We start from the raw sequence: 576716 nt of genomic DNA, 5'->3' as shown, positions 1-576716 counted from the left end.
GTCAAATACCTTGACAGGGTTGGCCTGTGTATCTTTGTCAAAGGAGTACTGGAAATCTTCAGTAAGCTGACAAACGTCTGCATTCTTCAGAAACAGATTATATAGTAGGTCTCATCTGCTTTTACATCCAGCTGTCCAAAGAGCCTACAGAAAAATGACTGAAAAGGAGCTACTCTCTAAGGCATATTTTGCTTTCTAATGGGCAAATTCAAGTAGATCTCCACAGTGCAGGCTCCAAAAGGGCCCCTCTATTGGCAAAACCATACTGAACTGGTGTCCAGGGTGGTGCAATTACCTTTGCAAATACCTTTACATTATTTTCTAGGCCACTGGAGCAACAGACGAGGGAAGAGTCACTGCATATCCCTCTTCTGCTGGTTTCATTCTATTTAAGAGTTTGTTTAATGGACAAAACGGTGCACTTCCCAGGGCCTGCAACAATAGCATTCCCTTTCACAGGTGAACTGTCGGCTCACGTATATTATTTTTTAGGAAGCGCTGTTTTGCTTGACAGTAGTAACACTGACAATTGGAACAATATATAACAGCGATAGCCTTACACTTTCCTATTCTATTAACGTTCCAGCAATCAAAGCTTGCAGAGCCTGTGGGAAAGATGCCAGTGACTGCTAACCTTTGCTTTAAGTTTTTATAATTTTAGGAGTTTAATTTCAGGCTTGCAGTCTTCAAGCTGCAGAGTTGAGACTGAAGTAAAATACAGCAAAGCAGCAAATGTGTGACACAAGCTAAAAAAGGTCTTTTCCTGAGACCCCATGTCATCTCCCTCAACCCTCATGCAGAATTTATTTCAAGGCATTTAACATATTTTTTGCCTACTTGGAGTAAATGTGGCAAAGTTCTAATTTCAAATAGCTGAGGGAAAGAGATTTTCAAGTCTTCACTAAGCATCCTGTGATGGCTGCAACAAATCAGCTCTCTCAGCATCAGCTTTTCAGCACAGCCATCGAGAGGGGGAAGGAAACAGGGAGAAGCAGCCCAACATGCCACCTTCCCTCCTCATCAAAATGTATAGCAGTTGAAGCCTGCCATTTCCATAGCATCCTTACACTTCTGTAGGACACAGGGACCAGGCTGGAGAAACTGAAACCTGTTGCTGCTGTTGTTGAGGGATGGACCCAGAAACCACAAATGGCCTACACTTCACATCGATCTTCACAGACATGCATTACACCGATGTGACATGCAATGTTATTCCTCTTGAAAAGATGGTCCAGAATTGAACTTACACAGTAATTTGGTTTAAAATTTAGAAAATTCATGATGACTGTACAAGGTGCAAGGGAAGCCAGCACTAGAGAGAAAGGATGATTTCATCATAAACAGCCTGTTTTGCATTCTACTTTTCAAAGGGTTGATTGATTAAATAATATTCATTAGCTCCTATTACACCCAAAAGCTGTAGGAGAGGGCAAGCAGGCCAATCTGTTCAGCGGAAAGAAAGATGGAACCACTGATTCTTCACGTCTCCTAGAAATCAGGATCATGGGGGTTCAGGTCATCTTGGCCTGTAGGTAAAAAACAGCTGATAATACCTTTTTTGTCATGCCCCAAATCCTCCTCAGGAAAAATAACCTAGGGCCACCATGCACCGTAAAAAGGGTTGGTTTTCTGTCTCTGAGTTTTACAGCCTGATGGCTTTCAGTAATGGCTTCTGTAAATCTTTCCCTGGCAACAGATGCCGCGTGCCCTGCGGAGGAGTCAGCCTGCAGCCCACCGCCCCCAGCTCCCCCCCAACCAAAGGAGGCCACAAACCACCAAATTATTTTCACTTTTCCAAGCCAAATCAGCCCCTCAGTGAGCCCAATATCTGTTGTGATGTCTGTCTGCGCTCCTTCGCATTTGTTTATGTTTTGGGAAGGCAGTAGGTAAAGACATAGAAACTAAGGATTCCTCTAAGTTATACCCTCAACAGCATCAAAATAAAACAGGACTACATCTCTTTTGTTTTGTTTCTTTCTTTGGTGTATGTAGAAACAAACCGATCAATCTGGCAAGTAAAAATTCTTCTCACTTGGAGATTTAGTATTAAATATAAGCCCCCCACTTTCCAGGAATTTCAAACTGAAAATAAACAGCTCATCAAGTTAGTTATCTATTAATAAATCAAAGATTATAACATTCCTCCCCAACTTCTTCATAATAGAATTAATTAGTTGTAATTAGAAACAAATGTCCTAACAACAAAATTATTGTAGCACCTTTCATTAGAGAGCCTTGAAACACTTTACAAGACATCAATAATGCCATATACACAGCAAAGACACCTGATCCAGTTTCCTTGCAGGCTCTGGCAGTGCTGGGAGCTGATGCTCAGCCCCGCACTGTCCCCAGCTCTGACATGAGTCAGACAAAGGGAGAGCGAAGGATTATGCAGCAGCAAGGAAGCAACCCCAGACAGAACCATCTGAACTTATTTTTTAAATTAAGGCATAACCTTAATCCCATAATAGCACACTTTCACAAGTGTTGCTTTAAGATCTATAGCCTGTCAACCCATAAAATAAAATTACTCAGAGTTTATATTCACTGCAGAAATCACGTCCACCTGTCATGGTTTGGCAGGCTTTCCTCCTACGCTGACAAATATCAACCAGATGATGGTGGCCTACAGAACTTTAGGGAAACATAAAGCTTGACAGCAGAACAACACTGCATTGGAAAGCATTGTATATCTTCCAATACAATAAACAAACTCAGACTCTCCCCACAATATCTATTCCAGCAATTATGACCACCACAATAAATACAGAGTTTGAGTTTTTTAGTCTTAAAAGACTCAACGCACTTTGTGAATTACGGCTGTTCTTTCTAAAGTGGCTCATGATCTGATTGCTTAGAGACTCATGTACAGACAGATTATTGCAAGATTATTAACGTCTATTCAGATGAATATTTTCTATAAACTGAGAAAATCAACAAAATCAGATTTTGTATTTATCACCTAGTAATCTAGTATTGATAAACTTTTTAATTAACAATGACAAAAATAATAACTTTGTATTTATAGGCCAGACAAAATTCAGTTTCATTGCTAACCTCTATATATTGACTTATACTATTTGTCCTACCCAACATGACTTAGCAAGTATATGCTGATGTTGTGGTTATCATTTCCAAAATACATTTTGATCCTAGCATTTGCATTAGTAGCAACAAGTATCATTGAAACACATTCATCTATGATAAACTAATGAAATCCAGCTTAAATAAAGACAAGCAGTGGTCTACCCTGGCAACAGCCACATGTCAGTATTAAGCTTCACCAGCAATACTATGTGCGGAAACAAAAGATGTGTCCAAAAACCAAACAACTTGAAAGAAACAGTCCTTTTATTTTTATTATTATTTTTTTTTAATTTAAGAAATATTATACTAAAGTGCCACAGGAGCACAGAGAGCCAGGCTTGCCAGTGCAGAAGGGACAGGGGATTATCCCGAAGGAACCAGAGCACCACAGGAAGGTGCTGCCCCAGCCTCTGCCCCACATCCTCTCCCGTAGCAGCATCCCCCTGGAAAACACACCAGCAGGTGAGGAGGGGCTGTCAGTTGTGTTTTACAAGTGAAAATTCAGATCCAGCTTCCGTTGACCACATTAGCATTACAAAGGAGTTGGAATACTGATGAGATTATGGCTCTAGAGAAGCTCAGAATCAAACTGAAACAAATATCAACAGGAAAATGGTTTTCTTTAGTTCCCTTGTGACTGTTTAAAAAGCTTGGATCATGAGGATACACAATACAATGATGTACCTTAAACTCAGGCATGCATTTGCAGAAGCCCAGACAATTCCAATACCTCATAAATTGAAAAAAAAAAAAAAAAAATACATGGCATTTAAGTATTTGTGCTTTCTCCTGAGCTAAGGATATCACAATCACATTAGGAAATATCATACTAGACTTGCCTACCAGGCTTCTATCTGTGAATAACGTGTGTCTAAACAGATAGAAGCACGTATTTAAAAAGAAGAAAAAAAAAAAAAGCTACAATAGTTATAGAAAAAGATACTCCTGTCTTAGCCCTTAATGTATTATCTCTTCAGGCATTCAGATCACGTAGCATCCTTTTAAATAACATACTTGTAAGTGTTCTCATTATACATTTAGAAATGAAATATTTTTATACAGAAATTCTACTGAAACCTTAACATCACAGCGTTCTGGCAGCAAGTTCTACAGATGAATTATGGACTGTGAATAAAAATATTTTAATAGGCCATTTTAAAATAAATTCCCTATCCCTCGCATCAAACGCTCCCAAGCATTTTGCTCAGCAAGCTCCAAACCATTTCTGTTTCAATTAATCTTCCTTGATAATAAATAATCAGAACTGAACATAGACTCAAGACAAAAGGTAAAATATTTAGACAGAGGCATTTACTAATTCTCAGTGTATTTTCTAGTGTGTCACACATATGCCCATTTACATCATTGCTGTCCTCTGAACAAGCCTTTTGAACGTAGTGTCCAGAAGGACATCACACAGCCTTTTTTCTGACTGCTAAAACTTTGCTTAAATATTAACAGCAGATGTTTATTGTTCAAATTATTCCTAGCATTGCCAACAGGCATTACTTTACATTTGTCAATTAATTTTGCTGGGTATGGTAGTGCTCATTCATCTACCTTTGCTGAGTTTTGGAATGTTCTGGTTGCACTTCCTAGGTTTGACAGACCTAAACAAACTTATATTATCCGCACATTTTGCCATTTTCCCTTTCACAAAGACTTCAGATTGTGCTGAATTAATCTCACATGAATAGCTGAGAGCTCCCTGACGTAAATGCTGAGCCACGTGGAAAAGGACACTTCATTCCTTGTCTTTGTTTCTGACTCCAGCCAGCCCCCACCCCACCAGAGCAGGTTCCCCGTCACCTCCAGACTAGTTTCCTAAATAGCCTCTTATGAGGAAGCCTAGCAAAGGCTGGCTTGGTGGTACTTTTAAGCACCTAGGACAGCAGCAGTCAGCCCCAATCTGCCACCATGTACTTCACAGGACACTAAGAAAAAGCAGCTATGTGCCATATTTCGAGTATCTACTGTACCATCTGCCAAGAAACACATAAGAAGGTCTATCCAGCAGTAGTTCTGAACTCTCCTCTTTAGTGATATCAGGTCAACTCCATCGCGTTATCTTTAATATATTTGTTTTCTGATTTATATATGCTTAATGCTAGTTTCCAACAGGATGTGTTTACTTTAGGCTACACATACTACAAAGCACCAAGGCTCAACAGAGTGTAAAGCTACAGCTGTTATCTTCATTCATATGAACTGGATTAAATCTAGAAAAGTTTATTACAAAGCTATCATTCTGTAGGGAGAATTCAGTTCTTTCATTTTCCCTTTGGAAATCAGTGAGATGAATACGAAAATCACGACTTATTATGTTAAAAACTACCACTCAGTAATGGGTGTAGAATTAAATTTGATTAGATTCTTACTGACGTACAATGCAAAAGCATGTAAATGACAAAAAACTAAAATCTATTTATTTTACGGTTGGCAAACAGAGGTGTATGTAATATTAGATACAAATAGCATTAAAGTTTACGAGCATGGCCAATATTCAGATAAAGGCACATTTACTTCAAGTAGTGTCTGTTATTCTAACAATCCACGCATGAATGCCTCCATACTAGAATAAAAAGAGAAGAAAAATAACATTGCATAAATTATTTGTTTATAAAACACGTACATGAGATCAGTCACATTTTTGGCTATCCTGTTCAAATACCATCTTACAAAAACTAATACTGTTTATCCTGAACTATTTTTCACCAAAAAGATAATTTGCCCTCTTTATACTACAGAGATACCATAAATAAACACATTCTAAGTAAACATTTTAATACATCTTGCATATATAAAACCGGAAGCAACTGCTTATTAACAACAATAAATACCATTAAGTGATATCTTCAGATGTCTTCACGGCACTATAATCCAAACAGAACTTCTTCTTTTGAATGCTAACCCACATAAAAAGATCCAAGCTGCTGTGCTAATAGCTAGGCTACCAAATCCAAAGATGAGTCACCTCACTTTTGTTCCAGAGGCCTGTGGGACAGGAGAGGACAGGCAACCAAACCCAGCTGCACAGGAGCAAACTCCATCCCTAAATTATCAATGAAGCCTCTTACCATCCATCCACCTAAATCAGACACAGGAAAATCTTAGTGGTATGAATAGTTCTGCTTCATTCCATCAAACTAAAAGAGGTGGTGGATGTTCTTAAAATAACATTTGGATGACTACGTTAATAAGGTTTTTTTAAGATTCAGGACTCCACAGGCAAATTCTCTTTAGGTGGCTGAAAGAGTGTTTTAAAAGTACAGCTCTGGTTTGAACATTGCTCTTACACATTTTCTCTTCACAGTTCTGTATAGTGTTCACTCTTAAGGTACTTCAAGTATTTGTAGATATATATTTAGAAAAGACATACCTTTTCAAAAGACAAAGCCATTATATCATGTCTGTTGAGAGAGAAGCTTCAGAAAACTAGCTGTCTTGTGCAAAAGTAGAAATGCTGCAGTTTACACAGTCAATAATATGCACTTTTGTTAAAAAAAAAAAAAAAAAAAAAAAAAAAGGAATATCTATCTTGCAGGTGCCAACACAGCAGGGTTTATTTTTTCTTTTTGTAATCAATTTAAGCAAACAAAATCTAAATTAAAAAAACATTTGCAACTAGGTTACACAAAGTTCTATGTAATACAGAATATTGATAGTTCATCTGTCTGCTATTACCAGATCAAGATCAGATGTATTTGTGCTAATGCTGTCCTTACAGCCCCCTAGAAGGTTAAAGATTGTCTCATTTCTGTAAGAAGTCAGCTGTTCTCTGCTCACATGTAAAATATTACATGCTTGTAAAACAGCATCTGGTGGTGAGAGAAAGGAGGGAACAAACGCGATTACCACGAGTCCAAAATTTGCTGTGGTTCAAAATCCTACTTCATTACATAGCTTTATGCATCTTATTGCAAAAATAAGACCAAAGATTTTCTTGCATGATTGTCTCTGTGACATATTATCGCCCATAATTTCAAATACTATTTTAGGAAATAATTCGGTCAAATTTCTAGAGCAAAGCAGTGTGGAATATCATTTAACTCTAATCATTTGGGGGCTTATTCTTCACTAGCTGGTGGGCACAATTACACAAACATCCTCTCATTCTGTTTTATCACTAAAAATAATGCAGTTCCTACTTGTCCTTGTATCACTTGCCGTGTATTTCTAAAGTGAATCTGGAATAGTATGAAAAAATAAAATCGAATCTTATCAAGAATCAGCATGCCTCACAAGGTCCCACGGCCTTCTGAAGATATCAGGGCAAGACTTCAGCCTCAGCATCTGCCACTGTGCTCAAAATCAATCATGACAAACGCATTAACTAAAGCTGACTCAGAAATGGATTTAAGCAGCTGACTAAAATTTTATTAATCTGAGTCACCCACCCCCAGAACCATAAATCCATAATAAAGCACGGACACTCATCACTCTACCTGCAAAACTCATCTGCAAAGGAAGCAGAGGATCCCCAGAGAAAGATTCGCATGTGGCGAGACTCTATGTCTCCTTTCCCCCAGCTGTCCACAGGTACAAGGATAGAAAAGACATTGGGCAAAGTCAAACGTGAAGCAGTGAGAGCATTTTCCAAAAGAGATGGAAGAAAACCAAACCAAATGTACTTGTGTTTCTATACAAATGCTGAGAAGGTTAAAAAGGAGACAGGCAAACTAGGAACACCTACTTGCGAGTATGTTTTGAAGTATGGAAAGCACTTGGAGGAAAGAGATCAACTATCAGTACATCAGTAGCTGGGCATAACGGTAAAAGAAAAGATAACTCGCATCAATAGAGAAATCACGTTTAGAATTACAAATAGCTTAGAATCAAATCAGAGCTTGGTAAAATGCAGCAATAACTAACATAAAATCTCTACAAAATTGAAAGTCTGTGTCCAAATACAGGAAAAATATATTATTAAGGACAATCTTATCTCTATCATTTGGCAATGGCAACCCTGTCATGTCCAGAAAAATTAGAATAATTGCTAGCACAGGAAAAACAACAATAATGGTAGGGTTCAGTTATTTCAGACACGCTATAGTGCCAAACCTAATCTGTAGTACCAAACCTAATCTATAGTGTCAAATCTAATCTGCTTTATGGAAAAACTAGACATGGAACCCACTAAACAAAAAACAACTTGTGACACAGTCTCCAGCAATGTCGAGGACCTCACTGAAAATATTACTACCAAGAAGACTGTCTGTAAGAGGGACCCTGACATATTTAGATACAACATCCCTACAGCAGATAAAAGCCAAAAAAAAACCAAAAACAAAATCCCAACCTGATTTTTAAAACGTGAGCTAAAGAAAAACAAAAGCTTATTAGAAGAAAGCAAACTACCAAAAGGTGAATGTTAGCAAGTACACAAAGGTTATGGAAGTGTAGTGTAATAGAAGGCGAGAGCAAGCATTTCCACCCACCTCAAAAAAAAGCCAAAAAGCCGGAGTGTTTAAACAGCAGTTTATGAGAGGGTATAAGAAACAACAGCGTCAACAAAGATCAGGCACATGCATATCAGTACAACAGAAAGGAATATAAATCATGGCAGGTTAGTTGTAAAAAACACAGTATGACATGCCACAAAAGAGTTTAAAGAGCAAGTTGCCACAGTACAGTAAGAGCAGGGAGGTTGTCAAAGTCTGTGGGATCATCAAGGTGGACTTTCCACACAAGATGAAGTGACTGCAGAACAACTACATGAGCCTTTTTGCACACTTAGCGCTGAACATCTTTGGGAGGTTTCCATAAACAAATCCTTCCCAAAGGACAATACAGCTGAAACTCTGACCGAAAAATAAATGACATTTCATTGCAGAATAAATTGAGAAAGTAAACTGTAAGAACTCATCAGCACCAGTCAGAATTCACCCCCAAATCCAAAAGAAATTCAAGGATAAAATAAGTACACTAATCAGTGTGGCATGCCACCTAACGCTTTGAAACCACATCTGTATCAGGAGATGAGACAGGAGCATGTGTGACACATGCACTTGTTAAGGAGCCTTGAACACAAGGAACTGGGGACCAGCACACATGGTGTCCATCTAACGCAAAATGGTAGGAACTGTAACAGAGAACCAAAGTAACAGGCAAATGGACAGAGGCTTGACAAAGGGTTAAGGAGATTTTTGTAAAGAAAAATTACACCTCATAAAGCTATTAAATCTTCATGTAGGACTCCAATAACAGCTTGGAGAGCTTTACAACTAGTTCTTAATTTGAAATCTAGAAACCTCTTAAAATTACATCAATTCTGGATAGACTTGAAAAATATAAAATCAAAATTGCCACACAGACGGACTAAACCCCAGCTTTCTAGACTCTCAGTCCCATATCTCTCAGCTGGGGTTGTCCAAGGTTAACAGAATTGGGCATCAGTGGGTACTTCTGTAAATACTGAAATTTAACATTTTTGACATGGCTCAGTGACAAACTTAGCTCCAGTCATTCCACTAAAAACTTCCTCCAACTCACTTCTGCTATTTCAATGTAAAATTAATTCCTGGAGTGGTGTTGTTTTGCTGCTTGAATACCATAATTACACAAATCCCAAGTTGCTAGTTTAAAACAGACACATTTTCTTTCACCCTCAATGTTCCCCTAGCTTCAAATTTCTCCCAGCTCTTATTCATCACACTCCAATAAGTATTTCATAGCTGACAATATGGCAGACACCTAACACACATACATTTTTAAAGTTTTTTTATGAGAAAGAGAGCTTCTGTCCCTAGTGATGAGCTTTTAAAGTAAAAGTGAGAGCAAGAGTAAAGTTAAGCCAGCTGAGGAGAGGAGTAAGAGGGAAAGTAGGATAATGAAGAACAGAATCCAAGCACTTTTGAAGACACAAAGGGATCAAAAGGAAAAAGAAATGATGACTGTAGCTCTGCAGTTTAATACAGCAGTGTTAAACGTTGCACTGAAACGCAGGTATGGTGGCTGTTTTCTGCTTCTACCTCGTAGCAGTTTCTCCTTTGGAAGGGCACTGTGTTAAGAACAGGCACAAAATCCTTAGAGATTCACTAAAGCACTGCAGTTTTATAAATCTAAACCAAAGTCGTGTATAGTGTGTCACACGGGCGCTTCAAAGGAAAAAAACAAAAACAAAAGCAAAAACAAAAGGATCTTTAAATCTGTTCTAAAAAACAGGAGTGAAGAAAACAAGGGATACACTCATTCTTTCCAAACCCAACCCTTCACAGCCACCAACTTCAGTTTAATCATGATTTCCTTGAACAGTCTTAGGTGGAATGAAACCATCTGATTTAGGCTGGCTTTAAAGCTACCACCTAAGTATCTAAAAGCTGTACAGCATGGTCAGAGAAAGTCAACCTGCGTCCTCTCTCTCAGCACCTACACTTCGCTGCAGCCTGTATCTCTTCCGATGGCCTGGCAAGCTGTTTCTCCCCCGCTGCCCATAGGCTCCATGTTGATGAGATGGAGACTTTCAACCCTCGTCCTAGTCACACTGCCCACTCCTCAGCCTTAAACACAGTGCTGGCAGAAATCAGCCCCTGGTGGGAGGCTGCTCAGGACACTGACAGAACTGGAGGGCATTCATTTCCTACCCAGGCGTCTTAGGCAGCTCAGAATTAAACCTTCTGCTGCAAAGCTTTTAAGTATTTTTCTATTAACTTCTACAAGATACTTTCTGAGCAGCTCTACTTATATAGTACCATTGTGAGTTCTAGAAGAAATGTTAATTTAATATGGTCTGCTAATATTTCTCTTACAACAGAAAGAGAAAAGGAAAAGCTTTATAATACAGAAGAGATTTGGATTTAGCAATTCAATCTTAATTTGTATTTAATTTAGCAATATGAAAATTCTGCCAACATCTTCAGAAGACTTTTAATGTGTCTGCATTAGCGCATAGCCCATAGCCCACCAGTGCTGTTATTCAGTGAACACTCTAATGCAGTTATAGTTGCCAGATCAGCTGGTGCCTGGCAAAAAAATATCCTTGGTTTGACTAGATTCTCCTGTCAGCTTCAATGAAATTAAACAGAAGTATCTCCAAACTTCAGCCTCAGAAAAGCTCTAATACACTACATTTCACATTAATCAGAAGCATATGGTCCTTCAAATAACATACAGCCTTCCGTGACTCAACATTACTGTTCAGACAAGCAAGGGTAGCACATTAAGCAATTCGTATGTCAAAACAAGAGATTTACAAAATATAGGGATGGCTCTTTCTAATTAATCTTTTTTCATGCTTTAAAAATTATTTGCAGCTTAAAAATGCAAAAAGGAAGGATGCAGTGTTCCCTTCGAAGTAGAAAAGCAGCATGACAGCTCCCATCAGCCAACTACACAAAGAGGCCTCACATGCAGGGTATCTGAGGAAGCCAAACATTTAAGTAAAAATACGAGAGAGAATTCTGCTCAGAAATACATTCCCATAGGTTTATATTGCACCATTACACTAACATAATTTCAAGGAGGTGCATTAGTTTAAAGATTAGCCCTGTCAATGGTGCAACAGGAATTAATCCTGCTTGCAGTGATCCTTGAACAAAGATGCTCTATGAATCTGCATGCAGATGCAATCCGCATGTCATTGTAAGAACTCAGGCTGCCCAAATCATGCAGATTTTCCAGAACAATCTTTTAAAAATTTATTCCTTATTACCAATCTAACAATCCTTCTTCTGTCTACTTCCCATACATTTGAGTGATTATGCTTTCCTGGCCTGAGTCACAAACTTCTCCTTTGAAAACGTTTTAGTTTGTATGCAAGCCAAAAACTGCCACCTACTTCAGCAGTCAGCAACCTCAAGTTCTCCCACATGACTCATCCATCTAGTACTAATAAGACAACATGCCTCATTTTTTATTTTCAGAATCAAACATCAAGAAAGAAAAATTATATTATTGTTTAACAATATTGAAAACATAGTATAAATGAAAATTTTATTAATATGGCATTAGGATCCACACCCCAACATTCCAAGAGCAAATGATTTGTTGTGAAGGATTTGTCCAGGTCTAAAATTAGCCAGGGTTAATATCTCCTCTGAATGTGTTACAAGTTGTTATAAAGAAATAAAAACAAAGCTAAAGGGCCAGATTGTGATCCCCTTATTTATATTGGCTAACATTAATCAATGGTGTTTCCATAAACTCGTCTGAGTAACTCATCTCCACAGGAGCTAAGAACATCACTATCTAGGTCTGGAAACACTGAAGACTGGAAATATAAGGGGGGCGGGGGGGAGGGTGGAAATCTTAATTATAAACAAATTCAAGACTCTTCCCCTTCCCAGAGAACACAGGACAACAAACGGTATTTCATGCGGAACACTCCTCAGCCAGCAGGCTACTGTGCTGAAACAACAGAACCCCCAAAAAATTTACAATAACTTGGGGCTGTAAAATGGTTCCCTCAGGTAACCCCTGGGAGGTCCATCATGAACCAGTGAGTAATGCTAATGGTTCCCTTCCCCAGAGGCAATTTGTATTTAGATCCAACAAAACCCTGGCGAGGCTGTGATGCCATTTTAGTTCTAGGGAAGGCCGAAGACAGGTCATTTAGATATTTAACCTGTGCCTGGAACACTGTTCTAAAACATTTTTTGGAAAATCAACTCAAGCCCTGAGCTCTGCCTGAGACAGATAACTAGAGAGAGAGAAACCACTGGGTACCTTTGGTTGTTCTTTTTTTAATTAAATCTGTTATTTTCAAATTAGTCAGAGCTTGGATTTAAAGTTTATCACCAAATCAGTGTCTGAACCACCTAGTTACTCACTCTCCTTTTTAAATCATTTGTCTGGTTAGATTCATCAAGCTGACGTAATATTTCATTTTCAGCATGACAAAAAATAAAACACATTTCTCTCTGATTTTGGTGCAGTTTGCTTATTTGCTCTTAGATTACCTCAGCTTCCCAAAGCAACTGCAAATGCAAAGCTACCCTCCAAGCTCCCTGAGGGCAGTAATAGTGCTAGCGGCAAACTGTCGAGCAGCGAGATGAAGGAATAAATCCCAAGGGGCAACAGCGTAGCTGATAGGAGTGAGGAAGTGAGGAGAAAGGTGCTGATGAGGAGTAAAAGGAGGCTCAGAGCATTCTGGGTGCTGCAGGGAGGCAAGGCCGGGGAAAAGAGCTGGAGCCTTCAGCCGGCTCTCACTGTGCAAGCTCAAGACTGCTGCTGGCACAAGACAATCAAAGGTCTGTGCACTGTCTGCAAGGCCTTCAGGAAAATTAGCAGACTAGATAATGAGAAACTCTTATCTAGCAGACGAATTTGCTGATCTTGTCCACACCAGGCTGCAGCTTCACAGTTAGTTTAAACTGACCTAATTACACTGTGTGAAGGAAGATGGGGAAGACAGGCGGGATTTTCTCTCCCTCTTTTGTGCTGGCACTAGACCCAGTACTGGGCACACTGAGCAGAATTTAGGGTTTCACACAGGGCACTGATTCAAGCAGAAAAGTGATTTTTTTCTGCTGTTTTTAAATTCTTAACAAGTTACTTCCAGGCTGGATCTGTTCCCTCCTTTAGCTCAGCCCAAGCACCCCAAGGACACACTTAGATTAACCAGGACATGAAACCAGAGCTGAAGGCCCCAACTCCATCTAGAAATACAGAAAATGCCCACGGTCCTGCCTCTATAGCATCTCCCTGCAGTTCTTTAGATCCACCGCTACTTTACAAACATTTCGATTCTGCTCAAATCACTAAGGTTTTTTATTCACGGCACTGGGCTACCAGACAGAAAGCCGCTGTGTGCCCACCAGACTGCAAACAAGCAGCTACAACGTATGTAATGTGTAGGGGAGACAGATTTTAGACTTCCAATAACATGACACAGTTTAGCAAGGAGTAGGGAAGAACATTTGGCTATGAGTTTTCCATAAATAGCCAATTTGCAAGAAAGCTGTTCAAGTTCTAGAAATCTGTCGCATTTCTATTTTCAGGTCTTTATCTCATTATTTTATATAAATGTTCAGAACAGACTTCATACTTCTGAGACTAAAAGTTGCTGTATTTGTGGTTTTTGGCTAGAAGACCACATGCTTCACAGATACAAATGGACAAAAAAATTAATCTGTGTAACAAACTAAAAGAGGGATCAAATGGCAGCAGCTCACATTCTGCAAATCAAGCAGTAATAATTCAAAAATGAAATACGAATCTATTTATAAGCTGAATTGTGACTTATATTTGTCAGTAAATAAGTAAGTTATTTATTTCAGAACCTGCTCACACAAACGATCTTCAAAGCTCTTTTTCGATGTTTTTCAATGACACTGAATAGATGCAAGAACATCCTTTTGGCAATTCCCAAGGCCCTTGTCTTTGTTTAGCTGCTTAAAATCGTGCCTTCTGGCTCATCTTTAGCTCCATACCTGACAAAGTTTTCTTCCAGGGTTTTTTGTTAAGTTTTATTCAACCCTCCAGTCTCTCTCATTATAAATTGGAAAAGCACGGAGGTATCAAAACAACAATTATGAGGTCCTACTGCAACAACCTGGCCCCAGACACACAGAGTTCAGCTGTAGGACCTTTTAGGAACTGCATCACAGTTGAGTTCATCTGGACTAAGGAGAGAAGAATAGGGTGAAGAGGATACGGAGAGATTCTTTCAAGGGTTCTTGGATCCAAGACTGCAAAAGTAATTACAAAGTAAAGACAAATCCAGAAACAAAGTCACTACTGCCAAAAATTAGCATGAAATGTTCTTTATGGAAGCTGTCACTTAGCAGATAGCTCTAATTGTAAATTTCTTCTATTACTGCGCATGAGAAATATTAATGAAATCCAAGGGGAACACGAGCACCGAAGCAGTCAAAGCAAGACCCACGGAAGTCAGGAGTGAGCACATGGCAATGGACAACTACCATCTTTGACAGATCTATCCTTGAAACTCTTGTATCTGACTTGACTTTAACATGGACAGTTTTTAGAAAACTCTTGTTTGTACTTAATCACGAAATTTAGTATGTTCACTGCCAATCTATACATACAGTGAAATGGCTGCAGATGTGCAGATGAATACGGAGAGCTCATCCTTACAGAGAAGGGTTTAGGAGCTCACTTAAGACCAATTTTTCACAGATTACCTACTAATTTCCTAAGTCATAAGTCTATGAAAAATATTACCTTACTGGTATTTCCCAAGAAATAACTGAAATATTTCAGCATTTTATGGGAGCATTGTTGCCTCAAATATGAAATACCATCCAGGTTCACTCAAACCTAGTTTAGGCTCCTCAGTACTCCGACAGTGTATCTGATAGCAAGAGAAAAGTACTTTATACCGTAGGCATAGACCACTTTATACACAAAACCTTTATGAAAGATTATTTTTTCACTTCATTAATTCCAATAGATTTTAGTGTAGCACGGTAAATAATAAAAGTAGTTATAGAACATGTGTTAAGTCTCATCAAAACCAGGTTCTTGGGCTTCATGAAGAACAACAAGGAAGTTATGAAAAATCATTTAATGAAATGCTTCTTTGAGAGTTGACAAAACACAGCCCCTGTCATAACGGCTTTACTGGAAAGTGGAATCAGAATACTCTTATAAGAACAGTTTCTTAACCACCAAGAATTATTCTTCCCCTTTTTGTTTCATATTAAAATAAAGGCCAAGTTAGTGACTCAAAGAAAACTAATGCTGTAAATATTGACCTCCGTAGGTCTGAAATGATGGCTGATACCACTGAATCCTTGAAATATGGTTGGAAGAATTAAGTGGAAAAGTTTTGTAAACTACTTTAGAGTTTTCTAGTTCTGTGTGCACATTGTGAAGTCTTAAATATCTGCCAGACAGCATAGACAGAAGTGATTTAGAACAAACAAGTTCTATTCAAAACTGGCTAGCATGGACAAGCTGACTGATTTCTATGTAGCATAATTACATAACCGTTAATTAAAATAAGAACGTTCTGCCTTTTCAGTGTGAAACTCAATTTGTCACAGAGTGTCTCTTCACAGTTCATGGCAAATGACACAATCATTTCTTTTTTATGTAATGCAACCATAGTGAACAGATATTTACTGCAACATTTCATTGCCCAGGTTAACATGCAGTGTGGAATATCCTAGTAGTATGTTTACAGAAAACACAACTTTTTAAATGTCACTGAGTTGAAAGAGATAATTGGAATGAGTAAAAAATGCATTTGTTCCTGCTCCCTGAGGACAAAGTCATATTTTCTTCAATGGAAAATGAAGAAGAAAGTGGGGAAATAGCTTTCTGAACAACAGCTTTGCATGTAAACAGGTGTAGAGGCCAAATTTAAAAAAACTGCAAAACAATAATTCCATTCACCTCTGCAATTGACCTCACAAAGCTTCAGCTTCACAGAAACCCAGAGCTTCTAAAAAGGCTGGATGAGAAACCCTGGACAGGTTGTGAAATGAGATGTTCCCCTGCGGAGCTCTCAGCAGCCCCAGTGCACCCGGGGAGCCTGAACTGATGCTGCTGCCGGGGCTGAATAAACAACCAAAGGAGCAGACATGGCCACAGATTCATTTATCATGCTTTAAAACTGTATGTTGCCATATTTGCTCAATTAGTAAGTAAATGAGTTCACAGTGTAATATTTCCCTTCTAAAGATGAAGGAAAGGAGTGGTAGCTATTGCTATTGGAAGTCAGGGACACATTCTGCTGTCCAAAGTTCACACCCACATAATGCTTATACTGCCACGAGAGAAAGACAAGCAAAATAAACCTCATAAATGTCGTTGAAGACTGCTTTGAATTTACGATGCAAGCAAGTCTTCTGTTCATATCAAAAGGCATATGACTGTTTAATCTTAAAATATTACTAATTTTAAGTAGTATTAAACAGCATATCATTAAGAGGTATTTATTGATAACACACCAATTAACTGTCAAACGGAAAAAATTGGCAAACAGAAAAAATCCCCAAGCCCATAATATACTAACAATAAAAGTAATTTACTTCAGTGGGAAGCTTGGATAAAAACAAATACAGGATCAGACCCAAATTTAGTTCAAGCTGCAAGTCTAGAGAAATAATCCTACTGCTATTTAATGAATAAAACTGGTCTCACTCTGAAAATAACATTCATGGAAGTGAATGAAAGAGTCGCTAGTGTTTTACCATGGGAACTGGCTGGCACCTTAGCTTGTTTCAGTGTCAGAGACCATTACTCCTCTCACTTTGTGATTTTTAATGGGCCAGGAAAGGGCTGTGGGGAAAGGAAGGAATAATAATTCTGATTATCCAGAGAAAATAACTATCTGAAAAGCCAATTCCCACAACAAATATTTCTGAAACTCTATGATTCTCAATAATAATTCACTCAGAAGAGTTCTAGAACATCAGAAATAACAGGTCAGAGTAAGGGTTAGTGACATCAAAACTAACTAATTCAGGGTGCATAAGTCCTGTGGGAGTGGGTCACATAAAGCATAAAGCACTGCAACATTTGTTATTTAATTACATTTCAGGAGAACTGTGGATGAATGGGAGCATCTTTTTTAAATTCTGCCCCACAGTTCTAATTAGTTTAGCACACCAAATTCCAGGAGAAAAAAGATTTTCTAGAAAAGCTAAAAATAGTGCTGCTGGGAAATGTGGATGGATGAGATAATACTCAAGAAGAATGTTTACATAAAAATTGAAAAGTAGGGAGGAAAGAATGGACACAAGAGCTACCTTCAAATCACGTAAGCAAGTAATGTTGGCTCCAGGATATTTTATATAGAGAATAGGAAGTCTAGCAGAATTATTTCACTACAATTGACCTGAACTGATAGAGTACCACTTGCATTTTAAGGAAAAATTAAAAAGATTCAATAATCTAGAGGAGAGAAAAGAAAATTAGAAGAAATATTGTCAAGATTACCTATGATGTGTTGAACTGGTTCAATTTGGAAGAGATTGAGGGAAAGGAGAAGACAATCCCCCACTCGATAAAAATTTGTAGCAAAAGGAGTAATAATATTATCAATAACAAATGGGAAATAAAAACAAACAAAAAGCAAAGAAACACACACACACACAAACCCACAACAACAACCACCACTCAAGAAAAAAAAAAATCAGTAACTTGCAATAAAGATTTAGGGTGGGTAACAGAAAATACTCCTTCGAACTCCATTGTTTTGTCTTCATCCCTCTCTCACAGCAAGAGTATTTACTGCTCCTCCCCTGCCCAGGGCAGACAGGCTGACCTGGAGACACAGCCCTGTGGAAAGCACGCTGTTAGCACCGAGGTAAACACCATTTGTAGCTAAGAGCAACTTTCATTTGGTTTCAGCCATGCTTCTGAGTTCCCAGGTGTTGGCAAAGAACACATAGCTTCTTACAAGGCACAAGTAAAAACTACAATTTATCTGAGTTCCTATGCAACTTTAATACTTCTTATATTAGGCTATCGAAAATATGAAGCGGTCTTAGGCTACAGCAATGGAACAGATGACAAATTTGTCAATGTCAGTAGAAAATCAGGCTTTGAAAAAATCCACAGATTCTCACATGCTAAAACACAAACAGCTAGATGTATAAGCAAAGACGGGTGATTGCCAATAGGTTAGCAAAGAGGTGAATGAAGGAATCCTAGGACCAAATGAAGACAAGATGTCCTAAATGTTTCTCTCCCCTGGATCAAAGAGTAAATTATTGTGTATTCCAGTAAAGAGAGATCCTAAATCACTAGATATAGAAATGGTGCCAATAAACTACAAATCACATATTCAGCACAACGAGTAATAACGATGCTTCAGAAATATAGGAAAAGCAGAAGCAGCCGGCTATGATGTCATCAAGCTAATTTAAAATCTACCTAAAGCCAATTATAACGGGCCAAGATCATTCCACCTTTCAGTATAAATCAAATCTATGCACTACCTGCAAGATGAAGAAAAATGATGAGGGGATAACATACGTTCGTTCTTCCTTGCATCTCCCTGAAATTGCATATAATCTCAATTTTTCAAGTCACATCCTTCCCTATAGAAATGGCAACATTCCAAAGCATATTTCAAGGCAGCTCAGTGAAGAGGCTCCTGACATATTATGGAATTTGGCAGCAGTGAGTGAACACAGTAGCATGTGTTTTAAGCACACAAAGTTGTTCAGAGATGACTATGGTCTTTTATCATCAGTAAACACCTATGGCTGACAGGTGTTTAGCTTCTGGCACATACAACATGATAAGATTTAGGATAAGTGATACGTATGGCGCTTGGTTGTGGAGTCCAGTTTGATAGTCCGTATGTTAGAAACTGTTCTCAGGAAAAAAACAACAAAAAAAGGCGCAAAGTAAAAAGCTGGTTAACACATCAGGGAGTTCTAAGGTGTGACTGAAACTTTGCATGAAGGGACTAAAACTTCCAATACTCCTAACCTGGCTTTCCACACCCCCCACCAAATCCCTAAAGCAAATGGAATTTGACTTGCCTCCCATCTCATCTCCCCAGTATACAGCATAGGCTCCAGACAAAATGGGCAGATTTTACACCTGACCGCTACAGTGAAAAATAAAGTTAAGGCTTTCCATTTAGCCAAGCCTTTCTACATTCACACCTCCCCGTCACCTGCTGCCAGTCAAGGGAATTAATTTAGCAAGTAGATCGTGTAATGGCAACAGATTACATCAGTTTAACTTTCTTCACAGCTGATTTGAAATGCCACCTCGGGGTCTTGGTGACATCATGAAACTTGCCACCACTTTGGAGCTGAAAAACCACAGAATATGAATACAAAATATGATTAGAAATACCAAGACTGTGAAAGAAAATATCTATGTGTTTTTCAAAATACGAGATTTTAATAGTCTATTTCATTAAATTAAACATGAGTAGAAAGTATTTGTCTGAATTAAATGGATGGTTCAGCAACACAGTGACAGGACAGCCCACTTCATTCAGGGGAGCATGATGGTTCCTAGGAGGTACATAACATTCCATGCTGCTCTTCCACAGCCCTGAAGTCTTAGAAATCCTCTGAGAAGAACAAGTTTTGTTGTCATGCATGTATGTAAATTCTGCAACACCTAAGAACTGTCCTTCTGCCTAGACAACTAGGCAAACAGAGACAGGAATTTATTTCTTTTCTATATCAAGAGAAAATTCCAGCTCTGCACACCCTTATACCACCTACTGCAGCTGGAGCTGCTACAACTGTCTTGTTCAATGTTTGAATAGCTTCTGGTTTTGATCCTTACATATAATTCTCCCTTCAAAGCCAACAGCCACAGGTCTTGCTATAACCAAACTCTGCTTTATGTAATACAGGAGAAAATGCATTTCAGTAGAAAACCGGCCTTCATCAGTCCTGTAGGTCTCTCTCCTGCACCTAAACCAGAAGAACAGGGTAGGCTTGGCTAATCCCAGCTCAGCTGTTACTGAGGTTCTGCCAAGTGCTACAGGAGAAACGGTCACTGGAAAGTGCCCTTGTCACGGAGCAGTGCTGTGTCTGTGCAGGCTGCCTACCCACAACAAAATTCAATACAGCAGTTCGGCTTGTCTAAGGCCACGCATGAATAAAACATTTCAGAAAACAGCAGCAGCAAAAAACCTAAATACAAGTCAGAGATGCTCTACAATCAAAATCCTAAACCTTATCAGCATCCCAAACTTTGGGAAGTCCCAATAGTGGACAGTGAGCAGTCATCCCAAGAAATACGTCTGCAAAGTTTGTGACCCCTCTCTACTTAGAAACCTGCTAGGATATAAGCTGAGAAAAAGTAACTCATCCTTATTTGAAGGCAAAGCCATACTCATCATGACTTATTTTGCTAGCACAACTAGATGAAATAAATACATGCCAGTGTGTCAAAGGGGACTAACGAGTTAGGCGGTTATATAACATAGCAAGTACAAAGATTTTCTGCAAGAGACAAAGTACCTGCTGCTTTTGTTGCCAAATGTGTGAGCTTGTGGTCTTTTCCCAAGAGGTGAGATAGACAGAGACAGTCATTATATAATCTGTCTTGCAGCCCCGAGGCAGTATTAGCCAGTTTGTGAGCAGATGAGAACAAAAAAATAACAGTACAGATTTTACATGCCGAAATTTAGTGCTAATAAGAACGGGCAGTATCAGTCAGGGGTGTTCCATGTGCATCAAACACATGCAGACACATGGCCAGAGTACATTAAAAGACAGTTTCCTGAGAACCTCTCCTCTATGTTTGACATGTCTTAGCATCTTCAGCCACTGAAAGCCCAAAGAAAAGCTTCTCTAAAGCCCCCCATAGGTGTTCTTTTTTTCCATAATGCAATTTTAAAATACATCAAAACTACCTTATTCTTGTGGCAGGTATATTTATCCAGAGGCTTAACAGCATCCCTTTTCACTTCACCACATTCAGACAAATGAGACCATTTCTCAAATAACTTTGTAAAATCGATGTTCCTCTCCTCTGACCATTAGGAAACGGATTCAAACCAAACTGCCTTTTCGGAGGCAATCCCACAGCAGATGGTGACAGCATTCAGAGCTGCCACCCTTGCCTAAGGCACAGACCACACATCTAGTTACTAACTTTCAAGATACCTTGTTCTCAAGGACCAGGTTTGCTTTCCTTTTCTAACTGTGACACAGAAGACCTGATTTAGGAAATGTACTGAATTTTCTTACTATCTTACAGGTAACCGCTATCCCCTTGTTGTTTCTTATAGAACTCATTGCTTTTGACTTGAAAGTAAACACATGCATTAAAATTGTCTTTTCTTATAATTACACAGTACCCTTCCCTGTAAACTTTATCAGACATTTATCACATTTTTAGCTGCAAGTTACTTAGGGAAAGCCTTATTCTGCTGCCATTCTTACTGCCAAGTAGTTCAATCAAATTTAATGGCCTCATTTGTTTAATAAGATACTACCCAACATGAGAAAGAATGGACAAATCCAGCTCCCAGCAAGGTATCTGCCTCATCTCAGCTCGAATTATGCTTCTGCTAACCACATACACATTACATGGTAATTTTCTCTCAACTTTCCCCTCTGCTAGCTTTTCAAGTAGTTCTTAATTAACTCTGTTTTATTTATGAAGGCATATTTTGCTAGACTTTCCCCAAGAGCTTTAGTAAACAGCAACTGAAGCTCAACTTGTCATATCTCCCGTAATGCTTTCAAAAAGCAGGGGAGAAGAGGAGAACATTTAGAAGGGCAGAGATGGCTCTGGGGTGTGAAGGTTTCTGCTACTTTTAGCCTATTAAGCCTGATTTCCTTAGGATATCATGTTTTTCCATACTCATAATGCGCAAATGCTGATTTGTCTCCTTTCCTTGTTAGTCTTTAGCCAGCCAACTAGCCTATTTTGACCTAAGTTAGTAGAGGGCAGAGCTCTTAAAGATATAAATTTCCTACAAATTATGCAAATACTGGGAGCAGAACGTAAGAGAGTGTATGAATATTCCTACTGAAGGAAAGATGCAGTGGACTATTCAGCTCATTAGACGCAACAGAACGGAAAAGAAGTAACTTCCCTCCAAGGCAGCAAAAGCCTCCATCTCCACTGAACATCCCTCAACACTGCAGCTCTGGCTGTGCTGTTTTCCACACATACTGCAGTAGTAGTTGCTAAGTTTGCAGAAACAGTGGCTGTTAATTGTCTTGAAAGGATGCTCACCACTCTAAAGAAAGGTAGGAAAGTGTATCACAAGTACTGAAAAAAAAAAAAAAACCAAAAGAGCCTCAAAAGCTTTCAAATTCTTATTTTACAAATTATTAAAATATGTCCAATAGCAATTATTTACTTATTCTAATTGTCAAGCACACCCTCTGACACTGCGGTGTTTGACTAGGAAACAGTGAGATAAATACAGAAGCATCTGAAGAAAAGAAAGGATACATAGTTGAGGCACAGGATTGAAAATTACTCCCATGACTCCTTCCAAAGTCTTGGGAAAGTTATCTACCTTCTTTCATTTCCCCCTCGATAAAATGGGAGTATTAACACTTAACAACTTTGAAGGATATGATGAACATTAAGTCATACTTGTAGACTGCCTTGAAGGCAAAAAATACTATATGAAGGCTAAGTACCACCCCTATCAGAAATTCATGGTGCATCCTTTCCTCCTCCATATATTTGAAGGCAGGAAATCATCTTACCAAAAAGATTGATGGCACACGGAAATTGGAGGCAGCCACCCTCTAAATTACTGTGTATGAGTCACTTGAAACTGTTAAAGCTCCTTACTCAGAGGGACTGTATTGACTGTAGCGTATATTGTCAGAAGCGTATTACGGAGATGTTTGTAAGAGGGGAATTGTTACTGCAGACTACATGTAGCTGGTACAGAAAGCAGTCAGGGCAAACTTCCCAATGATGGTACAAGTGTTGGTTGTATTTCAGCATTCCCGGTGCAAAATACGTATTTTGGATCATGTCAGAGAGAAGCTGTGCTGATATATAACACCACCACCAGTGAAGCTGGACCCAGACCTAAATTCAGCCCTGTTACATGATGCTGAACACATCTCTCCATCACTTTTTCCCCACACACATCATTACCGCGTGAGAAAAAAAAAAAAAAGGCAACTTCTGTTCATGGTATCCGAACCCATCAGATAAGGAACTGCACTGACAAAAGAGACAGAGTGGCTGGGGTTGGAAGGGACCTCTGGAGATCATCTAGTCCAACCCACCTGCTAACGGAAGTTCAGCTAGAGTAGAATGGATAGGAATGCATCCAAGTGGGTTTTGAATGTCTCCAGAGAAGGAGACAATTTCAATCAAAAGCAAATTTCTGATAAGAACTATTTCTGTCTCTTTCAAATGATTCACAGCCATATCATCAGCAAGTTCAAATTAAGATAGTCTTCTTGAAATGAGTGGAGCTCTGCTGCTTAGCAGGGGATGAAGATAGAAATATTTAAAATCTGAGAAATAACTAAAGCACCACTTGAGGTATTTGAAGATGAATCTCCATTGAAATGTCATTCTTTCTAGCTTCATCTTCTGATGGTCTGCAGCCATTAGTCTTTGCAGGAAGCAAATTCAGTCTGTTAATTCTATGACAGCCATAGCATAAGCACAAGTTGTTTGGATTTGATCGTGTGTAAACAAAATAATATTGACTGACATTCTATGTGGCACTGGCAGCATACACGCTGAAGAAAGTTTAGAAAACTCAGAGTACTCAGGCTATCTTGATACTCATGTTGTCTGCGGAAAGTCAATCATTCTTTTGGAATCTAACATGGCACAATCAAGGGTTCACCCAAAGACCAAGGACCTTTAGTTAAAAATATTTATCATGCACATCCTCAAAGAATGTCTTGCATATCTCAGACATAGAATACTAAAATGAAAACAACTGAATCTGTAATTTTTTTCCTACGGCAACTGCATAGGTCGCAATGTGCCTCATATCTTCATTTTAGCCCTGAAGTCGGGCACTTTGATTTCAAGAGTTATATTTAAACTGCTGGAATGTATCTTCTTCTGAAGGCATTGAACAAGTTCAACAGTATTTTATGTACTGGAAAACTTCATTGCTTTTGATCTTCTCATTTCTAGACTAAGCAAGCCCAGCTCTTTCAATCTTTCCTTATAGGTATTATCTTCTGAGCGTCTTATCTTTTCTGTTTCTCCAGCTTGTCTACATCCTAGGAGTGATGCCCAAACCCAAAACAATATACTTCCTTTTCATATCTAAGTAGTATCCAAACTGCACTTACCATAAACACAAGTATTGTAAATGTTTCAGCAATATCTGTTATCCTTGTAGAAGTCTGACTGAGTCTCCCACCTCTTAAGATTTTGCTGTGTGCATTTTCCCAGCATACAGTGGTGAGAAAAGTGAATTATATGTTACAGAAATAATTCAAGTCTTGCTGTCTTGGCTGTGACTACAATACATTGACAGTGAAGATTCTAAAATTGAGGCAAAAAATAAAAATAACTTTAAAATGCATTCATCCCTCATCTCGTATTTCCAAAGCTTCCGTTGTGATTTCAGACAGTCCAGTTGATGACTTTTGAAAAATTGCCAGTGCTTCATATAAGAAAAAAAGCAAAAGGCAACCCTGAAAATTCATTTCTCTGCCAAATTTAACAAGACATCTACTGACTTGGTGTTCTCTCAGCACTAGAGTAAGGGAAATCACCAATAACTCAGTCCATATTATGAATTTCATAACTTGATTTTTAATGCCACTTTGCATTTCCAGTTTCAAATGAAAATCAGTATTGTCATGCATAGCTCATTAAAAAGTGTTCCAGACCAGTTTTTCAGCCCTTCACATTGTGACTGATGTTGGGATGAACACTCTGGAAAAACTGCAGCAGAAAATCTCATTTGAATTAAGTCCTTTCACATGTTCTCTAAGAATGAAAAATGGCTTAAGGTCAGAGAAAAGCAACTTCCATATGTATTTTCATTGTGTACAAAAGACATGTGAAGTTCTGTCATCAGTAGGTACAGTTCTTCAATTTAACATTGATTTTGACTTGATAATTTCAGGGGTGACATCAGAAAAGTAATGTAAGAAAGTAGAAAACATGTGGAATCATGCCAATAGAAGTTAAAGGCTCAAAAACTTCTAAAGATCTGAGGTTAAGAAAACCTCTCTATTCATCTAATTTAACATTGTATTAAAAGAGGTACAAACTTATTCCTAGCAAGCCTTTTTCTTCAGTTACCCTTGTTTCCACGGGTGATAAAAATCAAATACGCTTTAAGCCACCAGACAATTCAGCATAAAAAGACTGCAAAAACAGGTGAAGAACCACTTAACTATCAAGCTATCCTAGACAAGCATAAATTAAATTTCTATCAGGAAAAAAAGGCAAAACATTGTCGAAGGAACTGTAAAGCACCTATTCACCTTTTATTTGCACAAGCCTATCCAATGCAAGCCCTCAAAAGTCTTCACAGGACTTCTTGCCATACAGACAATGCTTTTTTTGCTATAAGAGAGACTTTTTTATTGTTCATATGAAGGCTAACATATCTCTGATGCTGGAGTTCTGAAGGTCACGACATGTCAGTGCGTTCTCTGTGTTGCAAAAGAAACAGCGTAACTCAAATACTCAAGGCATTAGCCCAGGTCATTGACAGCCTGATTCAAAGCAATGCTTTTCTGCATCACATTAGAGATACTTGTACTTCCACTTGCAGTATTTCTAATTGTTCTGATGCTGGCTGCCTCTCTATTTTATTGGAGCAGGACAACCAGTGCAGTATGTCCCACATTTTTGTAGCGCTGCTTTCCCAAAAACATTCCCATTTCATCCACAGCCCTTCCCCATGTGCTGTACACATCAGCCCTTGGGTCTGATATCTCAGTGCATTTTTTTCTCAGGTCATAATACATCAGCCCCAAATTTCTGGTTACTGCTTATCTCCAAAACAGTTTTATAAAGATGTGGATAGGTATGAATAGGTAATGACTATTAACAGCACTCAGTTCATCAGTAAATTGAAAAGCGCTGTCCAAAGGTCAGCGTTAAAATCTGTAATTGAGAGATGAGGGAACTGCGTTTCGCAAAGGGGAGGCCCAAAGGTGACGAGGCCATTGGCAGAGGCAGGTAGCAGAAGCCACTTTCCTGCACCTCACACCCCCTGCGCTGGATGGACACAACTCAGAAATCCCACCAGTTTACTCATGCCTTGTAAACCCAGGCAATGGTGTTAAAAAGGACACATGTCAGTTCACGTAAAATTGCTTAACTGTTCAGGATAATATAACTACTATAAAGAGTCATCTGAACTTCATCTTTCTTTGATCAGCCAAGATTTTATAGCTAAAGTTTCAGGTTTATATGGGCATAGCATACTGTACTGTAGCAATCATTAAACACACAAAAAGAGCTGATTTGCAATATTTCCACCTTTAAAGCAAGAGTTTGAAAGACGCAGTACTAGAAACACATTGCTAGTAGAAGCGTATCTTTGGTGCACAGTAAATGTGGATATAAAAGGTAATCTTTATGAAACTGAAGCATTGATCCTAATGAACAAGGCCAGGAAGGTCTTGTTCATACATTTCCATGGAGTTCTGTGAATACTCAGGAGTCTTAACCTCTCATGTCGTGGCATGCCTTTTCCAAGACTGTTTTGCCCGTGGATCTTAAATGTTTCACTCTTCATAAATAAAAAAGTAAAGAACTTATTACTATTCATGATGTTTCTTAAGACTGCTGTTGATCAAGAAAAGTTAAGATGGAAAAAAATTAGAGGAAATATAATTACAAAACCTGGAGTGTTGCCAGGGTTCTTAGCTGTCTTTATGTTCATTAAATACAGGGTCCTCCTGTCCAGCAGAAGGATGGGCAAGTCCCCTGTACTGGAGCACTAATTCTGATTAAATCCTCCCTGTCCATTTAGGCAAAGAAGGACAACCTGGCAGTTGTGTTTTTTTTCCCTCGCAAACAGCCCCTGAAGGGGAAGGATTTTCATGAGCTGCAGCTGCTTTGCCACTAGCAGGGAACGATCCATTAAAGGGAAGGATCCACTGGTCTTACCTCTCAATCTGTGCCTGGTTTACAGTACAAACAACCACTGCATTGCTGATAATCACAGTTTTACAAGGTGTTAGACTTAAGAATTCAGCAAAAGAAGAGACAGATAAAAAGGTGTCATTGTGTTATCAACCAGATAGTTCTATAAACCAGCTCCCAAGTAAACAATTTATGACCAATGGCAAGAAAGTCATTGCAGCAAATTTGAAAATTAACAGTGATCATAAAATAAAACACAGCTTCTATGAAGCCATTTGTTTCTTTCGAAAACAGTTACCAGCATTTAGCCTTATTCTTTTTTCAACCGCTGCAAAGCAAGTACCATGTAACTCCACCAAATGCAACAGAAGTATTCAAGACTAAGAACAATGTAATCAAGCTCCAAATGTGAGGCAGAAAGCCTGAAGTTCAGAAAGACAAGTCTTTGCTGCCTACAGAAAATACTAGGTAAAACATTACTTTCTAACCTGTACACTTTAATTAGTATCATTGTCAAATTAACCAATTTTATCAACGGTGTCACAATTTTTAGCATTGCTCTATTTCATATCTTTAAGAAGCTGTCTTAATTAGGGCAGTTGTCCATTAGTACTTTATGCTACCACTGGTACTTCATGGTCTGATAACAGCATTACAAGACATTGAAAGCTTCGGTGAGCACAACCTATTTCAGATTACTGAGTGGATTCTACTATCCACTTCTCTATCATTTTACCCAAACACAGGCATCTTTCACTGTAGCAATCACTAGTTTTCAGTGACTTTAAAATAATTCTGAGATTGAATAGTATCCTACAGTATTTTCTTACAATAAAAAGCTGTAACTCAGTGTCACAGTCTCCTGTATAAATTATAGTATCAATATGAGAAATTAAATCCTAACAAAGTAGGTAATAACAAGCCAAATCTTCAGATGCTCTAAATGTCATCAGTGGAGTTTCTACACTGGCAGAAAATTTGGCTCTACAGATTTAATAATGCATCAGCAGACACATTTCAGCATTTTTGTGGAGGTACAAATTGGAACTCATCAGGTTTCTGCCTAATGGAAGTAGCTGATGGCCAAGAAACTCATCTGGAGTATTTGAAAATTAACTTTACTAATCCCCCCCATGCACTCATAGTATGCTGCCTTCTCCTCCAGCTGTTAGAAGCCATGCTATTTGCAGGAGACACAGAAACCAGGGGAACAAGGGAATGGCTACAGCCAGCAACACTAGGATGCATTTAGGACATGACTATGTGTTAAAAGCTCAGCCTTATGTCACGTTTCTCTCTAATGTTTCAATGGTTAAGTATTTGTATACAGGAAAAATATTTTTGACACAACAGAATGTTACACAGCTTGCTCATGTTCCCATGAAAATTCACTTAAAGTGAACTTCTAATAGGATAAATCATAACATTTCTAATTTTCCTTAAGATTCTCACTATCCTATTCACATCTGAAGTGCACTACCTCTAGTTAATAAAAGTAAACAGATTTGCAGCTTCTTCCACTCATTTTTTTATAATTACGTTACAAAATAAGCTCAGACTTCCTATATGGAAGTTTCTTACCAACTGTGTAAAGAGTAGGAAGAGCAGAAGACAAACAGAAAGGATAGTCGACGTCCACTTGGTGTAATGTGGCTGAGGACTGCAATGAGCTCCCAGACAGAGCTTCTTGATGCTCTGTTAATGGTTCAATAACACAGCTCAGTGGCCTAATGTTTTGCCTGTTACATCAGATACGTCATGAAGATGGGACAAGCAAGGGAGAATCACAAATTTAGACACTAATATCTAAATATTTAAATGCTCATCTGGACTAAACCTGAAAGCTATGGATGCTTCCTCATTTTAAAATTATCATTTCATTTTCAGTTTATAATACCAACTTCTGAAACGAATGGCAAAAGCCACAAAGCAGTATGCTAATTCCATATTCTGGTCATATTTCTGAAATATATCCTGCCTCCTGTATCCTGCACACATGCAAACACAGATACAAAGTTTCTTGGTAAGAGCTCTTGCAAGGTTTCTGTGTTTAAAAAGAACTACTTGCTCAGAAAGGTGACATAATAGCAGCACTTCAAACACAAAGCCCACCAGAACTCTTTGGCTTACAATTCTGCGCATTCACGTTCATCAAACGTCCACTCGCTCCGTCTTCTCAGAAGACGCCTGCTGAAAATGTTCTTTCCTGCAACTCTCTCTTGCTCTGCAGAGACCACCTCCAGATTAGTGAAAGAAACCCTTGCCCATTAGGTTGTTAGATTCTGATCAAATTGGCACAATGGTGCCCACTGGGGTGATTTTAAAAGAGCAAGAAGACGGACTGCATGAAGGCTTCCAGCTGGAAGTATATTTTTAGGTGCTATTAACTGCAAGCAAGAGTAGCTCTTAAAACTGCAAAGTGGCTCTGGAAGCTCTGGGAGCCCCCAACAGCTGCGACATTTGCTGCGGGTGGAGAAACCTTTTGAACTAAAGCAGCCACACGGCTTTGGGGGGGAGAAAAAAAAAAAAAGGAATCAAAGAAATAATGAGGCAAAACATTTTCAGAACAGATGCCCAACATTAGATTGCTTAGACATGGCCTCTAACAATGACAGTCCCACCCCTGGGATGTAAAACAGGTTCTTGTGCAGTTGGATTTTACAAGCTTTCTAAGATATACAGTTTCGTAAATTTGAACAGCCTTCTGACAGGTTTCTTCCCCCAGATTACCTCTCGACACTTAACTTCGTCAGGATGCCCCTATACACATTATGATGTGACCATGATCTGTGCCTCCCTTAATTGGCTGACAATCCAACTACTTCTAAGTACTTAAATAGATTATAAAGAATAAGAGTCACATTTTCATGTCATATATAGTTCTAGCATTTAGACCTGCTTAAACAATAAAGCATCAAAACCAAGAAAAATCAGTAAATCAGTCACTAATAACAAATTTGTTGCATTTTTCAAGAAAACAAGCAGATTCTTACTGATGAATTGTGTCACCCCAGAACAAACAGTTTAGTTTCAGTCCAATTTCCCACAACACAAGATATCAGTTAAGGGTAGAGGATGTAACGAAGTATGAATTGCAAAAAGAGTAGTCATAACCAAACTCTATCAGCTAGTCTAAAGATCCAAGACTGGCTCCTGAATCAAAGAAAACAGAAATCAATTTTGTGTGAAAAGCGCTTTCACTGTGTGTCAGCCTCCTGATCAAACCACTGCAGTAACTTCTCCAGGGGCAGTATTACTCCCCTCACCCCAAACACAGACCACATGCATCTATAATTTCATCTAAAATGGTACCTGAGTCTATCAAACTGACCATGTTATCAGCTCCCTCTGACTCTAATGACACCTTTGTCTTGCCAGGTTCCAGAATTAACATCTTATTTTTTGACTCTCGTTCCTGCGTGTGGCTTTTACTCACCGGTCCTGTATTTTGGCTCTGAAACTCTTTCCCCTCAAAGATGCTACTTCTCTGTGCCACAGCTCCCATTTGGACTGTGACGAAACATCTGATATATTGCCTGGAAGTTTTGATGAAGAGATGAAGATTAGCAATGAGAATTCTGCAGAGAATAAGGAGCTAGTTAAAAGAGATGCAAAAAATCAGAGCTTGAAGGGAAAGTAAGAGGCCAGTGAGAGAATACAAACAGACTATCTCATTCTTTTCACTAATTATCTCAGCATAAAAAAAAGCAAAATTATGCTTGCCACACAAATTTATGAGGAGGCATCATTAGATGAGGATTAGAGTTTTACATTGAGAGATGTCAGAGAAGACTGCAGTAGTAGGAAGATTTAAATTGATAGGAAATAACACAAAGTCATGAATTAAGAGATTTTTTTGTTCCTGTAAACAAGGGGTTTATCCACTAAAAATAACAGCAGAAAAAAGATTTTAATATATTAATCAATTCCAGCCTTTTTGAAGAAGTAATGCAGTATGGCTGTGGAAAATGTCAAGCTGATCCTAAACATGTCAACCGAGTTGTTTTCAGTAATGAAAGGGAGGTGTTCTATTCGAGAAAGAGATTCAAAGGGAATCTCTGATGCAAAGAAGAACTTGTATGGCAATCGCTAGGATGAATGAAAGAAAATTAGATTTTTAGTATACAACAATTAAGGACAAATGAGAAAATCAGGTATATGTTGGTAAATAAAGCCCAGAGAAAAAGAAGGCTAAGTTAAACTTAAAGGCAGTGAAAACATGTTTATATTGACCCTACAACACTGTAAACAGAAATGAAATAATTTCTTACGGCAGGAAAATGAGGTCCTAGAGCAAAGTTAGTAAAAGAAAAGGGAAGAGAGGAAACCTGAGTTTTAATGATGAGCTTAAGCAGCATAAAAGGAAGCTCCAGAGTTGTGCTTCATTTCTCCCCGTCCATCGTGTTGTACAGAAGCCTTCCTGAGACTTGTTTCTTGGTGCTCTGTATCAACACAGCCTTGATGGGATTGCACAGTGGCCTGGGGGTTTATGACAAGAACGCAGGTTGTCTTCTGTTCACAACTTCTACATGTTTGAGCATACAGGAATGAAGGAATAGCAGGAAACTGATGAGGACGACATCTCAGAAATACCTATTTCGTTCCAACACACTTGCTATTTTAAAGTAACCTCTTCAGTAATTATTGCTGTAGTTTCCTGAGTTGCTAGGAGGTAGCTCTAGAGCCCTTCGTATGGGAATCAAAAGCCAGATTCTGCTCAGTGACATTCCACAAGCCTTTGGCCCTTAGATGAGGTATGTTTTCCCTAGGTTACATCTGATAGTACCTTGCAACTGGATTAATTGCATTTTAGACTAACCTCCTTCCCTAGTTTTGCCTAACTCATATTCATACAAGACAGCATATCTGGTTATACGCCCTGAATTACAGGAAATCTCAAACCTCTGACAGATGCTGTACCAAATGTAGTTTTGATAAATATAAGAGAAAGGCTTGCTGAGCTATTTTTAAGACACCTGTCTTAAGACTTTGGAAGCAGGGTTCTTTGACCATCACAAGATTTAATTGGACAACCAAAAGGTAGATGCAGAGACCTTTTCCTTGCCCCTAAAATATCCCCCCTTCTAACATGGTGGGGGGGAAGGTTATTAATAAAAGGAGGAGAAGTAACTAGAGAGCCTAGGAATCTTGTTATAATCCTCCAGTGAGACACTACCTTTTGACATACATTTGTTATACATTCCCTTTTGGACACAGTTATGGTTTCTACAGTGAATCCTCAATTAAGAGAGAAGAGTCAGTACAGATTTTTATGGCACCAGTCTATTCATTTACCCAGCTCCTTAATAAAGCTGAAACGTGCCCCAGCTGCTTTCTTGACTGTGTTGTTTCAGTATAAAACGTACTTTTTATTCTCAGGGATTATAGGAGATGAATGACTAGCCTTAATCGTTAAAATATTCCTGAGGCAATGCAGATGCCAAATATCACACTCGGTAATGCTCTAACACTTCTCCAGAGAACTTCAGGATCACACAGAAGCCTGAATGCAGGGGAACAGACGACTTCTCTGAATTCACAGAGTTCTAAAGTCTTGTTTACAGAAGGTGTTGTAGCTTTCAGACAGGTCATAGTAAGTACTTAAGACAATTAAGGTACTCCCGATTGGAAAAGAACAATGACAGTTCAGGAGGCAGAGGGATCACGAAGCTTAGCCATGACCAGCAACATAGCTATTATTCGTAGATCCTACCAGCTTTGAGCTGTGCTGACCCTATGCCTATCCTGACAGGCTGCCATCCCTGTCTCCATTTAACCATAGCTATGGATTGCCGTACAGCTTGAAGGAAAATAATTTTAGTATCTCTGACAAAATTCACAGTTTAAATGGTGGGGGAATTTCCATCTTACCCATTAGAACGTACGTGTGTCTCAGTGCATTTAGAGAAGCACTTCAGGAGCTTATCATGTTTGGACTGGCATTGAGTAGAGGTCTCAAAGCAAACAAACTGGCTTCCTTTTGCATGAAACTAAATCCGAGGATGTGTTCCAGGAATGTTTCAACTGCTTGTGAGTGGTCCCTCCACAAGATCAGGCATGATCTGAAAGAAAATACCCTCAGTGCAGATTCAGGGTCCTCCTCACCAGCCGTTTCACTCTACATGTCTGCCCCTGTTGCACTCACTCATCTCACTGTAGCCAGGGCTTTCTTTAGAGGCTCCTCTAACAAAGCAATTCTGTCCTGAAATGTTGCCCTTTGGCCCTGACTGTTCTTGCAACAGTGGAAGCTGAGTGAAGTCAATAATTAGCTGTATTTGGGGGTTTCTCCTTAATGAAAGATAAAAATAATAATAATTTAATCTGGTACCATATCACAAAGCTTCTGTAAAGCAGACAAGACCCTAGAAGAAGATTAAAGCGCAGAAAGAAAAAGGAGGTTACCTTCCCCCAGAGGTGCCTGTCCTGATGTGCAGAAGCTGCTCTTCCCATGAAACAGCTCTGAACTGGCAAGCTGTCATGGGCACGCATGGCCATCTGATACAAGCAACAGGCATATTTACAATCCTTTTTCCTTTTCCACAGCAGGTGTGATGAGTACAAAGTATGACAAGCTTTGAAATGAGGCCACATTCATATTTTAAGTAAAATTTGACATTTGAATCAACTAAATTAAATGACTGAGTCTTAACACCAGTGAAGGTACACAAATATCACCTAATCACACTTTCTGACATTTTCATTTGGCAAATTAAGGAATGCTTTCTGTTTCATGTCACACCAATTTCAGGCTTTTTTAATAACAAAATCAAAGCTGTATTTATATGCATGGTTAGAGAACTTAGATGCACAGAAAAACTACTAGTTTAAGAACAACAAACTGAAATGAAAACAAACGTGGTAGTTTTCTTTGCAAAACATTGCTTCTGCAGCAAATTAAACTTTCCCTTTGTTTTCGACAAAAATCCCTCTATGGGGTTCTTTGTCAAAATAGTTCCAGGCTGGTATTAATGGAAGTCACCGGTGGTACTGTTACAACATCACGCAGTGCAGAAGGTACTGAGACCCCAGAGGGGCTGTTGTCCTGTGGCAGGATGATGCCACTGCCGCTGTGAGAACATGACTTCAGAGCAGCCACTGGCCATGAGAGCCTTGGAGGATGGCACCATGACGACAGCACCACACTGCAGTTCTAGTAAAGCCGTAATACTCTGAAAATTTAATTTGATTGTTTGGCATCCAAATAAATTACTCACAAAGGACCATCTGGAAACTAATCAGGCATTGACTCAGCAGCACTCACCAGTGCCATAATGTGATAAATAGTGACTTTCAAAGGAGATGAGGTATGAGAAAAAGAGAAAGGTAACAAGCACATTATTTCATATGCAACTGCTGTGAGAGACCTTCCTAACAAACAAGTTCTGCATCCGTCGTCATTACAAATAGACACAACCCAAAAACGTGTTTATTTTGTTGGCATTTGAATTCTGAGCTCATTTGTAGATCCCAAGCACTGTTTCCAAAACGTTACAATACAAATAATGTCTCCAAGAACTCTGAGACATAAGATATTAAGATCTACACGTAAATATTGCAATTCAAGTCTACTTCTACTAATCTTAAATAAATTTTCAGTCAAATGTCCTGAAACCATAACTTCCAAGTACCTGTTTTAAGGGGGTGGGGGTAGGGGAAAAAAATAGATAATCAAAGTAGCAACCGTATTTACTTTTTTATATAATGCTATTAACTAAGACAAAGTTCTTCAAGCCAGGATTTACCCCCCTCTTGTCCACACAACATACAAATTGTTTTCTAACCCTTCTGGTGATAGTAATACAAAGTATAATTTGGTACAGTTGTGAAATTAAGAAAAACACAACACTGCCAGGATGTTGGTTAAGTGCCAAACAGGGTTACACAAACACAGCGAGTGGGCAGAGGAGAAATCTCCCCCTGTTCTCTGTCTGGTTGATTCTTCAGTCTCCAAAGCTGTTACAGAGAATCCCGTGTCAGGTGCGGGCACCCTTCCGGTTTGTCGTTTCGCCTTTCTCAGCACGCTTCATGTCCCTGTTTGAGATTAATTGCCAAGAGCTATAGACTAGATAAATAGGATTTCGATGTGATGTATTATCCAGGAATGTGTGATAAATCATATTGCTGACATCTTTCAAACTCACTTGCTCCTCAGAAGTCATATCCTGTTTTTCTGCTAAAAGCTCACTTGGTAACTAATTTTTTTCCCAGACTTTGTTAATGTTTTATTTTTGTGTTAAACTTTAGAGGCTTGATTCTTTCCTCCTTTAAAATAGAGAAATGCAAAAGCCATAATGTTCTGAGCTCTTATGTGCACATACTCAAACTTACAGCAATGAATTTACGCATCTAGTTTTATGAAAAAAAAAAGTGACATAAACGATGGCTTTATTAGATGAGAGGAAAAAATTATTTAGGCATAAAAAAGAAGACCTCAGAATCATAGGGACTATTGTTACAACATAAGGAACAATTATGCTATGGATATACTAGCATGGCAGGTATGTTTGTCTTTACCTGTTTGTAACAACGCTCCTGCCTCACATGCGTGTCCATCTGCAAATACAGATGAGAGGTGAGATTTGAGAGCATCAAGAGGCTCAAAGAGGTGAAGAGAGGTTCCTGTGGGGTGATGGGAATGGAAGCCCAAGCAGGAGCTGGATCAAAGCCAGTCCCTCAGCAGAGGCCAAGCCGGCTGCACAGACACCCTGCAGCACCCAAAGCCTCTTGAAAACCACAGAGAGCTATTTCCAAAGTACGTGACTGTTTCCAATTCTCTCCATTTCGCTGCAATAAAAATTGCAGTAAAATTAAGATTTCCCGGGCCTGTCCCTCCTGTATTCAGATGTCCCCATTTTTATCAATAAACTCCAAACAACATGACTTCTTTTCTATGAGTTCTAGTCCACTGATCAGATTTTAGCTCAAAACCTACAGGTATAAAAAGCAGTCACAGTTTTATTGACTATGTGCTGTGTTGGATGGGATATCCAATTTAAACCTTAAGCTAAATACTAACATTTATAATAAAAGCAAATATTTTCTACAGTGTGTTAAAGCTTATGACGTGAAAAGCCCCATTCTCCATGGAAACCTTCGTTTTAACACTGAAAAAAAAACAAATAAAATTGTAAAAATACTGTGCAGAAGGTAAGATTATGGAGGTTCCAATGAAATCCGTGGCTATAGCTTTGACCAACTATTCTTTTATTTTTTTTAATAGTCATTTTGATCCTACCTTAGTAGCTGAAAAACATGTGATTTTTCAAATACCTACTGCACATTCTCCAAGTAATACACATTGAAGAACTGGAAAAAATGTTGCGCAATTTAAAAGAAACAATCAAAAAACCCCGCATATGCAAAAAAAAACCCCACCACACACACCAAACAACAACTTTTTGCCATCCCTAAATGACACCAATTTCAGAGTAAGTAGAATATTAAAAAAGGGCAATGAGAAATCCCTTCTCTTGAGGCTATATTTAATAGGTTAGCTTTTCTCTGAATAAATGTAGTTTTAATGAAGACTGTCACTGCAAAATGGAACACAACCATCAGATAAACTACTGAATTCCAAGTTCCACCCACATGAGAATGGGTACATAGAGGTTTCACAATATTGCAAGAGTGCATTTCTGCACCAGGATTACTAAGGAGCAGACCTGCCTGAATTTCCCTTCCAGTTAATTCCTAGAACAATTTGACAAATGTGGGTCAAACACACCAAATTGTTTTGGCCAAAGCACTGAAAAATAGGGGCATATCAAGGATACTAATTTAACTCACAATGTCTTCCTCCTTATTTAGGTTTTTCAACTCTTCCCACAGCTAGCTAGAATTGTTGAGAAAAGATTGTGCTGAAATTTCAGTAAATAATACACAAAATGTACCAACATGTAGTAATTTTTTAAAAATATATTTACGACTTGTTCATATGTCATACAGGTTTTTTCTAATTAACATCAATGAAAAACTGAACTCTTACAACAGGCAAAAACTGTCAAGACACATACTAAATAAGTACCAACAGCCTTGAAGCTGATTATACCTGTGCTTATTTCTTTGCAAAATTCCCTTGCAAAATTCTGTTTAGTGCAGTTTTACTCCATGAGGTAATGACCAGCCTAGTTTCTTTCTGGATGGTTCAGACCAAATAAGAGAGCAAATACAAATTTGCAGTTTTGAATAGTTAATCTTTTTTGGCATATACATGAGACTTCAACCTTTTGTCCTGAATGACTTAAGGTATATCTTATTTCTCTTTTAGTTCTAACATAAAACATCTGTTTATGAGGATATTGGCAAGCCTTCTATTCACATTTAATTTACTGTATTGCTATAATTCTGTCATAAACACAGCCATGCATGAGATTAAATGCAGTTTGTGAAATAAGAACGTCACTTGTTTAATTTGTTTCAAGTAATTCACCCCTAGTGCATTTAACAATATAATTAACACCGGTGCTGTTTTCTACTGCATTGTGTCAAGAAGTGCTGCACTTAAACCTGCATCAAGGTCACCTTCCCCCATAACTCTCATGATCCCAAATCACCACACAATAAAGAAACCTGCTGCCAGTGACTGAACAGGTTTATATTATTTTTAACAGCCTAATAGAATTACAGAGTTGTGCCACCTCAAATAGAGGCCAGATTTTAAGTTATTAGGCATGTAGGAATATTAGACACACACTTAAAATGAACAACAATGCTTTCAACATTCCATCGAAGTCAGCTGCCTCCGTGGCTCTTACGGACCTTTAGAATTGCACAAATCTTGCTGGGAAAGGAGGAGAAATTGCTCATTACACTAAAACTACCCCACCTAAATATATTTTCTTTGGCCTATTTTAAATGCTGTCAAAGGGTATTTATGAGGCACTGAAATGATAAGAATACCATCACAGTAGAAAGCAAAACTATGATATACATAAAATATGATAGGTTCTAATACTCAGTTAGCTTCACACTGGTAAATTAGCAACTCTGCAGAGTCAGCTGAGCTCCACAATGGCCTTGTGTCTAGCAGATCAAAATTCATTAAATAGGACATTTTATAATTTCCTTGTTTGTATTGCTGCTATATATGGAAATACATACTTAGAAAACTTTTGTACTTATCTCTCCTAAGTTAGCTTTTATTAGATTTTAAAAGACTGGGAAACTATCAGTATCATAGAACAGTATCTGCTATGTGAAAGGTTATAGCTTCCCTGTCCAACCCTCTTCCATTTTAGGGCATAAACGATACTTTCAAGTCCTGCTTCTTTAAATCAAGGCTTCCAGAAGCTAGAGATGCTGAGAATGGTACCAGGGCATTTGTCTCTACCCAGATTTTTCTGTCTAGCTAATTAAAAAGCATCTATTCCTGCTAATTGAAATGCATGCCTCCCAAAGAACCCATATTCTGTGTATTCTGGGATACTCAGATCTTACCCTACAAACATTCTGCATTGCTCCTGACCTCTTCCCGCTGCAGAGCACTGCTAGCAGAATCAGCTAGAGCTTCTTCAAGTAACAGGCCCTCCATTTCCCAGAAACAAAATGATAAATCACAACACAAAATAAGTATACTTTCATAGATCACACTGCATTTTGCTATTTCATGCTCCAAGTTGTCAGAAAGGTAAATTCAAGCTATTAAAGGAGTAAGTAATATTTTTACTGACTTAGCACTTCCGTAGCTTATGTTTGAGGACAGCAGCTGCCATGAACTGCTAACTTGAACAGATCACAAAGAACATAATCTTTTTGCTATAGAAGTTCATTTTTTTCACTGTCTGATTAGTGTAGAAAGGCTGGAAGAGAAATCCTTTGATCCAGTAGGATAATACTTTTGAGAAGACCAAATGATATTTTTCTCAATTCCATCACTGGGCAAGAAAGATCGACTTAATCAGTCTGGATTTCTGGAACTACCCCGTTTCTACTTTTCTTTTGATCAAGCTATACGTGTTAAGATGCAATAACTCCAGGCAGGCCAAATTTATTCACAAGCTTCTTTGAACTTCAAACAAGCTTGCTGGACCCTTTAAATTAAATTTTATCTGTAACTCAATTACAGAGAAGTTGTTCTCTCTCCTCCTCCCAAGAAAATACATTTCCATTTGCATCATCTCATCATTTCATAAAACCTCCTGTGGAATCTTATTTCCCTTGTCAAAAGTCATCAGCTTCACCAGGAAAGTTATAGACTGGAGTTAGCAAAGTATTTATTCCCAAAGCTTTCCATGGTCTATGCCCCAGTAAAGATGATTTCAACATTTAAAATAATTCTATTATTGTCATACGTGAAAAACTGGAAATGTACCTCTTAAGTTTTGTCCTACAATCACTTTAGTTCTCAATGAGATCTCATAGGAGAATCACCCACTTTAGAAATAAAATAACTTATCCTAAATTGTTATATGCTAGAGACGTGTGGAGAGCCAATCTTGGGAGGAAATTGCTTGCAACTAACCCCCAGACTGCTATCATTTAGCTAGATTTAAAAGCAGATTTAGTACCTGCAGTGAATACCCAAGTACAACACAGGAAAGAATTGCAAAGCAAACTCCGTAGATACCGATGCCACATGGATATCGTAGCACACAGAACTCAAGCACAGTGGGAAACTGCTGCTCCTGTGGGATATTATGTAAGAAAACCAAACCAAACCACCTTACCGACTTGCATTCTGACATATCTGTAGTTCTAATACAAAAATCGGTTTGTTTCCACTGTAGGCCAAGATGGTAAAAATCTCTTTTTACTGTAGCATATTGCTCTGTTGTTCAAGAAGTCACCTCTAGGGCACTCTCATCCCCAGGACACCATCACCTTTTCCTAGAACGTTCTGCAAGATATCTAGAAGATGTCCCACAATAGAGAGCCCACACCTTCCCAACACTGCTCCAATGTTTTCCTGTCTTTGGCATTAAAATAAATGAAGCCTGTTGCTTCTTGTCCTATTGATCTCAGTCCCCAAAGCAGCTTTCAAGTCCTCTGCGCAGTATCCACCTGGATTGCTATCAGATTACTATCAGTTCAGTTAATAATGTTGCTGATACAAAAATAGAGATGAAAGCTTCATACATCTTTGTGCTGGAGGGGCAGCTCAAGCCAACCATACTGCCCACAGGCTATGCCTACATATTGATTCTCTCGCACACCTTAGCCACACTGGGGAGGCCAAAACTGGGAATCTCCTTTACATAATTGTCTGAATTACAAAATACCAACAAACCTTTTCCAACAGACCTTCACTATATTTGCCAATAACTCAGCGCTATAAAAGCTTAGGCAAAACTGCTGCAGAAAGACGAAGACAAATCTTGAGGCCAATTAACAACTCCCAAACTTCAAACTGATTTTCTGCAATTGTATGGACCTATGCTCTCAGAAAAAAGGTATATGGAATAGACAGCAATTATGGATACCCCCCACTACTTTACATGCAATTACAGATACCCTCCTAGTAACTGAATGATTTTCTTTACAAATAGATCTGACAGTGAGAACTTTTCAATCCTTTTGGAATTTGTTCTTAGGTAAGTAGCCTCTGCCAACTCTCCAGTGCTTCAACACTCATTCTGCTACAGTACTGCGGCAGATTCAGCTCAGAAAAAGGACTGGGCCAGAATGCACTGCCAGAGTTAAGGTTTCTGAAAGAAGCATTAACAAAAAGATGCCTAGCTTCTAAAAAAAAATGAGTAGCATAGAATATATACCTTTAATTTTGCAAATTACCCAAGAGTTAATTTGACAAGTGTGGTAAATTTATTAAGCCCAATGGAATACATCAGCAGATTAACCCCCTGTTTCCCTTTTACATCTAACGTGTTATTAGCAGAAACCCAGTCGAATCAGTCCCAATTTATGATGCTGTAAGTGGAAGACTAATTAAATTCATTATCCCACTCTCTCAGAAATAAATTATGATATACACCATTCTAAGTGGCTTGGTGAGGGGAAAAATATTCCATCTAGCCTAAATAATTTGTAATTCAAACATGAAAGCCTCTGTGCTGTCCATACTACAGGGCTGTCTTTCCCAGTTACTGCTACCACTTTTCCTAAGGTCTCTTTCTTCCGGATAGGGAACAGATAAACTCCATTAGAACTTCTATAGAGGACAGAAATTGCAGCCATTCATTTTGAGCAAAATATTACCTCAGCAAAACCAGTTCAAGATAAAATAGAAATAATCTCTTCTCCTAGGAGTGCCTCTCTCAAGAGGAAATATTCTCTTTTATCTCCAATGAGTCACCAACAATCACTACAAAGAAATATTCCTCAGACCTATGGGTTACCCACAAGGACAGTGCAATAAGAAGCAAAAGCAGAATTTCCAATGTTTTAAGCCTGCTGTAGGCACCACTCTTCACTCAGCCTCTAAACACGTTCCCAGGCTGCCCAGGAGTTCCTTATGACAGAGCTATGCCATATGCTGTAAGCTACATGCTCATGACAGAGGATTCAGTCCTTCAGTTTTCAGGCACATCTTCTCCCATCATGTCAATTAAGGTGTGATTTTCCTGTTTCACAGTTTAACTCTTAAAGAGCAACATCACAGGTGTGATTAACACATACGCTAACATAGACAGACTTCACAAAAAGTCCTGAACACAGGGTTTCTCAGTCAGTTACAGAAATCTTGGGGACTGAGGCTGCTATGTCCAGAATAGCATAATCACTCCTTTACTTGCTCCCCATTTGTTCCAGACAACTTCTTAAACTTCCCTGGCTCAGACCACTTCTCAATCAGGTGACTTTACCAGCAATGAAACTTCTCTGTGAAAACTCCGTCACTGCTTGTGATACCAGCATTTGGAGAGACAACCAGCAGAACTTCAGGACTAAACTTCAGTCACTCAGTTATGCCTCCATTTGGAGTGCCAGCACAACAGAGAGGTGAAAAGAAAACAGAGCTGAATAAAAGCTGAACAGATGGGACTTTGGCAAGAACATCTCTGATCCCACACAAAACACAGATCTCTCCAAATTCTCTTTTATCCTACTTGTTGGCTCTACTTCTCTACCTAAGAAGGACTATCCTCACTCAACAGTATATTTCTTTGACGTATACCTTCTAATTCTGGAAACAATCATCAGCTTTTACTTATCTAGGAACTTTTCAAGGCTAAAAAGGGACTTGTTTTCTTTGGTGGGGACGGGGAATGCCGATTCCAACTACAACAAGTAGTCTTCTATCTAGAAGATAACTGAGAAAATGTTTACATCAAACCAGGCTTGGGAAGCACAATAAGGGGAATGTTTTTGTTCACATTCAAACATCTTTGAAAACTTATATTTTAGAATAAGGCTGGAAGGACCTGAGGAGATCACCTTGCCCATCACTTGCCATGTCGCAAATGGCCATGGTGCTATGATCCTGGGCAGAAATCTGGTTAATCTATTTCTAACTTACTTCCTTTGGCAACCTGTTAGAGTACTTAATTATTCCCAACATGAGAAGTTTAATCCAATTTAATCCTGTTTAAGATCTGCTGCTTGTTTTACCCACCACCATGATGGGGAACAGATCCTCCCTTCTTTGCAGCAGTGTTTTATATATCCGAAGGGTTTAATCACATCTTAATTCATCCTCTCTTAACTAAAGACTCCAAATCATTCCCCTAAATCAGGGGTGTCAAACTCATTTTCACCGGGGGCCACATCAGTTCCTACTCCTACATTTATACAGTCCTAAAATGACATTTGGCCCTTTGAAGGTAACCACGAGGCTGACGTGGCCCCTGGTGAAAACGAGTTTGATGCCCCCGCCCTAAGTCACCAATTCTAGATTCTGATTTCTCCTGATGCTGTCCTTCAGACAGTCTCTGATTATTTTCTATCTTTCTTTAACCACACTGCTCAATGCTGGACAACATTCCTCTCCAGCCAATGCCTCATCACTGCTGGACAGAGTAGAAGAATTGTTACACGTGCCTTGGCAGTGGACTACCCCATATGCTGTGCCTTGTCCACAACAGCATCATAGCTCAGACTCACTCCCTGGGCCATGCACAGACACTTCCTTGCTGAATTGCCACTCCCCCACTTGTTTCTCACCCTGTGGGTCCCACATGAAGGCAGAACCCATCACCCTGGTGTTTCAAATCGCCTCTCCCATCTGCCAGTGAATCCAAGTTCTAGTTCTGCCCTCCAACATACCCATAGTCTCCTCCTACAAATTCAATACTCCATTAAGGAGCTGCCTTATGACCAACATATCTAGAAGAGACTTTGGCAGGACTTCGTTTGCTATGTTCTTCCAACCCAGGAGTGAAACTGTACAGCTCACTTGTTAGAATGCTCCTCCTATCCCCTCACCTGCATGTCAGCACAGCACCAGTAAGTTCACCTTCCAGTTCACATTCCCTAACACATCCTCTTTCACTTTCAAGTTTCTCCTTTAGCATCATAGTTAAATTAACAAACACTAACAGACTATTTAAAGTACCCATTTTATCACCATTTTTTCAATTTGATAACATCCATATTATGTGTAAATAACCAGAACGCCTATGCTACAAATACATTAAAAATCTACTTTCTAAACACACTATTAAAGCACAGATAATATGCAAACCAGACATTCAGATTTCTTCCGTAGTGTTTGTAGTTCATACAGCTACCAGGTAGAAATCTGTGACTGTGACGCTGCGTACCATGAGTGCTGCAAACACGGCGGTACTGAGGTGTGACGGCACATGGCTTGAGCAGATTTCCCAAGCCAGACACGTCCGCTGCTCTGCCCAGCCCAAACGTGCGCTGTGAAGTGACTGCACACAGTTGGTAAATGGAGATACGGCAGCTCTGCTCTGCTCCTGTGCAGCTCAGGAGCACACAGGCACGCATGCAGCTTTGAAATCATCTCTCTCCAATTTTAATACACAGAAATTTGAGAACTCACGCAAGAACATGCAGAACTCAAACAGAAAAGAGAGGCAACTGCTAATTCACTTACCACGCATTTGTCTATAGCTACTGTGAAAATTGCTTTATCCAGTCATAGCTGCAGGCTGAGAACGAAAAACTCTTTTTAAAGGTTAGCAGAAGAAATAGGCATTAATGAAAAACACTGATTTTAAAAGTAAAGATAAGAAAATTGGAAATTAAAGTTCCCAAAGCAACTGAACTCTGTCATATTTTATCTGTGCATTGAAGTAAAAAACGAAAATACACATACGCACAAATGGAGAGTGTTTTAAGAACTGCGATGAAATAGTATAGCAGCACACTATTCCTTCAAGGGCAGCATTCAATGGATTTCTGTTTCACTTCCCCCCCTGGAAACACAGGATACTCCCCAAGAGAACTGAGACCTAGATCCAGCAACACAAAGGATTTCCTTGAAAAACTGAAAAAGTATAAGGACTGTTCATCTGGACAGGTCTGAAATCAGGATTAGTACTGTTATACCAGCCAAATGGAGCACAGGTGCACACAGACGACAAATTCTTCACAATCGGACCAGTTCTGATAATAAACGCCCTATTCAGCCTCAAGTGCTGATCTTGATGAAAAGTGGCATCAGTTATGACAGGAGCAGATGTTCTTTGTAATACTTTCACATACTAAATAGACATTATCATAACCAATTAACAAACACTTCAAAGCCAGGCTATTATGCATGCCAAACTACAATGTTACTTAACATATTCATTTTGAAAAGGTGTAACTTGCAACTCATAGACAAGCGCAACTATGCAAGGTGGACATGTGGGAGAGTTTAACACGGGATATTAGAAATAAGGCCCAGTTTACAATTGCACTACAGCTTTTAAAAATTAACTTACAATAAACAGATGCTCAGTGCTGTGTGTAAAATTGAGATTTCATACATGATAAGCCACTACCGTATATTAAGCCCTTATGTCACAACTAACTAGGAGATTTCTGAAAGGACACCGAATGATACTGCATACTCTTTCAGTCCTGTGAAATTTTGATCTGGTAAATTCTCTCATGCAGATTTCTAATAAATGAGTGATTTCAACCTGTATATACAAGAGGCCAGATGGTGGATTTGTGGGATTATTCAAGAAATAATAATTTATTTGTCAAAGAGAGTGAATATATCTCTCACTGTTAATTCAGTAGTCAGTTGAAAATATTTATTGATCAATGCATCCCTAATGCTTTAAAGGATAGTAACAGATTAGATACAATACCAAGATGAAACATCAATCTCCAACTTTATCACTTATTTGAACACAGAGATATGCTACTATATCAGATGGAAGCTGACGCAACAAAAATGTGAAACATCTATGAAATTGGTAAGACACTGACTATTAAAGGAGAAGGACTATTCAGTAGTGACTAGTTTAAAGATCTCTATCCTATGCTTCAAGCAAGACAATTTTGCAATAAGCACTTAGTAACATTAGGAATAAATAGGTATAGAGTTCTCTTGCTGCTTAAACAAAACTAGTCTAAATAGCCCTTTCAATCTGAAGTTTAGAGTTTTAACTCCTTGCGTATTCTATAGACACCACAAGCAACTGTGTAAGCTTCAGCCAAAAGAAAAAAAAATAAAGTGCAGATTTATGTGTAACCAAGCTGCCAGTCCCTCAGTTCAGACTACAAAGGCTGAACTATACTGGAGGCCCCAATCCCCTCTTTGGTGGCAATCAACATTAGATTTGTTCAAACAAAGCATTTTTGGACCCTGTTTCAGACATCTGGTAAAAGACTCTTCACATACAATATTAGCTGCTACACGAGAAAAGCACTTTACCCAATAAAACAGAGGGATAATATTTTATAATGTCACAATATCAGACTTCTTTTACATTTGGCATATCTAAATAAATAGTATGGTAATAGTAGTACTGTATCTTTTCTAAGTAGGTCACCATAAATACTTGGAATCATATCACATTTGTCAAATTTTAACATGAGCATTGCAGATGGTAACAATCTCACTTTGCCAATTATGCATCTTAGTAAAACCATCCACCTTATATTTATAGCAAATACTTCCACAAATAAATAAAAGAGCGAAAACTACAGATTTCAACATAGAATATAGTCCAGTTGATTTAAAGACTCTGTAATGCCCTAGTTATGATGTTTAAGCGATTAACAATCATGCTAGTATACAATATGGGCAATGGAGTAATCTGTCTGCCGAGGTGATGGAGAAGTCCATTTGTTTGACTGGAAAGCAATTCTGGCTCTGTCATCCAGGCAGTTAATAATGGCTTATGAGTTAAAAACCTCCTAAAAATTAGCTACTGGGTTGGCTGGCTTGTTTTGACAACTACTCATCAAGACTAAGTATCCTAGAGGTTTTGAATATGTCCTCAAACTACTGAGGAAAAAAAAAACAAACCAAAACACATTATATGTGCACTTGACCTGTTCTCTCTTCCCTGCCCAGCACAGGCTGTGGGGCAGTCAAGACACCGGGTAAGGAGAAGAACACAGAACCCCCTCCTGCCCCGCTGTCCATGGGCTGTTTCAGTAACACTCAGTCCAAACATTCACCTCACACCCTGGCTTCGGAGTCCCTGAGTGGCAGCATTTTGCAATGTAAATGTGGAACCATGTGCTTGGGTTGGGGTTTTTCTCCCTAAAAGGACACGAAGAGATTTGCTATCTTCAAAAGAAATGTAGAAATAAAAAGAAATCCTTTCTCCTGAGACATGGAAAGCAGGTGCCACCCAGTTTTATGGCACCTTTATGTCTCAACATATACGAGCAACATTTGGGTGATTTGGATGAGACAGGGTTAACGCTGGACATGTTCTGTATTTTACTGTTGCACATTCTGTCTGAAACGGTGCAATGCTGAGCAAGGGAAAAGATGGCTGGCAGGAGCAGGATGAGTCTTTTAATTATAAGAAGCTACATCCTGGCTGGGTCTTTATGTTAAACAATTTGCTGGTTAAGCAACCACCTGTTCCATCAAGCTAGAGTTGGCCCTGACTGACGAAAAACATTTAGAGAGGCAGCTGAGAAGTATTAATAATCCTCCAACACTGGGAAAAAAAAAAAAGGACATACAGTTCTACCCATCAAAGCAGAAGATTCCACAAAATTCAGCAGAACACATTTGTTGAATATATTTTAGATGTTAGAACAATGCACCGATCAGGCATATTCCTGATTGCAAAATAAAATGACAGATAAAAAGCTCTGCCAATCCTCATGTTACCGTGTCCATATAATGGAGCTCTTACAAACAAGTGAGGTGCTGTGCCGTGCACATACACAGGGACGCCCAGTGAGAGAGCCACTAACAAGTATAACTACAGAGAAAGCAAAGCTGTTACCGCAGGTAAAGGAGCAAAGGACATCAAAAAGCATCTGGCTGAACAGTTACCATGATGTTGCAGGGAGCTCAATACACTGTGATCACAGCACAACAGGTAGGTTAAGAAAGGACCCCTGACCAAGGAGAACAACACTGGAGAGATATATCAATAAATAATACTAAAAAACCAATCAAACAAAAAACCCCAAACCAAACCAAACACCACACACACAAACACCAAACCTTCCTCCCCCGCTTCTCCCCCCAATCCACACACAAGCACCATCACCACACCATAATACCTCTCAGGAAAACTGTTTCATTGATGGAGAGTTTTTCTCCAAAAGGGTGTTTTCAATAAGAAAATTAACATATACACAGCTTGAGAATGGCAAAGATTCCCATAACACTGAAAAAGTAGCATTAACACTCTCAAATACTACTGCGCTCACTGCACTAGTTTTTCCCAATCGGACAACAGGACAAGCTCAGCTTTTTAAAATGTTCTTAGGACACGTGCATTTGTGTTGCTTTTCAGTGGAGATCCTGCCCAAGCAGTGTCATGATGCTTCTCATATTTTGGCTTAGTTGCAATCTCCTTACCTTCCTTATTTATTTAGCAAGAGGTAATGATTTCCTTGCACTAGCCATGAGATTTCTGCACAGCTCACACCAACTTTATTTCTAGGCTGTGAGCATCAGATCAATGTCATTCAGACCTTGGGGGCAGCTGAGCAGTACCAGTGAAAGTAGTACAGCCAATGCAGCAAGAATAACAATCTGGTTTCTCAAATGCAGTAGAGATGCTGTAGGCTAGAGACTGTGTTTGCTGCAGGGAAGCAGAGAGGTGAGATAAACCAGTAGCACATGAGCATAGAGACTAGAATGCTTTAAGGATATTTCGTGTGTGTGTGTCTCCTCATTTTCTCTTAGTCAAACATCATGTGTGAAAGCACCAGATTCTAATCAAATAAGAACAGAACATAAAGAATCTCAGAGACTGAAAATCCCATTAGGTTGTAGGTATCTCTTTTATGGATTAAAATAGACCATGTCATGAAGAACAAACGAACATATCCACAATTTAATGCAAATTATCAGCACAGTAAAACAATAACTCCTCTGAATGACAATTAACAATTGTTACCCTTCTCATTTTTGCTTGTTAAAGTTTTTCTCCCTAAACAAAATGAGAAAAATATAGTGTATCATTTATTCAAAGTGCATAACTACTTTTCAGAAAGTCAATTCATAAGTGTTTTGAAAGCTCTGAGATTTTCACATTTACTCCATAAACTAAATGACAGTATGCACTGAAAAAGCCGGATATCTAGAATGCCAAGTGGCATATCTTACAGATGCAACCCCAGTCTAAAATGAATTGTTCCTCCTTTCCTTGTTGCACTCTTTCCAAGTTTCTGCCTTATCTCTGCAGTAGGTTGCAACAGAATTTTTCTATCCTTCCTCTCGGTACCATCCAGACAACAGTAACACTGAATACAGTGTTCTTTATCATTTTGCCTTCTTTCTTTCAAACCACAAGTTATTTTCATAGAGGCTGATTTTAAGCCATCACTGTTACAAGATCTAAAAGACACTGTACGTAAGTCTGCAACATAGAAGGCAGAGCAAAGGAGGGAAGAAGAAATCCAACCCTGACAGAGCTTGTTTACAAGCACAAGGTGACGGGGTGGAAGCATTACTGAGATACACAAACCTAATGTGACTAGATTGTTCCTGGGATTTGAGTTGGCAGCTCTGCACCACACTGTGTAATGCAGAAACTCCCTTAAGAGAATTTTCATTGGACTGTAGGCTCAGAGATTCACTTCCTTGACTAGAGCAACTCTGCTCAGGATTTTCAGATATCCAGAAGTCTCACCAGTGCATTTCACTGTACTGCCAAGGACACCATCTTCAGATACGACATGTCTTTGATACCTCAGGGAATGCTGAAAACATTGATACAGAAAATGCAAGGTACTGTTTTAACAGGCAGTTCATTGCAGTGAACTTCACTAGCTTCAAGGTAAGAAGTCTTTCACAAGGAATTTTCCAATATAGAGCTGAGAGACAGGCAGATTTCTGCACTAGCCATCTGTGTCTTTGGGTAGCTCAGCTGAGTTGTTCTCTCTTCATCTATTTTGAAAGTGCAAAGTACATTACCAAAAGGAACAAAACCATAAATAGTAAACTATTCTTTAAAAAGGTAGAAAGCATCTCTGCCGTATGAAGTTATATAAAGTATTTCCCTTTTATTCTAAAATCACCCTAAGAAATTCTGCCCAAATATTTTTAAAATGGTTTTTAATTAGATGTTACCTGTGACATCTGATCGTGAAATTTGGTCAGATTTTCAGTCCATCTGGTGTGCATATTAAAGCAAGCAAATCCAGATTTTGAAAAGTTGTACTAAAAATCAATTATGTTCTGGTCATTCTCATGCAAAGTCTTATAAAGAAAGTTTTACACAAAGGTTTTTCAGAGAAGAATTTAGAGGGGGTTTTCCAAGAGGTAGCCAGCCAAGACAATTTTCTGCAGAATCACACAGTGGCCTCTCAAAACATATAGGCTCATCAAGCACCAATACTGGCCCTCCCCCAGGTCTATTTGGATTCTTTGGATGGAATCACTTAGCACAGCTGATGGATTCCCTGGTGGGCAAATCTGGATGGTTTCAAGTCCACAAATAACCCTGAACCGCAGCACCCCAGGAACTAACAGGTCAAAAAAACTAAGGAAGACAACTTGGGGTTGCCGTCTCTGGTTCACGAGCATTAGCATCCACTGAAGTGCCATTTAAGCTTGTACATCCTTCTCTCAATAAGGCCTTGAATCTGCCACATGACTTATAAAACCAGACCCATAAACACGACTTTGAACACACAGTACTTTCACAGGAAAAGGTTCAAGTGCATGCCAGCATCCTCTAACTCAAAAGCAGTTTTTCACAGGTGATCTCGTATTGCCTGGGACTGTAGAACCACAAAAGCACTCCACGGTGGCTAACCAAATGGGGGAAAATCCTTCCTTCGCTGACAAAACGCTACCTGAGCTGTGAATCAAAGCCAAGCAAATCCAAGTAAGCTGTTACTGTTCTATTGTCAGCAATCCCATGCAAGAGAACACCACTCCAAAAAAGTGACAAATACTAATGGACCTTTTTGTTTCTTTACGGCTAATAAACAGAAATTTCTGATTACATAAAGCCACTTTACTCATAACACCTATTGCCTTAAAACTCCTAATACTACATAGAATAGGTGGCATCAGAGCCATTCATACGAGACGAGTCAAAGTCCGCACCTATTTTTATCGCTATACTCGAAAAGAGAGAACCCAGAGATGCCTAAGGAACAAAAAGTGGATCCATGGCACATATTGGTGGATAACATACACCAGACGATGGTTTGCTCAAGCAGTCAGATGACAAAGAAGAACTGACATAGTGATTATATTATTTCATGACAACTTAATTCAGTCCTTTAATTAGTAACAGTCACTAAGCATTGCATTACTGCTATTAGTAACTCAATCTATTGTTGCTAGATTGCCTTTTTTATCTGAATCTGATGTCTCAGATGAGATGTGATAGTACTTTGCAAACACCATCATGCTAATGGCATGATCTGGTCTCAGCAAATGAACTGACCCTTGGAATTAGTCTCAAGATACTCAGAAATCATCAAAAACACATGGATGGATCGATTTTTCTTTCAGAAAATTCTTATTAATGTAATGTGTTTAATATCATCTTTTTTAAAAAAAAAAAAAAGGAACAGATATCCAAAATATTTCACTAAAATTTCCGGAACATTTGGTTTAGACCAAAATGTTCTCATTATGATTTTAATACAGTGTTGTCATTTTTTAACTTCAAAAAAATCAATTTTGACAATTCATATTGCTGCAACCTTATTTATTAATACAGCGTGCAACAAAACCAGTTAGAACAAAATACTCGTATTCAAAATAAAAATGCTTCAGTGCTGTGAAAAACTTCAAAAGTCCTTAATTATTTTTCATCCTAATTCATTGTGTATCCAAAATCTCTCCTCTTCTGGAATTTCCATCTAAGTGGAAGTTCAGCTGGAGCTCCATAGAGCCAGTGCAGACGGGGCTTCAGAATCCACATGTCTCAACATTTGGAAAAGCTGCACTATTTTATTATCTTTAGCAGGGACACACCAATTAATATGGATGGCTCACATGTCATCTTCGTATTTGTCAAATATAGAGGGTAATGTCCTTCATTACCAGCACAGCTGCCTCCTTCTTGTTTTGTTTTCCACACTTTTTTCTCACTTGTCCTAACAGCAAGTAAGCCATCCGAACAGACAATCATCTTCTCTTGTAAATTCTATGGAAGTTTCCATATAGAATTACATAAATTGAATACATTAATGACATTTTCTGCAATATTTTCACTTGTTCCAAAAATATGCAGGCTCCATTCTATTCCTCCAGGCCAGACCTGGTAGAAGTGCTGCTTATCTATCACCTATTTGGTGTGTTCCTTTAAACTCATGCTGGACTCCTGCCACATTTGTGGGCTTTTACAAATACCATTTAACATCTCAGTTTGCATGTTCCGAAGAGAAACATCGTTTGCCTATCTCTTCATGTTCTCTTCAGAACACACAAACTTATTAAGAACCTTCCCTGAGAACTGAAAGAACCATATATCCCATGTTCCCCGTCCATGAGATATGTAAATTATATTAACCCCTCTTCTTGCTTTTCAAGCTGCATCTGGTATCAGCCTTCTGTTATAATTTCATTCCATTTTAAACAAAGATCTTTTTTAATTTACTTAAATAAGTACACAGCGCTTATTCACTAATGTAATCAGAAATAATTCACTCAGATGAGTTTTATGAAATTACATTATTTTGTAGAAATAAACAAAACACTGCCATTGCATGGTAAATTCCAAGAACTGGGCCTGTTAAAGCAGTATTTTATTTGAACATTAAACTTTTTCTTTTTTTTTTTTTTTTAGATGCATTAATCTCTATTAATTTTTAAGTTTCTAGTTAGAAAATTGATCTTTTGTTTAAATTCTTCTATGTTTTCAGTTTTTTCTCCTAATATACTTCAGGAAGTCCCTTCTCTCTGGGTGAACATGTCAATTCTCATACCACTAACAAAGCAAGAGAACTTCATTCCGGAGGAGCCTCTGCCAAAACTGCACTAGTATTTTGGCCTCATTCAAAAGGTGTTTTTTAAGATATGTGAAAATGCCCTTGTTCCAATATTTCAAAAAGAGGAATATGCTAGTTTTTAACTAAAGTGCAATTGTAACTATATGAAAACTTGATATTTTGTCTATTTTATTTATTCTTTGAATAGATAAATGATGATCCAATTCTTTCCACTCCTCACTTGTGATCTTTGAGCAACACAAACCCACCTCACAGAACAAGGACTCCTAGTCCCCCCCTCTTGTTTTGTGGCTGTACCCCCAAGCTACCCCCGAACCTGGGTTCCCCCATCGCACACCAGTAGGACACAGAGCTGCCCGTTAACGCTGACAGCACCAACTGGCCTCCAGCCAAGCTGAGACCTTCTGGTTCTGGCTCCTTCAGCCAGTGAAGCCAACTGCAGAGCAATGACAACAGAAACAAACCCCAGACTTTTATCAGCTTGGTGGGGAGAGGGAACAAGAAAGGAAGGATAGGAGCAGAATACCTGAAATTCCACGTGACATGTATTAAGTTTTCAAAGAGAACACATGCATTACAGAGAGCAAAATAAATTTTTAAAAAAACAACACTTCCTACAATATACAAACCATTTAAGCTTCAACAAATGACTGAGCCACAAGGGAATCTATCTACGCCTTCCAACTAATTTACAAATCTACATGCAAAGCTCGGCATGTGGAGCACATTTGGATTTGAGTCAGGTACTTCAAGGGACTTTGGGACCATAAAAATCAGCAAATGGATTAAAGTCGTCTTAGTATAGGTATTCCATCTCTGACAGGTATGTCTGGATTAGTTGCTGAAATAATATTATTCATATTATAAGCTGATACAAGCTATGAATGTTAGATTTTTTAATTTTACTTATTAATTTGTTAGAGAACACTATGCACAAGAGGACACCACTCCATGGAAACTGGTTTAAATTTTAAAAGAGGAATTTATACTGCAACACATTTGAGAATGAAATAAAAAACCCGACACACTTAACCCATTTTCATGATATACATTTAAATGAATCCACACACCCCATATATAACCAGGTAAGCTTTGGTCAGCCTCAGGTATTGAGCAGCATTGCCGCAGAAAATAATGCAGCAGCACAAGGAGGTATCAGAGAAGGGTACGGTGACGTTGAGGTGGGGGGATTTATTGGTGTTTTTTTTAAACCTTTCTTACCACTTCATAAGGATCCTGGGACTTGAGATTTCATTACACAGGAATATTCCTGATGTCATAACATACCACTGACCATCGAATGCCTCAACATTACTGACAGCCATCTGAGAGTGCTGCAACAGCAATCACACTCCTCAGAACTAAGTGCAGACTGCCCCCAGCTGAAGAACACCTGGAACAACACAAGCTAAGTTAATAAAACTAAGTATGGTGGCATCTGCATGAAGGGATCTACCAGCACATCCATGGCGCTGAGTATGTGATGACTTTTCAGTTGCAAGAACACTGTGGGCAGGATTCTGTCAGCTACAGATGTGTCTGGAAAACCTCTTCTCCAGAAATGTCAGGAGGACAGAAAGCATCAGGTTTCAGCTGCTGGGTTTTGCATTTTTTAGATGGGTACCCCAGTTTAATCTCAAGCTCCCAGTAATGTAGAATTCAAATGGAACACAGCAAGTTTGTCTTCAACTCTGTTTTATACACACAAAATTTTGAGAGAGAAAAGTCAAACTAGTAAATAAGGCTGCCTTCTTGCTCTCAGAGAGCAAGTTCTTTTCCATTCAGATCTATAAATCTTTTAGCCCTGGCATCTGTTGGACGGTACAACTCCAATTCATACACACACTAGGTTAATGACATGGATGTCTCACCAGCTCATTCTAGTAGGTTAGTCACAACTGCACACAACAGTTGGCAGGATGGGACTTTGGGCACTCAGAAACCCACAATCACAGCCCATTCAGCAGCAGAACTCTTTGAAAGGTAATGCTCAAAATGTAAAACTGCTGTGGGTGGTTTCAGTGTTTGGCTCAGCACCACCAGGCATTCCTGTCCCCTTTCCTGGAGTCAAGAAAGCTTATTTGGGGATGTAACACTTGAGGAAACGGCACCCTACCAAAAAATAGTCAAAGAGATCAGTATAGTACAAAGAAAAGCAAAGGTGAATGAGATAACAGACTAATGGCAGACAATTAAAATATAACTGGAAGATGGAAAGGCTATACAATTGATCAATAGGGTTAAGAATTAGAAGGATGCTTCTTCTTAAAGACAGAAATAGAGGGAAAACAATAGAACCAGACAAGTTAGAAAGAAGAGGTTAACATTAGGGAGATAACAGCGAGAGAAAGGGCAAAGTGGAAAAAGGAAGCCAGCTGTATCAACCATATTATCAAGTGGAGCTTTAAGAACTTCAGCTGTTACTACAGTTAGAACCTAATCATCATAGTTAGATAAAAAAGCTGTGTCATATTGCCCAACTGCTCAGACATCAAAAAGTAAACAAGAAATTAAATATTATTTCAACAAAAACACCCTCCTTTCCTTAAAGTGGGCTCATGACTTCTTCAGAGTCTGACTCATGGTTCTGAATACTAAGAGTAGGTAATACTTCAACTTCTCATTTATTCAGTGTTATTTATTTCCTGCTGGTTTATTTCTCTGTAAACAAGCCTGATGAAAAGTAATGAGATTGCCTGTTATAGCACTTAGGGGATATTAACATTGCTTGTTACATTAAAATAATTACAGAAGGATAAAGAAAATAAGATCATATTAATCACACTCTACACAAGCCTATCCAATATAAGAGAATCTAACCTTTGAGAAATAGAGTCCTCAAAAAAACCTACTTATGGCCCTATGATGGGCTAAAAAGTTCAAAACAATCAACCAAAACAATCACGCTTAATGAAAATCTGTAAAAATAACGGCAGTCTGTGGCGTAACTGATTCGATATTGGATACAGCCACTCTTCAGTGATTTTTGCTCATTAACAGGAATACCTCAGCATCTCAGACACAGACCTTACCTTCCACAGAGCTTTCCTATACAAAAAGCCTTCCCTTTGGTTTCTGCAAGACATCCTGCATGACCAGGCCCTCAGGAATTTAACTAAACAAGGCATTTGAGTGTTTAGCTAGGCCTGGCTTGGACAAGTTTTTCTAAACTTAACTGCAATACATTGTTTCCTCAACTTAATGATACAATAGTTTGTGGGGTTGTCTTTGTTCTTGTTTGTTCATTGTGAGGTTTTTTGTTTGTTTTGTGTGTTTTGTTGTTTTGTTTTTTTTAAGGGAAATAGACCTCCCTTAAATATGAAACAAATTTATAATAGAAATCAAACTAATCTCACTGGTCCCTTTCATTCAGCTCCCTTTCCTTCAACATACCAAATAAAGTCTAGATTCCTTGTCCGTACTGTAAAACCTTCAGGGGAGAAGGGTAGGAGCTGTGGCAGGGTCTGTCCACAAGACTTACAAGTGTGTGTACACAACACACACACCCCTACCTACATATGTGTGGCTTATTAACATGTTCTCTCTGAGGCACCTCTACAAACACATGGTTTACTTCTCAAAGGTGTCTTTTTGCATGTGCTTTTGCTTCATGCAAATTTTTCATATTATAAGATTATCTATTTATGTTAAACAATGAAATATAACTAAGATGCAGTCAGGTTCTCCAAGCTGCAACAAACTTTACTAAGACAAAAATAGCCATTTTTGTATATATTCAACAAATGCTTGCTACATAATACTTTGAATTGAATCCATCATTTATCCAGCATCTAAAATCAAAGCTCTATCTGTGTTGATTTACTTTTAGTCCCGCAAAGTTCAGCGTTGTCTTTTTAAAATGATATTTCAGTAATTACTCCTTCAGAGCATCTCAATAAACACCAAGTTTGGTATACAAATGAAAAATATAGGTTAGTGCTCAAGAGATAGGGATCTAATTGTAATCACATTTTTAGAAATACTTAAGGGCTACGTACACTTCATTTTTAAATATTATGAAGCATATTTCATACAATGCATCAACTGAAAGGACAAATTTTTACTCAGAATCATACACTCTCATATCTACTTCCCTAATTCAATTGACTACATTAGAACTTGAAGGACTGATATTTAAAATATATTCAAAAATGTATTCAAAAACTCCAGGCTGTTAAATAAAAAAGTAGATTAAAAAAAAAAAAAGAATCCCAGACCGATTCCCCTCCTTCGCCCCCGAAAATCAGAAGGTCAAAAAGGGCAGGGCAGATATCTACCTTGTCAGGCGGAATAGTATAACTTGTTCATTTTTTTAACATTAATAGCCAACATGAATGTCTAAAATAAATTGCAATACATACTGCTTTCAAAGCCAAGCAAGCAATTAAAGCTTATCAAGTCACAAGTTGTTCTCATCCCACAAATGTTACGTCCTTTGCAGGAAGGAAGGATGTTAAGCGAATGTCAACCTGTTTGAATTCTGAGAAAACTAATAACATGCAAGGCAAAATGTCCAGCAAGTAGGAAATCACAGCTCACTGTTCCTTAGTCAGAACCCAAATGAACTGAATCGGAATGAAAAATAAAACCTTTTTAGTTCCACTTCCTCCTCTTCTTCATCTTCTACTTTTTAAAACATAAGAAGAAAGGGGTGATATTCTTGTAGCAGCTGTTAGCAGCTGTTCACTCTGGCATTTCAAATAGAGGTAAAGGCTGCTGTTTCAACTAGTATATTCAACTGCATATTCAATTACTGAATTTTTTTAACAAATCCTTCTACTGTAAAATTAAGACAGCAAACATATAGTGATGCAACTTGGGTTCCTTGAAGAACCCAACAGTGGTTGAATTCTCTCTGTACCATCTCCCAATCCCCAGAAAAAAATCAGCTTATACTGTTTGCAAGTCCAACACTCAGCACAAAGGTTCAAAAGCACTTGTCTTTGTTTTTAGAGGTGATTTTTACTTTTTAATACTACTTTCCTCTTCGAGGGAATACGCTGTATCATAAATTACTTAAAATTCACATTAAATACCAAACAGATAAGAATACTTTCACTGATGGACTGTAATTCTGATAATGCATTTACTAAAGCTTTTTCTTTTTTGGTATCAATACAAACACAGAGTATTCAGCCACTAGAACAAGTAAAGTCTAGAAGCAGCAGCTACTTCAATAGAAGCTTTGAAGTAACGTTTCTTGCATTGCCATGGAGACAACTGGTCCTGACGTTCAGTGCAACTGAATTGATGGTTTAAAAAGCTCAAAATACGGATGTGATGCAGACCTCTCATCTGTCCTTTGCTTCCTCACTGTTGTCTTTCTCTGATAAGAACATAGTTAATGACACATTTAGTCTAACACGGCAGAGATCGGGTACCAAACAGAAGCAGAGTAATATATGTTTGATTTCAGTTGCATTATTTCTCACAAGGTGGGAGCCCAATTTAGGTAACCAGAGATTAACATGTTGAAATAGCAAAATTACCAAACCCAAGCAGAGCACATGAAACATATCACTGCTGTACTTTATTGCCCAGATTTATTGCAGAGAAGGAAAATCAGAGCAGAAGAAAAGCAAGCGTTCTTGAGCAACAGATATTTTCTTGTTCAAATCATGTACAGCATCTGGACAGTTGCGCCCTTTGAACATGAAACACAACTCTCCCTCACCAAGAGGCATTAACCTAGTATTCGCATGAAGAAAAATTTTGCTATTCCATGAAAGCTATTGTTACTGCTTACATTTTTGGTAGGCTTTTCATTACAGTCTGAAGGGAGTAGAGATGAATTTTGAGAGAAGCAGAAAAAGCTTGAAAACATCCTTCCCTTTGCATTGTTTCACTTGCACAACTCTTCCCTCTCGCCACGAAAGCCGAGCGATGTTATACCAATGCCTTGTGACATTTCATTGCAAAGTTCTGACCAGCTGATCTAATAACATACTGCCCTTTCTCAGGCCTTTAGGATTTGGACTTTGAAAAGTTGAAATACACAGAAACAAGTTTTTTTAAGAACAACCACCTAAAAGTTCAGACTAACAGAAAACTAAGATCTTTACAAGTGACTAGCAGTTTTTGTAGTCATCTATTTTCAGTACTTTAAAGGGATCACAGTTAAATCTGAGGTACTCATAGCCTGACTATGGCCACCTGACATGGTATGCCAATACCACCACCACCACCATCAAGAAGTAACTTCTGGTAATCTTAGTTCCATGGCTGAGTTACATTTTGGTAGAGGAGCCAGGAGGATCTGAACTGTAAGTCCATGACTGCCACAAATTGGCTATAACAGATTTATGTATTTCTTTAACAGAAGCTTGAGTTTAATTATCTCCCTTATCTCATTGGACAATACTTTTAAGTAAACACATGCTCAAAGCAGCAGACAATGAAAAAAATGGGATGAGATAATAACCAAATAGGTACTTTCTTTTCACAACTGTACCTACCAAACAGCTTAAGGGCTTTCACAGAAAGCCATTGGACATGTTACTTAAGAGAGAAAATAAGGGACTTGTTAACAACAGGCAAGACCTGCCTAAACCACAGAGAGGGTTTAAACATAGGGGTGCAGGGACAGGAGATGTAGGCAAATGTACAAACCATGTTGCTGCAGTCCTATCCTCAGACTCCATGAAGAACAGGGACTCAGCTTCAAGAAGAAGCCAGTTAAGAAGCTTAAATGAGTGTCCAGGTAATTCTTGTGCAACTTCATCAATAAGCCAGAGCCCTGCAAAGAACTTCAAATATCGCAAGGCCTACCTAGGTTACTGGAAGCAAACAGGAACCCCTAAGGAGCAGAGTATCTGCCAGGGTACTACACTGTGCCTGGGGTGGATATTCAACTTTTTTTCCATTCAGCACAAGAAGTCATTTCTAACACAAGTCCAAAAATTCACAGAACTGCTGTAGTCCAGCAGCACTGGAATGAAACTATTTGGATTACACTCTTACATAGCATTTTTTCTGCATCTTACAGCAACAAAAGACAAAGAAATAACCAAGTTAATATAGCCCTATCAGGGAAAATCAGTTCCTCTTGAGAGAAAACCAGGACACAGAAAACAGGGTCAAATGTTCTGAAAGGTCTGTGGTAGAATTTGGGACAGGCATTACAATGCCCTGCGATGTTGCATCTGCAAACAAAAGGGCACCTATGGAGGAACAACACTCAGTGGTGAGGTTCACAGGTATAGGAAACAGAAAAGCAACTAGAAATTCAGAGTGTTCACAAATGAAGACAGAAACTGCCTTCACTTGTAATTCAAACTCCAAATCAGGTTGTTAAGATTCATGAAAGAGACAATTTAGATAAGATTTCTTAAATACATTAATTATAATTTATTCTAATGTATTCTCTACCTGATAAAACCAAGGTATTTTATTCCTTCTAAGCCTTTTTCTGTTTTACATGCATAAGGATTCAAAAATAGTACTATTCAAAATTTAACCTCCAATAAATTTAAATAACATGGCAAACACATCACAAAGACGAAATAATGGATGTTGAAGTATCAGGTTTGTCTTGAAGTTCATTCGAAATAACATGATTCTTTACAGTGGTCATGAATAAAGCATTTAATTTTGATTCCTACCAATAAAACCTTTATGTTTCCCTGGTATATATTACAAGGGCTTGTTCCTTTTTTACTGAAGACAATAACAAAATCCCACTGACTTCTGTATAAAATAGATTTAATTCTCATATGTTAACCACATGCTGATATATTATATTCACATGTTGTAATGACATTCCTATTATGTTATATTATGCATTTTCTGTACATTTTCAGAATGATATATCACAACTCCATCTATTCTATTGCTTCCATCCTTCAGCCCATTTCATTCTCCTGTTTCAGTGTTCAACCCAATATACTTATTTTCATCCCTTCTGTTCACGATATTCTGTTTTTCAGCTCCTTATCTCTGCTGTCTCCATGGATAATTACCTTGGTCCTATCATATTTTCCCATGCCTACATTCTGAAGCCACCCCAGATCTGTGGCTATATCTTTACTTTCCAAGTTTTCATCTCCAGGATTCTTGAAATCCCCCCCAGGAGGTTTGCCCACCCCATGTCCATTAAATTTAACAAAACACCAAAATCCTTAGGCTGAAAATATTGCCTCTAATTCTAAACACAATAAATTCAGAAAAAAATGCAATTCTGTTTCTTCTGAAAGCCAACCCACAGTCAGGCAATCAGATAAGAACACAGTCACACCACCAGAAGCTTAAGAAATGCCGTACGCCTTTGCTAGAGTCTTTCCTGTCTTCACTGACTGCCAGGATATTCATCTGTAGCAAGTCGAGCTCCCCCCCGATCAGTTCACATCTGTTTAGTAGTCAATATACTTCTGCAGTCTGGATAAAATAACCTATTTCCTACAGATCTCTGTAATTGCTAGAGAGAAGCCAGAACCAAATTCTCAAGAAAACCTCCCTTTTTAATCTGTGGAAACTTTTCAAAAGCCAGTGAGGATCAAAACAGAAATGTGAAAACATCAACATCTCAAACATTGATTAAATTCTTGTCATGACAGAACAGAATTATTTAAAAAAAAATCCTGGTCTGCTATACATCTTTGTGAATACAACCTTTTAGCTAAATTTTCTATGTAAAACATTTCTCGTAGTTTAGACTTCCTTACTAAAAAGATACGGGGTTGCTGGAACTTCTCTCTACCCCGTACACACTGTACAGAAATTTAATGCTATGCAATGAAATTCAGCTTGCAGAACAGATGCTTCCTTGAATAGTAATTACCATTTTAAAGCTTCTGAACTGCAAATCTGATAGAAGCTGAGGCTTTTTGGATGCTTATCTGAACCCAAACTCCAAACAATCTGAAGTTCACATGACTTGTAAATAAACAATGCAGTGGTTTTTACTCCAGAATTGTGTCAAAGACATGAGAGCTATCATTACCAACGCTATGGTACTACTTATTGTACCATACTACTTATTGTACCATACTTAAAGTACAAAGAACAGGATAGAACTTCTACTGAGACACACCCCACTATCAGAAGGAAAAATGCAAATTAGGAAATACAAACAGGGATGTTCCTTGTTTAATTACCATCTCTGTTCCAGGGCTATACCAGAGGAGCCCTTAGTGACCCAGCACACCCAGACAGCAACAAAGTAGTGGGTGGCAGCAGCTTCACCTGAGGGTTACACAAATGAGCTGCAGTATGAACAGCAGTGACCAAGAAGGCTCCTTCTGCCAATACTCACACTAAAAAGAAATATGGCAGGTGGTCACATCTTGACCATTCTAGGAAAGAGACATAGAAGGGGACACACTTAAGGAAGGAAAAAAGATGCAATAATAAAAAGGAGTAGGTCAGAAGAAACTATCAGCTTGTTTCTGACTACAGTTCTGAAATGAAGTGTTTCTTTCCTTGCTTTTGCTTTCTATCCTGTTGTTGCTAAAACCAGAATATGACGAAATGTCAGAAATTCACACACATTACATGAAAAATATATGAAAAAAAGGCTACTGAGAATACAACCAGGTATTAAGTTCATAACACACACACTTTTTCCAGTCCAACAAAGTTATAACAAACCTTTTTCAAAGATGTGTGCAAGCCTCAGCTCTTCTGACAAACATACAGAGACAGATTTCAATTTTTGCGAAGCATGTCAACTCATATCTTCTGTTTTGATAGATGCAGTACCAAACTTCTCTTCATTGACTATTTCAACCCAAATGTGGGCAACAGCCCATCTGAAGCTAGACTGCATAACATCTTGTCTGGTTTCCACGGAATTGTGGATAGGCATGAGTGATTCTAGCCATTCACCACCCTTTGCCCCTGTAAAAAAGGGCACTGCAAACACAACTAAATTAACAGAGTGGGCAGAGAAAAAGTAAGTACCAGCACATCTACATGACTCCCTGTAGAGTCAGAGCCTTTCCATGACTTCTCCTTCTTGTACGCTCTTTGGGACATCGCATGCCTAAGATAGTTCATTCAGCAAGAAATTCTCTATATATCTCAGGCACTTAGGTCTGGTACAACAGAACATGAAGGGAGATGAAGTAGTTTTGCTTACCTCCCATCTCCAGAATTCATGGCAGTCTTTAGGTTAGGTACAAAGAGGACCAGAGCTGGGTTTACCCTGTGGTACCATGGGAACTGAAGGCACAATCAACCTGGGAAGGAGGGGATCAGTCCTGTGTACAGGACCGTGTTGGCTGTATTCAAACTGCGACTAGAGGAGATCACCTGGAGGCAGGGTTCTGGGTGTGATCACAGGAAAGATGAGGACATAGCACAGCACTGCAGCCTTTCCTCTGTCACGGGAGCAAAGCTACAGGAGACAGGACATGTTCATTGCTTTGCAGCCTCCAAGAATAATCCATGCCCACAGTGACACCATTCAATGTTCAATAATTTAAAAAAAGAAACTGTAAGTGTGTACTAAGGGAGAAAAATGTTGAGCATTTCTTCTTATTACATGCATTTAAAACGACAGAGATCTTCCCTGGGTAAAGGCTTTTCACTGTTTCAAGAAAGCCTGAGGTGTTCATCCAATGTTTCATCATGAGGAAGGAAAAAACAAAACAAAACAAAACAAGAAACCATACAACACAAACAAACCACCACACTATCCAAATATCCAAGGTGGTTACATGAAATGCAGAGTGAGTTCATGAATGTATGTAAATGAAGAGATACAGATCTCCAGACATCTATGATACAGTATGGTGTCTTTAACCTTAGATCTTTAAAATACCAGAGGCAGGACATCCCACTGGTTTTCTGATTCTATCCTGTGAAGATCCAGTTTTGTCACAGGTTTAACTGACATTCTTTTGACTCAGACAGTGTGATCAGATTATATGCTACATATGTCCATCTCCTAAGCTGAATATTATTTAGCTCTTCATGAGCTATTGATGTCTCATATATAGGAAAAGAAGGACATCCATTTCCTTCTATTTTTCAGTCTATTTCCATAATTTGCATGGCATGTGAGCAGTGTTTATAATGGGACTTCCAACATGCTGTTGTGAGTGTGTAGAGGGACAGGTGGGACATCCAAATGCATCAACCGGTTGTGCTAATGAGAACCAGTTTTGTATTATTTCATGTCTTCATACTTGGTTTTATTACATTTCAGTCTTCAAAATAACAGCAAGAGAACAATAAAAGTCACAAGTAAAAGTTGTTCTCTTCAGTTTTATAATGGACTGGAAATTTGAATTTTAAATATTTTAACGAGTGACTCACAGCCATTACAACAGAGTCATCCTTTTCGTCCTTTGATTCTCTTATATATATAAATAAATCTAGTAGTATAAATACATACAATTCAAAATCTGTATTAATTTCATCTCTGATTCTACAGTGTATAGTAAACAATTCTATGCTGAAGTGTGTTCAAAATCCCCAAGAAGATAATTTTAAAAAATTAATAACTTTTCATCCTAAAGCATTTCAATTAAACCTGCAGTAGTGAAGCTTCCCAAGCTACCACAGCATAAGAATGGCTGAAGCTGTCACCTACCATGGTCCAGTATTTACTGAAAGTCACTAGATTCAAACTGATGTTTACGCTATAAGTAATAGGAAATGCGTCATGGGTATTTCCCAGCAGACCAAAGGTATCACACCTACTGATATATTCAAGCAAGATCCACTAACCACTCTTTAACTTGAAAAGCCATTTCATTTTAAATGTTCCATATATGTTCAATTGAGTAATTTGTCTTTCTCCTCCCCAATGACTAATTTTAGCAGAGGCTAATTACATTCTGAAGATAATTTGAGTTCAATCACATCTTAATCCTCACAAATACATTCAAGCACACATCTAGCCCTGGGCCGCGAGATCAAAGGTGCTAGTGGTCAGGTTTAAAACACCCTGAAGTAAAGACCATGTGTTGGGTGGAGGGGATAGAGGGATAGAGAGAAGGAAGAGATTTTTTTTTAAACGCAGCACTATATTTGGCATTAGGCAATGTTTTTAGACAATCTGTTTCTTCAACATCAAATTCAGGCAAGTAAAATTTTATTATGTCTTTTAGTAACTGGCTGGTTTTCATCTTTGTTTTTCCCCCAGATCCCATTGTCTATGAATGTGTCAACATTTCTTGCCTATGATCAGCCCACGATAAGTTACTGTGGAGTACATCATGAACTGCTTGCTCACAAGCCCTATGACTCCAAAACCCAGGAAGAAACAGTGGAAACACACCTAGAGACCGATCTGGATCTGAGCACAATCACAACAGTAGCACGAATCAAGGAACACAGTCAGCAGCTGGCTTAACTCTTGGGGTTTTCTCTTGGTTTTTGTTTGTTTGTTTGTTTTCCTGTAGCAGAGGCTGCAACCAAATTCTATGTAACATTGTGGAGAGAAGTGAGAAGACATAATATTATGGATTCTAGGATCCCTGTTCAAATTAAAAATGAATCACAAAGATTAATTGTTTCAAGTCTACAATTTGTAACTAGTTAAGTTGTGCAGTATTTTTTTGACTTCAGAGTATGACCCTTAAAGTGAAACTTTTTCAAAACTCATCCTACCTACCTGTATAAACTGTACAGATGTAATGTATTTTTCATATTGTAAAGTTTCAATTACCAAGAACAGCTGGTATGTACAGTACCATAATTTAATTACATCTTACAAGTTTCAGTTTCTAAAGTTTCAAATTAACAAAAGTTCTCTCTTGTGTTATTAAGTTACTTTGTTTTGTAGGGATCATTTTGTTACTGCTTTTGTGCCCAGAAAACTTTAATCTAAAATTCTGTCCTTTGCAGAATAAGCACTGTTTTTACCATGTTTAATGTGTAGAATTTTATCTACTGGTTCCAGAAGTAATGCATTAATCAAAAGGAGGGTTTAACTATTCAGACTTCTAAGAAAATCTTGAAATACCTAGCCAAGTTTTCTTGTAAATGTAAATCTAAACAAATGTAACAGTTCTCCTCAAACTTACATGTGGCCTCGAAATACAGCCTGATTTCTAAATCAGAAAAGATGTAATGATAAACAGATATATTTTAACGACAAAGGTAACGTATGAAACTGTCAGCCAACACTGCTGATGTTTTGTAAAGTCGAGCTGTTCCGCAAGACAATGTGGGCAGGAGACTTCCCCAGGCAGCTGTCTTTGGAAGAGCGGCCATGAAGGGATAACCTGCCGAATCAGGCATCTGTATTTCTACTTAAAGACAAATGGGCCCCAAACCTACTTCTGTCAAAGCTGCTGACAGAAGTGGCAACACAAACAAGTCCTTCTAGTTAAACTACTTCTAGAATGTAAAATGTTACTCAAAAGTAAGAAACTTCTACTTTGCTGAAAAATACAGTAATTTGGACCAAATGGTAAAACAGTCCTTTAACATTATGATACATTGAGCTAAGAAAAAGAAAAAAAAACAACCTCTAAATAAAAAAGAAAAAAAAAAAAGTAGTATTAATTCTCTAACAATTACTAAATTGCTTATTTGTCTACCATTTAATATCTGGATTGAAGCATTCGTATATCCCATTCTTTGGTTTTAAATCTTTGAGACTTCTCTATACTGTATGAGAATAACTTTTATAATACTACCCTCATGTTGTAATCATAAAAGATTACAGAAATTAGAAACACATTATATCATGCTGACTCAGTAAAACATACAAGGGAACACAAGCCTTCCAAAATATAGGAGAAAAAAGTTTCATATGGTGAAGCAACCTTTTTATAATAAAGAGAAATTATATAACCACAAATCTATTTTTCTGAATGTTTATCCCACCATATTTTCCTGTAGCTTCAAAGCAGAAAACAAATTTAACATTACAGTTCAACTGTTTGTACAAAATATAAAGCAAATATAATGAAAAGTAGCTTCAAAATATTGTTAACAAATGAATCTGCATTCACTAGCTCTTAAGTGGAAACGAAGTGTCAAAACAGAATACATTGTATCGGTTATTTATTTAGCATCTTAGATTTTGTAACATATTTTGCATAAATTATTTGCTATTCAAAACATTACTTGTTTTTAAGACTCATCTTAAAACATCTACACTTCAGTTTCTTATTTCCTTACTTCACGGGTTCCTGAATTTCTGGCCATCTTCTACAGTGCTGGAATTTTACTATGCACAGTTTGAAAACACATTTTGGTAATTATAAAATGGAAACAAAAATGCAGGTGTCATTCTGGACTTGAGTGACTTTTGTACTGCAGGAAGAAGTTAACTGCTTCGTTTCAAAGTTGGTTTTAAGGCTTAATGTTTAGGCATTCTGGGTCTAGTAGAAGAACTGAGCTGTTGGGATGAAATATCACCTTTATTTCAGTTATTCTTACTCTACCTTTCCTATTCTTTACCTTGACCCACCACCCTCAGATATTTATGGTGCATGAATGCGATCCTGGCACTGATGCAGTTACTCAAAATGCACAAATGTTTAAAGGCTCCATGTACCACTACTTTGTAGAGAACTGTCTGACATTAACATTTCTAATGTTAGACACTCTAATGAATTTGGAACATGACAAAATATTTTCTTATGCCAAGAGACGCAGAATCTTTTTGAAACATCTGGTCAAACAAGCACAACTGGGTATATATTCATGTACATGCAAACATTCCTCCTTTTGTTCCTTTTCCTCGATAATGAAGCATACCTGAAGGAACCTAGTTTGTCTTGGACCTCTCCTGCCAGACCAACATCTCAACAGCGCAGGGCTGGCAGAGCACGGCCTGGGCAGTGGGGCCTCCGCACCGCCCAGCTCTGCTGTCCCCCCACGGCAGGTGTCCCTGGGAGTGCCAGGTTCCCTGGAACCCCCCCGGCCCCTCCAGGGCTCTGAGCTCAGACACAACAGCCCGGGGCCCAAAGTGGCGGTGGAATATGAATACATCCCCACCCCAAATTCAGAGTGTCAACACATACCTTGCCATACATATAACTGGATACCATTTTTTCAACGGACTACATCAACCCAAAAATCTGCCATCCTCAACGAGATGGATGTCTTCAAGAAAACTAGGTGGCAGGTAGGTGCCTTCCCTAAAAAATCTGTTTCATGAAACAAATTGAGGTTAAACCAAGCAAGGACTCACTCTTACCATCCTGTGTCAGTGTGTACATAGTTGCTTTCCAAGGGATTACTGCCAGCTATATACTGACTTGGAGTGCACAGAAATAAAGAGTAAATGCTCTAGTTATGGACAAACCAGAAAAGTATCACATAATCAAGCCCCAGTCTTCCAAGCTACAAGTTAGCAAGAAAGTAGGCTGAGCCTATGGGTTCAAATATTTATTTACAGAGGGTCACTTCCATTTATCATTTCCCTTTGCAATAAGATCCATAAACCAGAAACAGAGGAAGCCAACAGAATCAGTTTCAGTCTCACAGTTAACACCATCAAGAACAAGCCAGGCAAATTCATTATGCTTGCAAAATACAAACTGATAGAGAGTATAACCTCTATCAATAAAAAACCCCACACGATATTAAAAATAAATCTCGCTACAAGCACCAATCCACACCATCCATCAGTGGATCATGCTTGTACAGCAATTTCCAGGGCTGAAACACCTGTTAGGAAATTGAGTACAAGTATCAGAATGGAGGTCCTATCAAAAGAAGGTGTATCAGAGGATTTATGATTCATCTGACAAATTACTGCATGTCTCAAGACAGTATATGAAAAAATAAACACCAAAATGACTGTTACAATTTAAAATTGATCAAAATTTGCAGTAGAAGGCATTTTACATTGTCTTAAATCAAGGGATCTGAGAGCTACCACTAACAAAAAAATACATAGGCAGTTTCAGAGGTACACTGCAGATATCAGCCTTCTTTCGGCAACATACAGCAAACAAAACATGTAGCAGCCTCAGAAGCTGTGCACTAGCTTGCTTTACTGACAGTCACTCCATTTCTCCCCTTCTCTCGCAAGTCATTTTTTATCTCTTACTGTTATTTTTAATCCTCAGACTGGACAAGAGAGCAGAAATCGTGCCAAAACCACAATGTGAATGGCAAAATAAATGGAAATAAATATGCAAGGGCAACACCACTGACTAGAAAAATAAACCCAGGATTCCAGTACCAATGGAACTGTAATAAATTCTGGAAATTGCTTTATTAGCAATGCTGCTACTCCAAGGTGAACAAATGCCAGGATGATGTGTAGTGTCAAATGCCAGCAGCTGCATTCAGTTCCCGGCTGGTCCAGCAGAAACAGTCAGCTGAACAGGGGAGAAAGAAGAGTTCAACTTACATTCCTCAGCTTGATCCTCCTCTTTTGAGGGAAAGATCTTTGCTCAAGATTTTGCATGGGTTTGAGGGGCCTGGGCTTCCTAAAGGCAAATCTTACCAGTAAAGGCACATATATGTGTAAATTGATATAATAATGGCTTTATTAGGTCAGATCACAGGTACATCTAGACTCAATAACCTGTCTTGAACAGCAGCTGAAAGATGAAACCCACAGAAGAACTAAAGAACAAGGTGAGTACACAGTAGCATTTCCCCAGGACACCCCAACAGGCCCCAACAATCTGTAGCTCGGGACTTACTGAGCCAAATGTGGTGTCTTAATAGTTCCGCTCTGAATGTGCACACACAGCTTCTGTGAAGCCACTAAAATCTGTAACATTCACAAGTCCTGCAGAAAGTAACTTTCTAGTAGAAATGCATGATAGAATAGTGTAATAATAACACTCTTCACTTCTATTCTTGACACAGAAATATGATTATCATGTAATTAATAATGACAGACTGATGAGTTCCAGGGAGCTTGAATAACATCCATCCAGTCAGCTAAAGCACAGACATTACCTGAAACCCTGTAGATTTAATTATCAGAGTTCCCTTGGGGACATTCTTATTACAAAATCAAGATTCAGCTCAGCAGAAAGCAGTATATTTTTTTCAGCTTTCTTAAGTCCATCACAACAGTAAACAAAAAAGAAGCTTGTTTCTCACAAAGCATTGCAAAACACTTTTCAACACAGAAAAACACACACGAACCTCTTATTAGATACTAGTTTAACTGTGCGATCCATATTTAAAAGCAGATGTTCATTAAATTCCTCAAAAAAACCCTCTAACATTTAAGTGAATTAATAGTTCTATTATAAAGTAACAAGGCCAAATTCCATTTTCCTGCTCTATCTAATTATAGCATCTGATTAATTTTAATTATAAAGTTTCAGAATAAATCAACGTGAACATCAGAGTTCATGATTAATGTTATTTTAATGAACACCTAAGGAATTAACATTTTGCCACTCAAACCTTGCCAAGAATTTTTATGTAAGCTGATGTGCAGTGTGTACAACTGTGAAAATCCCACACGGCACAGAGCTTATATTCTACTTTATCAACATCAATTTTGTATGTAAATAACTCATTCTTAAAAGTGGCTCACAGCACCTGCTGTGCAATAGCAAATGAGCCTGCAACATGGAATTCATTATACCCAGTCCTGTCACATTAAAGTTCTGGTACTTTCATAGTAGTGGACACTTCAATGTTGCATTAGTGTGGAATTTTTTTGGAATAACTTTAATGTTTGATTATTGCCTTATTAACTGCCTTGGGTCAACTGACATAAATAGGATGGATGTTATTGTAGTAAACCATAAAGGAATTAGAAATGTTCAGTTATATTCCAGCTTTCATAGAGAGTACCTTCCACTCTGTATTTCACAAGAAACAGATTTTTCGGGTGGATGCAATTCAGTAATAGTTCAATCTACAACCTAAACATAAAGTGATTGCATCAATGAAATATATTTTGAAGTAAATTTAAATATCGTACATACTAATTCTGTGCTGCTTAGAGAACAAAAACTCATCAACCAGGGATGAGAATACTCACTAAAAGAAAACTCTTGGTCCCTCCAGGACTGTGCACTTCAATAATTTCAGTAGTTTTATACAAGAGTGTGTCATAAATGAGGCGTGGAAAGCCATTAGCTGAACCATTCATATTGAATACATTTTGTTGTCATTTATTTTTTCAAAAGAAACAACAAAACTGATTTATTTTTCTAGTAATGATGATGCACCTCCCTTTTACATCTTACTCTTGGTAAGTTTATTTTTAAAGAACCCATAAAGTCACACAAGTAGTCTAGACTTCACTATCCAAAAGCCTTATTCTCCTTTTCAGGAAATGAAAAAATACAGCTATCAATGGTATATCTGAATATGTAGATAAGATTCTTGAAGATTATTTTTTTTTCTTGCCTTCTGCTTTAGTATTATCTAGACAGTTCATGTTTCTTCTCCTTACCCTTCTGCAGTCTGCCTCTTCCTCCATGTTCTAACTCTCACAACTGAGAATGCCAGACATATAAAAAGGTTATTCGGGCCGAGCTACTGGAGGGCAAAAGAACAGTGTGAAAGCCTTTCAGGTGCCCACCTCCAGAGCTGAACAGGTTTGCTGTCCCGCGAGCACACAGCAAAGCTTGTCTGACTCGAGTGTCTTTTACTTCACCACTAGATCTTGCAAATATAAATGCAAAATTATGCCAATGCTATAACATACTGATAAAAATAAACCTTTTTTTTTTTTTTCTACCACTACACAAGGTTGGTGTTGGGCTTTCCTTTTTGTTTTTATCTCTTTGCACCTTAAAGCCTTGAATACATATGATTAATAGATGTCTGTATAAACTGTCATAACTCCGCATTTGTCAAGGGATTATAATACAACACAAACTTTAAAAGTGGACCTGGAAGGTGTGAACATGATGTCCTCCCCATCTCAAAGCAAAATCAACTTTACTATGATAGATGCTTCTCTAACTTCTTCAAAAACCTTCGGTCTCTGGGGAACACAGTATCTATATTAATCTGCATTCATGCTTAACTATTCTTGGTATTAGAATATTTTTCCTTATGCCTAACCCACCTGCTGCTTGCAGCCGCTGGAGCTCTGCACCCGGATCTGCCATGGTCACCGTGAAAAATGCCATCCAGGGCACTACTGACTGAAAGCCTCATGAGATTTTAAGAGAGGAAAGTGAGATATTTTCCAAAACTTGAGCTCTCAGAAAGACAGACGCACTGCTTCTGGAGATGGCTAGTACATTAAAAACAACACCAGCACAACTAAACACTTTTTAAAAATATATACTTAGATAGGAATGGAATGAAGTGAACCTGATTGGGAACAAGCATTATTGGTTAAATTTCTATTTCCAGTTTTAATATGTTGCAATTCATAATATTTGAAAGACAAGATTTACAATCTTATCAACTGTCTGGTTTAAATATAATCATTTCTATGCAATGTCTTCCTGACGCTTTCTTCCATTGCTTGAATAACCCCTTCAATCTACAAAGAATCTCACTGAAGATACCTGGATCCCAAACAGGCATAAAGATCTGCCTCTGTTCTGCACTGCAGGATCAGTCTCATGGTTTAAATGTAAAATGACAAATCAAATGTAAATTGCTGCCAGTCAAGCTTTGGCACCTGTCCATTCTTTTCTTCCCCACCTGCATGCATTTTGCCTCAGGATTTTTGAAGTTCTATCTTCTTTTTTTTTTAGCAAAGAAATTAAGAAAACCACTGAAATAAATAACTGATTCCAGATAATTTATACTGCTAAATTATATTCTAATATTTCTTCATGTAATATGCAAGTATCCTACTAAAAAACCAAATTATTCTAAGAAAAAGAATAAATTATTTTGTGCTTCCAGAAATAAGTATTAACAGCCTATTGTAAAACTTTGCGCTTTAGATTTCCTTCTTCAAAACTCAGGGGAGGGGAGGAAATTTATGCAGGAACATTGCTAATACCACAAAAACACACCAGTTACTGAAATAAAACACTCCCATTGCTGGCTAAAACTTGAAGTGATTTAAATGCAGAGATAATTCAGTGCTAGTCCTGAGAGAGCATGTAAAGAAAGGGGATATAAACATCATAGATGCAACTAAATTATGGTGCAGGAACAAAAAAAATATATTCTCAAAAATTATATGGAGCTAGAATAGAAGATATTTCAGGCTGGGGTTTAAAAGAAGGTACAGACTAACAAGGTACTAAATAAAATAGGAGATGAGAAGGATTAAATTTGAGCCTGGACTGGATACACACAGGCAAACAACCTGATAATGAAAAAAAGGCTTTTTGTCATTTTCTTTCTATTTTCTCTAGCACTCAGTATCTTCTGTATATCACAGTAAACAGTAAAACAGTATCAAATGTAAATCACTAGGAGAGATAAAAAAAACTGGCCCTAAATACATGAACTAAAAGGAATAACCAACCACAGAGAAAAAGATGACAAGATCCACAGGTGCAAACATTTACATCTCCATTCTCTAACTGCTCTGGGAGGCAAATAAATAACTTTACATTAGAGCCTCAATCAAGTGCTTTTATGTTAAAAATAACACTGCTAATGACCTGTTTCACCCAAAAGGACTTTAATGAAACTAGAAGAAGTGGAAAAGTAAATCAAAGACAGAATTATTTTAAAAACAAATACATTAAAAGAAGTAAGGACACCAAAATACTGCTCATATGAAAATTATTTCAATTACATGTGGCAATGAGGACATATAGACACACAATGCTGTCTAGTGAAAGCAGAGGTCTGCTGTGCTTTGATGGTATATTTTTCCATTAACACCACAGCTTTAAAGACACTCAGTTATAAAGGGAACCTTGGAAAATAATTTGAAAAGTAAGCAAGTGTTACAAGTCTTTAACATATATATATTGTATGAGTCGCTTTATAAATATCCTGTCTGACTGAAGAGATGAAAAAGCAAACCAGCAATTAAGAATGAGAGTGAGATGTGCTAACTACCAGTAACAACTCTTGAGATCCTTACAGTTATTTCTCATGCAAAGCCAGTATCTCCATTGCAGTTGTCCAAAAATGAATCAGCATTTCACTGAAAAACATCTTCTCTTAGGTCACAAACTTTAGGAAATACATTCAACTAGGAAAAAAATAAAAAAATTCTATCTGTACAGGAGAAGGGGTAGATGTGTAAAATGGAGAAAGAAAGGAGAGAAAACATTAAGAGAAGCAGACATAAAAGGAAGACCAAAATGATTCAAATATATTCAAAATATTCAAATATGTATTCAAAATATGACAAAACCATGTCACTGGTCATTATGGTAAGAGATTAAGACAAGCAAGTAAACAGGAAGCAATGAAAATGGGAAGGTACAAATGAAGGTGCTGATTCATATCGATTGGTGCCAAAGCAGATTTAATCCCCTGGGGAAGGGGAGTGAATACAATGACATCTGAATTCAAGAAGCTGTCTTCATCTGCCACGGCAGTAAAAGCAGGTGAATAAGACGTTATGTTGCATCAGAAGGACAGATTATCACACAAAACATACACCAAGACAACACCATTTGAATTTATGGTATCTTTTCAGCTTGAATACTTCATTCTCTGTGGACATCTCGAAGGTAGATCCAGTATTTTTCTTCTGACAAAACCAGCTTTTACTTTGCAGCAATAATTCTCAAAAGAATTAGTTTTAAAACAATGCATTTTTTTCAGCTTTAGTAAAAGCACACCAAAAACTGCAAAATACTCTGTTCCCCAAATTCTTAAAATATAGAAGCTTTGCAATCAGCTATATCTGATTTAAGGATAATCAAGTAGGTTTTGTGGGCTGCAGAACCTTATAAATCTTTTCTGATTTCTTTTGGGGTACAGGGAAAAGGGGAATTGTTGAAGGAAAAGATGATAGATTACATTTGCCTGTGGGTAGTAAGACTTCCTACAAGGAGACACAACATTCTCTGAATAATTGCATGCAGTTTGATGCCAATAGGGACACACAGAGTCTAGTTCCTGGTCAGAAATTTTGGCTGCCACAAAATGCTGATAAAAAATGTGTGAGGAAAACAGCATGAATTCACACTATTTTTCAACATTTTTCTCTCACTGATTTGCTTTGCTTAAACAGTAGGTCAAACTGCAATTTCTTCCTTCTGCTTTGCAGAAATTCTTCCATCTTGCATCATGAATGTCAATAGAAAAAGAAAGTAATAGCCAAACCACACAGAGAGAATGTCTAAACATCAAACAGCACAATTCCAATAGAAAAGAGCTATAACCAGGACTATATTCTAACAAAAGTATTAAGTATATTTTTCAAAGAGTGTTTATAAGACAGTACGATGAAGATGGGTGTCTGGCAATATAGGCAACAACAAAAAAGCACAGCATGAAATATTCACCACAGACCACACATTTTAAAAATTTAATAACACTCTCTCTCCCCCTCAACACCCCGTTTTTACCAGATACCACACAGCTGTCCTTTTATATCCACAGAGCCAAGCTTAACTCCTTGAAACAAGGTGACATTCTGACTCCATTCAAGTCAGCTGAAGTTCTACCATTGGCTTTAGAGGATTTGACCCTTTAAAGTAGCAGGATTTTTGCATTTCTACAAGTGATAGTCAGGAGTCAGCAATGGAGACAAGAATGAGTGGCCTATGTAGCATAGTTGGACACAGGCAATAGCCACAACATAGTAGCTAATCTCCTAATGAAATACTCACCTGCAGCCTGCTGAGACATTTCCTACACTTGAAATATTTGACGAGAGGGTAACTTCTCTCTTTTTACACTGAAAAAAACCAATGCAACCATATAGTGATTTAAGAATTTACATTTTATGTGGCCATTAGAGCTTCTCAGAGACTGTACCCCTTTTGACCAGAACTTCCACTACCTTCTCCTCAAGAGAATCAAAAAGACACTGAATAAAAGCTCTGCTTTACTGCACCATAGTACTGAAAGAGGAAAAAAGCTGTCCTGCGGGATAAAAGAAACTAAAAATCAAAGCGTTAGTCAGTCCCTCCCCTGTTCATCACATACCCTTCCCTTCCTGCACTCTTGTTTTCAGTCTAAGAATTCACCGTGTGGGGATTCTGAGGTGCAGTAGCTTAAGATCCATAGAAATATTTTCTCCTCTGAAATCTCCTCCCAGGGACACCAGTTCCCAGCCTAGGAAACTCCAGAACCTTCTCTCAGCTCCACACACTCAGCTCTTCTCCAAGGAAGCGCATTCTCTCTTCCTTCCAGAAAGTTCCACGTGAACTAGAGCTACAGGGGCCAACAAGGAAAATAAGTGACCTTTCTCCCTGCCTCTGAGCCAAAATATTACACACAGCAACAGTCAGTAAGTGGTAAACAATCAAATACCGAAAATTATACTATCAATCACATCATCCCAGAACATCAGAAGTTCCAGTTTATATCACAGTTCATAGATCAAAAGCATCAGAATAACTTAAAGTTTTCTTCTTTGTAGTTTCAGGAACTTCAGGCTATTTTCTAGGTTGCTTTATGTATTACTTCAGCACAAGCTAACAAGATATTGAATGAGAACTCATTAGCAGCTGGTCAACTGTAAAGAGTCCATCAATCATTTTTATTTCTTTACTGTCAGCAACTCTAATTTCAACTCTGGAAAAAACTTGTGTTCTAAACTGTAAAATATATCACATAAAATAGTGGCATTTGGTAGTATGCTTTTAGATTTTCATGCTTATTGTGAAAAAGTTAGTTCAACGTATAATGAAGTCATTCTTCCTTTATAACCACCAAACATAATTAATGGGGGGGAAAAAAGTTGCTTCATCTAGAGCAGATGAACAAACTACAATCTACTCCAGAACAAGTCCATCATTTTGTACCTAAAGTTCCAGTAAAAATAGCAAAGCTCTCTCCTGTGTTACATTTACATGATTTCTTTCGAACAAAAAGCAAATATATATTCTGGATTGTTCCTATATTCCAAGTCAGTGAAACATCAACCAGTTGCTATAAAAGGGCCTTTCAGCTGACAGTCATATCTTCACCATACCAAACCCGGTGAACTGCTCCAGTTTTCAGGGTGCTGTTTTCACAGACAGACTTCCACAAATAGCTTTTCTACAAGAAACTTACCTGACATTTGGCAGAAATTCATGAAGAGGGTAGCACTGCAATTAATCACACAAAATTGCATCATCACCTTCACAAATCACCAGCCTTTTCCTTCATGCGATTGTAGCAGAAGCACAGTCAATCTCCAAATGCTATGTTTACCATAACTTTCTGTTTATTATAACAGAAAGATTCATAAAGTTGAAAACAATAACTATCTAGGAAGGAAAGCTCAGATGGCCAAGTGACTCAAATCATATGAAAATAATTACCTCCCCGTCCTCTGTATCTTGACACAGTGGTAGCTTACTCCTTTCTTGATTCCTAGTCCAACATCTTTCCTGGTTTGAAGCAACCTTAGAGAGTTTCCTCTAGAACCTTAGGAAGATTTTCTCCCTCCAAATCTCAGGTGAGGCTCAAGTGCAGCAGCCAGCACAGGTAGGGCAACGCGCTCGCTTGTTCTTCTGGTTTTAGAATAGCATGGGATGAAGTGTATGCAGAACACACTGAGAGCCCAAACACTGAATAACCCAATCACCCAGTTTGTGTGGCCCGGCAAGCTGGCTGGTTCCCTGACTTAACCTGCGAGCAAGGTTTCAGCTGCCTGAAATGGGAGGTAAATCACTCCTCCAACCAGAGGCAAAAGCAAGCAAAGCCATATTCCCTCTTACATAAAAGCACTGAGAAGAGTGATATTGACATTTCCTAAATTATTAAATAATTAGCAAAACAAATACTAAAAGCAACAGTATGTACAAAGAGTAATGTTAAATATTAAATATTATTTATTAGCTTTTATATTAATACTGGAAAATTATTGTGGATTACTTCCATACAACCAAATCCTAGACAGATTTGTTTCGTTGGTTGGTTGCTTGGTTTTTTTTACAGTGCATATCAACTTTCTTCAGAAAAAACTGTTAATATGAGAGAACAGCTCACATATTAAATTACACAAATGCAATTTGGTTGCTAAAGTTTTAATCTTGTACAGTGACATTTCAATCTTCTATTTCTTGTACCTGAGTTCTAGTTCTAGTTCATGAACAGATTATAGGATGCAAAATTGTTAGGTGGATTCTAAAATATTAAATTTAGATAAATCTTTCTAATGTACTTATAAATTTGGCAGGGTAAAAAAAACCCTGCTGCGATGGTAAGCTGAATCACTAGTAAATATATTATTTCCATGCTCATGACAAAATCAACTCTTAGTGTGCACAAAACCATTAACAGCTTTTTTTTTTTTTTCGGCCAGCCTGCCCCAGATACTGAAGGCAAAACTGCAGAAGGGACATATTATTATCTGTAGATAATCTGGAAGTTTAAAAGCCCCACCAAATTTCAGCCCAGATTTAATCACCGCATACGAAAAGCATTCACCATTACAATTCTAATCCAGGAAAAAAAAGTATTTGTAGTAAGAAAATGCACATGACTGAGAACATTACTTTAATAAAAACGTAAGCCAAGAACCAGTGGAGCTAGAAGGGACCTCATGGCCACCTTTTCCATTTCTGACCACTGTGAAACAGTCCAAGTGTTCCTAGAGCTTCCCAGCCAGATGGTTGTCTAACCAGTCTTTAACTGTGTCCATAAATTAATCTCTGCAGCCTCCTAAGGGAACCTGTTCCACTGTTTACTCACCTATATGATCAATTTTTTTAATGTGACTTTGCATAAATGTCACCTATTGCCAATTACTTTTCTCTTTCTTTTAACAGATACGGAGAACAACTTAACAACATACACCTTATGAAAACCTCTTCCATATTTGAAAACACTGTGTTCCTTTACTCTATCTTTTCCATCCTAAATTGCACAAACTCAGTTAAGTCAACTTCTTCCTACTTCTTATATATGTTCTAAAATCCTTGCTTCATTTTGTTGGTATCACTCCATGCTATTCTTAAACTGGGATGCCCAAAAGAAAATACTGAGCTGAGCCCTATTGACAGTTCATTTCATCTGTAATTCTCTACAGGTCCCAATGCCTTATGAACATTACCACTAAGCCAGAAATCCTGCACTTTTATTCATATAGTTGACTTCTTCCTAAGGGTAATCATTTGCACTTGTCATTTCAACTTGCAGATTTCAGATAATTTCTTCAAATGAAAAAGAAATCAAACTCTGCAGAAGTCTACACTTCATTCCCTCAGCCACCTCATTAACAAAAACATGTCATTTACGTGGACTCAGGCCAGAATCACACTTTATTAAACTATGCCAACTTGACCTGCAATAGTATAAGTAACATTTCACTAGGAATATTATTTTTCAGTGAATTGTATTTTCCCTTAATACTAAGTTAACTATGCTTCTCAAGTTTGCTCATGAAAACATCCTCCTCTCAGTGTGAAATATATGCAAAGTTACGTCCCATTTACTACTTCCCTTTTAACCACTAGGCAGCTATTCTGTTAAACAATTAGATGTATTTGACAAAGGGTATTTTGAAAATTCATTCTTGTTGTTTATCGTCACCTTCTTACCCTGAAGACTTCTAAGAAATGAACATTTAAGGATTTCCTGTAGGTTTTTCCTGGTTATCCAGGTTACATGGAATGATCTATAAATTCTGTAGTTTGAAGTATTGCTTTTCTATTACTTGCAAATACTCATTCCTCACTGTTTTTCTATGATCAATGCAAATGGTTCAGAAACTCCTTTCTTAAATATTCTTTAACTTCTTTCTGGCATGTATTTCACTTTGTCTAAATAGCTACAATAAGCACTTGGACTTAACTATTTATACGAAGCCTGAAGCAGGTAAAAAAAATACTTTGACTTACTGTCCCCCATTTACAAAGGTCTTTACTTCTTCATTCTTATTAATACTCCATTACTAGAAACTTCTTGCCTTATGCATCCTCTACTGGTTTTATCACATTCTGTGCTTCAGCTTTTTTGGCTGTGTCCACAATCAATGCTTGTCCTTTTATTTACACTACATCTCTATTTTCCAGTCACTAAAAAGCTCCTGATGCAGGCAAGTCAGAATCTTTCAACATTGTCCACTTTTCCAGAAGTCTGCTCTTGCACTTCAGATAGCTTCTACCCTTCATCTTACTTTGAATCCATTATCTTTATTGCAATCTTTACTAACCAATCATTGTGTTGTGTATTTTTCATACTATTTTTGACTAAAATGTTTCCAATGCTCAGATTTTCACCCTCTTCTTCACTATTATAATTCACTAGTTACTTCTTCCTTTTAACAGGGCAAACAAAATCTTCGATACTATAGAAAGACCTGATGGACTGTGCCTTGCTGTATTATTTTTGCCATAGCATAATTGTTGTTTGGACAAAGGAGCCAACAGCCATTCTGATCTAGAAACCACACATCCAAAAAACCCTCAGGTAGCCAGCAGCCAGGTCTTACAGAACTGAGGAGAAGGTCCAACTTCCACAGACAGATGGCAGCAAGGGTTTCCCAGTTCTCCCGCAAGCACACTGGTATGAGGTCATCCTAAGCACAGAGCTGGAGCTCACCGCAATCCCATGCCACTATTTTCAAACTCCTCCTCATTTACTGCCTCCTGTCACTGAAGATTCATTCTCACCAGCAGCCAGAGAGAATACCAAGGACAGGATCATATTTCAGCTGTTTGCAATCAATGCATGATTCCCAATTTACAGGCTAGCCTATACATCTATATCATAGATATACACAGACTCTCCACTACAATAATAAACTAGAGAATTAAAAAATTAAAACTTCCAACCTGAATTAATGGTAAAAAAAAAATCTCTTTGGCAATGCCTATAAAAATATAGAAGCCTGAATTACATCACCTAATTCACCTCTGTCCTCACTAGTGTTAAGAGTAGGATCCCTTCCTCCCCATACTGCAAACAATACTCCTCATAAAATTTACCTTTCCTTTTTTATTTTTTTTTCAATATGTGTTCAGGGGAATATCATCTGCCTCCTTCGGTAACCTCATCCCTTGGAAACTGCAGTCATGTAGCTCATACACAACCCACATGCCATTCAGTTACAGTGTGTTTCTGGAATACCTGCCTTACCCAACTTAGCCAATTAGATCTTTCTTTTTTGTCTCAGCCAAGAGCCAAATAGAATCTACAGATCCATGCGGAACATACAGACTAGCATAAAACACATTCCATGCTGAAAGAAATCAGTGAGGCACAAAAACAGGTGACAGGAGGCAGGAAGACTCTGCTGTTGCTGAGAGAAGTTGTTAGTCTAACACAGAGGTGCTGGTATATCCAAGAAAGTGAAACAGGCTCACATTTCTTCAGTAAAATGCAAGGAAGAAAAACTCCTCTAAGCTTTCTAAAGAGAAATTAGTTGCAAAAACTATAAGCGTTAGGAAGGAAGCTCTCTAAAGAGAACCCCTCTACGGGTGGAACCTGAGGCTTAAGACACATGTGAAGAATGAATGTGTAACACACACCTTGCCATGAAAGGATAATGAGTCGGACGGAGAAGGAAGGAAGAGCGGGGGTTCCTTCTCATTTTCCAGGGTGGACTGAGTTAACAGCTCACAGCCCACAAAAGCAACAGTTCTGTCCAACTAGCCCACTTCCGCACTCTGTTACTCATTTCCATTGCCCTGGGGATGGATACAGAGCTTGTGTAACCTTCTCAGAGCTTGAGTCAGCTCAATGAAACTGAAAGAAAATTCAACAGGAACAAGCGAAGAATGAGCGTGGCCAGCTCACCTGTCCAACAGACAGGGTCCCTGAAGCAGCAGAGCTAGTGCAAGGGAGGGGAAGATGTGGGTGGCTGACAGCACAAATATGCAGAGTATGCAATGGAACACCCCTTTCCAGCTGAATGGAGCGCTTGGATCAAAGCATGCGATAGAGGGAAACTTAGACAGAAGGAAATAACTCCTTCACAATGAGGATGATAAAACACTGGAATCAGCACCAGAGAGTCAGTGGAATCTGCATCTTTAGAAATCTGACCTGATTGAACAAGGCCCTGAGCAACCTGATGTAACTTGGTAGCGGGCCCTTCTTTGAGCAGAGACTACCACCAGATGACCCTAATAACCTAAAATATTATATGACTGTATTAAAACTAACAGTTTGAATAATTAAGTTAAAACTGATGAAAGCTACAAGAGATAAAACTAAGTAGTCAAAGGCTTACTACTTGCTTACACTGCTATCATACATTTCAAATGGCATTGACTGCTACAGACTAACTGAAAAACTAAGATACTATACAAAGAATCGAAGCACCACATCAGAGATCAGGAATAGAGCTGATTGGAAATTCTCCACAGGAATAATTCTTCTTTGAATTTTGCCAGTTTATCAAAAGCAGAATATTCCATGGAAATAAAGCAAGATCTGACAAAATGCAGGAATATGCCCTGCCAGCTCTGCAAGATGGCCCTGGAACCAAAATCTGAAAGTTTGGGAATGAAGAACTTAGAAGCACCACTCCCCAAGTAGTCTTACTCTACAAAAATTGTGTTCCTACAGCTCAGAGAGGCAGGTGTTCTGAGGATCACAATAACTGAGGAGCCAAATGGCCTAAGCCTCACCTGAGGCTTATTCAGACTTTGCAGGCTCACTCATATGCAACAGCACTCTGGGATCCTGCTGGGATCTGGAATAACAACTTCCCCTCTCATCCGAGCAATCTGGTCAGTTGGTCCACAGCTGTTCAGGACTGGACAGGTATAAAATTGATAATAATCTTGGCAACATCAGTCAGCATTACCTAAGACATCCCAGCATGTTTCAGTTTGAAATCCTGCTTTCCTGTGTGCACAGTTGAACACAGGAGGTGGCTGGCAGAATGCAGAAGACTATGAGGCCCCTCTTTTTCAAATCAGAAACATTTTTTTAATCAATAACTTGAAAGCCAAAAAATAAAAACTCAATTTCCTAGCCAATTGTAGTAAGGATCAAAAATGTCATTATGAACTTGCCTCCTTAAAAAATGGCTACAAGTTGTCATATAGAATTTCAGGATTCCTCTACCTACTCACTCTTCAGTTTCATTTTGTTCACACTTCCTACTGGAAATTTGCAAAGTTTTCAACTCTTTGTCTTTCTTATTATTCCAAACAGTAGACTGGAAATATCGTTATCAAACCAAAATGGTCCCTACCTGTATACATTGTCCATTTGTGCATGTGCACAGTCAGCAAAAAGACACATTAGACAGTGTTCTTTTGCTGTATTAAGAAAAAAAAGAATTCAAGTTTCTAGAGAAGAAATTTACCTTGGGCTCCAGTTTTGTTTTCTATTACCTGCTTCCAGGTTGTATGCAATTATTATTATTATTATCACATAATATATTATATTATTTTATAATCATCATAATAATATTCTAGTATTTCTTCTTTTCGCTGGAATTTGATTCTCTGATTATTATTCTTCATTTCTACTGCAAAGAGCTCAACAATATTCAGTACGGGAATGGAGGGAGGGATTCCTTTACCAGTTATCTCCTTTTAAAGACTGATAATTCCTCCTATGCAACATTAAGTTTTTGAAAAAATGAGAAACATCACTACTTGATAGAAAAGATAATCCTAGATGATTCATGAGTATAGCCCCTAGTTAAGTAGCTGGCTTAGCCTTTCTTTCCATCTCCATATACATTTTCTTTAATTTTTGACACTGATAATGACACAAGGGTTAAAAATAATTAGAAAAACCTGTGATAGAAAGGATTTTCCAGTAAATAGAATAATTAGAATAATTTACTTTATTTAATGTACTCTACTAAGCATTGCAGCTGTCTGATTTGAGACATTTATTTTCTTCACATACTCAAACAGAAAGAAAATGTGCCAATTGGCAACACAGCCTTAAAAAACAACTGCGAGAAGCAATTATTGGAAAAAGCTGGTCTTCTTGAAAGGCCTTTTGCTTTGTTTAAAATTAATACGATGGTGGGGGTTGGTCTGATTGTTCATTTTTTCAGCCTTCTGATCACACACATCGGTCACAAATGCAATGATACAAAGGGATATTCTTCCTTTTTAGTTTTAGTTAGTTAAGAAAAAGAGTAACAGTACATCAGACAGAGAAATAAGTGGAAATGAATCTCCCATCATCCAGCCCTTTCTATTATGGGAGACAGCACGAGAAGGCTAAGATCAAGTTAACCACCACCCAGCACTCTATCACACCAGCCACGTGTTTAAAGATTGCACAGAGATACCTGGGATAGTGTAGGTTATGGACTTTGCAATTAAATGGGGTTTCTTTAAGCGAAGAATTTAAGGCATTTTGGATTTGTTTAGAAAATATAATCCTTTCATTTAAAAGTTGGATTTGGTCTTCATTTGTCTGCAACATCAATATTCTATTAAGAGTTCCCCAAAACATCAATGACTGATCTTTTTCATAAGAATTGCTACAAAAAAGAAGTAGTAAACAGCTTTTAATCTGAAACAGAATACAATTCAGAAATGTAGCTGGACAACAAAAATTATCTGTCCTATACAGAAGATAAAAACCAAGATAAATGTATTCTGAAACAGCAAACTTTAGTAGTGTTCCTAGAAACAGCAAACTAACATTCAGAAAAAATGATCAGCCTTTAACGTCCTCCAGAAAACGGGAAACAGGTCAAGAAACACTGCACGTAGTGACAACTACTTCCTATAAACTGTAAAACAACCACCAAACCTTGTAAATTAAACAGCTAGGTAGATGTTGAGTTAACGAATACTTTAATATTTATTTGTAATGCTTTTTTATTGCCACAATCAATGATTTATTTCATCTTGGAAAGAGAAAATGCTACTTTATTGAAGGTTCCATGAAAAAGAATTAGTCTCCAGCAACCCAATAGATTTTCAGTCCTGTCAGGTATACCAAATACAAATTACTGACTACTGTACTGAATCATCCTCCACAGATCCAGGAGTTGCTCATCACGCTACATTACTTCAATGCAAGCCTTAAGTTAAGATCCGATTAATCCTGAAATAACTTGGCTCAGAACCGTTAAATGAAAAACAGCTTAAGAATAGAAAACATTTCATTATCTTGCTCTAGCTCACGTACATAGATCCCAGTTTATTGTAAATTCTGTGAGACAATCTATAATCAGGTAAATTTAACTGCAGCTTATTTTGCAACTGTAAACCTATTTGGAGAATTCACTAGACTACTTTTGTGTTTTAAGTACACCAAAAATCTTCCTGAACAGTTCATATCTGATTTCCCTATAAAACTAAATGTTTGACAAAAGTTAACATTTAGAAAAACACATACTGCATTTAAAAATGTAAGAAAACCCATCATAAGAGTGTTCAAAGTCAACTGAACTAAGTACTCAGCCAATGTCAACAACCGAATTATGAAAATGACATGTTTTCCTGCATAAATGCCAGTATAACATGCCATATGGGCACACCAATTTTACTGGAATAAATCTTTTTTTCTGAAAACATAATGCTCGATAAAGTCATTAAAAAAAACCCTGAATCAGAAAAACCTGAGTGACGCTTTCCACCCACACATCACACATTGAAATGTTGATAGTTTACATTTTGCTATACCCAACTTCCAAACTTCTCTGGAACAGCAGTTTTTAAAAATAGTTGAATATGAAGAGGACAGTAGAGCAAGAACATTTGAATCCATTCTTGTTACAAAATGACATGAATACAAGCTCCATTTGTTCATTTTCCTACACAGAAGTACCAAAAAAAGGATTTTGGAAAGTCATTCGATTCAATCGCTTATATGAATAACCAATAGTTATTCTGTTCTTGAACACTTTAACAAGGCATTTCTTCAAACTCCCTGGTTAGTCTAGTCTGCCACGATACACATTGGCGAAAAAAGTGGAAGTAACCAAGATGGACAAGTCAAACAGTTCCCTGTTCTCAGCCACCTAGATGTCACACCGAAGCATATTATTGAACAAATAACATATTTAACAAAACTCTAAACAGTTGCCGTAATCTTCAGCTGTGTCATATATGATTGTCTGGAATACTTTTCATTACATGGAGAAAACTAGAGACACATCTAGCTAAACAGATAAAGGTACAAAGCTGCATATGAAAATGCATTTCTTCAGTTATAGCTCTTAGATTCTTTAATTAATGGGTTGAATTATCAATTTTACAGATTCACAGTATCATGTAGTCACACAGACAATTTCACAGGAAGCTGCTATCAAACAGTGTTTTGGAGCTCTGTAAGAAAATGTACATGCCTCAGCAGAACTGGTAATGTCCTTCCAGCAGTTTCACCATCAACAACAACAAAGGACAAACACTGTGAAAATGGTAAAATACACACATTTAGACATGTATCAATATATGATCTGTGGACTGGTTGTAATACTTTTGATATCTAGCAAGAAGATCTCTTCTGACAAATGTTTAAAACACGTTGCCATAGCAGTTTTCTATAGAAGAACAAACAGTAGCTGGCAGGTACTGAGATGAGAAGGTTTAAGTATTTATGAAAAATGTATTCACGAAGGAAACTATACATTCCAGATATATTTTCAGCATACTATTAAAACATATTCATATTAGAATGTTCAGAATATCCCAACTACAAAATGTAATGCAAATTAGCCCCAAATTAATGAAAGTTTACAAGTGGCAAACACTATGTTTTCTGAAGCAGCCTGTGTTCTCATCGAGCCCCGCTGACAGGAACAGGTGAGGTGAAGCCTTACGGGAATGGAGAACATAAGCTCTACCATGAAGAGCTGTGGGAGATATGAAAAGTGTCTGGAGCTTTTTCACAGGTTTGGTTATTTGATTAATGCAATGTGAATCTTCTCTGGTAAGAGATACCAATTTGGGCCCTAATTTCTTTTGATGGAGTATCAGTCTTTTCATATACATATTATTAGCCATCAGTCATCCATTTTTCTGCAGCTATAACATAAGGATAATTAAGAGACACTAGTCCCAAGAGATGCAAATACCTAACAAAGACGGCGAGGCAATTCTTTAAATTAAACATATGAAACAGTCCCTTTTCAAGCTGAACAAAATGTTTCCTTCAATCTGAAAAAAACTCTTTTGGAAGATTTCTTGCCATTTCCAGGACTACTAAAAGTGTTCCCCCTGAGCACTGAAATGAAAAATCTACTGCTTAGAACAAGATTAAGTAGCTTAAATGCAAGCTACACTGCACCACTGTGATGATAAACCAAAGCGTCTTGTCTTCCCTCTATCCAGGGAATCGTTAAAAGTCTTCATCAGGAAACCGTAAAATACAAGTAACATGAAGTTTAAGGCATCTATATGTTTGAGGTATCTACATGTCCTTCCACTCTAAAAAAGAGTGGTGATAAAATGCTACACAAAACATTATTAATCACAGGCAGTCTCTACATGGAGATGGTGGGTCAGACCTTGAGCTGTTGAAGAGCACTCAAGAAAGGAGTGAAGCAAGGCATTAGCACTCCACAGCACTCAAATTTATGAGTTGAGAGAAAGGGTAAGGCCCAAAATCATGCCATCAATAAATAAAGACTCCTCATTTTCCACCCATTTTCTGGTTTGGAATTTCCAGCGCTCAGGTGTTCAGTAAATTAACAATTACAATTTGAAATCTAGACAGACACAACAGCACAAGTCCCAACTATCCACTATATCATCTTTCCTGCAGTTGGACCTTCCCCATATCTACAGAGGGTTCTGTACCACACATCTTTTCCCCAGAAAAAGGACTCCCTGTTTCAGGCATCCTCGTGCTTCCAGGGATCTCCTCTGCTCTCATCCTCACAGCATTTCAGTTTATGTGCTCTGATCTATACATGCCTCAAATACAAACGTGTCCCATATCCAGAAGCTGTGGACACAAGGTCTGTTGAAGCAACAGGCTTCAGAGAACCTTCAGGGAACCCAAAGGAGATAAAGCTCCAGCAGCTGCATTCCCAGTGAGATTCAAGTATGCAACACACGTGCTCCACCGTCTGCCACCAACTACTTCATCTCCTTTGCAGTGTCATTGCTGGAGTGGTCCAATGCTCTCTGCTGCAAAGCAGATGAGATTTATAGCCAGCCTCAGCTTGGCCTGCCCTGAGGCTACACAGGTGGTCAGGGCTTGATTATCAGTGCCCTAGACATGTACAATATGTACAATTGTAGTGGCAGAGCCCGCCCCCCCCCCGCCCCAGGGGGATGGGGTTGTCGCCAGCCTGGCTGAGAGGTGAAGCCAGGCTGCCAAAAGAAACTAAAGGAGCACCATTAGAAGGTAAGGATGAGTGAGCAATCGCCAGACACATGCGTGCAGAGCGCGTGGACAGTACATGCAGCCTATCACGTTATTGTATAGCACAAGTTACAACCAATCACATTGTTGTAAGGCACGTGGACAGGGCAGCTTTGCTATAAAGCCAGCCCGGTCCGACAATAAAGCGAACTCTGTGAACATCACATTGGTGTGTCAGGTTCCATGTCTCCCATGGAAAAAGCAACATACAATGTAGTCAATTTCAGTCCACTTCTTGATCCCATCTCAAGGTAAAATGTATCATTAGTCTCCTTCCTGCAGGTGTGAGAAGGGCTGGCTTGGCTCTGCTCCCTGCCATGCTCAGCCAAAACCTTAGGTAATTTTAACATAAAAACTCAGTTAAGAAACAGAAGTTTTTGAAACCCACAACAAGAAAGAATGAAATCACAACCTACCAGACAAGGCAAAAATAGTACTGGCCCAGCATACATAACAGTGCGTGTATGTGTATGTATATGTATATATAAATACACATGCACACATCCAATTGATATCCAGAATAAGTTGAGAAACTGATAAAGCTCAGATATGATGAAACAACATTTTAAAAGTAAGGAAACTTTAATTCAAGAAAGCAGCTATCATATCATAAGCATATCTGACCTTTCTTTAACAACCTTCTTTCAGTCTTGTCTAAACAATCTAGCCAGTGATCTCTATTCAAATCCACAGGTGGGTACAGAATCAGCATTGAGACATCCCATCCCTGTTTACTGAAGGCAGAGAAAGCAGTACCTGCAATCATCCTAATTGCTGCTCACAGCAGCCACTTTAACCTACACTCAATCACAACTCTATTATCCCTTTCGATCACCCAGATAAGTGCACATCCCTATTGTGACTGGGAGTGAAAGCAGCTAGAGAACTCAAGAAACATGGAGCCAGTATTGCTGCACTCCAATGTGTTCAATAAGTTTTCATTTTAAAGCATCAGCAGAGACAAGAGCTTGTCATTAGGAAAATACAAGTGCTTATTACTAGAAAATGATTGCTCCTACGAATACATTATTATCCACAAAGCATAGGATGATTCTGCCATTGATAAGCTATCCAAACTCACAATAGTAATTCCTGTTATTTGATGTCCTGAAATGCAAATACATCCCTTAAAAATATATGTCTATAAGTAGAACTCAGAGAGGATAACAATAGTACACAAATAATTCTGAAATACTGGAAGAAAAATTGCTGCCTTTCAGAAGAATAAATATGTTTGCAATTTACTATATGTCTGAATTACTTTGTGAGCAGAAAAACTTCAAGCTTCTTGGAGATAGAGTGTGTCTTTATTAGTGTAGAGCACATTTTGCTTGATTTTCCATTGCATCACCTCATTGTGATATAGCCTGTGTGATGAACAGCCACTACATAAGAGTCAGTATCTGCTGAAAAGATGTTTCTCTCAGCTTGTAGTAAAAACTCAAAATGTAACCAAACACTAATAGGCCCTTGAATTCACTTGATGTCCTTAAGACTTATTAAAGACTTAGAATAATTGAGAGGAAAAAAAAAAAAACCACAAAACATCACACATAACACCAAATTTAGGAACCACAAAAGCCATATTCCTTATACTGTTTCAAATTTCTGTAAGCACTGAGGGTTAGTTTCAAAAGAGGTGGGTGACGCAGAACTTACGCAGAATTTAGGCACTCAAGTCTTTGGCAAGGATCCTGTTAAAGCTGAACACTTCCCAGGCAAGCCAGAGCCAGGGGCTTTAGAGATGCACTGGGGGCTCCCAGTGTCAGCGCAGCTTCCAGAGCTTTCTGGCAAACCAGCTGCTCGCGAAGCATTTGTGAAGGTGGCACTTACTGTGTGGGGTGTCTCTGAAGTAATGCAGCTCCCACTAGCAACACTCAGATAGAAAGCTTAAAAAAGGTAATGCAACCAATATAACAGCAAGAAATGACAGGCATATCCAGAAAAAAAAAAATCTTCCAAGCAGCTGACTAGTACAACTCATGAGTGTGACTGAAAAGAACCGAAATGACAGTGGGTAGGCTTTGTTTTGTAAACCATCCACCACCAGGATGAAGACAGGACCAAAAGCACATCCTTTGTGGAGAGTGAGCAAGGAAAACTCTGGGCATTAGGCACAAATATACCATGCGAACATACGCACAGACTCACGTGAAGTATTACATAGAAAATGCGCTTGCTTGGGGAGTACAGCAACGTTCCCAAGGAGAGGAAGGGAATCACGACCTGGTTCTTAAACTGCACTGTGTTAACAAATGGCTGGCATAATTTTTATAGCTCAAGTCCTAACTTCATGAAATTATTAATAGTAGAGCCCAGAATACAGTGATAAATCAGAACTGTCTGCTGAATCTGTCATCTGTTCTTCAGTGAGTTAGAGCTGTGAAATAATGTAACTGACACATGATCATCTTCTCATTGAAAATCTTATTTAATCCAGTCCCGTTATAGCCATAAATTATCCTTGATGAGAGTTTTTCCATTGAGATCAATATTAATTGTATAAGCAGACTCCTGTTGTTTAACCCTAGAGTAACACTTCATACTTTTAAATCTTCTGTATTTTTTCCTTTCTGCTTCCCTCCTCAGCTTTGCCACCTTGTGCAGACACTGTGTCATGCAGCACATTAGGTTACACTTCCTCCTTTTACCATATTTTAAAAGCTGCTTCCTGACTTCCTCAAGTAAGTGGACTGGGATATGTATTCTTCTTTTCCCCTTTGTCTGCATTATGTAACCCTAAAACCATAACCATTTCTGAAATAGAAAAGATAATCACAATTTTGTTTCAAGAGTCCAAGAATTTCAGACCATTTGACTTACAATCACGCAGTTTTATTCCTGCAAGATGTAGAATTCCCCTAATGGGTTCTTGCAACAATCTCACAGCAATCTTTTGGATTCATATACAACACACCTGCATCATCTCACACGGTCTGGCTACTACCGGTTGAAGTCTTATTAAATTTGCCGGTATTTAACAGCAAACCTGATCCACCCTAGGACAAATATCGCAATAGACATAGCCTACAAGAAAATAACGTTCCAAGCCAATCAGAGCTAAAGAAATCTCACATAGCTAAATCATGTGTAGAGCACCACCAGGCAGGCTGAAGAATTATGTTGCATTCAACAGAAATTGCAGCTAAACTTGGAGTAAAAATACAAAAGTATCTTTATCTGGTATAGGGACTGAAAGAGCAACTTGAATTGACAGAAAATTAAATAAATCAGTTGTAAATCCCACCCACTCTTGGGCCCTTGATAAATAAAAAGAAAATATCAACAAGTACAATATGTATGAAATGAAAAAAACATCTGATATACGCATATTACCTTAGTTCCTATGCTTCATTATCCTAATGACAACAGGATAAGTCGAAGAAAACAGTCTCATTAGAACAGCTTTGGACTTGGTTAACTACTATGACTTACAGAACAGAAGGGAATTTCAGCTTCCAGAAAAAGAAACAAATAGCTGTATCATACAATTATCCTCTCAGTGTGCTTGATGAATCATCAAGTATCTTTAGATAAGAACAGTATGCCTACAGAAAATGTTTCCAGAGGAAAAGCATGATATTAACACTGTGTACCCATATTAATAGTATCAGTCTCTACTGTTTTATCATTTAACAGCCAGACGTAAGTGCCAAATTCATTCTTTAATAGTTATTTTTTAAACACAAACTATATTCCTTTTCAAAAATTCACAGATTAATTGGCCTATAAGCATGCCAAACAATCAGATTTCTGGATTTATCAAAGAATCCTTGCCTTGTACCTTTTAACAAATTATTTCAATTGTTGCATGCTACAGGAACTGAGATCACATTTTAAAGGTCTTGTCCTAAAATTTTAAGAGATAACTAGGAAGTGAAATTAAAAGAAACTTCTGTGAACATATAAAGGATTACGCCTGTTCTGCACTAGTGACAGTTCCAATAAGCATAAAATAACAAAGACACGTACATTGTATCTGTAATACAGCACTTTTCACAGACTGTATGATATGATTCTTATGATTTCTGGAGATCCATAACTAGCTTTTGCTTAGATTTATGTAGGAAAATGTTCCTTTCAACCTTTTGAATAGCATGTTGAGAAATTTAGGTTAAACTCTGATTTACATTACTTATAGGTTAAATTCTAGTATACACTAAAATAGGCCCTGAGACAGGCATTAAAAAAAGGAAAAAAGTCTGGTTACTTACATTGTTTATGTATTCAGAAAGCAGGTCTTGGAGAGCTTGGCGTATAGCATTGCATTCAGCAATGATGCGTTCTCGATGAACATCACGCGTGCAGGAAGAATCGGCCAGCAAAGCTGCTCCACTGATAATAGCTTCCAGACGTTTCTCTAGTGATGGCCTTATTTTCTCTTCATTCACTTCAAGAGGATCCAGGATAATTAAGTTCTGGAAAAGATGAGGAGGAGAGGTAAGAAAATTCAGCGCAATTAAGTTGCTGCTTTAATTTTTACATGCCCAAACTACAGTGGCATTATGTTTCCTTGACTTGCAACTAGCCCTTTCCCTTGGAAAGATCCAAGATAGTTTTGACTGTGGTAGATTCTGTTTTCTGTTCTTGGGCTATGCATACGGGTCATTTGCAGACAAATCTCTATCTAAGTTAGCAAATCCTACTGACCTAGACCCAGTACTAAGATGGCAATAGAGCTTTCCTGCCAGAGCTGGTTCACACTTAAGCACCTCACAGCACAAGTAGAACAGGATCACATCTACCTGCAGGCCATGTTGACATCTTCTGACTACAACTGCCTTGTCTTTGACTCCTTCCTCTTGTTTCTTACTTTTGCTGTCTGAGATTTAAGATTGTCATCCTCAGTTTCAACCTCTCCTACACCTGTATCTGGCATTTCTACAACAGAAAGGCTATTTGCCTGCCTTCATAAACATGCACACATTCTTATCACTGCAGTATCCATTTGGTCAATCAATTGTCACAACGCCCTACTCTACAATGAAAAACTATCAACCCCATTTTCAAAGCAAAGAACTGAGGCCCAGACTGCCAAGTTCATGGTAACACACAGGGTATGTCTTAAAAGAGTCAACTGTGTGGCACCTTCCCAAGTTCTCAGCCAGCATTGTTTCTCCTCTTCATGTCTTGTTGCTGTGCTTGTAAAAAAAGGTATTTCTTCTTTCAAACTCTTTCCTGTTTCTGTCTGTACTTCTTGAGGATTATCTGTCTTCCTCATCCTCTCATACAGTGTGTCTGTCTTGCATATTTATCTTGTAAATTCTTAAGATGTTTTATACTAAGCTAACAATGTCTATGTACAACTATGACATCCGCAGTGTATAAGTTTACTTCTCAGTAATATTCCCTATTTTACCTAAGTATCTCAGAGCAGAATCTCAGCTTTGTCTGAAAGAAGAGTTCAGCATCCCCAAAATTTAGACTTCTAGAGACCAGGAGGACCTCAGGATTTAAAACAAAAACAGCAGTGCTAGATGACAGCTAAGAATGTTAAATCAGATACATGAGCAGTCTAGTTCTGCAGATTTGTAGTTTAATACAATCCCACACTGTGGCAGAAAGTCACTGCTGCTACCTTTAGCAGGCTGAATACAGGCAAAGATCAAAATAGTAGCTTTTGTTCAACAACTGTTTTTTCAAAGGACACAGATATGTGGCCTCTTGCTTTTCACTAGCCAGAAAGCAGACAAAATCAGATAACTGTTTTGCCATGATAAAACTAATTACATCTGTGTGTCAAGCAAATATTCTGAAGAGAAAGAAAATGAGAAGTGATGTTTTCATGAAATATGAAAGTAAGTGTATACAAACTTCAGCATTTAAATAAATTCAAACTAGCAGTTTTTAATTTAACTGAACATCTGAAACAGTGCTACTATGGTCCAGATCACCAAGTCTATATTCTACATAAATCCATTCACCTGTTACATCTATATGTGATTCCACGCTTTCAGAAGAAATATTAAACAAGAAAACTATGCCATATACCCTCAAGTGCAACTCAGGTCAGGTACACCGGAACTTACCAGTGCTTATCAGACTACTTTTAAGCTGGAGAATTTTAATTATTTTTTCAATTTAGATTTAATATCACAATTTCAGGTACTGTCTAGCTCAGGCAATTCTAAGAGTAGTGAGATAAAGGTAGTAAGATAAAAGCTTAAACACCTAGGACAGGGGACTTCAGTGACCTTGAGATTTTCTTGTTGGTTATTATTAACATTATCCTACATGTTAGGTATAATTCAGAGAAAGAAAGACATTTTTATATGTTGAAGCATCCCATCTTTTCTGAAATACACAAGAATTGTTTTGAGACAGCTGGGAGATTCTCCAGCAGAAATAGAGAAAAATCAGACTTGATAATTTGAATATTTCCCAAGGAAACCAGTGCAGGCTCTTTCTGCATTACTGTGTCATTCAAACAGAAGGTTGTATTTCCCAGCTTGCAGGATCAGTGTACGTTTCTAAACATTCTGCCTCCACTAGTTCCACTGCCCTGAAGTCCCCCACCTCATCTAGAAGCATTCTAGCTACTTAGGCACCCTCAGCAATTCAGCCCCATACTTACTACCTATTAACACACATAAAATCAGTAGACAATGAACCTTCCTAAACGACCTCTGTAAGGCCTTCTGAGGCCTAAAGTTCTAGGATTATGTTATGCTTTGTACCAAAAACTAGGACTAGAAGTTTAGTCTTCAAATTTCCACAATGACTAGAAAGAAATGGTACTAGTGAATTTCTGTCTGTCCCTGCCTTTTCTGTGTTGAATTTTGGGATTTTCACAGCAGTGCAGAATATCACCAAAAAATCAGGCCGGTGATACTGCTAGTGCAATTTTCTGTTTTCTACTCTGAGAGACTAACCAAAGTCTAAAACTAAGTTTATGAACTTGTTTCAGCAAGTGACAGGACAGACCATTAAAATGGTTAAGGGGTCTATGTCAGGTGTTTATGTGCAATCAGCAGATGTTACCTTGGATTAAAGTATTAACTACATATTTCCAAGTTCCTGCATTTTCTCAAACCAATGTTTACATATCCAGAAGCACAAAATAAACTGAAAAGGAGTTTATGTGCAAGCAGGAGGGAAAGAGATTAAATATTTTGAAGATGAAAAACATAGTTATTTGTATATCCATAAAAGCAACATATTAACCTTATTTTTATCTCTTAACTACTTCCTATTTGACATGGGAGACAGATTTATTTGTGTTAGAGATTTGAAATTCTGTCTCCCTCATGTGTTCTGTGCTACCTCACCTCTGCTGGAGTTGTGCCACTTAGGCACTATTCACTTGAGCAGCAACTTCGCTATTGCGTTCCTACGCCTTAAGTACCCTCAACACTAGTCCATTCATACAATGTCCACCATAATGTAAAACACATCTGCCAAGTAGAATATTTGTGTTACTACAGAAAGAAACAGCTTCACTGATTATGGAATACTAAGACATATTTGAAGGCTACAGCCAATTAGTCATTTAGCTAGTAAAACGACTGCCTTCAGATCTCAGATGAAACAGGAGTAGCAACGTTTTCCTTTGGGAGACAGTTTGTAGAAAGCTGATGCAAAGATGGACAAATAGCGCTGGCAAAAATCTACTACAGTTTAGCTCTGAATTTAAAAAAAAAAAAAAAAGGCAATAATAACCAGGAAAATACGATTTAAGATTCTGTCCACAGATCAAATTCTTCAAGCAATTTCATCAAATATTTATGATCAGTACATCTGCGCAGAAAAGACAATCCAATTTCCAGCCAATCAGAAGACACCAGATATGCGATCAGCAATTTTGCATGTTTGTTTTAACAGAGCTAAAGAGTGGTTAGCTACCCAAGTTCTTCAATACAAGCAAGCACTGAAAACAGAATTATTAAACAACTGTTTTCTCCCTCATTGGTCTTCTGATCCATAAAAAGGAGCGCTCATGGGTATCCAGAAACCTGGTTCTATTTCCTGACATTTTGAATTGATTTCAGTATTTTGACATTTCATAAGTAATTGCTCTGCCAGGTAGCCATGGGCAGTAAAGGACCATGTATCAGATGGACACGCTAACAGAGTGAGGCATTCAAGACCTGTATCATTTTGTGAGAAATCTCTTCACATTCAGAAGATGAAAGATCAGTGAAAAGCCTTAGATAAGCTGCACCTACACATTTTTAACACAGATCTTAATATGCAATGTTACAAACTTAATTGCAATTTTTGGGTTATTTAAGAATGACATGGTAGTTATATGGAGCCTTTAAGAGGAATTCTTGAGAATCTACTGATTTAAGAGTTAACTCCTCTAATTTACTTATAAATCTGTAATAGCTTTCACACTGCCAGCACTGGCAAAGGACGACTAGCATAGCAAGACATCTAAATACTGTAATAGATCGTTGAGTAAGCTCCATGATATAAACACTATAAACGTTTAACGAGATTTGTTCCCAACAGACTATTTACTACATCAATCTATTCCACGGAAGTGTATTTGCAACAGGGAGATAGAGCAAAGGCTATTTCAGGTCGTTAGCCAAAAGAACTTCCTGTAAAGAAAGAAAAGTGAAACCATCTAATTCACAAAATCATTTTAAGAAGTTAAATGCTTTATAAATTGTGCTTTATCTAAGTCACACAGTTTCAATTCCCATTTGTGTTACCTAGGTAAAACCATATTGAAAACTCCACAAACAAGTGGATTTTTACAACAGTCAGACTCGTATGTGCTTATGTTTCCAAGTAAAACCAAATTCAATCCAGAGGAGATTTTTTTCCATTTTGTGATTACCATAACTCTTATAACAATAATAAATTTAATTACATTTTTTTAAAAAAATCATTAACATGGTCCTGCTCACCTGCAGGCAAGATGAATTCATCTACAGTCAGAAGATGCAATCCTTTTGCCAAATTTCATTTAAACAGTTTGTAAGTAAAACATGTAAATAATAGAGTCCATTTAAAGTATATAATTTGTCATTCAGAGTTCCATTGTAAAAAATCAGTATTACTCTTAAATGTTTCTCTTTAATTTATGAAGAAAAGAGATTAGAAACCGTAATTTTAAAACCCGGTGTGAGAAGCAAAGAAGGATCACCTGTAACTTGCAATTGTAGCCTGTTCCTTGCGGGGAAAAAATTCCACTTTGAGCATGACTGAGAGGTCTGCTTTGATCAATAAACTGCCACTACAAGATTTGTGTCATATATGGATGTCGATGTATTTATCTACGCTTTCACTGAAAATTTTAGACAAAATCTATTACCGTGAGTCACAACATTGATTCTCCTGACAATGTATCAACAATACTGGAGTTCTGAGGTTGAGATCTGGTAACTCTGAGAAACCACAACCAAAAAGACCCATATTTGTAAATGTGTTTAGAAACTTTCATTCCTTTTGTTGATCTAGGTCTAGACCAGATGAGGAACGTGGTCTGTAACCTCATCTCAGGAGTCCTTTTATCACTTTTGGCAGAGCAATGGAAAATAACACTGGTAAGAACCAGAGCAGCCATGAGAAAAAGGGAAAACTCCATACAAAAGGTTAGGATCAGGTCAGTAGTAGAGAAAAAAACTGACCTTCTCAAAGCCTTTGGCTAAACAATGGAAGTGGAAATGCACAATCTGGCAATATGTATTGGTTATGTCTCTTTATTTAATGATAAGCAGAAAAAATAATTAGGTTTTTAAATCCTTCAACTATATGAATCACCTAACGATCTCAATGACAAGCTTTGGAGTAAAGGACTTCATTTCACATTGTATTAGTTCAAATGCAGTCAAGGTAGCAGCGATCACCATCATATGATAATCACTGCTATTTGCAAACTAAACTCAGAGGTTCTTCCCACTTACTTAAGGATGTGTCTGTTTCCACCATCAGTGACACAGTTGGAACTAATTCTTGCCTGCTGTATGAAGGAAGCCAAATATTGAGCGTACATGACGACTAAATTCCAGACTCTTTTGAAGGAAGTGATAGCTCCCAATTAAATAACTTAGAGTGATACTATTTAGACTATGACTAAGCAGAGTATCAGTTTCTAGTGTCTTTAGGTTCATCAGATATGATACCAATAGCTAATTTTTTTTTTTTAAAAGAGTGAAATGAACTTTTTTCTAAGAATGTTGCAGTTCCACAGGTTTACATACCTCAAGCTCATCAAGGGCACTTCCAAGAGTAGCTGTGTGAGATGTAGGTTGTGCCATTTTATTTCCAACTCCTTGGGAAGCATTAGAAATTACATTGAGAGCATTCTGTATTTCATTGCAAATTGAATCCTTGCTGGCTGTAAGGGACGCAACATCTGAATGTTCCAAACAAGCTGAACATATTGAATGTAGGAGAGAAGAATTCTCCTTCAGGGATGCACGTGCTGCAGCAATTTCATCTCGCTGATTGCTAGATTTCAAATCCTGTCAGCAAAAGAACATGCAGTTTATTGCCAAAAGCACTTCAAAACTGACAAGTAATGTATAAACAATTTTTTTTCTATCTTTACTCTGTTTAAGGAAACATCAAGTTAAATTTGTCAAAAATTGTGAAAATGGGCTACAACAGTACTTACAATTGAATCATCTTTACCTCATGAGAAACAAACAAAGTCTGTGTAAAACAACTCCAATTTTTATTGTGCCTTATTACCAGCACCTTGAACTGTCCACAGTTTATTTGGTTTTAAGCAGTTTTCCTAAGAGAAAACTGGCCTGGAAATCAGCTGTCTTTCCTCCCAGACATGTTTTTCTTAGCGAAATAGAGCAATAGAGAAAGAGAGACGTGCAGACAGGATTAAGCAAGAAATTCTGTGATCGCTGCATTTAAACAAGTTCCCTGTGCTTGCTTCCCTGTCCCACCAGCGTATATCTGGAACACCCTGCAGAAAGGAAGAGCAGGTCAGGGATGGAGCCCCGTGCTCCTGGGAAACGGGACGCATGGAAGGTTTGGAAATGAAGAAGGTGCTGATGAGAAGTCACCTCTGAAGTGCCACTGCCTGTTTCTCCTCCCTTCCTGCTATGTACGCACTTATAGCACTCAGGGAGCTTACCACACTCATCACATTTCTCCCTTCTCCACACAGATCTTTTAGAACCCTGGCTCCTGCCAGTCCAAACAAGGAGAGCACAGCTTCACAGAGTTACCAAGTCAGGTTTAACTGTTTCTAGGAATCAAGCACAGGAGCTGTTATTCGGACAGCTGCAAGTTATGGACTTGGATGCAATCATACAGTCAGCATCAGGATTGTAAGGAACCTCCTGTTGCATCCATCCTATTTTACTCCAGACGTCCTCCCTACTCTCTTTTTGCATCTTCTACCTTTGGAGAAAAACTGGTAGGTATCTGCAAAATGGCTTGCGTGAGAGAGTTAAATTCAGGGGAAAAATTAAAAAGGAAGAGAAAACAGCATATCAGAAAAACAAAAGCCTGTGGCACCAGCTTCAAACAGCGTAAGAGGCTCAACGCAGAATGAACAGCAAAATGCGTACAAAGCTGCTCTCAGCCTGCTCTAAAGGAAGCTGAAATCTTTCTAATTATTTTACTTTGCCTTGCATCAGGCTGCATATGCATTATTTACAAAAGCATCCTAGTATCCACTTCTCACTGCATAAAGTTTATAAGTTTATAGTTGAAGAAAAGAGCATGCAATATTGAATGAACCAGTTCTATGCTTTTAAAATCCCATTTACTGCAAGAGATACTTCAAACATAGGACTGCATCTTACTTCCTCAAGCTAACTTGGAAATCTCAGGGACACAGTAAAGAACCACCATCCAAAAAACGAAAAATAAATACTATGACCCAATATATCAATGAATCACCTCTGTGCAGGAATGACTTCATTGCCCAGTGTGCTCAAATCCAAATACTAACGCACCTCCAACCTTGGCAAAGCATCTGCAATTTATCCAGTGAACTCCCAGCAAAAAAATGTTATTTATTTTTGAACACAGACTCTTGCACTGATTAGTGAATCTACGTTTCCTACAAATAAATGAAAAGACAACAGAATGCCCTCCTTTCTTCTGGGCTGCAGGAAGCTACAGACAGGGACATACAACAGCAAGTCAATACAACACTTTAGTCCAGCTGGCTGCTATTCTTAGCTACTTCTTATTTTGCTGCATCATACACAAATGAACTCAAAAAGTCCTTCCAAATTACTTTTCCCCTCTAAAACAGCACTGTCTAACCAGGAATGAGGTGTTCATAAGAAATCCCAAACTGGCAATCCAGTAGCACAAAGCCAGTCACAGCAAGTCAATAACAGGGCATCTAGAAACAGTCCAAAACATTCATGTGTTATTGGTTTTGAAATACAGAATGTTTGGTTTCATACAACGTTGTGTAGAGTTTCAGAATCATGGTATTGGTAAATTCACCTATGAAGAGCCTCACTTTTATTAAATAACCTTTTAAAAAAAATTAATCCTTAGACCCATGAAATTCATCACTACTTTTGTTGTTCAGTTGTGAGCCTTGGATAGCCTCAAAAGCTGCAAGGCTGCTGTTCTTTTCCACCTTGATGAAGAATTAATTCCTCAAGATTTTTTCATGTGAACAGGAAGAGATGTCTAATAATCATAGTCTGATCTTCTGCGAAACAGGTCAAAAAACCCTACAATTCAGTGATTTCTCTATCAAATATTTGCATATGTGGATTATCAGAATAATGTAACTAGTTCTCTGAAGAAGAAAGTTAGTCTCTACAAACAGATTGTTAACTCATAGTCGATAAACTTTTTCCAGTGGAGAGAAAAATACAGAAACCATCTGATTCCTTTTTTTACTTGTCAAAGAGAACACACCACTAAGAAACACAAGAAAGCAAGACAGACAGCATACAGTTTCTTTTGAGTTATCCTTTGACAGAACATATCACTTGAGAACTACAAGCCGAGTGTTAACATTCTCCCGTGAACTATCAAACCATCACAGTTCTGAGCATGTTGACAGGCACTGTGCTGAATTTGAATGACTTGCACACTTTCAGATAAGTTCCAAACTAAGACCGTAGACTTTTAAAGGTCTGAGCATTCAGTGTATCAAATCTGGCTGCACTCAACATTGGACTCAAACTCTGCCTGTACTGACCCTTGCCCAAATACACTACATTAACTTTGACACAGAATGCAACAAGATATGTTTCTCAAGCTTCAAAAGAACCAAACAGGGAAAAGTATGTGTAGAGGATTGGAATATCTGTAAAACATGGCACCCGAACAAAAGGAACAGGAAAACACATACTATGACCATGGGTTTTGTTACATATTTTTTGAGATTATTGTAAGTATGGATGGATCACCTTCCACTTGCACAGAGGTAGAAGACAAACAGAACTACGGAGAGGAAATTTCCCAAACAAGTTCTTACTATTACTCTCTTCATACCTTAATATCTGAGCATTTGTAGTTCATTCAGCTCCATTACTGAGCATTACCATATTTTCCTTTTTCTTCACAGTTTACCACTTTCCTCTTATTTAAACTTCTTTTTAGACTAGTGGACTATTTTCACTGATCTGGGATTTATTTTTTCCACACTAAATCAGCAACTGAGCTCTAGATAGGTCATATAAGACCAGTTTAGATCAAAGATAATCCTGCATCAAGTCACTGCCAATCTAAGAGGCCCAGTATAGTATAGTATACTTTCCCAGGCTGCTGTCTTAGCCCCCCTGGGATGTACTATTATGTCTTCCCCATACCTGGTTGGCCCTGATAAGAATGAAAAAAGAATGGATAGTCAAAGGTATCCAGCTGTGCATAGTTCCAGCCAGACATGGTCAATGGACAAGACCACTTTGAATGGAAAGCTTGAAAACTATCTTCACAGTTAAGCTTCTGTTGCACTACTTCAATAAGAAAACCTGTTCTTTATGACACTTAAGATATTTAAGGTTTGACAGCACAATACACCAGGAAGCCAGCTCTTGTTCACAGCTCCTGGGATCCAAGCATCACTGTGGGTATAAACCACAGTGCCGTATTTTGCACTGGCCGCAGTCAATACAAGGTTCACAAAGGCAACTTCGAATGAAGTGCACTGGAGTGCTTTAGCTCACTCTTTGTAGACACAAGTGCCATTGAACTGAGTTCTGTCTCCAAGAAGAACACAGATATACAAATCCTCATCATTTCCTATTACTATAGGGCTGGGGGACAAAAGCATTACTTTTTATCACAGTTTAAACTTTGACATTAGTGTTTAGCTTTCAGTCAAAAGTGACTGCCAAATTACGTGTATTTGGTGAATCAAAGACAATGACAAAATTCAACCTTTTCCCAGTGCACTCAGGCACTGTTTATTGGGCAAGACCCAAGTTTACAAACTTCCTAAGTACTGTGTAGTCATTCAGTGGAAGGAAAATATCTCCCAGACAAGAAAGTGAAAAAGATCTGGGGTTGATACTCACTGCCACATTGCTCTTCAGCTGTGTCAGTTCTTCAAAGATACTACTTTCACACAAGTTTTAAAGGCTTATACCTGCCACGGCCCTGTGAGCGCCGCCAGGGCCCAGATCCATCCACTCCTTGTCCCGGAGCCCTGGTTCAGCTCAGCCAGGGACACTCAGCCCCCTCTCTGAGCTATGTCGCAGGAGTGCCAGGCACCAGCTCGGCCACAGCTGCCTCCCTTCCAGGCCTCAGCACACAGACTGACCTGAGCTCAGCCCTGTCCTGTCACAATGGTGCTTCTGAGCAGTCACTAGGCTGTCTCACACTGCTTACCCTCACCAGGTCCCGCCCTCACCCACAGACCAACTTCCCAGATGCTTCCGACCTGTCTCATCACCACAAACTTTCCCGATTATCCAGAGTCCTGGTTGAAGCCGGTTTCCAACATCTGGCATGCCCAGCTCACACTGACGCAGGGTTCAGGGCCCTAGCTGGAGAGGCTCCCGCCTCCCAGAGCTGCCAGCCCTCGCTGAACCCCCACAATACCTTGTTCTAAACAGAAAAGCACTCACCATCAGCAGGGATCACCTGTCATAAACTCCATCATAAAGTTGACCCTGCCTACTCTACAAAATGCTAAGTTCAGAGAAGTCGAACAGCACAACCTTTCCTCCTTTCCTCCACATCAAACTTTGAACTATACGTCTAAAATGACTACCTTACACAAGTGTTTGTAACTCTACAGAAGACAGACACAAACACACACTAGGAAAAAGATCTCACTTAGAATAATGCTTTTGTTGGCACAAGCAAAACATTGCTAGATCAAAGAGCTGTATTACACTGACCATAAAAGTTCATGTTACAAGCATTCACAGCAAGTCAAACACCACTGGAAAGGTACGCCAGTAAATTCAGAACAGCACTGAATCAAAGGAATTTGCTTAAACACTCCTTTGTTCATTTCTCATTGAGTGAATCAAAATCCCACCATTACCTTCACCAGTCACTGCTGGATTTAAGTACTCCAGAAAGCAAATTATTACATCTTCAAGTGCCATAGAAATGGAAACTCACTGGAAATTCTTATCAAAAATTTCATCTGCTCCTTCATAGAGAAAGCATCTATTCCAAAGCCAGTCTGTTTGTATTTTGGGTTGTGTTTGTTTTGTTTTATATACATTTGTTTCCAGAGGTTGTTCCAGTCCAAACAGGTAGATTAAATAAACCAATACTACTACACCCCAGAAACATAAAAATTTCTCCTTTCTAATTTCTGTTCTTTAATAGACACACAACACTGAAACACTGACAGCAGCATTTGCAGGCATCACAGAAGTAAACCATTTACAAAGATATATCTTATAGACAAAGGAGGTCTGGAGACAAAACCAGAAACTTATCTTTACAAAGCAGCAACAGTTCTGTGTTTGATGGTCAGGCATTCCAAGCTAACTTCAGAAGTCAGCAGCAGTTCTTAGTGTCTCATGCTACACTACACTACAGTGTGTATACACCATAAATATACACACACACCATATATGTGTGTGTGTGTGTGTATATAAATATATCTATATACGTACACACTCTGTATGGCTATAAACTGTAGGCAGAGTTTCTTTGCATGAGCCTTACACATGAATATACAAGGCGTGAAGGACTAAGCCCTGAGTGATACCCTCTGCCTCCAGGAAGGCTCCGCACTGTCTTTATCAAACCATAACTTCCAGTCAACTTAGAGCAAGCATGAAACATTTACGGGACTGAGGTTGCCAGTAGAAGTGAAGCCTTCTCTCTCTATCTACACCTATTTACTATCAACCATACTCAAACTGATATATAATACTGCAGAAGAGCAAAGCTATCTTATACAAAGTATCAAAAATTGCCCATGACTGTTTAATATACCAGCGTTTTCAATTTACAAATGTTTTCCAGAATTTGCTGTTCAGCTAGGGAAGATGCAGTTTCTTTTGATGACTTTGTTGCACCAGATTGCAACTATTGCAGAATATTCTGTGTTGCTCATGCTTCAGCAACTTCTAGCCCAGTTACAGATGACAGAGCAACACCTTGCTGTCACTTCTCTATCCATTATTTCAGGATTTGGTCCCCACACTTCTAATATCCTGCTCTGTTAACTATCAGTCTCTTAGATGAAGTAGGTCATTTTGAAAGTTAGCAAAGTAATTTTTCCCTGTAAGAAATAACGTAAGAATTTTTCTTTAAGTGCAGCAATCCTTTTTCTGCAAACATACACCACTTAATATATTAGCTCACAAAGGTTTTTCTCCTACTACATTTATGGCCACATTTGTCAGGAATGAGCTTGCGTGGAACTAGAGCAGTAAACATTCATCAGGCAGAAGGCTCTGAAGTTAGGAACCTCCAGAAGGTCTTATCGCATCTTGAAGAGAAGGAGATGACTAATGAAGATGTGGAGAGAAACACAGCAGAAACAGAGATTAATTTAAAGAGAGGAAAACGGGAGATACAACACAAAAGAGTGAGAGTGAAAACCGTAAGGAAGATTAGGATGGAGAAACAACGGACGGAAAGGAGTCAGTGAAACACCAACCTCAGTTGATGCCAAGCACTTGAGAAACAGGACGGCCAGTGTAGAAGCACCCAAAAGTAAGGCAGCAGCGGTCTACAGTCCTCTTCCTTAATTTAATGAGTAAAGCAGTGATTTATTCTTTGTAAAGAAAAAAATTAATAAAGCAGCACATTCTTTGTTAACACTTCCACCTAAGGAACACCTTATCTTTATGCTGCTGTCAAATATAGTTTAAAATGTTCAGAATTTCAGTATTTTCATGGCATCATTTTCTTTCCCTGTCTAAAGTTGCTTTGTTTTCAGTGCTTAGTTCTTAAAGTGACTGAGAGATAATTTCTTTCCAAAAAGCTAAAGAGGTGGTAGGTGTTAACTGTTTATTTGAGAAGTGCCTTGTATCAGTTAGTGTTGGCTTGACCCATGATGTTAAAAACTCCATCTTACACTTCGAGCTAAACAATCTGCTGGTTAACATCCATCCTTGAAAGAAAAGAGCTCTGAGATCAACACATATTTCTGGTAGTCAAGACAATTTATAATTTAAAGTTTAATATTAAAGCAACTTATCACAGTTTTCAGTAGACAAGGAAGTTGCACATACACATCTAACTAAGGAAAGTAATACAAGGCAAACAATGCAGAACATGGAGCTTGCAGAAGCAGCAGGAAGTTCAGAAGATATCCCAAAGCAGGACCTAACTTCTTCATAGGAGTAAAGACACCTGAAAAATAGCATTTCTGAGAAATGGTAAGGTTAAAACTATTCTGTAAACATTCATACAAAAAACAAAGTAAAACACATTGAGCAAGACTCAATAAAAGATTTTTCATACTGTAGTTATTTCAGAGGTATGGAAAATATAAAGTATCAATACTCATACATAGTACAATGCAAAGAAAACAGCTGTTAAAGCTTTCAGAAAACATTTTGGCCTGGAATTTTTTCAAAGGAAGATGAATCACTGAAAAATGTGGCAGAATGACTTTATCCACAATTACTTATTTCTGCAATTTTATTAAATTCTCATAATACTATATGCGATTAATTTTTACTTGCTTCTTTTCTGAATTTTTAAAATTAGAAGGGATTTTGGGTACTTATTAAATTGAAAACTTATTTCATTCTCTGCCTTAGTGGTATTAGGCTACTTAGAAACGACTTAAGTAAAAACACTAGTAGTGGAACACCATGTTATGCATGGTCCACTAGCATTTTGACTGATACACAGTTTCACAGATACTGAGGGAGCTGGCTGAAGTCATTGCTGGACCACTCTCCATCATCTTTGCCAAGTCTTGGGAAACGGGAGAGGTGCCCGAGGATTGGAGGAAAGCAAATGTCACTCCAGTCTTCAAAAAGGGCAAGAAGGAGGACCCGGGTAATTATAGACCGGTCAGCCTCACCTCTGTCCCTGGGAAAGTAATCGAACAGCTTATCCTTGGTGCCATCTCAAAGCATATCAAGGATAAGAGGGTTATTAGGGGCAGTCAGCATGGCTTTACCAAGGGTAGGTCATGCTTGACCAACCTCATAGCCTTTTATGAGAACGTAACAAGGTGGATGGATGATGGCAGAGCGGTGGATGTGGTCTACCTTGACTTCAGTAAAGCCTTTGACACAGTCTCCCACAGCATCCGCCCAGTTAAGCTGAGGAGGTGTGGTCTAGACAATAGAGTAGTGAGGTGGGTTGCAAACGGGCTTAAAGAGAGAAGCCAGAGAGTGGTGGTCAATAGTGCGGAGTCCAGTTGGAGGCCAGTATCTAGTGGAGTGCCTCAAGGGTCAGTACTGGGGCCCATATTATTCAATATATTCATTAACAATTTGGATGAGGGAATTGAGTGTACTATCAGCAAGTTTGCTGATGACACTAAGCTGGGAGGAGTGGCTGACACGCCAGAAGGCTGTGCTGCCATCCAGCGGGACCTGGACAGGCTGGAGAGTTGGGCAGGGAATAACCTGATGAAATTTAACAAGGGAAAGTGTAGAGTCCTGCATCTGGGCAGGAACAACCCCAGGTTCCAGTATAGGTTGGGAAATTACATATTAGAGAGCAGTGTAGGGGAAAGGGACCTGGGGTCCTGGTGGACAACAGGATGACCATGAGCCAGCACTGTGCTCTTGTGGCCAGGAAGGCCAATGGCATCCTCGGGTGTATTACAGAGGGAGTGGTTAGTAGGTTGAGAGAGGTCCTCCCTCTCCTCTACTCCGTCCTGGTGAGACCCCATCTGGAATATTGTGTCCAGTTCTGGGCCCCTCAGTTCAAGAAGGACAGGGAACTGCTGGAGAGGGTCCAGTGTAGGGCAACAAAGATGATGAAGGGAGTGGAGCATCTTCCTCATGAAGAAAGGCTGAGGGAGCTGGGTCTCTTTAGTTTGGAGAAGAGGAGACTGAGGGGTGACCTTATTGATGCTTATAAATATATAAAGAGTGAGTGCCACGAGGATGGAGCCAGGCTCTTCTTGATGACAACCAATGGCAGGACAAGGGATAATGGGATCAAGCTGGAACACAAGAGGTTCCACTTAAATTTGAGAAAAAACTTCTTCTCAGTGAGGGTGACGGAGCACTGGACCAGGCTGCCCAGGGAGGCTGTGGAGTCTCCTTCCCTACAGACATTCAAAACCCGCCTGGACATGTTCCTGTGTGACCTCACCTAGGTGTTCCTGCTCCAGCAGGGGGATTGGACTGGATGATCTTTCGAGGTCCCTTCCAATCCCAAACATACTGTGATACCAAACAAACAGCTCTTTCACATTTCACTTGTCCTGGTTCAGCCTTCCTTTTATACATATAATCACATCTAAATGTATTCCATCTGCCACAAGTGTTCAGGATCTCTTTCTCCAACAAATCACCTCAACATTCCCCTAGGTACCAGTTTTCTCCTGGTCTTGAACAGAGCATATTAAATCTTCCCAGATTTAATATCTCAATGTGAAAGATGTGAAATCATCAACAATAGACAGGTACACAACTCAAATCAGGCAGCCTGTTCCAACTGCTATTTTGTCACAGATTATATACTCAACAAATAATATGGCCCTTCTCCAGTTCTTCTGTCAAACTCCAGTTACAGTTTAACTATTTGTAATCATTTGTTATAAATGCTTCCCAAATATTTAAAATAAGCTAGATTTCTTTATTTCTAATTTAAAAATCCAAAACTAAACCAAGTTGAATTAAGAAAATCAATGACATTGCCTCACACTCTCTCTTAAGATGCACACAATTCAAACATTGCAGGGACTATTCAGTTTCTGTAACATGAAGACACGTACAACTGACATATGTAAAGACTGGCGCTCAAGCAAATGGAACTGAAGTGCTAATCCATCAAAACAAGCTTATTAGCATTACCAATTTCAGAAATATTAATAGTAGCTTTTGGTTTTGCTGTTCAACGTCAACTGCTGATTTCAAGTATTTATCATGGATAATACTTTTATTTTTTTTCCCCCTTCTACACCAATTTAGGATTTTTTATATTCTTTTCTGCATACCTTGCAAACACTTAAAGGACAGCAAGTCAGAGTAAGAAAGAAAAAGCCATAAGCCCTTGAGCTCTGTGCTGAATGTTAATGCATTTGTATATGATAGATTTAATACAGCACTGAGAATAAATGACTTTCAGCAGCTGCACCCTGGACCTATAAATCGCTGTGAGTACTACAGAATCCATACTGGGGAAGAACAGCTGTATAATTTACAGCATCACTATCTGTCAAGAAATGCTGCAAATACAGAACTTGACTTCTTCATTTTAACATTCCTATAAAAATTAGAAATTACCCTTACATAGATTCTATTTAGATTAGAACTTTTATTCATATTCCCTGCTGGCACTTCAATGCAGAATGCCATTTGATTCTTACTGGTGTTAGATAAAATTCAAAAAGCATAAGCACCAAAAGAGGGGTTTTTAAAGAGGTTTTTGTTTGTTTGTTTGCATGGACTATGCTTAGAGAAAATCAGAAATGTATAGTACTCTGATCAGATGATTTATACTATACAACAGATGTATGCTATACAAATCCACAAGAAGCAAATCTCAGGGGTCAAGGTTTAAATAGTTGAATTTTTCTCAGGATGCACCGTTACCAACAGTTGTGACAGCCACCATCACACACACTCCTGTTCTTTATGCTTGAGAGAATTTTGCATCACCCCCACAGCACAGTGCAACCAGTCCAAGAGTATAGCCCAATATGCTATAAAAAGCGTAGTATAACAAAATAGCTGTGAAAAATAGTATGTACTGTAACTAATATCTAAAAACTGTAGAATTTCAGTAATGTTATGTAGGAAATCGAAAGTTTTGGGTCCCAAATAACATGACCATTCAACAGTTATACATGCTTGCTTATTTGTGAACACCAACTAATGTATTTTTAAAGGATGAATAAGATCTGATTTTTTTACTAACAAAGAAGCATGACTTATCAGCCCGCGGTTTTGATTCAGAAAATGAGAACTTCTCGTTTGTGTTTTTGTTTTTCTTTTTTTTTTTTTTTCCAGACAGACAATGTAATAGTTGTATTTATAAAGATGTTATTACAGAATGTTTTTTATTAACACGAGTAATTTCAAAATCTGTGGAACCAAAATGGTTTTGTTTTCTTGAAGGCATCAAAAATAGTTCCTTCAAGACAGAGATCAGTATGGAACTGCATTGCCTCATTTGTCTGTTGCCTTAAAAGACTACTGCTGGCTAACAGTAGTTTAAAGTTGCATTTTGATTTATATGTCAGCTTCCTACTTCTGTAGTTGAAATGACTCAGTAGGAGACAATGTCTTCTTAGTTTCATAGCAAGTGACAGTTAACCCCGTAGTGCATCTCTTATACAGTAAAAGGTTGGTAAATTCAGTTTTCTTGATCTCCAAGTATATAAGAAATAAGCTGTTCAAGTCCCATTAAAAAAATATAACTGAGGTAAGCTGATCCAAAATAAGATATTTGATTACTATTTTTGTAGCAGAAAATCAGAAAAGTTCCAATATATTATATCTATTTTTCTAAACTGAGTGCTCCATCAGAAATTCAGTCACAAGAGTCCCTTCAGAGTGGTCAGAATTCAGCTTTATCCCTGTATCACACACGTAACCCTACCAAACAAAACACGGTATTTCATATGGCACCAGCTGTTACAATTCAGTGGATTCAACACAATTCTGAGCCTTAATACAAGGGGTACAATAGGCAACATCCTCAAAGACATCCATGTTCAGTAGAAACACCATCCAAAATGTAATGATTCTCATTAACACAAGAAACAGCAGACGAAAGCAGTTACAGTTTGAAGTTCATTAGGGCAATTCTGAAGAGGACCCTACGGATTCTGTGGTCTAGTAGAATATGTCCCTGCTCATGGCAAGAGGCTTGGAACTAGATGAGCTTTAAGGTGCTTTCCAACCCAAATCATTCTATGATTCCATGAAATTGCCATCAAGACTTACAGGAAGGAAAAAAGTTCACCGCAAGTGGGTGATGCACTGCAACAGGGACCTAGAGAAGTCAGGAAATTTTCATTCTTAAAGACATTCAGCAGTCAGCCAGACAGGACCTGAGCAATCTGACCTAACTTAGCCCTGCTTTGAGCAAAATATCAGACTAGATCTCTGGAGGCCCCTTTCAGCTAAAATATGATACTAACTTCCACTATTCAAGGGCTAAAGTGAATATTTTGGAGCTTTATGGAATGTCAATAATCTTCCTTCTCAGATAATTATATAATCATCCAGTCCTGTTTGAATGGTTTCCATCAGAGTAAAGAATATGTGATTTATTGTTACAGAAGATTCAAAACCATATACAGGTAAATCATCAGCCTCAAAGTACTCTGAGGCCTTGGTTCTGCATCTTTGATGCAGAAAACTCCTACTATTCGGGACATGCAAAACTTGCCATGGTGAAAGGCTAACTACCCCATATTCCACAATCCAACAGACTGGGAAGAGGAAATACTTTAGCAGATTTATCTCCCCCAACATTTAGAACTTCCAGTTAAGCTTGGAGAAATGTAATGAAGAAAGAAAAAGCCACAAATTTCAGGTGAGATACAAAAAGTGAAAAAAAAAAAAAAAAGATCAACAACTTATTTTGCATTGGCTTGTGTAACATTTTTCTATTATAAAAAAAATCTGCTTTCAGCTGTTCATAATTTTGACAAATGAATAGTGTGGGCTAAAATTGATTGCATCATATATCTGGAGGGGTGGTTTTGTTCAGGTACTTTCAACTTCAAGGCTAAGGAAAGCATTCTTCTCATGTTAATATAGTCTAAGCAGTATTTTCTTGAGAAAATATAGTATTTCCACTTTTTGAAGAACTGACTTCAAATTTGCTTCACTTGGTACCATGTGAAGTTGCAGCTGCAACAATAGAGATCAAGAACAAAATACAGCATGATGGTTAGGGCACTTTTCAGAGAGAAGAAAACTCAGAATCCCTCATCCTGGGAGATGGCTCTGACAAAGAAACCACATCGTGTAAGGGCACAAGGGCAGACAAGGTAAAGGAGCAGAAAGCAGAAAGACTAGACTATCTCCATCTCTTCCTTATTTGCTTTGTCACACTGAAAATACCTTTTAACTATGTCACAAACTCAACATGAAAAAGCAATTTTATCTAAACTGGTTTTAAAAACTACTCCTAAAGCAAGTAAGTTATTCCTCCGTACTACTACTAAGACATTGTATTGAAGTAATCACATACTATTTTTGCAGTTAGTCACTCAGTGCATAATTTGTCTACTTCTCACAAAAGAAAAGCAAAATCTACAGAATTAAAGCAATTATCTGCAGCTGCCAGGTTTGCTGCCTGCAGGCTCTTTTATTTTTTTTCTATCTGTATCCAACCCAAAGCCTATTCATCATCAGAAGGCATACTTCTTATAGATCACCTGATGCTTGCCACATACTTTTCTCCCCAGAACACTGGCCAGTGTTTTGATCTCTCAGGTTCCTGCAGAGACAGGCCCTTTGCTGCTCCCAGCTCCAGCCACGAGAAGACTTGTGCACAGAAGCACACCTTCCCCCAGCTCTAAGGAGAAAAGATGCCACAATCATACGGCCACACATCACACAACAGAAGTTAGTTGACTTATTTATACATCGACTGGTCAGAATTATTTCCTCCAGTCATCACATATTATCCACATGCCCTTGAGAATGAGAGAGGCTGTGATTGGGATATAGGCTCAGACATACATTAGAAGAAGCAAAAGTGAGGGGGAAAAATTCAGGAAAGACACGTGGATAAGGAAGAACAAAATATGGAAGAAAAGTTAAAAAGCAGGAATGCTAAATAGAAGATGTAGGGGAAAAGTTAAAGGCAACAAGCAGAAGAAACAGCAGATCTAACAAACTTTTGAGTTTCGAGTCCTCAGCAAGTGCTAAATACTTCAGCATTAGGATTTTGTGTCACTGGATACTTCTCACTAGCAGTCGGTCCTCTGAGACAAATACCATTGCACTACTGAGCCTATAATTTGCCATTGTTAGTTACAATTGGACTAAAAACAGATTTAATCCCAAACCCCCTCAAGTGAAAGGGAAACTGCTACATAAGTCTTTGCAAAAAAAGTGTGAATAAAAATACTACCACATAAACAACAGTCTTTTATATCTCTGCATCTGTCTTTTATGAAATTGACTTAGGCATTTCTTTCATTGATGTGCTAAGTATTGACCAATTAATTTGAATTTAATTACTTTCATCTCATTACAGTATCAGTCTTTTTGATTGTAGCACACTCACAAACTGTAAGATTTACAAGTATCCGGAGTGCCTTTCATTTATAATTTTGGATGAGTGGTGTAATTTCCTGGGTTGCTGAGACTAGAATGCTATAAATTATATTCTCTCTTTATCAGCCATAAGCCAAACTACAATCAACATAAAATCTTATAATTTCAGGACTGTGAAATACATTTATTTTAAAACTGCAGTAGAGTTCTTTTGTCTTGGAAAGTTTATTTAACATGAAAATTAACTTTCTGAAACATTTATTCCTTCTAGATTATTCTTGTGATATACTAATGCAACACTAAAACTTTTCTCATAAGATAATACCTCGCTGTTAAAATGATTAATCACACACAATGACTATCTAATCAATTTACTTTTTAGAAAGCGAACAGAATTTTTTAGTAGTGTAATCCCTCAGAGATCTGATCTTCAAAGCTAAGCAGCATAACTGCCTTCTGAAAGGGAACACATCTTTTGTATTTTATTACAATAGTCTATTTTTACACAATGTTGGAGAGGTTATTCTTGCTTAGGAAAAAAGCTCCAACATTTCTAATATAAACTTATTTCAGCATGAATGTGGGATGCAGTTATGTATTTGTATATTTCAAAAGTGAGTTTCATATGGTTTTCCCCCTGCAGTACATTTTAAATCTGTGAACCGTATTCTGATTCCGCAATATTAGGTCTTTAAGAGAAGAGGTAAACAAAATCCTTCTCTCTGCTGGCACAATTTGCAGTAGGACTGCAGAGTAAGAGCTGGGATCAGAGCCCCGTGCCACAGGCACAGCAGAAACTTCACATGAGGGACACTTTGCTCCTGACACAAGATAACGGAAACAGGTGCTGCTAGGAAGAGGTATGAGAACCTACATGGAAAGGAGAAAATAAACAGGTGAGCAGGAGGATGCATAATTTAAGCCACATGTTGTGCTTTTTGTTCTCTTAAGCACAATCAGGCTAGGGGAGAAAGGAATGGAACAGGAGGAGGCAGGAAATGTTTGCAATCACATGGAACTGCGGCAAACGTAGGAAAGCTTGTTAAATGTATGTGGCATTCTCAATGTGTCAATAATAGTAAAAGAGACATCTCACTCCTTTTAGTGGTTACAGAAATTGAAAGAATAGCACCTGGCACAGGAGTCATCTGAGAGAGAACAAGAGAACAATGGTCCCAAAGAGGAGCAAAAGCCATGTGGAGCACTGCGAGCCTACGGGGCGCTCAGGCTCTGAGCAGGGAGGCTGTGCCCAGTGCTCGTCCCACACCTCGGGACAGGGGGAAGAAGGTGCTGCTGCACCTGCAGTCCCACAACACCTTGGCAACCCAATTCTTCCAAAGCTAAATCATCCTTCGCTTCAAGCATTTTTCATGCTAATCAGTAAAACCTATTCCTATCTTAGTCTAAGAAGCCACAGATTTCCCAGTTTGGGGAGTTCTTTTTGAGTTGGGTTTTTCTAGTGGTCTGGTGGTTTTTTGTTGTTGGGTTTAGCGGTGGGTTTTTATTGTTGTTGTTGTTGTGTTTGTTTGCCTTTTTATGTTTTTGGGGGTTTTGTTGTTGCTTTTGTTTGGGGGGTATTTTTTGTGTGTTCTGTTTGTTTGCTTTAGGAACTATCCACTGAAACCAAAGGAATCTGTGTAAAAATTGCTTAAGTCTCCAACATCATTTGAAGGTTTTTCATTCCACATTCACTCTATAGAATTGTGACCAAACTGGAAACTGTATTAGGAAATTGTAGCATGGAAAATATTCTTCTGTTAAAATGCTACTCGTACACTAACAACAACAAAAAACCCACCCAAAAAAAGATACTTAACAAATGCAGACACCCACATTCTGGATACTTACTCAACCTACAACACCCACACAGCAGATGTGGAATGCCTGTTATTAACTATTTTTCCTGATTTTTAGACACTCTTCTAGCTTAGACAAAAATAATTTGTCCTTGTTAAGCAGTCATAGAATGCCAACCTGTAGATTTAAAAATCACCCTCATCAATCACTTCAGCACAGAAAAAGTCCCAAATGCAAAACATTTTAAATTCTTTTGAGCACTGTTTTAAACAGCTAGCCCTGAAAACTCAGATTTGTGAAAGTCGGTGAAATATGTTCAAGTGTGCTGCCAATCCAGCCTGCTAATGTTGCAGTAAAATTAAGAAGGTGCCAAAAATCCAACAACATAATAACAATTCCCACAGGAAAACAATTGTGATAATTACAGTCTCCTCAGATAATGAAGAATAAGTTAATATCTATCTAAGAACATTATTTTTTCCTCTCATAACAAAATTGTTTCTATACCATTTGTACATTGCATTCAAAAGCTACTATACTGCAAGGAAACTGTCACATTGCTGTGGACCATACGTGTTAGCAGACAACTTGGTACATTTGACAACTCTCCTTTTGAGGGGCTGCATGTGGACTTGCACTTGCCCATCTGCAAGGAAGTTTGTGTGTCAGTTAGAGACAATCCTTCAAAAGAGACAGTTTGCTGATAGGTACATAAACTCTGCACTGAGAATGCCAATGACTATAATCACGAGAGTTTACGCTAATTAGACAGTAACTAGCAGATCCAAAATACATGCTTTATCTGACCTGGCTAAACTTACAGTTCCAGTAAACTGCAAAAATAGTGATATAAATGGGTATACATGCTAGACAAAATGCAACCAGCGTGAGAAAACTGAAGAGCCAACCAGCAATATATTATAAGGGGAGCAAAAGCTCATTATCTTTGCAACTAGAGCATCTGGGCACCTTCTCCTCCCCTGGCTGCTGCATGGCCAGGATTGCTGCAGGAATGTGGTACTTTGCAGAATGCCTGAATAAAAGGATACCCCCCCCACGTGAAAACTCTGGGTCATACTGGTTGTGCAAGAGAGCTTAGGATCTGTGGGTTGCTGTCAGCTTGAAGGAAATGCAACACTCCTTACTTCCCTCTGGAAATAATGATCAGTGTGTCCAAATGAGGCTGTTTCACCGTCCCAATAGAGACGGCATGTTTCATCCTCCTTCCCCCAAGAGCTTGTACCCGAAGAGTATCGCAGTGTGCAAAACCTTGTTACCATTACTACTCAGCACTTAAGTGACACCTGCAGGGACTAATTAGTAGCTTTTGGAAGCTTTGCAAAGGTGCAGCTCAAAGCAGCCTTAGATTCTGTCTGAACTGCCCCTTTCTGTTGTCCTCTACGTGATGAAAAATCACGTGTTGAAAAGAAACTCACTGAGCTCCTGCTTACTCTGAGTGGGACACGGATGAGGTTAACACAGAGAATGCTTGAGAACAAACAAGAGCTGTGACCTCCAACAACTGCACAAACTTCTCTAATTAGAAGAATTCCCTAAGCTTTCACTTCCCAATGAAAACAGCTCTGTTCTTTCCTGTGATAAAACAGAAAAGAAAACAAAAAGCGGAGGGGAGGGCAAAGGAAAGTAGCTCAACAGCCCTTCAGGGGATATTTCAGTAAAACAAGTTTTAGCTACTTTTGATGTGCAAAGAAAAATTGCTTCAATAACCTAGCACTTTGCTTCTTAAGAGAACACCACCAAAAAATGAATGCTATTAATATCTTGCTCTTTTAAAAGGCTCCTTATCAACACACAGACCAAAGTAGTGGCCTGTTCATCCCTGTCAAGCTTGGAATCAGTTCCTACACACAAGGCACCAGTCCAGGAGAAACGGCAGAGGATGACGAAGCTTTTAATCACTGAGCTGGAAACAGTACCGGTCACAGCATGACCTTCAAGTGAGGAGTAACTTCTTTGCAAAGAAGTGACCCAAACTTCATTGTTAGGTTAAGTAATAATTTATTCTGCAGTTCTTCTCTGGGGAGAGGTACAGAATTTTCCAACACACTATATCTATCTATCCATCCATTAGCACTGAGAAGAACTGTTCCAGTCATTAAAATTCATTATTTTTCTGCATGGAAAAATTAATAGAAATACCTTTAAGATAACAAAGGGACCTGATTCATGAGAGACTCAGCACCTACTCTCAACTGAAGTCATCCTCTTACTCAGGTTTTGATTCTTCAGAGGACTACATAAATCTGACTCCTAACACGAGTGCCGTCACCAACCTTCATGGGACTAGAGACATACTTTCTGCTTAATTTAAAATAATTATGATGTGGGCATTGGTAGACTAATAAATGGACAGAGATGATTTCCAGTAAGATGGAAAACAGCTGTTACATGTCATCTCTAATCATCAGAAAAATTTTCAGATTAGAACCTCTGGTCTTCAAATGCAAGGTTCCATATATTGGTATAAAATCCTTGGAACAAACAGTTCCAATACCATATGTCAAAAAATCCAAGTCTCTAATCAAGTCTTCCTAGTCAGTAATGAATCCTAAAAGAAAAATCATTCAACCACTAAGGTGGAAGACATTTATCAGCATTTGCCAGGTTTGTTTATTTCAGAAAAGATTAAAGATTTCGTTTCTAAAAAGGAATCTAAGGCTTCAAACTCAGCGCTTGTACGAACCACAAAGCAAGACTGCCCATTAGAAAAACTACAGGTAAAGGGTTCATCTTTCTGTTTTGCAGTCAAGAAAGAAAAGCAGGCATTTTTACTCTGAAATCAATAGAAAGCATTCAGCTGCTCATGAATAGACAATTCATGATGGTAGTTATGAGAAAACCAAGTGCCATATGCTTACAATGTGCTATAATTAACATAGCCAAGAGGTGAAGGCAGCCTGCCTTGTATATCAAAATCCAGAAATATGTAACATATAATTACGATATTTTCCACTTTTACACTAGTTCACAGGATCTCCAGTTTTTACAGATATAGATATCTCCTTTTTGTAATCAGGATTATGATTCTATATGCTAGCGTAAATAGATTAACTTCTGTAGGACCCAGTACTCACTCTTAAATGCTGCAAAACTTTTTGAAACCTCTTTGCTTGCAGTTCCTTGGTGAAAATTTCAGCTGAGGCAAGAGTGATTAGAATAACAGCTGTACAGCACCACTTCTCCATAAATCATCTGCAATTCTCTAAATCACATGGATTTACTTTGAACAATGTTATATGTTATACTTTGCATTTGCAGTTTGCTATCACACTAACGATCAAATGGATAAGCTAGAGCAACTAAATTAGATTATGCTACTGCTTCATTAGGAAGCCTTATGCACAGTTTTGTTGTGATGCACTACACACAATAAATGATTAAAGGAAAAAAAAAAACCCTTACCATAATCAGAAGTACTTCAATGGGTAGCATGTGGCAAAAACACATCCCAGGAACTCATTTTAACTTCATTTTAATTTGGAAAATTTCTGAACAGTTCGTTTTTCTCAGATTAGCTATCAAAAGTGTTTGCTCAAGACAGTCAGCAAAAATACCTCATTTCTTGCAGCAGCTTCAGTGCCAAGCAAAAACATGTATGAATGAATGAACAAGTCTACAGAGGACGAGTGCCATTAGAAATAAGGCTACTAAGCTCAAATAAATAACTTACTAAGTCCAGGAGACTCCCACACTTTGTTACATGAAGACATACAACTCTCCCATACTGCTGTTGCTGTACTATGATTGAAATTACATGGAAAAACAGAAGTTGCTTGGTGAGCAGCAGAGCTAGAGAACAGATACCAGGCCTGCAACACTCACTACCCAACGTTCAAAAAAACCACCAAATTTCTGTTTGTTTTCACTGTTACCTGTGGTGTTCTTCCGCAGCTGCTAACAAGGACCTGGAGTTCTCAATGAAATAATTCTGCAGTTGGCACATGCCACCTGTCACCATCTAGGCAAAAGAGCCAAGTGTTCTGCCTTTTGGAGTCATTTTCACTCTGCTAACCAGCCTTGCTAGAAATGCTGCAGGGCCAGTGCATTTCAGCACAAGTTTTACAGGTCAGATACCCTTGATTTTCACTTCCAAATAACTTGTATTTCAGTTCTTAATCTATTCCTGCATCTCTCAACTTTCTCCATCAAACCAACGCAAGTCACAGGTCTAGTCTCTGCATCCCCAAAGATCACAAGCCTTCCTTTCCGTACTGATTCTTCTGCAACCTAATTCTGCTCTAGTAATTGTCACATCAGAGCAAAAAGCTCACAGGTTACAGCCTGTTGCTGCTTTTTGCATCTAGGTTGCACCATCATATGCACGCAGGATGCCACTTGACTGGAAGAAAGACAACTTTGACAGACACACAGTGACCTATGACAAACAGTCAAAATGTGGGAAACTGAGAGAAAAAAATGAAATGGGTTAATCCTCAAATACTACTTTACCTTCTTGGAAGGAAGAAGGCAACCTATCCAAAAGAGAAACTATGTTAGATTACTACAATCAAATTTAAAAGAATAACACAAACACATGAAGGAAAAAATCAATACAAAAGAAAATGAGCTGGAATTAGCCAGGGACCCACCAAACACAGCAAGAAAAGATTCTGAAAATATTGAATTAGTAGGAGAATAATGAAGGAAGCGCTGGGGCAGTAGAGGGAAAACTCTAGAGAGAGATTATACTGTGAAAGACTAAATGTTCACTGCTTTTTTCCTTCAGACTTGACTTGACAGATCACTCGCAATCATTAATTAAAATCAGAAGAATGTAGTTAGATTTCAGGTGACTATTGGAAAAGAACACATTAAAGAATGGCAGCTTTCAAATTGCCTAAACCTATTAAATTTCAGTCCATTGTACCCTGATCAAGACTGAGTCATAAGTGGTTAAATTGAGATCCTACTGGAGTATTGTTGAGGTAATTACAGAACTAGGAAAAAGGATATCCTTAAAAGCAAGTATTCCTTAAAAAGAGGAGAGCAGGGAAGAGTAAGGGACTAGACATTTAACCGCAATTCTGGGGGAAAAGAAGAACACCCAAAAATTATTTGTGAGCACAAAAATGAAAAGTGGAAAGTGAATTAAAGCCAATTTGAGTTACCTCATGCAATCTCATTTATTTCTGTAACAGGGCCATGGGCATGTGACTAAAAAGTATTCAATAACATACACCATTTCTCTAGCATGGTTTTTAACCCCATCACAAATCAGGTTCTTCAAAGGAGGTTCAGAAAGCATGCTCTAAAGGAAGCTAGTGCAAGGACTGTACAAAAACATTGGCAGTGAAAACATCTTGGAATAGATAACAATGGACCACTATTAAATGGAAATATGTACCAAATAAGGCTCTTCAGAAACTTTTTCTGCATCTGGAAAAACTAAATATTCTCAACCAAGGTTATGAAAAAGAGAGAAAGCTGAAAAAGAAAACAAAGATGACAAAGGGCAAGAAAAACTGAAATAGTCTTGATAACTTGCAGACACAGACTTTAGCCTAAAAACAATTAAAAAATACATTTCTACATGTATGAATGTCAGTATTTGAACTGGAAAAAATAAGCTGCATGCTACATTACAGTTCTACAATAAAGAATCACAATTCATAAGCTTAGTGCAAGGAAACACGCTGCCCTGTTGTAAATCCCTCTCCAGTCCTGCCCAAAAGAGCAAATATCCAACTAAAGTGAATGAACAGATTGCAGCCTGTAAAAACATCTGGTTACCTTTCATCACTTTTAACAATGATAAATCCAGAGCTGAAGTGGTGTGAATAGTTGTGGGCATCATAGCCCCTAACTCTCCTCCAAATCGCTCTTTTCACAAGAGGGAAGAGAGCACTGAGCATGCACAAGAGTCCTACAAAAACCCACTTTAATTTAGAGTAATAACTGAGGAGACTGAGGCTGCACAGAGAAACGTTATAGACATTATAGATCTCTTTCAAATAGATAAAAAGGAAATGAATCATCTGTTCTGGATAGCAGGAAAAAAAAACAAACACATACACCCTCGATTTAAATTACAGGGGTGAAAACAATTAAATAAAAGGGGAAACATTTTAACACTAAGGATAGTGGTATACTGGGATAGCCTGCATGGAAACGTAGCACAGAGAGGGATAGATATTTTAAAGAAAAAAATGTTGGAATTGCTCACTTATATTTAATTCTGGTTTGGGATGCATGGATCCTGGACGACTTCCCTCATTCCTTTCAGACCTACTTTTCTGATTCTACAAACACACCGTTTCAAACAGACAACAAATACCACAACTCTCCACCACACTAAGAAAAGAGCGATTTCACATCCAGCACAGAAGGAAACGTGTGTGACTAACATAAGAGAGTTACAAAGGCATAAAGAGGTCTTCATTATGGGTCAGTAAACTGGATCTCAGTTTCTGTGGTCATGGCCACAATAACTGTCCTGTACAGACTTATGCACAAATGTCAGACATGTTGTCAGAAGAAGCCAGAAGCTCACAGGGTCTGTGCTTCTGCTCTAATGGCCTCTTTGATAAACAGACCCGTGCATGTCAATTTTGCTCAATGCAGCAGCTTGCACAGCCGCTAAATTAAATGCTACAAAACACACTGCAATTATAACTACAGATTAATGAGTAAGCTGCATGTGAAGTACAGAAATCTAAAAAGAAGACATTAAAATCATTTACTGCACATATGTTATTTTTGTTCACTATGTCTGAGCAAGTTCCTAAATTATGATATAACATGGAATGTAATGCTTGCATTTTGGTCCCAGGTTTTAAATATTCTCAGTTCAGTCATGTTAGGATCTCAAATTGATTTATCAAGTATGTTTGAAATTATTCTGGAGAGCATCAGACTGCACCTGATATTGCTACTTCAAAGGCTGAACACTAATCCTGCGCAGCAAAGTGTGGTGCAGAGATCCCCACACCAGCCCTGATCAGGGCTGAAACATCTCCACAGCACAGAGACACAGGGAGAGAACTGCCCCAATTCACCAGAAATGTCATTATGTCAGCACAGTGCTGTGCCACGTTGTGTCACTGTCTTAGAGTAACCTCTGCAGGTATAGAAGATCAATATTTGGGGCTGTCTTGCAATGATCAATATAGCACGGTAAAAGGAAATCCAAGTTTTTTAGCCTCGTGCAAAGTTGCGCTGATGGAGCTGGACCACTTTGGGACTCTTTACCATGTCTGTCCAGTTGTACACAGCCCTGACAGTGCGAATGAACACCCATTCAGGTGGGTGTGCTACCACATTCCTCTGCTTAGTTGTCATTAAACCTCTATTTCCTTGGGACGTGTGAAATCCATTCCATACATTTTGTGTCTCTGTTATACAAACCCCAGAAATTTTACAAAACATACAGATATAGCTGTGTTTATTGAGAGATATTTTTTTCATAGAATCTGTGTAAAATAATTGATTAATCATAGCAACATTCAATTATTAAAGGAAATAATTTAGTTATATATCTTCCAACCTTTCACGTAATCTTTTAGAAAGCTATTACAATTCTCAAGCTTAGCACCAAACGCACTATCAGTCCTAAACACTTCTCACAGACTCTTCAACACATCTCAAACTTTTAACTGAAGAATCTCTTGGAAAACATTGCTTGCAACAGTTCCACGAATCAGCCGCGTGCCCTGGCACACCACAGCTCTGCAGACCGCAAATCTAGAGGATCTTTATACATCACAAGAGTGCTGTAATTAGTGCTGTAAGACTGAAAAGCAGAGGAGAGAGCTGATTAAACATAAGCAGGGAAACTTATTAAGTAATTATTAAAGGTTTCATAGAATTCAGCAGGTGTCCTGTCAAGTGGTGGTTATTGTCCCCCACTGATTAAGATGATGTGTCTCTGATGTGCCTCTGCCATCACCTCCTTCCCCTCCTCTTCAATTGCCTCATCCAAGAGCTCTCTGTTTACTCACTTTATTCATTTTGTGAGTGAGGCAGGCAAATTACACACATGGCATTAATCTGTTCTAAGGGCAATGGAGGTTTCCAAGTCTTGTTATTCTCTCTGTGCAAGCATGTGACAAATAATGTTTACAAATGTCTGTTATTATTGGTTTAGACCACGCTGCGTCTTTTTTAACTACACCAAACCAGTAATCACCCTGAAATATCTCCTCCCACAGTGTGTTTGGATCTTACTCATGACACTTTTGCATTTAGTCATTGTGGGATGTCTCACAATTATTCTCTTACAATGTCATACAGCAGTGTTGCAGGGTCAGGAACTGCTTTACTGAAACCAATGAGCTTCCAAAAATGAGCTCAGCAAAAGGCAGTGATGACACGACCTGCCTTGGGAAGCAAGGGGTGGCAGTAGGTCTGTCCTTTCAGGCCACCATGTGCTCTGAGGGGCACCCACAGAGCAGCCCAGGAGTATGTGCTCATGGCTGAGGAACTGAAAGAGCTGCCTATAACCTCCTTCCCAAAAAAGTCATGCACCTTGTCAGCTCTTTCTAATCACAGCCCAGCGAACAAGGACAGTTGGAAATCATGCTTTGTTTCACAAAACAACTTAATTTAGTCTACACCAGCTCCATTTTAAAACATTTTTTTGTGTATCCCAAGTCATAATTCATGACACTTCCTAATACTCAAAAATAACATTTTTCAAGCATTTTCCTGATCTGCAAATTTCATATCCACCATAAAGCTGTATTAAAACACCTATGTCATGTTTTACAACACTTTGAAAGAAGACAAAGTGTAGGAAAGTTAAATCAATTAACATATATTTCTTCACTATATGTTTGAATAAATCAGCATAAGAACATAAGGATGATTGCTTTCTCAAAAGTACGTATAGATGAATAGAGGGCTAAGACTCATATCATTTAACACATTTTGTTTCAATTCCATCTTTAGGTGAATGACTCACTTGTCATTTTCATTTCTTGGAAACTCCAGCTAGATTTGTAAATTAACCAAAATTTTGACAGGTTTTTTTTTTTTGCACTAAGATCTGACTAGTTGTTATACTTTTTTTCTCTCTTGATCTTGTGATCCTATGCTAAATGTGAAAACCTGTCTTTCATTTGAACACAGACATTCCTGAACTGATTTTTGAACAGTTTTCACAGCTCAGGAGTCAAATCTCCAACCTCAGATTTTCATGACATAGCCTCTATTCATCTGAAGACTGTCTTCCAGCACAACGGATCTATAATGTGCTCATTTATGAAACATGATCAGTGGCTGACCGTGGTGAGCCATTGCTCATGTTGCATTGCAAGTGTTAAAGTTTATTTGCTTCACTTCAGCACTTACAAAATACAGCAAGACAGTGATATAGATGAAACGATCAAATCCAGCCTTGATGAACACACAACTCTTCAATAACTCAGCCCTGCCTTTCACACAGAAATTACAGTTCAGAAAATCCCCCTGAAGTTATCCTTACTCTGACATTTACATTCAGTAAGGAAACTAAAAATACATATCTAATCAGTGCACATTCTTTGACAAGTGGTAAAGTTAAGCAATTTTGGAAAATTTTAGAACTGTTAGTGTTGAAAATATTATCAATGAATATACAGACAACAAATACTTATTAAATCAAATGAGTGACGGGTAATATACATTGTGTAAGGGCATTGTTCAAAAGGTACTATGTCAGAAACACTGTCAGCTTATAATATGTACATACACTAATAAGTAGTTGAAAGGTTTAACAAGGAGTAGAGATTCAAACTCTGCAATCTACAAACACCTTAACTCAGCCATGTAAAAATTCTCCACGGCAGCCTTTCTCCCCCAGATCTGAACACCAGCCCTTATCCCCCCAGCAGTCTCTCCATGAGGCAACTGCCCCATTGCCCTGTTAGCCCTCTTCTCTCCTCTACACCAATGGACCCGCCAGCAACTCTGAGGGGGGAGGAAAAAAAAAAAAAAAAGGAAGTAGCTCTCTTTTTGAGTAGTAGATGGGGAGATTCACTTGTAGGGACAACCAGCAATCCCTGTAGTCCCAGTGATGACAGCCAGGACGCTATCAAGGGTTCCTTAGCAACCACACATTAATGATAACTGAGTTTTACTTCCCTGTGGTTGCTGAGGGTATCCTATAATTTTCCCTAGCTACTGCACCAAGGATTAAAAAAGAGGTGGGAGCTACAGGGACAAACCACCTTCCATTTCTCTCTTGTTTAGCCTTGCCTAGGAAGCAGAAAGGTTGTTGCTGTGCTGAAAGGAGGCAGGGAGCTCCCCAGCCCGCAGCCCCACACCAAGACACCACAGAGCAGCGGGGCAGCGGCTCAGCCCCCGTGGCCACCTACCGCTCCCCAACAGCACCCAGCACCCACACACCAAGCACAGAGGGAGGATGCCTGTAGCAGCAGCTCTGGCAACAGCCAGGGCTCTTGGCCCATTGGAAGAAATAGACACTTAAGATTGAGAAACTAAAATGCATGTATATAAAACAAAATCTAGGAAGAGTACAGTTATGTCATTTTTTTCTGAATAAGCTATGTATACAAAAAGGACTAAAAAGATCTTATCAATGTGTATCATCTTTTATGGTCATACTAATTCAACAAGAAAACTGGAAGAATATATAGCATTGTATTAAAAACAGCTTCAGTATTTCACAAAGCCAAGGAAAAACATGAGAAGGCATTCAGAAGAATTTAAATCCATGTTTCCATTAGATTCATAAAATCATCTATTATATTGAAAATACTTTTGAGACTGCAAAAGTACGTGACCCAAAAAGAGATCTATAAATACACCTTAACACTACAAATGCTAAGTTACATAGTCAAGTTAGAACAAAAAACGTTAAGCCTGTTCTTTGCTTCCAACATTTATACTTCTCTTGAATCTTCGGGTCAAAGATGCTAACAATTAGAATGCCACTGCTCATCATGCTTTCTATTTTCAGTTTGTCATTGAAAACAACCTGGTGTAACATTGCCTCACTAGTTTGTTGTTCCAAAATCCTGTAATCTTACATCCCTAATGGTTGCTGTGATCAATCACATGAAAATTATTGCAGCAAATGTTGAAACTGGAAAAAAATAAGATTAATGGAGGTTGTACTAGAAGGGCTATGTAAAGCACATTACACTGCTCAGTTTTAAATAGGTCATGAGCTGGAAGGGAAAAAAACCACTTCTCATGTACCAGGGAGCTGTGTAATTTTTAAAATCTTTTTTTCTCAAACACTCTAGGATGAACAGGAATCCAGTGAATTCTGTGTTACTGTAGTAATACTGAAGCACTTTCATTCTGATAAAATTTATTCATTAAAAAATTTAAGACTGTGGAAGCCAAAATAATTTCTCCTAACAAAATGGAAGACAGCCATACTCCATGGTACACAGGAACAGTTAGACTTCTCTTCCCATAGAACCAGACACTGTGTGGTTCAGCTCTAAGATTTTTTTTCACACAGGATTTCATCTGGAGCCCTGAAAGATTTATACCCACTGCACATAATGTATTGATCGAATGGCTCTCATTTATTTTTCAAGAATGTTTTGGGAAGAATGGGTTCCAGCTCTTCTTTCCACAAGCTTCTGAAATGCTGTCCGTGAAGATTCAGGCCAGTACTAGCAGGAATGCTGACAGCTTCCTGCTAAATCCGGTTTGATCCAAAGTCCACCAGACAGACCCTTCTCTGATACCAACAGATTCTACATTAGTCCAATGGTTACATAGCTGTCCCTATTTTTATAATTTTCAAACACTTAATGTTGCAGTCATTTAACAGTAAATAGGCTTTTCAGAGAATGTCAAAGGTCCTAATATTTACAAATCTCCCAAATTTTTTCTTTGTTAAAGATCATAATGTAACTGTATAATTTGGCGTCCTACTGAGCTCTGTCTTCACTGATTATTGAATTCTTGCCAGGATAAGCCACATGCCATTCCCTTCATTGTTCATTATCACATGACTACCAAAAGCTTTAAAAGCAGTTGTTTTAAAAAGTGTCGTTACAATTTTTCATCACAGATACCTGCTCCCTTCTGCATTTCTTCTACACTCTGTTATTCCAGAGAGGTTTAGCTTTTTTAATGGGTTCTAGCCACTACTGCAATTCTTGAGAAAACTCCTGTGAAGGGCTGAAATATTTTCATTACAAAGAATGTTTCAAATTTCTTTTTCAAAGTTGTTGTCAAGTATTGCCTGACAAGCCAGCATGTCTCACAAACAAAAAAACCACAGTGTTAACACCAAACAGAATTTGTGTTTCTATATGCAGGATCTTATTTCTGCCTGACCTCAGCTGTCACATCTATTTTAAATAAAGATATGTCTCTCTACATGTAAGTGGGGTGTCTGTACCCCTTGAACTTAAAAGCAGTTTAAATGCACCTCCCGTGTTGCTGATCCCATAAATAATCCCAAAGTAGGGGAGCAGGAATGCAAGGAGGATATTAGCTAGTCGAAAGCCCTGGATCTTCAAGGAAGGAAGCCACCATCATCAAATCACCCCAGGGTTCAGCTGTCTCCTGAGTGATCACAGGAAACCCTCTTGTGAACTTGAAGTCAGGTCTCCTTCCCTCGGGCTTTCCAAGGGTTTATGGTATGTATCTTGCGGCTATTGGACATCCAGTGTTAGGATATGCAGTCGAGTGGACAGGAACTTTGAACACCTGCGGTATGCTGCATTTCCTGATACTCTTATTACTATTACAAGGTAGTTATAGTATTTAACTTATCAGTTCTTCTATTTATCAAAAATGCAAGATTAAAACATACACAAAAGATTATACTTCCCACTAGCAATGACTTCTTTGTACCAAGGACTGCTAGACATGGAACACCTCTCCTGTAAGCAGGTGCGGAGAGAGCAGTGGTTGTTGAGCCTGGAGAAAAGCAGGCTCCAGGGAGACCTTTCAGTACTTAAAGGCGGCTTTTAAAAAAAGATGGCAATGGACTTTTTAGTGGGGCCTGTTATGATAGGATAAGGGCTGATGGTTTTAAAATGAAAGAGGGAAGATTCAGATTAGACATGAGGAAGACATTTTTTACACTGAGGGTGGTGAAACCCTGGCCCTGGTTCCCCAGAGAGGTGGTGGATGAACCATCCCAGCCCAGGCTGGACGGGGCTCTGAGCAACCTGAGCTGGTGAAGATGGCCCTGCTCATGGCAGGGCTGGCACTGGATGAGGTTTGGAGGTCCCTTCCAACCCAAACCATTCTACAGTTCTAAGATCCTATGATTGTTAGCTAATGACCTATCCCTTGGGAAATGTGGCAAAAACAATGAGTAGAATTTATGTAGATTTAGAAATATATTTACATCTAATATTACTTTAAAGTAACGTTGTTCTGATTCTCGATCAAAACTACTTCCCTAAATAAAATACTTGGAATACAAAACTAAAGTTAAAGCGTTATTACCTAAACTCCTCTATCTATTTTATCTAGAGAAAATCCAGCCTTCAAACAAGATCGCTGACACTAGAATAGAATTAAGGCTTCACTGAAAGCATGTACACCCCACTGAGATCACAGTGGAGCTGGAGCAAAACCTTATGCCAGTTCTTCAAACAGTGAGAGATAAGGCAAACACCTCCTACAGTTACTGGCTTGGCTGAAATATCTCTGCCATAAACACAGACCCAGAAAGCCAAAATTGCTGCAGGGAAGCACAAGACCTGGATGTCTCAAGGTCACACATGAGCAGTGGCTCTGATATTTGTTCCAGTATTACTAGTTTATCACAGTCCTGGAGGGCTATTAAGCAAAATCACAGTGAATTTCATATATATTCTTTTCTGGCTACTATTTGAGGAAACTATACATGGACAAGCAGAACAGTTTAATGCGTGTGGTAAGTGGCAAGGAATCAAATGAATTACAGAGGTTACCAAACACATTCAGTTTTACCTAAGCAAAACTGAAAAAGGTAAAGAAAATATTTATGCATACGTTTCAAACACACCTATAGATAGCATCTCTGGATTATTTCTTACATTTTGCGTGCTGTTCCAAAACCTTTGGGTTACAATACCTGAAAGAATGCTTATGTTTGATCTTGCTGACACAATGTACTAGGTGAGTACTTACAAAAAAGAGTTGCATTATTTTCATTTGATTGTTCATTCTTTAATTGGGAGTGATAAGTTGAATGTGCAGCAGTTTGACTGCTCTACCAGGTCTGTTGTTACCTACTTTCAGACATGAGTCACTCTAGATGTAGTACACAATCTTCTGCAAAAACATTGTTCAAAAATTCCTGTAATTTTTGTGTGAACACTCATTTCGTCTCCACACCACTCCTGTGAGAAAAGCACAATGTCAGAAAGGTCTGGGGCAGCATAAGCCAGAAGCAACAGTGACAAGAAAAAGCTCATGTTTGATCCTTCTGTGCAGATTTAAAGTGGCTGCATTAACATTTTGGCAAATGTACAATGGCACAACTACTCAGTGAAATCTTCCCCTCCCTGATCATAGTTAAAAAGTGATTTTGATGTGAGAAGCATTAACAGTTATTTTAACATTAGGTCAAAATTAAGCAACAATCAACAGCAAAGTGTATGTTGAAGTATTAAAAAGAATTGCTACAAAACCTGCAGCCTCAGGAGGAAATACTCGGGTAACTGAAAAAGTAGGACCTAAGAGGGAAAAAAAAAAAAGTATCTCGACTTACTGTTACTGCTTTTCCACATTACTAATCCCAAATACACAAACCCATATGGCAATAGACTTGTAGAGTACCATCTTTCAGTGCCACACTGTGCTAAAATTAAAATTTGAATAGTGTTATTTTACCTAAACCAGAGAGGTCTTGGACAGTGCTTTGATTTTATTCTACAGCAGGAAATGACCTCTTATATCCAAAATATAAATTCAGTTCAAAAACATCACTATCAGTCAAAACACACTGCATTTTGTTGCAGCTTAACTTTGCTAATAAAGTTTCTGCTCATTTCACTAACAAGCCAGAAATTAAAGAACCATGTAAAATCAAAGCTATCCTGCAGGCTGTTTTAAATTTACATCTACACTGGAACATTCAGATTTCTTGCCATAATTTTTTAATAATTGCAACTAGACCAGCACATCAGTATATATAGCACTACTGTTTAGCGTAAGAAAAGGTTGCAGAACAGGTCCATGAGGAAGAAAAATCATCTCATTGCAACCCTGTGCAGCAAAGTGTTACAATTAGCACCACAGTATAGACAAACTCCTTATAATACTCAGTTATCTCCATGCAGATGTCACTCATTACTGCTTTTTAAAATCCATTAAAATCTACCTAAAAAAATAAATTAAAAATAATCCCATCCTCCCCTGAACCATCTTGCTGTAACACAACGGGTTTGGAATTTTTAGCACTTGCTGCCTGAACATACATCTACATAGTAGGCTTTGTAGAAACTTTATTGCCTCTGCTGCCAGTGCTCTCAAGAGGTATTACTATTTGTAAGTGTGGTCAACCCATTAGGTATTGAGGTCTTCAGTCAATCAGATACATTTTTAAGAAGCATTGGACATGGAATACCAACCATTCAGTCAGAAAAAGTGTGGCTAGCAATTCAGAAAACCGGGCTAATGCATTTGAAAAAACCCTGATCTGGTGTTCCTGCTCCAGCAGGGGGATTGGACTGGATGATCTTTTGAGGTCCCTTCCAATCCCTGACATTCTGTGATTCTGTGACTGCACGACATAAGGACCATAACTGAAAAAGCATAATCCCACATCAAGACCCGGGCAACTTGAATTGTTCAGCAAGTTTATCAAGTGCAGGATGAAGGTATTTGCAGAGAAAAGTTAGAAAGCAAGTAAAAAGATTTTTCTAGATTGGGATAGAGAGAAGGAAAAATATCTGCAGAAGAGAACCAAGAAAAACCAACCTGCTTTTAGAATATGCCTCTAAAGTCCCGTCTTCAAATGCATACAACATATCACCCGGAACTCACTGCTTAGGTGGAAAGCCAGTTCTCACTGTCTTTAGGCAGGTACTGAACAGTTTCAGAGCAAAAAATATTTAGGGCATGAAGTTTTTTCAGCATAACCCAAAAGCCACATTCTGCTCTTAGAAATGTCAGTCTCATAAATGTGTTTCTACCAAATGCTCTTTTTTTACTACTATTTTTTCTCATTACTTCATCACCATTTCCCAGCCTTTCAGATCTGCAGAAAGGGGAAAAGAAAAAAAAAGGTTTGATGTGTTCGTGATGCGTTTGACGTTCCCTCTGCATTTTCTGCCCTCTGTTCCTTAGATCTGCAGACACATTGTAAATATTGGTCTACAACGGCAAAGCTTTGAAGGACATGATTTCAGAATCAGTTGGAATACTTGTTTATTTGTGGTTAAAAAGGTACTCAGAAGCTTGTCTGATTCAGGACCCCAGTAGTTTCAAAGAACAAACATTAACAACCGTCCCCACATTTTCCACGCTGTCTAGGTAAATAATAACATCTTTTTTGGCTTTGGGAAATTTATTTAAAGGAGAAACTGTATTTGCCTGCCTGCTGAAGCTGCTGTGATTAAAACATTAGTATTACATGAGTCAGCCAGGAGGGAAAACTGGAACAGACAATTCTTAGAACTTATCTTGAAACTATGTCCAAATGTGGATGTTATGGGTCCTTAAACATGCAGGGATTGTCTAGAATGGTATCAGAAAGAGTAATACACAATCTCAAGACATGTGTTGTCTGCCATTTAGAAAGAAATTTAAATCTTAAAAGCACCAAAGCATAAATCATCACTCTATATTGAGCATATGACATCCTAAACATAAAGCTAATTTTTAAGAATCTTCCAGACTAGATTAAATTTCAGTGTCTTCCCCATGGCTTTCTGAGTAAAGACATGAGATGTTTCCTTCTGCATACAACAATAAGTTCACCTCTGAGAAAAGGTCATCCATGAAAAATTTCAGCCTTAAGGATTAATATTTGGAAAGTTCTGAGCATATATAACAGAATGCCAAAAGAAAAATACTATTGAAACTCAAACCACAGACTTGGTGTTTTGAACCAGCAAATTTTGAAGGAGAAATACATTCTACTGTTACTGCAAATTTTTATGTTGTCACCAAGAATAGTGAACAAAGGAATTTTTTTTTCCTTGAAAAGCCCGTCATTTTGGAAAATGAAGTTTTTGTTTAAGTAATTTTATCAAAGACATATTAATTCATTCTAGATAAACTGTGTGTGATAAAGAAAAAATTATCTAAAGCTATGCGAGATTCCATTTTTAACTGTATAATACCGATAAGAATAAGGAATTAATGTGCAAATATAAGGTACAAACTATACTAGTGGTTAACAACCCAATTGGATTTCTTTCCAGAACTAATATTAATAGCCTGTAGATAGACTTTGTTTTCCCCATAGAGAATTCTAAGGAGTTACATCCTTGTCTATTTTGCAGTTTCTTTTAATAACACACACCAGAGACCAGGAAGTCTCTCAGCCATTCCATTCCAAATATTATAGCATGAAAGTTCAGTCTGTATGGGAAAGTATACTGGAAAACCTATATAGCATATAATTTTATTTATCTATTTATTTAAAACCTTTTTATACCATTTCAGGGTTACTATTTCCCATTCCAATGCTGTAATTAAATGAAACAATCTTCCAAACCTAGACTAACTGAAGTTGTAGTTTCTCAACTAAATAGTAAGTATACACACGTATCTATGTACATTTTCTTGTATTTTCATTATACATAATATATATTTTCAATTTCACTACTGGTAGTAAATAAACCAGAAGTACATTATATATATTAAAAACAGAAACATGGTTGAAAACCCTTTTGCTCAGGCATTTTCAGGGATAAGCTGTAGAAGGAAGAACACATCAAAAAAAGGTCAAATATTTTCCATTTCAATATGCATTTTAAAGAATCAATTTGCTGTGTTATTTGCACTGAAGTGCTAACCCACTTTGTCCGTATGCAAATTTATACATAATTAAATGCACTGCATACAGTCTACCAAACATGAAGCTTTAGTGTATATTATACCTTCAAGAATTGTTTCAGACACTTACGTGAGCCCCTATCTATCCCATATTCTGGCCATGTTTGACATGACTTAGTGATTTCACTGGCTTTTGGGCAACCCGAAGCATGGAAGATTCTAAAATACACTTCTGCTAACATTTAGATTCAGTCAGGACTATAATGGAGAGCAAAATAAAACCATACATTGTAAATGTCTACTGAAAAGACTAAATAACTGCGAGTTAAAAGAACTGTGAGAAGCAACATTATCCTTTTTTATCGGCCAACAGTAAAGAAAAAAGCAGGAATGAGAAAAAGATGACTTCAGAAGTGTCTGGGGCTCAAATTAGTTTTCAAAACACCTTGATAAGCTGTCTCCAAAGGGTTTCACGTTCACACATGCTTTGATTAGGAACAGGAAGAACCACTCCAGATACGTGAAGGCCAAATTTATCAGCAGTCAAGGCTCACATCGCTCTCATATGAACTATTAACATTTGCTGCATAGCAGAAGACAGGACATGCATTTGTAAGCCAGCAATGCCACTACACTACACCTGCTCCTCCAAAGGAGATCCTCACAAGCAGCATTCTGAACTACAGATCCTGCATTTTTGGTTAAGTTACAAAAATTCATATACTCAGACCTGAAGCTGGAAGTCCCCGATTCCGTCCCCAGCACTGGCCAACAGAGATTACCACAAATACACACTGGATCAGCTTGATGACATTTCTCTGAAACACGCAGGCAGTCGCTTCCACTAAAAGAATCATAACCGTTAATGGTCAAAATAAATTTTAAAAAATTGCTGTGTTTGTTGAAGATGGTTGATTATATTTGCTACTGACAGATAAGAGGAGTTCTGCACCTTTTCCATCAAGCGAGCATACAAAAAGATGAGATAGTGGCAGCCCTTTGGTAAAGCTATGATTAAACACTGTGCAAAACAGCAACAAGGAGGCATCTTCAAACAAACAAAACCCAACCCAAAATGAAACAACAACAACAAAAACAAAACAACACCCCAAAAACCCCAAAACAAACCACCACAAAACAACAAAACAAAACAAACAAACAAACCAAACCACAACCCACTCAGAGCTCCAATATAAGATCTGAGAACCTGAGGGTCAGCAAGGCTCAGGTCACTGTTTCCAGCCCCACCCGACCCCATAGTTCCTGGCCCCTCAGGAAAGGCCCTCATGGTCTCTCCTCTGCTCAGTCCAAACTGGGGCCACACATGCACCGCATTGTCCTGGACCCCAGAAGTCCCGTGTGGAGCCCAGCATGGGCTAGGCCTCTGAGAAGAGCCAGCTGCCTCTCCTCTCCAGCAGAGCTGCCTCTCCGCTTTGTGGCAAAAGCATTTCTAACAGACTTGAACACGCACAGAAGTTGTGCTGGCCGCCTCACACTGGTTCAAGAAGCAAGCAAGAATTGAGATCCTTCTTAGATCCTTTAGGCTGCAAAAATTCAGCTGCAAATTGGAGCAAAAAATGGCCAACAGCGCAGTAGTCCATGTAATTATTTCACAGCAGATCTTGAAAACATCTCTTGGATTCACAACATTCAACAATTCTTGGCCTTAGAGGCATAGCGATGGGAAGAAAAATGGGTTATTATTTTTTACATAAGCTACTGATAAATTGTAAATGAGAGAATAATACAATTCCATCTTGTTAACAGCAGTCCTTCAGACTTTTAAGATCCTACAAAATTCACGAAATGTTATATAACTGAACTTTGGAAGATTAAATTATGTTTTGACAGAAAAGGAAATAAACTTTCAATGTGGGAAATTTATTGGTTCACTGCCTTTCAACCAAGTATTTCCAGATACTGTAAACACAAAAATATTAGCTATTTTTATACCAAATAAGACCCCCCCTAGAAATATTTGAACATGTTCCTTCAGCATGGTAAGAGATCAACCACAATGAGATTGCTTTACTATCAGTCTTACCTTGAATACCATACTCTACAAGTTCACAGAAACATTTTCCTGCACAGCCAAGCAGTACAATACAATACTCGGCATTGAAGCCTCTGCTCAGCTTTTCCTCCTCAAGCATAATTCCCTGTGAAACCATGGGAAATTACTCAAAACAGGATTGCTGAAGAGAGCCCAAAGTAGTAATGTTTCCAGTTCAGGACTCTTGCTGCCTGCCAACAGGCTGTGATCAGGCATGAAATCCTTGCTCCACTGAAATCAAGAGGATCCTACCACAAGAAGTGTAGCTGTCACCCCTTCTGTCTGGTGTTTTTGTGCACTGAAAGTGCTACAACATTGGTCTTTAGAAGAGGGATAGTGAACTGGCAGGGCAGAGACTGTATTTGGTCTACACGTCTTTCTTGTTTCTGTGTATATTGCATATTGCCAAGATCACAGTTCTGTGCATATCATCATAGCAGGAACCGAGAAGCAAAACCCGTTTAGTCTATCACAGATTTTTCAGTCACCTACAGAGCCAGAGTAACATGGTAGGCCCTAGGGGTTTGGCTTCACCAAAACATGTACACAAAGATGGTTCCTGATCGCTTAGAAGTCAGTTAACTCTGTTTCTAATATGTTGCATGCATGTTGGTAATCGAAAGTCCATGAAGACACTGAACTGCTTTGATGGAAATTCACAGAAGGAAAAAATATGGATGCTTGTGTCCAAAACAGTGGACAATGTAGAGATGGTTAACAAACTACCGAGCAAATAAAATGGATAAAAACAGATCCATTATCCTAACAGTTAAAATGAGTGCATGTACGCATGAAATTAAATTTCCTTTTCAGCCTTGCAGTGCAGCTATCTAGAAATTATGTTCTGAGTGCTTTCATATTTTATGTATTACACTGTATAATGTATATTATATAGGACAAATAGATGTCTAAAACAACAAGAATAACCGTAAATATGTTTTCACAGTAATCTCAATTATTCTTAGATTATTTATGTATTTACAGGTGGTACTCTGGTTTATTAAGTGCTCCATTTACTGAAGTCCCTCTATCTCACGTGCAAGAAGAAACTCTTTTCACCATAAAGCCTCATAAAATAGACTGGCTTTAAGAAAGACTGTAGAATTGCAGCTTATACTGAATTATACTGAGTCAAGTTAAGGCACTATTTTACAAAAATGAAGTACCATAAATCTGACATAAAACTGAACTGCACAGTACTAAAAACCTTGAGATTCACCTGACCAAAGTCACTGCTACTGCAGTAAGAAAATAACCAAAATACAGTTATGATATCTCTCTCTTGCTGGACAAACTATGGTGTTTAAATACGGTTCCTGCCATCAGCTGCCTAAAGAACCAGAACCATACTGAGCTACTGAACATTCAAAAGGAATCCAAAGCTTTCCCGCACGCAGATTCTTTTGTTTAGTTGGTTGATTGTTTTTAGGGGTTTTTTTTAAGAAGATGGGAGAGATTAGGTTTTCTCTGAACCATCTGTTTCATTCATACGTAAAATACTCTCAAGACTGACCATGCATGAGAGATGAACACTAAGCATCAACACTACTTAAAGAAGGTTCAATGGAGGCACAAGGAAATTACAGACCCATAAACCTAAGATGAGTGAGAAAAAGAATCTGCCAAAATTGTCTGAAGATGCGACTGCTGAGACAGATAAGGGAGATACAGTGGTTGTCATAGTTAAAAATGTGGTTTGGTGTCTACGCACAGTGCAGTAACCCTTCAAGCCTGTACAGAAATCCCACGGTCTATTATTGAAGTTTAAAACTCTTCAATTTAAAAGGTAGGAAGGTTAGTTAGTGAAGCTTCAGTTTGTTATCTGGTGAGAGAAGGCACAAGGTGCCTCTGCATAACATTCATAGTTGTAATGAGTACAAAAAACATAATAAAGAGACCCACCTCCAGCGCTGCTGAAGGCAGTAGCGTAATAGGATACAGGATTATAGTTAAACACGTTCAAAAGCAAGGAACAGGGAAAGAGCAACTTCTGTTAATAACATACACTAAATGTAGGGTCTTGAGGCCCTGGTTGTTCTTTTACTAGAAGAAAACCACACTGCAGAGGTGAACACAGCCTTTGCTGCAGCCACCATGCCCTGGCTGGAAGGGAACACCCATCTTTTTAAAAAACACCTTTCCCTGAATCCTCTTCTTGCAAGCCATTCTGTTAGAGATGGTCTGATTTCACAGAGCTGGAGTTGTAGTCAATTACCAGAATTAGGCCTTCCTGAATTACTTTGAACCCAATGAACATTGTCTCCAACTCTGTCCAAGTTGTTCTACTTGGATAGCATATTAATGGCATTAGTTGCAGGCACCAAATCAAAACCAATCTGATTTTTGGGATATAAGTTTGTAGGGTTTTTTTTCTACTTATTCACTCAGTATTGATTGAATTTATAATTCATGCAGATTAAAACTCAACTGTTGCACTGTGGTGCATTTTTATCACTGTAGCAACACCTAGGAGACCGTGATCCAACCCAATGCCAGTTTTAAGACTGGAGATCATTTTGGTTAATTTTCTACTTTTGTGGTAAGAATATTCAGTACAGAAGTCAGATATGAATATATAGCTGTGCCATTGTTACTAAACCACTTTTCAGAGAAGAAACACACTCTATGATTTAGCTTCTTTCCAACGTAGCTTTACAGCTCAGAACAAAAAAGCTAAACCATCCTGCGATAAATCCCCCCAAACATGTTGAAGAACAACAGCAGGCACTTGTCACAGGTTAGGACCTTTTTAAAAAACAAAACTAAACAAAACTACAAGCACTACACACTACAAATTAGTGCTACAATAAATTGCTTTAATAAATTAAAAAACGACAACAATATCACTCAATTTCTATCACAACCTTATATCCTTTCACTTGTCAGAAGCAAGTCTAACAAATTTAATGACTATCATAACCTCTATTGACTCAGTCTAAACCAACTATCAACCCAGGGTTTTGTTTGAACAAATACAAAATAACATAATATTTCTGTTTCCTAATAATTACAGTTTAAAGATTATTAGTTAACAAATAATTTTCTGAGTCATCATTCCCTGCTTGCATGCGTACTGACATTATCGATTTCCTACTTAATTCTTACTAACCCCACAGAAGTTCTTTAAGACGATGTAACAGATATTTTGACAGGACTTCAGAGGTACCATCCCTGGAAAGCATGTGCAGCAGTGTTCAAATATCAAGGTGACAGGTATACAGGAATGCAGGTGAGGCAGAGTATTTTGTTTTGTTTTGTTTTTTCACTTGACACTCATCAAAGAGGAGGACAATATTTTTGGTGTGGCACATACAAGCCAGGACACACAAGGATATCTTATGTGTCACTGCTACTTGTTGCCAGAAGTACTATGGACAACGAAGGGCAATGCATTTCAACAAACTCCTTCCTGTCTTACACCCCTCTGAATGTTAAGAAGTAGTTAGTGAGGTGTATTTTTTCAAATGGTTGACTGTGGTCTTGTTCAGTAAGTGACTGAGCTGTGCTGAACTGACCTTCCAAACTTGCTGTAGTTGATCAATATTACCCTGACAACAAACGTCAAAATACAGCAATTCCATTTGGTCAAAACTCTCTATATCCCCCTGCCTATTTTATTTTTCAGTTTTTTAAAGATCTCTCAGAAATGAAATGTTGACAATATCATAATAAATTTGTGTAAGCTCTTTTCAACAGAAACGCATTTTCAAAACCAAAATGATTTTCCAATTTTTTCAAGGTAAACACAAGTTGTAAACTTTTAGAGAGCTGACTGGTTCCTGGAAGCAATTTTGCAATATATAAGTGTATTCTTGTTTATGTTTATGCCACCACTCCATGATTCTGAATCTGTTTACACATTTAAGCAGCTTTATTGCATTATGGCCATGAAGATTGATGCTTTAAAGTCTCTGTACACAGAAGTCTCATAGAACTCAACAGGATTTTTATCTGCTAAAAAACAGCAGAACCAAAGCCATATGGCCTGCTGGCTTGGATTATAGTATCATATGAATATTGACTTTTTATTCTCCTAAGGGTGAATTAACATAGTAATGGAATATGCAGTACCCGAAGGAAATATTTGTGCCCAAAAGCTAGAGCTGACTCTTTAAAATCACAAGGCTTGTTCTTGCACAAATGTTTCTAAGTAAAGCATTGGACTTCAGTCAGTGGCTGTTAAAACATTTGCAATGCAAATATATAATGTATTTTTACTGTTTTCTTTTGTTTCGTTTACCTTCGCACCAACAAGTTTAGCCATATACACAAAAATAATTTAATCTTTTAAAGCCACCGTTTTAGAGGTTGGCTGTTCCATTATGCTAAGGTGGCTAATATAGGACTCCAATAAAATTACTCATGTGAGTAATGCTTTACTGAACAAAACATTAACATCCTGCAGACTTTCACAGATATAGAGGAAAATAAATTACAGTCCATATTTCCAAATGGTTGGTCTTACTTCTGTTATAAATAAGTGTATATCATTTATATCCCCATAAATATTCCACTTTATAAAAAAAACACAGTTTGCTTCTACACCAGTCTCCCCCAATGTACTGTAACTCAGTGGTAATTAATGACTTTTCTATTATAAAGATGTTAATGTAGTTTTTTCAGTTTTTATTACTGAATTTTTCAGAACGAAGATTAATGTTGACTTGTATAACCCACCTGCTGCTCTGTACACCTGCAGACTGCCTTGTGCAGCCCTCCTGTTGTCCAGGGCATCTGTTCACATTTTACCTTCAAAATATACAGCTTCTTCACATTTTGATTTCCCCTACAATTCCTTAATAAACGCTTTGTAGAGTCAAACGATGACAAATTGTAAGCCCAGCAGAGTGACTTTCCGTTCTTTTGAATGGCAGATTTTGTGGTACCACAAAAACTGCTCCAATTTATCCCCTTGAAACTCTGTTTTTCTGTTTACTAATTCTTTTTTATTAATAATGACAATTAGGAGCCACTGAAACCACTCATTTCTCAGATGAAGAGAGACCATACCTTGAAAATACTGAATGCTTGTCATATAAGATTTGTTCTGGCACTGTCTTTTAATTCCTTCCTGAATTTCTTACAATAGCACCACTCACATAATAGAATTCCCAAGAATGTATAAGCCATTAAAATATGAATACAATATATTTATAATGTGCTAAATATTCACACTAAATTCTATTGAGTTTTAGTAGTATTACAAAAAAATATAGGTCACAAAAAGGTCACTTAAATGAAGGCTATCTTAGCCAAATTATTACAGATGAAAAAATATGGTTTTTTCCAGACAGAAATGCTTCTGTAACTGCGTGCTGTCTTCAATCACGGGATAAAGCTAACATCTGGTTTAATGGTTTGCTGTGAAAATGAAGTATTTTCTAACCCTTCACAACAGAGAAATATTGTCATCTCAAGGAAAAAGCCCCAGAGCCAAAAAGGTAAAAAATTGTGTGCAACAAATCAAATATAATATGAAAAAAAAAAAAAGGAGCAGTGTATATTTGTTTAGCATTTATGCAATGTAATTAAATCCAATATTAGAGATATGCAGTACTTGGCAATAAGTTAACATCATACAACACTTTTGTAGGTTGGAGGGTGGAGGGAAGATGCATGTTGGTTTTCAACAGAGACACCAAATGTATCACACAACCTTCCAAAGCCCAGGGTCTCCAGGAAATTAAAAAGGCTCCGTGTTCCCTAATGCACATCCAGACCTCACGCATGCCGATAAGACTCCTACCAGCAGACTGAGATTACTAAAATGTAACAGCAAGGGAAGTTTCCTAAATGAACACATAGGAAGACAAAGGGCAGCCCTCCTGGCTTGCTCTAGCAGGTTGCCTCAGCTGCTCTGAAAAGCAAACCTATAGGTCATGGCAAACATACCCATATTTACACAAACTACCACGCAAATGAAACCATAACACTTAGACGTACAGCCCCACCTCATCATTAAGACTATTTAGATCAACAGAATCACGCATGTGAGAAGGAAATACAAAACCCACAGTTTCATAACAACAAGGATTGTCAAAGACAGGTAATTGCTTCCATAAGCTCTTTGGCTGAAAGTATAAAGTAGTTTTTTATATTTTGCTCATAGAAGCTAGTTAATACTAGACTGGAATCCTTAGATCTCAATCTCACTCTGACCCATGAATGCTTAAATCTCAATTTTAAATAAGAGTAGAGTAGGGAGATGAGAAAGAAACTATATATTTTTTTAAATATGAGATTCGTGGGTTTGTTTCAGAAAATACCATCTTTGGACTGGGGAAAAAAATAATTTTACATTTTTCTCAGAAGGCAAAAGAAAAAAGCAGTCATACACAATGAGATTCTTTATGGGCCAATACTAGAACAATTCATGGATCTGGAGAAAAAAAAGTAAGCATGCTTTTGTTCAAAAGTATTGTGTATGAGTTTAATAAAAGCATTGGCTCTCCTACAAGCTGGGCCCATTTTTATCTTTGGATTGCTACAGCTACAACACAATCGCTGGGTTTAAACCTTCATGCAAGGACATAATTTGTGCTGCAAAGTTTCGTACTTCATATAGTTTACCTTACTCAAAGTTTTCCTGGGCACACAAATTGGTATTTTTGAAGAATCCTTTAAAAAAGACGAACAGGCGGAAAGAGCGGACAAGTTTCAGAAGCTAACATTAAAACAAAAACACACACACACAAACATCAAGTCATTATCTCATATTCTGATTTATGTGCCAGAACATTTAAAGGAACACATCTTGCATGCAGTGCTTCACCTGTTAAGAGAAGTTAAATGGTATAAAACCAAACTGAAGTAAATATATATTAAAATATATGTCTATATCTCTAGGCATTACAGAAAATTACTGCTGATGTTCAGGAAATTATTAGTTTTGGTTGAAGAACCTAAATTATAATCACAGCCAAAGATTAATGGGCTAAAGTAAAATAATTTCTTAAATAAAATATTTGAGAGACTGCTTTTAAGAGTACATAAAAGAGAAATGAAAGTGAATTAAAAAGAAAAAAAAAGTTTTCATTTTGTTCAGTTATATGTAGTCTTTTTTTTTTTTAATAGCTTGGGTTGGAAGGGACCTTTCTACGTGATCAGAATTAATCAATACTACAGAAACAAATCTAATACATATGAAACAGAAAAGGTACACATCTCTGCACTGTCTCTGTGTTTACATATAGAATTGATAGTATATGCATAGACACACCATCTGTCTGTTATATATATTCACAGAAAGATATAATTTAAAAAATGTACTCAACAATATCATTTTAATAAAACATTGTCCAGCTCATGGAGTAAAAAGTAATGGGAAAGACGTGTGATGACTACTAGAGCCGTCCATAAGTCCTGTTCATGAGGTATTTATACCTAAAATTTCTGATTTATTCCTCTTTAAAAATGGTATTTAAAAAAATGAATAGTAAATGATACTCTGCAGCAGAGAGACATTGCCATTCATTCTTCTGTTACTACTGCTGCAGCTGCATTTGACTCTTCCTGTCACAACAGGATGACACTGAATGGACACGACATGAAATATGATTTTATATTTTCTATTTTGAAAATAACTTTTCCTCTGTGCCACATAAAAATTGTCGTCAGTGTCATAATGAATTAAAACGTACAGATAAAACCCGTCAACTCGCAAACTTTTCGAAGTCTCTCCCCATATCTATGGAAAGATTCGACAGTGGAGGTGGCAGAAATTCCATCTTATGAAAACTCCATTATTTTCATACGGTACACAAAGAGCGCAAGATGAATAGGTCTACAACCACATAGCTATGAGTTCTATAGGTCCTGCAACTAAACATTTACACAGATAAGTTTTGCAGCAAAGAAGGACAGGTGTCAAACTAAGACACCTGGTAAAAATTTTACTAGCAATAATTCTTCTGGATAAAGGGGGTGAGACAATGTTTGAATTCCTACCACAACCCACAGAAAGTGCAAACAGTCCTGAAGCTGCCCCTGTGCTGAGATGCAGGCACAATGCTTCCAAGGAGCTAACATGAAAATAAAAACAGCAGTGAGGAGAAAGTATTAAAAGTAACATTTCAAAAACGAGCATAAAAATAGATGGCTCCTCAGTAGTTCTCAGGACACCTGAAAGGTGCTCAAAGAAGCAGATGTTGCCAGGGAAACAAGTTCTTTGCAGAGAGCCGAGGGAACCACATCGAGGCCAGTAGTCCAGCACCAAGCAGGCTGCCTTTCCCCATCACTATCACTACTTGTCACAATAGCACAGCGCGTTATGGAAGCAACAAAAGCTAGAGGAGATACCAGCTCCAAAACAGTATCATGTTGCCAGCTAGCGCTTCCCAGTGCCAGGGCGATCAGGAGCGAGCATTACTCATTTCTTTATCTAGAATTCTTCTTCAGAGTCACAAAATATAAGCCAGGAGACAGCATTCCTTTCCAGCCAAGCAAGGATTTGCTTCTTTTGGTTTTGAGACAACTCTCCCATACTCAAAAAACCCTATGAATTAGACATATTGGAAAACAATTCATCTTCTAAGACAACTGCAAAACAATGGTTAATTAAGATTAAAGTCTCTTGCACTCAAGACAACCATATATTGGACTGACCACTGATTCTATGAACCTACTGAATTTTAAGTCATTTGGTCTGCTGCTGCACTTACAAAAGGAAGCAGTGCACAAGGTTGTAAGCAAAAGTTTCCTCATGTGTAAAGGAATACAGAAAACAGCTTTATGATACTGCCTTTAACAACACCTGAACCACACACAGATATGCCACTCTATTTATAGAATAGAATGTATAAAGTCTATGCACTATATTCTACTTGAATGCATCTTCCACCAAAAAGGGATTTGCTGTATTATTTACACACACAATATAGTTATATAAGGTCACGGACCTTTGAACGCATACTTCATGGACACTAGTAATGCCAACAAAGATATGAGCTTGCAGGCATAGTGCCAAAGCCATTCTCTAGGAAAATTCTTAAGGAATTGAGGGACCAAAAGCGACCTGGGCTGCATTAACAGACTCATAGCCAGGAGGTCAAGGGAAGCCAGTATTCTCCTTTACTTGGGGCTTGTTGGATCACATCTAGAAAACTCTGTCTGGTTCTTGGCTCTCTGATCCAGGAAAGACACTGGTAAGCTGCAGAGATGTAAGTGGAGGGCCAACAAATGACCAGGGGCTGGAACACTCCCCTGTAAGAAGCAGCTGAGAGAACGTGGTTCACTCAGCCTGGGGAAGCACGGCTTTGGGTGTAGCTAAGAGAAGCCCCTTAGTACCTACAGGAGGCCATCAATAACAGAGTCAAGGTCCACACAGCAGTTAATGGTAGGAGATAAGAGACAACAGGCAGAAGTCAAAAAAAAGAAAGGTCCCCATTAGACGTAAGCAAAACTTTTTTCCCCAGGAGACATCCCAACAGGTTTTGCAGTCTCCATCCTCAGAGATTTCCAAGTTGTAACTGGATAAAGCCCTGAGCAGCCTCATCTGACCCTCAAGCTGACACTGCTTTGAGCAGGAGGCTGCACTACAACTCTCATGAGGTCTCTTCCAATCTGAATTATTCTGTGATTCTACAATTATACAGAGAAACTAGAGGAGCTGGTAGTCATAAATAAATCACTGTGACATATAAAATAATATTGCAGTAAAATTATTATACAAGAGTATAAAGAGTAAAGTCTTTATACTGAAGTTCATAAGCCATTCTTACAGTTTGTATGAACATAGTAAAATTTATATGCATGGTAAAATATCTAATTTAAAACTTTTATAGGGTTTAACTGGTTACATTATATTGCATTTCTTCCTTCCAAAAAAGAGGATTAAGTATTACAATTAACCACATCTTGCTAAAAGACAAGTACGCATTTTAATATTTAAGTAATGGACATGCTTCAGCTTTTAACTTTGATTTTCTAGCTAAATAAATCTTGTCCATGCCAGAAAATTTTACAGAACAATTCCCACCAGCACTAGTACTGCCTCTACTGAACTCACATTAACAATACCAAAGGAAGCTCTAAATCAAATGAAATTGTTTGACTAGTCGCACACTTTTAATTTTGCCCCGTAAGTCTATCTTTCCATCTTAACTACCAGAACAGCAAATGTGATGCAATAACCTGGAGCCTTGTTCACATTACAGCTAACCTGAACCCACCAGAAGAGGGGTGTTTGTTGTGTGGGGAATGTTGTTGTTGTTTGGGTTGGTTTGGGCGTTTTGTTTGTTTCATTTGGTTTGGTTAGTTTTTTTAAACAGTGTGAGATATGCTGTACTGTTTCTTCACTTGACTACATAGAACATCCTTCATTTCCATTCCCAACAAAGCTGCTCAAGAGAATGCAGTCATGTTTGTACACGTATTTTCTACATTTTTCAAACTTTGTTTGTATCAGAGGAGGCTGGAAAAAAACCAAGAACTTGGCAGAACACTTCACTTTGAGAGGACACATGCACAACACAATATCTATAAGGGAAAAAAAGAACAACCGAAATGGATCAGACTAAAAATATATTTAGTCAGGCATCCTATATCTGACATTGGAATAGGATCAGGTCAGTCACAGGTGCCTCAGAGAATACTGATGAACACACCGGAGTCCACCTTCTCTGGTTGACGTTTCAGGGTATTTACTATAGTAGAACTTGGAAAATTAGAAATACTGGTGTGTGTGTTGCTCACAGCATGCCTCACACATAGCTTCACAAACTTCTGATTTGGTATAGGAATGAGCACCACAAAGAGCCCTTTGTCACAAGTAACATGGACAATGGTGATTGTAAATGAACAGCAGGAAAGAGAAAAAGTACTTAAGACATTTTCCTTTACTGGCTGTCATGTACGTTGGTGCCCAACTAATATTCCTTCAAAATATTTCCTTCTAGCCTTTTTTTTTAATAGATAGCTGGAGACCAAATAAATACTACTATTTTTTTCTTGTCTAGTTCCCACACCACTCAGATGGTACTGACAGCTCTCATCCCACACTGGGGAGTTTGCCCTGTGCAAAGATCTATAAACTTTGAGACTGCGAAAATAAGAGTAACACAGACTAGGAGGAACAGATGTGTGAACACCAGCCTTGCAGGTCACTGCTACACCTGCACCTATGGCAGATGCTTACCAGCAACCCACAGACTGGTAAGCGGCACGGGTGGTCGGATCCTCAGTTCTGGCTCCCAGAAGGAAGGGTACCAAGCTCCCTGCATAAATACTTTAAAGCATTATCTCTAATAACATTTTCAAAAACCTCATTCCTAGTAACACACCTTTCAAGACTCCTGTAAGGTGGTTTAAGGTTTATCTCTACTTACAAAGACTTGAAGAGTTGTCTGCGACTACTAAAAGCAGTGGAAAAAAGGAGCTGCTAAAAGCCATGAAGGATAGACAGAATGCACCAAAATTACTTTGAATTTTCTTAGAATATTTATCTTCTGCATCTTCTTTTGAAGACTCCAATAGTGTTCAAATCTATTTTACATCATTTCTGTTAATATTTTATTTTCAGAATTGCCTTGATTCCTCCCTCCCCTGACAACTGTTTTAATTTCACAACTATGTCAGAAGCATCTGTCATTTCTCCCCTAAACTATTAAAGATACTTGGAAAAGGAGTACATTGCCTTTCTGGACTATCCTTACTGCAGACAACAGCAGTGGAAAAAGATTAGGCAAGATTCATGCAGTATGCAGGCAGAAATATGCACAATTCTTTAAATTAATCTTCATTTGTTTTAATCTTTTCAAGATTCATAGGAGCTTCTTAGCTAGCTCTTCGAAAGTCTAATGAATCATTTTCCAGTGCAACATAAAAACCTTCCCATTTCATTTCCAATAAGCCAAGAAAGTGGCCAAGGCCGGGATCAAGAACTCTTTAGCATGCTTTCAATTATCTTTCTCACTAACTCCTCTCCCTGACCTCCTAGGTTCGATTCTATACACACCACAGTAATGAATCTGTCCATGCTCCTGTGACAAAATGCAGTCTGCTTCTCTAGCAGTCACTTCCCATTGAGTTCAGAAAGGATAGAATCAAGTGTATCAGGACACTTTGCTATAATTTTACTTCTGTTTAAAAATGAGATCCTATTTGTAAAATGAGGGAAAGAAAAATTAAAAAAAAAAAAAAAGATAGAAGAAAACAAAGAGCTACTATTTCTTATATTGTCTTTGTACCTATACTCTCCTTTCTATCAATTTAGCAATAAAACATAATCGACATCTCCAAAGTTTTGGTCTGCAATCAAATTTTAATTCCATGCACTTTAGCCCCTCCATTTAGGTTCAGATCCTTGACATACAAAGAACTGCTCTAGGAATCCTGGATGTTCGTATTAGTGAAAACATAACCTTTGCCAGGAATCTCACCCAGAGACATATGGTGAGCAGCTCATTTCTGGCACATCTGTTATTTGTCTATAAACTCATAATCAGCAAGGAAGTTAAATGTAATGCTGCACACTTTGTTCAGATCCTGAAACAATTTATTGGCCTCTACTAATTTAGCAGAAGAGAAATACTGCAGTATTTTCTCTAGATGCTAAAGCAAAGGCTAACTTAACATTAACCTACTCATCTGAATGTGTGAAGAAATGTATTAATCATAGAATCATAGAATAGTTGGGGTTGGAAGGTACCTTCAAAGTTCATCTAGTTCAACCCCTCTGCAATGAGCCTGGACATCTTCCACTAGATCACATTGAATGTAGGAGTAGTTACATTTATCCAGTCCTAAAATTACATTCAGCCCTTTGAAGGCAACCACGAGGCTGACAGGGCCCCCGGTGAAAATGAGTCTGACACTCCTGCACTAGATCATAATACTTCTACCTAGTGTCTGTACTTGCTAGAAACTTAGTATAATATCTGTATCACTCAGGAAAGAGAACCAATAACTAACCAAAACAGCAAGCTATTAGTCAATATATATGTATAAAAATTATTGACACCATTCGCTTCTGCCTCGTACTTTGACTTCACCCCTCCTGCAATTGTTACTAAGAATGTGAGCACTTCAGAGAACACAACTAGTACTTGTGAGTACAAGTAGGTACTGGGCTGGAGCACAATGGGGTTTCTGCTACAAGCAGTTCAGCAGGAGGATGGCACAGTTACAGAAGAGACTGGAGAATATCAGTTATACCAACCAATAAACATTACTATGACACTCATTTATATCTCTACTGATTGTAAAAGTTAATTTAAGCCATGCCATACAGCTGTAATATCACTAAAATAGAAGTACAGATAATATACTGTGCATGGAGTCTGACAGTGAAATGGCTGTTGTGTAAAAAGAATTGCTTTCTCCTTCTGAACACTACATTTTCATGGTTAGCACTTCCTCAATATAGCAGCACACAGAAAGATCTGGAAGATAGTAACAAGGCTCTGCCTCCTCCTAGCTTTTTAAAGGTTTTTCAGTCTCTGATCAGAAATCATACACTCAACTGAATAACGAATATGCCCCAAACACCTGATTTCTCTATGCTTTTAGTTCCTATTCCACCAGCACTTGCAATAGCTCCTTTATTCTCAAATCTTTTCTGAACTGACTGTGCCTAAACTGACTATTGCAATCTAGATTTAGTATTGACTGTACTATAGTATAATCGGAGGTACTTTCCTGATAATATAAAAAATTACAATTTAGACATATGTTCAGTCTATACTCATTTGCACATCACTAGACCATATTAAAATTGTGTAACACAAACCAGTGGTCTGCTCATCAGACCTTTTGAATCCATAACAGCCATTCTTCTAGGTCCTGTTCTCCATTTCTGGGCCATGTTCCAAGTGCAAATTAAATACACCTCTTTAGTACAGTAACTCTGCACTTCAGACATACCATCTACAGGAACTGCTCAGAGACATCTTTCCCAGGTCCCGCAAATGAAAAAGGGAATCATCATTAGATCTTAGCCTCCAGTTCTCCTCTCCCTGAAGGATATTTAACCATACCTTGTGACCACATGGTCTGTTAATCTCTTTTACACTTTAGTCAATCCAGTGCTGAATTTCTTGAGCACAGATGACATAACTTAGTAAGTTTATAGAATAAAATGTGCCCCTTTTTTTGGCAACCCTTCATGTTCTAGCTAAAATAAACAGCTACATTAAATTGTGCTGCAGTACAGTTTGTACTTCTCTTCTAAAAATCAAAGAGGATGCTCATCTTTCTCCCAGTGATAACCAACTAAGTTACAGCTAAAATTAATATCGTTGTTGCATATGTAAAGCTTGACTGAAATCAGATTTATTACATATTATCTCTTGTTGTTACAATGTAAAGTTAGATTCATGGTTAAATTATGCAGAAAAAAAAAATCTTTCCTACTCAAGGAAATAAACCTTGATTTAAACTGGACAGAGGAAAGTGTTCACTGTTTCACTACCAGCAGAATTTATTATCATTAGTTATAAAAGCACTGTTACAAGTATCAAAACCTTACCTACAAAGAAAGTTTCGTTCCATAATGACCATTTACAGAAGCATAATTTCCCTAAATAATATGAATGCAGACTTCAAGCTAGATCAACCAAATAATTAGGTCTATAGCAAAAAGGAACAAGCTGTAGCATTTTTAAAGCATTAATATCTTACAATACAGACTCATATTTGAACAAAAGCTAGGTGACAAAGAAAAATACTAGAGCCTGGCAAGCCCCATCATGCAAGGGGAAAGTCTAACCGTGTTCTCCCAAGTCCTTCATGAGGGAAAGAGTCAATGACAGGCCTATATATCACAGACAATCAGATCCATTTTGGTTGGGCTGGGACAAGGATCTAGAGCTCTAGAGGGACAGGGAGGACGAATTCAGGTCAAGAAGGTCAAAACTAGGCTGGGGCAGTGACCTCTGTCATGACCAACACTTTGCTCTCCTTCCTCCATGCATGGGTTGTGATAAGGACAGGGAGATATCACTCACCCATTACTGTCACAGGCAAACTAGATTCAACTTGGGGAAATTAATTTACTCTATTGCAAATAAAAAGTCTGAGTAGGGTAATAAGAAATTAAAACCAGATCTTAAAATGCCTCCCCCCGCCTTTCCCTTCTTCCTGGCCTCAGCTTCACTCCCCATTTCTCTACCTCTTCGCCCAAGCCACGCAGGGATATATGGAATGCAGGTTGCAGTCAGTCCATCACACGTCGTCTCTGCTGCTCCTTCCTCCTCGGGAAGGACTCCTCGCACTCTTCGCCTGCTCCAGCACGGGATCCCTCCCACAGGAGACAGTCCCCCATGAAATGCTCCAACATGAATCCTTCCCACAGGCTGCAGCTTTTCACAGACTGCTCCAGCGTGGATCTCTTCCACAGGGTGCAGTCCTTCAGGCACAGACTGCTCCAGTGGGGGTCCTTTCTACAGGCTCCTGCCCAGCAAAAAGTCCTGCCAGCAAACCTGCTCCAGCATGGGCTCCTCTCTCGACAGACCCACAGCTCCTTCAAGGAGATCGCTCCAGCATGGGCTCTCCACAGGGTCACAGCCTCCTTCAGGCATCCCCCTGCTTTGATATGGGGTCGTCCCCAGGCTGCAGGTGGATCTCTCTTCCACCATGGACATCCATGGGCTGCACTGGAATCTCTGCTCCTGGACCACCTCCTTCCCTTCTTCACTGACCTTGGTGTCTGCAGCATAGTTCCTTGCAAACGTTCTCATGCCCCTCTTCTGCTGCAATTGCTGTTAGGTAGCAACTTCTCCCCCTTCTTCACTACCTTACCCCAGAGGCACTACCACCATCACTGATGGGCTTGGCCTTGGCCACCAGCGGGTCCGTCTTGGAGCTGGTGGCATTGGCTCTATTGGACATAGGGGAAGCTTCTCACAGAAGTCACTCCTGTAAACCCCCACCGCCAAAACCTCGTCCTGCGAACCAAATACAACACCCAGCAGTACTGTATCTTTTGTGTACAGACAGAAGAGAAACAGCATATGGTGGGCAGAAACGCTGTTTGTTTGAATCTAACGTGGTATCTTTCTTTGAGCTAAATGAATGAGTAAATACCTTCACAACAAACAGGGAATGAGGTTCAGATGACAGAAAGGCTCAAAGGAGGAAGAAGACAGATTAAACAAGAATTGATGCAAAGTGACTGGATAAGAAATTAAAGTGCTGAATAACTAGAGTGAGTTTTAGAGGTAAACTGCACATGGGTAACATCATGGAAATGCAAAATCTAGAATGCAACTTTATGCAGAATATGTGCCAGGGAAGGGGTGGGGGCATGTGTTTGGCAGGCAATACAAAAAGAAGGACTAAGAGCCCAACTCAATAATGTCACATAATGTCTTGGGTTCAAAACAAGATAACAAGTGATTTCTAAGTGTATGTAACACTGACTTCTATCTTCAGGGTTTTGGTTCAGCCTTGTGTAGCATTGTTGCAGGTTAGCAGCATCCTCAAACAGCTGGAACCTAAAGGTTGTATGGGTACCTACTATTCAAGTGACAGAAACCTCACTAATAGGGATTACAAGTTCTCCCCAAAAACAAGGCTGTCAGCCAGGGGTGAGCCATGAAGCTCACCTGCTACATAATCCTAACTGGTTCCAGAATTTGAGTTTCATGGGAGGCACAGAAATCCCTAACTCCGCCTCTTCACCTCTGGCCAGGCAGTTTTGGGTATCCACATGAGAAACAAACGAACAAACAAAAAATCTCCATCCTGCATTAACTCTCAGGTTGAAGCAGTGCAATCAACCAAATTTTCTATTTTCTATGTAAATGTTCTATCTACTAAAGTACTGAAGTATGGGCAAGTACTATGGGCACTGCAATTGCAACAAAGCTCAGCCTTAGAAAAATACAGCAAGATGACACAACTGTTCCTGGGAGACTGTTGCTCTTATGTGCTAAGGGTTCCTGAAGCAAGCAGTTCTGAAATGATCCTGCAGGATTTGTCCATTTGTTCCCAAGCATTATGTTCTCAAACCATTTTCCATTCACAGCTCAGCCATTTTGCAAAGCTTTGAATTTCATCTAACCTGATTTTTATGAAGCACCAAGGTAGAGAAATATTTTATAAGAGCACTTATTTTTCTGTGAGAAACCAGTATATGTCTGTCAGGCTTGGATCAATATAACACAACATTCCCCTCAGATGCTCCTTTATCAACTACTATTACTGTCATTTTCACCACAACATAACATCATTCATTAGACAGTCTTTCCTAATCAGGGCTCTACATTCCAAGCTGCTATTTTACTCCTAACTTGCATTATTTCTGCATCTGAACAACAGGTTTTTCTCACATTAAAACAATAAACAAGCAAACAAAAAACCATAGTGGCTCAGACTGTATGTTTCATGCTGCCTCTGACCTTGTAAAGGTTTGTCAGTTGTCCTCAGACTGAACTGGTTCACCCAGGTGAGACAAGTGAAAGCATGAAGATCCCACACCAGACTGGCCTAGTACAGGGGTCAGGCTCCTGCATTCCTATGTCCATGCCTGACAGGACTTACCTAGTCTGACATAAATCTGACAAAACTTCAACTAACCACAGAATTTTACTGGCACATCCTTACACACATAGAGGTTTTTAATGCTTGTATGGAGGCACTTAGTGATGTCCTCCAGTAGGTCTGGTACTAAGAGGTCACAGAAGAAAGCTGTGGGAAAGCAAATTTGAAAATGTATACAAGACGTCTATATGCAGATCTCTTTCTTCTCTTTCTTTTTTAACTTTTCAGTAAGGAAAAATCTCATTCTAACACCACCACTCCCTACTGCTTCAGACTGGCTTACCTGAAAAAAAGTAAGATCAAATCAAAACAGCATGTACATCACCTTTGATAGTGTTCAACAAATGAAACATCCCCTATAATTCTTGCTTCTTCTGTAGAAGAGTCAGATATGCTACTTCCCAGAGAATTAGGGAATATATTTTCTCCTTCTATTATGGCTAAGAATCATGCATCACTTTACTAGGTGATGATTTCAACTGATAAAAACACACTGAGCTGTAGATCTATAAGACAGGGACAAAGAACTTGGAACAGTCTTTGAAAATAACATTCCTGAAGTATTTCAGATTTCGAGACAAATCTTTATTATTTCCAAAGACATAAAGTTGGCACCTAGGCCTAATCCATGCTTCTCATGCACAAACATGGAAGTGTTACGTTTAATAATAGTTTTAATTTTAAAAAATTGCCAAAGTTCCTTATAGCGTAACACTTTACAGATCGTAATGTTGCATAAGCTTTTACACAAGACATATAATACAGGAATCATGAGAGGTGTGTGAATGAGGACACTAGAGCCCAGCAACCCCATGTCCCAAAAAGACCTGCAAGCAAGCTGTTACAAACAGGAGTTCTGCAAGAGCGAACTAGAAGGGGAGAAGAAGATCCATACAGCAAATCATTCTGAGAATATAATATAAGGGAAACCTTTCTGTGTACAGCTGGTAGAAGCATCCAAAGTGCAGGACTTACAACATAGGCTTTGAACTACCTAGTGGGGAAGAGAATATAGTAGCACAGAAAATGTTCAGCAAGATCTTGAAATGCATTAGTGTTTGATAAGGAATGTGGAGCAAGTGGTGCGAGGGAAACTCTTTTAGATTTTATTTTAACCAATGTGGAGAAAATATGTGAAGTTCTGAAAGCCACTTCAGTTTAATGATGGCACTCATCACTCTTGGAAAGGCACGATGAAAACCCACAAAACAAACAGCAATGTGTTCCATTACGGCAGTTGGCTTGAACAAATATCATCGTATGACAACACAGAACTTACTTTGTCAATTGATGACAAAGCTACTGAATGCTCCTCGGTACCAATGCTGCCCTGTGAGAGAACACAGAATCTGCATGACAATGGAAGACTGAAAGGGAGCAAACTTGGCTAGTCCTTTTTCAAAGAGAGAAAAAAGGGATTAGACCAGTCAGTTACACTTAAATTCCCATGGGAAAAAAAAAAATAGAGTAAATAATGAAGTACAGTATTTTATTATCTAGAAATAAACAGGTGAATAATAGCCACCACAGGTTTCTCCAGAGCAAGTCTCGCTAAATCAGTCTAATGTCTTTCTCCCTCTGTTCTTGCAGTCACAGGATTAGCAGCAAATGTCTCATAATATGACTAGATTTTTACAGTCTCCTGTAACTTTCTCATAAATAAATAGGGAAAAAATAGATTCAATTACTCTGCAATCAATGGAGATTTCTTAAGAGCAGTTACCAATGATTCACTGCCACAACAGAAAAATGCATTAAATGATTTTCTGCAGGGGTCTGTTTTGGGTGTCTCACTATGCAACATAATTGGCTAAGAAAACAGAAAGGTATTTCTTGGCAGGGAGGACAAGAAACCATCAGTGCACTGGAGGGCAGGATTTGAGCTCAAAGCAATGTTTGTGAATAGGTGTGATGCCCTCAGGGTACAGTTCAGTAAGGATGAGTACAAGTCATCACGCCTAGGCAGGAACAGTCAGTTGCACTATCTAGGATTACAAACAGCCCATTAGGTAACACTTCACAAGAAATTGTAGAAGGATCATAAAGATGATAGTGCTTACAAGGAAAGTCACATATGTGTAAATAAAAAACACCAGAAGAAATCCTTCCATTCCACTTATCACCAGCATCCTTTATTAAAAGGGGTAGAATTATTTGAGCCTAAGGATGTAACAAGAAGGTGTCAAAAGCATGACCTGGCAGGAAAGACTGAAAGATTGTGGCTAGTTGTTTTACAGCAGAGAAGCCTGAGAGAAGGAACAATAACATACACGAGACTGCAGCAAAGCAAAAAAGGAATCGTCTCATTCTCCTGTCCATACTAGAAAGTACAAGATGCTATTAAATGTATTAAGAAGAATTCAGATCATGCATCACGAAAAGGAACCTCCAGTGAAACATAAGGACAGCCAGGGATGTTGTAGATTCTGTCACTGCTGGTGAACAAAATTCTAGATAAAGACAACTGTCAGAGTAGGTCATAGTCTGGTATTATTGATATAGTTTGTCTAATTTTGTAGTGGAAAATCAAAATAATGTTCTCGTGATGTACCCTTTAGTTTATGTTAAAAAAAAAATATATATTTTTTCGTTGGATTTTTTTCCATACTTGTAGGAATTCCCAAAGTAATTTGACACAAATACAACACAAAGGCTTTATCAATATATTCATACTAAAAATATTATCTCCAGAAAAAGCTATCGTTTATATCAGCAAATCAACTCTCCTTCTTGGTATAAACTCTACCCAGATAAAGAACTTAACTTGTGTAGTTATATTTAGAAAATTATGAATTTTCTTTAATGTTCTTAAATTAGAGGAAAAGAAAAAATTGGAGTGGTGTGTTTCCAGAGATATAGAGATTCTGCAGTCAAATTCAGACACCACCACACTTGTCCTCCATTGAATTCAGAGCATTTTATGAAACAAACTATGTATCATTGGCCTTTTCTTTGTCCTGCATATTGCAATCTTTTATTCTAACAAACTAACCCCAGTTCTCAAAATTCTGGCTTTCACAGAGCAACTGAAACACAACTCAACTTTTTTCTGCTAAAGATGTCACCAGGAAAACTTTGATTCTGTATATATAACAGCTTTATAGAGCCATTACCCCACTATTATTCCATTTAATGTGTGACTTTATTTCTTGTCAGATAGATTAGCTATGCTGTGGGAAGATCTACCTGGAATGAAATTTATTGTTTCTTTGCAAACAGGAAGATGCTTCCATGTGAGACAGTCTAGATAGCAGAAACGGGGAAAATTTACTCAAACAGGGACTGCTACCTCAGCCCTTGAAAGATGATTGAAAAAAGATTACTGACTTCTGTGAGACAACTTTATTCATTTATTTATCTATTTTTTAAATTAAAAAAACCCTCTATTTTAATCTCTGAGCACTGGCTCTCCTGCTGGAATCTAAGCTGCCAGTAGACACCCTGCTGGGTTAATTGACAGGGTAACAAAGGCCATCAGTCAATAAACTTACTGCTCCCTTAAGCCTCACAGGGCTTGCACATAACTCTGTAACATAAAAAAGTAAGAGAGTTAAGTTGTTCTCAGTAGGGACAGCTGTAATCTTCTCCACAGTCATAAAACCCTCATACACACATTTCATATGATTGCCAAATACAAAAAGAAACACATAAGCACAAATCACAGAATAAGGAAATCAAATACACCACACCTGAACATGTAAATTACTTCTGAAAATATTAAGTCATTCAGTTCCAGGACACAGGCATACTTCAGTCTCAACAAACTCCGGAGTCAATATGGAAAAATAAAAGTCACAAATGGTTTAACATCTGACAACCAAATTTAGTCTCAAGAAGCAGCACCACTACAACTTCCAAGTTTCTCATAGTTCTCATAAAAATGAAGACACAATCACTTTCTTACAAGCAAGCAGATGACTCTAGTAAAAGGTTAATCTTTCATTTACAAAACACTGCACTCCCTTGTGATACTTTAATCATATAAATATACTTGTTTTGCCATCTTTACTGTATGAACAATGCAGTTTAAAAACATACAAGCATGAACTCCTTCTCACTGACCCACACAAACCAAACGTTTGCCCCCAGTTACAAACCACTCACATTTAAATAGCCATGTCAATTCAGGAAAATGCAAGAGTCCTTTCTACATTGTATCAAGGACAACCAGGACACTTCATTCAATAAATTTAAGTTTCACTGCAAGTAGCTCTAAATTATGACTACATGGACACAGACTTTTGCAGTGGGCAAGTAAACCCAATAATGTTTTTTATCCTTTTAACTCAACAGGAAAATAGAGATAAAGCCAAAACTGTATAACTAAATACAATACACAAGTTGCATGGAAAAACAAAGGTACTTTTCTCTGTTCTCCTAAACAAGGATCCCATAATGTTCACATAGAAGAAGCAAGAACAAGCATGCACACTATCACAATGACCTGCTGTGCAGCAGACACATTCTAAAACGTCAGAGGCCTGTACAAAACTAATTACTTTGTCTCATTAAAAAAAAAACAAGCCACAAATGCACTGATCCTATCTCTGAAACCATTCCAGGATAAGAACTCCCAACTCTTCCGGCAGAATGGCACTAGCATGTGCCAGCACAGGAAAATCAAACGCACACGTGGAGTGGGTGGCACAAATGGCTGGCAGACACTTGTTAAGGGGTGAAGCTGAAGTTGGTAAACTCTAGTAGGAATAACTGGAATCAGAGTAAACCCTAGAGCCAGAGAGAGACCTGGAAGCATCCCCAGAGCATAAACATCTCTGGTTTGCCCTACTAGGAAGCTATCAACTCTTTTTACCCATGTACATATATCAGGGTTACAAACCAAAGGCTATACAAATGTCCCTAAATACTTAGAGAGTGCATTGTTGTGAACAAATTACTATATCCTAAATGCTGCAAAACATTTGGATCTTGGTACTCTGTTGTAACATTTATCTGAAGAAGTGGTTTCAAGTTTGTATATTACAAGCCTCTGTCTGTAATTCATGCTGTAAACACACTGACCTAAACTGAGTTAGCTGGGGGGAATTTGACAGGGACAGTAAAAACTCCATCCAAAATATATGATGTTCTTATCTGCAATAGGCTTCTAGATTTTTTTTTTCTTTACCTGGTCTAGTCTTCTAGCTTAAGACTGCTGTTTTCCTTTCTTTTGTTTAATTGTAATGTGGATTGTCACTCTACTCAGGGTGTTAGTTACTGTATGCTCCATGATGTCAAAAAAAACCAAACAAAATTGAAATAATACTCATTCCTCAACCCACATTTATAGGACTAATATATATTTTTACTTCCTTACTGTTAATTTACAGAAGTCTCATATAGTCTTACAAAGTATTTGGAGCCCTTCCAGAGAGGAGGATGACAACAAGAAGCTATTAAATACACTCCAAGTTCACTAAAGCAAAACAGCGGTCTAATATGTACCAACATGCAGTCATGAATGACACCTGTATGCAAAATTAAGGTACAATGCAGTTCCTCCCAAAGAAATGCATGTAACCACATTTAGATCACTGAACAAATGTACTGCCAGTTTTAAGTAGCACAATTTTCAATACAGCTAGTATTCTGCAACTTGCCTTAAAACAACATATCTGCATGAACTGCAAAGGACCAGATCTTTGCCATCTGTAGGAACGAGATAGATCTGAGTCTAAGGAACAGGATGTGTCAAATATTTTTTGAGGAGAACTACTATAAATAGAATGTTCTTATGAATTTAAGAAGCTCTCAGGGCCCACTACTTTCTTTAGACTAGTTGATATCTGTATGAAAAGCCTAACATTGACATAAATCTAACTTGCTTAATTCAAGTTTTAGTAAGTGCTTAATTGTTCCTTCATTTCTGACTTTCTGCAAGTTCTGAATGCCGTCTACTCCTTTTTTCCCCTCATAATACATCTTCAGCTGTACTGAATTCAGCTGAATGCCACAGTTTAAGAAATAAAGTGTCCATGTCTTAATAGCTTGAATTTAGTCAATCTGATGCCCTTCAAATGCAATTCCACAAGAAAAAGAACCTCTTCATTTACAGATGGAACATTTTTCTCCTATCAGATGACTCCAACATTAAATACCTGGCTAACACTATAAATAATAATACATCTATACAAGAAAAATGTGTTTTCAGTTCATTAGTGGCAGAACTGTTGGCTTATTTAGGGGTTATTAGATCACTAGGGAGTTTATATGTTCATATATTAATTCTCAGAATATAGCAGATTTTTCAGCTGTACATTCCACAGGGTAATGTACTTCTATTTTATCTTCAGAGACATCTAGGTTTGTGATTGTTTTTCTCATTCAGCAGTGAGAACATTCATTTTAGCACAACCACATTCATACAAGAAATAAGATGGAACTGTAATGTATTTCATTTTCTTACAGCCTTCGCTGCAGTGATTTACTGAGAGGAGAGAGTAACATATAATAGCTGGTTCTCACAGTGGCAGCAGAAGACTCATGCTGGTTAGTATCTTTTTATTTTGTATATTTTCCTCTCCCTCACCTAGATCTGTATGTTATGGGTAGCTCAATAGCAACAAAAATCACCTTTGCTTTGACATGTTACTGGCAATGCTAAGCAGCTTGCACAGCAACAGACTGGTAAATAGGAAAAAAAAAATAAAATAAAAAAAAAAAAATTAAAAAAATCACCAGCAGTCTGTCTGTTCTTGAGCTCTTACTTCCATTCTGTTCACAGACAGAATCTGGAAATTATATTTAAGTGGTGAAAATGAGAGGAGAAGTCACTTTAACAAATTTCACATATGATATATGAACCTAGAAACTACAAAGAACTAGTGTTCTTTGTTAAGGCATCCTTGTGCTCCATTTTCATTGCAAGTACATGTAGTACGTGACAGTGACAGGAAATCACTTTGAAGCTGTGAACTGACCTGCTAGATTTTAAATATTTTTAAGATGTCTTCTGTAACTGATGAAGTCATAACAAAGCACTGAAACAAACAACTTATAGAATTTTATAAGTTATAAAATTCTATAAGTTGTTTGTTTCAGTGCTTTGTTGCTGCTCATATCCTGCTCTCAGGCAGTTTTCAGTTAACTCTGTTAATGTATTTAGCTTCACTCTCCTTGACTTTTAAGAGCCAAAAAATAGCACTTCGGATTTACTCCCACCATTGCTACACTGAGTAAAAGACATGAAATAGAAACAAGTTTGAAAACTAGAAATACTATTGATTTTTGGTGACAATCAGAATTTAACAGAAAATTATCAACCAGCTCTCTAGCATATGAAATCACTGTTGCTTTATATGAGTAAGTATTATGTTCTATAGCCTACAAACAGTTTTCTCCTGCCAGACCTTTCCGTTTCCCTCTAGCACTGTTGCACCCCAAAAAACCCTAATAGCCCCCTTTCAAGTGAAAATCATGACTCCTAGTGCTATCAGGAGCGCAAACAAATGATTTTGGTAAGCCAATTTTTCCATCTTGTTGGAGAGCCAAGAGCAGGTCTTCAGAAACAAAGTTTCTGAGTGCAGGGACGTGGTCTACTGGCAGAGCTCAAGGTTCAAAATTGTCCAGCATAAATATAGGACCAGGTCTATGGAGAAGAGCTTAGCACTTTTATTTGCTGCAAGTGAAGTCTGATGAGTTCCTAATCCATTTCCAGTATTCAGAATCTAACAAACACTACAGCAAAACTACAGTCTGGGGATGCAGACTAGAATGGAAGTCAGGAAGACCACAATCCCATCAATGCATGCAACACCATGGTTTCCTAAACACTAGAACAGCAGATACAATGAAGAAAGTAAACAAAAGCAGAAAAGAAAAATACTATTTCAATAATAGAGACAAGTGTTGTGATAAATGTACCACACCTGTCAAAACACTCATCTTTCCTGCAAAAGTCCATGCAGCTTCTGTTAATTTAATCACAAATACTTCAACCGTACTTAATGTCTTTAATACTTTTTTTAGTACTTTCTCTTGCTTTTTTTAAATAAGACTTATCAGAACTGGAAAGAACAGGTTTCATTTCCACACAAGCAACAGATTGCCACAATCACAGAAACTTCCATTTTCAACTAACTGACCCCATTATTTTCAGTCTAATTTAATTTTTAAGATTGCCCTGCGATAGTTTAGCTATATCTTGACATGAACATTAAGACATTTCTTCCAAAGTGTGCTGCTTAAAACAAATCACATGTTGGTTTTCATAGAAAACATGTAAATCTCCCTTGATAGAATATTTTTTAATCAGACAAAATCAGAGCCATCGAAGATGAACATGCTCCTCAAGACACACTCCTGGACGTGGTGCTTAGGGTTTAATGGTAGACTTGCAGTGTTAGGTTAATAGTTGGGCTCAATAATTTTAAGGGTCTTTTTCAACCTAAATTACTCTATGATTCTACGATTCCTTCAAATAGTCCTCAGCTACTTCTCTCTTCATTCTAAGATATGTTAATGATAACTTCCTGAGATGTGCTTTGAATGACAGGAAACCTAATTTATGCCTAATCTGACTGAAGGCTTTTTGAACATAGAACCAGGCAAGGAAGGTGAAATGCTTCTGAAACAAGTTATACAGCACTCAACTCACAACTACAAGTTCTATTGCTTCAGTAAGAACAGCCAACAGAATATATCTTGTTCTTCAGGTAGAATGCCATGGTTCACCAAAAAGGGAAAAGTACTACAAGATACTGAACCCTGTATGATTTACTCTTTTATAGAAGTGGAAAAAGGCACTTAAGAAAACAGGAGGAAGAAGAAAATATTCCCAACCTTCCCATACACAGCAGAAGCAGGTCTAAAGAGTCGCACAGCCCATGATCAGAGGGCTTCCACAGTTCTGAGGCACAAGGGCATCAGGCACAGCCTTAGTTTCCAAGAGGATGTCCTCCCACTGAGCACTAGGATTGAAAGCTCATGTGTTTTTGCTGACATTTCCACTTATCTTTAGACTTCCCTTATGTTTTAGACTTTTCTAATGCAAATGGCTTTTATTGACAACCAAAGAAAATACACACAAACTTCCATATCCACAGGCACACTCTGAATTGCCCCAATATAGCATTTAAAAGAAAGAATTCCTCTGATTCTCTCTCATCCATCTTCCCTCCACATATTAGTGCTGCTTCTTTTCCCTCCTTAAGGTTTTCCTTTCTAACAGGAGTTCTGTAAAGTAGGAAAGTTTATATATCAAAATGTCTCCAACAAGCAACCCCATTAATTTTCAGGTAGTTTCACATATATACATGAAAAAGTATAGGGTGTTTCAAAGAGATGGACCCAATTTCAAAGCATGTTACAGTTGAAACTGGGTCTGTCCTTTTGGAACATGTTAAAGATCAGATCAGATTTAATGGTCAGAATAACTAGAAGGAGAAAGAACCACAAACAAGCATTGTGATCAAGTCTGAGTTTGCACTTTGTCTTTTCTTTGTACTTTCAGTTCTTTTGTACTCTCTCTTCCTATGTCACTTGGATTCACTGATGCTACTGTTCAGTCCCCTTATATCTGTGAGCAGTTCATAGCAATTCAAAGTACTACATTTCTTTCTTTATGACCACGTAGAGGTTTTTTTTAACCAACTGTTATAAGCGCCTTTCTATGGCAAAATTCTTGCAGGTTTCAATAAATTTAGTTGTGTGTGTCTTGTCTGTGTATCTGGAAACAGGAAAAGATCAATAGAGGAAACAAAGCCACTCAGACTCACCTATCAAGTCCATTTTTTCCTGGTTTCTACGCCTACTCACTCCTGAACACACAGAATATTCTATTCTTTTCTCTAGTAGGTTATTACATGTTCCAAAAGCACACGATATATTAATGAAATTCATATTGATTTGCAAAGGAGACAAGACGTGCTGCTAACAGCTGTGTATTGGTTAAGTTTACAGTAGTCCATGCAAAGCTTACTACTGATAAATTCCCTAGCAATAGGACCAAGTATGATTAACGGAAATTACCACAAAGAATTTCAGGAAAAACATTATTTATGAAAAAGGAAGACTAATCAAAATAAACAGGGAAAACAAAAAAGTTTGGTATCTCCTAGAACATTTCAAATAATTTTTATTTTAGAGCGTTAAAACACGTAGAATTATTATAGAGCCCTCTTGATTCTACTGTTCTTTGGACTCTCTTAAATGGCAGAAAACTATTCAGGAAGGGAAAAAAAAAAATACAACTACATACACGCCAAAAGAAAAACAGACAAACAACAGGCACACACACACCATCTTGGTAATCTCTGCATAGAAAGTATCAGTGGAATAAGTCTACCCATGCCACCAAAGAAAGACAATTTTAAAAAGTTCTTCCATTATCTCAAAGTGAATTATACAGTAATAGCAATACTGCTGTGTCTTCTTAATGTTCATTCTGAATACAATTCACAAGAATTGTGTGCTGGTAGCGAACAAAGCCAGGCCTCAAAGTGAGAGGCAAGCAATTTAGTTTTAAAACATTTAATTTACTGAAATTGCTCTTGTCCAATTAGAAAAGATTCTGACCTTAGCTATACTGGTGTAAGTTTATAACACTATTAACTTCCTGAAACTACTTCACATTTAAACCAGTATAAATAAAGTCAACTCAGAATACAGAAACTCAGTACTGAAGTCAATAAAATAAAATGTAAGGCAGAGAACCCAATGTGGTAGTTCCCAAAACAGTCTCCATAGAACACCTGGTTTACACAGATCTATTGATACTGATTGTAACAGAGACATTGGACAAAACAGACTATTAATTGGAAGCAGAGAAGACAGTATAAAAGAAGTCCCCTGCAAAGTGGATAGTTTATGATCCTTGATTATTTCCTCAATATAGAAGTTTATTAAAAAGTCATCCTCTATTCAAAGGAGTTTTCATTAATCAGAAAATAAATAATATAAACTTGAAGTATACTCAGTTCAGATATGTTTCTCAAACCACTGCTCTCTCACCATTTCCAGTTACTCTCAAAAACTTTGTATATCTCAAAACCAATTTGGCTAACACAAGGATTATCTTATCATGCCCTATAAACTCGCCCAAAGTTTTTTCTTAAAATTTATGACTCATTGTCTGTTATGAAGAGAATTTGCATATAAGAAGCTGATTGGGTACAGATGACAAAATTTGCATTACAGTTGAGATTTGGATCATAAAGTAGACAAGACAATCCACTCAGAAACGCAGCTTCTGTGTGTATCCTGGATGTGCATAAGGGGCTCAGAGGAGCCCAGCAAATCAGTCCAGAGGCAAATCACCGTCAGCCATCTGATGCACTGTGTGCCCAGAGAAAAACATGCCTCTCACTGCAACAACAGCAGCACAAGTTTGGATCTGTACAGAAATAGTACCTGAATTAACCCTGCATTCTGAACCAAGCAGGAGTCTATAGCCATCACTCTGTGTTTTCTCCTCTTTTTCCAGGCAAGGTGGTGTCTCTTCAGCTACAGAAACTGCCAAGGAACCCCAGGAGATACCCCGGGGTGCAGACACACTGACTGCCCAGGAACCGCCAGCTGAACTCAGGCTGCCATGTCTATTAGCAGCAGAAAGAAAACTCAGATGACTTTCTGAAAAGATAGCGGAGTGATCTGCAGTTCTTTGGAGTTGTATAAAATAATAGAGCATGCCAGAACAGTTTAAATGTGTTCATTTCCAAAGTCCACAGTAAAAGGTGACTGATATCAGCATTTGTAGGTATGAAAATTTGTCTTTAAAGTCAAAGACTGGAACCTCTCTTGGTGGTTGACTGAATTCTACCAAAGCGATTACCTCCAGTGCTGTTACAGTTTCACAGCTAACAGGCCGGTGTATCAAGAACCTTGCCTTTAGTTGGTTTCAATCCAAATCTTTGAAAAGAATCCATTTAAAGTAATAACATATCTTGGATCACTACACATAATGTTAATGCAGCAACATATTGATTTCTACTGCATTTTTTCATCAGAAGTGCTGGTGACCACTTATAATTCTAAAATCATCCCAGAGATTTCAAGATTTTTCTTCATTTTGCAGTAGACCAGAAAATGAAGCACTTTGAAAAACCTTTGTCAAGCCAAGAGACAGATTACGCAGAATTACAAATACTAGACTCACTAGATCATGTTGCTTTAAGCCTCACAAATCAAACAGAACAGGAACTTCAATCTGAACTTAGAGCAAATTATATTTTTGGATACAAGTCGGTCAGTCTGTCCAACTCATGCTCTTAGGAAAAACTGTATATTTACCCAAATGTAACTTTTTAATAAAAAAATCCAGCTCCAGTAGCTATCTGTACCAGAAATGTCACAGCTAATGACTGCCATTTCAAAGAGTCTAGGCTCTTCAGCACAGAATTATTCCTTTGTGCATTTTAATATACAGATTCATTATTTCACCTTTACTCTCAGATAAATCTTATCATCTACCTTAGAGCGCTGTACCTGTCCCACCCACAGTTATTCCTCCATATCAGATGCTCTTTATTTATGCCTTCCTTGCAAGTGTGAGGAGCTTGAATTATTTAGACTAGAGAAGTTATCACTGAAATAAGGGCAAGTAAGTGCAGGGGCACTTTAGCAAACCACTCTCTAATCCTAGATTCTCAACATATGCACCTAAATCTAGTCAACGTCACTGCAGCTGAGAGAATACCTTTTTCTTTAAAAATCCTAATAATTAGGATAGAGAGCCTGATCTTACCGTCTCTGCTCAAGAAAATCCCATACCACCTTAAAGTTAGCAATAGGTTTGCCTTAGGAAAGCCTGAAGGCATAACATTCACAGACTTAATCAAATTAATTCTAAATCACATTGCTTCTCTTTCAAGTACTGAATGTTTCCACTCTGAATCGCTGCATCATCCAAAATTTGCACTGTATTTTCTTGATATAAAATCCAAAGAGAAATAAGTCAAAATGCTGGCTTGTAAAGGAGTGGTTGTCCAGTAGTCTCTCATGTGACCGTTTTTCCATAATTAAAAATTCTACTCTGCTACACAAGTTTCTGCTTTATGCATCACATTGCTTCATCCACAATATGCTCACTGATGTTGCTTGCAGTTACAACAGTCACACCCTGAACCACTGGGGTTAGAAATTAAGCTGCAGTAGAAAGGTTCAGCAACGACACCCCTGTTGGTAGAACAGATGCTATCTGAAAGAAACTATCTTTTACTTTCCCACATCTTTGGTTAGGGCTAACTTTGTCAGTTAATACTTTCAGCAGAAATTCCAATACCTTTTTTAAATCAGAATACCCCTTTGTAGTGACACTTCTAATTACTTACCAAAAATTAACTTCTTGTTAGTCCTTCATCACACTGACTAGCATCAGGCTGGATTCTGAAGCAAACAGCATGAGGCAGCTTTGGCATTAACCACAGAACAAGCATCAGGCACTCAGATGCAACTATACTTCCCAGTTTCACCCTAAGGTTTCTAGTTTACTTTACCTAATTCTGCTGTTCTGATTTCTACAAGTAGAAGACCAGCAAAACCTTCCTCCTGCTCCTCATGCAGCTCCACAGCGAGCACATCAGATCTCCATAGCATGAACCACACACACACAACCACCCCCCAGGCCCCCAAAACACCCAAAACAAAAAATGGGAGGAAAAAAACAAACCAAAAGAACAAAAAAACCCACCACACAACACAGAAGCTGCCAAACAGTTGGGTTTTTTTTTAAAGAAATTCCCTACCATGCATCGTTTTTTTGCCTTGCCATTTGATTTCTCCTTCCTTCAAATGGAAAAGGCATGACTTTTTCCTCAGAGGTCTGGCTTCTAAGCACAGAAAGAAAAATTGCACACATGGAGATACGAACTGTTTGCAGCTTAAAATCATGTAAGATTCAGCACTACATTGAGAGAAATGCAATTGAAGAGCTGAGCTGTAAAACCACGGTGCATGCAGTGCCAAAGCTCACAAGGGATACTTCCACCCCACCACCCTGAATACAAAATTTAAAAATTGTAAACAGAGGAATATCTGCACTTCAGGTGGGCAGGGGAAAGGAAAACCTCTTCATCCATTCAGCAAACCACATGGACACACAGAAGCAATGACTAAATGACAGAGCTCTAACCATGGAACCACCAAGAAATGTCAGGTGGCTTAAAACAGAATTTTCATAATTTTTCACTCAGCCAGTGAGACTCCTTTGTTTGCTTTTTTAAATGAATGTGTAAATTGATTATTTTAATTACACAATAATATGACAGATAGTTGTTCTTATGCCAAGCAGAGATAAGAAACTATAATACTGGAAACACAACTTATACTCTCATTTTATAGTTTCTAATGTATGACTAAAAAGGAAAGGAATTTAGGCATTTTCAGAAAAGCCTATGGCAATCAAATGCCTATACGAACCTAAAATTTCTCTGAAATGAAGCGCTAGGCTTGTTTGAAAATTCCTATAAAAGACCTCAACACATCCAACCCTGCAGAAGAACAGACAGTGGTAGACTGGTACCAAACTCGCTCATTTATTAATTGAGGATGGCAATTCAAAAGGTATAAATCTGCCTTTCCCTTCAAAATATCCAACCAAACGTACTGTCATTCTTAAGTTGGGGGTGGAGGAGGGAAGAAAAAGAAAAGAATTCTCGTTCAAATTCATTGAATAGCACAAGCCTTAAAATATTTCCATAATAATTCCTGCCCTTTAATTTGCATCTCAGTGCACATGGATTACGGATATAAAGGCTACCAGCAGTGATTAAAATGTACTGCATCTCTTAACTAAGTCATCTCAGCAGTTACTGGTCAAAAACATTCATTTGCTTTCCAGTTTGAACTTTTCTGACTTCCATGCACTGGACTGTGTCCTACTTCTGTGTACTGGAATACAGGTTTAGTTAAGTACCTCTCTTTGTGGTATTTCCAAGCCATAACCTTTTTCAGATAAGTTACAATGACTGAGCTCCTTAAGTTTTCTATCATAATGCTTGTTTTCTAGACAACAAATAGTTCACCTCTACCTGAACTCCATTCAACTTTCAGCATATTTTTTGAAGTGTTTGTCACACAATAAACCTACCAGTTGATAGGTGATAATCGCTTCTGAAAATTTGGCTCCAGTTTCTGGAGTAGAGCACTATAGTGAACAAATCTAATGCTCAACACAATGCCATCTTAAAAAGCAAACTGATCAAAGGTAGAGAATACAAGTCCACTTATTCCATTTTAACACAGACAAATGCCATTGGACTGTATGAACAAGGTTCACTCCAAAATGAAGAATGTTAAAATGTAAATTGGACCTGTGTGCTCATGAAGACAACTGCGGCAATGATGACAATGGGCTGCTCTGAAATAGAACAGGTTAAGGGCTCTGCTCCATTTCCTGAAAGCATTATTTCCCATAAGCAAAGTGTGCCCCACAAATGTCTTTAATGCACTCCTTAACTCCTTCAGTTTCTAACATTACTGCTTAAAACATTTCTAAACATAACGATCATCAGGAAGTAATCCCAGAAAGGTTTTAAAATGGAATAACCAAAATGGCTTCACGTAGATCCACTCCTTTAACACACTATTAACTTGAGGGCATACAATCAAAATGAAATAAGTAAACCTTAAAATAGCATATCTTTACAACAGAATACTGCTTTTATGTGTGTCCACATACTAAAGTTCTGTTGCAAATGTTAGATTACCACATTGATGGATACTTCTAAGCAAAAACTAATTGTGTTTGAGTTACGGTTGGCACTGCTAACACTAAGAACAGCAGCAGCAATAATGTTTTGGTTTGACAGGTGCTAAATACCACTGAATCTGATTATAATTCCATTTTTATTGTAGCTATTGTAGCCCAACACTCCTGAAATGATCCTACAATAAGATCATTATAGTGAATGGCCTTAAACCAGTACTGTTTCAGCTCAGCAACATATGGACAACATCCCTTCAACAGAAATAAGGTCCCACATGAGAAAAAAGGAAGCACCTAAGAAGAGTGTTGCGATCACCCAACCAGCTCTTATCCCAAAGTGCTTTTCCATTTTGTCCTGTCTCATTTCCCTTCCAAATATTCATATTGCAGATATGTTAATAGTTAGGTTGATACAAAACAATGCACAACGTAAAGCTTACTTAACTCGTACTGGAAACATTCCAATACATCACAGAGCAAGATAATAGTTTTACTGCTCATTGTGGCATGGAGTTATTCTTTTTTAGTCAAATTTCAGAGGTGACAGACAGTATGGAGGAGGTTAAAAACTTGTTTCAATGCAAAGGAATTGCCAGACTATCTCTCAGACAGGAAAGAAAAATTACATTTCCTGGAGCCATGTATCTCCTGGAAGGTTTAAAAATGGCAGACTGGCTGTAAATTTACACTCTCTGCCCAAACAAATTTCTCTAGTGGATGCAACCCAACCCTAGAAGCACACAGAAAGAACAGGTCACTGCAAGTTAAACGGATGAAGGGACATCCATCCGGAAGGGGGAGAGTGCTAAGTGCACAACTGAATAACAAAATAATGAAATCACCAAAAAGCAAGTAATTCTAAGTCAGTTTAGCACACTAAAGGATTTCTGTGCAGGGTTACACAAATGTCAGAATGGGAAGAACGAACAGTACAGGAACATGAAGTAGCCAGCACTCAGCTTGGCCAGCCAAGCAACCACAATCTGACCCTGAGCAGATCCTGGGCATTTCTTCACCTACATCATTGAGCGACACTTGCAAGGAATCAGCCTACATCCCACCCTTGAGTGTAGATGTTTTGTTTCTGTTTCATCTTCATCTGGCCTGAATAAACATACTTTCAACTAACTTGGCTAATAAGCCATGTCTCTTGGAAAAGTATGGCAAGCGTGTAGAGATGGAGATGTGTGTTCCATTAACCAACAGTAAGAAGGAAAGCTCTGACATGCAGCAATAGATTTGGCAGCAGACTTGCATACAGTGGGAGTTCATCACAGACAGCAACAGTAACTAGACCTGGCATATAGATGTAATTCAATACTTCACATTGTGTTTGGGACACAGAAGAATGATGAAGAGCATCATTCAGGTTTCTTGACTACAATACTAGATGTCATCCGTACAGTTCAGCTTTGCAACATCCCATCTTCCTCCTCTGTAACCACCAAAAAGTTGAGCCACCCTGACCAGTGCCATTCCAGTTCCATTCCAGCTCATACGCATGCTCAGCCTATTTGCAAAATTAGAATCTATCTGAAAGCTCTGAGCAGCTTGATCAACATATGCTAACGACTTTGGGGGTTTTGTATAAAGAGAGCCAGAACTGAATTCTTGTCCTCACTGCCCATTTTAAGGAGACATTTCTATTGGCAATCTGCTGGCTATCTGAAAACTCAAGAGCTTCTACCCTATTCTGAAAATTTCCAGTTAAAAACAACTCAATATAAACCATCATCCCAAACATGTTTGACTCTTGTATACTTCTACCACTCATAGAAGTTTGGTCTATATTTATAAATCAGAGTCAACACAGGTCAGTTCGAACATCTTTTAAAAAGCACTGTTTTCATTTCTCATCTGTCCTGCAAGCTCCACCATTGAAGAATTAACTTGCTATATTGCACTTTATGTCTCATGTCTAAAAAACAACGACAAGATAACCATATTTTACTCAAAAGCAGTATTCATTACTTTGACTACATAAAACATTTGTATACAATATGAATATGAATCAGTTCATGGTAAAGTAAATGTTTGTCTCCAAACAGATGGTAGTGACTCAACATTTTGCCACTGGCCCCACGAATATTCCTTTAATCTAGTAAGAGAGCATATAAATTGTTATCAATTAAATGTGTTCATTCCATTAACTCAGATTAAAATGTCACAAACTCAGAACAGCTTTGGTCCCAAACCAGGTCTGTGATTTTTGCACAGTAAGCAAACCAAATCTTAATCTTTTCACCAAGAGAACACTTCCCTTTCAAAGCAGGACACAATTCAAAGCATTTTCTACAATAAATAGATAGAGCAGCTTTTCAAAATCCTCACTGCAGATTCTCCAGTAAGTTCTACTGAGATGAAAAGTCTCAGTATCAAAACTATGTAAAATATTACTCAAGAAAACCATAAAACTACGGTGATCAAGTATACAATGCAAATTAACTATGACATAGAAAACATCTCTCCCTCATTTGTTTTTGGTTTGGGGGCTGTTGTGTTGTGGTTTTTTGGGGTTTTTTGTTTGTTCTTTTTTGTTTGGTTGGTTTTTTGTTTTGTTTGGTTTTGGTTTTGTTTTTTCTTAATAATTTCAGCCTTTGCCTAGTTTATTTTCTTAATGGCATTGTATAACATTTAAGAAAGATTCAGTCACAGAACAGAAGACAGAACAGCAGATAGAACAGCCTATCTCCTGTTCTGTGATTAAAAGTAGGAAGTGATTTTGCACCTAATGCACCTTTAGTACCTTCAAATGCAAAAGCTTCTGCCAACACAGTTAAATATAGAACAGAAACAACATGGGGAGATAGATGCATGTTTGGTATTAAACAAGGATGTTAAGATTCTCCAAGTGGTTTCAAAGTGCAAAGTATTGAGACGGGAAGGGTAGTGAAGATCTGAAAAGAGGAGAAAAGATGCCCTGTTCAAGGTGAAGTATGTTATTGAAGCATATTCAGAGTCTGCTAGAGAACCACACATGCATAATTTGAAATAACAAGGAAATTTGCCAAGTCAAGAGTGAGAATTCAGACTAGAAAAAGCTACTCAGAATGAAAGTGTGATGACAGCCTGAGAAGTAATTATAGAATTTCCACTTCCCTGGCTTGGAAACACTCTCCAGTCCCTCACAGATGTGACATTTATTATGTTTGACGTAATTATGAGATCAGACAACATAAACACACATTAGTTGCCAGTTAAAACATTGTCTTTTGGTTGCTGGCAGCCCTATGTCAAAGGGCACAACGAATTATGCTCCACTGCAACCAGAATAACAGCTCCCACCACACCAAAACTCTCCCAAGGCAATTGCTCCCTGACCTCCCTATCTCAAGAATCAAATATTTACCTGTTCAGATACCATCTGTCTCTGAGCCCTTTCCTAATTTTTAACTATCTAATCAATTACCTGATATAAACAGCTGTAAGTGATCTGCTGCCAAGCAAAGAAAGTGTTTGACAACACTGACACCAAGCGACTGAATTCAGAAAAATAAAAACCAAAACAATCCTCACATGTTAGAGCATTTCATCAGTGTGCTCTGAAAGAGTCAAAGTCTTATTTTACCAAGAACACAAAAACATGGACCTATTATGAAAGCTGACATCTTCACAGAAGCCACGTATAAGTAACAGAAAGTATGTCCAACATTAAGTACATATTAACAATTTGATATAACCTTGATCTTGCAAGCACTAGTCAAGGACCACAGGCACTTCAAAGTTTCAAGCAATTTAGCCTTGTAAATTAATTTCTGAAGAAGAAAAAATTAGTGGTTTGAATATACAGTCAAAATCTGATTCCATTAACCTATGTGGATTTAGTTCACTTTTCAAGTAAAAAAAATCCAAGCAGTACTTTTATGCATTTTAGGGTTTGGTTTTTTTTAAGTGTTGTGTGTTAATACAAAGTTTAAGAGTCAGTTACGTCTTGCTTGTTTTACCTTTCTCTTTGTTGAGAAGTCAAAAACTATGCTGTCCAACATCATACACATTAAATGGAATTGTCACCCTTCCTACTGGTTTACCTGATGACATGACACAAAGCACAAAACCCTACTGACAGAACAAGAACTCCATCAAACACATCGGTTTTACAGCCCACCATATGTATGCCCACTATTCTGTGTCTTCCTACCAAGCTTCCATGTTCTTACCTGCTGACGTTTGTATGCCAAATAATCAAGATTTTCCAGATCTTTTCGAAACCTCTGGTAGGTTTTCTGTAGATCAGATTTACTGGATACATTTCTTAAAGATTCGAATGTTCTTTGAAACTGTGATTGAAAAACAAACAAGCAAACAAAAAAACCCATGTCATTTACACAATTGCTGTATTATTCAGCGTATTAGGATTTTATTCTACTAAATACTAATGTTATGGAGTTGTGTCACCTCTTGAGTATACCACCTTCTAGACATTCCTAATTTAGTTTTAACATCAGTCTCAGAATTCAAAGTATAGTACATATGCCCTGTTTAACTAAAATAAACCCTGCAACTTCATACACTCTTGCATAAGACAAAACACTAGCAATCGACACAATCTCTAATGGTTACTCTTCTTCTATACCATGTTACAGAATGGAATATATTCATATAGTTTTTTTCTCAACTAATAAAAGCATATGCAACTTTTTACAGGCCATGAACTCCTAATTCTATCAAGTGTAACAGTACATCTTATATATAACAGGGTACTCCTTTCCAAGTTAATTTACTTCAGAGTAATTTGCAAGACCGGATACTCACCTTGGGCAATGCATGCTCACATACTGTATGAAAGTTATGAAAATGTTAATTATACTTTGTCACAGATCTTACTTTTAAATTTAAAACTTCTTTCATGCATACTCTATTATTAAAAATAGTACCGGTACTTTTCAAAGAGATGAACAATACCAACTCAGCTGCAGGAAACTGTAAAAGAAAGGCTAATATCTGTGCAAAAGAAGAACAGGAGCTACAGCTTCCTTGTTGCCTTCAGGAAACCATGAACCTTCTCCTTTGACTTTGTTTCCCCATCTGTAAACATTCTTCACCTCACAAGCCTGTGACAGCTGTAAAGCTGTAAGTAGTTTAGAAATATTTTCTATCACAGTAACTACCACTAGAAGCAACTCCATAAACATTTATTTACACTGATATAATCAGGAAGAACTACATACTTCCTAAATCCATACAAAATACTGACTTAGCTTGCTACAATTACAGGCCCTGTAGATGAAATACCTATTGTGAGCTTGCATGTGATACTGATGTCCAAGGAATGAAGGGAAAGAACAAAGGAGTGCTTTCCCGTCAGTTCTGGAAAACCAAATACTTGGGTAGTAACTACAGTGCACATTTCTCTATACCTTTGGTAAAGCTACAGTAATTGAATTGGAAAAATGAACCATAAGAAAAAATAAAAACCACAACAACCACACAAAAAAACAAGTCCGCTCATCTTCAGTCCCTCTTTCAAAAGCTGACAATAGAACTGACAGCTAGTGCTGACCATGGCCATAGACTGCTCCACACTGGGACTCATTGGGCATTTGACTGAGAGCCAGCCCATTGCATACGCTGTTCAACAGCCACTAGGTCATTACTCTATGGGGACAATAAGCAGCTGCAATGGCTTTCAGATGACAATTTACAGCAGACAGATACATCCTGGAATCTTCACACAAGTTAGCACTTCTTGTTTGCCACACTGCAGCTTTTATTTCAGTCTCATTGCTCTCATACACAAGAAGCAAGTTTAGGCAGTGTTTATATCTACTTGTAATTTATCTTACTATGCCTCATTCTGCACCACTAGAGGTTAACTGGAGACTTTCTAGTGGCATTTGAAATGTTTATACCAGAAGAATAAAAGAAAGCTTTCTCACTGAATTCTGTGACAACATGGGTGACAGAACATAAATGCTAAGACAAAACCACAAGACTCTCTAGTCTTTTCTGTTTGACTTCACTGTCTTTCACCTTTCGTAGGATCTGTTGTTTTCAGATTTTATCTCTGCTCCAGAATTGCTCTGAAAGCCTCGAATTTGCAATGCTTGCTTTCACCAGCTCCCACTCAAGGGTATCCCTGACAGGTGGAAGCAATTACAACACCTGCAGGTAAGACCCAAGTACAGTTTAAGCTGACCAAAAGCTATCCATAGTGCTCTCTCCTGATAAGTAAGAAACTGCTCATAATTTATCTGTACAAGTTCATCATACACCCTCAGCTCCAAACCATGACACACTTTTCCAGAAATTACCACAAAGCTGCTGCACCCTGTTGTGGGGTAGAATAATACAGGGAAAAGGTTTCTAATGATTCCCAAACTGAGTGGACATAAAGTACTGTCTTGTCTTGAGCTTTTTTTTTTTTTAATCACCAACATGTCAGATACAATACAGTTGTAGGATCATCATCAAATTCTTAAAGATGTACTTAATCCCATAGCTTCAAATCTTCCTTCGGCAGGAACTCTACTAGCAAGCTCATTCACTTCCGTATGTCCTGAAGCAACCCAAACATTAATAGTCCATTTGGCTCTCTGGAAATAGGAATGTGAACCAGCATGTGAGTATGAGTAAATAACAACCAAATGTGTAGCTATAAGGGTAATATACTGTAATAAAATAGATGGGCAACGGCCAGGACTTACATTTATAAGAAATCTGTCTCTAGATGCAAGGGAAAAGCACTTCAAAAAAAACTTAACTCAAGTGGAATTAAAAAACAAACACGCAATTTTAAGAAAACATACGTATGCTCTTTTCACTACCATCAACAGGAAATCAGAAAAATGTGTCCAGGCATGCAAAGGTTATCAGAACATGTTTTAAACTTAAAACCACATCTGGATCTTTCTGTAACATTCTGCCATCAGTGTGAACCACCATTTTTGGGTGAATGGCACAAACACTTCTCTCATCATCACTTTTACTGTCTATAGATGAAAAGAAATACTAGCATGCCAGAACTTATATTTTTTCCTCTCTGTCACCAATAACCAAATGTAAATAATCATAGGAGATCCACATAAGCTCTTATTTGCCTGTCACTTTTCTGAAGTATTTTGCACATAGTTTCTGGAAGTTGAGCAGCAGCATTTCTTTACTACTATTACTCTTTGTGGCATTACAGGGTAACTACCTGATCTGATTTTTCCTTTGAGGAAAGCTGAACCACAAGTATAGAATACCAGTATTTCAACAATTCTGAAGAGCTTCTTCTGTTTGTCAAGTTACTGTTGATAACTTCATAGCACAGATATTTTATAGACAACTTTATAACTTTTCAAAACACAAGAACATTACCTTACATTCATGAACATTACAACATTCCTTTCACAATTAAAAAAAAAAAATCAAAAACTGCAAAACCAGAGCCAAGCACCCTGGCATTAAAACATGCAAGGTGGATAACACACCAGACGCTATGTCCTGAATAGGCATTGTCAAGATGTTGCTGAATGAATGTTGCCTGCTTATCTGACTGGAAACCAACACAGGATGGGTCTCAAACTAAGTGGAACAGCTCTCACAGACCCATTTTAGGCATCTTGAATCAACAAATACCTTCAGAACTCTGAAAGATCTCAAATGTGGATGGGCCAGAAGAGTGTTATTAATATGGCCTCTTCATAAGTGTGATGCCCCAGATTAGTATGGTGAAATCCTACAACCTCCTCTAAGATAATGATCATGGTTCTATTTAATTAGTAAGTATAACTGTAAGTGTCAGGATTAAATTTCTTTTGGTCTCACAGCTTATTCATTGTAATGTCAAACAAGAAACAGGAGCTCTGACTGAAGTTTCTCCTGCAGTAAAGCTGTTTATAAAAGCTGAGAACCCTCTGATATCTTTGTAAGTTCCTGATGTACCCTTCTGTTGTTGTTGGGGTTTTGTTTGTTTGTGGGCTTGTCATTGTTGTTTTTTGTTTTTCCTCCACTATCCATCTACCTATTTTCAGGAACAGTGGAACCTCTGCTCTTCTGTCATATGTAATGGAAATGAAGCACTGAGTTCAAGAAGAAGCTGAGGCATAATGTGGATACGTAATGTTTCAAAAGGAAACCATACAAAATCTTTGATACTACTTCAGTTAAAATGTACTATGTTCCATCTTCATTCAAAATCTATCCAATTTAATACAGATTTAAAAGTCTCGTCATGTTGTAGCTTAGTTCTGCATCCTTGTGTAGAAGGTTAAGTTCACTATTCAGTGTTGCTACCACGTTCAGCTGTTGCAAGCAAACTTCTGAGTATTTGCGCAGTAAGTAATGATATTAAAGGCAGTTACTGTCTGATTTTTAAAGCCTAGTTTAACTATTACATTTCAATAATGTCACTTTGCAGCTGCACTTCACAGCATCCTTTATGGAATCCCAAGGAAACAGCTTGTGCACTAGCAAGTTTGAGCTTGTTTGGTCTGAGGTGGATCAAATTCTCTCCAGGTTTAACGGGATGTCCTTAACAAGCCTGGAAGCCTACACAGAGGCCGTGAAAATAAATGGCTTGTCAGCTAAACAGGAGGCCAGGCCACAAAAATATGAGATTATAAATATGCGGGGCAAAGTACTTCATTGCTTACAATTCAAATATGTGGGAGGAGACATCATTAAATATGGAGTACCAATTCTTATTCCTCGTAATAACCTTACAATCTCCATATAAACAGAAAGAGGTATAGGAGGCACCAGATGCTGATGCTTCAGTTTGTGAATGATGTTATTTGACAAACTACATATGTTTAATGCCATTTTCTGGGATTCTAGCTATGTTATAAGGGTGATGAAATCAAATGGCCTGCTGCTCATTCTTGACTAGGTGTCCTTGGTTCAGATTGAGACTAATGCTGCAAAGAGCCAGCCTGATATTCAACAATAAGAAATGGTTCTTTTCTGGTTTGTCTAGAGCTGCAGAAGTGAAAGACTGTCTTTTATAATATCAATATTATAATCTTCCATTGTGCAAGGCAGGAAAAGATAACTGAATTCTTTTTTTCCATTTCTGAAATATTTCTCTTTATTTTCATAGGGACTAATAGGAATTGAATTAAGGCTGAGAAGCAAGTTTTATTTCCATTCTGACAAAAGGAAGCTGTTAATTAAAAGATACTTTATTGTTTTAATAATGTACTGCTTCTTCAAAAGACTAAGTTGTACTAAATGTACTACTTCAAGTCACCTGGAGATATTGTTTTAAATTAAAAAAAAAAAAAAAAAACAAAACCTATCTTAAATGTCAATTAGTGAATATACATACTTGTGAGAAAATAGCTGCTCTCCCAACATTTTGCTGTAATGGAATGGGCAACGTGTCTCTTTGGAGAGGTTTATGGAGAGTAGGTCACACAGCTTTTTCCATTCACAAAATATCAGGTGATTTTGCTCTCACTTTAAGAAGGTCCGAAGATGTGCATTTTGATGATAAAGCAGATACTGTTTGTTTCATATGCATTTCCTCATTTCTGCCTCCAAAGCAATTTCTCTAGATCAGAATGATCTGTGCATGTTTGATATACAAATAACTGTTGATCAGACTTCATTATTATACTACCAATAAATAATATGCCAAGAGAAACTGATTTTCCAAGGTTATTCTACCAACCTAGAATCTGCATTCCAAGATCAGCACTCAATAGAATAAAACTTCAGAGCATATCTTTCATATCATTCTCCTATAAGCACTGCACTTCAGTGTTAAATAAGTGTGGCTGTAGTAATAACTACTCAGAACAAAACAATCTAGCAATGCTCTGTCTTCATGATAGGTTCTAAGAGAGTCTATGGCAATGGAGTCCTCGTCACTGACTGGAGCATGCAGGCATTTACACAGTCCAAATAATTTAAAATAGGTGTCTTAGATTTTAATTAGATACAAGGAAGAAATTCTTCGCCCTGAGGGTGGTGAGACCCTGGCACACGCTGCCCAGAAATGCTGTGGTTGCCCCATTCTTGGAAGTGTTTAAGGCCAGGCTGGATGGGGCTTTGACCAACTGGGTCTTAAAGGCATCCCTGCTCACAGCAGGGAGGTTGGAACTGGGTGATCTTCAAGGTCCCTTCCAACTCAGGCTATTCTAGGATTCTGTGTTAACGCAAACCAGAAAAATTCCATCTTAATTAAAGAACACCTTATGCATCCAAAATAAGACTTACTTCTTTCACTCTGCCTCCCCTTAATGCCTGGGTTATGCAAACAGTTTGTATAAAGTTTAGGACCAACTGAGTCCAGATAAGTTTGTTTCATCACTATTTTCTCTTGGTTTCTGTAATGAACAGGTTGCTGCTTATATTCTCCCTCATCATCTCAGAAATACAAACAGATACCAAGGCTGTCTAAGACAGCTTTTCCCAGCTTTAGTAATCTTTTCTTTAACTCTTTTTCTTAATTTATAATTTGAAAATATTTATAAGAGTTTATATTTCCCCTTCCTAGTTCTGCCTATTCACCCCTACATGCACTGTTTTCAATAGATGTCAAAACTCTCTCCCAGGTCCCAGGCAGGAGTTTCAAGAGGGCAATCTATTCCCTCCTTTTGCCTTTTTTTTCTTCTTTCCTAGAGAGCAGTAGATGGGCATGATTTTCCTTTGCTGTTGTGACCCATGACCTTATTCAAAAGGCTATGGCTGAGCAGTAGGGAGGAAGACTGCGTATTTATCTGCCCTGACACCGCTAAGCCTAAGGATCTGCTTCTGCTGTACTCTAAATCATGCAGACACTCTGAAAGCAATGGAAATGATACTCTCTCAAATCTATCCAGCATGCTTTGCTCATGGAGACACTTCCAGGATACTGGGTAGAACAGGGAACAGTCAAAGACGGCAGACAGGGTGCCTGCAGCAGAAGCAAAACTAGGAAATTCCTGAGAACTAGAAATTCCTGAGGGAGCTGACCCACACCTAAGAATCAGAGGTCACAGCAAAGTTTTCAATGCACATGAAGACACTGAAGCATCTATTGCAGACACAAATCTGCTGAGAGGTACTGAACTAGAAAGAAGACTGAAGGGAAGGCTCTGCACCACAAGGAATCAAAGATTAGATTTGTTTCCAAACCTTTTCATTTAGGTGTGTTTTTAATCCAGCAATTGTGTTTTTCTCTTGGAAATATGGCCACCATATTCCATTTGTTTTTCTTGTGCTCTGGTAAGACAGGTTCAGGAGCCTCCAGGCTTGTTGACTTCAAAGAAATTCTGAAACAGTAGCACCTGAAGCTGGCTAATTAGAATCTCTTCAAAGCCATGTTTCTGACTGGCAAGAAAAGAATAATACTCTTTTTTTCAGTGATTCCTATGCTAAGACCAAAACTAGATATTATATGAACAGAAGTGCAGTCACTGGGGAGTCCATTGTAAAAACCTGTTGCTAAGGAAGAGTCATTAAGAGTATGCTGTTTCAAGGGAAGCCCTAGGGGCTGTAAAGCCAGGACTCATTAGGCAGTTAGAAAACAGCAGTCAAGAGACCACCATACCAAGAATGGAAGCAGATCCAGGTTCCTGTTGCACTCAAACAGATATTCACTTTGAGAAGCCCAACTCTTAAAAGTAATTCTTTAGGAGCTGTTTTTTCTCTGTCATTTATTGCACAACAGATTGCCACAGAATTTGCAGGGTCCAATGATAAACACTGTCACGCTGATTACAAACAGCTCCATCCCATGTGCCATAACTGACCTCAGACTGGTAGCAAGAAATCATTTCTGCTGGTTGATGGGAAAATAAACATGAGTATGAACCAAAGGAAAAGGCAAATCCTCTCCCAAAGACTCCTGTCATCTTCTTAACACTCTTCCTTTTCAGAGCTTCCTCTTGCCATGGGAGTGACCCATGCCCACCAAAAGGAAGGTGAGAAGAAAGTAGAACTTTATCTGGCTACTGCCATAAAAGACAATAAAAAATGGTTCTATAAATACATTAGCAACAAAAGGAGGGCTAAGGACAATCTCCATCCTTTAATGGATATGGGGGGGGAACATAGTGACAAAAGATGAGAAAAAGGCTGAGGTACTTAATGCGCCTTTGCCTCAGCCTTTAAAAGTAAGATCAGTTGTTATTGGGGCACACAGCCCCACAAGCTGGAAGAAGAGAAAAAGGAGCAGAATGAAGACCCTACAGCCCAAGGGGAAATAGTCCACAACCTGCGACACTACTGAGAAGTGCACAGGTCTATGGGGCCAGATAGGATCCACCCGCAGGTTCTGAGAGAGTCAGCAGAGCTGCTCACCAAGCCACATGCATAGATGTGGCACTTAGGGACATGGTTTCACAGTGTTAGGATAACTGTTGGAATCTATGATCTTAAAAGGTGTTTTCCAAACTAAATGATTGTCTGATTCTATTTTCAGTTTCATAACCTGGCCCTGTAGCCTCCGAGCAGCCTACATTCTCTTTTGCCCTTCTTCCATTTTATAATGTTTTAGAATTATTATATAATACCAATAGCACAATACCAAACCAGTCAGAAAGCAATGTGGGGAGCAAGTCAAATTCTAGTTTAAGCAGAGTTATGAGAGTCAAGCGAAACCCCTAAACCTGAGATGGCAACCTAAACCAGAGGCAAGCTTGAGATGACTTACTTCTCTTCTTTTATGTAACCATACTGTTTTTCTCCTGCTCAAAACAGTTCTAATGCTGATGAATACTCTGCAGGGAAGGGAGGAACAGACAGCACTATGTCCACAGGGCCCAGGTTCACAAGTTGCTTCTTATCTGTAGCCATTCTCATATTTTTTTCCTAGCAAGAGTTTTAAATAACTCTAAGCAAGCATTCAATAAACATCATGCTGTCTGAGGTGTTCATGAAAAATATGAAGACTTAAACAGTAAATCTACAAGCATGACAAGATGGGAAAAAAGGCAGATAAAACATGTTGGCTCAGTGTGATCTGAAATAGATTAGAGAAAGACAGACTGACAGTGCACTTCGAATGAATTTCTCAGAACTTGTTACCTCCTTGCTGTTCTCCTCCGATCAATAAATTCAAGTAATTCCATTAGCCTGTTAATTCACTTAATTGAATAATATTGAGCACTACTAACCATAATAAATGAGGCTGGTAATACCACTCTGAATCAGAGTGCAATACATGAGATAGCCCTATATCTGACAAAATTTTTCAAAACTCAGGTTTTTTTATTAGAGACTTTGAACTCTAAAGTAAGTATGGACACTCAGATACGGACAGCTATTTATTTAAACTCTTCCCTGTTTCAAAAAATGTTATTTGTTTAAAGAAGCAAAACCTTTGTTATCAGTGTGATATACTTTATCTTCTCAGTCAACTCTAAAATGAGCTTGCTGTTTGCACCGCACCATCATTCTCTAAGGCCATAAATTCCATAAAAGGCTAGAAATGCCAAAATACAGTCAGTCACTGAGAACTTATACTGGCTTCTAATACACATTTTGCTTAGTGAAGATTCTACAGAATCCATAAAATGACCAATATCTCCATTTTATTAGTGAATTTTTTAAAAAAGCTAGTCTGATATTCACAAAGGTGTGCTTTTGGAAATTTGCAGTGAAATTCCTGCCAATTTTATCAAATTCTTCCAAAAAGACTGATCTATTATTTCTAATTCAAAAGTCACATTTCAATATTTTTGTGACACAAATATTCAGTATTTTCAGCATTATATTCTGTTTCATGTATGAATATTTTATTACACAGAAGTCAAAACAGTCCAAAGTCTAAGTAAAATGTACAGAAAACAATACTCTTATAGACTACATGTATCTCCAACATTTGTCAACATTGGATGTTTCAAACACAGCATTGAAACCCACACAAAATTGCTTTATTATGAAATACTGTTCCTACTCTGGGAGCAAAATTTTCATTCCCCTGTCCTCACCAAACTCAAATTGCTTCACAATGGTCCCCCTTAAGTCAGTGGGTCCTCTTGTGTCATAAGGCACTATTAGAGGTGGCACTGACTATTAACCTCTGTCCTGAAACATGAACCAATCAGCAGAACTTTGAATTTTTATCAGTCTGTCACACACTACTGAAGATATTATGGGGGAGAAAAAGAAAAAAAAAAAAAAAAAAAAAAGAAAGAAATTAGAACAATTCCTTGCTCTTCCCAGGGAAGACACACACCAGACTGAATGGAGCAAGTGGCCAGAGAAGAAATTCAGTTAACACACATGATGCTGGGAATATTAAAAATAAATAAATAAATAAATAAAAATCACACTGTTCAAAAAAGGAAGGAAGCTTGCTCACATGGGACACCATGGCTGACATTAAAGGAACTCAAGTTTATGTTGACTTCTGTATAAAGAGAGCCAAGTGGAAAAAACAAAAGACCCTAAACATAGGAATATTATATGTACTTCTGAAGCACGTTATTCCCTTGAGTGAAAAAGTGGCTTTTAGAGAATATATTCTATAGTACAATTTTTAAAAATCTTTGCCAATATTAGGACTGTCTGTCTGCAGCGTACAAATACATAGCTGGAGCTGAGGAGTTGCTGGAGGCCTCTCTCAGACATCTCCTCCCTCTCCTTTTTGGCTGTTCCCTCACAAATCGACTTGAATACAGAGACAGACACTTACCTGCTTAGCTCTTTCACTCCATAAATATCCATATAAAATTCTACCTTTAAGATTCTCTACAAATAAATTATTCCCTACTACTGCCACAAATATCAAGAACGGTTCATGCATAAAAAGCTATACAATAACTCAAGTAAGAAAATAGTAAATAAAAGGAAATTAAAATATAATTGTACAGATAACCATCTGCTTCTCCAGATGAAATATGTTAAGTTAGAAGATGGATTTTTTGGTATGTTCTACATATCTCATCCGGAATCTAAACTTCTACCAATTGCCAAGGTGCTACATGCACAAGCTCTGCAATTTCCAAGTACAAAAAGAATTTTCAAGGCAGAAAGTACCATCAGAAGACACTTCTCTGGCTAAAGGGAGTATGGGTTAAGTCCAATTCTACTCACCACAGTTAAGTGTTCCAGTAAGTATGCCACATCAACCATGTCCGCCAGAATCAGAAGCCTTGTGACAGCTGTAAGCAGAGATCGTGCTGCTTGGACAACAGCCTGCCTCTTCGGCAGATAGCAGGGATCACTGGTGAATGCCTCTGCTGATACCTTTAAGGCTTGACCTGCAAAATGAACACATAAATTCCCTTGGGTTATATATTGCAATATTCAGGAAAAAAATTGCTAAAATGCATTCAGTTATTTGGCAAATCACAAGTATTGTCAATAAATTGGGCATCTTTTTGTTGCCCTAATACCCTGAAATAAAGGTCAATTGTTACAGATCATGCAGAATGTTCCACATTCTGAGTGATGTTCCCTTTCTATTCTTCTGAATCATTTAATTCTGAAATAATTCCCTTGGCAATCCCACCATTTACTCTCAACTGTACACAAGAAGGCCAGGGGTGCAACGTTAAACTTTTCTAATCACTGCTTTTTATATTATGTACTTTACTGTTCTTCCTATTAAATAATTCCAGGTCACAGCAGGGAATCAGATATTGTTCTTCTCACTATGAATTAATGGAATGAAAAATCTCATACACTCACATGTCTGACTCTGACATAAAAAGATGTGAAATCTATGCAATGGAACTCTGCCAGTAGACAACAACAGACTGCTCTTCAACATCGAGTTTTGTAAGTGAAATTTAACAATAAGAACACACACCCAAGTTTACTTTCAGCAGTCTGTCACCTAGACTTACCCTGAGAAAAAAGATGCCATTGAACTCATTTCTAAAAGCTTTTCAGAGTCTATTATCACCTGAGAAGCTTCGCTAGCAATAGCACAACCTCAAGAGAATTCACTCTATGCAGAATAACACTGTAAAAACTCCAGTCACACAAGCAAAACCTGCTAAAATAAACGTCTGACCCATTAAACTCTCCATATCAGCTTGGAAACCAAAGATGGATCAAAAATCACATACACACCAGAAAAATAAAAAAAAAATTAAAAAAAATAAAAAAGAAATAGTTTCTTTCAGCTATGATAAAATTAGAAAACATCCTTAGTAAATGTCGCTATTAAAAGACTACATATTCATGAAGCCAGGCCTCTGTTGACAACTGCATTAAGCATTCAAAAAGTTTGGTATTGCTCCAGAGTTAAATCCTTTATTATGCAATATTCTTTCTACCTGAGCCTTGATATAAGAATAAGGTACATTTCATTTGTATAACAGAGATTTTCTACATAGAAAGACAGAAAGAGAAAGCACACAAGAACATGTAATTTTTTGTTTAATTTTGTTCTACAAATTCTCACCAAAAGTAAGGAGAGAATATTGCCTTCTGAAATAAAATTCACAGTATCCTTAGCATTGTATAGTTTCAGTCAAAGGCAAGAAGTCTGGAGAGGCCTCACAAAGGAAAGCTAGCGGCAGGTCTGCTTCAGAGTATCTGCTAATAAAGTCAAAGCTAAAGGTATGCTAAGAGCTTTGCTACCTAAAGCAATTATGTGTTTTTATAAGTTTTGAAGTCCTCAAATCAAACAATAGCTAACAAGGTTTGTACAAAATACACACAATCAGTAATTAATGCACATTCATAGAAATATATCCAAATATAAGGGATTTCCTGTAATTCTATAGATATAGACTTGTATGTGCTCACTCAATCAAAATTAGTTACAAGGTAAGGAAACAGACCAGATTCACTACTATTTTTGTAGTGTCTTGTGCCATCCAAACAAAGGCAAAGCAGCTACTAACTTATTTTAACTCAGCACTTTAAACCAGATTTGCATAGGTTTGTAGCCAACCTCACACACTTCCCAGGATAAAAGGATAAGTAGCAAGTCAACTTGGTGACCTTTAGGGAAACTTAAAACTTCATAGGCACAGAATCAGCTGCAGTTCAGAACTTCCGCTGAAAACCAGTTAAGCCTGGAGAAACTGATAAATGATATAACAAAGGGAAGGCAATTGGAAAAGAAAATAGAACTGGGTACTTTGAAAAGAAAATTTGCAGGGGGTGGAGAGGTGGAGAATCAACCAACCAGAGAAAGACTATGTGGAATCCTCAGTACTGTGTTTCAGCTGTCCGTGGGCCAATGCCTAGTTTGGTGCAGTACAACTGTGATCTTAGCTGAGAAAAACCTTGGTAAGGTGCAAGAAAGTATGGTAGCTAACATCACATAAGTAAAAACACAGATAGAAGTGAAGTTATATAAACAGTAGTAATTCGCAGTCAAAGAATCTAAGAGGAAAAAATACTGACATCAAGTTATAAACCTTAGGTAAAAAGACCCAGGGAACCTGCAAGATGATAACTCTGCAAAGCTGAGCCACAATCCCATAGCAACAGAGGCCAACATTTCCCCATGACTGCCAGCTGTCTGGCCAGCATTACTGGGGTAAAAAATACAATAACACGTTGCTCAGTCAGTCATTAGCCTTAGCTATCTGCTCTATACATTAGTCACTAACCAACTACTTATTATCTTTTAAGTTCCATATATCCTGCTAGTAGAATTTCTTTGTGCACAGTAAAACTGATCAGGAAAACAGAGCCATTTCAACACTGATATCCTCTGGGTACTTGAGCCAAAAAGACACTGAAGGGACTAGAGCACTTCTCATATGACAAAGGGCTGAGAGAGCTGGGCCTGTTCAGGCTAGAGAAAGCTCAGAGGGATCTTATCAGTATTTATAAATATCTGAAGGCAGGGTGCAAAGAAGATGGAGCCAGACACTTTTTAGTGGTGCCCAGTGACAGGCCCAGAGGCAATGGGCACAAACTGGCACCCAGAAGGTTCTGTCTAAACATCAGCAAACATTTTGCCCACTGTGAGAACAACTTAGCAGTGGCACAAGCCAAGAAGATTGTGGAGTCTCCATCCTTAGAGATATTCAAAAGCTGACTGGTCATGGTCCTGGGCAGACTGGAGGACTTGCCTGAAGAAGAGGCTTGGAGAACCTGACCTCTAGAGGTCCCTTCCAACCCCAAACATTCTGTGATTCTGTGAGAGTTCTGAAATACGACAAACCCCTTAGAAACTAGTTGGGCATAAGCTGGCATGGCCAGATGAACAAGCGTAAAACCATGACCCTAAAAGAGATATATGAGATGCAGCCTAGGCAGATAGGAGCTATAAGTACAAGCAGCAGAAAATGACAGCTTCAACAACAACATGTTAGAACTTTCTTAAAATGCAGTAGATGGCATGACGGTTTGATGCAATTTCACCCATTTTATAGTCATTCCCATCAAATGGGGATTCTTCCATAATTACATTTGTCACACAATGAAACATGGAAGACAGAAAGACTGGGAGTATTCACAGTATTTCAATTATTTTAGACATTCAAATGAGAAGCAATTCAAAGAACCAAAGTCAGGATATATCATAACTATGTAATCATCAGAAGGCAGATATTTCCAAAAGTCTATTCAGCAGACACAAATAGACAACTCCCAAAGTAAATGCTGTTACTACCATTAGCTGATCAGCTACCGACTGCTACTGTCAAATGGCAATTACTTACACATGTGCTTAACAAAACCTATGCTCAGGCATAGGGAAAGGTAAAAACACAGTTCAGCTACAGGTGATTTTTTTAAAAGAGGATCCATGCACTTTATTCAGCACCAAAAATATAAAAAACCTTACATGCAAATTCATTTAAGAACACATCAACTGCAAGCCTGTTGACAAATCCACTGTTAGCAAACAGCTGACAAAAGGTATACACTTCTGCTGGGCTCTTAACCAACTGCAGGCAATCTGTCTGCACAGAGACTTGCAGTAACACACTGAGTGCCGCCGGTGAGCACCTGCAGAGACAATGCCCAACATCACACTCAGGCAACAGCTAAATGGTCTTTTTTGTTTTAGGCAAGATAATCAGAATTATGCTTTCTTCTTTTATTTATTTGAATAGATTTTCCTTCTCCTACTAAACCCTAAGCATCACATTTCCCTCTTCTCTGTTTGTTTTTACATCTGGCTTTCTCTGCTCATTTTTTATTTTTAATCACACCAGTGCAAAATCTACAAGGAACGCAGTGAATTTTATGTCATTCTTGTGTCCTTCCATAAGGAGATATTGTTGCCAAGAAAGTCTTGTCACCTACTCCCGTGAACTGCATCCTTAGAGGTTGGGTGAATTTACAGTTCCAGAAAAACGTACTTGTCAAAGGGAGCCCATTGACTAAGGGAAGGAGACACCAGACTCAGTAAAAAGAGAGGATTTGAAACGTTCTAGTTGAAAACTTGAGAGAAAATAATGAAAAATAAATTGTTTGTACCAATAATAGAAAACTTACAAGCTCTGATTTACACAAGTATTTGCAACCTGGAGTTCTGCAACCATTCACTAACACATAAGCAGAATCATTACCAGGGAAGGTTGGGAATCAGTGTCACATCAGAGCACAAAACAAGCTACCCTTTCTAAAAATAAGACCTTAAACAATATTAGGCACTAGTATAATCACCTGTTCTGCTCCCACAAATCCCATACCCAGCAAATAAAGGTACAGTAAATAAAGGACTCTGCTTCAGCCAGCCAGCTGGAAATGACACCATCAGTGTCAGGGCAGATTGATACCTCCTGTACGTTCGTAATATTCAACACCATAACAACTCAGATTGTCACAATAGCCTTCTGTAGATGTTACAGGACATTTTTCTCCTGCCATGCATTCTCTTACCCCACTCAAATATCACTGTATTCCGTTGCATTGCAATTATTTCACCACTGCCCACCAGGAAGTTCCACTTTCACACCTCTTAATGTGTAGTAAGAACCACCACATGTCCCCTTTGCACCCTATACCATGTCTTGATTCTCCCTTTCCCACTCAGGGACACCTGATCTAGTGACAGCGGTGTCAGAAGCTTCTCTAGAAGAGATCTGTTCATGTTTTGATGAAAAGGGTATACAGCACAGATTATTTTAAGCCACTTGGAGAGTTAAATTCTGTCTCTCAGAATTAGAAGTCCTTTAGATGCAGAATATATATATATATATGTACCTCTTAACATAGGATGAGAAAGCTAAGTTCATTTTTAAGATTCTGGGGGAGGATTTTTTAAAAAAAAAAGTATAAGACAAGAGACCGCTATCTCCTTACTTTAGTAAATATCCTTACAGCACACTCTCCATTTCTAGGCAGTGAATGGCAGTTTCTCCCATGCCAAAGCCTTCCCTCTCCTGTTTAACATCAAAAGACATTAAATACAGACATCTGAAATTTCAAATTATTTTTTCTAATTTTCTTTTAAAGAGCAGCTGAAGGCTCAAAATATAACTCCAGCAAGTAACTTGCTTTGAATTCACTGTTATGTGTGATGAAAGGCTTATCTAGGAACATACTTGAGCATGATAACAGCTAAATGCATGAAACATTGACATTGCAATAGATAGAAACAACACAGACAACAGTTGTTGTGTTTCTGACCATATATAGTTAGTAAGTAAGGCAATAAATAGCAAACATTTTAGCTATGCCCATACAACTGCTGGGAAACCGTAAGCAATCACACCTTGACGCAAATGCAAAATAATCACTATACTAACACTAGGCTTAAATGCAAATTCCTAAGAGAACATTTCTCCACGTAAACTATATTGCTGTTTTGTCTTAAAACTGATTAAATATCAGAATCAAGACATTAATTATAGGCTGATGTTTAGTGTTAGAAGCATTCATGGCTGAGCAATGCTTCTTATTGCTCTGAACAGGGGTCAATTATCTGACCCTTAATTCACAGTACATTATGAGTCAGAAGGAAAATTTTCAAAATGCTATATACATGAGAACCGGCAGTGAGAATTTTTCATGATACTTATACTTGGGTTTACTACGCTATTTTAGAATAAAATTGTGAACATGAGTTCCCTTTAACAAAGCTTCACCAAAACAGATGAACAGGAAAACATGGCAGTTCTTCAGTGGATTTCTGACCACCCACAGGCCTGCCTGGTGACTCATATAGCAGAGTTCCAGAAGAAGGTGAACCCGGATGTGCATAGAGATCGGCATTGAAAAATATCTTCTTGAGAGGAAACTCAAAGAAAAAACGCGGAGGACCTGTGTATAAAACCATCAGTCCAAGACTAAAAATCATCAGTAAATCTTCACACACATCAAAGGAAGCAGAAACTAGATTTGTCCAGGGAATTTGCCTGCCATCCATTATAGCATCATTTCCTTTCAGATGTCACTAACAGAACTCAACTGAATTTGAGAGACCAAAAATCTCATCTACTGACTGTGTTTGTCAAGACCAACCGTAGTCAGTGAAGCCATACCCATGTCCCCATTTCTGAAGACATTAGATGAGTCACTAATGCATCAGATCAATCAAATACAACAAATTATTTATCTTACTTCCACTGTTCACTTTATCCTACTAATTTCACCCTTTATTCCCCCAAGCATTATTATGAACAGGATTATCAGCAGCAGCTTGAAAAACTATCACTCCTCTAAAAGTAACCCCTATTAATGAGCTCCAAAACTAACAAAGCAGTATTTTCACACTAGTGATTGACATACCAAATAAATAAGCATTACAGTCTTCAAATCAACAAACTTATTGCATTTTAGATTGTGTCACTCACTAAGAGACAACAGAGTATTTATTCTTTCCAGATGTTGGTGTGCAACTCTGGGACTGATGGTTTGCTTCACATCTGAGTGAAATTGTCTAGAGCACTGTTTCAAAATTCCACTATACAATAAATACAAGCCACATGCAAAAACTCATAATTTAATAGTATATTAATAAAACTATCTGCCAGTCACCACAGATGAATATGCCCACAGAAAATGAAACACTATATGCTACGACATGCATGGCCGCTGACTGCATGCAAGCACAGTTTATGACCCACATACCCACATCCTTTCAAAGAGCTTGAAGTAAATAACACAAGACATTTAACAGAAGCAGAATGTGTCTTCAATAACAGGCAAAAATGTTATTTATGATGTGGCATACCACAAATTAAAAATAATATATGGCTTCAAAGGACTAAAAATATCTGCAAAATTAACAAACTGCTATTTATTTTACAACTGTTCACCAACGTCTTAAAATTATTTTGTGCAGTTTGGCAAATCCTTAGAGGAAGATTGGCTGTAAACACTCTATTTTTCATTGCGTAACGATAGTTGATAACATGGACTTAACTACAAAAATAAATAATACATAAAGCAGATTATATACCACTCACACATTTTAAAAGAAACTTCTCTGGTCTTGGCTGTGAATCAACAAATACATTAAAATGTGAAATATTTTTATATTACCTGTGTATAAAAATCAATATAAAACTATAGATTTTATTTTTGTCTCATGCTACCAACCTGGAATGGATGGGCTAACATTTTAACAGTACTCCAAAATGAATTTTTTTTTTTTTTTTTAAAAGCCTCAGCAGATCAGTGTGACAGATAACAACAATTTTTGCTCATCATAATGTTTTTAATCACAAAGGACCTTAAGGTATCTCAGACACCATATGCATATATCAAACTCTAAAATGCAGCAATCTGTGGATCCAGAGGAAGCCAATAGCTAGTAATGACTACCATGAACAACAGTGGAGACTCAGAAACTGTCCCAGCTGCACATGGAGGAAGACAAAATTTAAAAAAAGGAAAAAAAAAAAAAAGGAAAAAAAAAAACCCCACAAAAAACTATACCACCAAATAAAAAAATCCTCATTAAGTTGCAACTGCAGTAAGAGCAGGGTGAGATGGCTAACATGCAGTCCTCCAGACACAAGTTGTCACACGGGATAAGAACATCTACCATGCTGCTCAGCAGTGAAAAGACAGCTGAAGCCCATCTTGCCCCTTGATCAAACCAAGCCTGGTGACCAGCTCATTTGACAACATGTCCTAACAGCACCTTCATGGTACAGATCATTATTCTTTGCTTGTCTGTTCCCACTTGTTTGGGAAGGCTTTCATCTGATTCCAGGCAACCCCTGAGAACCAATTGTTTACAAAATTCACAGAGCACTGATGAAAGGACATAATGCTCAAATGACCAGGTATTAAAAGCATCACTCTTCTGTTCCCTTTTCCTCTGAAACCTTCTCCTGTGTCAATTTTCAAGGCTGATTTCTACAGGAAATCAGATATTTCAGATGTCTGTCATCCACGTTATTACTATTTGAGTCTGGTCTTCATATCCACCCAATTGGCCCTGATTATCTATGGGAAGAATTTAAAAAAAAAAAAAACACAACAACAACAAAAACCACAACAAAGAACCTGAAAGAAAATTGGCTAATACAGTGTTCTCCCCAGATCATAAAACCTAGTCCTGTTCAGGAGAGTATGGCTGGAAACAGGGAGACAGGTCATGAGGAAATGGAATGTGGAAAAACTCAAAGATGAGCTGCTGTATTGTGAGGGGATGATTCCTACAGTAGGTTAAAGAATCCATCTTCTGGGAACAGTGATTAAATAGCTGACATTTTAAGATGTCTTTTACTTGATAGGTTTTTGGGACAGCTAATTTTTTATAGTATTCTATGCCTTTCTTGTTCGAAGTACCAGTCAATAATCTCTTTATCTCACTCTTAAAAATATGACTACTGAAACTCAAAACATATCTCCAAATGGGACTATCACACCTTCCCAAATTAAGTCCTTCCTACTGAACAAAAGAGGGAAGACTTCCAATTTTATTTTTTCACCTAAAAAGCCTTGATATCAGATTCAGGAAAATGTTCTTTTCAAGAAGAGCATTAAAGCATGCATTAACTTAAACATGTGTTTAACAGCCACTAAAATTAAAAAGAGAAATCCTATCTTCACTGGGGGGGAAAAAAAGAAACACAAAAGCCCACAAACAAAACAAAAAAACCACAACCCCACCAAAAAACCACACCACAAACAAACATACCATTTCTACTGACAAAAGTGTTTTTCCACAATGGGGCTCAGCTTGCACACTTTACCTCCTTATAAGTGGTACCTGAGAAAATACAGTTAGACAACTCAAAGTTCAGATATCTGCATATCAAAACATTTCTCATGGATATCCTAGCTTCATTTTGATAACAGTGTTACATAGCTAAACTAATTCTTTTTGGTGCCTAAATTATTTGTCATATACTTACTCTCTTTCTGAACATCAGCAAGTGCTGCATGAAGTTCCTCTTTAAACACAATTGCTTCCTTGGCAATTTTTTCCCCTTTGTCCAACAAATTCCAAGTGGCCTCTTCCACAGAAGCTAGCAAGACACGAGCTCTTTTGGAGCGGCCTTTTTTCTTATGAGAAGGATTCTGTGGACAGTTCACTAGCGTTGTAACCTACATTTAAAAGAAACAAGAAAACAAAACAGTAGTGTAAGTTCTATAATAAGTCTATATATATTATTCTCAAATTTAAAGGAAAAAAAATAATACAGTTGAGAATAACCAATGGGATTCTCCCTGCTTCAGAGAAGGACAGGGAAACTCGGCAAAACTATTGAATCAAATGTGACAGATAACTACTTAATATGCCTCTTCTTTGTGGTCTTCTCTCTGTACGGTCAAATCAAAGTTAAGAGAAATCTCACTGTCGTATTAATCCTGATGCAAACTCCTGATACTGCTTACTTTAAAATTTCCTCATGATTAAAAAAAAAAAAAAAAAAAAAAAAACCAACAAACTAATTCTATCTAAGGAGGCTTCAGCCAAGGCAAGACTTATAATCAGTGCCAAATCTGCCCATACTTGCAGCTTAAATCCTGCAAGTTATCTCAGAAGCAAATACCCCAAATGAGTACAGACACATTAAAAATGTCTTTTCTTACAAAGGAGGATCACAGGGGTCAGAACTCAACACCTCAGAATTCTCTGGGGGCTCTCAACATTGAAATCATACTTAATTTTACCCAGAATGTAGGTTAACTGCAGCTTTGTCCAAATTGTGTTTTTTAACAACGCACTTCAGCATCCATAAAGAACTTATTTTTATACAGCATCCCACTCCACATTCCTCATCATTTGAGCACAGCCTCCACATTCCAACAGCATGTTTCTAAGAGACTATTCTCTAAGGCATTTCTTAAACTGTCACACTAAGGAAACTCTCCTAAAAGATTTTTAAAGCGTTATATAGATATTTAAAAACATACTTTATTTTCATTAAGTTCACTGATGTTTTCAGTCCTCCTTCTACTTCCATTCTCAGTTCCAGAACATGCATGGTATAATATTAAATACAGGTCTTGGCTTGGAGTTCATTGAACACATTCTGTATGTAACTTCATCATTTTATTAAATGGCATTCCGATCATCGAAGATTATTAACAAATTGTATTAACAAAGCAAAAGGTCTATAAGAATTTCTCAGTCCAGCAGGCAAACTTAGCTAACGGCTGCAGTACAGTTTGTGGTTTGAGCTGCTCTATGGAGCTTCATTCCCAGGTATATAATAAGAAGTGTGCTACCTGTGCCCCAGCTCACCTTTAGATCTTGTTCATCAATCCACACATTTCCATGCTTTTCATGAATCAATGTTTTAAAAACTAACTGACAAACATCCTCTGGGAAACATTTTTATAAACTCATCTTTGAAAGAAAAAAAGTCCTGACCCCTACATCATTCATGTGGAACCTGGGGGGAAAAAGGACCAGTCACTTGACATCAACTGCTCTGGCGTGTCACAAGGGACACAGCAACGTAAATAACTGTGGCTCACATTGTTGAAGAGGGCTTGAGTATCTTTCCGACTGTGGCTCAACAAAAGTAAATAAAATTATTTATTGCTCATAAATCAGCCCACTGTTAGAAAATGCCCAAGGAATAAGAATATTAATATATTTTTTAAACAAATCCTTCAATGCTATTTCTAGAGCACTTGATGCAATTTCAATGATCATATTTTTAAGACCGAGTTAAAGAGATCATAGGCTGATAGTTTCAACAAGAAAGGCATAAAACACTGTAAAAATTAGAAACTGACCCCAAAAAAAAATCTATCAAGTAAAAGATATTTTTAAAGCGTCTTGACTATATATTCCCAGAAAACAATGTATTCTATTTCTCAGATTTTTACTGTAGTCTCCTTTTTATGTGCAATACTATTTTATGTACTGTTCATTCATATGTTTTGGAGGAGGCAGAAGGGAAACAAAACAAATGGGAAAAATATGAAAAAAATAGTCATTTGTGTAAGTGAAAACTCCTAACTGTAAGATCCCTTCATCTTCAGCATCACTGTTGGGAAATATCAGAGGCAGCTTCTGATCTCAAATACAAGTTAAAATTTTATCTGTAGTTCTTGGCTCATGGAGATTAATTAAGGAATACCAAAAAACTACTCTGAATTCTCTAACACAGAATACCAATGAGGAACACAACAAATTTATGCAGATCCTACACAGAAATAACTGAACTACACAGTAACTAATATAGCGTGCCCTTTTGATCCGTTGTCAACACAGCTTGTATTGTAGTGGCAGAATACATAGTCAAAATGATACTATTGTAAGAAAAAATAAAAACATACTCCCATTAATCCTGCTCATGTCTGGTTGCCTTTTCCAGTTATTAACACTTTCTTATTTCAACATAGAGCACATCTCCCAGCATTCAATAGAAATCACTGTCAAGAAGTTACTTTGTGTTTCTGAGAAGAGCAGTGTTACACTAGAGGCACAAGGTTTTTTGAAGTGAGATTTTCAAGCCCATATGCCATCACAGCTACAAAGCTGAATCATTTTGTTGTTCCCTGTTATTACCATTATTTATTAGGCTGAAGGGGTGGCACTTTTGTCATGATTACTGAAATACTGAATTCCTAAGGAACCGTGCAGCAGTTCTTTCAATGCTATATTCAGTTCCCGCCAGCCTTCGCAGACAATCTTTTGATATTGCAGTAGTTAAGGAAACAATGCCTTGGTACCTTGAGTATCAAAAGATTTGGCTCACCTTTCATATTAATGTAAAAGTGTTTTCAAGCATCAATCATAAAACATTAATTTGTGTTTAAAATTTACTTCAATGTAACTGCAATCCCTAAACACTTGAAAAAACAAGACAAGAACCCAGTGACCTAATGACAACAGCAGAACACCCTGCTCACTGTTCTGAATCTAAGGCAGATGTTTGAGGACAGCAAAGTATTGCCCACACAAATAAACACTGGTTAATCACTTTCAGTATGCATAAAGCAAACTTATCATACACAGATCTAAAACCAACAGTGTTTGTTTTCTCTGTAAGCAAACTTTTATCCGTGTGGATGACAGGTGAGAATAAATGCCTTTCAACTTCCCTATTTTTTCATCAGTGATGCAAAGGACTCTAAATTACATGTATGTTTCTAAATACTCTGTAAAACATAACTATCTCTTGCAGCCATAAACTTGTCTTAGCTTGTATTGAAGTATAAAATATTAATACAAAGAGATAGAAGACAAGAGGTTTGGCAAGGAAAAGCTCTTACAAATATTTGCTTATGTATGCATACATACACATAACATATATACTAAGTGTATGTGTGCATACAAAAATACATGGAGCTTTAGCTAGAATATCCAAGTAAGTGGCAAATTTACAGCCTATAAGACTTGCAATGACTGCAGAGCAAAGACAGTTATGAAGCGTTTCCTGCATTAATGAAGCTCTCATCAAGTTTTCTTTCAAAACTTTTACTTGTACATAAATTCAAAAAGAACAAGTCTTACAATAGTTTGCTACAGAAGAAAACTTTTACCTAGGCATAATTGTAATCAATACATAGTACAGCAAAGAGATTAAATAGACTTCAGTCTCCAAGGATGAGATGAAACAAGGATATTTTCCATTACAATAATTGTGAGTAAATCTAGTACAAGCATGACAAATGCATCAACTATGCAAATGAAAATCCTTTACAATATACTGATTGCTTCACACTAATTGTTCCATGACAGTGTGCATCTCTGATAAAAGCCTAGAATTAAGGAAAGATTCTTTGTCTGAGCAAGTATCCAATTTATGTAAGGCAGCTCTCAGTAGAATTACGTCAATTTGGACAACTATTATTTTTAATGTGTTAGATGCATCGGTAGAGAAAACTTTACCTAAAACCCTTCCTTTCAAAACTAATGTTGGCAAAGCACCTGAAATAAAATAAAGGCCACAGAGGGGGAGAATCGCCTCTGGTGAGGAAACAATTGAACAGGATTAAATAAACTTTTTTGCAATACAGAGAAAAGAGAGTGCACATGGTGGTTCATGCCCATGAGAGTACAGTCGATAAGGCTGGATGCAAAGTTACACTAATGCAGTTACGCCACTCCCACCATCTGAGTTTCCATCTCTGCAGAGCCTTGCACAGCACTATTTGAACTTACCACCCAGGGTCAGACCAGTGCTTGGGGTGCAAAGAGGGAAATGCAGAGAGACTGCTGCCCCAGCAATCCCACACACACTCTAATTTAGGGGCATCGTTTTATTCCAAGGATGGAGAAGTTGCCAAGTCAGAGAGGGTTTTGTACAAAACAACATGCCATACTGTTCTCACAGTTTTAAAGTGATCACCACTGCCAATTGCAGGGATGACACAATCTAGCAAAGTCATTTCCAAAGTTACTTCCACATAGGCTGGTTTTGCCTTCATTTTCTCCCATGTCGACACATGACACTCTAACAGAGCATAACTGGTCAGACACTTCCACTGCCTCCTTCCTCCCAGAGTATTGCAAGACTACTAAATATAATAAATAAATAAATCAGAACACAAATCTCAGCATTCAAAGCAGTAGCTTCCAAGTTAATAAGGCAAGAGCATAATACTATTCATTTTTATCTGTCTGGTTCAATTTTCGTTCTAAACATAGATCAGTTGTCATTTATTGCCTTTCCAGAATCTCAATCACCCTTCATTAAATATTAGTTTTAATCTCTGCTTTTGCATTTTCAGCATTTTTTTCCTGTCTTCTTCCCTCTCAAAATGGAAGTTTCCCTTCCACACTTCTGTTATGAAACAAAGCAAGCATTAAGGTTGAGAGGGGGAGAAGACAGCCAAAATCGTATTCTCTTTGAACCAGAGCACTTCTATTTTTAACAGACTCAAGCTTTATAAAGATGCTTGAGAAGAGCTTTAAAAAAATTAGATGGTTTATTTGTTTTGTTCTGGGACTGTCTATCTTTGTTTTGTCAGGTTTCTTTGATCTTGCAAAACTCGGGCCAAAATTTACATTTCTTCATCTCTTTAAAAAAAGAAAAATCCACAGTGTTGCAGCTGCCTGAGCACAGTCTGACCTACTGGTATACAAGAGAATGTTTTAAAATGCAGTCTATCTATTCCTACTACTCTGAAACTAATTTTATAATCCATCCACATATGATACTCCACATTGACAGCTTCCCACAAACCACTGAGCTATTAACTGAGGTTTTATACACTGTCAATCACACCCAGGCAAAAACAGATAAATAAGCACAGACAAAATGAGAAGCAGCTCAGTTAATAACAGCTGGAAATGTAGTAATGATAAAAATAAAAGGTTACTTTCTGAAGAATCTCCCAGAAGGAAAGAGTAAGGGAAGAAAAGAAGATCAAGCCAAAAATAAGAGAAAAATTTTCAAATATGACAATGAAAAAAATCAATAAAAGAAACTGAATGAGTTAGGGAGAGGCAAAATTTTCAAATGGGGAAAATACAACTTTATTTGTTAAAGAGAAACTTATTTCAATCAATTAACTGATTTTAAAAGCAAATTTTCCTAGAACAGTTATAAAACATGATCAGCACCCTCTTCACTTCTCCTGACTTTTAGAGTACATACAGCACTTCTGGAATCAGGGACTTTTCTGAGAAAGTTAAAATAAACAGAAGAACCATCACACCAAACATATTCATCATTTCATTGCCCTCATCTTTCATCTCTGTATTCTTCTTCCCTCCAAACATTACAGGCCACCTCTTTAATTATAACCTGACTGTTCCCCTGTATCTGGTCATCACCCCTTGGCAAGCCCAGGAAAACAGCTTGCAAAGGACTGGCTCCCAGGACAAAGAGGGAAAGAAGCCATCAGTGTGTGTGAAAAGCAGCACATTCCTGAAATAACAAAATTTACCATGTACCTAAGTGGATGAGTCAAGTCAAATCAAGCCCATGAGCTGTACAAGAAAAAAAATATTTTTTCCTTTAACATCTGTTCGAGTACAGTAATAATTGTTCCAGTTTAATTTAAATGATATTATTTACCTTTTTAAAAATAGAAAAGTTGCAAACTGAAAAAAATTGGAAATAATAGAAAAATTGGGAGATACGTCCCCACCTTTTTTAAAATAAGCTGTACACCCCTAATTCTTACATGTATATAAAGAGAATAACAGCCAGAGTACAGTATTCAGCCTGGCTTTGCTCTCTTTACCAACTACCATTCTACCAGTAACATTTTTGTTTGTTGATTGTTAACATAAGCTATTTAACAGAAAGTTATTGTCTTGCAAGAGGAATTGATCAAAGAGCTTGGAAAGATCTTAATCAACCAACCACTGAAACTACTTCATAGCCATTATACCTGACCATCTTCACAACCTGAAAAACACCGAAGTACTAATTCTGAAGAAGGTCGCACCTTTCTGTACCTACACAAATTGCAGCCAGAGCAGCAACTGCCATGTAAACACACCCTCAGGCATCAGCAAAAGAATACTAAATAAGTAGTGTACAGCTGTGACAAGTAGTTTGATCTACAACATCTTGGCAATGCTGAAGGGTGGTGGCAATCTGACATCCTGTGCTACATGCCACTGATTACTTAAATGCAGGTACCCCAACATCTCTGTTCCATGTACAATGAAGAGACAATTCAAAATAGCTTGTTTCAAAACAGATTATGTCCTTTCTGTTCTTTACCCTATAGCATATTGCTACAGAGGTCTTTTAACATTTTCTTAGTTACATAAATTATTTGCAAAATTAGGTCAGATCTTCTTCAAGTAGGTCCTTTCCATTGTATTAAAAGAGACATTTGTAATCCATGTCAAATACAGAGATAATGAGAAAACCTTATAGACACTAAGCACTTCATATTAAATCAGCGAATACTTGAAAAAGAAGTGGAATATGCAGTAAAATTGTTTTAACAACAAACCTGAAAGCATTTTTCTAAATCCCTCTGTCCAAGTTTTCTTCACTTGGAAGAAGTACTAAAATAGCTTTTACAATATGCAACAGCTGCATTGTTTTTAGACTCTCTCTTCTAAAATACAACAGAATGCAATTTTATTTAAGGTTCAGATAAAGAAACTCACCCACATAGCTCAAGGCTGCTCTTTTCCACTCTGTCTGCTACTTATAATATGCAACCGTTCACGTGTTGGAAATCCATTTTCAGTGTATTCTACATTTAAACATCCAATAGATAATACTGTACAAGAGACTAGCTACAATACACAACATTTGCTATGATATACTGTGTGACATTTGCCAAAATGGAAGTGACAAAGGAATGACCAAATTTGGAAGAAGACAGATTCCCCTGGACAGTTTCTGAGCCAGAGGAAACTACAAATACTTTCATAATAGTCTCATTAGGAAAAGTTCTTCAGACTTATTCCTTTCCCTCTATGGTTATCCAATTTATTTTCTGTAATACCAAAATACCTGAATTATCAATGGTTCCAGTAATTTCTCCACTGTAAAAGTCTGGATCTGCAGATCCCGAGGATCAATCTTCAGTTTAATGTCTGGCATTTTTGCTGATGTTTCACCTAGGTACAAAAGGAAAAAAGTTGCAATAAGCAATTATTAGCCACAACTGCAAGTCACATTGCCCTGTGAGTGCCCAGAGACTGTCTATTGGAGTACAGACTTCACTCCATAACAGGCTTAGGATTTCAAAAGATAGATGTTTTCTGATTTATCATTTCTAAATTGTGAAAAAAATATGCAGATGCTTGCATAAGCTGTAATAAAGCACATATAATTCCTTATCTTCCCTCCCAAATTTCTAAATCAACCATATCTTAAAAAATACACAAGAATAATTGCATTAGAAGATCTTTGAATGTAAGTTCTCTACCAGTCAATAAAAAGAATCTTTAAAGCAAGAATTATATACAATTGAATTTATGACAAAACAAAAACATTAATGCTATGTGCACAATACCCGTATCTTATTCCATGTGCCAAATTACAGTGGTCATAACAAACACTTTACGACAAAAATATGTATATCAGCTCTTAAAAGTCCTGGCAATGAATAGCAGGAGAAAGTGAAACATTTAGTTACTTTACACCTGGTAATAACAAATATTTCCTAAGTGTCAAGACAGATTAAGCCAAGAAAGCCTTTACTGAAGTCAATAAGATGGAATTAAAGCTAAGTAAGGTCTTTAAAGTGAATAAATCATTCATTAGAAGCTTGATCCAAAGTCCACCGATGTTAATTTAAGAGTTTTCACTGAGTTCACTGGGACGTGGTTCAGGCCTTCGGCCACAGTGAAATGTGTGTGTGCCAACAAAGAGTTATAACTCTCCTTTAGTACGAATGCAACCGATTATTGCCCCCAAATGAAAGACATTTTATATTTTCCACTAACTTCACTTCCCATAAAACATAGTTCAAAGCCTTTGTAGCCAATAAAGACTTCAAACACACAAATAATGGATATCTGTCCTTTTTAAGCAGGACTTATTATAACCATCGCTGCTGTATAATAAAGTAATAAGGTACTGCAACTGTGCAGGCTAGAGAGATATATTGTCACCTTCTGGTGAACCTATCATTGATTTAATACAACACAGTTGCCTTAGAGTTTCTATAGCAAGTTGTGTAGAAATGAATCTGAATTGTTGATCACAGAATAGTTATCCACATTTCATTTGCAAGCAAAGACAATGTGAACGATAATTAAATAATTAAGGTTAAAGGTAATTTATGGTTTTGGCATACTTAGTAAAGGTTATACAAGTGTCAAGTTTATTCTTTTATTACAAGCTATACTAGTCGCAGCCTGAAGTTCCTGCAGGTTCACCCAGCTTTTTGGTTTTAATTCCAAGTCAAAAGATAAAGAGAACAAAAACTTGAGATCAGACTGCCCAGAATTACACTTTTCCTTCTACAGCAATTAATAATACAAAGATAACTCTAGAAATGCCAATGCAAAATATTTGGCCATATTTACAGATTTCATATTTAGAAACTTGTAACAAACACTAAGGAAATAAAATTTGAGACTCCCACAATCACCAGTGCCGTAGCTGCCTTTCTGTCCACTGAATCAGTAGGTAGGATACTCCCACAGTTTTAAAATACCCATTTAACTTATTACTCTGTTTGAAGGGAGCTCAGCCCCCTCATCGTTCAATGCTGCAGAAACCAGTGGTGGCTCCTAGTCAAGGAAAAGGACTACAGCCCTTTCGCCAACTCAAATTGTTATGCATCCTCCCTCACTCCAAAATTGTATCTATGCAATTGTACAGACCACACCTCTTATTCAAAAAGTCTCACTGCAGCTGTTACAAAGTTCTTTGACATGGATGATTCAGTATCTTCTGCTCGTTCTGTTCTACTCAATGTAAAATACTTTTTACTCGCTGAGCTCAGATCAAAACAGGCTGAAAACACAGCATAGCTATAGAGGCTGGTAGTTAGGGCATGTTCCCAGAAGGTAAAATATTTTGTTTCCAAATTTTGCTTAAGTAATGTTTTCAGAATTTCAGACCAAGGAGAACCAAAAGAGATGGAAGACATCTGAAGTCAACAAACTCAAAATATCTACAAGCACATTCAATATAATAAATGTCCTGCTGAATCAGATCAACAGTCCATCTAGCTCAGTATGTTTGCTATGCTCAGGCTATTTAGAGAGCATGCAAGCCCAGCCATTTCCAATGTATCATTCTTCCAATAATTCTCCAGCATCCAGAACCGTTTATGATCAATGTTAGAGGACATTACCCTTATCTAGCATGCATTTAAGGACTTACTGTTCATGAATCTGTCAAATCTTTTTCAACTTCTGATTAAAACAACAAAGCAAAAAGTAAAAACTCAAATTTGTCAGGAAGGTAGTATTGAGCAGCTTAATGAATCAAGAGGAAAAGTACTGACATGAAAAAGTATAAAACCCTATACGATGAAAAGAAAAAAAAAAAAAAAAAAGAGAACTGGAAGAGAACAATTCTGTATCATCGAGGATCAGCCCATTATAGAGAAGCAACAGAACCCAACCCTTCCTCCGCTGACTCATTAAGAACAGGGGGAATGTTAATGCCTAGTTTGGTGGTTTATCAGTCCTAGCTCTCTATCATGATTGTCAATCATTAAACATTATTTTGTATTCCTCAGTTTTACATGGACCATTTTCAGAGTCTCCTTACACACAGTTACAGTTGCCCATATAAACATGACCTAGAAAGACCGGGTTGCACCCTGTTTGTTTGGGGTTTTGTTTGTTTTGGTTGGGGTTTTTTTGGTGTGTTGGAGGAGGAGAGAGGGAGGGAGGTGGGGGGGGGTGTTTTCGTTGGTTTATGTTTGGGTTTGTATTTTGTTTTGCTTGTTGTGGTAGTTTTTGTTCTAGTTTGAGTGCAATGACACCATGCACACAATCTGACTGGTAAAAATACAACATTGTTTGCACACACACTGAGAACAACACTGGAATTGATTTACAAAAATGGTTTCATCATTTAATCATCTATATTCAGGAAAATATTTCTTAAATGCTTACATTCTAATAAGTAGAACTAACTACATTCTCCTCATCCCTCCACAGGTTGGGAAATAACCGGAGTGTGAAACCAGATTATACAGGTTGATACCATCAATGAAAAACCGTCAATGAGGGCAAGTCTCTATCAAGAAATGGAAATAACTACTTCCACAGAAATATTCAGTTGTTGGCACCTTAGAAGGAGAGCTTCATACAGGCAAAAAACAATGGGCAACTATCTTGGTTGGGGTTGACTACCTGATTTAAGGTAATTCTAACATAGTCCCTTTATCCTTCTCTTCTGCTAAAACTGGTTTTGCTGTTTCACAGCTCAGGTTTCGTTCCTTTCAGTTTTTATTCCAATAAGATTTTTGAAAAGATCACAAAGGTACACTGGAGGTTGCATACACTCATGTCTGTAATATTTTCATTCAATGACCCCTCCGTTCATTTTAGCAGTTCTTCTGACTTTCTAACTTCGCAATCACCATTATCTACATATCTACATTATCTACTACATATCTTAATATCTCAGCAACACTGTTTTGAAAAAGGACATCTCAAATGTGAAGTCTTAAAAAATATTTTAGGTTGGGGGGGTGTTGCTTCTTGGGTGGGAGGGTTGGTTGGTTGTTTTTTGTTGGTTTGTTGTTGGTTTAAACGAATTCTTCAGGACAAATGCTTTATACAGTTTCACACACCAGCTATTTCAGATAGCATCTTTACAGAACCATAAAACTGAAAAAAAAAAAAACAAAAACAAAACAAACAAACAAAAAAAACCCCACACACCAAACCACACAACAAATATTGTAACCAATTCTTGATAATATGCTGTATATCTTGCAACAAAGCAAGAAATAAGGCAGGCTCTGCCTTCTGGTTAGTGGAAGAATCACTACGAGACAAATTCACAATTAGCCAGAGGGCTTCATACTTCATACAACTACAAACTGTGTCATGGTGAATGTGAAACACCTCCTTGTTTCTTCACACTGTGCACATAACATCCTTGGCGAACTGAGCTCTGCAACAAGAGCTTATTCTTGCAGCTCAGGCCAAAGACATCCCTGCTCCGTATTCACACAAGCACGTTGGTTTTTTACTATTATCTGTAGGGATTCTTACTGTTAATGCCCATTAGTTCTTTATGTATGCAAACTAAACCCAAAAGTGAAAACAATTTATCAACCATATAATTATTTGGAAATACATTAAACATATAACCATGTATTTAAGTCTCTAAAACTCAAGAGTGAGAGGTATAGCACAAAATGCAGTCTCAAAGGGCCAACACATATTAACTGCCTCATTTTACTGAACAATGAATATTCAGAAAGGTTCTTTGTCTGCAAAATAGATTAAAATTCAAGCTTTCTTATAGCTGCAGCTATATAGTTATTTCCAGCAACATTCGCTATACTAGCAAGGAAACTATCAGTAATCTGGAAGCCATGCTGCCATCAACATTCAGACCTCCACTCAGTATCTTGAATTAAAGATTAGAGGGAGATCCTTTCCTACAGTACCAATAATTTGCTCTGAAAACCACAAAAAAACATCATTCACATACCTCTCTTCTCAGCTTCAATTCCCAACTGCACTGCTATTTAATAGCTTCTTAAACTGCATCTCCCACAATAACACAGTAGGGCATACACCTTTGTTTGACTTCGTGCTGTTGGCAAATAGCATGTGAAGTTTGTACCTATCTGTCAGCATGTTGGTGCAGCCTATGAACACAGAGCAGAGAAGCACCCATGCTGCTGAAAAACTGAACTGTTTCTGCTGTGTCCACCCCTGAATCAAAAGGCCTTTTAATTCAACAAGACACTCTCCTTCAGCTTCACAGTGATTGTGTCAAACCACACCATTTCACACTCTTTAGAAGCATACTTTTTTACCATCTGCAGTTCACTAGCTCTCTAAATCTTTGGCCAACACTTCAACAAATCTGCCATTTAATCACATTTTAAAAAAGGAAATCTTCATGATATAATATTGCTGGTTGACAACCCTTATCTTTGACACTTTCACAAGCTTCCCAGGATATGGGTACTTCTTGAAATCCATCACAACAGCTGCAAATAGATGGTATCAACTGAACTGTGATTTTTTTTCTGGTCAAGACATACATCAGTTGCAAGGGGATAGGTGAGAACTGGATGGAGACAGCATTTCATGCTTCTACTGAGACTTGGAAGAAATCACTAGATGATTTTCAGGTTATTTTTTCTACAGATACTCCTGATTTAACTTTGCAGCAGCTTCCCCTCAATTCCTTGATAGAAGGGGGAAATAAAACCTTCGTTGCTTGCAGCAAGAGCTGCTCCCCATTCTCTCAGCACAACTTCCTATACTACTGGTCATCTACAACAATCAGATATTTTCTACAATTCAGCAGATAAAAACATTGTTGCACGTACAGTAACTTTCTCTTATTAAAGGTCACTGCACATGTAACACCTCCCTTTTCTTTCTTTTTAGGTTGTTTTGGAGGTGTTGTGATTTTGTTTGTGGTTTTTTGGTTGGGGGGGGGGAGGGGTGGAGGTGTGGTTTTAACCTTAGCATATTGTCTAACATAAGCATTTTTATTCTTTGCTTGAGCCTTGTCTCAACTGGCTTTTAAACTCAACATAGCTTTCTAGCCTTAACTTACCATTAACAGAAAATCGATCACAGAAAGGATTGTTCCGGAAAAACTATATTCTAAGGTATAAATGACCTACTTAAGGGTTCACTTTCTGTTTTGGGTTTTGTTTTGTTTTCTTTTAAGTAATTCTGATGCCTTGTGAAACTCCCTTAAAGCATCCAAAATATAAATAAAAGTTTGCAAGCTAATGCAGTGAAAACCACAAAACCTTAAATTATTTTGATTTCTTGACTACGTATTTTTAACTTACCAGAATGCCCTTACTGTTATTTACCATATTAGCTGATTGGTTTTTGCACAGGGTTTGCTTGGTTGGTTTGTTTGTTTTAAATCAAGGCAAGGGTAATAGGTGATAGAAAGAAAAACAGGCAGCCAGCAAATATCATTCTGGGGTTTTCTCTGATATTTCCATTTACAAAGCAAACCTCCAGATCCTTCCAGATCATCTTCATTAAGATGACAAATTTTGGTGCTTGCCTCAGGACAGAATGAGAATCACAGTCCATCTTCTATTTTTTTTTTAAACACACATGTCTACTCCAGTATAAAATGCCCTCTAATTACAGCAGGGATCCTGACCAAGATATTTTGGTAAAAGGCTGCTATAACCTCACACTCAGTTGTATTAACCTTTACAGTAGGCAATTTCAGCACCGTAGACCAGCAGCTCTTACAACACTTGGGATGTTAAGCATGTGTCACAAGATACAGTTGTGTTTCAGAACAGCCTGAAAAGCAACCACCTGCACACTCCTACCAAGTGCTACAAACTTTAAGATAATGAGAATTTTGTCTTTTCAGCAGATATGTCCAAACGGAAACTGCTGAGTCTTTTGGTGTAAGAAAGACACAGGAAAAACAGTCAAAAGTTTGTATCCATCTGCAATACAATGTGAAAATAGTACCTGCAGCTTCTAAACCATTTAGAAGTACACTGTATAACGACATAGATAAACTAATTTGTGTCAGAAAGCAGAGTCAAAGATATCCTGCATAAATTAGAAAACAACCTTAGAATCCATTTCCTGATAGATAATTAGAAAGCCAATAGCACATCACTCACCTATCCTAGAATACAAATGGTCCATATTCAGCACTAAAGCAACTGTCTATGTAATTTCCTTGTGTAAGGAACTTCAGTACAACTGCTATGGCTCACTATTTGGCTTCCGAGGCATCTGCAAGGGACTGCCTGACAAGCTCTCCAGTGTATTTCAGGATGACTGACAGGACACAGTGGCTGCTGGAGGGGTGGCAGGGGGATGGGCATCCTTAAAGCTATATACTACAGCACAAATACATCAAAAAAATCTATATTTAAAAATCTTTTGAACAATTAGATGACATGAAATGTGTCATTACTGATACTTCTGGTGCTTATTCTTGTAATTTTCGGCACATCTATTGTTTTCCCATACATTCTGATTGTATGCCAAATTCAGTCTCAAGGCAATGACTCAGTCTCACACTTTTGAGCTGGACAGCAAAGGGATTCATAAGGCTCTCACCCAGTAACTTGGCACCAGATTTGTTCTATTTGTTGTTTTATTTTTTCTATTGTATGTTACTCTACACTGACATACAATATATTATTCTATCTAATTCATAAAATGCAGATGCCTATTGCCTTCTAAAAAACAGTGAAGACAAAATATTAAGCCAAAGTAGACTGGATTAGTATTTTTAAAGAAGATACATATGGACAGGACACCCCAGGACTTCCAAGACATGAAACATTGCTGACAATACCTAACAGAATATGCTATATTATTTGTTCTTAATTGCAATATTTACTACATAGCTTCACCAATAGGTGCTAGCACCACTTTGGGAAGAAAATTTGTTAGTCTTTTTGCTACAGAGTCAGTACAGCAAGTGCAAATTAGGTTTTATATCGACTGTTTTTGTGGCTTCTGAGTTTTTCTTTAATCTTCTATCCGACACATGAAATTAGATACTCAGAAATCTAAAATGTACTGGTTCTGTTTGCAGCACAACAGCATGGACTTTTTTTGCCTGAAGACCTGCTGTACTTTGTGGGCCAGACCATATCCGGGAATGAAGCAACACCACTGACACCTAGGAAGGATCGGGCCCATTTAACACCAGAAAAAACCTATAATGCACCTGCCAAATTACTTAAATTTCCATACAAAGTTGACAGGTTTACACTCTAAGCTCCTCACATTTTATCACTACTAACAAGAAACATGTCTGTCAATGCAAAGACACTACAAAGGAAAGTAGAGCTGGAGAATTAAAGAAGGTGGCAAGATTCAGACCCATTAATAACATTTTTTCACTGAAGGCCACTCAAACAGGCTTTGGATTTAGGTGTAGATTTGCAGTGAAGTAACTGGAAGATAATTTTTAAAACTGAGAACAAAAAAGAAAACAAATTGGTTTTTACATTCCCTTTCACTTCCCTCTATGTCTACTTTCTCCCTAGTGCAATTTTTTTAATCCATTGGCCAACTTAATCACACCTGAAAAACAGCTGAAGTTCCCAGGAACACAAGATTTCCACCAAGCTGTTCAACATAGTTCTGAGCGTAGAGTCACACATCATCCCTTATAATAAATCCATCAAGGAGAAAAATGCAGTATAAGCCTAGTCCTTACTGGACATCAGAGAATTCACATGGCAAAGAACAGGTTATGACTGACTTAATGGCAGGAAATGCCTTAGTTTAGTTTTAGGTTTACGGAACAAAACATTAGAGATGGGGAAAGCATTACACCTCAATGAACTTGTCTCATGCAGACTTTCTGATGTCTAATGAGATAGCAAATAAAGATTTTTCCCAGGGTTTTAACATTCAGAACATGCTCTCTTTTCCTTAATAGTCATGCCAACTTTTTCAACAGCACATTCTATCAAAACACTTTTTCAAGCAACGGTTGTCTTCCAATACCTCATAAGGTAACAGAATCACAGAGTAAAAATTACTTACACAAGATCACACAGAATGCCAGTGGCAGAATCAAGAATGGAATGCTGGGATACAACCAACTAGTGACTAGAGCACCTTACTCACACTTTTTTTTATAGCTGAGGCCCATAAACAGGCTAAAAAGAGTGAAGCATTTCCAAATACAATTTACGCTATAAATCTAAATAATAAAATCTCATCTTCCATGCTTGTGCCAAAGTTATCCAAATACAATATTTCTTATTCCTACTTAATACATTCTTCTCCTTCAAACATACTATCAAAATAACTGCCTTGGTTGAACGCATGCGCTTCCAGCCAGCTGCAACATGCTGACAAATTCTAGGAGATGTTCCAGCAGAGGTGGGAATCCTACAGACTGAGCAGTTACAGAAAATTTGGCTTCACACTACCATACCAGATCCTGCTTTTCAACCAACAGCTATCCAAAACTGTGTTACGGCACTGAGCCTACAGCCCCACCAAGGGAAATCTTCTCCATTGAAGTTGAGCATGGAAACTCAGGAACCTGACAATGCCCTCACTATATTAGCAGTAAACTAAATTATTCCACTGATATCAATGAACTTGTAGTGGATATACACGATTATGGATGACAGTAGAATCAAAACAATCCTGCTTGGTTTAGAACTGCTTTACCAATCTTATCTTCATAACACTTCATCCAGGTACATTTTTGCAGATACTACAGTTTTTGGTCTCAAACTGCAGTTGTAATATTTAAGATAGAAAAAAATGCATTTACTTCAAGAAAAGACAAAAAAAATAAGGTGGTGTGACATCAGATGGCAGCATTTCATTCAAAAATAAAAGGTTTTCATTAATACTCTTTGGGCACTTCAAATTCTTAAAAAAAAAAATCCTTTCACGAGTCTCTGTGCTATTTTCACTGCATGCACTGTGAACAGAGAACCAGGACCCCTCTCTATTTAAGTGGCATGCAGATCCTACATGGATGCCAATCCTGTGCTGGTAATGATAGGTTAAGAAAGTCTGGCTCCAAGCCCTCCCTTTTGTTATCACTTTTAAAGTGCTCCTATCTCAATTGAGAACCAGAGACTCTGTTTAAATAAAGTTCAAGTTGACCTTCCACTAAAAATAGGATATTGTTCAACTCATTTAAAAAAAAAAAAAAAATTATATATATATATCTATCTCCATGATGTGCTACTGAAAGGACTTTTTTGGTTAAACAAAATACCTTCATTTCCCATTTTTGTTATTTGCCTGGGGTTATCTATCGCAACATTATACTATACCGTTTTGCTTAATAAATGTCTCTCTCTTACTCAGTTGCAATGAGGTAAAAAAAACAAGCCAAACCACACCACAATTTTCCGTTCTCTGTAGAACCACTACTCTTGCCAACAGATTTTGTTGTTTCATACCTATGCATTACCCCAGGAGGCTTCACCATTGTGTACCATTTTACATAGCTATTTTCAAATTCCTATAAAGGTTATTTGTTTTGTTCCGTGACCCAGTGTCCCTGTTGTCTACAGATATGCACAAAACAACCCCAAAATTAAGGGTAGCATACATGATTGATATTTCTTAAACACATATTAATTTTGAGCTATGCATCAAAAAAAAGAGAAACAATACTCAGAAACAGCATCATTTTGGGGGTTGGCAAGCAGCTAGTTAGCCTGCACCTGCAAAGCACAATCTAAAAAACTGGGGATAGAAAAACAGGACTTAAACAAAACCATAATCCCACCACATCATGCTTGTATACATGGACATACTTCTGACATACAGATTAATTCTTCCAACAGGGTTCCTCATGCTGCATGGCACCCTATTTCCTCTATCAACCCAGAAAACCAGCTTCAAATCAAAACATGGCTCAGAAGAAAAACCCTGGTCAATACATCATTTCTGGTGAAACAGCTGCAGAAGACTAAAGACATTCCAGTCCATTTTGACCTCCACTTTCATTCCAACTCAAAAGAATTCGTCTGAAGAGTAATCATTAAAAGAAGAACCACATCACAAAACACACACAACTTTGTTCCAAGGTGTATTAGCTTCCTAACACCAACCAACTGATTAGGAATAGGAGAGAACAGCAACAATTCATTATGCATTTTTTCTAAATGCCTGTCATCAGGCCTAATTCTTTGCTGTTGGATGTCTTTTGAGCTTCAGTAGCTCTGAACATAACTCTTGTCTTTAATAAGAGGAAACCAAATGGATTTTACATTATGAAAAATTGTCTTAGTGTACATAAAGTTCTTGAAACATTACAAGTGTTATATTGAATATAACAGCCCTACAGTACCCCTCACTTATAAACAAGTGCCTTTTATATTTTAAAATTAAAAATAGCTGTATGTGCCTTGTACAGTAATTCAGTATTTTCAACACTGAGGTGACAAATACACATTTACACAAACCCTCCTTGCATTAAATGCGAAAGTACAAGGAAGTAAGTTAAACTTTTACAAATAACAGTATCCACGCAACATTTTATCCTTCCTTTTCCAGTCACAGCTTCATATTCTTTCACTAAGTGGAAAATTCCCTTTATTCCTCTTCAGTCTTACCTTTTGTAACAAGAACCCAACAAGAGATCCTATAAGTAGCTCTGAGAAGAACTCCTCTGATGCAGCTCGACTCCAGAGGCACTGACAGTGAGACAGCAAGTGGTTGCCTGTCTATAAGAAACAAAATAGGAGGGTAAAAGAGTCAAAATGGGGAGGGCAGTACCCATTTGGAACCTCCTCCTAAACTGTTAGTTCCTGATCTCACTGAAAACTTGCTAGTGAAAATACCACTTAAAGACACCCCAAGCTCATTGCTAGTCTTGCAAACATAGTTTGGCACTGAGCTTTTATACCCTAAATCAAACAGCATTGATATCAATGGCAAAGCCCCCTTAGAAATCAACAAGGTTTACATTGAACATGAGAGGGGTAAGAGGAAAAAGGATGCAAAGGCCATTGTTGTAAAACCCAGGTCAAATATAGTTGCAAGGTACCCACCATGAAAGTTCATCCAAACCATACTCTACATGATAACCTTCTTCATTTACGTTCAGAAAAATACTCAAGACATATTTCCTGATCGTTAATCCCCCATTTATAAGATCTTGCGCTAAGGTAGCCATTTAAGAAATGGACATGAGTACAGTTTTGCTATTATGACAAATTCGAGTACCCTGAAGTATAGTATGCAATAGTGCTCATGTAAAAACAACTCTGGAAACTCTAAAAAGGCATAACTTGCTCAACACTTTTATCTATTCTGCTACAGACCCTCTATTCTGTTGCTTTAGATCTTAATGGTCCTAAATCATTAAGTCTGAAAATTTTTAAGAGGTCCATGTGCCAGGCTGAATTTTCATTTTGGAAAATTTCAACTTCAACTACAGCAGTTTGGCTATTTTTAGGAGGTTTAGTGTTAAAAAGGGCACAGGCAGGCAGAAGGCTGAGGAAATCTGACACCAGCTAATAGCATTGGAGAGGCCCAACTAGGGAGGGAGAAAAAAAAAAGCTGAAGAATAAGTACATACTGTGACAACTCACAATAGGTAAGGAAAAAAAAAAAAAAACAAACAAACCAAGACACGGATAGACATAAGAGACAACACTGAAACAGTTGTAAGGAATAAAAGAAATATCTATCACATTTGGGCCCAGTCCTGCAATGGCCAACCAATTTCAGTACTGTCTTCTGCACTTAAAGCTACATAGAAGGAAAATATTTGAAAGTTATTAAAAGCATGTATACAGAACATCTTACAGAAGATTTTGTTCCCTTGCAAAAGTATCAAATATTATTCAAAGATACTAAGCAGACTTTTCTATATGATATAATTATTTATTATAGGAAATGTTATTGCAATGTTAAAATTTTGTTCATAATTCATTTCTCTCATAATTTTTCAAGGTTCAGATTTGAAAGGTAATCCCTTCTCTGCTCTCCTTCAACTCATGAATTTAGAAGGCTTTAACAACAGCCAGAGAAGAAAGCTGTTGGACTAAGAACGATTCAATTTTCAGAGTGCTATATTGAAACTATGTGATGCAACCCAAGTCTAATCTTACTAAGTGCAATTAGTATTTTTCAGCATTTCTTACCTCTATTATTTATTCCATGAATGTTATTTTTAGTTAAGAACAAACAAAAATACAATTCATCATATTGTAAGATTCAATATAGATAAGTGGAGTTATGCAGGTGATTCCTATTGCACTTTTTTTAATCATTAGATGTCCGCAACTACATCATTGTGTCATTTATGAAGCAAATTACTATAGTGGTGAAGAGATCCTCTTTATTTTAATACGTACACTAAGGAGAGGTGTGGAAAATGCCAGTTTATTTAAAGCTCTTTGTCCTGTCACTTGCATTATCAAATGAGGAATGATATTCAGCTGCTTAAGCTGAGCTGCTAGTGCTATTTTAGATATTGTAGCGTGTCCACCATACAAGCCTCTAGGGTACTGCAGGTCTCCTATAGACTTCAACCACATATGCCAGGGCTGGATATGGGGATGCTTTATGAGGCCAAAACGGTCTAAAATGGCTCCAGGCACCTGAATCATTCTCAAGTTGTTTTTATCTTAACAAATCCTCCTATTCATTTGTTGCTACTAAGACTTTCAATTCGAACTTGGGTTTGACAGGATACCTGTGAAGCACTTACCACGGTGGGCACATGTCATTATTACAAGGAAGCACTGCAAATTTTGAAGTTATGCAGTACCCACTGCAGCACCAATTCTTAAGTACCATTAAAATATTCCACACACAACACCTAAAAATATGCTCATGGTATGGGTTACTGTAAACTACTATACACTATACTTTCCCACCTTGGCTGTCTCCCAGACTTCCTTAACAGACTTTTTGTAATCTTGTCCAAGCCTCTTTAACATTCGCTCTCTATTAACTAGTTGTACTCCTTATCTCACAACTTTACATCTTCCTAAATATAATCCTCTGACTTCTATAACCAACCCAGCTTTCCCTAACTTCATGGAACAGTTTTAATCCATTTTTGTGCAATGTTTCACTAGTCAACCCAATCTGATGGCATCCAGATGGAAAAACAAGTTCTCACTACAAAAACAGCAGTCTTTTTACTGTGAAAATTACATTAATCATGAAACAAAGCTTGTTGGAATTTTTCCTTAATTCCCTTGTTTTATGTCAACATTTTTTTTAAAAGTATTTTTAGACACAGTAAGTTATTTCTTTGATCTAAGATTCTCTCATATTCTGTTACACTTAATAAGTTCACAAGTTCAGTGATCACTCTATTGACTACTTAAAAAATTCAGTAGCTTCTTACAGCCCAGCAGTTTGTTAATTGCTCTGACAAATCACAAAAGGTGTTTATGCTGGAGTCATTTTATTCTCTCATAACAAGGGCATTTATTCTTCATGAATGGATTCTTCATAAGTGGATGTGCCAACCAAGCAGCACATCCACTAAGCACAGTATCACAGAACATTAGGGATTGGAAAGGATCTCAAAAGCTCATCCAGTCCAATTCCCCTGCGAGAGCAGGAACACCTAGATGATGTTACAAAGGAAGGCATCCAGGTGGGTTTTGAATGCCTCCAGAGAACGAGACTCCACAGAAAATGTCAATACCTTTAACCCAACAGAGGGAAAAAAAAGAAGATAATGCCAAAAGGACAGCAAACGCTACCCCCAGCCCTTCTTGCCCTCAACTTCTCTCTCCCATTCATGGTGCTTGTTCAGAGGAATTGCTTCAAAAGCTCTTGTACCTTCAAGGCTGCAGTCAAAGCTGGCACGGGTGCTCTTGCTCCGTTACTTAAGACGGGCTCGAAAACCCACCCGGCTCTGAGTAGGGGGAGCCCACCCGCTGCTGCCTCCTGCTCCTCACCCTGCTCCAGCCCCGCCTCGCACCCGAATAGTCTCAGAACGTCACAGACACAGCCCGTGGCAACTGCTGACAGGAGACGCAGACAGCGCTTCCCGCCACGGGACACCGGGGCCACGTTTAACGGCTGTGCGCGCGCCAGCGGCCCCGCCCCAACGGCTCTGCGCGTGCGCACCCCCGCCGCCGCTTTCCCCCGCTCCGCTGAGGGGCAGAGGGAGGGCTGGAGGAACGCCTCGACCTGCGCCCGCCCTGACAGGTAACGGGTAGAGAGACTGTCACTCTTTAAATGCACCCACCGCTGGCCAAACTGCCGTTTTACCCACACGGTTTCTTCTTCTAAACCGTGCGGCAAGCAGCTATTGCGCCGCAGTGTGTTTGCAACAGTGCCTACCGAGGAAGCTGTTTCCTGAACGAAGTTGTGAGGAGACCTGTCACCACAACGCCACTTTGGCTCCCAGGAAGCGCAAAATGAAATTTCCACAGACAGATGCCGCTATTCACAAACTTCACTGCCAGATCAACTTCCTAGCAGTAGTTGTGAGCATTGAACATAAAAATACACACTAAGCCTATATGGGTTTTAAGTTAAATAATTTAATACCAACATTCCTGTATTACTTCTACTGACATAAGCTATTTTTTCAGGTGGTAAATTTGTCTGTCTTACTGTCATGATTATTTCCCTTGGTTCACAAGGCAAGGTCCAGTATTTGTATGTTCTGCTATAGGACTCTGGATAGAATTTCCCAGCTTTGAATGAGAACCAGACCTAGTCAGACCTGGCACTTCTGCAAAGGACATTGGAACTTTAATAAATCAAATTTCAAATCAAACAAGGTATCTATATCTGCATTGGGTGGACACAATCTGCCACACATCCCATTCTGGATTTGTGATCATCCAGGTAAGGAACCTGGCTTATTAATATCAAGGCTTCATGCCTGTCATGTACCTGGATTTAATTCCCACAGAAGGAAAGTCAAAAAGTTGTCAGCGTTGAGTGGCTGCATCTCGCCCCAGCATGGACAGAGCGTGTGACCAGACCCAGGGCCTCACACTTAGCCCTGTGTCTACCAGGAGAGGTGTCATCATGCTTGCTCAAATAATTTAGTCTGCACTAGGCCAAAGGAAATTTTAAAATGGAAATCTTTTAACAGAATTTCACACTGCTGTGATAACTTCTGATATTAGCTGTCACTTGAATAACTTCAGAAATAAAAGATTTTTTTTTCTTTTACAGACAGAACATTCCTGTGTTCTGGCTGTCCACTTGCCTTCAGCTGTTATCTGTAAGTGAATTCAGTAATTAGTAATTTATTTCTGGTTTCAGTTGTTTTACTAATTTATTTGCTTTTAATAGAAGTACTGAGCAAAGTTAATATATTTCATGTTTGTATATTATTTAATTAAAATTCTCAGAACTGTAACTGAATCCATAAGCTATAATTTTATACAAACAATAGATAATATTATTTGAAGAGAGAACACCATAAAACCAGCCTGATTACAAGGCACTACTCCTCACTATTACTGAGAAGCCATGCAGTATGAAATTAGCTGTATGGAAGCATAAATTGCTAAATCAATCTTATCAATAGGAGTATCAGAAATGAAACAGCAGTGCCTGCAACCCATGTTTAGGTCTTCTTGGCATCCACACAAAGAGAAGAAACAAATTTCAAGACTTCATTGCTTGAGGTTTATTTCTTCAAACTATATTTTGGAATTTTCACTATGAATCTTTTTCTTAAGTAGGAAAGGTAGACAATAAAAGTGAGAATAACTGAAGATCAAAAGAGATTACAACATTCATGAGGATCACAAGGTTCTCAGATAATTCAACAAAAGCACCTTACCACTGTGTTTCTCCATGTGCAGCCCACCAGCGACAGAAATTGTCAACAATATAGACATATAAAAAAAATCAAACTTTTAACTAAGTGCTAATATTGTATACCATAGATTTCTGCACAAGCAAAATGCTAACAGAAGATGTGTAATTAGTAGAGCTTTTAATACTGTATAACAATTTATATGTAGAAGCTTAGTTTGAAACAAAGAGAACACTGAGCTAAAAGACCCATGGTAAACTGACTTCAAAGGATAATCCAAGTTGCATCTATTGTATCTCTTATTGAGTTTTAGCTTTCCTACATTCAAAAGCTTATAATTCAAAATATACAAGTATTTGACTTAACATGTATAAAGAATTGCAAAGGTTTATTGCTACAATATGTCACTGAGGCTTAACAGGAAATAAAGTTAGAGCGGACATTTAGCCAGGATAGTTGCAACCTATCAATACTACAAATAGATTTTATGTTTAAGCACAAATGTGTGTTTCAGAGTTAAGCGAACCACTGATCAAAAAGGAGGTTTCTGATGAGGGTTTTTTTCATAATTGCCCACTATCATCTCATTTAAAGTTTCTTCTAAAGCATCTGGTAACATGAAGGTACTAACAAAATCAGGATTTTGCACTAGATGCACCTACTGGTTTTACCCACTATCATAATTCCTCTGTGTAAAGGCAATGAGAAAAATAGCCTGTAAAACATTAGAGGTATTTGCCTATCCACTTACCTTGGATTGGTTTTCATAAAAATGTAGTAAATGTGTTTATAAAACAGGTGCAAGTAGAAACATGGAATATGTTTTTTGTAGAAAACCCAATAAATCTGGTAAAAATGCATTAAGGAAAAAGGCCCCAAATCCAGTAGTGTGCTGCACACATGCATAAATTTACTAGGATTATTTACTTAAAAATAAGAATGCATTAAACATTTGGCTGCATTGACACCTACAACGATGTTCAGTTTTATGATTTTATAGTCTTGTAACACTGTACTTACAATTTTGTTAAAATGTAAGTACAACTAATAGCATTTATCTAAAAAGAATCCATTACGTATGAGAAGACTAAAGGGAAAAGCAGACTGTACAGTCACATTTTCAAGAGTTAGATGAAATCTTGAACATAAAATTGTGTGCCTCTTTGGATACACGTGGATGTTTAGATATGTAAATTAATGTTTAGCTGCATAAGCAGGATTAGCAAACAGTACACATTTATTCCTATACTTGCGCTGACAGATGTTCTATTTCCTTCTTTTAAAATGTTGCTTTAACTCAGTTGATGAAAGCACTGTAAGCAGAGCCCAACAGATGCATGGCAAACTGCAGCTATGTTTGCCTACAGAAACACATTGGTCAAAAGCATTAGCACTTTTTCAACACTACCCTGCCAACAGCCTTAACTCCTTGACCAGAAACGACCCGCACTAGAAGAGCTGTTTGTTCTACGTAACTATCAGGAATTTTTTTGTAATGTTTCTAGATAATGTCTATACAAAATACCTTGTGATACTAATTAATTCCATGGAAGCTGCCCAGCAGCTATTATGTTGCACATGTTTCATCATCATTGATAAATTTAAAATGATGAAAATTTCCATGTGTCATATCCAGGGACCTGAGCCATCTGGGTCCTCCAGTTCTTGCCATCCTCTAACTGCAGTTCAGTCCCAAAATAAATTCTGTATTCACAAAAATTACAGCTATCCATAACAGAAGAAAAAAAATGGCAAAATAACATATATTTCAGGAGAACCCTTCTCTGTTTCAGAACATAGAAGGTTTTACTAGAGTTGTGCCTTGGAGACCATATCAGTACTCACTAATAATATCTAAGGGAGACTGGAACAGGAGAAGCCAGAGCGGGGCTCTGACTTTAAGAAACAAAGGTCCTAAAAGTTTCTAAAAGTGCTGGTATCCCCCAAACAGTAATTAATGTTTTAATCTCAATAAAGGAAAGCGTTTTTATCTTTTCCATTATCCAGGATAAACATCTGCAATATCCATTAAATAGCCTTTTCGTTTAAGATAACAGGATTCCATTCAGGATTCTAATGTTAATGCACCGTTAGTAGATCAGATTGTATCAGTTCTCAAGCACTTCAGTTGATTGAAAGTTTCCTTGCATTTCGTCATACCAGAAATAGCATTTCAGTCATTAGCAATAGATCCTGGTGCTATAAGTGTGGAGTCAAGCAAATAGGGCAAAACAGGTAAAATACTTCACAAGCTACCAATCGCTTTCTATGGAATTTTAGTATGCTTCTGTCAGAATGCTTTCAACCAGACAGAAGGTAAGTGGAGCACCAAGAAAGAGGCAGGAGCCACAGAACAAGGAAACACAATGCTGACTCAGGCCAAGGGACTGACTGTGTTTGATAATAAACAGAGAAGAGGAGCACAGTACAGGGTTCTGAACTAGGAAAGGAAGTAGGAAACATAGGCATGTCATGAAAGAATTACCTAGGCCCTGTTTTACATAAATTGTGCCAGAAAGCATAGTATAATGAAATGCAAATTCCTTGAAACTTGACTACTTAATTAGGGAGAATCCTCATAGAGCACACCAAAAAAAAAGAATCATACTAAATCAACATCTGTTTCACAGGCGAATTAATTTGGTGTAGTGGTTAGAATAAGTGATGAATGACAGCTTTTCATTTTAGTTAGCATTCATATCTAATAGTCTCCAAATGTCATAATGGAACTAGTAACAAAAACTTGGAGAACAGTTAAATAAATCACTTCCCCAAATTATCCTAAATGATTGTAAGTATACTGTATAAAAAAGCACACCAAAACCAATATGCATTTAACATCAGTCTTACACCATGAATATATATGTTATGCAGAAGATAGACAGAGACAGCAAATTATCCCTAAAGGGCTTTTCAGTAATACTGGAGATACCATAAGAACTCAAAAAGTTTAGGATAAATCAAATATAGAATGTTTCAATACAGAGGAATAGTGTTAAAACTGAATTTTATATGTAAGTATTTGACTGAAGTGGACTAGGAGTAAGGGTGTACAGCACAGCATGAACAAACTACTACATGGGGGAGTTTATGAAACAATAGGCTATAGGGGTAGGCTATAGTGTGATTATATAGCAGCTCCAAAATGAAGCCACTTTTGGTTCTGTACATGAAACTGGTCCGTAAGTCCATTCTTAGGCACACAGAATGGAAAATTTTAGCCATATAGGGTTTTCTGAAGTAAATTCTTATTTTCCTTAAAGAGGTTAAAGACGTGAAAAACTACAGGCAAACCTATCTTAGTACCATTATTTTACATAACGGTCCTAAACCACGGTTTTCTTTCTCCATTATCTATTCCATTGGCCAGCTCTTGCTAGTTTTAAGATTTCTTTGGGAGATAAATTTACTTTGCAAAATACACTTACCCACTGGGAAATTTTATCTGTTATCCTGTGTCCATTTTTCACCAGTTAAATCTGCCTTAGAAGCCCATGAGATATACTAAAACTTTTTTTAGTGTTAACTTCATGTTTAGAACTGCTATGAAGAAGAATTCTAAGCACTGATGGTTTTAGTTTAGTTTACATTTCCAAAGCAAGTATATTATAATTGCATTTTTGGTTTATGAAAACTTTCTGAATACCATAATCCTTCCGGAAGGCTGTCAGCCATAATTTTTATTCCCATTTAAAAACAGGTACCCTAGGTTAAAAAATTCTGAAATTATAGAACAATGCATTAATAAAGCAATGTTATATGCATGAATGCTGATAATAAACTAATTACTTCACAATATCATTTTATGGTAATTAACCATGTATATGCGTAAACATTGCTCATTTAGCCTGTGGCATACCAGATGCTTTAGTTACACTTCTAGTCTCAGCCCTAGTCATCTCCAGGGCTGCCCAATGGCTACTGGAAAACATTCCACTGCAGAACAGGTGAGTGTCCTTGCTCACGGAGCCAAGGATCTCCTTCTGTGTCTGGGAAAGATGACGTGAGCAGCAGGCTGAGGCATCTCAGGGTCAAGTGCCCACCTGAATGCTGGGGAAGCTCAATCCTACTCAAACTGCCCGAGACCAGTTTTCTTTTGACCTCTCTCCCCTTACGTTGCCTTAACCTCTTAAATGCAACCAAATATCTTGACTTCAAGGTCTTCAAAATAAGATTATGTTCCGTACGTAGCGTGCTTTATTAAACACCTGTATGTGCAGAGGCTCCCTAGCACTTGGCAAGAGACCTTATTAGGAATTTTTTTCAATTTTACTTCGGGCTTGTATCTTGAGCTTTTAATTACTTTTTTAGATAATGTTGAGTTTTCCTATCTTGGTATCTAGGACTTAACACTGCAATCCTGGTTTTGTTGAGACTTTCTTTAGAATATTTTTAGTGATTTGTGTTGTAGCAAGATCTTCTTCTGTCTTGAGAACATAACAGCTTCATCATAAAGTGCTAGAATTCAAATAGCACTCTGCAAATGATACCATTCTTCCGTAATCCCTTTTTGATCGCTGCTCAGCTTCAAAGACTATTATATGAAAGTGCTTAAACCTGCCTCTTCTGCATGTGGTACTGGCAACACATCCCATCTTCTTTTACTTGCAGCTTGCACAAAGAACACTGGAGGGCACTCTAGCATTGCTCAAGTTAACAATTTTCTCTGAAGAGAGTTTTTACAGATTAAACAGAATGTAGTTGGTTAAATATAACACTGTGTGTCATTTACAGCCTTCAGCCAACTCTCATGATTGATGTTTCACTGAAACTTCAGATTTAACTCAAGTCCTAGATTCATGTGAACACAAAATAAAGGCAAAATGTCATTTAAAGAAAAAATAAGTTGCTTCTTAGTCCTGCTAGGAAATAAAGGCTCCTAAGTTAAAAATAGAAAATTTAGACATTACAAGTTTTGAGGTAGAGGGAACACTGAGTCTGTTTCCAGGTTTCAATAGCTCAGGATACTGCATGTATGCTTTAGCTGTCTGTTCACAAGTCCATGTTCATTGCAACCTGGCTAAAGCCTGGCATGATTAGGTTGTATGGTTTCACCATCGAGGAGGGCCTGATGGAGATCAACCCAACTCCAGCACTCCCTCCAGCTCCACATCTAAACCCTCAGTGATCTTAGAAATGCATTGGCTATTCGCATACGGCTGTGAGCCACCCAAGGGTTTCCAGATGGACCATTTGTAAGCAGTCTGTGCTCAAGTAACCAGTGCTCCAAAGGACAGTCTTACCATTCATGAGCCTGGACTGGTAACTTTGGTTGTGGCATCAGATCAGTTTGGTTTAAAGAACCAGCCTGGATTTGCTAATAGGTAGTGGGGGCATTTCCACTGAAATCAAAGACTGAGTATAGTCAGAGCTCTGCACTCAGTCAGTGTCTATAACCACCCCTCTCTTTCTTCCAAGTAAATAAGTTCCTTTGTTACTGAGACCACACTATAATTTATTTCTGCTGTGTCTTGTTTGGGTTTTCTGCATTTTGCATGGCTGCAGAATATAATTGTCTTTCCAGCATAATTTTCAGTAGATTTAAAACACATGTCTTGGCAAGGAAATCAAATAGAAACTCCAGAATGTGGCTCCATAATTTAGTATTGGTGCCAATTAACTTCATTCTCAAGACACAATAATTGCTATTACTGTTTGGTGCAGCTATTAGAACAGAGGTCAGACAGTGTGATGTGAATATTTGCATAGTACAGACATTAATGATACCATTCACATTGATTTTTCTTGCTATCAAACCCATGTAAAACAGTAACAACCATACCAATTCCTCATTTTCTCCTGAACGTTTTCTTTACGCAGCTCCAAATCTCTGAAGTAACAATTTCTATATTTTCTCATCTTACGAAAGAATTATCCTAATAAAAAAGCTATCAAAAATTCTTAACTGCAGAACTATATTTAACATTTCAGTCAAGAAAAGGAGTATTTAAAAAGACCCTCCTTCAATAAAGTAGAAGAAAGAGCTGTCCAGAGTTCTCAGAAACCACTGTACTATAGTAAGTACTACTTAGCACTGAATACTACTTGAGTACAATTAAGTGCAATGTTTTTTTCTGTATGCTAAAAACATGACCGTTTTGATTTAGACCCTAAGAATATTTTAATGTATAACTCCCAGTAATACAATGGAATTTTTTTGCATGTTTCCTCAATGCTAGTAACAGAACAAGGTATCTGGAAAAGCAGGGAAGGCTTATTTTATATTTCATGTAGACAAGGGGAATTTTTCCCCACTTAAAAACTGTCCTTAGTAAGTGGGCAAAATTCAAAATGTCGAGCAGTTGTGTTAATGTTTTCTGGATAAAATAACTGTGCAAATAACAGCAGAGACTCAGGTGGTAGCGTGCCATTTATTGCACAGATCTTGATGTCATTAAACTGCCTTAAGTGGCAAAAGGCCATCATTCATGACCAGAACATATGTCTAAGTTACTGCCTGTCACTCATCCTGGAAATGTAATGTATAGAGAAGGTGAAGATTTTGTGTAATCATCCAGAATTTATAGAAATCCAACAGTTCACTCAAACCTTCCAGATGACTGGAAATCTCAGTCCCATCCATCACACACATGCTGCAAGGCAAAAACATGGAAGAAGCATACAAAGGCCAATATAGAGCACATGTGCATAAATTTCATGTTTAAGAGATGTTTCTCGTTATCTGAAACACAGCAAACCGCACCAGGGTTTCTGTAAAGCAGAGCCCAGCAGTCATAGCTGTCTGACCACACACTAACCTAGCCCGAAATTGCTAATGAGCAATTCAACATAAGGATTCAAAACCTTTTTGAAAGCTGTATTCACTTAAGTGGTAAAGAGAATTTAAATAGTGAAGTACAACAAAATAACAGAGTTATTTGTGCTTTCTGAAATCTGTCTGTCCTCTTCATTCCCCAGTTCAGGTTGCCGAGAAAAGCTGTAAAAGACTGATTTCACAAGCCTATTTTAAGATCTTTGTTTATTCAGCAGTATTTTTGATACTGAGGAAAGTTAACGAATTATTAAGAGTGCTTCTTGATCGATAACTGATACAAAAAACCTGGGGGGTTGGGGGAGAAGGGGGAAAGTGCAATCATCGACATCACTCAAGCTATATTAAAAAAAAAAAAAGAAGTGTGTTAACAGAAGATGCGACTATAGAAGGGGAAATAGGGTAAAATTCCTAGCATAAACATACCCTTCAAAAAGGGTGAAAAGGATAACGATTACTTTTATCCACTGCAGCATAAAGTCAAGTTGGATTTCAGTTATACTACCGCTGACCTAGCTATTGCTAGGGTAAAAAATACCTACAGTGAATGAAATCACATAGAAAAGCCATATGACAGGGAACTTTTGTAACAGTCGAGAGAACAGAATTAGTAAAAACGGGAAAAAATGTCCGACCCCGGCAGTGGGCGCAGGCCGGAGCTCCGTGTGACGAAGCCCCGAGCTGCGGCGGGGCCACCATTGCAGCGGGGTGGGGCGACGGGACGGTGCCCATTGGCCCCTCGCACTATGGGGGGCGGGAACTTCCGCCGCTGCGACGCTCGCTAAGGATTGCAGCCCCATGATTGGTTCGTCAGCAGCAGCGATGGCCGAGTGGTTAAGGCGTTGGACTTGAAATCCAATGGGGTCTCCCCGCGCAGGTTCGAACCCTGCTCGCTGCGGCCCGGTGGGCTTACGTTTTCTTCCTTCCTACTTTGTGCAATGTTCAGGTTTCATTCCTTATAATATTGTCTCACTAGTAAGCGTGCCTCTGCAGCGACAAGAGGGATTATCTAGTATTTATCCTATTGCAACTCATTTGCCCATGCATATACACTCCTCCTCTGCTTCTTCAAGAAATAATAGTACCAAAGCAACAATAGGTCCCAGGGCAAGTTTCTAGCATTGCATCCCAAACACTTGTGATAAACAGCACTTGGTGGGAGTGGAAGAAGATCACACTGGGGTCACTATTCCTTCCCCAGCTCACCTTCTAGGTCCTCTTTAGACAGATTAGGCACTGTCAAAGTGCAAAGCTGAGGATCAATCCAATGCATGACAAACAGTGTCCTAATTTGCCCAAAGGACTATTGTCCTGCCTCCATATCCCACAGCTGATAGAAAATAAATCTTGTCAGCAGCAAGCTACTCTATAATGAATGTGTTTGCTACATCAAACCTTTCATGAAGTAAGCTGGTCTACTTACACACAATCTGGCAATGAGATGGAAAACAAACAAAATAATAATAATAATAATAATAATAGCAGCACTACATAAGCCATTATGCAACTAATAACCAGGAAAAACATAACAATAAGCACTTTCCGCTACATACATACACATCCCCTCTTCCTGACTGGCTTAAACTGACCTTTTGCCACTCAGATGTATCAGTCTGCCCCATCTGTGACCCCAAGATTAGTGAAGAGCTGAAAAATTTGCAAAGAGAACACTGGAAATAAGAAAAATGCCATTTCCAGTAAGGCCAAAATAGGCTAGGGTAGGAACACACACTTTTTACTCCTATCTCTCTTAAAGACAAAGCAAAAACCCAACACAAACACACATGTAAACCTGTTCTTTCTAGCATCATTTTGTTAGCGCAACTTAATTTAATCAGAAGATGGAGGTGGGGGAAGAAGAGACATTGAAATGTGCCTGATTAGAACAAAATAAAAGAAAGAGGGGGCAAACAAACAATTGTTTAAGCTGGCTGTAAAATGAACATTTCAAAGTGTTTCCTAACAAGGCTTCCAAGGATTTCAGGTTTGGGTGTTCAATTCTGCTGTGGCACATTCCCTCCCCAAAGAGGGAATCTTAAGCTGGTGAATAACTGACAATGGTACTGTGTAATACGTGACCATAACATTACGCATTTCCCTTAAGTCCTCACATGTGAGGACACATGCCAAGGGATACTGGAACCAGAAAACTTCTCAGACGGTGCAGAGAGGCAGTTTTTAAAGCCAAGAATACCAACTTAGGGATCCTTTGCTAAGGTATAGTACATAGTACATCTGCTACTTTCACCTTAGCTTGTTTATACCCTAACAGCAGCTTAAAATTTTGTGCTTAGAGCTGTACAACATGTTAGTCACTCTGCAAAATATCAACATTTTTAGTGAGTATGCCCATTTCACATAATTTTTTAAAAACACAATTTCTTTCCACATATAAGGCTTGATTTTGTTTAATCAGTCATAAATTTCACAACTCAAAAATCACACACACCCCCCTGTAATCTGGAACAGATGAAACTATTTTGTGTAATGCAGTTTTGGGTAGCATTCCAAATTAATAAAAAGTATGAAAAAAGTGTCAAAATACTAAACACAGAGGGCAAGTCCTTTTCCACTGCATCACTGAAGAAGTTGCCAGATCTTTTTACTGAAGACTTTAGGTGTCTTATTTCCAAAAGACATGTTTCATTGCTTTAATAGATCTGAAGTCAGAGCACCAAACCAATAAATATTTATTAGGAGGTTTGGTACTTTCAGATGTCCTTTTCCCTGAGACCTTGCTGGGAATAGAAATCTCAAACGGCCCACACCAAAAGCTGTGGTTACATTAAATTTTGTATTGAAAAATAAGAGGCCAGTCTGTGAGAAAAGCAACAGAAATCTCTGAGGAAGTATTTGCATTCAGTGAGCCTTTTCTCCTTGAAAATTGTTTTCCCCGAAATTTACAGTTGGAAAATAAAAGAGCAGCAGCGAACACCCAAGTTATTTCCCAGCCTTACCCTACAGCAAGATTTATGAAAATGTTCCCATCAAGGCACTGAAGGCAAAGAACCATATGGTTTTAATTGCGGGGGGGGGGGAGGAGGGTGTACTATATTTTTTTTTTCTTCTTTTTTTTGCAATTACAGAAAACAGTAAGTAAGGACTGCCAAACAGCCTGCTAAAGCTATACATCCATTAGCAGCACCAGCGTTCCAGGTTCAGTGCTGTCCTCCTGACTGCTCTCTCTTTTCGCCTCCATTTTGTAGCAAAGAGTTAAAAGTGCTACTGTTCTGATCTGCTTCCCTTTTTAAACCTGAGCTCTGGGAGTGAGAAAGAGTCCAGAGCCCAGAGACACACCTGGGCTCAGCATGGCACTGCTCTGGATATCTGCCACTTGGTGCGATTTTCCTCCCCACAGCTGGCTCAGGCCCACGGCACAGCACCTTCAGAGATCAAGGTGCCTCCAGCCAGCTAAGCAGAGAGATGCTTAATATGTCTGGGCTCCTTTTTATCATCAGCTATCCACACTGAAGCAGGCAGCCTAATCCTGTGGCAGGACTCAGATCCTGTGAAAGTGAGGACTGCAAGTAGCAGGAGGCACCAAAGGCACCCAGGCCGCACCAGCTGGAACAGTCTCTCACTGCTCACTCCCCATCCCATAGATACCATTCTCACAGTTGTTTATGAGAAAGAGGAGGAGCTGACAAGTCCTCCACCCAGCATACATTTGGGAGCTCCTTGGAAATTAACTGCTGGGAAAGGACCACCTCTGACAGTCCTGACGAAGTAAACATAGTTTCTGATGCACAAGACCCAAACTGTATCACCTCAGAAAAGCTGTCTGCCTTGGGTGCCAAGAGTTCTTCAATATTTTTGGAGAAGCAGTTTTGACAAAGCAGCAAGGAAATAATTTTGTCCAAAGCACATCACACATCACGACTGGAAACCTTCTGAACAGCAGCAAATCTCATTTTCTGGAAGTAACACCTCCCTTACTGCCCCACAAGAAGGGAGTAAGAGCAAACCAAGGTGAAGATGGAAGAGAGATAAAAGAACAGAAATTTTCTCCAGCATTCACCACCTGTGACAGGTTATGATATCCATCTGAGCCCTAAAACTGGTAGAAGTTCCCAGTCTATATTGTGCAGCAATGTAATGACTCAGCCACAAGCCTTTCAAAGCTGGGACAAACAGAGCACATAAAGTGTCTAATTTTTAGCACAGGAGGGAGAAGAGACTGATATAGAACAATGAAAGAACAAACATTGTGGTGCCTACCATCAGTGGGAGGATGGGCAACTCTTAGAACAGCAGGCTGAGCATATGCACAGGGCTGCAATAAAAGTACCCAGCATAAACAAACTGATAAATATTACCCCATCTGACGCTGACAACTGAGTTGCTTTATCTTTTGCTGTGTCATTTCATCAGCTTTACAAAAGCTTCACTGCTTACCTTCCCAGCAGCCTGGTCTCTCATTTCAGGATATGAAAGTTAAGATAGCAATGTTCATGCTCAGGAAATTAAAGCTACCCAGTATCTGTTTTAATCATCAGGGTACTTAGTTCTATTACAAAACATATAAACTGCCTTTTTTTTTTTCTCTTCACTCACCCAAAGAGGAAAATAAGCATTCAGGAAATAACCTTGCCTGTCATTCAGCATTACTCAGCCTGAAATTTTAAGTCATATTACTATCTACCTGTATTCATCATCAAAACTTAAACTTTTGCTAATATTTTTGAAGTGGCAATGTAAAACAACTTGGCAAATACTAGAAAAAAGAAAGTTTGTGAAGAACTAGAAAATTCTCATTCTTGTATATTCATCATTTGCACAAGAACAGGCATGACAGTAGTAATTAAAGATACATTAATGTTGCATAATTCAAGAACACACACACATTTCCCCCCCCCAGACCCATTCAGTTTCGTTGTAAACAGCTGCCTAAATAGTTGCTTAATTTCTGATATTACAGAACTAGTTGATGCAGTTTCAGAGACCTAGAAACATAGTATTAAACAACATGCCCTAGTCTCTGTGTTTTGTTATCATCATCATCCACCTGCAACTCCATCTGCTATCTCATAACTTCCAGCTGAAATCTCATCAGCCCTCAGCAGTCCAGTAATGGCCAAGTCTAACCAATACTTTTGACTAGACTCCAGAGGATATAGGCTCACTTCACAGGTCTCTTTATTTTCATATCAAGCTAAGCAAGTCATTTAGAGCTATAGGTAACAAACACTCAAGCGATGTAACACTTAGTTGCAGTATAGCTGAAGCACACACCTGATCAGACCCCCTCAGGTACCCAGGAACCTTTGTTACCTACTTGAATAATTCACAGAAAGCCCTAAAGAAGAAAAATAGGACCTTACCATCCCTGATAGGTAGCTGGCCCCTCCCCAAAAAAGATTCACAGACCCTAATTCTGATATATATTGTCTGGGGTTGCTGCCCTTGTTCCCCACCCCACAACAGCTGTTTCCATTTTGCAAATAGAGTTCTCTGGTGGCCACTGAGAAACTACAGATACCCGAGTCTATTGCCTCTTAACTGCATCTTCACAGAGCTTGAGAGATGCACCTTACAACTCCTGCTCCAATTCATATTTAAGCATGAATTTAAGCATATTCAAGTATGTTATGTGCTTACTAGTGCAGAGGTCAAGGCACCACGTTGTTGTAGATAATGTCATGAGGGATTTTTGCTAGATCTTTTCATGCTACCATCAAAAAACCTAAAAATACTATATATTTAAAAAAAAAAAAAAGGCAGTTTATGCTTGGTGTGGTAAACCCTGAATGATCTGACACTGTGTAATTTGTCAGGTGCTTATTTCTTCCTAACTATGCTACCCACTTATTGCAGTTAACTGTTCTTACAGGTCAGATTTCACCAATGTTGTCCGAAAAGCAAAACAGGCTGCACAGCTTCCTCTTGCTTTACAGTACCTCTGAGCTGGCTCTGCTGGGAATTAGTTCATTCAGCTCAATTGGTTCATACAGAAAAATGGACCATTTCAAGTTAAATATATATATAAATAGAAAAAATAAAATTGTATCACTGGGCTAAGAGTCTTCCAAATATCTGCAATTATTCATCTGGAACAAATATCTAAAACAAGCATGGTTTGCTTGCCAAAGCAAACGGTGTAATAATGAGTTTTAATGACACGAAAAATGAGTTTGCTGTTCAAAGGTCTATTGTATACTCGCTTCTCAAGGGAAACCCACTGGTTAAGTGCTAAAGCGTCCATCCAACTACCCCCTTTTACCTTTACAAGCAAGTGAAATTGGGAGAAGAGAACCTGAGCTGCCATCTCATTTACAGCACTCCAGCTGGTTGTATTTCCATCTTTTTGTTAAAGAGAGAAAAATTGAACCCTATTGCTTTGTATCCCTTGTGTGAACTAGAGTTTCTTCCCTTGCTACTGTTTGACATCCTTTACAGTCCCTCCGTATAAAAGAGATTGGAAGTCTTTCTTGGGCAAATACCTTTACATAAAGGAAAGCAGTTTACACTCTAGAAGAAAATCTCTGATTACATTCAGCAGATACTGCAGAGAATTGTTAATCTCATCTCTTTAATGTTTTCAGCTGAAAAATATGCAAGGGAAAAGCATCTAGAATTAAAAGAGAAGAAAAAAAATACTTTTGATAATCAGGATGATGTGCTGTAAAAATAGCTACTGCTACTGATGCCATCAAATCTAGGCTCAGTGTAGCTGTATCAGTACTTCAAGCTTTTATAAACTGGTAGAAACACAAGCAGCATTAACACTGATCTTAGCCCCTGTGAGAAAAACTGGCACCAGAATAAATACTGAGGTTAATAAATACAGATAGCAGGGTCCATTGGCAGGTACTTGTGTCATGGTTTTTATCAAAGAGGCTCCAAATAGGAGATGCACAGTAGGTCAAGTCAGTACCTCACACCCCTGCACAGTAGAGGGAAACGTCACTCCAGGGACAGACAGACATTGCGATACTGTTTCCACATTGGGAGAAGACTGTAGTTTTCAGATCAGACTTTCCATGGATTTGTAACTGGACTCCCTTGAGCTTTTAGCGACTGAGGGGACAAGTAACAAATTCAGAAGGGATGTTCTGTGGTGGGTAAAGGATTTCAATTTAAAAAATGAAAACAAGCCCTTTCTGTATGCATCCACTTTTATTTGTTGCTAATGGAATTGCCTGCACAAAACCACAGTGTCAATACCTGACACATTAGTCAGGTTTACAAATAAGAAAGCAAATACAAATAGATAAACACAATGTAGAACTGGAAAAGTTGCACAAGATATCAAAAACCTTTCATGTGAGATTTTGCACACATTAAGTCTGACTGGCCTGATTCTTCACTCCTCACCATACAAAACCTTGGTAAGACCCTGTCTACCAGGCCAGAGAGCAGGGAGGGCAATTACCATTAAGCCACAGGGCAGTGCTGGTACATATACCAGTATCAGTTGTCCACCAATAAATCTTAAGAAGAAGAAAGTTGTTAAATGGAGACTTGAAGTTCTTGAACTGCCTTCCAAAATAAAGAGCTAGTGCAAAAAGTGTACTATCTTAGCAACTAAGATAGAAAACAAGTGATTTTTAAGAATGCTTGATCAGCGACCTTCCTGAATAATAAGAAGGTTCTTATTTCATCTATATCATAAGATTACAATTATCTTAGAAGTTAAAATTGTAATAGTATTGTGCATGTACATGATAAATCACTACATTAAGTACAATGCAATGGAGAAGTGAACCAGAGTACATAGTTGAGAAATAAACACAGTTTTGTTTAAAGTTTATTGTCATATAGCTTTTGGAAGATCATCACTGAATAAGATGACATGGAGTTCAACACTGACTTTTTTTTTATTGAGAGTACGTTCTTTGTAACAACACAGTATCGAGAAAAAACATTATTCTCTACACAATATTTCAGAATACAAGAAACAATATATAAGATGTTAGATAATTTCACAAAATCACTTTATGTTAATACTGAAAAGTGCTTTGTTTATTGAAGTTTGCTTATCAAACAAAAAGACCTCCATCTGTAATGCTCGTAGCATGTGTGTTAACAAATCAGTATTAAGACATTTATTCACACAGCCTTCACATCATAACGAATGAATACAAAATACAAATAAGTTACAACTGCTGACAAAAAAAATACTGAATTGTTGAACAGATGATCTCACGCTCTTGCATATTTTGCATTTTAGATCTCATAGTTTCTGAACTTCCTCAGCAGGTCTGATGGAGCATCCCCTGACCAGCGGAACCGCAAGTGCCAGTAATTTGCCTCTGAAAATCCTAAGAAAAAAAGAGAAAGGCAAGTACATTATGATAAACACGTATAAAACTAAGTTGTCTGAACTAATACCTGTTAATCTTCTCCCAAATAAATATGCAGTGCACTTCCAGTGCTCTTGACTAGCAGGGACAACCTCTGTATTCTTGGCACTGTTTGAACAAGAACTCAAGCAAACACCAAACTTCAAGATGTGTATCAGCTGGGAAGAGTCCAAAGGAGAACAGTAAGAATGACGGCAGTGCAGAAAATAGGGCTTATAAAGAAAAACTGAACAAACTGCATTTGCTTAATCTAAAGAAGAAGAGATAGAGAGTGACATGATAAATCTTCAAGTACAGGAGAAGCAGCATTGTGGAAGGAAGGTGCAAATGGCCCTTTCCACACACAAGGGAGTAAAAGAGATTTTCAGACCCTGCGCTATGTTTTCGTCATCTATGGGCTGTTAATACACAATAAAACGTGATCCTCCTACATCAGGAAGCTGAAACCTATTACCAGACTTGGTGCTGAAATCTTTTATTCAGGCTGAAATAGCTAGGTGGAGTTGTAGTCCATAATTCTGACGGACCAGCAGACAGGAACTGAAAATATTGAAGTTTAAAAGCAGAATCCAATATAATAAATTTTCCTGGACCAAAACAAAAGCATTATCAACATCCTGACATCAACTGTGAACGCTAGAGTGCATACAGGACCTGACAAATATATATATTCTAATATTAACATTTATTAATATAAATATATGCCCACTGGATAAATTAAGTAGGCATTTGATGGGCTTGATTTGTTTCCTATTCAAATCTATGCAAATCAAATTAAAACTTAAAAAAAATTACGAGAAAGAAGATGCCTGCAAAGAAAGCTCACCATTACAAGGAACAAGATGATGTTTTCTTTATCTTGAAATTTTACTGTTTTACAAAGGGCACAGTGATTATTTAACAAAAATAGTAAATAGTATAATGTTATAGAGCATAATTTTTAAATATGAAATTTTCAGTTATGCCTCACATGCATTTGAAGAATTTTCTTCTCTATTTTCTGCATTCCACAAATGTTTGGGATTAAATTAGGTTTTGCTGCCCTCACAGTTCAACTTAATTTCCTGTTTGATCAAACTGGGAAGAAATGTCAGAACTTTGTTTAATAATAGGTCTCTGATAACATAAGCCTAAGATTATGAAACTCCTCAAGGATGGAGCAGAACAGAGGATGTCATTGTGGTAAATAAACTTTGATTCAGACAGGAGATACTAACTGGCCAGATGACAGCTTTTTAAATAGACATTTTTTTCTGGTGCATGCACTATTTTTAAAAAGACCTGTTCAAATTCAAAAGAAGCCTTCAAGTCTCAATTTTTAGTCCTCATTAACTCATCAGATGCAAACTCTGCATAACCACTGAATGCTGCATAAAAAAAAAAAGTGTATATATTTATAATATATGTAATACACATATAATATATAATATATATAAAATATATATGTAATATATATGTATATAGATATAATAGCTAAATGTTTTAAAATTTTTTAAGTTATTTTTTTAAATCACTGAAAATAATGGCCCTTTTCAAAAAATGCTTGATATAGCACCAAAACTGAACTCTCCATTTTGGTTTTAGAAGAATTGGGTTTTTTTTCTTCTTCTCCAGTTTTGTTTTTACCCACAAAGACATGAGCAAACATGGGATAGGGAGGAAGAAAGGTCTGAAAACTTCAAAATTAAATGAATAATAAAATAATGAACAACATAAAACCCCAAACAAAACACCAACCCAAAACCACATTTAAAAAGCTACCAGTTAAACAGAATTTCTCATGACTAAAAGCCTCCGTTTCAGGCCAATGCCTGGATACTGCAATTTTCTGTAACTGCTGGTTTCACTTACTTGGGGAGTCTGGATTCTTTGAAGACTGCAGTTTCACATCAGAAATTGCAACATCTTCTTGCTCCCTGTTCCCATCTGACAATCTGTCTTCATTGTTTTCAGTGTGTTGGGTCCAAATCTCATTAGCTATGTTGTTGCTATTGTTCAAGTCAGGAGCTTCCAGCATTTGGTCCTTCTTACTTTGGACAGCCCAGTGCATTGACTAAAGAAATGCAAAAATAGCAAATAAAGACCTCATTCCTACACTTTAAAAGATTTTTAATGAACTTCTCTTTTCTTTCTCATCTTGTAATAAATGGTTAGACAAAGCACATACTAGAGTGAAGTTTGCAGGTCAATAGGATGGGGGAAAGCATGGTTTCATATTGCAAACAGCATTTGTGAGGATAGTTTATTTCAGGTGGGGATGAAGAACAAAACGTACAAATGCATCAAATAATTACGAGGGTACTTTGTCCATTTTTTTCTGTCATGACTTCTGACACTTTTTTAAGAGGGCTTGAGTGACTTAGAAAATGTCCATTTTGAAACCTATCTTTGACTTCAAGGTGTCCTTTGAAAACAAAACAATTTGCAAAGCTTTACTATTAAAGTCTGTGGAATGACTGCTGTTGGGAACTGATCTAAGCCTGATGGGATACCTCCAGTGAACACTCAAGATCAGGCATAATGCTTTAGTTGAAAAGGCTCTGAAACTTCTGTCGTAAGCAGAAGTGAGGCAGGCAGAATTGACAAGGGAAACATTTATTCACCTGCCTTAAAATCTGACCATGTAAACTTGTAACTATCAGTCACCCTAATAAGGCAGGAAAAAAAAAAATCAAACGTCATGGAATTATGATCTACTAGGAAGACGCTACCAAATTATCTCACTAGCAAAATCAGGAGGGAAGACAACTCTCACAACCTCCATTGCTGTCACAAATCACCCCAATAGCCCCGCAGGGCCCCTCCAAAGACCTGTGTGAAGCCTAGGGTTGCAAGGAACCTACCTTCTGGATTTTTCAATAAGGTCTTTATTTAATCAGATAGCATGAAAACAACATACCCGAAGGAGAATATATTATACAAAGGTCCTAGCTTTGAAGATAAATAAAAGGATCCTACAAATGCATTGTTCTGAAACATTTGAAAACAGCCCTTAAGTTAAACTTCCTATGATACACAAAAAAGCAGCAACTTGGTAAATTCACTCTAAAATTACTACCCTAAACCCCTTCTGTTAATGGCTTCTATAGCCTTCACATTTTCCCCAAATTTCTCCACAGAATCATAGAATAGAATCATAGAATTTCTTTAACTTCCTTAGAACAGGAATCACTCTGCACCATTCCTATCCCCTAAACCCACCACTGCAGCACAAGTGTTGTGACTCATCCTCTCACTTACTGCAATATTTTCTCTGGGCCAGCCCTACCCCCCACCTCCTGAAGGCCCAAACTTAGACACCACCAACCGTCTTCACAGAACTGCTCAGGGCCTCCCACTGCTGGAACGGAATGGTAATTTTGCTCCGTCGCCAGTAATCATAACGCGCTCGACTCTCTTCATTGGTAAGAATCTCCTTAGCTTGCTGCAGCTTCTGGAAATCCTCCACTAGAAGGCAAACCGAAAAGATACTAAAGCCAGTGTTTGCTTTCAAAGAAATCAATTCAGATGTGAAAGGGGAGCTCGGAACAGTGGCTTAGAGCAAACAGAGTAGGGGAGACAGACAGAGAGCTGAGTGACAAAGGTACGTGGTTGCTCTGTGTAGAGCTTTGCAAAGTTGTAGCTGGCTTTAGGATCATAGCACCTTTGGTGGACAACGGACATCCTTCTCAAATGAGGATGAAAAAGCTTTATTTGTCTACTGGCTTAAAAATCTCCTAAATTTAAGTTCAGAGTAACTTAGAATACCACAGGCAAAAGGCAGCAGTCATCCCCTATAGAAAACCTTAAAAAAAAAGGAAAATTAAACTAAAGTCATAATGCTTAGAAGGAACACACTTATCCATTGCAGAAAGAAAGTCACAGCAAAGCACAACACCATGAGCGTGGAAAAAAATTACAAGCTAAAATTATCAAGCAAGAAGAGGAATCTAAATCTAGTTCAAATTAAGTAACTTGTGTATTTTATTAGGTATGTTTTCTACATATGCTAATATGTCATCTTGAATACCAGACTGCATGAATGAGAACTCTTATTTTTCCCTACAGGGAAATTTTTCATTAAATGGTTACTAAGGATGCAGCTGTGTGTAACTGTTTGTAGAAGGGTTATAAAGATTTAGATTTTATCTATGAGTCACCTATGTTACGGTGATCTATTATTATTCATTTATCTCAGTTTACAAATTAGAGAGATTTCTTTTGAAATACACTAAGCTCAAACACTAATCAAAATTGATAACCCTAAGCCAAACAACAGACAACAGGTTGAGGGGGCAGTTCCGTTAGATTTCCTTTTTCTAGTGTCACTAGTTTTCAACAAATAAAAAGTCTACTTTAATTACTCTTTATTGAGCTTTAAGCTGACGGAATAAAAATATGAACTTTCACCAGTACTATAAAAAGGCATTTGAAGTAAATACAGCATGCTCAGGTAAATGGAGCATAAAGTATTTCTTGACAAACAAAGCTGCTCCAGCATTTGGCCTCTTTTTCTGTTTTACTTCGTTTCAGTTAATTTGGGGAGGTCCATAGGGGGTGCAGACAGGACCATGCCTGGGAATAGCCTCCTCATTTCCCTGCTGCAATAGCCAGAATCTTCTGCAGAGAAAGTTGATGACAAGCATTTCATTGGTACTTGTGCTATCATTTAGAATATATTAAATATTAGTGATCAGGTTATTGTTAATAGGTGGTAGATTGTCTCTCAAAAAACAAATCTGACACGGTTCCTTATCAGGGAATCTCAAAGTGAAAAAATACCACTTATTTCACCTTTTAAGCCCTGCCTTGTCAACTCTCTGATACTAGGCCAGGACGGCACACCTGTATGGAAGGCCAAGGCTTGCTGAGAGCCCTGCTTGAGAAGGAGAATGCGAATCTCATCTCATCTCTGCTGAACTCAAACTCACATAAGTAGGTACGTGATGGTGTTCAGTTTATAGTTAAATTAAAAGGATGAATTCAAAGGAAAAGTTTTGTGTATTAATCAAAATGAGAAGCATTTTTAATTCTTCTACAACAAATTTTTGGTGGGGACCATAATTACGACCAGAACAACCTTTACTATAAGAGTATAAACTATTCAGAGGTCAGTGAGCACTGATTAGAGCTATCATGTGGTTATGAGTGGGTAAGATTGTCTCCAAATAACTCAGCTGCTGCTTGGCCATCGCAGGTATGATGAACTGCGCACTCTCATGAAGGGAAATGTTAACTGCTGCTCTGCGAACAGATGGCTACTCATGTGGTGCTGGCTTCTCTTTATTTGCAGTCATTAAATTACATTAAAAGAAACTAAAGTACATTTCATGTGTTCCTGATGGGCTTGTTCATGGAAGCAAATTAACTAGTTGACGCAAGTATGGCACTTGAACGCCACTGAGCATGGAAACAGGCCAGCTTCATAGGTCTAGAAAGGGATATACTCCGTAAGTAATTCTGGATTGAAAGATGTTCTACCATGGGGAAAAAAAAAAGTGTCCTATGGAAAAAAAAAGTGTCTTCCTGCTCTACCACCTAGGAGTATACAAGTGTTAGAAAATAATATCAAAGCTTGCTAATTAAAGACGATGTGTTCAATTCACATGACAAAATATAGTAGGTGAAAGGAATACATAATAAAGTTCTAAGGCTGAATTTAATACCTTAGTCACTTTAACACAGGAAAAAAAAAAATAGATTGTTTTTAAAGAGAGGAGAGTATATACCTGCTTTGGGGTTTCCAGGATGTTTGTCAGGATGACATTCAAGGGCTCTAACCTTAAACTCTGCCAGAATTTGTTCAACCTAAACAGAATGTTGAGATTTAAAATGAATAAATATATACACACAGAAAAGACCTTCAAATTTGCTTTTCAAGAGGGGGTGGGAAGAACAACAAAGAAGGTTGAAAGATTTTTTCCTATTCATTTCTACAAGCTTTAGTACAAACAAAATGGGCAATAACAACGACCTGCCAGTGACGCAGCTTATTTAATTTAATTTTCCATGCGTTCTTGGTTTTATGAAGCTCAGTTATCCAATACGGGCAAGCTGGCTTTAAGAAAAATGTAAAAAGATCATGTGTGCAAAACTCCTTCCCTTGTAAAATGCATCACTTAATTGCTCTTTGCTTAGTTTAATCAAGTCTAACTTTCAATGAAGTCTCATTGCAGGCAGGAAAGACCTACTATATTGCCAAATATCAGTTGTGGCATTGGGCAGCTTTCTCCATATCCTCTTCATAGGAAACTGAGCCAGTACCACACGACTTTTCCATCTTGGATACCACAAAGCTAGAAAACTAGCCGTTCACTGTCTTCCTGTCAAGTTCCTTTTCTGTGCAAAAGGTTGGATTGGAATGGAATAAATTTATAATCAATATTATAATATTAGCACCTATTAGTTTATTACAAGTTCTCAGGCAGTTTATAGTACCATAAAGTATTACAAACACTGGAAAAACAAAGAAATATTAACAGTTAACAAAATGTAGGCAACCACTGGAGTTGGCATCAGCTTATATTTTCAAATTTTCAAAATGTTCAAAGTATCTCACTTCTTATTATTTTTCAGAAGACAAAACTTATTTGTAGCTTTCCAGTACAGCTTAAGCTTTCACAACAATTTGCCCTAAGATATCAATTAGCTACCATTCTTTCCCATGATAGAAGGGCTGTTCATTTAAATTCCTCATATTTCAAACCCTCATATCCATATACAATTTATATTATTTGTTTCAAAATTAAGGCTCATAACCTTTTTTCTTTAGAATAAACTTACAGTTCACTCAAGTTGCTAGCCAAATTCTGTTGTCATATGCTGGGAAAAACGTGGTCTACAGTGGTATTTTAAGAACTCCACACTTCTTGTTCCTCAGTTATTTCTTCCAGAGAGACAGATAGAAGGTGGTATATTTCCAGTCAGTGACACACTTAAAAATATATACATTGTACAAAGAACTTTTTGAAACTGGTTACCATATAGCTAGCTACCATCTCTAAAACTTAGTTACATAAAGTGGAATTTTAAAGTTAAAATATGTGAAGTAGCAGAGCAGTAGCATGGAAGTCTTCAGTTAAAAAAAATCAGCAGAAGGAAAAGTTTACAAGAGGTTTATGCAAAATATATGAAATATATATAAACTATTCGGGGATATGTTTACCAATAAAGGTATCCAATACCCCCTATATATGAAAAACACTGTTCTTGGAAGAAGGATGTAGATTAAATCTCCCCTCTTCCTCTTAAGTCTGAAGATGAACTAGCTGTCCATGAGCTCAATTCTACAAGAAGGCAAGAATGAACATGGGTGTTTACTTGAATATGTTGAAAATGTGTAGAAATTAAAATGATATGTGCTTAAATTTAACCAGGTCAGCTCAAGACCAGAATATTCAGCACCTTAGATGAAAGTCCTGCAGCATATATGCCTAAAGCAGCCTTTGCTGCTGCAAGTACTTGGCTGGACATACAACGTAATGTGATTGCAAAACACCTGTTAATGCTTCAGATTTCTGTTAAATGTTGGAAGTGGTTGTGCCCCACCCTGAGGGAAGGCAAGCATGGTATTCACTCAACTTCTGCTCTCAGCTCCTACTCCCATGTCAAAAATAATCTAGTAGCATCTGCTGCTTCTCTGAACAAACACTATTTGACAGATTATTTTTCAGGACCCATTAGCATTTATTGCATCTTTTAAATTTCATTTTGAAGCAATCTGAAAAATCATTATCATACATACTTGAACTACTTATTAATTGCTAAGCCCTTAAAGATTTAGTGTGTGGTAGAAAATGAGAAATAGCATCTGCGAAACAAGCCTACATGGAAACTTTATCACTGCCCTCTGCTGGGATGACATTTTTAGGAGTTATCTCAGGAAAAGCTTTAAATTGCCTTCTGTAACGCATTGGGGATGCTTACGAGTATGCTTGCAGTGACAGGAAAGACAGAGGTGTTTTCCCAGCATTTGACTACTAGGATAGATTAAATTACACCCAATTAAATTTACTGAACAAAATATAGCTTTTATCCACACTGAATACATCCTTCATTACAGCAGAGTAATCAAAACTCCTTTTCCAAAATCAAAACACAATTCCAGTTAATACAGCAACTAAATTTAAAAAGATTAGCATACCACTTAACTCAGACTATGCAAAAAAACGTTATATGGACACTGTTAGGAAGAAAAGCACTTGTTTTAGCTACAAATAGTTCAACAATTGCTTGGCTACATCTCATTCTAAAGTAAGTATCTCCCAGGAAAACAAATTAGTAAAACCTGTGTCTGAATGTCATTTAAATTAGCATTTAAAAATTATTAATATGGTGAATGAAAAAAAAATACCACTTTTGTTTTTCCTCCCAACCAACAAGTAGAGTTTTTAAAAAATATGTATAAAACCTGAGAAACTCAATAGCATTATCAGTGACCTACAGCTATGAACATTCTTTATATTAGTTGCATATAAATAGTTTTAAAAAATCTTTTAAAATGGAAAATGTATTCCAAATATTATTTGGATATTGTCAAATTGATGCAGTTGGCTCCTGATTCATAGCCATATCACATATTGAACTAAATTAATGAATAAACCATTATTTCAGTGGTATCTATAAGACAATCCTTTTTTAAAAGACACTTTTAATACAACCCTTATTCCAGAATCATAACATCAGTATGCAGATCAGAAAGGTGAGCTTTTGAAGGGAGATACTAAAAGACAGAAGTGGCAAGAGAGCAGGTTCACAATTTCAAATAGTCCTGCCTGCAGAGATAAACAGCTCCAAATCCCCCCTGCAGGCAGACAAGCACGTTCAGAATGTTATTAACCCGGAGGGGAGGTGAGGAAGGCTCTTACCGTCGACAGTTCATCACATCCCAGCAAGTTGTAGTAATCTTCCAAGTCATCTACTCTGCAGTTCAGAATCGCATCCATCTGGACTAGCCCAGCGAGCTTTTTCAAGCAGAGGCACCGAGAGTGTAGAAAATAATATCAATACAAAGCTCGCGCAGGGTTCAGAAGGAGCCCAGGAAAACAGGCAGTTTCCACTCCGGTCTAGAGCTCTCTCCAGTGCTTTTTAATACTGGCAGCTGACACACATGAATTTTCTTGAATCCTCTGCCTGCCATTGGTCCCCGCAGGATGCCAATCCGGCTGCACAAACCTGCTAATGGCAAAGCTCCCTGGGATTTGTAGTTGCCAAAGTCACTTCAGCATTAAACTCCAGGTCTTGTCCAGACTGCACAGAGTTCTCAATCTAGCTATATTTGAGATTTAGATCACACCATCACGTGTATACCCACATAAAATCAGGCACATACTAAAAGGCTTTCCTGCACGTGAGCCTACATATACTGAAATGCATTTTCTGCTTATTTTTTTCATTGCAACTTTTGCCACAGTCTTTGACAAGGTGATTATATAGGTAATTATAGAAAAGAGTAAGGATTACTTCCAAAATAATGATTACAGGACTGCAAACTCCTGAGAATGACTTTGCCAAAGCCCCTCAGAGTTCTGTCAGTCATTCAGCAGGAAAGAGTGAATCTTCACTCATTGAAGGCTACCTAGGATAGATACATGTTATTCTTCAAAAACAAACAGCTCTTGTACATCAGTTGCATGTCTGACAAAATTAAGAAATGGAAAAGATAACATAAAATCCTTACTGCCTACTATTACATTAAAGAGAGATTTCTCATGCTAAACTACATTCAAATTGCATCTTGAAGGTCTGTATTGTGTACAAAACACATTCCTTGTAAAACTCATTTTACATCAAAGTGAAACACCTTTAATTTCGAACTATGATTGATGATCAAGGCCTTAGTCCAACAAAGACTACAGAAATGTTTAACTGCAGTGTCTCCTCTGATCTATTTATTTACTACCTAGGTGTCATACTAACCACTTGCTGAAGTCTTTCTTCTGGAGCCTAAGGAGCTCTGGTTTTCCTTTTCCCATCCCTGTGAGAGCTTTGTAATACAAGATGTTCAATGTCATTAAATATTGCTGATTCTTTAGACTAACACTTACAAATAAATGCCTTGAATAGTTACACAGTTTTGGATGCAGTGACCTAGTAGGAGAGTCTACGCAGAACAGATACACAGGATGTGACCAAGGCCATAACAGGTGTGTGTTAATCAGTGAAGGACCTGGTGGCCATTCCAAACCATTTCTAAAATAATTCCTGCATTTACAAGTGCTTTATTATCTATATTCTTAATCTTCTGAAATTATCTACATGTCTTCCACTGCTTTCACTTCCAGGTTGTGCTGCCTGAAATTTCCTATTTCAAATAGCCTATTAAGATTATAAAATATGTAAACTACATTAAAAAAGAAGCAATAATATTAAACAGCAAAGCACAGGCACCAGCAAAACCATTCAAATCTGTTAGAAAACACTATTACCATACTTCTCTGAGTAAATAAAATGATCTACTTTTTCAACAAACTGGATGAATTAGCAATTACAAACACCTCCCTCTCCCCCATTCATAACTTAATAATAAACCACAAAAGTATAGGAAAAGAAAACAAGTTTTTTAGCAAGAGATCATGTAAATATTTAAATAGACTGTACTTTGGCGGCAGACACAAAACAAACAGCTCTCCCTCATCCCAGCAGCACTCCCAACATACCGTTCTTGTGCACGTATTTCTTTTATATTTGTGTAAGGTGAAAGGGAAGGCTCTTTAACCCTTTTTCCCTTCCAACTTTCAGCAGCTGTGTCTGTACTGCCAGGTGAACTGCAGGTCCAGGAGCTGGATTCAGACAACAAACCCCTGAGGTTTGCAAGCAGCCTGTTCACAGGGAATTTGCTTGCTGAGGCCTTAGTTCTGTTCTATAGTCTTGTCTGTCCAGACCAAATGAACAAAGGCTTCGATCCAAACTGCAGCAGCGCCCATACTGGTGTCCCCCCCTCCCAGAGATTTCCAGTGCATGAGGTGCAAAGGGTCCCACAGTGCAGCCTTAAGGTTTGTGTGTGGAGATCACAAAATACTGATAATGAATAATAATTCAGTCTTTTACTGCTCTTACTGACTTCAGTGGGACAACTCACAGAGTAAAGCGTCATCCAAAAAAAAGGAAGGCAAGAGAACATGCAGAAAAATACATAAAGATTACCTTTAGGACATAAACTTTATTTGAAAGCGAGTCACAGCACAGGAGACGGCACAGCTTCTGTGTCCACGTGTTTTGGGTAGTGTTGCTCAGAGTGTACAAACAGTACTGAAAGTGAGGAAATCTCATATTTGTTCTCTGTACCCAACCATGAACAAAATGTTTCTATTCTTTCCTAACACACTATCAACTGTTTTGCTTGCTTGGAGCCAAGAGTGAATCTAAATTCCGGTTCAGTATATGGAGAACTCATAAATGGCACTTTAAACAAAACAGCAAGATCTGGGAATCTATATTTGAATTTATTCTCATAAAATACATCAAATCTTCTGAATTGGCTTTAGTTGTTTTGCTTCCTGAGGACAGAGTACACATTTTCAAGAAGTTCATGGCACAATATAACTCAACTAAGTTCTGCATTTCATGCTCCATCCTTGTCCCCGCACACTCAGAGCTGCAGAACCAAACTGCCTCCCCAACTCAGGGGAACCACTGCAGCATCGCCGACATGGAAAAACGCTTGCAATATAAGAGACAGCTTTGCAATACCTTTACCTTCACGTAAAGCTTTAGATCATACACCTATACACTTACACATTTTCTTCCTTAGAACACAGTCTTCACAGAAATAAGCACCAAACTAATACTGAAGTCACACCTCTCCGTTAGGTGCTGACAAAAGCACCTTGTACATGCTTTTATCTGAGTCTTGTCTCAGGCTCAATAAGGAATACAAACTTGCATACAAGTTTGCATAGAATAATAGAAAAATGTTCTGATTCACATCTGGTTACTTCACAGCTTATTCTTGAGAAATAGGAATGTACATCTTTTGGGGGGTTGTTAATACCTGAAAAAAAAAAAAGGAACACCCCCCCCCCCCCCCCCAGATACATATACCACCTATAAAGTCAGTTATCTATAAAATAATCCCTTTTGAAGCCAAAAAACACATTTCAACAAATTTAACCCAATGTTTTTTTTAAAAGCTGTTATCAAGGCCCGCAAAGGAGAAACTCTGCCAGTCTAATCTTGGTCTTGCCACTAAGCTTCGGATGTATTAAATTCACTAAAACTACTCTGTAAATAGTTTGTGATGTTCAGCAGTAACAAAACAATATTTACATTTATATCCACGGAGTTTAAATCAAAACTTCTGTGTTGGTCCTAGGAAAGTGGGCAAGTTCTATCCAGACCAGATGTCCAGGTACAGACACCATATCTAAGAAAGCCCATCGTGGTACCTCTGTGTTTACACTACGGGGAGGGTCCTCCTGTCACTCGGGAGTTCAAATGTCATGGTGTTATAACACATTTAGCCATCCTTACCAAAAGCTCAACCCACAGGTGCAAAACGTTTCCCTAGCAGAAGCTGCGATCCTGTTAAGATTTTCTCTTCTAATGCTCAGCTCTGTTGTGTGTTTACAGAGAGCGAAGAGCTGCTGGAAATCCCGGGTACCGCTGCGGGACCGGCAGACGTGCTCCCGGGTAACGCTTCGGGTTTTCCCGGCGGGTTTCCCCGCAGCGGGCACAGACGCAGCCCCAGGGCAGCCTGTGCCGGGACACACCGCTCATTCCCGGGGAACCTGCGCTCACCGCCTGACGTTCTGAGGAACACGACACAGAGGCCCGAGGGGTGTTCAGCGGCCTGTGACGGGAGGAACACCGAGTCCCAGGAAGTCACGCCGGAGCCGCCATTTGGCGGCAGCGTCCCGGCGACGGAGCGCGCTGCGGGTGAGCCTCGGACGGGGCGGGACAAGCGCCACTGGGACGGGGTTCCCCCTTCCCGCCGCGGGCGGAAGCACCCTGCGATGAGCCGGACCCGCCCCCACCGCGGGTTCCCGGCCCGTTGCGCTCCCTCAGCGCGGCCTGGGCGCGGCCGAGTGGGGACACGCGGCCACGTGACCAGAAACCGCCATGGCGCGAGGGGCGTGCGCGACGGGGGAGTGGGGGAGGTGAGCCGGTACCAGCATCACGTGACGCCGGGCAGCACCCCGTCCGCCTCCCGCCCTCCCTCACGTGACCCGGTTTGTTGTTGTTGCGGCCTCCGCGGGGCGGGTGCCCGCGTGGGCGGTGGCGCGGTCACGTGCCGGGTTTAAATCGCTCCCCGGGGGTGGGGGCTGTGGCGCTGCTGCGCGCTGCGCCGGCCGGGAGGGGGGCGGCGGTTGCTGCTCCAAGATGGCGGACGAGGAGGCTCCGCTCCTCCGGCAGCGCGACGGCGGCCCCGGCGGTGCGGCCGAGAGCGCCGAGCCCGCTCCGAAGCGCCAGCGCCTGGACTCGGAAGACGGCGGCTGCGGGCGGGGCCCGGCGGCCGACCAGTGCCCGGACCGCGGCGCGGGGCCGCCGCCCGTCGCCGCTGTGGCGGCGGAACTGCCGGGTGAGGCGGCGGCCGTGACCGCCGATGGCGGCGGCCGGGCGGAGGAGGAGGACGAAGAGGCGGCGGCAGCGGCGGTCTGGAGCGGCGCGGACAATAGGGCCGGGCTGCGGGGCCTGCCCCGGGCGGAGCCGCCTCCGCGGCAGCGGGGCCGGGGGGAGGGGGCGGAGGCGGCGCCCGGCGAAGACGCAACGGAGGCGGCCATTGGCTGCAGGCGGGCGCAGTGTTCAAACGGGTCGGCCGGGGCGCCGGCCCCGCATCCCGGTGAGGACCCGCATCCCATCCCTCCCCCTCGGCGCGGGCCGCCCCTCGCAGCGGGAGAGGCCGCAGCCGCGGCGCTCGGGACGCCTATTCCCTCCGCTGCCTTCCCGCGGCCGCCCGGGCTCCCCCGCGGGCCGGGCCGCGGGCGGGGGCCGATACTCAGCTGCCGCAGCCCGAGCCGGGCGGTGCCGGTGCCGGGAGAGCGGGCGCTGCGAGCAGTGGGAGCTCCGCTCCGGGCGGCGCCGGTGCCGGCCCGACACGCTGCGCTGCTCCAGCCAGCCCGAGCGGGCTGCGCACGTCTTTCTAAACCTGATCGATCCTAGCTCTAATCAGCCCTCGTCAAAGCCTGCTGCTATTTGTGCTGAGCTTCATAGGAGCAGATCGGCTCAGCTCTCGTTTCTGAAAACATTTATTGTGCTGTGTCGCTGGAAACAGTTACTAAAAACGGAAAATCATAAGCCCTGTTTCCGTTCCACACTTTCTGCCATGAAAGTTATTTCTGTTTCTTGGAAACCTGCACAGAAAGCACAGGAGCAGCAGTCTTGACCCATTCTTTATGTTCAAGTTACAATCTTGGTTCAGATTTTGGTGACTGCAGCAAAAACTGACCTGTAATCTTTAGAAGTATCTTTGCAGATCATATTTGAAGCAGACTCAGTATGAAAGTACCTTGCATTGCATTACTGAAACATAAGTTCTTGAGGGGGTTTGGTTCTTTAAGGCCGTGCTTTGGAAGGTCTTCCTAAAAGTTAGAAGACACTGGATTCTGCCAGCAGAATCCTGGAGTGCAGTTAAAGATATTTTACCTTCAACTCTGTAATAAAACTCAACAGAAAATTTCTGCCTGTGCAAAATCTGTCCCAAAGGCACCAGAGCTGTATGATGTGCTTGGAACAGCCTTGGCATTCAAAAGCTCCATCAGCACAGCACAAGAGTAAAGCTAATGATCCCTTGTAAGTGCCTTTTTGCTCAAGTTGCTCAGCTCCTCAGGCATGTTTTGGCAAGCAAGCCCTGTATTCCCTTGAGGAACCCAATACACAGGGAGTGTTACAATTTAAACTTAGTTTAGCCTGTTTGTATCTATAAAAGTGTTTCTTAAATACAAGACAATGTTACCTGTATATGTTGAGTCTTTAACAACATACGCTTTGATTCTTTACATTGTAGACATGAGATTATTTTTTTTTTTGTAAAACTTGCACTTCACACTTGCTGATATGTACTAATCAACTTTTTTCTTCGTGATGCTTTTTGCGTATGTTCACTGACTTCATGCATAATGAGGTGGAAGTGAAATCATGTAAATACGTAGATTACTAATAAGAAATAGTAATGTCAAAAGAGCACCCGTGGTCTCAGATGAACAAGACAGCAAGCACAAAAAGCAAATTTCTGTCCTCTAGCTCTTTCCATTCTAATCAGAATAAAGTATTTGTGCAAACAAGGGAAAGAACAGGACAACGCAATCTCTGAATAAAAAAAAAAGATGGTGTTTTGTGGTGGTCTTTATTTAAGAGTAAAGCTAAGTAACCTAGCTAAAATAGTGATGGGGTGTATTCAAAGAGATATTGAAAACTGTTATAGGAATTCTTTGCTTTAGCGAGCATGACTGAAATTTGTTCTCCTTTGTACATAGTCTTAGGTTTTCAACAAATTACATCACAGTTGCTGTGGCTATTTTTAATTAAAAAACCCACACACAATAACAAAGGTTTAGTAGTCTGTTCTAATGAGCTGCTCAAGTGTTTTTTTTTTTTTCTTTTAAAATGTTGTGCTCTTAAAACCAAGTCAAAGATAAGTGACATGGTGGCATGTTTTCAGTTAATCCCATTTCTCAGTGAGCTGTGTAAGAGAAAGGATTTTTCAAGTGTATTTTTAAAACACTTGGATTATTTTTAATATACAAAAAACCCTTAATGTCCACCCCTATCTAGAAAGAAAATTTCACTAAGGTCAACGTCCAGCCCACTAAAGCCCAGTATTAAGATAGCAAATTACTGAAGGCTTGAAAGCACATCTAGAAACTCAAAAAAGGTAGAAATTTTCTCTTAAGTGATACAACTGCCTATTTGTTATTCATTGCAATTATCTTTAAAAATTGTATGTTTTATGATATATTTAAACATATATCTGTGCTGTTTGACTCCAGTCTAACCATCCTTGTTGTGATGTCTTGCAGATAACTTCCTTTTTAGTGATGAAATCATAGCCAATGGTTTTCACTCCTGTGATAGTGATGAAGATGACAGAGCCTCACATGCAAGTTCTAGTGACTGGACTCCAAGACCACGTATAGGTAGAAGCCTGTATAATGTTCTTAGATGCTCTTTGCCTTTGAACAGTTACTTTTTTCTTCCCAGTCTTCAAATGATTCATTCTGTTGCAAAAAAAAAATTGGCAATTACTGCTTTTAAGCAGCATAGAGTTGTTGACTGTGTTCCATATATTTTTTAAGGAGTTTAAGAATGAACCTCTTTAAACTTGCTGTATTTTGATTAAAATTGTCAATGTCTTTTTTGTGTAGCTATCCTGCCGTGATCTGTATTAAAAGCATACATGCAGTCCCACTAAATCGAACAGATTTGTGGCATATTTCTGGCCTATTTCCTTAGTGGTATTAATACTTTAAGGAACAAGAAGATGGATCTTGTATGGCTTTAGCCAGTCTCTAGGGCTCACCGTCCTGAGTGTGACACCAGTTTGCGAATTATTGGTCTGTGTGTATATGGCATATTAGCAGTAGATAAGTTAAGCACGGCCACGAGGAAAGTTCTTGCCTGACACACAGAACTGCTGCGGTCGCTGCCAGGGCACAGGGGTTTGGCACTTGAGGCCTTTTGTCTATAATTATCGCAGACATGATAATTATAGAATCACAGATAATACCGCAGTGTTCATTTTGCCACTACTGACAAGAACGGCAGCAAGAAAACGCATTATGACAACACAATGTTCCATATGTTGTCTTTGCTGATCCCTGTCAGATGACCCCTGTTGGTACCTTTTGGGTGAATATGTATCACAGTTGTTTTCTTTACATGAATTCTAACTAGCCTTACTGTAGCTCTTCGGGTTGTCTTAGTTCAGCTTCTTATTCTAAGATTTACCTGTTTTTCTTCTACCACTCTAATCCAGAGTGTTTCTGGAAAGTCTGATTTAGGAGATCATGTTTGAAATGGTCACTGTTAGACAACTAACAGAACAACATAATTCCATGGACTGGTGGGCCCTATTTGTCTCTTAAGAGTGATGTTTCATAATATGACTAGCAAGTATATGTATGTTTGTTGTCTCTTCATCTTATTACTGTAAATATGTTACAAAATGGTGGAGAAATACAAATGAAGCCAAAAATGGAGATACCTTGTGAAAATCTTGTTGCTAAACAAGTGCACCTCTGAGAGCCATCAAGTTTGCTATGACCTGGGATTCCTCTGTTGACTAACTTTCTATTAAATCGTTCATGGGTTAACATGAAGTAACGATAAATAAGTAAAAACCCTAGCTATAGTATCACTTCAGAATTTAGACCAAAACTTCAGGGGTTTTGATGAACAAAGCATTAAATTGGATTAATAAAATTGTAGGCGCAAGCATTAATAAATGGGACAATGATCGCAATAATCTGAAGTACTTGACCTAATTTTAAATATTTCTATTTTTTTATTTTTTTCTTAGGTCCCTACACTTTTGTCCAGCAGCATCTCATGTTAGGTACAGACCCACGGACAATTCTGAAAGACCTGCTGCCAGAAACCATCCCTCCACCGGAACTGGATGATATGACGCTGTGGCAAATTGTTATAAACATCCTTTCAGAACCACCAAAAAGGAAAAAACGGAAAGATGTTAATACTATTGATGATGCAGTGAAACTTTTACAAGAATGCAAAAAAATAATGGTCTTGACTGGAGCTGGGGTATGTATTGTGCAATGACAGTGAGGTTAAATACTTGTGTGGTGCTTTACAGCAGGTGGATGATGTGACCGTCACAGCATTTGTAATCAAATAATTGTGCTAGATGGGAAGAGGAGGCGCAGCTGTCTGCTAGAAAGATGCACACTGCCAGACTGGAGCTTCAGTTGGAAGTGACGAGATCTCTCTTTATAATAAAATATTAAGAAACATTTAAACAGTTGCTTCCATGCAAAATAGTTATGGAACAAGAGCACACCTACCTGTTCCAAAACATTTTCTATCCTAGTAATTTTTTCATTTGAAACAGCTAATGATTGGGGTTTTTTTAATCTCAGTGGATCTCCTAAAATACCTGATGGAGCCAGAGGGACTAGAAGACTAGGAATCAAAATGAAAAAAAAGAAAATGGTCAGCAGGGGAGGATTATAAGGAGAGTTTAATTAGATTTCAGTAGACTGAGTTTTTCTTTTAACATGTGCTACTTTATGATAGTAACAGGATTGATTAGTCATTGTTTTTCTAAAGAACATTTTTAAACTGTTGTACATTTGCAGCCTTATAGCTGTTTACTAGATCTTGATATGAAAGTCGATCATTTTTTGCTTCTGCTGTTGGTACACAGAGGGTGTGACACCATTCAGAAAAGATAAGTGATTCAAATCAGTTTGTCACAAAAGCACTACTGCTTCTCTCACCCAGTCTTGCTCTTCCTGTAATCGCTATCATATCCCTGTTCCTCCTCCTCTTCCCATTTATTGTCTGAGACAATAAATTTTAGTCTTTATTGGCTACTACGATGCTTTGATAAACAGTGCTTGTTTATCAAAGGGAGTTTATTCATCCAAAGTAAGAATCTATTCTGCTACTGTGTTAGGACATAAAAAAGAAATAAAAGTCAACCGCCTTGTCCAAACCTAAGTTGGAAAGTTGGGAGGCCAATGAACATTTACTAATCAAATTTAATGTAGCACTACCTTAAATTCTTGTTCACTTCTTAGAAAACTTCAGTAGTGAAAGTAAGTTCTGGTGTTTTATAACTGCCTGTATGGATTGTACTAAAGGTTTTTCTCCCCAGCTGTCAGACTGTTCCTTCTGCTTGTGATTTGGGATTTGTTATCTTGGTCCAAAAAAAAAAAAAGAAAAGGAAAAATAAATACAGAGAACCCAGACTGGTTTTGTTCTTAATTACTGGTGGTTTCCCAAATAGCTTGTATTATAGCAAGTCTTTAATAGCCCAATATGTAGTTTTCCTTATTTCTGATTGCAAAAATATATTTCAGGTGTCTGTGTCTTGCGGAATACCTGACTTTAGATCCAGAGACGGCATCTATGCACGCCTTGCTGTAGACTTCCCAGACCTGCCAGATCCTCAAGCAATGTTTGATATAGAATACTTCAGAAAGGACCCCAGGCCATTTTTTAAGTTTGCAAAGGTATGTTTTTTCCAACAGTTCTTATCTTGGTCAGTAAAGTAAGATAACAATGGTAAAATGCATAAATCAGATATAAAACTATGTTAACAAAATGCTATCTTTATCTTTTTTTATAAACAAGATAGAAAAATATGTTAATATATTGAATTTCCTTTAACGAGAGGTCTCATTCAGTGGCATGATAACTCTCTCCTTGGGCAGGTCTTTGCACTGTATCAATTCTATATCCGCAGTGTTACTTCCATCATTGCATGCAACCACAGATTAGCGGTATTAGAAATATTTTGCAACGTTCTCTCTCCCCTTTTAAAGCTTATTTTTAATGTTCCTGTTATAAGTATAACCATTCTAGACAGTATCTCCAGTTTCAGGGAGGATAAGTAGTTATTTGATCAAACCCCAATAATCTTAGCTGCTGTTACTTTACCTGAAAAATGAAAGAATATGAGAAACTTTTGGCCAGCACATGAGTAACGTGGAAAGCCACATTTGAACTGGATATCCTGTGATACGCTCTGCAGCGTCATACAACACGTTCACATTTTATCACTGGATTTACAGCAAAGAGGACTAGAGCAGTTTCATACACTAATAAGTTTGTTCTTGTTTCTGGTTTTGGTATAGCTGTGACAAGGATCTGTACATCTTAGAGAATTTATAGAATTAAAGCCCCTTTGCAGGGACTGCTTAACAGGGGGAACACAGCAGTTTGTGGAAAGTTGTTAGTGATATTAAACAGTTTAAAAAGCAGAGAGTACATCTCAGAGACAAGAAGGAGTTATAGAAGCTCTAGACATATGTAGAAACGAAAAAAGTAATTGCATTTAGTCTGGAATTTCCTCAGGATGGAAAAAAACATCAAAACCAAAATAAGAATTACTACAGGACCAGTAAGGACTTCTGAAAAATCAGTCACTGCTAGTGGTGCTCACTCGTTCTTACCTTTGCTCACGATCTATACAACTGCTCTATTATTTTACAAAGATTGGAAAAGAAAATTCGAAGTGTTCTTCAGCTGCCTGGCTTTCTCTGAAAACCTGTTCAGATATGACATATTTTGATGCTCATTAGTATACACAGTTCCTTGGTTTTTTAATAATAAAACAAGAAACCACACAGCAAACAAAAAACCCAACTTACTTGAAGCTTCTTCATACACAGGTTTTACCAGAATAGTCCAAATCCAATTTGGCTAATTTTTTACTAAAATAATTTCCTTTTCCTTTTCTGTCTGTCATCTCAGCTGCAATATTGATTTCTAATTCCGTGAAATCTCAAGTTCCTTTAATTCTAGGAGCAAAGACTGGGCAAAGAAATCTGCAGGGCTCCGTGGCAGGACACGTCTTGCTTCTTCAGACTAAAATATAAAAGCCGTAGGGAGCACATGAATATCTGATGATCATCACATCATAGCTTAGTCATGACCTAGGTAACAGCACTCTGTGCAGTCACAGATCATTGCGGTAGTTTAACTCCACAGACCCCCGTAGCTTCAGAATTATGAGTAACTTGAATATTCGGGGGGAAAAAATGCTTGCAAAAAGTCCTTTTTGTTTGTCAATAGTTAGACTGGATGGTAGCTGAAGGCAGAGCTGTCACAAAGGTTTGTTTAACCGTTCACTCTTGTGCTGCTAGAACTTTGGGTTCAGATTTTAAGCATCAGCTGGTAAAAGTGGGCAGCAGCCTCCTTCTTGCCAACTTTCTTCTGAGCAGTGAGTCTTGTGCTTTTTCTATACAAAGGCCTCGATTTCCCAGGTGAGATTCCAGCTCAGTTGCTCTTTAGTGGTGAGAGTGCCTGGAGAGCCCAGGGTCTGAAGTCAAGTTCCTCCCCTAAATAAATGCTCCCCAGAACCAAGAGCTGCTGCTGCTGCTGTCCTCCCCGTTGCACAGCAACCAGAGGTACCTGCCGGGTGGTCAGCTCTAGACAGGCTCCTCATGTGAAGCTTTCAGCTGGGTGCCCACGTTTAATTTTTCCTTTTGGCAGGCTCTTTGTTCACTGTGAGCAAACATCAAACCATCCTACAGAAGTGCCTACATTTTTTTTTTAGATATACCTATCTCCTCTCCCTTAATCTAATGGAATCCAAATTCCTCATGAGATTTTTGTCTGACTGCAGTTAAACCATGTATGTTTCTAATAACAAATGTTGAGGTTACTTGACACTTGAAAAAAAAGCTTTCCTATTTCATAATCCTCAAAACCAAAAAAAGACCTAAACCTGGATTTTATGCTCTGTGAAAAACAATCCACCAACTTCCACATGGAGCAATTCATGCTGACGTGATCAGAAGCTCAGCTGTGGAAGGGGGTGTTGGATCTGAGAGAAATGGCAACATGTGAAGGGAGGGACATTAACCACTGGCATAACCATTATTGATAATATTTAGCTCTGTGTGAGTTGCTACATTCAGAATAAAGACGTTTACACTTTCTCGTGTTCTGAATTCCCTAGGAAATTTATCCAGGACAGTTCCAGCCATCTCTCTGTCACAAGTTCATAGCTTTGATGGACAAAGAAGGAAAACTACTTCGCAACTATACTCAGAACATAGACACATTGGAACAGGTTGCAGGAATCCAAAGGATAATACAGTGTCATGGTTAGTGATTTTAGTTGCTCTTTTCTCATTTGATGTGCAGGAATGATTTTTACTGGTGCATGTGACACAGTAATTGCTATTGGAATTTATTTTTTTCTTGAATTAGCATCTCTTGGAAACTTATTCTGCTTTTAAAATGTTGATTATTTAGTATGTTAGCTAAAATTATTAGCAATACAATAGAATAACGTAAGAAAGAGGATGAGAAACATTCTGTTTGGACACATCCAGTGAGACCTGATTGCTCGTTTGTTGCCAGCACTCTCATGTATTGCATTATTTCATGAAATGCATCAAACTTCACTTAATTTGGTCTTTCCCTTGTAGCTTCAGCAGAGTTAAGAGTTCTTTTCAAATGCTTCTTGGCACCTTCTACCACAGTTCTTAATTTAACAGGAGAACAATGGAAACTTGTGACCCCAAGTCTGTGAGAAGACTGGGGACCAGACAAGTGTGAGCTTGGCCAAGATGCACATGTGCCTGTCCACTGCTTACAGATTGTGTACTTTGCAGCTTGAGAATTCAGCCTCTTTGTAAAATTATTGTTAGGTAGCTTAAATATTTAAATCAGAAGTGAACATTTCTTTCAGAAATTACACTTGATAAACAGCGGTCTGTGTGTATCAGTGAAGATCCACAGCCTGTTTGCACAAGCTTAGACCTTTTAACATTTATTTGGAGCTTCTTTATAATCATGTATGAGAACACACACTGTGGAAAATCAGTCTTTTCATAGTTCCCTCTCACTGTTTGTCAACAGCGTTTAGCTATTATCTTATTCTTTATTCAGAATATAGTCCATTGAAATCTTAAAATGTCCTGACACTTCAGTGACTGTACCTCATATAAAATACTGTGGATTAATCACCAGTTCATTTGAACTGAACATCATCTTGTTAAACCTTCACTATCATACACATTCTGTAATTAAGATACCAAATTAAGTGGAATCTCTTAATTAGTTTCCAAGGACTTGCAAATGTCAAGCTAAAAGGCCAAGGATCCATTTTTAAGGAAAGGATGCAGAAAATCAGTTCTTAAAGTGCACCTTTGGATCATTTAGTAGACTTCTGGCAAATAAATTATTTCAAAGCAGCGTTGGTATGTTTGTGAGACCTGTCTGTCTAATTCCACCCCTTCCAGGGACCAAACCCACTTGGTTCCTTGTGTACAAAGCTTAGCTCAGTGCCAGGTTTGTCAATTTTCTTTAATCAAACAGGGCAAACATGGTACTCTGTCATGATGACCAAAGAGCACACAATGGAATCCTGCCTGTCAAATAACCCAAATCTAGTGCTAGTTTCCATTTGTAGTGGGTGTGCCACACATTATCTTTTGGTTGTCGTTCTGTATGAAGGTATTTATCATTAATTTCTTACATGGCTATGTTTTAGCACATCACTGCCATGTTCAAGCTTCCCATTTTTTCATTTGCACACTACAGTAATTGGATTTCAGGCCATCTTCAGTGTATGGCCTATATATGTTTATTGCAAATTAAAAATATTCTTTAAAAACATCCTATGGACTTTGAGATTTTGAGGCCTTTGGAAATTAGCAAAGGTTGCTTTGAGCACATCAAGCTTTATCTGACGCAGTTATGCTGCTCTTTTAACAAATGCTAGTTGACTAATGGTGGTGGCAAAAGAGAAACTGAAACTCTGTTATGTGACAGTACATCCTGCTATATTTATTCTGTCTTTTTTGTCCAGCTGTGGCAATGGCAAGTTAATCATGGGTGTCCCAAATGACAAGGAACCTTGTAATGATTTGACAAGTTCATGTATGTACTTTTGAACCCATTTCACACTGCAGACCTACAGTAAAGTTGCTACTATGAAGCCCACTGTATCTAGCATGCATATTGCGAATGTTACGTGGCTTTTATGTTCAACCAGCATGCCTGGAATGGGATCATGTTCCTTGCCGTTGCTGTAGCTGAGCGATGGGAGGCAGACCCGTGCTGGCTACATGTGATTCGTGTGTGGGGCAGTGGAACTTCTTGATCAAATCCTTTTGATGGTGAAAAACCCTCACATAATAGAGTGGCAAGTAGGTGGCAACAGATGCCTCAGACAGAGTTAGTTCTGCTAACCCGACAGAGATGTCCCTAACATGCTGTATAAAGGCCTTAAATTATTACAACAAACAAATTATAATGAGTAAACAATCACTGTCATACTTCTTGTAGTCTTTGGAATCCCTCAGGTTCTGCAGGTTGCAGTGCTGAGCAAGCGATGCAGAAGCAGTGATTAGCAGACCTGAGCTGCCAAGTGTTCAGAAATGATCTGCTCCAAGTTCTTCTGTGCTTTTATTTTCTTACCCAGATACAGTACCCAGTGTAGGTTATGAGCAGAAAATATCTTTGGTTTGGGTGGCTTAAAATAATACTCCAGGTAAAGTTTTGGTACCAGAGGTTTTCAGCTGTTCCCAGCTTCTGCAAAGCTTGCAACATCTTAATGGAACCTTTCGAAGTCTCCCTTTGAAGAGGGACTTTTGTACTCCCCTGGACATGACTCAGTCACAGGGCTTTCTTCCTGCTTTCGTATCACCATGAGAAATTAGAGAGCTCCAGACTTCCACTGTACAAGTGGCATATTCCAGTGCAGGGTCAAAAAGATCCCCCAATTTTTAATTTTTGTTTTTTAAGCCTTGTTTCATAGTTAGGAGAAAATCTGTCCATTTTTCGCATTATTCAGCATTCTGTCAACTTCCAGCATTATTCCTTCCACAGATAAAAGGCCTTGTAGGCCTGTCTCACTGGACATGTGCACACCAGCAGGCCGCTCTAATTTACCACAATGACTTTGCACTGTGTATTTCCATGTGTGTGTTAGCACCTGATAAGCTTTCCCGTCAGACCAACAGAGACACAAATGCTCTACCAAATCACCGGGCAGCTCCTTCCGCTGCCTCAAAACAGCCCAGTCAGAGTTGCCAACTGGCTGGATGGAGCAACCAACTTCACAGAGTCTTGCCAAACAGACGCTGGCTAAGCTGGGTGCCCGGTTCAGAGCAGTGTTTCCATTTGAACAATGCTGCTGTAACTGAAAGGAACAGTACTGTGGTTTAGTTGCCTATAGCAAATTTTTTACTAGTGCATTTTCTTAGTTATTTTGCCCTACAGTTTCTTTGTGTCCTGCTGCTGCTGTGTGCAGAGCTGTTGGTGCTAATTACCTGTGTAAAGAGGGAAAGGGAGGGTTCTAGTCTCTCCTCGTGTCTGCTTGCACAGGTTGGGGGCATGAGAGGACGCAAAACAATTGTTGTTGACATGCATGTAGTATATCCTACTCTCTGCTATTTTCCCTCTAGAAGAACTATTTTTAGTACTGTAAGTACCTTCTCTTAATTTTACATCACTTTTTAATGACCAATTTTTACAGCACTGCAACATGACAACCTTTGTGTCAAAACAGCTTGGGCAAAAAGACCAAATCTGAATGACTCAAAATCCTTATTTCTGCCATATGGGTTTTTCCCCTCAGGTTCCTTTGCAACAGCTTCCTGCCTGATCTGTAAATACAAAGTTGATTGTGAAGTTGTTCGAGGAGACATTTTTAATCAGGTAAAAACTTTAATTCACTGCAGCTTTCTAATAAGTAACTCAGAAAAAAAAAACCCACTCCCACAAAATGCCATCCTTGAATTGCTTAAAAGATCAGCTTTTAAAAGGCTACATGTCTTTGCATGTATTTCATAAAAGTGCCTATTTGTATTTTAGCATTTCCTCTAGTATTTAAAAGTTTACACAAATACTATACTGGAAAAAACAAGGTAATGAGAAAAAGCAGAACAAAGCTGTAAGAGTCCATTTTTAGTGGAACCTCGGAGAAAAGGAGAGGTTAAAGGATAAGTAGAAAGTTGGATCTATACCTGGTTTATGTTAATTTGAACTCGCAGTCACACTGAGAACGTGTTATTAGCTGTTTATACCATTGGTTGCTCTTTGAGCATTTACCTACATTAAAGCTGTGTTTAAAGGGTGATGATGCATGGAGAAGTTGCTAACTGATTCTCTGATCAAAAAGAGCTTGTTCATAGAGATGGAAGGCTCAGGAGCCTTTTTCTGCAGGTGCATGTGTTTTCATAAATGTTTGGAGGCCACAGTTGCAACTTTAGATGAGAAACACAGAAGTAAATATTTTCAGGTATTACATTTGAAGTGGAGCTCAGTGAAAGCCTTTCAGAAGAGATGTTTGAGTTAAACTTTAAGAAAGGTGAATCTCGTAATCCTGAAGCTTTGTAACACTGAAATATTGAATATGAAATCTGGTTTACTTTCCTATTGAGAATATTATCTTTGAGAACTTTTTATCTTACAGATGTTTGCTGCTCCTTTGCTGTCCAAGCCATCTGGTTGGAGTTTAGGTTGTCTTCCTTGTGAACAACCATTCCTAGGCATTCTGTAATTTTCTGGTTTGATCGTTAGTGGTCAGGACTCGTTTTCCTGTCAACACTTGAATCATTGTACCTTTCTGTGCCCAACCACACTTCTCCCCTGATGGCCTGTCCATTGCTGGTGCTCAGTAATGGAGGCGTGGGGAGAAGCAGCCTATAGCAATACTGACTAACGAGAAATAAGGGGTTCTTTTTCCTGAGATGGGACTGAAGGAGTTTTTCACACTTGGTCTCTCAGTGCTAATATAACAGTACTGTTGCCAGGTATCTTTCCAGGGCAGGCCCCAGCTGTAATACTGACTTATTTTCATAATGCAAAATAAATATAGTTATTGCCAAATACAATTTCACACAACAAGAAATAGCACTATTGAAAGAAAACATGTCCTTCCTCCTTTATGCCTGAAAAAAAAATCTGTTTGCCATCATCATTTTTATTCTGTAGCCTGCCTTGCCCAAACCAGCACTCCGCAGTTTGTTGCCTGTATAGAGTTGGGTCTCTTAGAGACAAAAAGAAACCTTTTCTGTATTTCTGAAACAAAATACTGTCTGTTTCAACAGCTTTGCTCTCTACCAAGTTCCCTTTCACAGAGATGGTTTTGGTACCTGAGTCCCAGTAGACAGTCCAGTTTCTAGTCCCTGCTGTGCTCTGCTATTTGAAAGGCCAGTTATACATTCTACCCATCTGCTCCTTTTTGGGGACTTCTTTAGGTGGTTTCCCTATCGTATGGGGTTTGTTACGCTGGTTACATGGTGAAAGTTTCCTCCGTACTTCTGGTTTGTGTGCCATATTGCTGCTTACGCATTCCTCCCACAAGGTTTTCTTAAAAGACAGATTAGATTCTTTGTTCAAAGACTCATTTTGGGAACGGGCCCTGTGACACTAGAGGAAGGCCTCGTCCTTGTGCTGTTTTCTCATATGGAAGGTATTGTCCTTTGTCCTACTGCAGGCATCCATAAACTAGTTCTTTGATTTAAACTTCCTAAGTTCTGTATTCTTTTTTCTGCTATATTCTGTGTACAAGAGGGAGTTGTTATGCATTTAAGTGTCAGTTTTGCTAAAATCTGAGGTTTTTCAAGGGTGCAGCCTTGAATTGTAGTAGCAGCAGCTGTTGTACTGCAGGTTGTCCCTAGATGTCCCAGATGTCCACCTGATGAGCCCCTCGCTATCATGAAGCCGGACATCGTGTTCTTTGGAGAGAACTTGCCTGAGCAGTTCCATCGCGCCATGAAGTACGACAAAAATGAAGTTGATCTCCTTATTGTCATTGGGTCTTCACTGAAAGTAAGACCAGTAGCATTGATTCCAAGTAAGTTACTGTCTCTGGTAATACTGTCTTCCAAAAATTTGGATCAAAAGTGAAATTCTCAGTTAAGAGCTCCAAGAAATGCTTTTGGCTTAATTCAGTGAAAAAAATAGATTAAACATCTGTGTTTCAAAGATGAAAACTGATTGCCTATGGAAAGCTGAAATGCCATATAGAGAAAGTAACAAATTCCAAGTGCTTTCTGTACACTCCAGGCAGAGCTCAAGGTAGTGATAAGCTGAAAAACCACTCTCCTAAAACTTGAATGACTTTGTTCTGAGATTCAATTAATTTCTCTCCCTGCATGGAATATGCTTTCAGAGTTACTGGAAAGATTCAGAAAGGAATAATCTTTAAAAGTATAAATGTAGGGTCAGAAAATCAGATCAAGTACATCAGGTGTCTCGAATTGGAGTTTATTTTCAAGTCAGTACCTAATACTAAATGCTACAGTGTGTGACCATTTGGACCTTTACCTTTCAAAAATGATGCGGAAAAATATCTCTGCTACTATAAATTATAGGTAAATGCCTTTCAGGAAGGCTGAGAAAATACCATGACTGGTGGTTTCTTTGCCTACTGAGGGCAAGACTTACTGGTACTAAAGAAATTCTCCTCCCGTGTAGAGCTTGAGCAGATGCATTTAGTAGCTGCTGTGACCTGGGAACGGCACTACAGCCACGGCCTCGGTCATCACAACAGAACCTCATGTCTGGGCTGATGGGAACTGGGGATCCACTGCACAAACCATTGCTCTGCCTGTGTCCTGGAGCTGCATTTGCTGAGTTGGTTATCTGAGGAATCAATGCTACATTAACAAATTGCGGGTTCTGGAAGCCTAAATATCAGCAAAGGATTGAGCAGCCCTGTACAGCACAGGCTGTACCTGGAAATGTTGGGATGTAATTAAGGGATGTCATTTGCCAGCAGATCTTCTTCACATGCGTTTAAGGACATAACATGAATGCACGAAGTCAACACAATTCCTTCCAAAAATTATAGTACCAGTTTTAATAATCTAACACTTGAGCAAACATTGCTGTAGTTAATATTTCTGTGGCTGTGTTTCTCAGTGGTGGCATAGAGGAACACTTTACTGTAAAAAATGGGTGAAAAATCTAGATAGGCTATGGCCTGCATAGTACGTCAAAGTGCTGTTGTTACACTTGAGATTTGCTTGTCTTGTTCCTGACCTGTTTTGATCTTGTGCCAAGTGAAAACAGGAAAAGTCTGAGGAATCAAACTTTCTAAGTAGGATTCTGCTGAAAGTGGAAGTGAAGTGACTACCTGTAAGTTCTCTTTTCTATACATAGGTTCCATCCCCCATGAAGTGCCTCAGATCTTAATTAATAGGGAACCTTTGCCTCATCTACACTTTGACGTGGAGCTTCTTGGAGACTGTGATGTTATTATTAACGAATTATGTCAACGGCTAGGTAGCGAATATACAAAACTTTGCTACAACTCAGTAAAACTTTCCGAAATAACAGAAAAGCCTCCCCGAACGCACAAGGAGCTGGAAATGCACTCGGCCGAGCTCCCGCCCACCCCTCTCAATATTTCAGAAGACTCTAGTTCACCAGAAGGAACGACCCCACCAGACACTTTGGTGGTGTCTGCAGAACCACCAGCGGAATGTAAGGCAGAAAACTGCGATCCTGCCTCGGAAACTAAAGGGACCTGCACAGAGGAAAAGCTTCAGGACACACAGACATCGCCAGAAAACCCTGACAATCCCACTAGTGAATTAATGAACTCTGAAACGATGAAGGAAAATGGATCTAACAGTGGAGAAAATAAAGAAAAAAATGAACTATTGAAGAAGTGCTGGGTAAACAGACCTGCAAAAGAACAGATTAGCAAAAGGCTGGATGGTAAGTGCTAACTCATTTCAGTATTTTACATCTTTTGGCCCAGATGTTTACTCTAGACTTAGTTTAAAGCAATAAATAAGTTACCCTTGAGGGAATCAGTGGGTTTTGGTGATTATTTTTGTTCAGACAAATGTCTACAGAACTCATCATTGTATCATTTATTTCTTTTGTGCAACAGGAAATTTTTTTGTAATTCATAATAGGTTTTATAACCAGTGACTACATACCCCATTAAAAGATCAACGTTTAGGAGGTTGAAGGCAAGTATCAAAAATAAATCGGTTTCTACCATTTTCAAATGCATTTTCAGAACCCTGAGTGTGATGCTCAGGTGTTGAGAGGCTGGTTGCACACAGTCAGCATTGGGTACGGGCGCCCTGGAGAACCGGCCTTGGAAAGCAAATCTCGCAGCTGGGGCCAGGCACGTTTTGCAGGAAACTTTAAGACTTTCTGGGGAGCCTCCCGTGCATTGTCTCTCAATGGAATGAGTTACCACACTACAAAATCAGTGTGGATGAAGAACCAGGTGTTAAATTGCAACTTTCTATAAAGCCACGTCAGTTTTTAAGCTGCGTCAAGGACTCTGTGCAGCGGGTGCCAGTTCTGTTACAAATCCTGGCAATCCAGCTGTGAACAGCTGTGCCAATGACAGTGGCTGTTGAACGTTACAGTTCAAGGGAGGGGAAAGAAGGAATGCGGAGCTTTCCAGGGAAGCATTTGTTATGTGCTGCTCCTGATGGTACACTGAAATAAACGGGTTTCCACTGTAACCTGATTTGTTGGTGAAGTTTCAATATTAAAAATACAGGTACCTTCTCACCAGAAGTCTTCAAGGTCTTTTCCGAATAATTTCTTTCACCCTTTAATTGACTTTCACACTTCTGTTTCAGGTACTCAGTATCTATTTTTACCACCAAACCGCTATATTTTCCATGGTGCTGAGGTCTACTCAGACTCTGAAGACGACATCATATCTTCTAGCTCTTGCGGAAGCAGCAGCGAAAGTGGTTCGTGTCGTAGTCAGAGCTTAGATGTGGAGGATGAGAGTGAGATCGAGGAGTTTTACAATGGCATAGAGGAGGAGGATGCTCCCGAAAGGGAAGAGGAACCTGGATTTGGGGAAGATGGTGTTGAACAAGAGGAATTGGCAGCTGATGAATCAGCTGATACAAACGAAGCTGCAGGGACTGATCATCCAAGCGACACGTTGTAACGTGATCACTGACTGGTTACAGGAACTTCCCACCAGCATTAGGAGCTTTGGCATGTCAGAATGAATGTTTACGTCTGAATTTAGAGCAACAAAACCATAAGGATGTAGTGTTTATAAACAACTAAAACAGATTTTCATGCTTAGTTTTTTACCTTTTTCAATAAAATTCTATTACTGTGCACTCAACACTAACTCATCTTTTTTTTTAAGGTACTAGGAATATCTAAACAATTGTCACTATGTTCACTTTTAAGTTCATCTGTCTGGGCAGACATCCATGTATATAATACATATTTTTGCTTAATGAATCTCAGCTTATATTATTTTTAAACAGTTTTGAAAAAGCCATTGGAATGTTAAACTAATATAAAGGGAACAGCTAATTTAGACCAAAGAATGGTATTTTTCACACCTCTCGCTTTGTAACAGTTTTGTTTATTTAAAACCTCTTAACACTTCTGCTAAACCTTTCATTCTCGCCGAGTCTGTCACTAAACACTGGCATTTTCTGAAACCTACTGTGGCAGCTAATTTTTTGCTTTAACAGTTACTTTGTATGTTTGAGACATACCTAAATGTGAGTAGATAGTTAAATGGAAACAAGACAATGAGCACGTGTGAAATCCTCTGGTTTTTAGACTGATGAGTGCTGTGAAAACGCATGGGTTACTGGGTTTAACGCTTCCTGTGGACGCGAAGAGACATTGATGTTGGCTCCGTAGCAATTATAATAGTGGCATTTTAAGCAAAATGGATCCCCTGCGGTCAAAGTTTGTCACGTTGTACATGAAAGTCAAATATAGTGCAGCTTGTATTAAAAATAGCATTTGATAAATTGCCAAGGCTCTAATGTGGAAGCTAGGCTCAGTTCAGAACAGTATTTCTACCAGCATGTGACGACGTGCACAAAAATAAGCTCTTCCTTTATCATTCTGGATACAGGAGAGCTGCACTGAGAGCCACTTGGCTCCGCTCCGCTGCGGAGGGGCACAGACCCACCGAACCAGCGCCCCGGCACACGCAGGCTGAGCTCAGCTCTCGGCCTGGGCAAATGATTTTCCACCTGCCAGCTCCACCTTGCAGATAGACGAAAAGCAAAGCAGCCCCTCCAATGCTGACATAGTGCAGTCCAGTGCTAGGCTGCCTTAAAACTACATGTTGCAGATTTTCAAGCGCGGACCATTTCCAGGCCTTTAGAACCATTTTGTAAAATTGCTCAGTGCAGTAGTCAGTGAAACAGCATTTTTCTATAAACCACTTCAACATTGGCCTGAATGAACCCTATGATGTAGATTATTCATATACCTTGCTTTAATATTTGTTAAACTTTGGAACATGTATAGTAGCTGTTCTTACACGATACATCAAGTTAATAAATATTTAAGAACAGCCTCCTGTATTCATCAGAATATGTTGGCACATTGTCTCATTGTCCAAATTTAATACAGCTCTTATTTGGCTACACTAAAGAACGCAATATGTTTAGTTTTCACTTGCATGTCACAATGTATTAGTTTGTGCTATAGGAGATATTTTAAATTGAAATACTTTGTTTTAAATTATTTTTACAGTGAGGATTGTTTTCTGCTCTTTTATATTGTATATAGTGTCTTTTATGTAATCTACTGGCATATGTTTTGTAGAAGACTGTTTAAAATGACTGGCTATCTTCCTGCAACTTTTGAAATACAAAACCAGTGTTTTATACTCGTACACTCTGTTCTAAAGTCTATTAAAATTGTCATTTGATTTCTTCTGGTTCTTATTGATTTCTAGTTAGATCTTAAAAGCTTTAAAAAAGATACTCTCTAAAGTCAAGGTATATCCCAGCTCCTGTAAGGCATTACAGAGTAAACTGCTTTTTTCCATCTGCCCCCTTGGGAAAAGAAAGAAAAAGCCAGCCTGACTGAAGCTGGTCTGCAGTGCCTTTGGTGCCGTGACCTGCTGGCCCCCATGCAGCGGTGGCCTCCAGAAAACTCCTTTTCTCCTCTGAAAGCACACGGCCCCCCACGCAGATCAGCTCCCAGAGCCCTCGGGGCCAGGTCCAGCTGAGCTGGGTTTCCAGCAGTGAATCCACTGCTCTGCTCAACCACCAGCCCTCACACACAAATCACACTCGCATTAGGCAACAAAAAATGTTTAGAAAACTTGCACACTTGAGACATGAAATAAAGTATTAAAACTGGCAGTTAACCAACTACCCACCACCCCTGCCTTCCCAGTACTTCCTGATGGCCACTAAATGTTCCAAGAAAGTAAGAAATACGTCTTGCTGATGCTGGAGAAACTTTTGCCACAGCAATTTTAGTCAACAACTGCACTTCAAGGATAAAGGACATCTAAGTTCTCCAGCACATCCTGAACCGGTCACCAACAGATCAGCAAGTGTTCAGTCACTATGGTTTGGATTCTGTCTCAGAGCCCCTCACCTACAGAATAAGGCTATCACTCATCTTTTGGCTCAATATTGATGAAAAATACAATTCAGTGAATATTAGAGAAAGTCCCACAGGGAAATTAAATACATACTATAGTGCTGGGTGGAGATGTTATGCACTAAATTAGACTTGGACCTGCGCAACTGAACACAGAAACCCTCTCCTGTTCACTGAACACCATCAACTGTGTGCACTGAATGAAACAAAAATCCCATCAAAAAGAAACAGCACTTAACCACATAATAATACACAAGGGAAAAAGGAAGAAGTCAGCTTTACTTTCGCCACTTCTTGAGTTTTGAATATTTGCATTTGCAATCTTGGTGTTCCATAATTTAAAACGAGTGTTTTACCTGACAGAATGAAAGGATAATACCTTTTTTCCTCCCCTCTTCTTCTTTCCTCCACATGTAGTAAGATTAAGCTGCTTCAGTATTTGTTCGTTTCTTGTTTTTCACAAGAGGGAAAGTTTCCCAGCCAGGTAACAAATGTTGTAAAAGACAGAATACAGGCTGCATACAAAGAAATTACTAGAGGTTACACTGCAGAGAAAGCTGTAAAAACACAAGTGTTAAGGAAAAAAGAATGATTTTAACTGTACTGACTGCTTTGTATTATTTTCACTTCTCCTGCCAGCACAGAAACCACAAGTCATACGATTTATTACAATGAATGAATTTCCCTACTTTTAAAGTGAGATCTTGGTATCCCAGCTGTGCCCTCAATTTAATGCATGCAGAAGTTGCCCTCCAATTTAAGAAATGTGCATCATGCCAGCATCCATACACATCAACCAACAAAAGGTTTTAATTCAAGTCTTTTATTATAGCTTGAATTTTTTCACTGCATTTAAAAATCTAAAAAAAATAAATATTTGTTTCACAGCTGCAAGTCACATATGAATTAACACCACAAAATCTGGAATTTAACCAGAGAAGGAAAGTCAAATCCGAAAGTGTCCAGGCCAAGCACAATTGTCTCAGGGCAATTATACTAAAAATAAAATCTTAAGAAAAGGGGAGGGGGGTGTGTTAAAGAGTTATTCCAAATGCATTTAACTGGAAAAAAGTGAAAATTCTACTAGAAACCATAAACTATGCTTTCAGCATTTAAAAATAAATGTTTAACCTCTTGACAGCAACGACTGTCTGGTGCATCTTTTTCTTTGAAGCTGTACTCTTGACACATGGCTGCAGAGGTTCCAAATGATAAATTAACCTCTTTTATAATTGTGTCCACTTCATTACAGAATCAGTCCTTAAAAATAAAAGTGTATTAAGTCAGCTTGTCCATTCACATATTAAAAATGCCATTGTATGCAGTTTCGTACCAGCACTAAGTGACTGCTTCACGGATTGTACATTGTGAAGATGAATGTCTCTTCAACAATCACTTTTATTAAGGTTCTTAAAACAAACCAGAAAAATATATCTTCAGAAATCAGAGTAGTCACTTTTTTGTTAAAAGCCATAAAATGAGCTCATATTCAATTACAAGCAATAGAAATCATACTGCTATTGGAACATATTTGTTTTATCACAAAAATTTATTATTTACAAAATGAAAAGTTACCAAGTGAATTCATCGGGAAAAAGTTAAATGTTCTTACTAAGTGATTTGAAAAACTTAAGCAAGTCTCTCATGCACTCACACGCCAAACTGTTTGCATAAGGTGAAATGTTAATTCATGTTAGTGAAACTTGACTCTCATTCACAATACTCTCATTTTTATTCTAAGTGGCAAAATCCACATGGTTCTGTACAAGAAGGGATGTGTTAAGACAGCTCCTCATTTTTGTAAATGTTTTTTGGCTCCCATGAATATCCGTACCACTGAACGTTTTCGCAAATAATCAGTTATATTATCAATTCCATCATTTAATCCACTGAATTTACCACCACAAGAAAGACACAGAAGGATAGTTTAATGATCCCACATTACACAGAGCTCTCATTTCTGAAGTTATACTAAACTGAAACCTTCGTAGTGATCTATAGCCTGGATCAACTTAGATTTCAGAGTTTCTTTATCTGTGTATTTCGGAAGATCAAGGAGGTTAAAGCAAGTGTGGGCTACCGGAAGATAATCTTCTCCGCCTCCTGTTGGCTGGATCACTAGTTTAAGACACTTCATCCCAAGAATTGGTATGCGATCACTGCCTGTCAGAAACACTGTCAAGAAAAAGTAGAGTCTTGAAAGTATTTTGAGACTAACATTGTATATGTCATACATGCAGTTCTAATTGTTATTTGCATTTTTAATTACTCCAGCAGTAGTTAGCTGTCCACATTGAAGCTGTTTTAAGAAGTCTGAAAAACAGGGAATAATGACTTAACCAATCTCCACCTTAGACGTACAAACTGGTAACTGTAACATAACAAGTAATACATGAAGGCAAAGATTTCATTTTAGCATAGGAAACCAGTCAAAAAAACACCAAACAAACAACCCCCCACTACACAAACAAAACCACAGAAAAGCCCCCAAAGAGTAAGAAGTTGTTGATGTAGAATTTCTTACTTAAAATCCATTGTCTATACTGTTACTGAGCGTTTGCAAGCATCTTGTAAATACACACATTTGTTCGGTAAGAAACTTACCTGAATTGGAAACTAATCTACGATGTATTCTCAACAAGTGCTCATTGACAGAAAGCTTCCGTAACTTTGTTTTTTCCCTGTACATTTCTACTCGTATCAGTAACCTGAGGTATCTCAGTTATAACTCTAAAATTCCATCTGTGTGCAATGAAAAAACTGTAGGATGTGAAACTTGTCAAAACACAGAACGAACAATCCTAGTCATCAGATAAACGACACCAGTACAGTTTAGGTTGCTGGTTTTGGGGTGGGTTTTTTTTTGTAGTGTGGTTGGGTTTTTTTGGTGGTTGTTGTTGTTGGTTAGTTGGTTTTGATTGTTTTTAAATGCTGCTCTTATCTACTGTGATCTTGTAACCGCCCACCACTCAGAATTATTCAGGACATCCCCAGCAAAACCAGAGACTACTTCATAATCAATTTCTTCTACTATGACTTTTTTTCTTCCAAATAATCACATCATTACAGACAAATACTTACATCTGCCCTCTTCTAGCAACATCTTGAAATCATAGGGATCCTGTTCAATTAGCAATTTCTGCAAAGTAGTTTCAAATACTCACGCAAAAACTGTTTTTTCTTCTCCAAAGACAACTCATGGAAAACCTCCCAGAACATTTTAATTGTAGAATGGTCTGCCCAGTATTCTCCTTTGTATTCTGTATTCTAAAATGAGCAGGAAATAAGGTTATTGTTCGCATGCAGAACTAGTAGGATAATGTAGTGATATATTGCTGTTTTCCTTGCTCAACTTTTTTGAGCACTTCAGTCTGACTTTAAGGACAGATTCACGCACTCCAAAGCATTTTCAATCCAAAGAATGTAGTGACCATGTCTCACAGCACGTTTTGGCAATCACGATTTTCTACTTTTATTAACTGTGCATTTTGTTCACTTTTCCCCTTCTAACATAATCCATTGCATACAGCTCCCTTTTGTTTTGTGGATTTTTCTTCCTTTCTCTTCTACGTTTGATTTCCTTCACAAATTATTCAGGAAAACTTTAAGCAGGAAGTCACATAATACTTTAGTGTCTTCATTCACTGACATTTAAAAAAAATACTCCTCATTCATGCAATCAAATGCAATGAAGGCTGGAAGTCACATTAATTTAAACAGAGCTCAAAAGGACACTGCTTTCGCATCGTGAAATTAAAAATACATGAAACAAACAGCTAATGTGATTCTTACCTTCTCCAGTTCTTTCCAATCATAATTTGTGTTCCCAATCACCATTGCCTGCAACTCGCTGGGCTGGAAGAGCTGAAGAACTTTACCTCCACATACTTTGTGGAAGCCTGCATGGAATGCACTGAATAGGGAAGCCACAGATTTGTTGAAGATGTAATCCACATAGGCATCCACAAAATCCTGCCTGTCCAAAGAAGACAAAAAGAACACTGAGAGGGGAAAGAAAAAAAAAAAGCAGCACATTGTCACTCTTCTATCAATCAAAGAGTGAAGAACAGAGCACAAGAAGTCAAGCAAAAAGGATCCTAATATATAATTACATTCTCTGCTTCAGGTCAGTGAAAATGGCACATAAATGTCTTTCCCCACCACACCCCCAAGACAAGAGCTGGTAATGTGCAACAGAAAACCAGTAACATTTAGTGTTACTTACTTCAGCCACTATGAACATTTCTCTTATTTGTATGCATTGTCCTGAACTGGACTGAATGGTGACAAGCTCACAGGCTTGAATTACATGCAGTGCCTTGAAATCAACTAGTCAAACTCACTGTTGCATTTTTTTAATGAAAAAGATTACCATGTTTGCACTAAAAATGCAAATCAGCTTCAAATGGACATTTGAGTCTTATGCAGTATAAATATAGGTGCAAAGGAGCTGGGACGCTGTGAAAGAGACGGCCTGATATCTGTGCTTTGTTGTAAGGACTTCTCATGTCTTGTTGGAAACACTTTCTTCAGCAGCACTGGCGGGAAGAACTAAAATTCCTTGATGTGATAGAGTTTTTATAGTTATTCCAACAGGAATGCTTGAGAGGAATAGGCAGAGAGAGATAGGAAAATGGCAGTATTCTGCAAAAAGGGACAAAAGCATCACCAGATCCACTCTGCCTATCCTCCAGGAGCAGAAAGGAAACAAAGGGTGGGAGAGGCTTCTTTTATAGACAGAAGTAACAGAACCCTTGGCCAAGGAAACATCATCCAGCCTCACACACTTTCCTGACAATAACACTACGTGACATGAGATCAATTTATCCACTCTACAAAAGGAAGACTTCTCTAAGATTTTATACGAATAGTTGCCACATAATGGCATCTAGGTTGAAGTTTTCATCCTTACTCACTAAATCCCAATTATATGAGACTTTCTACAGAACCACAACCATTTTTAATCTTATAAAATGAAGACCAGATAGTCAAAAATGGGCCCTAAAGAGCTTCAAAATTCTTCTAAGTTCACCGTGGAAAAGAAAAAAAAAAGTATTATACATTCTGAGTATAATTAGATATCCTCTCCACAGCTGGTAAATCCTCAAATACTATACCTATTTTCACAATACACATGAGAACAGCTTGGAAAAACAACCAAAGTAGTTTTGCTACAATGTTAGCGTAACAGTTTGGCAAAAGGTATTTATAGCAGCCCAGTTCCATTCCCAAGGCAGACAGCAACACTGAACTACCCTGTAACCCAGAGAACTCACCTATTTTGTTTGACTACAGGAATGCCAGCACCATTAGGAACAAGCTCTTTAATTTCTGTTGTACCAAAATTTTCCACAGTGATCTATTTAAAACAAACAACAAAAGTATAGATCTTATTTCCTGTGTGGAGTTCTTCCCACCACTTAACTCACAGCAACATGAATGCAGACACAGATACTAAAATTCATGGGAATTAGCAGCTGATGTTTTTGCACAAACACTCCAGAGGCAGTTATAACTTACAGTAAAATTAAGACAAAATGCTTCTTCTATGTCATCCTCTGGATAGTCCAGTAACTGTTGCATTCCCCTGCAAAGTAAGTTACAAAGTAAGAAAGATGAATGTATTCTCTTGAAGTGTTCTTTATACTTTGATAAGTTTAAAAAACCCAATCTTTCTACTGTTATTTCCTGTATTAGCTCACTGTCTTGTACCTTGTGCAGCACTGGGAAATCTCAAACAATCGTTTTACTATTACTCGTAACATTATTTCCTTCTGGTTATCCTCAGGTGGGAAAAGATTCATATCTTGATTCTTCAGCTGAGGGATTCCCGAAACAGAGGTAGTGAGGACTTACTAACCATTGATGGGCTCTTTCATTAACTTGTTTAATTTTTCCTTAAACTCACAAAAACTTTCGCATTTACAACACTGAGACAATCAAACATCCACTTCGACTCGTTTGAACCTCCTACCTGTTAGTGCATTCAAGTCCCTATCCAATGGCAGACACTTAGCATGGATTTGTTCCCAAAATAAGCAAAAACATTTCCTTGATGGACTAAATAAGCTGTTCAGAACTAAAACCATGTTCATACTTAGGCTTATAAAATTAATGGCTGAAACTCAAAGGTTTTGAATTTCTAATATTATTTTCTTCTAAAATCTTTAAAGGAAAATGTTGAATTAAAAATTAATTCCTAGCAACATTCATTTTTCTTTCTTGCTTACCTGCCAACGTCTGGCATCAACTCTTTTAAGTCATCCAGGGATGGTTTCTTATTCAATAGCTTTTTGTACAAAGCCAAAGGGAAATGAAGGTCTACAATAGTAAAATTATAGATTGCTAGCCCACAGACAACACCAATCAAATGAAACAAGTCACTGTCTTCAAAGGTCTAAGAACAGAAAACAGACAAAATGGTTTAAAATAGAGAAGTTGTTTTAATGTTAGAGTCCAGAAAAAAGTGTACAGTGCAGTATAATCTGAGGGAATTTCATTTCTATTTTCTTTAATTATATAAGTATCTGTAAGTATCGAGGTAAACAGGATTTTAACCAGATGATAGATTGAAATCCAACAGAACTCTTTCTACTTAAAAAAAACCCTGAGATACATCACATTTTGTGTTATATGTGATGCATAACTGCTGAAAGTAGAGCATTAAGATTCTGTTTTTGTCAGTAACTTACTATCGCCCTATTCAGTGCTTAAATACAGGTCAATTTTTTAAAAAGCATTTTTGGGAGGAGGAGGGAGGAGCTCACTATTGACTCCTTTGGAGTTAATAACCAAGGCCAAAAACACAACTGCAGAAATGTTAACATTCAGGTATTTGTGATATATCCACCCTAGTCGGTGGTTACATCCTGAAAGAGGACTAAAAAGGCCACGATCAAAACTTCTGAGGAAGTATGACCAGATGACTACCTACAGAACAGACCCATGAATGTGACTGAACGCAGAAAGACCCATCCAACATGTCACTTCAAGGATTTTTCTCTACCACCTTGATTTACTGATTCTGCTTTTGGAATCAAGTTTACTTTGGCTGGCACTTCTTCCCACTAAACTTGTCTGGGTTGGGGACAAGTGCTCAGGACTAAGTGAGGAATGGGGAACTAGAGAAAGGCAAACTTTTGATCTAACGATGACAAAAATAAACATTTTTTGAGAATGCTTCTTTCAGCTTCTCCTCTTGAAATAAAAATACTACAAAGCACTATGTTCATATATTATTAATACAAATACTGTAAGTTAAAAGAAAATTAATTACTGTAGATAGCACCCTACCTTATCAGAGAACCAGATCAGCCTGGATCCTTCGTAATACCTGAACATTCCATATTTGGGATCTAGCAACTCTCTCATGATGAGCAAAAAAAATTCTTTGCGAACACCTCCAGCATCAACAGCTTCTTCCCCTACAAAAATAACCTGAAACACACCATCTGATTAGCACGGAACTAAAAACGGATTGTGAAACAAGATTTGTCCAGAACTATTCTCAGTTACAGGCACATCAGTGAAAGACACTTTGAGCAATATGTACTGACAATACCTTGAGTGGCTTCTTGTAGTCTACATTCTTTGTTTTCCTTAGGACTTCCACAGCATCTCCTACAATATTGTCTCTCCGTACCATTAATATCAGGCATGGGTTGACAGATTCAAATACTGGCAGAAAGAGAGAAGACAAATTCTGCCTGTGAGCCTGATCAACAGCCATCTGGAAAAAACAACAACACAAAGTGTCAGCAGGTACCACAAGGTTCCTGGGAGCATTAAAGGTCCATAAGTCTTGTCTTGAGAAATGCAGAAGATATGAATGAGAATAGCTATTATGAGAGCTACTGAATTTTCCCAAATTTTCTTTATATTCCTTTTATCTTGGGCAATAATTTTCCTTTACCCATTAGCTTCATCAATGCTAATGTTCAGGGAAGTTTTAGAATACACTTTTTGACATTCTGGTCAAAATACTTCGGATAACGAAAGGAAGCAAGAAAACATGGCACTTAATCGAAAGAAGAGTAAGATCCAAATCCGGCATGAAAACATCCATTAAAAACTAATTCAAAGAAGGAAAAGCAATGTGTTCATCTATTTAAATTGTATTATAAATTCTGAATTATAATTGTTCAAAACCAAAATACTGTTGCAAATGTTCTGAATGTGGATAAGAACTCTTGCAAGTTGGTGTGTTTTAATACTATTATTATCATTAATAGAAATATTCAATGTGAACATTTTCCTGAATTCACCAAATGCTGGTATTGACTGTGTATCTACATTTTCAAAGGCATAAGAAACAATGTTTGTTATGAACTATGATAACAAAAGCAAGCTAGTACTTTTCTACATGAGCCCATTGCTTGAGCATGACTTACCTCTCCTGTTTAGTTTCATACTCAGGACAATAATTTTTATTATGTTAAACATTATAAACATGGGGGAGGGCTGGTGCTCTTACTGCTGTTACTTTTGCTGTAGTGTCCTTTATTTTTTTAAGAATATGATTTATTAGATCCTTACAGCAACTGAACAGGTATGGATTATATGTATTAAATATTATATTAAAATAAATCCAAACACTGAACAAAAGTATAGCTCACCACATCACACTGGTTTCAGTTCTGCTTACAGAATCATGAAACCACTGAAGATCCTCTCAGCTATTTAGGGCTGTTGATGTTCTCATTAATCAGAAGAAGTTTCTTAGATTCATGAACTTATCTACCAATCTAATTTCAATGAGATTCCAAAACCACCAGCTTCTATCATGGATACCCTCTGAGATTAAAACTAGACGCCTCATTCTTACGGAAAAGACAATACACAGAGCTTAAAAAAAAAAGAGGGAGGGGGAGAGATAGAGGGGAGAGAAGAAAAAACAAAACAAACCAACCCCAAACATAAAACCTACAAAAAACTAAAACCAACAACAACCCCCCAAGACTCCCAACTGAAAAAAAAACACAAAAAACAAACAAACAACTCATAAGTTTAAAACCAACTAAAAGACTCCTACCTGCATCTGTATGACCGCATCTGTTTGTAGGAGAGTTGTCTTTGCCTGGGCATCAAATACAAATGGGTATGTGCAAATTGTAACAGGAACATCTGTTAACTAGAATGAGAAGAATACCTCTGCTTATTTAAAAACCATAATCATGGTTAAAGAACCCATTGCAATAGTGCCCATCTATTTTACTGAAAAGAGAAAGACGTCTTTACTCATTGTCAATGAAGCACCAAAACATTTTAGGAAAATTAAGTAGATTTTCAATTGTTTAGTATTTCGGAACATGCCCTCCTCCCCCCCAAAACACACACAACACACTCTTAGTACATTTTAATTTCAGAACTTTTAGTACAGCAAGTAGATATGATTAAAGTAGCCCTTGTTTTCAAATGCTGCTCTAAATTTGCAATACAAAGAATTACATGGTTCTGCCCCAGGAAAGCCTTTTCAGATTACAGCCATATTAACTTAAAGCTTTACTCCCAACAGAACACACCAGACAATCTTTGACATTCATATTTCTGATTTCCTTAGATTGCAACCAATCTTACCTCAGTTAATCCATGGTTGACATCCTATGACAGCATTTGCACAAAGGTAGCAATAATTAAGATGAAAAAGCAGCATTAGTGTCTGCATTAATTATTCATCTCTGATGTAGAACTAAAAATATTTATCTACAGCTTCCCCCCCAAGAGGATGTTCACTGAGAAGTAAATATCAGCCATAAACATTCTAATCTACCAAACACAGCCATGCCTTCCGACACCCTATACACCTGTCTTTAAAAAGGTCCATTAAAGTATTATGTTTTCTTGGATGCAAAAAATTCAACATTTTAAATGTTTATTTCCATAAAATAAGACATTACATTTGCTTTTACTTATGTATTTTCATTCTCAAATGACTGTAGCATGTTAAAATTAAATGCAAAAGACTTTTTATGAGCAAAACTTTAAAAATACAAGAGAACTCCACTGCTTTATGATAAAGTCGCAAGAATCATTTGGGCCTATGATAAGACATGAAAAAAGCAATTGACCCTTGGAATTTGAGACAGGCCAATACATATGGCAGGGACTGAGTGGAGACTTCCACAGGCGACCTCAACTGTGCTACGAAACTAAGTTACCCATGTGGTGCCATGTTACCCTCCTTATCCTGCGCTGAAAGCCAAGTTCGTTTCCACCCAGCAGGCAGAATGCAGAAAAAGAATAAAAGTAATGACAAAACTAACAAATATGAAATTTGACCGTGCGTATAAAACTCAGAAGTTAAATACATTGACATCCATGGCCCGCAGAAAGTGATGGCCAGAATACCTTTTTCCCCACTCATTTTTCTGTTGTTGAAAGAATAAAAGTATTTCCTCCCAAGTTTCTCTCTGAGAATACTCCAAATACTTCTGAGATTCTATTTTCTTCTGTATTTCCCCCTCCAAATTTTAATAAGGAGCTAAGAAAACAGTTTTGCCTCAAGTTATGACAAAAATTACACCAGCAAAAAATGTTTTGATTCATTATTACTGGTTCAATAGGCAAGTAGGGCTTCTTATTTTAAAAGCAAGAATATGGGGAACTAGCGGACATGAAGGCAGGAAAAAGTCATCAAAACCGTTTACACAGGAGATCTGACTTAGGCCATCTCTTCCCCAACTTTTTTGACATGGCAAGTCTCAAGTGACAGCATTCCAAATCACTTTTTAATCGACGGATTAACATGTTGAACAGTGTCAGTCCTAAAAGCGATACCCTACAAGAAGCACACCGATGTAACAGTTCTTCCTTAGCTAGTACCTGACATAACAGGAGTCTGTTCAGCATCAGTGATCTGTGAAGATATTTTTATGAAAAGAAAGTGCCCATATTTAGAGAATCTACAGGCTTCTAAAGGGACAAAACCAAAACAAAGTATGGGGTGAAAAAACCCCACCAGAAAACCCAAATAAAACCCAACACAACTTACCATTCCAAATACCTGCTGCTGGACCCAGTTGACATAGTCATTTCTGATATCTATCAAATCTTGTATCTCATGAATGTAAAATCTGTCATACTGAATAACTTGTCCCTTTTCATTTACCTAAAGAAGCACAATTTATTTTTTTGTTAGTGCTTTGAATAAGTTTTCAAAAGGACAATTTCCATGTTTTTCAAGCATTTAATACATCAGCCACAGATACCCAGCTACTAAAAAATGCTAGAAAAACAACAGCGTCTACAAGAATTCAAAATACAGTATTAAAGACAGGGGTATGCGGATTATTCAGAATCCTATCAAAGATACAAAGAAAAAGTAACTGAGCATACAGCATCACACAACACAGTGCTGGCACTTTGAAACATCATATGATCTCACAGAAACAGTGATGAATATATATATGAATGTATACAATGCAATAAATATGTGTTCCTGTATTTGCACAAGTTTAAGAACTACGGTTCAAGAACTCTTAATTATACTACAAATAGTATCTCTCCTACCTGTGACCGGAAGCACAGTTTCTATTTAAAAACATCAAGCTTAGAAAAAGAGAGATCTGGAAATAAAACTTTCTATAAAGGCTTGTCTCTACAGTTTGATTTGAATCCAGAAGCATCCATACTTTGCTAACACACACTTCTTTTCCCAAGGACTGTGAAGCACCATTAACTGCCAAAACAGCAAGATCCCCAGTTCTGTCTTTATAAGCAGATAATCTAAGCCTGCTTTTCCCAAACACCAAACCACCAGGTTCTAAATCCATGAAATACCCCAGATACGTTGCCCCTTTTTTTCATCTTAGTTTAGTCCTTACCAGCTAATGACTAAGCCTATACCAATACAAATAGCTGGGCTGTGGAGTAGGTACAAATTTAAGCATTTCTACAATGTAGCTACATATTAAGTAAAAATTTGGTTTCAACAAAAAAGGAACTTAAGAGAGTCACATTACAATTCTACAATTACCCATTGGCTTTAAGATTTTAAGATCAACTTCAGCTGTTATGATTTACAGCTACTGCAAGCGTGAGCAGTGACAGAAATTCTCAAGGCAGAAAAATAATAATTTATTATAGAGCAACAGCCTTCCATATGGGAATCTGTAATGGACATCTTGTACTTCTAACACAAGATAGTTACTAAACAGTCTTATTACCAGCCTTAATTTGATGCCTCTACACAGAATAAAGAAAAGCTGGGCAAACCATAGCATACAAATTGCAATTTCTGAAGCAGAAATCTTTCCCATTCTTTATGACAGCTTGGGGAGGAGGGGTTTCACGCTTAGCACACAGAGGTCCAATGTGCCCAGTACTTAACCAGCACCTTAAGGAGTGCCTAAAATGCTCTTCTGGCACATAAGCACAAAATTCCACAGGACCAGAGTAAACTCGAGGGAAAAAAAAACAAGGTGGGAAGGAAAACCTCAGCAGGCACTAGATAATACACCGTGATGTACACAAATCTTTTAGGGCATTTTTGTTGGAAGTTCCTTAGTTTTAATGTATTAAGTTACAATACTAACAAACGGAATAAACAAATTGGAAAAATAAATGTCTTGGTAAAACTGTGCAGATCTTTCTTGTTCAAAATACAGCTTGCTCTTATCTTCCATTTGTGACCTTATTTGCTATCATTTCAAGCTTAAGAGGCAATTCTTTCAAACATACCCTCACAGATACAACTGATTTGGTCAGTTTGTGTTCCCAAGAAAACAGGCAATTCCATCAGCATGAATTCCAGTGGTTCATAGGTCCAGATGCAACAACTACAGACACCTCTGCAGATCCAAGTCTAAGCATTTGAAACTCTTTAGTAACCTATTTTAACAACTACGCAGCACACAGATGCTGGCAAAAGCAAACAGATGAAGTGACTGGTTAAAACGGATGTAAACGTACTCTGTGCAATATTTCCAGAACTCTGAAAGCTGTGTGTAGAAAACTGGTGAGTATTCTTCTTTCAGAAGCCTGAACACCCATCTTGCACAGCTTCAAGAGGTGGACTACAACATCCTTGTAGAGCTCCACTATCTTGAGGAACAACGGAGGTTCAAGTACAGACCACCAATTTTCTGTCAACAAATGGTGAACACACAAACTTAGTACTTGCCACTACAATACTATCTTATGCTATCCTTTTAACTAAAAATGTTTTGCTAGAAAGCATACTTGTCAGGTACCAAAGACACCCAAAAAAAAAAAAACCCACAAACAAACCAATAAAGAAAAGTTTAACACAAGAGTGGTACAGACTTTTAGACAAGACACTCTTTGTATCAATAATGAAACCTCTGTTCAAATGCTCTATTGTTACACACCAACACTTCAATATGTTTATCATGACCATATCATGAAGTAACTTTTGACATAAAACCAGATGGCTCAAATCCCAAAATCCTGACTTAAGCAAACAGTCCTGAGAGCAATGAGAAAGTGAAGCAACACAAAAAATATCTACATTTCAAAGAAACAGTTTGCTTTTCTTTAGAGCAGATAAGCTCTTTACTCTTACCAAAAACTTCTGAGAAACGTAAGAGATGGGCAAGGCAAAGATAATTGAAGAAGGAAGCATTTTCTCAAAAAGATACCAATGAAAAAGGAAATATTCTAAAACCTCAACTCTTTAAACTGAATTTCAAGTGAGAGGAGTCACAATAAGGTGATGTGCGGAAGCTGAGTTAAAAAAACAGAGCTATTCTCAGCTGTCTATTTCAAGACCACAACTTGGGATCAGTGAGAAAACTTGAACCTCTCAGAAGAAACAAAACAGGTGCTCCAGTCAAAATAAGGACAATTTAACATCTGCTCTGCAACACTTCTGTAAATTGCTTAGAGCTTGTTAGCTGTCTGATCACATAATTTTCACTTTAAAGTGTGAAGACACATATCAAATGCACTGAACTACAGTTCAATTCCTCCCAAATGGCATCAGTCCAAAAATTACGCCACCAGATTAATTCATATGGATGGACAGTTAGCTCACCCAGAAGCAAAAGAACAGGCATTTTTTTAGGCATCAAGCAATGTTAACCCTTAACCTTCTCAGTGGGGAATTCCATAGAACTGTAAATACGCAGAAGGTGTTGCTGAGACCATGTCTTCACTGATGGAATATCTATACATTTTCATCTGGAGATCCTTAGTTTCAAGAGAAAATAATTCAGTTTCTTACCAAGAACTTTCAGAGGAGCTTTTTCTAGGTTCAGAATAGCCGTTCCAAAAGGAATAGCTAATGTTGTGAAATTGTTTGCATCACTCATCAGTGGGCATTCTGGTAAAGTGAGATACAGCCTCAAAGCTTCAACATCTGGTAAGGAGCTGGTCAGTTTGGGAATAAGGTTCTTTTCCAAACTAGCTGCCACCTACAGCACATCATAAAATTCATTTTACTCTAATGCAATTGTGAATTCAAACAAATGCCCATCTAGAAAGCAATCATCAAGAGTTTAAATTAGATTGTTATACATTTAGGAAAAAAGGCGGTTTATTAAATAATATAAACATAGAATATGCTGATGTGTTACCTAACTGGCACAATACAACACAGTTTTACATATTTGCAATTGACATATTTTTGAGTAAAGAGAGCTATTAAAAGGGTCAGAGCGAGAATAATGATAGTATTTCTGGATATGTGTAAGGCAGAAAGAGAATCCCCAACATAAGGAAAACATGCAGCACAAACCTGTTGTGATATATGAGTGTGGTCAGGCTGTATAAGTTTGTGAAACAGTAGTCTAGCAGCATTCATATCAACCCCTGAGAATTTAGTGCTGGTTTTGTAGTGATCATCATTGCTGCAGCATGGAAAAAAGCACAGAGAAAAAGACTGAATTCTGTATTCTCAACAACTTAAGCATTTCTTCCACCTTGAACTTCTTGCCCTAATTACTATACTAACAAATTAAAATGTGAGAGATCACAATATCAGATTTCCATTTTTTATATGACCTTTGAAACAACTGAAAAAAATAATCTCTAACTGCAAGACAATTGTGTAAAAATGCTGGGATCTGAAACAGGCTGTGCAATATATTCCCCTTGAATTGTACGCAACCTGCGGCCGATAAGTAATGAGTTTTGCTGGCTGAGGCGGTAGCAGCCGGATGGCACGCACTTCCAAAGCCGGCAGCAGACAATGCTGCGTCGGGCCAGCTGACAAACCACACGGCAGTGAAGGAGCTAGATGTTTAGATTGCAAGTTGCGGAGAACAGCAAGACAAGGAAATACCGGGAAGGTGTTATGTTACAGTAGGAACGAGGGACACTAGGAAGGTGGCCACCATTCATTCTGTTGACAGGAATACATGTTTGAAAGCCCGACCACTTACCTCAAAGCCAAAAAGCTCCCGTTCAGGCAGCCAGCTGAGGAGAATGTTCCATCAATTTCACTGAAATCGTTCATATTAAAAAGTTACATTTATTTTGTTTTCTTTTAACAAATTAGCATTCACAATAAAACCCCCTATATTTAAACCCTAAGAAATTACACTGTACAAAGGATGGAACTCTGACTTTAATATGACTAAACAACACTAGATAAAACCACCATTCAAGACTCAAGACTTAAGACAGTTCTAATCAAAGCAAGTTTTGTATTTTGTTTTTTATTTCTTTGCATCCTCCTTTATTAGAGAAGCAATAATCTTTGAGCTGTTCTCATATTCCTTTACACGTACTGTTACTTTTCAACGTGCAACTAGAAACTTAATTTACTCTTTTATTGTCATTTAAACTGTGATAGAGCTGACACAGACTGAAGGATCTAAACTACTTGACAAGCATGGCAAAGAAAGCACAGCAAAAGCTCTGTACGTAATAAAGTAAGTCATTAAAAATAGCTTTGCTGTGTATGCGCAAAACCCCATTAATGCCCAATTGAGATGTAAAAATCATAAAAGACAACTTCTTTCCTCAACATCACTTACTCAGCTATCTCTACAGGAAGTCTTCCAGGTGGGAAAGTCAGCAGTCTTTGAATAAACGTTTCATTCACAGTCCAGATCTGCTTCAAGAGGTCAGGATACCTAAAATCATCTGGTGGCACCATGTTCTAAATTTTAAAGAAAGTGTGAAGAATCAGGCACACAAATTGATTTCCAGAAATATCAACCCGGTGGTTTATCTTCTCATTGACTCACAATTTGCCTACCCAGACTACTACTGTGAAATAAATTTACCGTATTCTAGCAGTTCTGCATTCACTATGAAAGCACCCACTGACAACATCTAGATCAGTCTGTTAATTCAAACCACAGCTTACTTCGTGGTAAACCCCCTAAACATACGAGTATTCTTCTAGAAGATGAGCACTAAACAAGCTTTACACAAGCCACCACAAGGCAGTCAGCTCCCTGCCAGGCTGTCAGCCTGCAGAAAAAGGGCCATTCAATTTTTTTAGATAGCTGCTCTCCCACTCCACTTCCATCAGACTCATCTGAGAATGAATCATGTTTCTCTGAACATTTACTGCATCATTAGATGAGCTACATTTTGATGTGCTGCTCACACCAAATTACTTCCAGTGAGACTGATAATAGTAAACAAGAGCAGAATCAAGACCACCATTTGGAGTAGCAGCACTGGTTCAAAAAGAGATGGCAAACAGCACCAAAAATAAGGTTAAACTAGTAAAAGGAAACATCGCTCTCCTGAGGGTGCAGTGAGACAACAAAGCTGACTCAGCATAATGAGTAGCTGTTGCCAAAAATCAGTACTGCTGATCCCACGCTACAGGATCAGGATGAGAAACCCTCTTCCCCTTTTCCTTGTGTCCAGCTGAAGCATCCTTTAAATCCACAATGAAACAACTCAGGGAAGTGAGCTGCCCAAAAACTAACCTGAGAAAACAAACAGATTGAGGCTGAGAACCCTTAATTTGCCAGCACACAAGTTCCAGGAGTACAGTACTCACAGAACTCGGAAAGACTTCAACACAAATTACTAAACTAAGGAGTACTGAAAAAGATACTTTTGCAGCATCAAAGTCCACCTATTGCTAATACTTTTTGTACAGAACAAGCCACAATAACTGCACTCAGACAGTCTCCAGTTTATCTCAACTAGTTAGAATCTACTTCAGTGATTAGAAAATTGCAAATGAGCGAGTTTTTATAAAAGGAGTTTAAATAGAGAAGTCTATATTATCAGTATATTATCAGAATCTATATTATCAGTAATTTTTCCAGTCTACACATGCTAATGAAGCTCCTCTCAAATACAGCAATAGTTGCCATATCTCAATCAGAATTAAGAAAAAAAAAAACAGAAAAACTGTTGATTCTGTAGAATGTTAACAGGCTGTGGGAGCAAATGCTTGCAAGCCTCACCTGTACTCAGTTTTTCTTGATAACAAACATGTGTCCCACTAAAATCTGTTTTCCTTTGTGTCCAAATATGCTTTCACCCCAGATACTCAACTCTTGATGCTTCATTAATTCCTATAGCCTAATATCTACTGGACTATATTGGAAACAGTTTCTATAGAAAACCAATCATACAGCTTAATCTTGTTTTTCCTCCCAACTCATTCTCTAATAGCATTTCTTTTCCATCATATTCCCATGTTGCCATTTTTACTGTAAATTCCTTCTAGACTTTTCCCCCATACTAGAATTTAAACAGATCAACTCTTGTCCTTTTAAAACTTAACTTTGAAGACTAGTATAAAATTCTATTAGATAACAGACTATGTCACCATCTATCATTTTTACCAAAAAGTTCCATTTGTTTCTCCATCATCGCAGTATGCTAAAATGGCTACAGAGCTGAAGACAGCAAAGCTGCAGTCAGGAATAAATGAGGACAACAGGCAGTGGTGAAGGGCTCAAACATTCAATCACCTTGTCCTTTATGAAAGGAAAATATGTGAATGCATCCATCACTCAGGAAAAAAAGCCTCAAGAGCTCACTGACTGCTAACACTCAATTCCCGGGTCCAAGTCCTGCAATTGCTAAATTGACTTAGTGTCTTGCACTTCCGCACTGATCTACAAATTCTACAATGTAGTCACGCACTTTGAGAAAAACTAAAACATAACTTTGACAGACTTTGGAACCAAATGATATTTAATTTGTTACCTGTGGATAAAAGTAGTGTGCAAAACTTTGGTCCCCACCCGAGAAAATTCTCTTTACACAATAACAGTCCTCACTGTCTGCAATAGGAATAAAAACCAGACAACTGTGAAAATGTGAATCTGAGCAATGATTAAGATGCTGCAATCAACATTTAACTAGAAAAAGGTTCCTTCATCACATGACCTCACTGAAGCAGATCTTGGCAATACAATAGTTAAAGACTCTCTTTAACTGAGGTAAATGCTAACAGTTCTAAGTCTTAGATTCAGTGCTAACAAAGGACTGAACCCAATACCACAAAGAGGTATTTTCTACAGCAGAAATGGACTTCAGGGAACACAGCACAGTGAAAATGAACTGTTTGGACGAAAGGGATTATAGCCCATACTTAGTTTAACTCTCAAGATTTGGAAGACACTATAAAGGAAAAGGAATCCAAGAAGTAAATAAGTCGGATATTGCTTACCTGTGGTTACAGGGCACTGAGTACTATAAGGAAGCCAGTTTCCTTTTACTGTGAAGGGACTTTTTCTGTTACTGGTTGTTCCTGTACCTAATTGCCCATTACCTCCAAGTCCAAAAGAATAAATTCTTCCAGATGAAGGAACAAACGCAGTCGTGTGCTGCCTAGGGCAAACAAAATTCAGTAACAAAAACCTAAGCATTGCTTCGTGCAGGCCAGTATGCTAAAGGTCCCGTAGTATCAAAGACCCCGCTTCTCTCCTGGCAACATGCTGCCACTGGCAATAGTCTGTTTATACTCCAATAGGCAATATTCCATTTTCATGGAAAAGTTCATGGAATGGAGATGACAGGTTCTGACTGAACCACTGCTTAGCCACAGCCTGAGCTTCAGAGCATCTCTCCAGACGTTCAGAAATCTGAGGCTTCTACCAGATTGGCTGCATCTCCTTTCTCCTCCCATTCCCTCAGCTCTATGTGCGCTCTCTCTTATCATGAACCTGGGAAGGACCAGTACTGAATTTACGTAGACTATTACAAGGCAATGGGTCTAACTCAATGTCAACCAAACTGCCAGAAAGATAGGTTTATATTTACTTATTTTTTTTAACCCAAATCACAAAGTGTGCCCATCTCTTAAAAATTATGCTGCCTCCCTCATTTTGTCTTCTTAGAATGCAATTATTTAGACAAGAGCATTTTCATGTGTGCTGGGAATTTTTCCCATTTCTTGAGTGCTATTATAATACAAACAATAAAAACCCATTAGGAATTTAAGCACCATAGAGTGTTACAGGTATTTCGCAAAACAAATTACACTTATATACAGTGATGCTTGCGTATCTCCCCAAACACACTTGTTCTTTAACAGAAAATGATAAAGTGACAGCAACAAACATCACCTTCACACTTCACAGTGATTATTCACACTTTTACTTCGGAAAATCACAGCCTCTCAAGTGTAACTTCCTTTAGTTCTTCTACTGAATGTTTTTACAATCCCAGTACAGTCTCTAAATATCTTTTGTTAGAGAACATCTTGTCCTCCCTGACCAAAAAGGGCAAGAAAAAAAATGCCCAACACTTCGTATTACAATATTAATGGAGTTTTACACAAAATAAGTAATTTATAAGATTCATAGTCCTAGCACAGAATAGACCTTACCTGCCACAAGTGATTTGCGTCACAACACTTCCCATAAGTTCAAAAACTTTCCTTGGGTTTATCTCATGGCTGGTAGAGTTATGACCCAACTGACCGTAGCCTCCAGCTCCAAATGTAAAAACCCCACCTTCCTAAACAGACCAATTATTTGCATTAAAATGACAGTATATCTCAGAACAAGAAATTGAACAGAAATAGGGTTTAAGAAGTCTCTTTGTCTGATGATTTTGGAATTGTGGGAAAAGGAGAGAAAATATACATGCACAAGAAAACCCCAAGACACAGAAGGATCACAAGTGAACTGCAGTTACGGAGATGTGGCACAGCCACCAAGTATCACCTTACTTGTGTCAAATCACATTCTTGGAATTTCCACATTACTATACAATAGTCCTTCCACTAACTTGTCATTAACAGATACTAATCTTAATTTTTGCTCTTTTCCAGTTTTCCTGATGAACTACAACAGTATATAAACTCACACTGCTAAAAAAACACGACACTTTGGCTTTTACATTCTGAATTTCTATTTTAAAGCAATAACTAAATAGGAAGCTGCCCTCAGGCGGATGATGCAGAGCATGACTGAAATAGTCAGCTTAGAAACCAGAAAATTTCAACATTATTGTATAGCAAGTAATTTTTAGAAGTGTTTTTGGTTAATTTGATCAAGAAATTAACCAAAAACTTTAATGAAAGCATGTTAAGTTAGAAACATTTTCAGAAGTTATACCACTTACCTAACAACAACTTTGAATCTTTCAAAGTCCAACTGTTTTGAAACTGTAAAGCTGTTTCTTTCAATTCTACTCTGCATCACACTGGACCTCTGCTGCAAATCATTAAAACGGCAGCGTGTACTGAGAAAAACCAACAGCCTCATTCACTGAATTAGGATAACAAAAAGCAGCCGGTTTTCCTGAATTTTGGAAGGACTTAAGCAGTGTTCGCACATACTCAAAGTACTGTCTACAAATGAAGACCCCTTTTTCTGCAAGGCCTATCGTGCAAGGGAAAATGGAGCTATACAAAGGGCTGACATAAATAATTCCTAGAAACACCTACAGTAAATTCAGTATCTTGAGTCCAACAGCTTTAAAGTAAGTTTGAAGTTAACTCCTATGTATCAAAAAGCAAAAAACATTTAGAATCCAAGTTACAGACTCCTGTCGTCTTTACATTCTATATTTCCCTAACCTCACACAATACCTCAATATCAATTTCAGGATTGCAAAGTTGTCGCATTTTTCCAGTCAAAGTGAGAGAATATTTTAAGACAAAAAGCAATTGCTTATGAACAGTCTTTTCCTTTTACTGTAGAAAATTAAGCTTGTATAAACAATAAAAGTACGACCACATTTAGGCAGCTCATATTCTTCAAAACAACTTTTCACTTGTTGCGGCATAAAAATTCAAAGAGATTTTAAACCCCCCACATTTTCCAAAAGCAAGTGAACACAGGGGAGTTTTTTTTTGTCTTCAGGAACAAAACATTAAAAATAGTTACTTTCAAAATTCTACTGCCTTCTACAGCAATACAGTTCAACAGATTCAGACATGAAATGGATATTTAGTGATTGCCCAAATCTTAATTGGTCAGAATTATTTTCTGCAGAAAGATTTCTTGTATTTGCTATGTTTTTTTTCAAATACTTAACCAATCCTCCAGTATGTCCTCAATTTCATCCAATAAACTTTGAAGAAAATTTATGCGAAATTTTGTTTATTTCCTATTCAGATAGCATCTTCTCCTGAAAACATTAAAAAAACTCAAAGCCTAAACATATTTTTAAATATTGTACCTTTGTAAGGGCAGCTGTGTGATCTTCTCCACAGCATATATGAACAACCTTCTGAGTTCTCAGTGACTTCAGCAGCGTAGGAACATACCTGTCTGAAAGGTTTAATATAGCAGTAGATTTTTTATTTCGAAAACAAAAATCCAAAGAAAATAGTTTTGCTCATTTATTCTAGTTTGGTTCCAATCAAACACGCACTTTAAATCTGTTAGCATAACACAGTCATTGTGACTAAGTTTATGGATCTTTAAGAACTGTTATTAGAGAAAAACACAGAGACTAATACACCAAAATATTTTGTGTAAATATTCCCATTTTCACTAGCATAGGATGATATGTCAATACATAAATCATGGAATATGGAACAACACGTTGGACCTGCCATTGCCCACGAGAAAAGAAAACAAATGACAGTTGTTTCAGTGTTTCATGTTTTTGAAGTGTTCCTATAGGTTGGGATCGGTTATAGTTCAACACTACTAAGTGTATAATAGAACAGAACACTGAATAATTAGGAGGCACAACTAACTTCTCTCCGTTGCCAGAACAAATCAACTTTGTCATCCAGTTGCACAAATGCACTGTTAAAAAATGTTAATGCCTAAAGTTTGTCAGGTACACCAAGATGCCTGGAAGAGGCCCCATGAAGACATAAAAATGGGATTTTACCAAGATGTGATTTAATATAAAAAACTGGGGTCATACATATTCCAAAGAATATGCAGAAGCAATTGAAGTTTCCCATGAAAATCTGATTTCTGAAATGTGAAATTTTCTTATGACACAAAAGTGGCCAGATTTAAAGCATTTTAACTACAATGTGTTTTTCTTACTTTACATGGTGTTAAGAACAATGAACTAATGAGAAAATTTGAATTGATTAAACTAGCTATAGATTATTCTATACTAAAGTCTGTATTGCAGGCATCTGATAGCATATAGTTCCACCTTAGAGCCCTGTGCCCTGATGGTGTGCATGCAATGTAATACAACTAACAAAGAAACAATTTTTTGTCTAATCTAACTATTTCCTTAAAAATATTAATGAGTATCAACACCCTAGAAGAGGAAAGTCTGGAAAATGCTTAGCTGAAAATCACAAATGACTATCAAAAGTAGCCTGCTAAAGACAGATAACCACATGGCAGTAACAAACCATAAAGATTCCTCAAATGCATCTACTAAGAACAACCAAATAGTTTAGATAATTACTGGCTTTGTCAAGTAGTCTCATCTATCTAGAATTCAGTTCAGACTGTAACTACTGCACAGTATGTTAATTCAATCTCACTCAGAAAGCTGAAGTCACAGAAAAATCTGGAACGGAAAAAGACAACAAGTCAAGCAAACTAGAAGTCCATCGTACCAGTGCCACAATTTTCACTACAGAACAGCTGAGAGAAAAGCCCAAAGTCTTTCTTACGCAATCCTACATGACATCAGAGCTCTCCAACAATATTCAACACGGGTTTGTTCTCTCTGCTCCTTTTCTAGGAACACTGCTGTCTTTAGATTCACAAACCAAGACCTTTCAGCATCAAATTTTACTGGAGCAATGTTTACTTACCATTATCATCATTAAGACCCAACTGCCCAAATTTGTTGCGTCCCCATCCAAAAATGGCTCCAGAAAGAGTTAGTACAAAACTGTGGGCTCCTCCTGCTGCAATCTGTGCAAAAGGGATTCCCAGCAGAGATTTTATCACATGTGGCGAGTTTTGTTTTTTAAACTCGTAACCTAAGCCCAGCTGGCCATATTTATTTTGTCCCCAGGAAAACACTTCACTCCCTATTTAAAGGAAAAAAACAAACATGAAATACAATCAATGTAGTTTAATTATATAAAGTTTATGCACTATAAGAAAAGCTAGAAGTTAGACCATTGCTCTGCAAATATTTGAACTTGAAAATGTATACAAATTACTGCCTTTAAAGCTAAACATTCTCACGTAATTTGCAGACATTCAACTCCAATATTTAATTGGACTAAAAATACTTACATTCAAAACCATCAAAACTGCTTTTAACATTCCTGTTTCATTAGTGTTAGAGCAGTTGAGTTTGGCTATTACTAAGCAAGATACTGTTCCATTGGGAGTTCCACTACTGTATATATTTTTATGCAGAGATCTTGTTAAAGTTATAAACCAGACATGCAAAAATTTCTCATTTCCAATGACAAGCCTCATTTAAGTTTTTGTACGGTAACATACTTTATTTTCACATACCAATTAAGTGACAAATTTTAAAATATTATCAATGAAGTACAAAGCTTATAATGTCATTTCATGCCTTATAAAGAAAAACATTTTGAATGATCACAAGTCAGAGAGCTAATTATGTTAAAACTGCACCTGAACGAAAAACATTCTACTCAACAACCAATGTTTTGCCAACTATCCCAAAAATCAACACCTAATCGCAAAGATGTTTTGCTTTTGCCGATGCAATACACATTTCAAACAGTAACGCTACCTTTAAGCAGTAATATTTCTTATGTCTCCCTTACCTCCATCTTTCCAATTACAGTTTTATCAAGATAAAAGCAATGAAATCTGTCTCCTGGGGTACTTGTCTCCTAGATTTATTTATTTAAACAACAACAAAAAAAAATCAAACCAAACCCAACCAGATTAAAAAGCAAACAAACAAAACCAAGAGACAACACCCAAACCGCCACTTTTACGCAAAGCAATCTTCTTAACACCAAAGAAATCCTACATTAATCATGTACAATGACATGAACTAACCCATCTGATCAATAGCTCATATATAGATCTAAAAATACTACAAAGCCTACTCCCAAAATGCCCAGTTCAAGTAACTTCATGCCATTATCCTCCCTGTGTAGGTCTATTTCTAAGGCCATATGTGTGATTTACCTTGCTATAGCGCAAATATTTCTGTAAGTTCTCTTACAACTAGAAAACAAACAAACAAAAGCCACCCACAACAACCACCCTACAACGCACATGAAGAATGGAAACATCAAAGCTGCAATCCAGGAATTAGCAGTAGGATAGCGATGCTGTACTTCAAGCTTGCAACTATTCAAAACACTGAGTGAACTTTAAATTACAAACTCCTACTATATTCTTGCACCTTTGACCCATAGAACACTTAACAGCACAATTCTGATACTCCCCATATTCTGCTGCTGATCTTGACCCAGGCAATGGGATATTCATAAATCTGCATGCCTGGACTGAAAACAAAGGAATTTCACCAGGTTACAATAGTAAAGACGCCTGGGAATACATCACGGCACAAAAACACTGAGTATGAGCCCTTGAAAAGTCATGTACAGAATCAAGACACATACAGTCAATATAAACCATCACATTTAAAGAAAAACAAACAAACAAAACAACAAACATTTAGCATACAGTTAAAACCTCCCTCGTCAAACCTATTTTGTTTATATTTTAACCACACATTGTTAAGAAACACCGTCAAAGTTTACAGTCTTTCTGGAGTTTTTGGGCCGCGTTTCTAAGTTTCCTTTAACTCCACACAGCAACCACTTCTTCCAAATGGAAGTTTTGGCCACAACTCTCCTTTGTCACAAAGAAACAAATAGGCAGCAAACTAAATTAATAGTAATTTCTGAACAACTACACCAACCAGAGCCCAGCTAAGTGTCTTCCCACATCCCCAGCAAAAAATTGAGGAAAGATGGGTTATAATGCGACCTCACATTTTAACCATAGAAGCACCAACAAAACAGAGGCTTTGCAACAGAAAAGCAGACAAGGAAGTAATGGTCTAAAAGCCTCAGTAACTTGAAGTTACACGTTAAAATAAGACTAATGGCAACGCAGCATGCTAGCAGGATGAAAAAGGAAAATGGAACCAAAAAAAGGATAAAAATAATTTTTTAAAAGGAAATCACATGAAAGCTTGATAACAAAAAAAGGGAAAAAAAGGCAGAACACCACAACGTTTGTTTGTACATTTCTTTTTAAAATTCAAGCTTCCACTATGAAATTACACTTGCCCTAGCAACCTGAAATCCAATCTGTGTTAAGTTGTAGCATGTTTTTTAAAAAAGAAATTCATTTGAAAAAAAGACAAAATAAATGTTGAAACCTTTCGAATTATCTGGCAAGAAATTACAAAAAACTTCAGAAGAATTTGGCTTACCTTTTGAGAGTGCTAGCGAGTGATAATAACCACAAGCAACTTGAACAATTTGGATGTCTGATAAGCTTTTAATATTTCTATCAGGACAAGAAAACAGAGAAAGAAGTAAGGTACTAGATCACAGTATGAAATATAAAGTCACATGAAAGAGTACTATATAAAAAGTGAATCCTTCTCACTGAAGTATGTATGAAACTAATTTAAGTATCCTAATTTTAATTAGAAGCTATTTAGCAAAGTCTTAAGCGCAAAACTGCTTCTTTTCTACAATTCCAAGGCCAGGTTCTGCCTTATTTTAATAAAGTCAGTAAAAGACCATAACAAAGATTTAGGGAGGTTCACACGCTAGGAAGATGTCATACAGCTGAATGGAGGAAATTAATACCAGATGCAAGAAGATCATTATTCTTACTTTCTAGTTTTCAAAAGAAAAAAGATTTTATATCTAATATTGATTTGAAGAAGATTGTAAAGACTACATTAGTTTCTCTTAAAATTTGAACACTCAATTTTTCATGTCTACCAACATCAACTTCAATCAAAACTTCAGTTTACAGAGCTATTCAGTATTACACATTACGAAGAAATTGCAAATACATGCAAATGTGCATTAAATCTAGTATGCTTTCAACTTTAGATGAGAAAAACAGTTCTAAAAGGCCTGTGGGGTTTTAAATAAGACAGAGAGTAACTAACTCTTACATTAGTTATTTCTTTCATATTTATACTTGTCACAGATAGCCACAATAAAGTTGTAAATTACTAATATTCCAAGGAATTGTTATTTTTGTGTCTTTTTCCTAACGAAAAAAGAAAATCAGAAGAGAAAACCTCCAGCCTGCAAACTTACAGACTTACTGCTCCAGTTTACTGATTTCAGTAAACCTGTTCATCACAGCAAAAGTGCAAATTCAGCTAGCTGGAATGCTTACAGCTTCTCAAAACAAGCCAGTCAGTCTGGCCAGCATTAATTTGTACAATTAGGTGCATTATTCAAACACAACTAAAAAACTTCAGAGTACAAGCAGAAGTATGACAATCAGACAGCAAACGTACCTTCTGCAAGCATACACCCGCAACTGGCTTGGAAAATTTACCATTCTACTTCTCTTAAATGACAGTTATCAATCCCCATTTATGTTCCTAAAACACCCATCCTACTTTTCCAACAGAACTTCCATTGAAAAGGAAAAAAACCCAAACCAAATCAAGCAAACCCATAACATACTTCTCACGTACAACTGACTTTTTGAGAAAGGAAACTGTCTACAGCATCCAGGTCCCACAGCTAAAATGCACTTTTTAATGCGTCTTTCAAGTTATAACAGCAGAATAGTTTAAACAAAGTGATTTAAGCACATGAAAAGCAAACAAACAAAAAAACCCCATACACCACACAAAAAGCCCCAAACTTATTATATACTGTTTTTAACCTGGGCACTCTGATGCACTCCTCTGTTCCCGGCAAGCCAAGCTGTCCATCACTCGCCAGACCCCAAGCATATACCTGACCCTTGTCATTTAATGCAAGAGTGTGGGCTTCTCCACATGATACAGCTACAATATTCTGGGCATCCAGTGCACCAACGTGCTCTAAGAAAGAAAACAAACAACAAAAATATTTAAGCTACTTAAAAGCTAGAGTTGTTCAAGACACTTATACTCACTACTAAGATACTAACTGAAATGACACAAAAGTCTGTCAAAGTGTGCTTTAATTAAAATTATAAGCATGCTATTCTAGGAGAAGTAAGTTAAATTTGACACCCTCACATAACCAAACAAAAACTCTATCTGGAGCGCACAAAAACTGCAGCTCGATCATAATGGTTCCTTCTAATCTTGCCATCTGAAAATGAGTGCAGAAACTCAATTAAGGTCAAACAGATTATTGTCAAATGACTACACGTGTAGACATTATGTAAGAGGAAAACATTCCACCACAGTAAATTAAATTCACCTATTCATTATCAACAAAAAAGCCTACGAAACAAGGCAGGGCAAATTAAAGACTAAAGCTACTGATTTTGCAATGAGCTACACAATGTCCTCTTTATAAAGCAAAATACTGTTGAAACAGATCCTAAAGAGTAATTTTTCTAGATATACAGTGCATGCCTCTGCACAGCAAACACTAGTAGTCTTTGTCAATACCTTTAAATATATATTGAAAAACTCAAGGTTTTTGTGTTTATCATTTATTATCAGGAGACTAATATTTTCATTCTGGCAACAGTAAAGTGGAGAAATATCATCAGGGCCTGTCATTGCGGCTGGAATATTCAACAGTCCCCTTAAATAAGAGCCTGCTCAGACATCATTTCATGCCCTGTTCTCAAACACATCAATTCTATTCCTGCCTAAGAATGGCACATAGCTGAAAAAGCCTGGGTATCATCAATGTAACATGCACTGTAAACACAGGCTTGCATAGCCAAGGTCAGGTCCACAACAGCAGCTAAGACTATGTGCAACATGCCGGTCACTCAGTTGCCAAAATACAGTAACGCTGGCAGCAGACAGAAGTTTATTTTTTTAAACAGCTGGTCTGATTAAAGAGGTTTCTGCCCCAGCTGAGCCCAGTAGGGCCTCCCCAGCTCTGCCAGTGGAAGAGGTCGTGTAAGTGTCTTCAGCTGAGGGAACAGTGCGCACATCAGCCCAGACCATCTTCAACAGCTGCTAAACCGGCCAGGCTGATTTTGCCTAATGTGGATTAAGGAACATCCACACAGTCCCCACGGCAAGCAGAGCTCTGTGGGCACAGCTAAAGAGCCCCACTGGGGACACGACGCAGCAAAGACATGCACTGAGCGACAAAATTATCTTCAGTTAGCAGAAATAGATTCAAAAGAGAGCATTCACCCATTTGTAAAGATACTGAGCCTCTTAGACTGCGCAAGTAAAGTTATCTCAATGCACCAACATCAAATTAAAATATTCAACAGTATTGTCAGTAACCTCTAGACAAAAAAAAACAGGGAGGATATTACAATCCTCATGAGTGCTGTGTCTCAGCATTAAAAAAAAAATACAGTAGGTGTTTGTTTATTACATAAGAAAGCTCACAGAGGGCTGTTTAAAACAAAAAAATAGAAGCAAGGTATTTTTCTTGTAACTTTTAGATTTAAAAGACAATTCAGCATCATTTTCCAAGCAGTAACAAGTTTGACAAGCTGAGTTTCTACTCATGTTCATGAAGCAGGTGTTTGCACAGGACTAAAGCTTATCTGTTTTAATATCCATTTAGTGTTGCCCAATAGAAGTCCAAATTAGTTTTAAAAAGTTACATATCAACTACACTAAAAATCTTTACTTGGCACCAAATCCAAACCTTTGAATTAATGAGAACTCCTAAAATCCTGCACAGTGCCTTATTTCCATTTGAAATATTTGTACCAACTATTGTGCCAAGTGACTTGTAAAATTGCTATAGCGGTGATTAGAATAAACTCTTACTAAGCCTTTTCAGTTTGCTTACGTTCTGCTGTAAGCGCTGCCAGCAGCAGCACTGTGTGTCACTCGGCAGCACGCAGACGTGACTCAGAGCCGCGGCTCTGAAGGGAGCCCATGTGCACACTCCTCTGCAGTCCCTGCAAGATGTTTACCCACCTCTGCTATAGAACTGCCCCAGCGGGGAGGAGAAACATGCCTATCACAGAGATAGGAAGAAAAAAGCCCCGCGAAGTTTTACACTGCATCTTTTAGGCTTTTCCAAATCGTCTTCCTATATCACTGTAAATGCTGAAAAGTCTTTATCAAGTTTTGGGTTTAGCTCTTAAAAAAAAAAATAAATTAAGAATGTCACTTTAATCAGACCCGGTCTACATCACATGTTAGAAAACGAAAACACACGGTATGTTTCTCAACTATGGTATAACGAATATTCATTTCTACCATTTTCCAGTAGCCAAACCCATACATATAGTACAATGCTAATCCATGTATTGAGGCAGATCACCTGCTCTTGAGATTAAAAACTGGCACCGAGTCTCCCACAGTCTTAGGTAAAGATATTCCATGCTGGAAATAAACAGTGGCAGTGTCCGGCCGCATGGCAGGCAAAATTAGGAGGGGATAGCCATGTTTCACAGCTGGTTGTTTCCAACTGCCACGAGATGCAATTCAAGTTCAGGAGTGCTTAGCAACTCCAAAATATGCCCATTCTTGGAAGAACTACTGTGCATACAATTCAGCACATGCACAGACACTGGCAGTCTTGGGTTTGATACAACATAATGAAGCAAAAAAGTACATGTGCAACCACATGTACTCTCCACAATTAATTACTTCTAAACTTACCGGGTCTTTTCCTGGCTTTTTCATGCCCTAGTTGTCCTAGATCATTGCATCCACATGTATAAACAGTTCCATCATCCAGGACAAAAACAGTGTGTCTCAGTCCACATCCTACATCTCTGATCCTTTTATTTAAGAAAAAGTCACTTTTTCTGGGTTCTAAAACAATCTCTTCATCAATTCCACCCAATCCAAGCTGTCCAAAAGATGCATTTCCCCAGCACAACATGTTTATGCTTCTCTTGATCACAGAGATCTTCCAACTTCACTTTTCTAGAATATCCCTTCTGCGTAGCTGTTTTTAAAAGAAAAAAAAAAGTACAGTTTTCAGTATTGTCCCTACTGTTTATGTTGTTTTCTATATAGCATGTAATCCACAAATTCACTTTCTATATAGCAATATATTGAAACATTCAATGATTTTTAAGAGCGTGACTTACTTTCTTGGACAGTGTTTACACTAACCCTGCAGTAAAAAGCTTTCCTTCCCATTTCAGATACAACTTTTAAGATGCACACGTCCTCGGTTTTATAAAATTTTGTTTCAAAAATTTAAAATATCATTACTTCTAAAACTCCTCTAATCCCTAATCCAGAACTATACAAATGGTAGTCACAACCAATTCTAGCCAGTGGAAACGACCTCAAGCATGTCTGAAGGAGAGAGTAAAGGCTTGTTTCTTTACACAAGGAGCTGTGTTACTCCCAAAAACATTGTTGTGTGGCCTCAAGATCATCCCTGAAATCAGCACTTGACTCATAGCTTGGAAAAAACTGGTCAAGCTCTGATCAATCCAGTTACGCAACACAAAGACTAACATGATGATGTGTCAGTCATGACATCTGAACAACTATGAGTCAACAGAACTTAAAATTTAAGCTGAAACTCAAGTCCCCAGTCTTGCACTGCACTCAAAGGCTACAGCTCCACAGTTGCCCTGCAGAAACAAAGGGTCGCTACACAAACTCCTCCATGCAAACCTCCATCCCTAATGTCTGAATTGCCATTACCGGTATATGTGCTAACAGACTCTGTATCTATTTGGAAAGGCCAAAAAGCTACACTTCTCTTTCATTTTCAGTATTGCAGATGATAAAGAATCTATGCCAGTGTCTTCACTATTACTTACACTACACTTTCATGCCAGTAAGTTCCCCCATATTTTCAGACTAATTTAAAAAACAATGCAATATAGTGTAAAACTACCACAAATTTTCATCTGTGACCATTACTTGGAAGACACTGTGAATAACAGAATGTGGAATACAATGCACTACAAATATGTTCAGTCTTAAATTTTGCAGGGTCATAACACATAAACCACCTAAATATAAAACTGCTCAAGGAAGCAAGCCATCAGTTAGCATCTAAGCATTACATAAAACCAAGGAAGGACAGAATTCTTGCCAGCAAAACAGGATGAACTATTTTTCTCTGCAGAAATCAAAATGCAGTAAACAAGATGCTTATTTTTGTGAATTCATTAAAAAAACCCAACAACAAACCCAAAATGGCCAAAGAGCTTAACATATATTGCATTCTGTTTACCTATCTCAGGAGATGATGCATGATCAAATATTTCCCTAGCTATCACTAGCTATATCCTACCACATTCAGAAGGGGACATCAAAACGAAGACATCTTCAGTTATGACATAGCTACGCAACAGTAAATTTCACACATCTGTGGCAGTGACTGCAATGCTTCAACCTGAAACACAAGAAGTTAGAGAAGATGTGTGATTATAGCACTTTGAGATTTCTGTAGTGAAGATTCATCTCCAGCGGGACAAAAAGAAAAACTTCTCCTTTCTATTAAAAGAGCTGTTTATTTCCATAGAAGGTGGGTGTTTTGTTTTTCTACGAGTCAGTAGCCAAAGTTGTTTTGTACTTTGATCTCAAATCACAGTAGTACTTTATCCCTGCGTGTAGTCACGAAAGCCAATTCGGGTTGTCAGTGCTGGATATCACCGTGTGTGACGTCAGAAGCCGCTCAGTGCCCACACGCAGCACAGAAGGCGAGGGACACCCCCAGCTCCTGTGCCGGCCGAGCGCGAGTGGCGATGCTGCGGGCGCAGTCTGGACGTTTCCCGCAGGCTGTACTGTCGCTCTCCAAGCGCACCCGCGGGCCGTTTCCCGGGCCGGGAGCGGACACCGCCCGCCTCCGCCGAGCCGCTGCCACACGCACTCAGCCTGCGGCGTGGCCTTCCCGGTTCCGCTCCCCGGGGCGCCGCCGCCGCGCTGGGGTCCGCAGAAGCGGCCCCGGTGGGGGAACGCGGCCTCCGCCCGTTCCGAGGGGCGGCGCCGGGCGCCGAGGTCCCATCGACGCGACCTACAGCTGCGAAGCGCCGTCGCCTGTAACAGCCCCAACTGCTCCGGCCCACCCGCCGCCCCGCGCCCCGGGCGCTGCCGCTCTTCCCGCCCCTCTCCCACCTTCCCGTCCCACCGGCCTCGCAGGCCGAGCGCGGCCCCGTCCACCCTCCCTTCCGTCCCACGGGGCCGAAGGGCGGCGGCGGCGCCCGGGTCCGCAGAGGTCCAGCGGCGCGCCACGGCCCGGCGGAACTCACCGGCGGCGGCGAGGCTCTCCGCTGCCCCCCGCTCCCCAGCCCGGCCCGCCCGCCGCAGGCACTCACCGGCCACCACCAGGGCGTGAGCTGCCCCACCGCGGAGCGCTGACAGGGCCCGGACCCGCTCCTGCGCAGGCGCGAACCCAGCAGGCGGGGCCGGAGCGCGCCCGCTCCACCGCCCTCCCCGGCCGCGTGGTCGGAGGCGGTGACGCAACGGCGGCGCGGCGTGACGTTGCCCTGGCGTCACGAGGCTCGGCACCGCCCGCCTGCCCGCCGGGGCGGGGCCGGTGTAACGGCCGAGCCGGAGGGGGGCGCTGCCTCGGCGGGAGGGAGGGCTGGAGTCATCGTGTGGCTTGGGTTCCCGCTGCTGGGCAGCGAACAGGCCGGGCGGGAAACTGCCTACAGTGAAATGTAGGAGTGAGCGTGGAGTGAGAAGCGCTGCCGCCGTCCTCCGGTGCGCCCGCAGTGCGGCACTGGGCAGAGTGGAGCTGCACCGTGCCCCTGGCTTAGGTGGTGGCTCCGGGACACACAAAAATCCAGCAGTTTCGGAACATGGCACCGTTGTGTTACATCACTGCCGCTGTGCTTGCTGAGCAAAGATCTCTGTGATGGTGTTTTTCGCCTTCCTTGCAGAGCGGCTGAGAGACTTGGCCTTATCCATGATGTACAGAGATCTGCAGAAGCCTTTGTTTTCACCAAACACACATCTCTAGCAGAGCAGCTGAAGAGGAGTTTACAAACTAGACACATATTTTAGCTTTTTTCTTCTTTAGGATTTTGCTTCGTGCTGGGTGGAAAAGGCATAGCGATTCATCTAAGTGGACTGGGTTGGGAATCAAAGTGTGGTTTCCTTATTTAGCAGCCTCTCTATAGTAGTTGTGGGATCCACCTTTATGTAGGTCAGGATGTAAAATAGGCCAGAACCAGGCATTGTTCCCAGCAAGAGATTGTGCAAACCATGGGTAGGAAAGGTGCTGCGTTTGGTGGCGTTTTGCCCCGTAATGGAAAGCATTTAAAAACACCAACACATGGGATATCTTGGTCCAACCATTGAACACTCCTTTGTGTATCTAAATAGGTAAGATTCGACAGGACTTGTCAGGATTTGTGGTTGTCAGTTTATTAGTAAAGGTCCAAACCAGAAATACTAATTCATACATAGAGACAATGAGATGGCTGCATTGCTGACACAGGATGAATGATGCAGCAGTTTTCAGGGTAGCAAATACCCAGGTTTGTTATTTAAAGGAGAGATGTGAGTGATTTGCCTGTTTCCATTCTGTATGTACGAATGGAAGGTTAGCAGTAGCTGTTACACATAGCAAATAGAAGAAAACATTTGTTATCTTCTAAATTTCCTTTTCCCTTTACTTATGAGACCATCAGAGTAGTAACTGTGAATAATTACACTGTGAAGTAGATTTTAAATGTTGTCATTCATTGTGCAATGTGTCCTCTGACCAGCATGTGGGGATATGTCCATGTACTTGAAGGGAACATTATATACCCAGTACAATGTTTACATAGAAAAGTATTGTAGTATAACTGGCCTAATGATTTAAATAATACATAAAGCATAAAACAATATATAATTTTGCACAAATGTCAACTTCCTTCTGTAATAAACATAACTATTTTATTTAAAATAATTATTTTAGTCCTAAAATCGGATTACTGTAAGTTGAAGAATTCAAATGTGTCTTCAAATAAAGTATAAGCCAGCCATATTTTTATTCCACTTACTACTATCGTGGCAAATTTTCTTTTCTGTGCCAGAGAAGCCGTATCCTGCCTGTCTTAATGCCTCAAGAAAGCCCCTGCATGGGACAGGAGATACATGGGCAGGGGGAAGGGAATACCTGCCCTGGTGCCACATCACTGCCCTGACTCCCTGCCGCTCAGTACAACCAGTTCTGCACCCGCTGGCACTAAATGCCCCAAAATGTGGTTCTGTGCGGTGGTCAAGACAACCAGAGGTGAGCATGCTTGCACCTCTAAATTCCCCATGTTCATTCCTGCACTTGCAAAACCCCCCAGTACTTTGCAGTGATGCAAAACCCAGTGGAAACAAGAAATATAAATTTGGTTAACTTCAGGGAAGGGATTTATTCCTTCTAAGTGCCTTAGGTTTCCTATTACAATTGCACGGTCTTCTTATTGATGGTCATAACAAGCCAGAAACTATTTTCAGTTGCCCTGTCATTATTTAAAATAGCAATGCTTGTCTACTGCCTGGTGATTGCTGTCAGCACAACTGTGCTTTTTAAATTGTATTCCCATTAATCACCCATTCAAATAATACAAAATTTTAAAAAACCCTCATACATAGTGTTTACTAACATATACTTCATGTTCTTATTAGTGGAAAACATCTTTCGGTTAATATAGATGTTTTTGAAGGCTCCTGTGTTATGGCACAAAACAGCTAATAACAGAGATGGACTCTGCTCTCTGCCTCCATTTTCTCCTGGCAACAGTCAGTACATACTTCATAAACATTAATTCCTCATTTCAGTCCCCTTTGTTTTATACTCCGATGTGTCACAGACTACAGAACATAGAAATGGGTGTCCAGAACAGCTGATAACATGATGTCAGAGATGTCAGCATTTTGCTGTGAGAAATGACCTTTGTGTGAAGCCTTTGTGTAGAATATTCTTGATTAAGACAAAGAAAAGGCTTTAGAGTGCAAATAGCCTTACAAACAAGGTACGCTTAGACCCTTTAATGCCATTTCAGTTTTATATTTTATCCTTATATTCTTCACAGTATCGATATTTGGATGTTAGTGAATTAATGAAAGTGCCTACGTAGACAGACAGACATAACTCACTCATTACACACCGAGTACATGTTTTATATGTTCTGCTGCTTTATAGCTGAGCATGCTTTAGTTCTGGGTCTGCCCAGCCTGCTCACTGTAATGATCTGGTTAGCTCAAATGTGAAGGTGCTCATCAATATGGCCTATTATTTATTAACTGGAGGTGATACAGTAAAAAAAAGGAACAGTTTTTGACCTGTTTGTGAAGGTAAATCACTATATAAATACAAAATTGACAATATTGCAAGTTCCTGCTTAACTTAAGGCACCTAGTTAAGGGAGCTGCTTAAGAATAAGCTACCTTCAAATCAGATAAACAAAACCAGAAACGTGCAACACCCCATTCCCCACATTCTCCCAGGCTACGAAATATAGATGGAATAGCTAAACCAATGCCATTCAAAGGGTGACAGATGTAACGAAAATGGAAAAGCAGTGAGGACAAGGATTAATCCTGGAGAGGAAGACTACAATGAACAAAACAAGCTGACCTTTGCATGAGGTATGAAGCTCTTGTGCTCACAAACTCTTGTGTGTATCTGATATCCCAAGCCCACACAAATTGTGGCTGGCTCTCAGAGTGACTCCCCTATGCCCTAGCAGTGTGGCAGAGAACACACAAGTGCCCAGGCACCGGCAGGTTGGGGCTGAAGATGCTGAACATTTCTGAGCATCCCACACAGAGAGCTGGGAGCACAGCCCCTTCCTGCATGTGGCATGCTCTCTTCCCATTGCAGCGACATTTTGCACTATTACATTAATTGTTCTGTTATAAACAGATCAGCAGGCCAGGTGCTATCAACACCAGGAAATTCGCATGTAATCTTTTGAGTTTTTTGGCTTAAGTGTTGGATGCTGAGACATCAGTTCCCATGTAATTAAACTGGGGTTTTGGTCAGGCTAAAACTGATCTTTGATTTTTAAGGTGCAACCCTACAGGAACACAAGATAAATAACTGAGCCAGTTCTGCCTTGCAGAGACCAATTTGAGAACACGCTGAACCTCAGCTTATAAAATAGCAGCTCCAAGTGGTGCCACATGCTGCTGATTCTGACATGACACTGTGTCTTTGCATAGGAGGATGATGAAGCACCCTAAAATTAGCCATCTTACTATTTCGTAAAGAGCAGGCAGAAAGGTAGCAGCCTGCACTGAAGAAAACAAAGAGGCAGAGAAGAGGACCAGAACGGGGGCTCACACACAGGCTGGTCACAACACTTCATGGTGAGCACTCTTGTCTTCTTTGCAAATGTCCATGTTGGACTGCTTAGTGTCATTTCTTATCCCAAGCTTGGGGTGACTTGATCATGTAGGAAGGAAGGTGCTCATGTGAACAGAGGTGTGGTGGAGGGATCTGTCCTCTCAAGGGGCTTGGGAGACAGTGGAGGGGAAAACTATCTGGGAAAATGACACGGAGCTGGCATGTAATTCACAGAATTTAGTTTGTTGTTACTGGAATAGAACTGGGCATGGAAGAAAAAAATCGTGCTGGTATGGAAACCAGAAATACCATGATAAAGACCCCCACTGTTGAGCCAAACCATTTCTCTTGATCCCACTTCTTGGGTGATAAAGTCCTTGGCTTTACAAGGAGTAAGATCTGAGAGAAGAAAACTTGCAGGCAGTAGGAAGATGGGCATGGATGTGTCTGGGTGTGGGAACAGAAACAGCGAAATAAAAGGTTCTAGACCAGAATAAGGCTTGCGGATGAGGAGAAAAAATAAACTGTAAGGAAACATTTGAATATCAGGAGGCACCACAGGCCTGACATGGAATGGATGTTAGGGCTGATTGCTAGGAGAGAGGACAACACGGCACGCGTCTCTAGGAAGCAGAGGACGTTGCCATCAGCTCGGTGTAAGCCTGTGGCCCTATGCCTAAAACAATTGTCAGGACATGCTGTTTGCTCTGTTCCTGTGCTAGGACTCTGTGAAGAACAGCTGGGAAGAAAATAACTCCAAGGTATAAACTGTGACCAGTATGTTCAAACTACATCCAGCTGTTTCTGCTATTAGTTATCACTCAAAAATAAGGGACTATTTTGCAACAAAGATATTTCTGTTTAGTAAAGATGACCAGACAGTTCTCTGCAGCTTCTGTGATTTAATTCAGGATAAGACTCATGATTTCACATCTATTACTGAAACTCAGAGGGGCATGATACTGTGAGATCTATTTTCGTGCAGTTAGCAACTGATAGATATTTGGTATAGCATGGACTGAAATGTGGCGTCAAAGTGGTAATGAATCTGTGCCATTTGTATCAACTACAGTACAGAACACCTCTGTTCAAAAAGTGGATTAAGTAGTCACAGTGGATTAAGACTCTTGGAGAGACGGAAAATCAGATTTCTCTTGCCGAGGTTGTTAAAGAGCCCCATAGAAATTAGATGTGAGCAGTCAGAATGGAGTCCTTGGAAGACTGTAACTCTGAATTTCATATGACATAAGTCTCAACCTAAGCATTAGAATAAAATATTAAAAAATATATATAGTTTGGAGACAGAAGGAAAGTGAGCTGTATGAGATGAGCAATCAAATACTCAGAACTGTGTGAAAATTTGAATCACTGCTGCTACCTACGTACAATTAATATGTAGAGAACCTCTTGACTCTTTATGTTGCCAGAGATCTCCTAGTCCTTACTAAGCTCCCATTTAGGAAAGAAAAATTGTCACAAACTTGTAATCTCTTGTTTATGTTTACTGACAATGGAGTTGTGCAAAACACTGACAATCTTGTTGATTTTTTAATATGAATGATTTAGTGGCTCTTATTCTCTCCTGATAAAATCTTGGGACAGCGTTTTTTGAGATGTTTGTTTGGTCTACCAGCATACAAAAAACTGCTTCAACTTGAAACTTCAAGCTTGTAAAGGGGAGGCCAAAGCAACTATATATCATTTGAGAGCAGAAACAGTAGAGCAGCCACTTGTGCCAAACCTCCATTGCATTTAGCTGGCCTTTTATTTCTTGGATGGGAAGGGAGGTAGCAGTGATTCATCACCTATCTCTGATTGATGTAGGCTTTCTTGTCATTATATCAACAAGGCACTAGGACATCACTAAATATCATCACTGGTCCCAGTCAGAAATGATCATTTGAAGGTTACTTTCATAAAAGAAGAATACAGGGCTATTTCCAGCTTCTGGGTAGGGTTCTAGACCAGCAAAATTACTCTTAAACATACATAGACATAGATTTGAGAGTAGTCCTAGAGCTTGGATCCCTGGAGATTCAAGAGAGATTGTTCCCAAGACTGTCTGAGGGAAAGGCACAGCATTTCCACAGCATGCGATTGAGACACAGCAGCTTCCCCTCACCCCATGACCCACTGGAGACATCCAAAACCAGACAGATTACCAGCAGGAAAGTCAACTGGAAACTCCACTTTCATCAGAAAACACTTGCACAACATTTTTTAGCCAGTAGATTTGAAAAATATATTCTTCCCAACGTGATAAAACTTTTGCAAATATATTAATAATAGAAACAACACATTAAAAATTATTGTATGCTTCTAAGATTGTAATAAACTCAGCCAGGCAAACTGGCTCTTTAACAGACAGTGCAAATATTACAAATGAAATTCCTTTGAGTATAACCAATTATTTCTTTTAATAAAACAAATGAAAATAATGCTTACTTGGCCTTGTGGCCAAGGGGTTGCTTTGTAATAAACAGCATTAGGGTTAAAAATCACTTTTCCAGAGAGGCAAACGACATGTGATCTTTATAATTTTTCCTGACCTCTTGTTCAAGTTTGAGCCTCTAAATAGCTTATCACCATTATAAACCTGTTTGTGTTATCTTCTGAGTTTATAATAACCATAAGCATTAAAACAGTCTGTTCATAACGGTAATAATGCATACTGGCTTCCCTGCACAATTATAATAGACACAAACCTAGAAGCATTTTGTTTATAACCACTGCAAATAGTCATGATTTCCAGTGAGTTATATCAGCAAGGATCTCTTAAGAATCTAGTATTTGGGATTACAGTCTCTACACATGTACAAGTCAAATTTATGAAATTGTTATCTTTTGGCTAAGATTTAGTTTAGAATAGTTAACAGCAATACATACAATCATAAAATCTTCACTTTAGAGGTTTCTACATGATTAGTTTTACAGCTAATTTTGACCATATACAGAACTCACTATTTGCCCACGTCAAAAAACCAGATAACTCTTAGTATATTAATTTCCTGATGTTTTCTAACAAAACCACAGCAAGTTTAAAGAAATACCATTTGACAAGTAGAATTAAAATGTGTTGGCGTTTTTGTGTTTGTTTTCTAATATAATTTAAATTTACATATGCTGAAGTGGGATTTAAAAGCTCAAGAATTACCAAATAAATGTATGTTTATAGCTATATTTCAGGAAACTTCAAGTTTTTAAAATATTTGAGAAGTTGAAGATTCAAATGCCATACTTGCCTCTGCTATAATTTCTTTGGACATATAGTGATCAACATAAAAAGAATAAAAAAGGAAACTCATTATACTGATTGTCACGTATTTTCTGACGTAAACATTTGGCTACATCAAATCCTGCATCTAAGGATCTAGACCAGAGAGACTTTCACATCTGTGCAGAACAGCCAAAGGTTTTCTCTTGCATCACATAAACAGAGAGCAGGTATTTCAGGATTAGGAACCATACAGTACATCAAGAGTTTCCTTAGTAAGTCTTCCAAAACCAGGAAAGGACCAATACTGCTTGGAGCACAGTTACCCCTCCTTAATAGTTTCAATAATACAATCAAAAGGAGCCCATGGGAGCACACAGAAAGCAGCTGTATCTGCAAGTTGGAGACCGTTATTAGAGGCCCCATTCTTGGGAATCAAATTATTCATCACTTCTTGGATTTTAAACTTAATTATCTTGATTAAAAGCTGGGAAAACTCTGTAAGTTCTTACCCTTGAGTTCTTTCTCTTGGCCCGCTCTGGCCAATAAGTCAAAGCTGTCATTTTCCCTGCTTCCCTTTCCTCTAGGTCAAAACCTCAGACAGGTAAATTCCTTCTCAATGGAACTAATACCAATTTAAACCAGTTGAGTCTTGATGGGTTTATATCACGGCTCAAAACCTCACAACTGAGGATGTCAAGTATGAAAAAGTACATGTTTGTACTCCTTTCATGCAGTGCAGTCAGCAAACTGAAATGCATTCCAGGCAAACTCTGTCCATCCCAGCATGATACCAGCAGTTCTGGCTCCCAATTCCTGCTCCTCTCCCCACTTCAACTTCTCTCTTCACTCATACACCTTCAGTCCTCTTCAACAGCTCAATACACAGCAAACCAGATCTGCACTATACAGGAGGAACAGTTTTCATATATGATACCCATGGGTTATAAACATTATGGCTGAGACTTTCTGAAGTATATAGCTTCAAAATATGTATCTTGATTTTCAAAAAATGGTGAGTAATGGTTTAGGTGGCTGCCTCTAGTCACTCAAATGTCAAAAACTTGGCCAATATCGAGTTATACAAACACCTAAATGAGAATATGCAACTGGATCTACACAAGTAATCCCTTAGCTTTTCAACAAGTAGTAAGAAAATTGATAGTATATCTTTTTAACTATTTAATGAAAACACAGGCTTGGTCTTCATATTCTGTCTTTCAATTTCCAAACTAGTAAATATTTCTTTATAAAACAGGTATTTTCACAATTTACTATTTTATCCTGATTTAACACTAAGCATATACTTTAAGAGCATTATGTCTAAAATATAGTTCAAATATCAAGTTTCCACAGGCTCACACCACCAGTTAAGCATGCCAAAAAGGTTTTGTTGTGATTTCAAAGGCATTTACTAATCAGATTAACTGAAAAACACCATATTATTTGCAGCTTCTTTCTAATTGTCACAGTTTGGAGGCTTCCAATATTCATCCTTTTCTAAGCAGAAAGAAGTGAGACATTTAAAAAAGCATTTTCAAAGGCACCCTAGGCAAAAAGAAAATTCCTTTTTAGAACTTATGTGATAGTATATGGCATTACTACATGTCACTAATGTACCAGTTGCCCTAAACTTGGCTTGTTATGTGTGTGGTTTATCAGATCAGAATATATTTTAAATCCTGTGTTTTATCTTTTGACTCCTTCCATTGAACAAATTTATATTTTGCCTGTTTGGAAATTAGATGGTTCTGGAGACTAACAACTGCATAAGCAGAACCACTGGCTTAAATGTGGCCTGAGAAAGTAGTCATACACATTTTTGATTACTAGGTGATTTATTTGAAATTATTTAGAGGTCTTATTTAGTTTCCTATTGGAAAAGGTATATCGTCCTCTCTTTCTTTCTCTCTCTTTCTCTGTCATATATACTTATTACAAGTTCACATTTGGCATAGTTAACGATTTGTATAGCTAGTCAGAATGCTCCTGCTGTTGTTGTTCTGAGGTAATTTTCTGGGTCATCATCCTTACTGCAGTAAGCGAGCTCACATTATCTGTCTATCACTTGTTCTTTAGCCAGACAGAGTGATTCTGGTACTGCTAGTTTTCAATAAGCTGGTACCATCAAATTACTTTAATTCTCATCTCTGTCCCTTCTGAAAGTTTGCTTGTGTTTTGACAAAAAAGACCCTTATTTTAAAATTAATTCTGTCACTAAAGTTGTAGCCAAAAAAAAAAAAAAAAACCAACAGGTTTTTTGAAGCTTCATCAGGATCTATAGATAGAATTTTTGCAGTGCATCTTCATAGAAATTTTTACAAATTATGTTATGCAAGTCAGTTTAAAATTACAATGAAAAAAGCAACATTTAAAGTGGGAAGGTGACTCAGTGGCCTGAGGGAAGGCGTTCCAGACAGATGAGGCAGCAAAAGAGAAACCAGAATCATCAGGAGGGGCTGGTAAACTGATCTCAATTGTGCAGAATAAGGTGACACACTGAAGTGCTAGTAAAACAGTAGCTATTTCTTAAATCTGTCACCTAATGAGATTCAGAATTTGAGAATCATATCCTAGTTACGTTTTCCCTACAAAAGAGCACTGTTTTAATGCAGAGGAGGAAAATTTTAAAAGCCATAGAGCTTGTGCAGAAGCTGGTTTTGTCCCTTGTCTGTACAATGAGAGAGCTGGACAGAGTGTGTGGGTCCTGAACGCCGTGCACAAGGGGTCATAGAACAGCCACTAGCACTGCTCCTGCTGCAGCCAGACACCCCATGCCCCTGACCCCACAGGCCATTGCTGCATCTTATTTGTTGGCAGAGACTGCCGTGCATTTCTGCTGCCACCATGTGTCAAGATGACAGGTTCCATGGAAGTGTGGATACAAACTCTTCCCCAGCTGTGTCCCTTCAGATTAACTGTTCCTCAGTTCATCCTGTTGCACTGCTGCAACACACTATGCACCGTCTGTCTTTTCCATGGTGTTTGCTTCTGCCATATTTTAGCAAACTGTCGCCAAACTGTGCTCTCCTGACCTCTGTTTGTCAAGCTCTTGTCTTTAGTTAGCTCCTCTAGTCACCTCATTGAACATCGTGTTGCTGTCCTCCCAGGCTGACCTGGCTGAGGCGATCCGATGAGCACAAGTTCAGTGACGAGCAGACTGCCTGGCACACTGCTGAGAAACCACTGAAACTGTCATCTGAGTTTGTTTGGCAAGCAAGAGGTCTCAAGAAATTATTTTAAAAATGTAGACTATCCATGAATGCCCTCTCCTTATTCTCTTCTAGCAACAATCATTTAAGACATTCCAATTATGGGAGTATCTCATGAAGTATAATTTTGGCAACTAAGTTATTGAATATTTTGTCCTATTAAACATCTGGCTAGAGATTATTTTCTCTACCGTTCTAGTTGCCTATAACCGGCACCAGAGCCTCTGATGCTTAAACCACCAGCCATTCATTCTGGTTCTGGTTACTCTAAAACGTGAAGGTCCTGATCTACGCTACCATTAGGCTGAGCTGCCTGAGGCTCCTGCCAGCCGCTCAGCCCTTTGTGTTTAACTTACTGAATATGCCTCAGGGCCTTTCACCTATAACAAAGAAATACACTGGAAAGCCATTATATCTGATTATAATAGAAAAAGGATACTGAAGATACCTGTATTTTATATAAATGGTACATATGTTCTTAGTTCAGACACAAGGCAAGAACCTCTGGATATATTTTACTCATTACCTTGCAGCTCACATTAATCAGGTTTCCACAAATAACAGCCAGGCTTCTATTGTTCTTTTATGTTAAAAGCACTTACAGATGGACTCTCAGTGAACTCTCTCAGGTCGTTAAGGATTTTGGAATTTCTTTATAAGTAGCCTGGATGAAATTCTGCTCCGTTCAAGATCGCGATACCATTTAAGTGATAAAAATAAGGACTGCATTATGAATCTCTGACAAATGTGTAATTGGAAATAGAGACCGTGTGGTTACAAAATACGCCTCACTAGACTGACTCTTGATACACTTTTAAGCATACAATCCATAATGTGTTGTCATGTTAATCTCAACCCCAAGTTAAAAGCATTCATGTATGAATTGCTGTCTCTGGACAACAGTAAGCAGTTAACAAAGGCAGACAGGGTAGATATCAGGTCTGCTTAATATCAAGCATAGGAATAGCTACCATGTGGAAAACAAAACAAAACAAAACAAAAACTTTTATTACAATACTAATAAAAAGATTAAAAGTTCAAATACTCAAAATATAAAGTATAATATGGCGTTGACTTCAGTAATATCCCTGTATTTCCTTTTCTTTTGTACCAGTCCCTCTGACGATCTCTTCAGTAGTATTAATCATGGCTACAAACATCCTTTTTAAGATGTTCTGGAGACGTATGTTCCAAAGAAAGGTAAAGAAGTCAATTGAAATGGATAGATTTGTAGCTGCTAGGGTCTAATCCTGTTTTATCTGAAGAACAAATTATATAAGCCACAAAAAAGGAGAGAGCAAAACCCAGAAAAGAACAGCAAAAGAACAAACACAGTGTTTGGTTTAGTGCCCTCACTTACATATAATCTGAGGAAAACAAGCCCATCGTCATATCAGCTACAGCACTACCTAGCAAACCTGCACCAGCTTCAGTCTGAGGCAGCACCAGCTGGTGCTCTCCTAGTTGGAAACCTGAAACAACATAGTAACATTAGTTTCGTCTACTAGGCCAGGTTCTTATTAAAAACAGGAGAAGGAAAGACATAAAAGACAAGAAATACAGAGAGGAAATAAAGGAAGACAGAGAAGGACAGGGTCATAATAGAGACGCAAATCTCACACAGCACAGTGTCCCAGATTAGATGAAGACCATAGAACTGGCATTATCAGATCCCCTTTTATGGTCTGTTTTGGACTAGACACGCCTTGCACTCAGGACAGTGAAATTCTATAGTGTCAGAATAGATCCTGTAGTCTCTGATGATGCTGGGAGTAGTAACCCTGACTGTAAATCTCACACCTTTCAACCAAGCTGGTTTTTTGGCATCAATGTCAAATCAAGCTTCCTCCTGCATCACTTGTCCAAAGAAAGCCCTAAATGGAACAGCACATCCCCTTGATAATTTGTTCAGTAATCAAACCCAGTTTGTGGGTTATTAATTTTAATCTATCAATTCCTTATCTTGTGTTTCTGTTGATTACCAGGCATAGTCTCCATGAAGTCATTGAATTTTATAGATAGGAGCCTTCATTAGTATTATCTCAATTTTTCTGTATTTGATTTTTAAAATTATTTTTCAAAACAATCTTATATAAGAGATTGCATCAAACTTTTGCTTCTTTGGGCAACTGCCAAGTCCCTATAAATCAACATTTGCTGTGTGCTCTACAAATCACTGAATTCTGGTAGTGCTGACCCTAGAAAGAAGGCTGGTGTGAGCCAAGGCCTGCACCCAGAGATGGTGGGAACTGATGGAGATCCTACTCAGCCACCTGAGCACTTCCAAGTAGAGCTCATGCACTTTATATTAGAACCATAAAGGGAAACTATCCACTTTAAAAGTTTAATGCTAGCAAACTAAAGAAGCCAGGTGCTTGCAGAATGTGGTTTAGATATTGCTACTTCAAAAGAAAAGAATTTCCCTTACGAAAGGAAGAATGTAGGAGAATGTAATAAAATATTGACTGTCCAGTGAACAGTAAAATGGTTCTGAACAGACACTTTGTGCTAACTCTTTTGTATTATAGGCAGCTCTGCAAGCTGACCAAGTTCTTTGATAGGCTAATATTATACAAGATAGTATTGTACAATGGATAATACTGCACAGGACAAAATAATAGAATTTAAAATAAGGACACAGTGTCCTCCATTTTTTGGGGCAGGGAATCCACCTCAAAGAATTTGACCTTTTTACAAGTGAAAAAAAGCTTTTTACAAAAAAAGGGATTTTACAAGTCCCCTTTTGCAATCGGCACCCCTCAATTATTTAATTTTCCAGTGATTTTCTCTGTGTTACGGAAATCTTTATAACATTTTTCAGTTGTACCATTTCTACTGCAACAAAGCAATATACAGTATATTTTTACCTACTGATTAATTTTGAAAAGCAAATAGATGTAACATTGGATGAAACTGATGAAGACAGTACAAGAGATTGTGTTTCTGTATGGATGGCTTTCATCACTGTGCTTATAACAGACTTTTTGGAAAAGTCTGACTCCTACCAGAACTGATTTAATTGCAAACAGTGTCAGGCCCCGTAAAATTATCAGTACATTTCATCTAAATAATTAACAAGACTGAAAAATTCTGTAGTAACACTCAGGCAATCCTCACATGAGTGCTACCCTGTTTAATGGCAAAGCCTGTTTTGGGCTGGGTGAAAAAGAAACAGGCACTGAAAGAATATTTCAACATTATTATTTGTGCCTTCTACAGAAAAGAGCTCCCATTTTTTTCATCCTTCTGATATGTCTCCACTTCTAAAATTAGAATCTGAGTTAGAATCACACAATACCTGGCAGGGTCATGCTAAGACATGCACTGCATCACGACATGAATAGAAAATATCCAACTCATATTGTCTTACACAAGGTTTGCAAATCACTGTTGAAGTAGCTTTACCAGAAACATCCAGGAAATTGCTGTTGACACTTTTCTTACCAAAAGAATGATGCTCTTAAGATAATTCATTAAAGCCTATAATATAAAAGAGTAATAGGACTTGCCACTGCTGTTCAGATTACTGGACCTTTAAATGTAACACCTCAAGCAGCAACTAGTCACTGATGCTTCAAGACAAGACATCATTGCTATAGTCCAAAGCTGCACAGGTGAGGAGCAGTTTGGAATAAGCCAGTATAACAAGGCTAGTATAATGTAAGGTGGGTACTTTATGAGCCACCATTCATATTCGACCAGCAAATGGTCAAATATGAACATCTCTTCTGAAGCTTCTCCTTCAGCCCATTAGAGCAAACTTGTCAAACCCACTGCCTATTTCATACTCCACGTGAGAAGCAAGTGAGTTCAGCCTTGGGATGAGCAAGACGGGAGGTTGGTGGGAAGCAAACCAGAAGTGAGTAGTAAGCCTTGGCTCCACAGGGCTCCGAAGAGATCTGCAAAAGCTCGACCTCACTAGAACCTGACTGCAAAGAACTGTTGGGAAGCTTTCAAAGAAATGGAACATTTAGTATTTTGGTTCCAGAATTTTCAATGGGAATTAAAAAAAAAAAATTATAATCTAAAACCCTGTCAGAAATCTAGGACCAATTACAAAGACAATATTAATAGCTTTGATAGTATTTTAGAATTGGATTAGAATCATGGGCAATGTAGAAAATCTTGTTCAGATGTGGTGAGATTTTTTCCTAATTTTCCAGTTCTACCCATCTCTCCACATTTTCTGTGTGTGAGAGAGCTGTAAAAACACCATCTTCCTGCTCCATATAACTGAAGGTCACAAGTGGCAGTCACAAGAACAAAATTATTGTTGTTGCACTTATTTATGGGCAATATCAGAGTCTGCTGTTGTATTGTATATTCTGTGTTTCCAAATCATTGCTCAGAAAAAAATCCAATAAAACTGGTATGCAAAAGGTGGGGTTTCTGTCCTTTCTCAAAACTTTTTCTTATATATGAAAACCAAAGACACAAATGTAATTATCAATATATCGCTGTTTCTTCTGCACGTCTTTCCTTTTGTAGACTGGCTTTTAATAAAGTCCATGCAAAACCTGTAATCTTATAGACAGCAAGTATTTGATTTTCAAAAGCATGTACTGTGTTCCTCTAAATCAAGAGCAAACTTCTACTGCATTGTATAGCATCTTCATCAGCTTAATGGCAAGGACCACATACACTTTTGTGAGCCCATTTGCGAGAGCATGGCAAGAAGTTATTATGACCTACCTGGTACCAGCTTTTCTTGCTATCAGTTGGAGCCCTTTGGATGTGAACCCCTTTGTCAGTCTCGGAGAGACAGTGGGCTATGAGTTTGCTGACAATCCAAACACTGATTTGTCATTTCTACCATTTGTGTATCAGTTCCTGGTCTCCACAGCAGGCTGAAGGACAGTGTACTTTGTTTTTGCAATGTTGAAGCAGTGCTGGATCATCTTTTATTTTTTGGCAATGTGATGTATAGAATATATCAATGCTCTCTGGATCTGCCTCAGCACTCTTGCCTGTCCCTTGCAGAGGCAGACATGGCAACAACAATCTGCATTTGCCCATCAGCCAGCACTTTAGTACAGAACCACAACCTGAGACATGCATGTCATTGCCCATATCTTTAATCATACTGCAAACTCCTTTTATTGGTTTAAAAATTAAGTGAAGAGATTGATGAGCTGTAAAACAGAAAATTATTTCTCCTATAGACACTGATGGTACTTTCTAACACTCCAGAATAAACACACTGAGTGCTGTTATGTTCTGGAATAATGACAGAACAAAGGCAGGAGCACATTAGAATGAGCTTTCATTACCAGAGACGCTGCCATGTGAGGAAGTATCACAATCCACTCTTGTAGGCAAAAATACCTGAATATACCCAGACTCCTTCAGATGACAGATCCTCATCTGAAACACAGGACGGGCTGTGAGGACCAGCAGCAGTTTTGGTTATACAGGGGAGGGAACACTCTTTCCATGGTGGCAGGGATTGCTGACAGCGACTGATCAGCTCCTGAAGGAAACAGAATTGTGGCACACTCTGTGACTTGTGCTTCTTAGGTCTATTTGTGACTTAGAACATATTTTTCTGATTCTACACATGCTTCTTGTCTGGTGTGTCCACAGTACACTATTAAATCAATGATAAATTTACATTTTCCCTAAGAATTCAGATCAAGTAATAATGGTTGAATAAGTTAGAAAGCATCACCTGAGCCACATTACTGCTTTACATACTTGCCATTAAAGAGTAACAGCAGAAACTCTCACTACTTTGATTGTCCCCATAGACACACAGACAGCTGTTGTTTGTCAGCTGACCAGAGCCGATCTGAAAGTGGCTTGGTCTAGTTGATCTTAATTAAAATCCGAGTCACTTCACAAAACAGCTGTTAAAAGATCTTGCCAGTGTGAAACTGATGTCCCTTTTCCTGAGAGTCACACTGCTAACGTTCACAAGGTGCAGGTTTTTTTCTTTCTTGGACTGCAGGAGGCTCAGTCTGGCTCCATGTGTGTGGTCACTCAGGTGGCTCCCAGTCCTCTGGTCCTGCCTCCCTCCTCTTTCTGCTTCCAACCTAATGGAACATCAGCAGCACTCGCTTTTATGCTTTTTGTTCTAAGGTAGTATTCCTGCTCAGAATAAAATTTTGAGGTTTGCCCAGCTGTTTTCATCACTAGCTTCTGTGGTAAGTATCTAACTAATTAGGATGCCCTGTAATATATGTCCCAAAGCCTACTGCCAACTTGCAGCTGTCAGCCCTATTTCCAGCACTAACCTCTAAAGCCAAAATAAACTTTTGTACATGTGTAATTGTGAGCTTGAGGTAGCTTGGAGAATTTCTTATTCTAAACTAATTAAGCAAATATGCTATATGCTCAGTACATGATAGTGACATATATGTACTATGGACTTAACTGTAACCTTGAAATCACTGTAACTATGGCAAACCTTTGTCTCAGAGAAGTGCTCATCTGCCTCAGTTACTCTGGGATAGTAAGCCAAGCCCTGTTTCTTCTCTGAGAAGGATGAGTTCTTCAGATCTTCAGGTACCTTTACTTTTTTATGTTCTAAGGCTCTAAAACTCCCCAAAACTGTACTCTAGATGGCTTCTTCCAGCCCCAGCTGAATTCACAGGTTTACTGTCAGGCTGGACAACATGTGGGGTATTAAGGGATGCCTTCAGATGAACCCAAAAGACAGTGTAGACTCATATGATTTTGGGCAGTCCACACGGATGTTTAATAATTGTTCTCTACCAAATAATCTGTAACACATCTCATTTCTCAATTAATGGTTCAGCACATGTCATTGATAGGATTGTATTTATTTCATCCTAATATCTATAAAATCAAGAAGTTTCCATTTACGATAAATCCTGAAGATTTACAGTTACAGTCTGATAATCCTACTGTGGAATAACAGCCAACCAGCCATGTACAAAGTTCCATTTTAGGACTCACACCTTCCGCTTGTAAATGTACTTTGGGCTTTGACAGACAAGACCTGGAGAGAATTAGTGCTCACGTAATTTATTCTAGGACACTACGCCTTGTCCTGGAGGGGCAGATGTTGCCTTCTGCTGGCCAGCAAAGACAAAAGGACATGAAGCTGAAGGTCATGATATCCTGAAGTATTTTTTTAATGCTCAGCAATCAAAAGCCTCAATTCACCATCTTCTAAAAAAAGCAGGCAGAGGAACACCAGTATTTTCATGGGCTTTATGCTATTATTTGCAAACTAGTGAATCTGACATTCTCTGATGTTGCTCTATCAAGACAACAGCTCTGCAAGACCTGGCACATTTACTGTGTATGGTGTAACTTCTTGTGGTTCCTGGAAGTTTTGTCCTTGTACCGCCTGCTGTTACAGTGGTCAGTCTGTTTGCCACAGTAAAGGCTCATAACTTCTGTCATTTCTCTGTGCTCTACTTTCTGCATGACCCTTAGCTCATTTGTTGCACAGATTATTCAATGATTTTGCAGTTTGTTCGGATCAGATTGAATAGTCACTTCGGATTGCTTAATTTTTGCATATCATGCACAAGCAGCAGTTCACAGCTCAGCAAGACTCCATGCACATTTTCTAATGCACTTCAGCAGAAGTCCACATACGGTTATTTTATCAGACACAACAGACTTCATTTTCAGGCTTCAGACTTTGTAGCCTACAGATCTACAGCTCCTGTGATGTCCAAGCCACAGTAGCGCTCAGTACAGTATCAACACGCAGTTCCTGTCAGCACTGTATGGCTCACATCTCCTGTTACAGATACTATAAAGAATACATTAGATCTCTATTCCAGGGATAAAGTTACATGGAGCATCACCCAACCCATAAAATGCCTAACCTTTCCCCAAAAGAAGGCCTGACTTCACTGTATAACATTTCCATATCACTGAAGAAACCACTCCACAAACTTATGCTCACAAGCTATTCTGGAAATGACAGTTTACAAAAAGAGAGAGAGAAACAAAAGAAAACTACCTCCAGTGCATCAGGAAATTTTTCACAAAATAATTGCCTTTACTCCTGATTTTTCACACTGTCATGCCTCATAGAACATCTTTTTGAAGAGCTACATCCCACAGGAGAACCTCTTTTCTAGCAAAGGCACTCACTCAATTACATTTTGAGAGAACCTGCAGAAGGTCAAAAAGCCAGCTAATTACACCATTAGCTGTGGAAAGGACTATATATCAATTCCTCATGATAAATGCATAACATTTTAGTAATCTTTTAAAACCAGAATTGTGATGAGCACTTTTAATAAAGTATCAACAATCAAGCACCATTTTTGGTAAGCTGAACTGTTTAGAATTGCAGATTATTTGCTCTTGCTGGTGTACAGGATGAGTAGAAAAGAAAATCTAGTCTCTACATTTTCCAATTGATGTGGTAGGTTTTAGACACTCAAAGTTTTAACCAGTAGCTCAGTTTTACAAAATGAAAGTCTATTTAGTAACAGGGTTTCTCTGTGTACTACTTAAAATATATTGAAACTATTCCACCTACGTTTCTATCTCAGTTTTATTTACAGCTAAGTTTCACTTGCCTCTTTTAATTACTTTTCTCCCAACAGTGTATAATGAGTTTAGAAGTTCTAGCTTTTTGAGGATTTGTAGTTACAGGCCATCCTTGAGGATTTCTGCATTGATGTTTATTAAATCAAACACTTCAAAGAAGTTAGGAATATTTTACTATTAAAACACACAATTTGTTGAGTTTGCCTTTGGAGTTGCAAAACTTACACTGTTACCGGCTGATGGGATTCCCTGTGATGATAATCTTCGAGTTCTGACCAAAACATCAAGACAATAGCAATAACCGGTAATTTTAAGAGGCTGAAGTCTAAACCGGCTGAGAAGAGTAACACAATGCCACGACAGCGCCCCTTGGATGAATCAGCAAAACCCGCATAAGCATCTATAGGGGCCGTTTCACGCGCGAGGAGCAGGCATGGGGTGCCCATAGGTGCTGCCAGAGCAGCGGATTCCCTGTCCAATGAGGTGGAATGCTCCGCGGGCACATGGTTTACGCTGCTCAAAATAACTTGGGACCTGCAAACTGACAAATGCTATTGCTCCGGTGGTGACAGGTTGTCCAGCTTCTTACAGCCATCCTCAGAATAACGAAGGTTAACTTCCTTCACTGTATGGACTCCTAGCTGTTTCTGTTCCCGAGGACTCGAAGAATTCCCTCGCTTCCTTAACTTTAATCTCACACTTCTGGATAATTGTCATCGCTACTAACGGCCAGGGTTGGGCAGCAACATCTGGAGGAATTTAAAAAGGTAATCCCTCAACTTTAGATCGGTCTGCATTTTGATTTTGCAGCACAGGTGCTGAAGGGGTTGATGAGCATGTATATTTGAATGCTAATTACTGCTGATAAGACATACAGGGAACAAATAATTTTTAAACTGACTGACTTGAATTATACTGAGGCATGTGCATTGTAGTGAAAGAGAAACAATGCTCTGCAGCATGATAAAGGGCTTGAATAGCTTTGGTGGGGCTCTCAAATTCTCGCAGAGCCAGTCTGACTCCTCCAAAGAGTCAACAGAAGATTGTAATGACCTGAAAAGTTCCTTGCTGGGACCAAATTCTTCCTCCCGCTTTTCCCTCCGTATTCTGAAATATTTGCATTCTGGCATTCATCTGTAAACCAAGATGTCATAATTTGGATTTCCTTCTGAAACAAAAATCAAACCTAATTTAAATGTGACCCCATAGTTAAATACTTTCTATTTATTTATTTATTTATTTAGTCATGTAAAATGACCCCATGGCTATATTTAGTGCTGGGAGATCTGCTCTCTGGATTAATGTACACAACAGCTGCAGAAACAGTCCTGCTAGAAGGGCATAGCTCTCCCCCATGAGCTCTCACTATCTCCCTTGCTCTCTTTCTCTGTCTCAGAGAAGCATTTGACTGTCAGTAGCAAATGTTTGGCCCAATATATTGCAACATTAAGCAGTAATCAGAAGCCCATCTTAAGTTTTACAAAATAACATGTCAACAATTGACAAGAGAACAGAGAATCTCTTAAGTTGATGTCTATAGAACATTATACAAATCACCCTGAAGACACTGAGTACTTTATCAGTAGTTTTGTTTTGGTCATGAGGTTTACATTTGTGAGGACGCTCTAGAGTTTAAGAGTGGAAACAAAATCCACACGTGTTAATGGAACAATTCCATTAACTTCAACACTGTTCTTCTCCCTCTCCTGCACCTCCTGAAGGTTCCTAAGGTCAGGATATTTCTTACTTTTTTCTATTTTTTTTAAGAAACAGCTAATAAAATTAAGCAGCAATAGGAAGAGTGTTAGTTCCTGTAGCCAAGCAGAATGATATTCCCCTATCAGAAATCATTTATTGTCAATTCAGGAATTAGCTAGGTTTTGTACATGACAAACTATCAAAAACAAAGGGGAACTGTGTGCTCGGTGCTGGTTTGCTCTTCCTGTGCATTCTTCAGTGATTTTACGGCAAGACTGGCTGCGGTACAGAAGGAATGTTTCTTATTTACAGCTGCTAAGAATTAGCAGTCTAGGTATATTTGCACATAAATACAACATTAAAATGGTTTGTTAAAAATTTCCATAATACCATAAGAGCAACTGGACAATGCAATCCAAATCGTAATCTAAATCACTGGGAAAAAAAAAAAACAAACAAACAAACCAAATAACAACTGTTTACTTCTCAGTTTAAAAGGTACTTGGTTTAGTATTTGTTTTCATAAACAGTAATATTCTATGGGGATAGGCAAATTAATTCTGCCTAATATAAATATCATGTAAACATCATAGTTTGAAAAGATTATTTAAATGTAAAGGGGTTTATGTTGCAATGTTCTTAGGGAAGACTGATGAAAAAGCGTAACAAAGACAGAACAGCAGATAAAAAGAAACAGATACAGTAAGAGCGTGAAAAAAGAAAGGCACAACTGAAAAACTTTTTGGGGAAAAAATGCAAGCCAGATTTTTTTTTGTGTCTCATTTAGGGCTTCAGTTCACTTTATCACTAGGAACCACTAGTTGTATGAAAACTGAATCTCATTTTAAAATCAAAACAGCCCATAGTTTTGAAATTACCAGACAAAAAGGATGTGCAAATACCATCTGGTTTGCATATGCCTGCTTTTCAGGGCTTTTCGTTGTCCAGTTTGTGCTTGTTCAGTCTGGCTACACAAGCACTCTGTTGTCCAGCCTTCAGATACACGTGCACAATTCCCTTGACATAAATGCCACTTTCATACACAGGTAAAATGGAGACATTTGCTCAGTGTTTTAAGCTGTGCAAATTGTCATTACAGTGCCTTATGCAGTGTTGTAATTTGTCGGTATAGATCAAGCCCATGCAACACATAAATCATTTTTTAACACTGATAGCTGAGCTGTAGCTTTTGTCCCAATCTAAAACTTTAAAGTAGTTCTCAACTGCATGTATTTATGGATTTCTGCACTGCTCACGCATACTGCTAGCAGGAATAACAGAAGTGACCTAATTTAAATAATTTGGGTCACAGGCCTTGAAAGTGGATTTGCAGTTTTAGCCATGAAAGGTTTGCAGAGCGGTGTGCCTGTGTTTGGACCAGGATAAATGAATATTGTTGCCTATTAGTTTTAGTTTTCCATTGAGGATTTTTGTATGTACGTTCAACACCAAATTGTGGACTCTGCTGTATCTTTTTGGGCCTTTCATAGAAAAACTCATATAGGCAATCCTTGGAGGAAACTGGACTGCATACATTAATTACCTGAACAAATAAAAACTTGAAACTTGTCCCACATTATGAGCACTTGAAGTTCTACACAGAGAGCTTGCCCTGACATGTGAGGCGCAGCCCTCACAGGTCGGTGGCAGAGGAGGATGGGGGAGCATCCCAGGCAGGCCTCAGAGACATCTATCACCTGCTTTCCTTTTCAAACTTCTTATTTAAAAATCGGATTAAATTTATTTCACTTTATATGGAGTTTCTTCAAGACATTGTTTAACTTGCAGTTCAAGGAGATGCACTGAGGAGGCAAAGAAAATTTGAGACACTAGTAAGATAAGGTCTCAGTTCTCATTTTGAGAACTACTAAGGGACAGTATTAATTTTGAAAAAAATAAAGACTGTTTTGTGATCAGAGTAACATAAAAAGGGTTGTTTAATTTTATGATAGTATGAAGAAAATGTAGAAAACGTTAAAGAGCTTTGACGGTGTTTTTTCCTTGAAGAAGAGTTGAGTATTTATGCTGCTACTGTAACATGGAGGTCACAGGCCAGGGCACGACTCCACGTGCACACAGTTCTCCTGAGTATCTCCTGCAGAATGACTTGTTGGGGAGAGGAGTTAACCTGTCCCATTCCTGAGATTATGAATTCCAGCTTTTTTCTTTTGTGGGCTCTGCAATTTTGCTGTCAGCAGGAAAGGGAAGAGAGATCAGGGGCGAAATACAGTGGTAATGAAGAATGCAGAGGAGACCAATATCACGACAAAAAGCAGTCTAGATAGATCCTCTGCTACAGAAATCTAGACTCTTAAATGTTTCCAACTTCAATTTACTTGCTTGTACTTTGATATTATTAACCTACTGTTCATAAAATAGTCACATCAAATGATATCTCTGTAAATTCAATTTTTTTATTACTTTGGTATAATATTTTAAACTAAATATAGATTACATATAACTGCATATAGATAACTCAATTCTATATTCCCTTTCTGATGAAAATTCAGATAGCAATTTCAGTTTAAAATTAATTTATTAGTTTTAACAGTTAAGGCCCCAATCCACTATCCGAAGTATTCAAAAGATGAAGCATTGTTCAACTCCCAAGCCATTAAAGATTTGTTAAAAATAAAGAAAGTTCCACAAAATTCTAAATATTGGATGTTTGATATTTACCTGTTTTTTCCTTTTTGCTTCCCTTCTCCTTCCCTTTTTTCCCTTCCTTTCTCTTTTCCCCTTCCTTTTAGAAAATTGTACATAGGTAACATTTTTCAAGGTTTAAGATTCAAGTCAGTAAAGAAAAACTTCGCATTTTACCTGAAAACAACTGAAAAAATGTGACTGTGTGGCATTTACAAATAGGCTGTGAGGTGGGAGTTAGTCATTCTGTTCACAGCTATTTCAAATAAATCCTGAGCAGTTTCAGTGAACTTGCTCCAGATCTATCCTGCAATGTCCACAAGGGCAGGAGCTGGACTGTTAAGAGGTTTTATTTGCAGAATTTTCTATTTATTTTTCTGAACAGAAGCAGTAGTAGCCATACATTGATTTTAACAGAAATTTAAAAATCCCTTCAAGTGCAGACATTTACATTAAAGCAAAGAGCAGCAGTATGTGAAGAGACTTAAAACACCAGCATCATCAGTCTTCTCACTATTTAAAAAATTATGTAACAGTGAGCAAGAAAAAGCTACCAGCCTCTTCTAGACTTGCAATCAAGTCAAAGTTTTAAGGTCTGGAGTTTTTAAAATGGAATACAGATGGAAGAAAATGCAACAGATACTCAAAACATTTAAAGGATTATAATGAAAGGTATATCTGAAGAAGTAGGATGTTTCCTAAACGTGTAGCTTACTTGTTCTTACAGGTATTTTGTTTCTGTCAGAAGTTGTTACAGTCCTGGGCTTGGAGGCTCCCTATTTTCCATTATCTAATTACATTACTTGAAAATGGGAGTTTAATTATCTGACTTTCTTGATTCGTTACAAGCAGTGGACTTCAATGCTACTAATGTGTCTGAAACAGAAAAGTAAACTGCCTTCTGGTACATAGGTTTCTAAATACAAATATTAAAAATATCTTATGCTCACATCTGCAAACACACACAGGACCACTAACCTTGGTCCTCTGCTCCAGCCCAACCTTTCCTATGTCTGGAGCCTCAAAGTCTGTCTTGCAGCAGCTACAGCTTGTCAACAGGCGGTAACGAAAGCCGTGACAATGGCAACTGCTAAGTGAGAATTCCTGCAAACACATAAGAATGTGATTGTGATCGTTAAATGTCTGCAAGACAGACCACTTGTGTCATCTCTTAGCTTGTTTTTCAGAGCTGTAATCATACAGCTGAAACACCTGTATAACTGTGTTCAACAGTGTATGAGTAAATGCAATTTATGTGCAATTAAATTAATCGGAAAAGGATATAGCCTCTAATATCTGCTAAACTTTCTGTTTTCCAAACAGAGGTGCTGGGCAGAGCTTTGCTGTGTAAAGGCCACAAAGGTGCCACTATGCAGTGAAAGAAGCAACAGTTTGCTAGCTTTTCCAATACTGGGGGTTCAAACACAAGCAGTCTCAGTTAAAGTAATGGTAGCCTGAAAACAACGTGTACTGACTAAAATTACTCATTTATAACTACAACTGGAGGCCAAAAAAAAAAAAAGTTTAAATGCTTTTTGCATTAAATTTGCTATTTGCAGATAAACTCTTTATTATGATACAGATAATCTCTTTATTACAGTACAGAGCATTCAAAGCTGCCTCTCACCAAACACAACAGAGGATCTGCACCCAGGTATATATCTGGGATTCCCTTCAGTTTTACGGAGATTCCACTACTGCTCTTTTCTTAGGGAAAAACTCAGATTCTTTCAGTGATGGCTCAGCAATGAATCTAACAAGCCTCAAACATGAGGAAATTAAAGGGTTCAGTGTCGCACTGCACAAGATTCCTGCACAGCAGTTTTGCTGCCTTCCATGTAAGGATTTTCAGGTCAAGTTACTGCCAAAACAAACCATAGCAGCTAATTCTACCTCTGTGAATGTTTTATCCTAAGGATCATTTGACTAATAAAATTGCCATAAATACAGGCTCTTGGAAACTCAGAAAGCTTGTGCAATTAGTTGGCTAATGGAAACTGAATTAGTAGACTGAAGAAGTTCATGCAGTCAGTTTTGTTCATGACATTCCTTGATGCCTCCCAAGATAATAGGTGCCCAAGGTCACTGCTGTTAGTGTCCCAGGAAATCAAAAAATGTTGCTGTCAATGCCTTTGTTTGGTGCTGGAGGTAACAAACCAGTCAAGAGCAGAGAACTGCTGGACACAGGCATTTCATTTTCAATCCTAAATAACACCAGTTTCAGGCTATTATGTGTAACAAGCATTACAATTCCTCTCCTTCATACTGGTTGATTATGAGACATATTTTTTCCAGTCTGCAAACTTATTGGTGCTTTCATTGACACCACAGATTACTGTCTACTGTGTTTTTACTAGAGTTTGTCCTTCTTACCGCTTACTGAACGGTTATCTGCTCAACAGAGGTATCTGCCATTACTCCACACATTTTGCCAGCTCCACGTTCCGGCAGCGGAGCGCCAAGCACTGCCACTCAGTGCCAGCGTTCTGTGCCGCTGTGCACTGTCAGACTGTGGGGTGGATTTTGTGCAGCCACTGAGACAGTTCTGTTCCAAAATCCCCATCAGAAAAAATTAAAGGGGAGGCTCAAGGCATATCAAGGCCAAGGTCACGTCTCAGCCTAAACAATTCAGAAAGTCAGGCAAAGAGGAAGACTGAATTCAAGACCAGCTCTTAATTTTGGAGCTTAGATTCCAATGTTGGTTATTGAAAGGTGAAATTATTATTAATTGTCAAAAACCCTGTGATAGCATAGTTATTCCTCTAGTGATATATCTTTTTGCTTGCTAGAAAGATGGTTTAACAGATATTTTAGATAATGTACTGAATACAGCCTTATTGCTATCTAGCCCAGACACCCTATCAGGTTGCATGCTTGGTCTCATTTGAACAAAAGCTGTTGTCCCCTGACTGTGACATCTGAATAGCTCAGCCTACCTAGTGCTTCCCTCAATCATCAGCTCTCTGTAGTCATTGAAGAGTATAACTCTTTGTAGAAACAAACAAACAAACAAAACCCTGGACATCTCTCCTTGTATAAGCAAGGCAAAATTAATTGTAACTGTATTGTCTGGTACCTCACAGCAACACTTGCTGAAACTCAACATTTTCCAGTTAATTAGAAATATCACATAATTCAAAACATTTTAAAACTTCAGTAGCCAAGCACTGCCTCAAAGTGCTACATTTGACTAGTACCCAACTTCTTCCTTACTAAAAACAGAATAAAAAGTTATCTTCTATACAAGCTGAAAATAGAGAAGAGTTAGATATATTCTGACCCAAGGTGAGCTCTAAAGAAAAGTGATGGCTCCCTAAGGATTAAGAATTTGGTATCAGATTCATTCTTAGCCATATCTTGCTTCCCAAGGCCAGAAGGAGCACTCTGCTCCCTTCTACTTCTTCTGTTCCGATGTGCAAACTGTGATACTGTGTGATACTGTGCAGAAGGAAGGACATTGTTCCAGCTCCTTTGCTGGAGAACTGTTTGTTTTCTGTTCAGACATGCTCAGCTGCCCTCAGAGGGGCAGAGACAGGGTTGAACCAGTGATTTGTCCGTTTGCTTCCTACATGTTCACTCAGGACTGTGACAAACAAACAGGTTTTGCTCCTCCATGTATGGCTGTGCTGTTTGGCCTGGTCATCCAAATAGAAGATGCTTTATACAACCGCATTACAGCCAGCCAAAATGAACTATCAGTACAAGGAAGCTTTGATTTCACTACATAAGTTTCCTCTACCATCTTACATTTTCACCAGGTAGAGGCACCCCTGGTTTTGTTATGTTGCAGTAATTTGCATGTAATTTTCCTCCTTCTGCTATCAGACAGTGGCTTCTTCATTATAGCTTTTTGCAATTATAAAACTATTTTGCCAATCAAAACATCTTCTTTGAGAGTTTCTCCTCATATTAAGGGAATTAACAGAAATTATTTCTCACATTAGCATAAATTATTTATTTCATGTTTCAATGTTTTGTTTAAAACATGAATAGAAGATATGGAAGACCCAGAACAAAGTCTCAAATAACCATACTGAACAAACTGTTGCTTAACTGTGGTTACTTGCAGGAAAGCTGTAGTGTGATTAACAACCTCTGTTCAAATAGATGCACCGCTTACATGAGAAAATCAAGCAATAGCTTTACAACAGAGAAAAATGAAACCCTGAACAGCCACAGCCAGACAATTTTCACATGCCTCTCAACAAAATTATTGCAGTTCTTTAACTTCGTTTGACTTCAGCAAGTTTGGATTACACAGTATTATTTCCCTACTTGCATTTCCTCTGTAGAGGGCCCAGTGTTCTCTAAAGAACTACCTCGTCTTTTTTCAGCTTTGATGACCTTCCCAGACACTGAGATGAAATGAAGATGTGCCATTCTGAAACGTTTCAGAAAGAGCGGCCAAGGAATGTAGCAAGCTAAATTTTGCAACCATGTAAAATATACCTCTACAATCATGTAAAATACAGCTTTCTGCTGTAGCATCTAAAGCTACACAAGGACACATACAGCTGGATGTTCTAATTGAGCCATAGCCACATGTGGGGAGGTTAGCATGGAGTGACATCCCTCTGCAGATACTCTGAGAGACTCTGCCTTGTCTGACTTCCCACTAAAAGCCTCACAGCTCTCTTTTTGCAGGCTAAGGTAGCTGCATGCTGCAGAGAAAAGGGCTGGCTATGGCTCGGCTTCTTCCCTTCTGTTTTTAAGTTAATACAAGGCGGCACACGGGAGGAGGTCTAAAGCAAACTTGCCCTATGTTACTGCTATATTCTAGGTCTGCAGTTCATTCATGTGTGAGGTTTGTCTCCCAGGCTGTAAACTCCTTATGTTAGAATGTATTTCAGCTCTCCAGAGTTGAAACTGTAGCTTTCGCTGTGACCTTTACAGCACATAGTATGCTATCAGCACATAAACAAGATAATATAACCCCTTAAACATGCTCAGCCTCAGTAAGGTTGCACAGCTGTTTAAGAAGTAAAAGCTGAGTAAGCAGAAGTTGTATCCATAGAGCGGGAACTCACGGAGACCTCTTTGTTCTCTTAAGAGGTTAAATTACATACTCTGTCCAGACATGAAACAGCTTACAACATTATCTCATGTGGGCTTCCCAAACCAATGTTCCCTTATGTGCCACAGCACATACTTGGACACCAAGTGTTCAAGTAGCCTTGCAGACCCTGGCTCTAGACCCTGGGACTAGATTGGATACATGGAAGCATATAATTTATATGTTATTTTCTAATTTTTCATACAGACACAAACTTATCAATATTTTGGTTGGGTGCCTTTGCTGTCTTACTGACTTCGCTTGTTTCATATTACCAAAATAAAACAAAATTATAAATCTAAAATGCCAAATATTTATGCAAGAAAAATAATTTCAGTATAACAAATTGTGCCTCAGGCAGACAGATTAAAGTCTCAAAATGCACATCAGAATATGATGGCTTTATGTTCATTCATTGAAGAAGAATGTAAAGAGTTTAAATTGAAGCTTTCTTTTTTGCAAATAAGGAAGAAGGGCTGTCACGCACATTCCAGGACGAAATACTGCAGCAGTATGAGACATTACCGCCCATTTATTTCTTACCAGCCCTTTTCCAGGGACAACCGTCTCGCCAGCAGAGCAGAAAGCCCTTCACAGCAGAGACAGCTTTTCTACTTTTCTCTGGCAACTTCAGCTGTCTCATAAGGCTATGAATGGAAATGGCTGAGGTGAGGGCATGCATGTTCCTTCGTCTGATGCCACGACAGGAACAGAACCTGCAGTGTGACAGATCAGACACCTTTGGGTAGCAATATCTGAAACCACCACCACGAGACTTGCCAGGCCATAAATGTAGTAGGAGAGCGATCCTGTGCACTGCATATTCTCAGAGGCAGATCCAGCAAACAGTCACAGACTTGTTCCAGCATCTGTGAGGTATTGGCTCTCTGAAAGGTTGTGAAAAGACTTTATGTATCTTCATATTTAAGCCACCTTAAGATGAGTGTGTTAATAGGATGCTTGAATCACTCTGCATTCATAATGGCTTTTGTTAAATAAAAGAGAGAATATTATGCAGAAGTACTTACCTATCAAAAGGGATACTTAAGCTCTGCTTATCAGGCATGCAGGTTAAGTATGGGCTTTCTGATAACTGTCTTCTCATCTGTGGTACATTATTTTCAGAATCAGGATGACCTAAGAGAATGGTTTTGAAAAGCCTGAAGTACAAATGATGTTTGTATCAAATAAGGACGTAATTCTCTAATTACTTGAAATAGCTTATTAGAAATAATGCTTAATTTAAGAAGGTATAGAACATTTAGCACCATTATTGCTTCCTATAATGCAATATCTTTAAGAACTTTACATAAAAAATTGTCATTATAGAATATTTTCGTCCTCTCCACTTCTCCTTCCTCCTCTCATCCCTCAAATGCTTTTGAAGGTTGATTTACTTCTACTTCAGTGTCTTCCAAGCTAAATTTACTTAATTTAAAAGTATTGTTATTCTCTTACAACTTTCAGTCCTTGAAATACCCAGCATTTAATGCATCTGACGATGATGTTTCTTAGCTAAGAAACACACATCAACCATGACAAAGATTTGACACTGAAACCCAGTTAATAGCTCTATAGTTGAAGTTTTGCCTGGAACAAAGTATAAATTACCACATTGCAGTTGCTTTAGCTATGTAAGGCCACCAACAGTCGAAAGTGATAAAAGATGGATAAAGGGGTAAAAGCAATAGTATCTGGCAGTATGGACAGAAGCAGGCCTTTAAAACAAGGCCAGACTCACAAGTTAAGCTTCAGCACACAGATGAATTTCCAAAATGTGGTGCTCTGCTTTTCAGAAGCCTGTAATTGTGTGCCATCAAAGTTTTTGCTATCGATAAGGTATGGTCCTATTTGTCCTTTTTGTTGGCAGCATGCAAGACGACAGTTTAGAATCCTCAACTTCAATATCTCAACTTTTGAGAGAAAGTTATTTAGCTGAAACTAAACATCAAGGGAGGAGTGAAAGAAGCAGATCAGAACCAGCTTCTCACAATTTCCATTATGGCAATGCTTCTGGTGATTCAGATGAAGTAGCTGTCCAAGATGACCTTCCAGATCTCTCTGCCTTTTTGAGCCAAGAAGAGCTAGATCAAAGTGTAAACCTGGCAAGACAAGCTATTGATCAGAATCCACTGGAAACTAAACAGGATGAACTTCAGGCACAGTCACAACGTCCCCCAGATCAACTGAAAAACACAGGAAAACACAAACAAATGGCCCAGTCTGCAGCTCTGAAAACATCAGACAATGGCCCGCACTCCAATTTTTGTCAGGACCATGTCAGAAATACAAAGGGCTCCAAAGGGAGCTCTCAAGATCTAAAGAAACACCTCCCTTCCGAATCAGAATCAAAAAAGGAATTCCTAAACAAGGCGGCAGATTTTATAGAGGAGCTCTCGTCACTTTTCAAAGCTCACAACTCTGAAAGGATAAGACCCCGAACATGCAAAAACTACAGGAGCAAAATTGATTCTAAGAACAAGCCTGCTCCAAAAGGCAGCTCTAGCCTATGTAGCACATCAGACAACAGAGAAAGGCTTTCCATTCCCATACCCCAAGACTTGGAAAACAAAGCAGAGAAAACATTTGAACAAACAGATGATCAACAGGTGTCAAACTTGGAATCTATCAATCAGTTAACGAGCACAGAGCTAAAACCAGAGTCAGAATCTGCGTCTGTATATTCTGATGAGCCTATTGGACAACCACCACGCTTTACTCAAAAACTGAAGAGCAGGGAAGTTCCTGAAGGAACCAAAGTGCAATTGGACTGCATTGTGGTAGGAATCCCAGCACCTGAAGTCAGGTAAACGTATTCTGCACTTGCCATTTTGTATTACTGTAACAGTAACTTACTCTTTCCAGATATTTTGATGCATATGTTTCAGTAATCTGCAGCAGAAGTCCCTTGATCTGGGTTAGTAAAATTTATTGGGAAAAAAAAATTGCTTTCTTTAAGTTATACAAAAGGTTGCTTATATTTTAAGACAACATATTTTGGGACATATTATTTTATTTGAATTTTAGAGAACTGTTTTTAAGTACTGAACTTCCATAATTTAAAAAAAAGTGCTAACTCTGTAGTGAGAAATGTTGGTTATCTTTATGGAAATCAAGACCGATTGTGTAAACCAGCCAAAAATACCAGTGGTTGTGAGATCTTAAGCTGATGCCTGAACATATTTGAGATGAGTGAACATCTGGGTTCCTATGAACCAAAACCATGCATACATGAACACCAATGGCTATGAGATCTCAGGCTGACGTCTGAAGATATTTGAGGCGCGTGAACATAGGTTCCTATAAACCAAAACACATTAACTGAGAGGAAACAATTCATTTAAGTTATTACACAAATAACTAGGAGCAGCTCAGTTCTAATTCAGATTCTGACAATGACTGAAACTTAAATAAGTAGCATTTGCAAAGATCACTGGAGAGGAAAATAATGTGAAAAGGCTACACTTTATTTGTCAAAGACATCAGTGGAACGAGAAACAGATTTTTGTAACTTTTAAACTTATCTTGAAAATTGTTAGATTTCATCAGCGTTTCTAAATCTAAATTTGTTGATGCAGAGCTCATTAGCCAAATTTACTTCTAAATTACAGTGGTAGAACTATATTTCCTTTGCTGAGACTGTACAACTCCAAGAGAAGGGAAAATTCTATCCATCTTTTAGAGCTGTACTATACAAATTTGCATCCTAATATCTCCAGTATCATAAAGACATACCCTTAGACTAGATGGTTGCCTACCCTCTTATAGGCATTTTAGAAATCTGTGTTGCTTTCCTAAATATTGAAAATAACTGCATCTTCGGCATCTAATTAAAGAACTCTGAGCTTCACAGATGGTCCCCTTTTGCCAATTGTCAGCTCACTGTCTTCCTTATATACTTAAGCAATGCTGGGTACAGCACTACTATCACTTCTACTGCAGTCAACACCTTTTATTATCTTTCCCACTGAACTAATAGGCACAATCATCAAATGAAAACTATCTCAACATCCAAAGAGAGAAGCTCCAAAGATCTTTGTGGTAAAGAATCATTGTTTTCCATTCCCTTGGATTTCTGGCATACCAGCTGCTAATTTTCCAGAAGGAAGAAGCTTTTACAACACATTATTAAGCACATAGGAACAAGGATCTACAAATGAATCTTCTTGTTATGAACAGCCTTGTCAGGAAGACAAGAAGTTACCCCATTCGTAGGATCCCTGAGCCATGACTACCAGACCATTTTGCCCCACTAATGCCTTCAGTAGTAACAAAATCTTGCCTTGTGGTGCCATGCAGGGTCTCTTGTCCATGACAAGAAATATCATCAACCCCCAGATATAAGCAACGCTATCTGAAGACTCCTCTTGCTTATAAAGACTTCGAGACTTATTTCTCCAGGCAATTGCCTTGATAAATCTTTTTGATATAACATAAAAAATGTCAGTAAGATCCCTGGACACGAGAAATCTTTTTTTTTTTCTTTTCTCTCATCATTCATAGATTATAATACAAAGAAAACAACTGAAATAATGTTCTCTTATGTATATAGACCTGTACACAAACTCGACCTGGCCTTCTTTGCATTCAGAAAAGGTGAATAATGAATTGCGTGTTCATAGACATATACTCCAGTGCACAATGTTGATTTTATGTATTTCCCCAGAAGGCCACAACACCATCCTTATAAGAGCACATCACGCCCATGCCACTGACACAAACATAAGACTGACAAGGTGTTCGCACCATCTAAGTTGAGGCATTGAAACCTATATGAATTAGAAGCTGACACTACTAAAGTCACCAAAGCCTTGCAAGGGCAAATTGGAGAACTCAGGAGCAATGATTCATCCCATGAAGGATCCAGGGATGGCCAGGATGCCACTCAATGCAGGAACTGCCTGATTCCACAGAATTGGATGATGGGTATCTTTGTAACTTGGGTCTATTTTTATTCCGACACAACTTAAGCTTTTCCATTGAAATTTCTATTTCAACATCGGCAGAAAGAAGTCCCATGGGGAAAATCAGTCCCAAGCACTCAAGCTCAAGAAAAAGATCAGGCTTAGCTTTAAACTAACAAATAAATCACAAGGGGATAAGTTTGAACTATCTCTCCCCTGGTATTTGTGTGTGCGTGTGTGCGTGTGTATGTGCTGTATTAAGGAGAAAGCTAGAAATATTAGCTGCTTGAAGTTTCCTGATCATAACTGTTTGTTAACAAAACTTTTGTGCTGTTCATCCAAGATTCTTTCAACGCCACCAATGTTTAGGAGTAACATTAAGAAAGTGTGCAAAAAAATTTCACTTGTCTGATTGATAACTATTCATGTGCTTCCAGTGATCATGGCATATTTAGTCACTGTTACATCATAAGGAAACCAGAAAATACGATGTACTTTGCGATCTGTGTTCCATTAACCAAGAGGACCAAAAGAATGCAGATTTTTTTCACTAAAAATAGTGGTTGTCTTTGATCCGCTGTGCAAAGCCTCCAAAATAGTGAAGGAAGCATCTTGCTGGCCATAGTTGTGGAACTGTGTCCAGAACTGGGCTCAGAACTGGCAACCGTCTTGCTTCGAGTATAACAGTCTTCTGAGCTTCGTGGTTAGTTCAGTATCTGTGGAGCTGGGCAAGGAGAGAAGAATTCTAACAGACAAGCAAGAGAGATACAAAAATCAATAGTCCCAGGAAAGGACAAACTGCCAGTGTGGCAACTGATGAAACAATGTTTAATGCTGATGGGCTTTAAGGCATGATTGCTTCTTCCTTCAATTTAGCTGTATGACCAAGCTCAGAGAACAAGCATCCTTTGGACACACATCAGGAAATGCAGGTTTGCCTGTGTCCTTGGACTTAAAATGGAATTCCTAGCCACAGAAAGGAATCCCATGTCACTTACGATGCTTACAATATATACACTTACAATATAGAAGTGGTACGGTGGGAACTGAGAGCATTGTGAAACAAGAACAAAATTCAACAATCTGTTTAATGTAGTTTCTCAGTTAACACCAGGAACAATCAGATGGTTAAAGTGATGTAATGGTGATTATAAGAGAGAAGTTAGAGGCAGGAGACTTAGAAAGAAGCTGTTCACAGGAGTGGAAAGGACTGGAAAATATGATGGACAGATATCATGTTTGAAAACAAGACAGTACAAAACAAAACTGATGATGTAAAAAATGGTATAAATGGCATTCATGATGGATCAGGGTCAAAACATCATTGGCAATGATAAAGCAGTATAATTTACAGGCTTGCTAGGTAACTTAACTATCTGGCCTATACGAGGGCTCACTGAAGAACAGAAACCTGGGCGGTGGAGCAAGAGAAGAAACTGGGAACTGATGTGAAATATCAGTATATGGAAAGCTAAATCGTGCTTGGCTAAATACAGATAGACCTGTCCAACTGCTTCTAAAGATATCTCAGCCTTAATGTAACAAGTGTTATAGGAAGCTCGTTAAGCCCACTAAACAGAAAGAAGTTTCCATGAAATGTTACCCATTTTCAGTATCATCAGCTGAATGCAGTGACACAGAACAGATGAATAAAGATTGCTATCCTAGTATGCGGGTCTCCAGCTAGCTCAAACATTAGCTCACAATTAAAGAACATTACTGCAATTACTGACTGATTACTTTACTCTGACTATACTGCAGGTTAGAAATAAGCATTTAAGAGAAGTGTGTAGTATATTTCCAAAGTGTTAAAGGTTTTGATGACCTCCTTCTCCTGCTTCCTTCTACAGCTCTGTGTCTGTAAGAGTAATGACAGTTGTGACATTCACTCCCCTTTGTGAGCAGAGCGCTCCTTATTCCCTCAAGTTCAGAGGTGCCTACATTTTTCCACACTGTTTGGCACATCACTCCTAGGTTAATTTTACTTATGAATCACATTGCATAGTTTGGCATACACAGCTCTCCTGGAAGTGTCATGAGGATTTGATGTTCTAAAAACAGGCTGCATGTCATAAGGTTTCCATGAAAACATTCTTTAACACAGGCATACGAAGCTTAAAAAGTGCATTTTAGTGCTTCTTTGTTTAAGGAGAGGAACTGCAACTAATCACAGATTTTTAGAGACTCTGAAGCCATATAGGATCGATTAGTATTATTTCTTCCTGGCTGCCAAATGAAAAAATTTACCTGTTTTAGCGCTCAAAGCCTAGAGAGCTAAAATTCTCTTACATGCAACTCCAGTCAAGTCAATGGCTTAAGACCTAGGATGAATTTGGCACAGCAGATCACACTGCTTGTGCTTAATGTGCATCTGCCTTGTCTGATGAAGCTATCGTTACAATTCATGGCAGGAATGAAATGTCAGTGACAGAGAGTATCGCTACTTCAGCCATGCCGCCAATCTCAATGTCAGAACTCCCTTTGGAACTGACATTTCATTGCTAACATGTACAACGTTTTGATGTTAAGAATAAACTAAAATATTAATAAGCACAGAGTAAATATGGCCATACCAAAGATTTACATAAAGCTTAATTTCACAAGAGATAATTGTTTTTAATTTCTAAGCATTGCAGAGATAACATACATGTAGCACCTTCATTTTTTCAGCTTAATCTCAAAATACTTCAAATTTATGGTGAAAATAGTGACCAAAGAAGACACTGCATAGGAGAACTAAACACAGGTTTGAAACAGAAATTTATTCCTGAAATTTTAAATCACTTACATGGCAAATCTTGGGTTAGTCAAAGGAAAAAATAAGTGCAAATAAAAGAATTAACTCAATCCTGCTTCACTGTCTGAGTCTGCTAAAGGAATATACTACTCACATACCACTAAAATAACTGGAGGAAATAGCTTACACGGTAGTTTTAAATTTGCTTATAGGAAATTAGAACTGTGCCTCACAAAGGCATGCAGTACAGACTTATATCTACACAAACATAATAGGCTAATTGGAAAAGTTGCTCAGTAGTAAGACAAGGAGTTCTTTTGTCTTACTGGTATTTGTATCGCAGCATTTTGTATAATGTGTTCTGCTTTATCTGTCCTTTGAGTGAGGAGCCACATTTGAGTGGAAACAAAAATATAATACCAGTGTACTACCTAAGTTATTTTATTGTTCTGAAAAGATGTTCTGCAAGTAGAATCAAATTCTAGAACAAGGGTATTCCCTTTAATAGTTTTTCATATCTGCTAAAGCCAACATGCTAAAACAAGGCTACATTATAAGGAAGAGGCATGAGTCAGGTATATAAAAAGGCATGAGTAAGTGCCATGACTCACCTCCCAAATCACACAGTTGCCTACAGGAATTACACACCTAAAAGGTGACTTGTATATTCATATTCCAAATTTGGGCTTGTAGTCATAGAACTATGCATGAACCTTGGGTCTTCCCTCCTGAAAATGTGACTGTTGTTAATTATCACCAATTGCAAATCTTGAAAACAACAGAAGAATAAACCACACTGTATATAGAATTAAAAAAAAATTAAAAAGAAAAAACCAAACAAACAAACAAACACCTTTGATATCACAGGAATCCTATATAATTTCCTGATCTGGAACTTAAAAACTGGCACTAATCAAAGAATCTTTTCAATCAACTCTGGAGTGCACATTACCATATTTCTCCCTTGGGACTGCTAAATGTCACCTCTGTGTACTCATGGTAGAGTTGTTCCTCTATTGCAGGCACTAGATGTTTGTGTTCTGGATACCAAGGACTGCTATGATGTCTGTATCTGCATGTTTTTAGGGATGTCACTGAATAGAAAAGCAAATGTTACATGCACTTCTGGGGAGTCAGTCAAAAAAACCCCACTGTATCTAATTATTAGTGGGGAAAATACCAGATTTGGGCAAGTCATGATGGGCAAAGTCTAAAACAGATGTAGCTTTTCCTTCTGTTTGAAGAGGACTGGACGATGAGGGAATATGAACACTACAGCTGAATCAGAAGCTAGAAAGACCATTATTTTTAAAGGAAATATATTTTGAATGGAAGTGTAAACCAATTCTTTCAAAATAAAGATGACATAAATAAAAAGCAGGATTTGCGAACTAAATGTTAGTGAAGAACCATACAGCCTAATCTATTAGAAAACAATGGCAATGGTACTGCGATCGTGTAATCCTTTTAAGAGAGGTAGTTTGTAAGACCAGTGATTTTACTTTTTAAAAATTATTTTGAAGTTCTGCTTCAGGCCTGCTATAAAATATAAAGAGAATGATAGGTAAAAGATAAAAAGGTAAAGAAAATAAAGAAATGGTTAGATACTCCAGAGAAATATATGAATATAAATACATACATATATGTACACTCGCTCTGTGTTCATACTCTTCCCAAAGTGTCTGCTTTTGGCCACTGTGAAGACAGCATGCTGGGTGAGGTGGACTTGTGCTCTAAGCCAGAACACCCAGTAAGTTCTTATTTATCTTTTTATGTGTGCTAGTTCACCTGGCATGCTAGGATATGTCTTGATGTTATTGCTCCCTTTTGTAGGATGACAGCTGTCTCTTAAATTTCCAAAGGTGCTGCACTTTCTACAGGTTTGGTTAATATTCAGAACACTGTTTACACTGTATTGTGAAGTACCTGAGGTTTGAGAAGTAGCATGAATGGCTGCTGAAAGCTATCCTGGAGCGAAGCGTTGTCCTAGGCAGACTGTCCATTGACAGAAAGTACCTCGGAGCCTCTCATTTTGTCCACCAAAGTGGTAGAAAACCTTGCAAATGAACTGTGTCAGACTTCAGAGGGACAGGGGAATACTCCCTTAATGCTGTGGCTCACATTGAGTTCAGGCAAACAACTGTGGCCATTTAAGATCCGGCTGTAGTCTCCTGAATGCCCAGTCCCTTCTCTAATGGTCATTAATATTTACCAAAAGTGATATATAGGAGAATTTGTACAACTCAGTTATCCTAGATCCCCATGCCTAGTGTCCTGGTGCAAACTTGTTTTCATTAGACCAGAACTGGGGCAGCTGGGCCTGGGAACACATTTGAACCTTCTATCCTTGCTTCAGAGCAAGAAACGTCAGCATCAGGATTTCAACATTTTAAAGTACTGCTGCCAGATCCGCAAAGCTTGTCTATCAGAGGCCTAAGGCTCAAATGGAAGAGAAATGAGTAACTTTGGCTGAAGTTCTCTGCACAAAGCAGTGCCAGTTTCTCACGGGCAAAACTCTGCAAGAAGGATGTGGCTGTATTTTAGTGAAGCAAAGCTGTACTTCAGCTGGGAAATGTCAGGGAAGAGAGCTGGGACATTTTACACCCCGCTGGCATCCTCTTTTAACATGATGACATTTACTACACAACTGTCCACTGCAGTCGCAAATGTTAAATTCATAAATGTAATTTTCTTGGATCCATTTTCAATTTTTGTTACAATGGTGGCTTTTAAAAGAGGATAAGCAAGCAGATGTAGGCTCAAACCAAGACTTTTAAGTTCTAGCTCTCTAGCTACAAAGGTTTGCCATTCTAAAAGGGGAAATTGTGTTAAGCAGTGTGATTCATTCTACAGTGCAGAGCTGTACGCTTTCCAAGCTGTACATTAATGTCAGTTGACTGTACAGCTACAGATGACATTAACGTGCAGCTCAGAGTGTACTAAGGAATCCCCTGGCTACTTTAAGAAAGCCATGCTGGACGGCTAGGACTGGTGCTGCACAAATAGTGCTTGGTTTATTTCTTAGCTACGTAATCAGCATTTCAGTTCCAGACCTGTACTCCTTCATATCTCATAGTCACTTTGAGGCTCCTTTTTCAATTCTACATTATATTTCTATTAAATTCTGGTTTTCCACTGGTATGGACTGACATTTAGGGTTTTTTCCCCCAAAGATATTGATTTGGGGTTTTCTTCATGCTCAATTTGTAGCACAAACTGTTGTAAAAAGGTGTGCTTCCACGAGGTGAACAGAATTGAATTGTTAAACAAATTTATTTATTAATGTTTTTCTAAATTATCTGAAATGGAAATGTGTCGAGTACCTTAACGTATGAGCCAGGAAATAGAAATATTATAATTTATTACTCAAAAACCTGTCCTTATCCTTTCCACAACTAATCGTATTTGCTGTAATAAATACACAACACATTTGCCATTGCTTTGATAAGCATTTGTATGCACTCAGAAACTAGCAGGTACTTTTACCAAGTTACTGTATAAAGGTGTATTAAACAACTATTCATAGTATGACAGCCCCACCTAGGCATGCACAAGAGGCGTTAATTACTTGTACCCAACCCATGTTAAGAAAGCAGCAGTAAATAGAAAACACAAATATTTTTGTGGAGTTTTGTATCTATCTACATTTATAAGAAAAGTTATGGTGAAGATGAATGTATCTTAGTTTGGCTTTTCAAATTTAGCTGGTTATCTAAAAATGCAGGTATTTCTGAGTATTCTACCACTTCTTTAAGTCTGGATCCCTATACATAGTACTACACATTCTCTGTAAAACCTAGACTGTTCTATTAAATTTGAATCTGGTTCTGAAAAGCCAACTGTTTTTTTCTCTCTGTCTTTTCCCTACTAACAAGCAGCAGCAATCAAGGCTGCTCTCCCCTCCTATTATTTCTCAGGTTGGGCTGATGGTTACTGTCATTAACACATTCCATGGAGGTGTCTTTTCAGGTGCTGCTTTTACTTTTGCTTGGATTCCTGCATTTTGTACTGAAACAACCCTTCTGAACACTGAGTGACTTAGGAATGCCCTAGATGAGAGTGTGAAGTCTCTAAAGGGCCTAATACAGTTGTGGATATGTAGCTGAGTTTAAAACACAGCAATATGATGCAGAAAATAATTACAGGTCCAGCTGTCTCACTGGCTGTGGCCCTGTGAGGAAGTGCCTCTAGTTTGTAACAGATCCCTTCTCCTCTCTTGTGATACACTCATGCCACCTTTTATAAAAAGCAGATTGTCTTAAATATACGACAAAACAAAAAGTAACATTATAGTAAATTTCACTCACATTGAGAATTAACACGGACACTGGGATCACAAGTTTGAGTGAAATTTGATTACTTCTATTTTTGTTTGTTTTTGTTTGTTTGTTTTTGTTTTGCTACAGTTCAAGCCACAACACAGATGTGAATGTACCTCAAGAGAAATTCAGAGCTGGAATGATAGCATTCCAAATTCAGATCTCTTCTACACTGCCATTGAAATCCATATATCAGGAAAACTATATGCTAGAGTCACATAAACTAGTTGGCTAGTATGTTTAAATACTGAAAAGAAAGGAGCTCTGTTATTTGTTGTAATTGAATATTATCAAAATCATAAATATTTTGTCCCTGTGACTGTTGATTCAACACTTGCCTGAAGTACTATGTCAGAACCTACAGGCTAAACCCACTCATTTTATCATCAGAAAGCCTTTGAACATTGTCGTTCTAGTTGTCAAGTTGTTTGCCCTGATACACAATATTTTTTGCCTTGCAGGTGGTACTGTGAAGGGAAGGAGCTTGAAAACTCACCAGACATTCAAATTATCCAGGCAGGTGATCAACACTCCCTGGTTATTGTTGAAGCTTTTGAGGAGGATACAGGACGTTACTCGTGCTTTGCTTCAAACATCTATGGAACAGACTCCACTTCTGCAGAGATTTACATAGAAGGTAATGTCAGAACTCTTGTGGAAATTGGTTGTTGAAACTAGTCATACAGGATTAAGACACTATTATGTAACGGATTTTTCACAGAAAATACGTAGCAGAGTCATCACTTTTCATCATTATTAACAGTTATTATTTCTCTATAAAATAGCCTTCAGACAAGTGACTGCCCTTTACATATAATTTTATTGTGTTGCTTCCCAGAGATTTTATATACCTCACTGCAAGACCGAAGTCTAGGAATATTCAGATTCTGATGCCACCTTATATTTTTGTCTGTTGTTACTGTACAGAAATGTAAGAACCTAAACTTGTGTCTAGTTCTTATTAAACTTCCCTACAGTTATTATTACTAATTGAATATAGGATAGCTTCATCCAAACCCATTATTGGGACCTTGTATTCAAAATAAATATGCCAGCAATTTGACATTTTACTTGTACAATAGATACTGTGAATAAAACAGAATATATCTGCAGATTTAGGCCTCTCTTCTTTCTCCTGGTACTTTTTAATATATCCTACTTGGCTTAAGGGAGGTCTATTTATTCTGTTTCTTTTTAACATTTTTTTAGATAAGGTTTTAGATTGCATCCATCATTCTGCTAGCAGGATCAAAAATTTAAATAAACACACAGAATCCTTTTTTTAATTTCCTTTAGTCTTCTTTCCATTTCTCAAGGTAGAAGAATATACTATGAATACCATCACTGACAACAGTGGAACCATTCATAAATTAAAGCACCTACCCTACTTAATACAAGTTTAATTTTGCTCTACTGTCATTCTTCTTTCACGTCTCTAATCTGACAGTGAAAGGACGAATCCTTTTTTAGTATCTGCACTGCCCCTGACATTAAGGGGAGATGTCTGTGCTTGGCAGAGGTTTACTGGTTCTGGAGCCTGGGGCCAAAGCCTGCATTTCCATCACTCCCTGTCCACCGGATGGAAGCCAGGCTGATGGCAGGAACTGCAGAGAAAATGCAAATTCCAAATGCAGTGAAGGCTGAATCACAAGTGTAAAATGCCTCGTAAGACAGCTGTTAGTAAACTGAGCTAATATCTTCTCCAAACTGTGCTAAAAGGCACTAGTTTAGGAATAACAGCGATGACTAATAGCTATGATTCCAGGGTTTTTCTGTTTTTTTTTTTCTCTTTTTTGTCAGGTGTCTGAGAAAAAAAACCAAACATACCAGCTCTTATTTGATTCACAACAGGAATTGCAGACTAAATCATACTAGTGGCATTTTAAAGAGAATCTGAGGAAGCCCCAGGTATACATTCACTCTTGGATGCTGTTTTCTGCATTTTAATTGCACCTCATCCCAAGTCTGCCTGATGTCAACAGCCGTTCTGCATCCTACACAGCGTGCAATGTTGGTTCACTTGCACTGCAATGTGATCTTTTGTTTCAGCATAGCTTTATAAAATATATCCTTAGAATGTTGTAGAATCTAGAGGAAATTGAAATAAAGGTTTGTATCATTCAGAGATAAACTTCTCCAAAGATCCCTCTGCTAAACGATTTTATTTTCTTTTTCATAGGAGTCTCTTCTTCTGACTCTGAAGGTGAAATCATCAAAGACGAAATGGATCAGTAAGTCTAAAATCAATCACATTTTACATATTTCTTACAGTTAAAAAAACCTCACAAGCATAAACATTTCGGTTTCCATTAATATTTTGCAACTTCCAACACATCAGGCTTTTGTTTGGGATGTGTTTAGATTGTTGGGGCTGGATTACGTTTCTTTGTTTGTTTGCTTTACAAGAGTATGGAACAAATACACATTTGCTTGTGCGTCTTCAACATTCAGAACTGAAACATTAATATTAAATATAAACATAAAAAGAAATCTCTTCTCTTAAATATTATACTTATTTACTAAAAGAGATGCCATTTGACTAGATCCAACTTAAATGCTGATTTAAGCATCTGACTTGGAAAAACAGTGTAGTAAAATTTCTCACATGAAAATATGGTATGTCTTTAAGTTCTTGGCCGAAAATGGCAATACATGGATTGTTTAGATTTAAGATGAGGAAATTAATACATATGAACTAGAGAAAACTGAAATTATTAGTATAAAAGACTACTTAATTATAAAAAGAAAGAAAAGGTGTCAGATGTAATCTAAAACCTAGGAAGTAATTTTATTTTTCCTATATGAAATCCCTTCCCTGTACATTTAGAACCTGATACAATGCTTTTAAAACCTACAGTCTTTCAGAATAAAAATCTTTCTAATAAATGAAAAAGGAGTCAGACTGGCTGAGAACTAAAATTTTATTTTGGACTCGTTTGTATGCATAAATTCAACTCCAAAAGCAACCAGTGCTTTATAAAGAGGAAATGTTATTCAGATAGACTTATGCACCCTGGTTTTTTAAGGAGGGTTATACTCATTTACTCTTTACAAAAGTAATTTTCTTTTAAAATGCAGATACAAAACACTGCAGTGTCTTTGACTGAAGACCTCATACTGACAGCAAATCCTGTCTTAGGTGATTTTTATTTCAAAGTCATAAAACACTCCAGCTTGGATTAATTTGTAGACTTTGGTAAATGTAAGGGTTTAATATAAAACTTAAGATCAAGATCTCAAAGGTTTTGGGTTGAATTGCTGAGTTTTTCTTAGCAATTTTCTCTATCTCAGACTTTTCCAAATGTCTCAGGCATAACATTTTTCTTACTCATCTCATTAGGTGTTCATGTAGTGTTGAGCATGATCCTGATCACTTGATGGTATCTCCAAGTTGCTTACCTCATTAGATTGTGAAGTAATGTATTGTATTCTGTATTTCTTAGGAAAAAAAAAAAAAGTGCTGCTCTGCATTGTAGTGGGATGTCCTCAAATGATGGAATTATGAAAGACCAGGGTTGGGTACAATCAGCGTCTTTATTTTCACTTAGCTTCCAGCTGTTGTGACATGAATCTGAACACCTGTAATTAAAGGGAGTTAATATGAGAAAAGTTGCCAAGAACTACTTCACAATTTCCAAAGATAAATTAGTGATTACAACAGCTGTATGTTCATTTTGAGTAAGGCTCTCACTGGTTTGAACACTGGCTTTCGTTTGGGGACCTGTAGTACATCCCAGAGTAGCCAGTGCATACCTCAAACTATTGAATAAAGACCCTCTCTTCATTGCCTGCATTGTTTTACTTAGCAATAAAAATAAATAGGGTCAACTCTTTTACATCCATGTAGAAACAACCTAGAAGAGGTGCCAACCTATACACTACCAAAATTGCATGATACGTTGGTCAGAAAGCATACCTCTATTTTCTTATTTTTTCAGCAGTAAATTACTGAATCTATATCCAAGCAGACTGCGGTATTTTCATTACCTTTTAGGCCCAAATCTTTATACAAGTTCAGGGAGCACTGTAAGAGAAACTAGCACTGTCCTGTGAGAAAGTAGTATCATGCTCTCATGTTGCTCTGAGCTGGTAACAGCAGCTATGAAGCCACAATTGGGTTAATCCAGGCCATTTATTACATTTGGTGTAACTGAACTAAGTATGAGCGATTAGAGTGGCAAGATATGCAGCCTTATTCTTACAAAATGCAGCTTACCTAGGAGTACATATCAGTTTAGATAAATTGGAATTCAGTCCCAGAACTGAGGCTGAGGTTGACATGTAACTGGGACAGACATAATTAAGGGACACACAATAGCTCTATGTTCCAATTAGAGAACTTGTTTTTGGTTAATATTTCACAGCAAACCAAAACAAGCTGACACCTCCTTGAATGCTGTTCGAACTGCAACCAAGCATCAAGAAACCTCCAAGACACCATCTGCCATGGTTCAGCCTGTGTCAACACCAGTTAATGAGGTAGGGGAGACAATACAGCACATCTCAAGGACCAAAAGCAAGCTTGTAAAAAGATGTATCTTCTACACTTCGTGACTCAGAACCCCGAAATCTTCCAGTTGTTGCTTTGCTGTTGAACCACTCCAGAACTCATTTCAAATAATTTTCTTTCAGTGATCCTGTTACAAGCTAAATAGTTTCACTACTATTCATAACTGTGAATTCTTTACTAATAGGAAAGAATAGTAATATTTGCTTAAAAATAAAACTGAAAAGTTAATTACAAATTTGCTTTACACTGGCTTTTCCATGTTTACAGTGTAGCATTAGGTGGTAACCAATAAACAGATACTGAAATGCACATTTACTTTTGAGTACGAAGAGAACAGAATTAAGCTTTTGTGACATTTTGCCTTTTTGACAGAGGTTGCCTAAGTCAAGGCTCATAGTTATCTCAAAAAATTACCACTTTTAATCTTGTTGGCTTATAAGACACCATCTATAAAATCTGGCTGTGTTTCCTGGGATACTGAATCACCAGTTCTGCTGTTCTGGGACAGCTTCTATTCAACTAAAATAAAAACTCTATTAATCAAGTTATATAAGGAAGTTTTCCAGGAGGAGAACGATTTCATTTTAATTTCACTGAGTAGGATCAATAGGTTGATCTTCCACCTCTGTGAACTGTTTGGTTTTGGCAAAGCAGAAGAATTACAGTAGCAGTCACACACATCTTGACTTAACTTTTCCATATTAACATCCATAAATACTTGGTTAAGCAAGAATTTTTAAAAGGAGACTAGCACCAAGCGGCCTACATAGATTTGCTTTGATGACATAGATTTGCATTAATGACAGATGTTACAATACACCGCAGTGATGTTTTCCATGCCATGATAAACTCTATAAGCCAATAAGGCAATAACAGCATTTTTGTTACTCAGGCAGTAATCAGGAAGACCACTAACAGTTGTCTGAAACAGAGTAATTTCTATTCATTGTATTAAATATTTTGCTTTGGACTTCATGCACCAAAATCTCTTTTGTCATTCCAAAAGTATGTTTCTCCTGTATGTGGAAAAATATCTTCTGTACACCTAGACATCATCATGTGATGTTTTGCAATCTACAGGCTCAAAGCCCTACTAACTATTTGCAAGGACTGGATGGAAGACCTATAATTGCTGCTCCTGTATTTACAAAGGTAATTTGTTCTATGACATATTTGAAAACTAAAGAGGTCAATTAATTGTATGGGGAGATAATTCAAATTTTCTATCAAAGATTAAAAAAGAATTATGCATTTCCTAAGCCACTCAAGGATTTAACTGGATTTAGGAAATCTTACTGAAATCAGTATTACTTCCAGAACAATAAGACATTTACTGACTGTCTATTCATTCTCTCTATTAGATGTTACAGGATATTTCAGCTTCTGAGGGGCAGCTTGTTGTCTTTGAATGTCGGGTGAAAGGAGCTCCTTCCCCAAAGGTTGAATGGTATAGAGAAGGAACACTGATAGAAGATTCTCCAGATTTTAGGATATTACAGAAAAGTATGTTTCTTGTGTGGAAATATTGTGTTGGATAAAATATAGCCAAGCAACAAAATTGCTAACATAGCCACACTTTGAATTTCTTATTATAATGCTAAGATCTATATAAGCCATATGTGTGGTAATAAGTCTGGGGTCCATAGCCAAAATTGTGGATGAACTGAACAGCATACTCACAGGCAGTATTTGTCTCAGATTTCGCAAACTGATTAATTGCTTTGCCTTCTGTTTTGATCCCTTTGCCACTTCAATGTCCTTTTCTAATTCAGCCTTCTGCTGTTTGATTTTGCTTTTGCACCATTTATGTGGAGTTCCATTGCCTGCAAATCCCTCATCTTTTAGTGAAGTGCTACTTTAATAGTGCTTACAGGCAGTTGATTGCTTATTTCTCCAGAAAAGTAACTTGATGTACACATCAGCATGCTGACACATACATGTGTGTGTACATGACAAGTTGTAAACATATACTTCTAATTTAATCTTGAAATGCAGTCAAAACATCTGCAATTTTCACCTGTCACCACGATGCTAAAATTGCTCAAACTCAATAGAAATTCCTTAAATACCACACTAAATGAAACCTAAATGAAACAGTTTTTTATCAGAACTTGACTTCATGTCTGCAATAGTTTCAGAAATTGTCTTCAAGACACACTAAAGTAGTACTAAAATTGCAAAAAAACCACTTCTTGCAGAATTAATTTCCTATTCATAAGTTCTCAGAAGTGTTCGTAAGTGTTCATATGGGTCAGTGGATTTCACGTACCCTTGAATACAAGGCCTGGCTGTCTCCACCACCCCTTAAACAGAAAACTGGATCAAAAGGAGTATTCCATCATACTGAAAAGACCAAGCTTCATATTTAGTGTTTATGAAAAAAATATTATTGGTAAAAGTAAGTACATTCAATTTACTAATTCTGCTCTTCTTCCCTTTAGAACCACGATCTATGGCTGAACCAGGTGAGGATCACCAAAAGGCTCAGACTTTTTTGGTTATACAAATGTGGTGATTTAACCTCACAAAATATTAATTATTTAAACTCTGTAATTTAATTAACATATTTTTTCTTTTCCCCATGTTCTATAGCTACTAGTGAGATGCATTTTAGTGTAGGCTGTTCCATAAATACATAATTTGAATTAAGTCTATCACTTTTGAAGAAAATGTTTCCATTCTACTTTAACCCAGTTCTAACTTAGGACCTAAATGTTACCATCTTACGAGCTAAAGGTAATATAAATTAATGTGTGAGGGTCTCCTGTATAACTGACATTCAGAAGTACACCAGATGATGTAGGACTGAGCTATTTTTATCTAGTTTACCAGTTAGGGAACATTGCATCAGATATTTAGCCATGTCAGCCATTCCTTTTGCTCCCTACCAGCGTAATATGAGAGTATCACATCAGGTGTTCCACCCCTGATATCAGCAAATCCTATAAAAGTGGTTGGACTTGCTAACTTCAAGGGTCAGAGCAGAATGTAGGCTACTCTACATGATTTGAGAAAAGGAGCCTTATAGATTTTGATTCCTTCTCCATGAGACGATCACTCTCCCCATTATGCTTTTCACTGTAAAAAATATAAAGCTGCCCCCCCTTAAGACAGAAAAGTACCAGAGGAGTATTAATTCTCATGGAATATAAACTTCTGTAGCTCTTCTCCTTGCCCTATTGAAAGTTTTTCACCCCCAAAAGTGTCTTGAAAGAGACTCTATCTCTCTGCAATGTCTCGCAACGACACTTAGAAATGAGTAAGTGGAGCTTCTCCCAGAACCCACCAATGCTGTTCCTTTACTGGCCAGTGGCATCACTGCTGAGTAATGTGAAGCAGTTTTCAGAGGGTAATCACTTGGGTGCAGTTGTCGCTGCCTCATCACCTGCTGCTCATTCAGAAGGAATCTAGATTTCCATGCACGCAGTGGTTGGCAAATCCAAGTACTATAAACTAGATACTATAATGCCTTAAACTAGCTCTATAATCCTAGTATTATAATAATCTATTATTCTCCTATAGTTGTTAGGAAATAATCTCTTTGTTGCCACTAGATTGTCCTCAGTGATGACATGAAATGTGTTTAAGTGTGGTATCATCTTGTACAGAAATACTCATAAAGTATTAACTCTGTAGGGTTTTAGGAAAGTTTCTTGCAAAGTGGTAGCACAACAGTCACTGACTAGTTAAAGAAATACTATCAGCCTAAATTTCAATACACTTTAGATGTTACTCTCCCCCACCCATCCCACCTACCTGGCTAAATGAAAGATTCAAAATCCCATTACCACAGGTATTTATTAGCTGGTACTGCTGCCCAGATCTGTCAGACATTGGTCGGCCAGAAATCTCAGAACCACCGACTGACTTTTCAAGACAGAATTTAATTTTTGCTAGTATAATTTTGCTAGCACATGTTTGGTACCCATCAGTTTTCTTCACAAATAACTGAAACGGTAGCTTTCTATAGGCATAATTGGCACAATCCCCTCTCTCTGCAAATCTGCACTGGTACTTTTGGAAAATTATATGTGTGTGGTTTGTATTTCCTTACAGAGTGACTCCACTTGAATAGTTCACAATTATAACTAATCTTTCAATATGCAAAGAGATAAAAATACGTATATTTTAGTGAGTTGTGAGTATAGAGTACGCTACACTTCTCCAAATTAAATTTGAAGTTCTTCAGAGAGAAAGTCTCTACTTCATTTGATTAGGAAAACATTTTCTAATGTTTTGCAAACACTGCCGACACCTGCTCTTCACTTTCGTTGGGCATGCTGGGGCACAGAGAGCAGCAGTTGCTGCACACAATGCTGATAACAGCTGCTACACACAAAGGCTGCCAAAACTGATAATACTGATGAAACTAAAATCAAACTGTGCAAGGTGGAAAACCTTAAGGAAATGTCCCTCAGGGGAGACAAGGCTTTGTGTATTTGTACAATGCATGTTCACTTCAAGTAATAATACTGCTTTAATACTTTGCAGAGGAAATTTGTACTCTCGTTATTGCTGAAGTTTTTTCAGAAGATTCTGGCAGTTTCACCTGTACTGCAAGCAATAAATATGGCACAGTCTCTAGTATCGCTCACCTAACTGTCAAAGGTAAGAATTTTTTTCAGTCTTTGCTTGCCAGTAAATACAACCAGAGCAGGCAGTTGCACAATAAATTCCAAACTGCTAATCAAACATACAGATTACTCTGTCTTTTCAAAATGTCCTGCCCCAATTAGAAATGTGAAGGAACAACGAACCTTATGGAATGAACCCCACACAGCCCTTCCAAAAACACAGCTCCTGCTGAACTCAAGATTTGGGCAATAGCCATTTTTTGAATCACTATGGACTATCTAGTTTGCTGTTTCAACAACCCTTTGGTGCAGAGCTCAAAGGAGGAAACCTTAAAACAGATTCTTTCATATTGCCTACACGATTGGTGCGGCCAAGGCACTAAGCTGTTAGGTGAGCAGAGTACAGAAAAACATAATGCACTGTTGACTCCAATTCAGCTCAAGTTCTGGCAGTGTTCTTCAGAACTACAAAGTCAGAGAATTCTGTGGAAAGAAAGTTTCTATGTCAAAGATGCTGGTGGAATTCACAGAGCATATGGATGAAGATCACTGCTGGATCTTCCAAACTAGAACTGTGTCTCTTTCTCCCCCACGTTTACAATATTCCTTTGTTAAGAGAATTTCTTCTTAAACAAATGAGGTCAAACAACTCAGTCCAACAGCTGGAAGGACATCAGAGTGACTTTTTCCAACTGTAACTTTTGTGATTTCATTTCACTGTAGTTTATTTACATATCATCAAGTTTTATATTTGCTATTTCAGCATCTGAAGACAGTAGTAATGCTGCTACCCTTCACACAATGAGCTCAAACAACTCAATTCCTGCTGAAAATCAACCTCCTCCACGTACTCCTTCCCATCAAACCCCCAAACCTAAACTTGAAGGCGTTCTTGTGAACCACAATGAACCCAGATCGAGTTCTAAGATAGGTCTCCGTGTGCACTTCAAGCTGCCTGAAGATGATAAAGGAGGCGAATCACCACCAGAGGATGGACCTGGTGCTGCAAACCAAATCAGACCCAACTATTTCCAAGAGAGGATAAACGGACAGCAAATGAAAATACCAGAGCCAACATCGCCATCCAAGGAACCCCCACCAGTACTGGCTAAACCAAAGCTGTAAGTAAAAGAGATTAAAAGTCCCAGGAGCATCACTGGTATTATTTAGTATTCATAGACCAGGACACTATTGCACTCAAACACAGAACAAAAAGATAGTATCACATGGTGCTGGTCTAATTAACCATACTCTTAGAAAACACATTCTAGAGAGCTGGAGATTATTTCTGTAATCCCTCTTGGGAAAGGGGTTTCCAAATCCAAAAGGAAAATGTTTTCCCTTTGAAATTTTATTTAATTTCACAATGTTTTCTGCTAAGGAAGAAAAAAAAAAAAAGTGAACAACACTGCATTTACGCAGGCAAAATAAAAGCAGGTTCTTCAAATATATCTCATTCAATTATTCAATTTTGAGTATGCAATTTTGCCAGAACCAGACATATTCAGTCTTATACATAGTTTGGGCTAGCAACTAGCTAGCAAGTGTAGTCCCAAAGGGCATGCCTTGTGGCTTCTGTGTCTCACAAATGTAATCTCCTCCTAAAACAGATAAAATACTTGGAAATGTTCGATAGTGCGAAACCACTTGAACTAAAAAGCACCTGCATGATGAGTGCACTGTGAGCTCCAGGGGAAATTTTAAGAAGTAGTGTAGTTTTCTTAGATGACAATTCATGGAATTCACACTGCAGTTTATTATGAAATATCTTAGCGTTTTTGAAACCTCCCAAATCTAACTTAACAAAAAGCGCGCAGAATCCTTCATTTCATTTCTTAAATAGGCAGAAGCTTTAACTAAAGGCTCAGGAAGGACTTGATAAAGTATTCTTAAGCAGGGATGTAATTTCATAGCATAAACATTACAAGAGACAAGCCAGAATGAACTTACTCTAATTACTTTCAGAGCCATAGTGTACTGAAGGGGGCAGCAGAAGCAGTATTTAAGTTACCCAATGCTTGCATGAAGCAAAACTTCTCTCAACACCACACCACAAAAAAAAAAATCCATCAAAGGAGTGCATTATTATGCAGATGTATATATGAAGGACACAAAATCAAGACTGCAAAACTTCTAACTCTCTAACATTCTACTTTTTGAAAACCTGAAATTGTTATCTTTATCTACCTTTAATGTGATCTTTATTTAGTACATTATAGAAACAATAATATTTTTAAATAAAAAGGATTTCTGTGGACTTCATGTATTTTGTTTGCCAGTACCAGTTGTGGTTGGTCTCTACTTCTACATTCTTCACTTTTTAACAACAGCTATTTAATACTTGACAGCATATTACATGATCATGTTCCACATCCTCCATGTCCTTTTTGGTTTTGGAAGTTAGCCTGGTTTCCATATACATAATAACTTCAAAACAAAAACAACACTTGACATGGCAAAATAATTTTCCTTAACTATAAAGTAAAAAAGCCATGAAGACATACACAGTAGGTAGCATTGAGGAAACAGCAAATGCATGGAATGCAAGGCCTCTCTGAATGATGCACTTCTGCCTGTCACTGAATGTCAACACCACCTAAACTACATTGGTAGTACCAGTTTTGGTGGACTATTACAAGGCTTTATTAGTCAAAATGCTGGTTTCAGAACCCACTTTGACAGGGTAAATAACTGTAATCTGGCTTACAAATGCTCATTTAATATCCAGTAAACCAAATCCCGCTCCTAGTTACACAAGCAGAGAGGTACCAAGGTGACATAGAGCAGAATTTGACAATGATATCCCTTAAATATCTTCAAGTAAGATTTATATTTCATGTGTTAAAATGTAAGAATAATCTTCAGTCAAATAACTTTCAGACAAAAAGCTTTTGTGCCTCTGGCAAAGAAGGGGAAAGGAAGGAAATTTTAGTAGCAAACTAGTATTATGCACTTCTTACAGAGAATATGTCATGTAGCAGTTTCCCCTACCTCTTACCGTATCACAGGACATGGAATTTTTCTCTCACAATTCTCATAAAGAAATGTAGTCAGCCAGCTCATGACCAATTTTGTTCCTCTTTGTTTTATATGCAGTGATCAGAGCCAGTTAAAACAGCTCCACAACCAGGTCTTGCTTGAACAACAGCAGGTCCACCAGACATCTACAAGAGAGCTGTTATTCAGCACAGCTGTACTGAATTCCACTACTTCACTCCATCAACAGTCCACCTCAACTGTGTACAAACAGAGCAAAGCCTCTGCTTCACAAGCATTCAGCTATTCCCGACCTAAGCAGTTCCTGCCATCACAAACCTCACCGCCTACAAGCTCCTCTTCTAGCTCCTCGGTTGCAACATTCAGCAACGGCCCTCAAGGAACTCAAAGAACAAATAACAAGGAAAATTACACAGGAAATTCTCTACCTGCCCAATCAAGGTCTTCAGGAGGTTTTACAGGCAAAAGTGAACAGTCTCTACCAAGCCCTAAAGAATCCATGGCGCCTCCACTAACGCCTTCTACATCCAGTGTAAACCAGTTCCAGCCGCAGAGTGTGACTCCTGTTCCTATCTCCCCAACTGGCTGGATTCAGAATCCAGCAGCTTTCCTCAGTGCCGTTCTCCCTTCGCTTCCTACTGCACCAGCAACCAATGCCATGGGGCTGCCCAAAAGTACACCAGCCATGTAAGTACCGTCAACCATGCATGTAAAAGCAAGGGTAAGAAATACTCCTAAAGGAAATTAAAATGTATTTCTGCCCAAGGGTTCTGTGGGGAGTTTACTGAAATGCAAGTCACTCATAAAATTGAAAAGCGAGTTATTAATATATTCTGGTCATTTTATCTAACCTTTACATTCAGTTAAGAAAGGAAGGGATAGTAGCTCCTATAATAAGATACAAAAAGGCTAAGAGAAATTCAAGAAATGGAAGTTTAAAGGCAGATACATACAAGAATTTGGGGGCTCAGAGATTCATAACACTGTACTAGTGGGAGAAAAGAGATTTCATGAGCTTACAGAATAAGCCACTCTAAGACCATTTGCCTATATGAGCTATAAAAACATTCTTACCTCCTGTGAGCAACAAATCAAGTTTTAAAAGGTACCTCATTATGTCAATTATTTCTAAGTCCAGGTATATCTAAGAAATAACTTATATAAATGTGTTTTTCTGGTTGCAATACTTCCTATATTTAAAGTCCCCCAGAAAGTCTCAGGAGAATTAATATTGTAACTGACAGCCAGCATGATTTCTGTAACAAAATGCCTACCACCATGTAAGCAAATAAGGATGATGATATACTGGAAAGGTTGTGATCTTAAGGGTTCCTTCTTTACTAGCAGACTTGAAATTAATATCCCTCTTGTGAACTCCATGAACCCTATGTTAGTATGGCTACTACCAGTAGATTGATACAACTTTTTATACAGAGAACTCCAAATTCTGCACAAAATAAGGAATATTTCCCTGTTTTACCAATGGTACACTCCAAGGTAGTGATAGCTATCAGTAAGTCACAAACTCCTAACTATTTTGCTGATATTGCATTAACCAATCTGTAATTTTAACGAGAAAAAAGTGTCCTAACATTCACCAGTTTGTGTGCCAGAAAATCCTGCCTTCAAATCATTCTTGCACTCCTACTCCCACAATGAATTCCCACATAACTAGAACTTATGGTGCTGAGATTCAAATCTAGATGACTACATGGGAAAGAGTCTAAGTGAAGGCACAAAAGATCAGGAAGGAACCTGAGCAATATCTGTGCTAACCTGTGAATATCAAAGTTTCAGCTTCCTTTTTTGGCACTATCAGTTATAATAATTCTGGTTACAAAAGCAGTGAGAGATCACCATGTGTGCGGAACAAAAGGAAGGTATCATGCACAGCAATCATTAGTTATTTACCTAGAGCCTCTGTTATTAAGAAGCCAGCTCCTGGTAAACGACTAGAACGTTGCGCACTCTCCAGTGATGTGCAGCTGCTGTACTTCAGTACTGCACCCTCAGGATCCTGACTGGCTTAGTTAAGAATTTAACTATTTCCAAACCTTACTAAAATAAAACAGACTACATCTATAAAATAAAAATAAAAAGAACTGTTGATGTTTGGTGTCATAAAAGGGTGAGAGAAATAAAAGAATTTAATGGAAAGAGTAAATGATCAATGAAGATGTGAGATAAAGATCGATGAGAAAATGTATTAACTTTTAAATTATTGCCTGATGCAGTAAAATGTAGAAATTGTATACCTGTGGTAACACCTATACGTATTTCTTTAGCGTTCATTGTGACATCGTTATTCCAGGATAAATATAGATGGAACTCAGGTGCTTTTTATAATATTATAATCCTTATTCTCTTTAAGATGTGTATCCTTAATTCCTTCTGGCATGGCAATGAGATAGTACCAAAAAAAAGCAAATCCCATAATGAGCTTTGGCATCTACATAAATAAATAATAGGTTTCGCCAGAAAACTGAAGTGTAACATCATACCACACAGGTGACAAGAAAAAAAATCTATACTGGTTGCTGCATGTTAGTATCAGAATTTTCTTTTAATAGCCCAGCACAGGGATTAACAAAGAAAAATCTGAAGCCTCTGCCGTTAGTAACGGATGATGTTATTCGGGAGAATAAAGCTGCACTTGTAAAGGACCTGGAAAGAAGACTGCATTTCAGAGACGATGTTAATCAACAAAGTAGTCAGCAGGTAAGAAAATCTGGTGTTATTAAAATAAATTTCACTCATTAACAAGGTATGTATTATGACTTGTGGAACAAAAGGTGTTTGTGTGGTTGTGCTCTTACACTACTTTGCAGAGCGAAGTTTTGTGGTAAGTACTGGCTTGGAATAGCAAACTGGAGCTTTAAATAGGAAGTGTGAGGGGATGCAGTGGTAGGGCGTTTATTTTGTGACTGAGTAGCATTTTCAATTTCTGATCATCTACATTAGAGACCAGTCAGAATGTAAAACTTTTCTTTTCATGGAAGCTTCTCTACATTGGATTTCATTTTCTCATTTTACATGTTGCTCAACTTATTGCACACGTACATGTTCATACACTGTGTATTTCTAACACAAATTAAGGAGTACAGTAATCAAACTGATTAAGAAATGGTTCTTGTTTTTACTTTGTTTGAACTAAAATGTGGCATTCCATTTTCAGCATTAAATCTATCTTTCCAAATCCCCAACTTTTATGAATTGACAGGGACTTCTTAGGAATTTAACAAAGTTTTTGGTAGCTGTTACCGGCACACACCAAACTTCAGGCCTAGCATTATTAGCGTTTAGCAAAATAACAAGCCTTTTACAAAGTTCAAGGAGCTACATTTCAGTTCATTCTTAAGTGGAATCAATCAATTGAACGGACGTGGGCAGTGTCTACAAAATCAAAGAACTAAAAAATTAAATACTATTTTGAGGTTGAAATAACTGTAAAAGATGTTCAAGCATCCTCAAGTAACAGCAGGACACACTAAGCACTGCTGGATGGCTTTCTGTTCGTAGGCAATTTTGCTACTCTCACCTTGGCCACGGAGCCCTCCTTAGCTGTCCCGCCAGCTCAGGCTTAACGCAGCAAATAATGGTTTACCCTGATCTGTCGTCAACAACAGAAATTTTCACAAGGTCTGTTAGCCCTTCTGACAGAGAACATGCAAAGATAAGCAAAAAGCCATGGAGACTCTTGAGTAAATTACCCTCTGTGGACAACTGCAGTGTAATCCCTGTTTATTTCATTTGGCTGTTGACCTTCCTTTCTGACAGATCGCGATGCCAGAGCACTTTGAGTAAAACAACTGGCAAGCAGTATGTTTTGGAGATGAATCACAAGTGTCACAATTTGTACTTGCTATGCTAGTAAGACAAATTATTTAGAGAGCTGCGGTGAAATACTAATCAGTCTTTTGAGTTAACTGCATGATAACCCCTTTATAGAAACAATGAACACTACTAGAGTCAAAGTTATCTGCTGACTGCAGAAGTTATTTATACACTTATTTGCTGTTCTGTAAGAGACCAAACCACAGCCTTGATCCCAAATTCCCTCAAACACTGAAAAAAATTCAAAGCTGGCACTTCTCTGATTTTTATGGTAATTAGAATACTAACAGTAATGAACTAGAAAACAATTTTAGGATTGCTCAGTAAAAGTTCCCTCCTCGTCCTCTCAGTTCTCACCTTTAATCACTTCTGATTTTACTCTTCCACATCCAGAAAAAACACTGCTCAAACTGACTCCAGCAAATTAAAGTCAGAGTTTTCGCCTCAGTGAAAGCAGTGAATATTTCAAGAGATGAGAGGATGTATAGTATTTTCCAAAATTCCTATTGCTTTGCCATTTATAGAACAATCAACATCCTGAGAATAATAAGCTGGAGTGCTGGATTCACACTCATAGATTTTGTCTTGTTTTTCCCTCTTGTAGTTAACACAGAATTAAAAAGGAGACATTTTCATCCTTTATATAGGATGCATTAAGTTGATTATTATAATGGCAGAGAAGGGCTTCTTATTCATTTTCTCACAAATACAAATGCAACTCACCTCTGAATGAACGGTCACTGTACAGCATACAGTAAGAATCTCAGAGTATGGGCTTCCTTGTATTTTCCACATGCTAATTTAAGAAGTCCTTCTCATAAAATGTGTTCTGTAGCATATTTGTATTTATAGAATTGTATTGTAACCCCATATTTCAATAGCAGCATTTGGTCTCATTTACAGTATCTGCAGAGCATGTAGGGATCATCCAGAATGAAAGCCGTGGATGACAAGTCTACGTCTTAAAGTACTATAGAAAGTGCAGTAACGAACATGAGTGATTTAGATCCTGGTGTGCTATTTATTATCTATCATTGACTTTCATATGAAAAGTGTTTAGCTTACAAGTCAAGATTTTCCTAAGTATCAGCATTATGCACCCAGTACGTTATCTAAAAATCCAGATGTACTCCTTCTGTTTCATCTAGTACATCATTTATGATAATAAAGAAATCCAGAATCAGAACGTAGTTGGTAATTTTGCTGATGTTGCATGAGGCAGAACAGATTAGTCTCTGGTCTTCTACAGCAATCATAATCATGCAGTGTTGACAAAAACACAAACATGATTTTGCTAAGATTCTAGCTGCAACTTTGGTCAAGTACATGCACTAACAAGCTGTCATTTTTACCAGAAAAAAATACCATACCTGTAATTTATGCAGATGGTACCATGCTAAATTGCCCAGTGAAATTTGAGCACAATTAGAAGTTCTTTTAAGCAGAAGATACACTAAATGAGGATTAGCTTCAGACAATTGCAGGAACAGGTTAGGACAAATCCCAGGATATGGGAAACTTAACTCAGTTAAGCCAGCTGAATTCGTAACTTTTAACTCCCGTAAGGACAGCATAACTCCTTGCCAGTGGGTATGTGTACTGTTGGTGCTGTCCCAGGTCACACAAATAATTAAGCGTTCTTTATCAGCAGGATGAAAATCTGGAAATTTCACCTTTCAGAACAGCTTCCTTAACCAGAGACCTGAGCCTTTCTCTTACCTTCTCCAGTTCAAGGAATAAAACTTAAGACTTTCCATCAGCGTGGAGCAGGGTCGCCTTTAGCATTACATTTCAGTACGTTCAGCTTAATGGCTAGAGTTGTTTGAGGAAGCTGCTGGAATCCTTTTTTCCAGTTTGTGTTGGAGAAAAGGAAACAGAGACAGACTGAGAGAGACGGAAAGAGAGAGAGAGAAAGAGAATCAGTGTCCTGCCTAGGAACTAGGATAGACAACCTGGATTCTTGTCCTTGCTGTAGTGGATTTTTCAGTATTCCTGCAAAGTGATAAAGGACACAGACAAAGAACTTCCCTGTCCACTCATCTCTGCCCAACTAGGGTTTCATTAGCATTTAGCAGAACTTTCTCTTTGGAGACTGATGTTGAAGTCCTGTAAGAAAAAGCATCCAAGTCTCATAACCTCAGTGAACACCCGGGCTACTGCTCCATTTGGTGAAAGGAGAGCACAGGTAGTGCTAATGCCACTTCCCAAAATCTGCCAATCTAGTCCATTGGGCCTTTTATCTTCTTTTACAAGTAACATGTCTTGGCAATGTTCAGTTAGAATACATCATGTAGAAACAAAAAGACATGTGGGAAGAAAAATGCAGATGGAGAATTTGGGGGGATTTTGGCAAATGGAAAAAATATAAATGTGTAATGCAAACTGATTCTTTTACCCTGGTATTTGAAAACATTTACAGGCTTCACCAATGGAACTATAAACAGAGGAAATGCAGCTTTACAGGCAAAACTTAGAAAATTAATGATATTATCTCCTCAAAACTTTGCTATACAAGCAATATAAAAGAGAAAAATGAGGTAATTAAAGCTCAAAATCCTGTGCAATCATAAAAATAAAGGAATTAACTGTGCAATAAGAAAGGAAAGGAGAGCTAAGTACCTGGGCCTGGTTTATACTTGCTGGTTATAAGAACTACACAATGTGCCCACATACCCGTGTCACTTACTGTGAAGAATATCACATGGTAATGCTGGTTGGTTGTGTCTTGTGTAAGACCAAGAGAGCAGTGTGGTCGCTGACTTATTCTTAGGACAAAGAGTAAAGCTACGGCTGCTAAGAAAATTACACACAGCCCTCACATTAATATTCTTTACTTTTACTAGGGAATGTTTTATAAGAGATTTCAGAGCAGAAGAGATGCAAGGTCTGTCCAAAAGCTTTTAGATCATTAAAAAGCACAGCCTGTAAAGCCATGTGCAGGACCCAACTCATCACACAGGCCACATCACCACTAACACCTCAACACTGATCAAAAAATCATCTCCTTACAGTTCCCATTCTAAACAGCCAGCCTCAGAAAGGTCACAAGAGTCACCAAGAACTCAGTTCCCCAAAGCATAAGAATTACACTAAATTCAATCACTCCAAGGCTTATCAAATGTAGGCAATTTTGGACTAAGGATGGGAATTAAAGCCCAAGGAGCCCTCATGTAAGCTTCTTTGCTCTGTCCTAGCAATCAGAAGAGATTTAAGAACCTGACCAAGGCAAATTTTCAGATCTTAACATTAATAGGTATAAACTTGCAGTATTCATGGAAATGAATAGTTGAACAACCACTTGTAGCTGTCTTCTCAAGATCAAGATCTAACCAACAACAAAGTACAGACAAGTTTTCCTGGTAAGGATGCTGGCTTGCAGAACTCATCACCTAGGAAAGGGAACATGAGCTCCTCATGCTTCCACACACACTCCTAAGCCACTCACTGCAGCTGATAACTCTGTAGGAGCTGGAGATACAAACCTCATTTAATTTATCTTCAGTGATACTTCTCCATGGGCCATGATAAGTGAAGAAAAGCATGCACATTGGCTATTGGTTTTTGATTCCCACTGCTGAAAGAGAGAGTATCCAAACTAAACAGAAGATTTCAGTCGGAGTAACCTGGATTAGACCTTGAAGCCAAGGAGATTTACAGCTTGGGAACAGACACTGAGAAGAAATATATGCTGGTTTCTTAGATAAACTTCTAATTTCCATACTAACATCACAAATTTTGATGCTGCAAGCTTCTACTAACTGTAAGCATGTATTTTTGCTAAAATCTGGATCCTGCTAAAGTCAAGAGCAAGATGGGTTTTAACTTGAACAGATCCAGGATTTTAGAACTCATATGCACATACAAAGGTGTTTAAAAACTTACAGGAATTACTGCAGTCACTGCAATTCCCAGTTTTTGCCAAAACGTTCTCAGGTAGCAGAATGGCCCAGGAGGTACATTGCTTGACTCAACATCTAAGAGAACACGATCCAACCACTTGCTCTGTCATACACTTTCTATGTTACCTCAACGGGTCACTTTGCTTCTTTAGGCCTCTTTAGCCCTGCCCTGAAGGGCCCTTGCTGTCAGGTGCTGAAAGAAATGATGGTGATGAGGCCAAGCAGATCGATCACAGAGGCAAAATGGTGTGAATCTGTATCTTCAACAGGACTTGCACTGAGAGATTTTGTTTGCCAGGCTGGACAAATGACGGCCATCCAGCAGCACCCTACACAATATTGCCAAGGCAGTGCAAAGCTAGCAGCTTCCCAGAAGAGAAGTTGCATTTCACTTTTTCACCTACCCCAAATTCCCACTAGCACTTGTCTGACTTAATTTATTTTCCTTTTGAGGTACTTTTCCTCTCGCTCACTCCTGCAGAACAGGTCACTGTGGGATCAGATGACCAGCAGCAATGGCAGGAGGGACGTGTGGGAGCATGCGGATGTGAGCAGGGGGTAAGCAAGGGAATGCTACTACAAGCTGGCAACTAAACTGGTTCAGCTACATTGTCAAATCATATCCTGAATACGCTACGTGTCTCTGTGGTAATAATGCTGCACAGCTCACTTATAATGTGCTGCTAGTGACTAGAGGAAAAATGGTACAGAACTGCTTCAGACACATATTCACCAGTGCATTTCCTGGCTTGGCTCATGCCATTTTTACCAAGTTTTTACCCTTCTTCTTATACCCTGCAAATATTAATGCAAGCACCACCACTTATTCCCCTTTTGCTAACGCATGTGAGTGAAATATCCAGGTTTCAAGAGTTGCAGTATACTCCATATATAGATATAGATAATTATATACCATTATAATATATATATATATGTATTATATATATTCTAATTTGTACACAACATTTACATCTCTAGAGAGAGGCTTGAATTTTACACTTTTCTAGCTGGGAGATAGCACAATTTTAAATATCTGGCTACTATATTAAAGAAGTATATGAATTCCTCTCTGTAAAAATTTTGTGTTCCAGGAAAGCTGCCTAAAAGCAGCAGGAGCCCTATATTTCTGACCAAAACAGAGCCTGAATCTTTGCACTCTTTCCCTTGGTCTTCTCAGTATGCTGAACTGCAGCCTAGTTTTAACATTGTACTCAGTGATCACATCGATTTGTTCCTTGCTTTTCGAAATGCTTGCCTGAACCACAACCACAACCACTTTGCCCTACTCCACTTAGGTAATCACATTCAGAAATAGCTTTATGGCTCATGTGGTAAAAGCAGCTCTTCAGAAAGCCATATTAACAACTATTTTCTGTTCTTGCTAATCCTAGAAGAAAATCTGCGAAAGAAGCCAAAACCTCCTAGATTATATTCTCTACACAACTGTGTATTTCCACTTATTTCAGAGATTCTTGTTTGGTATAACACCTTCAATCTGTGTAGGTTTGTGTTAAAATTTCCACAGCAATATTAATTTAGTCTTGTTGGTTTTTGTGTAAATTGGTGTAAATTTATATATGTACACTGAACAATACATTTAGAAAGACAAAGCCTGAAGTGTGAGCACAACACACAGGCAACGCTTTCGATCTGTGGGAACTCTAACTTCAATATTTTCTAATTTAAAATGTATTTTGGAATAAAACTCCTTAAAATGACGAGTCCAAACACACGCATTCAGCCTGCACAGCTCCTATCCAGAGACTGTTGTGTTAGCGTGGGAATGCAATGACTCTCGCGGCTTCCACAGGCAGCGAAGCACCTGCCAGTGATAACAGCCCAGTGTTGATAGCGCAGCAATACGCCTTTGTTGTGACAAACTGCTACTTTTATTTTATACCTTTCCCTGTGTGTGCATATACAGCCAGAGTCACACACACTCAAGAAATGTGAGAGAAAACCTCAACATGATTAACTTCAAAGTGGCCCCATGAAATGCATTCTTTCCTCTATCATATTTTCTCCTGCAAGCAGGTGTATGAAAAGGAAGAACGGCCCATATTTCTTTAGGAAGCAAAGTTTGTAAGAAGTTAGTATCTTCAGCACATCAGTCAGGGAAAAAGGATATATTGTGTTCACAGAAAACTTTTTCGGATCTAAAACATTAGGTTAACTACAGTTTGAAGATAATTACTTAAAGTTTACTTTCTTAGTTGGTTAGACAACTTAAGACAAACCTGTACATTTGGAGTAGGGGTAATAAAAGATGTTAACCGTCTCTATCAGCATTGTTTGGTTTCACCTGTAGGCCAGTTGCTACAGCAACCCTACACTATTAATTTCTTATTATATAGCACAACTTCTTTTGGACTGCAATGAATCTGAAAAACATCAGTATGAGAACCTGTTGACTAAACTCAGCTATCTATAAACAATGCTGGACTTTCCTGTAGCTTGCACTACTTCATTACCTTTTAACTTCACTTTGTAGTTCTGGAGTCAATACCTTACACATTAACGTCACGCCTTGAAAGGGTAAGGGTGATGCCTTCCTAGCCTCATTACTTTCCTCTGCTAGAGAACACCATGTGATGAAAAACTCACTTCGGGGACCAAGCAATGATTCACCAATCTTCAACTATACACGTGAAGATGTATTAAAAGTGTAAAAGTACAAGACTGCCTTTTTAATTTGAAGCTTTATTCTTGTCATCAGCAATTTTTATGTCCAAAACCTGCTTTGGACACAGTTACTAGAAAATTGAACTAATGAAGAATTTGATCTAGAGATTAGTTACATCATTCTGAAAAAAGTCATCACATTCATGCTTTGTGAGTCTAATGAAACCGGCATATAGCTCAATAAATTTGAAGACTGTATACAACTGAGGTAGTCCAGTGGCAGCTTTATGTATTGCCATAAAAGCATGATGTTAACTGCTGGTAAGGTTCACAGGGCAGTAAATAACTGGCCTACTGACTTCCAGGTTATGCAGATTGAATGGTTTTATATGCAAAAGCAGATGCAGGGCCCCCACTTCTTCTTTCCTTTGTCCTTTATGATGTTGCACTGAAAAACTAGAAGGTGTTGGATCTTGCAAAAGCCCTCTTCCAATTTTTAGGATTCTAGTCTACTGCTTTCAGATTGCTATCTGACTCTGACAAGTCTTACTACTTTTCATTGCCACTCACTTTATTCTAATCTGAGTTAACCTCTCTGAGTAAAAATTCTTCACAGCCTTCTTGTGTCTGTGCTTCTGAGATAACCAATTTGTGAGTCACTTGGCCAGCTCTGTTCATCAGCCTTACTGCCCTCCAAACATACCTAACACTTGAAAAATGGCTTATCTTTACAAAGGGAATAACGGTGCTCAAGACTGCTCAAATATGATAAATGAGAAACATATGCAAACCAGTGTATTTACCTTTATAATTACACAGTCATATAACCAATTTTGAGAAATCATGAGATAATTTTTGAGAGGTTCATTACAAAATAAACAGTAACATGTTTAAACAGGCAGAAATGACACTCTCTGTACCATGTTTGCTATGTTGCCCTGACCTTCATTCATGCAACAAATCACTAACTGACAGAAAGGGAAGGAGGAAAAGAGATTACTCTTATCTTAATTAATCCTTAATTAGCCTCCGCATTTTCAAAGGCCACACAGCATGTGAAATCCCTGAAAACAACTTCATTCTTAGAAGAATTACGTATAGTATCCTCAGGTCGTACTAGAAAATTCAGACACTCAGGTTAATCCTTTCACAGTAGGAAAATTTTTTGCCAGTGTTTTTGCTCTCTGCTGCCAACATCTACCTAAAAAACATGAAGGAAACTGTTGAAAGCTCTCAGAGAAGTGGGAGGTAAACAGGACTCCAAACATGTTCTTCAGCACATTGCGTGCAACTGATTATTTAGGTTTGAATTCTTTAATTTATGGGGGACTCTAGAAACAAAATATAACTGCAGCACATTTTGGCTGCTTCTTAGAACACAGCAGTCCCTCCACGATTTTTACTTGATTCTTCCTTCCTAAAAACACACAGGCCCTTTCTCATTATCAAGGGTAAAAGACTGATTAGATTCCCGCAGAACACTATAATCAGCTTTCACCATCTATATGGAAAAAATGATAGCTTTAGTGAAATGAAACTTCTAAATGAAACTTTGTAAGGCTGTTTGCTGATCAGCAGCAGTTGGCCAGCCCACAGAGCAAACAGAGCCAACTCAGAAAGGAGCTGCTAGTCACATTCCACAAACTTAAGATTCAGTGAGAATCTGTGTCTGCGGACCAAATTCAGACTGTTCCAATATGTCCTAGTTTAGTAGGCTTTTTTATTTTCACTCGTTTAGAGTTAGTCTAACAGCACAAATGACTGCAAATACCACAGCACACCACTTGTTTTGTTCAGAAGCATGCCTCTCCCACTCTGCAGGAATACCGGATTTCCAGCTTTGAGCAGAGGCTGATGAATGAAATAGAATTTCGCCTTGAACGTACGCCGGTGGATGAATCGGACGATGAAGTCCAACACGAGGAAATCCCTACAGGCAAATACATAGCACCCATCTTTGACAAGAGACTCAAGCATTTTCGGGTAACGGAAGGATCTCCTATTACATTCACTTGCAAAATAGTTGGAATCCCTGTTCCCAAGGTAGGTCATTTTCACTGTTAGTGATAAAGGAATAAAAATCAACTACCTGCTATTTTCTAGATATCTCTCTGGAAAGTCTCACTCATGAGAACTTAGCTCTGTGGAGAGAACTCTAAAACAAATTATTTCTCTCCCTGCTTTCCAAAATAACAATATCTGCTCCGAACCATGAATCAGGCCTTGATGTACTGTATGGACTGCCTCACAACCACCAGACCCCAAGAGAAACAGAACTTCACAAACTCACAAAAAATTAACTTCTCAGAAAGATAAGAAGAGATCTGAGATAACCAGTAATGTGTCTATAGCCAAGAAAAGAGAATCTGACAGGCCCAGCTATGTAAAGGAGATAAGCAGCTTACCAAGTTCAACCCGGAATCATTCTATTTCACATTGCAAATGATCTGCAAATTTCATAATATTCTAAAATTTTTACTAGCATTTTGTCAACTTATGCCATGTTTTTATCTACATTTTTTCTCGTCACTACAAAGCAAGTGTTAAGTCACTGGGGGGTGTCTGATCACTACAGGTATACTGGTTCAAGGATGGCAAGCAGATTTCAAAGAAAAACCCACATTTCAAAATGAACAGAGAAGAAGATGGAACATGTTCTTTACATATTGAAGCTTCTACTAACGATGATGATGGCAACTATACAATTATGGCTGCAAACCCACAAGTAAGGTGTTCTATTTTCCTCTACAAAAATGCTTGTTTCATCTTTTTCTAATAAATGTTAGTAGGAACACAGACTGGGCCACCTATTTTGACATCAAGTGGTGACTGTATCAAAAATCAGATGCTTCAGAGGATGGGAGAGGAAACTATGTAACAAAGAATGATGAAACTACTCCCCTATTCTTACACATCCCAGTCACAATCATTAAGGATATTTTCTCACATCAATAACTCCTGCCCTATCTTCTGACCCCCGCTCTGTTGCTGATAAATACCTTTTGAGATGTGGTGACAAGACAGACACGGTATTTCAGGCAGAAAGAACAGAGCAAGGGAAAACAAAAAGTTACATCAAGTTTGGAAGTGTTACCAAACACAATTACTCTTTATCTGAGAAGCAAAGACGTGGCTCTGCAGTCTCACCGCCTAATACCATTCTCCTTCACACTACGTGCTAGCTTAGTGGTTCATACAGCAGTATACTCAAGTAGATCATGCAACTTTTTCAGTTTAAATGTTGTTTTGTTTCTGTGTGGCTGCATAAACAATTATGCTATTCAAAGGTACTAGCAGGCAGCACCTGTGGAGACGAAGGAACGAACAAGCAGGGCCAGACACTGCTTAAGCTGCTTTCCAGAGTAGCACTGCTAGATGTACGGCCATGGCCACCAAGAGTCTGAGGAACACACTGCTCTAGGCAAAGAAACCCCCTCCTCAGCTGCACTGCACTGCATGCAATAGTATTTGCTTTGAAAACGTAACATTTCCACTCAGTTACTTCATCAAAATAAACCCTAATGCATTGTATGCATTAAAAATTTCTACTTTAAAATTAAATGAGTTATTAACCATTACTTCTGTTTCCATTGTGATTTGCAGGGGAGAATCAGTTGTTCAGGTCACTTGATGGTTCAGAGTATCCCTATTCGGGGCCGAATCTCAACAATTCAGCCTCACAGGTAAAAGGAAAGACACATTTCTTCAGACCCTCTTCATGCTTCTTATAGAACACATTCAAAATAACCACCTACTGTGCTTCAATGCACTCTGTACTTCAGTCCTCCACCATAAAAGGGAAATAACAGCAGCAGTTCCCTCCCAACGGGTCATTTCAAGAATGCAATATTCTCAAAGGTCATCTTCAAATACAGGGTGTTTAATTGTAAAGTATTATTTGATTTACCAGTTGCAGTGGAGTTAAACGCAAAGGATAGATTAGCAAGATGAAATTCAGCCAAAAAAGCAAAAAGAAGTGAAGGACAGCTTGAGAATCCAACAATACTACAGAATATAGTTAATTTGATAATCTTTCTAAGTGGAAAATATGCAAGTATTACATGAAAATCAGTCCGTTTCTTTCTGCCCTTTTATTTAATTCAAGCTATCTGTTCATCCCTTTTCACAATTTCTTCCTTTTTCTAAGCATTAGGAAAAACAAGTTTGGCTTCCAAACATACACCTGCAATTTTTGTGTTGCAGAACACGACCCCGGGTGCCAGAAGGAGACAAAGAGGCAGTTCAAGAACGCTTTTTCAGGCCATACTTTCTACAGGCTCCAGGTGACATGGTAGCACATGAAGGGCGACTTTGTAGGTTGGATTGTAAGGTATTAACTGTTTCCTCTGCTTGTTCTCACTTTCCCTACCTCTGTACAAATATTGCTATGTGTTTTCAACTTCTTTATTGCATTCAAGAACATTTTCTGTTAAAGTTTTAGTGCTTAAAAAAAGTATTTCTTATTGCCATTGTGTCTGAGCTGGTTCAGGGGATTTCTTTTCAACACATGCTGTATGAAACGAAGAACACAGAAAAGCCCAGAAATAGAAGGCTCACTTACAAGGTTGTTCAAATTACTAGACAGGTTCACCATGTCCTTTACTGGTCTGAACTCTGGAAGTTCATCTGGGAATGACAGGTCCATTATCAGATTCTTGAGCATAATCCAGAATAGCACAAAACCATGACAACAAGAGGATTCAGCCCGCATTCTGTTCAAACAAATAATCCCATTGTTTTGGACTGAATTACTGAAGACTAATACTCCCTGAAAAGAGGGAACAGAGCCCAGTTCATTTTATGCTTACCCAGTATGCACGGATGCCAAAACATCCCAATTTACAGATTCAAATCCCAACATGAGAGAGTTGTCAGAGATTAGAGTACATGCAGCGAGCATCCTGTTATTGAACAGCCTTAAGAAACTCATCTACTCCAACGTATTTTGGTAGCCCCTTCATGTCCCTGTCACATAGCACAAGTGGTAGTGCTCACATTGACCTCTTCCATGCTCCAGAATGTCTCTACCCTGTAGAAGTTAATGCCCTGAAGATGAACAAGATTCATTACTACTTCATGTACAATGTAAAGTTTACTAGGGAGCATGCCAAAGAATTTGGTTATTCTTAGCTCTGCTATCCTGGCAGAGCTCGTGAAGCCTTAAAGTGTGTCTGGCATTGCACAAACCTGGAAGAGAGCAGTTTCGTTCAGGCAAGTTCCACTTCCCTATTTCTCTGGTTTGTGGAATATTGTTTGGAAAGCAATATTTTAGGCATGAGTAAGTACTTGTATCTATTGGAAAGATCTTTAGAGTACAATACAGTCTAAAAATGTTTCTATAAAATACTTAACTTACAGTGTTTTAAAACATGTAAGTTTAACAGTTAAAAAGAACTATATCATTCTTCATCAAATTTTACAAAATACAAAGTCATTTGTGTGACTCCGACATATAACTAACCAGCAGAAAAAACAGAAGCTGAGAAATAAATAATAATTTTTTAAAATCTTTGTTCCAGATTCTGACTTCATTCAGATGGTCTCTGAAGAAAGGCTTACCCATGAATTTACTAACATCTCTTTGTCAGTTTGACATTTGTCTCTGTCTGTTTCACTGTCTGTTAGGTGTGTGGGTTACCAACTCCAGACCTGACGTGGCTTCTGAATGGCAAACCTGTGCTACCAGATGGCACCCACAAGATGCTGGTCAGAGAGACTGGAGTTCACTCTCTGCTTATTGATCCTCTCTCACAAAATGATGCTGGAACTTACACTTGCCTTGCCACTAATAAAACAGGACAAAATTCATTTAGCCTGGAGCTCACCGTTGTAGGTAAGAATCATTGAAAAACTGGTCAAAATGCTGGAGTTAAGAAGAGAGAATTATTAACAAAGAATTCTGTCTCATCACTTCACCTCTCTTGTCTTGGCAAAATGAGACTCTTAATTATCTCCCCAGAAAATGCTTAGGGTTTGAATTCATAATATATGTTGAGGTCTCCTAGACGTCAGTCGCAATTTTATTGTTTTAAAAACGTTTTTAAATAGAAAAAGCTACAAAACTGAATACTGTTCTTTAATAAAGCCTTGCAAGAGGTGAAATCCATAGATCTGGCATTAATTTCCTGCAATGGTAGCATGTTTAGACCCATTAGATATGCATATATTTTTTTCATGAACATCAGTTCTGCTGAGTATTTTCTTTATTTTACCTTACAAGGGTTATGTTATGGCACTTCACATCCTTTCTAATATCCCATTAAAAATTCACCACCTGTTTTGATATCACAATAATTTTTATTGGTCATGTTCTTCCATATTGTTCAAAGTGAAAAAGAACAAAATACATGTTGTTCATTAATTCTTTTTATTTTTCCAGCAAAGGAAGTAAAAAAAGCCCCCATGTTTTTGGAGAAGCTTCAGAATTGTGGAGTTCCTGAAGGGTACCCTGTCAGATTAGAGTGCAGAGTTGTGGGAATGCCACCCCCTGTATTTTACTGGAAGAAGGATAATGAGACGATCCCAACAAACAGAGAGAGGATGAGGTACTGTACCATCATCCCCATGCTTGAAGTTTCTTGTGGCCGGACCAACTGCTTCCATGAAAACCTGGGGGATAAGTACAGGTGGTGTTCTTAAAACAACTTCTTTCACCCACATAATGTTTTAAAAAGCTGGCTTCACTGTGAGATGAACAACAGCTATTTCCCCGATTCAGAATAAAGGCATGAAGCATAATAACGCCACTGCTCCAGAGAGTGGTGATAGACCTTTCAGGTCATAGGCCTGATACAGGACATGCATCTTTTTATCGAAGATGCTATGATATGGTATGGTATTTTTTAATGCATTTTAGCACCTTTTTCTCTCTCTAAACGATTTTTTTCCTCAGTTAGGCTCTAACTATGGATGAATTCAAACTCAGAACAGTTAGAACATGGTTTTGAATGCCCCAGAGCACAGGACAATAGAGAGTTTAGCATATCACATATAGTGGCTTACAAGAAAGTTTGGTCACAAACACAGGCCAAGACTTTGATCCATGCTTACAGAATACAACAATGTTTGGGTTCAGGTCTTGCATACCAATGCATCACTATAATATTTTATTTCACTTAGTTCCAATTAATGATTTGATGCAGCCATTGGCTCTCTGATATCAACCTCAAGAAGTATTACGTTTTCACACGCACAGCCTGCGGGCGATCTGTAAAGAAACCTGTCTCCGTAGCAGCGCCTGCTGTGAACACACACCTAGCTTGAGGGAAAGCTTACCCAAAACAATCTTTTAGTGGTCTCCCTGTCCCCACTCAGAGACTGCTGGCCCTCTCCAAAAAGCCCACCTGACTCTGATCTTCCAGAGCCTCTAGTCTTTATTCCTCTGCCTCTAGGCAGATTACTCAAGGATTTATTCCAGGTACCAGTACTTTTACAGGAATTATGGTTATACTGATGCAACCACTGTAGTTGATGTAAAATGAACAACCGTCCTGAAACGCCTCATTCCCAGTTGTTTCACAGAAGCTTAGAAAACAGGTGTTTTCTTCAGCCCAGCAGAGGAACGACTGAAGGAAATCTCTGACACCTCACAATGCCAAGTCCTACATCAGGCTTGTATGACCTCTGCTACTTCAGCCAGTCCATGGGCACCATTGTCTGTGTTTGTCCCTGTCTTGCCTCACTATTATTTTCCTGCCTGAAGCCCAGAGACCTTTTTTGTATCATGATATGGACATGATCAGCTTCTATATCACTGCGCCCCAGCACAAGGCAAATTATGTAGTGCAGGGAGCAAAACGTGAGTGTTCCCTTTTTTTTTAATTAGATCTGTCAGAAGCACAAAATGTCCTCGTGACTTGAAATTCTGCATTTTACTGCTTCATTTCAGTTCATAAGGAAACAAAATCTCAAATTCCAGAACTTCCTGCAACTTCAAGTATTCTGATGTGCTCATCTCCCACCTCTTCCTTTATAATGAGCTGATAAAAAGGACCAACCCCAGTCGAGAGAGCAGAGGAGCCTCAGTTCTCTGCCATAGCTTTTCCTGGAAGTTGCAGCCACAAAGTCTTGGATCACAGAAGAGGAAAGGAAGAGGAGAGAATAATGAAGCAGGTGTTTTTTAGAGTGCTGGCCAAACAAATCTTTAAGATTTTGCCACTCAGGCATTTTCTCGGGGAAAAGGGCCCCCTAAGAAAGTTTCTGACTCACTCTGGTTACTGCTGTGAAAAATATCACAACTCTGTACAAATATTCTTAGTATTTTGTTATGTTATTCTTCCAGCTTCTCAACTAGTAAAAAATACAGTATGACTGTGCATTTGAATTCAATAAGCAATTCCAATATTAACACATACAGAGCAACAGTTCAGCTCACACTGTCACACCATGGCTTTGCACAGCTGAGAGCAGCAAGAACAGATTTCTGCTACTGTGATTATTGGTTGAGGCAATCCTGAAAGCAAGTCTATTAACTATAAATGTCCTGGACTGCTACCTCTTTGAGAATAGAAGTTCCAACTTATCTATTTCATGTTTAATGTACACATTGTAAAATCTGAAAGTTGATGTCCTCTTGAGAAATACTAATTCCAAAATACTTGTTTTGCCAGCATGCATCAAGACACAACGGGCTATGTCTGCCTCCTGATTCAGCCTGCCAGGAAAGCAGATGCTGGCTGGTACACCTTGTCTGCAAAAAACGAAGCTGGGATTGTCTCTTGTACTGCTAGACTTGACATTTACGGTGGGTATTAGCTAGCAAATAAACGAGAAAGTACTTGATTTGGCTCATCCCTGCCCTCACCTAGCTCCCAGTCTGTAAAACTGCTGGGTTTGATGTGGATTAGAATTAGTGTCACAGCATGGCCACAGCTTAATACGGCCACCAGGAGGAGGTATCATGATACAGCTAAATCGCCAAATTAGCTCTCCTGCATCAGTTTAATGGCAGGTAAAGAGAAAAAACAGAGGAGGAGTTTTACAAAATATTCTCTACTCCCGTTTTCCACCTTCGAAGTTCCCTAGGCACACAAGCATATAATAACATGTATTCAAGTTGAACCTTAACTCTGTTCCCTCTGACATGTGCTTGTGCTACAGCCCTGACCTGAGATGGAACAATAAATTGCACACAGGAAAGCAGATCCCTCTTCTAGGGAGCACGTATGATGCAAACTACGCCTAATTAATGGAGGCTAGTTTGCATCTAATATCTTCGGGATTTGGAAGGCCCCAGCCCAATTCAAGAATGATAACACATCATTTAGTTACTCTATATCTATGCAAGATGTAACAATTTATGTAGAGCAAGAGAGTACTTTGATCACTTAAGTAGTATAATAAAAAGGAAAACATATTCCACAAACTATTGAAATATAGCCACACCCTCAAAGGAAAAAAAAAAAAAAACAACCCTACATGTTTCCAACCTTGCATTTCTCATTTAGGGGGAAAAAAAATTATCAGGGACAACCACAAGTCACTACTGTATTTCTGTCAGTTTTCCGCCACCTTGTGGTGTTAGAGACCATAGTCATGTAATGTTGAAGTGAGGGCTTGTAAGTCTTATTCAAAAATGGTCACATAAAATGAAAAATAATTCCTTAGGTATCTAATTCTTGCAAGACATAAATTAAATTTTCATATAAAGGATTCAAGGTACAAGCAGGAAAATGATGGGAAGTAAGAAATGCTTCCTGATTCCAACCATATTTTCTAAAGACTCTGCAAGTCTTATACATCAAAGGGAGTGACAGAAGTAATTTTTCTTTATAATCACTTCTTTTTTAAAAAGTCCTTATATTATTTCTTCGAATTTAAATACTACCAAAAAAAACCAGGAAGAAAAGTCCCCCAGAGGATGGAGTAGTACAAAATTAAAGGCATGTCCAGTTTACTCGTCTCTGTTCATGCTATCACAGAATGTTAGGGATTGGAAGGGACCTCAAAAGATCACCTAGTCCAATCCCCCTGCTGGAGCAGGAACATTTAGATGAGGTTATGGTGTGGTTTTGATTGCAAGAGCTTTGGAGAAGGCTCCAAAGATTAAATCATTGAATTTTGGACTTACTGAAATTGGTGTAATCATTGCCATTGCATTAAATAGGGACGGAATTCCATCTGTAAACTTCAATAAAAACACTCAACCTAGAAACTACGTAAATCGTGATTTTTGAAGGAACAGACCCTAAAACAGTCAAAAACACCACTGTGCTCTCTTCGGATGTTGGAAGCAACTTTTCTGTTGCATGCATTGATTTCTGTTGTTTCATTGCTAACTTAATTAGAGGTTTATACAGCCTATTCTTTTTGTTACTTCAGCTCAGTGGCACCATCAAATTCCACAACCAATAAAGCTTCGGCCTGGTGGCAGCTGGTATGCAAACCCCAGCGGTCAAGGACTCGACATGTTTTCTGCCTTCCCAACTACTGAAAGTCCTATGCTGTTTTCATCCTCACCCCAAAAGGTGGTGGAGAGTGAAGAACTTTGAAAAACAAACTAACAATTGTTCCAGTGACATCTGCAGAGATACTAGAACTGTGAAATTAAAAAAAAAAAAGAGGTACAAGTCAAGATGCCCAAGGTTTACAAGCAACTTGTTTGTAATTAAGTGTACTACTGCTGCAAATGTTGCAAGTAACATATCATACCAGACTTTTGCATATTATTTTACTGCAGGATAATTGTGGTATGGAGTGTTGTGCAATAAATTCAGTACTGTGTAGTTTGCTAAGAATTACATAGGAAACATAGTTTTAAGCACTTACATGCCAATACCACTTCTACTGCTTGAATTGAAGCTACTGTACTGTAGCAAGCCATATAAAGGGTTGGTGATGTTTAGCTGGAATACTGCCAGTGAAAACACTGATTTTACAGTAACAACAATCCTGAATGAGAGTAAACAACATGACTTTGAATGTAATTCTAAAAAAACATGCCAGATAATCACAAAGCACAAGTTGAAGCAAAAAGATGTAACTCATTTTTATATATTATCGTGCCAGATAATCTTAGAATTTTTGAACTCGAGACTAGATAAATATAGCATTTCATGTAGGTATAGCTGTATACCCTATATATTTATATTTGTGTGTGTGTGTGTACTCCATGAACTGTGTACTCATGGTGTAAGGATTCATAAAGTAAGGTACGGGGCACGTGCATTGGATGCTAACATAGGAAACCAAAATTCCTGTTGTCTGAAGCATGTTCTCTAGAGCCCATAGCTGAAGCTGTTCTCCAGATGTGCTTCGTATCTTTTTCTTGGCAATGATAGTGATTCTCTGCCTTTAAAAACAGATTATATCAAGCTTGTAACTTCACCATTTTTAAATAGTAGTCTCTTTTTCTTAGTGTCTAACGTGACTAAAAGTGCATCTACCATCTAGCTCATTTTTTAACTAACTGAAAAGGAATTATCTGGTGGAATTTAAATTTTCACCATCATTTAGGACATAATCAAAAGTGTAGGATCTATTACAAAGACAGAGAAAATTCTGTTAATATACAAGAGTTATGAAGTTAAGCAACAGTTAGGCACAAAGAGCTAAAAAACCTACTGTGACTAATAGTACTAATAAAAAAGGCAATTTAACGAAAGTGCAACAGAAGGTGTTAGGTAACAACAGTTTTTGATTGATTTAAATATATTTAGCATCTATACAGTTGTACTAATACATCCCAGCATTTAGGATCTGTGAATATCTAAGCTGATTTCCTGCATCTTTAAATAATTGCTATCTTTCTTCTTTGGACATTGTTTTTGAGCAGTTCTTACTGTGCTTTCAACATGGCTGGAGAATGCAATACAATTCTGATCAAAGTCACAGAGATTAAAAGAACAATTAACAGACACTTTCATTATAGACCTTATTTGGATTTTTCCATGTAACTTTAAAAAATCACATACGCAAAGAAAACAATGAGGAGTTATCTGAAGAGCAAAAGGATACTGGATACAGCCAGAGACTGAGAAAGAGACAGCATTTCATTGTTTCCTACAAGCACAGCTTAACTGTTTGGAGGAAGTGAATTTCTTGTATTGTTGCACTTCCCACCTGAGTGTAGACCATAAAACAAAACTATTATTATAACTTTCATGTTTTTATTAGAAATCTCTGGTGATTCACCCCAGACTGAACAGACCAAGAAGCTAAAATACATTCTTATCCTGAGATACAAAAGAAGGTGCAGGTACTTCAGTGGGAAAGCAAGAAATACCAGTTGTTGCCTATGTTGTACCTCCTCCCTCACAAACAAATTAAAACTAATAGCTGTTAAGAGTGATACATTGATTCAAGTGACTTCAGTTACGTGGTGCCCGACTTAAGACATATCGTGGGTCTTATTTTCCAGGATAGAAAACGTATTGCTCATCTTATCCTCACTTCTGTTTAGAATGGCTAAGGGATTCCAAAACTAAACCTAGACTGAGTCAGAGTTGGGCAACACAAAATATAAAGTTTTCCATATTAGTAACTACTCTTGGGGAAATCATTCAATTAACGTTAACTGGAATGTGCTTATTTAATCCAGTGCTGTTGTGAGGAAATTAAGACACAAAAGATCAGATTCTACTCCCATCTACAGCCCTCGTCTTCCCAGAGTCCTTTACATAGTTTAGAAGAAAAGAATGCTGGTACATACTATTAGTAAATACCTGGTTACCAGTGCTGGAATCATACTTGTTAATATTATTGACAGTAATAGCAGTTCTAACATTTTACATCAGACAACATACCCAAAAACTCAGTACAGTTTAAAAGACAAAGTGCACAGAGAAAATTTGTAAACTATATCTCTTCAACCTATTCTCCATTATTTCAGTGGAATGTCTCCAAACTTACATCATTGTAACCGGAACCGACAAGTGGAGGGTGAAGCGGTACAGTGTTTTTTAAAATGCACATTCAGTTCTTTAGAAGTGGGAAGACACGAAGACATGCTGAAAGACTTGGCAAAAAATTGTGTAAGAAGGATTAACCCTCAGTCATTCAAGAAAAGGCCCCAGAAGTCTCACTAAGAGCTAGCCTATGGAGAGTGGATCACCATAATCTGTCCGCTGAATGTGAACATTCTTTCCTTGAGAGTATTTACTAGCGAAAGGATCAAAACTTTACCTACCACATCTCCATACATAATAAGGAAGTCAGTAATTTCAATTGCTTTCAGTGCCTTTGATACAAACAAAACCAGAATCTGATCCCAAATGGTTTGTAGTCACTACATTTTGCTCATTAACTGCTACAGGACATTTCTCTTCTGCATATACTGAGCTCATAAAATGACTACATAAAGGAAGCTTATGTGAATGAATGTAAATGCTGTTAATTAGTGGTACTGATGTGCTTATCACAAAGAAGACCTGCTAGAAAAAGAAAAATTGTGTTGTTAACTGATGGAAAAGCCAAAGGAAAAAGGCTTGTGTAAGCCATGGAGACAACACTGAGTTGTCACAAAATATGTGATGCTGTTTGAGTTCACATCCTATGAAGGTTGGCACTATCTAATCAGGCTGTGTCAAGATACACTAGAGACTACGCAACTGTGCTCCCTTCCTGAACAGCTTGGCTGTTCATTGTTTTTGTCTAATTCAATAACCGATTTGACTTCACACTAATGTGGTGTTACATTCTCTTATTCACGGTGGGCTACTGCAACAACAAAAATCAATGTTAGAACTTCCACTGAAGTCAGTGTTAGCTATTATCTTCCAAAAGTCCATTAAATCACCACAATGTGGAGCATAACACTGATCAGTGAGATACAGAAATGCCCAGTTTTGTAACCTCAGCGCTTTCTGATTCAGAATTTTGTAGGTTTATTTTCCTGTTTCCTTCTAGTCCTGGTTTTATATACAATCAAACAGACACACAGCAGAAATGACAACTTCTATATTGCAATTCTAGAAAGCGACAGTATTCTCCTTGCTTTAAAATTTTGGGCCAGCTTGGTGCAAAGCCAGTCCTCAGCAGCATCACATAGCCAGTTTGCATTGCCTTGCCTTAAAGCAGCTGTGTGGAGTTCCCGTGCTTCCATGCAGAAGGTGGGACATACCTTCTGAATGCCTCATGTCTGCTCACGTGAGGAGACGATGAGAGCACATACTTCAAATACGAAAAGCCAAGTCTGCAGTCTTTATCTTAATGTGTAAACAATTGCCAAGCCCAACTGTTTACAGCAATCACAGGTACATCAAAGCAACAGAACTGGAATAAGGATTCCTTTAAGAACTATGTTCTCAATGCTACCAGGTTTATAAGCGTTTCTGGAAAGTGTCTTCATACAAAATGACCAGCAAGACCTAATTACATATTTTAACTGTTAAATATTGGAGAAGTGATTCACTGTTAATTGCCTTACTGTTTCCAATACAAGGATGCTAACTTTGAGCCTTAAAATTCTATTTTATAATTTTTTCTTCATTAAAGTGGATATTTTTTATTTTTTTGATCCAGTCATTCTCACTGTGAAGAAAAATGTTAATGTCAGTTTAAAGGTTTATTTTAAGTGCGTATGAAAGGAAAAAACAAACACCTGCCTGTTCAGTAATGTATTTCCCTTTGTCTCCCTTAAACTTAAATAAATGCTTCAGAGTTGCATAAAACAGTGTATCCTTCACGTGTTCAAATAATTGTGAAACTGTGCAACAAGACCAGAGGTTTCCTCAGAAGTTTGTTGTGACAGCTGATTAATGGAATCAGATATTATTTAGAATCAAATCATAAAGTACTGTCAAGTTATATACTAGCCATGCTTCTAGGAGGTAGTTGTGAAATACAGTTGCTTATTTAAACAATTCTTACTAGCAATTTGCTTTGGTTTTAAATTATGCTTTCTTTTTTCTAGTAACCTCAGCCCCTTCATCAGCGTTTGAAAGAACAAATTTTTTTCAGGGGTACCAGAGCAGAAGCCAAGGAGTCTATAGGGCAACTTGCATGTTTGAAAGGTCAACAGATTTACCAAATTCACAGAATCTTGGCAAATTAGTCTCCAAAACCTACACTTTTACTCAAAGACTGCCATAGTTGAACTCCAGTGTGTCTCAAATATCCCTGCAGAATCTGTCTACACCATTGCTCGCTCAGCCCACACATTCCCCTGCAATCCCTGTTTGTGGGCTCCAGGCCAACACTCCCAGAAGCTTCTCTGTGCAGCAGGACACTGGAGACCTGCTACACAGGACTCATTTTTTCAACCCTTAGCTGTGTAATCCAGCAGTTGAACAAGTGAAAATTGAATGAGGGTAAATCAAACACACAAACCACACTGATTTTCATTTTCTCCATACAGTCTTCAACTCAAATGATTTAGCATATTGCCTAAGGGTCTGTTAGTAGACTTTGCAATTAATTTTAAATGAGCAGCAGATAAAATCCAACACTTGAAGGAAGCTGGGTTTTATAGCTCAGATACAGAAGAGAACAGGGAAAAAAAAAATGCACTCCATTACATTTCCTGGTACTGATTTTGCTGTCCCATGTAACCATGCTTCTCCATTCCTACCTGGCTTGATTTCTATGTGCTTCTGTGCCTGCTAGGTCAGAGACAATGTTCTTAAGACCATTTTGTCTAAGCTACAGGTTCATGAGCTAAAGCAGCTACCACACTTTTTATTATTTCCTCTGACCAACACGAGCTGCTTTTATTAATGCCTTTATACTTCCAAGCCCACCATAGACACAAAGAAACATCTATTGCAATATCCAAAGAAATCTTGGACCATATGTACTGTGAATTTAAGGGGAGTTCTCCATTTATATCAGTGAGAAATTCTGTTCAGAAAGTGACCATCCTTTAGGATCATACAATCCATTAGTAGCAGGTAACATGGTCTTGTAAAGAAATGGAAAACTACTGAAGACTTTATGAAATTCTGGAAAAAAAACCAAACAAGCAAGCAAACAACCTACTATGCACCCCAGGCTGCAGGAAATCATTCAAAAATGAACTTCTTACTCCTTGCAGTTACATATGAAGACATTTAAAATAAATTTTGTGTAAGATATATTTTGCATGCTAATTTCTGTGCAAATGAAAACTGAATTACAAATAAGAAACAAATAGGAGACAATATTAAAATGTACTCTTTGGTAGAAAATACATTTAAATATTATACACAGGGTTGCTTTGAGTATTTTAAAGCCACGTTTTCTTAAAATGTAATTAAGCTTAAAAACATAACCCATTTTTTTAAGTGCCCAAGTACCAGGTGAAATCAGTATTTCTAACAAGATATCTCTGCAGAGGAAACACTGAACTGCTTCTTCAATAAATAAACATGTCTTTATTCTCTGTGCAATTGTTTATTTCTCTGGATATTTTGTAGAGGCAGAAGAGTCGAACATATTTAGAGCAAAAATAAGCTGTTCTGTAAATGCTTGTAAAATCTAGATAAATTTTACTCCTAAAATACAGAAAACTGCATCCATACTGCTTAGCCCAAATAGATGGAAACCTGAGTGTACAGGTACCCACCTTAAGGCAAAAGCTTATTTTGGAAAACCCAAACTGACACGTCACAGTAGGGACTTCCATCAGGGAAGTTCTGCTTAACAAGATAGAGTAAACTTAGCTAAATATTAAAAAAATCTAATGATACTCATGCTTCCCCATATGAAGAAGCTGTAATGTCACTGACTTTACAAGACTGTAAGTTTAGCAACATTTTCACTTTTCAGAATTCCTACTACAACATCATTTAGGAATTCCAGTCAAGAGCTAAGCTTTGTTCTGTATGTGTGTATAGTACAAGATGGACTGTGCCTTAATGCCTTATAAATGGAAAATAGAGGCCTAAAAAATTGGAATGAATTAAAGCTGTAAGACATGCGAATACATATCCACTGATGACCTCAATCGTAAGACAGGAGGAAACCACTGACTTTTCATTACTAACATACATATTGGGAACGTGCTACCCTAGTTCTGCTTTCAGCCACTGAAAAGTCACTGCAGTTAAAACGTCACTCCAGTTCTGAGTGCAAAAATAACTCTGGTCACCTTGTCCAAACGTGGTAACAAGATTCAAAGAATCATAGAAGTGGAGTATCTATAGCCACTTCAAAGAGAAACCCGGCAGTCTGAACCTTTTAGAAGAATAAAGGCTAATGTAACACCAACAGATCATTAGAATTTCATGTTGAATTTCAACAGTGAAACATGTATCTGTGTTGCATACAACAAGCATTTTATGAAGCAAGCATTTCTCATCACCAATATTTTCACAATTATGTCGTTCTAGAATTACAATGTATTAATACTACAAACAGAAGTATTTCAGGTTTGCACTGCTGTTCACCGGGACAACAATTCATGAGCAGCCAAAACTCAGTCATTAAGAACACAACAAGCTCTGAGCACCTAAGCTTTTGCTTCATTTGGAGGCCCACTGGAAGCAATAATTATTTAAGGAGAATCTACTTCAAATGCCCATACCAGTAAAATCCGGTACAAAAGAAAGATCAGAGCCATTACCTGACACGCATCAAACAGCCAGTGTAGAACTAATATTTGGGTGCAATAGCCAAATCCAAGTTAAACAGTCCAGTTTATATTTCACAAAGTGTCACTAAACTATTTGTAAAGGAAAGCTATGAAAAGAAACCAATGACTTCCTGAAGAGTTGTTGAGTTTGAGAAGTCCAAAGCAGCATGCATAATACCTGACCTTCAAATTGCCTTCAGAAATAATTTTTAATTATTAAACCTCCCCCTCACCCCAGTTAACTTCCCAAAATGCTTTGACAGATCATCAGTAGACAGACAGCAGTCTATACAAAGAATTTACTCTGCTGCCTTCAGTGCTATAGGAAATAGGAAATCCCAACTTCCAGCCCAACACTGCACATTCCAAGAAACAAAACTATGACAGCATTATATAAAATCATCACGTTTACACAAGTAACATTACTAATTATTAGCAATAGATAAAGAGATCAATAAAACATTTGCCTCCCACTAGCACAAGCAGATTTAAGAGAATGGGGATTATAATGTTATCATATTGTTCAAGAGCAGAGACTGATGCAATGACCTGATTTACGAAGTGTTCACAAGCTATCTACTGCACTAAAGGGCTTTTTAGGAATTCAGTTTCAACTCTTCATAATTTTTCGTAACATGATCACAGATACTTTGTGCTTTGTGCTGGCTTGCTCCTCTTTATATGATCTTACTATCATTTAATCACTCATTGCATATTAATACATTATTTTTAGAATTATATTTATCATCATATGCAGTAGACAGTAAATTACAACGCTGAATGGAAGAAACAAAATTGGAAAAGAAATGGATGTTAAGTACTTCTACATAAAATACATATAAACAGCTGTTATGTCCCACAAAATGAAATTATATGTCAAGAGTGCAGAAACACATCAGTACTCTTCTTGCACACTACTCTAGCATTTCTACTTTTACACTGTAGTCCTCTTCCCACCAAAGGTTTAGAAGGCTATCTTTCACTAAGCAGAGTTTTCCACATCATATAAATGTGCGATTTATTTGCATCATTATCCCATTTCAGGATGGAAAACCCACTACTGTGCTAGCAACGCAGGTGAGACAATGTCTGCCTAAACTATCCAGGTAATAAATTAGTGTAAGATTGCACAACTTTTAATTATTTAAGGATTGTGTTGATTGTTATTACACACATAAACTTGTCATTTAATTATGAGCAATATTCAAACAGAATTAACTTGGCTATATGATGGACAACGATTAAGTCTATTCTCTCTATATAAAGTTCTGCAAAGAAATTGGTAACCTGACTTCATATTCCCAGAAGGCTGAATCAACCTTCTGTTTGCCAATAAAGACCTAATGTAATTCATAAGAAGAAAAAGACCACACTTTAATAACTAACACCTTTAGAGAGGCTAAAATACACATTAAAAACATTCCCTAATGACAGTGTTTAAAGGAGACAACTGCTCAGAATATACAGCGCCTCTTCTGTATGTATTTAACCTAGACTGAAAGTCTGTCCCAGCAGCTTTCATGCCAGGATCAGCCCAGCTCCTGCCTCAGGCAAGGTACAAGTCTGCAGGACAGTGAGCAAGGGCAAAATGTCAGTAAGGGCTTGGAGAGAAGACAGTGAGGTCAGGTCTTTGCATGCAACTGTTCCTGTAGCAGAGTCCCTCTCCCCCAAAACAGGGTTTAGTTCCTATTGATGCTTTTGTTTTGCACTGAAAGCTGCTTAACTGTTGACAATAACTCCTATCAAAGCTATTCATTTTTCATTTGAAAGAATTCTAAAATACAAGATATGGCAGCAGTCAGCGGGGAACCTGCCAGCCTTCCCTGCTGGAAACCCACAACAGCTGTTCCAGGACAGCAGCTCCTGTTCTCCTTCTCCCTCACGCTGAACACTGGCAAGGGCTTGTTTCTGGAAACTCCCCCCAGCAGCACCAGCAGAAGTACCCTCAGCTTCAAAGTCTGCTGCCGTCAAAACACACACCGGCGCTCAAACCTTCACGGACTCTGCATCCTGCTAGGAACACATCTGCTTCTCCAGCTGTCCTGCCCCTACTCATTGTTGTCCTTCCCAATCTCCTTTCCTCTTCTGCCTTTTCTACCCAGATCCTTCCATCCTCCACAGGTGAAAGAAGCAAACAAACAAAAGGCAATTCAGAGGATCACCGGGGCTGGAAAGAACTCAAATGCTTTGCAAGAATCTCTATGATTTTTTAACAAACTCTTCTCTTTAAAGGCTATTTTCAGAGATACGTAAAACACGCTTCTTTCTCTAACTGGGAAGAAGCATCACATGCCAGTTGATTCTTCTGCACATTCAATTGCCAGGATGGTGCGAAGTAGTGTAACATTTGGGAAAGCCAAATGTAAGTAATTCCTAGAGTAGGAATTTCAGGTAGTTGGTGAGGACGTATCATAGAAAACACTTTATTGATGATATACAAAATCTGTTACTGTTTCCAGACAACAGAAAATTAAAAAATAAAATCCAAACATTTAAAGTGTACAAAAATCTAGAAGTTTAAATTATTTCCACTTAAGCATTCTCGTTTATGGTATATAATCACATACGCTTTTACAGCCACTGAAAAGAAAAACATTCCTTCCAAGACTAAAAATTAGCTCTTTTTTGAGCATACAAGAGACATCATAAATTGAATTAAAGCAAACCTACACAACCTTGGAACCCATACGTCAAACTTACAAAGTTTAAGAAAGCCAGTTCTCTGAGGACTAGAACTCCAATACATTATAAAACTTTTTCCATGGTAGCCATTTATGTGAAAACAAACCACAGAGAATAACTTTAACGCTGACACAAAAATAAAGTAAATGGAATTAAGTTAATTTCTGGTGTTATTCCATTCAGGTACATCATGGGTCAATTTGGCCCATGATCTGTAGAAAATCATGTCATGATTCATCACAGTTAAAAAAAAAAAAAGGCACAACACCAAAAACTTATTAAACAAAAGAATCAAATTAACTAGATGAACTAGGAAGCAACTGTCAGAAAGATTTCAAATGAAAAGTATGCTTTCCACCAGCATTAAATAAGTTTAATCTTCTGAAATGCATATTGATTTAAAGTTCTCAAAGTAAATTTATTTAGTCCAATTACTATAAGATGCAAACAATAATAAGCTATTATAATGCAAATATTACCTTATTCAAGCAGATTAGCTCTTGCTAATTATTAAATTACACATCTGGCCTGCTGCATATTCTTAGTTTGCTAAAAGTTCTAATTAGCTATTTGAAAGTGTTCAGGGTGATAGCTGAATATTCGTTGTGCATAAGGATCAGCGTCCATGGCCGTTTTCTGTCCTGTGTAATGATGGTAGCTCTCCGGGTGGAAGTGTTCACAGTGCAGCCCGATCCATTCTCTTTCAGTACTGTATCTTTCTGCTTCGGCAAGTATTCTAGTGAGAGCCATGATATAACTCAAAGCCATCTGCAGGGTCTCATACTTGGACAGCTTCTTATCTTGACCCCACTGTGGAACCACCTTTCTCAAACGATCAAAGGCTGTGTTCAGTCCTTGCATCCGTCTTCTCTCCCTGGCATTGGCAGCCAGTCTTCTCTTTGCAGCATTCTCCATCCTTTCTGAACTGCACTTCACAACACAGCCTGCTCCATTTCTGCACTGGATGTCGGATTCTACGCCCGAATCCAAATGACTGGATTTACAGGTTTTCATATTCAATGCAGCTTCAGCTTCACACACACACCGACTACTTTTTAAAAATTAGGTATCTAAAAAGCAGTAGGTAAAGCATTCATGTGAGTAGCCTGCGTACCTCTTAAATCTGTTTCCAGATATCAATGAAGGGTTATTTTTCTTAGCATTAAAAAAAAAAAAAGGCGTCTGGTTCTTCTGGAAATGTCTAAATATTGCCTCTTACTGCTTAAGAAAGAATAAAGAGTTTCTAATGTCTTCTGGTTTCATTCTTTTAATGTCTTTGAATTCAGAGAGGTAGAAAGTAATGAAATCTCCATTCTCAAAATGTATATTACTGAATAAAATAGTCCATTTAATTCAAAAAGGATCTTGATGGATTAAAACCACATCAATTCCAAATAACCATTTCAGATGAAAGAAGTTCTGATTCAGTTTAGTAGAATATTTGGAAATTATGAACTGTTGCAATCTGAAGACATAACTTGGTAACTGAAATCGCTCCTGTCTTGACTCCTTCCGGCAAGCAATGATTGTGTCTTACAGAGAAGATGAGGCTTTATAGAAACTGCAAAAGCTAAACAGGTGGTAGCAGGTGGGCGGGCGGCATTCTGCTTCCATCCCAGTACCTTCCCACCCTGGGAACTACAGAGGAAAAAAAAAAAAAAAACAAAAACCACCAAACAGTAAAATCCGAACATTACAGCCTTCATCTGTTGAGAAGTCTTCTAAAGCCATTCTGTCCTGCCCTAACAACTTGCCATCTGGAGCAGTGTCTGGCTGGCCCCACAAGACTCTGGGCAGTTAAGCAAAAGATCCTTTCAATGGATAATCTGTTGCAACTCAGGAAAAAAAAAATCTCTGTGCATTGTAGTATTTGTACACTAAAACACAAAAATTCTGGTTAGATAGTATTAAGGGTAGTAAAAAAACCCCTGTTCTAATGAAAAAGAGGAGAATTAGCGTAATGGTATATGGCTGAGAATATTATTGTTTTGCACTATATGGTACCAAAACAAGCAGACTGAAATTATTAGAAACCTTTCAGGACTCACAATTCTAGTACTGTGTAAAGGACACAACATTGCAGAGAGCGCAGTATCTTGAGAAAAATTTGGATTATGTATTTGCATGTCAGCAAATCCAATGTCATTAAAATAATTTAAAATATATTTAAACAGTTACAACGTAGCTATGGATTTATCTAATAATGATTGTAAAATATTTTGATAGGTTGTGACACAGACATACACAAAAAAATGTAAGCATACAAATAGTCTGAGACCTGTCCTTTTGAATTCACCATATTAGAGTATATGTGTGTATTTTAAGTGAATATTTTTAAAGTGTCTTTTTAGTAATATCCCTAGATAGGTAAAGAGAATAAAAAAAGATGTGAAGAAAATACATCTGCTTGCTGGCAGTATTTCTGCTCCCAATTGTCATGATAGAGAAGCCACTGCACTTACATCCACACCTCATAATCAAACATCTTTGTTTTACGGTATTTGTATTATTAAAACCATTATCTACATAAACATACAAGGAAATACCATATGATCATTTTATGATGTACACAAAAGGTAAAAAAAAAAAAAAACTGCCACACAATGATTTATTATCTGTATTGGTTTCAAACTTAATTAAATTGTTACCAGCATTCATAAATTAGTAACTTTTTTCATTAGAGACTGAATACTGTATATTTATTTAGAACTATAGCTCAATTGTTTTCATTATGACTCCAAAACTTGGTGTAGCTGTAAACAGCTGATTAATCTGTAGCAGAAGCAATGACAATGAAATGGGGTTGAATAATCCAAAAACAATAGGATGCAATTGAACACTAATGGACTCCAGCATGACAGATGTTGAACGTAGGCTGTTACGCCCAGTTGCTCTGTTCTTAATATTCTGAATCCTAATGGTCTTGAACAGAGATGATAGTTGGGGTAGGGAGTCTCCATTATTCCATTATCAAAATGTATGCCACATCTTCAATTTTTAAAGAAGTACAACTGCATCACTTCTCATTATAAATGTTCAACATTCCTCTCTGTGTGTGAATGATAATTTCTGATTATCGGTGTGTGTGAGACAGTGAAGAACAGAACCTTTCCGAAAAAAACACATAACCATATGTCTTCCACAGAAGGATCAGCAGTCAGAACCTGTGAGATGCTGCTTTTTCTGAAGACTCTTCATGGAAAGTATTGCACATGCAGCAGATAAAAAAATTACACCTCTGATGATCTTCATGCTATTGCTAGAGCATACTTTAGTGCTACAGCCTTCTATGCCCCGATAAGTTTCTTAGTTAAATCCTTTCTCTCTTAAAACAAATCTCAAGGGATTTTTAATGGAGAAAAACACAATAAAATTAAGGTGTTTTGTAAGTTAATAAATGTTGTGCATTCTCATGAGATAGCTGTTACTCAATTCAGATAATTAATCATTCCTGGTGTTAAGAATGCTGTCAACTTCATATCAGAAATACGAAAAGCAGCCATTTAAAATATGATATGGTATAATACCATATTTTTTCATTTGTCAGCAGTTTTCCTATTTTTAACTTAATATGTCCTGCCAGAATGAACTACAATGAAGACTTCAAACACATCAAAAATCCCGGTGCTTAAAAACTTAGTATTTTACTCCACTGATGCATAGTAACATAGTACACGATGGTGCTGTTAATCTTCCTCTTCCTAATTGATTCACCAGCATTATAATGTTTTGACTAATACATTGATACAGTCTCAAGAGAGAAGCTGTGATTTATCTCTCTTACTGAACAAGTTGTAACTTTACCTTAAATGATTTACTATCAAATCACAGAACAAGGGCCCAAATCCATCTGGATTAATAACAAACCCCTAACATGATTTTATAGGCGACAGGCAAGACTAAGAATTGTTCCTTGGCCATCAAAATCACTTACAATTTTTTAAAGTTTCAGATGTACTAAAGAGAAATAAGAAAAATAAGTATAAAGGTCCTATGCAGACCAATTAATTTAGTTCATTTGAATAGCCCACCAGCCATATCAAAACATGTTATCTCAGGCTAGAAAATAAACTGCTTTATTGCTCAGTCAATAATAGAAAGGGTACTAGTGAAATTTTCCTGGGTTTGCTTCACCTGATTTTAATTTCTCTATATTTCAGCTCGTCTCAGTTATTTCTTAAGTAATTCTATTCCCTCCTCCATTTGCTTTTAACCATTTTGCAGAGCTCTCATTCTTCAAAACCATTTTTCAAATTATTCTCAAGACTTTTACAAGTTTTCAAAAAGCCATTAATATATTCCAATGTGATATATTGCTGTGGTGCTATAACCTGTTCTAGATACCAACTTATATTAGTCTCAGCTTTATTGTACATCAGTAATTTCTCAAGAATTTCCTTTTTACTCTTTTTTAATTGTCATAACATTATTTCCAGACAGAACATTAAAATCACCAGAAAGAAGTTCTATATCCACTCAATTACTCAGATTTCAATCTTTGAATCTCTAATTACACAGATACACATTTCACGCTACTCCATGACCCTAGCAGCATTATTCTTGATTCATATTTCAAATATAAAATAGTATCTTTAAAAAAAAACATTATGCTTTTCTCAGATAAAAACCAAGAGAGACAGGTAAGAATGGTATTTCAGCCATAAATCAAACTATTTTATCATATTTAAGTCACCACTGATATCAGGAAAATAACGGATAGTTTCAGTCCATTAAAGAAATTAATTATTTTTAGGATTTCTGACTACATACAGAAACACATCAAAAATTGTCTGCTAGATATCCAAGTTAATAACCCAGATGCAATCATCATAGCACTCACTAAGAAGAGCTGGGTATCTTCCACCTGTGCTATTATGGAAAACACAATCTAATTACTTGTTGTGGAATGAATGGGGCTAAATACTGATTTTAAAAGAAAGTGAAAATAACACTTCAGGTTAAAGTCTAATTCCTCATTACTTTCTCTTCTCTAGTTGTACTAAAAATAACATATACAAGCAATATTTCAAAGCAAGAATCTTACCTCTTCTAGCCAGAACACACTATTTTATCTCAGGTAAATCCTTTGTAAAAGCCTCATCAAGACTTCTTGCCACTGAGTAAAGCTTGAGAGACTGGCACGCCGTATGCTACTTAATTAAGAGCAGGTGGGTAACTACCAAAACATGACCATCCTTAAGGGCCCAATTTCTAGTAATACTTGACTCAGCTCAAAAGACAGGCTGGAAATCCATGGTGTGCAGAATAAAGTATTTCCCTCTCTTGGTTATTTACACAGTTTTCCCTATCATAGCTATAGGACAATCAGAAAACAGAACCATTCACAAGTGAATGTTGTATCCCGAACTGAAAGGAAATTTAGAAACTAGCTCGTACTGGGAAGTTGAATAGCAATCTACAGCAGTAAAATGAGTTTACAATCCCTTCACCTAGTGCTTCTCACCCTCATATCAGACACCCTTTCCTACAGAGTGCTTATAACATTTCATTTTCCTCCTTGCGTTGAGCTTTTCTTTCTAACAGTTCAATAAGGAAGTCTCTGAACCACGCGTAAGGCTCTAGTACACTCCAGCTATCACTTTTTCTCAATTTACTCATTTATGCTTGCCATTCATACTTTTCCATTAATCTTTCTTCAGTAACTTTTGCTCATGTGAGGCTCAAAAAGCGTAGCTTTCCCCAGTGATCTTGCACAGAACACCCGCTCAACATAACTTTGTTTTAAAGCATGCTTCTACAACATGAGGTCCAGAACATCGTAAAAAAGAAAAAAAATGAGGAAGGGTTCATTTTATCATGGTACTAGAGAAACATGTTTTGAACATTTAACAGTTTATAATGTTTCTCACCTATATTACAAACAGATAGGATTACTGTTACACACATATGTGTAGGCACACACAAGTACACAAGACAGCTCAGGAAAAGGAAGAAGTTTTGACTTAGAACGATATTGCAACCCACTGTACTACTCAAGCAGCAAAAAGGAAGCTTTGACATATCATTACAAAGCTAGCAAATTTTCTGAGTACCTAATATCATACAGGTTCTTGTGTGCTTAAAAATAAAGTTAACTGTCAATGTCAATTCCACCTATGCATGCTCAGCAATCTGCACAAGCTGCTCTGAAGTTTTTCACAAAGGGACCTATAGGTACCACATAATAGGAGACACACAGTTACCTGGCACAATGTTCACCATTCAGTGAGCACTGTGCAAGGAAGCTTAGATGATGAAGTAGTGCAGCTGTGAAAGATTTGCTCTACAAGTGAACTAACTAGCCTGGGCAAAACACTGATCCTCTGTTCATCTTTCAATCATGAATTAACTTGTTTGGCACCAGCTCCAGTAGCACTGGGCACTACAAATATGCCCACAGCAATCACTTCAAAAAAATTAAAATTATGTGTTAGGCATTACATAGGCATTCTGGCACAAAAAGAGCAGAATCCATCTATTTAAGACGTAATTCAGTTTCCTTAACCATCTTCTATTTTCCTATATACCAAATTTCAACGAGGCAAGAGTCTTCCAGAGAAGACTTTTTCAATGTAGCTTGAGACTTATTAAAAGCACTGTCTATGCTATGCACCACAAAACAGATGAGAGAAGGGATCTAGTTTACCTTCCTGACTTCAAACAGGAATTACTCTTTTTATGATCATCATAGATCATGTTTTTCTAACCTGTTCTGAAAAACTTCTAACAGGGTAACTAGCAGCACAAGTGACAAATAATATATACCAGGTACTTCAGGATTAGAAAGATGAAGTAGGTGGTTGAGACATATCTCTTCAGCCAATTTGACCATATTTCCTCACAGCAGAATGAAATATAAACTTGTGTCTCTTGGGTTCAACTCCAGATTCTGGAAAAGCAGTACTCCAGGGTCTATCTCTCGGTCCTGACTTGCCTCTGTTGTGGCCCCTACACTCGCCCTAACTTTTTCACTTGTCTCTCATCCAGTTGTCATTCTGCTCATTCCTCAATCCTGTGCATCACAATCCCCTCTATAAATAAGGGTATCCTTGAGATCACAGGGAGACAAACTCCCATATTTCACCTCCTGTGCCCATTGCCCCCCCAAATATAATGAGATGGTCCTTTTAACCTCAAACCAGAGATGTTTGTTCTCAATGGTTTCTGCAGAGATGGTAACAGCCAAAGACCAACAATTTATGAGCATATGTGAACTAGGATTCACGTGCTGATTTTCAAAAGCTTATAAATGTAACTAAATTTAACGAGATACCTGACACTGAAGCAACACCAGTGCTACAAACAAAACCAAACCAAAAATTCTAAGCTTGTTACAAAGAATGGATGAACTAAAATTTCTTAATAGGAAAATCAGCTCAGTGTTCTTCCTTAATGAAAAGATATGGTCAACCTTGAGCAACAAAGGTATAGGATGTCAGCTCATCTTAGCAGAGGGTGCGATTTGTTATGACATCTACTGAAACTTCAGGCTTTTGCTGAAACAGGTTGTCTTACTCCTTTCCCATCCCTAGGTGCTTGCCTTCTCCCAAACATGGGCAAGGTAGGCAATAATGCAGACATAGGGTGAGCCAGTTCCCCAAACTGACGTGGTGAAAAAACATTTTTTTCTTACATTGCAGTAACTAACTTTTAAATTACCTATTTGTTATGCCTAAGAAACACATTAATGCTATTGTAAACAATCACTGTTTAAAAAACAATCATAATTTTAGCTAACTTACATTCAAAAAACTTTCTTCTTTTTTTTTAATTAGACAAAAAATACCAAGATCATTCACAAGTTAGCCTTTTAAACTGAATTTTTCTTTGGAATTCAGAATGAAAACCAAAGGATTTCCTAAACACAGAAACTAAAGAGGTAAATATGCTGAGAGACAATTAGGAATTTCGTCCCGGCATGAAATTATTTCCCTAGATGTATCTATACCTTTTTCTTCAGCGCAAGTATTACATTTACCAAAATTCCTCCTAAGAATATGTCTAATCTTTTAAGTAAAATGGCAAGTACTATCATTTCCAATTGAATTATGCCTGTATCCAACCTACTTGCTAATCAGTAACTATGTATTTCACTCAGGCTTTGTTGAAAGCAGCGGTTTCCAGCTTCCACAAGACCGTGGGCAACAACACTTACTATGAATATACGTTGCAGACGTTGTAGCAGGTTCTTACAGTTGTGGGGTGTGAGGGCTCTCCCTAGCTAGCTGTTAAAGATCATTAATTACCATTGTGTGAAAAGACAACTCCTTTTTATTTTCTTACGAACCTGTTAATACGTGGGGGTTTTCTTGCTGATACACAGGAGAAAACTAAAGCTGTTCATACAGTAATAGAGACTTTTTGTATTGGCAATTAATTATCACAGCCTAGGGAACAGACAGCTGTTAGACCAGTGGAGCTTTCTGTTTACTATTAAGGGGAGAAAGGGGAATAGAGAAAATGAGATATAAAAGGTGCTTCATAGTATCAAAGGAGACAAATGTTAAGAATGTTCTCCCACTGAGTTTCTCAGATACATCAGCAGGAAAAAATCTTATTTAAAATTGAACAAACAAGCAAACAATCTGCCTGCACATGCAGATTTTGGCCAAAAGCAGAACCAAAAAATTAAACATTCCAGCATTTTACCTATTGTGTTACAACTTTTCTGTATAATTTGTAACTGTTAAAAAAATGCACTCAATGAGTAAAGCAACATTTCTCTCCCTGGGCACCAACAGCTAGTCCACTTCATTTCTGTGAGCTCTTTTTCCTCACATGGAACCTTCCTTTGGACAGGACCAGTAAAGGACTCTATGAACATTCAGCTTTCTATTCCTTCCACCAAAGTGCCGGAATATTCTTTTTTTCCATTTTTTCCTCCCAGTGAAAAGTCACTGTCTATAGTCTATTCTTTTCTCCATCAAGAGGCATGAAGACCCTCAGACCGAAGCTGACATTTTCCCAGCACCTACAACCACAGAAAACTGAGGAGACATGTAAGCAGGTGCTGCAAGGTAGACAATCTATTTATGAAACACTATTACTTGTGTATAACATCTATACCATCAAGACTTTGCAATCTGTAACCTGCTTCACTCAAAGTGCAAAAATAATAAATGTGCAGGAAAATACAAAGTAGCTTAAGTATGAAAATGAGTATTGAAGTTGTTGAAAATAGAAATACTTATTGACAAAACTCTAAAACCACAAAGATTGGTCCCTGTCTTGAGAAGCAGAAAAGTGCACAAGAAAGAAGCACTAGGGTTAAAATACGGTGTCTGGTGCCATGAACCTGTAAGGACTTGAGTATGTTTAAGCCCCAAGTCATCCCACTGAATTCAATGGCAGCCTGCTTACAATACTTAAGATAAACACCAGCACTTGGAATTTCAGGGAAAAGACAAAAAGCAAAGGAAAACAATGGGAAAAAACAAGGGCAACAAGATGAGATACAAGTAGAGATACAGGAGGAACAGAAAGTGAGAATGAAAGGAAGATTAAAAACAACAGAAGATTTCAAGCAGGCTGAGTTGCAACAGTTTACAGTGGTGTGAATCTAGAGTCTATAAATTAGGAATTTTTTTTTTTTCTACTCAAACTCTTTGACTCATTGTAACATGAAGAAAAAAAACGTAATGCACTTTGGAAATTCATTACAGTTATACATGTGGTTCCTAACCAATTAGGAGGACTCTCAAAACTCCTCATCTACTGAAACATAATGCTACAATTTATGTTGCTTGACCAAAACCAAATCATGTATAGGTTGGGCCATATAGTTTATTGACTAAAATAAAAACATATGAAGCAACAATTGAGAGGGTGATCCCAAAAGATGCCTTTTATAAAATGTCAATTCAGAAGGAGTTATTTTCTCGTGCAAACAGGCATAAAATTACTACCCACTGTCCTGCTTCTCATTGATTTCTACTTGGCACAGTTTGCCAGATGCTGTTTGGTCTAAGTGTTGGCTTGACCTCCACTGGTGACGCTGGCCCCTTTTTGCTTTGTTGTGCAGTATTTTCCCAGCAGGGAGGTCCCACCCCTCTAATAGTTCAGTTGCAACTTTTGCTAAAGGCTTATAGGTTACCCATATGCTCTACTGGAGGGGCCAGCCTGACTGGAATTAACTCAGGAGTGGCGTCCAGCATTGTGGCTGGAGCTGGCCCAGAGGAGATTATAAATGCCCCAAAAATAATTAAATATTTTGTCTCCTGCTGGTAAACAAAAGCGAATGAGGGCAAAAATATGAAATGCCTGATTTAACTAGGATCTGTAAGTAGCTTGACAACAGCAACTCTGAAATCAGTGATGCATGATTTAAAAGCCCCTAATGGGTCAAAGCTGTTACACAAATGAGACTTTTGTCGATTTTCCTTCAGTTTGTATACTTGCAAAACTGTTGTATCATTGTACTTACTATCAGCTTTCACAGTATTTCACAACAGCGTTTCTGGGGTAAGAGTTGTGCAGTCCAGATATTTATTTGGAAGCATTCTTAACTTTCACTTCTGCACTGAAAGAATACAGAAAATAAATATGAACACCCAGAGAAATATTTACAAATAAGCAGTGACAGTATTTTCAATAATGAAGGATCTAAACTGTCAAATGGTGCTTCATAAAAATGAGACAGAAGAATTCTCATGTAATAACATATTTAGTAACATTGTAAAAAATTGTTAGCTAAGTGCCTTTTTCAAGGCACTTCTACTCAAATAGATATATATATAGAATACACATAGAAGAATATATATAAAGAAATTAGTTAACTTATTTCAATACAGATTAAAATATATTTAATCAGCTAAATTATTTAAATAATGGATCGAATGCTTTTGATACATAGAATTCAGATTTAATGTATTCAGTTTGGTAAATTAAAAATCCTTTCTCGTGGCATTTTAAATATTGTATTTTCATATGGGTATATTGTATTTTAAAATACACTACTGCAGACTTAAGTTTTTTTCTTTTAGTCATGTATAATAGTTCTCATGTAAATATTCCATGAATATGTTTTAGAATGCTACATGAAGAACTGTCCTAGAAAAATCTTGTTAATAAAGAAAATGAGAACTCTAATCAGACATTCTAGATACTAACTTTACATACATGCTTAACTTCACATGTTTATGTAATCCTACTGTAGTTAATGGAACTAATCAAGTGTACAAAGTTAAAAACAACTGTAAGTTTTGGTCATCCAGGACCTCAGTTCGTAATGCTTGTTTAGTGAAAGCAGAGCGTTCGCCTTTTCTGGGAGGGCATGTGTTAAATCTCTATGTTCTCCATAAGCACATCTTTATTTACTTTTTAAAAACACCTTTACAATAAGGTTATCTTGACTTGCTGAAATTTGAAACTTGCTGAAAAATGACCAGGATCGAACACATTGGTAAAACAGAAGGAAACCATAAAACAAATTGACGGATACATACATATACACATACATACGTATATAAAAAATTTATATACATCTCACTTCATTTTTTATAGTACTTTACCATTAGATTTCTACTTTATAATCAAACTGTTATGCAAATTCAGTAATCCACATTCAGTTTAAGTAAAAGTTTACACTGTTAAGCTAAGGGTTGATGTTGTAATTAATGCTTTCCAAATTAACTAGGTACTTTTGTAGCTATATTGGTTTGCATCCTGCCATAGATGAGCGCACACGCACATATGCATATGACACATCTGCTCTTTTGTCCAAATGGACAGCAGGATACCACAGAGGTTCTTCCACTAAAGGAAATGCAATTCTGAAAGATTAAGATGTTCTAGTTAAGCACTTGGTAACATTTGCTGCTTCAGATTCTCAAATCTCCCAAGTGTCACATTTCCAAACGATAATGAATTAGATATGACAGGCATATTCTAAAAGCTACTAGTAAAGCTGGTTGTAAACAAACACACACATCATGTAGTTATTGCTGGATTTAGAATGCACAAAGGACAATGTTTCCCATTAAGTAAACGAAAATAAAAACTGATAAACCATGACGAGAAGAGTAAAACACTCACTTCATCCAATGTATAAAGAAAAAGGTCTGAATACTTGGTACCAAAGAGCTTGTTTTGGTTTTGGTTGGTTGGTTTTGGTTGGTTGGTTTTGGTTTTTTGTTGGGTTGGTTTTGGTGGGGTTTGTTTGTTTGGTTGTTTTTTTTTTTTTGTTTTGGGTTTTTGGGTTTTTTGTTTTCTCGCAGCTGGTTGTTTCTTTTCATTCTTTATTAATTCAGAGATTTCAAGAACATTGAATGACAGCATTCTATCAGATTTTAGTGGAGTTTTCTCTTGAATTATCCAAATTTCTGGATGGGAAATTTTTCTTAGTGAAAATTTCAAACAAAAAGCTTTTTACAACAACATATTCAGCCATATTCAGTCACTTCTGTTAAATCGGTTTCCTTTTAGGTATACAATATAAGTGACAAAATCTTGCTTATTTAATTGCATAGATTGTGGTTTATGTCATCAATTACTCATGCACCTTAATTTCTAATGCAGAAAATGCAGTAAGGCAGCCACATTTCTGTTGCAGCTGGTTGTCTTCATATACGATTGAGAAGCAAAAAGGTATGTATTACTTAGTTTTTCCTTACAGCTTAAAAAAAGTGTCTGAGCATAGTAATAACTATATTTTTGTAATTCAGACTGAGTGAAAAAAATGCATTGAATAAAAGTGCTATCAGTGTCGAGAACTAAGCACACTTTTAGAGTCAAACACCAGGAAAATTTCCTGCCCAAGTTCTACTGGATGAAAAAGTCGAGAATGCAAGCTTTACAGCAAGGGCTATTTAACCTAACAGACAAGCCCATAGGAAGATCCAAGAGCTGAAGGAGAAAGGTTGAAAAACAGGAACTGGAAAAGCAGTGTATATTTTTAACAGAAAATTCCTAGACACTTGACAAAGGAATATGATAGATTCTTCATAGACTTACATTTTTATATTGTAATATACCTAAATCAGAAAGTATTGGCTTCAGTGCACAGATTGCTTTATGGACTACTGCAGTCTGTGATATGTGTTCAGGTCATCGGATTAGATGATGGTCTTACACATAATACATATGCATCTATGAAATGCAGAAAAGACTACCAAAATCACCTAATAATCCAAGACAGTGATCTAGTGAGAGTCTGACACTACAAAAAATTCTGGCAAACTCCATATAGATTAATTCCCCTTCCTCTCTAAATCCTTTTCATTAGGGAAAGCATGTATCTTCTTTAAGGTGATTGGAGGCCATATAATGTATCTCAAGCATTAGAAAGAAGCTATAAAATGGAAAGTGAACAACGAAGAGGAAACAAACCCAAATAATTTACTGATATCTCCGAAAACCAAAATGTATCACCATATCACTGTCTTCCACTGAATTTTTTGGTGTATGGGTAACAAAATAGGAACCTGTAAGACTGGACTGGGAACACAAGCTTACACATATTTTTTCAGAAATGTTGCTTCCTAGAAAGGGTTTTACTGTATTCTTCCACAAAGAAAAATGAAGTATTGATTAGATTGGTCTCAATACATTGTACAAGGCCTTTGTACACAATGGAGGAAGTATGTCAGAAAATCTGCTTTAGTTAAGAAAAGACCAGCATAATCAGTCTCAGGTATCAATAAGAGAAGTAAGAAGCCTGAAGACAGCTGAGGCAGGAAAATGAACATAGGGAACTTATCATCTCTCTCCTACCTTTACTTGGCTGTCAGGGAAGGCTAACTGAAGTGATTAATTCATTTTTAGGATCAAGATTCCACCTTCTTTTCGTCCATCTCAGAATCCCAGGGCATGGCACAACTTAATCCACGCTCCCAGTCAGCAAGGCAATCTAGCAAAGACTACACCTCCTGAAGTACAATTCCCTTTGGAGCTCTTCTGGAACCAGCTGACTGCACCACCTTTTAGGCAGTGCTAGTACTTGATGAGATGCTGAATCCTTTGTTAAGAACTTCCAAAATGAAACAATAGCACCAGTTAATTGGTATTCTGACTGGGACTAATTCAAACGTGTCTTCTAGTACCTTGGGATGTGGCATGTTCCACTTTGGAGAGAATCAATCAGTCAGAGATTGATGAAGAGGTGGTGAGGTCAGGTTTGCAAACACAGAACCATCTGCAGAGTCTCTTGGGTTGCTACCTGCAGCATAGTAATTTACAGGAGCAGGTGTTTCCTTTTAATCTACATTTTTTTTCTGCTGAAATTGTAACTTTATTGAGAAAGTGTCTGCACTTTATTATTAAGAGGATATTTTGTTTATTATTCGTATTAGCTACTGGAAGTTTTCTGAAAATTGTAGTAACCATACTCCTTAAAAACATAGGTAAGAACAGAGGTTGTGATGTTAAATATGTCAGTCAGACACATCTTCAAAAAGCTGCTACGCATAAACATACTGAAGTCCAAAAGGCTGTTTTTAAAACAGAATTATTTTGTTCAGGAAGGAGCCATTTCTTTCTGAATATGGGTGACTGAAATTTTCATAGTCATTAAGATTATAACTTATTTCTGTTTACAGGCATAAATATTTATGGAGAAAGAAGGCTTTATGAAACAAAAGAAAAATTAAAGAATTCCAACTGGAATTTCCCCCTTGAACTGAGCTTGGTGGGATGGGCACTACGGTAAGCCCCCTTTGGTTTGGATCCAAAGCACAGCAAAAGGTCACATTCAGGTTCCTGGCTTTGTTGTACCTCATGCTCTGATATAATCTACATAACCTCTTCTCTAGCCTAACATCTCTCCATCTGACTCATACAAACTGAAGACAGTTTGTGTCATTAACTTGAACTAATGGGAAAAACTGAGGACATGCCCTTAAGTGTTTTAACTACACTCACGTATTAGTCTCTATCCAGGTACTACACCTCCGTCTCCTCTTCCTGCTCCTCACAAACCTACTTTGTCTCCTTCAAACTCCTTTGTCTTCACAATCCTAGAAATGTTCTTAAGATTTTTTTCTTGGGTTTGCTTAACGTGTTTTAATGTGGTTCTTAACAGAACAAAACAAAATATGGCAAAGTGGTTTCTTGGTGTGAGTGCATCACCAAAAAAAGTCACAGTACACTGAAAAGTGCATAAAACTTAGGCTTAGATGATTCATGAAATTAAAAAACAAGAGAATGTCCTCCTTTGCAATCAGCGAGGCAAAAGCACAAGTCAAAGTGAATCTCTCACTAAGGAAATCAACAGTTAGAAATGTTTATTTTTTCAAAATCTGCTTTAGACATCAAGGCTAAACTAAAGGTCTTAGTGTAAAATTGACCTGTAGTAAAAAATGTTCACACTTTTTGACTATCTTGGAATATAATGGGTTTTGTTATTTCACTTTTCCATCCTTTTCAAAATTTTGAATTATGGTTTGTAGAAATTTTAGGAAATAAAAGGAGGACAGTGACTCAGCAATTGAAAAAAATTCCTTGTACCATCTTTTTGTTTAAGTCTTGTTAAGTTTAAGTTTAAGACAGATATACTCCTAAAAACAAACAAAAAAACCCAAACCGAAAAACCCCACAGCAACAAAATACTTAACTGCCAGATTTTGTTCAGTTTTTAATTGAACTAATTTAATTTCTACCTGATCTGGCATCACCCTTAATTTTCATTTAGTCTCCTTTTTCTACTTCTGGGAAGGTTCCCTCTGTTCCTTCCTGTCACTGGGATGAATACTAAGACAAAGAAACCTTTCCTTTCCCAGAAATAACTGCCTCATCTGTTGCTAATTTCCCTTCCTATCCCTGATGGAACACATGGCTCCTTTCTCTGACCTCTTGCTGTGTACGCATTTGTGAGATCTTTTATTCCCACCTTGTGAAAAAATTTCCAATTTCGGTAACAACTTTCAGTATCTGTTTTCTGTCTATCCTCATCTAGATAACACAAAAGAAATGTATTCTCATGAATCCTTCAAGCAAATCTGTTAAATGGCTTACTGATTAAAAAAGTGGCTGCCCATTTTCTTTTCAACCCTTTTAGCTGTACATTCATTTCCATAACAAACAAACTTACATGGTTTCTGATGCTCAATATTTTTTTTTTCCTAATTTGCTTCCTTGCTCGTGGTTATGTGTACACCAAGGAAGTAAAATGAGCAAATGTGCATTTACATGTTCATGTTTTGGCTGTTGGGTCTAGCCAGGGATTTAATCAAAACCTACAGTGGCCTGTACCTTAATGACCTTCTGATGGACACTCATAATAAATAACTCTCAAGTGCACAGAAGTTTTTGGAATTGTAGTTTCCCTTCACATAATTTGCTCTTGGTTCAACACGTCCCTATGCTACAGTCTTAATTAAGAGAGCAGCACAAAACAGTTCTGCAAATCCCCTGCACCAGAAACACTAAACAAAGAGACTTTGCATTTTTCCAACCACCTACTAAGTACCTTAACTTAATTTTTGATTCAACAATTTAATTTTATCAAAACAAGGCAAGTTAACTATTTTCTTAGAGAAACATTAAGTTCCAAACTTCTATGATAATGACTGTAATATTATACAGGTGGTTCCAGAAAACTCTCTCTTAAACAAAGTTTTATTTAATTAGTGAGAAAGGCCTAGCAACTTGCATTAAAAGACAGTCCATGGGAAGTCCATGATGATGAAGTCTGTATGAAATTCTACAGCACTCAAAGATTATATATAGTATTATAAGGATCTAAAAATTGTGCTGCATAGGTTGAAGATCAAATGGCACTAACATTCATTTAAATTATAGTAGTCTCTTCACTGAAATCCACTTTTAAGTACTGTTTCTTCTCTGCAATTTCTGTGCTGACTTTGGCTCTTGGAAGCTAACTCACTTAAATGTCACTATGTTCCTCTTTTTCTTGATGTGAAACTTATGCAATTTTGAGTCTGAATTATCATTTCAAGTGTAAACAGACATTTCATATGATGCTAAGGTAACTTAGTATTCAGGATCGTGCTCGAAGTTAAGATAGTTAAGTTACATTACCTATAAACAGCTAATAAAACCAACCGGTATATCGTTTGCATGCAACTGTGAAACAAGGCCACACAAATTCTAAATAATTTTGTTTGAAGTTCGTACAACCTATTTTTTGCACTAGGAAAGATGCACAGAATTCATCACAACAACTGTTTTCATTTACTGTTGACTGGAAATGTGCAATGTATTAAAGTAAGTCTTAGCGAATAGTTAGGATCACCAGGTCAACTACAAAATATTTCATTAGAATAAAGTTGCTACTCAGAAAATGAGTGCTCTTTTTCTTGCCACTCTCAGCAGCCTTGCTTGTTTTGCATATGGTTGCATGTTTAATTAGCAATCCTTCTGTAAGTGTCTGCAATTAGCACAATGATGATTAATAAAATAACTCCTTTAAAGCTCCATTTAGGCAGCAGAACTGCACAATCAGGTATAATTAATTCATCATTAATAAATCATGACTGATTAACTAATCTGTTGATTACAAACACATTACTGCATCGTCTCCCACCTGAGCTCTGGTGATTTTTCTATCCTGAACAGAAATAGAGACGAAGTAGTAGTAAACTATTAGGAAAAAAAAATGCATTGAGCAGCAAAGATATTGGTTTGGTCAGGAAATTTAGATAGCAAGTATATTTAAAATTTACTAGGCTTTGTTCACAATTAGTCCCCTTGAATAAAAGAAAAAACAAACAAACCTGTGCCCTCTATTGTTAAATGTGAACAGGTGAACAATAATTGCTTCTTTAGTTCATTTATATTCTCAAGGAGGGTTGTTTTTCCCCCGAACTACCTCAGATTATGTGCCAGATTCACCCTTTGCACAAGCCAGCAGGAAATAGCAAATGCAGTAAACTAAGCTTGTAGCATTGCTCCTCGACAGCATCTAGGTCACCAGCCAGAAAGCAACCGCTTTGCTTTGTGAGAAGGCAAGGTCAAGGTGGCTGCTAAACGTGCCATTGCAACATTGCTGTTAAACTGCCTCCACAGCAGTGTCTTGCATCTGATGGTAAGTCCATGTTTATAAACCACACTGCAGGTCCATGAACTCCAGCAAGACTGAATATGGAAGGAAGAACGTGCATTTTCATTTGGTGATTCCTTTTGCTTGCCATTTAGCTCTCGAGCTTTGTAGTGCATTTAAATATTATTTCTGGTATGTTCTGTGCAGCAACAGGAGCTAGAAACTTATTTCAAATGAATCCTAAAATTCTTACACAGTTACTTGCCTCCAGCTATTCAGGCTTAAGTAAGTAGTAAGTCATAAGTTACGATAAAATTCAAAATAATTGGAAATAGGAGAACTTGGCACAATGAAGTCCCTTGTAATTTATAAGGGGATGACACCCAGCTGTTTCCACAGTATGAAAATGCCTTTGAGTTCAAAATACTTCATCCTGAAATATTACAAAGAAAAAGAACTGAAGTAAAGCTTAGGACAAAAGTGCTTTCAAAGCAAATTTTAGACAGATTAACTGAAACAGTTCAATATTCCAAATAAATCCAGAGAACACTAAAGGAAAAAATTACAAAATCTGAAGCAGTGCATTTCATGAAGAAAACTAAAGAATAAACATTTTACTTAGGAGCAAATCTTCCGCCTTTGAAAAGTAAATGATATTGCTGTAACCAATAAAGATTTATTTCAGATTTTAATCAGTTTTATGTGCATCGCTATGTCAATCTCAAATATTTCTGCTAAAAGTTTAATTGAAAATATTGACTAAGTAGCAGTACTACAAACCACTGAAATACTATTCATCTTTGAAAAATACTGTTCATAAAATGGAACCATAAAACACATTTCTAAATAATTTATATTTTTTCATATTTTAATTCAAGTAAATTAATGAACTTATGAGCATCATTTCAACATATGGTGACTTTTTTTAAGGACTGTAGTCAGATTTCATGGAGAATGACTGAATATGAAAAAAGTCTGATTGTTTTATCAATCAGAAAACTTTACGCTTCAATCAAGAAAACAGAAATGGCTTTTAACATGGAATTTGGAAATAAATGAAAGAATCATTTAAAAGCGGAAAAACAAGATAGCTGTCCTTGGAGAGTTTCTGAAGTCAGTCCACATATGAAGTAGCAAGATGAAATTGAAGAGAACAATAACAAGGATCTTGAAGACTAGAAGTATTTTCATCAAGTAATTTTTTTAACTGGACAATAAGTAATCAAAGACTTCTGAGGACAGTGGTGATTCACTGCCTAGAGCTAAGATATAGACAGTATAAGAAGAATAATTTGAAGGTGTGGGAGATAAAATTTTAAGTGTTAATTTCTTCATAAGGTCAGGTTTCCTTTTAATACAATAGCAATTTGCCCAGCAATGTCAACTCTTCCATCATTACGCAGTGAAATCTTCAACTCTCCTCCACGGCGGGAACACTGAAAAGCTAAATGGAAACAAGAATCCACAGTTAAAGAACTAGTATCGATCATAAAGTATTTAAAAATTCATGAAAACTCAGAGAAATGAGGCCTCTGTCTCCAGAAAGCAAGCAACACCAGGGCAAGCACTGTACCAGGGACACCCCAGAAGAATTGTCTTTATGGATGGAGATCAGCTGAGGGTGTATCTCAGACTAGAACTTGTCTATTGAACCTGACAAAGATGCTAGTTAATACAAGTAGGGAAGGATAGTTTGCTGTGATGTAGCTAACCAAGTTCCCTTGGTATATCTAAAGAAGTTTTGAGTTCTCCCATTCATGCGATAGACAGGTTCTGTAGGTAAGCAGGAAGAACACTAGGTATTATATGCATAAAAATGAAGAACCACTTTACCAGTATCAAACATCTGAAGTAGATACTAGGTTCAAAGGTTGTGTTTAGCTAATGGGTAAACAAAACTCTAGTAGCCACTGGACAAAGTCTACAAAGAAACATAGATGTTGCTTCAGCTGTCACAAACTGAGACCAAATTCTTACGCAGGCAGGAACAGGTCTTTATTTGTGTAATCCTGAATATATAATTTAATATGGCTGGACAAAGTTTAAGTAGAAATAGCCTTCCACTTGTAAATAATTACAAAATGAAACTTTTGCCTAAACTATTCAGTCACATAGAGGTGGGATGATAATGCTCACTTAGCATGTTGAGCCTGTAGACTTGTTAAGTACGCCAATTTAAGCTGCACAACTGTTTGATCAGAAACTGGAAAGCCCTCTATAATGTTCAGTTATATCAAATTCCTTATGCATTTTTATAAATGTTATCCTATGAATACAAGAATTACGTGAAGGGCTGGATACAGCGTTACTAAGTACTGCATTCATTAGCAATTATGAAAGTCTATATATCTGATATGAGAGATTATATTTTTTAAAATATTCCAGACTCTTTTCAAATGAAAAAAGGCAAGGACTGATACTGAATTCTGATTTAACACTCAGCTTAAATTCAATGATATGCACATAGTTTCAAGAAAGATCATGAAGTATTTCACCTTGTTAAAAGACTGGAAAATGCTCTTTGTAGTTAAGGAGGATGGTGGTTGTTCATCAATTTGGTCTAATAAAAGTAGGAAGAGAACCCAAACACTGGAAATTACCTCTGATACTTCAGCAGAGATGCAGCTGACCTCCTAGAGGTCACAATACCCAGAGAGATCTGACAATAGATTTAATGTTCCTCATTTTTTATATTATTTCAGATCTGTTCTGTTTTGTAACTAACAGATCTTTCATTTTATAGAAAAAATACTCCTTTATTCTGGCAATAAAAGGTATCGGATATTACAGAAGCCACCACAATAGTTTCTAAAAGGTCATAAGATACTCTTATTCATTAATCTTTGGTGATACGGAATCTTCTTGACTGACAGACGTCTTTTCCAAGTAACCTCAGTAACAGAATTTGCTTCAGTAGTACCTGATAGCCCTCAGTCACGTGTATGTAAGGAAAAGTTATTTCTCATAAACACGGGTAGAGACCACATGTTGATCGGATGTCAAATGAACTTGTTCTCCTTATATCTGTTTTGTACAATTCCTACCACAAAAGAAGTTTGAGGACATATACACACGAAATATTAAAAAACAACAACATCAACAGAAAACTATCTTGTCAGAAGATAGGACTTTTTTTTGTGCTAAACACATTAGAAAAGCTGATTACAGTATCAATTGCCTTTGCTGCTTGAGATAGTTTCTCTAAAAGAGGAAATGCCATAGTACATACAAAATACAGGAAAATGCAGAACAGATAGAAAGTATCACGTAAAAATAGAGAGAGAATTCCTGTCTGATTACTTAAAGACGCAGTGTCTATAGATGGCATGGAAGAGTTTTAAACTCCACATTAACATTGGAAAATGTCACAATCTTGGGAGAAACAGCCAGTCCATAAGGATGAATTACCAAAGACTGTTTCTTCTCTTCAGAAAATATGTTTGTGTGACATAAATGCAAATATGAGATTTTTTTGAACAGAATGTTTAACCTTTCCTTAAATTCACAGTGGAGAAGGTCTCAGTCATTGTGGATTACCATACTGAGCAATGAAGAGCAAACAGATCCTTTAAAGAGTTTATCATTCTCAATAAAATCCATTTTGAGATTCATTTTACCCAATATAAGAAGGCTTATATTCAAGGCAGTTGTTCGGAAAAGTGTTTACTTTTATGGACAAGGAACCTTATTAGATCAAGGACCCAATCTCTGTTCTAAATTAAATGTTACCAAATATTAAATTGTTGTCAAGTTCACAAAAGAATTGTAATCTCCTACTCCCTCTTTGGGAACCAGATAGGGACTAGGGCATTTTGTACGTATTCTGTTGTTCTTCCATTCTCTGGCAAAGCACTAGAAACATGAGAATCAAAGAGACATCCAATGCCCCTTTATCTACTGTGGCCATGTATTAACATTTTTTCATTTTCTTCCAACAAGTTCTTCAGTTTCTTGCTTAACAATAAGTATGTGATCTAATAAGCATTGATTGAAAGAATAACAATAAATCTGTTCTTTGACTTCAGAGATCCAGTAATCTCATATTCCTTTAGGGCTTAATCATTTTAAAGTAAAATTACAAATAAAATCACAAACAAGCAGAATTTGACAATGTCCACGTATCTTGTCTCTATTATTTAACATCAGTCACATTTTTCTGTTCTTGTAACATTAAGTGATTATTTTTTCTTATATCCTTCATTGCTACCATGAAAAAAATCATCATCCTAAGGAAAACTGATCTTCATACATAAATACACAGATGTATCACAAAGCAGAAAAAAATCTCTTTTATAAAGCACATTCTGTAAGTGGAATTCGAATGTTAAAAATACATCTCTTCTTATCCAGCTGTGATAGCACTAGCTATTCTAAACCCTAGTTTTCCTAAAGAAGTCACTGAAAGGATTAATCTGGAGTAATTCTAAAGAAAACTCCAAAATCAGGCAAAAAACATCAGACTTTTTTCAATCTCATTTTAATATACATGAGGGGAAAGGAAAACACTGTCCAAATTCTACTGAAAAGTACACATCATGAATGAAAATACCAATATATTTTCCTGATACTTAAAGTGCAAGCCTCAAAGACCAAAAAGTAAAATTCAGTCAAAACACAAAACCACCTTCATCTGAAGTTTACCAAGCCTCACTTATGATGAAAGGTCATGAGAACTAAAATCCAAAAGCTGAGATAAAAAACTCACTGCAGACAGTTATGATTCAGAAACCGAGACTTCACATTCCCTGCAGGTATGATGTGTCATGTTGGTGGATAGAAAAGAAAGCAATTTCTTACAGATTACTTCACACACAAAATATGACATAGTATTCTACTCATATTAAGCAAATGGATAGGGAGTTAGTGATACAGTTTGGATTGGAGTAATAATGTAACCTTTACTGTTTCAGTGAGTAGCTTTTACATAACAGGCAGCTTTGCAAGAAACCAGGTTCTCTTACCGAGCATTTCTTTCTTCCCCAGCTGCTCTGACCAGTAGCTACTTAAAACAGCATGGGCAGATCCTTAAAAGAAATTGGAAAACAAAGTATAGAATTATATTAAAATCACTACTTTATAGAGCAAGCACATTCAAAGTGTAAATGTTCTATACAAATCACGTGCCACGTTTGTGTCTAGGGCAAGAAAACCTAAGTTCTGTCTGCTGTGCAGCCTCTTAAGGCTTTAACATTTCATTTAAAATGCAGTATTACTTCCTCATCCTCTGGCTTCAACTGAAATTTTGCCTAGGCAAGGGCTTCACCATTAGCTACAACATGTAAAAATAACATATAGTACCAATTAAAATACTTGAGCCAAAGTACTCGTTTGTTCACTAAAACTGAAGTTTCCTAGTAACAGAATCTCAAAATATTAAATTCAAAATATTATTCATCTGAACATTATGTTAATTCAATGAAATACAAACAGCTACCCATCAAAAATCTGAACAGGCTTTTAGATATTTCTTAAGCATAGAAACAGGTGGATAGAAGTCACTGTGTAAAACAAAAGCATTTCCTCTGCTAACAGTTTCCACAACAAAATCTCTGGGTTTTTTTTTTCAGTGTTGAATGCTGGTAAGTATCAGGACATAACTTAAGGAGGTAAATTTAAGTTCTCAACACGGCTTCTGAAAACTGAAACATTGATTCTTGTTTCATGACCAGCAGTGGCTTAAAAAGATGATTTCTCAAATTCAGAGCTAGAAATGTTGCTTCAGTCTACATTAGCAGCTACAATCAAAGACAGTCTTCTGGAAACCTTCCTGTGAAGTAACTATAATTATCAGGGCTAAAGGCCACCAGGACATGTAGCATTACTAAGAAATCATTAGAAAAGAAATACAATATAAAGCCATAGCACTGCTAAAAGTATATTTCAGCAATACCATCAAAAGATTTCTATAAAATAAAGGACACTTAAAGATGGAAGACAAACAACTGTGAGCTATAACCAGCCTAGAAGTATCTTGGAGATTCAGGAAACTTCTAACTTTTCCTACATATCAACACTAGTCTCCCCCAAAATCCTAAAGAATAAGCTCTGGGATTAGATACGTCTACCACACTCCATCCTCGGCTTTATCAGGAAAGCAGGACTGAAAGCTTAAAAAAAGCACAAACCTGAAATACATGGGTTATATTTCTTCATAAACCTTTCTTACTGTTAGGAGTGGTGAATAACTAGAATTATTCCAACAAAGAAAGTTTTCTCTGTATTCAGCAAAACACTTAATGAGCATTTTTTACCAAGTTCTCAGCTGACTGATAATTTACGTGTGATTAACTGGTAGCTAAGCAAATCATATCAGCAATCATCATCACACCTTCTGAGTGGAACATCAAAGGAACAAGCAGAGAACTAGCCTTCCTGCCCCTAAATATACAATTAGCTGAGCTCATATAATTCATAGGCCTAAGAATATCCACAATAAGTGTCAGAAAACTAGAGGTGATCTCAGCTGACATACATACCAAAAAAAAAAAAGGAGAACAAACACCAACAGAAGTGGATATGAACTTTTACTGCAATATTCATTCAATAACAAACTAGTCTCTCGCTTTTCTCTAACTGGAATACTTCAGGGAAAAGATCCAGAAAAACCACAGGAATATCTGGCCTGATGACAGCAAGAATGAGTTGGCATCGGTCATTAATGTTTTCGGTTTAATGAGCACACTCCTGCTGTCCATATAAAACAGTAATTCAGAAGAGAGACTCCAAAGTACAAAACCAGATTAATGAAGCTTAATAAGAACCTTTTAATTGAACTGAAACAAGAGTAAGAATCGCGTATCACACAAACACATACCTGTAACAGGGTCTTCCGGAATTCCATACCAAGGTGCAAAGTATCTGGAATAAAAATCATGGCCTTTATGTTTTCCACTGGAATTTCCCTTAAGAGTGAGTATGAGTCCTTTCACCTTTCCTGTCTTTTCAGCTGACAAGAAGCGTTGTGCATTCACTTGCAGTTCTTCCAACACTGACCTTGGATATAATTATAGAATTTTAATAATCCATATTTTTGTCTTACATTAAGTACTGAAAAGAAACAAAACTAAATAATCGTCTTCTCTACAATCCCAAAACCGACATGGCAAAATGTTAGAGGAGACCAGATTCCTAGCATTGTCCTCCCAATGTCATTTGACAGAGGAGTACCCTGAATATAACACACATCGAGTGAGCAGAGAAAACAGTTCAAGCCATGCATTTCCTATTTATTTTTGAAAACAGAGCATTCTGCAACATTAGCTATGAAAATGCACACTTTGGTTTCAACAATTTAATAATTGAAATAAATACTTCATCACTACAGAATGCAAAGAGTAAGCACTCCACCTCCTTTCAGAGCAAGCAAACAACTAACTTTGGTTTCAACAATTTAATAATTGAAATAAATACTTCATCACTACAGAATGCAAAGAGTAAGCACTCCACCTCCTTTCAGAGCAAGCAAACAACTAACACCATTCAGATCTTCAACAGGATTCTAAGCACTCTACCACAGTCACAAGTCTGTGAAGTTGTACATACCTCCCTACAAACTTAAGTCTGAAACAGTAAGAAATATTCTCAGTTGAGTACTTGCTATTTTATCTCCCCATTAGTCCAATCTTTAAACATTAGTAAGGTCAAACTTCAAGTGAAAATAATAGTGTTTTGGCAATATATATCAAAATCATACATGACTTAACAATGAAATTCAGCTCTCCGAGATGAACAAATGCTTTGAAATTATTTGAATTGGAAATTCTTCTATAAAGCTACTTATGATGGCGTTAAGTATATGTAAACAGATTACAGTCAAATGGAAGTAAGAATCCATGGCATTCTGCCAATGTGCCCTGCCTCACCAAGTAGGTCTCTGTAGCTATGCAACTATTACTTCTTTGCTTGAGAAGCAAGACTTCTAATTTCCTCCTAGGTTACTGGATCATTTTTTTACTCAGATGGGGAAAATACACCACCATCAAAACTGCTTCCTACACCTCCTTTTCCTGGAAATAGACTTCCGATTGATCTTAGCCAACTTTGCAGGTTCAATAAGCTCACATAGGAAGATAAAATAAGTATTTAACATGGGAGATTAAATTTGAGGTTTTAATATCCACCTTTTTAAAACCAGATAAAAGAGTCTAACATGTAAGGAGTAGATGTTAAACAATGAGACTCCATTTCTGCACACTTGATTATTACAAAAAAAAAAAAAAAGTCACCTTTCATAAGCATCACTGAGGCGGACTAAGAGTTTCTTTGTGTCAGGAGAATAACGAAGATCTTGAACAACCATGTCACCAATGGCTGCCTAGTGGGAAAGTTAAAGGAGACAAAAATATTGTAATTTGAATACAAAATATTATTTCCTTAACATTTTCATTAGTTAGAACGGGGTTTATACAAGGTCTTTCATGCAGCCCTCAAGTACAGGTAAGCAAGAAAAGTAAATGCACTAAGTGCATGAACAGATAGGGTAGGCTCTAAGAGCTCTGTATATGTCAATTTGGAAAGAAATGCAGGGACTTAGAAAGGGGCAAGGACACTAGATTGCCCTCATATACATTCAATAGGCTGAAAATGCAGCTGAAATAAATACTGACATTCCAGTCCATGGTAGTGGGAGAAAAAAGTTCAACTGCAGCATTTTGAGAATTCCATTTCCTGAGCTGCATGACTCAGACCTTCAAAGTTCTGTGTTTCACATTCACGAGTACATCAGCAATGCCATGCTGCCACTTTTCAGCCATTTTAATATATGTAAGTATAGCTATTATAGATGTGCTTCTAAAACCACATATAGGGGCTTTTTTACCTTTATTAAGTCTTCCACTTCCTGAAGTAGCTGAAACAAAAAAAACACCACACTGTAAATAACAACATATGTATGTATATATCTAATCCAACTCTAGACAGACAGGTATACTTACATGCACATACAAACATAAACACACACTTTTTACTGAAAGCCTTTATTAACTAAAATTTAGACTGACCTGTGGGTAGGTTAAGTAAAGTGGTAAGTCCAGGACAATATGATCTTCCATTCGCCTGGCTTTTAATTCCCCACTCAGTGTCACAAATGTGAGAACTGCATTTGTGTTTTCTAGAGATAGAAAATCGCAACATTATCAAACATAAAAATTTGAATCCAATCTATCATAGCTCTTAGAGTAGCTCAGAATATTCAGGAAAAGTTGGTTATGCAGCTAAAATATAGTAACTACAGTAAACCTGTATTCTAAGACAAATTTCCCAATTAAATAATCTGCTGAGGCTAATAAACATAGCAATTGCCAGTGAATCTTTCCTGCACATTCCTGCAATGCATGGGAATTTCTTTTAAACAGAAAGAGCAATATTTCTTATTCATCAAATTCTACTCTACCTCTCCCAGATGACATTTGCATATTTAGCATTTCTGTTAAATAAGAATAATAGTAGGGCATCAGAATCCAACCATAAGCACCAGGCTAAAACCTTATAATTACAGAACAGTGTAGAAGACAATACCTAAGGTATGTCCATATGTGTTCACTAAACGTTCTGCATATTTAGTTGCCTTTGTTGTTGAAATAAAGAAGTCACTTAATTAGAAGCAAATCTTCTACAAAGATATAGTAATGAATAGCTTGTAAATATACTTCGTATGTGAAACAACACAGCAGCTGCTGCAAGTGTAGCATGACCACAGAGAGGAACTTCATTGGCTGGGGTGAACCACCTGAGTCCAAAGCAAGAACCTTAAAAATAAAGATTATTTAGTGTTATTAAGTGAAATAAGTCAATTTCTTCAATTTATCTCAAAAGTATACAGAGTGACAACCAGTTAATCAAAATGCATGTTATAATGAGCCTTGGTCTTAAACACACTTTTAGGAACCTATTTTGTAGTAATTTTTGGAATAGCTATTGCTTTTAAGTCAGGTCAAAACCAGCAGCCTATTACTAACAAGAGGAAAGCTACTTTGTTACAAGAGTAAAGCTGCTGCAGAGTAAAGATGCCTGCTGGCCCTGGGAACTAGGCCTGTGAACCAGAAGCATCCCTGAGAAGTGCAGCTGGCACCTTTGAAGTGGTGCTGGCTAGCTAGAAGTGGGAGATATGCAGACATACCAATGGTAAGCACAAAAGAAACAAACTGCAACAGCAACTTATCACCTGAAAAGGTGAAAAATAGTCTGGACAAAGGGGAAAACATCCTGAGAAAGTAAGAATCGGCAACTCCCACTGCCTGTTCTAACTGAAAGAACAGAACAGTCTGGAAAGACAAAAATTGGTCTGAGAGAACAGAAAACATCATCATCTATTGGCTGTCTCAGGTGACAAATAGAAATTAAGACCATCTGTTGGTTTCTTGAAGTGGTGGTGTCCTGTGTTCTCTTATGTCTCCTGGATATAAAAATTAATTTTTACCCAAAATCGAGCTTCTCTCTCTAAGGACTTTCTGTGCTGCATATATTTTTCCCTGTCCTAAACAGGTCTGCATGAACTTGCTATGAGATCATGGACACTTACTGGGGACACATGGCTGACTCCAAATTCCATGACACAGATCACCTCTGAAGTGAGACTCTGTTATTACTGGTCCCCCTCTAGGCTTGGTTTGTCCTCCCACTTCTGGGCTCTATTTAATGTGTTTGGTACCATACCTTTACATTTAAGTATTCTATCATAAGTATATCTGCTGTTATATTATTGATAAGTTTGATTATTGACTAGCAATAAGTTTCTAGTAACCTGTAAAATACATATATACTTCTGGCTGCTATTACTAATTTCTCCTGTACTACTGATTACTAATAATAAGTTCTAATAGCTCAAGGTATATATTTATTAATCATAGGTATACTTGCTAGTGGTGATTTTGTGGTAATCTGTTAAATAGTAGAGAATTTAGAACACAAAGTCCTACAAAGTCACAGTCATGATCTTCAGACACCTGCAGGCTGGGTTACCCTCTAGGGGTCAAAGATAGTTCTGTTGGAATCTGTATCACAGCTAGGTCTGTTATGAATTATTTTATTTAAACCACCAGCCAAGTCTGGTAAAAGCCTATAATAAATACTGACCCTTCATTTAACTAGAAATCATATTTCTATCTGTTGTTCAAAAAAAACAGAACCCAAATGTGCTATATTTGGTTTACTGTAGCTTTTGCAGAGTCCTTGCACCAGGACATTTAAGATAATGCTTACAAAAATATATTTCAAGTGAATAATTACCATACAAGCATAACTAAAAGGTACAAAAGAAAGAAATGATATTTTAAAAAAAAAAAGCCCAAACAAGTCTTGTCATTGTCTCTGTGAAAAAATAGTGCATCAAAGTCAGAGTCCCCTATCTAATGAAAACAAATAGAATCCCAACAAAACCAAGTGGATGAAACTAATGGATGTGGCAGAGAAGCACTCTGAGATGGGGCAGACACAGAACCCAGCTGTGAGCCTGCCCTGTGGTGCTAATTCACTCTCCAAGTGGAAACTGTGGCTGGAAGCAGAAGGAAATGGAGGCAGCCACGACCAACTGGAGACAGACAAGCTCTGCAACCCAGAACACCTGCCTGGATGCTTGAGACATACAGCTGTACTCAGACTGAGAAGATCTTTTGTACTCTCATAAACCAATGTATCCCTAAAATAAAGTAGATTTTTAAAAATTAAATGAAATGCACTCATCACAAACTCATATTTCTGCAAAAACATACTCTTTGTCCAGGAACCATTATTAGACCAATTAATGTTCCAGAAGCAGATGATAGTCTCATAAATGCCATTCTGATGTTCCTGGTCTCTCACTCCCACGCCCCCTCAATACATACATTCTCAGGTATAGCTCAGTGACTAAATTCCTTCAAAAAATTGTGCACCTCTTTGGCAGCTGTGTGGGTCTGATGTCACAAACTCTAGTCCCTTTAATATCAAAAGCACTTTAACAAGAAAGATGATGGCATTTTATATACTGTTCGATATGGATGACTTGGAAATAAATGTGTTAAGCATATTGGCAAGGTGCTAACACGAAAAATGAAAACTATTATCACTTCTTGATTCAAGCAATTAGTCTAACTCTTAAACAAATTCCAATTCATTAACAATAGGAATAAGCGATGATGGTTAATACTTTAGGAAAACCCTCTTTAATTACAGAGACTGTACAAAACAGTCCCTGAACAAGCAATCAAATGATACAGAACAGTTTCTCTGCATTCTGCTCTAGGGCCTCTTTCAGACAGCCAATAATCCCAAAGCTGTTTCTCTCTCTCTGTCATTATGTCATATCAAAGCGAGGGCATGCCATCACAATACCTTAACCAGGAATGTAACTCCAGGTTAGTGGGATTCCAGCCCCTTGGCTCATGCCACCACACAACTGCAAAGCGAGCAGATTCAGCAAGCTGATTCAGCTGAAAACTAAGCCACAAACCAATTCTGACCAGAGTACGTTTTTGTCTGATATTTTCTGTCTTGTCTAGCGCCTCTCCGTTTCCTCTCCCATCATATTACATGCCCTACCGAAGAATACCAGTTCCACTGGAACCAAAGAAGCAGCCTAATGCACTTGATTTAGGCAACTTCAGATTTCTCAGTTTTGTTGGAAATCTGCATTTTCCAGTATTTGCTCCACAGACAGTTTACAAGATTTTGTGACAAACTCAAATAATAGCTTGCAGTTACACCAGTGATGATTTCTGGCCAAACCAGATTCTACTCTATTCGCAGTCTTGTGCATATGGAATACCCATGTTCCATCTCTATTATTCTGCTTGTATAATAAGAAATTATCTCAGGAGATTATTAGTAGTAATGGAAGTATTAATTGAAGATCTTTGCATCGCATTTTAGGAGATTTTCTATGTACAACTTTTTTATTTAGTAAAAGACACTAAAGGAAATTATCTAATTTATTAATAATGTATGTTTGTGTATTGTAAAATTAATTTGATATGGAGTACAACTACTTTAAAGAATGCATGCACAAAAGGCTTATTAAGTAAGATACATTACAACTCCAAGATTTTGCTTTGGCTGTCATTCAAATTATCACCATTCCTTATAAATGCACCCAGTGTCTTCCTGTTCCCTTGTAAGAGATTTTTGTGGGTAAACAGAATCACTCACTTTTGGTAAAGTCATCTCCAGGATGCAGTTTTCTGATGAAAGCAGTTTCTGAAAGGTTCATTTCTGTTGCAATTTTTTGGTGCACATCTTCATTCAAGTCCTAATGATGAAACAACAAATTCAGTTAAAAGCAGGCCAAAAGTGACAGAATCAAATCTTCTGTCAAATACAGTAATTTCATTTTCCATTATAATATAACATAGATTAATGTTTCGTTCAAAATTCCAAGAGTAAAAAAAACTTTAAGAATAAAATGGGATAACTAGTTCAATCATTGTGATACATGGGCATTTCTAGCATCTGTCCTGTTTACAAATTCTTGGAAAATAAAATCGCCAAAAAAACAAAATTCAGTCTCTTCATGAACACAATTTTTTTTTTTTAAGTTATTATTAAAGTCGCACTGAGAAGTCATTATTAACATAATCTAAAAATAACTACAACTCTCTCTTCTAACTCTGAAAAATCCATGCCAGCAAGAGGTCTGTAGCAATGCTCATGACGGCTGATCAGCACTAACAGTGGTATCCTCAATGCTGCTCTTTGAACAAAGGGAATGATATGCTAAGTCAGTAGAAGCTAAGAGGACATAAACAAAACCAAAACAAAACAAAATACTGGACCTTACTACATCTTTCTGTAACTGCCTGCAGAATTAAGCCAGTGCACATTGATTCCATGATACACGAGCTGTAGTGACTATATAAAATCCTATTTCATCCTTGTTCTGTTGCTTTTTCCACACAATTATGCTGACTGGCCAGGTTTGAGAACCTGGTCTTTAAAATATTGAAACACGAAGGAAACAAAGTACTGAGTGGACCTGGCCAGTTTCAATTCCTGATAGATAAAAATTTGCCCTGCTAACTTTACTTACTTCCCTTGATAACTTTAGTCCTTTTCAGTCAATGACCCCCTACTACAGATATAAAACAATTGCTGATGTGTATCCTAGACCTGTATTTGCAGAGTTTATTCTATACAACGAAAACACATATTTTTTTTACAGTAACAACCCTTTCTCCTCAGGAAAATAGTACTGTCAATTAGATACTAAGACACTAAACGAGAACAAAGGCCAACCAAAGTGTTATAAAAAAAACTTTATTGAAATACTGCCATCCTGTGGCACTTCTGAAAGACAGATAAGACTTGTTTTGCCATTCTTGCATTATTCCCAACAGGTTTTGTAAGGCATCTGCTGAGACTCTGAAGGGAACAGAGAACAGAAATATTGCTGTTAGCTTCACCATGCTTTCTTGAAGCTTAGAAGCGTAATTTCAGCTTTAACTGAATCTCAGTTTTAACTTTGAAACTAAAGCCCCTAGCCCCAGGTACTGCAGAAAAACCTTTAAACTTCAACACTCCAAAGGCAACATGCAAATAAGTTGTCCTCACAATATATTAACGTAATAAAGTAAAATTAATGTAAAAATGCAATAGGAAGTACATAATTTTAAAGCAAGTTCATTCTGAGAAGGAGTATTTAGGGGGCCAAAACTACCTCTGAAGTGAGATGTTCTCAGCCATAGCTTTAGCTGATCTGGTTAAGTAGGCTGCATTGTCTAAGTTCTAGATAGGCTTAGGAACACTTAGAAGGATTCATACTGTCAGTAAAAGCTACCAGATTTAACTGTTCTACATATATTTTCACACAATTTTCATCCAGTGCTACTATACAAATAATATAAGGCCTACAAATGTCTAATGCAGTTTAATAGTATTGTGGTAGAAATTGTCAGCAGTTTACCAATCAGTACCAACTGTTCAGAACACATCGATGACTACTGACAATTGCACTGCAACTACCATGCAATTTTGAAGTAATACAAACTGTTTAAACTTGGCTAAAGCTGAAATTAACACACTACCCGTGAAAGGCTCAGAGGGTCTATAATCCCCCTCTTTCTTCCCATAGAAAGAGAAAAAAAATAAAGAGAGGAAGAAAAAAAAATTTAAAAAGGGAGAGGGAAAAAATCAACACAAACCCCAAAAACTTCATTCAAAAACTACTGAGTACCGATTGTATGTTACTGCATTTCCTTTCCGAGATTTCATTCTAAATCCACTAAGAAAGTATGCCATTTCTTTTTTACTTAACTCAGAAAAAAGAGATATATTCCTTAAAAAAAAACAAAAACAAACAAAAAAAAATTAAAATAATAATAAACAAACAACCAAAAAAAGCCCACATCTTGTATGAAATCGTTCTGATGGAGAAAGGAGTGCTAATTTCTCTGCATTCTGGAGCAACAGCAACTACACTTGCTAGCAAAACTCCTGAGTAAAGGAGCAAAGTCTGACGCATTGCTGCGTGCTGAGGTCAAGTACAGAATGGTAAACGCCACTGCAGACCCTCATAAAATAGTTTTTTTTTTAAACTTACACTTTCAAGTAGACAAACTGCCGCAGGATTACCAGAAAATGGCCGGTCTGTAAATGCGTCAACTGTAAAAGTGGGGATTTGCATTGTCGTTTGCGCCTATTTAGCCTTCAGGTTTTTTTTCCAAGGTATTTTCTAGCCAGTTTTACCCCAAAACGGACTCAGAACTCTTAATTAATATTTCCCTAACGGCAGAAGCCAGCGCCCGCCCCCCATCCCGTCACTTCCGAGCACGGACTCAAGCCTCCTTCTACTCCCCCAGCGTTCAACACTGCTTTCAATCCTCTTAACACAGATTTTAACCTCGCTCTTGCATCGCTTGCTACGAACTCCAGAACGCTCTAACGGGCCCCTCCACCACAGCGTCCGGCGCAGCCTGTCCCAAAGCGGGACATTCACGAAGGCAGGGGCTGTGCGAGGGCCCTGGGCCCAGCCTGCCGCAGGTTTCCCACAGCTGCAAAGCCGAGGAGAACGCGGGCAGTCATCGTGTGTGCCACAGCGGACAACCGCCCCCTCCGAGCCGGGGGAGCCGAACACTCTGACCAACACACACACTGCAGGGGACCCACACCCGCCGCGCCGCGTGCGTGAGAGGATGGCCCGACAGCCGTTAGAGGCGACCGCCGCGCGCACGCGCCCCTAGCCCAGAGGCCGCTTGGCGCCAAACACGGCGCCCGCGCGACCGCCGGCCCTACAGCGCGTGCGCACCGGCGCCCCTCAGGCCGGCGGCCGTGAGAGGAACAGGCGGGAACGGCCGTTCTGCGCATGTGCGGCTACCGCGGCCCCCGGCAGGCGCGCGCATGTGCCGGTGGCTGCCCCGCCCAGGCTGAGGAGCGCGGCGTGGCTATCGCGAGATTTGCGCGGCCGGGACGCCGACTTGCCCGTCTCGGTTGCGTAGGTTGTGAGCCCGCCGGCGGGTTGCAGGCGAGAAGGAGCTTCTTCTCCGGCAGAAGCTCCTGCTGGGACGCGTCGAGGGGTGTGTGAGGGTCTTCTGGTGAGTGGAGAGGGAAGAGTGGGCTGAGGGAGCCTCGGCCGAGTCGCCTACGGGCAGGCTGACCGTCACAGCGGGAGCTGCGGCCCTGAAGCCGGTGCTGGGGCCGGCGCCCGCCTGCGGGAGCCGAGGGCAATGGCGCTGCTGGAGGAGGGTGGGGGGAGGGGGCAGCGCGGCGCTGCTCCGCGGAGCCTCGTTCCCGTGCGCGGCCGCCATTTTGAGTGGTGGAGCTGAGGGCGGCGGCGGCCACAGGAGAGCGGTGTGTGGCGGCCGGGCGCTGCGGGGGGGGGCTGAAGTTGCGCGAGTGGAGGCCGGGCGGCTCCTCCGAGGCGGAGAGGTGGCAGCGGGGCGCGGTGGGGAGCCGGGCGGCAGCGGGGACGCGGGAGTGGGCGGCCCTGGGGAGGCGCGGTAAATGGCGCCGGGGAGCGGGCAGCGGGTCAGGGCCGCGATGTCGCCGGCGTCGTGGCTTGGGAGGAGGGTCACGCCGCGCCTGATAGAGGTGGCGGTAACCGTTCACTTGTTGTTGCGGCTCGGCGACCGCGCGGCCTTTTGTGGGGCGCTCCCGGCGCAGCCCCCTCCATTCACACCCCTGCCCCCCCCCGGCTGAGGGCGGTGCGCGCGCACCTGCCAACGCGCGGGAGCCGGAGCGCCGGCGCGAGCCGCCCCCGCAGCGCGGGCCTGGCGGCCCCGTCCCCGCCGCGGTGCCGGTGCGGGCCCGGCCGCTGCACCCCGGGCGTCCCGGCGTGTCCCGGGGCATTGTTTGGCATTCAAGGTAACGCAGCGGCGGTGTCTCCCGAAGGTGGGGGGAAAGAATAAAACCAAACAAAAAAAAAAATGAGCCTGGCGCTTTGTTTGCAGACAAAGAAAGGGCTTGTGTTTACACGCAGGAACTGTTGCGTGGTTCCTAACTCTTCTTCAACTGTCATGCTTAAAAAAAAGAAACAAAAAACCCCAAACACTAAACAACCCACAAAACTTAGAGGACGGATGTTAATTGTATTCTAAGTAAATAACGAGCTTTCTATGCCATGCCTGCCCACGTGCTGCCTGCTCTGCCTGCCGTGTCCCTGTCACTTCGGTGGCTTGGGGTGCGTGTGCTGCAGATGCAAGAAGTACTGCTTTAAATACATAACAGAAATAAAGCTCGTTATCCACAGTACCAGTTACCTGAAGAAAAACTACCAAATTGCCTTTGAGGGGAGTGACTTATGCATAGATGGGATCTCAACGTTTTTGCCTTTTGTTGTTGGGTTTTTTTTTTGGTTTTGTAGGGTTTGATTTGAATAAAAGATGGACTGGACTGGAAAACATAACGGGCCAAATGATACAACCAATGATGGAACAGTGGTACGACTTCGAGGCCTGCCATTTGGCTGCAGCAAAGAAGAGATTGTTCAGTTTTTCCAAGGTACCTCTAGTAGAGTCGAAGTATAGTGACTACTTTTGTATCTTTTACATGATGTTTTGCATATTTTAATTTGTAATAGTTGTTAGTGGGGTGGGTGGGAAGGATTGTATTAAATTAGCTTAAGTAAGAATTATACCCTTTAAATGAAGTACGAATAACCGTAGATGTAGTAAAACACAGTATGTGTCTAATTCTGTCGAGGTGCTAAACATATTACACATATTGGGATAACCTGAATGTTAGCATTTGGATCAGATAAATTGCTTGATGGGTAGCTCTCTTTTTTTCATGTAACATAGAGGGGTGTATTGTTGCATAGTTTATAAACAGAAAAGAAATATGGCTAAATCCATAAATGTTTAATGAAAGATCATTGGCTTGTATTGTTGGGAGATGGGGGAAACAAGGTGGTTTTCTTTTTTTGTTGTTCTTGTTTAGATATGCTTTAAGTATTTGCTACAGATGGGAATGTTTCAGCCTTTAACACTGTTCCCCTTGATGGGGTTATTTGTCCTTGGGTTAAAGGGTTGGAAATCGTGCCAAATGGGATAACATTGACGCTGGACTACCAGGGGAGAAGCACAGGGGAGGCCTTCGTGCAGTTTGCTTCAAAGGAGATAGCAGAAAATGCTCTGGGGAAACACAAGGAAAGAATAGGGCACAGGTGGGGATGGAGAGTTTGGGCTGGTGTTAAATCTTTATTTTTGGGGGTTGTGGGTCAGTAATGCTTTTGGGGGGGTTGGGGACCATTATATGGAACTGGGTGTTTTTAAGAATTTTTCTAATGGATCCTAAGTTAACTTGGGAAATGCAGTAGATTTGGGGGGTGGGGGAGACAGTATTGCTCTGGGTAGTTTGCTAAACTCAGAAAATTGTTTTGATCGTTCTTGTGTAGGGTAATTTGTGATAAATGCTACTATAGCTAGATGTTGTTTTTCAACAGTATGTTTCTCATACTTGAAAGACAAATGCTTAATTTGTACAGCCAGAATTATCACATAGTAATTTTTACCACTGTAAAGTGTTTCGGATTTTTTTTTTAATACACTTAAGATTCTTACAGTTTTGAGGAGAAACTTAAGTTCTATGGTATGTCTAGTCACTTCTATTGGATTGTTCATTTAGATCTAGAAAACGTAGTGTGGCCTTTTATAATATTCAGACAGCTTATGCATGTATTCTTATTGGTACCTTGAAAATCCTCTTTTATTAGATATATTGAAATCTTCAAAAGTAGTAAGAGCGAAATCAGAGGATTCTCTGACATGCCAAGAAGAATGATGGGACAACAACGACCTGGACCATATGATAGACCATTAGGAGGAAGAGGGGGTTATTATGGAGCTGGGCGTGGAAGTATGTATGACAGAATGCGTCGAGGAGGTGGTGGATATGACGGTGGTATGTTTATCTAATGAATGGAGGTTCTGTTGTCAGTGTCATGTTTCTGACATTTTAGTCAAGAAATACAGAAATGGCAGTAGCTGCAGTACCTGTTAGGTTTGACACACTTCTCTCAAAATTTTTTTTACTTGTAATGTGTCAAAAAATGTGGCTTATTTAAGATTAATGGAAATAATAAGGAAACTGTATATTCAGCAGAATTTGATTTCTCACTTGCATGTTTTAGTCTTTTTATTACATAAAAGGAAATTTGCATTTGCATTCTATTCAGAAATCCAGGTCTAACAGTCTGTAGAGGCTGTTGAGAAACTTCTGGGTGCCACAGACTGAAAAATTGACTTTTGTGCATTGCTCTGTCAATTTTGAGTGGTAATATAATCATTCTGTCCTTTCTCTCTATTGGCACAGGATATGGTGGCTTTGATGATTACGGTGGCTATAACAACTATGGCTATGGAAATGATGGCTATGATGACAGAATGAGGGATGGCAGAGGTAACAATTTTTTTTTTTTTCATAGTTTGTTTAAAAATATTTTCTTATTATTTGACTTGTAAGACACAGTATTTCCAAGACAGAAATAATAGTTATCTTCACTAGGTTATTTGTAAAGGATGAAGATTGTTTAAAAGGGGGTGGGGCGAGAATTAGGGAATCTTGGGAAAAGGTAGATGCATTGCTTAAGTTATCTTCTGGTTAAATGTTTGGGTTGGTACATGGGAAGTATGAACATTGTACATTCAGTATAAAGTCCATGCTTTCAGAAGAAAGGTAGTAATGACTTTTCTGGCTGTTCACAGTGGACTAAGAGGTGCATGGTTTTGTTTTGGGTTTTTTAACAGGCATGGGAGGACATGGCTATGGTGGAGCTGGAGATACAGGGTCGGGTTTCCATGGTGGCGGTCATTTTGTTCACATGAGAGGACTGCCCTTTCGAGCAACAGAAAATGATATTGCTAATGTAAGTACAGTGGGAAAAGGGGCTTTCTAGTGCCAAGAGTTGGCTTGTTCTTATCTCTCCTATTCCAAACTCTGTTAAAGTTCTCAAGTGATTGTTAGCTCTGGTATATCTGCAAACTCAAGTCACAGCCCTTTATGTGAGTTTGACAAAGTTTAGTAGTAAACGAGGTTTTATAAAGGTAATGTCTGAGGTAAGACTACTGAAGAAGTCAGCCAAACTGTATTTAACATTAATCTCCATACTCTCTGCATTTTCATTTCCATAAAAGTTGCATTGGAGAGAGAATGGTTGTTGCAATCAGTATCCTCATTTACGGCTTTCTGAAGTTTACCTGAAGAACAACAATAGCAGATGTGAAGCTTTGTTGTGGTTTGTATATTTGTATGTTGATCTGAGACTTAATTGAGGAAGGACACGGTGGGAAGACTGTAGGGAGTTGTGTTCAGTTAGAGGGGATGGTATCCGTTACTCGTAAGAGATCAGGGTGGCAGATAAATGCACATCTACAAGATTTTGACACTACATTCTTGTGTCATTATAGATGAGTTTGTAGGAGAAAAAGTGTTTCTGGGATATAAGGCCTGGATTAAACACAGCCTCTCATCAGTTTGTTTTCTTAAGTCTAAAGACTGAGAACAAGGGCCAGACTACAGGCTTTGATTCGGAGTGTTATTGCAAATTGATGAGTAGTATGTGAATAGTATATCAGGGGTTTGTTTGCACAAGCTGCTTGGGAAGAAGGCTGTTGGTCAGAAATACCACTGGATCTTGAAGTTCTGTAGCTAGGAAGACAGTCATCTTTTTTTGAATTCCATTAAAATGTCCCTGCTTTGAGAAATGTATTTGTCTCTGCTTCTTCAAAACCAAAGTAATTTTTTTCCTTTTCCAGGATGGCATCATATAAGAACTTGTTATTTACAGTGAAATGTGTTGGCAGGAATTTTTGTTTGTACCTTTGCTTTTAAAGAAAGCTCTGTAAGCTCTGGAGCTGGAGCTCTTCAAGTTCTGTAATAATAATAACAGATTTTAAGTGTAGATTGATGTAGTGTTGAAGGTCCATTATTACGAAGTAATACTTTCGAAATTAGTCATTACATTTATGTGGTAGGATGAGATGAAATTAATGTGGTGCTCTGCTAACTACAGGGATGAAAAAAAAGTACCTGCTTGAATTCTGCATTAATGTGACTTTGTTGTTGTTTTTATTAGTTTTTCTCACCATTGAACCCTATAAGAGTTCACATTGATATTGGAGCAGATGGAAGAGCCACAGGAGAGGCAGATGTGGAATTTGTAACACATGAGGATGCAGTAGCTGCCATGTCTAAGGATAAAAATCACATGCGTGAGTATAGTGTTGCCTCGCAGCTTTCATTGGCCAGGCTTTAGCAGGGTATATAAGGGTAACCTGCATGTAAGGGTTTAGACTGCATTTAACTTAAGTTGTTGTGCAGTAAATACACAAATCAGATTAAGACTTTTTGCTGTTTATCGCATTTCGAACTCACTTTTTGTGGGCTTCTGTTAGTTGTAAGGTGGGGGTTTTGGCTTTGTAGCTCTTTGTTTCTGGTTTCTGAAACAAAATACAAAAGCTTTTTTTTGTTTCCTACAGAACATCGATATATTGAGCTATTCCTGAATTCAACTGCTGGAGGTGGTTCTGGCATGGGAGGCTATGGCAGAGATGGAATGGGTATGCATCAGCCCCAGACTGAGCTGACGCTTTGCCATGTCTGGCGAGTTCCCATCTTGTAACAATGCACTTTCTGCTTTTCAGATCAAGGTTATGGCTCGGTTGGTAGAATGGGAATGGGCAGCAATTACAGCGGCGGATATGGAACTCCCGATGGCTTGGGCGGATACAGTAAGTAAACATTCTGTTTTATACTCTTTTTGTGGAAGTATTGCTGATGTCTGTCTTGGACAAATGATAGGGAAAGGGCGGTGGGCTTTGTGCTGGGAGGAGGGGGAGGTGGTTTAATTGAAACTGTAAATCACTTGGGGTTTTCTGCATTTTGCTACTGCACCAAATGCTTGTTTACAAGAATAGTGTTATTTTAGTATAAGTTAAGTCATCTTCAATTGTTCCATATTACCCATCACATTTTTTCTTTTTTCAAGGTATGTATGCGTGACCTTGTGTCAATTGTTTGCAGGTCGTGGCAGTGGAAATAGTGGAGGATACTATGGGCAAGGCAGTATGGGTGGAGGAGGATGGCGTGGGATGTATTGAAGGATATAGCCTTGCTTCTGCAAAACATCTGGAAGAAACAGTCTCTGGTCTACTAGACTTTCTTACAAAATTTAATTTCTTTTGTATTTTAAGAACTTTATAATGACTGAAGGAATGTGTTTTCACAATATTATTTGGTAAGCAACAGATTGTGATGGGAAAATCTGTTTTCTGTAGGTTTTATTTGTTGCATACTCTGACTTTAAATAAATTTTTATATTCAAACCACTGATGTTGATACTTTTTATACTAGTTACTCCTAAGGATGTATTACATATTCAAGACTACAGTCGGTTTAAGATGTTGTACTATGGTTCAATAAAGGTGGTTGTACTGTAACTCCTATGAACACTGATTCAGTTCTATGTAATCTTGGTGTAGTGAAAGAGTTTGAAAAATTCACTTGTTTAAGGGAAAAAAGGTAGATGAATAGAGTAGTTTATTGGGTAACAAATATTTCCCAAACCCTTTTGCTAAGTTGTATGTAACAATTTCCAACGTGGCGTACAGTCATGGAGGCTGAAAGTCGTGGTTGCAGCTTTCTGCCTTGTGCTGCCAGAGTCCATCATCTTCAAATGCACAACTGCCTCAAGGAGCAGTGCCTAAGGTTTGTGCCTCCACCAAGCCAAAACGTTTATTTCCACGCTTTGCTCTAGAGCTCTTGATCCTGCATTTCGCACATGTAACTTGCAAAGCAAGCTAAAACTCTAGCACAGCTTTTGGCGAACATGAAATAGGTGAAGTACTAGTTCATTTGAAGCTAGCAACATAGTGTTGTTTTCACAAACACTACTCTTGGGAAGAGTGGGGAATTTGGAAGAAAGATTTTCTTTCATGAAACTTATATTTAAACATGATTCAGCCTTTGCTTGTACAGAGCTGATTCATCTGTCATTTGTTCAAAACTTGACAAGTCACGGTATGGATGAGCTCATTACAAGCAAAGTATTTCTAAAATCTAAGCCAAATACTTGTTAAATAATACAACCCAAACATGTCGATAAAACTTATTGTGCATTTGTGACATGTAAGATAAGTAACAAACTATTGTTTGAAGACACTTAACGTTACCTGATGTGTAATGAAAGGTATTTATTCTTCTGAGCCAGTGTGACTTCCTAAATTAACTGCTTTGTCCTCAATGCCTCCCTTAAAATGTCAAATGTGATCTTGGGTATTGAAAGTCTGTCACCTGTTTTGCTAGTACTGTGTTATATATGTAATAAATGTCTTCTTGTGGGAGAGGCGAATGGAGTTTATTTCACTAGAGAGCGTGTTCTTGTGTCACAGTGACTGGAAGTAAGAGCTGAAAGGGTAGCTGGCAGGAGAAGCTTTCCCAGTGCTGAGTGTTCCAGGCTAGGAAGGGGAGGGAAGATGAGGAGGTTGTAATACAGGTGATATACAGAGCTTAGTTTTAACCTGGTGCTCTGAAAAACCAGTGGGCTCTGAAGTCTGTTGCTGAGAAAGCTTATGTGTTTTGTACAACTGTGATGACAAAGGTCAGAACAAGAGTTAATCCAGTTGCAGGAAAAAAACCTTACAGTGAGGTAGAGGACATGTACATTTAACAGAAGGATGTTTTTTTCTATCAGCATAGCAGGCAGCTGTAAAATACTATAAGCTCTGTACCGCCTGCGCACTCGGGCGGATGTTGTGTTCAGGAAGGAACACAAACACCTGTGTAACACCCACCTTTTCAGAGCAGGCTGGGAGTTCTGCTTCCAGCTACTTTGTGTGACCAAGCAACCTGCAAAAAGTGCACTGCAGAGTGAAATTCCATGTACAGGACAGCGATGCCCATCAGCTTGTACTGTCCCTGCACAGTGATGAGCAGCATCCAGCACTGAACCTTGCAAGTCACTTAAGTGGTGTTTAAACTGAAGAGGAATTATTTATGAGGAGAAACCTATGAAAAAAAATCACCCATTCAGTGAGGAAGTTGTAGATTCAATCACGGTACACAAAGTTACACTTTAGTCTTTGCTGTGAAGAGTGCAAGGAGTTGACGTGCATATTTGCCGGCCGAGAATGCTGGAAGCAAATGGCGGTGTGCAGAGGGGCTGTGTGTCCCCCCTGCTTGCCGAAATACAAAAATTCAGTAAGTGAACCACAGTGAACCGCCACCTTTGCAAGGACCAGCCCTGGGCAGGGGGGAAGGAGGCGGAGCACGTTTTTCTCTACTTGCTAATGCCCCCAGTATTAAGTCAGAAGCCATTTCCTAAGAAGAATATAAACAAAGGTACGAAATAATGTAAAAAATTGGCCCATGCAAATGGGGCGGTGCAGAGAAGACTGCAGTTCAGTAATAGATACTTATCCATTGCATCGCTGTGTCATGGAAATGCACTATATGCTTATTATTTCTAAACACTGCCTATTTTAAAATTAACTTCACCTGTGTAATTTTTGAAAAGCCACTCATTAAAGCAGTCCAGCTTAGCATCATCTATAGACCAGATCAAACCCTGGGGGCTCTGGGCCTGCCCCACACAGGGCCCACCTGAACGTGTACCCAGGAGGTGCACCAGCAGCGCTTGGGTTGGCGTGTCCTTAGGGGGGTACCTCCCTGCTCCCCAAAATATGTAAAGACTTTCTAAAGAACTTGTCCAAGTAATCTCAAAATTCTCAAAATATTTAAAATAATGTGACATTACTCCCATAATTAAGTTCCAGATCAATTAAATTTATTTTTTCCAAAAGCTATTTACAGATTTACAAGTATTTGTTCTGTATTTTACAAAAAGTTACATTAGGTAATTTTAAAAACATTTTTCTTTACAAAAGCTCTGTAAGCAACTACATTGAGGTGTTAAAAAGAACAGCTGCATTAGCTGTTAGAATATTAACTGAATGCCTATCCTAGAAAGACAAAGCTAAGCTAGACCAAGTGCAAGAACTGTTAAATGACGTGTTTCAAAGCCTCCCTTCTCCTGGTAGTAAGAATACTCCGAGCCTGTGGCTGAAGGAACTACTGGGCTGACAATTCTGCTGAGCACAGCGCGAGTGGCTCAAGTGAAGGGGCTACATCGGTTCCAGCGCAGTGACACAGCAGTGAGGACAATTTATCAATGTATTTGTATTTGCTGATGGGAAGAACAAGGATTTATGTGCCAGCTCAAGTTCCCATCAGCGTGAAGGGTGGTCAGAGCCAAACTTGCTCAGAAGTGCTCTGGAAAAAGATGAAGTTTAGGAACAAACTCTGAAAGTCTGAGAAAGATGATGACAAAATAAGGAAGAACCTTCCTGTCCAATATGGAAATATTTAATTGATTCCCAATATTTAACCCTGGTCTGTCTCGGTGGCAGACTCACCCTGCTTCTTGGGCTCTGCAGGGACTATGTGCACAAGCATGAAAGCAACATTCACCTGAAGATAATGCAAAGATATTTGTTTGAGGTTACAGACAATCTAAGGCAAAAATTTCGTGATGGACACTTCTCTTTAAACAGAAACACAGATATGTCAAATTAATAGTTAATTTTAATAAATAATTCAGCAAAATGCCCTTTTCTTCACCCAGTGCTGAGAGGCAGTTTGTCTGACAAAATCTCCCTGTACACCTGTGACTACAGAGTTCTCACTGCAATGTTCTCAGATGTATCTTGTCTTGATAATTGAGGGGAAGTAAACAAATATGGTATTTGGCAGTAACTTACTGGACCACTGCATCCATTGTGTTACTTTAAAATACAATTTAAAACTAGTTGACCTTCACAACAGCACCGCACAGGCACATTCTGCAGCAGAATTAGGTTGGACTTGTTGCAGACCAGCCTGTAAAAGCAGGGAAGTGTATCATCCTTTTCCAGATCATTGTTACAACTAAGATACTCATCAAATACATATTAACATCGAGTCTCCTCTATAAACTGCCCTGCTTCCTCCAAAGGAGCCTCCGAGCCGATTGCTAGACTGACACTGTCACCGCTGGTTTTAACGTTCATTTTCCGCATTTGGGTCCCATTTTCTCTATTTCTTTCAAGAGGATGCAGACAAATAATGGCACCTTGAAAATGCAACTCTAAACTGCTTACCTGGAATTCTAGAAATACTGCTGTACATTCTTTAGTTGTTTGGTGGTTTTTTGTGTTTTTGTGTTTACAGGATTAGCTAAATACCAAAAGGTAATAACTATCTTGTAAAGGAATCTTATGGCACGTTAGAAGAGCACCTCTGTATAAGTATTGCATGGCAGGAATCGCAGACCCGAACAGGCTTTGGTGAGGAAGGCAGAGGCAGTTCATTGTCAGAACACGCATTACAGAAGATCTCTCCACAGTTTCTACAATGATGCTAAAAAATAGAAAGAAGATTGGAGGGAAAAAGGAAAAAAAATTATAATGGAAATATATTTGCTAATTGGATCCTAATAAAAAATATACGTGGAGCAGTCAGAAATGTGATTCCTTCTACTTCTTTTGTCTGAGCACGGAATGAGATTTCAAAAGATAATTCATTTAAATCCTAATCTATGATGCAATCCTAGACAGACCACGGTCTGTCTAGGACCACATACATATAGATATAATTAAAAAAAATATATATATATTTATGCTTTTCAGATTTTGTTCAATCCCTGGATTAAGAACACACTCTGCTCTAGAAGAATGTAATACAAGCAATGATATTCAAGACAGCAGATGAGGTGAGGTGGACTGCGAACTGGCTGAAGGAAAGAAGCCAGAGAGTCGTGGTCAATGGGGCAGAGTCCAGTTGGAGGCCTGGATCTAGTGGAGTGCCTCGGGGTCAGTACTGGGGCCTGTATTATTCAATATATTCATCAATGATTTGGATGAGGAAATAGAGTGACTGTCAGCAAGTTTGCTGATGAGACCAAGCTGGGAGGAGTGGCTGACACTGGAAGCTGTGCTGCCATCCAGAGACCTGAACAGGCTGGAGAGTTGGGTGGGGAAAAATTTAATGAAATAGAACAAGGGAAAGTGCAGAGTCTTGAATCTGGGTAGGAATAACCCCAGGTTCCAGTATAAGTCGGGGAATGACCTATTAGAGAGCAGTGTAGGGAAAGGGACCTGGGGGTCCTGGTGGACAACAGGATGACCATGAGCCAGCACTGGGCCCTTGTGGTCAAGAGGGCCAATGGCATCCTGGGGTCGATTAGAAGGGGGTGGTTAGTAGGTCGAGAGAGGTTCTCCTTCCCCTCTATTCTGCCCTGGTGAGACCCCATCTGGAATATTGTGTCCAGTTCTGGGCCCCTCAGTTCCAGAAGGACAGGGAACTTCTGGAGAGAGCCCAGTGCAGGGCAACAGAGATGATTAAGGGAGTGGAGCATCTCCTGTGTAAGGAAAGGTTGAGGGAGCTGGGTCTCTTTAGTTTGGAGTAGACTGAGGGGTGACCTCATTAATGTTTACAAATATATAGTGTCACGAGGATGGAGCCAGGCTCTTCTTGGTGACAACCAATGGTAGGACAAGGGGTAATGGGTTCAAACTGGAACACAAGAGGTTCCACTTAAATATGAGAAGAAACTTCTTCTCAGTGAGGGTGGCAGAGCCTGGCCCAGGCTGCCCAGGGAGGTTGTGGAGTCTCCTTCTCTGCAGACATTCAAACCCGCCTGGACACCTTCCTGTGGAACCTCAGCTGGGTGTTCCTGCTCCATGGGGGGATTGCACTGGATGAGCTTTCCAGGGCCCTTCCAACCCCTGACATTCTGGGATTCTGTGATTCTGTCAGGTAGCTAATTGAAATTTAACAAAATGGTAAAATAAAAATTCCTGCACACATTAATAAAGCATGGAAATTAACATCACATTTTACTTTAAAATGACAATAAACTCATTATTTCTTAGTCTACTGTATAAAAAATGCCGTAAAAATACTTCTATGTGTCAAATTTTAATAGTGCCAGAGCTGACAAGCATTGGAGATGATGATTCCACAAAGTAGGTTGAATAATTTTAGGTATGTTCCTTTGTGGCACTTCACCAAAAAGCGGTGTTTCTTTTGAAATTAGGGTCCAGCTGCACTGTCCATATCAAAGAACTAGAAAGACATCTCAAAAATAACTATGGATCCATCTGAGCGCTGACATTTCATACCACTCCTCTAAGATAATTAATGTTTTTCTCATAATACATGTAAACAAGTTGGAAGAAATTTCATGGAAGTTTTACCTTCCTTTTGGAAAGAGAAAATTCCTTTTCACATAACCTGCAATGTGTGGCCTCTTTGTCCTTCAGCCAAACCTGGCCCTGGAGAAAAAAAAAATTATTATAAATATATGTGTCTGATGAAGTTAAGATTTGAGTTTCACTGGACAAGACAAATAATTAACAGTACATTTACTGCCTCAATTGCTTCATGTCCTGAGACCAGTATAGAGTCACAAAGACACTCTGACATTACAGATCATATTTTATCAGCCTTGGTGCTCCAGGTTTACTTAATTCCTAAGACAACCAAATATTTATTGATCGCTGAGAGGTAGTAAATAATGTAAGCGCAGCTGGCTACATATTCTGTCCCAGATAAACTATGTAAAATATGGAAGGGTGCACCATTGCACGAGAAGTGTCAAAATCCACAGTTGTACATCAAACAAGAAAAATCAAAAGCAACTGAGGATCTTTTTTCTGCGAGGTTAATGGGAGTCTCTGGTTCTCTCCCATTGGGGGAAGTCAGACAGTGAGTCTCTTCTGACTAGCCACTGTTGGAGAGAAATTGTTTCATGCTTCTAAAGTATTTCAAAGGGAACGGTAAAAAAAGAAGTTTCTCTTTCCTCCAAATACTACCAACCTGTAATGCTTTGTTCGCTTCTTTTATATCTTCTATCTTCAGCTTTGATCTAAAGAATAAGATAACACATTTTCAAACACCTATATTGTCATTTTCCATCTAAGAACTTCAAAAGTTGTAGGTACTTGAAAAATTATAAGCAAAGTACTCTGTGCTTTTAGTTGAGTATTTTATATTACAGCAGAATTCAGGAGATGCAATCAGTCAATACCAGGCCCTGCAGTACTAAGCGCTACATGAGAAGCTCTCCCCAGAGAGCTCAGAATGGCTGTACATGTAAGTGGAGTGATTTGGATAAGAGAAATTAGTACCCCACCAGCCAAAAATAAACAGACCTGACCTAACTAGACATATTTCTTTGTGATAACGGGCTAGGTATTATTATCATGCACAGTCCAATTCACATGACCACCATCCTGTTATTTTTCTTAATTCAAGTTTACATTACAAAAATAATCATCATCATAAATAATGAAATTACTCGCTCAGCTTGGATGCCAGTTCTTGGAGAGCAGCTTCTTGGTCTTGACATATCCTTTTCAGTTGTTTGTTCTTTTCCTGAAGTTTAAGGAACTCCTTAAAACAAAACAAAAAACAAATCAAGAAAAACCCCAATTATTCTCAAAATCATCTTTGCCCACTGCCTAGAAAACTGCTACTATGCAAAGCTGATCTCACTGAGAAAGCCCAATGAATGAATGATCTATCCCACTCCCTATTAAGATTCCCAAATCCAACATGACCCACAACAACTCAGGATTAAACTCTCTTAGTCCCCAAGAGACGAAGCATTTTTGCTTCTGCAGTCCTCTCCAGGAGGCAAATGAAAAGGACTGACTGCAGACCCCAGTCTCAGTAGCCAGCCACGTACAGCCAGGCAGGGAGAAGCTGAAGGACTTTCTGGCCTACAATGAGACAACAGAGTCTTCAATGCAACTGAGAATGGAAATCAAGGATTTCAGTTTTCCTTACTCAAAGCACTGGGTTCTGATCTGAGGACTAAATGGGAAGTAAAAAAAAACCTTTTTCTTAGTCTATTTCTGAGAATACATCAATCTAATCTTCCTTATCTACCTGCAGGAATACTTAAAAATACCATGTCTAAACCCACAATTAACTTCGCAATCTATTTCTAAATTACTAGTTAAGTTTTACTACACAACTTACTTTTTTAAGGTTAATTATTTCTTGGGTCTCCAGCCTCAGATGAGATACAGTTTCCTTTTCCTTTTGAAGATCTTCCTCTAAGGTTTGCCGCCACTCTTTTTCTATCTTCAAATCTGTTTCCAGTTGAAGCCTACAATATGCAAAACAAACAAACAAAAAGTAATATCATTTTTTAAAAAACAAACAAACAAAAAAAGAGTTTATTTCTGGGTGCAATACACTATTATCATAATAAACAAATGATCAACCTACACGTTTTCAAAAACAGAAATAAGGTGTCATTACCGTAATATTTTAGACATCGGTGTAATAAATAAAACAAAACACTGTCACTTAGAAAATGCTTTTAAAAACAAGTGTATTTAAAGGACCAAGAATATGGCATGATTTTGAAGAGCTGATCCTTCTAATAAATGAGCAAGTTTAGATTAACCATAAAACTTTGAAGTCTTTTAAAAACACGCATAAGACCAGGGTCTCCTTAACTTTCCATAGCTTGTTTCTGAAATCAACCAACCATCCACACTGCGACTGGGGACGCAGACAATGATCTCTGGTGCTCATAGAAGTTATTTAATATTATCTCCTCAGATGCGAATCTTCTATTTTCAACTAAGGCTTACGGCATTTTGAAACGAACTGCAAATAAAGGAGGAAGGACTCTAAATTACTATTTTTATTGAGCTTCCTACATAGCTGAGGTTTAACGTACAGAGGGATCTAAATTCTATTCGTTTAACTAATGTACAATTAAGAGAATTAGGGCTACTCCGATGGAAGATGCACTTTAGCTGGAATTTCACTATCAGTTTCATGGGAGAGTTGGTGTTTAGGATGTCGGGGAGAACCAAAGGATGCAAGCACACTGCTCAACCTTCTACATCTAAATTGTGCCAACACAATAAAAGAGGAAAAAATCTGAGAGTAGTCATGCAAGGTTTTTTGGTGGAAAACCCGTATCCACATTTACTTACCCTGTTTTAAAACCACAACCATTTTTAAAGGAAAGACTTACATTTTGGGACACTACCTCAGCATTTGGCCTGGAAAAGATCAGAAGGTTTCAGAATTGCAGAATTCTAAAGCTGGGGTCTGAACTGTTCTTTTGCCAAAATCTGTAAAGATGACTGTGGCAGTGAAGCGAACATTTGTCATGGGATTTAAACAAGTTTATTAACGTTCAGAGATGTAAGAGAGGCAGGGTGGGCTAATCACTGGATTGGAAATCACTAATTTTTAAGCCCAAATCCTTATTGTGCCACAGATTCACACTGTCTTAAATAATTTACTTGTTATCTTTCCAAACAAGGAGAACACCTGCCCTTCCAGGGAGCTTTTTACATCACATATTTCTTCAAATCAGTACCAAAGGATTTAACAGGAAAAAGATTAGCGGGTTGGCTTTTGTATTACTTTTTCATATTTATGATTCCAGTGGATTTTTATTTTTTTCTTTCCTGCACAGTGGTATGTTAAACCACTCCTACCTTACTCATAAGCCTGATCAATTAAACTATTCTTATGCCATTTCTGTTGAAGTTTATACTACTATGTACTTGTACTACATACATTCCTTGGAACGGCATATTTTCTTCCACCTTGCCAGTACCTAACATGAAGGTCTTTCGTATTTACATTCTGTTCAAAGCCATTCATCAACAACAAGCCTGTTTTAAGCCATGGGACATATTGCCATGTAGAATGTTTACTGGTGTATATTTTTCCAAATAGGAAAGACATACTTACAGCTGTTTCTCCTTCTGGGAGAATTCTTTCTGCAGACTTTCAGATTTATTCACGTATTCCTGTTTAAGTTTCTCATCCTCGGCCTCAGCTTCCATTTGAGCCTTCTCTGCTTGCTGCAATCTGGTGTAATTCAAATCAACTTTGGGTAAAACTGAAGCTAGAACTAGGGCGTAGAGGGTGAAGAAGACAAACAAAAGAAAAATGGGGAAATAGAAACACTTCTAAATAAAAACAAAGTCCGGGGGAAACTCACAAACTCAAACGAGAAATCCATACAATGCCTAGAGAACTAGCTCCTGGTTTTCATACAGTAAGAGGGTAATCACTGTAAGTAATCATTGGTTTATTTTATGCTCATGAATAACAGATGCCAGAGCACGATGATACATATTTTAGAAGTGAAGCATATATCTTCATGGTTTTTTTCGCCTTTAGCATATGGTCATGTGTTATTTTTGGAAGCTTTTTTTACCTCCCAAATAAATCCCATAAAAGTACTTGGCTTGTACTAATCACCTATTAAGACAAGGCAGAGCATGTGTTGTGCAAAAGCAGCTCAAGACAATTCAGGCATAAGGCTGAGTACAAAGCACTGCAATCAGACAGCAAAAAAACTACACTAGCCTAATACAACACGACACACCCTGACAGGTCCCACTATATTTATAGAACTACCTCAACTACATCGTATTATTAAATAAATTTAAATAATCTGTAGTAAAAATAATGCATTCTTGCACTGGTTAAAATAGCTCCATACTATAGATAAAATAAATAAAACTGATTAATCAAGAAATGAGGGGTAGGTTTTTCACTTAAGCTTTCCTTTCTGAATTCCAGGGGTTTGTTTCTGCTTGTTTCTGATTCCCCTTGGAATCCATTAGCTCACTGTGGTTCCCCTCTGCTTGGTCACCTCTTCAGCTCAAACTAAGATGGATGTAATGTAAGAAAAGTAGAGGTATTAAAATAGAACTCATGCAGTATCGCGGCTACACCTGTCTGGGTGAAAAGGCAGGAGAGTAAAAGGGCCTGTGAAGGTTCCACCTGTTGCACCGTGTTTAACAAAACTGTTTGAAGGGCCTCTCAGGTGAGTGGTGGGAGAAACCTGTGATACCCTCTGTGCTTGGTTTCTCCCTTCCAAAAAATAAATGAAGTCAGCAATATGTCTACACTTGTGCTTCCCCTGATGAAGTTGCAGCAGCACGAGTTTCCAAAAGCTGCCAGTAAACAAGTGAAAAAAGACTGGAATTAAACTGTCTTATAAAGTGTGCACTATCTCGTTCAGCTACACCAGTTGTTTCAAGAATGTTCCCAGTGACATTTGTGATGCTGCTGCACAAAGGGCCAAAACACGTATGGAAAGGAGAATACTGGGAAAAAGCAGGGTCAGTTCACAGGGCAGGAGCAGCTGAATGAAGCTACACAAGGCAGTAACACCAAAAGCAAGTTAAAACCCTTCCTAAATCACAAATCAAACTGCAGTGCAGTTTGTACAGCCAAGGTAGAAAGGGAGTTTGCTGGCCAAGAACCCTGCTGGCCAAGCCAAGCTCCAGCGCCAAGGCCACCGCACTGCTCCAACTCCCACCAGTGCTGAGCAGGACCCAGTTTGCAGCAAGATCTGGGATTCAGATGACACTAAGCAGACACTTGTTGGCAGAGATGACCCTGAGCTGGTCACCCGTCTCTGCTATGGCCTGTCTCTTGTTGTAGTCAGTGCTCCTGGTTTGGCTTTTCTTTGAGGATGGGAGATACTTTTGTTTTCTAGTAGCCAGCACATGTTAAAGGCTCTTTCTGATTCCAGACCAAGGAATAATAAAGTAATATAGAATGATGGACTAGAAACCCTTTCTGCATGATTGCATCCTGCCCTTTGCAAACACATTCCCTTCTGCCCAAAGACCCTCAGATTCTTTTCCCAGTCAACTCCCCCTCTGCACTTCAGAGCAAACACTGGGAAGCGTGTCAAGGGCTAAAACTCCAATTTCTGCGGTGCAGGCAAGCGGCAGCTCAAGCAGAAACAGGAGGTGGAACAATCTCCTGACGATGGGCAGAGGGAGGTAGAAGGAGTTGGGCAAAGCCACAGGTTGGGATTACAGCACAGACACGGTCAAGGCGAGACCCCTGGCAGGCGAACAAGTCAGACCAGCTCAGGATCCAGGCCCTAAACGTAAATCCAGTTTGTGACGACAGATCCGCTGTGCACACTGCAGTGAACGGTTCCAGGCAGGAGTCCCCGCTGCAGGATCTTCTACAACGCACTGCCTGTCCTGCCCGGAGACCCATCCAAATGCCTTTTAACTCCGGGAAAATATTTTACCCCGCGTCACATCAGTAAAATGGAATTGTGCTTTAGCTGGTTTATCCCCAAACCCTCTAATTCTTCCACTGTTCATACTGAGCATACATGCTGACACTACCCTCTTTTTAAATATATCGTTAACAGTGCTAGTTACAACTAAAAAGCCAACAAGGAACATGCTTTTGGGATAAATACAGCCTAAAGGTGAAAGAAATAAGCAGGGGGAAAGGGAAATATTAGTCAGAAGGGCTACCTTTAAAACCTATTAGGGCCATCAACAATAGAAAAAAATCACTAATTAGAAACAGATGTCAAAAAAATGTACAGCCAAAGTAAAGATAGCTAACCTTTTAAAATGAACTTGGTTTGACAATTAAGAAGTGATTACATAGCATGAGAAAACTAGCTTACATTTGCTTAATAATAGTGCAATAGTTTAATTTTTTTTTCTCTTTTTTCTTTGTTTTAAGAGCAGTAAAGTGAGATCAGAGGTGACGTTCTTTCAGAAAACAAAACAGAACCCAGCTATGATCAGTTACAGTGCAGGATTTCTAATACCACTTTATACTTGAAGTTGTAATTTTAAAATTCTGAAGTTGTATTTTATCAGTAATTATTTAAACACAACAGATCTGGAGGAGCTTTCAGAATGATATATCTTTGACAAGCTTATACTGGTGCTGAGCTTCATTGCTGGTACATTTGAAGAATGACATTGCAATAGTCCTAGTTTGAGTTAACAGATCTTTGTCACTTCATGAATGCAGTGGACAAAAATCAAAGACAGATGAAGGCAGCAAAATAGTAAAAACAAAAATTGGGATAAAGGATAAAAAGAAAAAGAAAAAAGAGGGAAAAAAAGGATGTCAATAAAAGAATACTCATGTCTAATTTTTTTAATACATAACCATGTTTTTCATAATCAGATTTAAACGAAAAAAGACATGTCAAACACCAACATGACAGGGATTATGGATATGTTATATTTTACAATTTAAAAGATCAATGTTGCATATAGATCACTAAATTAAAACATATGAATCACATTTTAATACCATGTAATACATGCGGTCTAACCATAATGTAAATTTATATACCAAAATTTTAGTCTTTTACTTTTCAACCGTTTAGTGTGAAAACTCATTAAGTCATTTAAAATAATGGTACTTCCAAAGCACCAGGCAAACACAGCAGTGATCCATGAAGGCATTAAATGTTTATATGAAGCACATGCTTAAGTATAAGCAAGATTAATGCTTTGGTTTCTATTGCATTTCATTCAGGTGGGAAAAAAAAAAACCAACAGAAGAGGCAATAATGAATCAGAATTTTGAAACAGCTGAAAGAACAACTTTTGATATCAGCACAAAAACTGAGGACTGTGAGAAAGATGGTGGAGGAAGAAAACTGAAAGATTAAGTTTGTATATAAAATAAGTGTATTTGTTAAAAAAAAAAAAAAAAATAACAACCAACCAAACAGCAAAGCACTAGTTAAAGTTTCAGGAAGGTTCTTTTTAAATTTTCTAGTTGAAAGCTACATTTCAGTGGCAACTGTGTAGGAACATGGTAAAATATAAGGGAATGGAGACATGAATGAGGAAAAGCAAAGATGGGCCTGTACCTTTGCTCTAGTTGTTTCATAGTTGCATTGATTTGATTGGTCTTATCCTCTAATCGACCAATTATTTCATTCTTTTCTTTCATAGCATCTTCAGAAACCTGTGCAATAAAAAAGGTTAAACTGAAGTAGGTATATATTACACTGTTACCTCATGGGTTTTTTTTCCTTCAATATCTGAAGTGGAAAATGTTGAAATGGCTTCAGGTTTTGCTTCTTTTTAACCATTCTCATCTAAAAAAATATACTTGACGGTACTTAAAATTTTGTGCCTAGCAAACTCATAGTTTTGTAATTTGCAGGTGGAGATTTTATTTAATAAGCATGTATTTCACATTTTGGTTTCCTTTCCTAGTCAATCATTTTGCAAGTCAACTTCAATTCACTGATCATCTTTTTAAGTAGCCTGTTAGAACCTTAACAATAAAGTACTAAGCTGCTTAGTCCTGTAAATCGCTAAGGATCTCCAAGTCCTACCATACGCACCTAGAAATCTTTTAAGAATTTTACCAACACATTTCACAGTTTTGATTGCTTGCAGAGCTGTTACAACCGCAGCCTGAAGATCGAAATAAAAGGCAGAACATTATCCTTGCTACAGAGCTCAACACTATTGACTGGTCCCTGAATGGCAGAGACTGGGCACGATTTAACCAGTTTACTCTGCCCAGGAAGCAAGTCTGAATGTCATGAAGTGAAACTGGTGCTACCCACAGTCCCCAGAAGTACAGCTTTGCAAGAAAAACAAAACCCTACAGATCCTGACCTAATGAAGAACCTTCTCTTATAATTTTTCTTTCCAGCTCTATTTATATTCCTCTCCCTCTGGTCCAGTTTCCTCACATCTGCATGTGGAAAAGCAGCATTCTTTGTCCACCATCTTAATTATCTCTCCACTGCATCCTATTTTTTCCCCTCATTCTGCCACAGATTGGACTGGTTTCTTGTGCTGTTTTTAGTAATTTATTCCATAAATCAAATTTATGTTCTGCATAAATAATTCACTGCTAAACTTCCCTGGTGTTTGGTAATTTGTTAACTGCATGTTGGGTCTCCTGTGATCCATAATCTCCCAAAGAAGAATTGTGTGGTGCTAACAGATTTTCTTAATTTGCTAACAGATTAAAAAAAAAAACCAACACAAACAAAACCAACCCACCCTGTAATTAGCTTTTTCCATTTAATGCAACCTGGTTTTCCAAATGCCTTTCCTTACTTTGAAAGTTCAGATCTCCACTTTAACTCCTTACTACGTACTTATATTCTCAGGGTTGTTTTGTGCAACTCAGGCCAACAAGTGTCATTATCACTAGACACGGTATCACCCTCTCTATTCCACATAGCATGTTATTAGGCCATGATCTTACTCTTATGCTCTTTTTCCTTCTATAAACCCACTAAAGTTACACAACTGCCTTAAGAACTTCTTTGTGTGAAATCATGCTTGCATCAGTGATGTTCCAAAACGACAAGCTGACCTAAGAAGTGGAAAGAAACCTAAAATTAAGGAAACAACAGTATTTCACTAAACAAAATGGTAATGCACCTCTCTCACTTCAGGCCAAGTTGGTTTAACAGCTGATTGTTCCCTTACCTGCAGTTTTTGGTACATTTCCATGTTAATTGTTTTAACTTCATCAAGCTGCTGTCGAAGGCCTATGAGGGCATCCTGCTTCTCGTGGATGTCCTTCTCCAACAACTTCATGGCGAGTTCTATCTCGTGCTTCATACTAACTTGAACCACTAGCTCGTTCTCCATATCCTACAAAACACAAACACAATGCAAACCGGAATATTTAAATAATAATGCAACATTTTCTCTCTGTTTTGAGAAAGACCAATGCTAATTCTAACAGAGCTGCTGCACCACCTATTTCACCACTTGAGAAATTCTGCTCCTCTATAACTTTGTAAATTATCCACTGCATACACATTACGTTCTCATGTACTTAGAGACTGATGGGGTTTTTTTTAAGCTTGGGAGAAGACAACTCACATTATAAGAAATTAATCTGCCAATGTTGCACAGAGTTGCCTAATTACTAACTACAAAAATAGAACTAAAGGATCTCTGTTTTCCCAAGATTTAGCACGCATACAAAGCACACAGTATTGCTTAAAACCTACCTAAAAACTACCCAAAGAAAACGTATTTTCTTTACCATGCTTTAGCAACATTGTTATCTGTTAATCTGTATTGATTGCTCCATAAGAAAACCCCTTTTCATTACAGACAGAAAAAACGCAATTAAAGTTGATTAAAGGCAGCATATAAACTCAGAAAAAGCAAAACTAGAAATATTTATATATAGATTCTTCTCAAGCATTATCTTTTCTAGAAGTGCTATATAATCCTAGAGAAGCACACTTACTTGTCGAAGTTGTGATTCTTCTCGAAGCTGCCTACGGGCTTCATTATACATTTCATCTAAGCCCTGCCTGGAATGTTTGTATGTCTGAAGTTCCGCTTCAACATCCACTTTAGTTGCCTATAAAGACATAGAGAATCTATCTTTCTTCAGCGCAAATTTAGCAATTAATAGCATAAATTTAACACTTGGGGTAGGGGGGAAGAAAAAGCTGCTTAAAAATGCATTCTCCAAGCAGAGTAGAAACATGGAAAGAGCTGTTTCTGCTATGTGGTCATCAGTTTTAGAATGAGATTTGAGTAAATCTAGCAAAATAAACATCTGTACTGCAGTACAGTCCTCCCTCAGTAAGTCACTCTACTACACAAATATTTCAGTACTGTAAAATACAGTTCCTGTAAAATATGTACAGGAAGTTATGTAAGGAGCTACAAATCACAGCTTAAAAAAAAGTTCAGCAATTGTATCTATGATTGCTCCAAATGACATTCCATATAATGAGACAGATCAGAATAGACACTTTGCCAGCTAAAACACACATTTTTTGACAAGTTTTTCAGATAATATCACCTTAAGTGCTCTTAGATATAGCTTACAGTCTAAAGAAAATGGAGAAAGGGAAGAAAAATAGAAAGAATACAAGGAAAAATGCTAAAAAATGTGCATATGTTTATAAAACAATCCAGTGAGCTATAATTATGTGATTATAGAGCTCCCCAGGTTTAATAGGTCCTTTCCCTAATAAAACTTGTTTTAGATTTGACCCAGCTACTGCTTAAGCTGCGACATAAGAACATTTGTACGACAATGAACCAATGTGACGTTACTACGTTAAATGTGGCAAAACTAACATACCTCTAGATGATGCTGTGTTTTCATTAAAATAAGAGTATTCTCACTCCTTAACTGATGATTTTCTTCCTGAAGTTTAATGATATTGTTTTTGGCTATTGCTAACTGAAAAGAAGAAAAAAAAAAAAAAAGCAGTGTGACCACTTTTGTGAATGGAAATAAAGAAAAAACAGCTCTGATGAATGCAAGACCAAGACAATCTCTGCTCTATTCTCACAATCTACAAAACAGAGGTTTAATTGTTTTTAAAGAAAACATAAAGCTCCCGGTTTTAGTAATGAGTCAATTTCATGACACAACAGATACTTTATTATTCCATGTCTAGTAAAGAATAGAATGTGCTTTCTTTTCATTGCTTCATAATGACTTAAAGACCCTCAATTCCCTTTTCTCATCCTAAACTTTTTCTTCCTGCTTGGATTCAAATATATCCAGTTCTGTTCTTTTTTGGACATCTTAATATATCATGTGGAGCGATTTACACAAGAAAATCTCTCCCAGATGAAAAGAAAACATATTTATAAAAGAGGAAACGTTATAACTGGGCCCTACAGTATATACCTTAATGTCAAAATTATCAGCCAGCTGATCAAAATAGGTAGACAGTTGACCTCAAAGCTTTCAAAGGAATCAGGATACTCTGAGGATTAACACTCAGAACAAAATGTTTTCCCTCTATCTGGATACATTAACACCGAGAGCAAGCTAGCTATCCCTTCAGCACTTGAATTTCGACATTTATTTCAATTTTCCACTTCATTAACTATTTCTCAAGCAGCTTGGATTAAAAAAAAAAAATCATGCTCTCTCTTGTAAAGCTAAAAAAATATCAGAATCTAGTCAAGCATCAAAGATAACTGGAAATATAGGATATAAATACAAATCCAGAGAAAGACAAGTATAGAGGCTGTATATAAGCATATGGTAAATAAGCAAGAAACAACCCTTTGGCTATGGCTGAGGATGGTAAGAGAAGTTGCCTGGTGAACTATTTTCTGTCCCTTTGTAGCAACCGGTGTGATCCATTACGGACTAGTCATCTGCACAAAATCAGATCGGCTTTAGGAAAGGCTTCTCTTCTGTTTTTGTCCAAAGTGGGAAATTGCCATGTTCTACAGAATTAATTTACCGATGCTGCAGGCTACCTAGGCAAGCTGACTTCAAATCCCTGCAGCTACTGTACCTTTTCTTCAAGCCAAAATAAAGGTAGCTGAATATATTACACAGAACTTATGTAGATTAAAATAATTTGAGTAAATTATTGAGTAAATTACACATTACTAAAAGAAAATACCTCTTCAATCAGTTTAGTGTTGGATTTTTCCAGTGAATCAACTCTTGCATGTAGACTGCTAACTGTGCTACTGAAAGAGAAAAAGAAAAAACATAATTCAAAATGACATTAAAACTCATTCAACCAAACTCAAAAGCTGTAATGCGAGGTACAACGATTAATCGTTGAGGGCTAAAAGGTCTGCTCCTGTTATTTGAGGTTTTCCTAAATATAAGATAATTAGTCTCCTTTGTTAACATTTATATACTTGTTTCCAACTCTCAGCGTCATGCCTGTCACTTAAACTCCTGGTCAGGTGTGACTCTACAGATATTCTCCTCTTTATTCTCACAACTATATTGTATCCAAACATTTAATGACTTTTCTTAAAAGACAATTTACAAGATTCTTGGTCTTTTTTCCCCCCATATAATGAAATCATTCTCTAGGTTCTCTTCCTCCAAACCCCATTTCTTTTATGAAATTATTTGCTTCTCCCTGTTTTTTGAGATCCGCAAGCTACCTCTTTCTTGATGCTTCTTGACTTCATTTATAAGCCTCACCAGAATTTTATTCCCTTTTATTACTGTTTTTTTTAATCATATCAAACTACATCCAGGTCACCTCTGTTACCTGATTGCCTATTCCTGCTGCAAGCACATTTTTTAGGCTGCACTACACACACAGGAAAAAAATAACCGACCAACAGCAACAAACCACAACCCTATTTTGTAACACCATTTACTTTTCCACATATTTCTATTGTGGTGTCCTCAGAAGCTACCAGTTCATTAAGAATGGCAAAGTAGAGGAGATTAATGCATTTTAGGATGTGTGTAGAGGAACAGCTGACCTGAAATAAGAGAGTTGTTGAATCACTGGTTTGCAAGTAATTCCGTGCTTAAACTAGCGTACAAGAACATATTCAATACATAGGGTCTCACTTGAATAATGACACATGTTCCTTTCTCCTCCATAACTTACTTTCATTTTGCTCGTATTTGACGCACTCAAGTTATTCTGTCCCATTGAAGGTTTCTGCTCAGTGACTGACACAATTTTTACAGAATATCTTTACCCCAACAGTGGCCATACAGTAACTAGCGATCAAGATTACCAGCATTACAAATGAAAACATATGATTACATTTCAAAAATGGATCAAGATGCTAAGATATGTTACAGATTCTATGGAAGTGCTTTGTGGGTTTGTTATTAGGTTTTGGTTTGGGTTTTTTTGTGTGTTTTGTTCAGTTTGGTTTTTGTTTTTTCTTTTGTAGCTCCTCGCACTATTCAATTCTGTAGGATACTCCTCAGAGTTCCTCTGTTTGTACAGTAACAGACACAGTGGTAAAGCAGGTTTGCTCTATTCAGCAAAGGGGGAAAGGCTGCTTTTCTGAAAACTGTTTCTAAAGGAACCAAAACCTACATCATGTAAGTAGTTTTCTGCAAGAAACCAATTTATACAGTTTTGGTCTTAGACATTAAAGCTACAAACTAAAATATTATGAAAGGCCAATGAACAAAAACATGTGGTTTCACTCAGTTCACTCCGTATCACTTTCTGAAAACTGTTAAATACAACGCAGTTAAAATCCAGATCAAGCTTTTCATTCCTGTCAAGTTCTGAATCGTGAGGACCCTGATTAGTTTTGGCCAGCTGTTTTTTGTTGCTTTGAAGAACAAAGGTTCTAACTGTCAAAAACAAAAGCACAAAACCAAGACTTCCTGAGTCTCTCCGGAAGAGCGTATCCTTTCCAGCTTCACTACACCTGCAGCCTAAACATGAAGAATTTGCACTCCTTTCTCTGAAGGTGTCTCACAAAACTGTGGTACAAAAGGAATTACAGATGTTTTATTATGTCTGTAAGTTTGGCCCAACATGTGCACTTCAAAGGAATACTTACTTGAGTTGCCTGTTCAGTTCTTCAACATAATTCTTTTGGTCCAAAATGGCAGCAATCTGTTCGTCTCTAAAGCAAGCACATAACAAAATAAGCTTTAACAAAATGACATAGTGAACTACATACTGAAAATATATGTATCTATCATATGCAAATGTCCATCGTAGTTGTGCTTCTTAGAAAGAAAGGAAGCAACTTCATCTCACAATCACAAAGTCATTAACTTACATGTTGTGACATCAGTGAGAGACAAAAAAACAGTCTCTAAAGCAAAAGGATGGTTTTTTTTACTCTGCTGTAACTCTAGTTCTGCGAAATAGTGACTAAATCCCCAGCTGAGGGCTTAAAGATTGACAGGTTCTTTTTCACCGCTGCCTTGTGGTCCTCCAAGATTGTCTACCAGACAAAGGACACAGGTGATGCTGCTGAGGCTTGCTCTGGACTGAAAACATTCTTTCAGTCACACACAACAACGTAGCCATTTTCATCCAGATGGTGAGACAAGATTTCATATTTAGGGAACGTGACTTATTTCTACACAGAACATGGCGCCAGTCAAGAAATTATTTGTTAACATGCAAAATCTGAGGAATTTGGTGAGGATGTACCTTTCCTTACCCCCAATTTCATCATCACTCTTTAAATACATAGAGAAATCGATCACCCCAACCTAGGGAAAAGCAAATGCACAGAGTTTAATATCATACAAATAACGGTCTTGTATCTACATAAGTACTAAAACCTCAGTTAAATCAGCTTAAGATGGGTCCAGTTTCAGCCAGAAGGCCAAAAAACTGACCCATAATATTTTAAACAAGATTTTTTTTTTTGTTAAGTGTAGTCTCACATATTTGTTACAAATTATGTTACCTTTGAACAAAATTAACAATGTGCTACATATGAAATCTCAAAGAAAAGATGACTTGTTATCTCTGACTGAGTTTAGCCGAGAACTTAGAGGAAGAATTTCATTTGGGGAATCATCAGATACTCAAACCTACTCAAACCTACCACTGATTGAGTAGACTTGTGATAATTAGTCCGTAGTGTTTCACATTATTTCCTACCACAGTACATCTCCCAAAATCATGTTTTCCCCTGTGTTTAGTTTTTCAATATATCTTGCCAAATAATACTACTTCTCCACACTTGCTGATTCCCAGGTGTGCCAACTCAATTGTACTCATTTTTTTAAACCTTTCTAAATCTGAAGCTAACGAATGTATTTTCTATTCAATTGTCATTTAATCATATGTACTATAAACAACATCACCATGAGTTCTGTTTCCAACTTTATTCATGAACCTCTAACAAAAGTATTTAACCACGTTTGCTTTACCAAAACCCTTCCTTTTAGGTCTCTAGCAGCCTTTTCACAAAAGTATTTCAATTTATCTGATCTACCACTTCCTTCCTTCCTATGACAGTCTTCTAACTGTTCCTTCCACATCTTTTTCGAAAATGTATTTTCTACAAAGCTTTTTGAAAAACATATTTTGCTTGTTAAAGTAAAATACCATCTCTATAAAAGGTAAAATGTTATCTCTGCACAAGTTACTCTGTTTTAATTCTCCCTGTACGCACACACATTTCACCGTTGAACAGCATTCTTCTAACATACCAAAACTTTGCTCCTGGATGTGACTTCCATCATCCTTCACAAGTTTCTCTTTCTGCTCAACACAACTTGCTGCTTCTGTCTTATCTAAGAAGAAGGCTTATTTACACTACCCTTCATAAACAGAATTACTCTCAAAATCTTATTAGATTGATGCAAAAGGAACTGCAGTTTTTGCATTGTTGAAATTTATTGGGAACGTTCTTAAATAAATGTGGTTATGTTATACATAATTTTAATGCGCTTTTCTTGCTTTATGTTTTTTGCTAGTGACTTATTACTTGCTGTTTATATTTATTTTAGACTATGGAAATTATGTTAGACAAAAAGCAAACTTGAGCGATTTTCTTATTGAAGTTAAAAATTAGTTGTAAAGCAGCGGAGACAACTCGCAACATCAACAATGCATTTGGCCCAGGAACTGCTAATAAACATGCAGTGCAATGGTGGTTCCTGAAGTTTCACAGAGGAGACGAGAGCCTTGAAGATGAGGAGCGCAGTGGCCACCATCAGAAGGTGACAGTGACCAAGAGAGAGCAACCATCGAAGCTGATCCTCACGCAACTACACCAGAAGTTGCCAAATGACTCAACGTTGACTGTTCTGTGGTCATTTGGCATTGGAAGCAAATTGGAAAGGTGAAAAAGCTCCATAAGCGGGTGCCTCACGGGCTGATCAAAAATAAAAAAATCATCGCTTTGAAGTATTGTCTTCTCTTATTCTAATGCGATAACAACAAATCATTTCTCAATTAGATTGTGATGTATGACAAAAAGTGCATTTTATACGATAACTGGCGATGACCAGCTCAGTGGTTGGACCAAGAAGAACCTCCAAAGCCAATAAAAAAGGTCATGGTCACTGTTTGATGGTCTGCTGCCACTTTTGATCCACTCCAGCTTTCTGAACCCCAATTCCACCTGAGAAGGATGCTCAGCAAATCAATGAGATGCACCAAAACCTGCAGCGCCTGCAGCCGGCATCAGTCACCAGAAAGGGCCCAGTTTTTCTCCACGACAACGCCTGACTGCACGTGGCACAACCAACGCTTCAGGAGTGGAATGAATCAGGCTACAAAGCTTTGCCTCCGTATTCAGCTGACCTCTCACCAGCCACCTGCCACTTCTTCAAGCATCTCGACAGCGTTCTGCAGGGAAAACACTTCCACAACCAGCAGGATGCAAAAAAATGTTTTCCAAGAGTTTGCTGAATCCCGAAGTATGGATTTTGACACTACAGGAATAAACAAACTTCTTTCTCACCGGCAAAACTGCGTTGATTGTAATGGTTCCTATTGTGATTAATGAAGATGTGTTTGAGCCTGGTTATAATGATTTAAAATTCACAGTCTGAAACTGCGATTACTTATTATTACCTAAATACTTTCTCAAATCAAGTTTACATCCCCTCATACAGCAAAGTCACCAAGTGACTTAGATAACAAAGGTGTAGCTAGCAATAGATTTTGTCAATTATTACACACGTAATTCTCAATACTAAGAAAAGCACGTTGATAAATTTTCTATAACTATAGGCCTTTCAATATTAAGTCTTCTGGTATGCAGCATCAGTGCCTAAAACATTAGATAGTAACTAGAATGATCAAAGACACGTTAACACTATGATTCACATTCTTTGCCACAGAAACAGCTTTTTCATCAAATATGTGCTGAAATACAGTAAATAATCACTTAACTATTATGATTTTTCTCCACAAAGAAGCTGGACAAAAAAAAATCAGGACTGAACACAGTCCACATTTATTTATAAATACTTGTGCATCTGCCTTTAGTAAGAACCCGTCAAGATTTTCTTGGAAAGGATCAGAGTTCAAAGTCAAAGCACTCTGCAAAGGAGAAAGAATACTAAGCTTTGTTTTGCAGACTGAAAGCAGTCACCCTCTTATACAGTCATTTATTACACCGTGTGAAGCAAGTTTTTGTTTTGGGTCCTTGAAACATTCCTGTTACATTCCAGAAAAACAAGGAATGAACCAAACGGGATAGACTGATCATGGAACTATGCTTCTCCCACAAAGGTAAAGGATGAGTTGTGCAACTCAGATGGAAAGAATTCTGCATTTCTACTAATAAAATGGCATCCACTTGAGGACAAAGCATAAATTTTTACCCTTGCACTCTGCCAATTATCACCATCTAAAGGTGCAACCCAAGCAATACTGAGGTTAATGCAACAGCCTCCACCAATCCAGCAGCTAAATCACACTCTGAACAGTCTCTAAGATAATTTCTAACAAGTCACAACTCCATAGTAACAAAATTCACTGTACATAAAAATCTTACGGATTGCACATACATTACTTTACCTGGATTGACTTACTTGTGAATCTAGGTCTTCTCCCTTCACACACAGGTTAGCATCTATCACATTTAACCCAACTAATAGCCCAACAATAACTGCTCCTTCTTCCTCCATCATTAAGGCGTGATACTCGTAAAATTCACTGTTAAAGAAGAAAATTGCATCTTATTGGTATATTCAGTATATTTATATGCAATAAATCAATAAGTGACATCTAAATCTGATTTTCTATGATTTTAGCCTTACTTCAACATCCTTAAAGATGAACCTCATAAATATTCAAAAATTGAAAGTGCATGGTTTGTCTCAGAGGCCATTACAGACAAAGACACTACCTTTGGCTCCAGAAATCTGAGCCACAAGCTGCTGAAGGGTTGGGAAATCTGGGGGGCAAAGCTTATTTTGCCCCCTTTATTTTTTTAAAAGGTTTTTCACTTGCTATTAGCCACTTTTGAATAGAATACTGGACCAGATGGATGTCTGGCCATGTTGAGTCAGACAATTCTTATGTTCTTAAGAAACACTACAGGATGCAAAAGAAGAATGGTAAGAAAATTTACCTGGTATGAAACAAGGTCTGGACTTCAATGAACACATGCTTGAAATTAAAGAAGCCAAGGAAGAGATTAAATGTGTAAAAGAAGAGAAAAAGAAAGGGCTGAAATGCTAAAAAGTTTTTGAAAATAAATACACTCCACTAAACAACAGAATATCATAATTTAGCAACTTCTCCTCGCATTCTTTAAATAAAGTTTTAGACTCTCTGAAACAAACTGTGCCTTCAATAGAAAAGTCCATAGCTGTTTAACACCAATGTCATCCTGACGTGACAGCACTATCTAGGTAGACAAGAAGAGTCTTAAAAATATATAGAGATTACAGAACTGAAATCAGGATGACAAGTTTGGGGTTTTTTTCCCTTTGTGCTTCAACTAACTGATCAGAAAGGAGAAGTTACACCAGAAGAGAGCAATGCAGTTTTAGAACTGGAAGAAATCAGCCCACAGGCCAGAAGCTACACCTTGCTATGCTAAGGATACATCCAAAAGTAGCAAACAGAAAATAATACTTTTTTTTTTTTTTTCCCCAGGAGACTAAATCTCTAAACTAAATTATAAGCAAAATCTAGTTAATTGTTTACCTGAGAAGATCTCTTTGAATGATTAAACAGCGGAGATAGTCAGCCATTTTCTTCTGCATTAATGCTAACCGTAACCAGGCCCGGGCACGGCCCAGTGGTGTTCTGAAAAAAAGGGCATGAAGACCAACAGTCCCAAAACAACAATATATCCATTAATTCACTGTATTAAACATCTTATCAGTCTATTGGCAGAGCAATTAGTATTTCTGAAAGGGTATTTTAAACTATCAGTTGAGCAAAGCAGTCTGGGAAGCCATAAGGTCTGGGCTTCGGGCTCCAAGCTTTGGGATAATATCAGAAAAATTTTCATCAACTCAGCTGGGCTTGGGAGCAGAAGATGGAGAGAACAGGAGAAAGCACAAGAGCCTGACCGTAAAATTGTTTTACTCAGTGAAAACATGTTACTTTCTACACACTTGTATTTCAATGTGCTTTGTTCTCACACTGTATGTGGCTGGCAGCATGGAAAAAAATTTTAAGAGTGGTCCTATAAGTACCTTCTTCTTAACCTGACAGTGCCTGTAAAGGTAATCTTGAAACTCCTGTTTCTAGCTGAAGTAAAACGACTGCAAAAATTCAGACTCCCCTCTGCAACTTGCTTATAAAGTCGTCAGAGGAAATGTGAGAAAAGTAACCAAATGTCCATTCTAACCCATCACACAAGCTTGCTTTCCCAGTCTTCTCTGGGTCTACACAACTGAATTCTAGCTTTAACTCATACTTGTTTACAAATTCAGTGGTATCCTAGAGACAATTCAAAAAATATGAAAATGTATGTAACTGGCAAACATAAATATCCAAAAAATTACACCTGGACTTTTAGACCTTCCTCTTCTAATGCTTGCACCCTTAGAAGTGGTAAGTACAGAAATGAAAAAACAGCAACAAAAAACATTTGCATGCTATATCAAGATAGGAAGAGTGTAACACATTTGGCAAAGGTTATTATTTAATCTGGCCTGATACAAGAGTAAGTAACAATTTCTATGCCTATGTGCTTTAGATACAGTCTACAGCTATAGATTCTAACCCTTTTGCTGCCACATACCAATCACAATGTAACCCAGTCCTTTTGGAATTTAATGTACAGCCAATTCTAAAGCTAAATACAAAAGCAGAGTGCAGAGGAATGGGAGGAGATTGTAGTCCCCAGCGTAATTTTACACATGAGAAAGACCCTACACAAACAAACCTGAAAAGATGCCTCATACTTTCCTCTTCAGCACATAACCTTTTGTTTCTATGTAGCCTTGCTGACCAGACTCACAGTTGCTGCAGTTCTAGAATGCAGACTGTTTGACACACAACCCGCTCCTTATTGCACCATTTTTGTCCACCATTCAGAAAACTCTTCCACCAGAAACATCAGAAAATAACATAAAAATACTACTTTTTTTAGCATTTTATGCAGAGCATGAAAAGCTAGCAAGATTCACCTGTGCTCCCCCCCATATCATGTGCTAGCTGTTCAAAGGCTTGATTAATGCCCAGTGAAGTCATGAGACATCTGCAGATTCTTAACGAGATCCTTTACTTTTCTTGCTGTATTTTACCAATACTACTTACTTAAGGCCAGGCAGATCTCTGACACTTGCTGCTATTTCCTCAGCTTCTGGATATAATTTCTCCACGAGTTCCAGAGGACCCCAGATGGTTTTATTGTAACTTAGAAAGGATTTTCTCACTATGAAGAGAAAAATTAAGTAGCTGAATTGATTTAAAATACTGGGAAATAATTAATTTAAATTACTGCAGTAGCTCCCTTCAAAATAGCTGCTGTGATGCAAGGTTCAACTCCTGAACCCAGACAACAGGTAGCTGTGACACTGGTCAGTTCACCAGTATCCAAAGTCATCTTCTGAATTACTTCACTCTGAACATAAAATTGCTGTGCTGGAACAAAATAAAATAGAAAGCACGACTAGCTAAACATATAAGATACATATATGCACTTGTGGTAATCCCTGGATCACTTACAGCAAATGGTACATGAAAGAAATCAGTAAATGTGGAAAAATACCTTGTCAAGTATTAATGATGACACAATTAAATATAAAAGGTGACAACATACACATTTTCTTCACTTGTTAAAGCAACATAACGCACTTTGATTTTATCTCATTTAAGAAAGAAAGGAAAAAAACCATGCAGGTAGAGCAGTCAGCACACCTTTGAGGCCGTGCTTCAGGCAGTGCTCCATGACAACGAAGAACTGCTGCAAAGGCGGGTAGTCAGAATCCAGAGTGCGGCCAAAGCTCAAAGCTGATTCAATGAGACCTTTGATACTCAGTTTAGCCATGTTCAGTAAATTTGCTCTTTCCACAGCTGTAGGGTCCTTTACAGCTAAGACAATAAAGAAAAAAAAAAGGTTATTTTTCAAGTTTTAGAAGAGATGCAAAATAACAAAATGCTTCATGGCCACTTTGTTCAAAGAGAAACGTACCTTAATCTAGATAAACTCAAAGGAGTAATTGAATAAGTGCTATAAACCACCATGTTGTAGAAAAGCATCCCCTCTAACAAACACCATGGTAGTAAAGCCATGTTCCTGTTCATGGAAGAATGTGTTTGGTGTAGTACAGTCTGCCTACAGAAACAGACATCATAATTCTCACATACACCCGCTTTCCACTGTAGTCTTAATTGCACAGTGACATAAACACATGCTCTCCTGTGCAGTTTCAGGAAAATACTACATATTACTTACTGAAATTTTAGTTTCGCATATAGCTACAAAAAATTTTCTGCACAAGAAAGCTTAAGAACTAAAGGTTTTGCTGTACCTTAAAAATGCTTTTGGTAAACTTTACAAAACGTACACTACAAAAATGCATTTAGGGATTAAACCTATTCAGTAAAAATCCCATAGCTTTTAAAAATCATCTTATTCTGACAAAATGGACAAGGCTCCTCTTCTTAGAGGTCCTGCTACTGAAATCAGGTTCTTAAATTCATGAGATCCTTAGTTTATTTTCACTTATAATAAAGCAATTCAAACATTCAGGCCACCCTCTAACACAGACAAAGCAACCATCTGTTTATTCACCATTATCAAAATAACTGGGAAAGAAGCAAAAAAGTTGATGATTAACTGTTTTCCCTTATTTGCAATTAAATCTAATAAAAACAGATCGTCTTTTTCAAGACACTGAGGCACAGATGTTAAAATATCTACACAGATTTCTGTCTGAGGGAAAAACGTGAACCTCTTCCTCTGCAAATCTGCATATTGGTATATGACCTTATGTCTTTGCACATCAGAAAACATAAAGAACTGTACACAATAAAACCAAAAACAAATGAAAAAATTCATCATTATAACAGATGGCTAATTTCTCAGTTCCTCAAACAGCAATTAAATTACTTGTCTCATTTCTTGCATATCGCAGCTCTAGGTATGTAGGTATTAGAGATCAGACACTTAGAAAATTACTTTCTAATTTTCTGTATTCCTGTCTATCAAACATCAGATTACATTATTCCTATACAATATAGCCTATCTCAGTTATCAAGTGAAAAACAATGACTGAGATCATGCACCCGAGATAACCTTGAAAACTACTTCTATAACCTCTCAATTCACCAGTACTTCAACAGAAGTCACTAAAAGATGTTAGAAGCCACAGCAAACAGTGAGCAACAGTGCTCTGGCTAAAACGCACTCGGTGAGCAGTCATGGCTCACTGGTTTATCTCCGGACTCCGTGAACGGATCCAACCCAGCCAAGAGCAGCACCAGCCCGCCCCGAGCAGACGGAGCCTGGCAACACCAAGAGCTTTCTGTTGGTAAAGCTCGTACCAGACCTCCTGGTTCTTTAATAGGTTTGCTATTGACAGTACTAAATGTGAACGTTATTGTAGAAAAAGCCCCACTGGATTCAGACCTCGGGTGGGCAGCTCTCCCTCGCTAAGTATTCAAGTCTATTTCCCCAAAGGCATCTTACAAATCCCTTTTTCAGGTGACCTCATTTCGACTTTTGGGGCTGATCCTCCACACAGATTTCCACATCTACTGTCCTTGTAATTGCCAGCCCTCTTCCCAGCTTTTCTGGGGCAGAAAGACATTTTAGGTCTGTTTTAAAGTGTGGTCTACCTCCACATCACAATTTTTCTTCGCTAGCTTTAAAATAAAATAAAATTTACAATTTCAGATGGTGTGTTTTCCTGTAATTGCTAGGATTGTATGGGGTAGATTGTGCATGGGTGATGAAAAACGAGCTACGAAGGGCTCTTCTCACCCGGCGGGGATGCTATGCAGGTGGCACTGATGTCGCCGGCCTCACCAGACCCTGCCCGGTGAGGCTCGGCCTGAGACACAACATTCCTCTCCCAGTCCGGATGAGCAGCCACCCGAAAAAAAAGACAAGCGCGTCGTCGCTACGGCTACGGGCGGCACAAGGTCTCCGTGGGTCACCCGGCGGCAGAGACACCCGCCGCTGAGGACAGATCGCGGGCCGAGGCCGCTCCCGGCGCCGCCGCCGCCCCCCGCGGCTGCCCCAGCCCCGCTCCCGCCGCAGTCGCCGCCTCACGCCCCGTCTCCCCCTCGTCCCCGGCCCACCCAGCCCCGCTCACCCATGGCTGGAGAGAAGCCGCCACCACGGCCGCTCCCTGCGGCTCCTCCCGCCCCACCGCTGCCCGGGGCCGCCCCTCCAACCGCGCCCAACGGCGCCCCCGGCGGGCGGGAGGACCCGCCCCGGTCCCGCCCTGCGGTTCCCGGCCTATCGCGATAACCCCCGACAGCGCCGGTACCGCCGTACTGCTCACACAGCCCATGCTGTGTTTTCAGAGCTGGGTTTTCAAAAAGAGATGGGTAACAGCTCTCCAGACCTTCGATATAAGCACAGTAAAGCTGCATAAACTTGAAACGTCGCCTTCTGTTTCTTATTACTAAAAGCTTCAACCCCCAACACTTATTCAAAATAATAATTCTCTAACCTGGGAAACATGACAGAATAAACGCTTGAGCTCAGTACCTTAAAAAGTAGTGTGCTGGGAATAAAAGTTGGTAGTTTAAACAACACGGAGATATCAACAAGTCTTTAGTTTTAATTTAAGAGTTCTGAAATATGTATCTCATTCCTGAAACATGTATCTCAGAAAAAAAAACCACAACACCTCCAGCCCAGACAACTGAAGAGTTTAACTTACCATTTTTGTCATGGAGAGAATCTCAGTTTATGTGTACTGCATCTACACACTATGAGCCACGTTGCTTCATAATTATTCTAAATCATGCTCTTCCCTGTCCCCTTCTCAGGAGAGGCAAACCAGCTGTGGGACAAAAAGACGACAGAAAAGAGTGCAGAGAAAAAGGGATAAAAGGGATGTCATGGCCTTGGCCTGGCAGAAGGGAGCAGTTTCATCTGTAGATCTCTGCTCAAACCAATTTTTACCATGTGACAAGAGGAAAATGTGCATTTTAGAAGTGGATAAGGAAATACGGGATTGTTCTTCGGCCTGTTTCTCATGCAACTTTGTGGATGGATGTCAATATGTCCTTTTTTTTCTTTCCATAGCATACAGATCATTTCCTAGATAAGCATAGTTTGGTGTAAGTAAACAGATAAATCTCATTACTTTTGTAGAGAAAACTTTTCTATACAAGCATATGTTATTCTGAAAGAACTACTGTACTAAGAGCATATTTTAGCAGTAACTCTCTAATTATTTTGATCTTTTGAAAGACCTAGAGTACATACATAGCTGATGAACAAGCGTGTATTTTCAACTGAAAAAGATAGTATCCTGTGAAGTACTTGTATTGCTTTATATAATACAAATATTTTGAACAGTACAAAGCTAAAGTATTAAACAACTAGAACAAAACCAACATCAAATTTTTATTATTTCAAACATTACAGAAGTTAGGGAGCAGTTTTAAAAAAAAGGAGTGAAAATGCCCACATTTAACATGTATAAGTTTGTCTGCAACTATATGCACAGTACTTGAAATTATTCCAAGAGAAAACAAGTAGTAATCAAAAAATTGTTGTTTCTACTAGCGATCTTGGAGGTAAACTTCTCAGAAATAGCCTAGAATATGAGGTAGTACAAAGAAACTAAACTAGATCTGTCAAGTAAAAGATATTTTGTATTGTACCTTTGCTATCATCTTTACAAAAAGCAGAACCTGAGCATGTAAACTTCTTAGTCATTGAACTGCATCTCTAGTTTTGTTCTTGGGAAATTTTTTTGTTTGGTTGGTTTTTTTGGAGTAAAGGAAACCAGAGTTTTCCTATGATCTTCAACTGGGCAGGATTTCACTTCGGATTTATCTACTAAATATATGAGTTCATAAAAGGGAACTAAGTGAATCAATACTTAATTTGTCCCAGTCATACGCAAAATCCAGGGATTAGGGAAGTCATAAAGGGCTCTTCATATAAGAGATTCATTACATTATGTATATAAATATAAAAGACTTCAGTATTTTTAAAAGTACACTTTAAAGAACAATGTGAGGTTCTGAAGAAGGAAGTTTTCAGGTTTTGTTTGTTTGTTTGTTTTCCAAACAGCACAAAACCACAGCATCTGAAGTAGGAATTCTAACAAATGGAATTACTGTATGTAAACTACATTTGAGCATCTTTAAAACCAAACTGAGCCCAGAAAACTATGACTCAATGCAGTGTCGGTTTAGTCCTCCCCTTCATATCAAGGGTTTTTCCATTCACTATGCAGATATCTGCTTATCAGGATAAAAGTGAATATTGAAGTAGCTATCCCAGTATCTGATGGAACAGAACAGTTCATATTTCCGGTTTGTTACAAGTACATGGGTATTAAAAAGACCAACTTAATCAGCTTAAAGACAGATGTGTGGTGCTATTTTAGCAACAGGAAGCATTTCAAATAATCAAATGGGATTTTTGTTTTGGCTGCACTCAGATTAACCAGCACACAGCATTCATACCCCACTAACCCATTATTTACAGTCAGCAGCACCAGAAGAAAATACACAAATGCCTGTAAAACTCTCCATATCTTCACAGTCACAAAATGTTACACTTGTGGATACTTTCGTGAGCTCCTGCTGGAAGATTGAAGATGTAGCAAGTTAAGGAAGCATTTTGATAACATACTACTTTCACAAAAACAAAACAACTGTTTCAATATGCACTGGTGTTTGCAAAGAAAGCAGCTAACAAGGTCTTTCCTTTTTAAATACGAGTTGGAAACAGCCATAGCTACAGAAGACTCAATACAATGCCAGAGAGAAAGACAAAATTTCAGAAGTAATCTGAAAGTGACACCATTTTCCATTCTAACAACATTATTCATGAATCGTTCTCTCACCAGATGTGTTTAAATGCATGGTAACTCTGAGGAAAACAATCACACTGGCATAACTTGCCAAGAAATTAGGAGGTAAAAAAAAAAATTCAAAAGCATTAAACATTAAAAATTCAGGCCTCAAAATTAAAATAAATTATGTCAGAATTGACTTGCAAATCAGCATGGACTTTTTCTACTTTTGAAGACAGTAAAAGTTCTAAATTAATCTATTTGCCTGATGTCAAGTATCTTTTCTGGTATATTTAATTAGCACATTTTGTACTGTGTTGCCAATCGATGTTAAAACTGTAACCCAAACAAATATCTTCTCTCAAAAATCTCAGCAAGTCAATCTTACCTTTCCCCTTTCACAAAAGAGCATGGAATTAAAAGGATATCATTGCCTCCGACTGCAAATGGCCGAGGAGCTTCTCCAAAGGAGGGTAGCGGCACAGGGATGGAACGCAGCCCACCATGATGAGTTTGTGCTTCGCTCTGGTGATAGCCACATTAAGACGTCGCCAGTCCTTCAGGAGGGCGCCAAGCTGTTTAATAAACATAATTTGCTTTTATTTTTCCTTTATAAATTTCAGAATTTCATGTACATAGTAGATAAAACACTGATTTTCAAAACACATCCAAAATAGACTGAAAGTTAGCTGAAGATAAAATGACCAACTTACATTTTCATCATTGCTGTTTCTAACAAAAGATACAATTATGATACTTTTGTCTCTTCCTTGGTATTTGTCTACTGTGTTGACTTCCACTCTGCTGTCCTTCAATTTTGCCATCAAATCAGTGATTGTTTTTAATTGGTGTCTGTATGGTGATATAATGCCAATGTCTGAAGGCTTACAGCCAGCCTGAATGATAGAGAAACAGAAGAAAATTGTCACTGCAGTTAGCTTGGGATACTCATTACTGTCAGAAGACTCTCAAGGAGGTTTTTCTTTTTTGCTGTTTGTTTGTTGTTGTTGTTGCATTGAAACAGTGCTGCAAGATATTGTATTTACACTTAAATCATCAATGAAACTGGTATAATATACCAGTTAGTAATATAACAGGTATGGCATATTCAGTATAATACCCAGTATAACTAGTATTAACTAATGAAAATAGAAAATATTAGTTACTGCAAGCTCAAAAGCTTTATCTTAACCTAGTACAAAGACAGATATCCTTGAAATCCTCATTTTTCTTTCTTCCTCAAACTGTGAGGTGAACATTCAGCACTCCCAGTCTCTACTACTCCTGAAGCTACCTGGATGAAATAAAGAGGAAAGGCAAATCCTCTCCCCTCCCTCACAAGAAGGTCCTCATCTCTTAAAAGAATTTGCATCCAGGTTTTTTTGCATCCAAAATCCAACCAGGCAAGGGGCAGAAAATGAAATACAAACGTCAAGCTGGTTATAGTGACACAGCCAATCTTCTATTTATCGTTAAGGTCATCCCTCAAAGAATAACCCAACACATATAGTCGGCATTACCACAGCAATGTAAACATGATTAATTATAAAGCTGTCCCTCCAAACAATGTAAAAGATACCTTAATAAATAAGGATGTGAGGAAGAGCACTAGTTTAGCTTCTGTCACATTACTTACACCACCTTTTTCTGCACGTTCTGGTGCTGGCACCTTTAAAAACAACAATGGAAAATAATTACTCTTGCTGTCTACAATGGCATACTATATTCTGATATCTGACTCACCATATCATATGTGTTTTTACAGTAACAGTTTTAATAGAAAAAATAAGGCTAAATGCTAAATTTTAGTGTGTAAGAGCCTATGCTGTAACTTCAGAATACTGCAATTGCAAAACAAGTTGAAACAATCTGCTGAAATGAGTTTCTATTACTATAAAGTCACCTTCAGCAACTGCCAAACTTCATCATTTGACTTCACGGTGCACACAATATATTCATATATCATATGAAAAAGATGGACATTTCCCAGCCTGACCAGGTGAAAGAATAGGACAAAAGTTTCATGTAAAATATAGTCTAAAGTTTTCTATATAATGATGTTTACAGTGAATTTTCCTTGTTTCCATGGCAGAAAGGATTTTTTTAAATGTTTGAAAGCCTACATTTAAAACTACGGGAAGAACTATCCAAAATGGTAGTATATTAAATTTAACCTCAAAATCTAAAAAAAAAAAAAAAAAAAAAAAAAAAAAAAAATCACTGAATTTAGCATTTCTTAACTATTAACTCCCTTTCCCTCCATCATGTATGAATGAGACCAGAAAGGCAGGAACAAGCTGAGAATGTAAACTCATTCTGGTATCACAGTTTTATAATTGATCCCCTTTGCTTAGCTGCTGCCTTCTCTAAAGTTTAAGTAGTGTCATCAACCATGAATGTGGCCCTGATGTTATCCTTCTAGTAAACTGGCATGCAGCTACAAACATCTGGGGTCAAGTGACAAGCTTATTTATTTAAAAAGAGTCTAAAACTAAGCATACACTAAATCTGCTTTTGTTTTCTGGCTCTCAATTCCATTTACTACATTATTCATTTACTGCTATTTACTACGTTACCCATTCTACCATTTGCCTCTGTTACTAGTGACATACATCAGCTTTGCTGTCTTAGATGCCACTTGGTACAGTTTTCCTTTTAAGTTTTGATGACAGCATTGCCACTTAAAATAGGAGGTGGTACAGTGTAACTTAAAGCAACACTCTCAGAAACTTCTTACTAGTTTTACTTCTCCAAACAACCACTCCAATAGCATCCGAATTTGGAGATTGCTATAAGGTTTAACATATGGGTAAAGCAATACATAATTAATATGTTTTAAGAGTATCCCAGGTAAGTGGCATCTGCTTGCTAGAGCAGTCCCACCGCACATGTATAGAATCTGATGGTGCACAATGTGCATCAAAAGCTTCACAAATCCAGGAATCCAGCTGACCGGGCAGCTCATTAAGTGTAATCTGTGTTCAGTGTCTGGCACACAACAGCACTACAAATGAACAAAAAAATTATCTAATACAGATTGACAAACTCATATGCAACACAGCTGCAACTCCACAAAGCGGTCTTCTCAAGGCAGCATATATATATATATTTATAAATAGTAAGCTACTGCACCCACAAGTTTATTTTAGGATTCCAGCCACATGCAAAATGTAGTCCATATTGCATTGCTTAAGTAAGGTCCTACATACTTCAGCAAGAATCCTGTTGTTCTACAACATGCTCTCCAAGCTTCTTTTACACCACAGTGTGTTTTCAGTATATTGCATAGATTATAGAAGCAGAAAATATTTTCCTTTGTATTAGAAGATTTCATTGCCTTTTCCAGAAGAGTTGGTTGGTTTTTTGTGGGTTTTTTTGGTTGGTTTTTTTGCTTGTTTGTTTGCTTTTTCTTCCCCTCTATGACTACCACACTACACAGAGTTTTGATGGGAAATCCAAAAAGAGAGATGACATTATAGCCTAATGTCTCAACAAAAGCAAGAGTTATTTTGGAAAGTGAAACTTTGCTACCGGTTCTACAAACAGAACAGTTGCCTTATACTGAAGATGGGCTTTCTAGGGAAGAAAAAAAAAAATAGAACAGAAACTCTACCTCTTACATTACTAATTTTGGACTGGTTAATAAATGAACAGTGTATCAGCCAGTTTCTGAGTGGAACAAGCCTCCTTTCCGGGACTAATTGTCTGCTTTTCTGTGAAAGGCACAGCCGCTACTGAGGCAACCCTGGAAAAGGTCCCCCTGTTTAGTTTAGGCATTTTTATTAATTTCTCCAGGTCACTAAAGTAAACACTGTGGGATCATTGAAGACATTCCACCAGAATTGTTATTACAAAATGAATCTTTAGGAGAGCACAGAAAGACTGGGGAGCTCTTTCCAAGGCCAGCATAAAAGACCATCAGTTAATACAATTATTGGGAAAAACCAGTATGAATAGGAATCAACATGAAACCTGTTACAAAGATGTAAATATTCATAATCCAGTCACTAACTACAGTGACAGCAAGTACTAGAGATCACAAATATGTATGCATGTATTAATCTTTTTCCACATGCATTTAAAGTCTCCCTCATTTTACCTAGAAGTCAGTTTCCTTCCATAATTCTTATCCACTCTAGAGTTTAATTTTTCTGGCCAAAATTCCAGTCTCTATGAAAGGACATGCCTGAACCAACTTACTCCTCCCTCACACTTCCATGTATAGAAGGTCTGCAAAACTCAATGGAGAATTACAATTATTCAGGCCACTGGCACACAGCTTAACCACCCCTGACCCTCAGGTGCTAGAAATGAAGCCATTCCATGGTTGCAATGGCACCCAATATGGCTACATATTTTGAGCTACATTCTGCATATGAGAAAAAAAGTTTAAAGTACATTCACTGTTTTTGAAATATTATCTGAATTAAACTTTTCAGCTGCTTAGATACAATGTTTCGCTGTACCACCCCAATTGATCAGCCATACTAGCAAATTTTTGCATGTTGCACATTCTACAGGCACATAGAAAACCATTTTTGAAGTTACACATTTAACCCTACTTAAGCTGTATGAAGTTTTATCTATTGACTGTATAGAGAACTCACACCAGAAATACAATTTCAAAAGGATGATGAACTTTACCTTCTCCGTGTTCAGAAAACACACAGGTGTGTCTGGATCAAGTACTTCTTTCAACCATGTTTTTGAAGCATCTGCAAGCTCCAGTATCAATTTTTTTAGGTTGGGCAAGTTCACAGTGGCATTTGATACCTTCTCTGAGCCACATTCCAGTTTGCCTTCATACACTAACATGTTACTCAGTGACATAATTTTACTGCAGGTGTAAAAAACAAGACAAGGCATCAAAACTCGTGGTTTCAATTCCACACTAAAAACCTCCATGTAATAAATAAAAGTTTACCTATTCATTCGGTATTGCACAGTTAATTGCACAACAGCATTTTGGTTTTGTTCCAGCCTTTTAAATAAGCTTTCACTCATGCCAAGATCTCTGTTACAAAACAAACAAAAAATGTGTCTAGTAAAATATTGCAAGAGCCTTCCAAGAATCCATGTTCCTAATAACTGCCCAGCAGCGTTTTATCTTACCTTGCCTCTGCATTCAGTACAAGTGGAGGCAGCTGCTGATGATCCCCTACCAGCACAAACCTTTTCGAGCAGAACAGTGGGCCCAGACAGATGAGCTGGCTTATTTGGGAAGCTTCATCAACTATACAGAAATCAAATTGCTTCTGAACAAAGATGGGGTGATTTACTCCCATGCAAGACGTTGCTACCACTGGCTGAAAATTAAGACACACTTTAAGGATAAGGTACATCTTATATGTGTTATGACTACACTTTCTAAATTAAGAGGAAAAATAATATGTCCCATTAAACCAAACTAAAATGCAAGACAAAGTAAATCAAGTTATTAAACCTTGAAATCAGACCAGCACACCTTGCATACATATTGGCCTTGCATATTCTTGCATCAATTGCAAATGACAAACAAAAAACAGCTTTATAACAGACTATTAAATAACTCACTCCTGCCATGTGTTCAGAGTGGTAGCAGGTTCCATACATGTACAATTCATGGAGTGTGCTGAAATGACTACCTTAGAAAATTACATGTTCTGTTTTGGTTTCTTTTAATTCCAAAAAGATAAAACAACAGCAGCACAGTTCTTCCCACCTCTGTGCTTCTGCTGCAACTTGAAACACAGGTCACTTCCCTTATAACTTCAATAATTTCCCTGCAATGCCCATCAACAAAAAAATGGTGGCTTTTGCAATGTTGGTATTTACTCCAACTACCATGACGCTTCGTTCTTTTAATGAATTTAAATTAAAGCTGCCACTGATTCAGTTTACCCAGCTCTTGTTACAGTCCTTCGCATTAATGTTCACAAAGGCAGCACTGATCTTTCAATCAAAAATTAGTGTTTGACCAGATCAGCTGCACAGCACAGCAGTCTCCCCCATCCTCAGCACAAATGGTACAACCAGCATGTGGGAAGGCAAAAGGGACAAGCAGTAACAATATGTGAATAAAGATAGAGGAGGTTGCAGCAGTTAATTACCACCCCCTTAATGGATAAATTTGACAAGGAGAGGATATATATGTGAAAAATCCAACACAATATCTCAGATAAAAGCACTGGAGTGTTTGGGAATTATCACTTGTAATTATCATATACTTCATGGAGACATAAAAAATGATTTTCAAATTACAGACTCTTCATATTGGTCATTATTGGTTATAAATAAATCCAAGCAATGCAGAAACTGAGTATCTCTTTCAGCTCAGATTTCTCACACCAGTACCATACCCCTGGGACAAGATCCTTCTCCGCAGCATCTGAACCATCAGAATGCTAATGTAATTATCCTTACTATTTTGCAAGGCTAGTGAAAACGCTTTTCTCACCTGACTGTTATAGACCTCTTCCAAATCCATTACAGATTTAATTGATTTGGACCTGCAAATTTCTTCTTCTGTAAACTTCCGTATATCCGGATGAACTTTCTGAGCTCGCCCCAACCGCAAGAAACCAACTTTGAATTTGGCTAGCTTGAGCAGGACATTGTCTACAGCAGTGTGCGTAAAACTGGTCAGAAGAACACTGAAGCCACAAGCAGAAAGAATTCTCACCTAATGAGTGGCAAAGAAAAAGTTGTTATTTCACATACAAGTACGCCACGCGGCCCACTCCACAAACACTGTTCTCCGTGACAATTCAGCCACAAGAGATTCGGCAGAACGAGCCAATCTGCCAACAGCAGCAGCTGCTGCTCTCCAGTCTCCTCGTTCCCCGTGAGCTGATGACAACTGGAAGCGAGATGACACTGCTGTTTCCAGAAAAACTCAGCCCACAGCCCAAATCCAGTGTGTTCCGACAGGCCATTCCTGGGGAAGGGGAACCACCAGCCAGAGGAGACAGTTAGCCAGCTGCACCGAGCTTCAGCACCGGGGTTTATGCAGTTTACAGTGGACAAGCTACTGGCTTCCCCAGGGAGTCCCCTTCTTGAGCTGTAACTCAGGATTTGGGGACTTGCTGACATTTGGGGGGTCAAAGAATTTTAAGGCTAAAGTGAGTAAATATACCTCAATCTCCTCCCTCCCATGTATTTTCCTACACATGCAAAAAAGAATCCTATTCCACAAAATAAATTGTAGTCCTACCAAATGTGAGTTTTAAAGTAAAAAGAAATGTGTTTTCTTCTTTGAAATTATGCAGATATGAGTACGCTAAGTCATGACAATTAATTTTAGATGGTGTGCTTTATAGACAATTTGTTTACTGTCATCTTCTAAATTTCACAAAAAATGTAAACATCAAGGTACATGATCTTACTAGAGCACATATTGTAGTAGTTTTTCCTGTTCCAGGCATACCCACAATAAGTGTGTAGTCTTCTGAAAGCAGCACTTGTTTCATTGCCTGTTTCTGAGGCTTATTCAGACCTTTAAGAAGAAAAATCAGAGTGAAATGTCTACACTTCATGATCATTGTAATAATTGAAGTTAAAAAAACAAAACTATAGCTCCCCTCCTCACTAAAGCCCTTAAAAGAATTGAGTAAAGTTAAGTCTGTAGGTTCTAATGAAACAATGATATTAAACATAATAAGTAAGACGTAGTACAAGGTCTGCACTACAGTCCTAAAAATCAGTCGCTGAGGACATTTTTACACTTAGACCTTTTGTGACTTTTTTCTAATATCCTAAATGACAACCTCCGTATGATATCAAGCAGGGACATTTCTATTTTCTCATACCCACTTTCACATTCAAACATATGGCTCACAGGAAAGGGAAACAATTTGCACATATAGCATCATCTTGTTCAGAAGAAATGTTACATCAGAGATGTTTTACCCACTTTGACGCAAATAAGCAGTTTGTTCCAGCTGTTTGGACTAGGCAAAGCTCAAGCAAAAAACAAGTCTTCAGACTGAGTTTATGTTAAAAGTTCTATTTGCTGTGAGAGAATTCAGTTAAATATCTGTTTTCACAGACATCTCTGTCAGAGAACAATGAAATATTTTCAAATATGAGACACTGCCACGTTCCTAAACAAATCTTGTTTTTAAAAAATAAGAAAAAAAAAATAGTCAAAGCATCACGCACAACAGAATAGCCAAGGAGTCAGCAGGAGCAATTATATGAGTGTATGTTCACACCAAAGCCTAACTCCTCCCATCCCCTCCATGCCTGCTTCCTCTGTCCCAAGAGCCTTTCCTGCTCCTCCCTTTTGTAAAGGTCAGAGAGGGAATCACAAATCAAAAACTGCAAGCAATTAACAAAAGTAAAATAAAATTCTAATCAAACATCCAGTCATGTCTTGATTATTATAGTTTATGACTAATTTAACCACAGGAAGACCTGCGACATAAGAACTTGGTTTTAATTTTTAAGCCAGAAACTACCACCGGACCCTAAAGTAGGAAAATACCCTTCTACTTAGTGTGAGAAATGCATTGACTATACAGACGTGCTACTAAATAGAGGATTTTGGGGAAAACTAGTTCGTACCCTTTAAAATATTAGCAACAGTTTCCTTTGCTTCTGGAGGAAGGACAGAGCTCAGATGCTGAATAAAACGTGGTTTGTGGAAGTCGATTACCAAGTTGCGGAGCCTTTCACTGCAGATTAAAACAGAAAAAAAAAAAAAAGAGTTACCAGTTGAGAAACTTTGTCTAAAAATACTTAAAGTGTGAAATTAATCTGATTTCTCGTACCTGACTGGAGAATCTCTCATCAATTTAGAAAGGTTTTCAAAAGGGACTCCTATACCAAAGTCTCCTTCTTCATGATCCAACCTAAATGTGGTGGTTTTTGGGATCTTTGACAAATTCCTGAAGGATGACAGTAACATGAACAAAAGAATTCTGTTTACAGGCAGCATGTTGATGATTAAAGAGTTATTATTAAGTGCTAAGTGATACCTCCCAGATGTCCAAGAGTGAACCAATAGCTAGAAGAAACACACTATTAACTGGTCTAAATATAACATGATCAGAGCCAAATTTAAAGGCAATATACTCTGAATAATGGAAGTTACTATTAACACAATAATCACTGTATCCATATAGTATCATGTTGGAGGCAGAAGTAAATTGAGTTTGCAAGCACGCTTTTTATTTGGACAACCTAGTTAAATATACAGGCACATACACTGACCAAGTACTGGCATTTTCAATCAAGATAAGAGAATTTCTGAAGGGTACTTCCCTAAGCCCAGCAAGTAGAATCAGAAAAAATTAGAGCTTTTTGGACACCTAGAAGCTCCCTTCCTGAAGCCAGTATCGTAAGTGTCTTCAAACAGATATTTTTCCTTTTGTTGTTCTATTACCTGCCCAACAAACAGGAGACTTTTGTCGCACTGACTCCTCTAACATAGCCAGTAGCCAAACCAAGTAAACCATCTTCCTCTCCACTCACAACCACTCGATCACCAACCAATAGATTTGTTCCAGGTATGGCACCATTTTTACGTTGGAAAAAATGTAGATACTGTCCCTCGTAAATTTCCTGCACTTCATCAACTCTGATCATGTTTCCAACACAATCTCCAGCCTTCTCTCTGAAGATATTGGGAAACAAAACATATTTTAATATCAAGATCCTCTCAATAAGAGAAATATTAAAAAAAATACCCACAAGTACAAAAAAAAAAAAAAAAACAAAACAAAAAACCACCACACACCACCCTCAACCAACACAGAAAAACAACAACAAAAAAATGTCCAAACAAACAAAAAACCACACACACACACAAAAAAAGCCCTAAGAAAAAACCCCACCACACATGAGAACCAGTAAGATTAAACAGTCACTTCACAATAGCCACTATGACCAAAGAAGGATAGTAAAAATACATAGAGAACCCTTGCAATTGTTTCAAGAACAGACTCTGATATTTAGGTTAAAGTTATCTATAATTTCGTGTTAAAAAATAAACATTGAAATATATAGATTCACTTCACTAAGATGTTCCATATTTGCTTATGAAGTTGCTTATCTCCCTTAAAACAACCCAGCTACGTTTGACTTCTATGGATGCTTTGAAATGAGCCTATAACCTTTTGCCACACCTGCTGGACTAGATGATGTGTAATTACATGGTACTTCAGCCAACAAGCACCTTTAGTTTGCTTTTATCCACGTTTATCACCACACCTGGAAGTATGGTCCAAAACGCACCATTGTTTGTCAAGTAAACCCTCAAGGAACCAGCAGAGCGAGCTGGGCTCACAGGCAGCACGCCACCTCAGCCCACGGACACAACCCAAACAGAATTAAACCACTTTTGGTTCTGAAGAATGAGACTGCAGTTTGCCGCTTCCTATGTGTGAATTAACAACAATAAAAAAACAAATATCATATTGCAAATACAAAACTAATAAATCTAGTAGGCTAATGTCTCCATTAGGTCACATCTCACAAAAATCTTACCTATCTAAGTAGCATATTTGACTATTTCTACAAGTATTACATGTGGTTTTCCTTGTGTTGAGAACACAGGTTGACAATGCCTCACTTCCCGTTACTGAAGGAAGCATCATTTGCATCAGGTTAGAAATTACATCTTACCTTTCCAAAGAAGACATCATCCATATATTTTTATATCCCTTTCTGCTGTCTCCACTTTGCAGCTCCAAGGTTAGCATTAGATACCAGAGGCTGAAATACTCTAAGTGGGAGGGCTTCAGGTGCTGGGTCTCTCTTTCAATAACAGGTACCATAGCGGGAGGAAGAGACACGTTGTCCATCTTTTGTTCCACAGCTCTAGGAGCAGAACCAAACACAGGGAAGAGTCAACTTGTATGCTTTTCTCCTTGCAGGTCTATAGGCACATAATGCCAATCTAAATATATACTGTAACATAGCAGATAGATTAATCTATCATACTGTAATAAAGTTGAATCTGTATCCTTTGTTCATATGAAAAAGCTCACGTTAGTAACTCTACATCATGTCTAGGATTTTGTATTATTAAGGACAATAAGTGAGTCAAAGACCAATTAAAGACATTTCAATGATAGTACTGTATATGTTAACAGATAATTGATCTTTTTTTCCTTCTTGGCACGATATGAATACTACAGAGTGTTTCAAAAAGATGGACCCAATTTCAGAGATACAGTGATTTCAAATTGGGTCCATCTTTTTTAAATACCCTGTATGTAGAGATTTAGATAAGTGAAAGGGATTTAGTAGTTAATACACAAGCAGACTTCTGGTCAATTTACCTCAGAACTAAATACCAAGAGACATTATACCTAATCATGTATACAAAATGCAAACAAAGAAAAAAAGAACGTTAATCTAGAAGTTAATAGCTACCCAGATAGTATTAATAATAATCCTGTTGCTGTAACAACTGAATATTAGAAATTATATTTCACAAAACCTGGTTTATAAAAACATATCATGTGTGTCCACAAAGCTACTTCCCTCAACATACACTTTTACCATTACAATTTTAAAAACCATCAGGCATTCTGTTTACACACGATCACCTCAAAAGCTCTCCTGTTGTAACATATCTCATTTGATCTCTTCAGTATATAGCTTTGGTTCTGGTAGCATAAATAAAAGACTAAAACTTATAAAGTTATTGCATTGTTTTTAAAACTGTTACGTGAAAATTTATCAAGCATTTTCTCATGACTTCTGTTTAACAAGAGACGCAATAACACTTCAGCAGAGTAATATCAATGTAATGTATCATTACTTGTGTGATACCCTACAGGGAAGCAATCTGGTATAGAATCAAAGTGAAAGAGTTGTTGTCCAAATATAATTCAGCATCAAAAGACTGCCCATTTCAAAGAGTTGTGAGAATACAGCTTTTAAAAATCATAATTGTTATTAACTTCGATGTAACAGAAATCTGTTACCATCATGAAATAATTTATTCAGACTTATCTGAAATTTTGTCTAGCAGAAAAGGTATCTGAGCAAACACAATAAACATCTGCAAAATCAGGTACTCACATTATAAAAGTTGCAGTGGAGCCTATAGAACATTCTTTTGGGGTGCAAGAGTATTCAATAAGGAAATAAACTGTCAACCACAAAAATGAAATCACGGTATCAAAAGCTATGATTATTTAAAAAAAAAAAATAGCCAAACTTTTTTTTTTTCTTTTACCTGCTGTATAGAAAGCAATTGTGTATTTGGGAGCAATATTTACAGGCTTGACTGTCATCACTGACAGGAGGCAAAGCAGCAAGGTGTGACTGCTGTCTTCCCACGGCAGACTTAGATGTACTGTGTGTTAAATAGAAGGCCACATGGTTTCTTAACTTCATTAGTTCTGTCAAGAAAAGAACATACCAAGCTGATGGCTTTGGGTTTGTTTGTAATGATTTCAACTCAAAAGTGACTAGCCATCAATTTTTAAGTCAGCTAAGAAGTGAGTATTCATATAGCAAAGTCCTAGTGGAGTATTAATAAAACAATTAAGTTTTTAACATAAACTTATTGGAGTTCATAACATTGTAACAACTGATACCTCCCTAAATACAGAGATGTTCATGGGAGTAAATCTTATAACTATTACCAAAATGTTTCATTTTAATTAAGATAATTATGATTTCCGGGGAAAGGAAAGAACTTTACCTCTTCGGTCCATGCGAGCTGCAGAAACAGGATACATAGTACCAGTTTTAAGATAAAGAAGAAATCCAGCTTCAGGATCTACTCTCCGTTCTAAATTCAACAATGTATACAAAATAACCTGCAAACATTATATATAAACTTATTACAACATATTAAAACCAAAATATGTTATAAGCTGTACTTAGTTTTTCTATCACTTATATGGTTAAGCAGCCATTACTACCACAAGTAATCTAGAAGCCAGAAGTTGTAAGCACCTAATCAAGGATTTCAATTAAAAGGTATCTTCTTTAACAAAAGCTTATAAAAAAATAGTACCTCTAAATCAGGTCAGCTATTTAAAAAAGAGGCACGACACTAATTCCTGAAGCAGTCTGCCTCAACCCAACATTTGAATGTACTAAAAAGAGATAAAAGAACAGATATTCCAGGACAAAAACTATGTGTTTGAAGGTGGTAAACATATATACTTTTCACACCTCAGTTCACTTCCATTTTATATCAGCAGCTTTTGGCCTGCCAGGATCAACCATCTGCAACTCTAGATTATAAAATAGGTCACCATAAAAAAAAGTATACACAGGCACTGATGGTGAAATTAGACATTTGGGTTTTGTACCTGACTTCTGTGCTCTATGGAGTTTGATTCCTTGCCAGACTTGATCTCTAAGGGCATTATCCGAGACTGTACTCCAGACTGGCGATGAATTTTCACCCTGGCTGTAACATCAATCTTCCCCTTCAACCCAAACCTGGGAGACCAGATGTTCTCTTCAATGTCCAAGATGTCTTCAATCTCTATCTTCGAAGTGAAATCTTGTGTTTTCTCTTCACTTGACCTAGGAAGAAAATTAAGTCAGAAGGTACAATTTCCCTTAATTCTTAATATTAAAATGTGTTTTAATAGTTTGTTATTTTCTGAATAACTACACTTGAAAACATTTTGTTTCTTGAAAAAGTGTAATGATATATACTGGAAAGTAGCATTTTACTCAGACCTGCCATTTCACTGAAACTTTAACACCCTATGGCTTTGACCATTAACAGCAAGAAGCCACAAACAAGAGCTCAGCAGCAGTTGAATTTCACCATTTCTCTGATAAACTGTTATCTTAGTGAAGAATTGTATTTGATTAATAAATAGTTTCACATACTGATTTGTAGTCTTGCACATATTTACAGTAACTTCTAGCTTAGTCAGTAGATCAAACATGCTTGCTTTTCTAATTGCTAAAATTTCTACTTGGAACCATGCTGTTTACAAGGATTTTAAGACCAATAAGATTTCTATGTCAGTTCACCCTCAGTCTTAACATCTTCCCCAGCATTCACAATGGCAGCTAAATTCAGCTATTTTGACAGTAGGGCCACAAATCAGCTCCTTATCACTGAACAGATTTGCATAAAAAGCGCTGTTCTGAAAATTAAAAGTGAACCAAACAAGATATACAACTTAGAATGGTTTTTACTTCTAATTCAGGTTTCTTACAGTTTTAGTAGCATTTTATTTTGGTTAGCTGGATTGTGCATGAAGTCTTCCACCCATTTAAAAAATGATGGCAAATATTCTTCCACTTCCTGCATTATTTCTGTTTGTTTCAGATTTAGGTGATACCTAAAAAATAAAGCCATGTACATTAAGGAGACAGAAATACTAGATTTGTTGCCATTACAAACAAAATTTTGCCTGAAGCAATAAAAAGATAATGGAAATAGCTCTCAAGTTTGAATAAGCATCTATACATTTTAGATAGGGACAGATTCATTAAGGTTCAACTCTATTACTTCATAAAACTGTAAGTGAACATCCTTTAGAAGAGATAGAACCCACTATGTTCTTTTCTGATGCAACTTTTGAAATGACAGGTCTAGCACAAGGAAAGCAGCAGCATGGTAGATGCGATGAAACAAAACTAACAGACTGCAAAAAAGGAGTAGCAGACGCATGCATTTAAAAAAGACTGTTCCTATGCTTTATGCATTTTTTTTTTTTTTAAAGGCCATTTGCTTTTTGTCTAAATATACAGGGAGGTTTATACAAGTGCCAAAGGCCACAGCCAGCAGACTTGTGCATAATTTAATTTTCAATCCCAACAAACAGTAGCCTACATATGCAAAGAGGAACCACAAATCAACAGTTTCAAACACAGAGGCCCAGTGACACATAAGTAGTCTTAACAGCCAAAATTTAAAATATCCACCTTCAAAACTAAATTAGAGTAATAAATCTTGTTACAATTTTAACTTCCAACTGGTCTGGAGCTAACAGATACTGACATTGCCCAATATACATTTTATAATATTCTAGATATAATAGGGGTTTTTAATGTGACTTGAATTTTATTTTATTCAAGTCTGCAGTAGAATCTTAAAACTTGCCATTTTCTGATGGAAATATGAAGACTAACTATGCCAGCATTTCTATCAGCTTTGCAGATAAAATAAGTTAAAGGTCCTCTAACAACTGAGTTATTAAGTAACCTGATAAAAAAAATATAATAATATCAGACTTCTCAGTGCTTAGTCAGTCAGAAGTTTCTAATTCATCTCCCAAGGATCAAAATGATTTATGTTCATCTCACATATAACTCAGCTTGGGGAAATGCCTGGAAATCTAATGCTACAGGTACAAATACTCCAACCTGCTTGGTCTGGAAGAAAAAAACCCACAGCTATAGAAGTACATCAGCAGGGCAGGCAAATCAAATTACATTATGAAACAAGAAAATATATTACTAAAAGATACCCAAGTCTCATTAAACAAGGTCATTTGGCAGAATATTCTCCCGACACTAGTGCTACATTTTTTAACATAGAAATTTATCTGCTGGTAGAAATGTTGCTACCCTGTCTTCCAAAGATAAAAAACACTTGCAATGTTACTTACATGTCTTTGAGGTACTTTTGTCCATACACAATTTTATTTGCTAGTTCTTTAACTTTTTCTTGTGCCAAGTTATTTGTTACTGATTGTTGGAAAATTTCATGAAGAATTGTACCAATGAGTGTTTGGCGTGAACCACACTCTGAGCCCTGCAACAGATATTATAAATAAACACACACACAACACTCAAGAATATTTATAACCACTTCAGGACACCTGTCCTATAAAATTTCTGGGGTTTATTTTCTGCACGATGGACTGTACTTATTTAACTACACATTCGTTAGAGCTTTTACCTTCACTAAAAAATATCTAGTCAAAGCTGACTGTGAAAGCAGCCGAAAAGAAATGCGTCTCTCCTCTCTCATTTTTATCCCAACCCTAATAAAGTTAGCACACGAGAGCCCTATGTGACTGACAGGTGAGAAACAAAAGTACAGATTAAAATGAATTTTCAGCAAGTTTTACCTGTGGGCAGGATTAATAGCACTATTTCCTAATGCAAATACTCACCTTCACAATCTTACAGATATTCTTTTTTGCATGAAGCAGTTTCCTGTGTGTTACCAACTCACACAAAATTATTCCAAGTATCACCAGAATGGCTCAGAAACCCATCTAAGCGTCACCAGGACCGGGCTTTGTAGACTCATGAGAATTGAAAGCAGTAGTAAGCTATGAGCTCTGCATGAGCCACCAAACAACTGGAAATTTGATCAGTATGCTTTTTTTAAAGTACTTACTGATACCTTTTACAGAACTGGCACTTGTGGGTTCCAACCACAACTGGAGGGTGGTGTTATCCTGGACTCAGGACTCCCACATGATTAGTTTATTCCTGTTACTGTTTAATGAAGGCCTGACACCATCTCATTCTGTACTTAAGTGTCTTGTTTCAGTCACAGGCTCTCAGTGGCTGTATACCACTCCTTTCTCTTATCCATTTGGATTTATACCCCGCCAATAGCAAAAAATGACATTTTGTGATACAGCATCTCAGCCAGTTTTAACATTCAACCAAACCACCAGTCTCAATGGAACAGTAATCCATTAGTATGCATGATGCTCTGGAATTAACACTTACCCTAAACCTTTCACTCAGCACTGCTCTTCTCATACATCGAATACTATTTGATATTGTAGTGCCAGAAAGCAGCAGATCTGGGTAAAGAACCAGGTACCCAGAATGCTCATTTATGACCCAGGTACTGGAGCTACACTCCCCTTCTAAATGAATGATGTCTCCTGGAACAACCGGAACAGATTCCCTGTAATGTAATGCATTTGAACAACTATTTTATTTAACAATTCTACTTGCTTCAGAAGCTCAGCAAAATCTAAAAATATGTGTATGAATCTAGAAATGTCAAGGTTAAAGATATTCTAGATTTTTTTCCTTTGAGAAATTGAATCATACTTTTCTCCTATCCTTCAGGTTTGCATAGAAAATGAAAAGCAGTGCCACATTGCATAGGCATGCCCATGTGTTGGAAAAGTCTAAGCTAATCTTTTCTTCCATAAAACACCATGTAACACACAAACAAGTCAATTAGCATCCTATTCTTACACAAAAAAGCTTTTGTAGCAGTGCTCAAGCTAAGGTGATTTCAACAGACTGTATAAAACCTCAAGTTTTACGGACACAGCTGTGTACATTTATATGTACAATGAGGGCACACCATTTAGAAAAACATTTCTAATTGTTGCAAGGTAACACTTAAACTAGCCTGCTGAGAGCTTATTGTCTTGTCTACCAACAGTTACAGACAGTTAAAACTTTAAGGTAGCAATATCCATGATGAATACCCATTACACTAATCACATTACATTAGGCAAAGGTTGTTTCCAGATTTCGTGTCACTTTTAAGGCAGAAAAGCACATCTCAAAGCCAACGCAAAGAAAATTGGCTTAGTAATCCATTACTTCACCCTCTTTTCAGACATCTACATTTCTGTATGGATTACCAGCCATTCCTAAGAATACACAGTTCCGTATCTTCCAGCGACTGAGATGCTGTTATTGTCAAGTGTTTCTCGGGGTCACTTCCATTTCTCTGTATTACGCTGACTTCCAACACACGGTATCTGTTGTTCAACCCATTCCTAAGTATTGTGTCGGGGGAGTCAGTCACTTTTTTCTGAAAACTGAAGTACCAATTCATTAATGCAAAGTACATCACACTATTTGAAAATGAAACAGCCAACCCATATGCAAGAAGAGGGAAAGCTTCAAGTGTAAACCCAACTTCCACCCTCTTCTATTTTTATATACATTTATTGTAGGGTTTTAGTTTCTATACAGGTAGAGTGTAGGAAATCTCTCTGGTATCTTTTCCATATTGTCTCTTCGGATGACAAGGATGAAAACCAATTATTTGGACATATGGTACATAAGGAAGGAAACATAAATATTAAGTTGCTATTTACTGCAACCAGTGCTTCCCTTTGGTGTCCATATAACCACACTCATTTACAAGTTAATTGTAACTGCGTTGCAAACCCCGTATTTGTGAGAAAGCCTGTATCTCCCCGAACACTCCAACACGTGTAGGAATCCCCACATTCACCCAAACGACTCAGAGAGAGGTAACTCCAGGCTAAGGTGAAGGTTCCTCTGGTTACTGCAGCCAGTCCCGCGCGCTTCCCGTCTCTCCCAGCCCCGCCGAGGCTCGAGCCGCCCCTCACAGCTCCGGAGGGGCCAAGAGGTGGGGCAGCGGACGCGCCAGACAGCCCGGATTTCAAACCCCCCGCGCTCGCGGCCGTCTCCACCCACTTGGCTCTTCCCCCCCTGCTCAGCCGCTACCTTTCCGCCATGAGCAAGCGCACGGCTCGACCCGCGTCTGTTCCGCAGCCCGGCCCCAGTGCGCACGGACAGGTAAATGGGGGCCCCCCCAGCACCGCGCCTCACAAGACACCCCGGGCCATCCGGGCGCATGCACAGTCCAGCCGCACTCCCGAAGCCCCGCCCCTACACCCCTCCCAGCTCGGCCACTGGCGGGGCGGGAGCTAGCGCAGCCAATGGGAGGGCGGCTCTTTGCCGGGGCAGGGCGGGGCGCGCGCTTCCCGCGCGCGGGCAGAAGGGGGCTGGAGGCGCGAAGCGGCATGCGGCCCCTCCCGCCGCTGCCAGGGGGCGGGACCCGCGCGCGGAGTGGGCGGGAAGCTGCCGCGCGGGCCCGTCCGTCATCCCCACAGCCTCAGTGCCCTGAAGCCACCGCACTCTTCGGCACCGTGAAGGACGATCAATGCCCTAAAGCCACAGCCCTCCTCGGCACCGTGAAGTACCCTCAGTGCCCCAAAGCCACCGCCCTCCTCGGCACCGTGAGGTACTATCAGATGAGCCTTCCACTCCTCACTGGGTCAATCCCAGCCTGAGGGTCCAACTTCTTCTCTGATAAGAACTTGTTGCATTTGGTGCTGTTCACTTGGGTGACACCCAAGTTTCAGAGGCACAGATTTCCTTTCTTTGCCTTTTTTTTTTTTTTTAAACCACAAAACCACTAATTTAACAAACTTCTGGATCTGAGACCATCACTTCCAGCAAAGATTGAAAGACACAGGTATTAAATCTATTCTTGGTACATCAGTATGACCATGTGGTAGCTTAAATATGAAAATGATGTATTAACAGTTTGGCCTTGGATCTCTTTAACGTAGCCAGACATTGGGAAACACTGAGGCTCGGACCTGCAAAGAGAAGAGTTGGACATCCCACCAGAGGATCAAAGCTTGAATTTTGAAAGGTGAGAATATAATTAAATTAGCCAATTTATTTTCCTTTGGGATAATCCTGAAATACATGGAGTAAACTACATCAATGTCACTTTCCATTGCAGAACCTCTAAGCTTACTTGTAATAGTCACATGTTGATACTAACAAACGCACAGTTACATAACTGTGTGTGGTTTTCAAAGAGATTATGTAAATAGTTTTACTTTCTACACTTGATAACCTTGTGTTCTGTAATATCTTCATCTGTACATCTCCCATACACTAAGAAATATCTAAAAAGAATACAGTTATCAAAGTACAAAATATGCTTTAAATATGTTTTAAGTTACCTAAAATCCAAGCAATCTGGGAAATCTCTAGAGAGCCTGTGAAATCCAGAAGAATACCAAACCTTACTTCAGTACCACACATGGTAGTAAAAGTGTTCAGGCTACAGCTAATTCTTTTTGGAATCAGTGGTCAAGAAAAATGTTCTTAAAATTTTAAGATACATCTCCATTCTCCCTCAAGTCTGAACTGTATAAATTCAGGAATTTATTATCAAATTTTGTTATCACAACATAACAGAATGTGTTCCTTCCAGTCCTGTGACAGGGGAATTGCCTATCTGTACTTAAAAATAGTTCACATGCTGTGTAGGCCCTCATGTTTTTTTTAGGCCACAGATTTAATCAGGAAAATGTATGAGGGGTGTCTTCATCACCAACAGACTCAGCAATATATACCTGCTGCCACCCCAGGTGGCAAATTTATTCCTAAAGCTAAGTCTGAGATTAAATTTATCCTGAATCAGATCTAGCAAGCACACAGCCACAGCGTGAGCTGGTTCAACAAAGTGACACAAATACAACCCATTTGTTTCTTTTGGTGGCTTAACCTTTCATCGCATCAAGTGGAAGCAGCGCAGTATCTAGTCCATGTACCCTGGATAAGCCAAAATGTCAAACAGCACCCAGAGATGCAGTTAAACAGCAGCATAAAACAGTACAAATTAGCTGCAAGGTAGAAGAATAGGTCAGAACCTATTAATAGGAGTGGGAAGGAGAATGGGAATAGAATAAACCTCAGACCAGACTGAAGCATCCTGGGATCCACTCCAAGGATGCTCAGGGGACAGTCTCACATCACTGAAACAGACTCTAATTGCACAAAATAAAACACACTTAAGGACCAAACACAGGGAGCTTTTATACCTGTTTGAATTGAACAAATACAGTTGCTTTGAGTTGCAAACATGAAAGAAAATATAAAAGTGCCTGGCATGCTCCTTTTTCAGACAAGGAGGCAAGAAATTTGAAGAGTGTCAATAGAATTTGTCCACTTTGAGGTCTCATCTCATTTAAATAAGAAAAAAAGAAGTATCTGCAGAATATTATTAAATAGAGACATTGCAATTAATCCATGTTAAAAAAAGGTTCAAATACATGAAACTTTTCTGTGTAATGGACTGCAAACTGGTCACACATAAATGCCTTAGTCACAGCAGGCAAATTTTTCAATTGTAAGAATGTGAAGCATGAGGTTTATTTTAAAGATACAATGTTTAATCACTGGAAACAAACCCCCAGAGACTGAGATTTTCAAGACATGTCATGGATAAGCCTGTATGAGACTGTCTCACCTGAAGGAGCTCTGAAACGGCGAGGGTTACTTTCCTACTTTTATGTCAAACAGTACTGAAAACAGAGCGTTAACAGAGTTTCACAATATTATCCAAGGCTACATAACCAGTTCTTCACAAAATAATTTCTTCACCAGATAGAAGTAGCAGTTATGGGATTATTATTACTTGGAATTTTAGGAAATAAAGACAAAACCAGATATTCAGGCATATTCCATTTGCTGAAAGAGTAAACAGAAAAAAAAAATCATAAAGTATGTGATTAAGGCATAGAAATGAGTTTGACTGGAGCCTAATCTTGTGCTTTTATGAGCTAAAATTAAATGATGCTTGTTCAGTACTCTGAAAATATTGGAGGCAAACAAACAAAAAAAAAAAACCACAAACAAGGGAATAAACCACTCAGGAGTTCAAAATGAAAATAAATCCAGTTTTCATATGGCTGTTACTGGAGAAAGAAAGATTACGGACAATTAAGTCCCATGTTTCCATTGTCTTAGTCAGATACTATAAATAAATTCTATGTTCTAACTGAATAAGAAATACCAGAATAACATTTCCAGAAAGAGTTTGAAATATCTACTAAAAGAATATTTAAATTATTCATACACTTATATTTTGAAAAACTAATCCTGAAAATACAGCACAGCTTCATCCAGTAGGTCTATTATTCACATTCAACTCAATTATTTAGGGGACACTTTTTACTGTTCTTTTCCTCTCAAGAGTGAACATGCTGGGTTCTGCTTTATTCTGCGTAAGAACTGCTTAACTATTCATGACATGCTCAAAGCTACTTGAGTTCCTCAAATATATCATTTTTACTAAAATTCAGATGTAAAACTGAATTTGAACATCCTTAACAGTATTAACATGGCAAAGGATTGGCACTTATTTGCTCACACAGTAAAGCAATACAGGAAAGAAAAACGGCACATCTCTCATCACTCTTTTTTTTTTTTTTGAAAATACAGTGAATTTAGCTCTCCTACAAAAACTTTTAAATATTCACTGTGATATTGGTTAGTTTTCCCTTTAAGTCAAACTAAAAACAAACAAAAAAGTTATTTGTTGTCTCTTAATTAAGAATTACCATGTTATGCAGATTTACCTACAAGGGCAAACATACAGATAACTCCAGAAACATGCATTCTTTCTGACTGCAACACATACAAATCACACAAAGACATTAGTTCAAAATTTTTAATAAAATAAATTCAAATGCATGTCATTCTCTGTCCATAGCTACACTGTTAAATAGCAAAGAAATACATACTTTTAAGAAACTGGGAGGAAAAAAAAAAATTCAAGCCACAAAATTGGTATTTGAATATATAACTCAAAATCCAGTTTATCAAATTTGTGAAAGTTAAGCAAATCGGTCTTACCATCCACCACTTAACCATTACCAATTCTTAAAAGACATGGCTAAAATATTTACAATAAATAAATAACTTACATCACTTAAGTAAATGCTTTACAGTGTCCTGAATCAAGTGAGTAAAATCAAGAGTACCAACGCAAATCATGTATAAACAAGTCTGAAAGATAATCCCCTCCACAAAAGGAACTGGAGGAGGAAGAAAACATGTAATATATTGCATACCATACTTTAGAAACAGTACAGATACACATCCACAGACTCTAATACAATCTTCATTTGCTTTTCTTGCACAAGAAATGGAGTATGGTCCATATGCCCAAATAAGTAAATGCAGCAGCGTGCAGTCTTGTCACCACGTTTTACAGTAGGGACAAACCTGTTTACATGAGCTAGTACTGGGAAGTACATAAAATACTAAGCCTTCAATAAACTAGATCGAGAACATTCAGCTCCACAGAAAAGGTACAGAAATGCCATTTAAGATTGGGCCTACACCAACTGCCTTACTGAGATCTCTTCTAGCACTTCTTACTGTAAAAGTTTCTCCTGGTTTTACTTGTGTAGTTACAGCATGTTTTAGAATAGAATGCATGCCAAGAAACTGCTTTCCAAATTGCAATATTTCTAATAATGTTCAATATGTCTTGCCATTTTTAATTGAAATGGTTGAACAGACTTTCATATGTACCCATCTGAAGATATATGCATTGTTCTTGCATACAGAAAACTTGTACAAAACCAGAAAAAAATGCGCTTAAGTTGGGGTCTGCTGAGTTCAGCTTCTACAGAGCTGGCAAATACTTGAATATGCAGATCATTGCATTTTGTTCAAATCAGTTTATTCAATTTAATTTTTAAAGAACAGATGTCTAACTACTAGCTGAAAAAGCAATATAACCATGTGTGTAGCTCTTGGAATGGTGATAAAGCTCAACAACTAACAGCTTGAAACCCGTGTAAAACATGGGTGTAATTTTAAATCTGTGTAATTCTTAACATTAACCTAATGAAGCCTAGAAGATTGAGTGCAAAAAATGTTTATAGCTAACTAATGTTTATTTTGATCTGTCTCCTGGTTTGACCCCAGGAAATAAACTGCATTTTGGCAAATAAAAATGTCAGACAACAGCAGTTCCACAGTAACAGATAACTTTTTTTTGAAACTTCAAGTAATTTAATCACCAATGTAATTTGAGAACTGATAGTGTAGATTTACAGGAAAGTTTTCTAAAAAAAAAATTAGTTGAGGTGCAAGAATTGTTTCATAAGTTCATATGTGGTAAAAGCCACAGCCTGGGAAGGAATACAACGAATGTAATTTAGAGATAAACCACGGTATAATCCTCTTCGTATTCCGTGTTGTCGATATACGTATTTCAGTGTCTGCACCATTGTACTGGAAAAATAAGAACTCAAATCATTATTGGATACACATATTCAATAGTCAAATTTTTTTTTTACATGCAAGGCACTTGTTTTACACAGTTCTTACGAGATCTACGAAGAAAAACTCACAGAACTTCATATAGCAAAGCATTATAGTCTTTTGAGGACTCAGAAGACAGTCTGAGCTTCTGCAAGAAGTTTGGGCACAAGGTCTGGTAACTGGGAAGAGGACAGTGCAATCCCATCTAAAGAAGCTTCAGTCTGAAAACACCTGCCCTAAAAGACATATTTAAGACATTTTGCACCAGAATGACTATGTGTATTCTGTTGCATATCTGGCAGGAAGGAGCTGAGAAGCATCAATTCTTCTTACAAATGTAACACAGAGTAACAGAAACATAGTTTGCCCAATGTAGCAGACGCTTCTTGCATTAAAAATCAGTATTTAGGCTTGTATACCATTCTCTTTCTTTGAGCACTCGGATCCTACTACCCACCCTTCTAAAGGTCTGCATATGAAATTTCTGGTTTGCTCCAAATTCTACATCTTGCATGTATGTAGCTTCCTCCACCGTGACCAAGACAGAGTATCTTCTCTCAAATAAGAAAGGCTAGAATTCATGTTAAGTATATAATACTTGACCTTACTAAAAGCAGAATTTGCAGTATATATATACTTACATTGAAACTGAACAAATGGACTTCAAATGCAAAGCAATGTAAAAAATCTGTGAGGTACTCAATATTTCCAACCTATTAAATACACTGCTCTTTCAGAATCTCTTCCGTATGGACATTTTTCAAGATGAGAGCTGATTTAATGATAATTTTAAGGATATTATGGTACTTCCACTTCTACTGAAGGAACCCCAACTATATGTGGGGTGTGAGGCATTACTGTAAATGCAAGAAAGACCATATAAAACAGTATTATGCAAAATCATCTTATGGAACAGATTCTGCACCATTAAAACCCTTTGAAACACTTCCTTTCAGCAGAAGCACGCCATCTCTCTCTTAGGAATCCTGCGGATACTGAGGAATGACATCATGAGGTAAAATATATAGAAAAAAAGTTACATTAGTAACACAGTATTACCAAAAAAAGTGCCATGGTTATTTCAGGGTTTTTTTTTTTTAATCCCAGATTGACAATGGCAGCTTTTGTCTTTGTGAAAACTTATTCACTGAAAGAATGAAGAGATCAACAACAGTAGTTTGGGGGTTTTTTGTTGTTCTGTTTGGATTAGAACTAAGAATTTAACTTTGCTCAGACATGTAAGAACTCAGTTACTATGGATGAAAAGAAAATACTTACAGGCACTTTTCAGCGTCTGGAAGAACCGCTCCTAACTGCATTCGCCTTCGAGTTACATCAAGGGGATATCTACAGAGGAGATATTAGAACAGCAGTTCAACCAGATGTGTGATGACTACACGAATATTGTTTAAAAAAAGAATACAAAGTAGTCCATGTGCATCCTCCAAGCTCCCTTTTCAGCAAGTTCTCAACACAGCTGAAGTTCTCCAAAAAGGGAGACTTCCCCTATACAACTAAAACCAGCAAATCATATCTCTTAATACATTCCACTTGGCACGAGTAAGAAAGATACACGAAGATCAGATGAGAGTATAAAACAGGCTGTAAAATGCTGGAGGGAGAAGATATCTGAATCAAAAATAAAATTAAGAGTTTAAGGATTAATAGAAAATGACAATTGTAATGCAGTGATTTAGTGAAAAATTGATGCCATATAGGTCCACTGAATTATTTTATAGACAAAATAAAATATGACAAGGACAGCATGAGAATGGAGAAAGCAGGAAAAGTAATAAAATTAATGCCAAATTATCTAAGACTTGCCTATTATTATTATTATTATTATTATTAATTCTGTGGCTTTGCAGGTTACATTGTTTTGAAAATAAATTGGAATAAAATTCTGCAAATTATGTTCATGGTCAAAATTCCCCAGTTTACCAAACAAGATTCCAACTGATTTTAGCAGATGTCTGAATTTGTTTAACTGACTCAATGCATGTATCCTTAAAGACCCTGAAGATTAAATGGATATTTAGTAAATGAAGCAATAAGAAATAACTGAATTCCAGTGTCTGATTCAAAAACCTTACTAATAACTAGACTTATATAAAAATCATATTCTCAGATAGAAGTTTTCTTTAGAATGTACAGCTATATAGAAAACAAAAACAATACCCAAACTTACGATATCGTCTGAGCTATTGCTCCAGCTATGCCACCACACAGCAGATTTACATGTGTTTTCAAAACTAAGACATCAGGGTTATCTAATGAAGGCCGTCCAAGCAAGTTAGGCGCTTGAGCAAGTCCAATGCTCTTAAAGGTACCAAAGGTAAAAAATGAAAAACCTAAAAGGAAATTTAATTTTATGTATTTTCATTAAAAAGCAAACTATTTGTCCTGCATCATCATAAACAAAAAGCTGCAATTACAATATTAAACTATCACCCATTCTTTTAGAAGCTTTTCTTCAGCAGAAATAGACAAATATTTTTAACTTCTACAGTAACTTCTGTCCAAATGAATCAGTGTTTATAATTAACATTCAAAGAATGCTTTCAGTAAGCTAGACTGTGGGATTTAAATTACTGGCTTGCTGTTAAGAGTAAATCCTAAGATCTTTTTAACCAAAGAACATCTCATCTTCTAAATATGAGTGTAGTTTGGCAGGGCAGTTCTGCTGTTCCTCCATCCCACGCTACCCGCTGCTTTAGCTCATGCAAGTATTTACACAGAAGTCACCAGGAGATGGAGCCAATCCAGAGGCACTAAGTGTCCATCTCCAGAGCCCTCTGCTCTCTCAGGGATCTACCTGTTGGAGAGAAATATCCCACGTGCTTCCTTGTGGGAAAACTGGGAAGCAGAAGAGACTCCAAGTTTCAGAAAAGCTAGGTTTTGCCCGCTGAAGATGCTTTAATATACGTGGATCAACTCTAGATTAAGACTGAAGAGCTGCAAATCCTTTTAATGGCCTCCTCTCTCCATTCAGTAAAAACCGAACTCCTTGATTTTAACAGAAGCTAATTAACAAGGTGTGCAAATACATTATGTAAATTTATTAGCACACAACTGCTGAAGGACTGCCATGTTCTGTTTTGCACTTACCCGCATATGGCGCCATTCCTACAACAGTTGGCATCAGCCCTCTGTAGAACCCACTAAAACCGCCTTCCTTTGGAAGAAAAATACAAGTACATTTGTAGAAAGAAATACAACAAATATCTTAAGTTGTCCGCCTGTTCACACAGATTCACATGACAGCAATCTGACTAGCAGCATCTAGCACCAAGGAGCTTAACATCAAATTCCATTTCTTGTGCCTGAAGAACTGAGGGTGGAACTGCCTGGCTCCACAGGAGGTAAAGCAGCAAAAATGAAAGCAAAAAATATACATCCAACATCAGAATCTAGGAGACATTTCTGCATTACACATACCCCTCCTCCCCAAATTTTTTTTTTGTATCATTACTATTTGTTGAAAAGCAACATCTCTCTGCTGTTTTTGACCTCCCACTTACATGAGTCTTTGCTACATCTTAGCAGCCAAAGTAGAAGGAAGCATCCAGATAATTTTTTACATTAAAAACTGAACGTGTACGCAAAGAAGTCATGTTATCTTCCACCAAGCCACTATTTTCAATGCAGTGCAACATTCTTTAAAGAGCATTTTGCTTTGACAGGACTGAAGATGAAAAGAAAAAATACCTTTGTGTAAATCATCTTGAATGCATGGATAATTCCCATGTACTTGTGTTCCCCTTTTACTTGGAATGCCAGACGAACTCTAACCATATCAAGAGGGTAAGTACAAATCACTGCTGTAATACCTTTATTAAAAACAAAAACAAAACAAGCAAACAAAACTCACCTGCACCTTATCTTTTTCTAGGATTATTCTGAAAATAAGAATTTCCTTCTGTGGCAGTGAATAGCATACATAAATTATTTTGTTAAATAAACACATAAAGTCACTTATAATCAGCAAAGAGAGATGTTAACTTCAGCAACACACAAAGGATTTATGTTTATACTTGGTGTTCACTGAAGCTGCACAATCTAGACCTTGAGGTTTCAAAGATTTATGGGCCTAACTGTATTCACATGAGCAATCTTATTTAAATCTATGGCTCAGGAAATCAGGCATTACTGGATTGCAATCACGAAACCTAATCCTGCCACATCTTAAAAAAAAAATAAATCAAACCACCAAATGTAATGTTTGATTTCAAAAACGTTGTGTCAGATACATGTACCCATATCCAGTAATCACACCAAATTCTATCTGCTGCCTCTGAAAACACTAAATACACTATAATGACATTTAAAATAAAGTCAGGATTGTACTGATGAAGAGTACTTAACTGTGTTGCATTACTGCATTTTAATAGTTCATGTTACACCAATGCTCTGTTCTACAACTCTGACCAAAAAAGCCATTTCCAGACTCAAGATGCCAAAAAAATCAAGTTTTTGGATTCATCCAGTTCTGAACTACTTCAAAACTGATTAGATGCTGACCAACTTGTAACTTCAGAAAGAGGATACAGAGTACAGAGGATAACTCCTCTAACAGTTACCTCAATAACAAATTCTTTCCTACTGCTAGTATTTGAGGCAAAGAACTCAATTGCTGACAAACAATTTGGAGGGAATAGTTAAAACTGTCTACTAAAAACAGAGGTCATTTACTGGTGGTATACCACCTTCACTAAAAACTGGAAAAAGGAGAAAAAGAAAGCAAAAAGCTTCATAATTGATATTGTTTTCTAGCAGCTGCTCTCATTTAGCTAAACATCACCCTTACAAATTGTTCCTACACAAGTTAAGCACACTTTCTGTGCTGGCAGGAAATTGCCACCACTTCCTCTGAAGTTTTAATAGTCTCAGTGATGTCTCTTTTTGTAGGTCTATCTTTCCCCTCCTTTCCACAAGGTCAAGAGAAAACCACAACAGGGAAGGGAAGGAAAAAAAAACCACAGAAACAAACACCACAACAACAAAACCCAAACACAACTCCAGCAAACAAATTCTTCATAACTTTTATGTCTAGAGAAAAAAAAAAAAGGCAACTTTAGTAAGCTGAATGATCTAACAGAAGATACCAGGATTAAACGGGGAGGAAAAGAAAAGCACACTCTAAGTCAGCTATCCAAAAAGCTGACACTGGTCAACTCTCAATTGAGAGTAAAGCTTGTGGCCTTCTGGAGTATCCTACCAGTAATTTACTTTACAAGACAGAAACATCTCTTCCAGAGATTTTGGATGACTCCTCTGAACAAAAAGCAGACATCCACTGGTGATTCCTGATGTTTTCTCACCCATAGGGTTCAAAAGTTGGAAGCTACAAAACACCAAAGCAACTTCAGGACTGTTTCCACTGACCTACATTATTAAATGCAATCGCTCACACTACAGCCTTTTCCTAATTGATTGCCTGAGATGTCTAGAAATATTGTAAAATGGATGAACTCAAGCAGTTAAAAAAAACACAACAAACCTAAAAAAAAATATAGGAAAAAAAAGCTTTTCGAGAGCTTAAGAGTTCACAGGAAAGTCATCCCACTTCAGAAAACTGACAACTTTATCCCTCTTCTCTTTCCAGTCATGCACTGATACATATCCAGGAATATTCTCTGAACAAAGGCTAGCAAACAGGCCAACCAAGAGCTTAGTGAATGCACTGATGTACACAGTCCAAAAATAGTACTATTGAAAAAATATCAGATGGAACTGAAAGAAACCATATGCAGGAAGGATTTAAATAGGGTTTGTTTTTCTTGGGTTTTTTGTTTGTTTGCTATTCATATAAGAAAAACATACATACAAGGGATCAAGATTTCCTTTAGGGCACAGAAGAGACACTATCCTTTCTGTGAGGAACAGTGGCCAACTTTGGGACCCAAAGTCATAGTGGTGAAGTCTACAAAATTACTTATCTCTACTCCCTAAATATTATGAGTTATCAGAAGTCAGACCACAGCATCTTAAGGCTGATTCCTTTGTCTCGAGGAAGCAAAGTATATCTCAAATAATGAAATTTGAGCCAAAAATGTCTCCCATGATTGGCTAAACAGGACAGAATTGGAAGCATCTCTGAAATAATAATAATATTAGGGAAATGTAGCTTCTCATTCCTTTAAGGAACGACTTCCTCAAAAACAGCAGACTTTTCCATTGCAAATGTTCACTCAGAAGTCAAGCAGGTCAGGGAGAGACCATTCTTCACTCGCCATATTGTCCTCAAGCACCTCTGACCACTCTTGGGGACAAGACCGTGGGTTACACAAACCTTTACTGAAACTTGGTGTCAATGAAGCACAACAGGAATTAGACTGTCTTTGATTTGCCTCCCAGGCTTTGGGAGTTAACAATGAGATTAGATGTAAGGGATTTATCTCTGCCTCTCAATTTCCCAACTATTCCTCCACTCTTCGTAATTTTCTTTCCTTGAAAATAAAAAAAAAATCTGGACCAAGAAAAAAAAGTGAAAAACATTTACAAAGATCAAGTACTGCAAACATACCTGATACACAAGCTCTTTATTATTTCTGTACCATGGTCTTCGTACTTTATCAACAACTGTGTTGCAGAGGTATGCAGTTCAAAAAGTGATAAGCACAAATCAGTGTCTTGAACTGCAGAAGACATGCTCCTTAACTAGTATAAAGATTAATTTATCAAGGAGGCATCTTCTGAACAAATCAAAGCTTCCAGAACTATGCAGATAAATAGCTGATGACAAAGAATACTTATCAGACAGCTTAAAGAACTGCCTAATTTACAAGTCCTAATATTTCTAGACCTCCGATATATAACTGTTTCTTTCTGAATTGCTTATGAAGAAATAAACAGTGCAGATTCTTTTAATATGCTGACTCAAATAGGTAACTGTTAATTCCATACTATCTACAATTGAGACAGTATCCTCCTAGATCAGTACTATTTTCCAATTGCTTTTACTGAACGTAAAAAGGTAAAAACAGAACCATACTTTCTGTATTAGTTTAACAGAACTTGTGTTAATTCTAGATTTAAAAAAAGCAAAAAAAGTCTAGATGTTAAGTAACCAAGTGCAGGGAAGGAAATACATAATTCTGTGGTTTAATTTAGATTTTTCAATTTAAAAATGAAAAAAATTTGCAAAATCATCCTGTGATACAGGACTTATTTGATAATTCTGTTTCCTAAACCACACTAACCTCTATGATTTCTCTATCTTCTCCCCAGCTCTGTCTTTCCTTAAAAGAAGTTATACACCATTTATCTGTTAATGAGGTGTTAGAGCTGAAATTTGAATCACACAAGACTCAGGAAATTCAGAGTTAAAGTTTCCACAGTCACTTTAACTTGGCCTCCTTAAATACATGCATTTCAATAGGTTTTTCTTTTCTCTCACTTCACTACCCCCATCCTCACTGCCTTGCTTTTCCCTGTGGATATGGCTTTTGATCCTGTTTATCAGTTACAGAAGATACTCAAGTATTTCCCACCACTTTGAAGCTCTTTCAGGTCTGTTGACTGCTAGTGAAGTTGGAAACTGGCGTAAGCTAGACTGAAGAATCAGTAGCATACACAGAAGTGAAAGCAGATAGTTGTGCAGCTAGATGGTGTAGAAGGGACAAAAAGGAGAGGGAAACAAGGGTTATCCATTTTCAACTGGGTTACAAGAAACTGTGAAGACCCCTCTTCACCAACAGCAGGGTACACGCAGCACACCACATCCTTTAGTCATTTAAACTTGGAATAAACAGAATATCCCTATTGAGGCCAGCAAGAGACTACGCCACAAGAGTTAAAGCAAGAAATATTACCAATTGCTTTTAGAAGCCTTTTCTTATTTTGTTTGCAAGTCTAGAGAACCTCTGTATCAGCTTTCAAACTCTATGCTCTTCTTAGTGCCTCCTTTCTCTTCTGTATCTCCTTGGCATCCTCAATATAAACCCTCCTCTCTTATGGTATCTAATGAATATCCCAAAAAGCAGTTAATGCCACCTAGTAAACAAATAGTAAGACACTCGCAATACTATCACTATACCTGACAGCTACATTAATTTCACTGCACACCTAAGTTTACTCAGTTTTGGGGTTCTCAATACCACACTATTGAGTATATTGTACTGAAATGCACCATACAAAGCATTTAATCATGGTTTCCAGATAGTACTGTATATCCATTTCTGTTACTCTAACTACACAAAACAGATTTAACCAATAAGGTGCTTAAAATTATGCCAGATGCTATTAATTGCTCTGCGCAAAGAATTCCAGCATGTCCAACCCAGACAGAGTTAAGCTGATTATTCAGTGTTTTCACGGTGCCTCAGAAGTCAGGCTCCAGCTCTCTGACCAGGCTCCTGAAAAAGCTAATAACAAGCTTTTAGTGGGGGCAAGTGTTCTTTAGTACAGCTAAAGCCGGGAGAAAGAAAAAAAAAACACTATGTATTTTTTCCACTTCTTTCAGATAGAAAGCCAGCCAAATTCTGGAACATATCTTGCCAAATGGATTTTGCTAGTGTTTAGGATCTTTGAATTGTTTCATTTCATTCTGCTTTTCCTTTCATGAGGTCCTCCTAGTTTAACTGAAGGTAGTATTAACAAACACCAGTGTTTTTATTCCAAAAGAAGCAAAATATTAATTAATACTCATGTCACAACTATTTATGGACTGTCACTAGACAGTATTATGCCTGGTTTACAAAGTAAAAGCACATGAAGAACCACCTCAGTATTACTTACCTTCACCTGTTTTTTCTTAGCTACTTTTGGCTGAATGACTGGCAAGAGGAAAACAAATGTAGAATCATACTGGACACCAGCAGTTTACAAATGAAGTTTTCTACTGCTGTTGCACTAACTGATAAATTATGGTTTTTAACATTCACACATATGATCTAAAGTTTGATCTTCACGACAATCCTGCATTGGATGTTGAAAAGCATAGACATTTCTGGCAAATCCAAAAAGTCCACCTATTTAAGGAGCTGTAATTTCTCTGTTTCTGTGGGCTTAATCTCCACTTAGTAGCCATGACAGACAGGCTGATGAGCCAATTCTACTAAAACCTGAATCTTTGTACTTCATAACTTGATGACACTGGATTTTTCATTTTTTAAAATCCATAATAAACACTATTAAAAAAGTGCTTTACAACATAGCACAGAATTCGATGCTTGAAGAAATATATTTTAAAGAATACCCTCAGACAGTTTTCAATTAGGCAACTATCCATTACATTAACCTTTTACTAGTATTTTTGCTTATTACAAATTTGCAACAGTCTGACCTGAAAATACATCAAATCATCTTCTGAACAAATACTAACTTTTCAGCAAAAGGGATGCCTGAAAATCAAGAGCAAAACTATACCTGCCATGGATCCAGCCATTAATCGATGCACATGCCCTGAAATCCCAAGTTGCTTCTTTATTACCTGCAAAATACAGAACATTTACAATAGTCATATATCAGAAAATACAGGGAAATGCATCACACAGTTTATTAGAACATTAATGCAAACTCCCTAGCTGTTTCAAATAAATTTACAACACTACAAATTCAAATCAGAGCATTACTGTTAAAAGAATTTTCTGAATATTGCTGCTGTTACCAATTTGTTACTAAAAACATCAAAGTGGTAAAATTCTACTAACAAGACAGAACAAATAGTTGAAAGTATTTGTACTATTTACTTCAGAAACTAGGTTGTTTATTTAGTTATTTTTCATGTGTGTCACAGCAGGCAAACTGAATACTATCCTTGTTGCATGACAGAGAGCAAAGGACACTGAGCAAAGTTGAAAAGTGACACATTTGAGACAAGTAATTTTTTTTCCATACACAGTATGTGAAACATACTCCTGTAAAGATATTTTTGTGGCTTTCCTCAACTGCATTTAAAAAAAAAAAAAAAAGGAACACGCATTTGGGACCAAAAAGTTCATAAACTACATTACATCAGGATGGAAGTTAGAAATTAGTTTCCAGGTTTTTATCAAATAACTGAGACTATGATTACATGACAAAAAATAACATGAAGCTCACTACATTTACTTCTTTGTATCAGCCTTCTGAAATTTGCTCTTTAGGAAAGGGAATCACAATTTCAATCTCACCATCTTCCATAAAGATCCTGCGATTTACTTCATTGGGTACAAAATCTGATCTTTCAAACAGAATTCCTCATTGCAAACAGTAAAATGGTATTTTTCACCACATACACACGACATTTAAAAACACATTCACACTAACACCTGACCTCCAAAAGATGTTGCAGGGATTTATCATGTATTTATTATGAAAGAGTAAATGCACAACAGCAGAAAGGAATCCACAGATCTTGCAGGACCCTGAAACGAGCATTTTGTTTTCCAGGTCATTTTTATCTAGAACCCTACAGTTGTTTGTCAGGTCAAGTGTAACAGTCATATCCAAACTTCCAAATTTAAGTTATTCTATCCATCAAGAACTAAGAATCCCAACACAATAAAGATGTTCCATTTCACATTTGCTCCTACATCATTCACAAAGGGCTACCTAATAGCAATAAAAATAGCAACAGATTTTAGATTACCTGTTTCTTTCATTTAAAAAAAGGTATCATTCTCAAAAATACAAAGATACAAAAATCAGTTGGATTGTTTTTCCTTAAGCGACACTGCAAAGATTTTCACTGTTGCCCTGACATTCTTAATGGGTAGACTCGGATGAAAGTGAGCAACCTTAGAAAAGACATGCAGCTAATTATTATGATGCAAAAGTTTAAGTGTTAGTTTAGATCACTTAAAGAATGTGTATTCATTGTAGGCAGAAAAAAATAATAAAAGAAACTCAACTACCTTTTTATATCGGTCAAATGCCATAAACTGAATTGCGCCATATGGAAAGATTCTAATCATCATTGCCCCATTTCCTTTATACAGCCCAAGGTAACCTTCCTTTTTGGGGACAGCACACAATGTAGAAAACACTCCTGCCAGCAATACAAAAAGAGGTATTTAACAATTACACTGCAAGGTGGGAAAAAAAATCAAGCAAATATTACTGTAAATAAGAAAATATGCACAGAACATGTTGCTCACGTAACCAGGGAGAGTGGCAAATCCACTTTCAATGCCCAAACATTAGCAGGAGGAGAAGGTTTAAGGTTAAGTTTTATCAGCTTGCTCACCTCCCAGACTCAGCAAACCTCCTCCTGAATTCACGCATTAGGGCCTCACAACTCGCTTGGCCCACAAGCAGCCCCACTGCAGGGAATCCCATGCACCCACAACAGCTGACATCAGCAACAGAGGGAAGGAAACTGGTTGACTTGCAATTCAGTCAATTCGAAATAAATAAAAACTTAAAAAGCTAAAGCCATAGGAAAAGAAATCTAACATCGCTACGTGCTGACTTACAGATTAAATGACATCACTGAGGAAATGAAGTAAACAGTAGTTTGAGATGCTCATTACTTACAACTTAAACATCTCACACTTCTTGTTCCAGAGCTGTTGCAACAAGAAGCAACCCTGTTCTCTTTTAGTAAGTGGGAAATAATGCAAGATCACACAAAGTTTGGGCAAAACCTACAATTCTATTATAAACATATTAGTTATGCACAATTGCTACCAAATTAACTTTTAATTTTTTTTTTTTTGCAAAGGAATAAACTGTAACCATTAAACTGGTTTTACTCACATGCAACTACTTAATAAGGTAAGAGCTGAACATGCAAAAGGCTTACACATTTGTCTTACTTTCAAGCAGAAAAAACTAGTTGACAAACTTTCATTTGAAGTTTAAATGAAACAAGAATGAATTAGTTTCTGGTGTTCTAAGAATATTAAATCTATTTTTAAGACATCATGCCTCTGAAAACACTTACGTCATTAGAATTTTTCTCTACCCTGCAGTGATGAGTTACTGTTCTTATTTCTTAAAACACATGCTCTGAGATCCACACAGCACAAACTCCACAGAGCAAGGGCAGTAAAAACATTCAGTGAGGACTTTGATGAACTAATCCATTGGGTCTCTGCACTCACACCCATCCTGCCCACATAGGTTTCTTTTTTTGCCTACATGTAACACGGACATGCATTCAAGTCAGAATCGTATCTAATACGCTATATAGGGAAGAATGTAAAATTTTACTTGCCAATTATGGCACAGGACAAAGCAAACAAAAGAAGGATTTCAAATAGCAGTCAAACCAATTATTTCAGCCTTCAATTCTTAACTGCAGATTTGAGTGCATACTTATGTGACTATGTTACCAAAATGCCACATTACTTGTGTCTCCCTTTTGGGTGCAGTTAAGTGAATATATAGCCCTTGAGCTTTGCTTTGAGATTTTTTTTTTTCAGCCTTTAAGAAAAAGTTATCTTTAGTTTCTAAGCAAAAAAATTCTAAAGTTTCATTACATGTAAATTTAACCAAATCAATTTTGTTTTTTGTGACAACTGCAGCACACCTAAGTTTTTGAACATAAGTTATGACATATTTCAAGAACATGTGACAAAATGCCTCAAATACTATGCACAAGAGGGCACTGTTACAGCTGCACAGCGAAACACAGGGACAACCCTGAGTTTCCTCTCTCACCAGGATGGAACACATGTGCTGAATACACATCACCTGCACCTTACACCAAGCTCAAATCCACCCCTGGCTTCAATTAACATGGACCACACTGCTGCACTCCAGTCCTGCAGAATTTGGCCCTGTCTTGGGATCACCACCCCCTGGAAAGGCCACCAAGTTCTGGAAGGCACCAATTCCCACCGCCCTGGGAACGACGATCACCGGGCAGATCACAGCGGGTACCAGCGGTGACAGTTTTTACAGAAATGATCCCAGCTCTGAACCCATCATCACCAGCCTCCTGCTGGCTTCATCAAGAGGAAGATCAAGCCGAGCTCTTAGACATCTTATTGATGATTATTCTGACACCTCCATTTCCAACACATCAACCCAGACTGCTGTTTTGTTTATAAACACTAACAAAACATGGCACAGAGACTGACCAGACAGATAGAACCTTCTGTCTGATTAGCACCTTCCTTTATCAGCCACATCACTGAATAAATCAACATACCCCAACCACACACATTGCATTTTAAACCAAAAAATTATACAGGCAGTAGCCATCTTACCTAGATGTTTGTAATGATGGTTATGAGCCTGCAGCAATATCTTTACTCGATCCAGTGGTGCAGTAGTTGTTTTGGCACAACATCCTGCAACACCTTTCCAAGAGCAGAAAAAGAGAAGTGACAGGATGCAAAAGTTTTTTATGTCAGCAGATACACACAGGATTTTTCTAACGCATTTTTAAATGGAACAGAGAAGGAGAAACTCAGAACTGGAAGAAGCCCCAATGACAGGTAAACACCCTGAATTAGAAGTACGTTACAAAACACTTAAAGCCTTAATGAAACGTATAAGCTACTTTTCCTGATTATGCAAACCCAGGCTGCCGTCTTGGCTGCTATAGTCGCAGCAGAAGCTCTCAGATAAAGTTCCTCTAGAGTTTTGCATCTCGCTTCCTCCATCCCTTCCGCGGAGAAGAGCCCAAAGGAGCTGGCTACATGTCTGCCGTGTACCCTGTGCGACTTCAGGGCGAGATCCAACAGAGCGAAAACTAAATAAAACATCTTCCTACCCGCTGGCACAGCGGGCAGCTGGGACAACACCCTCTGGGAAGAACAAACAGGATTGTTCTCAAAGAGGTTCGTACCTTGGGGCTGTGTTTACTCGGCTGCCCCCCCTCCGCACCACCTCAATCTTCGCGGCAGTGCGGAGACACGGATACCCCAGAACCCCAACGAGGCTCCGGGCTCTGTGAACATGCAGTCGGCGACTACTCGGGGCTGTTGGCCGGTTCTGCCACACGTGCGGCTCACCCGTGTCCTGAATCACCGGCACTGGCTCATCGGGGGAATAAAGGCGAAGAAAAGGAAAAGAGCCTCCACTTCCCCGGGTGCCGACACCCCCGAACAGCCGCTTTGCCAGGGACAGACATGGAAGGGACCTCTGCCTGCCCGCCGCGCCCTCCCCGGGCCCCGGCAGCCCGCTCTCCCCCGGCAGGGCCCGCAGAGACCGGGCAGGGCCCGCCCGGGGCACCCACCTCCAGCGATGAAGGAGCGCAGCCAGTAGAAGTCGCGGCGCGCCGCGCCCGGGGGCAGCGTGGTGCCGGGCCCAGCCGCCGCCGGGGAAGCCATGGGGCAGGGCTGGGCTCCCTCGGGCGGCGAGCGGGCAGCGCACGGTCCCCGCCGCGGCGCAGGGGCGGAGCTCGGGGCGGCCCCCGCCGTCACTGCGGGCCCGCCGCGCCGAGCCATGGCCGGGCCCGCCGGGCCGCGCCGCGGCGCCTGCCGATCGCGTCACCCGCGGCCGGTACGAAGCAGCCCCCGCCCCTCCGCCCGAGGAGGCCCCGGGGCACCCGCAGCGGCTGTTGTGAGGTGGCCAAGGGGGTTTCACATCGTCAGTACCCGCGGGGGTGGTACGGCTGCGGTTTGAGGCGGTCAGCGGTGCCCTGTTCCAACAAATACATATTGCTAGACCTGTATGTGCATCTAAACAAAACCTAAATACCTTCAATTAGGCTATACAATAAAGTACATCGATTTTTTTTCCTAAGCATTTCAATAGCTACTTAATCCATCCTAGAACATCAATATTTCTTTTTGTCTAAATTAGTTTCATTATCTAGCAAAAAAACCCAGTATTGTTTCATATCTAGCAAAATTATTCAGCGTTTTTACTCATTCAAGTTTCAAAATGCATCAGAAAGAGAAGTAGATGTTACAAAAAAAAAAAAAAACAAACCACACCATAACCAGTTTTTTTGGAATCAGGAAGGTCAGCAGTGCCCTGTTCCAACAAAGAGATAGTTTTAGACCTGTATGTGCATCTAATCAAAACCTAAATACCTTTAATTAGTCTATATAATAAAGTACATCGATTTTTTTTTCCTAAGCATTTCAATAGCTACTTAATCCATTCTAGAACATCAATATGCCTTTTGTCTAAATTATAGTTTCATATCTAGCAAAAAAAATATCCAGTATTTTTTCTTATCTAGTAAAAAATATCCGGTATTGTTTCATATATAGCAAAATTCTTCGGCATTTTTACTCAGGTTCAAGTTTCAAAATGCATCAGAAAGAGAAGTAGATATCACCAAAAAAAGTAACCAAAAACACCACTACTTTTTTAGAATCAGGAATGCCAAACCCAGTATCATCTCTGCAGCTGCCAACATTTCTTGCCATTTTTTTAGGTTTTCTGCTATGTCTCTGTTGAACACAGTGTAATAGGCCTTTCCAGGAGGTATTTAAGCTTTTGTCCTCAACTCTGAAAAAGACTCCAACAAAACACACTCAGTGCTGGTGCCCAGTGTAAGGCAGGTGAGCACATGGTATGCCAGACAATGGTGAGAAAGTTCAGGCTGTCAGATTTTCTCTGTTTTCTGCAGTCACTCATCTATTTCTCATACACTTTTTGCCCTGTACACCCTGACCCAAATTTCAAGGATTTCATATACCAAAACCTCTTTTAAGAAGTCTGTCTTTTAATATGAAGGAAACAGTCAAACAGATCTCAAGGCTTGCACAAATAAAATAAACCCAGTTCCAAACAAGTCTGCTGGAACCTTTTTTCTTCCTGCTGATGTCAAACTGCTTTCAAGAGAAATTACTAATTTTTTTCCTTTAATAGGTTACATTCCTTATAATTAAGTTTGCTTCGGCATTGGGAAAAAATTATTTTGCTCTGTTTTATTATTATGTCATTTGTATATTTGGGAAATGGCTGTTAAAATACACATTTTTTTCCAATAATAAAAAAATGCGTAGCAAAGGTGGACAGATTTCTTCCCAAAAACACAGAGTAAGTCCTTTACAGCAGAAAGCTCTAGAGCCTTTTTACCTTTTTTTAATATACCTGGGAAATTCGTAATCTTTGTTGAAGTCAGGCTAATGTTTAAGTCTCTAATGGCAGAGCAATTGTTCTGTGAGTTATTGTAATTGTAATTTGTATTCTTCTGGGATTCTGCTCAGAAAAAAAAAAAAAAACAACAAACACCTTCCTCCTCCCACCATGGCAGCAGTCACTCTATTTAACAGCTCCAACTGTAGGAACTTATTTACAGACTTCAGACAGAAAAGTGCTGCAAATATAGTAACAGCTGAAAGTCATCTAGAGTTTCACCAGCAGCTAGAAAAATCAGATAACTGCATAAATAGGCTGCTACTTCTTTTGGATACAAGCAACATATTTCAGCAAGGTATTTTGTCAACCCTTGTAATTGAGGGAAGCATGTGCTGTTTAGGAAAGCAAAAAAACTTGCATTGCAAAATCAAGCAGAACATCTCATAGATACACTAACACACAAAGGAATTCAGCAATGAGCTTTATATGCATTGGTATTTTTTTTCCTAATACTTACTGGTGTAAAATGCCTTTTTACTGCCTTCTATAGTGGTTAACTATTTGCACCTTCAAATCTTAACATTCTCGCTACTGTCACTTCATCTTTTTACTTTGAAGTGTTTATGCCCTTTACAGAGTTTCTCTGATGGGTTCTCTTTTATGATCTATTCCTAAAAGTCATCAGCATTTTTAACGTCATTCACATTACACTCATGCCTGATGCTCTGTCATCTTTCCCTGACAGGTTGATGATGAACAGGAGAAGACAAAGTCAAGATACTCAAGAGCAGAGCTTCTATCTTGACAAAAAATTCAAGGAGGTAGGCAGTTTTGTCAATAGCTTAAATAGTTTCTGATTTTTTTCTTTGAAGGTGTTACTTTTCATAAAGGTGTTTCAAATATTTATCAATTTAAATAAACTATCAAGGCTAAAGTTAGGTAAGCTATTCTCATGGCAGTTGTTGCTGAAAAGATTTTCGGTTCTCTTAAAATACTGGTCTACATCAAGCTCAGTTTTGGGACAACTATAGAAATTATCCTATGGGCTATAGGAATCCAAAAGATTTTTTTCCACTTGCTTCTGGTTTTTACTAGCTAGTGATCTGAAGGGACATTTGTCTAGTTGCCTGTTCATTTGCCCCAAACTATATCCAAAACCACCAAAAGTACAGAACTTTTCCCACAAGACTCAGGAATGTGAGGATTTGGTTTTGCTCTTCTGCAACAGACATTATAGCTTGCAGATTAGAAATACCTGAGCAAATCTCAGCCCCTTGCCATCTTGAGCTCTCTTTGTCAGCAAACAGGCAAGACAGTTTTACTTCCTGAGGGGATATGAGTTAGGAAGCGAGGGTGACTATAGCACGGGTAGAATCCTTACCAACAGTCCTGCAGCAAGATGAGCAGAGCTGAGTGGCAGGAACAGTCTCCATTGACAGTCACACCAAGCGCACAGAGCAGCACTAAGGTCATTCCAGAGAAACAAGCCACAAACATGAGAAGGTAAGGCCCAAAACAAGACTAGAGACAAGCTTCACGTTCATCTAGCAGGCAAGTCTAGGCTACAAACAAGTCCAGACTATAAACAAGACCAGAGCCAGGACTCAAAACAAGCACACATAAGCTCAGCTGAAGAACAAGTACCTGGCCGGGTCTGAGCTCAAATAGAGCTGTCAGCCCATGGGCTGGGTGTGTGGGCAGAGGCCCCAGCTGAGGCTGGTCATGGCTATTAACACCCATTGGCACTATCAAAACCCTGATAGTCCCTACCTGTAGCATGCCAGTGTGGGCTTTAAGGGACAAATATTTGGCTAATGAGTTTGCAAATGCAGTGGTGCCGCATTTCTCTAGCTAAGCAGGCCTCTTCCTTTCTTTCAGGTGCAGGGAAGAGGTGTGCACTTCATGGCATCTGGTATCATATGGCTTACTGCAAAAGTGCAGTAGACTTGAAGCATCAGAAAATGTCAAGTTGGTGCATGCAAAATTAGCCAAGTCTTCCGAGATGTAGTGTTTACCATCCAGGCACAACACAATCATTCTGCATTCATGCTTGTACAATCATGCTGTGAAGCAAGAGCCGAGATTTCCAATAAAAACAGAAACTGAGGGCAAACTGCTGTATATTGGGTCAGAAGCATCTGATAGGAAACATTTAGAATAAATGCAATGGGCCTATGTCACAGGTGTCAAAAGATGAAATCATAGTCCCTTCTGGCCTTACTTCATGTAAAATGGTATTGATGCTTAAATAATCTGTGTTCAGCATGCTTACAAATGTTAACTTATTTTCAGTGCCAATCAGCCAGGTAGATACTATCTACAGAAACAGGGCCAAGAAAGACTAAATGAGGAAGACATTCTCAAAACCACAATTAGAATTCAGGAGTTTCTGCATTAAACTCCTGTTGTTCAAAACTTTTCTCTTTAGATGCTGCCAACTAACAACACTGCGGGTGATTTATCTGATCATCTGTATTACAAATACAAAGGCACTAGCAGTGGTTGGCTTGCATTCTGCTGGGTTTGCAGGCACAGCACCACAGCAGTGTAGCGTATAGCTCCCTAGGTCATGTCTGCTCTGGAAGCAGACTGCTCGCTTTGTCACGCTGGAGTCCAAGCTAATAAATGTGAGGAAGACTTTGCAAGGTAGATGCTTTGTAATCACACAGGAAGCCAGTTCCAATGTCTCAGCATCACATTTTCTCTACGGGGGAGGCAGAGCTAGCCAAGATAGGCCAGGGTGGGTCCAATCTTTCCCTTACAAAGCAGCACAGGTGTCTTTGCAGTGTAATTCCTAGAGCTTTTTAGTTTGTGGAGAGCTTAACTCAGCATCAGTGACAAGTCTAACATTCTATAGCCTGGACTGATGTTGTGCCTACTGTGGAGGTCTGATCCAGGTAACACTGCGGGACTGATTTAGGGCCAACGTATTACACCTAGATAGTTCTTTTTCCAGGGTCAGGGCCCTGAAGGTACTAATAGACCTTAATGGACCTGACCAGCTGCACCTGGAGCCTCCACCTGCCTCCTCTACCCATGGGCCCAGGAGCTCTATTTAAGGTCAGCCCTGGCTAAGTTATATTTTAGAAGTATTAGTATGTTTTATAGATTCTGCTTAGTTGCCATGGGTCCTGCTTAGTGTCTGCTTGTATTATGTCTATCTGTGCTCATATATTGGGTTACCAGACCTGTTTCTGACTTACAGATGGACTTCTCAGTTCAATCTTGGACGTGTGTTCTCACCTGGAAGCTGCACTCCTGGCTGAATCTGGATACAGGTCTGTCCTCTTTGCCTTGTGTGGCTGTAGTGGGGCTGTCCTGCTGGCTGTTGTTGTCTCTGGGAGCAGCTGCCATGCACAGCTTTCTGATACTCACCACAGACTCAAATTTTGCCAGAGCTGCATGCAATGTGGAACAATTTATGGGCTTATGCGCTGTGTTCTTTGGTACTATGTTGTCTAGCTTTATTCATTCTGCAGCTATGTATCAATTCATGTGTTATTCTACATTAAAAACAAAGGGATGGTAGCACTATGTTGGATCAAAGGTCCGCCAGTTTAAAGCTTTACCCCTGACAGTAGAACATATGCAGGGAAGAAGGCTTGAGTAGCATACAGAGCTGTTTTCTTAGCACACTCTTCCAGCTTTAGGTAATATATGGTTAAACTAATACTTTTGTGGTAAGTAGTTTTTTATTGAACTTTCCCCCATTCATTTTGCTTAAAAAAATGCAGCCTGTGAAGTTTTTTCATCTACAATATGCTGTAGCAGAGTTCCATGGCTTGCAACACATAGCATAAAAACATAGCTGTCTTATCCTCTAATCAATATTGGATAAATTGACTTCATATACTCTATTTTTCACAGTGAATGATCACTGTCTGATAACCCTTTCCATGCTGCTCTTGATTTTATAGTATCCTGGTTGGTATTTCACCTGGATTGCCTTCTTTCAATAGTGAAAGTATTTTAGCTGTTCCTTCTACTTTTGGTCATCTTTATGACTTTTCTCTGTGGCTTTTTAAGTTCTACTTGTGTCTTTTAAGGAGACTGTAACTGCATTTTGTATTCAAGATGTAGGCAAATGATAGATCTGGACTAAATAAGGATGGTGCACTGATGTTTCCAGTCCTTGTTTTTGCTCATTTTGTGATGATTCCTAACACTCCACATGAGCAATACAGAACAGCTTTACAGAGGTATCTCTTACAGCATCAAGATCTCTGTTTTGAATAGCAGTAGCTAATTTAGAGGCTATGTTTTCCCCTCATATGTTTCACTGCATTTTAGTTAAAGGATTTCATCCACTATTTGTCACCCAGCCAGTCATTACTGTGAGATCTTTCTCCAACCATTTATATTTAGCTTATTTTGGTAGGCTGAGTATCTTAGAGTTGCCAGGAAAGGTTGTCACTAAGGGCTACTTGCTTCCTAGGATATTTATTAGTGTTGAAAAAGGCAATGAGAAAACATGTCTGTGGCTGTGAAAATGAGCAATTGTTAATTCTTCCTTGTTTCCTAGTCTTTATTATATGTCTAATGGAGCTGTGGTTGTATGTGTTGGTGTTGGGGTGCTCCTGTTAACCTGCTTATTCTAACCAAGCTTTAGGCCTCCTTGCTTGTTGCTTTCCTCCAAGTTACTCGTTTCTTGCTCTGCATTTTATTAAAGCCCACAACTTCCAGCTTCTTAATATTAACATCTTCCAAGAAACATACTCAGCTTATATGGAGCTTTATGAATTGAGTTTGAGTTCCTTTTAATTAATTTTGCTGTGTGTAGCACTTGTGAGACCAATAGTTCTTTTACTTCTCAAATCATCTGTAATTTTGCCTTGTAAAAATGGCTTGTGTTACCTCTTCTTTTAGCAGGGCAGGTTTTGGGGATGACAGAAGTCTTAATATCTTGTAGCAGCAGTCTTTTCAGGGAACTGTCAGATCAAGGAGGAGGTGTTATGGTTACCAAAGAGAACTCATGTGCATGGCTAAAATTAGCTGCCACTGAGAGCTGGTCAGGCCAATGTTCAAAATTCATGTGTGTGTTGTTGGTTTCACCTTGCTGCATTTGAAATGTGTCTGTGACCTTGGCTAAGATTGCCAGACTGAATTCCTTTTTCACTGCAAGAAAACAAAAGGGAGAAGAGGAAGAGGATGGAGGCACAAACTGGTGATGGGCTACCTACCCACTGGCAGTAACAATGAACTGTGCGGTTCCATGCTTCTGCTTCTCCTTTCTCATATGTCAATTAAAACAGCAAAACATTGGCATTTAAAGCATCTTCATAGCAATGGATGTGGACAGTGCTGCTCTCTTGGATGCAGCAGAAAAGCCTCTGCAGTCTCACATTTGAATGGGCTGGTTCACATCTGAAGTGCTTTATACTACAACAACTAGAGACTTAATAATGTTTTTTTAAAAAAAAAAAAGGTGCTGCTGTGGGCATGTTGTTTCATAGATCCAATTTCTGACATGGAAAACAGTCTGAAGAGATGCTGGGTTTGGTGGCCTGCTTTCTGCTCTGACAAAAGGCTGCAGTGATAATGAGTTGTGTAAGAAGGCTGGACTGACTCTTCCTTTTATTATAGCGTTTTGCTCACCCTCTGGCCCCTGGGAAGGCACAGCAAATATCAGGGGTTCTTGATGGATGAGGTGTGGGGGATGGGGACAGCAAGGCTCATTATTATTATTATTTTTCCTCCCTGCGGGGGGGGGGGTGCAGCTCAGCAGCTCTTCCTCTCAACCAGCATCTCCCAGTTGGCTCCACTCGTGGGATGTCTGGGCCCGGGGGAACGCTGGTGTTTAGGGTGGCACGTGTAAGGGGAAGGGGGCTTGACCCTTTGCCCATCACCACTGAGCAGGATTTCCCTCTTCCAGCCTAAAAAAAAAGAAGGGATGATTTCAGAGGGTGTCACCTCCGTGGCTGGTCAGGAGGCACGCAGCGTCAAACCGCAGCCCCCACAAGTAACTGAATAATTTGCTTTTTATTGTAATTTTATTTATTTCGTTGTTGTTAAACGATCCCCGGTGTTACCAGCCTGGCATGCCGGCTGCGGCTTTCGGGGGCCAACCGGGGCGGCCCCGCCCGCCGCCACCCTCACCTTCCCCGGGGCCGTGCCGGACCCGTCCCGGTGGTGCCGCCGCGGGGGCCCAGGTGCGGTGAGGCGAGGCCGCGGGGGGCGACGAATCCCGCTCCAGCCGCGGGGATCCAGGGCGCGTTTTGCCGCCTGCCGGGAGGGCTCGGTGCGGCGAGCGCCCCGCCGAGCCGCCCCCTCCCCGCTCCCTCTCGGAGGGTCCGGCAGGGCCAGGCGCGCCGCCGCCGCCGAGAGCACGTTTCGCGGCCCGGGGCTGCCTCTCCCGCGCCTGGGCTCGTCGCACCATGGGAGCCGCCCGCCCGCGGGGGCCCGGGCCGTGAACCGCGCCTCGCCCGGCTCCGAGCGCGGAGCGCCAAGCCATGCCAGCGTCGCCTCTTCCTGTGAGCTGCGGGCTGGCCGCGCCGCAGCCCTGGTACGTGTGTGGGACGGGTCCCGGGGCTGCTGCGGGCGGGGGAGACCTCTGCTTCGGACCCCACTCCTTTCCTCCCCTGTTTCCCCCCCACACTTCCCCGTTGCAAAGTTGAGCCAGGGTGGAGGGGAGGCAGGAGCAGCCCAGCGGCTGGGCTCGGCGCCCCGCGGGTCGGGCCATTTCGGGACGAGGAGGAAGGCAGGCAGGCGGGCAGGCTGGGGTTTATTCAAATGCAAAACGCAGTTTGTTGGCCGAAAGAGCGAAAAAGTCCGATCTCCCTGGCGGTGCTGGAGCGTGTTTGCGCTGCAGCAGCCAGAGCCTCCCTGGAAAAACTCGCCAGGCGAGAAACTGCCTGCAGCCTCCGCGGAGGGCAGCGAACAATTAAAGGGACCCTACCCGGCAGCCGGGGCCCCCGGCCAGCCGGAAAACCCCCGCAGCCACCCACCCATGAGAACAGCCGAGCGAGGGCCGTGCAGCAGCATCACCCTCCGGAGGTGCCGCTGGTGTGCGGGGCCGCGGGGAGCGTCCCCGGGGGCGGCTCCTCGGCTTTGCCGCGGGAGCGTCCGGGCGGGGGCTGCGGGCCCCCAGCGCTCCCGCTGGTGCTGGCCCATTGTCTGCAGCCCGGGGTAGGGCTCTTGGGGCTGGGGGGGGCCGGGCCGGGCCACGAGGAGCCGCTGCCTCCCCCCTAGGCGGGCCCTGCCTGCCCCTGCCCTTCCCCCTGCCTGCGCTAAAGGAACCAGAGCCCGGCGGGGCTGCAACCCCCGAGGTGCTCCTGGATGCAGAGAGACCATCTAGCTGCTCTGGGAGCTGGGGGAGAAGAGGTGGCGGCCTTGTTGCAACTGGAGGTTTGGTGCTGGTGGTGATGGCCCCTGCCATGCTCCTCATGGAACCAGGGGAGGAGGATGCGGTTCACCGAGCTGGATGGGTAAGGAAAAAGGACGAGGCGGCCTGCTGAGAGGCAGGACCAGCTAACCTGACAAAGGTATGGCTGCTAATGCCCGAGGAACGAGCAGTGCAGCATGCTGGATTTGCAAAGGGACCAGGTGCAACAGTAGTCAAAGGAGTTGTGCCAGTGCCTGGCCTGTCCTATACCCAGCCAGCCTATCCTGCACCCCAAAGATATTTAAAGTGTGTCGTGGCCCACATTGCCTGTGTAACAGCAGCTCAGCGTGGTGAGATGCTACTCCTTTAAGGAGGAGAGGGGAGCGTGTGAGTTGGCATCTTAGAGCAGGGCATGAGCCCACCCATGTCAGTGCAATCCCCCGAGTGGGGCAGTGAGGTGGCCTCTGTAAACAAGCTGGCCAGGGTGGCTGCACCAGCCTGGATTTGGCCAAGGAGTTATCTTTCTAGAAGTGTTAATGCAGTAATGGCAAAAAAAGGCAAAGATGCACTTGCAGTATTAGATGTTTAAATGTGACCAAGCAGACTTTTAGGGCAAAGGTATCTCTCTAAATTTAAAAGCCAATGGGGAAACATGTGAAGATAACAATAATTAAAAAATCTTCTAAAGAATAGCTCTTTACAGCTGTGCTCAGTACTGCTTTTAAGGCTCTCTTGTGGAGAGGCAGAAGGCTATTCTGTGCAGTAATCACCTTGTTTTAATTAATGTCAGTCAACATGAATTAGTAGTAGCAATTGAATCCAGAAAATGTAGTGTTTATTCTTGGTCTGGGCAAAATTGGGCAGGTAACCTGGGTGACCCTGGCTGTAAAGGAGGCGAAAGCTGGTTTATGTTTTTCAGAAGCATTTTCTCCGGCAGCGCAAGGGTGGGTGGTGGTTGCTCTTGGGATGGGGATGAGGCTCAGTCTTTCTGGACAAGAGAGGTTGGTTGTGCTTGGAGGAGACAAGAACAGGCTGGGTTGCACAAAGTAGGTAATCGGGGAAGAATTCAAGGTGAGATGTACCACGGAACTTTCTGATATTTATGGTTTCTATCAGACCTAAGTCTTCACTGTGTAATAATTAAAAATCCCCACTGATAGTTTTTTATTATGGTCAGTGTGCTACCCGTAGTTGTTAAAGCTGGTCTAAGCATTTCCATCCTGCTTTCTGTTTTCAGTTACTTAAATTTCGAAACACCTTTCAGGCTAAAATTTTCCGGGTTTAATCTTTGCCTGAAGGTTCTTCCCTCTGCCTCCCCCTTTTAATTGAGTTTGAGATAAGGTGATTCAGTTAGCATGCTTTTTTTTCTGGTTGTTGTTGTTAAGAAAAGGCAAACCCCCTGAAGAATGGAGTCAGATATTATCAAAAAGAAATGCAGTATTTGAAACAGCATAAATGCAGAATTTGAGGGGCAGATGATTAGGGTTTTGTTTTGCTTGCCTTTTTTTTTTGTATTCAAAAGTACCTGGAGTGTTCTGGTGGAATGGGCTTTCATTTGGTGAACCCTTAGAAATTACGTGGTATCTTTACTTTTAAGCGTTCTCTTGTTAAGTCAGCGTTGAGTTGTGCAGAGCAGAGATTAAAGAAGCCCATGCTCCTGCATGGGCTGCAGGAGGATACTTGCACATATGGTGTGAGTCTTCACAATAGGTTTCTGGTGCCAGTTGTTTGTCTGAGGCTTAATCTGATTTTGTGGTTTAAACATGTGAGGTTCCTTGCTACACTTTTTTTTTTATTGTTCTAATAGGACTTTCCCTAAACCAGGAAGGCTTTTTTTGTGGTATTTTTTAATGTTTCACTCGCTGTGTAGGCTCCAAGGTACATGAAGTCATGACATTGCACAATGCTAAACATGGAACTCTCTGGCTGAATTTGTGGAGAATGTGTATTTCACAGCAGCCTTTAGCTCCTGTGCAGGGGAGGCAGGTGGGACGGGGTGGCAGTCCCACCTTATCTACACTTACTGACCCTTCTGAGCCCAGCAAGGACAAGCATTTAGGATGAAGGCCTTGATGGTTGATCTGCTCAACATCATCTTGTATTATTGATGTCAGTGGGAAAAGGGTTGTGCTTTGAGCATACGCCTTGGTGAGAAACTGGGCTGCTGTTCTGCAGTGCACGTCCCAGATTTGCAGTTATGCTGCTGATAAGTTTTTAATACATGTGAATAAAATAGTGCCCGATTGCCTTAAAAGAAGCATAAGCCTGTAAAATAAAGCAGAAAACTTATCACAGTATGTTTGGGATTGGAAGGGACCTCAAAAGATCATCCAGTCCAATTCCTCTGCTAGAGCAGGAACGCCTAGGTGAGGTCGCACAGGAACATGTCCAGGCGGGCTTTGAATGTCTCCAGGGAAGGAGACTCTACAACCTCCCTGGGCAGCCTGGGCCAGGCTCTGCCACCCTCACTGAGAAGAAGTTTTTTCTCAAATTTAAGTGGAACCTCTTGTGTTCCAGGTTGATCCCATTACTCCTTGTCCTATCATTATTTGCCACTGAGAAGAGCCTGGCTCCATTCTCATGGCACTCACCCTTATATATTTATAAACATTAATAAGGTCACCCCTCAGTCTCCTCCAAACTAAAGAGACCCAGCTCCCTCAGCCTTTCTTCATAAGGGAGGTGCTCCACTCCCTTAATCATATTTGTTGCCCTATGCTGGACCCTCTCCAGCAGTTCCCTGTCCTTCTTGAACTGAGGGGCCCAGAACTGGACACAATATTCCAGATGGGGTCTCACCAGAGCGGAGTAGAGGGGAAGGAGGACCTCTCTCCATCTACTGACCACCCCCCTTGTAATACACCTGAGGATGCCGTTGGCCGTCCTGGCCACAAGGGCACAGTGCTGGCTCATGGTCATCCTGTTGTCCACCAGGACCCCCAGGTCCCTTTCCCCTGCACTGCTCTCTAATATGTAATTTCCCAACCTATACTGGGACCTGGGGTTGTTCCTGCCCAGATGCAGGACTCTACACTTTCCCTTGTTAAATTTCATCAGGTTATTCCCCGCCCAACTCTCCAGCCTGTCCAGGTCCCGCTGGATGGCAGCACAGCCTTCTGGCGTGTCAGCCACTCCTCCCAGCTTAGTGTCATCAGCAAACCTGATGATAGTACACTCAATTCCCTTGTCCAAATTGTTAATGAATATATTGAATAATATGGGCCCCAGTACTGACCCCTGAGGCATTCCACTAGATACTGGCCTCCAACTGGACTCCGCACCATTGACCACCACTCTCTGGCTTCTCTCCTTAGACAGTTTGCAACCCACCTCACTACTCTATTGTCTAGACCACACCTCCTCAGCTTAGCTGTGAGGATGCTGTGAGAGACTGTGTCAAAGGCTTTACTGAAGTCAAGGTAGACCGCATCCACTGCTCTGCCATCATTCATCCAGTAGTAGTAATATGGGAAACACTGTTCTTGAATGGCATGTGGGATTGTAGAAACATCACTTGGAACAGGGCTGTGGGAGGTCTAGGGGCTGTGGGGTGCTGAGCAAGGGGGGACCTTGGGTGTCTCTCTGGGGAGGGCGTTTAGGAAATCTCCCCAGCTGCCCGGGCAAGGGGGAGAGGCCTCTTTACAGGACCATGTGTGAAATAACTCATGGTACTGTGAAGGCAGATGAGAAGTTTCATTTTTATTTTGTAAGCAAAACCAAATGGGTACTGAAGGATTAAAGAAGTCAAAACTATTTCCCTCTTCCTAATGCATTTCCCGTCTTTTCATGTACAAAGTGTTGTACAGACCGATCAGTAGATGCAGGGAATTAGGCAAGACTGAACAGCAGATTGACATTGGTGCTGCTGGGAAGAATATGCAGGTGGTATGACATCATCCTGAAAACACCGTGAAAAAGCTTTTGCAGAGGTCAGATTTTCTAATATGTGTCTTCTCTGGTGTGTCTTGCGTCTCCCTCTAGAGTATTTGCTGCCGGAGTATGAGGTGCTTTTCAATTCAAAGTTGTAGATCTGAGCTTGTGTGGGCAACTTCTAAGTCCCGTTGTGGCCCTCATTGCTTGGGACCTTTGTCTTATTAAGTGCATGTTATGAAAGTTTCTTGTTTCGCCACTGGGCCAATCTCAAGTGACTTTTTGAAAGATACCTGTCGTGATTGAGACGGACAAACGACATAGACCAAGTTCTTCCAGGATGAAAGTAGTAGATGCCATTTATCGCCACAAGTGCATTTTTATACGGTTTTACCAATTCATGTGTCTCTTCACTATTTGTTACAAGTTACAGCAGTAACATCTCATTGGCTATTTTTGCTATCATCAATGTTACTCTTTTACTCCCTTCTCTCTCAGGGTACATCCTTAACATCTCTGGATACTCTGTTTTTCCCATCTTTCTCATGAGTAGGCCTTAATACCTTCAACGCTAATTTCTGTTCCTGTGCCCTCTGTCAGGGAATCCACGGACCCACTGTAGTCCCACAGATACCTGAACACTGAAGCAAAATTTATTTAGTTAGTACATCTGACTGTAGTGAAACCAGGTTTAACTAGTCCTGGCTGTGTCACTTTTTTCCCCAAAATGCAGCTGTGTCACTTTTTTCCCCAAAATGCAGCTGCGTTTGTTCAGTGATCACTTGTTCTCTTTCATGGTACCGTAAAAAAGCTGCCACCATTTTATGAGAACACGTCTTTTAATCTTTTCCCTCCCCCCATCTTCCAACAAGAATCAAGTTATGGAACAGAATTTTGATGGACACTACCTCTGAAGGGGAAAACTTGTTTTATTTATCATCCTCTTGTGCAAAGGGAAGATAAATTAAACAGGGGTTTTGGGGGGTTGTATTTTGGTGGTGTTGTTGTGTGTTTATGGTATATGTGTTTTTTGTTGGGTTTTTAATTTTTTTTTTTTTTTTCCGTGGAGGCGTTCCAGCATTATGGGGTTAAATTCTCCTATTACTTTGCAGGCAAAATTCTCACTTTAATTGTTTGGAATTTTGGCTCTGATGAGACTCGAAGATTTAGCCCTTGATTAGCTTTTTAGCAGTATTTGTTGAGGATTATAGCAGTAAATGGGATTGCTCCAGATTTATTACTTTGAATGAGCAAAATTCAAGCAGCTGGCCTTAAAACCAGCTTTCAGCTTTGCACATGAATTAGAAGAGATAAGTCAGCTCAAGTAACAGACAGCTTTGGGATGCGATGTTATTACCCAGGGCAGATCCCTGCAAATGCTCCTGTAGGTATTAACTCTTTTACTTCATAGAGATGCCTGTTCCCTCTTCTCAAGGAGGGGGTGGTGGATCCCACCTGATTTGGCATTCAGAAGAAAGTTTGTTTCTCTCCTGGATGATAGAAAACGGACAAGTTATTATGTTGCCCCACGGGAATTGTGTTTGGTCTTGCTATTTTGAATATATAATTATTTTTTTGCTTTGAAATGTGACCAATGTGATACAGCCATTACTTGTCCTTAAGAAATGAGGAATAGTAATTTGCAACTGCTGCAGGTGTCAGCAGTCAGTGCTTTAAATGGAAAAGGGAAGGTCAAGTATTTACTGGTGTTACAGAAAACAAAACTTCAATACTAAGCTTGTAGCTACCTAATATTTTGGTCCTAAAGGTGGAAGAGTAAACAAAGCAAAAACAATGTAATTTAGGTTTTTTAGGCACTTTATTTAAATAATGTTAGCTGTTGTTTTTTTTTTCTAGTAGTTAAGATGATTCTGGTGGACTAGTATTCATCAAGACTATGGGCTTTCTGTAGGGGAGGCAAAGATCTCTTCCTGACAGTCATTTCTCCCAGGAGCTTATAGTCACCTCAGTGGTCAGGTGCTCAGGGTCCCAGAAAAATCAAATTAAGGTCCACTATTACTTTAAAAAAAAAAAAAAAAAAAAAAAAATTTAGGAGTCTGTTGCCCAGATCTGTTATGAAAAACCCAGGTTCACTCCAGTGATGAAAGCAAAACAAAATGGATAAATCTGTTGCTGTTCTCCTTGTGTCTCTGTATTGTCATACCTGAGCAAGTCAAATACCGGCAGGCTTTGCCATTTTCTTTAATGCAACATTTAAATGCCAGTCAATTTCCTGTGAATGTCAGCATTCTTTGTTTACTAAGAGAAAGGGAAGTCTTCAACTGCTGGGTGTTCATAGCCTCTAATTTTGGCCCTAAAAAGAGCCAACACTTTTGGCTTTGACACTTTTCTGCATTCTTGTGAGACAGGTATATTTCTCTGTATTAAAAAGAAATAAAAAAACAAACCCAAACAGAATGGTCTTGCTTCTTCAGTCCTGAAGCAACCATGTTGCAATTTCCAAATGCAGGTAAAGACATTATCATGTAATTATATTGATAATTTAAAAAAATTACGAGATAGTTTTGAATGCAGCTTTTAATTGATACTTTTGATCATGCTTCCCAAGCTTCTACAACAGCAGTGGCAGCTGCTTATGTAGAGAAGCAATATGAACAGAGCGTTATACACAGTATCTTCAGAAACCCAGTCTCTGTTTCCATTCCAGATCTCCTGTTTTCTCTTGCCATTCTGCTTCTGTTTCAGGGCTGATAAAGAGTAAAAAAACCTTTTATCTCCTCAGTTCCCTTCCTGATTCACACATTCGCATGTTGCCCAGCTCTTCTTGTTGTTTGCTGGCTGTAGGCTCTGACATTTCAGTGTATGACCCAACTTCTGTAGAGTGCTTCTGTGGGAGCTGTTTGGGGCTCTGCTGTGGCCTTTGGAGCATTACCTGCAATTATAAACAACTGTGCTTGTCTGTTTAGTGGCTCCAGGTTGGATGTTTTGCTGTGATGAAGTAGGAATGCTGGTAGCTTGTTTATTGTGTGGTGGGCATTATTTTATGATCTGACCTTAGAAGTGTGTTTAGGCTTGTCTCGTACAGTAGTGCTGGCTTTAAAATGGTATTTGAGTGTGTGGAAAAACTGCTCTCAATAATAATGTTCATCTGATATGTAACATGAAGATACAATACAGAATAATCACTTATTTAGGTAAGACACTTGGTTTGTATGTTGCAGTACACTGTATCAGTCAGCTTATTATTGCTGAATGAACAAGAGCTAGGCTTCAAAGTAATTTAAGTAAGCTATTAGAAAAGAGTCTGGGGAGTTACTGTTGGCTGTGGTGGAGGTCCTGTGCTCAAGGCTGAGACAGAAACAAGGTTGCTGCCAGCGTACGGGTTTGGGGAGCACAGGAGCTGCTGGTCCTGGCTGTTGGCCCTGCCAGGCCATCCCCACTGCAGGCTGAAATTGTCTTGGCACAGTCTGGTGCTGTCTGGTAGGGGTGGTTGCAAGGTTTTTACATCTGTCTTGCTGTAGGTATTTTTTTTTGGGGTCTGGGATGCTCCTGGAGAACCTCCCTTTAGGGCTCAGGATTTTAGACATCATCACCATGCTGCTTGTTCTTACTTTTCTTTACCTCTTCCCATCACTGAGGTGCAAGTGGCCTGTAGGTGACTTGATTTGGGCTTAAGGAATTCAAAGGAACAATGATGAAGGGAAGTCACCTTCCTGCCAGAGATTGCAGAGCCTCTTGTAGGATGCCCTTGCCTACCCATCTGATCTACTCAAGCAGCTAAATAAAGCTTATAAAGCCTTCCATGGGTACTTAAAAGCAGCATGTAGTTAAAAACTATGTACTTTGTACTGTCGTATTTGGGGACAAAAGTTTAGGACAATTGTGTGGTATTTTGTTGAGGGTTGTAATGCCAAAGCTGAGGCAACTGCACGTGCAATACATCTGATTTAGCTGGACAGGACAGAACCAAGGCTTGTGCTGTAATACAGCATGTGGGAGCATTATCCTGGGAGATAAACCCAGGGAAGGCAATTCTTCCCTGGTTCCGTTTGCTCGTGAATGGCACTACAACTCAGACATCTTCATGGAGCTTGTTGCTTCTCCTGTTTTACCTGGGGTTGCACTGTGGTGGAGAGATACCTCGGTGATGGTGTATGAGTGCACACACACAACAGAGAAACTCAGCTCTGTTGTATCTCTCCTGAATGTCGTTATAGTCACAGCTTTATGTTCAGCGGTGAATGTATGGATGTAAACATTAGCCACTCTTACTCAAGAGAAGGAGTAGTTAATGATCTCTTAATAAGACTGAGAAAATTCAAACTTCTTAGAATTGACATAAAAGAGTAAATATGTGATGTTGCCTGGTCATTTGAGGTCAGTTTCATTCTTCATTTATGTTATAGACATTCAGTCAAGCTTTCAATTTTGGAATATACTAATATTTTTCAAAGGTTTTGTGTTAATTGAACATAACATCCAGTATTTATAATTCTAATAGTATGGTTTTTAAATATTAAAAAATGGTCAGGTTAATATATATGTACCCTTCATTAATGAGAATTATATTAATGCTATATTATTTTTTTCTGTTTCAGAGCTAATGGTGTATCACCACAGAGGGCAGCAATGGGAGTGTGCAGGTTTCTATTGAAAAGTTCTCTCAAGAGCTCATGATTTTTTTCCATCACTCCTCTTAACATTTCTACTATTCTGCAGACATGGCTCACCACGCGAGGCCTTCCAGATCAGTCAAGAAGGAAGAGTTAGGCAAAAGGAAAACTAACCAGGGCAAAAAGAAAACTAGCCAAGTGAGAAAGAAAGCCACAAAGACTTCCACAAAAGCTGTTAGTTCTGGAAAAGGCAAAAAGCCGGTGCAAGAAAAAGATGTTAAGAAAAAGCAGCAAGAAAAGAAACCAATCATGAGCTCTTCAGGGAGACTTCTCAGGAGCAGTGTAACCAGAACCTTGTCTGGAGCATCGTGGGTGACTTTGGAGAAAGCTGACAGTATCCTCTTTCATAGCCAGGATTGTTTCAACATCAATGGCTTCACAATGTCTCTCCGTAACAGATCGTTCTCCCGTAGATTGTCCCAAACTCCAGCAATTGCAAAGCCCAGGAAAGCTGCAGCACAAAAAAAGCTAGAAACGAAGGAAAAACATGAACAAGAAGCCCTGGCAGTAGTAGAAGAAAAAAATGTTGAAGCAGGCGAAGGAGGTTTGAAACAAGATTCAGCACAAAGTGAGTTGGCTCCTCTGCCTGTAGAAGATGGTCCATGTAGTGTAGGAGAAGAGTCTGCTGCCACATGTGCCAGTCAAGACAAAGAGGTAGAAATACCCGAAACAAATGACTCCGTTCCAAGCAGTCAGGTAACTGATGACGATACGGAAGTGTCAGAGGTGAAATGTGAGCACGAAGACCTGCCCTGCGAGCAGACACCCAGTGAGCTCGATACGGTTAGTTTGGCTGAACCATTTGTTGAAGATGCTGTCCTTGTGCTTCCATCTTCTGGTGCTGTAATCACCTCTGAATCAAACTCTAAGGTGTGTGCTGAGACCCCCTTTGATCTGGTGCCTAACAATAAAGAAACCGACTCAATTTCTGTCGATACCTCAGACCTCAGCTCAGCAGTACTGTCAGAAGAGTTGGTCCCCCTTGCCAAATCCCACATCGAAGGAGAGTTGGACCTGGTGCTACCTAGTGAAGAACAAGACTCGAATTCTGCACCTATAGTTACCTCTGAGTTTAACTCACAAGAACATTTATTAGAAGATGCAAGCTTATTTGCAGAGTCCTGCTTGAAGGCAGGCTGGGGTTCAGAGTCTGAGAATAAAGACATTGCTTCAAATTCCAGCTCTGTAGCTGTCACTGAATCAAATTCACTTTTGCATTCTGAAGGTGCAAGCTCACTTGCAGAATCCCACATGAAACTGGTTGTGGATTTTGTACCCATTTGCAAAGAATTTGACTCAAGTTTGGATTTGAGTTGTACAAGAGAGAATTCAGAATCTGACTCGAAAACCATATTTACAGTATGTGAACCAGCTTCCAATACCTCTTTAAACAATATTGAAGTAGAGGACATTGAACAGCTTGTTAAATGTATCAATGCAGAGACAATAATTTTGAGTTCAGGTTATGTCCCCACTTTATCTACAGATTTGGAAAAAAACACAGTTGATAAAGTCTCTGGTGAAAGCTCTGGACAGTTCTCTGAAGCTTTTGTTTCGGAGTTGCCTTTGAGCACGGAAATCTCTGCTTTTGCCTCAGAAAAAGCCATAGATGCGGATTTGCCAGCTGACTCAAGACTGCAGCACAATGATTATTCATCACAGCTGGGAAGTGTTGGAGTGAGCTTGAATTTGGTTCAGGACAACGTGAGCGGCAGCACTGAAACAGTTGAGGCCTCAGGGCCATCCTCTCTTAAAACTCCAGCTGGTGATTACCCTGTTCCATATTCATCTCTGCTCCCGATGCTAGAGAAAAAGAAGCGAAGGCGCTGTGGAGTCTGTGAGCCCTGTCTGCGGAAAACAAATTGTGAAGAATGCAGCTGTTGCAGGAAACGCAAAACGAGTCACCGGATATGTAAAAAGAGAAAATGTGAAGAACTGAAAAAGCCACCACCACCAATCATGCTGCCTTTTGAGGTAAGCCAAAGAAGTTGCAAATTAAGTCACTCTTTTGAGGCTTGAGGTACATGTTGAAATTCTGCCAAGGGAAATGCTGGTCACTGTACAGCTTTATGGAGGGCAGGGTTACTGTTGGAGCTAACAGGTTGTGTAGTAACTTACCCTTGTCATCTGTAGAGGTGTAGAGTAAAGTGAGCTGGAGTTATTCTTGTTCCTGCTGTGTAAATGCATAAAATCAGAGGTAAGTAATGGCTTTAACTCTGTGTTCTAGATATTGGTATATTGGCCAAAACAATGAGTTAATTGAGGGCATGAAGAGATGAGAAAGATTGAAGTACAAAATGTGGGGAGGGAGGAGAAGGAGGGCAGTCTTAGGAGACTGAATTATTAGGGTGAGTGTCTGTATTTCAAAATACTTAAAAAGCAAAGGCAGGCAGGCTATTTGCTCCTCAATTCGGTTAAAATAATTTGCTTGTGATGACAGATTTGGTGGAAATAAATTTAAGAGCTTCCAGACCAGACTGTAGCTGCATTTTCCCCTTTCTCATCTATCTGCCTTTCTAATTGTCTGTTCTTCTGTTTCTCTCATTTCACTTCTGCTGCCTGTCCCCTTTTGTCTTTTACCACATGCCCCATACATACTTTACTTTCTTTTTCTGTGTTTCTTATTCATTTTTCTGATCCATCAGGCTTTTATAACCCAGGTCATTACTTTTGGAACAAAGAGGAGGGGAAAAGACAGTCTGTATGCCCCTGTGATAACAGCACTGACCTTCTGAGAGATTTCAGTTTCAAGATCAGGCTTTAAATCAGGTAAGTAGGGAGTTGAACGTAGATTTCCCACATCCCAACTGAATTTCCTGCCCTCCGAGCTGCAGAGTTAGCCTCTGCGCTGCTGTGTCCTGCTGGAAATCTGCTTTGTATGATCCTACAGCACCTGAGCCATGGAGAGGGAGAGATGTTGTCTCGGTAGTTAAGTCGCTGGGACATTTGCCTTGGGATGTGGGAAACTGAGGTTCAGGTCTCTGCACCTGTGTGTATTCTGAGTGGAGCAGCTCATGCTGGGGAGAATGCACCTGCAAAATGCTTCTCCAGAGCAGTTTCATTAAAATGGTGTGTTCTTACAGCAGGTAGAAATACCTGTCTGCTGTGGAGATCTCGGGAGACCTCCTGTTGTCACTGCTCTGCCCTGTGCTTACCAGGGTTTGCAGAGAAGTCTGTGCTCTTCTTAAGGCAGGCAAGCAGAAAGAAAAGTCCTGTAGCAGTGAGGGGATGTGATATATTCCCTTTTGTGGGGGAAGTATATTTGAAGTTATAATGATTAGGGAAGTAGGTTTAAACAGCCTGGCTCAGAGTTCATTCAGAAACAAGTGAGGGGAGGGACAGCTATAATATGAGTTAAGGTATGTATTAAAACAGTAGGGCTGATAGAGACCGATCCTGACTTCATAGAGCAAAAGAGTAGTGACATTATGTCCTTTTGTATATTTAGTCAGTGGGATTGAAGAAGCTCATGTGAGAGAATCAGTGGAGTTGGGGTAGGAAGTGATCTAAAAGCCGTGTTTTAAAACAGGGTTTGGCAGGGTTGGTGAAAGGAAGCACTCCAGCTTTTCTGTCAACCTTTGTTCTCCAGGCTAAACATACTTCTGTTCTCGTTGCTCAGGCTGACCTTCTCTTTGCAGATTAGCTTTGCCCCTTCACCTTTGTCCTCTTTGGGTGCTCCTTTTTCTTTCTTTATGAGAGATTACTTGTTTTTATTATTTTCTTTGGTGACTTTTTTTCTTTGCTTTTATTTTATTGAACTGGTCCCATTTTGTACAATGGATGTAGAACTGCACCAGAGGCCTCCATTTCTTGTTAAATTTCATATAATGTTTAGAGTACTGCTTGGAGGAAATGAAGTATTCCTGACATTTAAGAACATGTAAGGTATTTTCTTATAAAATTGTATTTGAATGAAACTTGATGCCTTTTCAGATATTTCTAAAAGGAAGCCTTGCCTCATTTGTAACCTTTCAAAACTCTGCCATCAGAAAACAAGAGATGAAAGTATTTCTACAAGGTAGATATGTGAGGAGAGATCTTAAAAGATGTTGAGGTACAGGGGCAGATGTTGGGGGATGAGAAACACTTGGTTTGTTCAGCAGCTGTTCTTTCGGTAAGATTGTCGCACTCAGAAGGGAATCCGATTGTGTTTTCCCAAACTGGTAGGACTGGGACTGCAACAGCTGGGACTTCTCTGACAGTAATGTGTTTCAAATAGAGGGCAGTTGGGGAAAAACCAAAACTGTAGGTCTCTGTCCATGGTATAGAAAGTGAATGTAAGAATTGAGGTTGTCCTAGGGCTTTTTTTTTTCTTTGCAAGCCATGCATCTCTCTCATGTTGGTGGAATGTGTTTTTTGGAGGTGATTCACTGGGAGGAAGGTGTAAGGGGATAGACATGCTCTGCATGACCACAGCTTAAACATCGGTGATTTGCTTTAATGGGAATTATCTCTTCTCATTCTAAGTAAACAATGCAAAAGTGACAATGAAGTCAGCGAGGGCTATGTACGTTAAATAGTTGTAGGATAGCCGGTGCAGGCGTTTGCAGTCCATGTGTGCTATTTAAAAGAGATGTGTTGGTTTTCCTTAAGAATATATGTGGATTTACAATTACAGCAAGGACTGCCTGGCAGAAGCTGCGAGTACAGACCCAAGTGTATATTCCAACAGATATACCCATGTGTGCACAAGCATTCAACCCTCAGAGAGTGTCAGTTGCATGTTTGGAGCTGGTAGTAGCTCTGTTACTGTTACTTTCATTCGTTCACACACAATCCAGATAAAGATTTGAAAACTACTTTGGACTTGAAAAATATCACTTAAAAATAATGTCCACATAAACCTTCAGTGATACTTCACGTTGCTGAAGGTAATGGGTTTTGCAGGAACGTGATATCTTGAAAGTCTGGATAAAGCGTTGTGGGCTTGAGTTCCCAGCACCTGCGTGTAGCAGTATTGCTATATGCAATGCCGTCTTCCTGAGTGATTCACACCGTGGCTGTTTGGTTTGGAGTTGGCAAAGAAAAATCCTGAAATATATGGGGGGAAAAATTTTTTTGCATACTGAAATATTTGAAAGAGCAGCCTTGGAGGGTTTGAGTTTGCATAGATACGAGTGTGATGCTTCCACATTCTTGTCTTGTCTGTTGTTGTCTGACATAATATATCTGTTACTGAAGACTATTTCACAGCCTTTTCTGTTTTCTACCGAAAAGCATATTTAATTTGAAGAAGCGGTCTGCTTTGCTGCCACCGTATGGTCCTCGTGTGTTGAGTCTGCCTGGATGCGTTGCAGAGTGGGGTGGGGATTTCCGAGGCTTTAAAACCAGCCTGTAGATAGGAAGGGCTTGCCAGGGTACCTGTTGTAGTGTCCTGCCTGGGCCAGGCTTTAGCTCGTGTTAGGTGAGGTACTGATAATGGTTCAGTGGGAGCTGGAGTCAACAAATGGGAAAAAATCAAGTCACTGAAAGTAAGTGCACTGCATCAGACGAGGTGTCTCAAGACGTCTTATTTAATAGCTGTAATCTGAGTAACATGGAAATATTAAATAACAATCAAGGCCTGCTTGCTTGTGGGTTTTTAACATGCTGCCGAAAACCCAGACATATTTAAAAAGGATGCCGCAATTGGAGTTTGTTGGGAACCTTCCAGTAAGCAGTTCCTTGAATGGAAAATGCTGATTTAACAAAGCTTTTGCAGCTACTATCTGTCTCGATCCAGTTATTTTTGGAGGGAAGTTTCTCAAGATTCCAAATGAAATTTCGGCTTAAAAACATGAAAAGGGGGAGAGAGAGTTATCAGAACAGCTCGGTGGTTGGGACACTTTGATGCAGACCAGGGCCTTGAACTTTGGTCTCCCATATCCCATCTGTCTCTTCTTGAACTTTTGAAAGACTTGGTCTGCTTTTGGAACACAACCAAATGTTGAAATCTCAAAAAAAAAAAAAAAAGCAAAATAGAATTCTTGTTTTCTGGCCAGACCTAGTTATAATCAAGAAATTTAGACTTTGTGGTATTTATTTTACAATAGACTCCAGAATTATTTAAGCCAGTTCTATTTTAAAATAAGTGCACATAAAACACTCCTCCTGAATATGCTTCTTGCGAGTTTTGTAAGGGGATAGCATGTGGGCTGGAGGGGTTTGGTACTGGGTGCCCAGGATGAGCAGAGCCATGTGCAGGGAGTTGGGGTAGGGCAGTTTACTCTCATTTTACACACGTGTGCTCCGTGGGTGTGTAAAATAATTACAACTCGCACTCCTTTATCATTCCCTGTAATCCTGGATGTAGACTATAATGCAGCCTAAATTACAGGTAAACTGGTTAGTTTAGGGTCTAGTTACTTTCAGAGTATGTGTTTAAAAAGTTGCCTATTCGCTGCTGGTTATTTTCTGTGCCAGTTGTTACAGCTTTTACAGAGAAATTTTTATTTGAAGAGGTGTTTTTTTTCCTTTCTTGCGTATGAGGACCCATCCTAATGGGAGGGTAAACTGCCTGACTAACAAGGAAACCTGAAACTCCTGCTGAAGTGCTGTCCAGTGCACGCAACAACTTGGGGGCTGAATCGGAACACTGGGCCCTAGGTTTCCAAGCAAACAAAATAAATATTATTTTTAATAGTTTTCTGGACTGTAAAGCATCTTTAGTAGCCAAAACTGCAAAGAAGAATCAGATCACAGAGCGTATGTACCTCTCTTGTTTTTATTATGCTTAAAGACCTTTGTAGACTTGTGGTATTTAGGGAAGACATTACAGATCAGTAGTTTTGTTTTACCTGATCCTAAATCCTGTTTAAGATGGTTCTCTGGTGCAGCAAGTTAGGAGCTTAAATTGGAAGGCAGCATCAGACGACAAAAATGAGCAGCAGCTTTGCCTTGCGTTTGCTGCAGAGTGAGTTGTGTCCACATCCGGGCATTGCCACCACTCGAGTGATTTGCACCAATAACGGGTCAGGAATTAACACTTATAATTTAGCAGCAGATAAAGAAAAGAATTTTTAATTTTAGTCTGTAGCTGCTGAAAAGATGCTTGTAAGTTTTTTCATGGCCAACTTTCTAGTTTAGGTGTCAGCTGCAAATTGTTCCAGTAAATGGTTCAGTGATAGTGGGGTGTTAGATTTGTGAGATTTGTGATTTGTTACTCAATGTCTGCCATGCGCGAGGGCTCAGTATGCGAACTGTGGTAGCGCTGTGACCCCTCCATCCTCCTTTTGTCCGAATGAACATTTTAAGCAGGTGGAGATGTGGGAAGATGATTGCATTTGATGTTTATACGGTGGCCTGTTCACAGGGTGATGTTTGCAGCAGATGCTTTGCTGGGAGCAGCAGGGATGGGTGCAGACAGAGCCGTTATCTTGTGCAGGCTGCCAGCAGCAGGTGATGGTGCTCAGGTCTGTGAGAGCTGGCTGGTTGTGGAGCCCGGGGCGTGCGGGGCTCCTGGTCCCAGGCAGCGTTTTCGGAGGGGGCTGGTGCCTGCTGCACAGCGGTTCCCTTGGCTTGGGGCAGGTGCTGCAGGCCGCCCGTGACAGCAAGGGAGGTGACGCTTCCTCGTTTCCATTTGTTCCCGGGTGAGCCGGGGCATCCTGGGGAGCTTCACCAGCACACCCCCGGTGTCTCTCCGCCTCTGTGCCCGGGGCGACCCCGTTTGTTGCACGGATCGCCCGGCCCCGTCCAACGCTTCGCTGCCTGTGCACACGTGCGGGCGCGCGCACGCACACGTGCGCCTCTGCACGTGCGCGGGGGGCCGCGGCCTCGCCTGACCCCGCGCGCCGCGGCCCCGGCGGAGCCGGCGCGCGCCGGGCCGTGCACGCGCCTGTGCGCGGCGGCGCGGCGCCGGCTCCGCGTCCGCCCTGCGCAGCGAGTCCGTGCCGTTTCTTGCCGGCGGCCGCCGCCGCGGCGCCCGCACAGGAGCCCCTTTGTTTGCGCGGGGCCGGCGAGAGCGCGGGAGGAGGCCGGGGACGGGGGGGGGGGTGGAGAGGACGCACCGCGCGCTGCGGGTCTCAGCCGCCCCCCATTGGCTGGAGGCCCGGCCCGCGGCTCCTCGCGCCGGCAGGCGTGCGCGCGTGCGGGGCAGGCGGGGGGCGGGGCGCGGCGCGCGCGGCCGCCCGCAAGCCGCACGAGGCTCGCGCCCGCGACGCCGCCTGGAGGAGGGAGGGCGCCGCTGCGGCAGGAAGCAAGATGGCGGCCCGGGGGGCGCCGCTGTGAGGAATGCGGGGCGGCAGCGGGGCCGGCTCCTGGGGGCGGCGGGGCCTCTCCCCTCGGCCCTCTCTGTGTGGCGGAGTGGCGGCGGAGGGGCCGCGTAGAGCCGCCGGCCGCCCGCTGAAGTGCCGCGTGTAAAGCATTCTGGGTATTTGAGCAATATTGCAGTTTGATAATAAAAAATCGGAGGTGTCTGCCTTTGTGACCACAACTTATTCTGCAATTTGATGTTTTTTTAGGTTCTAACTGAAAACAAAAGGCCTCAGAGGAGGAAGCAAAGAGTTTTAAAGGTAACCGATGATTGCTTTAATATTTATCTCCTCCCGTTTTAAGCAGCATTTTCTTGTCATGTAGCTGAGGAAGCCGAAGGGTTAAACCTCTGGGAAGAGGTGCTTTCCAGCTATTCAGGAGACTGGCTAATTTTAAAAGCACAGAACATGTTAACATGTTCTTTTTTTTTTTTCTTTCTTTCTTTCTTTCTTTCTCTCCAGTATGTTGTATACATGTTTGAATCTTTCTGCACAAGTCTGCAGACCAAAAGTTTGGTTTCCATTGTATTGAAGATTCACTTTTAATTTCCTCTATTCCTAGTTTCTTACTTTCAAAGATAACAGTTGAATCTTGGTGGGGGTTTTAGTATACAGATTTTATGGTATCTGAAATTTAATGTGAGAAGTCAATGTTATAATGCAAATCAAATTAATAGAAGTGGAAATTTTATGCATATGTTACTGTAGTTTTGATTTCTTTTTTTCTTTGAACTTTAGAACACTTCAAGTGAAACTGAAAATCTGTAAACTTACACCAGCCTTCAGTTTCACGTGGTAACAGGTTTCTTCCAGATTTTTAAGATGACTATCTTTCATGATAACAAAAGATTGATGTTTCAAATGGAAATGCTTTGGTTTTTAGAGCAAAATACAGACTTGCTACACTCATTTAAAAAAAAAAAAAAGTAACTGGTAGCACATCGGTATTGCATCTTTTGTTTAGTCTTTAGAGTATTTTCAATAGAAGTTATTAATTGTGTTGCAAACTGACATGTTAGAAGATGGATGGATGGTGTGTGTAACATGAAGCTAAGAAAAATGAGAAAAAATGTGTTCTTAAACTATGTTGAACTATTATGTTTTTTCCAGTTAAATGTAATACAAGGTAGTTTCGTATTGTTTCAGTACATTAAATTTTCAGAAGTTCTTTGACAATAGTGGATTTCATAAACGCTGAACATAGTGTAATTTTATTTGAAAACTTTACAGTTTCTTATCAGTTTTGTCATTACTGTTACTCATTACAGGAACTTACTTAAAAGAGTTAGAGTTTTGTAAGACAAAGCTAATTTAGAAGTTAAAGTTGGGCAAGGAGCAGATAACCTGTTTGACTTGCAAGTACGACCAACCTCAAGGCTGTCTGTCTTTTCATGTGTGAGTAAGTAGTTCAAACCAGCTCCCTGTGTGCTAACAGTAATTGCCATTGTACAACACCAGCAAGTGTTGTGTTTTTTTTTCTTACATCAAATAAATAAATTAATTAAAATTTAGCATTTGTCATTAAATCATGGATATACTTCTAACTATTCATTTTAATTACTGCTGCTTTTGTAACAGCGCACAGGTGTAGTTAAAACTTTGTGTGTTCTTTGTGTTGTGTGGATTGGTTGGTAGTAGTGTACAAAATAAGGACTGTGAGTAGTTTATTTTTGTAACATGTAATTGGTATGACACCTGTCAAAGTGTGAAAAATCTTTTTTGGGGGGGTGGTAGCTGAATATGTTATACCAGTCATCTGTCTACAATGGGGGTTCATGGTAGGTCTTAAGAGTTTTCTCTTTGAGTTCATTTTGCCAGTGTTTCTGGTTTGATGGCAGAGCAGGTTGCAATGAAATATCATGCTGTTGTTCCTCTGCTTCCCAAAAAGCCTTCTGCGGAGTTTTTTTCCCTTGGCTCTTAAATGGAAAAGGGTTTTCTGGTTTTGTGTGTGTGCGTACTATCCTGTGTTAGTCATTGGACTTGTGTTGGTCTGTGGTATGGCTTCTAATTTGTTGAATTGATTATGCAATGTTTCTTCTTTGGTTTTAGATATTATTTGCGTTTTCTAGTATTTATTTTTCGGTCCTGAAGTGTTTTCCGTAAGAGTTTGTTTGCATCCACCAAGTAAGGCGTGGTACATCTGAAGGTATCTCATGAAACGTCTGGGTTTGGGTTGGTGGTGTTTTTCTTTGGTTTTGGAGGGGAGGAGGGAGGTTGGTCGTCTTGAGTTAAGTTACAGTTCCCTGTTACCTGCAGTAAACTTTAAAAAAGCTACATAATTTGTAGACTTTCTTTACAAGGGCGTTTTTAGAAATATGACATTCTGGTGTGTTGACTTTCTTAACCTGGCTTCTCTTATTGATGGGACTGCTATGTGAAGTGGAATTGTTACATCTCTTGACTTATAGCTTTAACATTTGGTTTAATGACCAGGAATGATTGAGGGCATCTGACCAGTGAGACTTGAAGTTTTAACAGAATAATTTTTTTCTTTGTATTTTGCTTCAAATAGCATTGTAATTTTTTTTTTTTTTTTTCCAGTAATACATAGAATTAGTTTTTTTCTCATTCCCTTAAGTTTTTGTTGATGCACATTTATTTACTTGGAGGGCTAGCACTCTTTCTAACTGTTCTTCTTAGGACCAGCATATTTTCTAATTCTTCTGCACAGGGTGAAAATAAGCAGTGCTTTCCTGTTGAAACCAGATTGGACAGATATAAACATTAAAAGTGATATATACTATTATACTCTACCTTTCATTTACTATCTGTCATTTTCCACACTTGTGTTTTAGTGCTTCTTTCTGGTTATTGTAGGAGGAGTCACTTAGGAAATTCTTCTGCAGCATAAATACTGTATTAGGTTCCCCATGTTTATTTTGAAAGAACATCTGAAATATTAATCACTTCTAGCAAGCAAATGCTCATTGAATAGAGAGTCTTTGTGAGTTCATAGTAATGGATACTAAGGAAGGAATGTATTCATGGTTTGTCTTACCGCTTGTGTTTTCTCTAGTTAAGCAGACACTTCTTTAATTTTATTATTGATAATGGAAAGTCCTTATAGAAGGGATTCATACTTAAAAAATAATTTGTCTGCATTTCAAAAGGCATATTATACCCCCTTCCTCACTTACTATCGTTTTCCTTTTGGCCATTCAGCAGGGTTTTCACTTGGTTTGGGCAGCGCACTGTACCTCTCCTCAACACTGGGGAGAAGTTTGCAGTCATGTGCAGGTTTATTAACACAGAACTCAGGAGAATGAGACAGCTGAACATCATATTTTCGGGGAAATGTACAGTTATCAGGTATAGACAGCAGTTGCACTGATGAGGAAACCTCCCACAGATCAGGTAGGGCTGGAGAAGGACAGACAGTCTGTGATCTTTCTAGTGGGTGCTGTGAGGTCAACGGTGCTGTTTGGGTGCCTGCAGATGTTTGCTGCATTGATGGTGATTTAAAAAAAAAAAAAAAAAAAAAAGGAACAGACTGTGAGAGAGATCCAGAATAATATATGCAGTGCTAAGTGAGTATTATAGCTGCACGCACATTCTTTGTTCTCTGACTGATTCTGTTTGCGTGTTTATGCATAAACACTATAATGGTGATGGTGTGTGCCAGTGAAGTGCCAGTGGTGCCTGCTAACTCTGTAAAATTGTTCAGTTTAAGCCAAACGAAAGCCAGAGATGACTCAGTATCTAGAACTGTTGGTTTGTTTATGAACATCATATTACAAACCCTGGAAGTTTCATTTCCATCGAAGCTACAAACATATACTTGAACACTCTCCTAATTTTACTCCTCTGCGCATACAAAGCATAGTGTTTTTTTCAAAAACAACTTGAAAATACAAAATTAGTTTGGCAGACCTGCTGTTACCCTTTTATGATGCCGTTTTAGTTCTGCTGCTTAAAGAAATTAAAAATACACCTTTTCTTTCAAGATCATATATATGTTAACAAGAGTTAAATTAACTGCTACTGTTCATGACAATGCTTTGAGTGAGCATGGATTTAACTGAATTTGAAATCTATTCTAAATTATGGTGGATATTTTTAGTGCAAAATATCTGCCAGAATATTTAGCTGGAATAAATTAAATTTTATTACTTTTTTCCCCCCACTTATAAAATAAGATATGAGCCAGTTAATGGATGGAATTGCAGTGCAGTGGAATTTTACAGAGGAAGAAGACAGAACAGTGTTAATACATTGGAAAGGATGTTGTCCAGACAGTAGTTATCTTATTCTTTGTGTTTTTAAGGGGACATTATCACCTTGGGATGTATTTATTCAGTAAATACACCTTAAAATTGCTTTGAGTACTGGTTGAAAGTGTCTGCCTATTTCTTAACATGCCTTTTTGCTCCCTTTTATTGATAAGGAGAGTTTATTTTTGGGATGTGAGTAGCCTACATAAACTTTTAAAAGTAAGTAACTTACCTGTTAACTTAGTTTAAAAAAAAAAAATCTGTTTTTGTTTTTGTTTTTTTTTTTTTTTAAAGAAATGTTCTTCTAATTTTGACTTTTCAAGCTAGGTGTGTGTCGGTCTAAATGGGATTCAATTTTTTTTTTTTTGTTCTTGACAGGTTCATGCACCCCACTTGATGTGAGCAGGCATGATTAGGGCTGTAATTTAGTTGCATGCTTCCACATGCAAACTTTCCAGCACTTCCACAAGAATGCGCTCACGTGAACATAAGAAGCACTCTCCCGTATTTTGTTTGTACAGTACTGCTGAGACTACTCATGTATGTAGACATTTTTTAATGGACTTGAAACAAAGAAGGCTGTTGTAAATGGTCTGTAAATTATTAATCTTACTCTAGTAATTTTCTAATCCTTAATTTTTCCAGCGGTTTCTGGGGGAGTTGAAGCCTCTCCCTTGTCAACTTTTTCCTGCGATAGGATGCAGAAACGCTCCCTTGCTTCAGTGCTGCTCCCTCTCCCGTCCACCACCTCCTCCTCAGGACCCCGTGCTGCTTCCTCAACAGCACCATCCTGCTGCTCTTTGCCCCCACAGCCCAGCTCCCCAGTGTTGAGGGAAGAAAGGGACACTGACCTTTGAGAGGAGGACAGGGAGGAGTAGGTTTTTTTTTCTGTTTTTAACTCATTGGTTGCTGTAACAGAGCAGTTGTGAGGGTTGTGTCCCTCTTCAGGGAACAGTGGAGGCACAATGAGGCTGGGAAGTGTTGAGTAAGGCCAGGCTGAACCTAGTAATGACAGAGGTTTTGGAGAGTTTTAGCATGTTCTGAATTTGTAGATTGTTTGTAGATCTCTGCTGTCCCTGTACCTTCCAGTGCAGTAGTGGGTTGTCCGTGAAGTGGTGGAGCTTCTTAAATAGTTTAAAAACATGTTTGTGATCCAAAAATATCGTAATCAATGAAAATAACAGTTTATGGGATGGAAGGAAGGAAAATGTACCTGTATAGAGGAAGGTCAGATGCATAGGTATATTGTTACATTATCTAGTACTTCTTCAAGAAGTTACAGCATTACAAAATACTAATTTATTATTTTCTGGATGCTCTTTGTGTCACTGCTGAATCATGAGCTGTATTGAATATTTGTACTTGCTACATGTAATGTAGGCATTGAAACAATTGAGATGGCTTTGCAAATTCTAGAAGTCAGTTCTCAGTGTTTGCTGTTTATCCGTAGATTTATAGATAGTGAAATCTACAAAATGCTTTGAAAATGGGCACCGCTTGTTTAGAATCCGATACCATATTGCTAAGCAAGTTTGATGTAGGAAAAAACAGTGAGAAGCCCCAAACTTACTTGAGTGGCACCAAATTTTCACTTGTGTTTTTTTTTTCTCCTTTTGAAATGTTATACTAAGATTTTTATATTTAGTGTTACTGAGTACAAGGAAGTTAGTTTAGCAGATAGTACTGCAGTGGACTGCCACATTGACATTAGTAGGAGCCTCACCTATGTAGAGACCAAAAGATTGAATTCCTACTAAAATAAATTTGTAATTATAGGATTTTACTTAGAAGGTAAGAAGAATCCATGCATTCTTACAAAGGTGTTTTCTTTTTAAATGTCAAATACATGGAACTTAACCAATATCAAGAAAAAAGAAAACAGGAATTATGTATAAGGAACTAACAACAATCACTTTTCATTAACCTATGTAGAATTAGTATATAGAATATATCTGGCTATCCTTGTCCTAACAGCTTTAATGTTAAGCCTTTTGGAATATTTGGATTTTTCAAGGCTGATTTAAAATTGAGTGGTTTGTGTCTTGACTCTTGACTGAATTCCTTTTTTAATCAGTGTTTTGTTGATATTGTCTGTATTATATCATAATTTGATACTCTTTAGTAGATTGATGCTCTTCGTTTAATTTACCTAAAATATAGGTTTTGCTGAACTTGTGAATAAGAGGAAAAAATTCTGTGTACTTAAAAATGTAAAGCATTCTCTTTTGTGACATACGGTCACTGTCTGAACTGTGCAGTGCAAACACCAGTTGCAGTGCTGCTCCAGGACAATGTTGCTGTGATTCCAGTATGGGAGTGAGAGTTGGTGCTCCTGTGGAGAGAAAGTGGAAGTTACATACAGTGTGAATTCCCCTTCGAGCTTTATTTAAAACCATAGGTGTGCTAGCTCTGGTAGAGACAGAAGAGAAACATCACTTGCCCTTTTATAGGCTTTTTTTTTTTCCTCATGAGAATAAGCAAAACATAGAGATGCAAAACCCTCAGTACTACTGCAGTCTTGCAGCTTGGTGGCTTAAGTAATCAGCATGACTGTTTTTCTTTCTTTTATCTGATTTACCTTTAGCTGTTCCTCTGACATACCTGTCCACAACTTTTCTATTGCTAAAGAGTAGTAGTTATTCCTTTTAGTCTTGTGGCTACTCATCAGCTTTATGACCAGGCTAGAATATACCCATAATATATAGATGTTTAAATTTGTTACAATGTGTATTTGGGACCTGTGCTGATATTTCAGAGTAAGGGACAAATGAGGCATATATGTGTGTGAGGGCTGGTTAGTGCTGTTAACTTATGGTGGTGTATCCAAGAGCAGCTACCAGTATGTAGCAACTTGTAAATAATATAGTTGGTTGTGCAACACATGGTTAGGCACTTAAACTGGGCCCTAAATTAAGGAGTTTAGTATCTTCCTGATTAGATTATAGGACTGGCAATGTTATGTGATTACCTTAGCAGTTCAGATCTTTTCTGCACTGGAACTGAAGGAAAATTATTAACTTATCAGTTTGCTTCACGTCCTAAGAGGTAAGGCTGTATCAATGTATTGGGGTTAAGGATCGTGTTTTAGAAATACTTCAAAGAACTTGAATTTAAAAATTCCCATGGATGAAAAGTACACCAAAGCACCCAACAACATACTTAAAAGATCCTTTACTTTTCTCTGTCCCACTGCAAGAATGTGCACCATAGTTCCAGTCCAGACTTCTCTGGCCTCATCTTAAAGTCATTGAGTCCTGTTATACTTTTGTCTGCTAGAACAAGGAGCCTTCTGTTATCAGCTTTCTCTTCCACATAGCCACAGTTTGTGGCTTTTCAATTTACTTTGGTAAATTGCAGAGTGGAGAGTGAACTTGAGGCTTTCACTTCAAGATGATTCAATCCTTTGTTGTTCTCGTGGTCTTCCAAGCCCTCTCCAGCATATCAATGTCTAACCTGAATTGGGTATGCCAGAACTGGATGCTTTATTCCACTAGCAGGTGCAAAAGTGCCAAGTGCAGGATAGAAAACAGCCCATCTTTTCCTAATTATATTGTTATTTATGCTCCCAAGAATCTAACTAACTGTTTTGACCATGAAGTTACAATAGGAGTTTCTATACTTACTGCAGAGTTGATTATTGACCATGTTAATATCCTCCTGAAAGGCACTGCTTTCTAAGGTGGAAACCTGCGTTTTGGAAATACAGTTCTCTTTGCTTTACAATATCATGTTTAGCTGTACTGAAATGTGTGTGGTGCAGCTGGCTTGCCAGTTAATTTAGGAAGCATCGTGTCATATGTTTTAGTTATTTGCTATTTTTCTATTGGTATTTTGCTGTTCTTTAGCATCACTGCTCAAAACACTATGTATAGCTGTGATCTGTTTCCTGAAGACCCCGTTACAAACACTGGTGATTCCTCCTTTACAGTTAAGGGCCAGGCAGTGCTTTCTTAATCCTATGGTGATGGTGTCATAAATGAGTAGACCACAAGACACAAACTAGATGGTTGAATTTGAAGACTGAATTTCTTTCATCTCTGTATTTGAGTTAAAGCACATTAGGGGAAGGTTGTGTTATGGAATACATGTTGCTGCTGATTGTATAATTTCTCTTTTGTGGCTTTTATTGAGTGTTGTATTTTCCAGAGCTGCCAGTGTCTCTTTGAGTGCTTGGTTTTAGTGTTGAAGACAAATTGTAAATAAATTCAAAACACCAGTAAAAAAAAAGCCAAACCAAACCCAAACAAAGCAAAAACCACCAAGCACTATGCTTGTTTATGTTTGCTTCTGTGCCAGAAAAAGTGCTGTAATGTTTGGGGTTATTTTCTTTGTGAACACATCCACTTGTTGGGTGCCTGTGTAAGAGAACGGGGTGTCCTCTCTATTTTTTCTTGCTCCTGTTTGTAGCTTTCACAACTTAGAGCACAGAGTTGTTGGAAACAATTATTTGAGTTTGTGACTGAAAGCACCTGTGTCCAAGTAGTAATCCAATAAATACACTTCTCTGGGGGTGACCATTTGAAGCCTTTAGAGACAGAATTCATATCTTATAGCTTTTGGTTTTGTTAGTAAGTGCATCCTTTAAGGTCTGATACTGTAGATCCTCTTTGTAAGTGATCTCACTGAAGTTATTTCACAAGGTGAGCAGGAGGACTGTGGTAATGATGTAGAAGAGAAGATGGAGAGAAGAAAAATGTAAAGACTTTAAGGTCATAATGTACTAATTCCCTATGGAGAGACAAGATAAGGAACTTTTCTGGTGGATGAGCTGCCTGGTGTTTGAAGAACACAGCAAAGAGGATATAGATAGAGATGAAACTGAGAGGGAGAGAGCTAAGCTGTAGTTTGGAGAATGTTCTTTGCTGGTGTCACTACGGATATATTAAAAAAAAAAAAAATACTATCGACAAAAGCATACTTTTCAGCTGTTTTAACATCCAGTGTGAAATCCTGCTGTGATGCTCAAGTTGGTGGCTTTGGTGGATTTGATACTCAGGAGCAGGGGAGTTGAGAGGGAGGTCTGAGTGTCATGAGTGATCTCTGCCGTGTGTCCCAGGTCACATAATTTTCTCCATGTTTGCAGAACCTTTTGTTCCTCTGAGTTTCTGTATAAACCAGCCTCTCTACTGAAACTTGTCTACATCATTTTGAAAAGAGTAGAAGTTTTGATTTCAGTAGCTTCTAAAATGCAGAATTATTACCTGTCGTGCCCTTCAGTCCCATCTGTGAACACTGTTCTCTTGAGAAACCAAGTATCTTGTATACGCAGGCTGTGTTACATTAATAAAGGGCCCCAATCTGTTTGTCTGCACAAAGACCTATAGAAAATGTGCCTTACCTTAGCCACTGTAGAAGTACAGTATACTAAGAGACTGTTTTGTGTGTGACGGTAATTGCTTTCTCCCTCTGCTGAGGTTCCTGGGAACGTGCCCCAGGTCGCAGCTTGGCCTGGCCCCCGCTCGGCTGCTCTGCTCTCTGCTGCAGCCTGCTTGGAAACCCTGCTTGGGCAGCAGCTTACAGCCCAGTGCTGTTGTCTGTGGTATGGGAGTCAAACATGAAGCAGTGCAGTCTTAAATAGTTAATCCTCAAATGTGTTATCTGCATTCGTTTGGGAATGCACAAAAACTTGGCTCTACCTAGGAGGTGACGTGTGCTTCCCACAGCTTCCCGCCATGCATTCATCTCTGCATTATCCAGTGTGTGGCTTTCTAAGTAGCACTCAACATATGCAGCTGTTTCTCCACACCTGTGCTTCTTTTCTCCCTATCTCCTGTCCATACCTAATCTCCTTATCCCTGTATGTTGGTCCTGTATTCTGCTGCATTTCTGCGTGTCCTGGGTTAGAGATGTTAGGGAATAAATTGCACAGGAGTAAAATTGCTGCTCGTTATCTGCTTTCCTATCTCTTGGTGGAGCAGTGACATCTGACAGTTGGACCATGAGTAAAACACCCTGTTTGAATGTTAGATGAAGTATGTTTGGGTTTTTTTCCCAAACAGTGTTTCTTGAAAGAAAACTCCTGTTGCAATATTTGAGCTCTGAGGAGCTGCCAGCTCTGTGCCAACATGGAAGGGCATGTGGGGCTGGCTATGTGGCTGCAGATGCTGCAGCAGGATCCAAACTTACCCATTGCACTGTGGTGGAAAAGAAATGCAAAGTGCAAGTGCTTCTCACCCACTTGTCCTTTTAGGTTGACGGATGTTGTGACCTTGGAAGAACTGCCTTTCGGGTCATCCTGGTGCAAGCATTTTTTGATCTGTTGAGAATTGCATTCTTGTGGGGACCTGGACAGAATCCTGCAGGGAGAACTATTTAGGGGGATGTGACATTGGTTATCATGTACCTTGTCATGACTTGCTCCCAGAGTAATTTTATCAGTATCAATATAGGCATGATCTGTTATTTCTGGTTTATGGGAGTGATTGTTTCTGGTTGTGTCTCATAGTACAATATGCGTTGTTGCCGCCTATAGAGGTTTGAAACGAGACAAACCTGCTCTCTGTTGTACAGAAGATATGGAAGTGTCTTCAGGATGGCTTTAGCATTATATTTTGATTGTGAATTGATGTACTCTCTGTGTTATCTCAGAGGCAGCTTGCGTTAAAAGAAAAATGAATACTGCAGTCTGACCCTTTTCAGAATGAAATTATGTGCTTTTCATGTGTGCTGGAAATATTAGCTAACAGAGTGAATTGGTGTGTGTGTGTATATTTAAGAGATGTCTGGTTGAAGTTTAATACAGCAGTGGCTATAGCAGAGTGTACTCAACGGTTCCTCTCCTAATAGCACTAACTACTGCAGAGTCTAAGCTTGAGCATGATGTGTTAATGTTTTATGTCTCTAGATAGAGTAGTGCTCTCCTTAATGAGCAAGAGAGTGAATTACTTTATTGATCTGGTTTATCCTTCACCTTTTCATTACACTTGCGTAAAAGCTTTAAAAATCGATCAGATCAGACTTGAGTGCTCAGCTTCCAGGAATTTTAAGGCTCTTGCTTGGAGTTTCGAGTCCTGATTCAGGACTTGAAGGTAGGTTGCTCCTAGGTTATTCAGCTGCAAAAGGTTTTTGCTGAGCTATTATTTTTGCTCTACTGGACTTACATTGAGAAGAATCAAATGAGCTCTGCCCCTGCTAGTATGTCTGTATTTCTTTTTGTGTTGAGAAACAATAACTTCACCTATTAAACAGAAAAGGCCACTGGAAAGACTAGTAACGGGAAAGAAAAAGGTATTTTTTAGAATTTAATTGCAGCTCAGTAACGTAAGAGAAAAAGCATTATGTTCAAAAGCAAGAAAGTTTGATTTAAAAAAAAAATATATATCTGATGATATTTATTCTTTGTGTGGAAAAATAAAATACCCCTGTTAACCACAGACCTGCTTAACCACTGTTGTAGATCCCTTAGACATTGCTCAGTATTCCCCTGGGTCTGTGGAAAATGGATTGAAAATCGCCAGGATCCAGGGGAGCTCAGGCTCACTGACCATTAGTCAGCATCTATGTGTAACGAAAAAGCGTTAAATAAGGTATCTTTTTTTCTTAATGTGATTTCCATAGATTTGACTTAGCTGCAGAGGTGCTGGACATGTTTTTACATAAGCATTTCCATGATAGTTTGTGATGCCTCTCATAGCATCTAGGATGTGCTATGGATTCCCAGGTTGGTTTTTTTGGGAATCAGTTGTGAGGTGAACACTGGGCTCCAGATGGAGCTGGGTCCATAGGCCTTGTTTTGCCTGGGGGTTTCTGGCAATTCCATCTCCATCATTATGATTAATCATAAATCTGTCTTGCATTTCTTCTTCAGAGTTATTTTCTCAGAGAAGTTCATGCACTTCAGTTGATGTGACCACAAAACCATGGCTGATTGTTTTATATTAAATGGGGTGCTATTTTCTGGGAACTTCTAAGAGTAATGTGCCAGTGTATGGTTAATTAACCAGTTGTATTGCTTATATCTGATTTGAAAAACAGTACTGGTTTTCTCGCTAAGTAGAGCTTAAGGCTATGGATCATTTAAATATCTCTTAGATGTTCCAATAGGATTAAGTATCAACACGGTCTATTGTGACTTATAATTATTTTTAAAAGAAATAAAAGTAAAATCTGATTAACATAATAAAAATTGGCTTCCTGCCTTTATTGATGTTTCTGCTGGAGTTCCTCCCTTTTTATTTCAACCTAAGTTGCATAACTCCTTACTTTGTATCCATAATAACTATCTTAAGACCTATATACATATTATTTCCAGGACACAGTATTCTGACACTGTCTAGATTTTGATTGTTTCAACCACATGAGCTGTATCATATCGGTGAAGATGAAGAATATATTTAACCAAATACTGGAATTTAGAGTTTACTAAGATGCTGTTAAGGATTGCTTACATGAGACTGTTAGTTACCATCTAAATACAGAAGCTGAACACAGTGTTTAGTGGGTAACTTTGAGGTGAGGTAAAGTTACTTGGCTTACTATCTATTTTGGCTTAGGTTTTGTCATTTTTTAAAAAAGCTTCAAACTAACCCTGAAAACCAGCGATTCTTGCTAGAATGTCCAACTGAGCGTTGTATCAGTTTATTGGTTTAACCAAATTGATACATTTATACCAAGTTGCTACCAAACTGTCTGTGGTGTGAGCTTTTCAATTTCAGTGCTTTGAACTCAAGGGACAGTTTCATTTGCTTACACAAATTCATTAAAAATTGGGTCTTTAGGTCTGATTCTAAATGCTAAGGTCTCTTATCTGTTCATTTATTTCTTTAGTCTTCCCATGACCACCATCAACATGTACGTGTGTTTTCTTCCTCTGCCCCCTCAACGGTGGGGAAAAATAGCTATAAATATGGGTAGGTCTTTAGGCTTCATGGGTTTTCATGGCTTCCTGTTTTTTTTTTTTTCCAGTGTCTGTTCCTGTGCTTGATTAGGATATTCCTTGTTATCTGTCAGAGTAGGGTTTAATTGCTATAAATCTTATGCTTATTTTTAATGCTTTTGAACAGCTGTTACAACAAATTTTATTATTATTCTTATTTTGTAGGCAAATTTAGAAAACAAACCAGTAAATGGCTGCAGACCAGAACTCATGGAATGCAGTATATGTGGTCATGGTGAAAAATACAGGGTGAAAACAAACCAAACAATACCCGTTGAAAATGTGCAGTCTAAGGAGAAAGAAAGAATGACAGGCTTAGAAGCTGAGAAGTGGACACATAACGAGAAGCCATATTTTGGTGTCCATGTCAATGGAGATATCCATGGAACTGTGACAGGCAATGAACACTTGAAAAACACAGAAAACAGTGAAAGAGCAGTCTCTCCCAGTCAGTTAGCTGAGCCAAAAAAAGCATTTGCACAGACCATCAAAAATGGCATAAAAACCCTACATTATTCACCACCGGAAGCAGTTGCTTCACTGAAAAAAATATCTGTAGAGGAAAGGACGGATTTGACAAGCAACTCCCATATGCAATGGACGAAGGGTCCCAATCTGAATAACATAGTAAACACTCTGACGACCGTTGGTTGTGTTCACCCGGAAAAACAAGGAAATGTGTTAATGAAAGAGGAAAACTGCACTTGCAGCATCTTTGAGGACTCTAAGTCAGTTTTGCAGACAGGTTCCATGTTGGATCTGCAGGAAAGCTTGTGTTGTCCTCCAGTGCCTGAAGAGGAATCACATGGGGGGAAGGATGGCTTTGAAGTACCTGATGCAGAGACACAGCATGAGGACTCTTCCCTCCAGCAGACTTTCTTGTCCCTGATTAAAAACAGAAATTTAACTGTAGAGCAAGTTGTAGCTATTGAAGCTTTAACACAGTTGTCCGAAACCCCGTTAGAAACTTCACCAACTAAAACGGAAAGTACTGATTGTACACAAGAAACAACTTCCAACTTGCTCCATAGTTCTAAAAGGGAGATCTCATCCTCCTTCACATCTGCGTTAAAAGAAATCAAAGACACTTACTTACAGAATGAGCAACAGCTCTTGGCTCACTGCACTCACTCGCAGAAGCCGCTCCCTAATAAGGCAGTGTTGTACAATGGCCAAAGTTCAGTTTCTGAATCGCATGATAAATCTGCCAGTCTGGCTGGCGAGATGTATACATTACAGCTGTCTTCGAGAGATACCAAAACTTTATCTGGCTTAACATCTAATGCAAAGTCATTTTCAGGATATACTGCCAAGAAAAATTATACTCATGATCCAGTTGCCCTTGCACGGTATTGCAATGCTTCATGTAATGCCCAGCAAACGAGTAACAAATTGGAGAGTCTTGGCCAGTTAGAGCAAAAGCCAGCCTGTAATGATTTGAACTTGGAAGGTAGTTCTTTGATTAAGGAAGGAGGAATTCACAGCCAGGATGAAGAGGATGTAGCTACACAACTCACTCAGCTTGCGGCACTAATTGAATCAAACCAGACAAATCCAGAGCAGAAGAATGACATAAAGACATCACTGCTTAATCTAATATCGCATGAGAGGCAGCCAAAATATAACCAAGATGTGTTGCAGAAAAAAGAATCTGTGTTTTTTAGGCATAATTACAGTTCCTTACTGTTAAAGCAAAAACAGCCAACAAATAAAAAAGGAAATGCTGTACCATGGAAACCAAGACACAAAAAGAAGCCTCAAGAAGCACGCTATCAACAAAATAATCAAAACCAGCTAGAGCTGTTGTCATGCCAGCATAATGAGTTACAGGACATTTGGATATCATCGAAACTGCACAACCTCGGTCAAACCATGCCACAGGACTCCAGAATAGCTCTGTCTGAAAAAAAATCTCCGAGAACCAAAGTACAGAGAGCACTGAATCAAAGTACTTTAGCATCACAAGAAAAAAATAGACTATTTCTCCCGCAAACACAGATAAAATTTCATAGATGTTTACCTGAGGTACCACAAGAGAAAAAAAGAGACAAGTTGTTTGGCTGTGAAGTAGTGAATGAGCAAATCAAAGCTGCAGGCTCCGGTGACCCACTAGGCATTGACCCACTGAAAAATGAAGCTGTTGCGCGTAACCAATACAGCGACGTGCCCTCCCGTAATCCTCTGGCTGTTTCGCAGTTGAAAACAGCATCCTTTTTGAACAGATCAAGTGAAAACTTACAGATGTTTACAGAAAAATGCAATTCTCAGGTACAGCAAACAGCGAATGTCAGTCAGACGCATCCTTTGCCTCAAACGTTTAACCAGCTGAACCCGAGAGCTAACGAAGTGCGTAGTGAAGACAAAGCCTGCATTCAGCTGGGTGCTGTCAAACAAGAAGTAGATCCCAAGTCGCAGGTGCTGCCTGTTCCCCGCAGCGGGGCCCAGGTACCAGGTGCTGTTGAAGCTCTCAGGAACATGGAGTGTGCGGGCGAAGTGACAGTCCTGACGTCAACCAGTTTGGGTACGGACCACCCACAGAGCACAGGTGACTCAGGATGTTCTCCAGCAAAAAACACACTCAGCAGTTTTCTTGAATCGCCTATGAAGTTCCTTGATACCCCTACAAAAAATTTAATAGATACACCTACAAAGAAAGGACAATCTGAATTGCCAACTTGTGACTGTGTTGGTAAGTCTTTTTGCGAATTTTTGACTGTGCCTTTCAGAGGGAGGTGTGTTGGTGTTGCTGCCTTTAATGTGGGGAAGTGTACTTGACACTTTGTTGCAGAAGGATCAGTGTTTCACCATTAGGAAATGGGAGGAAATTATTTTTTTTCCTTTCTGTGACTTTTACCTGGTGCTCTTTCGTCCTGCGATGCACAGCAGAAATGAGTATTTTGGTATTGTAACTGGCAGGTTTAAATTCTCTATTTCAGTTTAAACCCAGGAGGAAAAGGTGTTTTTCTGTTTGTTGTTTGGTCATTCCTGCCTTGAGCTCTTTGTGAATTTATCTGCAGTATATCAGACTGTGATTTTTCTGGCCTAGAAGTAGTTTGTGCCTGAGATGGACTGGGCAAAAAATTCCCAGTATGTTGTCATTGTTGCCTTAATGCTGTTAGATAAGCGGCAGGGCGTAGCTGTGGGTGGTCTCATTGCTGTCACTTTTTGTCCTGATGACTCATGTGAGTTGGCCATGAAGAGCCCATGTCAAAGGCTTCTAGATATCTCTCATCACAGAGAGCAAAGGGAAGGTGGAGTTCAGGTGAGGCCATGTACCTAATAATTGGCCTTGCCGGATGAGATGTCAGACCAAACTCAGTATTGAGGGTTTTGCAGATGCAGTTTGTTTGATGGTGTTAGACATGCTGTGTTTTCAGACTATCAAAGTACACAAATGGAAAAACAAGTTAGAGGCTTAAATTATACACAGGCAGATTGTTTCATCTTTGCTTTAATGTTCTGAAGCAACAGAGTGCTAGTGAAGAGGCCTAGATTATGTTTTCTCTTCTGTAGTATTATATGACTAACAGTTGTGGTTTTTGGTTTTGTGGTGTGGTTTGTTTTTTTTTTCCCTCATTTCTCCTTTGTCTAAAATGAATTAATAATGTTTTCCTACCAACAAGGATATTGGGAAGCTTAGTCAATACATGCTAACTTCTGTAGTGAAAATTTGTAAAGAATGGAAAATATAACTACTATTAGGATTACTTTATAACATAAAGAAAAAATTCTGGCAGATTAATAGGAGGAAACAAGTACAAAATAATTTCGATGCCTCTGAGGATAGAATGTGTTACAGTCTTTATTCATTACATTTCAGGGTCAGATTTTATGTACTGTGATTTAATTTGGAAGATGTTTCTGTAAACCATTTCTAAGCTTACTTGTAGTGAGATAAATAAATTTTGTATGTGTCAACTTCATTTTCTCAACCTGCTTACAGAGCAAATTATAGAGAAAGATGAAGGCCCGTATTACACACACCTTGGGACAGGACCAAGTGTTGCTGCTGTGAGAGAAATAATGGAGAACAGGTAAGGAAAATTCAGCATTTAATGCTCACAGTATTTTTGACTGCCTAAACAGGAAAGAAGAGGAGCTGTGAAAAATAAGGTGCTGTGTTTAGCTTTGTTTTTCCAAACCTTTTGCAGTACTGATTTATAAAGTGTTTTCCTGTTCAGATGTGCATGAGGAGAGCACTAGCATTTAAGCTCCAAACTCATGTGTCTTTCCTGAGTACTTGCAGCTTTAGGGTTGAATTTCAAGTGCAGTGTGCTCTTCAGTGCCACTGAACTCAACAGGAAGGACGGAGATCAGCAGCTGGCAGAATTAGGTTTTCTGGTGTCCTACATGCAAAGAAACTCTGACAAACTGGACAGAAAGGTCACACTAGTGACTGAATACACTAGGATTTACATGCAGATAGGATTTGCTTCCCCAAATAATGCTTCCTTAGTGGTAGAAGCTTGTTATCAGAAGAGAGATGTCCAAAATTACTCTTGCAAATGGGATTTTAAATTTAAAACTATCTTTTTGACATTATAAATATTTTGTTTTCTTGCTTTATTGAAAATGTTTCCTGTTTTCATGTGGTCTTACAGCAGTTTGTTTTTCTCCTGAACTTTTTTAATGCAGGTATGGAGCAAAAGGAAGCGCTGTAAGAATAGAGGTAGTGGTTTATACCGGAAAGGAAGGAAAAAGCTCTCAGGGGTGTCCGATTGCCAAGTGGGTAAGTTTTTATGTTACAGCAGTAAAATTGTTTTGTGTGGTTTTTAAATATCACATGACATGCAGTCCTTGATCTTAAATATAATTGATTTTTAATGAAGATCTAGTTCTTCATTTAATTCATCTACAAGTCTGTCTGAATGATGAAGCTAAGGCAATTTTTTAAAATTTAGGATGTGGTGCTATATGTTATGCTGTGGTTTGAATGAGTGTGAGAGAGAGATGCTTAATAGAGCTGACAGAAATTGCCAAATCAAGGGTAAGAAGACCCTGACAGTATCCAAAGTTGGAGTGTTAAGCGAAATATATTATTGGGAAGTGTTGAAGAAAGACAAAAAGGGGATGGTTCCTTGGGAGAGTTAAAAAACTACCCAGTACCATTTTTTAAAACGCTTCTCAGTTGTATGAACACCAGAAGAAAAGAATGTGGTGGGTGAGGAATTTCAATCTCATGCCATGGATTTAATTACTTTTTATAAGGAATCAAACTCAGTATTTCGAAATGTAAATGTTATGGTGACAGGTTTCACGAAAGTCTTGTCTCGCGTTGCTTCATAGGAGCTGGGAAATGAAGCAACACACAAGCTCCAGGAGAGAGCTTGGAATGAATTGATTGTCCTTAATCTTTGCTGAAACCACTGCAGGAGGTGAAAAGTAAACTGAGAATCTTGTAAACTGAGTTTTGGAAAACAATGAAAGAACTTAGTTGTTAATAAAAAAGTATTGCTGTATTTAGGAATTTCAGATTTGATTGAAAGAACGATGAACTGTACAGTTGGTAGACTAATGTTTGTAACTACATGATGAAAATAAGGTTATTACATATTGTACATGAATAGTAGTGCCTGCTAAACATTTACTGCTTATGTTTGGAACACTCAAAATGTGTTTTTTATACTCAATACATAAACTACTTTTCAGAAAGGAATCCCATATGTGTATGTTGCTTCAGCTCATATTTAATAACAAATCAGCATCCAAGAAATAAAGATGGTAAAACTGATCACAGAATCACAGAATCGACTGGGTTGAAAAAGACCTCGGAGATCATCAAGTCCCACCCTTGGTCCAACTTCAGTCCATTTACTAGATCATGGCGCTAAGTGCCATGTCCAATCTCCATTTAAAAACCTCCAGGGACAGTGAGTCCAGCACCTCCCTGGGCAGCCATTCCAATGCCTGACCACTCTCTCTGTAAAGAATTTATTTCTAATATCCAGCCTAAATTTCCCCTGGCAGAGTTGAAGCCCATGCCCCCTTGTCCTACTGCGAACTGCCTGGGAGAAGAGCCCAATCCCCACCTGGCTAGAACTGCCCTTCAGGTAGTTCTAGAGAGTGATGAGGTCACCTCTAAGCCTCCTCTTCTCCAGACTAAACAACCGCAGCTCCCTGAGCCTCTTCCCATGGGTCTTGTTTTCAAGTCCCTTCACCAGTCTTGTTGCTCTTCTCTGGACCCGCTCCAGCACTTCAATCTCTTTCCTGAACTGAAGGGCCCATAACTGAACACAATACTCCAGGTGTGGCCTCACCAGTGCAGAGTACAGGGAAAGGATCACTGCCCTTGTCCTGCTGACCACGCTATTTTTGATACAGGACAGGATACCGTTGGCCTTCTTGGCCACCTGGGCACGCTGTTGGCTCATGTTGAGCTTCCTGTCAATTAGTACCCCCAGGTCCCTTTCTGCCTGAATGAATGTCTATGAATGACGTTATAAACAACGAACCCCAAAATAATGGAATTATTTTTGTGTTTCAACTAAGTAAACCATTCAGTTTTAAGCGGACAGGAGTTAAAGATCTTATCTTAGAAATAGTTGTGAGCAGTTGAAAGGAAGAAGGCATTTAAAACTAACTCTTAACCTTGTTTTTTCTCTTTGCCAGTATCCAGACACTGTCTTTTATGTAAAACAGAAATGGTAGAGTTTATTGTATATCTGTGTGGCTGTAGGTGTCGAACATGTGTGGGCAATGTGACAGAGAGCACTGGGATGCACAAAGAAAAGGCTGTTTTAAGGTATGGAGACCTGCTCTCCAGTTAGATTTTTCACATTTCTATATTTAAAGTGTGTGCGAGAGGAAGCTTTAATGTTCGTTTAACTTGAGTTCCAATCTTGTTTTATGCAGCAGTGACTTTTTTGTGTGCCAGTTCAGAGCTAAAGAGGATTAATGCTTTTCCAAGTCTACCAATTGTTACAGTGTGACTGTTCAATAGAAAAGAGGGAAGGAAATAACTGAAATCTCCTGTAGACCTGTTTCATCCTGTATAAAATCCACTTTTGGGGTTGGTATTCTTAATGTGTTGCACTAACTTTTCATTGACGATGCTAATTTTGATCCTTATAACAGAACATATTTGGGGTTTGGCTACGACCAAAGAAACATAATTGTGAAATTTGTTTGAAAGCATATGGAAAAAGCTTGCCGTGCTCTCTGACAATTGCAGTCACAAGGCTCTGTCAGCTGCATGGAGACTATCACTTACTAGTTTACAGTGTACTGCGGAACAAGCTTGTTTCTGCTGTGCAGATGGACACGCTGTTGCTCTCAGGGCTCCTGAGAGACTTGCTGGTGAGAGCACCACGATGGAGCTCTGAAATTACCATTGAATGTGTTTGTTGATCATATTGAACCATTTTTCCCAATTAATTTTGCCTGTTTCCACTAGATAATTTTGTCTTAGTGATTCTTTAGAAGCATTTCTAAGTTAAAGGAAGCTTTCTAAAATACCTGTGTCCATACATACTTGTGTTAGTGACGTCATTTCATAATACTGATTCCCTCCTAAATTGCTTTTGCTTAAGCGGCCTCGAGCATGGGCCTGGTGTGTTAAACGTTTACTGAGACAGACTCCTTTCCTCAAAAGGAGCTGATGTTTTTGTCCTTAGATTTCAGGTTACCATAAATTTGCATAATCATTTCTCTTTCAGTCTTCTTTTGAGAAGAAATAAACATCTGTCTCATCTGTATATTTTGATGTGTTATATTTTAGGGTGATACTTTGTCCCTCTGGATGTGGACAAGAATGCTTCTCTTCGTTGAACCTAAATATTATAAGTAAATACCATCTGGGGTTTGAAACCTTACGATAATTGTATGTGGAAGGATTAGACTGACACCCACATGAGCTAAACTGTGCGTAGTGAAGATGAGCAGCTTGCTATTGTTCTCCCTACATGCGGCAGTGAGGAGATTGCTTGACCTCTGGGTTTTTTTGCATCAGAATTTGTATCTTGTGATTTTTTTATGTCAAAGTAGAATTAATAGAGTTTTGCCAGAGATTTCAAATGTATGGATATCGGTGTAAGAGAAAACATAACTTACCATTCTGTGACATATGTCAGGGTAAGTGTACTACTCTTTAGTTTTTTGTTTGGTTTTTTTTTGGTTTGTTTTTGTTAGTTAGTTTGGCTGGTTTTTTTGATCCAAGTTCATCATACTTCATAGTAAGTTAAAGAAAAAAAACTTTTTGAATTACTGAAATTACCAATCTGTCCTTCTTAGTAGCTCGAAAGTTTCATATTACTGTGCATACCCTATAACCAGCCAGTGATAAGTGGCTTGATTCATCTTGGTCCCATTGTTTTATCAGTGCTTTAGCTGATAATGGATGTGCCCTGTTTTGGGTGTTCTGTTATTGTTTGTTTGGTTTGGTTTTCTTTTTACCTGCCTACAGTACATCTGGTAAATTACAATTACCTCAATTTATGTGAAATGGTCTATGAATGTTTTAGTCGTTCACAAGTAACTCACTGTAGGCATCATCCTGCTGCAGTGAATTCAAAGGTATGACGTGTCACTGACCTCAGAGGATGCCAGTTTTGGGTCTTAACATTTTCTGGATTAAACCCATTTCCTTTGGGTTCTTTCTCCTGGTTTCAGTGGATGTTGGCTTGGGTCAACTAAGTTGCCTTTGCCATCTGTTGTCTTCAGTTGCAAAGTAATTTTTAAGGCTCCAGCTCCAAATACAGACGAGATAAGAAGCGATAAAGCCAGCCAGGTCTGGGCGGAGGTCCTTCTGGCCAAGATCCTGTCTCCAGCGCTGAGCAACAGCAGAAGGTGTAAGAGCCAGGGCTGTCGCCTTCCAGAAGACTCGCTTAGTTTCCAGTAATTCACAGCTCTGTGGCTTCCTGAACTTGGAGGTGGCGTATTTGTGTTCAGTTAGTTGCCTTTTATAAATCTGGCCATCTCTATTTCTTCTTTTCCTTCCTGTTCTCTTATGCTAGGAGTTGAAATGCTGGCATAATGTTTTCAGCCTTGTGCTTTATTCCCAGTAATTCCTAGCAGTTATTTTTTGCTTTTTCCGCATTGTAGAGCAGTGATTTGGCATTTTCATAGCACTTTCTATCACTGTGCCAGATTCTCATTCCTGCATGGTAATGGCCAGCTCCAAGGCCATCTCTAAAAATAGTGTTATTTTCAGCATGTGCATTAAAGATGCACATCTACAGTGAATTTTATCTACCATTTGACTGCCTGCTCAGCAGTGTGAACTCCTCCTTCTTTTGTTTGCAGATTGTACTTGTCTTCACTACTCTGAATTGCTTAGTGTCATCAACAAATGTTTTATTTACCTTTAACAAACATGCTGAAGAGCACAAGCTTCACCACAGTTCTACAGAGCTCCCATCAAAGAGATACCAGCTCTTGTTTCGTGTCTTTTCATGTGTTGTCTTTTCATTTGTCCCAAGAGATGTTAGGGATTTTTTTAAGAACCTTCACTAAGGGACCTTAGTGGATGGCTTTAGGAGATCTAGAAAGACCTGCAGTGTGACCGAGCTGTGACTTCACTTCAGAAGAGTTTATGTGATTTCTCCCCGTGCATCCCATTTTCCTGTGTGATCACTCAGATACCAGGCTAATGTGATCACTGAATCAATATATTTCTTCTAAGGTCTTTTTACAAAGTGTTATCTTCTTGGTAACCTTCAGGCCCTCTGGTATTAACGTATTGTAAATCAAGACAATCACACCCTTCGGATGTTTCCTGTAATGTTGGTTGTGTGCTAGTAGCATATATAAATAATTAAAAATAGGGATGGATTAAAAATGCATAAAAAACCCAGTTGCAAACACTTAAAAAATATAGTTAAATTTGAAATTACAGTCCTGTAGAGACCTGAATCTAATATTAGCCACTGAAACTAATCAGTTTTTAAAAAGTAATGCTTAGATAACACACTGTCATAACCAAGATTCTGTAGATCCTTGAACTGATACAAATGTGTAGTAGCTAAATGCCAGAGACTACAATTTGTTGAGTGCTGAATGAACCTTAACAACAACACATTCTTCAGCAGATGCAGAGATGATTTTTTTCAGTTTGCTAGTTCAGCTTGAGTTGAGAAAGTGGTTGAAAATGAGAACTGAAAAAGCAAGGAAACTGAGCTGTTACTCCAGCTTCTGGGCACTCTACGCATAAGTTATTGTTGGTGTTAGAAGAGATGTGTAATTTATTAAAACGAACTGACAAATGGGCAAGGTGCTTTGTGGATGATGGTTACGAATCATCTGGGATGTCAGGACCCCTTGAGCAGGAGCCGGGCACCTGCGAGCGGACTCTTCGGTGCTGATTTTCTGTATCCGCTGGGCAGGAACTCTGGTGTGGCACCGAGAGCTCTTGGGCTGTTTGGAACATGATAGAATGGGCAATTTTTGATCTGTATTTGGAAAGGACTTTGAAGTAAATTCTCCCAGACTGACTTGTCTCACAGCTACACGTTTAAGTAGAATGTGCAGCTCCGTTCTGCTTTAAATAGCTTACTGTACTTCAGACTTTGATTTCATTTATTAAACAGTCTTTATGATTAAATTATGTTCTCTATAGGAGAAGTCTCTGAGGAAATTAATTTTGGCATGTGGAGAGGTGGTTGTTGGGGTTTTTGTCCACCTTTTTGGACAACATTATATTAGAGTATCACTTTCTTGCCATAATGTTGTAATATGTTGAATTAGTGTGTTTGATGGGTACTATAGCTGTGCAGGCACTATTTTCACTGTTTGCTAGGAGGCATACCTGCTACATACAGAGTTAAAGGAGTGCATTTTGGACAAAAAATTTGTTTGTAACATTATCTAAAGTAAAGCCGTTCTTTTTAAAGTGCTGCATTGCTTTGAGATTCAAAATTATTAGAAACTTTTACATGGTTTCTGAAGTGAATAAGAGTGGTTTAATATTGTTAAATATGAAGAACTACTCAAATAATTTTAGTAGAGTAAACATGAAACAAAAAGCTACGTTAAGGTAAACAAAGTTGAGTATTATAAAAGAGCAAACATTTAAGTTGCTATTATCACTAATTTAAAAAAATGGGATTTCTGGACAAACAGTAGATTCTTATTGTCACCCATGTCATACAAAGTGCAGTTTACCATTGCCTGTGATACAACAGAAGGGGGAGTTTGAGAGAGTAAGAAGGGTAAGAGGCTGCTGGGACTTGAGACCTTAATTTTGTCCTCTCTTCAGTAGAATTGGTTGTATGATTGTAGAAGAATCACTTAACCTATATATATACTGCAGTCAGCTCATTTGTAAACAGTATAGTACTGCTTCTGGTAGCAACTTGAAAAAGGTACTTGCAGATGATTGCAGATGTCACACTTCGATGATATTCCTGTAAAATATCTGAGTAACTTCATAGTATTGTGATAACTGTTCTGTGCTAACTCTTTTGCTGTCGTCTGGTAATACTGGAGAAGAGAGAGTTCAGGGAAGTGGAACTTATTTCCATTTTAATACCTCTTAGACATGCTGAGAATAGAAGGGTATAACATTGTCCAGTAAGAAAAGAGTTTAATGTGGTTTAATGTGTGTAGGGGTGAATTAGGAAAAAGGAGGGCAGACTCATTTGTGTAGCAAACAAGAACATTCTCCTGCTTCCTGTTACACAGCATCACCTACTACAACAGCAGCAGGTTTTAACAACACCGAGCTCTCACTTTGTACTGCTGTAGATTGTTATTAGCAGAGAATCTTGTCCTGTGTAGAGAGAATTCCATACATGGATTTCACATGGCGGCCAAATCTGCAGGTTAGAAGATTTGGAGCCAAACTGTTCTAAATGAGTTGGCTATTTCAGGAAGCTATAGTGAACAACAAAGTCACGTTCTCACTTGAAAATCAGCTACTAATATCCTGCAAAGGAGATATAGCTGTGTTACTGAAGAAATTCAGAATGGGCTGGAGGGAGTATTGCAGTGAAACTACATGGGGATGAAATAAACCTAAAAAGGACCTTTTTGTTGGTTCTTTTTTTTTTTTTTTTTAAATCCAGTAATTTATAGCAGTGTATTTAATTCACAATTACAATTTTGTACTATTTTCTAGTGGTGTCTGGTTTATATCACGTTAGAGTTAACACAACTGTTCTAGTGATCCTAAATGGGAAAGTAATTTCTCATCCATGTGGTAATTCAACATCCGGTATGTAGAGCTTTTGCTGTCTGGCTCTTAGCTGCTTACATAAGTCATGTATGTGCTAATTTAGATAGACTGGCTTATGTTTAAGGACATTGAGTAATTTTTATTCACAGTGTACTTATTCCTTGTTCTAGAGCTCCTTCCAAGGGTTGAAACAGTTGCTTCAACAATCTAAAAGAAATAATTCAAGTAAGTAGAACTCAACCATTTGGACAGCTGAAGCACGTTTTATTGACGGCATAACTTTACTGATGATCAGTAAATTCAGAAATTATTTGAAACAAGTGGGAGACACTGAGGTGACAAACTGCTGGTGATGCAGGATTGTTCAGGATAACGAAGAGGAGGGATAGATACTGTGAAGAGCAGGAGGGCCTTGTGATCCAGAACAAATGGCTGCCAAAATGATAGATAAAAGTCACTTGATAAATATGAAGTTACACAAAAAGTAGAGTGTTGTTGTTCCATATCCATGGTGGTGATGCTAGGTTGAGTGTTACTTCTTGGGATAATAGTTCATGGGACATCAGCTTCAGTGTTCAGTAGTGATGGAAACAGCAAAGGACACCAGTGAGCAATAAAAACTTACTGAGGAGCAATAAGAAACCCCATCAAACGTAATTATGCAGCTGTGAGAGAACACGAGCTCAGCGCAAAGAAAAGGTAATGTTTTTTCTTTCACCTAGTCTGTAATTAAGCTTTGCCCAGGAATGTAGTGGGTGGTAAAATGTTGCATAGATTGAGGAGTGGACAAACAAACAGAAGGCAAATCCTCCCAAAGCTGGGGCAGAGCATGACTCCTGGCTGCCACCAGGCGCTGGAGAGTGCGTGGTGATTGTTGGGAAGTGTCTCTGCATCCGAGTGCCTTTGTGCTCATCCATAGGCACCTGCTGTCAGTCACCATCAGGATGAGCACAAGGCTGGACAACCCACTCCTCTGACCTCATCCTGTTCTTGTGTTAATGCTTTAATTCTTAGCAGAAACAGGTTTTGCTGTGGTCTGTTGCCATAGTAGCTCTTGTTGATTGCATTTCTGTGCCGGCTGCGGATCACTTTGGCTACTTGCTTATGTTCTCAGATTCTGCCGTTTGAGAATATCTGGGCTAGCTAATAAAATAAATTGCTTAAATTGCTGTCTTCCTTTAGATGTGCACATAAGGAGGACCTGTGGATAGCCATAGTAATGCAGAACAGATGTGGGACAGAAAGTGGTAGTGGTGGGTGCCCAACTACAGCACAGGAGGGATGTACAAAACTTGGTTTTGAAAATGATCCGGTTAAATGAACATCCTGCCCAAATCAGCAACCTACGAAGATGGTATTCGGGGTTTTGTGTGTCCAAATATGTATATGCATCAGAAAGCTATTTGGAAGGAGGTGTGTCCCATTTCAGTTTTTCCTTTTGTGCCAGATGGGGTTCTCTTAGCGAAGAGATGAGGGGTGGACAGCGTGTCACTTCATGCCCAGTTACTGCGAGTGCAGAGCAGGGCTGGAGGGTAGTGGTCAGACATCATCGTGAGGGAGTTTGTCAGGCTGTCGCTTCCCAGAAGTGCTGTGTTGCAGCTGGAACAGATTATTTGTTGTTAATGTGGGAATCTTTTGATGAATTCTTAGTACTGATGACAGCCAGTGCTTGCTAAAATGAGTTCAGGGATAATCTGGCCCTACACGCCTACAAAAAGATGACCATATGACGTTTAAGAGTTACATAATACTGTACAAACTTATTCCAAGTCTGTTTTGTTGATTGTATTATTTTTCTATGTGAGTCACTGGGAAGTCATGTTATTTTGCATGGAAAAGTAATTGCAGGGGAAAAGTTTTTATATTCCAAATTTAAAAGCCTGGCTTTAAATTTCCACCACTTAACAAATGTTTAATTTCTCCTTCCTTTTAAATGCATTAGGGACCAAAATTAAACAAATTGAAGTATTATTTACTTTATCACTGGTGTTAACTGCATCACAGAAATTATTAGTAGTACCAATAACTTTTGACACAATATTTGCCAGTTGTTTTGTGCATTGGTCACAGTCTGAGGAAGCATTTAGGCACTTGCTCTATTTGTTACATATTTAACTTAATATTTGGCATCTAAGTGTTTCATAGTTAATTCCCAGTGTACTTATTGTTTATGTTTGCAGACTTCCAGTAGCAAACAAATACACATTTTGAATTATTGCACTAAGAATTGATTAATAATTTGCATTATTACCATATTCTCAGTGGCTGTGGCAGTATAGTAATTCCATTTGCCTTACTGGGGAGGACACTGTGTCAAATGCACACTGAAAATAATAAAGTGAACTCAACTGTAGACTGCGATTTTATATATGCTACTCTTCCTGTTGACATGGTTAAGACGGTGTTGCTCTTGTATGAATTTAACAAGCGTGATGTTTCCATAAAGGAAATGAGGGGACAATTGATTAAAATACTGTATGGTTTGGGAATGTTTTAAGGGTGAAGAGATCTTGGAACCATCCCCAGTAATTTCAAGCTTCAGAAACTGGAATAGAAATAAATAAACTGGAGACAGCTAAAGAATAATTCAATAAAAGATTGGTCAACTAAAGCCTTACTAGATCTGTTACATAGAAAACCAGTAAGAAATCTGTAAGCACATCAGGGAAAATCTTTGTAAGTGATACACAGCTTGTAGACATATTTCTGGATTGTACTAATTACTTAGATAACCACAAGTTTGGTACCTAGCTTTAATGCATTTTTTTGGTTGTCTTACAATGCAACTCCATTTCAGATTGTGAAAAAAATAATATGGGAATAGAACTGTCTAGATTATTTTCTTTTTTTTTTTTTTTCCTTTAGTTCAGTGGTATATTGCACTATTCCACACTGTGTTAGTCTGTGTTTTATGGATAAGGTTGACAAAGATTGTTTTGTATATCATACAGTTTAATAAAAAACTTCAGCGCTCTGTGAAGGACTTCAATGTAGGTTGTCTAGGGATGTGTTCTGAAGAATCTCATTGCTTCCTTCACTAAGGAACATGGTTTATTTTCATTACTTTCTTCTAATTGTACTTAGTGAGATGGGGACCATTGTATGACACGAAACTCTGGTAACCATCCTAACCCAGGTATACATGTGCTTTTGCAATGTGCTTTTATGTACCTATGTTCTGTGTTTTTGGCAGTATGTTTTCAGTATTACTCTTGAGGTAACTGTTAGGTTTGCAGTGAATCTGTTGTCTCAGGATTATTTCCTCCTAGTGGTTATTTTCCTCTTCATCCATATCTTCTTTATTGTTTGTGTAGAACACCTAGAATATTCCTCCTCCTGTAAAAATGTACTGCTGTTTCTTCTACAGGTAACAAGGCAACGCAAAATTGTGTTCAACACCACAGATGAGCGTGTGATGCTGTTCCCGTCTTGCTTGCTGACAGACACTCTCTGGGCAGCAGCATTGCATATTTCTCCAGACCTTTTGTATCCTGGAGAAAAGTAATACATTGTGTTTCCTGTGCTTTTTTAAGAATAAACAACGTTATTCTTCCAGGTGATACGAAGAAGTAGCGATGAGGAGAAGTTGCTGTGCTTGGTACGTCAGCGTGCAGGACATCACTGTCAAACTGCCGTCATTGTGATTCTCATCCTGGCCTGGGAAGGGATCCCTCATCTTCTGGCTGACACGCTGTACAAAGAACTGACGCAGAGTCTCCGAAAATACGGCTGTCCCACCAGCCGTAGGTGTGCATTAAATGAAGAGTAAGTTACTTCAATAGTACGTCATCTTTGTGTTGCTTTTTGAATGTTCTGCAAGAAATAACTTGAGAATTCAATAGTTTGGATAACACAGTAAATGGAAGAAAGCTCATTTAAAACTACAAACCACTAGGTGTCATTTCAGTATAAAATGTAGCTCCTGGCTTTTCCTAGATAGCAGTGCTGGGGTAGCAATGAACTTCTCTCCTGGCTTTGCACACGCTCCTCAAAGACAGTCAGTGTGCCCTTTGCACGTTGTGCAAAATTACTGCTGAGGAGGTGATAACATGACTTTTCTAAATGAATGAGAGATTGCATGCTCAAAATTAGGATCATCGTCTCTATGCCTCTGAGAGGAATTGGATCGGCTAGATGATAGATTGCAACTGAGGCTCTGCAGCCGTGCTGCCTTTGTGCTGATTTTTGCATAGCCCGCATTTAACAGGCCACAATTGCCGTACAGTGACCTGAATCTATTGCTTGTGCTCTTAACTGAGTAAGTTGTTCCACTTGGAAAGTCAGATCGATTTGCAGCTAATGGTACTGCCACATGTAACAAAATAATTATTAGATTTAGGGATAACCGTCAATAGCAGTGGTATTTTTTTGAACAGAAATTTTATCCAAGTCAGAAGGCAGAGTAGCTGAGGTATATTTATGTAGCTCTGAGAGTCATGTATTTCCCAGCGTGGGACTTTGGAGAGTTCACACTGCCTTTATGAGGGGAAAAGAGTCCTCTACACATGAATATGGTCAAACTGTTTATTTTATAAATTCCTCTGTTAGCCTATGTATTATAAAAGAAATAGCAAATAGCAATGACCTAAAAAAAAAAAAAAGCTGCATTGTTGGCTGGCTTGATGTGTCTTTATTTCCATTCGTAGTCGTACTTGTGCATGTCAAGGACTTGATCCAGAAACTTGTGGAGCATCATTCTCATTTGGCTGTTCGTGGAGTATGTATTTCAATGGCTGTAAATTTGCCAGAAGCAAAAACCCCAGGAAATTTAGGCTTCTCACAGATGACCCTAAGCAAGTAAGCTATTTTCTTTCCTCTAAATTCTTATTCCAATGTTTTTTGCAGAACTAGAAATGGAATCTATGGATATCCACCTCTTCTCTCACCATTGTATGCATAGCTTATCACACAGGCACCCAACTGAATGTTTTGTAAGTGTAGTGGTTACAATTTTTCCACTGTATGAAAACTCAGTGTTGTTTACTGTATAGTTACATACCCTAAAATTATCCTTAAATGCTTTTATGTATGTGTATTTAGCTTCACCGTGTAACTCTGTGTGAAATGCTAATTTTTTTATAATTATGTAAAATACAGCTAAAGGTTTTTCTAAGCACCAAGCGTGCACCTCAGAGATTCAGTACTTTTGCCTTGTCATAGGAATTCTGTATTAGGTTGTTGCAAAAGTAATTGCAGTTTTGGACTGTGAATTTTAAATCATTATAACTCAAACACAACTTTAACCAGAATAGGAAGCGCTACAATCAACACGGTTTTGCCATTGAGAGTGCTTGAAGGAATTAATACACTAAAATTGGATGCAGTGAAATGATACTGTAATTGCTGTTTGTGAGTGTTAGTGACGATGTGAAGCTGAGATAGCACAGGAAATACAGTGAATGGATTATGTGAAGTAATAAACCTCTAAAAACAAAACACACAAAACCCAGGTTTTTTTTAATGCTGGAAATGTTTTCATGAAGAAGGAATGAAGGTGGTGTAAACGGGTAACTGCTGCCTGATGAACATATAATCCTCAGGGTAACTCAAAAGTGCCTATGAGAAACACTTTCTTCTTGGAAGAGGGATGTGTCACTTGATTCACTGGAGCTAAATATTCCTCCCAAGTCCCACTTTTTTCCTGAAATAGTTGGTGAAGCATCTTTTATGCTTATACGCGTGAATGCAAACCCCTTAATGTCCTCACAGTTGTGCTGTCCACTCACATTGTGTATGTTCATAAACTTCTTTAGGGCTTGAAGTGGGGACTGCTGCCTCAGCGGGGCGGGGCACACAGCCCGTCTCGCTGAGTGTACAACTAAGGCAGAACAGCTGAAAACAGCTCTGCTTGCCTCAAATGTCTCAAGAAGGAATTTGGTTTATAAATTTTCAGTGTATATAAAATGTGTTTATATTCCTTCATTTTAGGAATCCTCTTCTCCTTTGTCCTTTTCCATTCTCCATGATCCTGTGTTTTTTACGTTCTCCCTGTGCATAATGCTCTGTACACAGAGCATTCTGTACACGTATTTTCTCTGTAGGTTTCTAATGGTTTTAATAGCATTAGCTCGGGAACCAACAAAGGTGACACTTTTCCTGTGTACTGTCTAATGAAATATCAGGCTGTGCCAGGGCTCTTGCAAGACAGCTCAGATAGATCTGTTTTTGATCAGAATGTGTTCAGTTATTTTAAAAGCTCTTTGGGTTCAGCAGCTGAGAGGGGCTGAGGGTTGGAGCAGGTGGGTGCTCCCTAACTGGCTGTGCCTGCAGGGGAAGCACCAGCACCCTCAGGATACTGCTGTGCAAAAACCTCAGACTCCAGGTGACAGGCAGGTTGTCAGGGTGCCTGAAAGAACTGAAATTACTGGTAAATAATTTTCCTCTTTGGTTTTGTCATTTATTTTTCTAGCAGATCCTTCTTTTAGCTAAATATTGGATATTGATGATTTTGCAGATGTCATAAAGCTAGGAGGTAGAGCCAATTAAGATGATAGTTGGTAGTTGGAAGTCTAGAAAGATTTGGATCATTTGAGGCACAGGATGGAGTAAGACGAGGTTAATGGTGTAATATCCCTGGGTAAGAATAGTACGTAGGATAGATAATTAAGGATGCGTTATCTTCAGTGCAGTTCAGAAAAACTTGTGGTAGTTATTGGCAGTTAATAAACTGGCCGTAGTATGAATTAAAAATAACAGTACCTTTTTGTAATGTAATACCACATTGAAAAATGTGAACATATTCTTATATGTCCATATACATTAGTGTTTACAATATATGGTGATAAGTGTTGGGGGTGTTTTTCAAACAAAATAAGCTGTTATTTGTTGCCACCACACTGCATGCAAATCTGAAGCTGCAGTTGTCTCTCAAAGCCTTGCCCTTGGAGGAAAACAAAGTAGGGAATATGTCACCACTATAAAATATAGAGGTAGACTTTCTTAGCTTCGCTGACATGTCGGGCATCTCTAAGCTGGATTAACTGCTTCTAAAGCAAACTACAGTACTCTGAATGTTGGTTGTCTTTCTCTGCAGGAGGAACTTCTTGAAAACAATTTGCAAACTTTAGCTACGGATGTGGCTCCAGTTTATAAGAAGCTTGCTCCTGAAGCCTTCCAGAACCAGGTAGGTCTGTGCCATTCCGTGGGTGTAGCTGTTGTTCCCAACAGGCAGCGATTTGAACACAAGATGAAACCCCAGAGTGTGTTCATGGGCAGAAGCTGCAGACCTGCAGATGTGGTGAATCCCCTTGCTTACTTAGAGCAGTTACTTTGTTAGGCTGGTTTTAAAATATTGCGCCTTTTGTATTTCAACCGATGCTTAGGTTGTGCCCTGGGCTGCTCATGTGTTAAAGGCTTAGAGCTAATACTCTAAACAAAATGTCTTTATTATTTACAGACATTTGGCCTCTGGCTGGGCTGATTATCTAGCTGACATCCAGTCATGAGTGTTGCATGTTTCGTAGAGCAAATACGTGCTTTCCAGTCATTCTTAATGGCTGCATTTATTCCATCACAAGCGCAGTGATAGCCCGTGGGGTTCACAGTCGCTCGCTTTCAGTCCCAAGTACCTGTAGTTTATTTTACTTTTAGGTGGAGAACGAGCACATGGGCCCAGACTGCCGGCTGGGCTGCAGGGACGGACGGCCCTTCTCTGGGGTGACTGCTTGCATTGACTTCTGTGCCCACGCCCATAAGGACACGCACAACATGCACAATGGCAGCACGGTGGTACGTACACAGCATTTTCCCGTTTACACTGTTTGTTGTTGTACTCTGTGTTTTAAAATGCTCCTCGATTTAGTGGGTACATTTGCATGAGGTTTTTTAAGGTATTATGAAATTAACCACATGTTGCCCTTTATAAATTCCCACATTATTTGCATATTTTTATGGCTAGTCTAGAGAGGACGTAAGTTCATCACATTACAGAACAGATCAAGAAAAGGTCTGGAGTGGTCTTTCTACAAAATTGCTTGCTTCTTTTGAGACACCCCGGCCCTTTGGAAAGGACTGGCCATAGGACAGATAAGCTGTTCACAGTAGAAGTTTGATGTTCAGAGCCGAATAATTATCTACCCAAGGAGCTGTAGACACTTCTGTAGAGGAAGAGGTAAACCAAATGGATTCATTATTAATTTATGTCCCCCAGGCTCAGTTCTCATCAAATTCACTTTCTCTTGCTCTGTGCACTTAACCAGGCTTCTTGTTAGTATAGTTACTAGTCAGAGAGTATGATATCATGGTGCAGTCAGGTGACTATTATTTTAATATCTCCGTATGAAAAGAAAGCCCACAGATGTTAGGGTTTGTGTGTGGTGGTTGTACCAAAAATCTTGCTGGGTTGCTGGTGGGAAAATCATTTGGGAATTAGTTAAGTGATCTTTTAGAAATTGAGACCATAGTCTTGAAGACAGACAATCTCAAATGAGAAAAGATAAAATAAAACTGACAATCTGGTTTTTTAGTATTTGGAGCACAACAGTGCTCCGAATAGGGAGGATGACTTCTTGTACCTCAGTGGAGGTAACGCACAATAATTATCAAAGGATACGTATCTGGGGAAGAAAAACTTAGAATATCTGCGCACTCTAGAAACTGTCTTTTAAAAAAAACTGGAAACGAAAATTGAATTATGTTGCTGTGATTCAATAAAATGTTGCATTTGCACATATACTTAACATTTGTATGTGACAAATGAAATTACTGGAACAATTGTTTATAATCTTAGTTCTGTGCTTTTGTGTTGGGCAAATGTCTGTTAGTTTAAAGTATGGAAGCAGGTCTGGGAGTTCACCAGGAATGCCACTCCCGAATGGATGGATATGTTTGGCTAGCATTATGACCAACCACATGGTATACTTTTAAATGAAATTTAATTTAGGCGTTCTGAAAATACTAACATTTTGTTAAGTGCTACATTGCCTTTTAACTTAAAGACAAAATGGAAACTGAGCCTGCTACTCATTCTGCCATACTCATCCCAGAAAAGTCGTATGTTACGGCTGGAGAGACAACTAGACCTCTTGTTGAGGAACAGTTCTACGAATGTATTTATCTGTAATCTGAAGCTGCAGTTACATCAGGTGATTATCTTGCTGGTGTTGATTCTTTATTTTTGTGAATTGTATATGGTGTGTTTGCAAGGAATTCCAAATCCAAGTAGCATGGGAAACTGCGTCCTGTGCATAGGTCTGAACTTATCCTTGTCTTTCTATCAAGTTCTGCCCAATTTCCCAAGTCTTGCAGAACATTATCAAATCATTCTAACTGCTGAAAACTATGGTTTGGAATCTGACCTTCATCAGATAGCTCACTCATACTGATAACTATTGAATACCTGATATTCTCTTTGTTTAGATTTGATATCTCATTATTTTAATATATAATACTTGTTAATCTGTCTAGAGACAGTGTTACAGTGGTACTGATTGGAAGCCTAAAGCAAAAAATGTTGTTTTGCAGACAGGTGATAGAACGTTCTGGGCCTTCTTCAGTCGTAGTCAGTTTGATCAAAATTAGGGCTGTTAATTTTGGTTTATAACTGAATCTGGTAATAACGTAAGAAAACTGGTGGTAAGAACACAAATTACTACGTGTGGTTCTGGCATCTGTCTGGTCACCTCCTGCCTTCTCATCTAGTTCCAGAAGCTGCTTTGGCTACCTGCTTAGTTTAAAATACATGATGATTTCTTATAAATCACTGGTATTAACGGCGGAGGAGTAATTTACATAATTATGACTTATTTTGCCTGTAAAATGTACTATGTGCAAGTAATACATCTAACTGAGGTGACAGATGATTGTTTTCTGAGAATGTGGCAATAAACAGAAAAGAATGATTTGCACTGCCTTACAAACCTCAAACCGCCATAACTTTTTTACTATGTTTCTGCTGTATTTTGTTTATTTGATTTTTTTTTTTTTATGGTAGTCAGACCTTACAGACTGTACACAATGTACTTGTCATCTTGTACCTCATCAGTGTTAGTAAGATTTCTTCCCTTCCCCCTTATTCTGACATTAAATATATAAAATCTGAAGTTCCTCTAGACTAAAAAGGTAAAAATAAATGCTTTCGAAGATGGTCTATCTTTTGAGCTGCCAATAACAATTTCCTTGCTCTGTCCCTGCCAGAATTTCTGAAGAGCATTCTTGTTTGTTTCTGGGTATACATGTTTTTAGAATCAGCTGCATTATTTGTACATGCCTCTGAAAATAAATGAGGCTGTTATTTTTGTTAGCAGTGGGGGGAAGAAGTCTTGAAAATGTCTTTTGTAGATACAGGATAGAATAGTACACCTGAATTTATACAAATGGAGAATTGCCATGGGAGGTTTGATTTGCTGAACGTCTTTTCTGGCTAGCAGAATCATGCCCTGAATTTAGCAGAGCTGCTTTTTGGTAGAAAAGGTAAAAATAAAAATGAATATTCCATGTTTGCTCTGTAGTAGAATGAAAATACCGGGCAGTTCTACAGAGGTGTAAACTAATGTGTTTACCTGAAAGGAGCAGAAGTAAATTCTGCCTACAAATTGAGACTTTAAGAACCTTTAAGTCAGTAAATACACCATCCATTTTTACTCAGAGTCTATTGTTATCTTTCAACATTCTCCAAAGGGCCATTGTGTATGTTCCAGCTGTGGAGTTAGGGTGCCGTGTTCCTTTTGGACACGAAGCTAGACCCTAAATGAGCAACGCACAGATAAAAGCTTTGTAGTTATTAATGGAGGCTATGACATGTAAGTATTTTTGTTTATTGCATTAGCTGCAAACAATCACATTCTTCTTACCTGTGTGAATCTGTTTAAATCACTGACGTGTATGTGGAGTTTTACAGTGACTGGAGCAAAATGGTTCATTAAGACTTCGCTAGTTCTGCTGCGCGTATGTGGGTGTTTCATCCTGGGGGTGATGTTGCCCTTTTTGTTGAGGTTGAGGTAGGAGAGAGAGCAGCTGCAATTATGTGTAATCACTGGTGCCACAGAGTCTGTAGCAGGCACTGTGACAGAAGGGGAGAAAGATAAATCTGTGCTTCAAGGGCAGCTACAATATAAAATTTATTATTGGCAGCAGGACTAAGTAGTGTCAGTCAGCAATCCATCAGCAAACTGTTCCTGATTTATTAAAAAAAAATTTAATCTTCTGCTTTTTAAATAACTTAATGTATTTCTGTAGTTGTAGCTCATCAAGTCATTATGTGTATGTCCAGTCTTTGCAATAAATGACAGAATGTCTCTGAATGGTTAGACCAAGTTCAGACCCGTGCCTGCAGCTTGCTCTGGGAGCCACAGAACTACTGCATGCTTAAATTGCTGGTTCAGGTTATAGGAGAAAAGACAAACCCCACAGGGCTGTAAAGGAAGGATTTTTCTCACTGTTCGTTGTATTGTGAAAATGGAGAAGCATCAGAAGTTGGCTGTAGTAACGTGCAAGCTCCCAGCCCGTGGTGTGTGCACCGTGGCCACGTTAGAGCGAGCGGCACAGAAACACTGCCGCTGACACTACCATGTGTGGGAAATACCTTTGGGGTTCCCTGCTCTGACTCATAGGCTTAAGCACACTGATTCAGGCTGTAAGAGGCCCATAAAACGACATGGTTTGTCTCGGGGGTAAGGGAGAAGCAAGGTGATTTATGTGGGTGAGCAGGGATGCAGCAGCACCTTGGGGTCCCCGCTGGCACCTGCTGCTTTGTTTCTGCAAGGGGAAGTGCAGGAAGTGTGATTCCATCTTTCACATTTACAAAGGCTGGTTGATGGCTGCTGCGCTGCAACCGGGATTTAAAACATCTACTCTTCGGACAACAGTGGAAAAAGCTCCATCATTTCTACATGTGAAGTTCAAGAGGACAAAGAGTCCAGCAGCGATGCGCTGGGAGCTGCATGGCTGCAGATGGAGGGAACTGCATTGAGTTCATTGGTGCATTTTAAGTTGGGGAAACAAAAGCTTTACAAATATGCAAGATTTACCATGACATCACTAAACCCAGAATAGGTAATGGCTTTGATCACCAGGCATGCTGGAAACCTAAACAAACCACTTGGCCAATATTTTCTTTGGCTTTTGAGCATCCTGGATGATTTAGCTGCACTCTCTAGAAAAAAAATCTGTAGTGCAGCTTCATGGTGTAAATGGGATTTAGCAGAGTCCATGATTTTCTCCTGTTGAGGTTTAATTTTGGTCAGTTTGCAGCACAGTATCAGTACCAGAGGAAAACATTGCTTCTAAGGTCTCAGGGATAGCTTCTCTTTACGTTTCTTAATAGAATATTTTGCACAGGTTTGAATATTAGAGTGGCTTTTGAAACAAATGCTTTTCCTTTGGAAGATTCAGCTGTAAATTGCTGGTTTATCTCTAGGGCCTTAACTGGTAACTGGTTTCCCCGTAACATTAACTTCTCAGTTATCCACTTGCAATTGTGTCCTTCCTTTTACATTAAAATATGTTACGAGGGACACCAACCTTGTAATTTTACATACAGTCAGTTTGTTGTCATGGTATTTGGGCTGTAGGTTTTCAGGCTTTTAACATAATTTTTAATATACATGAATTTTTAATTTTTATGTATTTTAAGTCAATATCTAATATATTTTATGTGTTGGATTTGACTATACTATCAACATAGTTCTGCCAGTGTACTGCAGCCCACATCATCTTTAGTTCTTCAAGACTGTTCTTCGGCTTTCATGTTGTAAGGAGGGTGTTGGCTTTGTGAGAGTGACAAATAGTCATTTTTGCTTTAAAAAAAGTTGCCTTTCAGCCAATATGAGCTTTGATTTTTGTTTCTGCTTGTATGCTCTCCCTGGGCCAAGCATTGTGAAATGTAGGTAATCTACCTTTGCCTAATTGTAAGTCAAACAAAAGATGATTAATACATTTTTAAAAGTAAACACCTTTATGGAAAAGAATAAATGCACAGGATCAGTTTTCTGTGAAAGTTTTTGGTGAAATGCATGAAACTTTAGAACTGAAAGTTGGATGGGGGTCTAGAACGTGGATTGAATCTTCAGGATTTGGAGTTTTCAGACTAGTGCATGGGTGGGACAAGTGAGAATCGCAGAGTTTCACATGAGAACAAGTGGGAGCGAGGCCCCTCCATGCTTATTTAATTACTGCTTTTGTTTTTAATTGAGAAGGGGAGAATGTACTGGGCTTTCTAAGAAAGTGAGTCATATGGAATTGTGCTCTTTTTCTCCCCTCTTTCACCTTCCTGAACAGCTGTGAATCTGCTGGCAAGTTTCAACCAGATTTCACTGAACTTTGCAGAAACTGAATTGTCTTTGGAGACTTTAACCTCTTGTTCCAAATGGTGACATTTCACTGCTGAGCAGGGGAGAAAGGTCCAGGTTGGCTGCTCCGTGGAGGAGATGCTAGGGTCTGGTAGCATGGAAGGGACCGGGGACAAGAGTGCTGGGGTTGGGTGCGGGAGCGTGGGGACGGAGGAGTCTGTAGGAGGGAACCAGGCGTCATTCGCTGCTCATGGAACAACTTGTTGTTTTTTCTAAATCTTCCTCATAGTCCAAAGGCTGCCCCGTGGAGGTAAGTCCGCATGGAGCAAGCATAGCTGTAAACGCTACTCATCAGCTTCTAATGGCCCCTTCACTTTGCCTTCTTCAGAGCTGTTCTCTCGAGCCTTTCAAAGAGCCACCTGAAAAGCTCTTCTCCTTTGTCTGTGCCCCTCAAATTTCTTCCTCTTGCTGTTCTGCTACTCTCAAGCTTTGCATATAGCTATTTATACAGCCCTAACCACCACCTTATTGATTTAGGATTTTTAGTTTGTGATTCTGTAATTTTATTATTCTGGAAATAACTGTGTGATGCCTTTATGTGAAAGCTGTGCTATAAAATAAAAAAAAAAAGTTTGGTTGTTCCCCCCTCCCCCCCCCCCCCCCCCCCCAAATTATAATATTCTTCTCCCCTGGAATGTTAGGCATGGTGACAAAATTCTGGGAAATTGGATTCGTTGTTTGTGACAGGCATCATATCAGCCTACACAATGATGGAATGATAACGTGTCCATTTAGGGAGTATCATCTCATCCTTGGATGGCGCTCAAATCCCTGTATGTGTGTATTTAGTAGCTCCATGTGGAACAGCAGTTTAAGCCGTGAAGGCACATGTGTGTTGCTGTGGAAAGCAGTAGTCTCTTAGGAAGCTATATTCAATAAAGCTATAAATGGTGTGACTGTTTGTGCACTTGCTCATACATGTAAAACTGTCACCATCCCTTGGAAAGCACCAACTGAAACCAGCAAGCACACTACTGGCTTTGGTGCTTCTTGTAAAGAGAAGGGCTAACATTAATTATTAATAATTAGTAGTCCTGCAGAGGTTCAGCAGTGATTCAGAAAAATTATTTTAATAAAACTGTTGCAATAAATTGGGATATCTATCCACGTTTCTGATGTGCCCTTATCAAACTGGATCTAACCAGCGTTCTCCTCTTTGCTCCTCTACCTCACAACACAATTCAGTAAGAGAAAGGAGGTCAGTGGCCTGAGATAAACCAAACATGTGCTGGATCTCCTGGCTTCATTGCAGCGGGCACTCAGAGCTGGCAGGGGTGACAATTTCAGCAAGTGGATATCAAGAGAGAGGGAGGGAGCTAGAGCTGGGATTTGTTGAAAACACAGAGCAGAATGAGTAACTGTTTGGTTTTTTTTTTCATTTGCCAGACGAAACAAAAAAGAAAACCAGTTCCATCTCATAGAAACTTTTTGTTCAATGAAAATTCTCGTTTTTCATATTTTTTAGTCCTTAAGAATTAATTTGAACATCACATATGTATAAGACCTCCCCTTCTGAATGCTTAGGAATCTACAGTATGTTTTCAGCTCAGATTATTTACCAAGGTTGGCAGACATTTGTGCATAGTGTGAGTTGAGCCAAAGTTCGTTTTCCTGGCCAGGACATGCACCTTGGTCTTCAAGTACCAGTGATTTTTCTGCATCATCGTAAAACAAACTGAACATTTGTCTGATGTTTCCGTATGAAAGACCCCTAGTATTGAGGCCATCAAATATGAGAAAGCAATGAAGTCTGGGATGACTGCTTAAATATTTAATAATATTTGTATTTTCTGTTGGTGGTTGTATTTGTAAATGTTTGTGTCCTTGCCAGGTCTGTACGTTAACGAAGGAAGACAACCGGAGAGTGGGTGTGATCCCAAGTGATGAACAGCTCCATGTGTTACCTCTGTACAAAATTTCACAAACAGATGAATTTGGCACAGAAGAGGGACTGGAAGCCAAGATAAAAGCCGGAGCCATACAGGTGCTCACAGCTTTTCCCAGAGAAGTGCGAATGTTAGCGGAGCCTCTCAGAGCTACAAAGAAAAAGAAACCAGACACGAGGAGGACCCCAACTGAAAAGCAGCCATTGATAGATAAAAAATACTCAACGCCAGTAAAGCTGAAAACTGAAGCCCCAGAAAATCTCGGCAACACTTTGCATTGTTTAGGTGAGTGGTGCTTTTATTAAATTCTGCCCGTCTCCTCTGATACTGTGCTGCCTCTTACCCCTTGGAGGGGAAGGAAAAGCTCCTTACTGCTCAATTTGATAAAATGGTTGTATATTCTGCATTTTAGGGCCTAATAAGCAAGTTGTTGTAGTCAGTATTGTCTCTTGGCACAGGAAAAAAAAACAGGTGATCACCCAAAAATAAGTTTGTGGTGATGTGTTAGCACCAGTGGAATATTTCCAAGTTCCTTTATTCTAATAAATTGTGCCAGTAGGATCATCTTGAAATACTGTTGTAGGAATGTTTATCTAAATAACAGACATGAATGTTATAATTTTGAATTTATTTAATGAGCCACATTCCAGACACACGTAGTAGATTTGAGTGGAGGAATAGTAGTTAAGTGTATTTAGAAGAGCTGGGAAGTTGTTCTGGAACGCTGAAATAGTTACAAACTGCCTACCTGTGTGTGACATTGGAGTTATAAACAGGCATGGCTTCGGTATCTGAAAACCAGGCCTTTAACAAGAATTGTGCCATGTGCTTTGGAACACAGAAGGTTACTTCTTAAACATGCAAAAATAATAAAATAACTGTGTAAACAAGCCAACTTATGTCATTTGTCTGAAGCATTTTGGTAAAGTAATTTAAAAGGTCTGCTGATAAAAATAAGTAAGTCCCAGAATGAGGAAGAAATACTTTTATGAGTGAGGAAGTTGTTCACAGATGGAAAAGTAAGAATGTCAATAGAAATATTTAGTTTCTCTCATAAAAGTGCAGTTTTTGTCATTAGAGTTTTGCCAGTAGAATCCCCCAGAATAGATGTCACTACTAATCCCCACATGTGCTGGTGGCACAGATCGCTGTGCTTGGCCACGGGAACAATGTGGAAGAGGCTTCACCCACCGGGCGGCAGCGGCCGAGAACGTTCAGGTTTGCAAAGGTCAAGGTGTTGTGCTGCGTGGGAGAGAAACAACTCGAAGCATTTCTGAGTCAGCGGCAGGTGTCATTTTAATCCTGAGGAATGGAAAATTTTAGACTAGCTGAGATTCTTAAGCTCCATATGCAAACAAAATCAAAAGGCTTGTGACACAGAGGAGTTGAAACTAGACTATCCAGTAGTCACTCCTGAGGGTGAACTGGAGGAAACAAATTATTATTTAATTTAAATCAGGATCCCTCCATGGTTAATAGTGGCATTCAATTCTGATGACACCATTTGAACATAAACCAAAAGACAAAGGTTTGAAAAATAGATTTAAAAAAGATAGAAAAACTTATTAGGGGAAGAAAAAAAACCCAACTGACTACAGTTTTAGGTAAGCAGTGAATAAAGTCCTGCTAAAGGTATGTTAAGCAAGTCAGATCCTGCTATTACATTTTCTCCTAATGGAGGAACAAAAGAACAGCTAGCTGTATTTCAACTGTAAAGGAAAAGCTATTGATAAATCACATATGTAATGTATAGCAATCTATTTACTGATGAAGACAAGAGTTTAGAATATTGGTTTCGCTTTTTAAATATTAAAAAGAGTATGGAGAATGTGCAGTGAGAGAACTGGTATGTACCACCAGTCTTGTTTTTGGCTGTGTGAGGCTGTGGCTCCTCAGAGCAGCCTGAGAGGATGAGGAAGGAGTCACGAGGCCGCTGTGCCGTATTGTCCATTACGTAGATGTCGTATGTTCCGAAAGAGACCTGACTCGCACTTCAGAGCCATTGCAAGATCCCCCAGCTGGAAAGCTTGAGACTCCTGTAACCTGTGCATCTTCCACTGCATGGAGTCCTGGAAATGAAGAAGGGATGACAGGACGCTGTCTTTACCTGGCAGCAGAGCTGGCAGTGAGGGGGATTTTCCGAGTGCTGAAGACAGACAGGTCATAGATCATGGCGCAGATTTTGGCTTAGTAGAGCGTGGAGATGCAAATACTTGGTTTGAATCTCATCTGTGCCAAGTCCCTTGCAGAAATGCGGTGTATTAAATAGGGTGCACGTGTCACACACCTCTTTGCCAACACGAAGCAGCGCAACTGATATTTTTTACATTTGTGCTAACATTGAGAGCCTTCAAAATCGTCAGTGATTGTTAAATATGTATTAAAAGTAGAGGCTTCACACTCTTCCTTGTATAGTCCTGTCATTTAACCACATTATTCTGGAGAAATAAGCTTTACAGAGAGAGAGGTTATTTTTCCCTCCATAAATACTGGCAACTCTTCTTGGCCTGCCTTGGATAGACCAGGAGATGAACCACCAACGTAGAGAGTTGTGCGCTGGCCGCAGCGGAGCCGTCCATCAGCCAGCAGCTCCCGCTGCAGCTGCCCCAGCCGCTGATCTCTGTTCAGAGACGCTGGAAGCGCAGCATGTTTCAGAGCCTTTGGAGGAAGGTGTTTTTCTTGGCTGAAAGGCTTTTGAGTTTGATTCCATAAAAAAGGTTTTTAAGGAGTTGATGTGGTTTCCTTATGTCCCTCCACAACTAACAGTTGTGTCCATAATTTACCCCACTTTGCCTTTTTGCATTGCTATTGAAAGAATGGTTTTTAATCTGTCTCTATTTAAGACGAAATAAAGAGTACTTCTATATTTGGTAAAGCAATTAAGCATTCTGTGTGTTTATGAAATGAAGAAACACTGACAGAGATGGTCTTTTATGACACCATGCGAGGCCTCTCTGTGGAGTGCCAGTTGCCAGCAAAGCACATGTAAAGTAAAGCAAGTTCAGGGCATGACGCAAACCCTCAAAGTCGCTGGAATTCTTTCCAGTTACTCCATTGGACTCTGGATTGAACTTATCCATGAGGAGAACAAGTCATTTGAGGAGACTGTTCCACAAACAAGACGGCTGCAGGGTGTCAGGACTAGGAACTGAGGAGGGAGCTGACAGAAACCAAACCACCCTGGCTCCACAAAGATCTGAAATAATTAATGTGTGGCAATGAGATGGAAAACGGCCAAATTGCATGATGCAGCTTTGTGTAAGAATGGATTTGCCAGGAGTGTGTGTTGCCAGATACTAGATACTATTTTTAAAGAAAATTTCTGAGTGGTTACTTGCTAATACACAAATCACTGTAATTCAGTAACTTTATTACTGGACAGGATCTATAAACGCACTTTTTGCTTCAGTCATTGTATGTGATTAAGGCAGCCAAGAATTTTTATTGTTTCACAGGCTTAATTTCAGACAGACTAAATTCCATCATTTCTGTCAAAACCTGTAGGCAGTGCTCCCTGCCAGCCTGGGCAGTGCTGCGGCAGCACGCAGCCGCTGGGGAGCGCTTGGGGACAGCTGGGCTGGGGCAATTGGGACTCAGGGGTTGTTTCATTGTATTTGTTTATTTTATTCATCGCTCTGTGAAATACCTTTCTATTTTATGTAGCAGCAGTCAGACTGGAAAAGGTTAAGGTGCTGCTTCAGCAGGGTTATTATGTATGTACTTACGGTCACAGAGATATTCCTAAAAAGATAAAAATAGCAATTTTTTAAAACCTGTAGTCATCATGTGTATCTTCTTATTAGAAAGCAAGTATGAAAATATTACAAAAGTTATATTTTATTAATTGATGAAAAGTACTTACACTTTGTGTATTTTTTTTTAGGGAACAAAACAGATGCTTTAAAACCTGGAATAAAAACGGAGGCTTCTGATCACCTCTATGCCATGAAACATACTTCAAACACTACTAAAAATTGCTCCTTGTTAAAACAGTACACGGCTTCCTCCCCTTTTAAGGTGGATAGTTTACATCCTTATTCATCTTTAGCACATAAGCCTGGGATAACAACAGTGACTAATATTCCACAAGATTTTTCAGTTCCCTACGGGTATTTTGAATGCAGTAGTAAGCAACCTCACGTGACACCTTATGTTAATTGTAAGAACTTTGATGTATCGGTCAAAGATTATACTGGAATTTTGCTGAACGAGAAGATGAATGGTGCGCCCCCCCTTCTTCCCGAGGTCACTGCTCCAGGCCCCCCAGCCCACAAAGACCCCCTGCCCACGATACTTGAACATCAGCCAGACAAACAGAACTGTCAGCTGCAGTTGGACAACTCTCCTTCTTCACAGATGATCAGCTCTGGTGATCCGTTGGGACCGCTGAGCTCTCCGGCCAAGGATGCGGTCGGAAGCAAGGCCAACTGTTCCCAGGGGTGCCCAACGGAAAAAGGCAGCGGCTCCCATCGAGAACAGGTGTGCGATTTTGACTGTGGCGACGAAAAGCAAAGCAGCGCACTGGGACAACCGACAGATGCCGAAGAAAAAGCTGAGGAACTGTGGTCAGACAGCGAGCACAATTTTTTGGATGATGACATTGGCGGGGTTGCTGTGGCACCTTCTCATGGTTCAATCTTAATTGAATGTGCAAGACGTGAACTCCACGCCACCACACCAATTAAAAAACCCAACCGAAATCATCCCACGAGAATTTCTTTAGTTTTCTACCAACACAAAAATTTAAATGAGCCAAAACATGGTTTAGCCATGTGGGAAGCGAAGATGGCTGAGAGGGCAAAAGAAAAGGAAAAAGAAGCAGAAAGATTAGGAACGGAGAATACTGAGCTGAACTCCAGCAGCAGGAAAACAAAGCAAACAAGTGACAACGGAGATATTTTTTATGAAGACAATGAGTTCAACCAAATTCCATCACGCAGAGCATTAACAGTAACGAAGGATAACGTAATAACGGTGTCTTCGTATGCCCTTACGCGCGTTGCGGGGCCATACAACCACTGGGCATAGGCTGGAGTACCAAACCGCCTCCTCTTGGTGCAGTGTTACACAGTGTTTCTTTAAGGTGCTGTTAAAGAACAAGTCTCGTGTCGTTTACTATTTGCTCATCTCAACCATTTTGAGGCTGAGGTAAAAAAAAAAGGGGGGGGGATTTCTTCTTAAACTGTGACTTTAACATTTGGTGGTGCTCAAGCACATTTTAAGCAAAAAAAAAAAAAAAAGAAAGAAAACTGTATAGTTTTAATACATTCTAAAAAAAGATTTTGTTTAGGTTATTAACCTTGATTGAATCATTCAGTTTATTACCTTTAGGAATTTATATTTTGGTGCTTTAAATCAAGTCTGTTTACTACAAAAATCATTTATAGGAATTTTAACAGGTTCACATTTTATGGTGTTAAATCAAGTTACACAGTAATAGCTCTACACAGCTCTTGGTGCTTAACCACATCCAACAGTTAAAAATAAATAAGCTGAATTATTACTTCATGGTGCCATTGCTTTAACAACTTCCAACCATTGCTATAAAGCCTAAATTGCAGATAAATCTTTTAGAAAACCAATGAATTTTTTTCTCTAGATTTGTCATTATGTATGAAATGAAGTTATTGGTAATGATGGCTGGAAGTTGTTTTTAAGCTGTAAATATATATTTTAAAAGCACTTTCTATTTTTAAAATTAACTTGAAATAGTATAGTATAAGGATCATATTGTCTAAGGTTTGTGCATACTCTACAGAAGAAATCATTTTATTCTTGCTGTGTAGAGTTCCATATTGTTACAGCTGCAGTACATAGGCTAATAGCATATGTGATTGTTTTTAGACTTGCCCTTTTTCATCCAAGATTTTATGTCGCATATAAATGACAGTTACGAAATACAGAAACATTTTTTTATTTTCAAGAGAGTGTACAAACATGAAATGAGGAGATGTCAGTAAGTGTGTTGCTATTGGGACTTACGAATATTATTTGGTTTTTTAAAGGCAGCATTTGTTATGATTTCTTTGAGCAATAAGTGCATAAGTCTCATTTGTTTCGAGCATTATAAGTTAACACAACAACCAAATGTTCCTAATGCCTCAGGGGTAGGATTGTTTTGGGATTAAAAAAATACCCCCTAGAGTTGCCTTATTCTATTCTGGAAAAAAAAATTGGGAAAATACAAAGGAAGTGTTGAAAAACGATGAAATTTCTAAAATTTAACAGCAAATTTTTCATTAGGAATATCCCATCTGTGATTTTCACCAGCTTTCTAAGTTCAGTTTTTTTACCAAAATGTTTTGTAAGTTTTTTAAGTGATTTATACATTTCATGTAGAAAGGGTTGTATTCTTCCTTCCAAACATAGGAAATTTATGTTCTCCATTCTGTTGAAAAAGTGACATATCATGAAATGAATATTTGCTAAACCAGAGGAAAAACAGACACTCCACTGCTTTTAAACACTGTAGCATCCCACTCTTCTTTCTGATTCTCCTCTCCTATGTATTTCTTTTTTTAAACTTATTTATTTAAACCAATTACCAAATGGCAATGTTAGGTAAGGACCGACCTCATCCTGCAAGTTCTTCCACAAGACCCGCTGGCGCCAGGACTCCTCTCGTCACCGAGAGCTGCAGGATCAGGCCCAGAGACGAAGCTGTTCCCTAATTCTGCCTCCGAGTCCCCGCCTGGGGAACCTTGTAGGTACAGCAAGGTCAGAGTTTTCCAGTGTGAAAATATACTAATAATCTAGTTGATAATATTATCATGTAGTGGTGCTGTAACAGAGGAATATGAACTATCTAGATCTGCTTTATTTAAAACCTAGACAAGGTGCTTTTTCCTTGAAAAGTTGAACTGTAAACACTAGATTTACAGTTTTGGTACGAAAAGTACGAAAATGGTATTTTCTAACACATAGTGCCAGTTAGGACCTTGGTGCTACAAATACTTAAACGCGGCTGTAGATGGATGCAACACTTCTCCTGTGTAAACGTACACACACGTAGAGGTAGCAATCACTATGTAACAAGCCTGGGTTCAATTCTACAGGTTCTTGTTGACACTAACAAAACCGCCGATGGCAGAGGATGGCCGAACTGAACCCGTTCTTTGTATCTTACCTATTTTAAGTAAAATTTGTAAAAACCGGGTATGCTGCAAATTTTAGTTCAAAGCTTAATATTAGTTCAAATAGAGGATATGAAGGGATTGTAAATAATAAAACAATATTATACCATCATTTTGTACCAGCAGTTTTATGCTTCTTGACTATGTAATATACAGTATACATCAGATCATTATGGTATTTTGTGTGCCTTAGATTTCCATTTTAAAACTTGTATATTTTTGGTGAGCCGAAGATTAGTAAGAAGTCCAGCTGTCCAAACAGTAAGTAGTACTGTACGTTCTCTAGCTGTTCCATTCATGTATTTGCTATCTGAAGACCCTTGTCTGAGACCACGATCAATCATCTACAGAAGAGATTCGTTTATTGGTTTCACTGATAGTGCTGATAGCTTTAGTTTGTATCAATGCAAATTGAAAAAAAATCGGCACTGTCATGTCAAGAACAGTTTTTCTACGCAAGATCAGTAAATTGCAGAGCCTTTACCTTTTCAAATGTTCAGATCATTAAAGTGGATCATTTTTACTTGAATCTTCCCCTATAAATACCCATCTTTAACTTATGTATGATTGGAAACTTCAAGATTAAAGCGTTGCCATGAAAAACCAGCAGCTTCCCTCAAAGAAGTGAGCAACTGAAAGGATTCCCCACACACAGCCCCTGGCAAGTCACTGCACAAGTCAGTCCAGGTCTGCCTTTTTGAAATAGTGATTTTTAACAGAGAGAAGGAAATCATAATGTCATCATGAATGCTGTTAACTGATAGGTGCTAAAACTCACTGTTGCTGCTTTATTAAGACAAATTGCATGAGCAAAATCTCTCGTCTGTACAATACAGTCTCATTTGCGGTGCTCTTTCCTCGACTGTCTATCCCGTAGGTGGTTTCTCAGCACGTCCCCAGCAGGCAGGTGAGCTGCCTGCTTTCATTTCTGCTGGGGCAGAAATAAGGCAGTTACTGCCTTTTATTTCTGCAGGGCGTGATTTGAGAAGCTAAGATTTTCTGTTGCTGTACTGTGCTGTAGAAAATGCAAGTATTCACTGTTCTTACAACTATGTGCTAGCTATTGTAACATTTCAGAATATTTATCAGTCTTGTACACCAATTAATGTTAGTTTGAGTAAGGTTATCATTTTACAACAGTATTTGTCTCTTGTAATTTGCTCTTACCCCTTAACAAAGTCCTTCTAGGATGACGGTATCAGGAGCTGGCTCTAAAGTTCAGGCAGCCAGCTAGGTCGGACCTGCGTATTTCACTTGGTTTCCAACAGTTGGCACTGAGCTTTTGGTGAAAAGACAGAAGATGGATTCAGGTGGGGGGGTTGTTGTCTTTGAGCCTTTTTGACAGTACGCTAGCAAAAACTTGTGATCTAACATGGGAGGCCCCTGACTTCCCACAAGAAATGTCTCTCATCCCTTTCTCCTCTGCAGGAGCCAAGTCCCTCTTGGAGTTCTTGCAGTTGTGTTTAATTAAACAGTGAATTTTACTCGTGCGGTTTCTGTGTGCTTACTGATTTGTAACACAGTCATGTATTACAGAAAAAATACTTCTAGAAGTTCTAGTCACAAGATTCAAAAAGCTTTTTAAGAACTTACAAATACTTGTGACTTTCTAGCTCTAACAGTTGTATTCAGATCTTTTTAAGGACTTTTTAAGCTAAGTTTTATTAAGAAACTGCTGTTAAAAGTCCTTATCTTACCTATGACAGCGCTTCTCTATACTTAGATCTGGAAATAGCTGTAGTATCTTAAGCAACATTTTATGTTAAGCATGGGTAAATGACAGCTTCTTTAGTACTCAAGATTATTTGTAACATACAACTGTTCGGGGTTCTTTAAACACCTCTTTAATATCATTGCAGTATTATGCTAAATTGGGCGGGCTCAGCTGGGGTCCTGTTTCCGTTGTAGCAGCCCCATTGACTGCACTGTGCTCATTCATCAAGCTTTCAGGCACTTCTCATATTTAACTGGATGGATATGAGTTGACCCAAGTCTGTGTGGACTCAGACCCTCGCAACCCTACAACTAATAGGTTTTGCAAGGACAGATGGAGAGAGATTTGGACTAAAAATGTTGTACTTCTGATTAAACGCACAGTTTACAGTGTTTTTAGCATGAGAAGTGATTCAAAATCTGTAGAGAGACAGTACCTTCTTTACCCCAAGTTTCAGGCACTCAGGCTATTTCAGACACCTGCAGGTTAATGCTTTTGGCCGCTTTTTTTCATTTTTCTCATCTGATAGGCTGTTCAATGAGAGATGAGAACGGAAGCTTGCTAACAAAACTGCATCTTCATGGCTTTGGATTGAAAATGTAAGGTCAGTCTTGCCATTTCACTTCCGATGGCATTTTTCGTGGGTGACATAAGCTCCTTTATTAAGCTGTCCTCAGCTTTGTAATCTTTATATATATATATATATATATATATACACTTTTTCTCCTTTTTTTTTTTTTCCACAGAAATCCTGTAATTTCTAGGTTAACAAGAAGAAATAACTGTGCCCTCAGATGTGTGAAAAACTAAACTGCATGTTCACTTCCACACTTTGTATACTTTACCAGCAATTACATTTGGGAAGTGTTGAACAAACTCTCTCTCAGGTCTGTTGTGGTCACTAAAATTCAGATTAGGGTCTTTGTGATGTATCTGCCATAAAATTGTGGTTTATTTCTTGTGTGGAAGGTCTCTGCCCAACTATGACCCGAGATGCTGTATGTGATCTGATTTTAAATAACACATCTAGAGATGAGAAACAGTCCAATCACTTGGAAATTCTGGCTTTCTTCTTAATTTTATCAGGTGTTAATCTGACCTTCAGGAAGTGTAGAGGGAACATATTTTCTGTGAAATTCAACTGTGGAGAAAGTTGCTATGGTGATTGTGGCACCGTGTGTTGCACTGCAGTGTCTGTGCGCAGCGCTGCTTCGGACTCGTAAGGATGTGTCACCCAGCTCCAGATACATGTGCAACTTCATCTCTTTCCACAGTTCCTCTGGAGACACTGATGTCTCCTTTGTTCTTTGCCTCTGGATGCTGGTTTGAATTAAAAAAACGAAGAGGAGGGAGAGAGTAGGTTTTCTTAAAGACCAAGGATTTCTAATTGTTGTATCTAATCAGGCACCAGAATACATACGGTTCACTTCTTCTGAAGAGTGGTTGAAAATATATTTTGCATTTATTACTTTTCTATTAAACGTTTCTAGCTATTTGAGAGGAGCAAAACTTTTTGTTTAATACTATCATTTATGTACTTAACTAAATTGCGAAGACTTAATTCTACATAATACTATATTGTCTCCCTGAAGAACACTTAATTTTGACTAGTGTTGATTAGCAGGTACTGCTTCCTACGACCACCTTTCTCACTCTGTGGTCTCTTTTTGGCTGTGGTGAGCTGTTTTCAGCGGTCACATTATAACCTGCTGCTGAATGCTTTCAGTGCTTGGAACTGCTCGCGAGTTCCTCTTGTCTGTCTGCAGAGCTGCCAGCCCGCTCCTCGGTTCCACACACACTCTGCTGCTGCCATGTGTGTAAATCAGCCCATCTTCAGCTCAGGAATATCGTGAGAATTTACTCTTCTTGTGACTCTTCCAAAATTGTTTTCTTTCAATCATCTTTTATTCTATATGACAGTTCTAGGGTTGTTTTTTGGTTTCGCTTAGTGTTTTCTCATATGGAGCATGAAATACTGCAGTTGGGTAGTATTTTAATTCCAAGAAAGAGGAGCAATTCATTATGTCACCATCAGTGTTTTCTTTTTAAATCAAACAATCAATTTTCCCAGTAATGTTCAGATTTATTGATGTAATCATTACACTTTGTTCTTATATCTGCAAGTAGCCAAACAAAAGGAAACTTTGCAAGACTCAAACTATTCACCCCCGAGAAGGGAAAGTCTTCTGTTCTCAGAGTACCAGGTCTTTGCTCCTGCTGCTTACATCCCTGCAGAACGCTCTCTTTTCTTTTGGATGGCTCCACCAGCTCTGCTCATATCCAGACAGGTGCTGCAGACCCTGCGCAGTTTGAAGAGCCAGGAGTGTTTCTTTACGTCTTCTGGTCATATCTGTGTGTGGGGATCACTGTCCTTGTGAGAAACCCAAGTATTGTGTAAGTGAAATGCCTTAACTAACATAGAACTGCTTGGAAAAAAAGAGTGCAACAATGAGTTATTTTGTTTTATTTCTGGAATTGATTGAGCTTAAGCAGGAAATAATAAAGTAGTTACTGCCTTTTACTAAAGTGTATAGAGGTGTCAGCATCACTGGTTTCCTCTTTCTGAGACATAAAGACTTTAAGGATCCTTTTTTCAATTTAGGTCCCCAGTTCATCATCTCAACATTGTTTGCAGTGTTTAACCACATTCTTCAAACTTCAGTTGTAAAAGTATGAGATGCTTCTCGATGCTGTATCCTTAATTCTTCCCACAACAGTACCTTTTTCTCTTTTCTTCTACTGGACCATTAGATATGTAATTTTTCCACACACACATTAAAATGCTAGAATCTTCCGACAGCATACTTGCAGTGAATGCAAGACTGGGGTGCTAAATAATCTAATGTGAAGGTGACTTGGTGACTTAATCCGTTTGCTGTGACGGATTAACACCGTTGTTTTCAACACTTTGCACACCTTACCAGCTTCCCTGATAAAGTCAGAGAACGCAGGCATGGACCTCAAAAAGCATTTGTAAGGAGCACAGATTTGGCAGTTAAACTGGAGTTACCAGTTACTACAGCTGACCTGTATTCCAGAGAAGTCCTGTTGCAGTGGAGCGAGGGAACTGCTAGTTTGATGTTCAGTATTGCAGTTGTTGCCACAGAACGTTTTAGTACTGTTGTGGAAAGTTTTGTGACCTGATCAATATTTTACATGTAAATCTGTATTATAATATTGTAATGGGAAAGGGTCTAGGGTTTGGGAGTCATCTTAAAATAAGAATGAGGGCCCTGATTCTCATTTATACTACTGTCCTTTGCATCCCATTAAAAGGATAAAGGGGGCCTTAAATGGATGTTGATTCAGCTTGCATCCTTCAGAGTATCCTGTTACACTGATAATGGTATAAAAGGTCAGTACTGTAAATCAAAACTGTTATCAAATGACTGGTTTGTACAGTCGTCTGAAATCAATTTCATTATATCCCTACTGTGCACATACTGGCCAGTAACATGCAGCTTCTTCTTGGTTCAGAAATACAGGTGGAAAAGAAACCGGCTTGTTTTTCATCGGGTTTAAGTATTCACTTGGCTGTCCTTTTCCCAATGTTGTCTACAAAGAGAACGTGGTAAAATATTTGTACCCCTAGGTAATGGCCGGGCCAAAAATCCTGCAGAATAGTCAATAATCCTATTTCTAAGCTTCGGTAGTCTCTCTTAAAATACTTACTTCTTATCATAACCTGATCCCTTGTTTGTACGAAATGGGGTTGTGACAACCTACTGAACTTGATGCTCTTCTGACTGAAGAGCCAGCAGGCTGTGCGGAATTATGCGGTGTCACACTGGGCTGAGTTTGGAGCCACAAAGCTAAAAGCCACCGTTTTCTGAGTGCCCTGACTGGTGACACCCAGCAATGAAACTGTGTGAGTCGTGCAGGGCTCCCCTCGCTGCCGGGGCAGCTCTGTGTCAGCATCCAGCCCCGCTACATTGCAGTGATGAAACGCAATGCAATGCAAACTTCCCTTTCAAATAAAAAAGTTGGAGGATAAGGAAATATATTGATTCTTAAATTTCTGAACTGCAGGATACCGCAGAGCCTAATGAGAACAGATTTTGTACTAACTTATGATTGCCAGTCTAATCCACGCAAATCAAAAGGCAGCATCTGAACTTCATAAATCTCTTGTCCTCAAAATGAAAAAGTAACTGTAGGCAAGAAAAACAAACGCGATATCCCAATACCACTAACAGAAAGCCAGTTCTAACCAATACAGACGCTCAGACATTTCAGTCTTTAACAATTAATTACTCTGCCATTATAAAAGTCAGAATTTCTTTCCTTCTCTCTTTCTTCTTTTCTCTCTTTCTTTCTTTGGGATGCATTTGATATTTATTTTTCAGTTTCGAATTTGTGGTTTTGGATTATTCCACTTACCAACCTACTGTATTTAGACCTGGAAGATAAAATTAACGTTTTCAAACAAAAGATGATGTACAGGGAGAAAAAAATCAGAAAGAAAAAGCACTTCGTTATGTCACAGTATTTACAGGAGAAAGTATAAAAATGACTTCTTTTCTTAAAAAAAACCAACTCATCTGGGGCCTGATTCTTCCCTAGTGTAACTGAGCACAGCTTCATGAGGCTGCTGGAGCTGTGAGGAGTTACGCCGGCTGAGAAACTGAACCTTAAAATCTTGTTTGCAGACAAGGGAACCCTTACCAGCAGTACTTGAAGACTTGTGAGTTGTGACTGCATGTTACTTGAAAGAACTAATTAAGCTATGTTTTTTGGTGCAAGCGGTGGTTGTACATGATTTCATGTTTATGTAGCAAGATGCATTAAAATGTTGATACTAGTATTGAAACATACATGTAAAAATTGTTGTTGTGGAAATTGTCTGTTCTGTTCTATTTTTCTTGTGTGTCTCATCTGTTTAGAACGTAAACTTTTTTTTATTGTCCTAACTGAATAAGGCTAAATGAATACTGTAATTGAAAAATATATTTTAAATCTTGTCATGAGTTTTTAAAAAGACTATTACAAATTGTATCATTCCTGATCACACAGAACTTTGTGGGTGGTTTTAAATAAATTTTATACTTCTATTTTGCACTTAGTAGTCTAATTTTTCTTTCCTGCATTTTTCATGCATTTCTTCTTGTAAAATGTTTTAAAAAATAAAAGAAAATTGCTTTCCCAATACAAACCAAACCAAAGTCATGCTGAAGTGTATATAAAAACTCTAAATTTAGGCCAGGAGAGCTTTTACCATACAAATTACAGTGAAGTTAATGCCTTGCTTCAAAATACATCACATAATGCTACATATATGCCCCGTTTAAAATGAGTACATGCTTGAAATTCTAGACATGGAATTCTAAAATTAGTGATTCTAAAGCTAGAAATAGTCTAGTCCTGCAGCGTACCTGAGGGTGCTGAGAACCTCAGCAAAGATGTTTTGGCAATAGCCAAGAGTTACTCTAATAACTAGTCCTTAGATTCTGTATGTTTATACCATTTACCCAATAGTCAGTAAAACAAAAGTTGGTAAAACATCTTTTTAAGGGAGGAATATAAAACTAATGGCTAATAAATGTATTTTCATTTTATGAGCCGTTTTCCCTGCAGAAACTTCGCTCTTATAACCAATAGCCACTGTTACATGTAGAAATACATCTACGAATTATTAGCTTGGTGCAAAAGTAATTCCTGTTTTGGAGCATGAATTTTAAGTCATTATAACCAGGTTCAAACACATCTTTATTAATCGAAATAGGAACCATTACAATCAACAAAGTTTTGCCAGTGAGAAATAAGTTTGATTCCTGTAGCGTAAAAAATCCATGCTTTGAGATCTGATGAACCCTTGGAAAGCATTTTCTGCATCCCGCTGGTTGTGGAAGTGTTTTCCCTGCAGAACGCTGTCGAGATGCCTGAAGAAGTGGCAGGTGGCTGGTGAGAGGTCAGTTGGATATGGAGACAAAGCTTTGTAGCCTGATTCATTCCACTCCTGAAGCGTTGGTTGTGCCACGTGCAGTCAGGCGTTGTCGTGGAGAAAAACTGGGCCCTTTCTGGTGACTGATGCCGGCTGCAGGCGCTGCAGGTTTTGGTGCATCTCATTGATTTGCTGAGCATCCTTCTCAGGTGGAATTGGGGTTCAGAAAGCTGGAGTGGATCAGAAGTGGCAGCAGACCATCAAACAGTGACTGTGATGTGGGTTTTTTTTTTGGCTTTGGGAAGTGCTTTGGATGTTCTCAGTTCAACCACTGAGCTGGTCGTTGCCAGTTGTCATGTAAAATCCCCTTTTTGTCATACATCACAATCCGATTGAGAAATGATTTGTTGTTCTGTACAATGGCACTTCAAAATGATGATTTTTTTTTTAATTTTGGCTCAGCTCATGAGTCACCCTCTGCTGAGGGTTAAGATTGCGGGGTGACAATAAAACCCTGGCAGATGTATTGTTAACCTCCTCTCCCCCCCACTTCCCCCTTTTGCCCCTCCCTCTCCCCCCTTCCCACTCAGGACAGGGGATCGGGAGGGAAAGAAGGACAGAGAGAAGAGAGTTGGAAAAATTAAAAATGTTTTACTAACGCTACTGATAAGAATAGACAAAATAATACAAAATATACAAAACCAACCTTGAAAGTCTCAGCAACTGCAGAGCCGGAACCTTAAGTTCTGGATTGGAGTCTGCAGCCAACCGGAGCCGGATTCAGTCTCTCATTAGGCCTCAGTTCGCAGGGACGACTTGCAGGATCCTCTCCTAATGTCGGCCATGAGCAAAAGGGAAAAAAGGAAAAAAGGGACGAGATCCTTGTGATCTCCCACTTTTATATGAAACATCCACGTGAATGGAATGTTACACACAGTTGTTCAGTTTCTTGGTCACCTGTTTCTCATTGCCCCTCTTGCGAGATGTCCATCCATGCTTATCAATAACTTCACATTCCATTGCTGTGTTTACCAAAACATGTGTTGGGTTCTCCAGGAAAATGCAGCTAATATGAAGGCTTTAGCTGACAGGCAAATTCACTAAAACAGAAACTTGTTTTATAACAAAACCAGGACACCCACTTCTCAAGCTTTTTCACCTTTCCAATTTGCTTCAAATGCTGAAGGACCATAGAATAGTCAGCCCTACGGGACTACAGTAGGTTCACCCAAGTTCGTTTCAGCATTGGAAAGGGACGGGCATACATCATGGAGCTCTCTGGTCCCTGCTGTCACTTGGCCTTTGCTTCATGCAGGACTGACCTGTCCCAGGCAGGGCCATTCGGCAAGAGAAGCAGCCAGAAAAGAACCATTTCATCGTCTGACTAAAGAGGACAAAATGGTTTGTGAGCACAGCTGCACAGAGCATCTTTTCTTCTAGCAGCCCTGTCTGGCAGAGCAAGGTTACAGGAGTCTCTGTGGCTTTTACTTCCCATCTAATGGAAACAGTCCAGGTTTTATTTGCTTCAAACCAGAGGGTACATTGTATTTTCTAAGAACAAAACAGCCCTCAGCGCTAGTCGTCTTTGCTACATGACATTTTAGTGCACAACAATACTAGACAGAATTCCTGTTATTTAGAGCTGAAGGATGAATACAACTGTGATTGTTCATATTTTCTTCTTTTCCTTTGGCAGTAAGTGCAGTAGCAAAAGCTGCTGTTACAATAATCTTCCAGATAACTGGAATGTCCTAGAGGGCAGAAAAATGCTGCTGTCCACAGGCTTCATTAATTCCCTAGTCATAAACTCCCTTATATGATACAGGGCATCTAGGTCCTGGGAGCTGGATGCAGCAATACAATAGGAAGATCTCTACCTCCTGTGTAATTTGCTGCTCTTTTAGAAGATAATAATTCATGGGTTTTTATAGCAGCATCTCCCAACTTGCCCCAGGCCTCCTCTAAACCATACTATTAAATCCTTCAACAGAGCTGTGCATTCTACAGTCGGATGTTAAAGCCTGTGAACTATAGCTAAGGTGTCTAAGAAAGCACCTGGATTATAACTGGCCCTTGAAGACTTGGGACCAGAGCCAAGAACATCAGTATCAAAGGAGAAACCTTGATGAGAAACAACATTTTCAAGCTCCCTTTGAGGAACTGCCAGCCAATTGCATATTGCTTCCCCCAGCACCCCCACTGCCTGGTGGATTCCCAGTCAGCGCTATGTGTCTTCATACATTCTGGAGCGTGTTAGATACAGTGATTTTAACACACAGCCTCACCTGCAGCTTGTGGGAACAAAACCAAACCGAGCTTACCTGCCCTGGCACCCCTGAAATGTTGCCAAACATGAGTTTATCTTGTAGAGCTCAACACCTTAAGCTTGCTTCAGTACCTTCTCATGTTTTAGGTTCCTTGCATAAATTATACAGGTAATAGAATATTAGGGGAGTACAGTGATTGCTTTTACATTCTTAAGATGCTATAGCTTTAAATTAAAATACCTATTAGGATGGTATTACTTGCTAACAGAAGTTTAAACTGCAAGATAAACCTTTTTAGTGCTACCGTTTCACATTTCTGCAGTACTCCAATACCTGATAAAGATCATAGAACAGCAGGGTTTGGCTATGTTGGATAAGGTTAATGCCGATTACTGTTGTCATATATTAGTATATAATCTTTACATCTTCAAAAGGGGTATTCATTGAAACAGCACTTTCTGTGGATCTTCTACATCAGAATAAGCATCATATTAAAATGTAATTTAAGCACAAGACAGTGCTTCGATTAGTAGTGTTTTGGTTCAAGAATGTCCTAGATAATCTAAAATAATTACCACCAACACCCATCTGTGTTTTCAATCTAAGACACTGGAAAAAATATTTAAAATGTGGAAATTTAAGCCCAGCTATTTCAATAACCACTGGATGGAGTACAGTTCCTAAGACAGGCCTCTTAACTCCCTGTCCAGCCTGCTCACCTGTGGATACTCTTGCTTTTATGATATACACCAGTTATACAAAACTCTTAGCACTTAAATTCTTGAAAAATGTCAATGTCTTTCTGCACAAGATAAAAAATTACTTAAAATTCCTAGATTGCTGTTGGAGGCATGATGACTTGCACCTAAGCTCCCGGGCAGAGGTGACACAAGCGGGCACACAGGCACCGGTCAGTTCAGCCCTGCTGGGAGATCACCGGGCTGTATTTCAAGCCTTCAGGCAGGCGCAGCCTCCCACTCTTTCTCACAACAAAGCAGGAATCTCAGACGTAGTGATAAGGTGTCTGGAGTTTCTCACAGGCCTATGTTATCTAACACAGAGGTTCTACGCATCAAGCACACAAGGTCAGTAAAACAATTAGTGTGATGCACGTCCTTTTTCTACAGCGAGGTGCAAGTCACTGGAGCATATTTACATTTAACTAACCTCCTCGCCAAATCTTCCGCTACATTCCCATACAGAGCTACAGAGAGTAGGTTCCAACAATAACATGTATAGATCTGAAAGTTAACTCCGGAATTGATCAGGATGCATAGAAAGATATTTCCAACAATAATATGAAAAATCCCCATAATGCAAGAATCTTTCATCATCAAAATTGAGTGAAATAACCACCTCCCTGTAAGTGGCAAAGGTCTTCGGTTTAGCTGGACAGATACAATATGAACAGTTACTGATCATTATTAGTTTTCTGTCCAGTGGCTTCATGTTTGGTACGAAACACTCATTTCTTTGTATTCTCAATTGCACAGATTTTCAAAACTGTGTTCATTAGAAGATTATTATTTGTCCTTCAATTAATTCCCTAAATACATAGTATGAATACTGTTAAATCTTTTTCTGGTTTTATTCAACCAAAAATAAGCCTCTTCTACATTTTGCTTTCACAGCATGCACCTACGATATCTCAAACTAGTTTTGCTCTTCCTGATGCAGGAAAGATCATAGTACCTCTGTTGCTGCTAGACCGTGACAAATGTTTGATAAGTGCTTATTTTTGTATAAATTTATATATATAAATTTATATATTTATAATTTTATAAGTAATTTATAAATTTATAATTTCATAAATTTTATATAACTGTCCTGGTTTTGTTAGGAAAAAAGTTTTTCTTTTAGTGAATTTGCCTGTCAGCTAAAGCCTTCATATTAGCTGCATTTTCCTGGAGAACCAGATACATGTTATGGTAAACACAACAATGGAATGCGAGGTTATTGATAAGCACGGATGGACATCTCGCAAGAGGGGCAACGAGAAACAGGTGACCAAGAAACTGAACAACTGTGTATAACATCCCATTCATGTGAATACTTCATATAAAAGTGGGAGATCATGAGGATCTCGTCCCTTTTTCCTTTTTTCCCTTTTGCTTATGGCTGACATTAGGAGAGGACCTTGCTGGTCGTCCCTGTGAACTGAGGCCTAGTGAGAGACTGAATCCAGCTCCGGTTGGCTGCAGAGTCCAATCCAGGACTTTGGGTGCTGGCTCTGCAGTTGCTGAGACTTTCAAGATTGGTTTTGTATATTTTGTGGTATTTTCTCTATTCTTATTAGTAGCACTAGTAAAACATTTTTAATTTTACCAACTCTCTTCTCTCTGTCCTCCTTTTCCTCCCAATCACCTGTCCTTAGTGGGAAGGGGGGAGAGAGAGGAGAGGAGGTTAACAATACATCTGCCAGGGTTTTATTGTCACCCCGCAATCTAAACCCTCGACAATAACAGCTGCTCAGCCATAATGCATGGTGTCAAACTCTACGTATAATGTCAATAATGTATAGTTAAAGAGTAATAGTGAAGCAAACTGTGCTAAGGTAGGTAACAGGGAACTTGCCTCTGAAGCACACAGTTTTTATTGTTTCCCTACAACCAACCTTACCCGTGTTCTTATTTGTAAAGGGAATGACAAATATTATTCACATCTGATACCCTGTCAATCCTTTCACGCTGCAAAACCCCTGCAGCACACACTTCTGTTTTGTGGTAAGTTTATGATACACTCACTGTTGTGAGACACCTTAGGGGCACTTTGAAGACAGCCAAGATTTATTTAATGACAAATGTGGTTGCTTTTCTGTTTCTTCAATATATCTGGGATCTGAAGTTGGAGTAATTAGTCAGCTTCTCTAAGGGCAAGTTTGTTTGTAACCTCTGAAATGAATTACAGGGGTCTTTTTTTCTTTCTTGGCTGAAGGTGAGATACTAACCAAACAACAAATGAATGTGGCGAGTGTTGATACATACCAACATCAGTGCAGGTCCAAAATTTACACCATATGCAGAAACAGTACAATTTCCTAATCCTTTAGTTAATGGAGAAACTCCTCTGTCTCAAAGCTAGCCATACACCAGCTTTTTGAACACCCAGTGTGCTCATTAGAGACCTGTGACATCCACTTCTCAATCCGCACTCCACCTACACCCTGTATCAAGACCAGAATACTTGCTACTTCAGTGTTTATACTTTTCAGAGTATTAGCTGTTGCTTCAACAGTGCTGAATCAGTAATGCCACATGCAGTTGTGGTAGTGGAACATGTATTTTTTTCTATGATTATGTTAAATTTCATACAAAGACATGTTGCTTCTGAGAGCTCTTTTAGTCACAGATCCTTAAAAACACAAAGTAGAAAACTGCTGGTTTTAAACCAAGTATCAAATGTGCCTCTGTTCAGAAGGGATATATGTGTTTTCATTCCAGAAAAAAAATCTGTTTAGTAAAGAGCATTGGCACCACAGTGGAAGGTGCCACAGAACAACCTCCTGCCTCTCCTGAGCACAGGTAGGCAAATGAGTACTAAAGGCCATAGATCCAAAGTATTATCTGCACTATGAGACTTTACTACTAGGTCGCATTTCCTGATATCAAAGTTCTTTCCTTTGCGCTTTTCTGTTCCTCTTTGTTAAATGTACTGATTGTACCAAAAGACGTATGACGTTCTTCGATTAAAGCTCCAAATAATATAATTTCTCTTCACAGTATCCCTGGCTTGTTCATAACTCCTGTAACCACTACGAAGGCTGAAAGCAGGATATGCTTTATGTTTTTTGCCTTCTAATTTGTATCTTTTTATCAACTTGACTGATTATTTTAAGGTAACTTGTAGAAATGTCGTATCTCTCAGACTTTCGCCTCTTCATCAATTTTGCATTAAATTGTCCAGTGTATTTAAAAGATACTTATGGTGCCTAGAGTTATTTTAAGAAACAGGACTAGAAGTGCTCACATTTTTTCACTGTGATTTCCATTACTACTGTTCTTCCCAACAGCATGGATTATCTTGAATAGAGAATACAG

The 576716-nt window shown here is 38.6% G+C and overlaps 13 protein-coding genes, 1 long non-coding RNA gene and 1 other non-coding gene across 51 annotated transcripts in view; 7 read left to right on the top strand and 8 right to left on the bottom strand.

Annotated features, from left to right (window-relative positions):
* The window catches only part of LRRTM3 (leucine rich repeat transmembrane neuronal 3), an 81976-nt gene extending 15321 nt beyond the window's left edge, over window positions 1-66655 (top strand). For both annotated transcript variants that reach the window (XM_065844056.2, XM_065844055.2), the window contains one exon: window positions 64991-66655. In XM_065844056.2, the coding sequence (XP_065700128.1) occupies window positions 64991-65200 (210 nt within the window). In that variant the 3' untranslated portion in view covers window positions 65201-66655. The remainder of the gene's footprint in view (window positions 1-64990) is intronic.
* CTNNA3 (catenin alpha 3) overlaps window positions 1-210474 on the bottom strand; it is a 450315-nt gene extending 239841 nt beyond the window's left edge. For 4 of the 6 annotated variants that reach the window (XM_065843202.2, XM_071811659.1, XM_065843206.2 and 1 more), the window contains exons 1-7: window positions 205910-206032; window positions 199141-199247; window positions 191659-191851; window positions 182519-182685; window positions 171727-171846; window positions 98184-98447; window positions 92244-92447 (exon numbers count right to left, since the gene is read on the bottom strand). In XM_065843202.2, the coding sequence (XP_065699274.1) occupies window positions 92244-92447; window positions 98184-98447; window positions 171727-171846; window positions 182519-182685; window positions 191659-191851; window positions 199141-199247; window positions 205910-205934 (1080 nt within the window). In that variant the 5' untranslated portion in view covers window positions 205935-206032. Of the gene's footprint in view, window positions 1-92243; window positions 92448-98183; window positions 98448-171726; window positions 171847-182518; window positions 182686-191658; window positions 191852-199140; window positions 199248-205909; window positions 206033-210349 lie in introns of those variants that run through there. The other 2 variants (XM_065843203.2, XM_065843205.2) reach the window with 2 other exon arrangements.
* Window positions 210475-223081: 12607 nt separating this feature from the next.
* On the top strand, window positions 223082-223163 carry TRNAS-UGA (transfer RNA serine (anticodon UGA)). Its single transcript has one exon. It is a non-coding gene; the product is annotated as a tRNA-Ser (tRNA).
* Window positions 223164-229362: 6199 nt separating this feature from the next.
* Window positions 229363-243570, bottom strand: DNAJC12 (DnaJ heat shock protein family (Hsp40) member C12). 4 transcript variants are annotated; one of them, XM_065843763.2, is made up of 7 exons: window positions 243019-243570; window positions 241693-241797; window positions 239415-239510; window positions 236277-236355; window positions 233876-234015; window positions 232420-232621; window positions 229363-230526 (listed from the first exon to the last, which is right to left on the bottom strand). In XM_065843763.2, the coding sequence occupies exons 3-7, from the start codon at window positions 239490-239492 to the stop codon at window positions 230432-230434; spliced, it is 594 nt and encodes a 197-aa protein (XP_065699835.1). In that variant the 5' UTR covers window positions 239493-239510; window positions 241693-241797; window positions 243019-243570; the 3' UTR covers window positions 229363-230431. The 4 variants fall into 4 exon arrangements, with proteins under 4 accessions (XP_065699835.1, XP_071667766.1, XP_065699833.1 ...); XM_071811665.1 differs by having other exon boundaries at window positions 243286-243570; XM_065843761.2 differs by lacking the exon at window positions 243019-243570 and having other exon boundaries at window positions 241693-243006.
* Window positions 243571-243693: 123 nt separating this feature from the next.
* Window positions 243694-262819, top strand: SIRT1 (sirtuin 1). Of its 2 annotated transcripts, none has more exons than XM_071811664.1 (9): window positions 243694-243716; window positions 246504-246620; window positions 248003-248244; window positions 249525-249677; window positions 252131-252278; window positions 255764-255843; window positions 257800-257986; window positions 259297-259857; window positions 260748-262819. In XM_071811664.1, the coding sequence occupies exons 3-9, from the start codon at window positions 248032-248034 to the stop codon at window positions 261068-261070; spliced, it is 1665 nt and encodes a 554-aa protein (XP_071667765.1). In that variant the 5' UTR covers window positions 243694-243716; window positions 246504-246620; window positions 248003-248031; the 3' UTR covers window positions 261071-262819. The 2 variants fall into 2 exon arrangements, with proteins under 2 accessions (XP_071667765.1, XP_065699829.1); XM_065843757.2 differs by lacking the exon at window positions 243694-243716 and adding an exon at window positions 243827-244327.
* Window positions 262820-264312: 1493 nt separating this feature from the next.
* On the bottom strand, window positions 264313-296200 carry HERC4 (HECT and RLD domain containing E3 ubiquitin protein ligase 4). Of its 6 annotated transcripts, none has more exons than XM_065843110.2 (26): window positions 296094-296200; window positions 295010-295171; window positions 293464-293755; window positions 290598-290757; window positions 289165-289241; window positions 286589-286810; window positions 285025-285116; window positions 283223-283353; window positions 282062-282222; window positions 281596-281672; window positions 279444-279568; window positions 278847-278906; window positions 278201-278312; window positions 277688-277877; window positions 276415-276587; window positions 274496-274612; window positions 273082-273105; window positions 272537-272635; window positions 271067-271234; window positions 270799-270942; window positions 269736-269902; window positions 269026-269092; window positions 268782-268864; window positions 267298-267481; window positions 266670-266772; window positions 264313-265680 (listed from the first exon to the last, which is right to left on the bottom strand). In XM_065843110.2, the coding sequence occupies exons 3-26, from the start codon at window positions 293687-293689 to the stop codon at window positions 265472-265474; spliced, it is 3171 nt and encodes a 1056-aa protein (XP_065699182.1). In that variant the 5' UTR covers window positions 293690-293755; window positions 295010-295171; window positions 296094-296200; the 3' UTR covers window positions 264313-265471. The 6 variants fall into 6 exon arrangements, with proteins under 6 accessions (XP_065699182.1, XP_065699181.1, XP_071667757.1 ...); XM_065843109.2 differs by having other exon boundaries at window positions 295070-295171; XM_071811656.1 differs by having other exon boundaries at window positions 296028-296187.
* Window positions 296201-307526: 11326 nt separating this feature from the next.
* Window positions 307527-413037, bottom strand: PBLD (phenazine biosynthesis like protein domain containing). Of its 7 annotated transcripts, XR_011740233.1 has the most exons (14): window positions 412363-413035; window positions 409977-410076; window positions 406502-406600; window positions 405854-405963; window positions 405673-405702; window positions 405080-405168; window positions 403669-403847; window positions 401816-401878; window positions 389343-389438; window positions 339713-339892; window positions 336810-336929; window positions 325382-325490; window positions 311804-311948; window positions 307527-307950 (listed from the first exon to the last, which is right to left on the bottom strand). XR_011740233.1 is itself a non-coding variant. In XM_065843094.2 (9 exons), the coding sequence occupies exons 1-9, from the start codon at window positions 412444-412446 to the stop codon at window positions 398186-398188; spliced, it is 732 nt and encodes a 243-aa protein (XP_065699166.1). In that variant the 5' UTR covers window positions 412447-413037; the 3' UTR covers window positions 397205-398185. The 7 variants fall into 7 exon arrangements, 3 of the variants coding, with proteins under 3 accessions (XP_065699166.1, XP_065699164.1, XP_065699165.1); XR_011740234.1 differs by lacking the exon at window positions 325382-325490 and having other exon boundaries at window positions 307533-307950; XR_011740235.1 differs by lacking the exons at window positions 307527-307950; window positions 311804-311948; window positions 325382-325490 and adding an exon at window positions 332636-332722.
* Window positions 315359-373526, top strand: MYPN (myopalladin). Of its 2 annotated transcripts, XM_071811650.1 has the most exons (21): window positions 315359-315726; window positions 326224-327159; window positions 336775-336950; window positions 338493-338544; window positions 340678-340792; window positions 341904-341975; window positions 342185-342326; window positions 343265-343288; window positions 345315-345431; window positions 346161-346518; window positions 348494-349081; window positions 350965-351112; window positions 356581-356685; window positions 360571-360792; window positions 361325-361474; window positions 362353-362432; window positions 362953-363079; window positions 364375-364582; window positions 365129-365294; window positions 367359-367492; window positions 369070-373526. In XM_071811650.1, exons 2-21 carry the CDS (start codon window positions 326225-326227, stop codon window positions 369237-369239), a joined length of 4089 nt encoding a protein of 1362 aa, XP_071667751.1. In that variant the 5' UTR covers window positions 315359-315726; window position 326224; the 3' UTR covers window positions 369240-373526. The 2 variants fall into 2 exon arrangements, with proteins under 2 accessions (XP_071667751.1, XP_065699633.1); XM_065843561.2 differs by lacking the exon at window positions 356581-356685 and having other exon boundaries at window positions 315360-315726; window positions 369070-373525.
* On the bottom strand, window positions 379478-379933 carry ATOH7 (atonal bHLH transcription factor 7). The gene has a single exon (XM_065843417.1). It carries the CDS (start codon window positions 379931-379933, stop codon window positions 379478-379480), a length of 456 nt encoding a protein of 151 aa, XP_065699489.1.
* A 153-nt stretch (window positions 413038-413190) lies between the features above and the next one.
* HNRNPH3 (heterogeneous nuclear ribonucleoprotein H3) lies at window positions 413191-419695 on the top strand. 5 transcript variants are annotated; one of them, XM_065843089.2, is made up of 10 exons: window positions 413191-413353; window positions 414622-414758; window positions 415284-415422; window positions 415972-416114; window positions 416571-416657; window positions 417005-417123; window positions 418333-418468; window positions 418736-418816; window positions 418901-418987; window positions 419280-419695. In XM_065843089.2, exons 2-10 carry the CDS (start codon window positions 414641-414643, stop codon window positions 419354-419356), a joined length of 987 nt encoding a protein of 328 aa, XP_065699161.1. In that variant the 5' UTR covers window positions 413191-413353; window positions 414622-414640; the 3' UTR covers window positions 419357-419695. The 5 variants fall into 5 exon arrangements, with proteins under 5 accessions (XP_065699161.1, XP_065699159.1, XP_065699162.1 ...); XM_065843087.2 differs by having other exon boundaries at window positions 413192-413353; window positions 415972-416159; XM_065843090.2 differs by having other exon boundaries at window positions 413192-413353; window positions 415972-416159; window positions 419245-419695.
* A 2323-nt stretch (window positions 419696-422018) lies between these two features.
* Window positions 422019-450103, bottom strand: RUFY2 (RUN and FYVE domain containing 2). Of its 3 annotated transcripts, none has more exons than XM_071811653.1 (18): window positions 449568-450103; window positions 446590-446763; window positions 445987-446104; window positions 444421-444522; window positions 443298-443421; window positions 439948-440009; window positions 439343-439408; window positions 437458-437527; window positions 436167-436268; window positions 435315-435431; window positions 434537-434704; window positions 432946-433043; window positions 429024-429143; window positions 427278-427407; window positions 426592-426686; window positions 426111-426159; window positions 425489-425566; window positions 422019-423650 (listed from the first exon to the last, which is right to left on the bottom strand). In XM_071811653.1, exons 2-18 carry the CDS (start codon window positions 446717-446719, stop codon window positions 423507-423509), a joined length of 1773 nt encoding a protein of 590 aa, XP_071667754.1. In that variant the 5' UTR covers window positions 446720-446763; window positions 449568-450103; the 3' UTR covers window positions 422019-423506. The 3 variants fall into 3 exon arrangements, with proteins under 3 accessions (XP_071667754.1, XP_065699387.1, XP_065699389.1); XM_065843315.2 differs by lacking the exon at window positions 449568-450103 and adding an exon at window positions 448992-449094; XM_065843317.2 differs by lacking the exons at window positions 422019-423650; window positions 425489-425566; window positions 426111-426159; ... (2 more) ...; window positions 429024-429143; window positions 449568-450103 and adding exons at window positions 429193-432075; window positions 448992-449094.
* A 135-nt stretch (window positions 450104-450238) lies between these two features.
* Window positions 450239-470144, bottom strand: DNA2 (DNA replication helicase/nuclease 2). 3 transcript variants are annotated; one of them, XM_065843314.2, is made up of 21 exons: window positions 469992-470144; window positions 469154-469333; window positions 468273-468456; window positions 467192-467337; window positions 465794-465919; window positions 464924-465143; window positions 464305-464422; window positions 463834-463999; window positions 462270-462464; window positions 461029-461259; window positions 460415-460531; window positions 460209-460318; window positions 459029-459138; window positions 458101-458325; window positions 456777-456970; window positions 456589-456678; window positions 456309-456501; window positions 453244-453333; window positions 452378-452560; window positions 452093-452239; window positions 450239-451468 (listed from the first exon to the last, which is right to left on the bottom strand). In XM_065843314.2, exons 1-21 carry the CDS (start codon window positions 470000-470002, stop codon window positions 451412-451414), a joined length of 3093 nt encoding a protein of 1030 aa, XP_065699386.1. In that variant the 5' UTR covers window positions 470003-470144; the 3' UTR covers window positions 450239-451411. The 3 variants fall into 3 exon arrangements, with proteins under 3 accessions (XP_065699386.1, XP_071667752.1, XP_071667753.1); XM_071811651.1 differs by lacking the exon at window positions 469154-469333; XM_071811652.1 differs by lacking the exon at window positions 469992-470144 and having other exon boundaries at window positions 468273-468433; window positions 469154-469290.
* A 165-nt stretch (window positions 470145-470309) lies between these two features.
* Window positions 470310-479653, top strand: LOC139828539 (uncharacterized). Of its 2 annotated transcripts, none has more exons than XR_011740238.1 (3): window positions 470310-470745; window positions 470843-470928; window positions 479033-479653. It is a non-coding gene; the product is annotated as an uncharacterized lncRNA (long non-coding RNA). The 2 variants fall into 2 exon arrangements; XR_011740237.1 differs by lacking the exon at window positions 479033-479653 and adding an exon at window positions 475409-477404.
* SLC25A16 (solute carrier family 25 member 16) lies at window positions 473729-489673 on the bottom strand. The gene is given in 11 exon segments (XM_065843318.2): window positions 473729-475319; window positions 476628-476696; window positions 477538-477700; window positions 478458-478524; window positions 479058-479179; window positions 484719-484782; window positions 486188-486321; window positions 488489-488581; window positions 489463-489559; window positions 489561-489607; window positions 489610-489673. Coding segments are annotated over 11 exon segments (1077 nt in total). The 3' UTR covers window positions 473729-475162.
* Window positions 489674-497542: 7869 nt separating this feature from the next.
* Window positions 497543-569589, top strand: TET1 (tet methylcytosine dioxygenase 1). Of its 6 annotated transcripts, none has more exons than XM_071811647.1 (13): window positions 497543-497766; window positions 507015-509063; window positions 515528-515578; window positions 528569-531092; window positions 532347-532437; window positions 533039-533132; window positions 544069-544277; window positions 545159-545309; window positions 547546-547635; window positions 548103-548240; window positions 549497-549595; window positions 555630-555969; window positions 559568-569589. In XM_071811647.1, the coding sequence occupies exons 2-13, from the start codon at window positions 507138-507140 to the stop codon at window positions 560710-560712; spliced, it is 6858 nt and encodes a 2285-aa protein (XP_071667748.1). In that variant the 5' UTR covers window positions 497543-497766; window positions 507015-507137; the 3' UTR covers window positions 560713-569589. The 6 variants fall into 6 exon arrangements, with proteins under 6 accessions (XP_071667748.1, XP_071667746.1, XP_071667749.1 ...); XM_071811645.1 differs by having other exon boundaries at window positions 549449-549595; XM_071811646.1 differs by lacking the exon at window positions 497543-497766 and adding an exon at window positions 498524-498688 and having other exon boundaries at window positions 549449-549595.
* Window positions 569590-576716: the final 7127 nt, after the last annotated feature.

Source organism: Patagioenas fasciata, chromosome 8, assembly GCF_037038585.1.
Source record: "Patagioenas fasciata isolate bPatFas1 chromosome 8, bPatFas1.hap1, whole genome shotgun sequence".
NCBI lineage: Eukaryota > Metazoa > Chordata > Aves > Columbiformes > Columbidae > Patagioenas > Patagioenas fasciata.
This window is presented reverse-complemented; position numbering and strand designations above follow the sequence as displayed.

What these genes read in the sequence shown, in the direction of transcription:
- DNAJC12 (XM_065843761.2), bottom strand. Translation starts at nt 241,818, where the DNA reads ATGAGATTTCCTCACTTTCAGTACTGTTTGTACACTCTGAGCAACACT. An exon ending in ATAAAGTTTATGTCCTAAAG is followed by an intron (nt 239,511 to 241,692) that starts GTAATCTTTATG and finishes TGCTTGAAAAAG; the next exon opens with CTCGCTGGGCTAGTCCAGAT. An exon ending in GATGTGATGAACTGTCGACG is followed by an intron (nt 236,356 to 239,414) that starts GTAAGAGCCTTC and finishes CATTCTGTTTAG; the next exon opens with GTTGAACAAATTCTGGCAGA.
- SIRT1 (XM_065843757.2), top strand. Translation starts at nt 243,868, where the DNA reads ATGGCGGACGAGGAGGCTCCGCTCCTCCGGCAGCGCGACGGCGGCCCC. An exon ending in TGGTCTTGACTGGAGCTGGG is followed by an intron (nt 248,245 to 249,524) that starts GTATGTATTGTG and finishes AATATATTTCAG; the next exon opens with GTGTCTGTGTCTTGCGGAAT. An exon ending in CATTTTTTAAGTTTGCAAAG is followed by an intron (nt 249,678 to 252,130) that starts GTATGTTTTTTC and finishes TGAATTCCCTAG; the next exon opens with GAAATTTATCCAGGACAGTT.
- HERC4 (XM_065843110.2), bottom strand. Translation starts at nt 293,689, where the DNA reads ATGTTGTGCTGGGGAAATGCATCTTTTGGACAGCTTGGATTGGGTGGA. An exon ending in AGCTCCTCTGAAAGTTCTTG is followed by an intron (nt 276,588 to 277,687) that starts GTAAGAAACTGA and finishes ATTTGTTGACAG; the next exon opens with AAAATTGGTGGTCTGTACTT. An exon ending in ATGCGGTCATACAGATGCAG is followed by an intron (nt 271,235 to 272,536) that starts GTAGGAGTCTTT and finishes TGTTTTTTCCAG; the next exon opens with ATGGCTGTTGATCAGGCTCA.
- MYPN (XM_071811650.1), top strand. Translation starts at nt 326,225, where the DNA reads ATGCAAGACGACAGTTTAGAATCCTCAACTTCAATATCTCAACTTTTG. An exon ending in TTTGTAGGTTGGATTGTAAG is followed by an intron (nt 363,080 to 364,374) that starts GTATTAACTGTT and finishes ACTGTCTGTTAG; the next exon opens with GTGTGTGGGTTACCAACTCC. An exon ending in TGCTAGACTTGACATTTACG is followed by an intron (nt 367,493 to 369,069) that starts GTGGGTATTAGC and finishes TTGTTACTTCAG; the next exon opens with CTCAGTGGCACCATCAAATT.
- ATOH7 (XM_065843417.1), bottom strand. Translation starts at nt 379,933, where the DNA reads ATGAAAACCTGTAAATCCAGTCATTTGGATTCGGGCGTAGAATCCGAC.
- PBLD (XM_065843092.2), bottom strand. Translation starts at nt 412,446, where the DNA reads ATGCAAATCCCCACTTTTACAGTTGACGCATTTACAGACCGGCCATTT. An exon ending in AAGTGGAAGACTTAATAAAG is followed by an intron (nt 405,169 to 405,672) that starts GTAAAAAAGCCC and finishes CTTTCCCACTAG; the next exon opens with GCAGCCATTGGTGACATGGT. An exon ending in CTCAGTGATGCTTATGAAAG is followed by an intron (nt 403,848 to 405,079) that starts GTGACTTTTTTT and finishes ATTATATCCAAG; the next exon opens with GTCAGTGTTGGAAGAACTGC.
- HNRNPH3 (XM_065843087.2), top strand. Translation starts at nt 414,641, where the DNA reads ATGGACTGGACTGGAAAACATAACGGGCCAAATGATACAACCAATGAT. An exon ending in TAAGGATAAAAATCACATGC is followed by an intron (nt 418,469 to 418,735) that starts GTGAGTATAGTG and finishes TGTTTCCTACAG; the next exon opens with AACATCGATATATTGAGCTA. An exon ending in CTATGGCAGAGATGGAATGG is followed by an intron (nt 418,817 to 418,900) that starts GTATGCATCAGC and finishes TCTGCTTTTCAG; the next exon opens with ATCAAGGTTATGGCTCGGTT.
- RUFY2 (XM_065843315.2), bottom strand. An exon ending in ATTCAAAGAGATCTTCTCAG is followed by an intron (nt 443,422 to 444,420) that starts GTAAACAATTAA and finishes CTTCTTTAACAG; the next exon opens with TGAATTTTACGAGTATCACG. An exon ending in AAACACAGCATCATCTAGAG is followed by an intron (nt 435,432 to 436,166) that starts GTATGTTAGTTT and finishes ATGTCTTTATAG; the next exon opens with GCAACTAAAGTGGATGTTGA.
- DNA2 (XM_065843314.2), bottom strand. An exon ending in CAAAAGTACCTCAAAGACAT is followed by an intron (nt 465,920 to 467,191) that starts GTAAGTAACATT and finishes TTTATTTTTTAG; the next exon opens with GTATCACCTAAATCTGAAAC. An exon ending in GTCTCCTGTTTGTTGGGCAG is followed by an intron (nt 460,532 to 461,028) that starts GTAATAGAACAA and finishes GTCATCCTTCAG; the next exon opens with GAATTTGTCAAAGATCCCAA.
- TET1 (XM_071811645.1), top strand. Translation starts at nt 507,138, where the DNA reads ATGGCTCACCACGCGAGGCCTTCCAGATCAGTCAAGAAGGAAGAGTTA. An exon ending in GCCAACTTGTGACTGTGTTG is followed by an intron (nt 531,093 to 532,346) that starts GTAAGTCTTTTT and finishes ACCTGCTTACAG; the next exon opens with AGCAAATTATAGAGAAAGAT. An exon ending in AGAGAAATAATGGAGAACAG is followed by an intron (nt 532,438 to 533,038) that starts GTAAGGAAAATT and finishes TTTTTAATGCAG; the next exon opens with GTATGGAGCAAAAGGAAGCG.